A 569,615-nucleotide genomic window follows, 5' to 3' on the forward strand; every position below is an offset into this window, starting at 1 on the left:
GCTGTCAAGACACCAACAAATTAAAAAGTGTAGATATTCTTAGCTTTCCTTTCACTCAAAATGTTACCAGCATCCCTAAAAGGCATGGTACCCCTGGGAGCTAGACACACTCCAGACACCAGCCAGGGCCCTACCAGAAACGGCCTGATGGCTCTGAGGACCCAGGCTGACCTGGGTCACCTCCCTTCAACCTGGCATGATGCCTGGTCCTCCATACTCTGCAGGTATTGGCTGTGCTCTGGGCCAGTCCACACAGCAGGTCTGAACTACAGTCACTCAGAGGGAGGACTGGCTGCCTTCAACTCCTGGTGGCAGCAGGGTTTTCAGTAACTCTCCAGCCCCTCTTTGACTTAAGGAGAGAAGAGCTTTTGGCTAATAGCTGTCTCCATCTCCCAGGTCTCTCTGGGACACTCCCTGCTTTTGTTACCTGTTGTTCTCTTGGAGCCTCTCTCCTTCTGCCCAGCCCCTTACTGCAGGCCCTGTTGTTTCCTACTTGTTCTGGAAACTGCTGGGCAGGCACAGCTATTCAGCTTCTGCTCCATAAAGGAACAGGGCTGGGCACCCAAGTGCAGGCTTTTCCCAGAGCCAAATCCATGTGCCTGGGTAGGTCTGGAAGGATGATTGCGGAAGAGGACCTGCCAAATCCCAGTCTCTATGTCATTTCATCGCTTCTCTGAGGCTTTGGTAATTAACATCTTGCACATGTGAACAAAACCTCTAAGTTTTCTGCTCTTTACTAAATAAATATTCTCTTGACAGAAATCAGCCTAGAGCTCATTGCTGTTCAAGCAGAAGGGAACAGGCATCAGGGGAAAGGGAGGCATTTCCCTTCAGCAAGAGGGCAGGACACAGCAGGCAATCTGCAAACGTCTAGGATGGTCCCTCTGCTCTCCAGGCAGGGCAGGCTCCTGCCTTCTCCCAACACAGCCAGTCGGGCAGCTGGGCCACAGGCTCTTTTCCTTTCTGAGGCTGGTCACAGAATGAGCTGGGTTCCTGACTGCTCAAACTCCTCATCGGCCCATGATGATGTTGGGCTCCTCTTCCTCCTCCTCTGTTCCAGATGCTTCCTCGGAGCTGCTGGCATGCTGTTCCTGGCACTGACTGGGTTCTGTAAGCACAAAACATTCAAATCATAAGCAGACAGATCGGACAGAGAGCTGAGGGGATTCTAAATGAGGAAGAGGTATAGACACTTGACCTATAATCCCAGCACTTTCAAAATGGAGGCAGGATGATAAAAAGCTCAGGGTTACCCTTAGCTACATAGTGAGTTTGAGGCCAGCCTGGGCAGTAAGCCCTGTCTCAAAAAGAGGGTGGAGACCTGAGGGCATACTTCTTTCTGGGCAGAAGCAGACAGGAGCCAAGGGTGGCCTTTGTGCCCACCAGTGCCCACGCTACTATTTGGAACACCTGCCACAAAAGCAAAATGTACTGGTCTCAGGTCACCTCAGCCTGACCCAAAAGACCTGGCTGTGCACCTCAGAACCCAACACCCACACACCAGGCCTGATGAGTGCATGGTCCCCACCATCTACAGCACACCTACACTGGGCACCATGAAAGATACCAGGCCTTTCACAGCTCCCACTGGGCTGCCAACCTCCTCTGCCTAAGCCTCAAGTTCTCACTGCAGATGGCAAGACCATCTTCTAAACCATGTGCCAACAAAAGCCCATGAAGCAAAGGGCTGTGCCCACACACCAATGCTGGCCTCCCAGCTTTCCTCAAACATGGCCTAGGGACCTGCTTCTGATACCCTATGGGCAACTCTTCAGCTTCTAAATATTCTAACCCTGCTGCTAGCACTACGGCACAGCTACGCGGGCCCAGAGAACAGCACAGACAACTTGTCCCCAGTCCCTCCTTTGTCCTGGGACCATGGGTGTGGGTGGGAGCTGGCTGGAAAGAGGTTGGGGAAAGCCTCAGCACAGGGGCCCCAGCTGACTCACTAGGGACTTTTTAGGGCATTGAAACTACTTTGTATAATTTATTGGTGTATTCATGATACTATGCATTAGAAAAAAAAAAAAACAAAACAAAACCATGTAACGTGGCTGGAGATACGGCATAGTTCAGAGCACTGGATGCTCTTGCAGAGAACCGAGGCTGGTTTCCCAGCATCCAAATGGTGGTTTACAACCATGTGTAACTCCAGTTCCAGAGATTTTTTTTCAGTTTGCCACTGACCGCAACTGAGAATGACAAGGTTTTGGCTTTTGTTTTTTCTCAGATGGATCAGACAGGAAACAAATAAAACAAAATGAAACAAACCCTAACCCAAACCAGAGCAAAACAACCCCCGCCCCCAGTACTAAGGAATTGCAAGGTCATGGGAAACTGCCTATGATTCAAAGCTGTGGGTGTATAATTATCGTGGTGCTAACATGAACAGGGCACATGTATGAAAAACTGAAAGCAAAGAAAGAGCAGTGGCATGTTAGCTACTATTTTCAGTAGGGGTTACGGGTCACTATCACTCCACTCCACTTTAAAGATTCCCACGCCAGGATACAGTGGCTTCACAATCACAGGACACGAAGAACAATCCACTACATTTACACCTGTGGCTCAGAATGTTGGTCCAAAGCACACACTAGGTGCCATCCAGACAGAGTGCCTCTAGAGCACCTCTAACTCAAAGGGAATTCTGTGCCCTTCTGATTACGGGACATCTGGCAATGCCAAGAGATATTTTAATGTAATGACCAAGAGGAGATGCCTGCTTCTGATGTGCTAGCCAGCAGCTGAGTCCTCCAGACAAGAGGAACCCAGCGCAGGGTGCAGCCAGCACTGAGGCTGGCAGAGAGCTCTAGCTGTGCCCAGTACAGAGCCTCAAGGTCACCCCAGGTTCCCTTGGAAGGCAGCTATGTTAAGGAAGCAAAACAGTGGTTCAGACACATCACTGGTGAGCTCAGGGACTCCGAAGGATACAAACTGGCTATCACTCACACTCAAGTCCCACGCTGCAGGATGCTGAGTCACTACCCAGCATTGAACACCGCCTTAGGCTGGTGCCCTTCTGTGCCCCCAACCTCCTCTTTAAGAAGAACCAAAAAATTTCAGCAGGGGTCCCACAGTGTGCTGGGGCCACCTTGTGGCCCACCTGGGCAGCACTCCAAAATGGAAAATAGTCAGAAAAGGTGAGGAAAAAGGCATGCGGCACTGCCGACAAGCAGCAGACTGACTTCTGCTCCTAACCGAAAGCGCACACAACCAAGTATTTTGATATGCGCAGGTGGTCCACGCACTGTCCCAATGACAGTGTTTGTTCAGTGTGCTTCTCAGGATAACTTTAAGCTCTGACCCTCCTGCAGTCCCCTCCTGAGTGCTGAGACTGGATGCCCATATCCAAGCCTAGTTTTTATGCAGTGCTGGGGATGGAAGCCAGGCTCCTTGCATGTTAGGCAAGCACTCTAGCAACTGACCTACACCCCTAGCTCAAGCACATTTCTCTTTTTTTGAGACAAGGTTGCCCCCAACCCAAGAGAGGGTTTTTCTGTGTAGCCCTGGCTGTCCTGGGACTCAATCTGTAGACCAGGCTGTTCTGGAACTCACAGATATCCACCTGCCTCTGCCTCCAGAGTGCTGGGATTAAATGCATGCATCACCACCTCCCAGGGAGACAAGGACTTTCTATGTAGCTTTAGCTAGCCAGAGATTTGCTTGCTCACTCTCCAGCCTAAGTGCTGGAGTTAAAGACATGTGACATAATGTCCAGCCCAAGTTTTATTTATCCTTTTTTTTTGATGCTAGGTCTCACTATATACCTCTGTCTGGTCTGAAACTTACTATGTAGACCAGGCTGGACTTGAACTTACAGAGGTGGGCCTGCCTTTGCCTCCTGAGTGCTGAGATTAATGTGTGTGCAACCATGTCTGGCCCAAGTACTTTCTTAATACTGTTCCACTGTCATCATAACCATGTTGAGGACCAATCATCTTCCCAAACTGCAATGAAGTGATAAATACTTTCCACCATGTGTCCTACATCTGTGCAATCATTACTGTGTCTATAAATCTGGTGCTCTGAGAACCGCACAGGTGGAACACACAAATGGAGCTATTCTCTCACTTTGGTCTATGCCGCTCACAGGGTCTTAATGTAGTCCATGCTGGCCTTGGGGTACACCCAGCTTTAAACCTGTTTCAAGCAGCCTTGGTGCTGTGCAGAGGCAGAAAGAGAAGTAAGGCAGAAGGCAAGAACCAACTCCTGAAAGCTATGCCCTAACCTCCACATGTGGCTTGTGAGTACATACACATATCAGAATAAATAAAAGCAAAATAGCCCTGTGTTACACAATTCAAGGCCCACTGTGTTCAGAGAAAGACCCTCACTAGCACATAGCAACAACAAGGAACCTTTTATCTTCCCAGCATTTCACAGTTCTGCTGAATTGAAGGACGTTAGTATCCATGCTGTCCTGACTATGCAGTTTTAACACTGAGGTGGGCCCTTATCTTTGCTGCTGAACTCAAAACAACCAACCTGGATTGATCACTGGGTGGCACTCTTCAGTCATTCCTGGAGAGCACAGCAAATAAGTCACTTGGAGGCAGAACCACAGCTCACAGGAGGGCCAGAACCTGTTTGCTGCACACAGCCAAGTTAATGACCCACTAAAAACAGGAACAAGAGCACGGCCTTGAGAGATGCCGTTCAAAAAGCCCAGGATACACTAGGAAATAAGTTGGCATCAGAAGAGCCAGAGAGCTCACCTGGTATAAGGCAATCAACAAAAGTCAAGGCCCAGACAGACTAGGCACTGGAGCTAAGCTGCTTTTGTCATCCTGACACAGGTCAGGGCCATCCGGGAAGAGGGAACTTCAACTGAGAAAATGCCTCCGTTAGATTGGCTTGCAGGCAGGTCTGTGGGCATTTTCTTTGTTAATGACTGATGAGCACTGTCACTCTGGGCAGGAAGTCCTGGGTGTGTAAGAAAGAAGCTGAGCAAGCTACGGAGAAGCCAGTAGGAAGCACTCCTCTGTGGCCTCTGCACTGGTTCCCTGCTTGAGTTCCAGCTCTGACTTCCCTTCTTGCTGGAGTACAGCTCTGAGCTGGAGTACAACTGTAAGCTGACACACAACTGGAGTACAGCTGTGAGCTGAAATAAACCCAAGCTGCTTTTGGTCATGGTGTTTTATCACACTAGAGCAAACTAAGACAGCACCCGGTTTAAATTTTCCAGAATGTACGAGTGGCCTAGTCTTGAAATGAACGGGAAGGTGGTGAGGCACGGTGGCGCTGGCACACTCCTTTAATCCTAGCACTCAGGTGATCTGTGAGCTCAAAGCCACCTTGTATATAATGAGTTCCAGGAAAACTGGGGCTACATAGAGATCCTGTCTTAAAAACAAAACTGAAACAAAGAAACGAAACCGAATGTGAAAGCAGCCTGTGCGCAGGAGTCCCCAGAGCAGCAAATGCTCTGCGAAACGGCAGAGAACTAGAAACACAAGCTGGACATACAGTGCACGTCTGTAATCACACAACTTGGGAGGTAGAGGCAGGAGGGTCAAGAGTGCAAGGCCAGCCTGGGCTACATGAGACTCGACACCAAACACAAAAACACAACAAATGATGAAACAAAACCAAAACGAAACTGATAGGCCTGGTAGGAAGGCTCAATAGTGAGGGCTCTGGCCGTCAAGCCTTGATCAAGTCTGATCCCTGGAACTCACACAGTAGAAGGAAAGAACCAGTGCTTGCACTCAGGAGGTGGAGCCTGCAGGAGCAGTTCAGAAGTAGCCTTGGCTACAGTGAGGCTGAGCCAGGCTAGCTACATGGAGTCTGTCTCAGAAACTCAAAAACAAGAGGATTAGGAGAGGGATCTGTCAGCAAAAGCACTTGCCTTGATAGCATAAGGACCTGTGCTTGGCTCCTCAGCACCAATGGGAAAAGCGGGCATGGCAGCACGTACTTGCAATCACAGCTCTATGGAGAAGGAGACAAGAGGCTCTGTGGGCTTGCTAACTAGCCAGCCTAGCCAAGTCAGTGAGAGACTGTCACAAAACCTAAGGTGGAGAGCAACTTAAAGAGGAACCTGACATTGTCCTGTCATCCATGGGCATATGCGCACATGCCCAGACACGTGTGTTTATGCGCAGCGTACATAACAAACGGTTTCTGCTCCAAAGGCTGGGATAACCCTTCAATCCTTCCTCCTAGAAAAAGGAAAGTAGCAAGGCGGAGAACAAGTGGAAGACCCTGGACGCACCTGAGGAGCCTGAGGAGCACAGACAGTGCGAGCACCGGGACGTGGGGCAACGCTGCTGGCCAGGCACCCATCCAGCCCCCACCAGCCTGCTGTGTGGCAGCAGCTCTGCTCTCTGCTTAAGCCAGTCTGGCTTTTCTTCTTTTCCTTTCTTTCTTTTTTTCGAGACAGGGTCTGTCTACACAGCCCTGGCTATCCTGAATTTAATCTGTAGACCAGGCTGGCCTTAAACTCACAGATCCACCTGACTATGCTTCACGAGTGCTGGGATTAAAGGTGTATGCCATCATGCCTGGTTCATTCAGGTGGCTTTCTGACATATGCAGTTAATGAGTCTCCACAGCAACAGGTTACTGTCACCTCAGTGACAGTTACTGGCAGGCAGTGAGAGGACTATGGACATAGCTCACCTTCCTTCTGCTGCTTCTGTTCAAGTTTCATCTTCTTTGCCAGTAACTTCTTCTCCTTTAGCTTCTGGCTATACATGGAAGACGTACAGAATGTTCAACTCAGTGGTACATCTATTTATGCCATCTTCATAATGACACGTTACAGTAACGGGGGCTAATGGGGGCCGGAGAGATGCCCCACAGTCAGAAGACCCTCAGTTCCCAGCATTCATATCCACATGCACAAACCCATACAGACATACATGCACTTCAAAATACCAGCACTCAGGGAGGCAGAGGCAGGGGAATTGCTGTGAGTTCGAGGCTAGACTGGTCTACAAAGCAAGTCCTGGACAGCCAAGGCCAAGGCCTGTCTCAAAAAGCCAAAGCAAACAAAAAACCCAAAACAACAACAAAAACCTTTTAGAAAAGTGATTCTGCTAACCTATCATTAGCAACTGTTTTCACTGAAGTCAGTCAAGATCAAACTCTGAAAAGTAGGCCAAGTGTGGTGGTTTATATCTACATTCCCACATTTGGTGGGGATAAGGCAGAAAAATCAAGAGTTCAAGGCCAGTTCGGGATACATAGTGAAACTCTTTCTCAAAAAAATAAACAAGCGGCTAAAGAACTGGCCCAGCAGCCGAGTGTTTGCTGATTAATCATGAAGACCAGAGTTCAGATCCCAGAACCCATGCAACATATCAGGAATCCTGCAAACACCAGTAACTGCAGCTCCAAGGAATCCAATGCCCTCTTTTAGCTTCTGTGTGTACAGAAGTGCACAAGTACACACACACTGACACTCACACCATCCTCTTGGGGGGAAAAAAATCACACAGGAAGTTTCATTAAAAGAATTTCATAAATCCAATGTTCAAATGCAGAAAAATTGAGGCAGGGAGGATCAAGTGTTAAAGGCCAGCCTAAGCTTCACAGCAAGACTGTCTCAAAAGGCAAACAAAAACAGCAGAGTGAGGGGAGACACAGAAACCCACATGGTCACCAAAGTTCCGGCTGCTACCTTTCGGAGCTCTGTAACAGGCTGAAGGAATACAAGGGCTAAGTGGCTTCCGGGGTATTACAAGAAAACACTCCTCAGAGTGCTGCTCATCTTGGGGCTTGCCTACCCATAGCCACTGCGGGTTAAAACCTTTTGTTATCTGTTTAGAGTTTCATTTCTAAAGATTTATTTTACTTTTAAATTATGTGTCTGAATGTGGGTATGTGCACATAATGCAGTGTCCATGGAGACCAGAAGAACCCTCTTCTGATACCCTCAGAGCCTCTGCAGCTAGAGTGACAGGTGGTTATTGAGCTGCCCATGATCATGGGTGTGGGCACTGAACCCCAGGCCTCTGGAAGAGCAGCAGGAGCTATTTGCCACTGAGCCTTTTATTTACACATCTGTTGTGTGGGGTGGTATGTATGATGTGTATGTGAGACTGGCACTTGTGTGGAAGTCGAAAGACACCTTTATTTTAATTTTTTGTTTGTTTGTTTTTGAGATAGGGTTTCTCTGTGTAGCCCTGGCTGTCCTGGACTGAACTCTGTAGACCAGGCTGTCCTTGAACTCAGATCTACACCCAACTTGAGGATGATTTTTAAAAACCACCATGCAGGTGCTGGGGACTGAACTTCAGAGCTACCCGCTAAGCCATGTCACCAAGTCTTTTGCTTTGCAGTTGTTTTTTTGTGACAGGGTCTTGTCACTTGCCTCAGGCTGGTCTTGGGCTCCTGGTCAAACAACTCAGCTGCCTTGGCCTAGCAGCTGGGACCACAGGTTCTCACCCTGGTAGCGGCTGTCGTAAACTTCGGCCTACAAGGACTTGGTCGACTATCCATTTCCTCATCTCCAGCCTGCACATTATCCACTATCCATTTCCTCATTTCCAGCCTGCAGGCCCCAATGACCACCAGGGTAAAGCTCTTACCGCTTTTTCCGGCGCTTTGCAGTCTGTTCCTCTGCAGCAATTTTATTCTTTTCTAGTCTCTTCTGAAACTCAGCATCCAGTTTTTGCTGAAAAAACAAACCACTGCCCCATCACTCAGACATACCCTGGGCTGGACAGGTTGTTAAGTATAAGAGTTCAAATTCCACAGGCACACCACTAGGGGTATCATAGATACCACCCTGGTCCCCAGAGCCACTTTAACCTTAAAAGATTGCCCCAGACGGGACAGGTAATCAATACATAGCCCTCGAATAGCAAAATCACACTGTTCACAGAGACATCACTTATGCAAGACAAAGCCTGCAAGAAAAAATAGGGAGGGACCTAGTGTGTCTGCATTCAATAAATGGCTTAGAGGGGAGAAAAGCAAGAGAAAGTACAGGGGGTTGGAGAACAGGAGAAGGGAAAGAGGAGGGAGATGAGAATGATTTGAGACTCTGAGTGCAGGGAAGCTCTGGCGGCCTGTGCCTGAGCCATTAGGCAGAGCTCAGCAGAAGGAAGGGCTAAAGGACTGCAGTCCAGGAGCAAGGCCTGATGCCTGAGTAAGTGACTAAAGGGTTCATTCTAGAGCAGGGCAGTAAGGATGTGGAGGGGCTCAGTGGGCAAGGCACCTCCCTGTGTGCATAGCGCTGTCCTCCAAGCCAGACAGCTGCCGTCCTTGAGTTCTTGTGCCAGCTTGTAAAAGATCACCACGGCTGGGCCTGATGACATTCACTCACAGAAAAGGGGACAGGAGGACCACAGGACTCTTATCTGAGTATCAAGCCACCCACACAACCACCTGTATACAATTCTGCCATAACTGTACATAGCCTCGAGGTCTTGGGGAGCACATAGACTGGGAAAGATAGGAAAGAAACTGCTGTTACAGGGAAGCCATCTTTCATACTGAATGAAGACTTCCCAGTGGAGTGCTTTTGAATCATCCATTGTTAGGACCAAAGCAGGAATGTGGAGGTTACACACAGGTTCACAAATCACACCACGAGATCGGTTCCACATGGGAGGTTTATTAGGGGAAGGGGGTTGCAGAGAGAGAGAGAGAGAGAGAGAGAGAGAGAGAAAGGAAGAGAGGAAGAGTAAGGAGAGCGGAAGAGGAAGAGAGAGGAGAGAAGGGAGGGCTCCAGTTCTCTTATAGGGTGACCCAGGGCATGCACAGGTAGTTCCAGGTGGTCAACAGGTGGTCTGGGTGTCTTCACAAATGCCTGATAACTGGTCTATCAGGTCCCTTGGGGCTGCCTGTAGAAGTGCCTGCTTACTGATCCCAACACCCATGCTCCTATCAGTAACCTCTCACCATGTTCTGTAAGCCCCAGAAACTCACTGATTCCCCAGGGAGAACTCTGGGTTGTCAGTGGGACCTTGGAGGGAGGGGCTAGATCTTTCCTAGTCCCCCCTAACCCTACAACTACTGAATCACCATGCAAGTGCGAGGACCCATAAAATCCATGGAAGAGGCAGTCTGTAATCCTGGGGACACCACACCTGGTCCTTCTTCTTTTTTTTTTTTTTTTTTGAGACATGGTTTCTCTGTGTAGTCTTGGCTATCCTGGCCTCGATTTAGACCAGGCTGGCCTCAAATTTACAGTGATCCGCCTGCCTCTGGCTCCCAAGTGCTGATATTAAAGCTTGTGTCACCATGGCCAGTCTCTTTTTATTTTTTTTAAGACAGAGTTTCTGTATGTGGCCCTGGTTGTCCTAGAACTAACTCCGAGCTGGCCTTGAACTCATAGAGATCCACCTGCCTCTGCCTGCCTCGCAAAAGAGCTGGATTAAAGGTGTGCACCAACACCTGGCTGCACCTGACACTCTTAATGGTTCTTAAAGCACAATTTCTAAAGCAATTCTTAAATATTTTTAGATTTTATTTATTATTCAGATAGTATTCTGCTTACATACACACCCTCACACCAGGAAAGGGCACCAGATATCACTATAGACGGTTGTGAGCCACCATGTGGTTGCTGGGAATTGAACTCAGGACCTTTGGAAGAACAGCCAGTGCTCTTAACCTCTGAGCCATCTCTCCAGTCCCTTCTAAAGCAATTCTTAAACTCTTATTAAAATCATCATCATCATCTATTGAAGTTGGGGATTTAGCTCAGTGGTAGAGTGCTTGTCTAGCAAGCACAAGGCCCTAGGTTCAGTCCTCAGCTCTGGAAAAAAAAAAAAAAAAAAAAAAAAAAAAAAAAAAAAAAAGAATAAATAATAAACTATTTGTCACCCAAAACAAAGAAATTAAGCACCAAGAAACTCAAGTCCTCTGAGTAGACAGTGAACACACACTATTTCCACCAACCAGTGAACTTCACGAGGCGCTCAGCCCAACAGAGGGCTCAGAAGGGAATCCCATATGGCGTGGAGCCCTCACGCGCTGTCCCATTACATGGCAAATGGCCTACAGAGAGGGAGGGACACTGTGGTGCCCTTCCACACACATCATTGTTCTAGAGTGAACAGACTGTAGTGTCAAGTCTGGCTCAAGGTCACTGGGTTCCATGGCTCACTGACCTTCTCAGCCATGGCATCCATGTAGTCTTGCCGCTGGTACTCTCTCCGCCGTAGATGTCTATACACATGGAACTCTCCACTGCCAGCCCCGGCACTGGAACCTACAGCCAGAACAGTTCAAAGTTCTAGATGAAATTCAGTTACTAGGTCTAGGGATAGAACACACTAGCCGAGCATTTGCCTGGGGGACACAGACCTTGAGTTTAATCTCCAGGACAACAAAAGAGGAAGAAGGGAGAAAAGAGGAGGACTCCAGTTATCAACAAGCTGCACTTAAACCAGGCAGATTAGAGCTAAGAACACAAACTGAAGGTACTGTATGTGTTGGGCCTTTCCACTTGTACTGTAGCAAGGACAGTGTGTGGCTCATGTGGGTATTTGCTGACTTATAGGAACAGCAACCATGAAGTCACTGAGAACCCCACTCAGTGGTGGTGTGTCTATAGTCCCAGCATTCAGAGGGTGAGACCGGAGGACTGAAAGCTCAGGGCCATCTTGAGCTACACAGCAAACCTCGACTCAGAACAAGACCAAACAAATGCTTTGTGACAGTAAGGGGGGAGCAGACTGTGGTTTGGTAACAGCCATCTACAAAAGACTGTCAGCATCCCTCCATGATATCACAAGTGATGTGCTAGATTCCTAAAAGTTGAAAAAAACCTTTTGTGGGCTGAAGTGATGGCTCAGAGGTGAAGAGATGGCTGCTCTTCCAAAGGTCCTGAGTTCAATTCCCAGCAACCACATGGTGGCTCACAATCATCTATAATGGTATCTAGTGCCCTCTTCTGGTGTGCAGGCCAGTACAAGCAGGCAGAACACTGTATACATAGTAAATAAATAAATCTTAAAAAAAAAATACCTTCTTGTAATACTGTAAGTGAAAAGTAGGTTAAAAACTACCTAAAATAACTATATAGAATAAAATAACTATATAGAAAGGTTTTTCTTTTTTCTTTTAATTTTTATTAATTATACTTTATTCACTTGAAACAGTTTCTCTTAAAACAAATGTTTTGACTATAAAGAGATTCCGAAGGTTGTATCAGAATGTTTCCTGTGGAATGATGGAATATCAGGTGGCTCTATTTACTTATTTATCTAACTGGAATTCACTCTATAGACCACGCTGGCCTCAAACTCATACACATCTGCCTGTGCCTCCTGAGTGCTAGGGTTAAAGGTGTGCACCACCACCAAGGAGGTGGCTCCTTAAAAAAAAAAAAAATTAAGTTATGTGTACATGTGTGTCTGCCTGTGGGTTTGTGCACACAGGTGCAGGTGTCCATGGCGTGCGTACCCACTAAATCCAGAAGAGGGTGTTGATCCTCCAGAGCTGGAGCGACTGGCACCTGTGAGCTGCCCAATATGGGTGCTGGGGATCAGACCAGGGATCTTTGCAAGTACACACTCTTAACTGCTCACTCACCTTTCCAGCCCCTAACTTTTATTGAAAGAGGTACTCACATGTAGTCCTAGCTGGCCTGGAACTCTCTATGTAGATCAAGAGGGCCTCAAACCAAAAGAGAGCCACTTGCCCAACCTTTGAGAGCTTATATTCAAGTGCACACATTGTATACACACCCAACCCTTTAAAAATGTTTACATTTAATATTTGTTTATTTATGGGACAGGAAATGGTAGGACAACATGAAGTTGAGGTCACCAACAACTTGCAGGAGTTGGTTCTCTCACCATTTGGCAAGCACCTTTACCTACTAAGCACCTTAGCAGCCCAGCTCTCTGTCTCTGAACTATTTGCTTCTCCTTAGTCCACTACACAACAAACATGTTTTCACTGAGAGAAAATTACAACTGGACGCTGGTGAGACAGCTCAGCAGGTAAAGGCACTTGCTGCCAAGCCTGACAAACTGAATTCAATCCTGGAACCTACATGGTGGAAGGAGAAAACTGACTCCTCAAAGTCATCCTCTGACCTCCACAGAGGTACCGTGACGTGCATGTGTGCATGTGCACAAGCACACACAAATAAACAAATCTTTAAAAAGCATAACTCTTAATTACAAAGAATGAGAAAACCAGGCACAATGGTTGTGCTGTCTAGTTTTATGTCAACTTGGCACAAGCTAGAATCATTTCAAAAGAACCTCAATTAAGAAAATGCTTCCATAAGATCTGGGTGTAAGGCATTTTCTTAATTAGTGATTGATAGGGGAGGGCCCAGTCCACTGTGGGTGGTACTATCCTGGGCTAGTGGTCCTGTGTTCTGTAAGAAAGCAACCTGAGCACACCACAGGGAACAAGCCAGTACGGAGCACCTCTTCATGGCCTCTGCATCAGTTCCTGCCTCCTCCTACCCTGCTTCAGTTCCTGTCCTGACTTCCTTTAGTGATGAACAGCAGATATGGAAGTATAAGCCCAATAAATTCTTTCCTCCTCATTTTTCGGTCATGGTGTTTCATCGTTAGAAACACTAACTAGGACAATGGTGAAACTGTGTGATGCCAGCAGTTAGGAGGCAGGAGGATTACGAGTTCAAGCACAGCCTGGCCCATATAGTGAGGCCTATCTCAAAAACCAAACAACGTGTTAGCATAGAGGAAACCTGGAAGATCTTCCCTGGTTAGTTTGTTTGCCTGACCATGTAGACCTTTACCCACTTTTTAAGCCTCTGAAAAAAATGGTTTAACCACAAGAAACAAAACTACCTAAGAATAAATGGGAAGACATTCTCTAGTGCCAACCATAAGACACAGCACTCCTCTACTGTAAAAATTCTTCCTATCAAAGATGTAACACTCATCAACAATCATGTTTTATATTTCCCCTTAAAAAATTATTTACACCCCCCCCCCAGATAACAGATGATACCCATGACATCTCGGACAAATTCTGGAGGAGGTCGAGGAGCCCATTCATTCATTTTCTCTGGAATTGGAACTGCTTTGTCCTGCAACAGTTAAACAGAAAAGTGTTTGTAAACATAATGTCGATGAGGAAGTTACATCTCTTATGACTTAACACAAATAAGCAGGTTTCTCAAACCTGGAGCTGACAGAATGTTCTTCCTCTGCCCTGGGCTTACTTCATCCTATATACCATGGGGTCTGACATGGGCCACAGCTCCCTTATGCTACAGAAGTCTGGAATCTCAGTCAGTGAGAGGAGAGCCAACCTCTTTTATCAAAGGTATGAGACCTTGTCACCTGTTTTTACGAGGCCTGGTTGGGAGGTAAAGAATGATATGTTTCAAATTTGTTGGCCAATACCAAAAACGTGAAGGCCAATGGGTGCTATTTAGAGGAGTTAAACACTTTTGCTAAGGCATCGGATTCTGTCTTTTTTGTTGGCTTCTGAGATAGGTCTCACTGTGTTGCTGATCTGAAACTATGTAGACCAGGCTTGCCTCGAATTTACAGCCAATTTCTGTGTCAGCCACCACAGTACTGGGATCGCAGGTGTGCACCACCACGCCCAGCTTCTACCGCTTCGGTTCATATTAAAGTTAAAAAGGAAGGGGCTGCAGGGCAAACTGGAATAGTAGCACGGGGCTGTTATCCCCAACTAGTTGAGGAGATAAGGCAAGAGGACCCCAAATTTGAGAACTGCCTATACTACAGAGCTGATTCAGTAAGTAGCGTGGATAGAATGTGCAACGCCACAATAACACGGCAAAAAGGAACAATCTTAAAAAGGAGAATATGAAAGGCTGCAGAACGCCTTCATACAGCTGCTCTGAAGGACAAGGGCAGGCGCGAAGCTCACTCTCTACGGGGCAGCCTTCTCCGTCTCAGCTCTAGGGGTACTGAGTGTAGCATTCCCGAGTCTGGCAGATGGGTGAAGGGGCTGAGCCTTGGGCGGGCCGCAGAGCCCACTCCCACTCACCGGGTTCTTCATGAGCCGCTCCAGCTTGAGCTTCTGCTCCTCGGCCGCATTCTTGGGGATGACGAGCGTCTGCGGCTCTTTCTTGGGCCTGGGGGGTCTCACAGAGGTGGCAGCAGGACTCGCCATTCCAGCTTCCGTACTTCCTCGCGAGCGGCGGCGGCCGCGCGTCTTGATGACGACAGAGGGGCGTGCCAGCCGTGCACCGGCACACCCTGCTGAGCGCTCTGGCGGCGCGTGCGCACTCTCTCAACGTTGGTAGGAGGCGGTGCCGCAAGGCTAAACTGCTTGCTGACTGTTCATGAATCCAGGGTGGCCTGTGATCATAGCACCTTAATTTCATTTCCTGTTTCAAAACAAATCAGGGCTGCTTGACTCTCACGTCCCAACGGGAAGAGGCGGCCTTTCATGATGAGTGGCCTGGCCCCAGGTGACCTCTCAGGTCCCCAAGGGCTTCGGGCAGCTTGCTTGTGGCTCCCAGCACTTCTCTTCCGGCTTCACTTGTTCCTGTGCTTTGTCTTGGAGACAAAATAAAAAATAAAATAACTTTTATTTATTTACTTACTTATTTTCCAAGTGATATTTTTTAAAAGTAGCTCAGGCTGGCCTCGAACTCACAGAGGTCCGCCTGCCTCTCACACCCCACTTAAAATCTCCTTTTGTAAGACAGCACAAAAAAAATCCTAATTAAACAGAGAAAGAACTGACACCCACGGGACACTCAGATCCAGGGGTCTGTCCTCAGATTTTTGATGGCATGACAAAAGCCATGGTGGAAGGGATGAGATCCTGGCAAGGCTGTTTAGATGGTGCCCTCTCAAGGCAGAAGAGATTGTGCTCCTTGGTGCCAGCCCACCATTTCTTCACTTCTGTAGTCTCACAGGACTTAGACCTAGAGTACTACACGATGCCACCAGAGGGCAGCAAAATGCAACCAAGACCCGCTGGCCCCGGAAGGCCATCTACAACGTGGCCCTATCTTCCTGGCTGGAAACTGGGACACGAACCCCAGTGAACAGGGACCGAGGTGTGTTGCTACACACCTGTAATCCCAGCACTTGGGAAATACAGGCAGAAGGATTAGGAATGTAAGGCCAACCTTAGCTGCAAAGTGGGCTTCAGGCCAGCCTGGTCTACCAGAGACCCTGTCTTAAAAATAAAATAAAAGGCTATGAAGAGTAGAGGGGAGTGGCATGCAGGCCTGGAAGGGAGCCCCCCTTGTGGAGGTGACTGCCAATGAACATTTCAGATGTATCAAGACGCTCCCGTCCAGAACTTTGCGCCCAGGTGTAAAACGATGAAACACCATGACCGAAAAATGAGGAGGATTTGTGATACTTCCATCCACAAGTATCAATGGCTCTTATCAGCCAGCAGGGAAAATGCCTGGAGAAGACCTGGGATCTGCTCTGGATCCCAAGAAGTGAAGGATGGAACCATCAGTGGAATAAGTGCTTAAAACTGATCAGGGGCTGGAGAGGTGGCTCAGCGGTTAAGAACATAAACTGCTCTTCCAGAGGACCCAGGTTCAGTTCCAAGCATCTATATTCAGTTCCAGGGGATGTGATGTCCTTTTCTGACCCATAAACATATGTGCAGGCAAAACATCTATACACATAAAACTTTAAATATAAATATATAGAGATTGTTCCCATTATTATGTGTCTCCCTGTGCATGTGTGTGTGAAAATACATACATTAGTGCACGTGCCAGCAGAGGCCACAGGTGTCGGATTCCCTGAAGCTGGACTTACAGGGAGTTGTGAGCTTCCTGTCATGGGTGCTTGGAACTGAGCTCAGCTGACCTGCTAAGTCAGCACCCTAGTCTGCCTGACCTGTGTTCTCATTCACTCTCTACTAATGTCACTAGGTAATCCCACACCTTGGCTAAACTTTATATTCTGGGTTCATCTTCCTCCCTTGCAGCTGCCTTCACCTTTCCTTTCTCAGTGTCCCAGGGGCAAGCACAGCCATTTACACATCTTTGATGTCCCTCTGGTCATTGAGCTTTATGCAGGTCTCTCCCCAGGGACAGGTCAAAACTGAAGAAAGCAGAAGTTCACCTGTGGTTGGGGCATGATGACATGGGGCCAGGGTGGGACATCTCTGCTCTATTATTGGAGCTGTGAGGGGGCATGTGAGTGTGTGTGTGTGTGTGTGTGTGTGTTTATTTTTGTTTTTGTCACTACCAGGGGTGGAACCCAGAGTCCCAGATGTTATGCAGGTGCTCTACCACTGAGCCACACACCCAGCCTCTACCAGCATACCTGCCTAGAATCCCCCAGTGAGGGGCTGGGGTGTGGCTCAGAGGCAGAGTGCTTATGTACCACATGCAAGGCCCTAGATTCCATTCCCAGAACTGCAAAGAAAACAGGAGGAGAATGGGCAGAACAGACCCTCGTATGTTCTAAAACTTCAAGCCATGGCGTTTACACATGGACCACAGTGGGCAAGCCACGCTGGTGCCCCCACTCTAGGTGCACTCTGATGGGCATGTTCTGACTGCTGTGACATCGAGATGCTGCTTGAGAGCTCATTGAAACATCCTTTAGTTCTTATCTGTGATGGTTTCTCAGATCCTCCTTGATTGTAATGCCTTGGACAGCACTGAGTGCTGGTCGGGAGGTTTGCAGTGGATCCCTAGGGGGTATGTCTGATAGTTTTCTTTTAATTAGACTGAAGTACATTTGATAGTTCATTTATTGTTCCCTTTTAGTCTAGATTGTTGCAGTTTTGGCTGGTAGGAGCCCTTCAAATGAAGTTCTGTGCTCTTGAAGGAAAGAAAGAAAGAGAGAAACAAACAAAACAGCTTTACAAAGAAAAGGAGGCACCAGCAAAATGGCTTAGTGGATAAAAGTACTTGCTGCCTAGACTGTTAAAACTGAATTTGATCCTCAGGCTGCAAACTGTGGGAGGAGGGACCTGACTTCCAAAAGTAGTGGTCTTCTGTGTATTGTCACACACATACACACACACACACACACACACACACCATGAAATTTTAAAAATGAAAACAGTGTCAGGAGTGGTGGCATGTTATAATCCCAGCACTGTGGAGGTCAAAATAGGAGGATCAGGAGTTCAAAGCCAGCCTTGGATATATGAGTCCTTCTCTCAAAATCAAACAAGCTGGACATGATGACATGACACATGCTTTTACTTTTAGCACTGAAAAGACAGAGGCAGGCAGATCTCTGTGAGTTCAAGGTCAGCCTGGTCTACATAGGGAATTCCAGGAAAACTAAGGGAATATAGTGAGACCTTGTCAAAAAAAACAAAAACAAAAACAAACAAACAAAAAAAAACAAACAAAAAACAGCCTAGTAAATCAGAGGCTGGAGATGTAGCCCAGTTGGAAGAGTAAGGCTCTAGTATGCATAGGGCCTGGGTTCAGTCCCTCAGTCATGGTAGTAGCACAGCTGTAATCCAGGCATTTGAGATGTGTAGGCAGGAGGGTGATTTCAGGTCCTCATGCTACATCGAGAGTTGAAGGCCAGCCTCTATGACACCCTAAGTCAGTGTTCTCAACTTTTCTAATGCTGAGCCCCTTCATACAGTTCCTAATGTGGTGACCCCCCCCAACCATAAGATTATTTTCCTTGCTACTTTAAGTGTGATTTGCTACTGATATAAATTGCAGTGTAAACATCTGTTTTCCTATGGTCTTAGGCGACCCCTGTGAAAGGGTAGTTTAACCCCCAAAGGGGTCATGACCCACAGGTTGAAAATGGCTGCCCTATATAAAAAAGAAAGAAAGGAGGCTGGAGAAATGGCTCAGAGGTTAAGAGCACTGGCTGTTCTTCCTGATGTCCTGAGTTCAATTCCCAGCAACCATATGGTGGCTCATAACCACTATACTGAGATCTGGTGCCCTCTTCTGGCCAGCAGGTATACATGCAGGTAGAACATTATATACATAATGAATAAAAATCTTAAACAGAAAAAAAAGGAGGGAGGATAGGAGAGAGAAAGGAAGGCTCATTGGCGTCATAGCTGAGGAGTTGGGAGGTCTAGAGACCCATCTGGTGATGGCCTTCCTGTTGACAGTGCCCCAGGGTTGACACAATGTTGCAAAAGATGGGGAATTTGTGTCCTCTGTCACTTTGTGTTTAACGTAGCTCAAGCTGGCCTGGAACTCATGACCCTGTTGTCTCAGCCTTCTAAGTTCTGGGGTTACACCACATCTAACCTTCAGATCTACTTGTGACTCAAAGCCATTCCAGAGTGTCCAGCAGACCCCCGCAGATGTGGCTGATGATGAAATGAGCAGCTCTTTTTAGGTACAGGCTGTTTGTTATTCACATAAGGGCAGAAGTAAGAGCCCCAGGATGGGTCAAGGGAAAATGGAGAACCTGTGTGAAGGGCCAGGCCCATAACTCACTACTGGGGAGGTAGGAGCAGGATTTGAATTTCAAGGTCATCTCTAAATACAGTGAGGTCAAGGGCAGTTCATGCTACATGAGGCCCTGTCTCAAAATATTATGAGACAGACAAACAGACAGACACACACACACACACAAACAGACAGAGGGGGGGCACACATCTATAATCCCACCACTTGGGGAGGCAGGGGCAAGTGGATCTCTGTGAGTTCAAGGCCAACCATGTCTACAAAGTGAGACTAGGACAGCCAAGGCTACAGAGATACCCTGTGTCAAAATAACAAAACTAAACACAGAGTGGGGGAGGGCACTAGTGAGGAGGATGGAGACTGGAATTTGCCTTTCCTTAGCCTTCCTGGAAGAGAGGAGGATCCTGGAAGGTTTTTTGCCCTCCAGAAAAGCCAGGGCTCTCTGCCTAGCCTCAGGCCTCCCATGGTTAAGCTCCACCTGCAAGGGCTATGTGTAGAGACTTGTATGGTGGCCAGGATGTGTCAGGGGAAGCATTTGCCTTAAAAGGGCTAAGACTTTTCAGTTCTCTTTCTTGCCAGCATCCCTACTGACAGCAGTAGGAGCAGAAAGAAGGATGCAGGAAGAGATGGATCCTGCCAAACGCTAGAGCTGACTCACTCACTTGCCAGGACTTTATCCTTCAGGGATGCCATGCTGGGTCACTCTGAGGAATGTCTGGTGATGGACCCTCAGGGAATCCTCAAGATGGCCTCTCCCAATGTAGCCCTTCCTACCCTGAGTTCACAGGTGACCTTAGCTTTTTCATAGAACTAGCAGCTAGCAGTCCTCTTCCTCAGCTGCACAAATGTGTCTAGCTTTCCAACACAGTGCAAAAGCACTGCCTGCCATATTGAAGTAGCTCAGCCTGACCCCAGTCCTCCATCCTCTTCTCCGGGTACTCATCTCTTGTATGGGGTTGGACATGGAGCCCAGTGCATTGGACATGGTAGGCAAGGGTTCTTAAGCTGATCCACAGCCCAGCCCCTCATTGGGGGATTCTAAGCAGGTGACCACTGAGCCACATCCCAGCCCTTCACTGGGGGATTCTAGGCAGGGGCTCTCCACTAAGCTACAACCCCAGCCCCTCACTGGGGGATTCTAGGCAGGGGTTCTCCACTAAGCTACAACCCCAGCCCCTCACTGGGGGATTCTAGGCAGGGGCTCTACCACTGAGCCACACCCCAGCCCCTCACTGGGAGACTCTAGGCAGGGGCTCTACCACTAAGCTACAACCCCAGCCCCTTACTGGGGAGTTCTAGGTAGGTGCTGAACTGTTGAGCTACATGACTAGCCTTTGTCTTTTTTCACTCTTACAGTACTTGAAGCAAGCTGGGTGGATGTTGGGATGCCAGATCAGCCTGGATCCATCTTTGGTAAGTCATGTACTTGTTGGATTGGCTCTGAAATTCTCACTATAAAGTATTTATTTTCCTGCCTTGTTTGAGACAACGTCTTGATATACAGCTCAGGCTATCCTGAAACTCCAGCCTCGTGAGTGCTGAGTAAGCCAGAACTTGTTTTTTGTTTTTCAGCTGCCTTCGTGATTGCATCACTTATGATGAAGATGTTTATTGTCTTCCTTATCTTTTTTCCCAACTACCTTTTTGTTTTTTTGCTTATTTGAGAGAGGTTTTCATGAAGTCCTGACTGACCTCAATTTCCCTGTGCTACTGAGGATGGCCTTGAACTCCTTCCAACCCTCTAAGTGCTGGACTTTTCTGCCTCAGCTTTCCCATAGCATCTGGGGCTGCAGTGTATAATGGTTCCTAGAGTCCTTTCAGTTATTGAAAAAGAGTGCAGTACAGACTGCGGAGATGACCCAGGGCTGAGGTCTCTTACAGCCCAGTCATGAGGACCTGAGTTCACATTCTACCATCAGATGACTCACAAGTTCCTATAACTCTCACTCCAAGAGATCTGGCTTGCCTCTGGCCTATGTCGTCATCTGCATACACTTGTGTTCATACACCTACACATACACATACATGTATACACACCCACATAAATAAAATAAAATCATAAAAAGAAGTTGTAGCCAGGCGGTGGTGGCTCACACCTTTAACCCCAGCACTCAGGAGGCAGAAGCAGGAGCATCTCTCTGAGTTCGAGGCCAGCCTGGTCTACAGAGTGAGTCCAGGACAGCCAGGGCTACACAGAGAAACCCTGTCTCCAAACTGAGGGAGGGAAGAGGGAGGGAGGAGAGACTAACTTTTATTATAACAATATGCTATTTTCTATTTATTTTTAATTACTGCTGATCTCTCATTGTGCCTAATTAAAATTTTTATTACATTTAATTTGTTTAGAGAGGGCAGATAGAAGACAATAGCAGTCAGTTCTCCCCATCCACCATGTGGGTCCCGGGGACAGAATTCAGGTCATTGAGTTTGGCAGCAAGTACCTTAACCCACTGAACCATCTTGTCAGCCCTTATTACTTAAGATTTATAACTTAAAATTTATCATGTGTGCATGTATAGGAAACATACGCTATATGGAGGGTTTTAGGCACCTACTCGGGGTCTAGGCACTTGTCCCCAGAGACAAAAGAGGACAGTAAAACCGGTGACGTTAATGGCATTTGTGAGGTTGTGTAACAGTCCCCACTGGCCATTTCAAAACCCTTTTGTCACCCCAGGCAGAAGCCTAGTCACCATTAAGCAATAACTGCCTCCCCCAGAGCCTCATAACCTCTCACCGGTTTTCTTACTGATTTTCTTTCTTTCTTTCTTTCTTTCTTTCTTTCTTTCTTTCTTTCTTTCTTTCTTTCTTTTTTTTTACGTATAAAGGTTCTTTATTATAAAGAACTTGCAAATAAAAAATGTCGTGCAGCGTGATTACCGTAACCGCTCAAACGGGCTCTGGCCCAGATCCAAAGCCTACACAGCTCAACGGACCTCTATGGAGTTAGAGCAGCCACTCCGCAGCCCGGCGAGGTGGTACACACCTTTTATCCAAGCATGAGGCAGAGGCAGGCAGATCTCTGTGAGTGCTAGGCCAGCCAGGGTGACACAGTTAGCCCTGTTTGCTGCATTTCACCAACAGTTACATTTAATGCATTTATCCAGCACACACACAAAACCAAAATTCCATGACAGAATCAGAACCAAAAGGTAATTAGCTTTCTGAAGTCTTTCTTGTGTTTTTCCCATGTCCCACCCATCCTCACCACCTGATAACACCTTCTCTGTTCTCATCACTATGTGCTCTCACTCTGCACACATGTGCACTTGTTTCCACGTATCAGTTACAGGCTAGGAACTATGTATGAGGGAGAACATGTGGTTTTTTTTCTTTCTTTCTGTGATTACATTTCCTCAATATTATATATTTAAAATATATCCACTTCCTGAAATTTTTTACTCTTTTTAAAAAATATTATTTATTTATTATTAATGCAGTATTCTGCCTGAATGTGTGCCTGAACACCAGAAGAGAACACCAGATCTCACTACAGATGGTTGTGAGCCACCATGTGGTTGTTGGGAATTGAACTCAGGACCCTTGGAAGAGCAGCCAGAGAGAGCTCTTAACCTCCGAGCCATCTCTCCAGCCCTATTCTATTTTTCTTTAGAGACAAAGAGTATTCCCATTTTATGTGTGTATCAGACTGTCATGATCTGGTCTCCCGTGGACAGAAAATTAGGTTGGTTCCAGTTCTTTTTTGTTTTCTTTTTCTTCTTTTTTCTCCTCCTTCTCTTTCTCCCTTTTCTTCTTGAGACTGGGTTTCTTTGTGCAGCCCTGGCTGTCCTGGACTTGTTTAGTAGACCAGGCTGGCCTCAAACTTACAGAGATCTGCCTTCCTCTGCCTCCCCGAGTGCTGGGATCACAGGTGTGCACGCCTGGCTCTAGTTCTTTGCTATAGTGAACAATGGGTCAAGGGCATGGGGATGCAGCCATCTCTGTGGTGGGGTACAGGGTTCTCTGGGGCTGTGCCCAAGAGTGAAATCGCCAGGTCACATGGTAATTCTATTTTTAATTTTCGAGGAGCCTCACAGCTGATTCCCACTGGCTGTCCTAATTTGCACCCCAACGGCAGGGAATAAGGTTCTTCTCTCCCCACCTTCTCTAACACTTGACAGATTTCCGATGAGAGCCATTCTGACTCGGGTGAGGCAGTATCTCGAAGCAGTTTGAATTTGCGTTTTAAAATAGTTATTGGTCATTTGTGATTCCTTTCTTGCCGAAATCAGTTTTCTTTGTTTGAGGTAGGGTTTCTTGTATCCCAGCCTGGTAGTCTCCAACTTCTATGTGGTCAAGGATGACCTTGAACCTTGATCCTTTTATCCCTACCTCCCTCCCAAGTCCCAGGATTTTAGGCTTGTGCCACCCGGACAGAGAGCTCTCTTATTTAAAAATATTTATTTTTATTTTATGCATTTTTTGGGCCCACATGTGTGTCTGTACACCACATGTATGCAGCGTCTGAGGAGGCCAGTAGAGGACACTGGATCCCCTTGAACTGGAGTTAAAGATGGTTGTGAGCCACAACAGAGGTACTGGAAATCAAACCTGGGACCTCTGGGAAAACAACCAGTGCTCTTAAGCAGTTGGTTATCTCTTGAGCAACCCCAATTCTTATTGAGACAGCATCTAGAGAAGTAGCCCATGCTGGCCTTGAACCTGTGATCTTTTGCTTCCTGAGTGTTCCAATTATATACATGCCTCACTTATTCTCTCTCTCTCTGTGTCTCTCTGTCCCCCCCTCCTTCTCTTTCCTCCTCCCTCTCCCTTTCCCTCTCTCCTCTTTCCCTCTGGATCTCTGTTGCTCACTAGCTCTCGCTGTTCTGAGATATAGCTAAGGTAGCCCAGGCTGGCCTCAAGCTCACTATGTAGTTGAGGATAATCCTGAACTTCTGATCTTCCTGCCTCCAGTTCTGAGTGTGAGATTACAGACATTTGCCATCACAGCAAGTGTACATGTACATGTGGCTTTGTGTGTGGTAGGCAAAGCCTTCTACCAACTGAACCATATCCCCAGACATTAGCTATCATTTCTAATTGGCACAGACACTCTGATTGCATTCTCTTTCCAACCAAAGTCTCTGGCCTGGCATTTGGGGCCCTCTCCAGCTGCTGCCCCTTGAACTCGAAGTTTCCTCCTCCAATTCCCGGCACCAGCAGGCAGAGCACATGTGGCCCAGGGCTCAGCCCAGCCCTTTGCGGTTGGCCACCATGCAGCAATGGCTTGGTCTGGCTGTCCGCCCAGTTGTCCCATGAGCCTTGCCTGGCACACAGCCAGGGATCTGAAATGCTCATTGAGGGACAAACATGACACCTTAGAGATGCCCTGCCAGCTGTGCCACTGCTGTGGTCCCCGAGGGCAGCACTGTGAGTGACAGGCATGAGGGTCTGTCTTGCCTTGGTGTCACACTGTATTAGAGAGAGTCCATTACTTTCCTGCTTGCTTGTACTCTTTCTGCTATGACCTCTGGGAGAGCGGAAGGGTCACCTTGTTATCTCTCACATATTGCCTCCTGGATCCAGCTTAACCTAAGGATGCCGCCACAGGGGGCTGGAGAGAAAGAGACAGAGACAGAGAGAGAGAGAGAGAGAGAGAGCTTCCAGCTCTTGAGGAAGACCTGGGTTCAGTTCCTGGCACCCAAACAGGTACCCAACAACCAGCAGTGTCCTCCATATTTTGCTCCAGACCCCTTCTTCTCTTCAGGCAAGACGGAGGCCTGTCATTGGCTCAGCACTGTGGGGCTCCAGCTACCACCAAATGGAGGTGCTGGAAGTTGACTAAGCACTGTGCTCACATTCCTCCTTGCCTGTGCTTAGCAGGGTACTGTCATTTCCTGGCAGCTGCAATGGGCAAAGCCCCTGAGCCACCCGAAGTATTCGAACACCCCTTTTGAGGAAGCAGCTGTGGGTGTCTTGGCTGCCACTTGGGTGTTTTTTAGCTGTTTGGGGTCTGTGATGTGCATCGCTGACTTGAGCCCTGCAAGGGCCGGGGGATGATTTGTCTGAGGGTCTGACTTGGGAAGGAGAGATAAACCTTGGCTCTTTGGGACAAGGGTCTTTCTCAGAGGTGGCTACGTGAGCAAGCTGGAGGATGTCAGCTGTGGCTGTTTTTGGGTGGACATGGGCAGTCCCTCAAGGCCATGTCTGAACCATCTGCATCAGGGCTGGGACACCCGTGTCTCCTATTCCTCAACTCCCTAACAGGCTAAGATGGGGAATTCCTGTCCAGGCACTCAGTCCACCCTGGAAGGCCTTTGTTGACTTGCCCAATGACATCCTTACTGTTCGAACTTCTCACTACTCAACTCCTCACCTTGGCATTCAAGCCATCCACTGCCTGTGAGTGTCTCCTCTTCTCTTCCTGCTCTTCATTTTTGAGACAGGGTCTCATGTAGTTCAGGGTGACCTCAAATTTTCTGTTAATCTGAGAATGGCCTGAACTTCTGATTTTCCTACTCCCACCTCTGAGGTGCTGGAATGTCAGGCACGCACTACCACATCCTGTTTATGGGGTACTGGGGATGGGACCCAGGAAGCCCTACAGGCCGGTCACAGGCACTCTACCAATTAAGAGCCTTGTCTCCAGCTCTGGCTTCATTCTTCAAATTATCTCTTTCTTTTCCAGTTCCACTTAGGTCCTCTCCTCAAGTCCACGCCCCGCCCCAAGCTGCCTCTCCGGGGCTCTGGCTGGGCCAGCCCGTGGCTCTGCAGCAGTTCCACCGCCTTCTCCGTGGTGATGGCGACGGCGAAAGACGACAGTACAGCAGGGTGCAGTCCCTAAAACAGGCTCTTTAATAATGTTTGTCTTCACTGAAGAGCTTGGCTTCCCCTCCCCCACCCAGCATTGGGCTGAGGCTGGTGGGTGTGGCAGGCTGTCCTGGCTGGGCGGACCACTGGCAGGTCCGCTTGATGAGAGTGACCAACCTGATCACAGCCTGGTCAGGCTACTGGAGTATGTGGTGGGCAGGGCCTGAGGCTGTTAGGAATCAATGGGTAGGCCTTCATGGGCTTCATAGACCATGAATAGGTGTGGTTTGCTGCCCTTGGGCAAAGCAGGCACCCAGTGGGTCGACCATGCTGCTGTGGGGGTAACCGACTAGTGGGCACGGCCTGAAGTCACCAAATGTGGTTAGCTGTCAGTGAGCTGCCTGCCATGGATTCGATGGCCCTTACAGAAATAGCTGCTGCTGGGCGTGGCCAGCCACCAGTGGGTGGGGCTTGAAATCATTGGAGGGCCATCATGGGTTTGACCATGGATATAGCCTTGGCCTGCCATAGATGGTTACAGTGGGCCCCTGGGGTCTGAAGTGGCTAGCTGGCCAGCTGTTTTGGGCATGATAGACCATGAGTAGGTGTGTCCAGCCATTCTCAGGTGTTGCTGACCATCATGGGCTAGCCAGACTGTTGGTGGGCAGGACAAATCACAGGTGTTGGCCTGCTGGGATGGGCATGGCACCCGTGGGGAATAGGCAGCTAATAAAAGGAGTACTGGTTCTCCACAGCGCGAGTGCGGCCCAGCGCGGCCTCAGTGGGTTCCTCGGCGGCTCCCGAAGATGCAGCCTCCAGTAGGTGCTCCGCGCTGTTGCTGCGGCTGCGCGCACTTAGTGGCCCCTCGGCCAGGCGTGGGGGTATGGACGTGGCTGAAGATGATGAGCCAGATGACAACGATGCTCCAGCACCATTGGAAGGTGAGGTGGGTGGGCAGGTGGCTGTGGCCAGGCTGGAGAAGTAGTGGCCAGCTGGCTCCGTCCAGCAGGAGGGGACTGGAGCCGCAGAGCTGGGCACTGGTCCTGGGTCTGCAATGAGAGGCCATGTTGGTCAACATCCAGCCCTGGGCACCTGGGCACACTTCATCCTTCAAAGGGGCCAGCGTCAGACAGGTATGGAGAACCCAAGGAGGGATGGTGTGGTCCAGACCTTGGGGTCCAGGCAGAAGTCAGGTGATAGTGTACAAACATACGTGCCTTTCCAGTCTAGGCTAGACACCCCACCAATGCAACCCTCAAAAGCCAGATGCTGAACTCCAACCTTGCAGGGCTTATGGAATCTACCCTGAATGTCCAGGTGAAGGGTTCTGAGACCCGGTCTAACATATCCCATGGCCTGTAAGTCACTGTGCTGCCGAGAATGGCTTTGATCTCCAGAGCGCTGGATCTACAGAAGTGCACCCCCACACCTCGTTTACCGGGATCAAATCCAGGCCTTGAGCATACTAGACAAACCTTCTATGGACTGAGCCATACATGAGGCTCCAAGCGGTGGCATCTTACCGGGAGGTGGCCCTTGGGCACGCACATAGCTTCTTAGGGTGATGTCAGCAGAGCCTCCCGACTCCAAGGGTATGGGGTGGGTGTGGAAGTGTCGAAGCATATCAAACACAGACTGGAACCACAGATGCTGGACATGGCACTGGCCGTGACCGTTCAGAGACAGGCGAAGGTGCTGTGGGCAGAGAGGGGAATGGTCAGTGATGGAGTCCTGTACCAACTACCTGCCTGGCAAGTGCCTTTGGGGTTGCTGGAGGACTATCCATCGCTCCATTGGCTTTATTGGACTGTATCATCCTAGGGTCCTATCTGGGCCAGTATGGGGGATGGGTACAATAGAACAAGGCTGGGAGTGCTGCAGACATCTGCTCCTACACTGGAATCTGTCTGTCGTCCTTCTTGTGCCTGTTCTTTTGAGACACGGTTTCTCTGTGTAACCCTGGTTGTCCTGGAACTCACTCTGTAGACAGGGCGGGCTTGAACTCACAGAGATCTGCCTGCCCCTGCCTCCCGAGGGCTGGGGTTAAAGGTGTGTGCCGTGTGTCAACACTGCCTGGTGAATCAATCTTTCTTTCGGCATCACTGTTTTGTCCTGAAGAGAGGGTCTCATGTAGCTGAGAGGTGTGGAATATTGGCATGTGCCTATTAGCAATGACTGGTTCCTCTCCGGGTCTCTGAGGCAGGGAGCTGTGTGTAAGGAGCTTTAGACCCATGGTCTTTAGTAGGGAGCCACAGGTGTCTGGTGTCAGGCCTACTCTGCACTCTCTGAGACAAGGGCAGCCTGGCTAGAAGAGAGGACAGGTGGGCTCATGCCTGTCTTGCTCCCCTCCCCTCTGTGGGCCCTGGTGGACAGGGTACCATCCTAGCCCCAGGCTTGGGCATGTCACAGTGAGATAAGCCCTTTAGTAGTGCCAGCCAAGATGTCAATTACCAGCCACCAGGAGTGACATTAAGTGCCCTGTTTTCAGAGGAATTGACATGGTGGTATCCCTGGGGAGGCCCAACCTCCACTGCACACACAGCTGGGCCAGGACAGCCAAGAGCACACCGGAGGGCTGCTGAAGGTCTGGTCTGAAGTGAGGGTGCCTGTGACCTGCAGCTGCAGGTCAAGGGCAGGAGCCTGTGAAGCTATGGGGGCTGCTGGGAATGACATTCTGGGAACACCTAAGGCTGAGTCCACTTCCTTTTCGGGAACATGGGGTGAGCTGGGGCAGGGCACTATGGTTCCTGCCATACTGTCATGTCCCAAACTGCCTGACCTTTGTCTTCTTTCTCGTTTTTATTGATTTCTAAGATAACATTTATTTATTTGCTTGTTTATTTTTATGTGTTCATATGTGGGAATGCCACACTCTGTTTTGGAGGTCAGAGGACAACTTGTAAGAGTCAGTTCTCTCCTTCCATCATGTGTGCCTGGGAATCAAACTCAGGTCGTGAAGCTTGGCTTTGAGTGCCTTCACAGGAGACCTTTCTTGCCAGGCCCTTGTTTGTTTGTTTGTTTGTTTGTTTGTTTAGAGGCAGAGTCTCATGTAACACAGGCTGGGTTTGAATTCAACATGAAGCCAAGAATGACCTTGAACTCTACTGGGTGCTGAGATTACAGGTGTGCAGCATCAAATCCTGACTTGGGGATTGTTGTTGTTGGAGATTTCATTACAGATATTTTATATAGGCTGTAGGCATTAGGGTTAGAAGAAAATGATGCCTCAGATGAAAGATACCCAAGTGTAGGTACAGGCTGCTCCTGGGTGTTTGGACTTTGTTTTTGTTTTTTGAGACAGAATTTCTCTTTGTAACTCTGGCTGTCCTGGAACTCACTCTGTAGCCCAAGCTGGTTTCACACTCATGACAATCCTCCTGCCTCAGCTTCTGAAGCCCTGGGACTATAGGCATGTGCACCTGGCTGCAATGGTAACTTCAGAGAGACTTGCTTTTTGAATCTTGGTCACAGCAGGCGATGAGCCTTAGGTCCTGGGCTACCTCAATCCACCTCCACCAGGACAGGCCTTTCTCCCCTTCTACCCCACCACATGCCCGCATGTCCGAGCATGCCCACACTTGCCTTGGCCTTGCCCTGGAAGTTGAAGGTCAGCACACACTCCCCAGGCCGAGTCTCGCTTTGCCGGATCACAAAGAGGCCGTGACTCCGGGGCCCACCAGCCAGGACCAGCTGAGCGGCCTTCACACGGGACAATGTCCCATGGAACCAGGGGTAGTCGGAGAGTTCCAGCTCAGCCTCAGCATTGGCGTCCAGCTCGGCTCCTTCGTCCCCTGGGTGGATCATGATAGCACAAGGCACAAAAGGGCAGAAGGAAGACAATTGAGGGAATGAACTCCTGTCTCTACAACCTAAGTGCCGGGATCACAGGCTTGTGCCAGCAACCCTTCCTTTTGTGCCTCTGTCTGTACAAACAACTTCCTTCCCTCCATTTCTCTCTCTTCTTTTGGCTGTGTCTCACTATGTAGCCCAGGCTAGTCTTGAATTCGTGCAGATCTTGCTTCAGCCTCCTGAGTGTTGATTACAGGTGTCCCACCCTTGCCTCACCCCCAGGTCTATGACTCTACAAAAGCCAGGCACAGTGGGAAAGGCTAGGTGGCCGTGCTGGCTTAGAAAAGCCACAGCCATGCTGTAGACCCAACAGATTGAAATGTCACCCTTCTGAGGCCCCAAAGGGTCCCTGTTGAGGGAGCTGGGGACCCCAGTGGTACCTGTATTATTGCTGTCACTGACACCGCCACCCGAAGACTCCAGGGTTTGAAGGAAAGTCTCCAGGGGCACATGGGCCAGTGACTCTCCCACAGGGTCTCGAACTCGGCTGTGCGGGGCTGTCACCACTGCGCCCACCGCTGTGGCTGTCTCTGGGGGCTGGGACATGTCTGCAGCAGGGGAAATAGAGGGAGAAGCGTGTCTCTGAACTGCCCTCCAGCACAGTCCCCCTGATCCAGCCTGTGCTACTCCACCTACCGTCTGTCAGGAGCTCACAGCTACAGGAGGTCACACGGCTGGTCAGACAGCCTCCCCGAGCACAGGACAGCCCTGTATCTTCCTCACTGTCCCTGTGGAGAAGGCAGAGCACGCCTGGCCACGGGGCCTGGGCAGGGAATCAAGTCCTGTCCACTCCCTCCCCCTCTGTAGCCACCAGCCACAGAAGCTGCCGTGAGCGTAGTGTTCCCTTGGTTGTGGCTTGTTCCTGGGAACCCACGGATACCTTCCAGTGGGGGACAGTGTGGTGATCGGTAGAGCCTGGGCAGCCCCTTGGAGACACTCCCAGCTCTAAAATTCCACAGAAAGAGGTCTGGCTGCTGTGGGAATGTCTCTGGAACCGGTGGGCACCAGAGTAATGGGAGCAATCTGCAAGCACTTTGGGGATGAGGGCTATAAGGCCCTCAGGGCTCAACTGAGCTTTATTAAAATGAATCTGTTAATTAGAAAGCAGCCCCACCCTCATCCTATTAGCTAGAGAAACTTGCCAAGTGCTCAGCCGGGTGACATCCGCTCACCCCGGCCATCTTTCCTGGACAGTGGAGTCGCCCTCTTCCTGTACACAACTGCCCAGAAGTGCCAACTGTGCCTCCATAGCCTCCCAGCCTACCAGCTTCCTCATCAAGATCCAACTCTTTTCTGCAAAAATGATGTGTACCCATGTGTGCCTGAGAGTAGATAGGTGCGTGAGGCTGCAAGAGGCCAGAGTCATCAGATCCCCTGGAGCTGCAGTTACAGGCAATTGTGAATGGCCTGATGTGGGTGCTGGGGATTGAACTCAAATCCCCTGGAAAAGCAGTACTGCTGAGCCATCTCTCCAGCCCCCAAATCCTATTTGTAATGGGTGTGTGTGTGCACACACGCTCACACTCATGTTTGATAGAGCAAATGCCTAGGATGTTTGATTTTTTTTTTTGGCTGAGGATGGCCCTAGGCTCCTGATCCTCTTGCCCTTTTTGAGAAAACCCAATGCTGACTCTACCTTAGTACTTGCCCTTCCTGGTAGCCTGGACTCTGGGAAGGAAGGGGTAAGGCACCCCTCCATTGTCCATCCCCCATCCTCAGGCCTCCAGAGTACTCACCCTGGATCCACACAGCCCTGGATGTCAGCCACCCACGAGTGCTTCTGTAGCGAGTCTATCGTCTCCAAAATGTACTCCGCTCCATTCTCCACCTGGACAAGAGCGGCCCTGGTAACGCCTCCCCCACTTCAGGGTGGAGCCCAGCATTCCAGGGCCTGTGAGCAGGACGGTTTACATAGCTTCACTCACCCCATGTTAGGTCTCATGGGTATGAACAGACGGGAGGAGAGTGGGTTCACCCAAGTCAGGGTGCAGGGCTGCAGCCCATGCAGGGAAGGAGACACAGCTCTGGAGGCCCTGGATGTGGGGCAGGACAACCAGCATGCTCAATCCATGCTCTGGAGTCCCAGACACAGTTCAAGTCAAGTGGGGAGGCCAGCTGGCGTGTCACAGGGCTGAGGGGCTCCCAGCCTTTAGTGACTGGGAATCTACGCTGCAAATCTACGGCTGTGGCCATGTGGCGATCAGTGCTCTCTGTGCCTTGTCTGCTGAATTCCCCACAACCCTAGGAGGGAGGCTTTGCATAATCCTTATTTTATACACAAGAAGCCTGGTGTTCAGAGAGGCAGAGCAACTTGTTCAAAATTCACACAGCAGCCGGCAGCAGTGCTAAGACCGGAAGCTGGGACCACCAGCTGCCCAGTCTCCCTGTTCTCGGTTCCCGGTCTTCTGCACTCTGTCAAAAGGTAGTATGCCTCCCCTTTCCAGTGGGGAAATGGGTTCACAGTGGGGGTGGCAGAGAAGTCCTTCTGCCTCAGAGGTGCCTGAGGATCACCCAGTCCATAGCTGAGAATGCAGATGGACAGGGGCTGTGTCCCCAGCTACTGGTCTTGAGGGGACAACTCAGGACATACTTTGTCCAATGAATAAAAGAGTTTGTGGCTTGTGGAGACACAAGCTCAATAAGAGCTTGCCAAAGAGGGTGGGGTTCTGCCCAGCTTCAAGGCGTTACCAGGGTCTCCAGGAGGGGGCTCAGATCATAGTCTTGTTCCTTCTGGGAAGCCCTGACCACAACCCTAGCAGCCCCCTGAGCCCATCCCGGTGCTATGGGCCTGGAGAAGGAACAGGAGGCTCCCAAACCCACTGGGGTGGCCCCCACTGACCCTCTGTGTCTTTGTGACTTCTATAGGGACCGGCCAATTCCCACACTCCGCTTCCCTGAGCCTAAAGACGTTTGCCTAACATCAGCAAGCTAGCCACCAGTGTGAGGTGGGTGTGTCTGTCTCCAGAGGGAGAGGAGAAGGGAGCTGTAATGGCCTTTACTCTGACTCAAGAAGAAATAGGGAACAGGGCTGTGCTGGTGAAATGTTCTGGTGGGTGAGGGTGCCTGCTGCCCCGGGCTTGACAAGCTGAGTTTGAATCCGGAGGAGGAACCCACTGGTAAAAGGAGAAAGCCCTGTCAGCTGACTCCTGAAAGTTGTCCTCTGACCTTCATAACCATACCATGGCAGCATGTGCAGACACACAATCATGCAAATGAATGTAGCTGCGTGGTGGTGGTGCACACCTTTAGTCCCAGCACTCAGGAGGCAGAGGCAGGCACATCTCTGTGAGTTCAAGGTTAGCCTGGTCTACAGAGAGAGTTCAAGGACAGCCAGGGCCACACAGAGAAACCCTGTCTCAAAAAACTAAAAAAAAATTAGAATAATAAAACAAATGTAATTAGGAAGGAAGGAAGGAAAGAAGGAAGGAGGGAAGGAAGGGGAGGAGACCCAAGTGGCCAATCATGTGGGGATGCATGGTGCATGGTTCTGGGATTGAGACCCAAATTCAAGCCCTACCTAGGTGATGGACACCTGTCGTGGGGTCCTATCATGGGAACGCTCTCCTTATTGCTCCCTTTGAAGGACTGCCTTGCACCCTGCCATGAGCTGGAGCTGTGTAACCCCTAAGGCTGAGGCAACTGCAGACCTTGGGGTGTAGCGGGTCTCACCTTGAGCACAAATGTGTTGTCCTTCTCAGGCATCTCCAGGGGCATGGTGGTTCGCACCTCGATGATGGCCGACAGGGGGATGCTGACCTTGGGTCTGGAAGCCTGGGAGGCCAGAGGGAGAACAGTGAGAGGAACAGCTTGGAGTCCTCAGGAAGCCCTCTCTGCATTTCCCAGCATATGTGGGTCCCAGCAGCCAACACGGCCATGGTTATGCTAGTGTGAATGTGTTCAAGCCCATTTTAGAGCCTGGGAAAGTTGAGGGAGGCCGAAAGAGCCTCCTTGCAAGGTCACAGTAAGCTAGAGCCTACGGAGTCCTCAATGAATCCCAGCTCTGTGAACAGTGGGTGCTACCTGGCATCCCTTCCTTTATTCTCTTCCTTTCCTTTTGGTATTGGGGATTTTGCCCAGGGCATCATGCAGTGGGCAAGCTCTCTACCACAGCGCCCTTCACTAGGGGACCCTAAGCAAGTGCTCTACCACTGAGCCACACCCAGCCCCTCACTGGGGGAGTCTAGGCAGGTATCTACCACTGAGCCACAACCCAGCCCCTCACTGGGGGATTCTAGGCAGGGGCTCTACCACTGAACCATGCCCCAAGCCCTTGGTTTTTGGAAATAGGATCTCAATCTGTGGAACAGGCTGACCCAGAACCCACTATGTAGCTCAGGCTGGCATGGGCTTGGAGCAGTCCTTCCTGAGTTTCCTGAGTTCTGCAGTCCTACAAGTGAACTTCCTCACTTAGCATTTTAAAACTTTTTTTTTTTTCCTTTTTGAGACAGGTTTCACTATGTAGTTCTGACTGCCCTGGAATTCACTATGTAGATCATAGCACAGAGACCTACATAGTGAGTTCAGGAAAGCTTGGGTTTTGTGAGCTACTATATCAAATGAAGCAAGCTGGGAGGGGTGAGCTGGGTTTGATGGTTTAGGTGCATGGTAGAGTCCCTGCCTAGAATTCCCCAGTGAGGGTCTGGGTTGTAGCTCAGTGGTAGAGCCCCTGCCTAGAATCCCCCAGTGAGGAGCTGGGTGTGGCTCAGTGGTCACCTGCATAGAATCCCCCAGTGAGGGGCTGGGGGGTATATGGCTCCCAGAATAAGGTGGCTTCCTGTTTTGGGTGAGACGTTCTGGAGCACAGCTCCCACCTCAGAATGGGGCTCTGTAGCTGGGTGTGGTCTCATCTCTAGGCATGGATAGAAGGGGAACTAGCATTCCAATGCTGCCATCACAGGGTTAAATCAGGGGAGTCAGCAGGGCCTCGTAGGAGGGTTCTGTGAAGCCTCCTTTGTGCTCTGCCCCACAGCTCCTGCCTTTGCCCCCTGAACCTCCCTGAACTGGCCCAAGGCTTGACATTCCTGGCAGGGCTTGGGCTCTGGGACAGGGACTTTCTGAGGAGGAAATGGAAGGGCCTCAGCTAGATGGGAATTCTTGGCCTCCCTGGACACTTTCCAGCAGGTCCCAGGCTGGGCTTAGAGCAGTGACTGATGGGCTTAGCTGATCCCATCTTCACACCAGCCTGTGGCTGAGGTTGGCCATCATGGGGGCAGGGAGAGGGGACAGGTTTTCAATGATGCCTTCAGCTGGGTTCCCACTGGCTCAAGGTGCTGTGTTCCTTCATTTAGCCTGGTGTCTGAGGCCATCTGTCCTGATGTAGTTGTAGTTGTCCTCCACCCCTAGTGTGGGGTACAATCCAGGGCTTCAAGCTTGCTAGGCAGAGGCTCTACCACTGAGCCACATTCCAGCCCCTCACTGGGGGATTCTAGGCAGGGGCTCTACCACTGAGCCACACCCCAGCCCCTCACTGGGGGGTTCTAGGCAGGGGCTCTACCACTGAGCCACACCCCAGCTCCTCACTGGGGGGTTCTAGGCAGGTGACCACTGAGCCACACCCCAGCCCCTCACTGGGGGGTTCTAGGCAGGTGCTCTACCACTGAGCCACACCCAGCCCCTCACTGGGGAATTCTAGGCAGGTGACCACTGAGCCACACCCTCAGCTTTACCTGCCTCTCACCATCTCTACCTCAATTGTCTTCGCTCCCTTAGCTCCGGCCACCTGCTGACTACTTCTGCAGTCCAAGCTCCTGTTCCTCAGGGACCCAGGAGCTCCCCTGTGAAGGTTTACATTCAGCCTGATTGCTTTCCTGGTGGCTCTCCCAAGGACAGAGGGTTAGTTTCATTGCTGTATGGGTGCTATAAGAGGACTCAGGTCCATTTGGTGCTACCTGCATAGGTGAGGGTGCAGAGTGATGGAAGGCATGAGAATTAGAAGTTCAAGGTCTTCTTTGGCTCCATCAAGGCCAGTCCAGGCTACATGAGAGCTGGTCTCAACAGACAAATACCAAAAGGGCATGGCTCAGTGTGTAAAGGGGTTTGCCACCAAGCCTGCATTTGATTCCCTAGACCCACATGGTGGAAGGCATGAACTGGCTCCTACAGTTGTCTGCTGACCTCCACATGTGTATCCCCCCACCCCCTGTGAAATAAACACATGTTAAAAATATTTTGTTGAGCTGGTGGACCCTTTAAGAGGTGGGGCCAAGTGGAAGCTGGTTGGCCATGGAGGTGCTATGTTGGGAGGTTATGTAGTTCTCAAGGGAACCTGGTTAGTTAGGAAATCAGAATGAATGGTTATAAAGTAAGGTCATTCTATATTTGGCCTCTTCTGCACATGGCTATTTCCTCCTCTTCTGTCTGCCCTACTGTGAGAAGCCAAGACCTTCACAGAGGCAGAAAACAGGGAGCTGCCTAACCTTGGACTTGTAGTTTCTAAAACCCAGCTAAACTGATTCTCAATCTCTCTCTCTCCTTTTTGAGATATGGTATCATGTAGTCCAAGCTGGCTTTGAAGTTGTTAAATCACCAAGCATGATATGGAATTCCTGATCCTCCCTAATTCTGGGATTATAGGCATGCAACCATGCCCAATTTCTCCTCCTCCTTCTCTTCTTAAAAACACACTATCTAGCCTCTAGTATTTTATTATAGCAACAGAAGATAGACTAGTATGCTCTAGAATGAGCCACACTTCTATGGATCACTCCCGAGTTCTTTTATGCTCTGATTTTCTGAGAGTTTGAATCAAGATCATGGGCTAGCAACCTGTTTGTCTTAGAGTTGAGAAAGGAAGGCTCAGTGGTCCCTCAGGAATGCTCCCTTCTGCTGGCAGTGAAGCTGCAGGGCTCTGCAGGGATCATTGGAGAGAGCACCAGCTGCTGTGTCCTCTCCCCCAGGACAGGCACAGCTATTTAGAGAGCAGCAGCTGGGACTGCCAATCAAGGCCAGAGGCAGCAAAACCTTGGGTCTCTGCCCCTGACCTTTGGGTGACCCTGGGCAAGCCACCCCTCACTAGACTTTGATTTCTGTCTGTAGAATTGGTTTAGTGGCATTTTTTTCCTCAGGGGCTTGAAATTGGGTGTGAGTAAAAACTTCCTGGGAGTCTGGGGTATTGGGGTTAGGGTGAGACCTCTGCATCACCATGCTCTGGCAGTAGCCCCCAGCCTCTAGCTTTGGGAGCTCTCACTCCTGCATCTTGAGAGGAGGCCAGGAGGGCAAGCCCTCAGTACACTTACTCAAGGTGTCTAGGAGGGCATCAGAGAGGCTGCACCCTGGGTTGGGCAGGTCTTGGGGTGTTACCAGCTGCCATGCTGGAACTCAAGGGACTCTACCCCTTAATTCTGGTGACCGTGTGAATGGTGACGTATAATTAGCCCATTTCTGCTGCTCACTGTGCGACTTCAGGCAGGCCATAACCCCCTGAATATATACTCTGTTTTCTTCTTTTCAGACCCAACTAACTTCAAATTTGCTTTGGAGAGGAGGATAACCTCGAACTTCTGATTCTCCTGTTTAAACTGTACTTCCACTCAGGTATTATGTGGTGCTAACCCTAACCCTCAAACCCACTGAGCTACATCCCCAGCACCTCACTTTTCTTCTCTCTCTCTCTCCTCCCTCCCTCTTCTATCTCTTTCTTTCTTTCTTTCTTTCTTTCTTTCTTTCTTTCTTTCTTTCTTTCTTTCTTTCTTTCTTTCTTTCTTTCTTTCTCTCTTTCTCTCTTTCTCTCTTTCTCTCTTTCTCTCTTTCTCTCTTTCTCTCTTTCTCTCTTTCTCTCTTTCTTTCTTTCTTTCTTTCTTTCTTTCTTTCTTTCTTTCTTTCTTTCTTTCTTTCTTTCTTTCTTTCGCCCTGGCTGTCCTGGACTCACTCTGTAGATCAGACTGGTCTTGAACTCACAGAGATACGCCTGCCTCTGCTTCCCCAGTTCTAGGTTTAAAGGCAAGCACCATCTCCCGGGCGTACTTCTCAATCAAGATAGATTGGCTCCTCTGGAGCAGACCCGAAGCTTCCCAGCCGCCCACCACTGGGGTGTTTTGACGTCAATGAGCGCAGGGGCCCAGTGGCATGCAAGATGCTGGTAGCTGGCAAAAACCTTCCTTTCTGCCTGATGGAAAGGAAGGGGCCGCCCGGTGAGGCTCAGCTGGAGCCTGGCAGGGCAGCAGATGTCTGATTGCTGTGGAGCAGGACACAGGCCTCTAGGGGAGATGTTCCTTGTTGCTCCCTGACTTCATATAGGAAGCTCCCTCTGTACAAAACACTGTGTCAATCAGGTCAGGCCACACAATCCCCAGACCAGTCTCAGGCGCCCACCTGTCCCCGCCTGCGGCTCTTTTAGGCCGTGAAGGTGAGTGACTCTCCATGACTGATGGGGAGAGAGATGCACCATGCACCAAGATACGCACCTTGGGCGGCACGAAGAACTCCAGGCGGAACCGCTCCCCGGCCACAGCCCTCCGAAGCAGCAGGCGGCACTTCTGCCACTGCGCGGCGCCTCCAGGGCCTGAGGCTGAGTCGTCTGCCACCATGAAACGCAGCGCGCCCTCACGCTGGATGTCCACCAACTCCACCTTGGCCGCCAGGGCCCTCGCTAGCCGCAGGCGTCGCATCCACTTGTCCCGAGGCTCCGACGCGGGCTCAGTGGCCTTAAGAGTGACCCCAGCGTCTGGCTCTGGGGACGCTCGCCGGTGCCACAGGTCGCGCACTCCGTCCACCACGCACAGGCTCATGTTACGAAGAGAGAAGCCCTTGCGGACACGAGCCTTGGTGGCCGCGTGGGCAGACACGTCCTCGGAGCTGCGGGAGTGGCCGTAGGCGGCAGCTTTGAGCGCCGAGGTCACGGAGGTCACGGCAGGCTCGGGCTCCATGGTGTCCGCTGCTGTCCCCAGCACGCGACGCACCTCCTCGCTGAAGACGGCCAAGAAATTGGCTGCGAAGTGGCGGGAGAATGAGGTCCCGGCGTCCGGTGTGTCGTAGGTCGGGTTGTCCCGAAGGAAGCGGCAGAATTTGTGAGCGAAGTCCACAGCAGCCACCTGAGCGTGCAGCTCACAGAACTGCCGCCAGTCGGGGACTGGGGCGGGGGCGGGGGCCGAGCCGGGGGCGGCACCATTCATGGTTTTGGTCCCATGGCAGCCTCGGGCTGAGAGGAGAAAAGTAGCTGTTTCTTTTTTGTTTTGTTTCCTTTCTTCCTTTATTTGAGACAGAGTCTCACAGCCCAGACTAGCCTCGTTTAGTTCAGGCTGCCCCTATGTGGCAGAGGATGACCTTGAATTTCTGATCCTCCTGTCTCCACATCTTTTGCGCTGGGATGCCAGGCATGTGCCACCACCCGCGGTTAAAACAGGACTTTGAATCCTCTGGTCAGTTTGTGTGTCCACAGCGCTCCCTTGGGGATACCCCGCCCCGCAGGCGCTGAGTGTAAGAAGCTTACACTCAGTTTCAGGGTCTTTAACTCAGGTCGTCCTGACCCTGGGACTTTGGGGTCATCTTCCCAAACAGCCCAAAGACGACTGTTTTTATTATTGGTGTTGAAGGCCCCACCCCTTAGGAATATTTTTTTTTCATGGTAGCCTGCATGTCGTTCCTTCCAGAGCTCCCATCCCCACTGGACCAATCTAAAAATCCCAGCTGTCCCTTCATTCCAGCTTCTTCCACTTTGTTGCTAGGCAACTCCATCTTTTACCACTTAGGATGGGTAAACGGCAGAGAGCATGTCAGGTAGTCATCTGGGGGACTTGCTTCCTGTCCCCTGTCATGGCCAACATCCCTGGAAACACAAACCCAGCCGGTTCTGCCTCCTTCCTGCATATTACTGGATGGTTTTACCTCTGACTCACACCCCAGCCCCTCACTGGAGATTTCTAGGCAGGTGACCCAGCCCTTCCATCCATTTACCTTTGATAAGTTTGACCTTGTTAGTGAAGAAACAAACAAACAAAAAAAAGCAAGGAAATTAAGTAGGGAGACACAGGGCTCCCTGACACTCTGCTGGAGAGGTCAGGTTGTTGTGGGTGCTGTGGGGAAGCACTGTCTTTCTAAGGCACTGTAGAGGCTCATGTGCTCACCTGTCTTCATGGGATTCCTGGTCCTGCTCCTGCCCCGCAACCCTTGGGAACCCCACCTCAGGTCTCCCTTTGTAATCAGGTCCTCTAATTAAACTCTAGGTAAAAAATAGCTATTCAACTTCTCGACAGCATCCTTGGGGCCTCAGGTGGAGGGCACAAGGGACTCCCCTCCTGTTCCTCAGGCCACAGCAGCAGTCATTAAGGACAGGATCCACCGGGGCAGAAGTGCCAGAGACAGGCTTCATGAAAAGGAATGACTGTAGTGGGTCATATCAGGCCTTTAGAAATCAGAGGATAGTGTGCAAAGTCCACGAAGCTGGAGAGAGATGGGTGCTGGGGCCCTCAAGAGCGTCACTCGGGCCTGACCCTTACTCTATCTTGCTCCCTTACTCCTACTTACCCTTTCATAGTGAAACCTCCTTGATTTCATCTGCCCAGGCTGGCACAAGCATGTCCCTCTCTGGAGTTTCCCTTGATCAAGCTACCCCTTGCACCAGTTCTGTGTGTGCATTTAAGCCTATCTCCCCAGCTGGCATCAGGCATTCCTTGGGGGCAGAAGGCAGGCCTGACACTTGCTGTTTCCCTGGAGATAAAACCGGCTGCACCCGCCAGGTTCTACCACCACTACCGCCGCTGCCGCCACCACCATGGCCTCTAAGAATGTTGGCGCTAAACCCATGAGGGCCTGCCCCAAGTCCATGCACTCCCCCAGCAAGCCATCTCCTGCTCTCCATGTCTGGTGTGGGTGAGCGTGAGTGGAAGACTGTAGGCATCTGTGGAGGTGGCCAGGAGGTCAGCCCCAGCACTGGGTTTTCAGGGGCCTGTCTTTGCCCCTCTCTGCTGGCCATGAAAGCCCCTGAAGGGAGGAGGAATAGAGTCCCAGGGCCTATGTACGGTCCCACCTAAGCCAGTGGAAACTGGATTCGGCCAAGATTCTAGCAGGTGTATTGTGGCCTAAGCAGGAGACTGGCTAAGACTCTCCTGCCCTCTCAACCCCACTGGGAGGCCAGCAGCTTATGGGTCCAGGTGTTAGTACAGCTGTCTGGTGTCCCATACTATGCAGAATAGTGGAAGCAGGGCATGGTGGCACATGCCTATAATCCTAGCACTGGGAGACTGAGGCAGGAGGATTGGAAGTTTTAAGTTACTCTGAGCTACATAAAAAATTCCAGACCACTTGGGCTATATAGCAAGATTTATCTCCAAATGAAAAAATTGTCATCAAGGGAGACCAAAAAGCACCCTACACTTACAGACAAGGAGCCCAGAACACACTTGGCAGAGATGGGGGGTGGGGGGAGCACTGCAGACCAATGGACCCATACAAGGAGGCACTATTCCCAACAGATGGGGAGGACATGAAGTCCTTGACCTTGGCTGACCTTCCCAAATTCTGAGCATCAGTTGGGGAAAGAAAGGCTCACCCCTCCCTGGAAGGATAGACAGCTTAGGAAGTAAGCCCCTAAGTCAGGGCACGGCCTGGCTGTATACACCTCTGGCCAGAGGTGTGCCCCACTCACTGTGGTGATCAGCCAGGATGTGACAGGTGACTGTGGCTCAGACAGTGGGAGGCAGGGTGGACAATGTCATCCTGTCCCTACCATGGCCTGGCTTAGAAGGCTTAGAAATTGAAGACCCTGGACTTGGTCTCTTTTTCTCCTGTTTCTGCTTGGATTGCTTTCTTCCTTGGCCTTCAGATGTATAGAGACTTCTTTTTGTATTTTTTACATTTATGTGTGTGTGTGTGTGTGTGTGTGTGTACATGCACATGTTTGGGAGTCAGGGTACAATTTGTGAGAGCTGGTTCTCTCCTTCCACTATGTAGGCTCCAGGGCCTGAACACAGGTTGTCAAGTTTGGTGCAAGCATCTTCACTGGCTGCGTCATCTTACTGGCCCCATTTCTTCTGTTTGTATGGTGTTTTTTTGTTTGTTTGTTTTTGGTTTGGTTTTTTTGAGACAGGGTTTCTCTGTGTAGCCCTGGCTGTCCTGGACTGGCTTTGTGGACCAGGCTGGCCTTGAACTCACAGAGATCCACCTGTTTCTGCCTCCTAAATGCTGGGATTACAGGTGTGCGCCACTGTGCCCGTTTGTGCATGTATATGTTTACACACACATGGTACATGGAAGACAGAGGATGTCCATCCCCTCTGTTACTCTCCTTGTTTCACTGAGGCAGGGTTCTCCCACTGGACCCAGAGCTAGGCTGGTAGCCAGCAAGACCCATTCATCCTTAAGTCTTCACAGCCGACGCACTGGGGTCACAGTGTGCACCCAACTGCTGGGGATTAGAGCCCTGGCCTTTCCTGAAGTTTCTGTACTAGACAGGAGTCCACGTGTCCTGTGGCCCTTGACTCTCTGGTGTCTGTGGGTATGTCCCAGCTCTCCTCCCGCAGCCGCAGGTGATAGAAGAAGCCTAGTGACTCAGCCCGGAGAGCAGTGCCCTCTCTCCTGGTCCAGCACCCTACCCCTGGAGTCTCAGTCTCTCTATCAATACAACAGCAGGCTGGAGCAGGGGCTGATTATGATACGTAAGTATGGTTCCTGGGCATTGAAGACTGAGGACCAGCGGCCTCCCTAGTAGGACCAGGACCGGTAGGGAGTGCCTCTCAGCTTCCCAAGCATCCCAAGCAAGGCCTTTGGGCAGAAATAAAGTCAAAGCCTTCTGGACCAGCAGGTGAGAGTGGTAGGTCCCCAGGCCCTGTGTAAGCCCACCACCCTCCACACTGCACAGTCCTTTGTAAGGACTGTCTGGGCTTAGCTCCCTTAAATGGCGCCTCAGCCTGGAAAAAATGCTGCTTTTATTGTTTTTCAAATAGTCTCTTATGTAGCTGAGGCTGGCCTCAAACTCTCTGTATTGCCAAGAATGACCTTGATCTCTTCAACTTCGAGGCTTCTCCCTTCCGGGATTACCGATGTGTGACATCACATCCAGTTTACTGGCTGCGGGGGAGGGATCCCAAATCTCCATGCCTGCCAGGTAGGCAGCCCACCGGCTCAGCTCTTCCCAGAGTTCACGTTTTTGGCTTTGTTGTTCTTAAGTGGGATGGGGCTTTACGGGGTGGGAGAGGGTAGGGCAGGGGTAGCTTGACCAAGATTCCTCTGCTCATGGCCTTACAAAGCCACCGCCTTGACTACTTGACTAACGTCAGGCCAGACACCCAGACCTAGTCACCGCGCAGACAGGGGCAGCAGAGGGGGTGGAAGGCTTTCCGGTAGTAAAAATAGCGCTGACAATCGGAAAGGCGCGCGGTGGGGGAGGGGGAGGGCTGTCTTCAACCCCCGCCAGCAGTGAGCAGTTCCGGACCCCAAGGCTTGGTGGTTCCTTAAAATATTGATGAGGCTGCCTCGCCGCTGCACGCTAATGGGCCGAGCTCTAATCGATCCAGCACTCGGTGGGCGGGGAGATGCGGCGGCCCCGCCCCCTGCCCAGGAGGCTCAGGTTTCTGGGAAACCCTCGCTGTGCGACAGCAGCCTCCTTTTGGTACCCTTCTTGCTCAGTTGACAGCTACCCCAAGAAGGGGAAGGTGGGGAGTGTGAGGTCCCTCAGGGTATAATCAGGGTACCCACGTGTGACGTGTGATATGGTGGCCAGAGGGTGCAGGCAGCATCAGGCAAGGCTCCCCTTAGCTTGTGTGGGACCAAGGGCCTGAGTAAGAGATGGGCAGAACGAAGAGTCGTCTGTTTTAGACTAGACAGTGTCCTCCTTTAACGAGGCATTCATTATATGGAGACTGAGGCTCCCCCACCAAAAAACGAAAAACAAAAACCAAGACCAGTTGGCAGTGTCTCCTGTGAGACTTCCCTGGAAGCCCCTGCATGTCTGCTCTGGTTCTCCCTTCTTGTTCACGGCCTGGCCGGTGCCGCTCAACCTGCCATGGAAAGCAGAGGCTCATTCCAGCCTCGGGGCTCCAGCTGCATCTCGTTACCTCTCTCTCCATTCAGCCCACCTACAACCCTCCAGCCCAGAGTGGTGCCCACTGGCAGTGTTAGGTACCTGGCCACCTTACCCCTCACCTGGCAAGTGAGGCAAGTTCATGGCAGGCCCTGAAGCAGAGCCTCATGCTGGATGTGGCTGGAGTTTCCCACCCTTCCCCACCCCAAGATGCTGGCCTTGGGTCGAAGGCAGCATAACTTCTGAGTCTACAAATGATGCTGGCCTACAGAGCGTTTGTCTGGCACACATGAGGCCCTGGCTTCCATCCCCAGAACTGCATGTACAGGCATGGTGGTACACATCTGTAATCCCAGAGCTCAGAAGGTGGGCACAGAAGAACCAGAAGTCTAAGGCCAGCTTGAGTATACAACAAGGTGGAGGCACCCTGAGCTTCTTGAAACCCTGCCTCAGAACAACAAATAAGGAATGGCTGAGGATGTAGATTCAATTGGTAGAGTCCTTGCCCAGCATGCGAGAAGCCTTGGGGTCCGTCCTCAGCACTCCATAAACCTGGCAGAGGTGGCGTGTCTGTAATCCCAGCACTTGAGAGCAGAGGCAGAAACATCAGGCATTCACCTCAAGGCTGTACTGGGCTTGAACACTCCCTTGCCTCAAAGGAATAAAAAAAGTATTGGCTCTGTCGCTTTACAAGTGGGTGGTGGGGGTCTTTAGGTAGTCTTGGCTTTTCTCTGAGCTCCACAATTCCTGCCAAGCACCCAGAGACCAAGGAGTGCGTCTGTTAGAACAGTCCAGAGCTCTCTCATGCTCCTCAGAACTAAGCCCAAACACTTTCCTCCATCCAGGATGAGGTGGTGAAGGGCCAGATGGACTAGGTCTGAATCCGAACTTCTCTGCCTCCTAGCCATGCAACTCATATACCTCATGGGGCCTCAGTGTCCCCATCTATGGAGGGTCAGAGAACACTAATGTCACAGTTGTAGCCATGTGTGGTGGGACAAGCCTGTAATCCCAGCACGTGGAAGGCAGAGGTAGGAGGGTCATGAGTTCAAGGCCATTCATCCTCAGCAACTTAACAAGGTGGAAGCCGCCCAGGTTTATGTGAGACTGCCTCAAAAGTAAACCACCAGGCCTGTGAGATGGCTCAGTGGGTAAAGTCACTGCTGCCATGCCTGACAACCCAAGTTTGGGACCCAGATGGTAGAAGAAAACTGACTTTTGCAAGTTGTTCTCTGACTGACACACCTGTAAGTTGGTGAGTGTGTGTGTACACACATGGAAAATAAACAATGTAACTTAAAATTGTAAAACCAAGAATTAAACAGTAGCTAGTTTTGAGATTAAAGGTGCCCCACTTCTACTTCCTGAATGCTTTTTGTAAGTCCCCTCTCTTGCTGAGCACTCTGGCACCTAGCTACAGCCACCTCTCCCCCGGTGTCCCTGTTTCCTACCTTCCTGCTCCCCACTCAAGTCCCTACAAATCCAGGGCCCACACTGTGGCCCAGGTGAGTTTTAGAAAGCCAGATGTGACTGGGCCAGCTTTCTCCTATAGCATCTTCCCTGTAACAAAGTCCCCTAACTGAAGGAATAGGGTTCTGGTGAGAGAGAGGCCCAGACTCTCTCTCACTGAATTTGCACAAGGCCATGCCCCCTTAAGGCATTAGACATGGTGTGTGGGGACCCAGGGTACAGAATGAGCCAAGTTCCAGGCCTGTCTTTTCCTGTAGCTCGCATTCCCAGCGGAAGTCCTTCAAGGGCACCGAAGGGGGACCCAGTACCTACTTTTTGGGAAAGGAGAGCAGGGGGACCCACCGCTGGGGCCTGAAGGAAGTAGGGGTCAGAAGAGCAAGGTGGGTACTGGGGAGGGGGATGTCTCAAAAGGCTGGTTTATTTTTCCTCGGGAGCACGCAGTGCTGGACAGCTCCCCACACTCTGCTGGGCAGGCTCCCGCCCTGCTCTCACCCTACCCTTGCCTTTAGGGGTGTGGGTGCGGCTGAGCAGAGGCGCCCAGAGCTGGCTTGGGCTTAAGTAGTCTCTCCCTCTCCCACTGTTGTGTGCTGCACTTGGGTTCTGAACCAGCATCCCTGAACCTACAACGCGCTGCCCTCTGCCTGCCATTCAGTTTACGTGTGCACACAAGCATTCCTAGAGGTTGGCATCAGGTGACTTCCTCAATAACTCTGTGCCCTATTTTTTGAATTAGGGTCCTGGAGAGTTCCCTGGTTGGATGGCCAGCAAGTTCCCAGGGATCTTCCTATCTCCCCTTCTCTAGATCTGGGGTCACAGTCATGCGTCAGTGTATGGGATCAGGGAATGGATGTGACTCATACATGTGGCAAACACTTCAACAACTGGGCTGTCTCCCCAGCTGCTCTGTTTTGTGTGTATTTCTTGACACACTGTGTGAGTGATTCCTGAGGCCTGCCTCCTGTGACCCCTCAGTTCTGGGTGCCGAAGATGCTGATTAAGGCTTTGAGCTGATCTTCTCTGACTCTAGGCACCCAGCCTGGCATCACTGCACCCACTCCACTCCTCTGTCCCAGTAGCTGGCAAGCCTGCAGCCCACCCAGAACTAAAGAGCCACTTCTTCTCATGGGGTGCCTCTGCTCTGGCCCTATTATAACACCTGTGGTTTGTGACTGTCTCCTCCATTGGATTGTGACCTCAGATGACTTGCCCCCTGTCCTCAGAGGGTTTACAAGCATCTACATGGTACATCCCCAAGCTTCTTCACCCAGAGGAAGAAAACAACATACTCCCACACGGCCATGCCCCGTTCACTGTGCCCAAAAAGGTGTGGGCTTGAATTCATGTGGAGGGCACACTAGCTGTCCCTGGGGACAGAGCACAGCCATAAAAAGACTCCACAGGGTGAGAATGAAAGAGACTTCAGAACAGGAACTAAGGCAGTCAAAGACAGGTGGCGAGGCAGGCTGGGAGACTGACTCCCACGGGGACTGCAGCCTGGAGGCGCACAGCACGCGAGAAACCTCCCTCACACTTTAGCAGGGGCCACACCAGAAACAAGAATCAGCTTTGGGCATAGTAGTACATGCTCCAGCACTTAGGAGTCAAAAGCATCAGGAGCTCAGCCTTGGTAAAACAGTGAGATCAGGGCCATTCTGGGTGGAGGAAAAAATACAAGGACTCCAGGTGGAGGCAGCACACGCCTGTGATCTCAGCACCCGGGAGGCAGGAGCAGGCGGATCTCTGTGAGTTCTAGGCCAGTCTGGCCTACAGAGTGAGTTCCAGGACAGCCAGGGCTATACAGAGAAACCCTGTCTTGAAGCAAAACAAACAAACAAACAAAAAAACAAAATAAAGCAAAACAACCGAGGGCTATCACAATGACTCGGTAGGGAAAGGTCTTGCCGCCAGGACCCAAACGGTGGAAGGGGAGAACTAACTTCCAAAGCTGTCTTCTGATGTCCACATGTGGGCCACAGCAGGGCATCCCCGTCCCCCCAAACAAATAAATGTAATAAAAAATTAAAAACAAAACAAAACAAAAATCAGAGCTTAAGTTCTTGCCAGAGAGAGGTGGCTTGTGGGCTGAGTGGCTTTGGGCAAATCATTTCACTTTCCCTAAATTTGTTTTGTGATACTGCTCAGAGCCTGGCACGAGTCAGCTGAGATCAAGGGCTTAGCCTTGGGAGCCATAGGCCCCACTGGCTGTCTGTCCTTGCCTTCAGTGCTGTGTGTGTGTGTTCTAAGTCCTCCTTAGGGACTCGTAGTAAGTAGGTAAGAGGGACTAGGCAGCTTTGGAAAGTGTTTCTTCACAACTGGGGGAAGACGAGTGTATGTATTAACTCTGTTCCCTAGCATCCGTGCTCCTCACTGCCAACATTCACACCTTCCGCAGTGAGTGTGGAGGCTCCTTACAGAGACCAAGAAGGAAAGGGGTAGAAAAAAGCAGGAGGTGGGAAACTCTGCCTCTGAGATCCTGCCCCCATTAAACAACTCTGCCCCAGGCTGGGAAAGGGCTCAGCAGGAAAAAAGGTGCTTGCTACCTGATCTTATAACTGACATAAAGGTGGAAAGAGAGACTCAAGTCAATGGGGCTGTTCTCTGATCTTTGCATGTGCACTGAGGCACATGTGCCCACACACATCACACACAAACAACAATAATAAATATAATTAAGAATCAATTTAGTACAGACAGATCTGAGTTCAAGGCCAACCTGGTCTACATAGAGAGTTGTAGGGCAGCCAGGGCTACACAGTGGGACTGTCTCAAGCAACAACAACCAACCACTCACCACCAACCAACCACCAACCAACCAACCAACCACCAACCAACCAACCAACCACCAACAACCAACAACCAACCACCAACAACCAACCAACCACCAACCACCAACAACCAACCAACCAACGAACAACCACCAACCACCAACAACCAACCACCCACCAACAACCAACCACCAACCAACCAACCACCAACCACCAACCAACCAACAACCACCAACCACCAACCAACCAACCAACAACCACCAACCAACCAACAACCACCAACCACCACCAACCAACCAACAACCAACAACCACCAACAACCACCAACAACCAACCAACCAACAACCACCAACAACCAACTACCACCAACCAACAACAACTAACCAACAACCAACCAACCAACAACCACCAACCAACCACCACCAACCAACCACCAACCACCAACAACCAACCAACCAACCAACAACCAACCACCCACCAACAACCAACCACCAACCAACCACCAACCAACCAACCAACCAACCAACAACAACCAACAACCAACCACCAACAACCAACCACCAACCAACCAACCAACCAACCACCAACCAACCAACCAACCACCAACAACCAACAACCAACCACCAACAACCAACCACCAACCAACCAACCAACCAACCACCAACCAACCAACCAACCACCAACAACCAACAACCAAACACCAACCAACCACCAACAACCAACCAACAACCAACCAACCAACAACCACCAACAACCAACTACCACCAACCAACAACAACCAACCAACAACCAACAACCACCACCAACCAACCAACAACCAACAACCACCACCAACCACCAACAACCAACCACCAACCAACCAACAACCAACTACCACCAACCAACAACAACCAACCAACAACCAACTACCACCAACAACCAACCAACCAACCAACCAACAACCACCAACCACCACCAACCAACCAACAACCAACAACCACCACCAACCACCACCAACCAACTACCACCAACCAACAACAACCAACCAACCAACAACCACCAACCAACCACCACCAACCACCACCAACCAACCACCAACCAACCAACCACCAACCAACCAACCACCAACCACCAACCAACCAACAACCAACCAACCACCAACCAACAACCACCAACCACCAACCAACAACAACCAACCAACAACCAACCACCAACAACCACCAACCACCAACAACCACCAACCACCAACAACCAACCACCAACAACCACCAACCAACCAACCAACAACCAACAACCACCAACAACCAACCAACAACCAACCAACAACCACCAACCACCAACAACCAACCAACAACCAACCACCAACAACCAACCAACCACCAACAACCAACCAACAACCAACCAACCAACCACCAACAACCAACCAACCAACCAACCAACAACCACCAACCACCAACAACCAACCACCCAAAAACCAACAACCAACCACCAACAACCAACCAACAACCACCAACCACCAACAAAAACCATGAGGCCTCACATTAGTCTAATGGGATTTTGTAAGATTTTTTTTTTTAAAACATCTTGGAAGCCAAAAGAGCTATCTTGAAGAGGAGACAGTGAGGGGCTTCAGATCCCACTCCCTAATAGCCTAAGTAGGAGGCTATTGTGTCTCTCTCCCTGAGAGACACAATTGCCGCAGGCTCCCCGGCAGAAACACCACTTTATTTGGCTTGCAAGGTAATTCAGCTCAGGGGTTAAAGAGCAGGTTGACCAGATGGCTCAGTGGGTAACAACACTTGCTGCCAAGACTGATGATCTGAGTTTGGTCCCTGGAACCCATAAAGAAAGAACTGACTCTTGAAAGTTGTCCTCTGACACACACTCACACTCACAAATAAACAAGCACATTTTAAAAATTCACAAAGGGGAGAGATGAAGTTCAGCACCGGTCTGACAGCCCCACCCCCGGCATCACCTCGGGCGAACTAGACTCTGGCTTCTTCAGGTTCACAGCCTCTCTGGTGGGTACCCTGTGACCCTCCAGTCACTGCAGACGTCTGACCCCGAAGACCGCTCTGAGGGGACTACGCGAGGGTGGAGGGGCAGGGAAGCCCTGGCGGGTCTGTGCCTCTGCCTGGCTTCGCCCGCAGCCCTGGCGCGGTTCCTACTCCCGCAGCGCGAAGCTTCATCAATGGTCTAGGCCGAAGGGGCTGAATGGAGGGCACTAACCCGCCCCTTCTTAAAGGCGCGGGCCTGTCACCGGCGATCTTCCTCTCAAACCCGGGGCTGCTATGGAGCTCCCGAGTGGGCGGGTCACGAACGGCGGCCGCGGGAAAAGGGGCCAGGGCTGGAAGGAGGGTGTCCCCACGGCTAACTGTGGCCCGGCTGCAGTCTCTCCAGACCCCAGCGTGTAGCCATCACCCTCATTCTGGGTTGCCCCCCCCCCCGCCCGCCTCAGATCCCTTCCTCTACGACTAGCCCCTCCAACCAGCCTGGGTCGGTGAGGGAAAGGGGGCCCAGCTGCTGCAGAGCTGGCTTCTTCCCTGCCCCAGCTTCCCGCTTCTGCCCGCCTCGCCCGCGGGTCGGGGATCCGATCCCAGCGGGGCTCATCCCCTCGGTCGCGCGTCCTCCTCCCTCCCACCGGTGCACACAAAGACGACACGCTCGGACCCGTACGCGTGCGGCTGCGCTTCCCCGGGTGGCGGTGAGCACACACACACAGACACGCGCGCCCTCGGGGACAGCTGGGCACCCGGGTGGGTAGAGGACTTGGGGACAGGGGGGCTGAGAAGAAGCAGGCCGTACCTACAGAGCCGCGCGGGCCGGGGCGCCGGAGGAGCGCTGCCCGGACCGCGGCCGGGATCCCGGGACCCGGCGGCGCATGCTCCGCCCTCGGTGGCGGCGGCGGCTCCCGCTCCCGCGGCCTGCAGCCTGCGAGGCTCGTGCTCTCTTGGCGGTCCCGGCGCGGCCCCCTCGAGTCTCTCTTTTCGGTCTCCGCGCGCTCCGAGCCCAGACTCGCGCGCCGGGCGCCGCGGCTGCTCCCTCCGCGCCCCGGGCCCTCCTCCCCGCCCGGGCGGCGCGCGCCTCCGGCTCCGCCCACCGACGGGCCCGCCCACCCCGGCCCCGCCCCGGCCGCGCCCCCCGCCCCAGCGGCGAGAGCGTCTAGCCACGCCCCCGAGCCCCCCACCCCCTCCGCCGGGCGCTCTCGGGGGCCCTAGTGGCGCCGGCCGACCGCTGTGCCTTCCGCCGGACAGTGGCTGAGCCGAGGGACCTGACCCGGGTGCCCAGGTCTCGCGGCCCGTCCTTCGGAATTCCCCTCGCGTGGCGCGTCTCCGGGAGCCTGGGGTGGTGGCCCCCCAGGGCGGGATTGGAGGGTGCTTGACGTGGAAGGCCGCCCGGGCGTGGACACCCTGGAAAATGTCTCTGGGTGATGAGCAGACGCGGGCGGGCGCTTTAGGCCGACCCTTCGCCGCGAGGACAATGGGAGCCTCGAGGAGGTCCAGAAGTCGCAACTGAGGAAGCGTCTGTCTGCTTCTCAAGCTTCCAGAGGCCGAGAGCCACGCCCCCTCCTCCCTGCTGCCCTCCGGGTGCGGAAAATCGCCTCGCGCCCACCTGTACGGTGGTGTCGGGACACTGGTCCCATCAAATGTCCTCACTCTGGGTCGGCTACACAATCAGAACTAGGTATTTGTGCTCTCACCCCTGTGGTGGCACTCCAGGGATAGGAGACCTGAGGAGAGGATTAACCCTGTACACAGAGGCGTGGCGGAGCCAAGAGGGTGGACTACGCCTAAATCCCCAGCGCCGGGGAGGCTGAGGCAGAAGGGAGCTCGAGGCCAGCATGGGGTACATAAGATGCTGTCTCAAAAAGCTAAAGCCAAAGAGCAAAACCGCACAGGTGTGTCGGAGGCTAGCCAGCGGTGGCCACGGCTTACTTCTGCAGTGGACATGGCCCCGTGGGTCTGCTCCCCTCTTCTCCTTGCTCCCCTCAATCGGTCAGCTTCCTTCTGTGTTGACCTCAGGCTGTGATCTGCCCGGAGAGACTCCATCTGCTGCGTCTTCCACTCCCGGTGGCCTCTGACCTTTGCAAAGTCCTTTCACTAGCAGGAAATCAGAGCTTCACCGATTGCTTCCCAGGAAACAATGGAGTGGCATGGAGATGGGGCGGGGTGACAGGAGAGGTGGGGTGTGCTGAAGCTGGCTTGGGGCCATGAAGCCAGCCAGACCTCTGCTGAGGCCTGCCCGGTACTTGTCCCTTCTCTGCCGCACATGGACCAGCAGCTGCTGTGTCTCTAGACCTGGCCGGCAAATACTTAAGGAAAGCTTAGGCTGTCATCCAGCCATTGATTGGACGCCTGTGGCTGGGAACCAGGAGGCCTATGAATGAACACGGGAAGGATGAGACGGGGTGGGAGAAAGATGGTATCCCTGGATGGTCTGGCTATGGATCCCCCTGTCCGCTCGGTCCAGGGAGAGCGGATGCTGGGGCATGAAGGACTCACCTGATTAAGTTGTGGCTTTAATTGGATGGTGGGCTGTCAGTGGCTGCCGAGGATTCTGGGATGGGAAACCCCAGCCAAGACAATGGTCTTGATTCCCCAGGAGGGGGAAGTGAGAAGTGAGTCGACCCACAAGAGGAACTGACAGGAGACAGGAGGAGGATTGGCTAAGAGCAGCTGTCATGGAGACTGGAATGAGGGTAGGGGTGACAGGTGCATCTGGGCTCCTGAGGCAGAAGGCTTGGGGGCCTTGGAGGAAGATCAGATAGGACAGGGGACAAGGTATGCCTCCTTGGATGCAGACGCCATAGAGAGCTCAGAATAACCCTGACATATAGACCAGTGAGTCTTTTTTTTTAAAAGTACTTTATGTATATGAGTGTGTTGTCTGGATGCACATCTGCACACCAGAAGACAGCATTGGACAGTTGTGAGCTGCTATGTAGGTGCTGGGAATTGAACTCAGGACCTTCAGAAGAGCAGTGAGTGATCTTAACCCCTGAGCCACTTCTCCAACCCCATTTTATCATTGTTCTGTTTTTCATGACAGGGTTTCTCTGTGTAGCCCTGGCTGTCCTGGACTCACTCTGTAGACCAGGCTGGCCTTGAACTCACAGAGATCCACCTGCCTCTGCCTTTCGAGGGATGGGATTAAGGGCATTTGCCACTGCTGCCCCTGCCGCAGCCCAGCTCCCAGGGAGTCTTGCTGAGATGCGCCCGGCAAAGCTGGCGCTCAGAGCCCTGCAGGAGGATGGCTCTGGTGCACTTGTGCTTCATACATGGCTCTGGGGCACACAGAAACAGAAGCAGGAACTCCCCAGGGGCTGACATGGAGGTGACGTGAGCCCATTGGGACATGTCTGGGCCTCAGCCATGGCTGGTGTGACTAACTATGCTGTGTGGTTTTAGGAGACACTGCTCCTGTTGTAGCTCTGACTGGCCATGAAGTGATGATCTTGATGCCTGGGACTGTGCGTCTGCCAGGTGTTATTTATCTTTTAGGGTGGTGATCGAACTCTGGGCCTTGTACATGTTAGGTAACACTCTAGCACTGAGCCACACCCAGTCCCTCACTGGGGGACTCTAGGCAGGGGCTCTACCACTGAGCCACAGCCCAGCCCCTCACTGGGGGACTCTAGGCAGGGGCTCCACCACTGAGCCACACCCAGTCCCTCACTGGGGGATTCTAGGCAGGTGACCACTGAGCCACACCCCAGCTCCTCACTGGGGGATTCTAGGCAGGGGCTCTCCCACTGAGCCACTCGGGAAAGCCCACCTACATGCTAGTAAGCTCCAGGGTGTGTCTGCAGCAGCACACTGAAGCTTCAGACGCCAGTGTCCAGCCGAGGAGTCACAGAACACAAGGCCCCACTGTGGCTGCCATCATTCTTTATTTCAAACATGCAAAGCTGAAGAAACAAAAGATCAAGCCCAGCTGAGGAAGATCTGCCTGTGGCCCTGAGAGGTGGCCTTGCTCTGGTGGCCCAGGACAAGTTCTGCCAGGGCCTCTCAGACCCTGGTCTGAGGTGCCTGAGGCACAGGGGCCTTGTTGGAGAGACTTCCTCTTCTAGAAACCAGAATACCTTGCTGAAGAAGTAAGCAAAACTCAAATCATGGACTGGGTGCAGGGAAGGGTAGTGGAAACTATCCTGCCCTCTGTGGAGCTTCCTGTCTTGGGGATGGCGGTGAAGTTTTATCAAACCCACCCCCTGTCCTCGCCCCCCACCCCCAGGAATAGGGCAGATGAAAAGCCTGCTGGCCTAGAAGGGCCTCCCACATGTTTTGGGGGTGCAGGTGGGGTCCTAAGGGAGCCTACAGGAATGTCAGAGTGGGTGGTGACAGTCTGTATCATAGTCAGAAAGCTCTGCTACCAGGGCTGGAGGTTCTGATATGGGTGGAGCCTGGGTCAGGTGACTAGGCTGAGGGCGGAGCCTCAGGGTCCCGAGCATAGCTGGGTGCTAGGGATTGTTTGAGCTTGGGGTCCAGTGGGGCTGGACCTTCCAAAGGTGCTCTTGAGGATCTGGGCATCTCTTGGCTGAATTCAGAGACAGAGACAGTTTCCACCATTTTTTTGGGGAGGGGGTAGGCTACGTCATTAGAAGCAGCTGATCAAGCAGAGTAGGGATGCAGCCAACACATCTTGGGTGAGCCTGGGTGTCACTGCCATAAGTCGCCAGCTGCTGCCCCGTTGTCACTCTCGTGGAATTTGTGCAGATGATCGGCAAACCTGCGGGGACAGGAGCAAGGCTGAGACGGCGCAGAAGATGGGTGAGCACAGCTGGCTAGGATGGGAGCTACGTTAGAGGGCTGGGCAGCAGCCACCACGAAGCTTGAGCTGGGAGTTAGGAGGCTCAGCTCGAGGTCTGTGGAAAACTAGGGCACATCCTTACTTCTTGGCGCAGGTGGCAGCACAGTCTCTCTCCACGCTTTCACTCCATGCCAGCTTGTACAGCACCTGGTCGGGCAGAGACACCATGAGCTATCTGCTCTGCCTCATGACAATTCCCACGGCCACCTACAGCTATTAGGGCTGGTCCCAGCTGCACATAATAGTTCCCAAGGGCCAGGTCCTAGGGTGAATGGAGACACTCCTGAGCCAACCTGCTTGCTTCATGTGATGCTTAGAAGGAAGCAGATGGGGTTGTGTTCACTAAGAGTACCTGACTTGGACCCCAGGCTAGCCATGTGAAGGCATCACTCAGCCTGTGTCCTTGGACTGTCTTCCACCCACTGACTACAAGGGTCTTTGTACCTCGGCAGACTGGTGCACGTGGGCCTTCTCTGTTCAGCACACTGTTTCCTGGGGGGTCTAATTAGGCCTACTCTTTTCTGCCTTAACCTCCCACCAATTCTGGGAATGAAACGCGGAGACATGTACTTGCTAGACAAACACTGTACTTCTGAGCCACACCCAGCCCCTCACTGGGGGACTCTAGGCAGGGGCTCTACCACTGAGCCACACCCCAGCCCCTCACTGGGGGATTCTAGGCAGGGGCTCTGCCACTGATCCACACCCAGCCCCTCACTGGGGGACTCTAGGCAGGGGCTCTACCACTGAGCCACACCCAGCCCCTCACTGGGGGACTCTAGGCAGGTGACCACTGAGCCACACCCAGCCCCTCACTGGGGGACTCTAGGCAGGGGCTCCACCACTGAGCCACACCCAGCCCCTCACTGGGGGACTCTAGGCAGGGGCTCTACCACTGAACTGTATCTCCAGTCTTTTTACTTCTTTAGAGAAGGACCCATTAAGCTGTCCAGACTGTCCGTGAAAATTATATGTAGCCCAGGCAGGGCTTAAACTTGTGGTCTTCCTGCTTCAGAGTAGCTGGGATGACAGGACTTCATCTGCGTCCAGTTTCCCGCTTGGTCTTCCCACAAAACCCTTCCAGGACTGGGTCCCTTGCAGCCTCTCCAGGTGGCTGTGCTCCAGCCAGGAGATCTGATATTGGGGCATTCTCGTCTCTAAAAGGAGTTGGAGTCCTTGGAGTTGGGGAGGGGAAAGGAGTGAGCCAGGGCTGGGGTGTGGTTTCAGGGAGGCTCTGTAAGTCCTCCACATGGTAACCCACATGGCGCCCAGAAGAGCCGGGAGACATCCCTGGCCAATATGCTTATGCTCACCAGAAAGACCAGGCAGTGCAGGAACAAGGTGTAGAAGAAGCCAATGGTGCGGGCCATTTTGTTGGAGAGAATCAGACGCCCCTGCAGGCAAACAAGGGGGTGTGGGTAGGAGCTGCTCTGTGCTCCTCCCTGCAGAGGTCTGCAGGCAGGTGAGGCATGGGCTGGCAGCAGGGTTCTCTTGCCACCGGGACGAAGTGTGGATACTCAGGCTGCAGAAGTTGATTTCTTTGTGTGTGTGTGTGTGTGTGTGTGTGTGTGTGTGTGTATGTATGTGTGCGCATGCGAGTGCAAGGGTGTGTGTCGTTTTTAATCTCGTTCCATCTGTGTTCATTTTATCGACATAGGGTCTCACTATGTAGTCTGGCTGGCCTGGAACTCGCTATGAATTCGTGGCCTTGATCACACAGAGGTCTGCCTGCTTCTGCCTCGCAAGTGCTGCACTGTGCTTGGATCCCCCCTTTTTTGTTTTATTGGTTTTTGTTTGATTTTTTATTTGTTTGTTTAATAGACAGGGTCTCTCTGAGAACCCGGAGCTCAGGTTTGGCTAAGCTCACCAGCCAGCAAGCCCCACACTTCTCCAAGTCTCACCACCACCACCCTAGCACTGGGCTCAGGGGTTTGCTCTGGCACCATATAAAATGGGCACCGTGACTCAGACTTTAGCCCTGTTTGCTCGGCAAGCACTGCCGCCCAGCCCTTCTACAGCTTTTGGGGAATGGTGCCTCCTGCAGGCCAATCCCCCAAAGTACAGGCAGTGAAGCTCTTGTAAGAGCTGCCCTGGAGGCGTGCACACACCCACCGTCTGCAGGGCCCAGAGGAGGGTCTGTGTGATCCAGGGCCTTCTTTAGAGGGCTGAAGGCCAAAGACACAGGCGCACGGTAGGTAGATACGGGGTATGGACTCACCATGCCTAGTGTGGCCTTGTCCCAGGGGCTCAGGCCTAAGTACTTCCTCTGCCGCTCCTGAAGGAAACAGACATGAAGGGTCCAGCAAAGAGAGGAAGCGCTCCCTGGGTAAGGGACACTCACAACACCAGAGGGACGCCAGGGACCGCCCGGGCGTCTACTGTGTCACACTCAATACAGTCTAGCAGCTCTTTCTATCTGTGGGGAAGTTCTTCACGGCAGGGCTTCTCTGGTCTGGGAGGAAGGGGCCTTGGGGTGACTCCTTTGCGGGTTGAATGGCCCTTTCCCAGGGGATACTTAGGAGCACCCTGCACTCAGATGTTTACATTATGATTCCTAACAGTAGCAAACCGCAGTTACGAAGTAGCAGTGAAAATAGCTTTTCTGCTTGGGGTCCACAACGTGAGGACCTGTATTAACTGAGCCCTGCTCTTCACTGACACACACCTGACATTACAGCTAGAATACCCCGGGGCGGCTCAGGACCCGGGGAGGTGATGTGTGAGTAGACAGGGTACAGGGAGCACAGGGCAAGATTTTTGTGGCTAGAAACCAGAGCTTCATCCAAGGTAGGTGAGGACATGGTGGCCGAGTGGCGTGCACACTCTCACTGGAGGATTCTAGGTAGCACCTAACCCCTGAGCCACACTCTCAGCCCCAGAGCCCCTCCCCACAAACCCTCTTGCTGAAGGAGGAGAAAGGGTCCAGCCGCTCCTCGTATTGGGAGGAGTACCGCATCTCCGTGTCATCGCTGCCGCTACCCTACATGGGGAAGAGGACAGATCCAGTCAGTCATGGAGGTTTGGGAATCTGGGCCCCAGGAGAGACGGGATGAGAGCGGGGGAGGGTGCCAGTGGCCTGCATGTTATGGCATGGCTGGGTGGGTGCCTGAGTTCTCTGCACCCCTGGGGGGCTAAATTTTAGAAAGGCTAAAATGCAGAAGTCAGACCTCTTCCCAGTGCGTGCAGTAGTTCCCAGTGAGAACCTTGAGCTTTTGGCCTCAAGCAATTCTTCTGTCTCAGCCTCCCCAAAGCTAGGACCACAGGTGAGTACCACTGGGCTAGCCCGACTGCTTGCTAAAAGGGCGGGTTGTTGGGGGGTCACCCAGGAGAGGAGGACACGGCTCCCAGCAGCCCATACAGACTCTGGTTGGCAGTGCCTGGGTGCCCTCTAGTGGCCCAGAGGCTTCCGGCTTCAGCTGGGTGGAAATGATGCAGCTGGGCCAACCCCTCCCTCTGTTTATTTCACTTGTCTCTGTGGATGTGCGCACGTGTGCAATCATGGAGGCCCTGAGGTCAGGGTCTTCCTCCATCCCTGCTCTTATTCACTGAGGCGAGGTCCAGATCTCTCACTTGAACCAGGGCGTGTCTGGTTCGGCCACCACATCTAGCTGGCATTTACCTGGAGGTCAGGGATTGAACTGCAAGTCGACTTACCCTGGAACCTTCCCCCTCCCCACCCCACCCCTTTCAAAAATTATCCATCACTGTCTTTGCTGAGCCACTGAAAGGGTTTCCATGTGCATGGTGGCCCCTGCCGGGGACACCTGGGCTTCTGAGAGGTGCCACCAGAGCAAACAGGTTCATTGTTTCGGGGTGTACATTATGGGTGGACTTTTTATTTACTGTTCTTCTAACATTTAGTTTCTATCGTGTATATGTGGTTTGCCTGCATATGTGTGTATGTTCACAGAGCTCAGAGGCGGGTCTCTCCACCCTCTCCACCCGTTCTTGTTTTTTTTTTTTTTTTTTTTCAGCCAGAGTCTCACTAGGTAGTTTGTGCTGGACTCAAACGGGTGAGCTTCCTCCGCCACCAGCCACTACCATGCTTGGCCAGTTACAAAAAATTTGTGAGGGACCTGGAGAGATGGCTAAGTGGTTAGGAGAACCAGCTACTCTTCCAGAGAGCCTGAGTTCAATTCCCAACACCTGCACAAAGGTTCACACTTGTCTGTGACTCCAGTTCCAGGGGATCAAATGCCCTCTCTGGCCTCCTTGGGCACTAAGCACACAGGTAGTATACAGACATGCATGGAAGCATGACACCCTAACCATAAAATACAAATAAATAAATCTTAAAGCTTTTTTTTTTTTTTTAATTCAAAGCACACCAATTCAAACTAGACATGGTGATGCATGCATGTGATCCCAGAACTTGGGAGGCAGAGGACTGGAGGTTCAGGGCCAGCCTCCGTTACACAGTGAATGTGAGACCAGATACATATGACCCTGACTCAAAACAGTCCTCACACACCCCAGTCCCCCGGGGCCAGTCTTACATGTTTAGCACACACAGGCCTAGGGTGACCACCTAGAGGTGGCCGACCACCCTGGAATCGCAGAGGGTGCTGGAGCTGGACAGGCCTTGGCTGAGGGCCCTGACTATGACTGTTACCTCCTCGCTGGCTCTGAATGAACCTCTATAGGTTTCTCTCTACTGGCCTGTCCCATGCATGGAGTGGACGTCAGACAGGTGGGAAGGGGGTGGGGCGAATATCCTTTGGGGTCTTCCTAGTGCTGACCACCACCCAACCCTCCCCAATCTTGTCTCAGGTGCTCAAATAGCTCCACTCCCCACCTACAGTCTGGGTTGACAGGAGCTTTGCAGGGGTGGGGTGGGGCGGAGGCTGAGGCTTACCCGGCCAGGGTAATTTTGCAAGAACTTGATCTTCTCAAACAGCTTGATGTTGTCCGCACGCAGGCTGTCCAGCTCACTCTGCAGGGCCTGGATGGTGTGCTGGGCCATGCGGCTCTCCTGGGACGGGGTCAGGGCAAGGGTAGACGAGGGAAGAGAGATATGAGGTCTCCATCTGCCTAGGGTCCTTTCTGCCCGTGACCTTGGTATGTTGTGCTTGTGGTATGGTATGGACAAGTGTGTGTGCATGTGTGAGTATGTGCGGAGGCCAGGGTGGGTTCTACAGGCTGGGCTCAGACCCTCATGTTTGCACAGCAAGCACCCTCCGTTGACTATCTCCCGAGCCCCCATGGTCTTGAACTGCTGACCCTGCTTGCAGATGCACCCTCTAGAAAGGCCCTTTGCAGAAAGGCCACTTTCTGCATTCAACTGTGCTGTCTGTTATACCCTCAGATCTTTTAAGATGAAAATTAACAAAGATCTATTTGCTTTTATTTTATTCCCGAGTGACTTGTCTCCATGTAGGCACTGCACCGTGTGCATGCCTGGTGCACACAGGGCAGAACAGGGCGTCAGATCCCCTGGAGAGGGGTTACAGACACTTGTGAGTTGCCGCGCTGGTGCTGAGAACTGAACCTGGGTCCTCGGCAAGAGCAACACGTGCTCTTAACACCTGAGCCACCTCTCCAGCTTCAGGGTTCGGATCTTATGCCCTGCAAAGATCACGTGCAAGAGGGCTTAGTCTCCAGCCTGCGGCACTGTTCAGAGGTGGAGAACCTTGAGAAGGTAGGGCCTTGGGCCAACAAGCTGTGCATTTGAGCGGTGCCCCGGGAGAGACTACTGAAACTCAGATCCGTCCTATTTCTTTGCTTCCTGGAAGCCATGAAATAAGCTGCTTGCCTTTGTCATATACTTCACCATGATATGCTGCCTGGCCACAGACCCAAGGCAACAATTCCAACCCATCATAGACTGAAAGGTCTGAAACCAAGAACCCCCTCCTCTGCACCCAACCTTCTTTCTATTGTTCGCAGTCCTGAGGATGGAACTTAGGGCCTTGTGTATGCCAGGTAAGGGTTCTACCCTTGAGCCACACCCCAGCCCCTCACTGGGGGATTCTAGGCAAGGGCTCTACCACTGAGCCACACCCCAGCCCCTCACTGGGGGATTCTAGGCAGGGGCTCTACCACTGAGCCACACCCAGCCCCTCACTGGGGGATTCTAGGCAGGGGCTCTACATTGAGCCACACCCCAGCCCCTCACTGGGGGAATCTAGGCAGGGGCTCTACATTGAGCCACACCCCAGCCCCTCACTGGGGGATTCTAGGCAGGGGCTCTACATTGAGCCACACCCCAGCCCCTCACTGGGGGATTCTAGGCAGGGGCTCTACATTGAGCCACACCCCAGCTCTACCACCGACTTATATCTTCAGCCTTTTCTTTTCTGGAAACAGGATCTTTCTAAATTGCCCAAGCTGGCTGCAAACTTAAGATATCCCCCTGCCTCAGCCTCTGTAGTACATGGGATTATAGACCTGTGGCACCAGTCCTGGCATGCAGCTCGAATGGGCTCCACCCAGGCTGCTTCTCTGTCCCCAGTGTGCTGCAGATATTCCTCAGTGGATGCTACACCCAGAAGCTTTCTGCCTAAGCCGTCCATGTGCATTCCGCTCTTGCAAGGCCTCATTCCCGCTCAGAGTCTTTGTAGGTATTCCAGCCAAACAGTCTGGTGCCCACCTTTGTGTCTTAGGTCCTATACCTCCTTCCTCCAGCCCTGGAAAACTCCCTAATGTTCCTACTTTAAGTTCTTGAATACATTTCAAGGCCCAAAGGGCCCAGCTTCCTCCAGGAAATCTCAGCTGTTCAGAGCACATCTAACCCTGATGCCATTTAAGTATCTGTTGCTTTCCCCAAGTCTGTGTCTTCCTACGTTGGTGCCCGGAGATTTGAGGCCTATGTGAACAGGAAGTAGGGTGGGACTCACAGCCTCCAGCTCTTGGTTCCGGGTGCGGAAACGTTCCCTCTGGCTGGAGATGATGGAAAGTAGGGAGTCCACTTGACCTTCTGGAAGAGTCCCACTGGTTGACAATGAAGATCCTAGGAGGTAGCAGAATGTGGCTTGGGGTGTTAGGATGTGCTCTGCTCACCATCTGCACTGTCAGAAGGCCAGGTCTCGACATTCCCTTGCCCATGGATCTTGAACTTGAACAGGAGGAGCCTTGCATCCGCCAGGTGAGGTGTGACAAGGTGCCCATCTCTGACCCTTGGTGGCCCTACAACAGGCTCCAAAAGCAGCAGTGCAGATGGTAGCAGTGGTGGGGTGCAAACAGTGAAGCGCAGGAACACTCAGGGAGTTGTGTAGTCAGGGGCAGCCCACATCACCCTGGTTGGCCAGGAAGCCTTGGGTCCGGCCTGCACGCTGTAGACGGTGGCTTTCCTGCTGCTGCTGGGAGCTCTCCTGCCGTATCTGAGCTCCCTGGCAAGCCGTGGGGACATGGCTACACTGATGGGATGGGCCCCTTTTTTTGAGAGACCTGAGTTCTCTCATACCCCAAGCCCAGCCCCTAACCCCTTGGGTGTGTATTATTCAACCAGGCCTTCCTCACCATAGAACAGGGCTGTGGCCTCCTTGATGGGTTCTGGAATCTTCTCCAGGCCTTGCTCAGAAGCTCCCTAAAGGGTGAAAAAAAAAAAAAAAATGAGGACTTATCTGTCATATTGTGGAAAATTTCAAGACACTGGGAGTGGACAGGCCCTCAGCCACTCCAGAGTCCAGCAGCCTAGCTCTCACGTGGCCACGACTGTGCCTGGAATGTTGCCTTCCTGCTGTGACCGAGGGTCTCCCTGCTTCTCCCGCCAGCAGGGTTTTCCAACCCTGACATGATGGTGGCAGGCCAGCAGCGAGGTGGCTCAGCAGGTAAAGCCAAGGGCTCAGCCTCTGGGGCCATATGGAAGGAGAGAACTGACTCCTGCTAGTTGTCTTCTGTTCTCCAAAGGTACCCTGCGATATGTTACTCTAGTTGTCTTCTGTTCTCCAAAGGTACCCTGCGATATGTTACTCTAGTTGTCTTCTGTTCTCCAAAGGTACCCTGCGATATGTTACTCTAGCTCCGATTCACACACACACACACACACACACACACGCACAGCAATGAATGAATAAATAAATAAATTTAATAAAAATTAAAATGAGGGTGCTGAAGAGATGGCTCAGATGTTCAGAACATTGGCTGCTCTTCCAGAGGGCCCAGATTTGATTTCTAGTACCCACACTGCGGCTCACAACTGTTCACAACTCTAATTCCAGGGGACCCGATGCCCCCTTCTGAACTCTGCGGGAACTGCATGCACAGGTGCACAGACATGCATGCAGGCAAAACACCTGCACACATAAAACAAACAAACGGGGAAAACAGCGTAGACACTGCAAGCGGCAGAAGAGAGGGAACAGGACGGGAGCCTACCACAGATGTCCTCTGAAAGACTCCGACCAGCAGAGGATCAAAGCAGAAGCAGAGTCTCACAGCCAAACTTTGGACAGAGTAGCCCTCAGCCACTCCAGAGTCCAGCGGCCTAGCTCCCACTCGGCCAGGAAAGGGGATATAAAAGGACCCGGTGGGGACAGGAGGACTTCCCCTATCAATGGACTAGGGAAGAGGAATAGGGGAGGTGAAGGGAGGAAGGGTGGGACTGGGAGGAGATGAGGGAGGAGGCTACAACTGGGATACAAAGTGAATAAACTGTAAATAATAATAATAATAATAAATAATGAAAAAAGTGAGTTTACTCAAAAACAAACAAACAAACAAACAACTCAGCTTGTCGGTGGTGGCACACGCCTTTAATTCCAGCACTTCGGAGGCAGAGGCAGGTGGATCTCTGTAAGTTCAAGGCCAGCCTGGTACTAGTTCACAGGTGATCCCATCAGCCTGCCTTCAGGGAACTAGAAAAGTCCTATGTCATCCCTGTTGCCACTGCCAGGCACACCGGCTGTGTGTGGGGATGACAGGGTCCGTCCACCACCCCAGGGAAGACGCCACATTACTCTGTGCATGGGTTCCAGTCCACCACCCCAGCTGTCTCGGTCTCTCTCCGTCTCTCTTCTCTTCCCACATTTTTCTTTCTGTCCTTCTCTGCCCTAATGGCTCTGTCTGTCTACATGTCCAATCCTCTGCCTTTGCCTCTCCTCCTAGAGGTGCTAACTCCTCTCCTTTTCCCCTCCCTCAAACAAACTTCCTTAGACCAGATACACTGCGTGGGCTAATCATGTATTACAACACCTTGTCTTGAGGTCCAGGACAGCCAAAGCTACACACAGAGAAACCCTGTCTCGAAAACCAAAAACCAAACCAACCAACCAACCAAACAAAACCCTCAAAAAGTTAAAATGACAGGTGGCTCCTCTACACGCTGTTTGCAGGTCCTGGGCCCACAGGGCCCTGCTCTGCCTCTGCCTAGAGCCTTACGTGCCCGGACACTCGCTAGCACCTCAGGGTGCTGTCTGCTAGTCAGAGGAAGCTAGGTGGCAAGTGCTGGGGTTGGAGGAACAGCCAGGGCGGTGGCTGCAGACTTGTTCCCAGACAGGGGGTGGGGTGGAGTGCTCGGTGAGCCCGCAGGGAGGCAGAGGCTCACCTCCGCGTCAGGTCGCTGCATGGACTGGATGGTGCTGAGGTCCTGCTCTAGGCGGGCGATCAGCTCCTTCTGCTCAACAGTCTTGGCCGTGGCCTCGGTGAGGTGGATCTGCAGCTCCGCGCAGCGCCCTGCGGTGAAAGGAAGATGCAGCCGTGAGAGGAGTCCGGGCCACGGGGACCCTCGGGACCTTTCTCACAAGCCCAAGCTTGAAAGCTTGAATGCCGGAGAGCTCTGCTGCCTCCTCCACACCGCGCTGCCCCCGCTGCCCTGGGACACCTGGAGGGGGAGGGGGAGGTGCAGTGGGGCAGGCTGTGTTGCAGTCTATGAACGCAGGTGGGGGTGTTAGTGGGGCAACAACCCAGTCCCCTGGCTCGTGACCCTATTCTTTTCCAGGGGTGCTAATAAGAAGGCAAACCCAGTGATTTTTACACCCACTTTCTGATTCTAGAAATAGAACCCAAGGCCTTGAACATTTAACTGAAACAACCCTGCTACTGAACCATCCCCTCCGTCAGCTCCTCCCTGGGGAATTCCAGGCCGGGGGGTTCTACACTTTGGAATCACTCTTTCTGTCTTTCATTTGCAAAACTTGTCACAGTCGGGGCTGGAGGGATGGCTCTGCCTTTAGGAGCTCTGGCAGATGGCCTAGGTTCAGTTGCCAGCATACACATGGTGGCCTTAATTCCGGTTCCAGGGGACCTGACACCCTTTTCTGACCTCTACAGGCACCAGACACACATGTGGAGGCAAAACCAGTATACACATTAGATACATACATACACACATACATACTTGTATGCTTAAAATAAAGCTGATAGTGAAGTTCATGCTAAGTCGGGCCCATGGCCACCAGGGGGCACTGTGGTTTCAGACGTCCAGAGGCTCCTATGAGCCCTGATAGGAAAATGGTTCAAGTACTGGCTGGCCCGCCTTAGTGCATCTCCGCCAAATACACAGCCGGGCAAGCAGGCTGAGTGTGACGGTTGAGCTCCAGGCCCTGGCCTGGAGGAAGCCCACCGTCATCCCAATGCACCTCCTTTTCTGCACCTGGTGGTCTGCTCAGTGGGGCACACGAGCCACAGGACGCTCTTGGCCTGTCTGCACCGCACTTTCTGCTGCTCAGCCTGTGCCCACACACTTCCCACTGCTCAGACTGAATGGCTGTCATTTATTGGACCACAAGGTTAGGTGGGATTGATGAAGTAAGGAGGCGACAGGGTGGAGGGCACGACTGTGCCATGGAGGGACACCTGTAGATAGCAAGGCAGACTTCAGGCCCTGGTGACCCTTGAGGGGCACAATGTCATGGCCTGCTGGACTGGTGCAGGCCCTTTGATCCAGGCCTGCAGAAACCCCCACTGTACACTGCAAACTCAGGACAGTGGAAAGACAGCAGCATTGAGACAGGAGAAGGAAGCCACAGAAAGGCTTCCTTTCTGGTGTCACTTATCGAGGCAAATGACAGTCAGGTGGAAGTAAGGGATTGGTTCAGATTCTGCATCTCCACAAACTGGTCCCCTATCAAAGGACCTGAGCCCTGGGCTAGATGGACAGGTATGAGGGCGACCAATGGAGAAGAGATTGCTAACCATCCAGAATGAACCTGGATCCCTACAAGTGTGCAAATTATCATACTTCTCATGGACCCAGAGAGCCCTGCTGCACCATTGCCTGGGGGCGTGGGTCAGATACTGTGGTGGACTTGTCTTACATGTCACCAGTCTGTGGCCAACTCAGCATGGGAGCAACCAGAGCTACCCATGGGCACAGAAGAGGTGTCGTCGTTGCTGGGAGTAGAAAGAAGGCAGGCCCTTGCCTGTGGACACCAGGGACACTGTGGGCATGTGTGAGATGCCCTGAGAGCAGAGCCTCGGGCCTCCGGCTGGCCCACCCACCGGTAAACAGGACGTCCAGCTGGCCCGAGACCCTGCCACTAGGTGAAAATGCTTACCGACACTGCAGTTGCGGTGAACACACCCTGTTGGAGCTGAGGGTCTGGGGAGGTCCCTGAAGATATGGCTTTGGGGAATGCTGAGTGGCCAGTATGGATGTACGCTGAACTAGGTCAGAGAAGAGGCTGGCAGCAGCAGGGCGGGAGCTGAAGGGACAGGGTAAGCGACACTGCTGGAACCTATTAGTCCACACTGGGAGAAGCTGGGAGCCTGTGACGCTTAGTAACACCTGTCGGATGACAGGGTCTAGGATCACCTGGGAGAAAAACCTCCGGGTGTGCCTGTGAGGGAGTTTCTAGACTGCGCTGACTGAAGAGGGCAGACCCACCCTGAATGTGGGCAGTGCTATCACGTGGCCTGGTGTCTCAGACTGGACACAAAGGAGAAAGCTGAGCACCGGTGCCTGTCTCTCTCTGCTTCCTGACTGTGGTTGCCATGTGAGCAGCCTCCTCACGCCTCCTCCACTGTGGAGGACTGTGTTCCCTCAGACTGTGAGCCCACATAAGTCCTTTCTCCCTTAAGCTCCTTGGTCTGGCACTTTTGTTGTAGCAATGAGAAAAGCAACTGATACAATGCCCTGCTGGAGGGGCCTCAGCGACAGATCTGACTTAGTGCGATGGCATGGCTGCCTGTTGGTTGGAGGCTTTGGTCATGGCTCTGGATGGCCATGTGGAGAGAAGGGAAGGTCCTGAGCTGGAATGTTCCAGAATTGGATTTTAGGCCTGCTCTCTGGGAGTTCATGACCTTGGGCAAGCTATCTGACTTGGGGTGCTCAACTTCAGGATGACAGGAGGGGGAGGTAGGAGTGACAATCCTGGTTTGAAGCCAGGAATGGACCTGCAGCCGTCAAATGGGGAAGGGATGGGCTGCAGGTGTGGCTAGGGGTACTTGGATCTGGGAACCTGAGGCTGCACATGGAGGCTGGAGAGACCCCAGGAATGGCTGAGGAAGGAGGGGGAGTGGCGAAGCAGAGACTCTGAGGTGCGAACCCCTGCAGGGAGTGTGTTCAGGGCCAAGTGGCAGAGGGACGGCCCTCGAATAAGGAGGAAGCATGGTGTCTGGAGCTGAGGGTTTGGGGATCTGCTGGCAAGGGTATGGTCCAGTCTACACAGGCGAAGCCTGGAGCAGCCGGAATGTGGAGGAAGGGCCTGGGGCACGCTCAGTGACTGGGGAAAGGTGGCACTTGGGTGGTGGGGAATACGTGTGGGGACACAGTGGCTGGCATGATGGGGTTGTGCGAGGGCCACAGGGCCTCAGACTGCCTCAGCCCCACAGAGGAGCCTCATTCTGGAAGAATCTGGAAGGGCTTCCTCAGACGGCACATTCCACAGAGGGAAATAAGAACATTGTGAAGGCCAGGACCAGAGGAGGCCTCACTCTGTCATAAAGACACAGGGGTTGGGTGTGCTATCTCACACTCATAATCCTCGTGTAGCAGGACTATGGGCTCCTGGCCAGCCTGTGCTACACAGCGAGACCTTGTCTCAAATAAAACAAGAGCTGAGGATATGGCACGGCTAAAGCATAAGGGGGTAGTAGCGTGGCTCAGAGTTTGCCTAGAATCCTTGGTGTGTGAGCCACACACTGAGGTGTGGCTCAGTGGTAGAGCCTTTGCCTAGCACACCCTGGGGAGAGTGGGGGTGTTGGCGCTGTAGCTCAGCGTAGGGCCCCGTGTAGAATCCCTCAGTGAGGGGCTGGGGCCACTCAAAGGCAGAGTACTTGCCCGGCACACACAAGGTTCTGGGTTCTATCCCTAGCGCCACAAAAAATAAAACTGGGGAATAGAGAGACGTCAGGGTTAAGAATGTGTCACCACAGGAGTCAGTCAGGCACAGGGGGCAGTAGCCATGGCTTCCCTGATAGCAGGGCACCTGCCATATTAAATTAGCTTCTCACAGGCCAGGCAGGGGGGAGCCTAGCTATTCAATGCACACTGCGCAGCCTTTACCCCAGCTCTACAAGGCCTCACAGACACTGGGAAATGCCTACTGAGTTGTTCTGCCTGCAAATGCCCCAGTACAAACTGCCCCTTTTGGTCCCACTGAAGAACTTTATCCTCCAGTGCCTGTGTCCTTAAGACCATCAGCTGGGCTCTGCTGTTCGCTGTACCAACTGCGCTTGTCCAGGTCACGCACAAGCCCTGCACACTGCTGAGTCTGACCTTCAGCAGCAGCAGTGAGCAACAGGTACCAATCCTGCCGGCCACTCCTCAGCTGGCCTGGGTGCTAAGCTCTGAACACTGGGCAAAGGGCCTCACAAACTCCTTTATCGGTGCTGGCTACCTTAGACGTTACCTATATGCCTGGGACTCTGCTATGCATCTCACTTGTCCATTCAACTGTCTCTCAGAGACAAGGTCTCACTATGAAGGCCAAGTGGACCCCAAACTTACAGCAAGCTCCCTGCCTCAGTCTCCTTAAGGCTGTGTTGACAGCTGCCCACCACCATGCTTCTCAAACTGTTATCTAATACGTACCTCAGTCTTAGAGGTCTGCACTGAAACCTGCTTTTTCCTCCTCCTGGGATCTGCTTTCCCCAGGCTTCCCAGTACAAGCCTCTTCTTGGCCCTGTGTGTCCTGCCAGCTGTTTGGAGATGCTGAGCTACCTAGCAGTGGCTCAGACAAAGCCTTAGTCTTTGTTGCTGTCTTCTATTACATTTTAGGTTGGTAGTCCCGGGAACCGAATGCAGGGCTTCACACACTCTAGACAAGCATTAAACACACACCCTTCAGCCCCTCACTGGGGGATGCTAGGCAGGAGCTCTACCCTAAGCCACAGCCCAGCCCCAAACTGGGGAATTCTAGGCAGGTGACTACTGAGCCACACCCCAGCCCCTCACTGGGGGATTCTAGGCAGGGGCCCTACCACTGAGCCACACCCCAGCCCTTCACTGGGGGATTCTAGGCAGGAGCTCTACCACTGAGCCACACCCCAGCCCCTCACTGGGGGATTCTAGGCAGGGGCTCCACCACTGTGACATGCTCACAACTAGAGAATGCTTGGCTGCTGAGCCACACCTGCAGCCCCTCCATTTCTGGCCCTCCGTGATCCTAGAATGGCCCAGGTCTCTGCCACCGTAAGGGACCACGGTGAGCAGGAGCAGAGACCAACAGTTTCTTCCTCCACCGGTGCTGCGCAGCCACTGAGATGTCGTTGTACACAGTGGTCAGAGTGAGGAGGCAGCGTTCTTGTCCAATATGCTTTCCCATCCCAGACTCACCCTGTGTATCTGTAATCATCCTTTCTCAGAGCATCTTATTAAGCTTTAATGGCTCTCAGCCTTCCTAATGCTGTGACCCTTTAACACAGTTCCTCATGTCAGGGTGAGTGACCCCCAACCTTAAAATTATTTCATTGTCACTTCCTAACTGTAATTTTGTTATTGCTTTGATCCGTGACGTAAATATATGACTTGTAGGCTTTCTGACATGCGACCCCTAAGGGGGCTATGATGGACAGGGCGGGAATGGCTGAATTAAGGGCTCTAATCTGATTCCAACCCACTTATCCTTGGAGAAGGCAGTGAGGTCTGTTCCTGGAGGGTTGGCACTGTGCCTACCTTGGGTGAGTCTCCAGCAGTTTATAGAACAGCTCTGCAAAACCACATGCAAAGCTGGGTGTCAAGCTACATGCCAGGAGACGAGAATCCTAGCCCCCGGGAGGCAGCAGAATCAAGTTGTTTGAGGCCATTTCCAGCTATGCAGCTCCATACTAGCCTGGGGTGTGAGAGCCTGCTTTACCACAAACAAAACAAAAGGGGAAGTGCTTGCTACCCCAGAACCCACATTAAAAAACAAACAAACAAAACAACAACCCAGGTATGGGGCTGGAGCAACGGCTCAGTGGTTAATGGCACTGGTTGCTTTTCCAGAGGACCCAGGTTCAATTCCCAGCACTCACATGGTGACTGGCAAACATCTGCAGCGCTAGCTCCAGTGCCCTCTTCTGGCCTTCTTGGGCACCTGGCATGCACATGGTGCACAGGTAGATATGCAGGTAAAACACCCCCACACACAATAAATAAAAAACCTAACAAAGAAAAATGCCAGGTGTAGCGGTGGGGCTGGGGAGCAATGGGCAACAGGCAGGGCCTTGGGCTCCTTGCCAGGCAGTTTCAGTCCAGGACAGTGAGAGCTGACTTTAAAAGCATTTGGGAAATTTTCTAGGTTAAAAAAAAAATTCTGTTGTATAATTCAGTTAATAGATGTTTTTGTTCTGAGACGGAATCTTACATAGACATGGCTAGCCCCAGTGGATCCAGCACACCTTGTAGGGCTCAGGTGGTTCCCAATGGGAGGGACTGGTGTCTGGAGACAATGACAGTGACAGCTGTTTCCCATTAGTGTCTGCCTGAAGGGGGAGGGGAGGAGAGCTCACAGAGATGGAAGGTACACAGACATACATGTAGGCAAAACATACTAACAACATAAAAAGAAATCTTAACAGAGTTCTGATTCTATTAACATTTGCTTTGAAGGTTCCCAGTATGGAGATAATATTCCTTTTGTATGTTACCTATTTTATGTTAAAATTGCAGGCTTAATGCCTGAATGTATAAGGCCCCAGGGCTTCACTTCTCTCCCAGACAGGACCAGTAACTGATTAAAGAGAGCCCACCTTCCTGCAGGCTTTACAGTTGTAACCCCGTCAGGTTCCCCCAGGAAACACCGTGATGTCACTTAAATTCCTTAGCATCCACTGAAAGACAGTAACACCCACCAGTTTCCGAGTACCGTTACTGCAAAGCCAGAGCGGCGTTCCTGAAGAAGGCCATCCCACACTTTCTCAGGCATCTTTTCTTCCGGAACGAACAATGTTGGGGCCAGCAAGATGGCTCAGTGGGTAATGGTGCCACCAAGCCTCGGGACCAAAGTTTGACCCTGAGTAGGTATTCACATACACACCAAATTAAAAAAAAAAAAAGTTTTTTAATAAACCTCAGCTCTGCTCATACCGTCTTATCCTGAAATCTTTTCTGCAGAACAGCCAAGGATCTCATTTTACCTGAGTTGAGGTCCCTATAGATAACAGAACTCCTCAGGCTACTGAGGGTGACAGCTGTATCTCTGTTCTTGTCCCCCTTGTCAGTACCTACAGTGAGGACCACACTTGGCAGCAGAGACCAGTGGCCCTCATAACAGGTCTGCGGAGCAGGTCATGCGTCCCCTTAGTGACAGGCGAGGAGGCGGATGCGCTTGGCTCAAAGATACAGGAACAGCGAGCGACACAAGCAAGCAAGCAAGCAGGCCTGTTCGGTTCTCCCACTGGGTCAACACCCGAATCCCCACACCCAGGCTTCCCCTAGCTTTGCCTGGGAGCCCGTGACAATGGGGCTGCAGGAAGTGAATGGCGAGTCTGCGGTGCTCTCTGGGCCTAAGAGGCTGCTGTTCCTCAGGGCGGAGAAACCTTCAATAAAAACAGCCCACACGCGCTTGTGTTTGTATAAAAGATATTTACTTCAGTTATCACACCTCGGGTGCTAGTGAGTAATACATGGTGTGGGCTTCGGTGATATTGCTTCTCCGTATCATAATGGGGACCGTTGGACAGTGCAGAGAACAAACATTTCATATGGCTAACCAAAGACAAGAAGGGACGACGCTGAGGGGCCGACGGGGCCTCCCCCCCACGCCAGCCGGGACCAACTCTTAATGTCGAAAACAAATCGCAAGAAAATCAAGGCATGATAGGAGATGGTCACAGCAACACAAGGCTTCTCAAAACTACTACTTGTACACGTTAAAAAAAATAGGAGAGAGACATCTTACAATTTTTTTTTCTTCCTCTCACTTCTTTTTGGTCAATTGGGTCTTGGTGAAGTTTAAAATTAAAAAAAAAAAAAAGTGATTGTATTAACACTCAAGCTCTATAAACACCTAAGACTTAGTGCCTGACAGAAGGAAAGTAAATACTGCTAAAATGTAACACATGGCGGGGGGTGCTTAGGAAGGGCTGACGTGTGTCTTGTGCTGTGTTAGTAGTCTAGAGGAGGGTGGTGCTACCCGCTCTCCTAGCAAGTAGTTATTGCACAAACGCAAAGAGCTAGGTGTCCTGTTCTGTGGGGACGGACTCAGGAGGGATCACGAAGCTGACCCCTCCCCGCTGCCAGCTCTGACAAGCTATTCTCACAAAGCTTGAAGGCTTTTTTTTTTTTTTTTTCTTTTTCTTCAAATGCACTCTCATGTCTCCAAAATGTCCGGCATTTTTCTGAGGCAGGGGTGGTCTCAGCGTGGGACATGAGATGTCGATTTTGTGTGTGTCTGTGTTCAGGGTGGAAAGAGAGAACTGGAGATGAGAACTGCTTAGACTAATTAAAAAATAAAAACCCTGGGGGATTAGGCCAATTTTATCAGAGGACTTTTACCCCCAAAGAGAGGAAGTAGGGATGAGTACCCCTCCCCCTGATTTCAGAGGATGGGGTACAGTACAGAAAGAAACGTGGGTTTGGGTTCAGTGGGCTGTTTGGGGGTAAAGGCAGGTATCCGGCCCTGCCCCTTGCCTGTCCCTGGGGTGAGTCTTTTTTTTAAGTTTCCCCAGCCCCGGTAGAGGTCAGTCCCACAAACCCCCCGCCCTCCACTGAGCAAGCAACGGCGGGTGGGGTGGGGGGCTCTGCTGACTGAATTTCCAGCCATAGAAAATCCTTTCTCCATTTCTTACGACGAGGCGGTAGAGGGTTCTCAGGCCTCCAGACACCTCCAGTGCTAGGAAATGCCTGCTGCCTCCAAGGATGCTTTTGACTGAATCTGAATGCAAGGAAGGACAACTGACAATGGAAATCAAAGACACGCAACCCCTGGGGACCTTTGAGAAACCACTTTCCAGCTCAGCCCGATGGCCTCGGCTAGACTGTCTGCCTCTCCTCTGATCTAGGCTCGCCAAACCTTCATGAACCCAGAAGTCTTAACAGAGGCTCTAGGAGGCTTTGGGGGAACTTAAACTTGGCTCTTCTGTTTTCCCTCACTGCATTGCAGTGCCTCTGGGAGCAGTTCTCCCATCCAGTGCCACCTGATGTGGGAGCTTTGTTCATCAGCTCTTGGTTCGACAGTTAGGATATGCAGAGACTGCCAGGTTCTGAGCGGGTATAAGGGAGACCGGTGTCTGATTGTGCTGGAGGACTCCCTTTTGTCCCTCACACCGCCCACTGCAGGTCCCCAGACCTCTTCAGATTCTGGGGAGCAAAGGACAGTAACCACTGGAGTGACAGCAAAAGCATTCGCAACAACAATACAAATGACAACACACTCCTGATAAGTACTTACATGATTAACCTAATAATAAATTAGAAGAGGATAGAAATATTTTTTCTTTCTTAAAGAAACATCCTTTTATAATCACCCTCGAGTATGCTGACAGGTCAGTAGCAGTCGGGCTATCTCCACAAAGAGAGGGTTAAGTGCTTCAGACATTCGGGAAGGTTCCCGGCTGCTGGAACCCAGGCAGCTGTGACCCAGGGCCCATTAGCCAGGGCCCGGGGCCGAGCCTCAGGGGCCAGAGGCGGCCACCTGCCTGTCGGTTCACAAACACACAGAACTACAGTGAACATACTCTCCCACGACCTGAATCGATCCTGGTTCTAAAGCTTACTTAGGAGTTCATTTGGTGTGCAATAATGCTATCTTTAAAAAAAAAAAAAAAAAAAAAAGGAACCCCCCCCCCAACAAAAGCAACATGATTCCCATTGCACAGAGCTTCGACACAGAGCCATCTATTAAGTGCTTCCTGTTTAAAGCAAACTACAAAAAATAAACAACAAAAGATACTATGGGTTGGGAGAAAAAAAGAAACTCAGCAAACCAAAGCCGCCCCGTGCCACTTGGATGTGTCTTGCTGAATGGTGTCCTATTTTGCCAAAGGAAGTCCCAACGCTTCCTGGCGCTGTGCTTCTGATATATTTTCCATAGGGATAGAGGCATGGTATTGGGATTTAAGGCACCTTTCCTTTCTGATCACAGAAAGCTTAGTACATAGCATATTTGTGGTAGAAATTAAAGCCAGAACACTACACAATTTACAGTAACAGACTACTTAACGTGAGCAAACTAAACCCATCTATGAAAAGCAACTCAAAGGCATTGGAAATTTGAATAACCGAGGGTGGGGGTGCACATTCATGCATAATCTAATGTCTTTCTCTCATTAGCCCCTCCCCCTCGTTCTTGGCAACAATGCTGAACTTTTAAAGCCAGCATTTCAAAGGAGACCAGGAGCTTTGGAAATGCCTTGTTAAAGCTAAAATGCCACTTTGTCCAAAAATGAAAACTCCATCTGCCGCTGAAGATGTGGCCACGGGATCTTTGGAGGGGAGGAGGGGGTGGGGTGGGCACGAGGGTGACGAAGCAGGCCCTCAGCGGCACATGGGGAACCCTGGCTTTTCCTGCTGTTCCTGGACTCCCTTCTCCCGGCTGAGCCTGAGGTCTTGGGGTTGCATCTTTTACTGAGGAGCTTGTCCCTATCCTCTTTCCTGGGGTGATGGGAATGAAAAATTCTCAGATCAGCTCATTGTCTAAGCAACTTTACTGGTCAGAGCTGCATGCAGCACCTCTGGGAGATTGGAACCAAGCCACCTGGACGTCTCAGGCCACCTGGGACAAGAGCTGCCATAGTGGCCACAAAGCCTTCTGAGATTCAGTCACGCCCTAGAGAAACCGCAGCAACAGCTGTACCTGGTGACTTGGACATTCATGCTGGGAACAACACGAACTGGAAGCTCCCCGTGTCCTACTGGGACACTTTGGCCACTGAAGCAGCTGTGAACCAGGTCCACCAGCTCTCCTGGGAGCTGGCTTCCTCCCACATGGAACAGAAACTGGCATGCTCTTTTGGGAAGTAAAGACTAGGCATGCATGACGGTGAAGAAAGCCGTATGACTGTTCCTGTCCTGGCAAAACAGAGCTCACGGCAAAGTCTCACAAACCTAGTCCCCGGGAAGTGTGCTCATGTCGTCTGCAGAGAAGCTGGGGCCAAAGGAATGGCTGCGACGGAGTCTGACAGCTGTGTGGGAAGGCAGAGCCAAAGACAGAATGTCTGAGCCTGGAGACCACCACTGCCCACAGCCCCAACAGCTGCTAGGGTTTCAAGAACTGGAAGCCAAGAGGAAAAGTCCCTTTGCTTAGCAGACTCCAGACACCACTTCCGGATGTACGCAGGGAAGGAGGCAAAAAGCCCACCTGCCACGCTGAGGTGATCTGTCAAGCTTGCCCTCCTCCTCCCAGGCCACCTGCCTAGCAATTCTGAGTGACACCAAGTGGTGAGGTAGAACAGGTGAGGGGAGAGACTGAAGGGACAGGAGCAACATCGCCAAGAGCCTTCCACTCCCCCCGTGTGTTCCCCTACCCTTGTTCTAGCCCATCTCCTCTGCAAGGATGGCTCATGGCCTCAGGGGGCCGCTGGAATGGCTTTAGGTACCTGTAGTAACACATGAAAACACAAGCCTGTGATGGGAATTGAACCATTGCAGTTCCGAGGGGGCCCAGAGTCCAGAGAACATAGCTTTGAGGGACAGATACTCAGGCTTCCTATGGCAGGAAGGCAGCTGCATCCTTTACTGAGGAGCTTGTCCCTACCCTCACTTTCTTTGTAGTTCCCATCTATCGTTGGCAGAGTGATGGGCATGAAAAATTCTCAGATCAGCCCATTGTCTTAGCAACTCTGGCTCCCTGCCTCTGGGCTTTCACAGCTGTACCACCTCAGGGTGCTCAGTTGATACCTGGAGGGTGGCCGCTGCACACTGGGTACAAACTTGCTCATGGGCTCCACAGCTGAACTTGGCCCTGGCTGCTGAGGCAGATGGGCTACGTGGGTCTATGGAGTAGCAACAGGCAGGGACTCTCTTGGCCACGAGAGCCCTGCTGTATTCTGGGCATCTACCAGATCTGACTTAAAAACAGGGAGAAAAGGAGATGCTGTTATGAGGGGAGAACAGGGAGACACCTGAGCTTTGCGAGCAGAAGCGTCTGTCCAGAAGGCTGCCAGCTGTCCGCTTTTGCCGTGTTTTCAGAGCAGGTGATCTACATCCCAGGGAGTCTGCCCTGCTCCTAACCCAGGCTACAGTCGTAAGCCACTTCAAGGTGGCTAAGAAAACACCAACTTCAGCTAAGTGCCTGCATTCTTTTTTTTTCCCCCCCTTAAAGAGTGGTCTAGTTCACACAGGACATCTGAAAGTTTTAGGGAGGTGGTGATTAGGAACCAGGTCAGAGTGAAAGTGAGTGCGCAGGCATCTATGAGCCCACATGCCTGCCACCGCAGATGCCGTAGGGGCCCTGGGCATGAAGCGAGAGGTGTGAAGCGGCCTGATGTGAACATGGGTTAGGGCGGGCCTCCACTTAGCTGGGGAATGGCGGGATGCCTGGTTAGCACTGCTGCCTCTCATTGAAAAGCAGCAGTGGCTTGCAGTGAAGTGTTAGTGTTTTACGAGGAACCACTCTCTCCCAGGGGAGGACAATTCGGCTTTTTAAGCCGAGAGAACATCAAGAGGATGGCTGACTGTCTGCAGGAGCGGAAGGTCACCACGTGGGAGCGCTGCTCAAGGCACTTGAATATTGCTTTTCAAGATGAAAGATGAACCCTTGGACTCAAACTGGGGAGGGAGGGAGGGAGGGAGGGAGGGAGGGAGGACATGATGAGGGAGGTGTAACCCCGGGTTTCTGTGTTGTCTACTGGCAGCTCTTAGAACTACTACAGACAGTGCTAGCTTAACCCCAAACACCATCAAGTTGGGATCTCAATTAAAATAAGAACAATAAATAAGAGAAAACCCAAGCAAAAACCTAACCAAGCCATTTTATCAAGCACCCAGATAGAGATCTGGCATGAGACAGGATAAAATGGATAAGAACCTAGTTCAAGAATTAAAGAAACAGAAACGACTAGCTTGCTTGGAAGAGCCAAAGGCTGTCTTAGACTGCTGCCGTGGGGCTGCCAGGGTGGAAACATCCTGACTTCGGTCTCTTCAGTTTTAGCTGTATGTAAGTAACTGTCTTGCCTTTGAAACTACTCGCTACTCTCCTCGGTCCTGTTACCTGTGCTGCTCATTCCAGTGAGAATTAGGGACTTCTGTCACCAAAGTGGGGGAAGATCCATCACCCACAGTGTCTAGAGAGCCCCTTGAGGCTTCTGTGGAGGGTCCCATGATCCCACAGTGACTCTGCTCCTCAAGTCCCTAGGAAATCCCTGGCTGTGGGTGGGCTCTTCCTCACTCAACACCTTGGCCCAAGGCTGGGCATGACTCCATTTTTTTTTTCTGTCCCTCCACTGTGAATTCTCTTCTCACTGAACCGGATCTCAAGCGCAGAAGTGAAGCAACCATCCAAAGACAGAACAAGGGGCCTGCTCCCAGCCTCCTAGAGCCTCCTGGAAACTTCTCATTCATGAAAAGGCATTGTCATTAGTGTCATGACTCTTACAGTGTGTGAAAATTCCAACTAAGGGCTTGCAGCTGCAGGCTGAAAGATTGTGAATGAAAGTATGTAAGCTCCAAACGTCATGCAAGAAATGTGGTTTCACATCTGACAGTCAAAAGCCTACCAGCTAAGGAACAACAAGCACACCGGGGTGTCACAGCGGGAGATACTTGTAAAATCAGAACTCCCTCCCACCCTCCCAAATTAAAAAAAAACTATTAATTAATTAAACTTAAGAAATAATGAATGCACCATTAAAATGTCATCCAAAGATGTTGACCTAAGACAAAAGTTTCAATGATACACAATACGGTCAAAAAGTTTTCAATCAGTAATATACAGTATGACAGCTACATCTCGTAAATTAAACCCAATACTGCCGGCAGTCTATCCCCTAAAGAATATTTGCCCCTTTCATCCCTTCCTAACAATCAGATAATAAAATACAGCACCTATAAATAAGCAAAAAAAATATATATATATATACCGAAATCATCTATTGTTAGTTTAAAGATATGGCAATAAGGAGTCTAAATTAGCAAAACCTGTAGAAGCCATGACTGATAAACCAGCTTATTGAAAAAGGTGGCAGTAATGCACTCTGTGTGTGCACAGGTACTTAAGAAAATACAGACATATAAAATTGCACACGCACACACACGCACACTTTCATCCACCTCTATACTCACGCATATACACATAGACAACGGGAGGAATCAAGAGACAAGTTAGACTTTTGATTTGTACTTAGACTGCCCTAAACTGTGCATTAAAAACCTTGTGAGAGGAGAAATGAGCGAATGGCCGATGGCCTGGTCTGGAATTGAAGAGTGTCACCGTTGGGGTGAGTTTGGGGTGTCTCTACAGGGATGGGACTCGAGCCCAGACTGCGGCGTTCTCTCTTCTGCAGGGAAGGAAGCTTCCCACGAACAGATAGGGTTATCAGTGCTTGTGGTGGGAAGGGGACCGACCGGGAGAAGAGAGAGGAAGAGAGTGCGCGCGTGGCTGCGCCAGCCTGCCCAAGCCCAGGAAGCAGCTTTCCCTGGGGGGCGCAGTCCGTCAGGTGCCCTGGAGAGTGGCGTGAGGTGAGCGCCTTCTGTGCCAAGGAAAGATGAGCAGATGGCTGCCTGCACACGAGGGACTACGGCTGCGACCTTGCCGGCCTGCATTTCCTTCCTTCCGATGCTTGCACATGCGCAGATGCGCCAACACAGACTAGACAGCATAAATAAAGGAACCGGTACAAGCTACAGTTCTAACTTGTCTCCTACACCTCCGAGATATGAGGTCTGATCAGCGTGCTCTGCGGTTAGAGGTTAAAAAGCAGATTATAAAATACCTAGATTCGGATCTTTCTTTTTGTCCTGATTTGGCCTAGAATGGAGTGTATTAAACAAACTCTGGCCAGCAAAAGCCCAGAGCCAGTTAAAGCTATGGATCAATGTGCACTACGTGTCAGGGTTCTATTACGTACAACAAAACGCTACGCCAGCTACCACAGAACCAGATACTTTTCCTGATGTGACTTTTCTTTTTTTTTCTTTTTTTGTTAAAAAATATGTGGAGTAAATGTGTTTTATTTTAATTCAAAGTTTCAAACGAGAAGATTCTTTTCTTGAAAATATTTAGGAATCCAAACTAGTGTGTTTAGAGTCGGTTTGACTGTGCAATCTCTTAGTGGCAACTGAACAGCTACAAAAACTTTCTTTTTTAATTTTTTTTCTGAAAAATCCCCCCCTTCCTGGTTTAAGAAGATAATAGTGTATTATCGCTCTGAAGCCATTAGATGGCAGATAAAAAGCCCCCTTTTAATATGTGGGTTTGATTTTTTTTTTTTTTAAAGCCCACACGAAAGAGGAGGGCGCAAGGCAAAAGCTGTAAAGAGTTATTCCAGAACCTGTGGAAATCACTTAGGGCAATAAAAAATAAAAATAAAAATAAAAACCAAAACCAAAAACACTTCAGGGTACAAAAAGCTGGACTACACATTTCTGTTTTCTTCCTTGAAAACACGACATAGATTGGGCTTAATGCTCCTTTGTTTTCTATATGCACCTTGGCCTATGGCGATTTTGCCCTGTGGCCCGCAGGGCTAAGTGCGCAACACGTCCAGGCCTGGGCGGCGCCGCCCTCTGCGCCGGCCTGGCCCTCGCTGGCCAGCGCTGCCGGGGCCTGGGGCCCGCTGGGCGCAAGTAGGCCTGGCTGGCCCGCGGGCCCTGCTGCTCAGGCCCAGAGGCCCGGCCTCAGAACTCCCATTCAATGGGCTCCTCCCGGCTGGCCGCCTTCTCCAGGCGGTGGATGATGCTGTTCAAGTTGGCGGCCTTCTTTTTCCGCACTGGGTTGTCCCTGGCGCCCGCTGCCTCGGGCAGGCCGAAGAGGCTCTGCAGGGAGCTGGGCCTCCGCGCGGGCGCGCTGGTGCTTGGCAACGCGGAGCTGCGCTCGGCAGGGCCCGCCCTGGCCGCCCCTGGGGCCTCGGGCGCCGGCGCAGTGGCTGAGGTAGCGGCGTCCTCTCCGGCCGCACGTGCGGCGAGGTTTGGCACGGGCGCCGGGGCGGCGGCGGGACCCTCGGGCAGCGGCCTGGGCCGGCCCGCGTCTTCCCTGTCGTCCTGTGCTGGGGTCCCCGAGGACAGGGGCTGCGCCTTCGCCTTCTCGGCCGGCTGCGTCGCCTCCTCCCGGTCAGCCGGGGCTGTGGCCATGTCTGCCGGCCCTCCCTGAGACTTGGTGGCCCCTGGCTCCTCGGCTTCTGTGGCCTCCACCCCGTCACAGCTGTCGCCTTCCGAGCTGGGCGCTGCGCGGCCACTTCGGGCCGAAGGTGAGTCGCTGGCACCTGCCTGGCCCTGGCTTCCGGCTTGGATCTCCTCTATGAACAGTTCTCTGCGGATCCGAGACCTGCAAGACACAAGCAACAGCCCTGTGAGGGTCCTGTGCACAGGCTTCGGTCACTGCCCTCTGGAGCCCCTCTCCCTTACCCAAACCCTGCCTCCGAGCTGAGATGCCGCCTTCTCTCCACCACATATACTTATTCGTTTGAGATAAGACCCAAGACCCGGTGTCTCCCAGACTGGCCTTGAACCTGCTAATTAGCTAAGAGTGACCTTGATTTTCCAGTCCTACAGCCTCCATTTCCCCAGGGCTGGGTTGCAAGTGCACACACCACGCCTGGTCTGTGAGGTGCCGGGAAGAGAAGCCCACCGAGGGAAGCACTCTGCCAGCTGCCACAACTCCACATCCCAGCTTCACCTCATTTTTTGAGACTGGGTCTAGTTATGTAACACCGCACCAGGACAATCTTGAATTTGTCACGTGGCTCACTTAGCTTGGCCCTGAACCTAGGGTCCAGTTTCAGCATCCTGGGAATTGGGATTCTGTCCTGTAGCTACTGACCAGCCCATTTCTTCCGTCTCTGCCTTACCCTGATGGTCCACTAGCCTGCTGCTGCCCCTCTGTGCAGAGCAAATGGTTCCTGGCTGGGGCAGCACTCGTCGGCTAACTAAATGAAACTTCACTGGAAATGACCCAAGGTGGGATCTTGTAACTACAGTGAAAAACTGTGACCAGATCCTTAAGCAAGAACAACAAAATGAACACGGAACTCTGAAAATAAGCTCTGAGCCACAGAAGGTAGGGTGTACCTTCCACCGACTCCCTCCTTAGGAGGAAGTTGGCTCAGCGGGAAAGAGTCAGCTGATCCAGTAGGAAGGAGACTGCGTGTGCTTTTAGTGTATCAAGAGAACAAAAGAACGCGAATGGGAGTTTCGACTGTATGTATCTGTGTGTGCTGCATGTGCCCAGAGCTCTTATAGGCCAGAACTGGTGCTTCTGAAAATGGCACTACAAATGTCCAGTTGGAAAAGCATCTCTGGGGGAGATTAGCACCAAGCCCAGAGACCTGCAGAAAGTGACCCTCTATAAAACCCTGGGGTGGGACATGGCTAAGACTTTTTGTTGTTGTTGTTACTACTATTGAATGAAGGGAATACCCTCTCTGTACCCCACATTAGAAGACTGAACTAGGGGCTCTAAGCATGCCTAGCAAACATATGTCATCTAAGCTCATGGCCCCAAACCCCGACTGGCTGATTCTAGCCAACACTTTGGTATTTTTCTCCCAGGATTGACTGATTGATTTATACAGTGTTCTGCCTGCATGTGTGCCTGCACAACAGAAAAGGGCACCAGCTCTCACTAGAGATGGTTATGAGCCACCATGTGGTTGCTGGGAATTGACCTTTGGAAGAACAGCTGGTACTCTTAACCTCTGAGCTATCTCTCCAGAGCCACCTACCCCCAATACTTCTTGAACTTTTACATTTTAAGACATAGTCTTTTTAAGCTTCCCGTAAACTTAGCTGTGGCCCATGCTGGCCTTAAACTCTAAGTCCTCTTGCCTCAGCTCCACGAAGAGCTGGGGTTATAGGCCTGTGCTCCAAGGCACAGCTAAAGGAATACATAGGTAGGTTGGGCTTGATTTAGGGGCTGTGGGTATGGCTCAAGATCTGAGAATCTTGGGGGTGGTTGCTTACCTAGTCCACAGTTACTTGCTTTTGCTAGAGTGAAATCTGAACATTTTCCTTTTGAGGCTGGGATTAAAGGCATGTATATGCTACTATGTCCAGCTTTTTTTTAAAAAACATTTCCTTATTTTGTATGAATGTTTTGCCTGTATGTATGTATGTACCCAGTGCCCATGGAGGCCAAAAGAGAGCTTCAGATATCCTGGAACTGGAGTTACAGAACCTGTGAACCACTATGTGGGTGCTGGGACCCACACCTGGGTCCCCTGGAGGAGCAGTCAGTTTTCTTTTTCTTTTTTTTTTTTTAAGATTTATTTATTTTATGTATATGAGTGTTCTATCTGCATTTACACCTGCCAGAAGAAGGAATCAGTTCACATTATAGATGGTTATGAGCCACCATGTGGTTGCTGGGAATTGAACTCATGACCTTTGGAAGAGCAGACAGTGCTCTTAACCACTGAGCCATCTCTCCAGCCCTGCAGTCAGTTTTCTTAACTGCTGAGCCATCTCTCTGGTCACTGTCCTGAAGACTTTCAGGCTGTGATTCAGAAAAGTGAGGTTCGGATAGGTCCCAGAAGTACCCAGCTGTAGCAGCTTTCCTAGGGAGCTGCAGGAGCATGAGATCAGGAAGGCGGCCCTGCTCAGGATCAGTATTCCAGCCTCAAGGGTGGGCTGAGCACCCAGTTCTGCTCTGCCCACTCAGGGGATGGCAGGTTACTTAGGCAGCTAGGCTAAGTCTTACAAATAGGATGTAAGTATGCTGGGTTTTGCTTTGCCATTTATTAGCTATGTAACTTAGATAAATAAATGTGGACGCTTGAGTTCATTTGCTCTCAGTCTTTCTCTCTCTCTGAGATATGGCCTTACTATGTGGCGCAGGTTGGCCTGGAGCTACCCGACCTCAGCGTCTCAAGTGCCAGGTTTCTAGGTATGTACTACCTTGTCAGTTCTTCAGGGCCTTTGCAGTGAAAGCCCTGCTCTGACTAGCAAGGCAGAGGTGAGCAGCTGGAGGTAGCAGACAGGTGGTGCAGGATCTGGCTTCATACACCAGCCTCCCTGGTGGGCCTGTGGGACTTTTCTTGACAAAACACAACTAGTGACTCTGAGCTGAGGTACTGGTTGAAGGACATACATTTATTTATTTATGTTTGGAGAGGGTGCGCTTCTCCACCACTGAGCCATACTGCTGCGGCCCTGGGTTTAATGTACAGAAAAGCTGTACAGAAAAGCAGGTGGCCTTGTCCATGTAGGGCTGCACCCTGGAGCCACCCCCCCTCCCCCTGCTCCTCACTGGTGGATGCCAGACAAGAGCTCTACTGCCAAGCCACATACCAGACCTAGGCTAGTTCTGAATGACCTTGTTCTTGGTTTCGTTTTAATTTTCTTTTTGCATGTGTGTGTGAAATAGGTGTGGACAAAGCATATGCCATGGCATATGTGTGCAAGGCAGAGGACAACTTCCTGGAGTCAGTTCTCTCCTTCCACTGGGTGGGGCCAGGGGTCAAGTTTAGGTAGTTAGGCTTGATGCAGGCACCTTTCCTGGGACATGCTACCAGTCCCTAGCTTGTTTTTTGTTTTGTTTTTTTAACAGAAACCCTGAGGGCTGGATGTGGCTTTTAACCCCAGTACTTGGGAGGCAGAGGTAGAGATATCTCTGGGTTTGAGGCCATCTTGGTCTACAGGCCAGACACTGTCTAAAATGATGATAATACCACCAGCAAAATGAACCAGCAATCAAAGGCACTTTGCACACAGACCTGACAAACTGAGTTCCCCCCCAGAATCCCGTACAGTGGTTGGAACTAAATTCCGAGAGCTGTCTTCTGACCTCCACATCACACATCACACACACACACACACACACACACACGTTTCGTCAGCCCTGGGAGGAGGTCAGCCATGTGGGGCGGTAGTCCCTTTAGCCAGCTGTTCATGGTGCACAGCAGTGTTTTGTTCTTCAGGGACCAAGGCTACCCAGTGCTCTGTGAGGTAGGCACTCATGGTCGGGGCTGTGGGGCTCTTGGCAGGCTCTACCTGTAATTATGGAACCAGTTGATGACGGTGCTGGTCTTCAGGTTGAGCTGTGTAGCAAGCTCCTCGATTGTTTTTGGTGACGGGTATGGCTTCTGCTGATACGCTCGCTTCAGCGCCTCCTTCTCCTCTGGAGCCAGCACCACTCGAGGCTTCTTCAGCTGGTGTTGCGGCTGGGGGCTGGCACCCTGGCTGTAGTCGATCCCCACAGAGGGGGGCTCACAGGGCTGGCTGTCACTGACAGAGCTGTGTCGCCTCTTCATGTAGGCTGCAGGGAGAGAGAGAGAGAAGGTGAAGTCAGGAACAGCAGGGAAACCAAAGCCTCAGCCCTGGAAACAGTGCAGGATGCTGAAAAACCTATAGCCTGGGTGTGATGGGGCACATACGTAATGCCAACATTGAGGAAGTTAAGGCAGGAGGCTCATGAGTTTGAGGCTAGTCTGGGCTACATAGTGAGACCTAGTGTGAAACAACAAAACAAATCCCAAAACCAAATAGCTGGGTATAGCTCAGCAGTAGTGTGCTTATCTAGCATGTATAATGCTCTGAGTTTGAGCCCTAGGACTCAAAACAAAAACAAAAAAACTAAATCAAAACAGCAACAAACCCCGAAACCAAACAGCCCCCAAATAAAAGCCTGCAGTAGAACCACACTGTCCTCAGCGCACACTGAGGCCTACTCTGATGTTAAGCAGGTTCCCAGCTGACCCTGTTCAACCTGACAGCTCACTAAAGGCTGCAGAAAGATCCACCTCTGCTGGCAGGGACTCTTGGGCACCTGGGAGGGCTACTAATGGAGATCACTAGACAGAGCTTGGAATGCACTGAGAGACTTTCCAGAAAAGAGGATAGTTCAAGATCATTTTGAAGGACAATGTTGGATTAACCAGAAAGTGGAAACCCAAGGCAAGCTGGTGAGTGCTTGTAATCCTAGTACTTGAGAGGTGGAGGCAGGAGGGTCAGGTGAAGGTCATCGAAACACAGATAGTTTAAGGCCAGCCTGGATCATATGAGACCCTTTCTAGAGAAAAAGAGTGGGTAGAATATAGAAGAAAGGAAGGGAGGAAAGCAGAGGAAGGAAGACAATGGCAACGAAGTCAGTGATTGAGACGAGTTACATCAAAATGGAACCCTGGCACACCCCAGCATACCAGCAGGACATTCCCAGAGAGATGCTAAGGAAGGACCCAGGGACATGATGACAGGCTGGGGCCAAAGGTGTTACAGGGAGGGCTGGAGAACCTCGAGGGGCCGGCCGGCCAGCAGCATCTAGCACTAGAGGGAGACTGGACTTTGGAGTCCTGGAGAGAGGGAGTGACTCATGGTGCTGGGCAGCAAAGGCTGAAGGGAGGAAGCAAGGGTAGCCAGTGAAGGTGGTGTGCAGGGAAGCTAACTAAAATGGCAATTGCTCTGGGAGACTGAGGCAACGGGATTGTCAGTTTAGGATTGTGTTGGGCTACACAGTAAAACAAGTCTTCAAAACAAGCAAGGAGGCAAGGGAGGGAGGGAGGGAGAAGAGGAGTGGAAGTCAGGGCTCTGAGTAGCTTTTTAATGAGTGAGTATGGCTCTGTGGCAGAGAATGGAGTTTACTCACACTGGCCCTGGGTCAATCCCAACCATTCTCCACAAAGAGAAAGAACAAACTCTAAGCTGAGGAGAGAGCCTGTGGAGAAGGCGCGGGGAGGAAGCCAGGTCGCTAGACTGACCAAGGCAGGGTCCTGAACCTGGAGCAAGAACACATGGAAACAGATGGGGTTGTGGGATAAAGGCAGGCTGTCTGCAGAAAGAGAGACTAGGAGATGGGAGAGAAGTAGTAAGGGGAGGGTTACGGAGCCATCACTGGGGAGTGAGCTGGCGTTACAGGTGCCAGTCTGTTAGAGCTGGTGCAGGCACTCAGCAGCCCAGGGGGACAGAGAGGGGTGTGGCTGGGGCACAGCACTAGGAGGGGTGCTCAGGGTGGGAGGGAGGGGTGGAGTGGGAAGATATTTGGAGAGTACCGTACTGTGGCCAGAAATGAAGAAAGGGATGCCAAAAATCTTTGGGGCGGGACGGGGTGATGGAGGATCCTAGGTAAGTGAAGCAGAGAGAGAAAGGTGACAGGGTATAGGACAGGGGGAATCAGGAGTCTGAGTTTAGGATCTGGAAGGTGGAAGAGCTTGGGCTGGTAACAAGGTCAGGACACAGCCAAAGCTGAGGAGAGATCAGATCAGGAGAGATAAATGGGTGCTGGACTGACCAGGATGGTCTTCCATGTAGATCACTTCCTGGCTGAGGTACAACAAGGTTATGGAAGAATGCCCTTGGCCTGAGAAAATGTAGAGTGATTGGCAGACGATGGAGACAGGCGCTTTTCACTTATGGAGGCAGGGTGGGGAGGGGTCATGAGGAGGAGGTCTTGCTTAGTGTGCACTGAATGGACAGGTGTATGGGTGAGGGGCAGTGTGGGAATGGAGGTTCTGGGACACTGTGTGGCCTCTCTGCTGTGTGCATCTGTTATGGCCAACAGTGCCTGGAGCCATAAATCACTGAGATTGCTTTAGCAAGGCATCAGTCACACCAATCATTACTTTTCCTCCCTCCCACCCCACCCCGTGTGTGTGTGTGTGTGTGTGTGTGTGTGTGTGTGTGTACATAATGCAGGTACTCATGTCTGTGGAATCCCCAGAGAACAATCTCTAGTAATGTTCCTGCCTTTTTCGTTTGTTTTGTGTTTGTGATATGTGTGTGAGGCAGGGCGGGCAAGGATGTGCAGGGAGTGCAGTGCAGACATGTCAGACTCTATGGGTCTTGGGTTCCAGGCCTAAGTCACGAGGGTGCTGGGAACTGAGCAGGGTCCTTTTCAAGAGCAGCAAGGGCTCTCACGTGCTGAGCCGCTTCTCCAGCCCTCCCTTTCTTTTGTTTTTGAGGGTCTCTCACTACTCAGGCACTCATCTAATAGGTTAGATGGTTTGCCAGGGAGGCTCTGGGACCCATCTGCCTTTCCACCTCCTCTGTGCTGGAATTACAGGTACATGCCTGTCATTTTTTAGGGGTCACCCAAGACCATTAAATCCATACATGTTTACATTACAGTTCCTAACAGTAGCAACATTACAGCTGTGAAGCAGCAGTGAAAATACTGTCATGGTTGGGTGTCAGCACAACATGAGGAGCTGTACCAAAGGGCTGCAGCCCTAGGAAGGTTGACAGCCACTGCTCTACATGCTCAGGAGTGATAGCTACCGCAGCCATGTTATTGCCAGGTCAGGTACCCAGCTGCCTGAGAAGGCTAGTGCAAGCCTCCCTAGCTAGTAGCCCTAATGAATGGCTCAAACGCCATTCTGGGAACATGGGATGTCCCAAGGTGTGGGCTCCACTGAGACAGTAACACTTTTGTGACACAAGATGGCACCAGAGCCCATGTGGAAGGAAGGTAGAGGTCTGGAAAGTTTGCAGCAGCTAATCTGGGACAGCGAAGAGGCAGATGAACAAAGCTCTCTGGGGACACCTGAAGGGACAGGGAAATGCTTTGGAGGTGGCTGGTCTTGGCTTTGACAGGGCGTGGACACTTTAATATTATCTTGGTAGGGCCTGGAAACTGCTGGAACTCAGCAGCAGTGTTTACTAGCTTCTTTTACTTGTCTTATCTTTGAGCTAGGGCCTTACTAAAGTTGCTCGGTCTGCTCTACTCAATCTGTGTGGAGCTCAGGCAGGCCTTGTACCCTCTTTCCTCTCTGAGATCTCTTCAGGCTTCCTAGGTAGCCAAAGATGACCTTGAATTCCTGACCCTCCTACCTCCTTGGGCTCAGTGATGTGGGGGTGGGATCCCAGGCTGTGTGCACACCAAGAGCAGCTGAGTCACTGCTTACCCCCTGCCTCAGCTGCCCAAGTGATAGCTTTAACGGCCCATGCCCTACCCGCAGTTTCTCTATTAGGTTCTTCAGATCATTCTTTGGATTTCTGCTTGAATTTTAACATAATTTAACAACATGGGAAGTCACTAGGCTTTTCAAGTATGTGGTGCTGCCTGGAGCTGCCCTGGAGGCTATGGGTCACACCTTAGGATGGGCCATGGCCAGTTAAGGTGGCCCTCCATGGGTGGAGAGCTACTCTGTAGGCACACTACTAACAGGCAGGGGCATCCTGAGGTCCTAGTGTGGCAGACCTTTGGCATAATGGTGCCAACAATCACAGCTCTGCCCCCTGCCCCCCTCTTTACACGAGTACACTATTATGCCTGGTTCAAAATACATTTCCTTTTCTTTAGGGGTTGGGGATTTAGCTCAGTGGTAGAGCGCTTGCCTAGCAAGCGCAAGGCCCTGGGTTCGGTCCTCAGCTCTGGAAAAAAAAAAAAAAAAAAAAAGACAACATTTCCTTTTCTTTAAAAGCTATACTTTAATTTATTACATATACAGTGTCCTGCCTGCATGTGTGCTTGAGAACTAGAAGAGGGCGCCAGTTCTCACTGTAAATGGTTATGAGCCACCATGTGGTTGCTGGGAATCGAACTCAGGACCTTTGGAAGAACAGCCGGTGTTCTTAACCTCTGAGCCATCTCTCCAGCCCCCATTTCTCTTTTATTTCCCCTAGTCCTGGGGGCTTAACCCAGGTCCTCATGTGTGCCAAGCAAGCATTCTACAAAGTAGTTACAAGCCCTGCCCATCAGTGCACATTTCTTGAGGTGCTCTTCACCATCTTCACAGGCCTTTATCATGAGCACATCCACACATACAGCAGATGACGTAATAAACGACCTAAGAGCAAACGAGCCATTACCACAGACCAGGGTGCTCTAAGGGTCATAGGTCTTTATTTACAGACCCTGGCCCCCAGGATGGGTAAGTCTTCCTTGTCCTCTTAGCTCCTCACTGGCTGATACTCTAAATTACAGGGCCCTGTCTTCTAGAGCCCAAGGGAGGGGTCAGGGATCCGCCTCCCCCAGCTCTTGGAAGTTTCCGGAAAGGGCATGTGTGTGCCGCGTGGGGCCCGGGTGGCGGAAGTGAGCAGGTACCTTTCTTCTCCAGCCGCTTCATGTCCATCAGCTTCTCCACATTGTTGGGGTCGTTCAGCCACAGCTGCATGCGGACAAAGGGCTCCCGTCCCTTCAGACTGAGCTTGTGCCAGGGTTTTGGGCGGGCAAGGAGGTCAGAGACAGAGCCCTGGGTGAGCCCCAGGATGGTCTCCCCAAATAAGCGCTGACCTGGAAAGCAGATATGAGAAATGGTCACTCACAGATATGGGTCAGGCAGGTGACAAGAGCCGGTTCAGTGGCCCATCATCTGGACTGCAGAGGCCTGGGCTATACAACACTTGTTTTCATAGGGCTGGAGAGAGACCCTGGGGCTTTGTGCATGTGAGAGGAGTGGGCCATTACTGAGCATGGCCCCTGCCTCTTGCTGCTGACTCAGGGTCGACACTCCACCCTGGTGCTCCAGTTTCAGTAGTGAATCACTTCTTCCACTTGTCTTCTAACAGCTTCAATGGCAAGAAAATCAGAATATACTTGCACTCTGCATGTATGTGACATATAACTAAGCTTTCAGAGAATCCTCTAGGTAGTAGGTAGAGCGATATACTCTTGTAAAGTCTAGCAATTGGATGACTGAGGCAGAGGATCAGCAGTTTTAGGCTAGCCTGGACTACACAGGGAGTTCCAGGTTAGCTTGAACTACATATCAACAGCTTCAGGAAAAAGAAAATTAAAAAAAAAAAAGAAAAAAAAAAAGAAAAGCTTCCAGGAGTCAGGTGAACTGAGGGTGGACAGCTGCAGTATCTATTGGTATCTGTGAAATCCCTAAAACACAGGCCCAGAAATGGAGTGGCAGCTGCTGAACTCTCAGGCAGCTTCTAACCAGAGACCAAGTGGGTGTCTTCTCGTGATTTGCAAAGTGGAGGGTAGTGCTGAAAGAACAGGCAGTTGACCCCTGGGCAGGAGGGAGAAGTCTGGAAGTCTCTGATCTGAAAGGCTCATTGGCTTCTCCAGTCTAAGCCGCTTTTGCTGACTGTGGCTCAGAGAAGACCAAATCTTCCCTGGACTTCCCCGCTCTCCCATTCAGCGTGGGCAGGTGCAGTAGAGGGCATGAGAGCACCCACGCCTGCACTGCACACGCCTGTGATCCCCGCACTCTGAGAAACAGAGGCAGGTGGACTGCTGTGAGTTGAAGGCCAGCCTAGTCTACAAAGTGAGTCTAGGACAGCCAAGGCCACACAGGGAAACCCTGTGGTTTTTCTGGTCTCAAAAAACCCAAAGAGAGAGACAGAGACACAGAGACAGAGAGAGAGGCAGAGAGAAGGGCTTGAAGAGATAGCTCATCGTTAAAGCTCTTATGAGCAAGTATGAAGACCTGAGTTAGAACCCCATATGAAAAGCTGGGCACAGTGGTGTGTGCCTGTAACCCCTGTGCTGGGGAGCAGAGGCAGGCCAATCCCTGCAGCTTGGTGGCCAGCCCATCTAGTCCTAACAGGACTCTCCAGGTTCATTGAAAGGTCCTGTCCCAAAAGTAAGGGAAAAAGAGTTTGAAGAAAACAATCCATATGACTTCTGATCTCCATGTGTACGTGCACACACATACACACATGCATACAAAGTTTGCTTCCTCATGAAAGCCTTTCCTTTGTGAGGGGAGAGGGCTACACAGCAAAATCTACTGTGACCCACATGGACTGACAGAGAAGCTTGAATGGACAGAGCGAATGGGTGGAAATGGAGAGTGGAATCAGAAGGCCACTATTTATCTAACACAGCACCCGGGACAGAGGATGCTAGGAAGAACGCACCAACTCTACACCACAGCTAGAGGCTATGGTGGCTTATGCTATCTGTGGGAATGTCCTTGGCTATGAACTGAAACCACTACAGGGAGAGTCCAGAGACAGTGAGGTGCCAGTATAGACTATAAATGTGCTTGAGCATGTAGCCAAGTTTAGTTTAGGTGTTTTTGAATGTTTGTTTTAACCTTGAATATACTAGATTGAAGGTACAGCTCAGGGGTAGAGCATTTGCCTAGAATCCCACACTGAGGAGCTGGGAGTGTGGCTCAGTGGTACAGTGTTTGAATGTGCCAGGGTACAAGGTGAAGCTGGGAGTACATCTGAAACTTGACCGGGCAGGGATCATCTCTGCTGTGTGCTGCAGCTTGAAGCTGGCCAGCCTGTGCCCACCACTGTATCAAGGACCCTGTGGGAAGGCAGGCAACTCCCTACAAATCTTAAGAACAGTTAGAGCCAGCAAGGAAACTGCTTCTGAGTGCGATGGGCTACAGGCTTTCCCAGAAGTCTTTCAGGCCGGAAACTGGAAAGTCCTGCAGGGCAGCAGGGGAGGGCTCTCGCCACATGTAAGCCGACTAACTCTCCAGTAAGGATGGAGCCTAGCTAGTGATGCCCAGGAGGAGGCTCCAGCGTTTGTCACTGACAAACTGCGATCTTACAACTTGGCAGTTTGAAAAGAGGGGTTTCTTCTCGTATTCTCAACATTTACATGGAAGGGTGCTTTCTATCTGGGGATGGGTAGCAACAGCGATAGGACTGCTTCCTTGGACTCGTGACAAGTCTGTGAAGAAGGGGGTGACTCAAGTGTAGGAATCCTTCCACATTTCAATAACCGATGAACATATGGGGTTTGGGCTGTTCTCAAATCAGCAGCTATATTTTCATCTTTTTATGAATGAACGATTACAATTGTTCTCAGTAGATGTTCCTTCTCCCGTGTTCTGTTTTGGACAATACAGTGCACAGACGGGAGGTGGGGACTCAAGATGACGGCTGGGCTTGACTCCAGACTGTACGTCACTGGCAGACTCCGCTGACACACAGCAGCAACTTTCGAGCGTGTGCCAGAGGGAAACCTGTAGGAGCAGGTTTTCTCTTTCCACTATGTGGGTTTCAAGAATTAAACTTAGGGCAGCAGGTTTGACAGCAAGTGCCTTTATCCACTGAGCTATTTTTCTGGCTCTCACCCTGTATTTTTAACACAGTTCTTTCACTGGCCTGTACTTCAGCTAGGCTGGCTGGCTAGCCCCAAGAATCCTACTGTCCCTGCCTGATCCACAGGAGGATTACAAACAAGCCAGCCTAACACTTTTTTTTTTAACACGGATTTTAGGGAACAAACTCAGTACTGCATGACACTTTATAGACTGAGCTCTCTCTCCAGCCTCAACAGCAATGCTCTTCTTGTCTTGCTCTTCCCTGGCAAAGGTAAGGCAAGCAGGGCCTTCCTGAAGGTGCTGTGTGGTTCGAGTCTCAGTGTGCTACTCTCGTGGATGTTTTACCTGGGACTCATGGGGGCATGTGACCTGCAAAGAAGTCAGACTTTTTCTTGCTGAGCCAGCCCAGGAGGGCCTGACTGACCAGCCCTGAGGAAGCATGGTGGCATAAAAATATTTGCAGGGCCACAGCAGCTCCCACCCAGAAGCCACAGAGAACCTCCTAGACCACTTCAGGCAGAGCCCCGGTTAGCTGCAGCATGTACATGGCATATGGCCTGGGCTTGACACCATGAGAGGATGGCCAGCCCAGTACTGCAAAGCAGCAGAGGTAACAGCAGCATTAGATGGCTTCAAGCTACCAGGCAGGGGCCTTGGAGCTACTGAGAGTTACCAGCTGTGATAGGCAAGATTGAGACAGTATCGCTGACGGGCTGGCTCACATAGCATGCTTTGCCCACAGCAGGCACAGTGAGGGAACATGGGAGTGGACCTTGTTTTTGATATCTATAAAGTGACCTGATAATGCAGGATTCGGCTGATCTGTTCTCATATCCACCCTGAACTTGGGCTCTACGGGGCATGCTCTAATTGAGGAGGCCTCTCTGGGCCGCCACATCTGCTCTGGTTTGCAGGCTGTCTTCTCAGGGCTGGGGGGGAGCTGGGAGGAGGCTAGTACTCACACTAACAGAGTTCATGTTTTGTTTCTTTTTGTGCTGAGGTTGGAACCCAGTGTCTCAAGTATTCTAGGGGCTCCACCACTGAGCCACATCCCAGCTCCTCACTGGGGTACTCTAGGCAGGAGCTGTAACCACTGAGCCACACCCCAGCCCCAAACTGGGGGGCTCTAGGCAGGGGCTCTGGCTCTGAGCCACACACCCCAGCCCCTCACTGGGGGGCTCTAGGCAGGGGCTCTGGCTCTGAGCCATGCCCATAGGACCAGGTTCTTTAGAGTATACTGTTATGTTTGGGCATCTCCAACCTTGTAACTCAGGAAGGTTATCTATGTACTCAGTACAAAATCAAGCTTAAAACATGAGATTTCTGTTTTTAATCTTTTATGAATTGGTGTACAACTACTTTGTGTGGCAATGTAAAAAAAACCTCTGATGCATGGAAATTTAGAGCCTTTGGCTGGCTCAGCCTGCAGCCCCCAGCCCCCAACCTTTCAAGGCTACAAACAGTACTGGTGTCTGACGACCTGGCAATGGGCACCTACCGAGATTGTTGTCCGTCAGCACCTCTTTGACCCTCTTGGTTATGCCGTAGGTGTCCAGCTCAGGAGACATGGCTACTAATTCTTGGATGCTGAGGGCTGAGTGTCCAGAGAGAGGCAGCGGCGTTGTGGGTTGGGAGTCTGAGGCGGGTGGATCGCTGGATTCTGGCGGTTTGCCTTCTTTACTGGTCTCAATAGTGGGACAGGGCTGCTGGACCAGCTCGGTGAGACTCTTCACAGATTCGCTGGAACTCATTGGGGACTCAGGGGCAGGGCTGCAGCTGGCAGAGGTCTTTGGAGTGCTTTCTAGAATTAAACACAGCAAGAACGGCCACTTAAAATTGTCATCTTTCACCATGTGCACTGAGTTTGCTTCCTTAGGAAATAATTAACCCCCACCCCCACCCCCAATCCATAAGGGTGTTGTGTGGTAGTCCTCAGGACTGTCTATGTTATTTCTTAGTTTTTTAATTAAGTGTAACCTCTAATTTTCTGCATTAAAGGAACAAAAATAACACCAACGAAGAGAAAAAAAAATCAACTAAAGGTTCAAATAAAGGGTTTCTGAAGGCTTAATATTGGCATTTTTGCTAAAACAAAACAAACAAACAAACAACAAACAAAAACCCAAAAAATCCTTTCATTATGACTGCTATGATTTGTTCTAATCAAACCCTATGATTCTGGTTATTCAGAGGGACTGGGGGTTGATTCTAATATATGTGATTATTTCTTCTGTATTTTCTAGAACAAAAATATGGACAGGCGGTGGAGAAGTAGCTCAGTAGGGGAAGTGTTTGCCTTATAAGCACAGGGATCTGAGTCCTAACCTTGAAAACCATGTAAACAGGCCGGCCATCATAGTGCATGCTTGTCATCCCAGCACTGGGGAGGCAGAGACAGGCTGACCTCTGGGGCTCTCTGGCCAGTCAGCTTGGCGTACCCAGCAAGCTCCAGACTAGTGAGAGACTGGGTGGTGGCTGTGGAATGAGAACCGAACATGTCCTCTGGCCTGCACATGCACACGTAAGTGTGGACACATCATTTTAGGTTGAGGGCACTATGAGTAGACGGTCACATGGCTGCAAAGACTCCTGAGCCCTAACCCTCAGCTGTCGGTCTCTCTGGTGGTCCAGGGAGACTTAAGTCTTGTGGTCAGGTTGCTTTTTGGTAAGACTACCAGGGGTGCTGAGACGACGGGAGGAGAGGCACCACAGCAAGGTGGCGGGTCCTGCTTGTTTGGAGCCCAGGCTCTCTGCTCATCTAGATCATACTGTGAATGGCACCCGACCGGAGACCATCAGGCACCGAATGTTCCTTGCTTACAACAGCCTGTGCCTTGTTGGGAGGGAGGGGGGTCACTGAAGGTGGCCGGGGAAGTGTACACCTGCTCAGTAGCTGAGGTGACGGTGAATATGGCCAGTGTGAGAGGATGCAGAAGCACTGAAGGGGCCAGCCTCGGGCATGCCAGTGGGGGCGTTTCTAGGCCAAGTAACTGCCATGGGAAGACCCGCTCCACAGGCTGCAGTCCCTGCCTGCATGACAAGGAGAAAGCGAGCTGAGCATGAGCATCCACCTCTCTCTCTTCCTGACGGTGGTGCCATGTGAGCAGCCGCCTCATGCTCCTGCCATCATGCATCTCACCATGATGGGAGGTACCCTCTCCATCTGTGAGCCAGAATAAACATTCCTTAAGTTGCTTCTCGCAGGCTTCTTGTCATAGCAACAAGAAAACTAACACAGTGAGCAACAACCCCCTCCCCCCCAGCATCACCTGTGAAGCCTGGCACACTGCCTTGAGGCTGGTTTGGGGTTACTTGAATGAAGACTGGTCATATCCTAATTTCCAACGACACAGAACATCGAGAAGGGAAGGGTGAATGACTCCTTTCCACCAATCTGTCCCTGGGCTAATCTGTGTTTGGCATACCTCTTCCCTCTCTTTTACTGAAGCCACTGGGCCGTAGACCATGGGGCCACATGTGAGGGCCAGGCAAGGTGTGCTTACGTTGCTGTCTGAGTGATGACAATTGCATTAAAGTGCACTTTCCTTCCTATGAAGGTCTGCATTCAACCTAAAGCTCTCATTTATATAAAAATGAAACTATTTTCTCCCGTGGCTAACAGTCGACCGGCTGGTAATGTTGGCTAGAGTACAAGGGCAGAGCCTTCTGTGTCTTCTTGTTTGCTGCTCTCTCAAGCTGTAACAAGTCCCCCAGTCACACTGTCAGCACAGCTGCAGGTAGCCCAAAATACTGTTGCACTGGCTGATGGTGTGGTACCGTGAGTGGCAGAGCACCTGCTGAGTGTGTCTGGTGGCTAGGCAAAAGCCAAACCAGCAAATAACCAGACAAATAAACAACACTGTTAGTGGAGTAAAAAGTAACAAGGAAGACTTTACGTCCAGTTTATGGCATATACATATGAATGTTTATTTAGAATGTGTGATACGTGTGTGCATGCATGTGTGTGCAAGCATACATGCTCATGCAGATTCTAGAGGGGGATGTCGGGTATCCTGCTCTATCATCCCTTACCTTCTCTCCTTGAAATAAGGTCTGTCATGTTACCTGGCACTACACTGGAGCCTACCAGCCCCGGCGACCCTCCCGGAGCAGAGGGTAGGAGGCGCACGGTAACACCCAGCTTTTATGTGGGTGCTGGGGGTCTCAGGTTAGGTCCTTGCAGTTATGCGGCCAGTGCGTTTACCACTAAGCTATCTCCAGAGCCTCTTAGAATATCTGCCAGATGTCTGCATTAACAACCTCTCCTGTATCCAGGACATATATTAAAAACACAGGTATTTGAATGAGCGCCTAGAAAGAACGAGACCTGAAATGGAACCACAGTTGAATCCAATAAGCCTGTGTAATGTCCTCAATTGGTAAACAGTCCCACTATCTCATAAAGCTCATATCTCATAAAGCCTGGAAAAATCAGGTTAAGAAAACAACTGAATTGCTTTGTGAGACATGTAAAAAAGATGGGTATGGGGGCAGAAATGACCTGTATCCATCTTTAAGGCAGTATGAATTCTGTAAATCAGATTTCTTCTTTCCACTCACCTCTGGGTCACCAGGCAGCAGGGTCTAAAACCCAGCAAATGTTGTTTGTGTGTCGGAAGCAGCAAAAGAATTGTACTGTAAATTCACCCTGATTCACCCATGCGAGGGGGCCCATTTGGCAGATCATCCATCTTATTCACTGACTACTGTCAAGAATAGCACGTGTCCCGAGCATGATAAACAGATCTCTGCTAGGTTTGTGTCCTTTAACCCACAGCAAGGTCAATACCATGGCTGCTGGCCTAACACACAGCACAGGGCTGGCTGCTGTCTAGGAGGCAGATCTCACCCAGCAGCTGCTAGTCCTTCTCCCAGCTGTGTGCTCAACAGCCTCTTGCATGCATGCTGGTTATGCAAGGCCAGCAAAACCTAACAGGTGTACACCTAGCATGCATGAGGAGTGTCCCTGTGCACTCCCCAGGATAGAGTAAGGGGAAGCCCCTATTGCAGATGTCACACTCTGTTCCAAGTTGCTGAGGCTGGCTAGCATCTGAATGTGCCTGGTGGAGGGGCTTATTCACAGAGACATGGCATGCAAGACTAATTGTACTCTCAGGTTATACTGCTTTTATTTCTTGTTCTTGTTAAAAAAAAAAAGTCTCATGCATCCCATGCTGGCCTTGAACTTACTACTTATCTGCGACTGCAGGCATGTCCAACACCCCTGCCTCAGTCAGTGCTGGGGGCTGAACTGAAAGCCTCTTTGGCTGCATGGTGTTGCTGCATTCTTGTGAGAGCTGTGGAAGGTGGGATGGAGGTGCAGGTTCAAAAGCAACTTAGGAGGAGCATGAAGGGTTCAAAGAGATGTGGTGGGAGGATCTGAATGAGGCCTGGAGTCCCTTGCATGGTAGGATGTTTGGTGAGCCATTCAGAGGGCATGTGCTGCTGCGGGGGTGCTGTGGGGTGGAGTGTAAGACCTCTTCTCCGGAGGCTGAGTGTGCTAGTGAGTGCTAGTGAGCACCTGCAATTCCAGTGCTCCAGAGGCTGGCACAGGAGACTCTTCAGTTTTAGGCCTTCAGGGGCTAAATAGTGAGAATCTGTTTTAAAAAAACACAAAATGAAATAGGACTGGGAGATGGCTCAGCTGGTACTGCGTCTGCCATGGAAGTAGGAAGACCTCATGCCAACGTGTGAGGGCCCAGCGAGACGGCCTGGTAAGTGAGCACACTTGCCACCTGATGACCTGTGTGCGATCCCTCAGACCCACACGGGGGAAGAAGACACCTGGTACTTGAGGACTGTTCTCTGCTTCCGTATGCACAGCGTGACACACAGAGCAGCTGATAACCATAATAAAACTAACTAAGCAAGAAGCCCTCACGCAAACAGCTAAAGGCTAAGCGCTGCAGCTCTTGTAAGATCAGTTCTGGGGAGGTGGGGACAGCGGATCCCTCCCCTGCCAGCCTAACTGAACCAGCAAGCCCCAGTTTCAGCGAGAGACAGTCTTTCAAAGCCAGGGTGGACAGTGACAGAGGAAGACTCGTCAGCAACATGTGCCTCAGGCCTCCACATGTGCCATATGCAAAGAACCCCATAGGAGCATGTGCACATGCTCACATGCACAAAAAAAACAAAACAAATCACCTTCACTGACAAGCCAAACACCAACCCTACTTTGTATCCACTTTCACAGCCGCCACCACGGAACTGAACTGACTGGGCTTACTGTGCCCAGGTGCCAGGGCGATGCTTGTGGAGAGGACTTTATGCCTCAGTCCTATGCCCATCTTCCAGGACACAGCAGAGGTGCCCTGGACACACTCGAACATCTCATCCTACAGAGCCACCTGCACAGTTGCTCAGCATTTGCCCTGCGCTGAATGTGCGAAGACCTGTCTTTCTGGGCAGTGGTTCCGCAACACGCATGTCAGCAGGACTTGCGCCTGGTGAAGCGTCACTAGAAGTTATTCCATGGGCTCAATGCACTTTTTTTAAAAACCACATATGCATGAGGCTATGTGCTGGGGACCTTGGCCAGTGTCTTGTTCCCATCTCCTAGTAACCCTGCTTGGACACGTGCCCACACTGCAGGCTGGGAAACCAGGTGGCTCCATCTGGTCAGATATCCTTGGATGGAGCAAGGATGGGAGCCAGAGCAGGATGGAAAAACTGCGTTTCTACTTACAATGTTGCCTGCCACCAGCCTGACAATCTCTGTGGCCGATTCACCTATCTACCCGCCCACCTACCCGTGTCTCCATCCAACAGCCATGTGCCAGTCACTCACTCCGCCTTTCATCTGTCTACCCATAGACACCTATCTACCTCCTGTGCAGCCCTGGTTGGCCTAGGACTCATTAAGTCGAGTAGGCTGGCCTCACCTTCAAACGGTGACCCTTGACCCTCTCACCACTGCCTCCAAAGTACTGACACTAAGGCCTGCACCACCATGCCTCATTCTATCCATCCACATCAGCTGGGCATGGTGGTGCAGGCCTTTACTTCTAGCACTCAGGGAGGCAGAGGCAGGTGGACCACTGTGAGTTCAAGGCCAGCCTGGTCTACAGCGTGAGTCCAGGACAGCCAGGGCTACACAGAGAAGCCCTGTCTTGGAAAAAAAATTTTTAAGGTTTTATTTCTTTTAAAATGTCCTCTCTCTTCTCTCCAGGTGAACACCCATGCCCCCCCCAACTGTGCACCTACTATGGCACATGCGCGGAGGTCTGGGGGCAGCTTTGGAGCTGATCCCCTGCATCAAACTCAGCTTCTCAGATTTGGCAGCAGGTGTTCTTATCTGCTACGCCATCTTGATGGCTCCTTCACCCACATTTTAAAGCACCCACTTTGTGTCCTGTACTCTGCTAGGCATTGGGCAGAAATTAGACAGATCTCCTCAACAAAAACACCCCTGCTTTCAATGGTTTAGGCAGCCCTGGGTCTATGATAATAAGGCTAATTTGCATATTTTAAAAGCTCAGTGGTAAACACTGGCCTAGCACACTCAGGCCTGGGTGGGTATACAGACACGGACACTGGGCTTCGAGGCTCTGGCAGCAATGGAAGGCAGGGTGTGACACAGGTGATCTATGAGGAGTCACCTGACTGTGTGTAGACCTGGACTCTGAAGCACAGAGGGCAGGGACAGTGGCTCAGGGCATGCAGAGATATACAAGGTGTTTGGGAGCCATAAAAGGATTATGAAAGATATTCTATTCCCCAAACAGCAGGCTAAACAACAGCTGCTTTAAGCTTTCAGGAGAAGCCAATGGAAAACACATATCCGCCCCAATTTTCCAAGACAAATCGCTCTGCAGTTTATCCGATCTGCTGCTGCAATTTCCACGCCCAGCCCTCCTCTATCTCAGTAATAACCCAAATTCCATTTAGTGTTCATTTGAGCAGTCAGGATGAAGTCATTTTTGATTATCTCCCCACTGTGTAAAAAACAGCTTGAAGGTAGGAAGTCAGCAAGCATTTCCTCCAAAAAGTAATTATTGCAAGTGACATTTTTACTGCTGGCATGCCATACGGCGAACTGTGCGTTCAGAAGGACAAGTTGCTGAAACAAAATGACAGGGTACTCTGTGACATTCTGACAAGAACCCAAACATTATTTAACTGGCGGCTGGTCTGATGCACCGCTTTTCATTATGTCCAGAGCTTAGACTTTGAGGCTGTGCCAGGCCAGGCAACTCCAAGTGACTCTCATGACAGATGAGGAAGAGAAGTGGAGACTGTAGGGAGCAGGTTACAGGAGAAGAGGGAGGTATGGCCCAGCAGAGCTAGGGAGCTCAGGGAACGGGCGACTAAACCAGAGAGGGGCATGCATCTCAGGAGCTGCAGGCAACAGTGCAGCAGGCTGTGGGAGCTCAGTGTGGACATCCTCAGTGGAGCAGGCACCCTGGAGGGCTCTGAGGCCCTTTCTAGCCCATAGCCATCAACAGGTCTGGAAGTCACAAGAGGGTGACCACCAGCCTGGAGCTCTTCCCAACCTCAGTTCAGACAAGCAAACTGTTTTGGACAACCAGGGAGAGTGGGTGTACCATGTACCCTGAGAGCATCCAGCCTCCCAAACACACACAAGGCCTTTGTACGGAATATGAGAAGCGCAGTCTCCTTAGCCCCGTGGTTTACAGGTCAGGGCCTGTACTGTGTGATAATGTGAGGCCTGCCTGACACAGCTAGATACGTCTTTGCTTGGTGGCCTCACCTCTATGCCTAGGTTTTGTCTGAAGCAGCAGACTCTCACAGAATTCCTGGCACCTCCCACTTGTCTCCAAGGTATCTTCTTTAATCCCAGCATGTGGAAGCAAAGGTGGGAAGCCAGCCCAGCCCCACACACGCAAGGTGCCTTCTTTTCAACGTGTGTCGTTTTGACCAAAATACAGATCCATGTCCCAGCTTGCCATGCCCACCTTTTTCCTGTGCTATGGGACATTTCCCAACCAACCAACCAACCAACCAACCACAAAAACCAAAGAAGGAAAGAAGGAAGGGAGGAAGGAAGGAAGGAAGAAAGAGAAAGAAAGAAACAAGGAAAGAATTATTTGTGTCAGAGGTGACCCACAGCCCTCTACCCATGAAAAATGCTGACTTCTATCACTGGCCAGTTCCTAGGGAGCCCTGGGCAGACTACCTCCTCCGGGAAAATCCAGCCAAACAGATGGCAGAAGCAGGTCTCAAGCAGGCCCCTCCCCCTCCCTTTCTATTTGTTAGCACCCCAACCCTGCTGTCTTTAGGTCTCAGGAAATCTACCAGGATTCCTTTCTTTTCAAATGGCAGGAAGGAAAGAGCTGGGCTGCGGGCGTAGTTCAAAGGCATCGTGCTTGCCTAGCATACACCAAGCCTGGGGCTTCATTCCCAGCGCTGCACACAACAGCTGTGATAGTGCACACCTGTCATCCCAGCACTCAGCGGGGCAAGAGGGCTGGGAGTTCCAAGTCTGGACCATACGAGACCCTGGGTCAGACATTCAAGTCCCTTCTAGGCTTGAACTGAGCTTCAGCATGGATTATGACTTCCTGCTCCTGGGCTCTGCTTTTGATAGGCTTATTTGGGACACACACGGGCTGCAGATGCAGCTCAGTTTGCAGAGCACATTTGAGGCTCTGGGTCCCAGCAACACAGAACCCAGGCATGGTAGTGCACACCTATAACCTCACAGATATAGCTAAAATGTGAACGTAATTAAAGAGCATTAAAGCTCTACTGCACCACTGCTGCTGTGTTCCCTGTGTACTGACAGGACTAAAAAAAACACGACTTCCAAATTTTGCATAAGGAACTCTTTGGGAGGCTAAAGTCAGGGGATCAAAAGTTCAAGGCCAGCCTGGACTACACAGTCCTCTAAAAACACCACCTTTGGCCTGGAGGCTCATATTCTGCACAAGCAGGGCAAGGTTGTCAGATAAAATCAAGTTATTCGACTTGAGTTGCTTCCACCTCCCTGGCCATTGCTGAGCCACCTGCCTTTCAGTGAGTAATGAGACCTTCGGAGTGCCAGGCAGGAACTAGATCTGGGGTGAGCCCGTGAAGGAAGCACCCTGGAAACCAGGATTTGAGGCCAAATGGGTGGAGACAGTACTCAGCAGGTCCCACTAACAGACTCTGGGATGAAGACGGGGATGTAGAAGAGCGCCCGTCACCCTGAGGCCGAGGCTGGGGGCCATCAAGTACAGGAGGCTAGAAGAATGGGTAGCTGAGACACAGCTGTGTACAGCGGCCCTCTGCTCCTCATGCACCTTTACAACAAGCATACTGCTTAAAAGGAACCTGGGTCAGAGGCCTTCCATGTTGACAGGCCTCAGATTCACACCTCTTGCCTTAGCTCATGACTGCTGGGATTATAGGCATATACCACATCTGGCCTTCATTTATTTATTCATTCAGCCATTCATTCAGTCACTGTTCTTTTGGGTCATGATCTCATTTATTCCCAGAATGGACTCTAGTTCCTCAATGCTAGGATTATGGCTGTGCACCACTGTGTCTGGGTTCTGTAGTCCTGGGGCTGGAATGCAGGGCCTGGAATGTGCCCTGCCAACTGAGCTGCATCCGCTCAGTGTCACAAATGAGCCTATCAGAAGCAGAGCTTCCATCATAATCACTGCTCAAGTTCCAATCAAGTCTAGAAGGCTCGCTACAACCGTGGGGGTGACACAGGGTGACACAGTTGGCCCTGCTTCAGGGACACTGGATTCACCTTACTACAGACCATATCCATCCAGAAATAAGGCTTTCAAATAACCTCCAAAAACCTTATTACTAAGGCAGCTGTGTGTATGAACACTTATCAGTGAACCCTGGGTGCTAAGAGAAAACGCGTGCCATACAAACAGTCTAAACAGATTACTGCCGGGGAAAAAACAAACTCCTCTAGTTAAAACTGTTTTGCTGCAATCAAAGATTAATTGTGTGTGTGTGTGTGTGTGCGCGCGCGTGCTTGCACTGGGAGGCCAGGCAGGCGGATCACACCTGTGTCAGCTGCAGCCTTTCCTGGCTACAAGTACCACCATGCCTCCCACCCAAACTGTGGGTTCTATAAATCAAATGAGTTCCCAGGCCAAAGGTGGTGTTTTTGGAGAAGTCAAAGCTGGCCTTGAACTTTGGTTCCCTGTCTTTAGCCTCCCAAAGCTAGGACATGGGTGTCCATTACCACGCCTCATCTTTAAAAGGCGGTCTTCAATATTTTCCTTCCAGGCCTTCTGGGACTACAGCTCTAAAGCCCCTTCCCCATGGCACCCTGTGGGCCATGAGCTTTGTGTCCCCCTGTGCTAGGAGAAACATGCCCCCAAGTAGCCTGTCCCCACTCAATAACAGCCAGCACGCAGGTAATGAGTCTGGGCTGAGCCAGCAAGGCTGTTCCATGGCCAGTCATGGAGCCAGTGGCACACGAGTGGAGCTTGCTACTTCCTGTCTTGTAACGACCACTCCGGTGGGTGAACTACTTTGGCTCTCTGAGGAAGCAGGTGACGTTTTCCTTATAGATATCTTTGTTTGAAAAGCTATTAAGGTACATTATTTTACACATCCTCCTAATCTTGCCATCCTGCTCTCCTTCATTTGAGATGAGATTGTTTGGAAAGAGTACCTCATGCAGGACCGTCAGTAAAAGTAATGTATCATTTCCCCGCTCCAGTGCGCCTGCTTTCAGCGGGCTCATTTTCTGCATTCATCATGCAATCAGCCTATTATTTGCATATTAATCAGGCAGTGGACCATGAAGGAACCGCATCCCCGCCAAATGCTGCACTATCTCAGGAGAAACACTCAGTAATTATCATACATCAGTGTTATGATGTGGTAATTGATTATAACATCTTCCTGCAGCCCCTGGGGAGTCCCTCCACTAACCCAGCTCCTGGCATGCTGTGTGGACCTTCTCTTTTCTTGCAGAAACCTGAGTGGCTGCTGCTGTTCTCCCTCCCGTTATTTCTAGGGAGTCATCGATTATGGTTGTTCTTTTTAAATCTTATTACACTTTCATTTACTTTGTGTGTGTGTGTGCACACGCCACAGTGCACACGTGGAAGTCAGCAGACAAACTGGAGGACTGCTCTCTCCTTCCATTCTTGGCTCTCAGGGATGGAACCCGGGTTGTCAGGCTTGGTGGTTAGCACCTTTCCCCACTGACCAACTGAGAATTATTACTATGATTATTTTCCCCGGTTCGTGACATGTCCTCACTGAGACAGCACAGACCTTACCTCAGGAATGAGGGCGTCAGGGCTGTCGGTGGACTGACTGCGGGCCCTGCACACAGTGCCAGGTTCTGCTGTCAGCACTACGTGGCTCAGGAGGAGTGCACACCTGTAACCCCAGCAGGACATGGGAGGTGGAGGCAGGAGGATCACCCTCAGCTACAGAGAGCTGGAGCTAGCTCGGGACATGTGACACTGGCTCTAGACAAACGAGTGGGAAAGCCTGACTAAGGGGCTGCCGAGCACCTCACGCCGTGCTGCTCAGCCTTCAAGTGTGTTATCCAGGAGCTCCCTGTCCAGTGAAATGTGCTACCATGCCAGTCTCTCCTGATTGTGAAGTGGTACGAAGACAGCCTACCTTCTTTATTTAGGTGCCAAATGAAGGGCTAATTTTGGCCCTTATGTAAAGGATGCACCCCACATCTGCCAATTCAGACATGGGCTATATTTAGGGTTCCAGTTCCTCAGGGACCAAAAAACAATCCAGGATGAAGCCAGTGAAGGACACCTCTGGGTTGCCTCCTGACCCAGTGGGCATCTTCCTCCTCCCTCATGGGGGAATAGCTCCATGGGCTAGTCAGATGGGTTGGAGTCTGACTTGGATGAAGACACAGCACCCGACAGTGGGGCTGTTCTCAGCAAGTGGAAGTAGAGTGCAAGAGGCTTCAGAGATAATAAGCTTCCACACCGCGGAGCCTAGTAAATACTTCGACTTCTAAGCTTGTACCCATGTCATTGATATCATGGCCCCTTCTTTCCAGTCTGGGTAAAGCCCTAAATAGGAGACCTTCCTTGACCCTTATGTTCTATCAGTTGCTTTGCTATGGGTCTGATTTTTATTTTGCCTGTGTATAACTCAAACCAAATTTTGTTCTCTTTCTCTCCGTGTGTGTGTGTGTGTGTGTGTGTGTGTGTGTGTGTGTGTGTGTGCACGTAGACATAAGTACATATGGAAGACAGGTTAATGCGTGGTGTTATTTCTTAGGAGCTTCAGCCTCTCATTCGCCTGGAGTCCAACAAGGAGGCTTATAGCCCAGTGAGCCCTGGGGAGTCCTTGCTTTCGCAAGTGCTGGGCTGGCAAGCACATGCCACATAGGTTCTGGGGATGGAATTTAGGTCTTCATGATTTCAAGGCGAGCATTTTACTCACTGGATGTTCTGACGCCTTCCCTTGACTCTGTGCAGCTGCAGTGGTCAACCTTTCCTTTGTCCCAAGAGACTGGACTCTGTGACCCCTGGGGCCGGCTCCTACAGATACCTATCTCAGGGGCAGCAAGGCCATTGGCCCCACGGCCATGTAAACTTTTGCCACCCAATGGGTACAGTGCGTAAATTCCTGCTTACTCAGGGCCTCAGAGGAGTAAGTAGACCATGGAAGATACAATGTGTGGGCCTTGTTTTATTCCCACTGTCTTTCTAAAATTACCTGAGAAGTTTTCCCCATCTAGCTTCTTATTTTATCGCTAGATTGGAACATTAGAGACCCAAGTCCTCATATGCTCCTATGACCTACTTCTCTCTCTCTCTCTCTCTCTCTCTCTCTCTCTCTCTCTCTCTCTCTCGCTGAAGGCCCAGCATACTGTAAATTCTGTTTTTCAAAGAAGGTGTACAAAAGAGGGAGGAGAGGTGGCTGAGGCTGTGCCTGGGCCAGATGGGAGTCTGTGAAAGTGAGGCCAGGCAGTGCCAGTCCTGAGAAGCAAAAGATCCTGGCAGGCTGGGTTACTGCTCACCTTTGACGGCAAGACTATTTCCAGACTGCTTTTCCCAACTCTGAGTGCTGACCTGACTATAACTAGCCTTTTGAAGCGCAAGAGGTTGCAATGGTGAGCAAAGAAAAGCACTCATTCACTTACTTGTGCTGGGGATGGAATGTAGGGAGAGTACTCCACCACTGAACTACATTCCCCAACTGAAAGCCAACGTTTAAATTGCACTTGCTTCTGTGTTCTAGACGCATTCTACCTAACTAAACCCATTCAGGCTTTCCCACAGCCTAGGGGATATTCTAGCTGTTCCACAGCTACAGGAGGACAGTAAGGCTGAACTGCTTTGTCCCAGGCCAGATAGGCGCTAAGACGTAGAGGCAGGGTGGGTCAACACTGGTCCTCAGCTCAGTATGTCATCCTGCTCGCTCTCCACTAGCCCATGGGAGGTCATGGGTTAGAAACCAATCTGAATCTCTTTCAAGGGCTGGGTGTGGCTCAGTGGTGGAGCCCCTGCCTAGAATCCCCCAGTGAGGGGCTGAGGTAAGGCCCAGCCCCTAATACGATACACAGATACAAATCAGGAAAGCTGTGAGGAGCCTGGTGGGCTTTGCCGTCCACAGTCGTCTTAAGTGTTAAAGGCCAACATCTCAGGGTTCTACTGGAGGAGGGAGTGACATGCATTCATCCTCTTTCCTCCTGTTGGCTAGGAAGGCTTCTGAACTAGCTGTTTCTTAGGTGTTCAGATTTGTTTCCTAGTGGAAGCATTTTGTTGCCTGATCCCATCACCTTTCATGGCCCAGTTGCGGCTCCAGGGACCTCCTGGCAACCCTTTGCCCACACCTGTCACAAAATTACCCACGCTACATTTAATAAAATAAAAGTGACCCAGGGCAGGTTGCCAACACGAAGGAGACAACCACAGACTAACATTCTAGGCCATGAGGCAGGAGCCTCATGGGATCTTTTTAGTCTCGTCAGGGATTTTCAGGTCTTTTTCTTTGTGTGTGGGTATGTTCCATGTTTGCACATGAGTATAGGGTGCACATGTATTTGCAGAGTCAGGGTACCATCACGGGTGCTGCTCCCCACCTGTTTTTGTTGTTGTTGCTTTGTTTTTTAAAACAGCGTCTCTCCCTGACCTGGAACTCAGGGGCCCTCTGTCTCCGCCTCCTAGTCCTTGGATTTACAAGCATGCACCACCACACCTGGCGTTCTGTGAGGTTCTGGGGATGGAACTCGGGTCCTCATGTTTGCACGGAATACACTACCTGACTGAACTCTCTCCGTTTTTCTGCTCTATGAGGCCATGTGTAGCTGTTGCACACAAAACTCAGTTACACAAACACAGCCAGCATCTAGACAGAACCAGTTGCTCTCACAACATTCTTGGAGCAAACAGAAGAAAAAATGTACTCAAGTCTAGTGCATTCATGAGGAGTTCTGCCCACTCTCTCAGTCCCATGAAATTTTCTGGTGCTGCCACCAACCCTCTAACACTTCTTTCATGCTAGCCAAATGCCAAGACCTGGCTGCTTAGGGAAGGACAGACTGCAGCAGAATCTCACTGTTGGGCCCGAGACAAGGAGCTCCTTGGACAGGCCTTCCCAGCAGCTCACACACCTGCCATGATGCACACCAGAAAGGCACATGGGCTTTCTGTGAGGGACAGCCACAGCCCTCACTTGCACAGCTGTGGATGTCACAGCAGGATGGGGTGAGCTGGACCGCCCATGCTAGAGCTAGCAGCAGCAGCAGCTGTCCCTACAGCTGACACTTTGCTGGTGGACAGTGACACCATGCAGCTGCATGACTCTTCACGGGCGGGCGGGATTTGGAAGCCGCTCTTCCTGACCACCCGGTGTGCTGGGAAAAAGCTGAGTGCTTCGCGCCTACTCTATGGCAAAGGGGCCATCATTTCACCTGTACGCTTTGACACGATCTGCCAGAAGCCAGCATGAAGGGCACAGGCAGAGCACCTTGTTAGCCCCGGTTATGAAAGGTTTCCGTTCAACAAGTTCTCAAGCTGAGGGCACGGGCAGCATGAGCCAGGATGCCAGCCACAGTTTGGGGTTCTTCCTTCAGAGCTACCTCTTGCCTCTCTCCTTCCCTAGGGGCTGAAAGATGAACCAGTCCAAGCAACTGTGCAGAAGTTAGTTTTAAGAAGTAAAAAGGAAATATTACATAAGGTTAGTAGATTCTATCTGGTGTATGTGTATTAACCCTGAGAATCCATGTAAAGAAAGCTGGGTGTCATGGAGCAGGCTGTAATCCTAGCCTGGGAAAGTGGGCTCTCATGCCGGGTAGACTAGCCCAGCTGGTGAGCCCCAGAGATGGCTGCGAGACCTTGCCTGAAAAGCAAGGTTGATGACTCCAGAAGAATGGCAGCCAAGGTTGATATCAGGACAGTGTACACACACACACACACACACACACACCCACACCACAGAAGTTACCATGGAGCAACACTGGTAGTTCAAAATGACATTACATTGCCTTTTGTGCTTCAAGGCTCAGATTCTCAAAGATACAAAGGGCCACAGTCACAAAGACAGTTGGAGCTGGGTCCCTCCTCCTCAGAGAGATTGTTCTGTGAGTCACCACGGACCAGAGTGGATGGGAACTCCTGACCCTCCTGTCTCTAACTCTTGAGAGCTTTATGGAGTGCTGGGGACGGCTCTCAGGGATACATGCTAGGAAGGAACTCTACCTTCTCTCGGGGCAGCATCTGTAGCTCCCAGGTGGGAATTCTTTGGCAACGAGCAGGGTCCCTAGCCTGCACTTTGCCCTTTGCCAAGAGAGGCTTTGACTGCCCTGACAACCAAGCCCAGAGCCCTCTGTGTAGACCCCTGAGTCTGCAGTGACCTGGGACATCTCACTGATGTACAACTGCTCCAGCAGAGAGAAGGCAGGGCCTTTCAAGTTTCTGGACCCCAGGGAGGAAAGTGAGCCCCTCACTGCCCATGACTGGCCAGGCCATGCTGCATACCTCTCGGCACAGCTGTCAGGGGTCCTCGAGGGGCAGGTTATCTTTCTCAGCTGGGGGACCTCTGGGATGAGTTCCATAGTAACTATAGAAAAGAGGCGATCAGAATTTTATGGGGCTCTCTGAATCAGAGTTCTTTTGTAGGAAACAATGATGAAAGTTGTCAAAGATTCTGGAATTTTCTAGAGTCATTCATTGCCAGGATTTGTAAATCCTACCATCATAAGATATTTCAGTGTTGGGGGAGGGGACGTACGTCAGTTGACAGAGCATCTGCCTGGCTGAAAGCCCTGGCTCACCCCAGCAGCACATACACTGGCTGGGGAGGTGGACACCTATGACCCCAGCACTTAGGAGGGCCCAGCAGAATCAGAGAGTCAAGATCGTCATTAGCTACCGAGTGAGTGTGAGGCTAGCTGGTGATATGAGACCCTGTCTTGGAGGGGTCGGCGGGATGGCTCAGCTGGTACAGACACTCGCCATTCACCGAGTCCAACCCCCGGGACCCGTGGTGTGGAAAGAGACAAATTCCAAGTTGTCCTCTGACTTGACCCACACACTGTGTGAAAACAAAGCAAAGCCCCTGGAGATGTACGGACAAGGTTTCGGTCAGGGTTCTACGGGACAAGGTGCTGAGGGACACCTGAACTGAGGAGGCCAGGGCAGTCCACCACACAAACTCCCACAGGGGTGCAGCACAACTGTCCCAGCCGAGGTTCCTCCTGAGTGTGATCTGGACAGAGGCAGTGCTGGGAATTTCCTCAGCGAATCTGCCCAGTCTCTACTTGCAGGAGGGACCACACCAAACCAGAACACCGAAAACCCATGAAAGCCCCAGGGGAGAGCTCTGAGGGCCTGCTGCACCCTGACTGTGTGTGTGCAGGGTGGGAAGGAGAGGGAGAGTGTGTGTGGGATCTTGCAGCAGCAGCAGCTACTGCTAAAGCTGCCCAGCTGTTCCCCCAAGCACGTGTGTCCGCATAAGCCTTCTGGCAAGCTGACAGGCTTTGCACTCGCTCCTCACTTAGCTTTGTTTGTGTTTCAATGAATCAATGGGATACGGAGACTAATCAACATGTTTAGAAAACTAGAGAAAGGAAAGGGAACAGCTCACACTGCCGGCTGTTACTGGGAGCTGGGAGAGAAAGCGGGGTGGACTGTGGGCTCCGTGCAGGGAGGCCACAGTGAGAGCCTGGGAGCAATGGCTGTAGCCAGGCCCTCAGGGCATAGATGACAGACCTGTGAGGTGCCTCTGAGCTCACGGGCTGTACCTGCTGCCCTCCCCACTCGATTTCATCATTTACTCCACCCACCTGAGCACTCTGCGACGGCCCACTGAGCCCCACCCAGCTGCTCCTGGGACGGCTCTGTCTTACTCCATTCTGGTGCTTTGATCTCCCCAGTTCCCTTGTTTAGAGGCCCAGGTCTTCCAGATGAAAGGAATGTCCCCTCCCAGGACTCCTGGCCATTGATATCTGTGTTGTGTCTTTCCTGCTAGAATGGGATCCCTGACCATGAAACTTGCCTCCAATAGACCCCAGCCACAAACACAGAGCTTCATACTCAAAGAACAATGAAGGGATCCAGGAAAGGCATGGACTTTATGGGTGCCATCAGAAAGCAAGCCCAGAGTTTGCAAGGAGGAGGCTGCCTTCTCTCTTTTTACTGCCATGTCAACCCTATGTATAACAGCCACAACCTAGAGACAGCCTCAACGCAATACAAACTTTGGTACAACCGCACTACAGGAATACTACTCAGGTAGGAAAAGAAACAACTATTGCCGCACACAGGTGAGTGGCTCTCGGGGACACTCTACCTAGCAGAAGCCAATTCTTAAACCCACACAGCAGCCTCAGAGCGCCGCACAGCAGAGTGGGAGAGGCAGCTGCTTGATGTGGTTGGGAATGGGACACTTATTCCCAGATCCCAGAGCAGAGGCGCGAGCAAAGACACATGAGTGGCTATTTACCTGAGCTCACACAGCCCTGCTGGAGGGCGTCCTGCAGAGATGTCGCCGAGTGGAGGACTGTGGAAGAAAAAGGAACTGTTACCTAGGAAACAGTTCATGGAGCTTCCCAATGCACAAAAGACGCTGGAGGGTCAGAGGGTCTCCCTGCTCTCAGCTGAGGGTCAGGCTGCTGGGTCCGGACGAGTGTTGCACAAGTCTGTATAAAGGGCTGGAACCCTGGCTTCAAGGCAGCAGAAGCCGCCGCCTGCGTCACTTTCGTTTGTGCAGTCACTCTAGCCAGGTTTCCTTCTCTGTTCCCCAGTGCAGGTTCTTGACCTTTACCATATTTACACAGAAACAGCATTTTCTTAATTGGTAACTGATTTTCTGCTGCTTATAAAATCAACCAGGTTCAGCCTCTTTAATCCTGAAATCTAAAGACAGAGCCAGGCAAGGAGTACATGCCTGTCTTTCCATCACTTAGGAGGCTGAGGCAGGAGGATTGTGGGCTCAAGGTCAGCATTGTTTACACGGTGAGTGAGCTGGTCTAGTCCACAGACTGAGTTTGAGGTCATCTCAGAGATATGAAAAGATCCATATCACTACTGTCTTTGCCCCATGAAAACTAACCACAAAACGAGCATGTGGGTGGAGCTGTCCTTGCCAAGACCTTGCAGGGGTGGAGGCTGTGCTCACCTGGCCCTTGCTGTTGCCCTTGCACAGGCAGAACACCCTGGCCTAGCTCTCCATTCAGCCAGAGCTGCATCCGGATGAAGGGTTCTCGGCCTTTCTGGGTCAGTTTGCTCCATGGTTTTGGCCTAGAGAGCATGTCACTGACGCTGCCCTGGGACAGGCCCAGCACCTGGAGAAGCAAACAAAGAAGAGCAGCCATCAGCTTCCAGAAATCAGCATGATGCTGCAGGATGCCCCAGAGACATACACCTGGCCCTTTGGGGCATGGAGGGGATGAAACACATGGGAGGATTCTTTTCTGAGCACAGAACCACAGCCTGGTGCACTATGACAATTTGCTGCAATAAGCTTTTCCAGATTACTGGCAGGATAAAATCCTGGGACAGGGCAGGGGTTCTGCAAAAAAGAAATTATTATAAAATCACAACTTCTACTGGGAATGTGGCTCAGCATTTGCCTAGAATCCCCCAGTGAGGGGCTGGGTGTGGCTCAGTGGTAGAGCCCCTGCCTAGAATCCCCCAGTGAGGGGCTGGGTGTGGCTCAGTGGTAGAGCCCCTGCCTAGAATCCCCCAGTGAGGGGCTGGGTGTGGCTCAGTGGTAGAGCCCCTGCCTAGAATCCCCCAGTGAGGGGCTGGGGTGTGGCTCAGTGGTAGAGCCCCTGCCTAGAATCCCCCAATAAGAGCTGGGGGTCGTAGCTTAGTAGTAGAGTATAGGCCTAAACTCTGCCAGTGATGGGCTTGGGATCTTGCTCTTTGCCCGGGGTTATCAGGAAAGGCTGGGGTATTGGAATCAGAGCCCACAGGAATTGGGAAATACTGGAGGTACGTAAAAGCAGGCTCCTGTGTTGTCACAGTGCAAAACGGGCATTTACAAAAGGCCAATCTCTCTGATTGCAGCCTGCTCACAGGTTGACCATCAGAGAGCTGATGGAGACAGCGAGCCAGTGTGGGAGCAACACTGAGCTGCCGACTACAGACAACTTGCATCCATGAACTCAGGCTGCTGCCTCTCACATATGGCCATGCATATGTATGGGCACAAACACCCCCCAGGGCGCAGATGTAGCCCAGAGATATTTAGGGGCCTCATCCCATCACTCTGCAAAGTTTTCCAGTTCCAGAATAAGCAGCAGTCATGGGCCAAACAAATTCAATGTTATTAAGTCTGCTAAATTTAAGGTGGGAGCACAAAATGCCTATTTAAATGTTCACAAATTTTATTTTTATTATGCTGAACTCGAAATTCTCCAGGGACTTTCAATTCACATTCTCATGTTTACGTACCCCATCACTTCTTGCAAAACTGGGGCAAAGAGGTCATAAACAGACCACAGAGCTTGAGGCTAACACAGGTGAGGCAGGGGGCTGGGTAGGGAGGGAAGGTGAGCCATGCTGCCCCACCTCCTGTGTCACCTCAGGAAGGGAGCACTTTCCTTATACTTGGCAAATCCCAGCTTAATCTCTAACGATAGAGGTTATTATGCTTATTTTAGATTTTACAGGCGTGGTAAATCCTGTTATCCTGAATCTGCCACCAGATAGGTCTAGAAGCTAAACCGTAAATGATTACACTCCCATGAGCCAGGGAGAGATGATGTGTGAAGCTGCGAGTGGGTCTGTGTGGGCCTTGGAGTGTAGAGAAAGAACAACGGGGAGCCAAGCAGCCGCTCACACCTGTGACTGTAGCATGTGGGCACTAAAGGCAGGATTCTGGCTAGCATGAAGCCAGCCTGGCCTATATAGCGAGTTCCAGGTCAGCAGGACTACACAGGAAGACCCTGCCTCAAAAATTATGAACATAAACAAATAAACAAAAAAAAACAACAAACCCTTCTCATAACAACAATGAAATGAAACAAACACAAACCAACAAAACAACCAAGGAACAGTTCTGTTCTGTGTGGTGTTTCACTCCCACGAGTGCTCTGGTTCTCAGAAGGCCAGCTGTGCCCTGAGCAGCCTGGACCCCATCAGACCTTTAAGGGTTAAAATGGCTCACAGAGATGTCTCTCTGTTGCATGTGCCCTCAGAGGCAGGGAGGTGCAGTGGCATCTGCCAGCTTGTTTCGTGCAGTCAACACTCCTGGACGCTTCCTCTGAGGCTGCCTCAATTTTACCAGCTGCTAAGCAGGGCAGCTGAGAGACCCAGGACAGCACAAGGTGGATGGCTAAGCCCCGGTGGGACTCAGCAGACAGAGCTGGAGGCTGGGATGCTTGCCAGGGGCCTCTGAGGTTCTGCGAGTTGGTAACACCTAACTCCTGGCTGTGCAGTGCAGGATGGCCACTTTGTCCTCAGGCCCAAGAAGAGATAGGAAGCTATGCCTGTGCCCCAAACAGTGAAACTCTTACCTTCTCCCCAAAGATCCTCTGGCAAATGCCATTCTTGGCCAGCTTCTCTTTGACCTGCCGGGTGAGTTCAATGGTGTCCACTTCCTGATACATGTAGACCTCATACTGCTCAGGAGTCAGTGGGGGCACTGAGGGCTTGGCTGGCTTTGCCATGGGCACAATTGGGGAGGAAGGCAGAGGGCTGTTCTGGGGTGTCTCACTGCGGCTGGCTCCAGTGAGGCTCAGCTCTGAGCTCTGAGAGTATGGCGACTCGGCACTGGGCCACTCCTTCCAGTATTCCGCTGATGAGGAGGGTCCTGGGAGCTGGCTGCGCTCAGCCCGTGGCTGGCTGCTGCCTGTCTTTTCTCTCCCACCTGCAGCTGCCTCGTCAGCCTTGGTCTCTTCCGAGGAGGTGAGATTTCTTCTTTCAGGCTGCACAGGGCTCCACCAGGGGTCCTTCCAGGTGCTGCCACGGACTAGCTCACTCTTCACTGGCCTCAAGACCCCCTGGGCAGCATCAGCTGAGCCTGCTGGGTCCAGCAAGGGTGCATCCTGAGCCTCTTTTTTGAGGGCTGGGGCACTGGGCAAGGCTGAGGTACTGGCCTCAGGTGCTGTAGGGGTTTTCTTCAGGGAAATGGCAAGAGGCGGGTAAGTGGACACAGTAGACATGGGTGAGGCAGGCAGGAGCTTGGGGGTGAGGATGGTGAGGTCGGGCTGGGACAGTGGAGCTGGCTTTAAGGCAGGGTCAAGGGCAGCCTGCTGGGCCTCCATTTCCCGGCGGGCCTGCTGTAGGATGGAGCGGATGGCATCGTCAGAGTTCCCACTGCTGGATGAGGATGATGGCTGGACTGGCTCGGCTGGAACAAACACAGGTGACATTATAGACAGTCCCTGGCAGCTGTGAGCTTCATGCCACCTTGACCTAATAGAACGTGTATTATCTGGGGGTCACTACACTACGCCACTCTTCTATTATCTCATTATCAGTGAGACATGAAAATATCTGTACACCCGTGTTCGGGGTAGGTAACACAAAAGATTGGCACTCCTGCTCAATGGCCTAACAGCGTTTGCCACAGAGTAACAGCTGACGGTGGAGGTCGGCCAATGGGGACATGCCTCATTCCTACCTGGCTTTCCCTTTACTTAATAAAAAAGTATTTATTTATTCCAGATGTGTGTGGGCTCACACATACTGTGCTGCATGACAGAAGTCAGTTATCTGGGAATGAAACTTGGGTGGTCAGCTTGGTGGCAAAGGCCTTCACTTGCTGAGCCATCTTTCTGTACCTCTCTCTTGTGTGTGTCTGTGCGCATGTATGAATGTACATGAGCTACAGAGCTCCTGTGGAGGTTAGGGGACAGCCTTGGGTGTTGGTCCTTGTTTCTCTTTTGCTGCATAAGCTAGGCTGTCTGGCCTGTGGGAGTCTGAAGATCCTCCTCTCCCACCCATATCTATGGGGTGGGCCAGGGCCACAGATGCTTCTCCTATTCTGGTTGTTAATCCAGGTTCTGAGGATCCAAACTCAGGACTTTGATCCGTTTGACCCACTGACTCATCTCCAAAGAGCCACTCCGGCTTTCTTTCCGAGGGAATTTTAAGGTAAACACTAACTCTCCTGAGCCACATGCCCACACTTCTCTTGGTTTTGCTGAGCTTGGGAAGCATAAGCCAGCTGTGGTGGCTCCCAGGAGGTGGCAGCAGGAGAGTCATGAGTTCAAGCTATACAGCAAGACCCTATCTCAAGTACAAAACCTGAAACTGCCCCACCCCCCCAAAGAGGAAATACCAATACTTCCCTCTGTACATGCCTACCATGTAAGAACATACACCAAGTGTCTCCTTAGAAAGAAAAGAGGAAGAGCGTAACTCCTGCTGCCTAGAACACGCACGGCAAATACAGTTAGGTCTGAAGACAATGACTGAGGAAGCAGAGTCCCTACCGGTTTTCTGCACTTGCAGTTCTCTCTTGGCTTGTTCCAGGATGGACTTGATTGCTTCATCAGAACCAGTCTCCGATGCTCGGATGCGGGTAGTGATGTTCCCTGCAGGGAAGTCACAGCGATGACACTGAAGCCCGATCTGAAGTGAAACATCAGTGCTGCACCAAGACATTCTGACACGGGCCCGGTGAGGGAGGCGACTGACCGGAGGTGGGTGTGGCCTCCCGGCCGTCCCTGATTGTTGCAAATGTGATCTCCTGGCATGGATGGTGGACATGCCTGGCAGGAGGTTTCAGTCAGTGTCACTCTGTTGGCGGAACAGGCTTTCTTATCACCCGAGCTAGACTTTGCCCAAGGGGTTGGTATCAGAGGGCAACCAATCATTCAGAACAGTACAGGGAAAGAAGGGAAACTGAAAGGCAGTGTTTTTCATGAGCCATTAAAAAGCTCTGGCTTGGGACTACATTCAGGCTCTTTACATTGATTTTTTTTCCTAAACATAAACAGGGAAAGGAGGCAAAAGGTGAAAAGTTGAGCCTGAACCATCCAGTGTGTGTGTGTGTGTGTGTGTGTGTGTACACGCGTGCACATGCACATGTGATTGGGGACTGAATTTAAGGCCTTAGGCATGCTAGGCAATTCCTCTACTGGCGAGCCGTGCCATAGCTCCTCACTCTAGGGAGGTGCTCCAGCACAGAGCCACACCCCCAGCCCCCTCTAAGGATTACTGAGCCACGTCCCTGGCCCTGCACTAATGTAGATAAGTGCCCCGGCACTGAGAGTGAGCTGCATCCCTGAGTGATGCCAGTCCTGGACCACTCACTGAGGTGTGCCGGGTGAGAAGGGGCAAGGGTGAGCCCCAAGCTTTCTAGATTTATAACCACATACTGTGTTTTTCTGAAATTTACCAAGGAGAAAGACCTGTTGAGACCCTAAAGACACAAATGTCTTCTTCTGGCCACATGGCAGTACTCTGCATAGTTGAGTGCACAGGTGCCCTGAAGGTACAGGGCTCACAGGGAGGGTGGGGCCAGACCTTTGTGGAAGCCATCCGGACACTTAATTGCTCACTACCTTCCTCAGTAGACATGCCACGTTAAGTCACCTAACAATGAAGGCACCCTGGGAAGGTGCGCTCAGGAGCATGGTGAAGGCTGGCTCACCGACGCCCAGGGAAGAGCCTTGTGTGGAATCTGTCCACACCATGGGGTTTCTGAGATATTCCAGAGTTAAAAATCTGAGGGAGCAGCAAGATCTGGTTTTACACCGTCACCTGATTTTTCTCAGAGCACAACTGTTCTGTCACCTGCTTCTGAGAAAACAGGTATCGTGTCCCTGGGAATCAAACCTAGGACTGATGCTGAGGGGACTGACCTTGGGTTTTGCTTGTCTAGCTATGGGCGCCTTTGAACCCGTGCTTTGTTTTATACTTACTAGCTGTTTTTCCATCAGGTTCCAGGCCAGAATTACATTGCACAGTTTTAACCCAAATGTACAGCTAAGGACATGCTGCTTCCTAGGTTACTGACTGCAAAGAGAAACCCTGCCTGAGACATACCTTCAGACCCATTTCTTCGTTTCGGTACTTCCTGAAAGAGTCTGTTCAGGCTCTGGCCTGGATTCTCTGTTGAAAAACAAGTGTGGTAAGAACAAAACAATCAGGGGATGGCGGCGTCGACGACATGGCCTGTGACATGAGAGCTGAGCCGCTAAAGAAAGGGCTCAGGGCTTCCTGTGCAGCATGGCGCCTACAGCCTTCTTCCAGGCACCAGACTACTGGAGGAGGAGAGCCAAGGGGCTTGTCCAGGCCTACAAGAATCCCCACTAGAGGGGCAAAGAAAGGGAGACGAGCCTGCCTGCTGGTCACTGACAGAGCTCACATTGGTCGAGACACACAGTTTCAGTTAACATCACCAAAAAAAAGCACTGCATTCTTGGTATAAATCATGCTGCTTGCTCATCATTTCCTTTCTGAATTCTACTCTAAATTTCAGCTTCAAATGTGGCTGAAAGCAATGTCCCTTTATGTCACTATTGACTCAGCCCAGGGACCCCTGTTCTTAAAGAAGACACTATTTACACTGTGAGTGTCTGACTTTCTATCATTTATGTAGAGTGTGGTGGGAAGGAGGAATTAAATGAAAGTTTCTTCCTGTGATTTATTGAAGGTGGGCATATTTTGTTTGTGGCTCTAAAGAAAAAAAAATGAAAAAAATTACTAATTGGACATAAATGATGGAAGGGGAAGGAGGCAGAGGGCAGCTTTGACAGGCTCGCTCCACAGAGCCAGTGCCTTGTGAGGATTACAGCTGTTTGTGCTGCTGGGACAGAGCTGGATGGCACCCGAGAAGCTGCCTGGAAGGAAGCCAGCACCTGATGCCAAGTAGACCCAGGGATGCTAACCCTGTCCAGACGACATGCATGACCTAACTTCCTCCAGTTACACATAGAGCATTGAAATACCGAGTTTACAGAGTGCACTCTCTAGGGTCAAGACTTTCCAGATCTAATGGTTTCTAGCTCCTGCTGGCTGACCCTTGAACTCTGGATAGGGCAGTACCGAAGAGCGTTTTACCCGATGTGATGTATAAATGTTTCATCACACACACACACACACACCCACCCACCCACCCACCCACCCACACACACCTGCACACACGCACACAGTGCCGCACCAGGCACACATGGTCATGTCTCACCTCTCTGTCTGCCTTGGATACTGCGAAGTGCCAGGATGTTCTGTTCATCAGACAAGAACTGCTTCATTTTGTGGAATGGCTCCTTGCCACGGACAGTCAGCTTGTTCCAGGGCTTCGGCCGGGCCAGAATCTCACTCACAGACCCCTGAGACAGTCCCAAGACGTAATGTCCGAAAATGCGCTGTCCAATGTTGTGCTTGATCAGCTGCTCTTTGACCTGCCGGGCGATTTCTGCTGTGTCAATTTCCTCACCCTCTGAGGCGCTCCCAGCACTTTCTGACTGGCTGGGAGATGGGGCCATCCCATTTACATCTGGGCTTTGTTGTAAAGGACTTGGGGAAGATATGGAGTTTGTGCTGTAGGGACCTGTTGAAAAAATCGTGCTTGTGCTTCCGGCTTCCTGAATGGCCTTGGAGTAGAAGGACTGCATTAGCTGTCGCTGGAGAAGAGAGTTTAGTGCAAACTTTCCTGTAGAAGCCAGCGGTAGGCTGGGGCTGGCCAGGTTTGAGCTGAAAAAGTCTTGACTTAACCCCGCTGGTGAGAAGTGGTGTGTACCGTTAGTATTGGAAACCTGTTCCCCTGTGCTGCGGGGCAACTGAGGAGGAGGGGAGGCCGGCAAGGGTCCCGGGCGCCGACTCTCAGGCTGGTCTCTCCCTTTTCTCCTGGCTGACCCTACAAGGAAGGGCAAACAGAATGCATTATGGGGGATTCAAAAGGGAAAAAAAACCAAGACCAGAATGCAAAGTGTGCCCCACAAAAAAAAGTGCAGATTTTTGTTTTCAAATTTTTTTTTTTTTTTTAAAACAAGGGCCAAAGTGGTGTGTTGGTTTGTTTCTCGATTGAATTTGTGAATCAGCCAAACGAGGCCCCCCAAAACAAGCCACATGCATTCGTGTTTGCACCTTTCTTGTACGTTGCAGCCGGGAGAATCCCCTTAACAAGGTTCCGGTAACACACGAGGGAAAAGAGGTGACAGATGGTGGGTACACTAGCATCACAGTTAGCCCAAGGGCCCTGCCTGACCAGCAAACACTGACTTCTGGGGACCAGTGGGGTCGCTCACACCACATGCTCTGAGGCAGAGGTACCCACCGAGTCCCCTCGACCGAAGGCGCACACATGTTAAGAACTGCAATGTCACTGGAGTCCGAAGACAGTTACACACTTTGACCAGCTGCTAAATCCACAAGCAGTCAGTGACTCCGCCATTTTAGAAGAGCAAATGAGAGACTAAGCATAGGGAGGGACAGTGTCCCCAGAGAAAACCTTATGGAGAAAGAAAATACCACAGGAAGGCCGGCGACCTCTCAAGGCACACCCTGGAGAGTCCCCAGAGGGAGGCCATGCTTGCTTTTACCCCTGGCCTGTTCACAGTACAACTAGGAAGAGCTCGGAAAACCAACACCCTCAGGCGTCCTTCCTGGCCCCTTTCAATAGGTCCCTAGCTGACCCTGTCCATTTGCTGTGGCGCACACGCATGTCGCTGCAGGATGGGTGGGGCAGAGCAGTGAGGGAGGGCAGCAAACACTCAGGGTTAGTTCAACACGTCTTTGCTCACCCAGCGGCGCACCCGTCATGCACACACAAGCCCGGACGCAAGGTTCACCCTCCTTGTTGCTGACCCCTCAAAGCAAACCAAGTGCAACGCGTGAAGCCCGGCCACCTACCGCTCAGGTCACTGTTGGAGATGCGCAGCGTGGCATTCTCGGACTGCAGCGAGCGGTTCTTCTCAAGGAGTAAGACCTCCAGGGGCTTGGCTGAGTCCTGCACAAGGCAGAGCAGGGTCACCAAGGGGCACCTGGAGCCCACCACCCCAGCTCGGCTTCCATGACCCTGCAACACGCACCACTGACTTGACTTGCCCAAGGGAAAACTTCAGGTTCCTGACAAAAAGGACTTAGCTGCAAAGTCTGTCTTCTTTGTAGACTTGTGTGTGTGTGCACACCTGTGTGGGTACGCATGCACGCGGCCCCAGGGCTGATCTCAGGCATGCCCTCAATCACTTACCTTACTCTCTAGCCAGCGTGCTTGGGGGAGGCCCCCGTTTCTTCCTTTCATGGCTAGGATTTCCGGTGGGCATCACACCCACCTGCATTTACATAGAGGGTTCTGGGGATCTGAACCCCTAACCTCAGGCACGACAAATACGTTAACTGCCCAGCCACCATTCTAGCTGGCAATTATTTTCTCTGCTGTTCCCCAATTCTAGTGGTCTAGTGGACATCATTTGGCAACAGGATAAGCTGCTGACCCTGTCAGAAAGCAGCAAGGAACTGATTTTTGTTTTTTAGAAGACTTTTTGTTTTGCTTTGTTGCCTCAGCTAGCCTCAGAGTTTTGGGCTCAAGTGATCACCCTGCCTCAGCTTTCCAGTATCTGGGCTACGGATGCACTGTCACTTTTGGCTTCATAGTATCTGCAAACATATTGTGTGTATGTAAAACGAGGTCTCACATAGTTGAGACCTGCTTTGGATTTGCTACGTAGCCCACATCAGCTCTGAATTCCAGATCTTCCAGCCTCTGTTCCTTAGCGCTGCTGTTACAGCTCTGTGCCACCATGCAAGGCTAGAAATGTAAATTTTAATTGGCTACTGGATGACAGAGTGGCCCGGTCCCCTGAACCAATGCCAGGAGGCAGTACACAATAATTCCAGGCCAATCTTTTTTTTTTTTTTTTTTGGTTGATCTTTAACACAACCTCAATTATTTGCTGATGTTTTTGGTGCTGGGATTGAACCCAAGGCTTCACATATACTGAATATGCACACTACCACTGAATTGTAACCCAGGCCCAGAAACTATCAGCATTATTATTTTTTAGATCCAAGTTGTTCTGACTGTCCTAGAACTCACAGAGAGCTGCCTGCCAGGTGTTGGATTTAAAGGCTTCACCATATCCAGCCTGTGGTATATTTCATCTGTGGTTTCAGTCAGCATCCCCAGCGCTGACTCAGCAGCCTGGTGAAGACTAGCCTGTCTTTATTGAAGATTATTTGCCTTCAGTTGGTCAAGTCTTGTTATTGCTTTTAAAGATGGTCTCACGAACCCAAGGCTAGCCTCAAAGTAGTCAAGGTTGACCTTGAACTTTTGTTCACCGGTCTCTACAGAGTCCTGGGATTAAGGCCCTATGCAACCATGGCCCAGTCATTCTGTCAGTGCTGGAGAGGGAGCCAGAGCACTTACCAAGAGAATCCCAGGCCCAACAAGGATCAGCCCACCCTTTCCCCGTCTCCATTTTCTTTTTATTATGGAGACAGTATCTCATGGTATATTGAAGCTGGCCTCAGACACCTGACATCTTTGTCTTCACCCCCAAGTGCTGGCCTTACAGGTGAGCACCAGGCTCAGCTGCTGACATAACTGAGGGCCCCGCTTATCAATGTGGAGATGCAGATGCAGGCCCCAGGGGCCGGCAGTGACCACAGCTGCTGTCACCACCCAGGAGACGAAGCGAGCTGGTATACCTGTGTCCCTGCTCCCTCCGACGGTGCAAACTCCATGGACTTCAGGGTGCTGAAAAAGGCAAGACACACAGTTACCTTCAGCCTCTCCCTTGACTATCTGCGATCAACAGCCTTAACACTCTGGTTCCTGTTCTACAGGCACAGGGGAACTGACAACTTTAACAACTTCCCTGGCAGGGACTGAATTTGATAATGCTTCTAGAAGAACCACTCTTCAACTAGCAGTTGGTTAGCAAAAGGTTTTTTCACCCAGCATGTAAATCACTCCATATGAGTCACACCAGGTCTGCTCAGATTCATTTTACAGTGTAAAACAGACATCACTTTGCTGCAAGCCGAATGGATTTGCAAAGCTTAGAGGAGATGGAAAGTTCTATGGGGGGAGGGCAGGAGGAGAACTCCTCACCATGACCACTGCTCTCTGGGAACTGGCACTTGCTTAAGAATGAGGAAAGTGACAGGGTGGCTCAGAATCGGGAGAACAGCCCTGTGCAGCCCCAGATGTCTTGAGGGGCAAAAGCACTGCTTCACTGTCTCCTTAGCAATTGATACAGGTTGTGTCCAAATCACTGGGGCTCTGGACTGTCTGAATAAGCCAGGAGCTACAATCAGATCAGGCTCATGGATCTAATATTTTATGCTCTCTTTGTGTGTGTGTGTGTGCGCGCGCACGGCATGCACATATTCACGTGTGTACACATGCAGTGTGGAGGCCAGAGGTCGATGCTGAGTATCTCCTGTAGACTGGCTGGTCAGCAAGGCACAAGGACCCTCCTGACCCGGCTTCCCCAGCACTTGGATTTAGGTATACGGTGCCCTGCCTGGTTTTTCACGTGGTGACAGGGAGGGAACTCGCCGTCTTCATGCTTACACAGCGCACTGTGTTCACTGAGCCTCTCCCCAAGCCCCTTTCTGTTCTTTCTGCTAGGACCAGGAAGAAAAGGGGAAACAGGTCTGAGGAGCGAAATGTTCTAAGATGCCAAATGTTCCCTTTCACCCATGCAGGCACAACAGGATGCTGAGATGCCTCAGTGTGTGGAGGGGCCTCTGCCAAGCCGTATAAGCAAGCTCAGTGCCCAGGACCCACAGGAAAGAAGACAACTGACTCCCGCGAGTTGTCCAGACTACCATTCACGCAGCAGACATTACCTTATCAAAAAGTAAGGCCTAGGGAGAGCCAAGAAGCCTCAGTTTATATACTCTGTGCAAGTGGAACACAGGACGTGTCATCAAGATGCACGCACAGACGCATGAGATTGTCGATAAATAATAAAAGTATTTTAAAAACAGCTGGATGGGTGTGGTAGTGCATGCCTTTAACCTCAGACCTTGGGAGGCAGAGACAGTCTGGTCTACATACGAGTAGACTTAAGCAGTCAGTTGTCCTTGAATTCACCAAGTGGCTGAATGACCCTGACTTCTGGTCCTCCTGTCTCCACCTCCTGAGCTCTGGTGTTAGAGATGTGTGCCAAGATGCACCTGCTGCACACTTTGGCTCAAAACCACAAGGTTCAGTTTCTCTTTTTGCTGAAACAGCATCTTGCTAACGTAGCCCAGGCTGGCCTTGTACCTACAATCTTTCCCTCTGGTTCCAGGGAGCTGGTACCACAGGCCAGCACCAGCACACCATGTACCTATACTGCCTTAAATCGATCATTCAGTCACTCTCCCACTCTGTCTGCCTATTTATGTATCTGTCTGTATCTATCTGTAAATGCGGGCACACACGTGCCACGTTACATGTATCGAGGCCAGAGGACAACTTTCCAGCTCTACCCTTCTCCTTTCCTAGTGGGTGCAGGTGCTGAGGCTCAGGTTGTCAGGCTGAGCTACCTTACTGGCCCTTCTTTGGTTTTTAGGGAAGGAGAGTAGACGAGGAGGCCGTGGAAGGACAAGCAGGTAAGAGTGTATGTGACGAAGCTGGATGTGGGGTTGGGAGTGCAGAGCTTGTGAGGACAGGAATGGGGGCCGCTTAGGGGTTTGTTCATGAAGCTGAGGCTAGAGAGGGGGCAGAGGAGGAGGAGGAGAAGGGTGAGCCTGTGAGGGAGAGAGTGCTGCGGACAGAGGTGCAGGGAGCAGTACAGGAGCCTCACCACCATTCTGAAGGAGGTCACAGGCAACCATAAGATGGGGTTTATAGAAAATAGAGGAGCAGGGGTGGCTTGCTCAGGAGAAAGTGAGGGTGTCTGCAAAAGTGAAAGCACATTGGGAAGGAAGGGACAGGCCAGGTGGAGGGATCCCTGTGCATACACAAGAGGTGGAGCCCAGGACCCGACAGGGCCTCGCATCCTCTGCAGGTGCCTATGTGGGAGTTTCTAGACCAGCTGCACTGAGGCAGGAAGACCCATGATGAATCTGGGTGGCACTACCCGCCTTGGGCTGGGGGCCTGAACCAAAAAAAAAGGGAGGAAGCGGCTGAGCACCAGCTCCCTCCTAGCGGTGGCTGCCGCGAGATCGGCCACTTCCTGCTTCTGCCGCCAGGCCCTTGTGCATGGATGCACTGCCCCTCAAACGCACAAGATAAGCCCTCCCTCCCTCCCTCCCTCCCTCCCTCCCTCCCTCCCTCCCTCCCTCCCTCCCTCCCTCCCTCCCTCCCTCGGGTTGCTTTGGTTAGGGATTTTGTCTTAGCAACAATAAAAGAATAATATAGAGGGATCCCAGATCAAATGGAAGGCCCAGCTGGGGTAGGGGATGGGAAAAGGGCCTGAGTGGCACCATGTTGACTGTACATCATGGTGTAAAGACAACCCCTACAGGGGTCACTCACAGGACTGACTTCTCTTATAAGAACAGGGTGAAGCCAGGGGCCAGCTGGAGACAGCCAACCAGGGGTGAAAGGGGAGTGTGCACTGCACATGGTGGTGCAAGGGTGGGGCCACTGAGGTGGGAAGAGCACAAACAGAGGGACAGAGGGCTAGGATAAGGTTTGGGAGCTCCGGCTCAGAGGAAGGAGTCAGAGGTGGAAGGGGCCAGGCATTCGCACTGAGGAAGACTGGCTTGTGGCAGGAAATGGAATCTGGAAGAAGGTAGCTGGTCCTGAGTCTGGGCAGCCGGGGGCTGTGAGTTCCTGAGCCTTCAATGGAGAATGTCTACTTCCTCCACTGTGTTTCTGCTCAGGGATTTACACATGAGAAAGAGGCAGGCTCAGACTGTATACTGACTGCAAGAGCAGCATTTGCTGAGTCCATGTGTGATGGAGTACTTGATGAAGCCCAGAGAAGGCTGGCTGTGGCCCAGGGGGTAGACTGCTTTCGCAGCACTCACAAGGCTTTGGTTTCCAGCCCTCGTGCCATAGAAATCAGATGTGGCAGTACAGGCCAGTCATCTTAGCACTTGGGAGACAGAGGCAGGAAGATCAGGAATTCAAGATCCTCCTTAGCTGTATATGGAGCTTTGGGCCAGTGTAGGCTACATGAGACCCAATCACAAAACCAACCAGCCAAACAGCCAATGAACTGCCAGCCAAAAGATCCCTGCAAGAGGCTTGAGTGAGAGCAGCTAAAGTGCTGGGTGGCTCGGCCTCGGGTGCCACTTCTCCCGTCAGGAGACAGTCCTAGGAGCCCGTGCTGCTCTGTACTTACTTCAGCTCTTTCTTCACCTCTTCATAGTCAGCCTGGCCTTTGAGCTTTTCTTCCAGTTGCTGAAAACAGAAGGTTTTTAATTAGTAGCCATGTCTTAAAGGAGGTTGTCAGACTCCACTGGCAACAATCCATACGAGACCCTGCATTCAGGGAACCAACAATGTGGGTTCCCTGAAAACCAACTTTTCTCTTCTGTTCCTATGGCCTGGTTTGAGCGTACATGTATGTGTGCGCGCGCACACACACACACACAACACATGTACGTAGACACACAAGCGGAGGTTTTAGTGTAAAACTCAGTGATAGTAGAAGGGAAAAGCTTCACAGAGGTAGAAAAAAATCCCACTGTGTATAAAATATCAGTAAATGGAAGCAATGCCTTGTTCCTAACATTTCAAAGGCATCATGTGGTTTTTGAGCAAATGTGTTTGACGGTCTGGAGAATACAGGTAAAATTGCATTTTTCAGTGGAGCCATCCCTCAGCTATTCGGAGGAGGGATAAACAGGCACCAGGAAGTAAGCAGATGCACTCGGGGACTCAGACACTAGAATCTGGCGAGTAGGGCCAGTTCTGTGGTGTGGCTCACTGTAAGCTGTCTTCATTCTGTGGGAATGGCTCCGACTGACAGGCACTGGCCCCACTGACCTCTGGGGCAAGGCAGCTTATTTCTAGAGTGATGATATGCTTAAGTGTTCCAGAATATTCTGTAAGCTTGCGGGCTACATGCACAGCTGTCTCTACACTGACAGAATTTCCTGGTGTCAGGTGGTCTCAGGTGCCTCCTTCTAAGACCTGTTTTTTTGTCTTTGAGGCCTTGGAGAAATGAGGCCACTCCAGGTCAACCATGAGTCTGCAGGGCTGGGTTCTGGTGGGTCAGCATGTTTCCAAGTGTGAGAGGAACACATTCCAGGGCCTCAGCAGTGGGCACCTCACTATCTACGGAGCCTCTAGGTGTCTCTTTAGGTTCTGGTTGAGGCTATAACCTGAGGAGAAAAGGCGTACTTGGTCCATCAGCCTCAGAACTAGCATCTGTATCATGACCTAGCCACAGTTCCAAGCACACAGTGGCTTTCTCTAATCCACTCAGCTCATTTTCTTTCACTGCTGACAAATTTCTTATGTGCTTCCCATCCCAGAAAATTATTCCACCTTGTTCCCTTTTAAATATCTCTTGCTAACTTTATAAATTATAATGGTTTTCTCAGGGATAATCAGACAGAGGGTAGTAGGCACTCATTTTCCCATAAGAAACTCTCAGAAGGTGTTCGCCAAGAAGTGATTATTTTCTTCCTTTCCCTACAGTCAAACAGCAGGAAGCACCAAGGTGCCGCCCACCCTTGGAAATGTGATCTGTTTCAAGGAGGCCAGATGTGAGCATACACGACGTCACCTCTACAGAACGGCAGAGAGCAGGGAGGAAGGCAGAGAGAGGGACAAGGATGTGGTGGCCACAGCCTAAGAAGGCCTACCAGCACGAGGTCCAGCCTGTGTCTCACAAACTGGACATCTTTGGGGAAGCTGGTGTGTTTCTCCTCCACAATATGAGAGCAGCAGCAGGGGCTGAGAGTGGCCTGAGAGGCCAGAACTGCTGCGAGACTCCTCTAGGCCTCCTCTCATCCCCAGGTTGAGATTCTTGCTACGGCCGAGGGCATGATACACTTGGTTGCCATGTGATGCGCCTGGCAAAGGAAAAGGCTGGAGAAGTAGCTCAGCCGGCACAGCGCTTGGTTACTGCTCCTGAGCTCGGAGCTCTGAGTCCCAGTCCTCGCAGCACACAGACCAGGCACAGCTGTGCACACCTGGAATCCCAGGAAGCAGTCAGGGGAGGCACAGGTTCAAGGTCCTTCTCAGTTACAGAACTAGCTTGAAGCTAGTGGGGGCTACATGAGGTCTTGCTTCAAAGAACAAATGTTGTCATGACTACAGTCTGTGTTTTATTGTTATTTACTGTAATTGTGTTTGTGTATCTGTATGCACCACGTATGTGTGGGGGCCCATGTACCATGGTACCTATGTGAAGACTGAAGGACATGTGTGAGGAGTCTGTTCTTCTCTTCCATCTTTATGTGGGGCCTGGGGCATGAACTTAGGTTGCCAGATTTGTGTGGCAAGCACTTCACCTGCTGAGCCATCTCAGCAGCCTGAAACTCTACATTTTATTTATTCGTCATCAACAATTTTCTATTATCATTATGTGGGTGTACACACCATTGCATGTGTGGTCAGAGTACGATGCCTGTGGAGGTGGTTCTTTGAGCTTTGTGTGGATCCAGTGAGAACTCAGGTTGCCAGGTTTGCAAGTGTCATTACCCAGTGAGCCACCTGGCCAGCCTGGGCTAGTTAGGTATGGCTGTGCTCAGCAGGAATTAAACCGCTTCCACTGAAATTTCATGTTTCAGAGAAGACCCTCGCAGCTCTCTTGTAAACTTCAGTGACATATTTCATCCTGGGGAGACAAAGTGCTAGGAACTTGGAAGAGGGAGCCTAACAAGGCTTTTCTCCACTTTCAGGGTCCCTTTGGCCTAGTCCTAGCCCCAGAGTTCCATGCAGTCTCCTTAGACAGGAGTGGCTCTGAAGGTTCCATGCAACTAGGTTAAACACATGCTGTCTGGCAGGTCCTCTATCCACTAAGCCACCTTCCTGGTTTGTGACAGTATCTTTATAAATTGAATGCCTAATTAATCTTCGCTCAGCTCTGTTTTGAAACAGGGTCTCATGTAGCCCAGGCTGGCCCTGAACTTGCTCTATACCCAAGGATGACCTCAACTTTCTGATCCTCCTGCGTCTACCTCTAGGGTGCTGAGACTGCAGGCATGCACTGGCATACCAGTTTCTGCAATGCTGGGGAACACCCTGCCAGCTGGGCCACCCCCAGGTGAGACAAGCTAGACTTTCCCATCTTTAATTGAAGGTACTAGTGACATTTTCCATGCCAGAGTGAGGACAGTGTAGGTGAATGGCTAATTGCAATGCTTCTCCATGAAGAGTGCTCTGACAAAGCCATGACACAGTTATCAAAGATAGCTGCCTGCCATGGCAGCTGGGTTACTTCATTAATTGGAACTCGGGATCATCTGCCACAAATGGCCTGGTGCTTCTGCGCGCCTGTCAGACTAGGCAGGAACACAGTTCTCACTCACAGGCTGGTTTCCACAGCTGTTTAAAGCTGAGAAGGCATGGGTGGGGATGAGCTATCTGCGACGTTTGTGTACGAGCAGGGACTTGTAAACATGAAACCTCATGGTGGAGGAAGGATGGGACAGTTTCAACATGCTGGTGCAGGAGGAGCAATTAATGAGTTTCCTGGGCTGCTCAATTACAGACAGCACCAGCAAATTCTGTTGGTGAAAAAACCCAACAATCTCATCAGGATGAAGACTCAGTCTATGTGCTGGGGTGTGGCTCATCTGGTGGAGAGACCTCGGGATCCATCCCTAGCACATGAGCAGGGCACAGTGAAGTATGCTTGTCATCTTAGCAAGCAGAGGTGGGGCAGATGTTCGAGGCCATCATCGGCTACAGATCGAGCGAGACCAGTGATGCATGAGAACCCTGTTTCAACTAGGAAGGCCTCCGTTGCTTATGATTTGCTCTCGAAGTGACTGTTCCCAGGGCGCCTCCCAGGCCGCACCCCAACCCCAGGCCCCCAGCACATATTCTGGAATGCCCCTAAAGCTGAAGAAATATGGTCCAGGAAGGAAAAAATAAAAAGGTGATGAAGAAAAGAGAAACTGGAAAGAAAAACCCACAATAAATGGGTGTGGTGATGCATGCCCTTGGGAGGCTGAGGCAGGAGGATCAGGAATTCAAGGCCAGCCCTGGCCACACAGTGAATCCCAGGCCAAGTTGGTACCTGGTACCCTGTCTGAAAAAAGAAAGAGGAGGAGAAGGAGAAAGGCACAGTAGGGTAAAACAAACCGTGATTTTGTAGCTTGTGGTGTTACAGGAGCTGTGATTGTAAGGTCAGGGCTCCTCACAGTAGAAGCATCAGGTGATAGGCTGAGAGGGTGACAGGCCTTTATCCCTACAATATCTCCCTAATGACTGTGTCTACATTTAGTTTAAGTGAAAGACTATAAATTATGCACGTTAAAAAAAAAAAAAAAAAGAAGCTATAGCAGAACATAGTGGCACATACCTTTAATCTCAGCATTTAGGAGGCTGAAGTGGGTATCTATTTGTGAGTTCAAAGCCAGCCTAGTCTACTTGGCACTCCAGGCCAGCCAAGGCTATCTAGTAAAATCCTGTCTTAAACACACACACACACACACACACACACACTCAAAATAAAAAAGCAAACTCTGAGAAGATACCCCATTCAATCAACCTTACCCCTGTAGGGTATAGGAGGGGGATGTGGCCATCTGGTGGCCTCTGAGGCCTTCTGTGTTTGGCTTTGATATGTACAGGAGCCATCTTTATTCTTGGCAACAAGGGGTTAAGATAATTAAAATCAGAAGTCTCGTTACTAGAGGATATGTTTTGATTATTAGATTAGACGAAGGGAAGGGAAGGGTGATTTTGGAAAGAAGCATTGTGGGACTGTTTCATTAACTGTGCAGTATTAAAGAATTCCCTGAAGACATGATAAGAACATTAATTTGTGCAACTCTGTTTCATTTCGTGTGTGTGTAAAGGCAAGAATTAGAGCCTTAACTGATTTAGAAGGAATCGCTCTGCAGGAGAACTGGAGGGCTGACAGCTTGTAGCTCTGCCAGAGCCACGGACAGGACGTTTGAGTCAAGCCCTGAGCGGGACGGAGGAGACACAAACACATGGCCAAATGCGGCCGCCACCGTCAGCCGTGATGATGATGCCTAACCACACCAGGCAGAGACAGCAACCTGAGTCCTCCCTCACCCTTGCCGGCCGGCAAGCTGACAGGAGGAAATGCTGGCCACCTACGCAAGCCCAGGGCCTCCTCCTCAGGGACACCTGGGCACAGGTACTCTCTGAGCAAGTGGAAGAGATTTCTGCCAAAGAAGCAGAGGAGAAGCTAGCCTGGCAGAACTGTGGTGTCGCTGGCATCATCCATGTATCAGGAAAAAAAAAAAAAAGGCTGGGGAGACGAGATGGCTCAGTCAGTGAAGCGCCTGTAGACGAGATGGCTCAGTCAGTGAAGCGCCTGCAGCATAAGTGTGAGGACTCGAAAGCCACGTAAGAAAGCTGGGCATGCTGGCTGGCACGCCTTTGATCCTAGTGCAGGAGGTAGAACAGGCAGACACCAGGGCTCACCGGCCGGCAGCTGCGCCCACTTTGTTACCGGGTCCCCATTAGGACTCTGTCTCAAAGCACAACATGGAATTGAGTGGAGCCTCGGTCAGTCTAGACCTCGCAGGCTGTTCTCTAAGAGCTGGGACGGTAAGGACCACCACGCTCCACTAGAATCACTTCCTGTAAGCAAACAGCTGGCCTCCCCTCCTTCCCCTTGTAGCAGTCAAGGGCGGCCTGAAACTCCCAGGCCCTCCTGCCACCTCAGCCTTTCCAATGGCTGGGAGTACAGGTTCATGTTTTAGTCCACATACATACACGTGTGTGTGTGTGTGTACAGATGGAAAGAGGACACTGATTGTCCTGCTCTTCATTCTCTGCCATATTCCCCTGAGACAGTCTCTCACTGAGGCAAACATAGGCTGACAGCCAGAAAGTCCCAGCAATCCTCTTGTCTCTGCTCCTCACAGCAATAGGGGTTATAGGCACATGTCTAACCATGCCAGGGTGTTTTCATGGGTGCTGGGGATTTGAACTCAGGTCTTCATGCTTGCATAGCAAGTGCTCTTTACCCCTGAACCATCTCAACCTAGCCTCTACCATTTTTCATAGTTAGCTAGGCTTGCTTCATTTACTGCCACAGGCAGTCACTAAGGGCAGGTAACCCTCGGGTGACAATCCTGGGGGAAGGCAGGAGGCTCCCAGCCTGGCCAGAGCCCTGCTCTGGTGCTGGTCTCGCCTCCTTAGTCTGCCAAACACACCTCCCAGAAGTCCCTCCTGGCCCTGATACCTACCAATCTAGGATTCCAGAACTGTCTTTAAACTACACTTGATTCGACTGGAATGTGAAGTGTAAATTACTATCATTTAGTACATGTAAAAGGTTCTGGGATCTGCGTTAGGGACAAGGTCTTAAGAGGACTTAGAAGCCAGTGTCTGCTCACTGGCCCAGAAGTCCATCTGGGACAGAAGGGACAGCATAGGGCTCTATGGGTGAGGCAACCCTGAGTCCCAGGCCACTGGGCTCCAGTACACTCTGGGGAGGCAAGGAAGTGGCTGTCAGCTTACAGGGCTCAGACAGGTCTTCTGTGGATCCCGGCTGTCTGGAGTTTTGTGAGCTGGGGCCCTGTACAGGAAGAAGGGGGAATGCCCAGCAGGGCTCTGTTAAGGACACAAGCCTACGGAGATGGCCTTCACTGTGAGACTGGCCACCACACCCTCCACAGGAGAGCCCAGGAGTGCCAGGTGGCAATCTTGGGAGGTCTCAGCGGGTGAAGAGGGGCAATGGGCAGACGGGAGCAGGCAGGTATCTGCCCAGTACCAGGGGCCTCTCTGCAGGAGGGGAGGGGTACACTGAGAATGAAATGCCAGGGGTGATGGGCAGTGGAGGTCAGACTCAGTTTCTCTGTTCCAGGGAGCTAGGACTTTGCTCAAAACTGACATGGGTTCAAGGTTGCCACGCTTATTGTTGAGCGCCAGTTTGCTAACCCCACCTCACGCACACTCATGTCCCATCCACGCCCTTACTTTGAGTGTGCTGTTCTTGGCGCTCAGCTGCTGCTCCAGCTGCGAGATCTGGCTGGCGGAGTTCTCCCGCAGCTTGGTGAGGCTGGCCTGGAGCCGCTGCACATCGTCCACCAGCTGGGCGATCTCCCGCTCTTTGGCAGCCAACTCCACTTCCAGGCTGGATCGGGTCAGCACCTCTGTGGCCTGCTCCTGGGGGGAAGACAGCAATGACGAAACAGCACGGGCTCGGGGGAAGGAGCTTTGGGCCCTGCCTGACTGCAGCTGAAGCACAAGCCACACAGATATGAGGGTGTACCCAGCAGGGGTCAGGGCTGGACAAGACCTTCTGCCTTTGCACGGCTGTCACCTGGATCTGTTACTTGGGCAAGTATTTTCTCAGAATCTACCTTGTACTAGGCATGTGGCAACTGAACACAAGCCCGTTTTATGTGGTTCAGTCTAGAGGGGAAGAATGAGTTAGACATACTTTTGAAATAACACTGGTTTGTGACATGTGAGGCGGTATCAAGGACCACAGAAAACTGAAAGCAGGGAGGGTAACAGAGGTAGTCAGAAAGCCTCAATATTTATCCAGTGTCAGGGTCTTAACATGCAAACTTGGGCTAGCCTGGAACTCAGAGAGCTGGGATTAAGGATGTACATACAAAGGCTCCGACTTTTAGTAGATTGGTCCAAGAAAGTCTCAATGGGGTGTGGATATGTGAGCATAGACCTGAAGGGTGTGAGATGTTTTCTGGAGAAAGGAGTTCCAGCCAAAGGAACAGCAATGAGGGAGGCTCAGAGGACACACAGCACCTAGAGCTTTGTAGAAACACTTAAACTTTTTTTTTAATCCTAGGATCCAGTGCCCTCTTATCTACAAGTATGTTATTAGGCAACTGACTCCCAACATTTTTCTTTTGTTTTTTGGTTTAATGAGGCTAGCTCTCACATACCTCAGGCTGGACTTGCTACGTAGGGAGGCTGGCTTTGAACTCCTAATCATCCTGTATTTACCTTCCAAGTGCTGGGATTCTAGGTGTGCAACACCAGTCTGGACCGGCAGAAAGAGTTTAAAGACAAAGAATATACACACAGGTGGGTTCTTTGCTTATTCATCTACCTCCTGTGCCTCATGCTGTGTGCTGCTGTGCGTGTGTGTGTTTGTGTGTGTATGTAGGTCAGAGGACAAGTTTTCAGAGTGTCAGGCTTGGCAGCAAGAGCCTTTACCTGGTGAGCCATCACTCTGGCCGAGTATTTGTCAACACTGTCTCAGATGGCTCAGTGGTCAAGAGCACTTGGCCGCTATCCCAGAGGACCCAGGTTTGTTTCCCAGCATCCACACGGAAAGCTCTCAACCATCTTTTAAGTCCAGTCCCAGGGCATACAGTGCCCTCTTCTGGCCTTCATAAGTGCTGTGTGCACACGGAGCACAGGCAGACACGCGGGCAAAACACCCACACACATAAAAATAAGATACCACGTTGAAAAAACATTGAAAAGGGGCTGAAGAGGTCACTCAGTAGTTAAGAGCCCTGGCTTCTCCTCCAGAGGATCCAGGCTCGGTTCCTAGGACTTAGACGGTGGTCCACAAGCACCTGTAACCCCACAGGGGATCCAATGTCCAATTCCAGCCTTCACTGGCACCAGACACTGCCGTACTGCGCAGGTATACATGCAGACAAAGTACCCACATACATAAAAACAAAACAAAACACACGTACAAAACAATGCTCCTATCGCCCCCAAAATGCTGTGCAGAAAACACGTAAACCAGAAAGGTATACAAAAATGAGCAAAAGCCCAGTCTGTAACTTGGTTTTTCAATGACTCAAGCAGTGCTCTCAGCAAGCTGTAACGGTAATCTCTGAGCCTTGTGTGGTGGTACACACATGTGATCCCAGCACATGGAAGACTGATGCAGGAGGATGGAGAGTTTATGAGCCTGGGATACAGAGTGATTTCCTGTACCCAAACACCAAAGAAAATACATTTTAAAAAAAGTAGAAATTGCTCCTGGATAATCCCAGAGGCTTTTCTGCAAAGTAGACACATCTGGGCATGACTGAAGTGGATGGGACCTGGAGTGTACCTTGACTGTCCTAGACAAAAAACAGTTGCCAACCTCTCTCACACACACAGAAGTAGAGGACAAAGTGTGTTCCTTCATCTTGGTTTTGTCTAGTATGTGCCCAAGGTGCTTGTCACAGGGCACAGGGCACACGTGGGGGCAGACAGTTACTGAGGGAAGTGACTTCCTAACAACTCCATCCTGGGAAAGTCGGGTTTTTTTCTATTGAAGCCTGTGAAGATACATGTGTCAGGCAGGGCCTCTGGTTCTTTAGCTGTGTGAGCTCTATTTCCTGTCTCTGACCCCAGCCCTGCTGTAAATAGTAATTCATTTTCTGACCTCTGCTGCTGGGCTCCTAGGTATCCTTACTGGCTTGTCCCCAGGGCACAGTCTACCTACACCATTCTGTTCAGCATGTACCTCAAAAGATGCCTGTCTCCGTGAGCTGGTGCCTGGGAGGCAAGCCCAGGAACGGCAGGTGGGTGAAGAGACTCTGGAACCATTTGGCACGCTGGTGAGTTCTTACTGTCTTAAACTACCAGTTTAAGCTAGGTGTGGTGGGTACCTGTCATCAGCAATGGGGAGGCAGAGGCAGGTGGATCTCTGTTAGTCTGAGGACAGCCTGGCCTACAAAGCAAGTCCAGGACAGTCAGGGCTACACAGAGAAACCTTGTCTCGAACCTTCCCCAGCCCCCTCCCCTAAAAACAAACCAACTGCCCCCCACCAAAGCTCTATCAGCTTACAGCAGAATGACAACTTTGAAACACAAAAGTTTTGCCACTGATTTTGCAAAGCCTTGCCGTGGAGCAGGGAAGGGGACATGTAAGAGAAATGGCCAGTGGGTGTGGGCACACCCACAGCACCAGCATTCAGGAAGCAGAGGCAGGAGGATTAGGAGTTCAGTTAGCTACATTTGGGCTGCCTTATGAGACCTCTGACCAGAGGTCAGCCTAGTGGCAGGAGCAGTGTGAATCATGTACGCCTAACAGGTCTGACCCATTCCATTCTGAAGGACACCAACTGCAAACATTGCTTCAAGGGTTCTATAAAATCAGCCAAAGATGGTCCAGGCCCAACAAGCCCACATTAAGGTATCAGGTCAAACAGTCTTATTTACATAAAGTGCTTGGTGAACCCAGAGTCTATCACCTGATGCTCAGGTACCAGAGCTACAAAGTTCTCATTCAAGCTGACCTGAAAGCATCGTTGTCCTACAAAAGTCAAAGGCAATATAAAACATTTCCCAAACAACCTGCTTTTTGGTTCATCTCTGTCTCCTACACATGGCAGCTCCTGTTGGTCCCATGGTGGGATACAATGAAATGAAAGAACAGAGTTGAGGCGGAGTGAAAGGTTTGAGTCTGGGCAATAATGCTGGGACTGTCATTTCAGAGGCTAAGAGTGGGAGAGACACAGATGCAATGGAGAAAGGAAATATACAAACAAAGGGAACAGAATGAGGGTAGGTCCAGGCTAGCTGTCAGTTTCTTCCTTGCACCAGGAGCAGTGTGGGGTTCAGCCTGGCTTCTTTCATGCTGTACCTCAGGCCCTGTCTCCACTTGGAGAGCAAGGCCAGCTGGGTGTATCAGTGACATTTGCCTCACCTCCCAGTCTTTCAGTTCTGACAGGCTCTAAAGCGACTGAACCTTCAACTAGGACAGACAGTTCATGAGCACTCTTTTAAGCACCCTGTCTTGCTCAGTGTCCACAAAGACTGGCAGGTAGATGGATGGAGGGAAAGGGGCCTATGGAGTGCTTGGCATTTATGAGGGTGCCTCTTGCTCATGTGACAAGCCTCCCTTCCCTCTAGTCTGCTAGAATCATGGTTCCGTGAGACATTCAGTGCATTGGTTCTGGCTTTGGCTGAAGCTATGGATTCTACTCTTTCCAGCTGAGTTCTGCCAGCCAAGCCCAAGAGCCCATTTTTTCCTGTTGGCTCTATGCCTGTGGTGGCCTCCGTGGGAAGGCACAGATAGGGAAGGCCTGGCTTGCTACATCTGGGACACTGAAGGCGGGCCAGCTCAGCGCCGCATTTAGCCCATGATGAAGTGTGGGAGCCACCCTAGGCCCCACAACTGACTCGACCTGCAAAAACATTCATTTCCTTCTGGAATGTTTGGGTTTGCTGTGGCCCACTAAGGTGCCAGGACTCTTTGAAATCCAAATATTTAGCTCAGAGGTCCTGTTAGACAAGTTAGGATGAATGGCTTCCTCCTGACCAGGGCGGCCACGGAAGCTGGGAAGCTGCGGGCCCTGGCTCTAGGGCCTGCCTCTGCTTGGGTGCCGTCCTGGGACACATACACCTGGGTAAGGAAGAATAAAGGACACATTTCAGAGCAAACTAGTCGGTGTGTCCCTGAAGCATGAAGGACCTAACAGTCTCCTGTCTGAGAACATTCCTACCACACTCTAACATGGTCAGGACACGCTGTATTAGCACTATTTTTGAGACAGGGTCTTATTGCTATGTAGCCTAGCCTGAGCAATCCTGCCAGTTCTGAGTTTTTGTTTTTCTCTCCCTCTCATTTGAGTTTGGGTTTCATATAGCTCAGGCTGGTCTTGAAGTTGCCATGTAGCTGAAAAAGACCTTGAACTCCTTATCTTCCTGTTCCACTGGGATCACGTGTTTGACATTGTACCCAGCTACAATCTTTTTTACAGATACACAGGAAGATGGGAGTCTGCCCCAGCTCAGACACCGCAGAGCTGGGGTCTGAACTAAGTCTCAGCCACTGTGCTACGCTGTCCCCGGGGCCAGCTACCCAAGGTCACCGAAGTCACCTGGAACCTCCTCATTCAGGGTTACCTTGCCCAAACCTCAACAGTCATGTTAACATGAGTAAAGTCACGTGGGACTGGGCTTGTTATTGTACTCATTTCATCCCAGGACTCAGGAGGCTGAGGCATGAGGATCACCAAATAGAGGTTAACCTGAGCCCATATAGTGAGATTTTTGTCTAAAAAATGAAAACAAAATGCAAAAAGAAAGCAGTGCTGATGAGACGGCTCCGTGAATGAAAGCTGTGTGAGCCCGATGACCCACGTTAGATCCCAGAGCCCAGGTGGTGAAGAAAGAAAGCTGACCCTGCAAGTTGTCCTTTGACCCTCACACATGTGAAACTACTCCTACACGGTCAACACAAATAAATGAAAGCAAAAAGGAAACAGGGAAAAGACAAAAGTTTCTGGCCACCCGGTCCCATTCTTTTCCTGGGTGTCTGCACCTCTCAGATGAGGTCCCAGGAAGTTCAGGTAGGTGCTATCTGGGCCCCTTTGGAAGAGCAGCCCTGACTTTCCTGTAAGGCTCTAGGGAGGCTCTCCTTTCTGATCTGGTCCCGCCTGGCCTCCACTCAGCACAGCACAGCACATGTCCATACATCCTGAGGTCCCATGGCACCAACCACAGGGCACCTATGTACCATTGGCAAAGCTTTTCCTTCAACCCATGCAAGTTACAGTCCAAGCCGCTAAGAGTTCACAACTGTGTGGTTAGCGCCTGTCAGGGCCTAGAGTCACCATGTACCCGGCCACTGGGCATGCCCGTGAGCGAGTTGTGAGAGTGGGTTGGTTGAGGCGGGTCCTCACTAGGGGTAGCACCCAAGGCTGGGGCCTGGAGTTGATAACAAGGAGAAGCCGGCTAAGCAGCAGCAATGATCTCTGCACCCTGCCCTGCTGTGGGAAGCTGTCACACACTCCTGCTGCCTGCCCTTCCTGCTGTGATGGACTGTACCCTTGAACCATAAGCCATAATAAACCCATCCTTCCTTCCATCCTTCCTGCCTCTGTGTCAGGTATCTTGTTGCAGCAATGAGAAAAGTAATGAATGCGCCCACCAAACAATCATTTCTGCTCCAACTGTTACTCCAAAAGGAAGGGTTGAAAGCAGGAGTGACATGGGGAGGGCGGGGCAGGGCCAGGGTACCCACCACATCTGGAGCCTTCTGGATCTTCGAGGCCAGCTGGAGAGAGTGGTTGGCTGAGGAGAGCTGTTCCCTCAAAGTCTCTGCCTCTCTCTGTGCCACCTCTGCCCTCTGAAGAAAACGAAAAGGGGCAAAGAGAAGAATGTACATTTGGTTTAACAGCTGACAATTATTATAACAACATTCATCAATTCATGCCTGACTGACTGTAATTGATTTTCCTAAACACTCAACCTAATAAATGCTAGGGAAACACACACACACACACACACACACACACACACACACACACACACACAGACATACACCCTAGAATGTGATGGATTTTTATTTTAAACAGTACAAGGAAGAAATAATTGAGCGATTATGACAGTAATTTAACGCTAGGAGCAAGGAATCCCCTGCTGGTATTAATGCTCCGGCCCATTGCGTTTCCCAGACTGAATAAATACCGGTGGAAATAGAGTCTTCTGATTCAATTTCTTTTCTTTCTCATGGACCGAAGAGACTTTATCACGGGGTTACTCCTGGGAGTCATTCTCATGGGTAAACACTGAATTAAAGACACTCTGGCCATTCTCTTCTCCCCCCGCACAATGTTGTGGTTGTTTTCTTCCACTGTGCATGTCCATAAGTGGACTGCAGAAATGTGGCTTCTTTTGTGAGGGGTGAGTTGGTTCCGCAGTTAACCCTTCATGGGGGAATACTTGCAAATGTTGGCATTTGTAAGCTAGCCAGACTACTCTGGGTCAGCTGTGAGTGGGGCCAAATTGGTGCTGGGATGGAACCTAACAGGAATGGTGGAACCTTCTGAGGTTTGTCTAGGACCCTAGATGAGAAAGCCATGGCTGCTGTAAATTCAGCCTTGCCACTGAGGAGGCCATTCTAGCCCATAGCACCCAGGAGGCCATCTGGGAATAGAGGCAGCAGGGACAGCCACCTATGGTCCCGGGGTCTCTACCTTCTCATCTGAAGAATGCAAACATTGTGCCCACTCACACACCACACCCTCAGGGGTTCACCATCGCAATGGATGTGGGAGAAGTTTCTCTACAGACCTACCCAGGTCTCATTATGATGACTAAGACATAAAACTAAGACAGGTGGGCAATGGCAGCACACGACGCCAGGACGTGGACCGGGAGTGACGTGCCGCCTTCTATACCCTCAGCGAGTTCTGTTCTGTCATCAGAAACAAGTCAACGAGGAAGGCAGGGAGCAGGGTTCTGAGTGTGAGGAGGACAGCACAGGCCGCACAGTGGGTTTTAGGCCTGGCAACACAGTGAGTAGAGTCACCTGAGTTACACAGTGATTTCAAAGCCAGGTTGGCGATATAGTGAGTTCAAGGCCAGCCTAAACTACACTGGGAAATCCTGTCTCAAAAACCAAGTCAGAAAGTTACCCACAAAACAAATCAGGAGAGCTGGCTGAGAAGGACTGTTTCCCCAGTTACCACGGGAGAAGTTACAAAGTGAAAAAACGCACGAGCTTGTTTTTGTGCCCGCTGGCTAATCTGGTGCAGTGGGCAGCCAGGGTGCTTTGATGTGGCAGCAGCGAGGCCACACAGGAGTTAGAATCTTCCTTACTAAGGCCGGTTTATCTGCCCAGGGCAGGGCTGGTAGCCAGCTGGCCTGCTTCTTGGAGGGATTAGGGAACGGCCCTCAAGCCGCCACACCTATGCCCAAGTGTTTCCAGACACAGTCTCACTCCAGATAGAATCTAGAACCAAAGGGACCACAGAACCAACTGTCAGGAAAAGGTTTTGGTAATACGACAAGGATGGAGAGAGAAATGTCCGCTTCATGCTAACTATCCAATGAGTCCCATTCTCAGCTCATGACTGGGAGCTCTGGACAGGCTCTGACACAAATCCCTTGCTTTCTTTTTCCTTTTTATTTTGAAACAGGTTCTTCCAAGCTAAGTTGCCTCAGCTGGTCTTGAACTTCTGTCCTTCTGCTTCAGCCTTATAAGAAGTGGACAAAAGCTGTTTTTCCAGACACATGACTGAAAAGCACATCCTTCTATAATTAGTGAGGCAGACCTTCAAGCACACAGTCCCACAGCTCTGCCAGGAATAACGTATCACTTGACAAATTTCCTAGTCTCTTGGATGGGGAAAAGTACTTCTTCACCGACTAGGGAAGAAGTTCGGAAAGCTGTGAACAGGCAGCATTGGCACAGTGGCACGCTGGTAGCTCCTGGAACTATCAGAGCTGGGGATGGCCCAGGTGGTGGGTCATTTCAGAGTCACCCTGGCTACCGAAGGCCAGCATGGCAATTCACATACATTAACACCGCTGATCTGTGAGTAGCAGGACTATAGAAAACTGCAATACTTCTCAGTGCCACCAAGGTGCTCCCTGTGCGCCCTGGGGCCTGAATGTAAGACAGGGCCAAGCCAAGGAAGGCCAAACCCTGTTGTCCATGTGCCTGGCCCCATGGAGAGGGCCTGGACTTGGTCTATGGTGCCAGCATGATGTCCACATCCCCATCCAAGAGCAGGGCACAAGGGCCAATTGAATGAATGGGAGTGTAGAGTGATCCGTTCCCGGCCCATGGATGGAGACAACTGGGTGCTGGAGGCCTGCTGTTAAGGTGGTGTTTGTTTTCGTCTACCTGACACAAGCTGGAGTTCTCTGGGAAGAGGAACCAGCTGAGAAAACGCCTCCATCAACGTGCCTTTAGGTGAGCCTGTGGGGCACTTTATTCAATAATGATTGACGTGGGAGGGTCCAGCCCACTGTGGGTGGTGCCAGTTCTGGGACTGTGGTCCTGGGAGCTGTAAGAAAGCAGCCGAGCAAGGTATGGAGAGTAAAGTAGTCAGCAGTGTCCCCAGTGCCTCTGCTGCAGTTCCTGCCTCCAGGTCCCTGTCTTGAGTTCCTGAACTGTGACTTGCAAGGTGAAGTAAACTCCTCCCTTAAACAACAGAGAACAAAGACAGCAGGGAACTTGCTAAGTCAGGGTGGGTAGAAGAATGCCAAGTCTAGAATTGTGACTTGGGTGTCCTGAGTCTAAAGCAAGTGCCCTGCTTCATTAACACATAAAACCTTGGCAGAATGTCATGTGCTGCGGAGCTCTTTCCACCCTCTGTAAGGAGCGCAGGCTCTCAGCACTTGGCTCCTTCTGCTTGGGGGCAGTTAAGATGTGCTTTCCAGGCCTGCAGAGGCACCTCAGATGGTGGGGCGCCTGCCTCGCCTGCACTACACCCTGAGGTCTGACCCCAGCACTGCATGACTGCATAGCAGCATGTGCTATAATTCCAGCACACAGTAGGTGGGTCATCCTCAGAGGCAGAGTGAAATCTGACCAGCTTAGCTATGAGACTCCTTCTCAAAAACCAACACACACCAATAAGCAAGCGTGCTCTAACCATAGCACAAGGGGTCTTTCACACTGTCCTGCTCCATAATTGTCAGCCAGGTTAATAGGAGAACAATTTGGTTTAAATAGCTTCCTCTAGCCCCACTGCTGTGGCTTTGTATTGGGAATCAGAGCTGCTCTGGAAGGGAAGCAGGGAGAGGCACAGCTGGCAGCCCACACAGGGAAGACGTAGTTCCTCTGTGCTCTTTGATGTGCCAAGCTAAGTTTATTTATCAAGAAATTCCAGGAGTCCAGAATCTTCCCTTTGCACAGCCAGCTAAGTATTCCAAAGGACGATAACTACTAATGCAAGTCCTGGAAGTTGGTCACAGATGTGTCAAGAAGACAGCCCTGCCTCAGTAGAAGCCTGGTTCCCTGGTTCCCTGGGTAGACAGACTCTCTGAGCAGTGGAACAGCAGAATGCCTGCAGTAAGCTGAGGGCAAAACCAACACTAATGGTCAGTGAAGGAGCAAACTGCTCCCTCTGGGCAGGGCCCTGGTGCAGATGTACTCGGCACACCTCTGGCAGTCACTGGCTGTGTGCAGCCCTGTTCCTGCTCAGTCCCCCTCTGCCTTGTTTCCCTGGGTGCCATTTCCTGTCCAGCCCCACCGGCTTCCGCGGCCCTGGCACCCCGGCCTGCTCTCCCAGCCTCTGACCTTCCCGTTTCCATTCCCTAGCACAGCTTTCTTTACGGTGATTCCTTTTATTTGTTCTGAATGAACTTTTAAAGATTTGCTATATTTTTAATTTTGTGCACGTGAGTGGGTACATGGAAGTGTGAGTGCAGGTGCTCTGAGAGCTCAGAAGAGGGCACCTGATCCCCAGGAACTGCCCAGTATGGGTGCCAAGACCCCAGCGTGGGTCTTCTGTGCCAGAACTATGTGCTAAACTATCTCTCCAGATAAGCTGCCTTTTAATTGACTAGAAACCCAGATCTCCATCCTCCCTGTATGTCCACTCTCAGGATAAAGCCTCTCTCCTGCTAACCTGCCGGGCCCTGGCCCATCAGGCCACTCTCCAGCTGCTGCCCACATTTAGCATAGCTTTCTTCTGACGCCAACTCCAGTGTTTGCCCTGTAGACTTATTTCTTTTTTCTGATCTTTCCCCTTGAGACTCAGCTAGGCAGCCTTCTGGGCTTCCTTATTCCCTTTTCAGATGCTGTACCAAGGGCACCTACCCTTTAACCCTGTAACACAATGGTGTCACCTACAAAGTTCACATGAGCCAAGTCTGCACTCAACTTATAAACCAAACAGAAGCAAAACAACACCCCAAACAAACAGTCCAAAACCAACCAAGAAACAAACCATCCCCCAACGAATGAGTCAAGACAACCTTAAGACTTCTGGACTTTTGTCTCAGCTCATCGGTAGACCAGGCACTGTCTGTTTCCCTATTTATAAAGCAAGAATCCCGACCACGTGGATCTCAGGAGGAGGCTGGGCGGTGACGGGATGTGGGTCTGGCAATGTGCTTAGATAGACCTTGTATGGAACAGTCCAGAATGGACCACCATTCTGACTAGTACTAGGGTGGTGAAGACTACCTGAGACCTCAGGTGACCAGTGCCACAAAAGGCCCCTTTTTTGGCCAGGCCCCGGACCTTGGGAAAGGCCTACAGCACACTGGCCCCTGGCCCCACCCTGTTCTCCTAAGGGAACAACAGAGCCACTCACTCCGTCACTCCCTCCTATGCAGTTTGCTGCTCAGGCTTCAGGTGGCTTTTATCAGGGAAAACGTGGACACTGCTTTCCCCTGAATGTTGGTGTGAGTCTTGGGGACCAGTGCCTAGAACTCCAGGTGCTCAGGGAATTCCAGAGGGGCTGAAGGGATTCTGGGAGGCTTTTCGTTTCACAGAGAGCCTTAACCTCACTGGCTGAGGTGACCTCAAGATCCAAAACTTCTGGTGTCTATGACTATCCAGCTGTAAAATTGAGTGGGCAGAGGCCAAAGGTCATGTCCTTCTGGGCTGAGAAACTAATTTCTGCTTTAACGGTTTCTCCTCTAAGACTCCATGGAGCCTGCCTGGGAATACAGCTCTGCTGGTTGGCTGAGAGCTTCCTAGCTTTCACCAGCTGTGGTGGTACACACTTGTCACTCTAGCACACGGAAGGTGGAAGCATGGCAATCAGAAGTGGAGGTCATTATCACTTCCATAGCCAGAAGCACCAGCTGTGAAAGCAAAATGTTTTACCGGCCTGCAGGGATTGTGAAAAACAGGTAGGTTTATGGAGAGTGAGTGCTTGGGGCATGTGCTGTGTGTTTCCTGAAAGGTGTGTCTGGTAACTGGGTGTCAGCCGAGATGAACTGTCCGCTAGAGCCTGCTAGGAGATGACAGGCAATTCTATTGCAGTGGATGGTTGGGGCTGTGGCATCAGACACACTCAGCCTTCCGTCACTGGGAAGACACTGTTGTCTTCACTGTTCATGACTGGGCACTGAGCAGTAGCCAGTCAACTTCCCAGTGTTCTAATAAGTTTATGCTTTTGTGTTGGGCCTCATTCATGGCTATTCTGAGATGCATGTGGCCTGTGAGCCCAGGTCTGGACACTCCTGGAAGAGATGTGCTGGAGGAGATAAGGGAGCAGAAGAGTGAGTACCTCTCAGACACTGTGGCTGAACCCAATATTCTCTCAGGAATAGTTCTGTGGATTATTTCTAACTCCTCATGATGCCATGAAAACAGATCCACAGTGACCTCCACCCCATCCTGGTGTGAGGTGTCTCCCAAGACAACTGAAATGGTGCGCTCTGGTGTTTCGTGCTGAAGGTTCTCAATGGCCTACCTGGTTGGCTCGCTCAAGGTCAGTCATGATCATCTCGATCTCGTCAGCCCTGGGGAAACGAGAGGGAGAAAGGTTAATCACCACCGAGGTGGAGGCACTGAAGTGACCCAAACTGAAGCGAAAGGACCATATCCACAGGAAGAGAGGTCGAGGCTCTGGATTAGGGTGGGGAGGACCAGACCAACCTCTAGGGGTCACAGCACTCAACAGGACAAGGCAGACAGGTCCCACGCAGCGCACTTGCTAGCTTTCTTCACTATTTACTTACTATTATTGTGTGTTCTATCCCTGCCATAGTGCTGAGGACAACTTTCAGAAGTTGGTTCTCTTCCTCCAAGGATCAAACTGAGGCCTTCAGACATACATAACAAGCAATTTTACCCACGAGCACATCACCAGACCTTAATTAACCAGCTTACTGCTGAGACGGGGCCTCCCATAGCCAAGGCTGCCCTCAAACTGCCTAAGTAGTCAAGGGCGACTCTGGACTCCTAACCCTCTTGCTACCTCTCCAGTGCAGGGCTGCATATGTGTGCCAAAATAGGCTGTTCATTCACCTCGTTGACATCATGTGTCTGAAGGGGTTTTACTCAGGCTGGGCAGACAGAGCCAAAAAATTAGTCTCGGGATATGGCTCAAATTGGTAGAGCACTTGGCTGGTATGCATGAAGCCCCGAGTTCATCCTCAGCACCCACACAACAGGGTACCCACACAACAGGGCATGGAGGTCTATGCTTGTGATCTCAGTAGCCCACAGGTAGGAGCAGGCGGATCAAGAGCTCAAATCATTTTGAGTCGAAGGCTAGCCTGGACTCCACGAGACCCTGTTTCAAAAATAAGGATGAAGGCGCTTAGAATACGGCTTGTTAGAGGTTTGACTGGAGCTGTGGACAGTGTGCTCTGGAAGAACAGGAGGAGGGACAGCGAACCCTCCTTAGAGAAGGGATCAGGAGCCTCCAGAGGAGGCGCTGCACAGGCTGAGCTCTGATGGATAAGCAGTAGTCTGTCAGACCAGGGAAGGAGTTGCTGGGAAAGTCCACCCTTAGGAAAATGCCCCTGACAGCAAGGCCCTTATAGGACACTGGGTGCTTAGGGCAGGGGTAGCAGGATGGAGACGTGGGCTGTAGCGTGAAGGGCCAAGCCTACCACCTAGCCCCCAATTGCAGGTCTTAGTTACTTTGCTTGAAAGCACTCCTCTCCGAGTAAACACACAGCCCCACACCTGTGACGGACACAAGCTAAGTCACCAGAGAGGAAGGAGCTTCAAATAGGAAAACGTCTGCACAAGATCAGGCTGCAGGCAAGCCTGTAAGGTGCTTCCTTAGTGGCTGATGGAGGAGGGCCCATTGTGAGGGGTGCCATCCCTGCGTTCTATAAGAAAGCACACTGGGCCAGCCAGTAAGCAGCACCCTCCTTGTCTCTGTGTCAGCTCCTGACTCAGTTTCCTGCCCTGACTTCCTTCAATGATGAACAGTGATATGGAAGTCCAAGTTACTCTCCAGCTTGCTTTTTGGTCATGGTGTTTCTTCAGAGAAACAGAGCGCCTAACTAAGACAACGCCCTACCATGAGGGAGCCCAGGGCAGGCAAATTGCAGGTTTGGGAGAAAAGGCCAGAAATACTTGGCTCACCAGGCCTGGGTGCGCGAGCAGAGGCTGAATGTGTCCATGTAGCATAGCTCCTTGTATTCCAGGACAGTCCTTCATGAGTGGTGTCATCTTTCTTCAGTTCTGCTCAACAAGCTCCAAGTCTACCTGGCAGGACATGGCAGGCATACCCAGTCCTGTCTTCCCTGTCACTCAACCTGTATGTTTTTCTCCTATATGTACACACATGTTCACCTGCGTGCTTGCTGGGAAAGCCAGAGGTCAGCCTGCAGTGCTGTCTACTCCTTTTCCTTTTGAAATGTGGTTTCATTGTGTACCTTCTGCTGGCCTGGAACTCACCACACGGAGCAGGGCACTTGTGAGCTCCGCCGGCCTCCTGTTAGGAGGCATCAGTTTTTGAGGCAAGCTCTCTCGCTGGCCTGGGGCTGGCCAGCCTGCTGGAGCCATAGGACAGATCCCGCCTCGTTGGTCCTGGTTTTTCCTGTGGGTTCTGGGACTGAGCTCAGGTCTCGTGCTTGCAGAGCGAGTACTTTAGCAACTGCGCCATCTCCTCAGACTTCCGACAGTCTTCCACTCTGACCGGCCCAGGGGAGATGGGCACACCTACTTTTCCATGGTGGTAGGTACGGAGATCAGAGGATAGCTTTAAGGAGTGAATACTTTCCTTTCAGCACATGGGTCCCAGGGATTGAACCCAGGCCCCTCACTCACTGGCAGGCACCTTTATCTAATGACCCACTTTGCCTGCCCACATGTGTACATGCATGAATACATGTCAAGTCATGCATGTGCTCTCCTGTCACCTTCATGAGTGCTCTGGCAATTGAGCTTAGGTCACCAGGCTTGTGCAGGAAGTGCCTTTACCTGCTGAGCCATCTTGCAGACTCTTTCTTTGTGCTTTCCTGCAGTCTTGTGGGAAGTTCTTCAACTTGTTCTGACTGGTCTTTGGCCGTGCCCCTCTGACAATGAGCATTTTCTATCTGTGTCTGTTACAAACTCTCCACGCCCGTTGCTGCCCTTGCTATGGGGAGTCCACCTCATGTCTGCTCTCCTTTCACTGCTCGTCCTGGAGGTCACCTTGGATTCTCAGGAGAAGCAGCGTGGGGGCAGCCTGCATCTCTGCCTGCACCTCCTGTGCACTCCTCCCCAGGCACAGGGGGCCAGAACACAGGAGGTTGGTGGGCTGCTAGTGGCTCGGCCCACCCACAGCAGGGCTTGGGGATAGGGAGTGGACCTTAGATTCTGGAAGGTTTAGAGCTCTGTATTTCTTCAGCACTGAAAATGTATGAGACATTGTGGAGCAGAACTGTAATTCCAGCACTGAGAAAGATGAGGCAGGAGGATGAGTTTTGATATCAGCTTGGGCTATATTAGTTACTTAGTAGTTTGAGTCCAGTCTAAGCTAAATGGTGAGACTCTCAAAAAAAAAAAAAAGTCATTAGAATTATTTTATTTTTTAAATAATTATTTTATGTGTGTAGTGTTTTGCCTACATGTACATATATGAGCCACATGTGCTTGGTGCCTAAGGAGGCCAGAAGAGTTGGATCCTCCGGAACTGTAAGTACAGGTGATTGTGAGCTGCCCCGTAGACGCTGGGAATTGAACCCAAGTCCTCTGCAAGAGCAGCAAGCGTTCTTAACTGCTGAGCTGTAAGCATTCCTAATACCTAAGAAATGCAACCAAAAGATTTCAAATCCTCTATGGAAACTTAGTCCTGAGCTGGGCCTAGAGATGGCTCATTGGCTTGATACCCAGAAATCCACATAGCAGAGGAGACACGACCCCCGAAAGTTGCCCTCTGACCTGCACACAGGCCCAGGACAACTCCATGTTGCATATACTCACAAAATAAGTAAACAACAACAAAAAGCAAAATCAAGTGCCACCTCCCCCCCCCAAGGAAAGTGCTTTCTCTGCTGTTTGAAGCAATACCTGACAGTGAAGCCGAGTTTTTCATCGGTGGGTCAGTCTAACTGGCTGCTAAGCAGCCACAGACCTGACTGAAATACTGAATGTGATAGCGGCAGCTGTGCACTTATTTCACTGTGAGGACACTCACGGCTTTCCTGGACACCGAGGAGAGTGACAACCCTGCCCTGCTGGTGTTATGCAGACCGGGAGAGGCCATCATTCCCAGGAACAGCAGCAGGCGTGAGGGGACAAGCTTGCCACAATGCTCACATTTTATCGTTAATAAATTTGTTACAGGCTCTGACATAGCCTAGCGTGACTTCACACTCAGGAGGTAGCTGAAGAGAACCCTGACGTTCACAAGAGTGCTGTAACATCCAGTTTGTGGAGCCCGGAGTTCATGTGCTGGGCACACCAAGGAAGTTACACCGTCTAAGCCAGCCCTGTCCCACAGATAACCACTTTAAGAGACTACACACAAGCCTGTTCTTAGTTTCTTAGTTTTCTCTAGGTCAAAGAGAATACAACTAGTTACAACTAAGTTATCTCAGGCGGGGTCTCTTACGTGGATGGAGGAATGCTGCACTAGCTTGGGATTTCAGCGCAATTCCAAGTTCTGAGTTCTGCCGGGAGCACAGCCTGGCCCAACACGATGGGCCCCACCTGTAAGCAGTGCTTGGCTGGGTTTTGGTGAATCACGCTGGCTGTGCCTCCTGGGAAAAGGGAACCTCACCTGAGCAATTGCCCCCATCTGATTGGCCTGTAGGCAAGCCTGTGGGGCATTTTCTCCATTAATGGTTCATGCAGGAGGGTGAATTCATCACAGCCCACTGCGGATGCCCCCTCCCCAGGCACTCTTGGAGGTGTGAGCCAAATACACCCTTTCCTCCCGATTTGGGCAGTGTTTCGTGACAGCACGAGGAAGCAAACCAGGACACACCCTCAGAAGAGTACTTGCCAATAAAACCAAGCACACCAGATCACCTGTGCCTAGTAAGTGCCTGGGTGTGCCAACACCTCCCCGCCCCCCCCAGCCACACCTGCTGCCTTGCCAGGACAGAGATGACGATGACGGTCCATGGCACAGTTTCCTAGCATGACAGTTAACCTTCGACAGTTCTTCCCTCCCTCCCTCCCTCTTCAGACTAGAGTACTGTAATACAGCCTTCCTGGCCTACTTCTCTTCACGCAGTACCAGGCTCGCAAGAATCCTCCTGCCTCAGCCTCTGGGATTACAAGTGTGAAGTCACGGTATCTTTAAGTTGTTCTGAAACAAGGTCTCATGTGGCCCAAGCTGTCCTCAAACTGTAAGCCTCCTGACTCCAAGCCCTGAGTGCTGGGATTGCAGGTGTATCACCATGCTTGGCCACTCTTTCCAAGGTCCTGACGATCGTGAGGTTGGCATGTCTACATTTTTCCTGTTTAAGATCTGTAGTACTGCACAGACTGCTCGGCACAGCTCACCTTTGTGTGAACCGACAGACAACACAGCATCCGCTGTCTGTTAGCCTGTGCCGTTTTATGCTCTTTCCTGACTCCAGTTCTTCAGGGTCAGAATATATATGTATATTTCATTCAGGTGTCTCCCTGCACATCATCATTTCAGGGTCCTCTTGAGGCTAACAGACCATTTCTATGATGAACTTCAAAGGGCACTGTCAAGGTTGAGGGGAAGGAAATTATACCTATGCCAAACGGCATGCATTTCCTTTCACACAAACCTCCTAAGTGCTGGCACCGTCCGGCCCAGCGCCAGGCTGCTGCAGTCTCGTCGTCTCGGCCGTCAGTGATGCCAGAGGAAGTGTGCTCTGTCCTCCACGTCTTCACTGGCCACTTTGGCAGATTCCATGTCTCTATCAACCTCATATGTACCTCAAGTTTGGTCCTCATTTGATAAGCAATATAGTGTAAAACTACATAGAACATGCATCGGATTACCTATTAAGAGTTCCACAGGGTGATCCGGAGAATGTCCTATGCAATGCTACAGGACTTCCCTTTAGTTAATTATTGTTTTTATATATTTACTTTGGTATGTATGGATCTGTATGCTTGTAGGCAGAGGAGACTTGCAGGAGGCTGTCCTCACACTGTGCAGGCACTGCAGGAATGAAACGCAGGTCTTCAGGCTTGGCACCAAGCGCCTTTGCCTGCTGAGCCACCTCAGCAGCCCCTAGTTACTATCATTGTGTCATTTTTAACAACTTCTGAGACACTTAGGACAGGGCCTGAAAGAACGGGTTGAGCAGGGATGGATGGAGTCTGGCTCTGAGGAAGGCAAGGACAAGCAGCAGTTGGAAACCGCCTGTGACGGTTCGCACTGCCAGCTGACAAGGTCTGGAAGCACTCAGGAGAAAAGCCTGAGTGGACTGTGAGGGGCTGTCGCGATAATGCTGAGGTAGGAAGAACATGAGCACGAGTGGGCTGGGCTTCTGGACTGGATAAAAAGAAGAGAGCAGGCGGCAGCAGCACGCCTGAGGCTTCCTGAGGACCGATGCGACTAGCCGCTCACTCTCCAGCCTTCCTGCCATGCCTTCCCCACCAAGTGTGAGCGAAACAACCCTCCCTCCTCAAAGTGCTGTGGTCAGATATTTCTCACAACAACAAGAAAGTCAGTAAGCTGCAGAGAATGTCAGTCAGGAGGCGGGGGCGGGGAGCCGCAACAAGGAGTCAGCCGGGCAGGTTTGGAAGTGGCTTGGTCAGCGTGCGGACGGCCTTTCACGGTACCAAGCCCTTATCTGCACACGGAGAGCAAAGGCTCCTCGGGTACCCTTGCAGTGTCCCTTACTTCTTACCTACAAAAACTCACCCAGAAGATACTTGCCTTGAATGCACAAAAGGGCTGGACACAGGAGCAGGTACTTGTAATCCCATCAAGGAGGCAGATCATAGGACCTACTGTCCATCTAGTTACATGAACTGGTAAGCTCCAGGAAAAAGGGGGAGTCTGTCTCAGAAAAACCAAAGGTGGATGGAATTTGCTCTCTACATAAGCATTCACATGTGTGATTATGTACGCCTCCCCCCCCCCAGACACACACACACACACACACACACACACACACACACACACACACACGCGTGCACACCGCTGGATAACGGCTAGCTTTACTTTAACCTGGCATTTAAGCTACAGGCATCTGAGGGACGGAAACTCAATTGAGACACTGCCCTTGAAAGGGCTACAAATAAGCCTGTAGGACATTTTCTTTATTGCGATGTGCTAGGGCTCAATCCATTGGGATGGCGCCTGGTGCCTGGGCACTCCAAGATGGCAGGCTGAGGAAGCCACGAGGAGCAAGCTAGAAAGCAGCACTGCTTCAAGGCCACCACAGCAGCCCCAGCTTGGCTTCCCTCAATGGACTGTGTGATTCAGGATCTATGAGCCAAATAAACCCTTTCCTCCCCAGGTTCTTTCAGTCCATGGTGCTTCATCCCAGCAGGAGTAACTCACCCTAACTAAGACAACAGTGAGAGAATCTTTGTGTGGTGTGAATTTCAAGAGGAACTCACTGACTATTTCACAAGTCACCATATTGTTGTTGTTTTTTTTTTTTTTTTTTTTTGGCTTTAAATAGATACGTTTAGATTTCGTTAATAAAACACACATCTCTTACTTTATTATGACTTTTAAATAAAAGATGGGTATTGATTTCTTTAAGTACCTCTTAAGCATTTATGTAGCTAATGAAATGGATTTTCTCCTCTGACCTGCTAACATGGTAAATTGTGCGAGCTGTCACTAGTTCCCCATTTGGCTGTGGTATGTCAGGCATTTAATGAGCTCTCAGGTCTGTTTGCTACTACTTTATTTAGTATTTTTATATAAATACTTATACATGTGCATGACCTTTGGTTTCTTTGTCATCTTGAGTGGATGAAGTTATAAAGACATTTTCTTAGGCCTGGAGAGCTGGCTCAGTAACCAGGACCAGCGCTGACAAACTGACCTCCATCCCCAGGACCCGAAAGGTGGAAAGAGAACCAACTGTCAAATGTTGTCCTCTGGCCTCCTCACACACTTTGGCACAGACATGTGTGGGACAGACATGGAATCAACAAACACTGAAAGGCTTGTCATCACCTTAGGGTGGCTGTGTGTACGCGTGAGGACACCTGTGGGAGCTGCTTCTCTCCCATCACGCGGGATCTGGGGTTTGAGCTCAGGCCATCAGGGGTGGCTGTGTCACACTTCTGACAAGGCTCGACCCACATGTCGGCTGACAGGCCTGTGGCCGGCTCCCTGGCAGCTGCTCACCATTTGTGGTGTTTTTCTGTCCCTCAGTATTGTGCTCCTTGAACTGTCATCTCAGCCGACTGTCAGTCCCAAGTGGCACAGCTGACCTGTGAGGTTCTAGCTCTGGAGTCTGAAGGGCTACGGGGTTAGAGGGAATGGTTCCAAAACACCTCAGGGACACACTCACTCCTCTTCCAACGTTACTTTCTACTTTCCCAACAGTTTTGACTCACTCTTTATCTTTAGACCACAGTGTCTCATGTAGTACAAGCTGGCCTTGAACCTGACCTTGAGATCTGGATCCTCCTGCCTCCACCCTCTGAGTGCCTGGATTACAGACATGGACCACCATGCCCAGACGTCTACAATCACAGCGTTGAGCAGACGTCTTTAGCGTGCAGCAGGCAGCCCTTTGCTTTGGTGAGTTTTCCTGGCAGTGTGCTGTGGCAGTCTCAGCGCCCTCAGCATGCTGTCTGGAGCTGCTCACGAAGGACTGCCCTCAGGTTAGTCAGCTAACCTGTGGGTCAGCAGTGCAGGCCACCCTCATGAGAATTCCCATGGCTGCAGGCCTGGTACTCCTTCCTGAGCATTTTCTGCACTGCACAGGAGGCCTCTACTTTGGTCGGCCCAGGCAAAGCATGGATGACCCTGGCAAAGGTGGGGAGCCACAGAGTCTGTGATGAGCCCTGCTCTTATTCCAAGATGCAAGGGCCTAATTACCTCCTTCTCCCCTAAGTACAGTGCTGGCATGGGGACTGTTAAGAGCAGGGTGGGTGGCAGAGCTCAGAATAAAAAAAGCAACCTTCGAGATGAATCCTGGTTACCGTCTCAGCCCCGACACCCTGTCCTGAGCCCACACGTCAGCCCAAAACCAAGTCCACTTCCTGGCTCCTTCTCCCAGCCTCCTTTCACAGGAGTCTAGAGATCCCATGCTCAGTTCACCTGTGGCTTGGTTTCCTCCACAGCTCCCACACGCCTTTCATTACCCTGCCTTTGAGTTTTATGATGGCGTTCTTCACTCCTAGGTGAAGGGCTGGAAAGTAAAATTGCGCAAGCCAGTCTGGAAGGTTGCAGAACATTTGTAGAAAACACAAATCCTCCTCTTTCCTCCTGCTGGCACTGAGAGTCTGCATCGGGGCATCACGTAAGCGGCTTTTTTAGGGTAACTTGAAAATGAATTATTCAGGTTCCTATTCTACTTGTGAAGTGTCAGACAGTTTGGCTGGGGCCAGACTTGCTGGCCCCACACAGACCATCCCTTCCCTTCATTCTGACCTCATCGGATTTGGCCTCACATCTTTAAGGATGCCCTCCTTCCTGTCTAATCACTAAAATACCACAGAGGAAGTCCACAATACTCCGATGGAAGGAAAAAAATAGAAAGGTTAACTGCAATATAAAGTTTTCCCTTGGAGTCTAGCAAACAGTAAATCAGGGCATTGTAGCAATTCTGTGCTCTTAAAAACACCCAAAGAATAAAGTACAACATGGAGGGAACAGACTGGCCACAGGCTGTTAAATGATAGAGCTTTTTGTAAAAACCCGAGTCTCAAAAATTCATCATTCCTTTTACCTCCCAGACTCCACTCTCAGAGCCTTCTATTCCAGGGTCTTTCTTTCAGCTACTTTCAATACTCTGTGGAGTAGGCATGACGAGAACAGTAGGTCAGACAACACAACTTGCTGGCTTGGTTACAAGATTAATTTTAGAAGGGATGCACATGTGTGCATGTGTGTGTCTGTCTGTCTTCGTATAATGAGACACTGAGACAGACAGACAGACACACACACACGTCTGTCTGTCTGATTATTCCCTTTTTAAAGAGAGCATTTTTTTTCTTTTTGGTTTTTGAGACAGGGTTTCTCTGAGTAGCCCTGGCTGTCCTGAACTTGCTCTGTAGGCCAGGCAGGCCTGGAACTCACAGAGATCCTCCTGCCGCTGCCTCCCGAGCGCTAGTATTAAAGGTGTGTGCCACCACGATTAGCAAGGAAGGACGTTTTAAGTCTTTTATTATAGTGTGTGTGCATATACATGCCAGGCCACACCATCCACGTGGAGGTCAGAGGAAAACTTTCAGGAGTCATTTCTCTCCTTTCCTCTTTCCCCGGGTGCTGGAACTGAATGCAGGTTGTCAGGCCTGTGTGGCAAGCGCTTTTAACTGCCAAGCCATCCCACCACCCTCTCTTTTAAAAGTTAAGTTTTTATCAGCTATCACACGCGCGCGCGCGCGCGAGCACACACGCACACAGTTTTTTCTCTGTGTATCTCTGACTGTCCTGGAACTTGCTCTGTACACCAGGCTAAACTCAAACTCAGAGATCTGCCTGCCTCTGGCTACAGAGTACTGAGATATGGCAGATGCCATCCCATCCAGCCTTTGGAAGGGAGTCTTTAATTGGTAAGCCACGCTCTCACTATTTCCTTTATGGCTGGATAACTTTGGTTGATATAATCTGTCAGGACAGGATCAATGTCAAACCATTGGCCCCCATAGGCTATGTTTTGAGTTTTTAAAAATACTTTTTATTTTTACTATTCTAACTATTATTACACTGTGTGTATGTGTGTGCGTGTGTCCGTGTGAGACTCAGTGTGCATGCGCCGAGGCTTAGAGACTCCCAGGCAGCTGACTCTTTCCTTTCACCTCTCCATGGGTTCTGGGGAGCACGCTGAGCTCACCAGGCTGGCAGGGCAGACCCCTCTACCTGCTGGGTCTCCCCGTCCCTGGCTTACGCTCTTGATCACCACCGTGCAGTGAGTGTCACTGCGGTTCTGCACAGGGAATGGAATTCAGTCATTTTCTCAAAAGACACTTAAAGGAGGGCCCTGACTACTCAGACGACATGTTTCTGAGTTTGGAGGAAAAAAAAAAAAAACAAAACAAAACCAAAAACACGTGGGGTGTTGGAAATAACCCTGTACTGACCAGGGTGTCAGCCAGGGCAGGTCACGTCCTGGGGGCTTCTGCAGAGTTCACACGGCCGCGGAGAGTCATCAGCAGGTCATTTTCTGCTAACCAGAAGAAAACTGCTGGAAAACACCCTGTGTACTGGAAGATGGCTGCAATCCCAGCACTACGAAAGTGAAGGCAGGCAGATACCTATGTTCAAGGCTAGCACATGCTACACAACACCCTTTCTCAACAGCAACAACAAGCTGGAAAATCAGATCCAATAACTTGTGGGAATCCATTGCTAGGGGTCCGCAAGCTCAGACTGAATGCCCTGAACAGACAGTCTTGCTACAGAGGGAGAGTTAGGGCAGGTAGCGCAATGAGCTGCTGTTTGGACGGCGCTGTCGTTGCTGTCACCCACCACTTTTGAAAGGTCTCAGATGGGCTCACTTTCAGTGAGACAGAACCACGTGACGTCAGCCCTCAAAGACCTGCACATTCAGGTGGTGACTTAATCCAGCACCTCTTTCTGAAACACCAGGAAGTGACCAGGAGTCAGAAAAACTAGGTCATTCTCAGCTACACACCAAGTCAGGGTCCAGCCTGGGCTACATGAGAACCTGTTTCAAAACAAAGCAACACCCGTTCCTGTTGTCACAAAGGTTTGAAAAAGTCACTCCCTCTGGGTAATATGGTTGCCAAGCGATTCACTTCAGCAAATAGGTGGTTAGAGATGAGGTCAGCAAAGCGTCATGGGTTTGTTTGTTTGTTTTTGTTTTTTGGGTAAATTCCCATATGCTAACTGTAAATATCTGGAAAATGAAATAAATAATCTACAATTAGGACATAATTATTAAACACGAGGGAATTAAAACAATGAGGTCTATGTTCTATCTACAGAAAATCAAATTTCAAAATGCTACTAGAGAGAAAGCTAACAATGACATTCTGCATTCGCAGGTGCGTTAAATATAAGTAGGGGAAATTTACTGCCTGAGTTAATTTATAAAACTTGATGAAGTAATAAGAGGCACATTGTAAAAATTAGGTGAGTAAAGGCATAAAAAACTCACAATGGAAACAATAAGACACTTTACAGACATGAGAAGGGAAATTAAAGATTGAATGCAACTTATCAGGATAAAAATTTAGGCAGACAGTGAAATTACAGGCAGAATTCAGAGACAGTCTTTACGACAAATATGAAACAGACGGGGCTCTGCTTTGGAGAGTGAATTGGGTGTGTGCTGTATACCTGTAAGCACAGGCCCTGAGCTCACAATCCTTCTGTCTCGGCCACCCAGGACCTGGGATCAAAAGTATGCAATGGTACCTCTCATTCCTTAAATTAAAATATTGATTTAAAGACAGGGTCTCCTGTAAGTTAGGCTGACTTGCTATGGAGGCGGGGATGATCTTGAACTCTGAGTGCCAGAATTATAAGCATGCACTCCAAGTCCAATTCATACGACGGTGGGAGTTGAACCAAGGGCTTCTCACAAGGGAGGCATGCCATAGCCCTTGCCCTAGAGTGTCTTAATTACATACATTTCCTAGGAGCACCATTTCCAAGAACAGTTAATTTCATTCTAAAAGAAACTCAAATTTGTGCGATAGCAAGAGGAGTCCTTTAGTGGGAAGCTGCTAACACGATCAGCGCCGGTCACCGGAGTGGTGCCGAGCACCAGAGCTGACTGCGGCGTGACCATGGTGTGAAAACAGCGACAGTGTTGGCGGACAAGGCCCCACCTCTGAAAGGACCCTGCAACCTTCACAGCGGGAGGAAAATCGCTACGCTACACTTGAACGTTAGCAACCATGTACTTCTGGGGCCAGGGTCATCTCACTGAGTTCTCTCCACTGACCCCAGGCTGAGGAAGCAAGAAGGCAGACAACCCTGAGCACGGCCTGAGCTGGGAGCTGGAGCACACAGGTGTGGAAGGCAGGGATTGGGGGGGGGGGGGGCTGTGACATGGGATGGAGCTGTCCAGGCAAGCGCACAGTCAAGTGCCCTGCGCGCTGGGGTTGGTCTGTGGAGGCAGGAGAGCAGGCGGTGGGGTGGGGAGGTTGCACGCAGCGCGGCTTGCAGCAGGGTCATATTCTGGACACTTTCTCGCAGATCCTTGGGAAGCAGATTCATGCAGGGAGAAGCTGGCAGCCTGAGACACGCGGGTCCAACAAACACTGATGCCCTCAGAGGGAAGGCCCAGAGGATGGTGGGAACAGCAGAGCTAAGAAATAAGGAACGACGACAGGCCCAAAGGAGAGGCTGATCTGCATTAGACAGGGGGGCAGCAAAGCGTCAAGAAGGACCCGAGTTTCTGGAAAAAATAACGCATCACCAGTGGGAGGGGACACACACCACAAACAGAGGAAAGCTGCCTGCAGGGAAGAAGGGAGTTACGGAAGGCAGTTTGAGATGCCTGTGGTACAAATAACTGCCTAGAATAGAAAAACCATCCTCTTCGGGTGTTATGTATTTTGCTATTGCTTTGTAAGACATTACACTGTAAGTATTTTATCAATTTGTCTGTGATAGATCCATATATTTACCCTCTCCACCATCCACCTATTCACCCATCTCATTCATCCCGTTTTCATTCACCTATCTAAGTTATCCACCCATCTAAATTAATCTAAGCCTTTAACTGGCTGAGAAACTGTCCATAGTTCATCCACCCTTTCTTTCATGCATTCACCTCCTCTCCACACTAGTCTCATCTGTCCACCACCCTCCCTCCCATCTATCCATCCACTCTGCTGACCTCTCAACATTTTGTTACAGCTTTGCAAGAAACATACATTAGCCATTTTGTCCTTCCACACTGTCAATGTTTTACCCACCCATCCCGTCCACCCTCCACCTCCAGGAAGCTCTGAATATCCCACAGATTTTCTACTTTTGGCATCGTGCTTTAAAAAGGTCTCTCCCACCCCTTATTACATAAATCCACCTAACATCCCTCTTACTGTTTTTGTGATTTCCTTCACATTTATATATTTAAGACATCCAGGCTTTAACTGGTGCAGCTTGTTATCTATCTACTCAGCCATTTGTTCTACTGCTTGTTGAAGATTCCACCCTTCTCCAACTTATTTAAGCATGGACAATTTTTATATACAACTTGTTCTTCTTAATTTTGAAAACTTCAAAAATATAGAAAGCTACTGAGGGAAAAATAACAACCAACCATATGGCCCTGACCAGAATTAGCCACTGAATACAAATGATCCCCTTTCCATTGTTAGCGACCAATTCTGGACTTCTGATTCCATTTGGGCTTTTTATAGGAACTGGAGAGTCTCCAGTCTTCTGTATATTCTGTAAACCTTGCAGATCGTAAAGCTTTTTTAAGGGTGGAAAGATCACAGAAATACACCAAGTAAGAACAGTCACAGTTAAAAAAGTGAAAACGTAAAAATACGCTATCTGATAGAATTCTGAGACTATGCCCTGCTTCGGCTCCAGGCTGCTTGGAGAACATTCCAAACACCACAGAGTTTTTACTCTTCCCTCCCGACTCCTTAGGGTTGGCTGTCTGGAGTCGGAGGGCACCAGTGTGGTTGTTGGGGGGTTAATTCTCACTGTGCTGAGTGCCCCCAAGTCCTCACTCTGCTCATCCGAGCACTAAATCTGTAGGCTCAGGAGAGCAATGCGGCTGGCTGGGAGAGCGATGCTATAACGCTCAGCATTAAAAATTCATTCTGCAGGCTCTCTTCAGAACTGGCGGTCTGGCAGGGGAAATATGAGACACCCCACTGTCTTTCTGGCAAATGGAGACATTCCTCAACATCCAGCACCTTAGGAAGAGAATGAAAGGGCAAACAAGCCGTGAAGGAAAACAATGAGCTCAATTATCCGGCTCTGCTCTGGCTTTCCTATAGGAAACATTTCATTCTGCTTTCTGAGCGTTTCTTAAGCAAGGGCCGAGAAGGCCCAGCCAGATGAGCACTTGCCTTGCACAAGGAGTGTGGTGGCTTGTGAGTGGGAGAGGGAGACCGGCAGACTCTTGTGCTTTCTGGTGAGCTCTAGGCCACAGAGACACCCTGTCTCAGAAAACCAGTGTGGGTGGCTCCTGAGGGGCGTCTGAGGTTCCCTCTGCTTCCTCGTGCACGCCCCAAAACATATGCATGCACCAACACACATACGTTCACGCACTGTCTATAGTCTCTTACAGCCTATCTTAGAACGAGGTCTTCTTATGCTTGGTGGGTGTCCAACTGTCCAGTATCTCTGATTTTCTGCAGCCAGCCCAGAAGACTGGAATTCCCCAACACAGATGCATTTGGAGCTCGCCTGTACACTGCAGGGTCTTCTGCACATGTTCTCGCCACTGCAGTCAGTCATGGAGAGCTAGGAAGACCCACACACTGATGAGTCGTTTACACTTTAGAACATGGGTCCTGCACAAATGTGCATTTCTACAGGAAATAATAGTTCCTATGGGCTCACTGGCTGCACTGGTTTGTTTCTGTTACACTGTGACTGTCCCTTCTTTGTTCTCTGTTAGTTGGCAAGAAGAGGGTTCACAATCCATTACGAAGGGAAGTCAAGGCAGGAACTGAAGTGGAAGCCACTGAGGTGCACTGCTCACTGGCTTGCTCAGCCTGCTTTCTGACAGAACCACCTGCCCACAGGATACGCCATTATTCACGAAGGAAATGGCTTGAGACAGGGCCTCTCCATGTAGCCCTGGCGTCCTGGAGCTCGCTATGTACACCAAGCTGGCTTCGAACCCAGAGTTCCCCTGGCCTCTGTCTTCGGAGTGCTAGGCTTAAAGTTGTGCACAGCCTGGCTTCCACAGTAAAATTTAGGGGACACGTTTATTAGGGAGTTAACAGCTCTTCGATGGTTTGACCTTGAAACTACCGGTCCCTGTAGTAACAGCACCTAAATGGTAACTAATTCAAATTTCAAAATGTAGGTGGAGTCCAAGGGCTAGGAGATGGCTCAGTTGGTAAAGAGCTTGCTGTTCAAATATGAGTTTAAGACCCAGAACCCATGATAAGAAAAAGCTGGGCACGCCTGTATTCCTAGCTCTGGGAGGGCAGACAAAGGCCGATGCCGTAGGCCTACTGACCACACAGCCCACCTTACTGGTTCAGTTCCAGGGTACTACAAGTCTTTGTCTGAAAAAGAAAACAACAACAAAGGTGCAGGGGCCACCTGAGCAAAGACAGACAAAGCTGTTTTCTGACCTCTCCATGCGCTCACACATGTGCACCTGTAACACACAAACACAAATGGACACACACAGTAACCAACAAGTGTTTACTGGGTTTGGACACAAGAAGCCAACCTGTTCCTTCTCCCCCTACCCCAGGACACGGAAACAGGAAAGGCCCTGGAGGCTCAGCGCACACTGAACCCTTACACAGGAGGGGGCGCTACCAAGCGCAGCCACACCCCTAGAAACGAGGCAACAGGAAAAAGCTGGCCACTCTATCCTGGTCTGACTGAAGTCTTCATTCAGGTCCACACCCTCAAAATCATACAGGGTTTGCTTCTCTTTTTTTAGGGAAATTAATCCAACCACGATAATTACAGCAACTCACACTGGAAATCGATGACTCAGAAAGATGGAAAACAATTACATTCTCAAAGTGACAGGGGAGACAATGCCACTGAGGTTCTGGGATACCTCCCTTTGGTTCTTCCAAATTTACTGAGTCACACATGTAAGGAGGCTCACAGCCAGTGTCAGGGCCTGGGCTTCAGAATGAGATGCCCACAACCCACCCTATAAAAAAGCTGGATGTGTGGTGATGTGTGTCTTTAATCCTAGCATTCAGGAGGCACAGGAAGACCTGGTTTACGCACTGAGTTCCAGCCTAGCCAAGGCTACTCTGTGAGACCCTGTCCCAAAGCACCATTGACTGAGTGACAAACAAACAAACGGGAGCCACAGCAGCCGGAGAGCCGGCACAGCGGCCGGAGAGCCGGCACTGCTGCTCTTCCTGAAGACCCAGGCTCAGTTCCTGGCAGACACACGGCAGCAAACCACCACTGTGGCTCTAACTGCTGAGGATCTGATGCCCTCACTGGCCTCCTTGGGCACTTCACTTCCGGTTGAGTGGAGAGGCCCTGTCTCAAGCCATTCCCTTCGTGAATAATGGCATATCCTGTGGGCAGGTGGTTCTGTCAGAAAGCAGGCTGAGCAAGCCAGTGAGCAGTGCACCTCAGTGGCTTCCGCTTCAGCTCCTGCCCTGACTTCCCTTCGTAATGGAATGCGAGCTGTGAGAGGAAGCGAACCCTCTTCTTGCCAACTAACAGAGTCTGCGCATGCTAGTCCAGAGCACCTGTGCCAGGCTGCTGTCTGCCCTGCTCGCAGCCAGCCAGTCTTGCCGGGAGCCTCTGGCTTCCTCTTTCAATTCCTGACCCCTTGTCCTCTGTGCTGGAGACAGAGGTCCCCATGCCTGCAATGCAGAGTTTGGGTCCTCTGAGCAATCAGCTCCTCTCTAACAGGAAGTCGTGTCTATTCCAGAGCTGCAGGGAGTGATACACTGTCACACGAGGCCCACAGAGCAGACTCTGATGCGAACCCAAGCATTTCCTCATCATTGCTTTTGTAATGTATTATGGAAATATTTGCATATGTAATGTCTTTTCTTAAAAGCAAGCAGAGGTGTGAGAGGTGTGACATTTCCTGGTAGGAAGGTTTGGGAGTAACTTAGAGGAAGCTTAGCGAAAGGAAGCCTGTACTTACTTTAGGAAAGGATTCATTGCTCTCCCTCTTCTCTCCCTGGCGTGAGAGGGGATTGAATCCAGCACCTTAAATATATCGGCCAGACACTCTATTATCACGCTATACCCATCTTTCTTATGAGATTGATTTTTTTAGTTTTCTGACACAAGGTTTTATGTAGTCTAGGCTGGCCTTAAAGTGGCTATGCAGTTCAGGACTTTTAACTTGTGATCACTTTGCCTTCCCTTCCTGAGCGCTGCTGATCAAAGGGCTTCCTCAAACAGGCCCGGCCTCTACCTTAGCTAGAAGGAATGCAGTCTTTCACCACAGTTTAACATCGCCTTCCACTAAACTCTGCCCTGGTGGTCTGGAAAGGGTTCCACAGTCCTTTTGTCCACCCCACGTCCACTGCAGAGGCAAAACTGAAGACAAGAAGCCTAGGGCTGGGTGGAACACTCAGCAGATGAAAGTGACTTTTTGCCAAGGCTGGGGACCTGAGACCCCTCCTTGGTCTCTACATGTTAGGAGGAGAGAGCTGGCTCCTACAAGTTGTCCTTTGACCTCTACAGGAACACTATAATACAGTGTAGATACACACACAGAAGAGACAGAGAGAAGAAACACAAATGAAAACTGGAATCCCTGCACACGTTACAGTGTCTTAGATCCTCCATCCAAGGGGAAGTGAACAACTGTGTGCCACAGGTGGAGAGGAGTGGCAGCAGTGAGCTTCCTGCCCCTCCCAGGGTGAAGACAGCCCCGGGACCCATGCTCACACATGTTCTGAGACGCCACATGTCTGTAAGGTGCTACATGTGCATTTGTTATGGGACACGGGGACTCCAGGGTGACCATTGGGGAGTACATTAAAAAAAAAAAAAAAGAGAGAGAGAGAAAAAAAATAATCCATTTATTTAACCCAGCAATGGCTATACTGTGCAGGCCTGAAATCCGCTCACACAACTGTTTGGCAAGTCCCCCTGTGTTCCAACAAATATTAAACTGTGCTTGCCATTTGTCTACGGAATCCTGCATTAATAAACATGAAGACGAGCACTTTACCTCCCACTCTCAGCGATGGGGCCGAACAAAGACCAGCTGTACTCATCAATAGGGCCTTGTTCTGTGCATAAAGGCTAATTACATTTTGCTTCAAGCCTACACATGGAAAACTTTACTGCCACTGTCCCTATCACAGCCAGCCGAGCAGTCCCAGCTGACGCACAGCTGAAATGACTGCAAAAGCAGCAGTTAGGGGAAGGGGTGGAGGGCTCCAAGTGGCCTTGTTGCCTCTGACCCGTACCCCACCCCCACAAGGGTCTTGTAGCCTGGCGTGCCTCTAACAATACAACAGAAGCTGACCCTCGCTCCGCCTCTTCCTCGCCACCCAAGGGCTGGGTTAGAGGCGTGTACTGCCACACCTGCTCTTGCAGCCCAGAAGGTCAAGCCCAGGGCCTCAGGTGCTGAGCAAGCCTCAGCTGAGTCCCCGGGGCTTCTTTTTAATGAGGGAAGGCGGTTGGTCGGTGTTCTGAATGACAAGCAGAGTGTACCCTATAAACTGACAAAGCTTCAGACCAGGAAACAGAGGGGCTTCCTCGTAGGGTTGCTCTTCCACACGCTCCATCACTCTGGTAGCTACTCAGTGGAGCAGCTGTTCGTGTGCAAGGGCGGCAGGAGGCCTGGAGGTCACGGCGTGCGCAGAGCAGAGCGACTGCTCCCCAAGCAGCCTTTTCTCCAAAGCCGCACTCTTCTGTCTCCCACTCGTTCCCAGGGTCTCTGACAGCACACGTTGAAGCATCCTACTGACGTTTTGAAAGAGATGTTTAAGACCATCCCAGAACAGATTCTCCCCAGGGTATATTCATCCACAGGAATGAAAATGTCGGCTCCAACAAACTGCAAGGAGGCTGCCCCTGAAGCAGGAAATGGGGCGACAGTCCTTTCCAGAACTGAGAGGGGGAGAATGCAGAGGAGGCAGCTACTTACTTACTTTACTTATTTTGAGAAAGGTCCTTGCTAAGTAGCTTCGACTGGCCTAGAACTTGCAAACAGTCCTCTTGCTTCAGGCTCCCAAATACGGGGTTTAACAGGTATGTGGTACCACACCAGTTTTCACAGTCAGGGATAAGACAGAAGTCCTGATCCTCTATCCTGGCTTTATGTGATGATACAGATGAATCGGGCTTCACGAATATGAGGCAAGCAGTTTCTCAACTGAACTACATTCCCAGTCTCCTCTGGCCCTTTCCGTGTGTGTGTGTGTGTGTGTGTGTGTGTGTGTGTGTGTGTGTGTGTGTGTGTGTGTGTGTGTAAATGAGTATGGAGGCCAGAGGCCAAACCTGCATGTTGTTCCTCAGGAACTATCCTTCAATTTTGGAGACAGGGTCTCTCATTGGGTCCTGAAAATCACAGTTCATATAGGCTGGGGAGCCAGGGAGCCTCAGGGGTCTGCGAGTCTACCTCCCGGGCGGGATTACAGCCAGCTGTGCCAGGCCCAGCTTTTACCAGGTCTCCAGGTTGCACAGCACGTACTGCTCAGTCTGAGCCACCTTCCTAGCCCATTCAGTCCTTTCCTAGTCAGAGAAATACATTTTCAGTCCAGTGTAGCCAAAGTCCAACCTTTCCATACTTATCAACCCACTATGGCACCATTTTCAGAACCAGAGCAGGCCTTCCAAGGGGCCTGTGCAGGCTGGTTCTTTCACAGACCACCTCTATGTCGACATCTGGTCCCACGTCCTCATCTGCTAGGGTAGCACACTTGCAGCCACAGCTACTTCAGAAGCTTATCAGGAAGATGTCTTAAGCTTATGAGTTTGAGACCAGCCTAAACAGCCCAGTGACACCCTTCTCAAAAAAGAATGAAGAGGAGGACTGGGAATGTAGCAGTGGCTAACGTGCTGCCACCAAGCAGGAGGACTGTGATTCAGAGCCCAGCACCCATCTGAATCCTGCCCTGGCATGGAAGGCTACCTGAATCCAGCAGGGAGGCAAAGACAGGATATCCCCAGAGCAAGCTGCAGAGTCAGTAAGCTGTGTGTGGGGCTCAAGTGAGAGCCGCTGACTCAATACATGAGGTGGAAAAGCACTGAGGAAGACCCCAGAGATCAGCCTCTGCCTACCACAGCCAGGAGCATAGGTGCACAGGTACCCACACACACGCAAACACTCATACACACATGGACGTCGAAACGCTCAAAAGAGGCTAAAGCCATGATCACTGACATCCAAGGCTGTCTTCTGACCTCCAGAAAGAATGCCATTGCATGCACACATAGGAACACAGACATATAAAAATATTCAGTTACTAGGCAGGTGTGGTGGTACACACCTTTAATCCAGCACTTAGGAGGTAGAAGCAGGTGGATATCTGTGAGTTCAAGACCATCCTGGTCTATACAGTGAATTCCAGGGTAGACAGGGCTATATAGAGAAACCCTGTCTCAAAAACAAAAAACAAAACAAAAGCATCAAAAGTCAGTTACTGAGAAAAATGATCTACTTAGGAGGATAAAGTCCAAGCAGAAATGATCAAATTACATGAAGATAAAACAACGACAGAAAAGGAGACAGGAGCCCTGGCCCAGGAGTTTCATCATGGCATGGTTCTGCCACGGGAATGCGTGTCGGGTGACAAAGTGTGTGACCTCAAGGGTAGGACAACATATGTGTCCCACAGTTGGATGATGGCAGCTGCTCTCCAGCAGCCCTGTCTCTGGGATGGAAGGAGATAAGCCCAAAGGCACCAGATTTCACAGGGAAATGTGTAACCATCACTTCCTCAGACTGAACTCATGTGGTGCTCTTCAAGTCCAACAGGAAAGCACAGAGGGAGGAAGGCAGATTACATGAAGGTTTCCACGAGGCCATCAAGTCAGCCAGGGAAACTGAGGACATCGGGGTCTCTGAGGAAGTTCTATGCTGTCTAGTAAGGTCTGACTGCAGACCTGGGCCCTTACAGCTCTGGATTACCAAACAACCCAGAGCAGAGGGTCAAGAGATGGGCTGGGGAGATGGCTCCGGCAGTAAAGGGCTGGCTGTGTAAGAATGAGTGCCTGAGTCCAGACCCCCAGCACCCGTGGACAAGGTCAGGTATGGTGGTACAAGTTGGTAACCCCAGTCCTGGGCACTTCCTGTCCCTAAGTGGGTCCCTGAAGTTCACTGGCCAACAGTCTAGTCCATCTGTTAGCTCCAAGTATTGAGACACTCTGCTTAAAAAGTACGAGGGAGGCTGGAGACTGCCCAGTGGTTAGAGCACTGGCTGCTCCTCCAGGACCTGACTTCAACTGCCAGCACCCAGATGGCAGCTCACAACTGCCTGTGACTCCAGTTCCAGGGCTCTGCTGCTCTCCTGGCCCCGAGAGCACCAACACACATAGTGCACACACAGAACATCAACATACACAAAACAGTAAAATAAACTTTACAAAAAAAGTAGAGAGTGACTAAGGGGAGTAGCCAATGTCTGGCTTCCATGGATATTCAAGTGCACCCATGAACAGAGAGGCCGCACACGAAGGACAAGCCCTGCCTCTCACCATGGCAGGTGGGCTCCCTACTGATAGCATGGGAACATGTGAGCAAGACAAGGCCCACGTCCTGGTGACCTGAGGCCACACTGCTGGTGAGTGTGAGTGCTTCCTTATGGAGGCGAGAAGCCTTCTCCAGTGGGAAAAAGGCAGAACAGTTCAGCCTTTCACAGCCTGTCTGGATGTTAGCCGCAGCTAGCCAACGGTGGCCCTCTCACAACTCAGGCTAATACCAGTTCCTCCTCTCCGCTCATCTGTAAGGAGGGGTCTGATAGCTCGCCTGACACAGGCTGCCGTGATGTCTGATGTCCTGACAGTGGTCAGACTGGCAGGAAGCTCAATGGCTGGCCTCTTCCCTATGTGTGTCCACACAGGGAGACCTGCACAGAGCATTATGGCTCTGACTAGAACTAAGACACTGTCATGGGACTGTGCTTACTCTTCGCAATACACTCTGTCCTAGAAAAAAAGGTGACAGTATTTTCATAGCAGTCATCACTTTTTCCCAACTCAGGAAACAATGCACAGTGCATGACTGGACACTAAGAAGGTAAAGGGCTGCTGTGTGAGGCTGATGACAGGAGCTTGAGCTCTGGACCCAAATAAAAACTCCAGGCTCGGAGAAAAATAAGTAACAGGACTTGAGCCTGCCACAGAGGGCTTCTGAAAGACTCTACCTAGCAGTGTATCAAAGCAGATACTAAGACTGATAACCAAACCTTCGGCAGAGTGCAGGGAATCATATGAAAGAAGGGGAGTTAGTATGACCTGGAAGGGACAGGAGCTCCACAAGGACCAAATATATCTGGGCACAGGGGTCTTTGCTGAGACTGACACTCAACCAAGGACCATGTATGAATATAACATAGAACCCCTGCTCAGATGTAGCCCGTGGTAGCTCAGTAACCAAGTGGGTTTCCCTAGTAAGGGGGAACAGGGACTATTTCTGACAGGAACCCAGTGGCAGGCTCTTTGACCTCCCCACCCCCCAAGGGAGGAGCAGCCCTGTTAGGCCATAGAGGAGGACTTTGCAGCCAGTCCTGAAGAGACCTGACAAACCAGGGTCAGATGAAAGGGGAGGAGGTCCTCCTCCCCTATCAGTGCCCTTGGAAAGGGGCAGGCAGGGAGGGAGGGATTGGGAGGGAATGAGAGAGTGGGATACAGCTGGAATACAGAGTTAATAAAATGTAACTAAAAACAAAACAAAACAAAATCCAAAACTCCAGGCTCAAGTGGCAGCTCAAGTGGGGGTGGCTCGCAATCGGCCGCAGCTGGCTTCAGAGGATCTCATGCCCTCTTTTGGCTGGTGCAGACGCTTCACACACACAATCACAAGACACACACAGGCCGAACACCCAACCCATAAGATAAAATACACCAAAAATATAAAGAAGCCAGATGTGGTGGACATCTGTAATCCCAGCACTCCTACAGTGAGACAAGAGGTGGAGACAGGAGGATCAGAGGATCACAGAGCAGCCAGCATGGAGTAGGCAGCGGGGCAGAAACGAGAGGAGACACGACTTCAGCCAGGCTCCCTGACTTCTACGTGTGCGCCGTAGTGTGCAGACTCGGTTACACACACACACAATTAAAGAAGAAGCAAAGGTTGCCTCTCTGTAGCCAGGAAGAGAATTTTCAGTGGTGATGGATGTGATACAAGTGACTTACTGGACTGGCACTATCTCGGCCCCATGACAGGTGGTTGGGTACCTCCTAAGCCCACCTTCTGTGGATCAGCAACAAAAGGCCCATTCCCTGACCAAATGCAAAAGAACAGAGGGTGACGTCACATAGGCACTTACTTTGCAGTAGTTTCTTCATCATATTTGGTTTTCAGGTCAAATAATTCTGTTCGAGTTTTTTCCAGGGCTAAAAAGCAAGGACAGAAACCACGACATAAGACACCAATCTTGTTTGTTTAAGACAAGGTCTACGCAGCTGAGGCTAGCCTTGAACTCATTTTACAGCCAAAGATGACACTGAACATCTGACATGTCTGCTTCTACCTACCTGGCACTCAGATTACAGGTACTCGCCACCCCCCCACGCCAGCTTTGGATGCTGAGGATCAAATCTGGGGATTTTTGAGCACTAGGTAAGCACTGTGCTGACTGAACTATATCCCACCTTGTTAGCTGCTTTCTCAAAGACGGAGTGGTACTCCAGGTTGGCCTTGAATTCTGGATCTCCCTACGTACAATTCCCCAGTGATGGGATTACAGGCATGCACCATCAAACCCAGCCAGGACACCAAGCGCTTAGAGCAAAAGGGGAAACACACACAGAGATGAGAGAAACAGAGAATAAAGAAGAGAATTTCCCTGCAGTCTGCCATCTCTCTGCAGTGCCTCCTTCAACAGAGAACCACTGTCCATAGTTTGCTGCATAGACTTCCAGCTGCAAATACAGCTGCAGACTTTGTATCTCCATTAATCACAGACCAAGTGTATGACAGAGGTCACACACGATCATGCAGCCAAACACTCCTACCTGTGACAATATGGCTGCCAACGTTGCAGCCTAGCATGGGACTGTGAGGCTACGTGATGCTGGTGAGGCTGGATAAAGCATGCATACGGTAACAGTCGTGATTGTAGGGAACTCTGCTCCTCCTAGTTTATGCATTTCCCGTAAACATGAAGGTTCTGTGTTAGAATATGCTCGCCTCCATGTGTGTGCATGTGTGAACGCAGCCCCAAAGACAACTTGTTCTTCAGACGCCATCCACCTTGGTTTTTTTTGAAACAGTCTCCCATTGGCCTGGAACTCACCAAGTGGGCCAAGCTGGCAGGCTGGTGAGCTCTAGGGACCAATGTCTTCACCTCCTGTGCTCGGCCATACATGGCCTTTTACATGGGCTGGAGAGGCTCAGATCTAACGGTTGTTAGTTATGGATTTGAGCAACACCCTCAGCTTCTATTACACTCTTCAATCATTATTTAATGATACTGCTACTCATTAAAAAGTTTATTGTGGGCTGGAGAGATGGTTCCGAGATTAAGCTCTTGCAGAGGACCCAGATTTGGCTGCCAGGACTCATGCTGCGGAACTCACAACTACCTATAGCTCCACTCCAATGGGGTCTGACACGTCTGCAGCCACCTGCACTCTTACACACACACACGCGCGCACACACACACACACACACACACACACACACACACACACACACGAGAACCCCAAAAGCTTATTTGAAAACAGTATGCTCTGTGGAAGGAGCAGAACCTTATCTCTGGACAGTGACCTTCACTCACTGGCTGAGCGGAATAGCAAGGCCCAGCGGTGCCTGTCACTTAAGCGTGGAGGAGGCCGCAGCCGGAGAGGAGTTCTAGGCCAGCTTGGCTCACTTGGTTTGGTCTGTGGTCACTGAGGGGCTGGCGTGCCCCAGTCTGTATCTGCACTTTCACATCACATGGCGAAACTTCCCAGAATGAACCTCCACCTCTGTCTCTATCCCTCCCTAGCTACATATCCATCAATGGGATGATAGGAATATTTTCTGAGGGTCCTCTTTTCCCTTAGTGGTCTAGAACAGAAGTCTCTCCATGTCAGGACACAGGCGAACAAGTAGTTTAACTTTTAAGATACTCAGAAGTGAAGCTGCTGGAGAAAGACCTGAGCATGCCAGTCCCTATCTGCCCCCCCCCCCCCCCCCCCCCCCCGCGCAGCCACAGTGTGCCTGTGGCCATGCTCCCACACTCTCAGCAACAATGGCATGACCCATTTTAAAGCTGACAGTTTGAGAGGCAAAACCATCTTTCACTGATTTATCTGCACATCTCTGACTATTAGCACGTTCCCTATATGACACACACTGCTTCTAAGCTGCCTGCTCCTTGCTCACTGCTCCACTGGATCGCTGTTTCACTTCCTCCTCCTTCTCCTCTTCTTTTTTTGAGACAGGGTTTCTTTGTGTAGCCCTGGTTGTCCTGGACTTGGTTTTAGACCAGCAGGCTGGCCTCGAACTCACAGCATTCCATCTGCCTCTGCTTCCCTGAGTGCTGGTATTACCGGCCACCACTGTGCCCACCTTCTTTGTTTATAGAGTTTCTAAGTTTTGTATTTATAGAGAGAGCAGTGTGTAGACATGTGAACATACACACATGCATGTGTAATGTGAAGCCTGAGCCACAGTTTTACCTATGCTACGCAGGTGCTCTCCGGTTGAGCCACGCTTGGAGCCCTTCAGTGGGGTTCTAGGCAGGGGCTCTCCCACTGAGCCAGGGTCCAGCTCCTCACTGGGGGACTCTAAGCAGGGGCTCCACCAAGGAGCCAGGGTCCAGCTCCTCACTGGGGGAGTCTAGGCAGGGGCTCCATTGCTGAGCTCCATTTGGAGCTTGACGGTTGCTGTTTTTGGACATTTATTCATTTGACTGTTAAAGCTGGTGGTGGCTATTTTTTGTCCCTCTAACGTTTGTGTTCTAAGATAAATCATAATGTCTTCTCATTTTCCTCCTCACATTTAAAGACACCGTGCTGCTTCCTTCTCAAAGAAGGAAACAAAAAAAGAAAGGCAAACTTTGGTATAACCTTTTTTGGTATCTTTTAGAATTTGAAGGTTCTTACAGTTCTTACCTTCATTTCGGCAGAACTAAGTCCCTCACCCCATTATTGTTCCAAATGAGATGTCAGCTCTTGACAGTTTGGTGATTTACAAGTGTTTGTTGGAAAGAACAGGAAGAATGGCTGGGGCAGGGAGGGAGAAGGAAGGAGAGCCACCCACATCCACATTAGCAACTCAATGCAGTGATTAATGCAGCCTGCGGCCCAGGCTTCAGTTCTGTGGGCTCAAGGCCCCTGACTGCAGGGTCCCCAGGAGCAACAGAGGAGCTGAGAGCAGGCCAGGAGAGGCCAATGCTCGTCCACTTCCCGCTTCCCTTGTGGCTGCAAATAGGATGGAGAGCATCGAACCTGTTTGCAAAGTCTGGAGTTTGTGCTCGGCTTCCTCCAGCTTTGAGGTGGTGGACATCTGTGTCTCTTGCAGCTTTCTGGGAAAAAAAAAAAGGAAGAGACAATGGAGCCAAATTGGTCATTTTATTTTGACTACTGAGATGGCTGTGTGCCCCGAGCCCACTGACAAGCACTGTCCTCTGAAGGCCTCACAATGCAGCTTGGGTGTGCACCTCAGGGTGCAGTGAAGGCACCTTGTACAGCATGGGTGTGGCCCGTGGGACCTGCATGCGTAGCAATGGGTGCGGAAGGTCCTCGCTACAGAATTTGTTCCGAGACGGCAGATAGTAAAGCAAAATGAACAGCATCATCACATGCACATTGTTCTCTGAAGTTGGAGAGAAGAATGATACATTTACATTCTGCTGACACAGAGAAGGAATTTGTTGGCATAAAGGATGTCCTAAACAGATGTGACAGCTGTCCTTTCCTCTAAAGCGGAGCGTACATGCTGCCACAGTGGGTGGGGGTGGGGGTTCTGAAGATCAGAAAGCAGTTTACTATTCCCATGGTCTCCAAATACAGTTTCCAGCCAAGAAACGGCATGCTCTCCTCTGCATCGGCACAAAAAATAACTAAAAATAAGTTCATTATTTTTATATCATATGAATATAACATATGCTCAGCACAATAAACCTGGGCACAAAAAAAGGGGAACGACAGCTTAAAACTAAAACCAGCCACACTCAGTCGCCTATAGAAAAGCTTTGTTAATATTTTCATGTCTGTCTCTTAGAAGATGGGATATGTGCTGGCTGGAGGGGTGGCTCAGTGGTTAAGAGCACTTCTCTTGCAGAGGACCAGAGTTCATTTCCAGCACCCACAGCAGGCTGCTAAAAAGCGCAGATGACTAGCTCCAGGGGCTCAGCGCCCCTCTGTCCTCCCCACGACCTGTGCATGCGGCACACCCACACAAACACATTCACACAATTCCGAACGACCCTCAGGGAAAGCACACTCCAGAAACTTTCCTGTCTGTGTGTGCATGCGCGTTAGGTATCTGTGCACTGGAGTGGAATTAGGGGCCACGTCTGTCCTCCTCCATTGCCTCTTTACCCTGAGCTTGCTGATGCCCGATGGATCGGCTGGGGAAGGGTCCTGGCCATCAGTCACCTGTGTCCACTCCCCAGTCCAGAATCACAGAGTCTAGCTTTTCCCAGGGAACTGGAAGTCTGAACCTCAAGGACTTTACCCCACCTGTCCATCCCCTAGAGTCTTGTGTTGTTTTGTTTTTGAGAGAGTCTCTCCAAATAGCCCCGGCTGTCCTGGAACTCACGATGTACAGCACGCTAGCCTTCACCCACCAGCCTCTACCTGGGATTAATGGTGGCTCCCCAAGGTTTTCCAAACACAAGTTTTACAGGAGGCTAGGAAGCACAGTCCTTTTCACTCTTCCCACTTTCCAGAGTTGCCTGTACTTTTCTGAACACAGTGTGTGTAAGCAACTACAGGGCACACACTCCTACACGACATACAACACATGTAAACTAAATGCAATACACCAGCACACACCAGACCGACAAGTACTGTGCTGCAGAGTAACGCGTAACATGCATGTAACAGTAACGCGTAACAGTGTGTACAAGTTAAACTAAAATATAACATTCTGTGGTACAACCTTAATTTCTTTTCTCCCTTCTCAAGAGGGGAGGGTTGGGCTCCCTGAAGCCAAGGCTGGATTCCAATGCTAGCCTCAGTCCCCGTGTGCTGGGTCAGGAGCATGGCCCCGCAGCACTCTTTCTCCCACGAGCATGCGTGGCGGCGTGCCAACCCCGGAGGCCCGTGTTTGGAAGTGCTCTGCCCCAGCACACTGCCACCTCTCTTTCTCAGTGGCCAGCGAACCCCAACACCTGAGACACCTGGACTGTTTAGTTTCTTTGTGCTAAACAGTTTGTTAACTATGGTTTTACCTAACTTAGAGAGTGAATCTGTTGAACAAAATTTTATCTGCACAATTTCAGTGGTCATAGGCTATACGTAATTTTTTTTGGATAGATATTGGGGAGCTCCCCAATTAAAAATCCTCTAATTTAAACTGCCGCCCATATATTTTTGTACACCCTGCCAACACTAGATAAAATCAAATTCAGCATTTATTGCTGTCTCTTTGTAGGCTCAAACACTGGACTCTGCCCGCTTTCCGGTCTCGCTACTGTCTGATGTTGGGTCAGGGTCCCGTGCAGTCAAGGCTGGTCAGGTCTCCCTGCCCACGCCTCCTCAACGATGGGACTACTGGCGTGTGCCACCCTCCGGGCAACTCCAGCTGAGCCTCCCTTTTAATTCATTTACAAAAGCTCCGTGCGCATACGGAACATTCACCTCGGGCAAACGAGCGCTGCTGCTCTTAAAAAGACCTGGGTTCCGTCCCAGCACCCGCCTTAGGCAGCTCAGCACCCTCTGTGACGCCCTCTCTGGCCTCCACAGGCACTGCATGCACACAGGGCACACATGACTCATACAGGCTCACACACAAATCAAAGGATACACATTAAAAAAGACATTTCAGGCTGGAGAGGCTCAGTGATAAAGAACCCAGACTGCTCTCCTGAGGCCCCGGGTTTGGCTGCTACCACCGGTCTCAGGCAGCTTAGAGCTGCCTGTAGCTCCGGCTCCAGGGCATCGGACACCCTTCCCTGGACTTTCCAGCACATGTACGTACGGGTACTGACTCACATAGAAAGACACACATTATTAAAAACAAAAGACAAGAAAAAAGAAAAGCCACGCATTAGATTATGCAGTGTACTTTTTTTCCTCTGTTGATAGTATAACAACTTCATTGTTACTGTCTTTTTAAGTTCTGGATGGTCATGTTGATATAATTTTTCAGATATAAAGATTTTTACACTTTGAAATTATTATAGAAATACGCGTCAAAGTTCTCTTTCATTACATAATGATGACTAGTGTTCCAGCCCAAGCCCGGCTCAGCTTTAAATGTTTCTGTGTGTACAGTGTGCGTTTCTGTGTGTGTGAGGCCAAAAGCTGAAGTCAGGCTGCGCACCTCCCTTGGTCACTCTCCACCTTATTCACTGAGCAAGCTAAACCCAGAGCTTGCCAATTCTGACTGATCCAATCGTCACCTTCTCCCCAGGGGCTCTGCCTCTGCCACCCAGTGCGGGGGGGGGGGGGGGGGGAATTACAAGTGGCTGCTATGCATGCCTTCAGGTGAGGGCTTACACTTGCATAGTGAGCAACTGATATACTAAAACATCTCCTCAGTCTTTTAATTAGGTGTTTGTTTTTTTTTTTTTTAAGACAGGGTCTCACTGTGTAGCCCTGAAATTCCCTATGTAGACCAGGCTGGCCTTGAACTCACAAGGATCCGACTGCCCATGGCTCTTGAGTGCTGGGATTAAAGGTGTGTGTGACACCTTTAATACTTTGAGAACTATTAGATCTTGCTAGGTTTTATCTATGAAGTGGAGATGGCCATACTGATCATAATAATTAAGAAATGAGGACTCTCTCAGAAATTGTCACGATTACAGTAGCAGCTTACTCTGCTTAAACAACGACAACTATTATGAGGCTTCTTTTTCTTAAAGGTGTTCTAAATTGCCGTGTCTCCAGTTTGGGTAGGAAATGAGGCCCTCCTTCCCTCTCCCCCCTCCCTCCCTCCTCCTCCCCCCTTCCCCCCTCTCTCTCGTTTTTTTAAAGACTGGGTCTCATGTAGCCCAGGCTGCCTCAAACTCTCACAAGCTGGATTCCTGCTCTTTCACTCCCCAGTGCTAGGATGGGATCAGAACACTCTGTCAACACATGTACAGAACTTTCAGTTCTGCACCTTTTGCTCTTCTCATACTGGACTGTTTGCATAGGCTGTGGTGAATTTGACTGAATTATAATTTCTACCATTAGGAAGTTTTGGTTAGAGAAGGGCTGTATCTCTGTATCCAATTTCATGGTGGGGTGGGATGGGGGTCAGACCACTGCATTTTCCTGCCACAATCAGCAACTCAGCCAGAAATTGCTAGATATGGAGATAGAATCTTATACGGCAACTCAACCACACTTGGAACTCATGCTGTAGCCCAGGTTAGCCTCCAACTTGTGGGTGATTCTCCTATCTCCACCTCCACGTTGCTGGGACTATAAGTGCATGCCACCACACTGGTCATTTTCCTTCTTCTTTAAAAAGTATTTTAATTACTTGTGTGGCACATTTGGAGGTCAGAGGACAACTCTGTGGCATTGGTTCTCTCCCTCCATTTAATGTGAGTTCCACCGATCAAACTTAGGCCACAGGTCTATGCATCAAGTACATTCACCTGCTGAGCTGTCTTACAAGCTCATTTTCCTTCGTTTGTTCTTTCAGTCTGTGTCTCTCTGTAGTCCTGGCTGGCCTGAAACTCCAGCTTGTCTCAAATGCACATAAATCTGCCTCCTCCTGCCTCCTGAAAGCCAAGCTTGAAGGCATAGGCCCCATGCCTGATCCTACTTTCCTTATGTTTATCACTTTATTTTTACTTGTTTTTGTTTAAATAAGGGTCTAACTGTGTAGTCATTTCTGGTCTGGAACTGGCCACACAGACCCAAACTCTCCAAGGTCTGATATCTCAATGCCTCTGCTTCCCAGGTTCTGGGACTCAAAGCATGCGCCCCCACACCTAGCTTTTCCTCCTATATAAACAGAGCCAATGAAGTCGGCATCACAGTATCCCTACAGCTTCTGTGAGAAACGGGAGGTGTCCTAGTTAGATTTAATTGTCAACTTGACAGAGCCTCCAGTCATCTGAGAGGACAACCTGATTGAGAAATTGCCTAGCTCAGATTGGCTGGTAGGCAGGGCAGGGTGGGGACAGTCTTAATTATTAACTAATGTGAGAGCATCCAGCCTCATCCAGGAAGGAAGAGGAAGCAGTATTCCTCCACTGTTTCTGCTCCAAGTTTCGCCCTGACTTCACACAATCAACTATGACCTAAAAGACAAAAGGAACTTTTCCTCAAGTTGTTTTTGGTCATATGTTATTATAGAAACAAAAAGCAACTAGAATTTTTTTTTTTTTTTTTTTTTTTAAATACTGGTGTTGGAGCTTGAGCTGGGGCATCATGCAGTCCAGCCTTACCAGGGAGCCACACCTTAGCTTTGCTGCCTGGCATCTTTGCTTTTCTTTTGTAGACAAGGTCTTGCTATGTAGCCGAGGCTGGATGCTCTGCTAGGTGTGATGGGCATCCCTTTAATTCTAGTTCTTGCTGGCAGATTCTGTGAGTGTGAGGCTGTTATCAAGAAACTCCTGTTTCTTCCACCTGAGATTCATGACTACTGGGACCATAGGTGTGAACCTGGCTCCTGCCATTCTTCTGAAGCCGCCCCATAGAACTCCAGTGACCTATGAGAGCAACGGCCAATTGTACAACAAAACCCCGTGCTGGGCTAGGGAGATGCTGGTAAACTGTTTGCCACACACGGCTGGGGACCTGAACTGGAAAGGTACAGGTTCACTACGGGACACTGACTCAAGAGTGAGGCAGAGAGAGACAGCAGAGACACCACACCTCACACTGACGTTTGGCCTTCACACTCACACGTAAACATGTACACACACGCACGTATACACACACACACACACACACACACACACACACACACACACACACCACCTTTTAGGAGCAAACCTAGCCCCTTACTTGAAACTATAAATCTAGTTAATGCCTCCTATTAGAGTGCATGTGCATTTCCTCATGCAAGTGCTAAAATTTAACATCTTAATTTAACCAAAGAGTTTTAAAAAATATGACTAACACACTTGGAGCTAGCAAGCTCAGGAGTTGCCATAGCTTTTACAAGAGATTTGATTTTCATTAAATTGTTCCATTAGCGGAAAACTACTCATTTCTGAAGAAAGTCTGGAATAAAGTAAGCCATTAGGAAACTGTAACTGCCACTGGTCAGGCGCGTCTCACGGATCCAGGCTGAGGGTCCCTCATCCGAAATGCCTGGGCCACAACCGTGGCTTTTAGAGCTTTTTAATTCTGGAAGGTTTACAGAGATGGCCCTGGCTGACTGTGTCAAGTCTGGAGTGGTGTGAAGAGTCTGAACTGCTTGTCCCTTTCGGCGCTGGGATGGGAGCCACGGCCCTGCACACGCTCGGCATGCACTCTGAGTTTCCTCAGCCCTGGGCACGCCGAGCTCCTTCAATATTTACAGGTTAGGTGTCAAGAATATTTAAGATTTCTGGATTAGGGGTCTCGATCCCTGCTTTATGAGATGCTGGGGCAACAGAAAGAAGAAGAAGAAAACAAAACATAGTTTTTACGTGACACACATCTATCACACGCAGTGAAGGAAGAGGGCTCAAGGCTTTTCCACAGAGGCCATGTGTTGGGGAGACCTGTCCTGCCACTCCTGCACAGCTGCCGGTTGCCAACCTCTGCGTAATGTCCACAGCCTTGCTCTCACTCCTTGGAAACCCGTGTGCTCTGGCTGCCACCAGGAGAAGAGGAGCATGTGGCTTTCAAGGGTTTTTCGATAAAGTACCAAGGATCACTGTCACTTTTCAGCAGAATTTTCTAGCAATGTTGGAGATGGACCTACGGCCTCCCACACAGGGGGACTGCAGGCAGGCGCTCATGCGCTGAGCTGTAGCCGGCGCTTGGAGCGGCACTTTGCGGAGGAGCATTTGGGATTTTTGTCAACAACCTGGGTGGATTTCACACACATTTTTCAAACTGTTGTGTGCCATGGAGGTTGGAGGTGATGACATGAGGTTGGAGGTGACCTGTTTACCCGTGCTGTGGGGGCAAAGGAAGCCGAGGATGTACTCACCTCTCCTTCTCTGCAAAATCATTTTGCAGCTTCTGTTCCTTCTCCAGAGCAATGGTCTCAGCCTGGCTCTTCAGAGTCTGCTCGTATTCTCGGATTTTCTCCTTAAGTGCTTTTATCGTAACCTCTGCAGAATGAACGTCAGAAAAACCACCAGTGAGGGAAGCGGTTCCTTGCATCGGGGTGAACCAGGCTTTCGTAACCCGCTGGGATTGCTGTATTTTAAACTTGAGCTTGTCCATGCCGACACAAAATCAATGGTTATGAGTCCCTTTGGGGACCTTTTACTCCCTCAATGTGAAATTGAACTTGTAGTATTCAGGTTGGGGAGGATCAATGGGTTTTGCCAGGAAGGACTGTGGTGGTCCCTCCAGCATACTTAGAAAAGGGAGAAATCGATGGTAAAACATAATATTGTCTTACTGATGCCCCTAAAGTTGGTCCTCCACAGAGGGCAGGCTAATAAAGTTTTGGTGCAGGTTTAAGGACATTTTGGAAGTGGAGTCAGACACAGACCTCATCAGCCACGAAGGCAGCTTTGCTGTTGTATGGCATGAGAAATGCCAGGCACTGTGGCTGAGTGTCCCCTCCTGAGCCGAGAAAGAGGAAACCACCATAGAGTTTGGGTGCTGGCGTCCACTGTGCCCTGGTAGACGAGGGCTCCATATATAGAGCTGATACTGTGGGGGCTGGAGGAGGGGCCTAGAGGTGCTCTATGGGAAAGGTGGCTGAGGAAGGGCCACCTGCAGGGAGCTCATAGAAGTGACTTTCCACCCATGACAGGTTGACGGCAGTCACTTTGGTTGCAAGAGCTGAGGACATCCAAACAGTCAAGATGAATGGCACAGGGCCACAGCTCAGTGTGAGCCTTGCCACGTACACCCTCCATTCTAACGTCATCTGTGTGGAACTCCGTGCATCCTGATGGCAGCCACAGCTGGGGAGCCACCTCTCACAGGGCCTAGTTGAATTTCTCTGCAGTCCCAGCATCTGGCACAGCTGGTTGAGGTAATGAATGGAGAAGCAGAAACTGGCAGCCAGGTGTGGCTGGCAGCCCGAGCTCTCTGCAGAGCCACCTGCCAGACAACATGTATTTTGTGTTTCCATGAACACCTGAATTGTGGCACATGCCTGTAGCGCTAGCATTTGTGAGAAGGCTGAGGTAAGAGAATTATTAATTAAAGGCTACTCTGAGCTACAAAGTAAGTTTGAGGATAGACTCAGCTATACAGTGAGCCTGAAGCCAGCTTGGGAGACACAGTGAATTTGAAGCAGCCTGAGTTACAGAACAAATTTAAGGTTAGCCAAGACTATATACAGTTAGCTTGACAGTGCCCTGGACTATACACTGAGTTTGAGGCCAGCCTGGGCTACATGGTAACTTTGAAGTCAACCTGGGCTAGACAAAACCTCTGTCTCAGAAGGAGCAAAAAGGCCATGCCACTGGAGTTAAAAGTGTAAGAGACTAGATTTTCTCTAGGCATGTGTAACAAGCCAGACGTTGCACGTAATTATCTGTCACCCAGGCACTGGGCATTTTGAAAAAAACAAAAACAAAAACAAAAAAACAAAATAAAACAAAACAAATTCTGTTAGCAGTTGCTGCAGAACTTTGCTGTGGGAGAGAAAAGTCTCAAAGGATCCCAAATTCATAAGCCCAACACCTCCCTTGTAATAGAATCAGACTGAAGTAGGGTCTGACTCCCAAATCTTCTGTATCCCAGCATGGATCCAAGCTCCAGTCAGTGTGATCACAGGCCCCGGGGGACCTGGGGCTGCTGCCCTCACACTCCAGGCCTGTTTTAAGCCTGTCTGTCCTTCTAACTCTCCCTAGTCGGTCCAGTCTCTTCATGAACCTTCTCACAGGCAGGGGTTCTCCCAAGTGTGTTTTCACACCCTCAGGGCAGAAGGGGATGCTCTTGTCTGTCCTAGTCACTGAGCTTTTTGCTTAGTTTTCTAAACATTCCCTAACTCCCAGGGCACGCAGAGGAGCCAAACATGTCGGTGCCTTCCACCCTACCCAAGTCCTCATCAACGTCCCCAAAACAAAACCACGAAGGCACACAGGAGGCTTGGGACTCGCTTGCTTTATAAACCTCGTGACTGCTGGTGAATTGGGCTTTTTCTTCAATATAAGGAAGCCAGGAAGCTCTGGGGCTTTGGCTTTTTGCAGCATTTGTTTTTATTTTCTATTAATGGATAATTGAACCTAGGGCTTTGATGATGTAAGACTGGGCAAACACTCAACCACTGAGCCACACCCCTAGCCCCTCACGGGAAGATTCTCAACCATTGAGCTATATATCCTCAGCCCTCTCTCTGCTCAGAGTAGCCTTGAACTCAGCCTGTAACCTAAGCAGGCCTTGAATTTTGAATCCTCCCACCTTGGCCTCTGGAGTAGCTGACACTGCCGTCTATACCAGGCCAGGACAAGGTTCTGAGATTTTGAACACACCTGGCTTTCAACTATAAGACAAATTTCTTTATGTTTGTCTGGGGCAGGAAAAGTCTTTGTCTCCTGTGCCTTGTGATACAAAGTAGCTCTGCTAAGAGCCTGTTTCTTTCTTTCTTTTTCACAAGCTCCATAACGGCAGGATAAGGCCTACACGGAAGAATGGTGTGTAGGCACACAATTTGCAAGGGTGTGTCTTGTCTGGGGCCCTAATGGACTGGCAGCAACGACTAAACGACTTACTGCGTATGGCCCTTTGATCAGGAGCTGGCTGGCTGACAGGTGTCCCCAGAGGCGACACATCGGTCTTTGAAAAGACAGATCCTATCACAAGATGATACAGGAGGAATTTTCAAAGCCTCCTGATCCGCCCCAGACCAAGAGCAATAAAATCCTATGTAGTTATTGTAGGAGGGAAAGTTTAGCTGTGGCATAACTAGGCAGCGCCATTATATTTGTTTAAGAGATTCGGCTGCTTGCCCCACCCTGGCTTCATGAGGAAGGTAACAATTACAGCCGGTCCCAACAGTATGAAAAAGGCAATTAAGGGGCGGGGGGGGGGGGGGGGGGGGAGAAAGCAAAGCCAGACAGGCATTTGCCACCAACCTTGATTTTTCACTTCGGCAAACTCCTTGTTGTATTCTTCTAGTGTTTCCCTAAGTTTCTGGTTTTCCGTTTCAATGTCGTGTAGACGCTGCACTTTTATTTCCAGCTGTTGGCCGAGGTCCAGGGCTGGTACGGGGTCTACACAGCGGGAGAACACAGGTCAGCACACGCACCCAGACCCTTGCCTGGGAAGCCCTCCACCACCAACCTATGCCCTCAGCCCCTCACTGGCAGACAGTCAGCAGTCATCTTCTCTGAGACACACTCCTAGTTCCTCACGTGGGGAGTCTCAGTGTTGTAACTCTGAGCCACACCCAGCCCCTTACTGACAGTTCTAGGCCAGCATCCAGAAATCACTTCCTGGAGACTCTCGGGGTCTCAGTTTCCCTGCCTCCCTTCAAGGCCCCTTTGGCCACTGGCTGGGTAGAGTAGCAGGCGTAGTGAGTGGAAGGGAGCGGCTCCAAGGCAGCCTATCGTACCCACAGGACCTTCTGTGGGGATACTGGCCCACGGAAAGGTGTGTCCTCGTTGACTGTGTCTAGGAAAGCCATTGACCTGGAACCCAGGGAGGTGCTCAGGCCACAGAACACTTGCATGGACAGGACAAGTTCTTACAAGAGTCTTGCCACGACAGAAGCAGCACTGATGTTCACTGCAGAGGAAAGGCTGGCCCAAGTTTACCTGGCTGGAGGGCCTAAGCCTGCTGACTTCAGGTGATCACTATTCTAATCACAGAAGCTCGGAGAGCAGAGACCCTTGGGCTCTGTAAGGACATGGTCCTTTTCTTTCTCTTCTTTTCCTCTTTGAGGCAGAGGTTCATGTATACCATGCTGGCCTTGAACTTCTATATCTGAGGTCCTAGGATTAGAGGTGTGTCAAACCACACTTAGAAGTTCTAGCACTCTTATAATTATTCATTATGGCATCCATATTTAATTTAACAGTATTAAAGTTAATATATATATGCTAGTGGGTACTGAATCCAGCACTTTGTCATCAGCGCTTTGTGCACGTTGAACTTCGTATCTACAGCATGGTAGTCCTTCACTGATGCTGGGTGCTAAGAACAGCCAAAGGCATGCAGCTGATGGTTCTAATACTGGAGACCCCTGTAAACCCACAAGTGGTGGTGAGCTGCCTCACCCCTGCAGCCCCAGGCCAGCCAGCTAGGGAGCCGCCACGTTCCCTGTTAGAATACAGAGAGCAGAAGAGCACTGGGCCGGGCCTTTGGAACCTTGTGGACAAAAGAACATGCTGTCTGGGGCAGAGAGATGGCTCGGTCAGTAAAGAGCTTGCTGGGCAAGCATAAGGGCCTGAGCCTGAGTCCCTAGCACTCACATAAAAAGTCCAGCGTGGGCACTGGTAACCCAGGAGTGGGATGGAGACAAATGGATCTCTCTAGCCCGCGCCAGCTAGCCCTGCAGGATTCGTGATGTCTACACGGTAGTTAGCTCCTGAGAACAACAGCTGATGCTGACTTCCGGCTTCCACATATAAGCTCACTCTACTCACACAGACTGTCCTCCTCCCAAAGAAGAATGCCACCAGGTTCACTCAGTATTAGATTTTAGTCTACAGTTGGAAAAAAACAGTTACGCAATGTATAGGACTGGCTTTGGCCTCTGGCTTTCCTAGTCAGACAGACAGACAGACAGACAGACAGACAGACAGGAAATGCTGTGAGTAGACTGGATCTTCCTTTTCCTTCTGTCTAGGAGGCAAGGACGACCCACCTGCCCAGGGGAACACACCCTTTGGAATTCTGAGAGTAGAAGAGTACCCAAGTCACAGCGCTTAGAAAGATTACTGAATCTATTTCAGGCAGGGGCGCCAGCCTCGCCTGGGGATGGCTGTGGAGATTTAGTCTCCTCTCAAGGAATGCTAAACACCACGCATGGCAGGGCAGTGAGGGTATATATTCAAGAGCTCACTTAACTTCCCAACGCCAGAGCCATTAATTTTTCAGACCACCCCTGGTTCCTGGGAGCAAGGGCTGGCCCACCATGGCTGTGTGAGTGCTGTCTCACCAGAGCCTGGACTTCTCTGCGATGTGGATGCATTCAGAGTTTATTCCATGCGTCACCAGGATGTGAGGAGCTGGATCTGCAGCCCTGAGGGAGCCCAGCACTGGGGCTTAGTGCCCCACTGTCCACACGGTGCACCCGAGGCTTGCTGGGCACTGGCGCGCCCTGTACGCACAGCGCTGCCCCCTTTCTCATTCATGACTTTTCATTATTATTTTAATCAGCATTAAAATATTTATGTTATGTCAGATTACAAGAGCTATTTTGGGAACACAGTGCTTCCAAGCAGGAGTTGCAATAACAAGAAAAATGGAATTCTTGGGGCATCCCGGGTTCCCAGGGAGCATGAATCTCTCGCTGCCCTCCAAGTCTTCTGGCTGGAAAAATGGATTGAAAAAAAAAATGACTGCTATGTCCACAACCTCCTTTATGCAGAAGGTGACCCTGGACGTCCACAACCTCCTTTATGCAGAAGGTGACCCTGGTCAGGGTGAAGAGGGGAAGGTGGACTTGGATGCTCTGAGGCCGTCTTTGCTGCACAACTTCTAGCACCAAGGTGACGAAGAACTACGGCTACACTCTGTACACACAGGCATATGTGCACTCGGACAAGGTGTTGCTGTGGGCACCTTCCACAGTCTTTCTCCACATGGCTGAGAAGCGGCTTTCAGAGCTTACTCCGTAGGCTAGGCTGGCTGCCTGGCAAGCCCCAGGAATCCACCGGCTCCCACTTCCCCAGCTCTGGGGATCACAAGCTCACAGGAGCTTTTTACATGGGTCTTGGGGATAGAGCTTGGGTGCTCTTGCTTGCCAAGCACTTAACTGACAAACCATCTCCCCAGCCCCTCCAGGCCACTCCTATTTACAGGCCAGGACCCAGCGTGGCTGCTTCTAGTGAAAAAATAGCTTCTATCTTGCCGTTCAGCAGGAATCCAGTAACAGATGAAGAGAACACATATGTTCTGAAGCAAATAGTAACCAACTAAGCCTTTAGACAAATTCTCAGCACGCCCTGCTGTAAATGGAAGTTCTAGCACTCTTGTAATTATTCATTATGGCATCCATATTTAATTTAACAGTATTAAAGTTAATGTCAAAGCAGCAGAGCTGGCCACAGAATAGAAAAGGAACTGAATGTTCAAACAGTTTGATTCATCAGACTCTCAGCTTTACGATGGTGAATTGCATGACTAAAGGCCGACCGCGCTGGAACCCTGTTTTGGGATATGTAAAAGCCATTGGTAAAGTACCTCTTAGGCTTAATTTTTATTATGTGTATTAAGGGTATGGCTAATTACCACATGATGGTATAATAGTCCTAGCATGTTTGAGCTGGAGACCAAAACAATGAACTTTGGCACGCCAAACCCCAGCCTGCATGTTAAGCTGGGGAAATCATAGCTTTCTGTCTCGTTAACGATTTCCAATGCCATTTAAACTCCACACAAGCATTGTTAGGTCTCAGGCTGTATGTCAGAAGCCTCAGATCTCAGCAGTTCAATTACAGAATTGTCTGAGGGAGGAGACAGAACACACCCATAGACAGAATAAGATGCAGAGTCTGTAAGCCACCGCCCAGCCTCCAACCCAACATGCTTTGCCACTATCCCCATCCACCCACATGACAAACTCAAAGGCATCTTCCGATCATCTGAGAAGTTAATTCCGGAAGCACGCTCAGAGGCAGTGCGCGGTTCGTTATGCAACTCAGGACTTAAACAGCATAATTATGTAACAAACAACCCTATCACCTGGATTTATTCAGCACATTTTGCTAAGCGCGGTAACATTAGCTCATTAATTCTAGTCATCCCTGCAGAAACTGGGGAAGGGCATGCTGGGCTGTGTCAGGCGCTGGCATCTCCCCAGGGACAGGGATGGGAAGGAGCTGGCCAGGCCAACAGGTATGCAAAATGCTAATTAAGAATGCGACTTCCTGAGCCGGCAGCCACCTCAATTACACTGTCTCTTCGTGCACTAATTTAACAAGGGTTTCCTAAGTGGCTACATGATCTGGGAAAGGCCAGGGTTGGGCACTGCAAGGGACACTGAGCCAAGTCAGCAGGAGCCAACCTCCCTGGAGAGGTAGCCCAGGTACCTCAAATATCAAGGATAAAGCAGAGAACAGCCACACTAAAGATCAAGTGAGTAGAAATGGATTCCATATAAATGGGCAGAGAGGAGCTTTTTTTCAGTAAGAAGAGACAGATGCTGGTGCAGTTGCAGTAACAGAGACACAGGGGGACTTAGGAGCACAGTGCCAGGCACCAGAACCATCTGTCACCATCAAAAGTAACTGATGTTAATTTTATGACACCAGGGTGGTTCTGGGTGCTAAAGGAATATGTGATAAGCAAGGCTAACACTTTGCTCTCAAAGGCTTGCCAAAGGAGCTGGAGGTACAGACCCCAACACATTAACCAAAAAACTGACAGGAAAAATACCCATAGTAATGGGTACAAATTTCAAAACTCTATTCACATTTATTAATAACAGATATAAAATCATTTCTCCCTGTGGTACTGGGGAAGGAAGCAGAGCCTTGAGAGCGCAAGGCCAGGGCTTTACCACAGAGGCATGCATGCCCTGAGCCATTCACTAAGAGATTCCAGGCGGGCGTGCTCCCAGTGAGAAACTGAGTGAAGTCGGTACGGACGCCAAAGCCTGGTGAACACCACCAAGCCCCTTGGCAGCCCTCCACAGATGTACAGCAAGTGTTCCCTTCATATGCACAGAGAACAGCCATCAACAGCAAGCAGAGTGCAGACAAGTCTTGATAAATTCAAAAGAACAAGTATCATCCAGAGCACATTCTCTGGCCACAAAAGAGTAAAACATGCCTGGACCTTGTAAGAACGTAGAAAGAAGCAAATCAAATGCCAAGTAAGCAGAAGTAAACAAGGGAGATGGGGAGCAATAAAACTGAAAAGGCAAAAAGAAAAAAAAAATCAATGCAAACAAAAGCAGGTTCTTAAGAAAAACAAAACAAAAACACCAAAATTGATTAGCTTCCAGCCAGACTGATCTAGAAAAAACACAGAACTTACAAATCCCAAGATCCGAAAATGACGGAATGGGTATAATGGCTTCTCTCTCTCTCTGACAGGTAGGATAGAAATCAGTATGTACCAGATCTCAGCGATCTGTCTGCCTGTGCCTCTGCTGGGATTAGAGGTGTGTGCTATCATAACTGGCCCATTTCAGAATCTTAAGATTTCCCAACACGGAAAGGCAGAGACAGGTGGATCTCTATGAATGAGTCTGAGGCTGGCCTAGGCCACATACTGAGTTCTAGGCCAACTAGGGCCATAGAGCAAGACTGTCTCAAAAAAAAAAAAAAAAAAAAAAAAAAAGATAGCAATGTAGGGTGGCTAAAGCCAGCACTGGTGCATGCCCGTAACCCCAGCAGTGAGGAGGGCGCAGAGAGGCAGGTCTACTTAAGGTTGAGGCCAGACTGGTCACAATGGTGACAAATTGTCTCAGCAAACCTGAAACTGTTAAGATAGCTCAGTGGCTAAAGCATCTGTCATGCAGCCCCAAGTACCTGGGTTCTGATTTCCAGGACCCAGATGAAGCACCAGTGGAGGCAGAAGCACCCATGGCTGGGCGCCCTCACTCTACTTGGACAACCCCAAGTCCCAGGTAAAGACCCTGCCTTAAAGAACAAGGTTGCTCCTGACCCCTGACCCCCCCACTCCTTTGTATATTTACATGTAAAAACAAAAGCCAGAAATGAACAAATCTGACTCAAAAATAAATGAAAAATGTTTATAGTACCATCTCATTACTACACATTTGAAATGAAGGACTACAATACCAGGCCACTACCATCATACAATCTCCGAGAGCTACTGGTAGTTACTGGTTGGTAAGGGAAGGCAGCAGGAGGAGTTTTCTCCAGTAGTGTAGCCACTTATCATTTGCCTAAAGTTCCAGTAAAAATGTCCCCATTCATGGGCATGTAAGCAACCCTAACTAAACTCAGTGGGTCACAAAACCAGAAAGAAAAAAAAAAGTGAAGATGAAGGGAACTTGGTGGGGAGAAGGGAGGATTAAAGGAGAGGGTGTAAGAGAGGGTTAGGGTGTGTATGAAAAGGACCAAAAGTTTATATACATATGTAAAATTGCCAAAAGATAGTAATAAAAAAAAGGTAAAAGAAAGAAAAGTCCCAGGCCTAAATGGTTTCAGAGTTGAACTGCAGGAGTGTAAAGAAAAAACAACAGCAGCTTTGAAAGGGGAACACTTACGAAGATGAGGCAGGAGGCTCTTGAATTTCAGTTTAGCTAAAAGCAAGTGAAAAAAACAAACAAACAAACAAAAGAAGTAGTAAAAGGAAAAGGCAGGAAGAGGGCAGCAGATTGAAGAAATATAAAGGAAGATCTAAGGATCAGAAAGTGAAAAAACCACCATTAGACAATATCAAACGACAGTGCAGATACGGAGCAACTGGAACTCTTCTTTGAAGAGGATAAGATGACTCAACCACTTTGAAAAACAGCATGAAATTTCTCATCAAGTTCAATGACGTCAGGGCTGAGAGATAGCTTGCTTAGCATGGAAGAGGTCCTGGATCCCATCCTCGGTATAAACCAGAGCTCAGAAGGAGGAGGTAGGATGATCAGACCCCATCCTTGGCCATATATAGAGCAAATTCAAGGCCAGGCTGGGATATATGAGGCCCTGCCTCAAAAAATGAAACAAAATAGAACCTAATCCGGTGACGGTGGGTTTATTCATTATTCATAGAGATCACAGATTGGAAGCAACTCACATTCCCATCAAGAGGTAGATGGGTAAAAAAAAAAGAAAAAAAAAAAAAGAGGTAGATGGGTAAGTGGATCATTGCATATGCAGACATGGAACTCCAAAGCAGCAACAGGGAGGAGCCCCCACAGATTACGCTAAATGAAAGCGTCTGCTAACACACAGTTCATCTGGATTTAGGATCGACTGGTTTGTGAACACTGACGGCAGCCAAGTGACAGACTTTGAACTGTCATCTTTTCCCAGGTTAATACGATGCCGGGCAGCAGCTGTGAACCTGGGTACATAGATAGGTGAGCAGAAGTCCTAACCAAGATTTCAGTGAGCTGCGTGGCTGAGCGATGGTGATCAGGAAGATGGGTTTATTCCTGCCTTTTCAACTTAAGATATATATTACTGTAGGATGGGTTGCCGAGACGTAACCTGTTCTGACTTAAGGGTATCTGTACGTACTAACTCATGTTCCATTCATATTCAACCACAAAAATGTCAAGTCTAATCTAGAGTGATAGACAAAAAGACCTCTGAGATTTAGGATGACAAGAGAACTTGAGAGGCAATAAAATCATCCTGTCTTGATTCTGAGAATGGTAACGCTATCCAACTGTATACTTAAAATGGGCACATTTTATTGAATTTTTAACTATACTCCCCAAAAGAAAATAAGTAAGATTTAAGATATGATTTCAGAGGGTTATGGAGACGCTCAGCTGGGGACGCGCTTGCCCTGTAAGCCTAAGGACCTGCATTTGATCACATGTAAAAACCTGGGGTGGGGTGTAGGGGACATGGGGTGGGGTGTGTGGGGGTATGGGGTGTGTGGGGGAGGGGTAGACACCTCTAAGTGCAGACAGGAGGATCTCCGGGTGGCCTAGCCTGAATGGTGCGCCTCAGCTCCCAGTGAGCGACCCTGTTAAACAGGCCAGCATAACAACAAAAGCAGAGGGTGGCAGCTCCTGAGGAGTAACACCCAAGACCGACCTCTGGCCTCTCTACACACACACATATGCACCAACATTCACACAACATAGGAATAGAACTTAGGTGGATTGGGGACAGAGCTCAGTACTAGAATGCTCACCGTGAGTTTGCAAGGACCGGGGTTCAATACCTAATACAACGTGTGTGTATGTATACTTATGTAATTTTCAAGAACTTTTTTAATGTTTTTAATAAAATATTTTAATTCCCCTTCACTCTTCACTGCTGCTTTGTGTGTGTACAGCACAGGGGACAGAATGGGTGCCTGGCCAGCACTTACCACTGAGCTACAGACTCCGTTTCTGTTGATTTCTCATTTCGACACAGGGTCTCATGAAGTTGAACAGGCTGTACTTGAACTCACTCTGTAGGCCAGGCTACCTTAGAACTCATAATTTCCTGCCTCAGCCTCCCAAAGAGCTGGGGTTATCTGTGTGAACTACCATTACTACAATGTGACACAGGGTTTTTATAAAATACACTACCGTAACTGGCCATAATTTTGTATATTATATATATGCAAAATAAGAACATCCTGGGGCTATGGATCCCGAATTTCTCAATCTTGAGATTATATTTGAGTTGGTAAGGTTCCTGCCTGACACATACGGGTTCTGGGTTCGCTCTTGAATCTGACACGCACGGGTTCTGGGTTCGCTCTTGAACGCCACATAAGCCAGTCCCGTGCCACACACCTGCTCTCGGGAGCGGAGGCAGGAAGATATCCTCAGCTATAAGGGGAGCCTGAGGCTAGCCTGAAGACTCGTAAAGCTCTCTGCCCAGAGCTCTGGGTTGATGGCTCTGGCTCCTGGGCTAAGAGAGGCCAGTCGTGTGCAGTCGGCAGGTGAGCCCAGGAAGTAAAGAATTCTGGGAACGTGGCTGAGGGAGTTAGTAGCAGGTGGAGTAAGAGGGTTTTTTTTTTTTTTTTTTTTTTTTATTCATTTATGAATGCTCTGTCTGCACATACACCTGCTAGTAGAGGGCGCCATATCTCACTCTAGATGGATGTGAGCCACCGCGTGGGTGCTGGGCACTGAACTCCGGTCCTCTGGAAGAGCAGACAGTGCTCTTAACCACTGAGCCAGTCTCTCCAGCCCCAGTAAGAGGGTCTTAAATGTAGGCCAACTCTGGAGGTGCATTTATTAGGAATGAGGAAAGAAAAGACTCCTAGGTGACACTGGCATCCTCATTTGTGGTGATACCAGTCACGGCCTTGGAGGGTAGTGTGTGTGAGTATGTGTGTGTGTGTGTCTGTGTGTGTGGTGTGTGTCTGTATGTATTTGAGTGTGTCTGTGACTGTGTGTATGTCTGTGAGTGTGTATGTGTCTGTGAGCGTGTGTGTGTCTGTCTTTTGAGTGTGTCTGTGTGTGTGTGTCTGTGAGCATGTGTCTGTGAGCATGTGTGTCTGTGAGTGTGTGTATGTGTCTGTGTGTGTGTGTCTGTGAGCATATGTATGTGTCTGTGAGTGTGTGTGTCTGTGTATGTGTCTGTATGAGTTTGTCTATGAACATGTGTCTGTGTCTGTGAGTGTGTGTATCTGTGAGCGTGTGTATGTGTCTGTGGGTGAGTGTGTGTGTGTCTGTGAGTGTGTGTGGTCTAATGTTCCTGAGGAGCTTCAGAAGTTTATGATGACAAAGAGGCTGAGGAGGAGTCCTGGCAGAGGAAGAAGCCAGGACAGAGTGTGACCAGGCAGAGTGGTCACCTCACAGGAAGGTCCACTTCTGTGGGACAGGACACAATGGAAGACAACATTGGGGCCAGTCTGGGGTTACTTTTACACTCCGGTCAAGCCACACAGCCTGGCCCTACATGACTTTAATAAAAACATTTGTTTGGGAGTCTCTGGTCACTACCCAGGAAGCTGGCATGCCCACTAAAGTGAAGCAGTGTCAAATGAAGAGGTCCCAGAATCACCGCCGGCATGATGACCATCTTCACGGAAGCCACAGGGTGACAGGCCAGCGCCAGATCTGGCTGTGACGTCTCGGGGATGGCAGCTGGGCTGGTGGCAAAAGACCCACCCTACACTATGAGGGCTGATAAGCCCGGCCTGGTAACCCTGGGCCCCTCTCCGCACAGAGGGCTCTGTAAGAAACAGCAGGCTGCCTCCACCACCAGCTCCAGGGTGCATGTGTTCCTGTGAGCACCAGCCCAGCGATGACATCACAGGCAGGCACACTCTACATTTTGCCGGGACACTCTGGGCAAATGTAATCATACGATTACATAATTAACCCAGCTGTCTCATTAAGAAAATCAACTGGAATTCAGTGCATAATTAGTTATATGACAATTAGCATGCTGATGAGCCAACCGATGAAAAGCTGTCTACACCGCCAGCGAGCCAGGACACGACAGCCATGGCCGTGCTGGGGGTTGGGGACAGGGATGGGGAGGACCCCATGGGATGAAGCCACACACCTCTTATGTGCAAGTACGCTAAGGAGTCCCTGGGTCAGGTCGGGGAATTCCCAACAGTAGTACAGTCAAGGGCTTGAGGTGGGACCAAGAAAAAGGCCCTGAAACAAGGACAGCATCCTGAAGCGGCTGGCACGGACACAGGCGTCCACTCTGTGACTTTCAGGTTTTGAAATGTTTACAGTAGAGTGTTGGGAATGGGGCTACACTGGAAGGGCAAGGCCTAGCACGCATGCACGAAGCCCTGGATCCCACCCCAGCAGACCTCAGAAGGCGAGAGCAGAGGAGGCTGTGCTGGATGTGCAGTGATGCAGAACCCAGCATGGATTCCATGAGATTGTCTCCAATACCAACAAGAGTTCATGCTTGATCTCTTGTAAACAGCATGTATCAAGATAAGAGAGGTGTCAAACTTGTCTGGTGTCCCAGTGATGGAGGGTGGAAACAGCTATCCCCTGTCTGCTTTCTGGTTCCTCCAGAGTGAAGCGTCACTGCTTCTTGTCCCTTGAAGCAACTTCAGGACCACCTCCAGGCCTCGGAGCCGCAGGCAAGGCAGGGGCAGCGGAGTGCCTGTAACCCAAGCTGTGCTGCTCCTCAGTGGGCCCTGGCTCCCTCATTATCTTGGTTGGTGTCTGAGGTTGTTTCCTAGTAATAAGAATGAAAATGTCCCAGGAGGACAGACAGGACACCTATGAGGGGAATCTTGTAGGCCTCAGACCACAAGATCTTCTGGGGCCAGAGGCATTGGCCTAGTTGTCAACATCAGGAAACCTGGAACACCCAAACTAGACTAGTATGCCAGGATCAGACTAGATTGGCTATATTTTTCTACCCTTGAAGGCTGGCACAGCAATGACATGGTGGCATGAAAACCAAGAGACTGATAACTGACACATCAGAGTGTGTTAGCTTTCCCTAAGGGTCACTTTATGGCCAGCAGGAAAGGAGGAGGACTGGAAGGAAAATTTCTGATTTTATCTGTAATGTGTCCTCACCAGAAAGTAACAGCACAAAGGACCAGATGGCTACTTCATCCTTGTGGAGGGACATTAAAAAGCAGACCTCAAGCTGAGGGTATAGCTCTGCTTGGAGAGTGCTTGCTCATCTGACATGCTCAGTGCTCTGGATTTGACAACCCCCAGCCTAGCACCACATAAACGGAGCATGGTGGTACACCTGTAATCCCACACTTGGGAGGCTGGAGGACCAAGAGGTCAAGGTCTTCAATGGCTATATGAGTTGAGGTCATTCTGGAATACTGAGACCTTGTGAGAACAAAGGAGGAGGAGGAAGAACAACAACAACAACAACAGAGCTGTCTCTGGGTCCTCATAGCGGGGCTAGTCCCCAAGAAGAGATTGCCTTTAACCTGAATCCAAGCCTCTAACCTTGGGTGCCTGGAGACACAGCATTGTATAAAGTTTCGGTAGACTTTATATAAAGTTCTGGAATTAGAAAAACCCATAAATGCTCTTTTTGGATGTTCTCATCCACACCTTCAGGGAAACCCAAACTACACTGTGATGGTTAATCTTCACTGCCAACCGACTGAGAATCACCATGGAAATACACTTCTGGGTTTGTCTATGAAGGTGTTTCTAGAAAGATTTAGTTGAGGAGTGAAGACCCATTTCCTAGGCTGGGGTCACGGACTGCACGAGGAGGAGGAAGTGTCCTGAGCACCAGCATCCGCCTTGCTTACAGGCTGTGGTGCCTGGTGTTCTTGCCAGCACGTCTCCCTCGTGATGCATCTCCTCAAACCGTGAGCTGCTCTGTCAGCGCAATAAGAAAACTGACCACCACACACGTGCCTTCAACTTGCAGGTCAGCTTCCTAGGGCAATCAGGCACGTCCAGCGGCTCCTAGACCGTGGGTTGGAGCAGCATGAGGTGATAGTATTTATAGTGCTGGTACGTGCTTTCTAGAACCTCAATCCTAAAGCTCCCAGACACTGTTTTTGCATTTGAAAGTTCTCCTGGGTAGGAAGTACACTGCCACTGAATCGGGAGTAAAATTTGGCATTTACAAGGTGACCGCAGAAGCAAGAAGACAAGCAGCCTGCAAAGAGATTCCTGCAAGTCTGTAGCGGCAGTAACTCCTCCAACCCAGGGCCTGTGTCTCAGGTCTAAGGACTCTTCTGTGCCTATGCAGTGTAAGAATGTAGGAATCCATGTGCATGTGTATGTAGATTGCGTGTGCGCGTGCATGCACATGAGTGTGTGTGTGTGTGTGTGTGTGTGTGTAGGTCAGAGGTTGTTCTCAGGTGGCTTATTCAATTGTTTGCCTTATTTCTTGTCACAGGGTCCCACTGAACCCTCATGGGGCTGACTGTTGAGAAAGTGACAGGATCACATGCACACACCACCACACCTGGACATCTGAGTAGGCGCTGGAGACCCTCATTCAGGGCCTTGTGCTTGAGCGGCCAGCACCTTAAACCAAGGAAGCCATCTCTCCAACCCAAGCCTAAGGCCTCTTTAAAAAGCTGTTACGGCTGTGGAGACACGGGCCTGAACACCTAGCACTTGGGAGGGTTGGGCAGGGTTCAGAGTTTCAGGACAGCCTGGCCTGTGTGGTGAGTGTGAGGACAGCCTTATTCTATAAGACCTTTTCTCAGTGCACTCCTGTGACAAACACAACCCCCAAATACAACGTCAAGCATTTTCCAGAGCAGACACCAACCATGCTTTCGACAGTTTTCTGAGTACTTGTAACTGTTCTCGGGCCTGTGCTGCTCTGGGAAGGGCAACCATCTTAGTCAGGGTTACTGTGCTGTGAGGAAATGCTGAGATCAGAGCAGTCTGCGGAGCAAAGCGTTTATCTGGCTGATTCTTCTGTATCACTGTTCATCACTGAGGAAGTCAGGGCGGGAACCCGGAGCAGGAGCTGAGGCAGAGGCCATGGAGGGTGCTGCTCCCTGGCTTGCTCAGCTGCTCCCTTATGGAACCCAGGACCCCCAGCCCAGGGATGGCACGCCCACAGTGGACTAGGCCTCCCCCAGCAATCACTAATTAAGAAAATGCCCTACAGGCTTGCCTACAGCCTAATTTTAAGGAGGCTTTTTTTTTTTCCCCAACTGAGGCTCCCTCTTCTCTGAGGACTCCAGCTTGTGTCAAGCTGACATAAACTAGCCAGTGCAAGGGACTCAAGGCGCAAGTGATTATTTTGCTGATTTACATTGGCCCCTCCCAACCATGCAAATAAGTACACTGTCTCAGAATGAAAATCTGGAAACCCGAAGCAAGTCATCCACTCTGACTATGGATGTCCTCATGATTCTGCCTAGAACCCAGGAAAATCCATGCTACGCAGAGCCTTCGAAAGGAGGTTACTCCGCAATAGTCCAGCCATGGGAGAGGAACACCCCTTCAAAGCATAGACATTTATTTTTTGTATTATCAGTTAGAGTCAAGCTGTTTTACTCAAAAACATAATCGTGAAATATTTTCTGCGCTGACCAAAGTGTGTGTGTGTGTGTGTGTGTGTGTGTGTGTGTGTGTGTGGTGTTGGGTACGGGCGAAGGAATGGAGGTGTCACCTGTGAATCTTTTGGGACTGTCAGCCCAGGCTTCTGCATGGTGACTGCCAGGGTGCTGACAGAGTCTCCGTGTCCTCAACAGCACTTACACGGTGCTTTGCACTGGGAAGTTGTCGGCATCAGGGGACTGTCCCGAACTCTGCCCTTGCCCAGACACAGACCCAAATACAGACAGACCACAGCCTCGAGAACAGAGGGGCTGAACCCCAGGAAGCTCCGCCAGGGCCTATCAGTCATGAGGCCAGCACATGGTCACGACAATGGTGCTCACGCAGTGAGTCCTTAGAGAATCAATAGAGATGTCCATGAGAAGCACAATGAATTAAAAAGGATTGAGACAGGTAGGTGAGGCGTCTCAGCACCTTTTAGCGCCAGCTGAGGTTGGAGGGTCAAAAATGGAAGACCGTAGGAGGGATAGGCTATCCTGGGCTACATGAAACGCTGTCTTAAAAAATAAAGGAACAGGGACAAGCATGACAGGTCAGCAGGTATTTGCTGGCAAACCTGAGTTTGATCCCCAGGGTTCCCATAGCAGAAGGAGAAAATCAGCTTCTAGAGAGTCTAACTTCCATGCATGTGCTACAGGACGTGCACACACACACATCATAAAAACCGTAAAATAAGGAACAAATAACTAAAAACTTAAGCTGGGGTCACAGATGTGAGTCTGAGTAAAATTCCTCTTGCGCACACCCACTGCCCCGCCTTCCGGAGGTGCGCAGCTGGGGCCGCGGCACTGCAGATCGGGGCTGCAGGAGCACCTGAGCATCTCTCAGCGGGCCTGGCGGTTCGCATGCTTTCAGCCCTAGCCCTGGGAGGCAGAGACAGGTAGATCTAAAGAAAAATAAAAAGTTTCTCCTCCACTAAGGAAACATTAGGCTATATTACTGTAACTGCTGGGATAATGACCAATAATGGCTCAAGGTTATTTTGCAATAAAGGTCTAGACAGTATCTTTAACATACTAGGATGTTGTTCAATAGTGGTTTGTGTTTGGTTTTTGGAGACTGGGTCTGTGCTGGCTGGTTTTCTGTCAACTTGACACAAGATAGAGAGGAAGAAGGGAATCGAGAAAATGCCTCCCCAAGATGCAGCTGTAAGGGCTCTTCTCAGTCAGTGATCAATGGGGAAGGCCAGCCCACTGGGGCCATCCCTGGGCTGGAGTCCTGGGTTCTCTAAGAAAGCAGACTGAGCGAGCCACACAGGCAGCAAGCTGGTAGGCAGCACCTCTGCATCGGCTCCCGCTCCAGTCTCCCCTGCCAAGCTCCTGTCCTGGCCCTCTGGGGATGAACAGCAATGTGGAAGAGAAGCCGAACAAACCCTTTTCATCTCAACTCGCTTTTTAGTCACGGTGCTTCACTGCATCAACTAAATAGCACAGGGTCTTTTTACAATTATTGTTATTATTATTACTTGTGTGTGGGTGTGTGCTCGTGCACATGCAAGCACACACGTCTGTGCCTGCTCCCTAGAGTGGAGTTACAGCCCAACTGTGAGCCACCTAGCTGAGTGCTGGAGCTCAGCCTGGGTCTGCAGAGCAGCAGTACTCTCTGACGAACGAGGCAGTCTGGTCCTGGCTTCTTTATGTCACTAAGAGTGAACTTGAGTTTCCTGACCCTCTGGAATGCTGGGATTACAGGTTTGTGCCACCACACCTGGTTGTTTTTTTGGCGAGGGGGTTGAAGATGAACTGTGAACATGGGCTGAGGGAGATCCTGGCTGGGATGCAGGCAGGACAGCTGTTCAACCCAATGCAGCTGCCATGCACCAAGTAACGCCACAGGATGGAGAACTCGCCAGGCACACGTGTGGACCCTGAATGGAAGGGCTGCAGCGTGTCTGTGAAGCCATGAAAATGAAATCTCTATAGGCTGACATAAAAGCTAAATGAAAACTCAGAGAACTACTAGACCACTGCATGGCGGTGGGAGACAATCTGTTCTGAAGCCTCGGATGTCTGATTCTTCAGGAGCCCTAGGGAGCTCATTCCCACGGAGGTGTCAATCACAGGAGCAGGGCACAAAGTGGCCCCGAGAAGTAGGCTAGCGAGCAGGGAACCCCACGGAAACGCTGTCGTTAGTCTACTTTAGTTTCTGAGACAGTTTCATGTAATTCATGCTGTCCTACACTGAACTTACTAAAGAGGTTAGGATAATCTTAAACTTGTGATTCTCCTGCCTCCGTGCTGGGGCAACAGCACCACCCACCCAGCTCCAGACAGCAAGTCTAAAGAAATGATCTGACCCATCCATTTGTACGTCCACTGAGCAAATATTGATGAAATTGTTACCCCACAGCAGACATTGGGGTAGGCATCTGGAGAGTGATTAGTGTCCAAAAGAACCCATGGGGACACATCCCGAGACAGACGCCAGTAGAGTCCGTCTTTTCCCAAGACACCTTACAGCAGAAGCTCCGTCAGGGCGGTGTCACTAGGTCAGTCTTTTAACACACTGCCGTGGTACGTGTGGTCCCTTATTGACTGAACACTGTTCTGCAGGGTCCAGCTGTGGTTGTAATGGTGTGCAGGTCGTCGCTAGAACACTTGCCTGGCACACAGGAGACCCTGGGTCCAATCCCCACCACTGCACGAGGCAGTCACGGTACTGCAAGCCTGTCACCTCGGCACGCAGCTCAGGAGGATCACAAGTTTAAAGTTATTCTTAGCCTCACCTCAAGTTTGTGGGTGGCCCTGAGCTACATGAGACCCTGTCTCAAAAGAGAAGAGAGGGCAGGAGGCTGGGGTGGCAAGACAGGCTTGTGATCTCAGCATTGGGAGGCTGAGGTAGGAAAATGGTGAATTCTAGGTCTACCTGGACTACAAAGACCTAGACTGTGAGGTCAGAGCAAGATGAGCCAGGGCACATCGGATGCAGGGCCCTTGTGTAAATTAGTGTGCGGGTCTCGGGAGAGGTGAATGGGCCGTGCCGGCAGCACAGCGTGAAGGATGGAGACATGGCCTGCAGGCAGCCAGCTGGGACCACTGGGGCAGGCAGACGGTGCGAGACAGAGCCTTCCAGAAGAAGCAGGGAACCAGGGAGAGGTTCCCTTAGGAGGGAACAGGGGCCGTTAGCCAACCTGGGGGCCTGTATGGGGGTGCAGCTGGCTGAGCAGGCTTCCACTGGCTGGTCAGAGATGAAGCTGACTGTCGCTGGGACCTTTGTTACTGCCTGGCTCATACTGTCTGTGACTGCTGCTGGGTTCAGAGCAAGAGAACCAACCTTGACAATGAGGCACTTCCCTTCTAGCAGAACCCACAAAGAAGAAGAAAAATACAGAGAGGTACAGCTCCAGGCGGCTGGCGCCACCTCAGGAGACCTAGCTCTCCCCGCGGCTGGCAGCCCTGCCTGAGCTCCTGACACTGAGCCACAGGGCATGTAACTGGCCCACCTGTCGGCTTCCCCGAGCCTCCTGTCTCTCAAGTAGAACTCATATCCACAAGTCCTTCTGTATTCTCTTGGCCTGCCGCCTAAAGCCCACAGACAATGAAGGCTCCCGGACCCCTGAGTGGCTGGGTGGCTGTCAATAAACGAGACGCTATTGACCAGGCCTTTCCTGGAAGCCTCAGGCAAGGATTACCTCATCTAAGCAGTGGCCAGACTGCACGGCCACGGTGGAGTGCCCTAGCCCAGCTTCCTCAGTCAGGTCTGTCAGTCCACAGCACGTCTAGCATGCTGAGGTGGGCGTGATCTACCTGGAATGGAGGTGTGTTCTGGTTGACTTTGATACAGAAAACATTTTTTTTGAGACAGACTCTCCAATAGAGCATGCTGGCCTGGAACTTCACATGCCTCTACCTCCTGAATGCTGAGGTTACATGGAGGCACCATAGCGCCCGCATCTATGTGGCTACACACTGAACCCAGGGCTTTAGGCTACGCAGTCTATATCAACTAGGCTACATTCTCAACTCCAAAATAATAAAGCTTATTTAAACTATTGTCACTGTGAACTTTAATACTCTAGCTTAGTGGTTCCCTACCTTCCTAGTGCTGTGACCCTTTAATATAGTTCCTCATGTTGTAGTAACTCCAACCATAAAATTATTTTGTTGCTACTTCCTAACTGTAATTTTGCTGCTGTTGTCAATTGGAATGTAAATATGTGACATCACAGGGTGGTGACCCACAAGCTGCTAGCCCAAGTTTGGGAGACTGAGACAGGAGGATTGTGGTGAGTTAAGAGACTAACTTGGCTACATAGTGAATTTGAGGTCACCCTTAGATAGATAATACAACCCTGCCTCAAAACACAAACATGGGCCAGTAAGATGGCTCAGTGGGTAAAGGCACTTGTAGGACCTGAGTTTGATCCCTAAGACCCACAAGGTAAAAGAAGAGAACAGACTATGACAAATTATTCTCTGACAGGCACACATAGATAGATTAGATAGATAGATAGATAGATAGATAGATAGATAGATAGATAGATAGATAGATAGATAGAAGATAAAGGTGAAAATAAGATTCTCTAGCCCAAAATGATTTTGAAAACTATTGGTACAGAAAATATAAGGTGTTTATATATTAAAAACATGAGACTTTAATGAGGAAAATAATTATGTGTTCTATGAAAAACTAAATCAGAAAATAATTTCAGATTAAGAATCTAACAACTTGCTAAGTAATTACTTAACTGGAAAACTTCACTAGGGGAAATCCTGGTACAACCTTGACTCTGCACAGAATGGAAGTTTTAGTTTGAAACATCACTGAGGTCAAAATGAAGATGGGTCTTTGGTGAACACAAAGCAAATAGTCCCCCAGCTCGACAGAGGCCAGCTCTCATGTGGAGTAGTCCAGTGGTGGCCTGAGCGGAACCCTGTGAGCAGGAGGAGCCCTGAGAATACTTGGGAATGGGTGATGTGCTTCCCATAAACTCTGCGCCCTAGGAGTCAGTGGTTCAGAGAAAAAAACTCTCAGGTGCCTTATATATTGGAGTGCCAACTGCACAACACGTACGAGGTTTAACCCCACCCCTGAAAACTAACAACAAGAAAACATAGGCACTGTCCATCAGATGGCTGGCACGTGAGGGGAAACCAGCTGGGCAGCTTCTGTCAACAGGAAAAACCCAGAGCAACAATGGGAAGAGGAGCCACCCCCTGGGCAACTGTACGGGGCATATTCTTGAACGGTGACTGATAGGGGAGGGCCCAGCCCACGGTCAGTAGAGCCACCTCTGAGCAGGTGGTCTGGGCTGTGCCGGAGAGGAGGCTGAACAAGTCGTGGAGAGTAAGCCAGTAAGCAGTCTCCCTCCATGGCCTCTGCTTTAGTTCCTTTTTCCAGGTCCCTGACTCCTCTCAATGATATACCATGATCAGCATTTGTAAGTCAAATAAACTATTTCTTGTCTCGAGTTGTTTTGGCCACTGTTTTATTCAGCAACAGAGAAGCAAACCAGGACATGCAGTGTACCCTGAACACCAAATAATCCACTTATAGTACAGGGGCCTCCTTGTCGGGCTTGGGCACAGTCTTCACAAAACCCCTGGCCACATACAAACTCTTACAGAAAATCCTAAGGTCAGAATTTAGAACTTAGAGCATGATAAACAACTAAAGTAATGAAATATTGGCTCACTCCAGCACTGGGTCATTTCCACATCCAACATCCTATCGATTTTACAGAACAGAAAATTGAGCTCAAAGGGAAAAGCAGTACCACTGACCCTCACGCGAGCCCACGGTGGAGACCACACTTCTCTGTTCTCCGCTCAGGGAGTTCCTCATGTGGTTCAGGTCTAAGACAAGAGAAGGGCCTACGGCAGCCCCGACTGCGTGGAGAAACACAGTGCCACAGAGCAGACCCTTCTCAGGAAGAACGAGAACACCCCACAGGCACAGGAGAGAAGCTTCTGTGTTGTTTGCCAAGGCGTGTCTACTGCGGTGATGTCCCCACAGGGCGCACATGTGACTGCAGTGGGGATGGGGGGCCTTGTGGTTTCCTTGTCGGCAGGGGAGGATGGCTACGTGGCTTTTCCTCCAGGATTGAGCTAGGATCCATGTGATCATGTCCATCTGTCCTGACAGGGTCTCAATCACATGGAAGTTGAGGAATGAGAACCCACCACTGCCCGAGAGGGCAGATGCCATGTCCTTGGGGAATTCCCGATGGTACATTCCTTTAAAAGAAGATGCCACTCACATACGCAGTCACAGTGAAAGGGATTATCAGCTTCAACCCTTCGGTGAGAGACTCTTCCAGGAGCCACGATCCCCTGTGACCCGGGAGGGGAATGAGGCACACCAGGTGTGTTGTCCTGAGGTGACACGTGCCCTGGGAGATCGCAGCGGAGCACTTACAGCCACTCAGAAGAGTGACACACAGCATTCTGCAGCCTGGCCCAGAGGCTCAGGCTTACGGAGAGTCAGCTAGTGAGCTGGGAACACAGAGCATTTTCCTTCTTGCCCAAGTCTGGATTCTAGAGAATTCACATCCTCCAAACCCCCTTCCCCATCCCTGGTTTTCCAGGGAAGCTGCTTGGGTGACCCATTCTCCTCAGGAAAACTGAAAACAGTGATAGCCACAGCTGGAGCAGACGCGTGTCTCCATCCCTGGCTAGCAATGGACTGACTTACCTGGGACATCAATTAATCTCTTGTACACAGTCAGAAAGGCTGCCTCTGCTTCCTTGCTCCTCTTACTCAGTGCATCAATCTGAAAGGGAAAGAGACAGAGAGAGAAAGACCTCAAAATGTGTTGAGAGCTCATTGGTTTTCTTTCCTTCTTTTTAAAAGAGTCTTACTATGCAGCTCAAGGTGGCCTAACCCTGTTGCCTCAGCCTCCTAGCACACATATCTGCTTATGCTCTAGTTGTGGGACAAAATTAAGATCCCATGGATGAGGCTCTAACAAGTCACAAACATGGGGGAGTTCAGCAGGGAGAGAGCCCAGACACAAACACGGGACGCACAGGCACTGACACTGATGGCGAGTGGGGTCAGAATCTAAGAGGCCAACCCTGCACATGCAGGAGGATCGCACACAGCTGGCACACACCACAGAAGATGCCCAGGAGGAAGATGCTGGAGAGGAAGACCACTGGAACCTTCCCGTCCTCATTCCAAAGGACAACGTGAAAGGCACTGGGAACTGACCAATGGGAAAAACTGGAGCAAGCTGCATCGGTGTGAGGCATAAACAGGCTAAGCCGAGGACAGCACTGGGGTTTCCAGCAGGCACTGGGGGAGTGTCTGTCGCTGGCGTTCTCATCAACTGTCCCAGCTGAGCTTATTTCCCTCAGCCGAGGCCCACATATCACAGAGTGGTGAAGCAGAGAACTGCAGGTAGCCTGGACACTCATCCAAGAGGCTTCAATGGCCAGGCCACCACGTTGGGCTAGTTGCCTCCCACCACACAACTGCCAAGGCAACAGATGGCTCTTGCTCCTGAGGCAGCACGACATCACTCCATCCGTCCGGCTCAGGAGAAGGCCTGGAATAAGTTTCCTGCCGGCCTTGCTCAGGATCACTCTCCTGTGTTATTAAAGAGGCAAAAGATGGGTCTTAATTACAGGGCCTCTCGCCTGGGCCAGGCAACAGTCTGTTGAGGGCTGAGAGAGGAGGGTGAATTGCCAAGAGGGAGGCTACAGGCTCCAGGACTCAGGAGAGCGAACACAGGACAGACAGAGACACTGCTAACACCACCAGCATCTAACAGCTCCTGTGCCAAGGTCAACATCTCAAGTCACTTGTTTAAAATTCAGATTTTATTCTTCCTTCATAAAATAAAACTGCACTTTAAATCTGCGTGTGCACACGTGCACGCGTGTGCTGTATATGCTTGCCACATCTCTCCAGGGTCTCCCGTAGTCCATGCTGGCCCTCAACTTACGAGATAGCTGTAAATGAACTGGAACCCATGATCCTTCTGCCCACTGCCGTGCTTGGCTTGCCTCTAGGATGGACTTCCTATGCAGCTAGCCTTTGTGTGGGTCCCAGGCTGGCCCCAGAAACCATCTCTGTACCCGCCTAGGGAGGTGCCTGCATTTCCCAGGTGCTTGTCTGCAGCAGACCAGGTCCAGGACGATGATCTTCCGAGCAGCCCAGATCCCTGTCAGCAGGGCATAGGGATTGTAATTCTGCAGCCACTTATGAGTGCAGCTCTTGGGAGGCAGGTGGGTCTCTCTGAGTTTGAGGCCAAAGTGATCTACAAAGGGAGTTCTAGGCTGTCACACAGAGAAACCCTGTCTTGACATTACCCCACACACAAAAAAAAAAAAACCACCCCAAATCAACCAAACAAAAGACTCTGACTCCTCCCCAGGCACTCATGCTGCCTTACTCAGAAGTCAGCCCTGTGGACCTGAGTCCAGCTGGACTTTATAAAAAGGGAGAACTCGGGGCCTGGGAGATGGCAAAGTTGCATCTTGAGTTTGATTTCCAGAACCTACGGAAAAAGTAGTGTTGCAGGCTTATTATCCCAGCGCTGGGGAAGCTGAGGCAGGAGGATCCCTGGGACTTACTGGCCAGCCTAGCCTGTTTGCTGAGTACCACATCAGGGAGAATCTCAAAAGGAAAGGGTAGATGGGGTCTGAGAAACAACTCTCTGGACTGTCGTCTGGCACCCACACATGCACATGCACACACCATATAAACACACCCTTCTCAGGCAGACACACCCACACACACACCACATGAACACACCCATCTCAGGCATACACACCCATACACACACACTAAAAAAAGGGGGGCATGGGCATGAGAGATGGCTCTTTTGTTCCCTATTAAAGGCAGATAGCCCACCAAGAGCCAACAGTCCATAGGCCTCTCCCAGGTTTTGATGTCCCCCGACTCTAGACCAGCACTGCCCTCCTCTTTGTGCAAATCAGCTAACTGCATCAGATGTGAGGTCAGGACCCACCAATGAAACAGTCACTGTCCTGTTGAGACTAAAACCTAAGTGATCTTCCCTCCCTGTGCAGCCTGATTTGAGTCATGGCCCACCCTTGCCAGGTTACTTGCGCCTTGCTCATGTGTTTCTTTGTGGGACACTGAGAGCGTACACACATGCACACACTCACGCCCTGACAGACTGGGTGCTGCCTCCACACAGAAATGTCATTCACTACTTCTTATTCTCAAAAAGGAGCCAGCCCTGTTCACACAGTCACCTCTCCTTTAATCTCAGGTCCACAAGGCACGTGTTTCTAGTGTTTAAACCAGTCTGACAGCACCAGGAAATGAATTCTGAGTCAGGGGCTCTGAACTCTCCTTCCATAAATGTCAGCAAGTTCAAATACAGTCCCAAGATGACAAGGGTCAGCAGTGGGTCTAAGTCATCCATGAAGTTCGCTCCCTCCCTCCCTCTGTCCCTCCCTCTGTCCCTCCCTCCCTCTGTCTCTCTCTCCCTCTCTCCTCCCTCTGTCCCTCTCTCTTTTCTTCTTCCTTCTCCTCCCCCTCTTCCTCCCTCCCAGGACAAGGTCTTTAAGTTCACTATGCAGACAGGGATGGCCTGACATCCACAGGTAGGCGCTCCCATGTCCACTTGTTTCAGTGCCATGACTCCACATGCACTTGGCAAATGCTCTACCCAACCAGGCCACACCCCTAGTCCATGAGGCTTAAGAGAGGCTGATTCTCTAGTCGAGGGCACCACTGTCCTTCCCAAGCTGTCTGGGATAACCAGCACACCCTGAGAGTTCTGACAGCCTGCCTTTCTGTGACCAGCCTTTCCTGCCTCCTCCCCATGGCCACTGTCCTGAAACATGCAGGAGTCCCCAGCTGATCGTCCCTGTGGTGGCTGAGCAGGCTGGGAGCAGGCACCAGGGCTTAGGGGCTGGCTGCTTGATCAGAACTGCCAGCAGCCAGGCAACAGACTTCACCTGCCAGGGCTGAGCAAGCAAGTGATCTAACACAGTGCCCAACCCCAAGAATGCTCAAGTGACACTGACTCTGTTCACTGTAAGAGCAGGCTTCAGGTGTCTATGGAGGGAATGGTCCTCTCGTCTGGAGCCTTCACTGTTCAAAAAGGGAGGCAGAAAGAAACCCATCTCATTCTTCTCTGCCTGTCACTATGGGCCTGGGCAGCAGCACACGGAGGCATGGCAGCTCCTTGGGTGAGGTCTGAAGGCAGAGTGTGGAATCAGGTTCCAAGGTTATACCTAACGGCTCCTTTACGTACCCATGAGATTGATGTGGCAATTCTATCTACTGTTCCCACAGCATAACAGCAAAATGAACAAGAGGACAGGACAGAGGTAGCACTGTGGTGGCAGGACTAGGTCACACAAGTTCTCGACACCTGCAAAATCTGTCCGGTGGCTTCCTGTTCCCTGTTCCGTTTGGGCTCACCTCCCTCTCCAGCCACACCCGGTCACTCCCTGTTCCCGGGAGTACCAAGCAATTTCCACTCAGCCTGGAAGGCGCCTCACTGGAATGTTCTACTGATCCTTGGGGCTGGGCTCAGAGCCACCTGTAAATTGAGGCCACTCCCACCAGCACAGGGGATCAGACTATCCCCAGAGCCAGGACTTACAGGCCAGACTCTCCTCCTCCAGAAATCTAAAAGGATCCCTTTCTGCAGCTACCATATTCCTTCTGAGAATGGAAAGATCATTCGGAAGCTGGTTAGTTCAGGAAGGGCTGTGGTGTACACACCTGTTTTTGGGATACAGTGTAATGACAGCCTCACACTGTCCACAGCCACTGGAAAGTTTCTCCCCACTCAAAGAAAAGAAAGATCTGGTCATCTTTCTACAAGGAGCCTCCCCACCCTCCTCAAGCAACATGACCAGAGGCTTCCACTATACATTTCTTCCTCTTGTGTTCTTATTTTGAGTCAGGGCCTCAAGTAGCCCAGGCTGACCTTGAATTTCACATGTAGCCAGGTATGATCTTGGAGTTTTGATCCTCCTGCCTCCATTACAGGAGTACTGAGATCACAGGTCTGCACTTCCTCACCCGGTTTATGTGGTGCTGGTGACGGCTTGGTGCATGCTAGGCAAACACTGTACTCACTGAGCTTCAGGCCTAGGCTGCTACTGTACTTGACAGTTCCGAGTCTGTGTTGAATACTGTGCTGTGCTGGGACAAAAGGACAAAGAAATACACTGTTCCAGAGTAACTGGGCTAGTAATTCCTGTATGGTGCTGGCTTAACTTAGAAAGCTCTGATTCTTTTATTCCAAAGTTGACAGTGTAGCTGAAGTTCCAAATCTTATATACAGATAACAAGTTAATTTTTATATGAAAGACTGTCCGAGCAGGGTTTTGCATTAGCAGCGAAAACAGCTTTTTCCATGGCCCCGGGCATGGTGGCAGAGCCCTCCATCCCCATGCCTGGGAGGTGGAGGCAGAGGAACAGGAGTTCAAGACCATCCCAGTCTACACTAGGAAGTGAAAACCAGCCTGGGCTACAAGAGAAAAGTCTCTCTCTTTTCTTAAACATTTTGTTTATTGAATGTGGAGGTCAAAGAATAGTATGCAAGAGTCAGCTCTCTCCCTCCACTATGTGGGTTGTGGGGATCAAATTCAGGTCATTAGGTTTGCTGCCAAGTGCCACTACCATCTGAGCCATCTTGCCAGACCAAATCATTTATTTTTTGGATGAGGAAAGTATGTTTTAGTAAAAATCCAAAAGAAGATGTTGCCATGAAGAATGAATGTAAGAGTGAGGCCACAGCAGAGGTATGGGCAGACACCACAGAAAGAGCAGTGCAGATCATCAAACTGATAACTAGCGCCCTCTCCACGCTGCGTGCAGGGCCCTGAGGTCACCGCTGACACTGCATTTTCAGGGTACAGCTGACAGGTGTGAGGCTGCCTGCAGTCTCTCTAAGGTCCTCCCAGAACTGGGCAGTTAGCTGGAGGGATGACCAGTCACAGCCCCACAGCAGGCTCCCAGCAGAGCTGGGAGGGCAGCTGTCTGCCTCACTAGTTGATTGGTTCCTTTACTCCCACCATAGAAATAGTGTGAGCAGACTCACAATGCCCAGCCGGTCAGAGCCTCCTCTTCCCTCCGAACACCTTTTACTTTAGGAAAACCATGGGAGGGATCAGGGAAGTGTTCCCAGAGAAGAAATGGCTGCCTGAGGTCATCAACAGCTGTTAGAGAGAGCTGGTCCAGTGTTCAGAAACCCCTGGGTTCTATCCCTAGCACTTTATAAAACGGTCATGGTGGTACATGCCAGTAACCTTAGCACACCCTTTACCCTAGCACTTGGGACAGATAGGCAGGCAAATCTCTTTGAGTTCAAGGCCAGCCTGGTCTACAAAACAAGTAACAGGATTGCCAGGGCTACACAGAAAGACTGTCTTGAAGACAAAACAACAACAACAAACCCAACAGTTTCTGGGCTGGAGAGAACGCTTCCTGGAGAAAAGAGACCTCCCTGTAAGTTGTTGGTCAGGAAGAGACCCTCACACACACAGGCTAAGTTCCACGGGGTAGGTGTCCGCAGAGCTGGACAGTATGACCCTATTCTAGCTGCAGGATAGAGAGCCCCGGCCCTGCTAGGAGGCTATCAAGGTACCAAAGGTGTCACGTTGGATGCTGGAGGAGAAAAGCCCTCCATGGGCATAACCAGTCACGCTCACTACAAGCTCCGGCACTAATGTGCTACTCAAGATGTGCCTCCTGGAGTAATGATGGCACGGCAGCTCTCCGGGTGGATCTGAGGCTTGCTCCTCAGAACGGAATCCAAGCCTGGCACTGTAAACCCGTTCAACGCCCAAGGCTTGGGAGGTCTCGGACCCCATGGGTATCTATTGTTGTTGTTTTGCCCAATGGACATTACCAAACTGCCTTTTAAATATTTCTATTTATAGCCATAGATTTGTGCAGCTCTAGACTGGTCAGAAAAGCATCATTCTGCAGTGGGCAGCAGTCACTCAACGCAGAGGCTCATAACCAGTTAAGAACGTACTGTTGAGGGTCTAGCCCTAAACAAGACAATCATATAAACCCCTCCAAGGCTCAGGGGACATCTGGGAAGACGAGTCCGAGCGAACCTAAGAGCAAGAGGCTGGGGAGGAAGCTGTGAAACCCTGTCTTCTAGATGCTACTTCTGAGCTCAGGGCAGTTACGGCTGCTCGGGCCAACCCAATCGACATCCCAGCTTGGGCTTCTGAGCTCAGGGAAGTTATGGTTGCCTGATCAAGATCAACCCGACTGACATCCCAGCTTGGGCGGGGCTTCTGAGCTCAGAGCAGTTATGGCTGCCTGCTCAAGATCAACCCAATCAACACTCCAGCATGGGTGGGAAGAGGGCACATGCTCCACCCTCGCTGATGTCCAGAGAGAGTCATTCTCCTTTAGAGCTAGGGCTGATGGTAAGGGCCAAAGCTTTAGAGTGAGAGACCCTCTCCCTCCCTCTCTCTTAAGACTACTTATTTATTATTTATACAGCATTCTGCCTGCACACCAGATCTCACTATAGATGGTGTGAGCCACCAAGTGGTTACTGGGAATTGGACTCAGGACCTTTGGAAGAACAGCAAGTGTTCTTAACCTTTGAGCACCTCTCCAGCTCGAAAGACCCTTTCTCAAACAAACAAACAATGAGCTCCAGGCCAGCCACAATGAAATGATGAGAGATATCTCCAGAGTAATAGAAACAACAACAACAACAATATTGAAAGATACATTGTAAACATATATAAAACTGTCAAAGAATAAAAAAACTAAAAGAAGGAAACGTAAAATTTACTCTGAAAACCATAAAACATTAAATGGACACTAATTAAATGGAGGTCTTTGCTCAATTGGAGACTTAATACTATGACAATGGTAATAGCCACAAAGCTGATTTACAGATTCAATGCATTGCATTCCAAAATCCCAGCTGGCTTCATCGCTGAAAATGAAAGACTGATCATGAAATCTGTGTGGAAGTGCAAGGGCCCCAAACAGGAAAAAAAAAAAAAAAAAAGTCTTCAAACTGGAAAAAGTTGGAAGATTCACATTTCCCACTTGACAAATTACCACAAACCACGTTAACCAAGACTGTGGCATTGGCGTAAGGAAAATCCTATAGACCAGGGAAGGGTGAGAAGAGGCAGCAAGAAACACATCATGATGACCTACTGTCTGACAAGAGCAATGTGACCATCTACTGGCAGAAAGCCTGCTTTAATTTGCAAGTGCTGGGAGGGAACTCGTAACTTTATACATGGTAGGCTCTACCACTAAGCCACACCCCAGCCCCTCACTGGGGGATTCTAGGCAGGTGCTCTACCACTGAGCCACACCCAGCCCCTCACTGGGGAATTCTAGGCAGGGGCTCCACCACTAAGCCACACCCCAGCCCCTCACTGGGGGATTCTAGGCAGGGGCTCTACCACTGAGCCACACCCCAGCCCCTCACTGGGGATTCTAGGCAGGGGCTCTATCACTGAGCCACACCCCAGCCCCTCACTGGGGGATTCTAGGCAGGAGTTCCACCACTGAGCCACACCCCAGCCCCTCACTGGGGGATTCTAGGCAGGGGCTCTACCACTGAGCCACACCCCAGCCCCTCACTGGGGATTCTAGGCAGGGGCTCTATCACTGAGCCACACCCCAGCCCCTCACTGGGGGATTCTAGGCAGGAGTTCCACCACTGAGCCACACCCCAGCCCCTCACTGGGGGATTCTAGGCAGGGGCTCTACCACTAAGCCACACCCCAGTCCCTCACTGGGGGATTCTAGGCAGGAGTTCCACCACTGAGCCACACCCCAGCCCCTCACTGGGGGATTCTAGGCAGGGGCTCTACCACTAAGCCACACCCCAGTCCCTCACTGGGGGATTCTAGGCAGGAGTTCCACCACTGAGCCACACCCCAGCCCCTCACTGGGGGATTCTAGGCAGGGGCTCTACCACTGAGCCACACCCCAGCCCCTCACTGGGGATTCTAGGCAGGTAGGTACTCTAGAATCTGAATCACACCCCAGCCCCTCACTGGGGAATTCTAGGCAGGTGTTCTACCACTGAGCCACACCCCCAGCCCCTCACTGGGGATTCTAGGCAGGTAGGTACTCTAGAATCTGAACCACACCCCAGCCCCTCACAGGGGATTCTAGGCAGGTAGGTACTCTAGAATCTGAACCACACCCCAGCCACTTACCAAATCTCTAAGTGTTCCCTTTATAAATTCATTCTGAAAACCCAACATTTTGGCCATCTGATCCTTGATGTTAGTCTCATACAAGGAACGACTGCACTGAGTCAGTGGGAAAATCTAATGAACACGTGGACATACCTTTTCCTAAGACATATCTGTTTTAATCTTGGGATATGGGACTGCTTCAGTTTGTCCACAGCCACTAACTCTGATTTGTCTCATGCTCTGGGACAGTGTGGTTTTACCAGCTGAGGATCGTTTACATTTATTCTTGGGACTCTTATAAATGCCAGAGCCCCAAGAAGAACGGAGGTGGAGGGCAGCTCTCCAAAGAAGGGGACTGCTGCTCCCCCTGATGCTGCAGTTTGTTGCGGTTTGTCAAGTGGTCATGTGCAAAGAGATGAGTAGAAGAAATTGGATATCCTGTTGGCAAAGGTCAAATTTGCCCCAAGAAACTCAATGCCCTTGATCAGCAGGAAGTAGTCTAAAGAGGTCTACACCTTCTTTCCCCTCTAACTTTCTTTCTACCTGGTGTTGGGAGGTTGGAAGGTATTGGGTGGAGAAGGTAGTAGATATAAGAACCCAATAAAGTAGGCAAAAGCCTATGACAGATTCCCGTTATGACGGACTGCAAGCTGTGAGATGAAACCCTTTCCTCTCCAGGTTCCTTCAGGTCACGGTGGTTACAACAGCAACAGAAAACAAACCAGAATACCACTGTTCTATCTGATCCATGCATCCTTGCCAATACCCATGCATTCAATTATCCATCTATTTATTTCATTTTGTGTACTTTCACTTAATCACCTATTCATTCCTATTTAATCTATCAAGTCATTCAGCCATCCCCATCCACCCACCACCCTCCATCTATTTGCTGTATTATCCATCTACCCAACCCCTTTCACCCATTCACCTATCCAAACATCCAACCACTTCTTCCAAAAACTCTTCCAATCCATCTAGCCATGCATTCAGTTATCATCTCCCTACCTACCAATATCCATCTACCCTATTCATCAGTCTGTCTACTCTCTCCCATTTCCATCCATCCATGCCCTTCACCTAGCCATCACCCTTTACCCATATCCATCCATCCATCCCTCCATCCATCCATCGTCACCCATATAAATTCACCTACTCAGGACCTCACCCACAAACCCATGTACCCAATGCACTCATGTGGCCTCACCCAACCTCAGCCATTCCTCTATAGTCATCCCTGTCCCTTGCACCCTTTATCTAATGAGAGCCTGCTATGCACCAAGCACTGGGTAACATGGGACACAGAACTCACTAGCCATCAAACTCTGTGAAGACAGTGTCTGCATTACTCTATCTCCATTACAGATCAAGGTATAGTTTGCGTTTGGACTGGCACACAGCTATCACGGAAGCAAAGAACCAACAAGCTGACTTTGCCTTTGAGCTGTGACTTGGTAAGGCAGGATCACAACTCCACCATGAGCTGAGCCCGGGTAGAGCCTCGCTTGCTGTCAATCAATAAGCAGTAATGAGTCTGGTTTCCACATGGTCAAGGAGCTGAAGTAAAAAGACATATCCTAAGGTGCCAGGTCTGTCATGGTTCCCCTGGGCTCTGACATGGGTCTCTGGACCACACAGGACCTGACTTCCTCGTCTCAGGCCACTGTCCTCTGCTCCTGAGGTTCTAAGCAAGCAGCAATATTCCACCATCCTCCCTCATGCTTTTGAAGCTCCCTTTGTCTCTAGGCTGACTCAACAAAACTTCTCAGGTATCTCCTGTGTGCCTGGCTCCAGGAGACACGCTCTTGGAGGGGCAGGGCTGGCCCTCACTTAACTCCAGGCACAAGAAGGCTGCCAGGTGCCTGTTAGGCAGCTGGAAGCCAGATGCAGAGGGGTTTCCAGCTCAGAGGCCAAACACCAGTTGAAGAGAGCACACCACCACTGTAAACATCCAAGAAATCTAGTGATGGCTACCGAGAGGACGTTAAAAATAATTACCCTCTGAAAATATTAGATTTGCTCTGGATTGTTCATTACACACAATGGTTTAATAGGACTTTTATTGAATAGCTGCAGAGCTCTGGGCCGAAATCAATTTGCCTTACACGAGGAATTTTGATGTGTGCTGTTGACTTCCCCAACACGGAGCAATTTGTAATAGCTTTGGCTCACTGTTGTTTTCAAAGCTCCCTGCTACATCACAAGCATTTATTTCTGACCACAAAATTACATTTATTCAACAGAAAGCAGCTCCGGGTCTTTAAGAGGTTAACTTCTGGAGTGCCTGGCTGCTCTCCAGCGCCGAGGAGGAGCGGGGCGCAGCAGCCCCCTGCACACAGGGGCGGCAGCGCCAGGCGGGCGGCCGTGATTAATAGAGTGCTGAGTGCGCTCCTTCCCACATGTGCGCTGCTCGCCTGGGCTCCCATAGATCATGGGCTCGGCCTCAACATATCTGACTAAAATTGAATTTGGCTTCTCTCTCAACCGTTCATTTCCTATGTTATGCAAGGTTATATCCTTTTCTGCATGAGCAGAGCTAAACCAGCTGCAGCTACGGAGAAGAAAATGTGCTTTCAATTACAGCGCTGGCCCACTCGCCTCAGCAGTCCTGTGCCTCTAATTGAGCCATCACCCAGCCAACCTCTGGGAGGACCCTGTGCTGGCTGGGCCTTGGGGTTTCGCTCTAAGATCATTAAAATGCACCCAGCCCATTGCCACCTTAACCACAATGGTCCCTTCCAATACTGCAGAGAGGTTCAGAGTTCGAGGCTGGCTGGCAGGGTAAGAAAGGTTGGTGGTGCAGGGCCGGGTTGGAGGGCGGCACAGTAGGATAGCGGGCCCTTGGGTGTTGAACCTGGAGTTTCCCCAGTGCACAAAGGGGCTCTCTGCAGGTCCTACTAAGGACATTGGCTTTAAACTTGTAAGTACCTCTGATGTCCCTGATCCTTTATCTATCTATCTATCTATCTATCCATCCATCCATCCATCCATCCATCCATCCTGCTGGGCACACGCCTTTAACCCCAGCACTTGAGAGACAGAGGCAGGAGAATCTCTGTTAGTTTGGGGCCAGCCTGGTGTACAGTGTGAGTTCCAGGATAGCCAGGGCTGCACAGAGAAACTCTATCCACTAAAAAATTAGTTGTTTTTGTGGCAAGGTTTCATGTCCCCAGTCTGGTCTTAAATCTGTTGTGTACCTAAGGATGGCCTTGAACTTCTAATACTCCTGCTTCTACCTTCCAAGTACTGGGATTACTGGGTATGTAGCCAGTTAGCTTGGCCAGATATAACCCCATATAAAACAAAAACAAGAAAATACCACATTTATAACAATATATAATATGTAACATACATATTACATAACATATAATTCTGCATGAAGAAACACTGCATATAATAAATGTGCTCAGCTGTTTTAAACAAGCTTTTACTATGTAGTGGAGGCTAGCCTCCATTCGCCCTGCTGTGCAGGCTGTCCGGGGAGTCTGCACCTCCTGTGCCAGCTCTGGTTGGTATCTCTGAAGGAAGCACTCACTAGCGATGTAAACCTTTTCCCTCACAGCTCTGTTGTTACAGGCCTTCGCCCACCAACTCTGCGATGGGCAGGAAAGATATTACTCCTTCTTCCATCCCTGGACCAGGCACAGTTCCATGGTGGACACTCTGCCTTCCTTGTCAGCTTGTCTAAGTCTACAGCTTTACCTGAGTACCCATGTTTCCCTGGGAAAACTGAGCATGAGGCCTGGGATGTGCGGCTCAGTGAGGAGACCACTTGCCTCGCATGCAAGAGTCCCTGGTTTTTACCCAACATTTGGAAAGTGGGACCAGGAAACTAAGGCTGGCTATATGGGGATAAGGCTATATTAGACCCTGTCTAACAAACCAAGCAAACTAAAGCCATGCAGCTTTTGCTCTGTAAGCACAAACAAACATTGCAAATATACAGACACAGACAGGGGTCACAGCAAACTCGGAGCAGTTCTGTGTTGGGAGGGCTGTGACAAAATGCTGCAGCCTTCGTCTGGCCATGGACTCCATCTATGCACAACTTAGGTTGTCATCCTCTGGTTTATTATTTCCAAATTTTGAATTTGTCTTCAGGGGTAAGTTTAGCTTTACTTATTTTCTATTTGTCTTGTTTGGTGCCCAAAACCCATGAAAGAGCTCTCCCACTGGGCCATATGTAGCCCTGCCCCTCCCCAGGGGATGCGGGCAAGCTCTCGGCCACTGAGCCATGTCCCTATCCTTCGTTGTAAAGAAATTTGTTTTTAACAAATAATTTTGATGACCGCTACTAGAATTACATAGTAATTTTTTTCCAAGGTTAAAAATGGTTCTCTCTAATTCTAGTTTGCTGGTAGTTTTTGTTTAATCATTTAAAAAATTTTACAGTTATTTGTTTTATGCATGCACCTGTGTGCCTGAGATTATGTCCCTATACCATGTATGCCTGGTACCTGTGGAGGGGAGAAGAGAACTCTTTATCTCCTGGAACGAGAGACAGATAGATGGTAGCGAGATGCCTTGTGGGTGCTGAACCCCATCCTTCACAAGAGCAACGAGCGCTTAGCCACGGGGACATCTCTCCAGCCCTCACGAATAAAACACTATCAACATTTTTTCTTAAAGTTAGTGAACTGGCAATTCTCCACTCACCTGGTCATGTTCTACAGTAGCAGGCCCGCAAGCATCTGCTGTTAAATGTGACAGTGTCTTAGGAGTTGCCATGCCTAGCTGCCTCCACGTAGGCTTCTTAGGGCCCCTGAATTAACTACTTACAACTGAGGCTTTCCTTGTTGTGTGGCTCTGACATCAAGGTTGCGGCAGCCTCACAAGGGTCAGTCAGGAACTGCCGGCTGTTTTCTAGGGGTCAGAGAGAACGGTGTGTGCTGTGTGCTGTGGGCTGCGAAGCTCCTGGCGCCAGTGCCATCATCTTCATCAAGGCGGCTTTCACGGGCCTGAAGATGAAGCCTGCGAACTGGTGCTCCCTCCCAGAAAGACGGTGGGAGCCACTGCATCCTCAGTCACTTCCTCTTGTATTTCCCAGATGTTTGCATAGAATTCTGCTCTGATGGCATGTGGCCTTGCAGTTTCAGGAAGTACTAGACAGAGACTGTGTCTCTGATGGAGCTGAGAGCCCATCGTAGCTATGGGGACGCTGTTGTTCATTTGGCGTGAACGTTTTCAGCAGGGGGTCTGCTCTGGGGCCACCCAGGGTTCTCACCTATGCTTTGCAGGTGAGCCCCATAAGTTCAGGGGGAGCTTCATGCTCACTGACCTATACCGACTGTGATGGCTTGGCTGAGCCAATCAGTGTGCTCCCTGCTATGAAAATGTCTAAAATCTGCTCTCTTCCAGGTTCTCTGAGCTCTGGGGAGGCCATGTCCTAGACTGCGCAAGGCCAAGGAGCTACTGGCTTAGGCAGCACTAGTGTGGAAACTGGGGAAAATCTTCTCAGGTAAAAATTCAAGGTCTGGTTAGAAAAGCAGCAGCTTTGAAAAAATACAACAGTATGTGTTCACAAAGGATAATAAACACAATTAATTACAATTCAGGATAGAGAGATGGAAAGAGAAATATGAAAAAGCACTCCAAAGAAACGTATTCAAGGTTGGCTCTTTAAAAGGGTAACTCACACAGCTAATAAGCTTTTTACTAATAAATAAAAAAGACGACGACAATGTTAAGAATAAAGTGGAGAAATATAGCTTCAGCAGATTAAAAACACTACGGGTTGGGAGATGGCTTGGGTTAGCTAAGGACACTTGTTGCTCTTGGAGAGGACCAGAGTTCCATTCCCAGCACCTGCATGGTGGCTCATGACCAAGCATGACTGCAGTCCCGGGGAGACTTGAGCTTTGCAGGCACAAGGTGCTTTGCTTTAGACAAAGTCTTGCCATAAAGCATAGGCTGAACTGGGATTCAACTATGCAGCTGAGACATTAAACAAAATCCTCCTGTCTCAGTCTCCTGAGTGCTGGGTGGATTACAAGAGTGTTCCACTAGGCCTGGCTGTGAAGGATTGTTCAAATTACTGTTGGAGCAGAACATGCTTCAAATTGGATTGAACACTGAGGTTAACTCCCGTTCCCAATTAATTGTCTGGGCTTGTGAAACAGAAAATTAAGTACAGCAATCAATCAATCTAATTTCAATGTGAGTTAAATTTGATGACTTTGCCATAATAATTACATGTAATCGTTATGATTATAAAATTTCAAACTTTTCAATCAAAGACAACAGTTATTATTGGCTTCTTCTAAAGGCATTTCTGATCTACTTTCATCTTAACAGCCTGTCTGTGGGTGAGAGGGAGGTGTCCCTTGAGGCATCAGGGAAGGTGGAGAATGGAAGGCTGTCTCAGGAAGTAGGAGGCTATGCTCCAGAGTTTTAAGCCATCAGTGACATTTGGTCCCATTTCCTTGGCCTCTTACCAGCATCCATCTCTCTGCTTCCTGACTGAGGAAGTGACCAGCAGCCTCACGGCCACAGTGGACTGTGTCCCTTACACTTCGGGCCACAGTAACCCTCCTTCCTTATGTTGCTGTAGTCAGGTATGTTTGACATGGCAGAAAAGAAAGTAACCAGCGACAGAAGGGGGCGTGAGTATAAGTTGAACATAAGGCTTACTTACCTCCCCTTGGAAGCTCTTGAGCAGTGGTGCTACCTGCTTGCGCAAATCCTGGGTGGAGAGGTCAGGAGACAGCCATTGAAGGAAAGAAAAAAGAAGAAGAGTTAGGCTTCCCACAAAGGCCCGGCAGAGGATCGCCACAGAAAGCCACAAAATGAGAGCCTGACTTAGGATGACATGGGACAGCGCAGCTCCTGACTGACTTAGGATGACATGGGACAGCGCAGCTCCTGACTTAGGATGACATGGGACAGCGCAGCTCCTGACTGACTTAGGATGACATGGGACAGCGCAGCTCCTGACTGACTTAGGATGACATGGGACAGCGCAGCTCCTGACACGTGTTGCGTGTTCTTGTTTACGTGGACGTGTGCACGTGTCCTCGTGGAGGCCAGGAGTTGGTGTCTTCCTCAATTGTTCTCCGCTTGCTTTTGGAGGCAGGGTCTCTCACTGGCTCACAGCTTAGTGGTTCAGGGAAGCTGTCTGCCAGGGAGGATGGAGGGATCTGCCTGTCTCTGCCTTCCAACACTGACTACAAACACATGGCCCCACGCAGCTGGCTTTTTGTGGTGCTGAGGGCAGACCCAGGCCCTCGTGTCCACACGGCGAGACACTCTACCCGCTGCCCCGCTCCTCAGCTACAGTGCCCCGAGGGCTGCCGCTCACATGGTGTCACCATTTTTGGAGAAACCTACAGCTTTTGCTCCTCAATTCGATGATTCTCTCTGTTTCTACACAGGTTTTCTTCCTTCCTCCCTCCCTCCCCCCCTCCCTCCCTCCCCCCCCAAACACTGCTAGCTGGGGAGAACAACAGCCCCCAAAGATACCCTGAGACCCGTGAAGACATGAGTTTGCACAATAAAGGACACTGCAGCTGTGGTTACAGTAATGGTCATGGGTCAGGGAGACAATCTTGGGCCATCTGGGTGGGGCCGATGTCCTCAGCACAGGAGTCGGTACAAGAGGGTCAGAAAAGGACTCAAAAGAGCAGAGAGTGGGAAGGTGGGAGACGTAGGGTCCTGGCCAGAGGACAAGTAGAGCCTGGCAGGGCTGGCGCAGGCTGGGACCAGACCTCCCCAAAGCTCTGGAAGGAATGCAGCGTTTGCTGGCACCTCCGTGTCCACCTCGTAAATCCTGTCCTGGATTCCCACCCTCCAATGGGGTCAGGTGATTACTCCTGTTGTTCTAAGCAGATGGCAGCAATAGGGAATAAAACACTCTTCTGTCCCGCCCTCTGCCCATCCCAGAAAAACAGGATGAAAATCTAACAGTAAAGGGCAAAGAGATAAAAACAAACGACGACAGAAGAAAGATTTGTGTTTCTTGAGTTTTGTTTGGTGTTTGAGACAAGGGCTCAGGTAACCCAGGCTGGCCAGGAACTAACTGTACCTCAGGAAGACCTTGAACCTCCACTCCCATGTACTGGAATTACACAGCCCAACGTGTGTGTGTGTGTGTGTGTGTGTGTGTGTGTGTGTGTGTAAGCATGGAGGTAGACAGCTAAAGGTTACTTTTACTCACGTGTATATCTTTGCTCCCAAGTGTGTTTAGATGCACCAGGTGGCTCAGATGCCCACAGACCCGTGGACGGGGCAGGATCACTTGGAACTAGAGTTACAGGTGGTTGTATGGCACCTGTGAACAGAACCCTGGTCCTTCCCTGCAAGAACAGCAAGCACTTTTATCCATCGAGCTGGCTCTCCAGCCTCAAGCTCTACTTTTAAAGAGAACTGGATGTAGAGGAGCACACTTTTAATCCCAGCGCTTGGGCAGTAAAGGTGGAAATCTCAGAAGTTCAAGGTCAGTCTACATATGAATGAAAGTTCTCTGTGTCTCTCTGATATTTCACAATCACTTCACTCTTAAGTCTTAGCATACTGGGTATTTACTGATGGCTCAGTGGGAGGAGACATAGGCCCATAACCTTTGCCACAGCTGGTTGACTGCTTCCAAGGTGGGCAGCTCAGGCCAAAGATACATTTGCAAATTAGTACTCTGCTATGTGGGAGAGTCAGGGATGGCAAGTCCCCATCCTGATGGACAGCAGGAGAGGTTAAAGAGGCTTTGACGAACACTGAGAGAGCCAGGGGGATCCAAAGCTGAACAGAGGGAGCGGTGTCGCTTCTACAGAAAGCTGAGAGCTAAGGGATCAAGGAAAGACTAAATTTAGCAGAGGGAACAGAGAGAGCTGGAGTAGGTTTGGAAGCTGCCACAGCAAATGTGTACAATGTTTAGTTAAAGAACCATGGGAAGGACCGGGAGGAAAAGGGCCAGGCCTGAGCTAAATGTCCAGTCTGTGCTGGGCACCAGCAGCACCTAACCTTTGCCTGGTGACCCATCAACACTCTGGACTAGAACACTGAACAGAAGATGTCTGTGGCTGAGAAAGAGAAGGGAATTTATATAAGGTCATGGAGCTGGACAAGTGAGGCTCTGCATGGAACTCAGCTCTCTCTCTCCCTCTGCTCACACTAGGCTGAGACTGTGTGAAGCATCAAGTCACCACAAGCATGGAAATGGTGCAGTAGCCACTAAAGAGCAACATGATGATGGCTTGTGAAAGCCAAGCGTGGTGACCTGTGCTTATAAATCCCAGAACAAGGGAGGCTGATTCAGGGGGATCACAAGCACAAGGGCAGCCCAAGCTACGCCAGCCAGGTCCTCTCTCACAAAGCCTCATTCGGGGACCAAGAGAAGCTGGGTGAGAGGACAGGGTGGCAGAAGCGAAGGGTCCAGAGCAGCAGAGAACAGGAAGTGGGCAGGGCTTCCAGTCAGTGTGGGCCTGAGCCAAGGAGCTGCTGGGCTCTCCAGCCCACCCTCTGCAGCCTCTAACGGGAAGGCCAGAGAGTGGCACATCTCATTATTATTATCATCATTATTGTTATCATTAGAAACAAGATCTCGCTGGTTTTGAACTCAATCCTCCTTCCTCTATCTCCTGAATGCTGAGATTACAGCACTGTACCGCCATGCCTCACTGATTTGCTTTGGGAATAGAATCCAAGGCTTTGTCACTGGGCCACAGCCCCAGTCCCTGAAGCAACCTTTTTGATACTAAAGGCAGATGTGCCTCTGTCTACACACAGGTGCACGTGTACCCCTAGACTCGATGGCTGATGGGGAAAGAAAAGACTCTATGTTCAGACATCACACACACTGACACAGATGCCATCAAGCCATCAGCTAAAAGTCACTTGTTCTAATTTTGTTTCTTGGCAGTTTGAGGAATGCCTTATCTCAATCTGCCGCCTGCAAATATTATCTGGTTTGTTACTAAACTGAGGAGAGAGATTCAAAGCTGCTCAGTTCTGGCCCACAGGATTCTGTCGCCCTCAGCCAGCACGGACGGGAAGTGGTTTATCCTCTTTTTAGAGCATGGTGCCCTCTATGTTCTAGACAGCCACTGAGACCACAGTCTGCCACTTCTGGTCTGGGGTCACCATCAATGTACACCCTTCGTGACAACTGCCAACTGAGGAAAGGTGGTTCAAGTTGACTGAAACCACCCTCGAACGAGTTGCTGACACGTGTACAGGTCCTGACAACAGAGTTGAATCTTAACCGAGTTATGGGTTTTCCAGTGGAATCAATTTTGTTCCATCTTGTACCACTCACTGAACAAAAAGCAAAACTTAATCCTAGAAAGTGATGCCCTGTGGTGGGGGACAGCTCACTCAGTCAGCTGTGCAACCAACCATGAGGCCCTGAGGTTGACCCCTAGAGCCTGGGAAAACCTGGGCACAGAGGGTCCTTGGGGACAGCGGGCTGGTCAGCCCAGCTGAATCCCTGAGCCTCACATGCTAGTTAGAGACCTGTCTCAGGCAGGATGGAAAGTTCCTGAGGAATGGCAAAGGCTGCTGCCTGACCGCTACAGCACGCCCACGTATATACACATACTAAATACATTTTTACAGTTAGTGATGCCCTTGCAGTGATTACTTTAAATGGTCGATTGGAAAAGAAAGGCCAAAATGTTTTTTGTTTTGTTTTTGCCTCTCCCCTGGATATTCAGCAAGAAGCTGTTGGCATCACCAGACACACTTGTATGTACAGATGAGTTTCATGATTCTGGCCAGAACGTTGGCTCATCAGTTAAAAGCTGCTACCAGATGATGGTCTATTCCCAGCACCCACACGGCGGCTCACAACCATTTTTCACTCCAGTCCCAGGACATCTGAAGCCTTCTGTGTGCATCAGACATGCACACATATACAAAACACTCACATACACCAATAATAAAATAAATAAATCTTCAAAAAATATTCCAGAGGCAGTCATTCTGGCTCACAGTGAAAAGAGACAAAACACAAAGAATGGCCTATGTTCAGCTGCACTTAGGAGGTATGAGTGTGTGTGAGTGTGAGTGTGTGTGTGTGTGTGTGTGTGAGTGTGTGTGTGTGTGTGTGAGTGTGTGTGAGTGTGTGAGTGTGTGTGAGTGTGTGTGAGTGTGTGAGTGTGTGTGTGAGTGTGTGTGAGTGTGAGTGTGTGTGAGTGTGTGTGTGAGTGAGTGTGTGTGTGTGAGTGTGTGTGAGTGTGTGTGTGTGTGAGTGTGTGTGAGTGTGTGTGTGAGTGTGTGTGTGTGTGTGAGTGTGTGTGAGTGTGAGTGTGTGTGTGAGTGTGTGTGTGAGTGTGTGTGAGTGTGAGTGTGTGTGAGTGTGTGTGTGAGTGTGTGTGAGTGTGAGTGTGTGTGTGTGAGTGTGTGTGAGTGTGTGTGAGTGTGAGTGTGTGTGAGTGTGTGTGAGTGTGTGTGTGAGTGTGTGTGTGTGTGTGTGTGTGTGCGCGCGCGCAAGCACGTATCACTGGCCCTCACGTTATGGGCCTGGGCTTTTTGTTTCTGTGAGGTCCCACAGTGGTCACTGGAAGGCTCTGTCCCCTCTTTGTGGACTTGTGACATCTGTCTGCTCCTACCCAACATGCCTCTTGCTTAGGTGTCCTGTCTAGACACAGATTTGCCCTGTTCAGGGTTACCTCTCTCTTCTTAATTTCAGTTCACATTTTCTTCCTGTGTCTTGGTGAATGCTGGGGTGGTGGGGTTTAACGCAGGTAAAATAGAAGGCTGATCTGCACACAGGACCCTCAGAAATATTCAGGGTGAGGATGTGACATGCCACACAGGACTGGAAAACACCATTTCCTTATGGCTCCATAAAAAGCTTTGACTATCAAAGCCTCAAAGCAGGACAGAGACCTTATATCAAAAAGAAGGTGGGTAGCGCCGGGGTTCTCCAGGAACCTTCATCCACACCCCACCAAGGATATTCTGACAGAAAAATGTCTCAGAGAGCCAGGAGATGGCAGGTAAATGAGCTTGCTGCCAAGCCTGACAGCCTGCTCAACTCCAGAGTTTGCGTGACAGAAGTAAAGAATTAACTCTGCAAGTTCTTACACACACACACACACACACACACACACACACACACACACACACACTCACAGAGACAGAGAAAGAGACTCTTCCACACACATATACACAGACAATACAATAATTTTTTTTCATAAGGAAAATGCCTTAAGTATGTGTTTAAAGCACATTTTAAAACTTATTTTTATAGGATGGGCCGTGGTGGTTCACGCCTTTAATCCCGGCACTCGGGAGGCAGGGGCAGGCAGATCTCTGTGCGTTTGAGGCAGCCTGGTCTACAGAGTTAGTCCAGAACAGCCGGGGTGTGGGTGCTTTGATATATATTGTCAGTGTACCATGTGTCTTGGTGCCTGAGGAAGCCAGAGGATGGCACCAAATGTCCTGACGATGAAGTTGCCTGAAGCCAGGTCCTTCAAAGAGCACCCATTGCTTTTAAACGCTAAGCTACCTCTCCAGTCCCCAAAGCGCATTTTTAAATATCAAATACTCCATTAAAACCGATGCCATCAAATCAAGACACATCATCATTCTAAACCGCAGGGAGAGAAACAAGTGCTTTCCTATTTGATTGTTCATTATCACACTCACCCCGAGTCTGAAGTGGACAACTACGCAGTAGCTCCTACCTCGGGGAGGGCACAGGGCCCTGGTCTTCCGAGGTGTGTACTACAGGGTTGTGGATACAGCTGACTGTGGGAGGAAGGAGGGCAGCAGAGGTGGGGCTGCTTGTCTGAATATCTGAACCAGAACAACTATTCTTTCTCCAAGACACACCAAGCCTTCTGCTAAGCAGTCACAGGACTGGCTGCGAGAGGAAGAGAGTGCTCAGGGCTACCCTGGGAAGCCATGGCCTTTGAACTAGTCAGTGGAAATTACCAATTGGCAGGTTCACCTAGGAATGACGGAGTTATGGGATCCAGCACATAGGTACCTGCCCTGGCTATCCTGCCCATCCTAGGGAAAGTGATAACGGATGGGGACTTTGTGTTCCCCGGGGGAAGTGATGCCATTTGGTGGAAAGCTCTGTGGTGAAGAGCGGCAAGGATGGATTTGCTTGCCAGCACTTGGTCAGTCATTCATTTACAGCAGGCGTAATGGTTTACAGCATATCGCACGCCTGTAATCTGAGGACGAGGGAAGCTGAGGCAGGTGAGGTCAGCCTAGGGTAGATGGTGAAACCAATCTCAAAACCAAACCAACACAGGGGAGACTGCTTGGCGGCTGGGGATGCTGCTCCTTGTCACGGAGCCTGTCTCGCTCCAGGTCTGCTGGCCAGCAGCTCGGCTGCAGGGCATACCTGCACTCCAGCACGCAGGAGGTGGGGCAAGAGGACCAGTTTAAGGTTACCCTAGATACCTAAGCACTGAAGCCAGGCCTTAGCTACAAGAAACCCTGCCTTTAAAAAAAAAAAAAAAAAAAAAAAGGAAGGAAGGAAAGGGAAAAGAAGGGAAAAGGGAAAAGGGAAAAGGGAAAGGAAAGGAAAGGAAAGGAAAGGAAAGGGAAGAAGAGGAAAGGAAAGAGGGAAGAAGAAGATGAAACGGAGAGGGAAAAAAGAGAGGGAGAAGGGAATTCACAGCCACTCAGTTTACTAGGAGGCTTTGCTTTAGTGAGACATCAAGTTTATGGCTCCCAGGACGCCCAGCTTCTCTGGGAGAACAAGAACCTGAGAAGAGGAAGCAGAAATGGCTGATGTGTCTTACATCACTGGGTCCTCTTCTCCTCTGAAAGTGGCTGAGGGTAAGGCCTGGGCTCTCATTCCAGTCCTGACATACAGTCTCCAGGCCCCTTCCTCTGCTCTGGACGGCACAGCCAGGCAGCTGCTCTACAGCCCTGCTGCTGTCCCCACTGCCACCTGACTCATGAGTCAGTGCATGACGACTACTGGAGCGACCTGATAGAGAAGGAGTGGGCTCTAGTTCCTGTGCTAGGGGGCATTCTCTAAAAACATGGAAAGCACAGCTAGGAATGGAGCTCAGTTGGCAGAGTGCCCGCCTAGCTCCATCCCTGGCACCACATAAGCCAGGTGTGATGATGCACCCCTCTAAGCCTAGCACTTGCTGGTCACACACGAGGTAAACCTGGATGGAGCCAGGAGGATCAGGAGTTCATGGTGAACTCCAAACCAGCCTAGGATACACAAAACTCGGAAGAAAGGAGAGAGGGAGGGAGGGAGGGAAGGACGGAAGGGAGGGAAGGAGGGAAGGAGGGAGGGAGGGAAGGAGGGAGGGAGGGAGGAAGCAGACAAACAGAAAAGAAAGAAAAACAAAAAAACTCAGATTCTAGGACATTTGGAAGATACGAAGGGGCAATTTGAGTGGACTATTTTTTTTTTTTTAAATCTAGACATTTCTATTTCGTTTCAGAACTGTGAATTCAGTGTTTATAAATACAAGAAAGAAGAGTGCATACAAAGTCAATACAGCCCTCTAACAGAGTACAGCTTCTTGACAAAGCAACAGCAAATCAATCCTCCCTTAAAAGTAACCAAAAAATGCCCTCCTCCCATTTTCCTTCTTGGGTTTCTTTTTTTTTTCTTCTATGTATAACACACACACACACGCACGCACGCACGCACGCACGCACGCAGGCAGGCAGGCAGGCAGGGTCTTATGATGCAGCTCATGCTGGCCTCCAACTTATGATCCTGCTTCCACCTGAGTGCTGGGGTTACCGGCCTGGACCACTAAACAGTAAAGAGCAAAGTTGCTGCCGGTCCCCACAGCCACCTCCATGCGTATCGGCTCAGCTCCTGAGGATGGCCAGCAGCAGGGTTCCCTCTGAAGGGAACCGAGCTCCAAGCACTCACTCCCGGGATCATTTACCACACCTGCGATTCCCTTATCAAGAGAGCGAAGAGCCCGGGCCAGCTGTGAAGTTTATGTATGTGGCGGCCAAGAAGTGGGTAGATGTCTTCCTTATTCACTCTGCCTTATCTGTGGAGGCCTCTTGGTAATCCTGGAGCTTGCTGATCCTCCCGCCTATACCCCCTCAGCACTGGGACTGCAGGCACGAGCCACCACAGCCAACTTTTTACCACGAGTTCCGGAGCGTGGCGAGCACTCTACCAACGGAGCCGTCTCCTCAGCCTCCAGGCTGAGGCTCTTACAGACAAGGCACTCTCTATGACACTTCGATTGCCGAGCTTAAGTTAAAGCGACTCTGGTGAAAAGGGAAGTTTCCCTTTGTCCCAGGACACAGGAACCTTCACTTCTCATCTCATCATCTGGAGGTGAATGGCGTGGCTCTTGACGGGGTTTCAAGCTTTCGGCTGCTTTTACAGATGAACACATACCCTTTCCAGCCTCTGTGAGATGGAGGGGTGGTTTTAAATGCATTTAAACTGGGGTGTTAAAAAAAAAAAAACAACAACCTCTCTGTACACCAGCATCCAGTATAGCCTGGCTGCATCTCAGAGAATTTAGTTCACAGATTTGCGAAAATTCCATTAGCTTTAATTATTTATCAGCAGTCGAGTTAGATTACGGTTCTTGACCTATTTTCACAGTGGATAGGCCACCCAGCAATGGAACAGATGAATGGTCTTTTTCCTAAACTGAAATAATAGAAACCTACTTTAAAGAAAGAATGAAAACCCAAACATGTAATTACCACGATGCAGACCCTGCCACATTGCCTTTGTCTAGGGATAAAATGTACATCTTTGTGAGGTTTTGGTTATTAAATAAGATTATCTTGAGAAGGAGAAACCGCTCATGCTATAATTTCTTCCCATTTAAATTTCTCTGCTCCATTTAGAGCATCCTGTGTCCTGGTGGAAAGTTTCAGATGTGATGGATGTGTCTGCAGCACTGTGACACTGGGCGATGGAAGGGCAGCTTAGAGGCTGGAGAAGGTGTGGGGGTCAGGGGCAGGGCTCCTGGGCTAAAGTCGGAAAGTCAGTGAGGACATAAAGGACAGAGACACTGAGTTCCCCAGCAGCAGCAGCTCTGCCCCACTTCCTGGCTGAAGATCCAGGGTCATCTGTGTCTAACTCACAATCTGAGGAGAAACAGATCAAGGAGAAGGGGATGGTTCTGGGTGTCACACTGTAACAGAATGACTAGTGAGTGCAGGGCAGCTGCTTGGCCTATTGCTGAACCCAAGTGTTGGAAGGCAAAGGTTCATTTAGATCAGCGATTCTCAACTTTGTGGGTTGCAACCCCTTTAGCAAACCTCAATTTCCAGGGATATGTACGTTACGATTCATAACAGCAGCAAAATTACAGTTGTGAAGTAGCAACAAAACAATGTGCTTGTTGGGGTCGCCACACCATGAGGAGCTGTATTAGAGGTCGCAGCATTAGAAGACCGAGAACCACTGGCTTCCTCAAGACCCTGGAGTAAGTCCACTAGGCTCACACTACTTGCTCTTTTGCCATTTCCACACACTTCCTCCAAAGCAGAGTTTCCTAGAACCTCTAATAACCTTCCTCCAGTGCTGTTACAGACTTTCGTATTCATCTCTAACATGGTCAACACTGGTGCCTGTTTCCCTCCTCTCTTTCCAAAGACAGTGTCTTGATATGGCTCCTGCTGGCCTCAAGCACACTATTTAGCCAAAGATAACGTGGAACTCCTGACCTGCGGTTTCCCCTCCTGGGATGACAGTGCTCCTACTACGCCTGATCATGGAACCTGGTGCATTGCACATGCAAGGCCAGCACTCTTGAGCCACAGCTCCACTCTGACTGAGCCACAGCCTAGCCCCTATTTTTTCAATGTGAAGGAAACAAACTGCTGAGAAATGACTATTTCATCTGAGAACTAATGGCTGTTGGGAGCTCGAGACCATGTTTCCACTCTGAGGGCCTACATGCAACACAGACAGGAAGTCAGAGGTTTAGCCTGGCACCTCATTGAGAGGGTCTGGGAAACACTGGCCTGTCCCTGCCTACCTCCCAAACCCTTGGGTAGAGTTGGCACATGCGCAGACAGCCTGGCAGACAGGGGTCAGGCCCCTGTGACCTGTTCTCCAAGTGAGTTGGTCTCGCTTGCATTTCAGGCTGATTTTTAATATTCTTCAGCTTTCTCTTTTTCTTCTCTCAGGGTGTATTTGTTTTGCGTGTATGTATGTATGTATAGGTACACGGTGGATTGTGGGAGGTCAGCTGTCATCATTTAGGTGCTATTTGCCTTGTTTTTGAGACAGTCTTTTATTGGCCCGGAGTTTACCATCAGGCCAGGCTGGCAGGTCGATGAGCCCCAAGGACCCAGCAAGCTCATCTCTCCAGTGCTAGGGTTATCAGTGTGCACCGCCGCACCTGTCCGCTGCTGCTGCTAGTGTGGATCAAATCAGGGGCCCGTCCCTGCTGGGAAGCCCTTCACCAACACAACTACTTCTGCAACCTCTTCTGGGCCACTTTCCAAACAGATGGTCATAGCTAAGCTTCTACCTGTTCTCCAGAATTATCAAACTACTGCTGTGCGTTTACCAAAGACCAAAGGGTTTACAAGTTCCACACATTTTCTTCAGCGACCGTTCGAGAGGTCGCCGTGAGAGCCGAGAGCCCTGGGCCCTCCCCGTGCAGCGCCTCATGGCCTGCGGCAGACTTCAGGGCTCTTTGCTGAGTAAGTCAAGGAATACGCTGGGTGAATGAGCAAAGACGTTCTTCCTAGGCTGGCTAGCAGGTGACTCTGAAAGCTGACTCAAGAGCTGGGCAACATACAGGCTGTAAGGCACCTTTTTCACCAGCGTTGTTTCAGGAACCAGTCAGGAAGCATGACCCTTCTCAGCGGACATACCTCTTGTATAATTTATTTAGGACTCTGAACCCTGCTAACATCCAAACAAATGGCGTTTTTACAATCAAAGTGCAGATTATCCCCAGCTTAGATTTCTGCTTCTAGGAATCTGGTCAGAGTAACCAGACATGGAAGTAACTTGTGCACAGTACGATTAGGCAGGGTTTAGGGCAGGGAAACCCTTTAGATTCCACAATGGAATTACTAACGATCAAGCTAGTTTTACAAGACAGTAGCATACTTGGAAATTGATGAAATTATTTTTCAAAAAAACAGCAAATATGGTTACATCAAATGAGCAGCTCCCACTTGTCTTTGTTTCTGAGCCAGAGTCTCCTATAGCTCCAGCTGACTTCAAGCTCACTCTGCAGGCAAGGATGACCCTCCGATTCTACTCATCTCTACCTCCTGAGTTCTGCGGTTATGGCATGTGACAACCACACTTTGTGTAAATGGTGCTAGGGACAGAACACAGGCTTTATGCATACTAGGCAAAAAGCTGCTGGGGTACAGGCCTGACGCCAACTTCACTTCAACAGATGTCTGCTGGGGAACACAGCACAACCCTGCACAAGGCCAATACTGCCAGCCAGAAGCTGGCATACCTGTAATCCCAGTATCTAGGAGCTAGAAGTAGGAAGATAGAAGCATTTAAAGCCAGCCTCTGTTATATAACAAGTTTCAGAGAAGCCTGGGTTACGTGAGACCTTATAGTAACAAAAAACAAACAACAACAACAACAAAAAACACCTAAGTCCCCAAGCCTCCTATACAACATAACCCAAAGTATTTGATTTCATCTTTATTTAGATTCACATGTTGTATTAGTTACTTTTCTACTCCCGTGATAAGACAGAACTAAAAATGCAGCTTATAAAGGAAAATATTTACTGGTTTATGGTTCCCGAGGGTTAGAGACTGCTATGGTGGAGTGAAGGCAGCTGGGACAACGGAGAGCTCACATCTCAAAACTGCAAGCAAGAGACAGAGACACTGGGAATGGCAGGAGTCTCCTGAGATCTCACAGCCCAGTGACACACTCCCTCCAACAAGGCCACCCCCAATCCATCTCCAACAGTTCCACTACCAAAGACCGAGCACTGGAACGTGGGCCTACGGGGCATTCTCATTCATGTTTGTACACATGCATGCAGGTGCCTCGAGATGGGAAAATGTTGCATCCCCTGGAACTGGACTTATTGGCTGTCGTGAGCCATCTGATATGGTGCTGGGAAAAGCCCTCTGGAAGAGCATCAATTGCTGTTAACTGTTGAGCCACCTCTTCAGCTCCCGAACTGTTTTAAAATGGGTAATAATCCTAAAAAAATCAGACAGTGAAGATAACAAACCACGCCCAACATGCCATGAACCCAATGCAAAATCATACATTTCCTTAAAACACTGAGTTTTAAAACATATTTACTTATTTCACAACTTATTTTCAAGCTGAACTCTGTAGATTATGATGTCACAGTATCAGAAGGTTATACAGGCCTGAAAGCTACGTGCTAATACTCCATTTTAAGATAAGGCTGATTTCATTCTCTCTTCCTTGTGCCGTATGCAAATACCTACAACGAGCAACCCCACTTTTATCATCAGAGGACAAGTCTCAGGAGACAGTGGAGAAGATTCGAAACACCACAAACCAACACCTAAGGAGCAAGGATGTCCCTACACAGCTGCAGTGTGAACTGACGGGTGTCAATATTCAGCAGACAAATGTCAAAATGAAGACAGGCCATGGTGTGTGTGTGTGTGTGTGTGTGTGAGAGAGAGAGAGAGAGACTTAAAGACTGAGGCACAGCTCAGCAGAACACTTGTCTAGAATCCCCCAGTGAGGAGCAATGGATAAAACTCCGTCTAAGAACTGTTTTGCAGTTTTGCCAGAGCCCTGGGTTCAATCCTTAATACTCACAGAAACAACCCATCAAACAAACTCTCGCTGAGAGTCAGACCTGGTCCCCACCCCCACTGCTCCCTCGTCTGAAAGCCTGGCCTTGGTTTTACCCATCATTCACATGGACATCACTCTCTAAAAGGAAGAGATGCAGGCGGTGTCTTTTGTCCGAGCTTAATCATGGACACACACTATTTATTAATATTCAGTAGCTTCACAGAGCTGCTCAGGAGTAATTAATAATAAAAGATGAGCAAATCTTCTTGCTGACACAACGCTTACTAAACAGGATCAAAAAAAGGCTAGATCCTAACTAGGTGCCCAGTGGCCCCTGTACACCGGCAAGTCCACAGAGATTAATCCGAACGAGGTCTGTCTGCACATGGCTTTCCCCTTTCCCCTTCTATTCTCATTTCTTACGGAAAATAACAGAGCCAGCTCCTAGCACAGGAATCGCAGACCATAATTTCTAGATGGAATTCTTTATGCCACATGGATGGCCTACAAAATGTCTGATGAACCACGGCAGCTAAGGGATGGAAATCTTTGAGAGCAGCTCTTGAAACTGTCTGAAAATGCCCAGAAGTGCCCTGCAGGTCTCCACACCTACCACAGGAGGCGAAGCCAAGTCTTCAGCAGGAATGAAGCACCCTGCCCCTGGGCCTCACCCTGAGTGCTGCATGCTGCTCGGAAGGAAAGTCAATCCCACCCTATCGGAGAAAGTCCCTGTGGGGACCTCCAAGAACCTGCTCCTCAGTTCCATCCATGTTACTCAGCAGGCACCCTCAGAAAACTCCCAGACTAGGGAGCTGAAGGCTATGGGAGCCAAGTGTGGAGAGAAAAGGTACACAGTCTAGGACATGCTAAGTTCAATCTCCATGACTCCCTATGCGCTGGTCTGCAGCGCTCAGACTACACTGCCTCATTGTCCCTGCACCCCTGACAGCTCACCTGTGGATGCTGAGGTCCCTTAGAGAAAATGGCACAGTATGTACACAGAACCGCTCATACCCACTGTGTGGCCTCTCAAGTTTGATCTCTACTTTGTGGAGGTTTTGGGGATGGAACTCAAGAACTCAGCCATGATAGAAAAACGCTCTACCACCATGTCCTCAGCCTTTCACTGAGGGCATCAAGGCTGGTGTTCCCTAGGTGACTTGCAATACTTGCCACAGTAACACCGGGCATTTCCAGCTGTTACCCTGTGTCATCTAGGGACTACTCAGCAAAAATCTTTGCACATTCAATACAGATGAGAAATTTACCTTCAATATTTTCAATCTCTGTCCTATTATAGTTGCAGAACGCGAAGGCATGGGGTGTAACCACATAAAGAGCTATTTAAAAGGGCGTGAAGAAGCTGGGTGCTGAGCGGACCTTTACTCCCAGCACTTGGAGGCAGAGTTTGAGGCACAGATGAAGTTCTAGGAAAGCCAAGGCTACACAGAAAAACCCTGTCTCAAAAAACAAAAACAAAAGCAAGTAAACAAAAAGCCTAAAGAAAAAGGGCACCATCTACAGAGAAAATGGCCGAAGTGCTTCTGGAGACAGGTGTGGTGGCAATGCCTATAAACTGGAGCGTTGGTGAGCTGGAAGGACCACGGCTCTACGCAAGCCGGGGCTACCTAGAGAAACCGGCTCAAAGAGGGAGGGGAACGACAAATACTTTTGGAATTCCTCTTGGCACCTCTTCTGCGCCTCTTAAGCCAGAGTAGGCTACAGGCAGTCTCGAGACTTTCTTGAGTACTCAGCCTGGCGTCTGTACAGTCAAACAGTTTAGCAAGGAAACTCAGTGGAAGGCTTCAGTGTGCTGTCCAGAGCCGCCAGGCTGGCTGAGTCATAGGGAAGTCAGAGTTGTCAAAAGCAGCTACCCAGACTTTCTGCTCTTACCATATACGGCTAATATAGGTCACTTGCTTGCAGCCTTCCTTGACTAGCGCTTCAGTTTCCAAACCTTATCACCTCTCTTCAGAGTTTCCCCATCTACGACTCTGGAATGTAAGACTATGCACCAGCCAAGCACAGTACCTAAACCCATCAAGCCTGGGCTGCACAGTGTTTGCATGTCTAAGTGTTTGAATAAGGTTAGAGTCACAGGGCTAACTGTTTACATTCCAGCGACCCCAAAAGAGAACAGCACAGGGCAGTAAGGACTCAAAGATAGCCTCACCTGAGCAATGCCCCACCCCCACTATGTTTTGTGCCACACACTCAGGAATGGTCTGAAAATCTGTGGTTGGTGGGGCTTATTTTTTACCTATTCCCTACATTAAGTGACAAAATATTTGCAGAATGACCGAGATAAGGGCTAGAGGTGTAGCTAAGCTGGTAGAGGACTTTCCTGGCATGGCGTAGCCCTGTGTTCAGTTTGTAGCTCTACATAAGCCGAACATGTGGTAAACACCTACATTCCCAGCACTGGAAAGGTTGAGGAAGGAGAGCTGAGAGTTCAAGGTTTGAGGCCAGCCTAGGGTGCCAAAGATCCCGTCAGAGCGACAAAAGCCCAAGTGACGAACCTAACCAACAAAACAACCCTTCCCAAACTAACGAGCCAAGCCAGAAAAAAAAACCTTGGAATTAGCCAAGAAAATGCCCCGTTCATGCATTCAGTCAATGATTTCTATAGAGGTAAACTTGCAGATAGAAGGGAATAATTCTCTGGCCTGTCCCCACCTTCCAGCAGGTGGGGTGGCTAGCAGCTCTTCACGACCCCAGCTGCACCTCCTGGGAGTCCAACCAGCGACGACACAGCGAAGAGGGCTTATCAGTCTTGCCTCCTACTTTTGTTTTCTTATTTTCCCATGTAGCAAACAGTCCATGGCCCAGGCAGCTAAGTCCACCGAGGGCTCCCTGAGACTCAAAAGGAACCAAGGCTTAGTCAGCACGGTGGTGCAAACCTGTCACCTGAGCACTCAGGAGCCTGAGGCAGGAGGATCATGAATTTGAGGTCAGCTTGAGCTCCAGTGCTGAGGACACTGACCTGCGGTTATGATGTGGCCATTTTCCATCTTGTGATCAGGGTGGCGAAGACTATGCACACACAAGACTCTCCCAAGCCTGGCATCCTGAGTGGGAGCACGGCTCAGTCGGTAGAGCGCTTGCCTCGTGTGCAGGAGGCACTAGGCTGATCGCCAGAACTGTGTGAACTTACCCGACTGTAATCCCAGGACTCCAGAGCTGAAGTCGGGGATATAAGAGGTCAAGGTCATTCTCGGACTTAACTAGTTTCTGGCCAACACAGCTACCTAAACCTACCAGCACCCTCATCTGAGATTCCAGTCAGTCTCCTTCCAGAGCCCCGCCCCCAGCTCTGCCTGTTCCATTCCAGCTCCCAATCCTAACACAGAGGACTTTTTCCAGGCAGGAAATTCCAGGGGATGACGGGCCACACTAGCCAGTGGCCAGCAAGGGCCTGCTCAGGGCTGTAGGAGTAGCTCCTTACTAACACGGACACCCTCACCACCATCCCCAGCAGCGCAGTAACTGCACACACCTGTAACTTCGGCAAGCAGAAGGGAGAGGCCACAAGATAAGAAGTTCAAGGTCATCTTGAGGTACACAGTGACTTTGAGGCCCACCCTGGGTCAAAAACAGAGGCAGAGCTCAGTGAGATGGCTCAGTGGAGAAAAGGACTCCTATCAGAAAGAGCCCTGAAAGCTGCCTACTGGTCTCCAATTGCCACACGTTTGCACACTTTTAATTGAGTGCTAGAGCTTAAATTCAGGTCTCATGCCCACACATAAACACTCTTACCAATTGGGCAATCTCCTCGGGCCTAGAAAATGTAAATTTGCACAGACACACATATGAGGAAGCACAAGCTGGTGGGCCAACCCTTCCATACCAGGCAGCCCTAATATGAAGCAGCAGGAAAGACTACCTGAAGGAGAAAGGGAGACAGGCAGAGTGGGGGTGGGGGAGGCTGGGAGAGCTGAAGAAGAGGCTTGGGGGAGGGGAGATGTCTCAGCAGGCAAAGCACCTGCCCTGCAAGAGTGAGAAGCTGAGTGCAATCCCCAGAACTCAGACAGAAAGCCAAATCCTGTGGACAGCTAAGTTGAAACTTCCAGGCCAATGAGGAATCGTGTCTTAAATAAAAGATGGAAGGCATGACACCTAATGTTGACCTCTACATACATGTATACGTCCACCTGTGTGCACACACACACACACACACACTATCAGGCTTACCTTGAGTGGTTTATTTCACTCCCTACAGGGCTCAGCTGCTCCTGGTCTCCATGTGTTCTTTCCTAGCCTTCAGGGATGGAACTCCGACCAAGGGAGCCTTTAAGTTTAGCAATGGGCCTGGGCCTGGCCGTAACACATGACAGCAGCGAGGGCCACAGGGCTCAGTGTTAGCATCACTCTGTACATGGGGCAGCTCTCTGGCTCAGACACTGGCCTGAGGCCCGCTGGTACAGGCCCACCGAGCCCAGTTGTCTTCTAAGCTGTCTTCAGGAGGGGCTGCAGCTGTCGAGGCAGGCCAAGCCTTTGGACATTCCAGTTCAGGTTAGGGCATGTGTGTCACTGCCTGGGTGTCCTTTTTGTCCCCAGATGCCCCTTTGAACCTCAGGTGTGGTGAGTTTGGGTTAGTGAGTGATCAGGAACAGGACAACTTACAGGACAACTTTTAAGGTGCTATTCAAAGTTCCCTGTGCCAGCTAGGAAGCACACAGCCAGGACTGGGTCTACCCTCTAAAAAAGATACTTTCTTACAATTAACTTTTTGGGAGGACAGGAGGAACAGGGTCTCCTAGAGCCCAGGCTGGTCTCAAACTCGGTTAGCTGAAGGTATCCTGAACTCCTGGTCCTCTCGACTCCACCCACTGTGCTAGAGTTACAGGCTGTTTGTTCTGCTTCTACTACTCAAGACAGAGGGAAGATCCTGGTGGCTGTCACTGTCACTGACAGGTGCGAAGCACTAGTCCCCTTGCTCTCTTGCCAGGATGAACTTGGTTTACACACAGAGAATAAAAACGTGCACAGACGGCAGATAGGGAAAGGACAAGGTCAAACAAAGCAAACAAACAAACCCAGAAAGAAAGTGCAGGGCAGATGTATAATCCAGGAACAGGGTGGGAATGGAGCCAAGGAAGGTCTGGACAGAGGGTGGGTAGAGAGGGAGGAAGTCTAGAAAGGAACCCAAAAAAGAGATGAGCGTGCATATGTATTTAAGACCACAACAAAACGGCTCAGCAGTAAAGGTGACTGCTGACAAGCGACCACCCAAGCTGGAGTCATGGGGCCCACAAGGAGGAAGCTGTCGTCTCTTCTCCACACAGACACCGTGTACCTACACAGGGTCACACACACATACTAAATACATGTAAAATTAGAGAACAAATCAACAGAGATCCAGCCATCAGACTGGGCACGCTCCCCAAGCTGCTCAAGTGAGGCTCCATCCAGGGCCTGCTGTAAGATCAGGGAGCCTGGCCAGGGCACACACACACACACATCCACGCAGAGGCAGTGTGGCCACGCTTGGAAGTCAGAGCAACAGTGGTTCAAAGAGGATCAGAGGGCAACTTCAAGCTGCAGGCATGGGAATTTTCCGGAATGCTCTCCTGACCATGCGCCTGTGACGGAGTGGAAGTCCACTTCCTCACAGGGGCCTCTGCTTAGAAGCCCCAGCAGCAGGAGAGGACCTGAGGGAGGTGAGCCGATCTGCAGAGCTGTGCTCATAACTAACAGGAGATGGTCTGGTCCACCCTGGGTCGGCAGGCTCCAGCTCGCCAGCTAAATCCAGCTGGCTCCTGGTATTTTTATGGGCCATGAGCTAAGAATGGTTTTTACACTTTTAAATGGTTGCATTTAAATTAGTTATGTAAGTGCCTACATAATCTCCTGATTTTGCCTTTTGCTCAGCCAGGTCTAAAATATTTAATGCCATACCCTTCAAAGGAAAGTTTGTGGTCAGCCTGGTGACACGGGCTTGTCGTCCCAGCTAACTTGGGAGGCCGGCCTGGGCAGCTTGAGGAGACCCCGTGTTTAAAAAGAAGAAAATAAAGAATGCTTACAACGCCAGCGCAGGGTTGAGCACTTGGCCGGAGTCCCCAGTGCACAGCAGCTGAGTGGTACAGTGCCCGCCTCGAACCACACCCACACCCACCACCGTGGACCTTCCCTTGCCCCTTCCCCTTTCTGCTTGCCCCTCCCTCTCCCACAATACACTTGAGAGAAGAATTTACCTTAGCCACGTGGAATGAGATAGACAGGCTCTAGAATCCAGGCCCGACGTGATCCTTTTGCGTGAACAAGCAGGCATAACCCACCACCTCAGTGAGGCCCCCCCACCCAGACTTCTCAGAAACAAGCGACTAGAGGCCGCTGTGAGCATCACACAAGACCCGGGCCGTGACTACGCCTGTGAGGACTCAGACTGCTTCTGGAATAAAACATCTGTGGCCTTTTATGGTTTATCACCAACATCTATGCTCGTCTCATAAACGTGCAATGTGACACCCTACCTCAGTCCAAGACATACCACACGGAGCAGTAGGGCAGGAAGCGGCTGAACTGCCACAGATGTGACCTGGGCACCCTGCCCTGTGCCCCAGGACTGACCGCGTCTCGTCAACAGGTCAGGGGCACCTCTGTCAGGCCACTAAACCATCCGCATGGTGCAGGAAGATGTCGAACTCATGCTGCAAACCACACTCCAATCTGCACTCCACGATGGAAAAACCACCCAACTGCACCCAGACATGGGTGAAGGGGGACAGGGGAGGAAGCTGTGTTTTGTGGGAGCCCTAGAATGCTCAACATCCTGAGTCATATGGAAGCTGAACCTCAAAGTCTTCCAAGAGGGGGCTGCCGAATCCTACCTCCTAAGGACAGGCTGTGAGACAGCGGTCCCCTGCTCACCCACACAAGTGAGACCACACTCCCGAGGCAGAGGCTGGCCCAACGAAGCAGCCGGGCTGGCGCAGAGAACACCTATCTAGAAAGGGTGCGGGCTCTGACTTCCATGTGAGAGCCCCTTTTCTCTGCAAGCTCAGGGCCAGCTGGGGCACCCCGATTCCAAGAAACTTTCTTGCCCTTGTGTGTGCACCCATGCGTGTGTGTTGGGGGAGGGTGTTCATGCCCATGTGTGCACATGCCTGTGGAAGCTAGAGCCCCACAAGGTGATGTTTGTAAGTGATACACACATTATTTTTTGAGACAAGGTCTCGCTGGCCTGGTACTTTCAGATCCAGCTGTGCTGGTTGGCCAGTGCGCCCCAGCAACCTACCTGCCGAGGCCTCCTCCTCCCCTCCCCTCCTCCCCCACGTGTGCTGGGATTATCCAGTGACTCAACTAGAACAGGAATTGTGGGTCTCGAGTTTCACTACCATTTCAGTGCAAGCAGCCAGGAGCAGGGAAACCTGTGGACAGGTGGGTCTTGCTTCTTTGAGTGGCCCTGCAGTGTGTCAGGAACGCATGCAACGGTATTTGCTGTGTACTTTGCATGTACACAGCCAAGAAGTTACACAATAACTGCCCCCTCCTTCCTTTCTAAAATGGTCTTGTTACATAGGTAGGCTGGCACCAAACACACAATTTTCCTGCCTCAGCTTCTGTGTTGCTACCACAGCTGGCTGGTCCTGGCCTCTTGAAGGTGAAGTTCTGCACACTGACAGCATAGGAAGATGGCTGCAGGGGCCCATGCAAGGTGGGTCCAAAAGACCCCTGCGCTGCCAAGGTGACCCCTTGCAGAAAGCCAACCCCTTCTCCAGGCAGAAGAAACGTTCTCTTGAAATTCCAGAGCACCTAGCAAAGCGTCCTTTATCACCCAAGACAACTGCTTTACAGGACAGACAGCCCTAGCTATGGAGACAGGCCACTCTAAGGCTGACATTCCTCAGTGCAGCCTAGGGCTTATAGGACTCACTTGATTTAAGTGTTTACTGAGTGATCTGAAGGGCGGAGAGGGATCATGTCCACTGCCACCCACCCCCCTCACTCACAGCTAAATAAACAAGGGCGACTCAGTTATCTTAAACACAATCGTGTTCAAGCTGGGGAGGAAGGCCAGGCAGCCTGGGGTTAGCTGAAGCTCCAGGCCAAGCTGAAAGTCCCTGCTTCTGTAGTGACTCAGGCCTGGACTGGGTGGGGGTATCTTGATCATTTTCAGGAGAACTGGTGACACCTGGTGACGGTGCTCGAGGGATGGTGGGTGTAGGCGTGAGGAAGCTGTTCTGTGCCAAGTGTAACATCCACCTATGCTCCTAGCACTCAGGAGGCTGCTAGTTCAATGCCAGCTGGGAGAGAGTGGCAAGTGCTGCAGCTGTAGAGCGACTGCTTAGCATGCACAGGACCCTGGGTTCTATCACCAGCCCAGCAAACAGACCAGATTAAAGAAGAAAGAAGGCACTCTCTGTCCAAGGCACAGACTAGGGAAACACTTGGAAGTGCTTTTGCTGACAGGCTGCCCGGGAGAGCCACTGCCGACAGAGGCCGGTTTCTATTTTAGTGCTAACATCGGGAAGCAAGCTGAAGACACATGCGCCTCAATTCAGGGCAGCTGCTTTCCCAAACAGCTCAAAATAGGAACTCTACAACACACGTGCACTGGCACGCACACGTGTGTGTCTACCCTCACACAACCAGCAGGCCCAGAGCTGGCACAAAGGATTTCATTTTCTTACAGTTGGAAAACCCTAACTCCAGTTATGGCAGAAGCAGACACAACTCCACGCAGCCGCCGGTGACCCTGACCAGGCGCTGCTGCTCCTCATGTGCCCGAGGGAGTAACGGGACCGCAAGTGGCCCTGCTGCTGGCTACCGGGTCGTAGCCTGCCAACTTGTCACCAGCTTCAGCACAGCAGAAAACCTGTCCCCACCCTGTCAGTGGACGCTCTGTCTGGAGCGGCGGCAACCCTGCTTCCCAGATGTGGCTGGAGTAAACCCAGGAGCAGCACGTCCGCCAGGGCGCCGAGGTTTCAGCGCTCGCACAGTCTGTGCTGTCTGAGGGACCAGGCCTCTGCCTAGCAGGAGACTGAAGTGAGAACGGAGGCGCTGCTACAGGAGGGAGCCTGGGAACGGACGGTCCACCGCCAGAGTGCCTGACCTTGAGCTGGAGAAAGGCCAGTGGACGCTCAGTCAGGGACTCTGGGTGAGGCCAACAGACCTCTTCCGGGCATCCCTCAGTGGTGAGGCCTGGGGCCCAGAGGAAATAGACATCAAAGCGCAGCCGTGAACCTGGGCGGTCAGCCACCTCTCTCATACCCTGACACAAGTCAGCACTGCTGAGAAGGAAAGAGGAAAGTGGGACCCTGGCAGTCAGCAGGGGAAATGGCTTCCTGACTGCTCTCTGGTGCCCTAGGAAGCCAGCCCTGTGCCCCGTCCACGCTTGGTGGGGGACATGGGAGGCTGAGGTTCCTGTCCCGGTTCCTTCCAAAGGGCCTATCTTTTCTGCCAGTGGCAGACTCAACTTCATGAGGCCCAAAGCTTCCCTTTCTCTCCTTCCAGAAGATCTGTGAAGCCAAGGGGTGGAAATGGAAAATGAGGGTGCCAGGCGCTTTTCAGCAAGTCCTGGACAGGCCACGGCTGCCCTGTGCTGGGAAGGTACCCTGAAGTCTCTCATGGTCTCCCCGGCCTCCTATCTTGGGGCAGGTGGCCTGTGTGCCTTTTAACAGGCATTTCCCCAGGATTGTGTAAAGAACTTTTTCTGGAGTCCATGTGGCAGGAGTAAACAAGCCACAACGAAATGGAGGAAGGGGGAGGAGGGGCCCAAGCAACTAGGTGAACTGACCAAGCTGGGGCGGGACGAGCCACAAACCACCAATCCTCCCAGTTCTCCATAGCCACCACAGCCTGGCTCCAAGTTCTCCAATGAAACCAGACCCTAAAATACATACATACATACGTGTATACACACACACACACACACACAAACATGCACACAAATACATACACACACACATACATACACACACAAACATGCACACACATACATACACACACACATATATACAAACATGCACACACATACATACATACACACATACACACACACAAACATGCACACATATACACACATACATATATACAAACATGCACACACACACATACATACACACACACACATACATATATACTTGGAAGAGAGGTATCAAGCAGGTCCCTGAAGGCAGCAACAGAGGGAGCCCGAGCCTTCAAGCTAGTCCAAATACAGGTGTCTGGCAGAGAAGCTGGCTTGTCCTGGCTACCAGCAGAGGTGTGCAAGGCTGGCCAAGAAACAACCGTGTGTGTGTGTGTGTGTGTGTGTGTGTGTGTGTGTGTGTGTGTGTGTGAGAGAGAGAGAGAGAGAGAGGGAAGAAGAGGAAGAGGAAGAAGAGGAGAAAGAGGAGCAGGAGGAGGAGGAGGGGGAGGAGCAGGAGGAGGAGGGAGAAGAGGGGAGGAGCAGGAGGAGGAGGGGGAGGAGGAGGGGGAGGAGGAGGGGAAGGAGCAGAAGGAGGAGGGGAAGGAGCAGGAGGAGGAGGGAGAGGAGCAGGGGGAGGAGCAGGAGGAGGGGGAGCAGGAGGAGGGGGAGGGGGAGGAGCAGGAGGAGGGGGAGGGGGAGGAGCAGGAGGAGGGGGAGGAGGATCGGCTCAGGGCTGCACTCCTGGGAGTACTGCAATGGCGGGGATACCGGAAAGGGCAGCAGATACTCAGGAAGACTGTGTCTGCATGAAGCAGTGTGTAAGGGGAGCGTGAAGGTGACTGAGCGTGCATACCACACCGTGCAGGAGTGGAGGCTGGGGTGGGAAGCAGTGGTGAGAGGAGGACAACAGACAGAGCTCTCCACTGAAGCTAGCCTGGCCACACAACTGGGGAGGGAGGAGTGCTGGCTAGCGGGCAAGGAGTGTTTAGATGGGCACACACACACACACACACACACAAACACACACACCTGCTGTGCACTAGAGATGCGGATGTTCCTCCTGGGGAGCTCAGGACCACTCAACATAATGAAACCTGCTCTCTCCCCAGGCCACCTTCACTGCTTACAATGGCCTTCCTGGGACCCATCACCAAAACAAAACTTTTCCTTCAATAAAGGGAAAGGTCAAGCCTCCTTCCTAGGCCACTCAGGTCTGCTCCAGAGTGGTGGTGGCGGCCACGGCATTCCCGGAACAGTCAAAGGCTCCTTGAATGGTAAGGAGGTCGGGCTGGAAAGAAGGTCGTGGTGAGTACTTTGGGGTGAGAGCATGGCCACCTGCCTAACCTCCAGAAGCCAGTCAAGAAGCCAGGTGGGGCGGCGCGAGCTTCTGCCATCAGCATTAGGGAGGTGGGCACAGGAGGGTCCCGAGGCTCACTGACCATGTCTCAAAAAGCAAAGCACTCGGAGAAGGGATCCCAAGGCTGTCCCCACCCTCCCACGCATGCACGCACGCACGCAGCCTATCTCCTGGAATTTGGGTAGCAGGGAGCTATGGGAACCCAAAAGATACTCAGATCTGGTGCTCTTCACGTCTCATATAAAATGTTTATGTGTGGCCTACGAGTCTTTCTTGTGCCCTGTCGGCACTGCCCCTCTGCTTCAGTCACGTGGGTTCAAGGGCAGGACGGCACTCACCACACTGACGTGTGCTTTCTGAACCCTCAGGGTTCTTACTCCCCGACTGTCTAGTCTCCTGCGGGCTATGTCAGAAGGAAGACCCTGCAGATACCACGTTCTCTGCTCTAACGGTATAAGGCTGCCAAAGAACCGGCTGGGGAGATGGCTCAGTGGAGAACGCTTGACACCCCGAGTTTGGATCCTCAGAACCCAGAAAAAACCAGACCCAGTAGCATATGTGTCTGCTATGCATCCTGTGAGCAAGGATGAAGCTGAGGAAGCGACAGGCCGCTTAGAGCAACAAGAGAGATCTTGTCTCAAAAATAAGCAAGTTGAAAGGCAAGGATTGGCACCTGAGGTAGTTCTCTGACCTTCACGCATGTGCTGTGGCATTCATACATATACACGTAAATATATATAGTCAAGATTAAAAAAGATTCCATGAACCAAAAAGTCCCTCAAACTAAAACAAATTAAAAAACAAAACAAAACAGTAGCCCCTGATCCCAAGCTTAATCCCCATTAACAGTTTGGTCTATTTTCTTTTAGAAAAGGCTAGAGGAGTCTGGCTTTGACCCCTGGTATCCGGTTCAGCTCCCTATCACTGGGGTGTCAGTCAGTGTCCCCTACAGGCCATCCGGCCAAGCAGGCAGTGAACCCCTTCTGGGTAGTGGGCGCTCAAGCAGGGTGCTCCTGGACCCCGGGAGCTCTGCGGCGTCGGGGAGGCGCCTGCAGTGAGAGCACAGTGCGGACTCCCTGGGTTCCGTGTAGCCTCTCAGCTTCTACTGTGGCTCCCCAGCGCTCAGGTCAGAAGTCAGATGCGGAGTGGGCAAAGAGCTGCGGCCTCGAGCGTGAGGCAGAGCCCTGGCGGATGGCGTGTGTGGCGTTGCTTGTTTGCCACCCTGGCACAGGGGCAGGCCAGAGGGACCTCTGTCTCCGTCACCGAGCTGGGAGGCTGACACAGGCTCACTAGGTAAAGGCATTTGCAGCCAACTCTGACAACCTGGAACCACATGGAGGAGACAGAACCAATTCTCTCAAGCTGTGCTTTTAACAGCACATGCGTGGCACGGCACATGTGCCCTCCCAGATGAATAAATAAATAATCGAGAGAGATAAGGTGGAAGGTGCTAGAGGAGGGTGCCAGGTCAAGGCTGGGCTCTGAAACTGTTCTGCAGTCCTTGTGGCATAAGAGCACCCTCAAGTGACAGACGGGTAGATTCAGCACCTCCCTCATTTCCACCTGAGCTTCCGGCAGCTCACCTAAGGGCTCTAGCTAGGGGCAGTGACCCTCAGGCCTCCTCCTTGCAGCCCTGTTACCAACCACAGCCACACTCACCTGCCATCCGTACTACAGATCTCAAGTGATGTCACTGAGCCCACGTGACACAGTCCAGGTGAACCAAGGAGTATTTTTAAAACAAACAAATAAAAATATTGGTTTAAAAATGTAACTGATGTCCTCCGAGGCTCTGAATTCTAACGGAACCTGGTCAAACAGAGGCTTGCTACAATTCTGAGGACACAGCGCCTGCTCTGAGCCTGGCTTTCCCAGGCTCAACATTCTAGATGGTATTCTAGAACCCTTCAACAATGCAAACAGGTAGGAGGAACCCATAAATGTCTTCTTCATTGCTATTATTTTATTTAATGTGTGTGTGTGCGCGTGTGCACATACATGTTTGTGTAAGTACAGGCGTAACATGCCACGGTACACACAAAGAGGTGGGAAGACAAACTCGTGTTGGCCCTCCCTTTCTACCTCCTAGGAGACAGGGTTTCCTTCCGCTCACCGCTGCACAGCCAGGAGAGCTGGCCCTCCCTGGAGCTTCCGGGGATTTTCCTGTTGCAGCTTCTCATCTTCCTGAACAAGAGCTGGGACTGCAAACACTGTAATGCTGCCCCCAGCTTTGCGTGGGGCCCTCAGGCCTGCCTGGCAGCTGGGCTCCTAAGTCCTGCAACGTCTTGTTTCAAACAAGCTACTATTTGGGCAGTTTTCTCTGTCTGTCTGTCTCTCTGGTCCCGATAATGTAAAACTAAAAGTAGGACATCAAGTGTCACACAAAGGCAATGCTTCCCCTCTGTGCTGGGTGTGCAGCTGGCACCCGTGTTACCTCAGCAGTGCCTGGCGGCCTCACAAGCCACTTGCATCCACAGTGCTGCAGATCATGTCTCGGCACAGAGTTACACAGATGATCTTAAAATGCATATTGCAGGAGAGAAGCACAGAGCTCTCACACATGAAGCCTTCATCCTTTCAGACTGCCATTTTACCCAGGCCCTAAGTACTCTACCTCTGGAGCCACTACCAGCAGTGGTGTGTGTGTGTGTGTGTGTGTGTGTGTGTGTGTGTGTGTGTGTGTGTCAAAGTGTTCAGGGATGCAGGATAATTACAGGAGGAATTCAGCCAAGTGGTCCTCACTGACCACAGGAAGGAAAGCAGGATTCCTAGGTTCTTGATCCATTTGACAGAAAGAACCAGCACAAAGGCCCTCAACAGTCAATGCATCCAAATGCCTCATTGTTTCTCCGTCTCTAGCTCTCTCGACAGTCTCACGTAGCTTAGACCTATGCTACAATTATGTAGCTGAGGTTGACCCTGAACTACTTGTCTTCCCGCTTTTGCCTCCCAGTGCTGGGACTAGAAGTGTGTGCCACATGCATGGTTTATGCGGCACTGGGAATGGAACCCAGGGCTTTGTGGCATGTTGGACAACAACTCTACTGAGCTGTATCTTCAGTCCCTGAGTTTGTTAATAATTGTCTTTTGAAACACGATTCTAGGTTGCAACAGACTTCAAACAAACCCTGTTCTTAGATTGCTACCCCCATACGATCCACTGAAAAAACCGAGTCACTACTGCCAATAAAATTGTGTTCACAAAATGTCTGCACTCTACTGAACAGTAAACAAGCATCCCTCCATACACATCACGTCAAAAGAGCCTTTCCCAGCCCACCTTCAGCAGCCCCCACAAACCCTCAGCACACTGCCTGCTGGGTAAAGATGTGCCCAGCCCCACTGTCCTCACTGGCCACTGCATCCCATGTGGGCATGCCACACATCTGGGAGAGAAGCGGTTCTGCACTCCCTTGGGAGAGGCACAGAAGAGTGGGGGCCCACTTGCACTGGCTTCTGGGTGAAGGCCAGCGAACAACAGCATGGGCCAGGGCTGTGCTTGGGTCAGAGAGGGTAGGCACCAGAGCACAGCCTTGTTGCCAGCAGGAAAGGCTTCAGAGAGTTAGGATCCATTCTTCTCATGTCAACTTGATAGAAGCCAAGCTCACTGGCTCTGCAGCCTGTGAGGGCTGGGCTCCGAACCCAACCTCAGGTCTCTAAGAAGCCAGTGAAGCAGAGTGAGGGTGGGGCCCTCGGCTGCTAAGGTTGGCTCTAGCAGGCCTGGACAAGGGCCCTAGCCCCTCACCTTCTTGGGAGGAGTCAGGAAAGGGATCCAGCCCAGGAGAAGAATGGCTGCTTGCTCTTTAACTGGTGAGTCATGAGATGAACAGCTTTTTATTTTACTAACTGTACTAACCCAGTACTTACTGTGATCCTGCTCTTATTTAGTCTCCAGAACAAACTCTTGGATAAATCTCTCTCTCCCTCTCTTCCACTCTAGTATCTAGCTAACTTCATTCAAACTCACTATGTGAGATGATCTAGAGTTCCCGATCCTCCTGCGTCCACAGGCTGAATGCGAGCATCACAGGCAGGCATCAGCGACCACGTGAGCTTGCTTGCAGGCTCAGCACGTGCTCTACCAAAGGAGCCACACCCCCAGCCCTGCAGTTTCAGTTACCCCTTCTAAACACTACCTAGCCCAGTACCAGGGTCCAGATTATTTGGGGGAAATACCTCATTTGACTGTCGTAACAACAAAGTTTCTGTTACCCACACTTACAGGCCTAGAAACTGTGGCACGGGCGTTCAGGCAACCCTAAGGTTGCCATCCCAGTCATTTGGCTTCAGGGCTCACAACCTGCCCACAGCTGCTCACCTGCAAAGCCTACCAGTGTGTCCCTGTTTTTCTGCCTGTTCTCTCAGGGTGGGTGGAATCAGCTAGCCCTGGCTCATACCTGCTACCATGACCTTGAACAGAGTGTGGTCCTTGCAGGGCCTGCTGGCAGGTTCAGGCTGTATTGAGGCAAAGGCAGACAAGCACACACCCTGCCTAACCTTCATCATCTTGGGGGATCCCCTAGGGTCAGGCTGCACACACCCACCCCGCAGGACCCTTTTCTGAAGGAGCTGTGTGTCTCCCCATCTTACAGAAGCAGCTCGGCTCTGAACTCAAGGTGAATGTATCTAAAAGCCACGGCCATAGACTGTATACACACAGCAATTTGTTACTGTGAAAACCATCTGTTTCGTGGCATTACAATCCTCAGAGGGCAAATTATAGCTAGCGTTCAACATAAAACATCAATTTAAACCATCAACTATTCATAATTTCAATTCTTTATTGGAAACCAAGGACATAAATGTCAGGAAATAAAGCAATATTTCTTTTATTAACTGTTCCATTCATCTGGCTATTAAATAAAACCAGGGCCCCAATAAATGGCAGGAATCCTTGCCTGACAGCCACGCCAAATAGCTCTATAATTCTCAGATGCTCTAAAACAACAAAAATGGCGTTCTTTGAAAAGTTGGAAACTTTAATATATAATAAAATTAATATGGATGTGATCTTGAGGCATTGGGAGGCTATGTGCAGCCCTCATAGATTTCATCTTATGTGTTTTTATTTTCTCTGGGGTTCATTTTGTACCTAGAACACACGGCTTTTATGAGCAGGCTTGGCAGGCACCAACAACTAGTTCCAGCATTTTCAACTGACATCTCGCTTTCCCAGGCTCGGCCACCTCCCACTGCTCGCCTAGGCCTGTGTCATGAGGCCTGTGTAGTCAAACTGCATTTCTTGGAGCACAAGGCTTTCAGGCTTGGCCCTTCGGGGCCCTCTTAGGCTAGTATGTAAAAACAGTAAGATAAACAGCTCAAGACAGGCTTTTGAAGGCAGCAGCTTACCTTGGGTGTATGCGCATGCACATTTGTGTGGTGAACAGGGGCCATCAGGGAGCATTTGCCTCAGTTACTGTCCACCATAAGTTTTGGAAACAAGGTCTCTCACTGGACTTTAAGCATCATGATTCAGCCAGACTATCTGGCAAGCAAACCTCAAGGATTCTCTTGTCTTCCTCAAAGCACTGGTTACAGGTACAGGCAGCAATGTTCAGTTTTTTAGTTTTTTCAATTGCCTTTTAGCTTATGTTTATTTTTTTGTAATTTTTTGGAGATTAGTTACATCACTGCCCTCCTTCTGTTTCCTCCCCACAACACCCTCTCCCACATACCCCTCCACTTGTTCTCATTCAAATTCATAACCTCTTCTTTAATTATTCTCTCTCTCACATATAATCACTACTACTTGTATAAATACAAATCATCAGTGTACAATGTTACTTGTATGTGTATGTTTCCAGGGCTGACCATTTGGTGCCTTTACATGGGTGTAAACAGAAATAGGTCTCATGCTTGAACGGCAAACACTTTACCCACTCAGCCATTTCCTCAGCCCCACTTAAAAAAAAAAAATGATAAGCAACATCAGTATAGGAAAAGGAAATTCAGGAACCTTTGAAGTGTATTTACAGAGTCCTTTGTGTGCAGAACCCAAACTGGGACTTTGAGATGCACCCTCCTATGTTAACCCTCCAGGCAGGTATCTTTAACAGGTCAGGAGGCAGGCTGGGAAGAGAAGCGCCCATTCCTCTCATCCACACGAAGTACACCCATGCATTAGCTGGCCAGGAAGCCAACAAGGCCACTAGTCAACACCTAACAATCTGGTGGCCAAGGCTGGCTCCGAACTGTTGCCACCAGCAGAGCAGCAGAAGCTGCTGAAGAGTGGGGGGCACAGAGGAAATGGACTCAGCTCCCCATCCCAGCTGCAGGGAGGAGAATGGCAAATGAGGGTGCTGGGAACCCCGGGAGGCGGGCAATTCACCTGGGCTGAGTGTTTTGTTTTGAGACTGGGTCTTACTCTATAGCCCTGGCTGTCTTTGCACACAGTGCAATCCTCCTGCCTCTGCTTCCTGGGTGCTGGAACTGCAGACCTGGGCCACTGTGCAATTCCTTGCTTTGATTTGGATCTCAAATGTCCTTCAAGGCACATGCTTTAAAGGCTTGGTCCCAGCTCCTGGGGAGCAGTACGAACTGTGAGGCAGGAAACACTTGGGATAGCATTAGGTCATGTGGTGGGGAGGGAAGATGCCCTTCAAGAGGATTTCAGGGCGCTGACTCTTGCTTTCTCTCTCGATTCACAGCCAGGATGTGGCCAGCTTTGCTCCAGCCCTGTTTCATTGTACTGCCACAGGACAAAGAAGTCTCTAAAACCTTTGAATCTGTGAGCCAGAACACACCTTTTCTCTTGATGTTTTCATTGTCCTGGATATTTGTTATAGTGATAGGGTGTTTACAACCAAACCTCCCTTTCTTCCCTTTCTTTTTTAAAGCTTAATTTCTAAGACCGGACATGATTGCCCCATGAATAATTATTTAAAGAAAAACACTTCTGGGCTGGGCACCTGGTTCAGTGGTAGAGCCCCTGCCTAGAATCCCCCAGTGAGGGGCTGGGGTGTGGCTCAGTGGTAGAGTAGTTGTCTCTAATCCCCCAGTGAGCTTGTAAGCCAGGCAAGTTTCAGGGAATGGTGCTAGGGCCCTGAAATTCAGTATGTGGTGGTAACATGGAGCCTGAAACAAGAATAAATCAGGAGGTACTGGAGGGAGACTATAAGATCTCATTTTACTATTAAAAGGTAAACTGGGCTGCAGGATGAGGGCATGGGGGCTGAACACAGAACTAGAGTGGATTGGGCTATGACAATAATGTACCGGAGAGATGACACACAGGCTAGACAGGCTACTGGGAAGAAACCAGGTCACATAAGACCTTTACCTTGAGTGGCTTGTGGGTAGACTTCATTTCCTGGAGGACCAGGCTAGAGACAGAGAAGTCACATTTCTTTTTTAAGCCCTGTGAAGTCTGAGGTGTCTCTTCAAGTACAGATGTGGACTAGGGAAGGCAGTAGAACCCTGGCCAAGATCAGTGCAGGTGTGGGTGGTTAAAACCAGCAGGGGCTGAGTGTGGTGGCAAACACCCGTGACCCCTGACTTTGTGAAATGGAGACAGGACGATTGAAGGCCAGCCGCAGCTATCTAGCAAGTTGGAGGTATTCATGAAACCTTGTTCAAAAAAACCTAAATAAATAAATATATAATGGATAGAAAAAAAGTTGGATTGGAGACACCAGACAGCTAGACACCAGCACCAAGACTCAAAGAAGCTACACCAGTGAGGGCATGGAAGGGGCAAGCGTTGACATGAGAGACCCAAGAGGTGGGCAAAGGACAGCAAGGATTAGGAAGAAAGTGGGGGACAGCGGTACCACAACAAGGAACTGACTAGGACCTTATCAGATGGCTCGTTATGACTTTACTCTCACCCTGCCTGCCCTATGTGCCATGAGGCTAAACAGGTCAGATTTCAGCTTGATGTATTAGTCCCTACAGGGAGAAGAAGGAGTGTGTGAGTGTGAGTGTGTGTGTGTGTGTGTGCGCACGCGTGCACGTGTCTTTTGTTACTGTGTTTCTGTATATGAGTGCAGGTACCTGCAGAAGCCAGAAGTTGGATGCGCTGGAGCTGAGGTTACAGGTAGTTGTGAGCTGGGGTTGGCTGTGCCCCTCTCCAGCCCCCTTTCCCTGGCTTTTAAAGTTTCAGTGGGACTGCAGCAGGGTTTTGGCATTTAAGATGGTGGCATAAGTGCACATGCTGAAAAGCTCTAAATTTACTTTAGTTCGAGGCTGGGGAGACGCTGCACACGCATAAAGACTGGAGTTCAGTTCCCAGAACCCACACCAAATGTAGTAAAGGCACACATATTCCCAGTGCCATCCTGGTGGACAAAGGAGCATCCCTGGGGTTCATGGCTGGCCAGCCTGGGCTAACAGCCAATTTAACCGGTCTACAGCACAAACACTGAAAGCCCTCGGGCTACAGTGTTTTTAAGTGTCAGCTTGGGGCGGGGGGGGCGCAATCATTTCAAAGCCTGTTCTGAGTTTTCAAACAACACGTTGGATAGGAACATTTCTCACCTCTTAATAGAGGTTTTATTTCAGTGGGGCTGGGACCTGGACTCAAGGTGTGTGCTGAGTGAGGGCTCTACCACAGGGGCCTTGGACTTTAGTTAGAATGTCCACAAGGGGGCTGTGCTGAAGTTGAGGCCACACACATGTGAGCCCAGAGCTTAGGAGCTGGAGGCAGGGGGACAGGACTTCAAGGTCCTCCTTGGCGACACAGTGAGTATGAGGCCAGCATGGGATAGACAAGACCCTGTCTTGGGGGTAAAAAAAAAAGACCCCAAAAGTGAAAATCAAGTTACGTAATGAAAAGAAAGAAAGCAATGTTTGCATTGAGAAAATTGCTATTGATCTGAGGCGGGGCACAGACCCTGTACCTCACAGCACACACTTAAAAACTGTTGTCACATGAAAACCTCCAATTCCATAGGGACTATCTCAGGTGGGAGGACACGGTTATAGTGCCAAGGAAAATGGTCGATTTGCGGATACAAACAAACAAACAAACAAACAGGCGAAAGCTCCCGAGTGCTATCACTGGGTGGTAGTGTTGGATGATGGCCGGCCTCACTGTTTTGCTTGTTCTTGCTTTGTGAGACAGACCTCACTCTGCAGCCAAGGCTGGCCTCCAACTCACGGCTGTCATCCCACCTCGGTCTCTGAACAAGCATGCTGGGCTCCACAGACACACTTTACTATAAAACTTAAGAATTAAAGAGAGCCCAGGCTCCCTGTCCCTGTCAGCTCTTAGCGCCATAAGCTTCTCTTCTCTCTGTAACATAGAAGGTACTTCTCAGAGTCGACCCTGTGCCCGGCGGGAAGGGCCAACCTGTAGTAGGTCTCCATCTACATTTAGATTATGGAATTAGATCCCAGTTTAGAAAACTTTCCTTTCTTAATGTGGAGTGTTTCCCAAGGAAGCTAGGACTCAAAGCCCTTACTCCCCAGCTTCTTGCTTCTCCCGTCACCTCACAGCACTTCAGATTTCATCAGTAGTTTGAGGAATTCAGAGTAGGATTTTCACTTCCTACCAATCTGTGAAGATGGGGACAGAGTGAAACTTGGTGGTGTGGTTTAGACAAGGCCTGGAGACTTTCAGTGTTGGTGCCTGGGCCACTCCCTCATCCTTCGTGGCTCTGAAGGCTAACGTTCGAAATGAGCGTTTCAACTGACACGTCACCATGTCTGACTAGGACAGTGGCATTGAGAGCTGAGGCCTAAGAGGTCAGTTCAGATACAGAAAGAACCCAAAAAGGTGTGTCCTCCACAGAAAGTGTGCCGAACATGGCTAAATCATGTTGAAGGAAGGACTCGTGGTCAGGATGAGACTGACTTGGTGATATTAACTTGGTACTTCTCTCTGAAAATGTGGGAGAATGTACAAGTGCTGGCTTCATCTGCTTGAAAAGTAATCCCCAGAGCCCAAAGGATCACTTTTAGAGCCAAAGGAAAGAAGCCAAAAATTAAAGGCAGAGCTTTGTACTTTAAAGTCATGTTAGGGTTTAGAGTGTGGCCTAGAATCCCCCAGTGAGGGGCTGGTATTATGACTCAGCAGTATAGCAAATATGCAAAGTCTTGGGTTGGATTCCTAAGACCTGTGAAAAAATAGAAACCCTGTGGGCCAGCAGTGACAGGCCATGGCTCCTTGTCAGGCTATGGTGACATCCCTGAAGTGAAAGAGGGGTGGTGTGACAGCCAGCTAGGCCCCTCCTATGCCTACTGGCAGCTCTCTATAAGACTGGCTTCACATGACTGGCCCATAGGAGACCCAGCTGAAACGCTGGAACAGAACTTCAAGTATGAGGAGTGGGGAGGCCTTCTCCATCTTGGCTGAACCAAGCACAGAAGTATATTGACTGAGGTCACGGCGGCACACTGGACACCACCAGCAACAGCAGCTACTCCCACAGTCACGGTGGTCGGTGGCTTCAGGTCCTGAGAGATGTGTGCTCCCTCTCAGAAAGTCCTTCATGCCCAGTGGCCAAGGAAATTCTGAAGACCACCTTGCCTACAACCAGCACGTACCGAAGAAGGAAACAAGCAGACCTAGGAGGGACAGAGAGCTTTACTCAGGGCTTTGCTGCTGTGGTTGCTCGGAGTTTTACGTCAGCAGCCACCCTCCTTAAACAACACAGAGCCTGATTTTTCTTCCTCTTCCTGAAGAACCTATAAGAAACTTGCACCAGCACTGAGCTGCATGTCCCTTCACGGGCATCTTGAGGGTGAATTTTCTCCGTGTCACAAGTAGCCATGCTTCTCCTGTCCTTGCTCCCTGTCCTGTAGCTCCTGAACACAGAGTCTCCTCTACTTGGCTTCTGGGCAGCTTACAGGAAAGTCCATGACTCATCTTTAACAAGACTATAGGGTCAGGGGTGTACTTTGGATAGTTGTCAAATTTGAGATCTACTTGTCAGTCCTTGATTGATTCATTTTGTTTGTTTGTTTGTTTTAAGACAGGGTTTCTCTGTGTAGCCTTGCCTGTCCTAGAACTCGCTCCGCAGAGCAGGATAGCCTCAAACTCACACAGATCCACCTGCTTCTGCTTCCTGAGTGCTGGAATTAAAGGCTGTGCCACCTCGGCCTGGCTTGTCAGCACTTGCCTTTATTTCCTTTTCTCTCCTCTCTCGGCCTTGCTAGTCACAGTGTACCAGCTCTATATAGGCTGCCGGAAGATGCAGACCTGAGTAAGACACAGCCAGCTAAAGAGCAGTCGCGGCATGGTGACAGAGTGCAATGCTTGGGGTCAATGAACTCAGACTGTGTATTAGATCTGTCCCAGGCTTGGGCAGGATAGTGACTGTCTGACCTCGGTTTCCTCAGATACATAATGGAGAAGTGTCTTGCGGTCACTGACATCAACCTAGCTGACGTGCTTAGCAGGGATCAGCCATACACAAAGTAGGTGCCGAGGTCAGATAGCTCATTTCACTTCCCTTGCCTGGAGGCAAAGCTGGCAGAAATCCCACCCAAGGTGCCCACACAGCCCAGCACCTCCACACTCCAAGACACAGCTGACCTCAGGCTGGCTGGCCCTGGCTGGGACTGACAAACCCAGGGTGACGGACTGGGGTCTGCCCCCTCCCCAAGACTGGTTCTGCCACCGGGGCATGGTCCCCGCTGCCGCCTGTAGCCCCCTTGGCAGGGTCTGAGCAGCCTACACATGACACCTGGCAGGAAGCTCTGTCTGAGGCAAGTGTCTGTCAGGGAAGCAGTGAAAGTCAAGTCTGCCATTCTCTGGGAATGGTCTGTCTCGAGTTTTCTCCCTCGGCTGCCTGCCCCACATCACTCAGTGAGATTCTGGGCCACTTTCTGCAACTGTCATTCAATTCTGGCTCCAGATTGAAGCCTCATTTGAATGTTAACAAGCACAGCAATTAAGAGGGCCGATCTGTTGCATACACATCACAGAACACATTTGAAACCCAAATACAAATATTTCTGTCTGCCCTGGTGGGAATAAGCGTTCTGAGCTATATGACTTGCAAACTGAGTGCTCTCAAACGTGTCATTTCGTGTTGGGTCTCAAATATGGCGCCACTAGAAGGAGGGGGGAAGACAGGCCCCAGCTCTTTCAAAAGTACAGTACTGGGTTGGGGGCAGATCAGTGAGTGAGAGCACTTGCTGCAGAGGCATGAGGGCCTGAGTCCCAGCACCCACTTACAAAGCCAGCTGTGGCCTTGTACACACCTGCAGTTCCAGATGGCGAGGGGCGGACTCGGAAGGACCACTGGGGCTTGCTGGCCACCAGCCTGAGCTCCAGGCTCCGTGAGAGACCCTGCCTCAAGTGAATAAGGCAGAGTGTGACAAAGCAGCCCTGCCCACGCCACACACCATGCCTGCCCACACGGGTCAGGGTGTGGGTACAGATATAGGAAGCAGTATTTGTTTTAAAAAAGAAAAATTCTGTCCTAGTACAATTATGATACATGAACTTAAAATATATTTAAAAAATAGACATGACTGGAGCCTCTTTTGGGCACCAAATCCAACAAGAAGATAGAGACAGATTCAGAAGGAGAAAGCCCCATTTATGCTGCGGAACCCTGAGTCCTGCTGAGGGAGCTCAAGGGCTGGAGAGGCAGTTATCACTACAGGCCAAACACCTCATTTTCCCAGGTAAATGTCAACTTCTCTGGACACAGCACATGTGAGAAGTGCACACTACGCACTAAAGATAGAAACTATGCTTAAAAAGCTAATTTGGTATTTTTAGAAGTTTGGGTTTCTTTGAGCAGGCCAAAAGAGGCTTAAAATTTAGCTTCTAACTATTTCAGGCCACACTCCATGGTGCTGGAGGGACTGGGATGTCCTCAGCCCTTCAGCGAGGAAGTGTGGGTGTCTTTAATACCAGCCCTCCCCCACTGCAGAGGTGGATGCAGTGCAGGGCTCTTCACAAGGAGGGTTTCAGTTTAGAATTCACCTAAACAGAGGTGAATTCCAGAACTCTGGCTTGGGACCATCTACCACCCTCTGATCTCCTAACGTCAAGGTGTCTCTGTCCCTCTCCCCTTTTGTTAACAAGGTTTCACAGAGCCTCGGCTGGCCTCAGACTTGCCATGCTGCCTCTTCCTCTCCTCACCACCATGCCTGGTTTGTGTGGTGCTCGGGGTGGAACCCTAACCTTTGTGCAAGCTCAGCCATCACGCTGCCATCCAGAGCCACAGCTCCAGTCTGCTTTGTGTACTTTTGAGAAAGGGCCTCGATATATAGCCCAGGTTGGCCTGGAACTCATGATCCCCATCTTGGCCTCCCAAACACTACAATTACAGGGCATACGCCACTTGACCCACCAGGATTTGTTTCTTTAAGGTACCTTTGGGGTCAGCTCTCCATCTGGATAGGCCGCTGGCAGGACTATCGGACTAGGGTCCATGGGAGCTTCTATAGCCCAGTTACTCCAGGAAGGAGGAATGGGAGCTTCGAAAGCAACACAGCTGAGCCGCCAGCTCCACACCAAAAGTCAGTCTCTAACATGTGCCCTGGGGTGGACCCTCACCCAACACTCCCTGTCTCTCCTTCAGGCATCAGGGACAATCTGAGGGCCAAAGGAGCTTAGAATCTTCCTGGGTGCGTGTGCACACGTGCACACACACACACACACACACACACACACAGAAACAGAGAGACAGAGACAAAGAGAAACTCAAAAATCAACGGCAGGTTTGTAGTTCGGAAGTTAGTGTTTGCACATGGCCACGGGTTCCACCCTAGCACCACAACAAAGGCAGCAAACAACAGAGATGCTGTGCTAACTAGACCAAGAAGCCCACAGAGACTTAGGCTCCTGGTGCCCACCTCTTGGTGTGCATTTAATATGGAAATATTCTCCTTGTTTGATTTGTCTGTTTACTCAGCACTAAAGATGACCCAGGGACTTGTGTGTGTTAGGTGAGCTCTCTACACCGAGCCACACCGAACCCCTCCGTGGGGGATTCCAAGCAGGTGTTCCATTGTTGAGCCTCAGTCTCCTGCTCCTTTGTTTTACGTGAAGACAGAAAAACCAAGAAAAAAACCCCGACACATTCTGATTACTTCAAGTTGCAAACACCCTAAAGAGCTTTAACTAAAACCTTTGGGGTGCCCCAGCACCACCCCCAAGCTCATGCTCCATAGAAGGAAGGAATCTGGAGAAAGGAAACAACCTTCTAGATTAATCCTGACTGTGTGTTTCTTGGGACCCTTTACAGGTCTTCTCAGAGCGTGATATTCAAAGCGCCCTCATACAGCGTGTCAGAGATGTGGTTTAATTAAACTGAGCCCACAGAGCCCGTGTCTTCGGGTTTTCAGCATTTAAGATATACACTCAGGCTGAGCACGCCACTTTATTTCTTTAGAAAAATGCAAAGGCATCATTTATAAGAGAATTTGTGTTCAATGAACATCATACAGGTAAGACACTTTTCAAAGCTTCTGAAGCCTGCAATTTTGAATCTTTCTCAACAAAACCCAAGTTCTTAGTCCATCTTGGGTCTGGCATGGTTATGGAAGCTGCTGGGGCTTTATTAGTTACTGGAAGAGATGCTAAGTCACCTATGCGTTAAATGGAGAGAGTTCCCAAATCACTGCTTTCCAAAGACAGCAAGGGCTGGGGCTAGGCAGCAGGGCCAGCAGATGTGACAAATCCTTTCTATGGGAAAGCAGGCTCTGAGACGCTGGCTGAACTGACACTGTCTGTCACCTTCGAGACCAATCCCAGCCTAGGTACTTGCTGTGGCTTTGAGGCAGGCTCTCAGTATACCAGACTGGTCTGCAACTCTCTAGGTAGCAGAGGATGACTTTGGACTTCAGATCCTCCTGCCTCCGCCTCCAGAATAGTGGGATGACTGGCATGTCCCAGCTTGCTTATTCGTTGGTGGGGATGGAGCCTAGAGCTGCATGCAGGCTGTGTAAGCACTCTGCTAACTGAGCTACAACTCCAGGCCTCAGGTCGGCTTCTGAGTGCTCCTGCTGCTTCTATCTTTGACATCATCTGACTCCATAATCCAAGTTCCACCATGGAGAGTGTGTACACTTCCATCACTGCCGAGATCAGCCTCGGGGACCAGACCAGACGGCAATAAAAACTACATCTATTTCTGACACTGCATTTCAGAAGAGTGACAGGAAAAACGACTAGACTTCCAGACACAGGGCTCCTGTGCCAAGCATGTGTCTATACAGCAGGCACACCACTCCCCAGGCGAGGACTAGGAAGAGCCATTGGCTGGGGAACAGGATTAGGTCCCAAGGAGCTGATCCTGCTGGCACCCATCAAACCAGGGCAGTCGTGGAGAGCTGAACATGCCTCCCATTCTTGACTGCTTCAGTGAGGACTTGAGAACCACGAGGACAAGAGTCTGGGGCCCCTACTGACCCTGAGGCATGCCATGGGGATGGCGAGAGCTGAGCGGGATCCAGCAACTCTGCCACAGCCTGGCTGATCATGTCTACCCGCCCTTGTATGAAATAGGGAAGCAGGGCTTTCTAGAACACAGATGTGGCCATGCCACAACATGCATGGAGTGAGCTTAGCCCCTTTTCTAGATGATACACTCAAAGACACACTGAAGTAGAGTCCAGGAAAAATCATGGTAACAACGGTGAGGATGACTTTCAGGGCCAAGGAACCACAGGGCAGGCACAGGCGACTCTCCGCTTCCCTGCCTCCTCTCTTTCATGCTGGTTTCTTCCATAGGAGGCAAACTCTGCCTGAGTGTGAGCCACCTGGTCAGAGGCACTGGCACACACAGGGGAGGATGGGGCCTTGCTCACCCACAGAACCCTTCCTTTTGCATGCCCTTCCACATTCTCTCTCCTCCATAAAGAAAAGTGTTCAATATATATTGCTTCTAGTTCCTCATGCCCCAGAAGTCCAGCCATACCAGTCCAGCCTAGCTCTCCTCTCCCAAGACCCTTCACTTTCTCCAGAGTGTTCCCCACTTAAAGGACCAGAAGATGACATAAAAGGGCCCAAAACAACAGGTAGCTTCATTTTTCCTTCTAAGAATAAACAGAAGCAAATCACAGACCATTAAACTACCTAGGGTTATAGCTTCGATGGTTGGCTAAAAGATCTCAGAAGTCCAGCAGGCCAGCTATGGTGAACCAGGGAAAATCTCTGGTGGAAATGGGGGAAAAAAAGCTGACCATACTGGGGTCTATGCCTTGTAGGGTAGGGGTGGCTATCAGGAAGCTGACTCTGCCTCTAGGATACTAGCTCTGCAGTCCCTAGGGCCCTGTCTGCATCTCTGTCCCTGCCTTACCATGTGCTTAGTATCCTGTACAGACAAGACAGGAGGGGGGCACAGCGGCTACCAAAAAGCAACATGCTAATAAATGCTACCTGGCTGTGTCCACCAAGACTTACAAACTCCAGATCAGTGGGAACATCCTGCTTAGTATCTCCAAAGACGTCCCTTCCCCCAGGTAGAATGACACCCACGGAGGCAGCTCAACCCGGAAGACCACAGTAGCTAAGACTTGTCACATACCATCTTTTTCAGGGACGTATTTTCAGATCTCCTGGGTAAGAGTTGCCAATGAGACGCAGGGTTAGACTTCCTTTCTGCACTGGTCACTAGCTGAAGACACACAGTGGCAAAGCCCTTCCTTTCAAAGCAGGCGCTCACTTGCAAACCTGCCTGGGCTGCACTCTGGGACACCTTGAAACTCAACACTCCTGGCATCTGGCCAGATGGCCCTGGCTTTCCAGGGTGTGCCTACTCAATTTCTCAAACACGTAAATGCCTTCCTGGGTGCACAGCTTGTTTCCCAACCATTATGGCAGGTGAGGTATCCCAGACCCTTGCTTCCTTTAGGTGACCAGAGCTGTCTACCTGGCAGGCTCATATCACATACCTCCCTACTGCTGATCTGTGTCCACTCCAGGACAGACTGCTTTAAATCTCTCAAAAGGCAATCATCAAACTGCCACTTGGATGACAACACCCAGATGGGCTGGCAAGATGGCTCAGTGGGTACAGGTGCTTGTGCCAAGCCTGACAATCTAAATTTGATCCCCAAGACCCACACAGTAGAAGGAGGAAAGTCACTCCACCTGTGAGTTGTCCTCTGACCACACACGTATGGCCTGTGAGTGCAGGCACGCACATGCACACACGTGCACACACACGTACGCACAGTTATAGTACTCTTGCACGTGAGGATGCATTAGACCATATTTGTGATGGAGCTGGGGTGACCTTCTTCATGAACCCACGGCAGAGCAGCCTGGTTCCTCTGCACAGACCCAGTGGGGACTGTGGCTTTGTTTTTTTTGGGGCATTTTCAAGTATGACCTGCAAAGCCAGGTCAGATATGATTCTTCACCCCCAGACCTGCTATTCCTAAGGACACCCAGGCCAGAAAGCAAGCCACTGACTGCCCCTTCTGAGGCAGATTCATCTTTGTCCACTGCTTTCGAGTCAGGAAGGACACAGGAAGAGGAGGTGAGGGCTCTATAGAAATGTCACCCATGAACTTTACCTATGCATCCAGTCATGTATACAGACATGTATGCACATGTGTTCATACAGACTCACTCATGCCCCTGCAAACATGAGGGCTGGGGGTTGACTCCAGGGCCTTGTACATGCTGGGTGGGTGCTCTGCCATTGCCCTCGCTCTAGAAGTGTTTTATGCACAATATATCCCAAGCCAGTGAGAACAGGCAGCACAGACCATGGCCAGGTGCTATTCTGAAAACTAATATGTTTCACTCCTGGGGCTACCCCCGTGAGGCCAGCTGGCAAGACCTGAGCCACAGAGAGTTAAGAGGTTTATCCCAGGCCGTTCAGTGAGCGGAGACCGGGCAGCCCCCTGACGTGTGATTCTCAGCTATAACTATACGGTGCCTCCCAGGCACAAGACACTAGAGAATGGAAGAATGAGAACCAGAAACCCAGAAGAAGGTGCCTAAGTTAACTGCAAACTAGACTGTCCTGACAAACACTTTCTGTACCTTGTCCTCTGGGTTAGCCTTGGAAAGGTTTAGCCAAGCCAATTTGATGTTTACTGTGATTTTAACAAAAGGAAAAACCAACAATGGTCTGTCATTTCTCCATAATGACCCAACTTTATCCCAGGCTCGACCAAATACCTCAAGGGGAACAGTTCCAGGGAAGGAGAACTGTTTGGGCTTGTGATGGGAAAAGCTCGGCTGCAGGAGCATGTGGCTGGGACTCCTCCCCTCCTCAGATCTCAGAGGAACAGAAAGCAGTGAGGTTAGGAAGGGAGCTGGACCGTTAAGATTCAAGGCCTCCTGCCCTGCTCCAAGAGGCTCCACCTCCCAAAGGTTCTACAACCTCTCCAAACAGTACTGCCTGCTGCGGACCAAGTGCTCAGACACATGAAATGGGTGGGGTTGGTTCACATTCGCACAGTAGCAATTGCTAAGATGAAGAGAAGTTGGACTAAATAAGGCCTTACCAAGATTACAGGCTCCAGGTGCTGGAGAGATGGCTTGGTAGTCATCGGTGTAGCCTGTTCTTGGCAGGAGACTCATCTTAGGTTCCCAAAAAGTTCTTTTATAAAAATACACTAGCTCCTATTGACTGGGGAACAAGTAATTGGCTGTTATTTTCAGGTGGAGATAGGTGGCTGAATCAGCACCGAGACCCATCCCAGCCCTCTGTCCACACTCCTTGCCTTTTCCTATCTTCCATGAAATGACACCCCCTCCCTCAAATACTATGCGTGAACCAACATTTGCTGAGATCAAGACCAACCCTCTATCAAAACATTTAACTAAGAAGCTGGCTTGTGGCCTGGCTGGCGGATGCTCGCGTGGGAGGGCCTGGGTGTGACACCAAGCACTGACGGAGCTGAGGATAGTAGTCCACACCCGTGCTCCTACACTTCGGAGATGGTGGCTGCAGGGTGGGAGTTGAAGGTCCTCCCCAGCTACCTTCATTAATCTTTTCTTGATCCTTTGAGAATTTTAAATAATTTTATATTTTAATCATATCCCCACATACACACTCCTCCCCAATCTACCTACTTCCTTCTCAATTCATGTTGTCTCTGCCTCCTCCCCCTCCTCCTTCGCTCCTTCTTCCTTCTTCTCCTCCTTCTTTCCCCCCTTCTCCTTTCCTCCTCCTCTTCTTAATTAAATAACCCACCAATTTGTGCTGACCCTATACTCCTAGGCATGGGCCATCTCCCCTACAGAAGCTACAAATTGTTAATTCCTCCTCGGGGTGGGGCTGACAAGACTCCCTCCCTTCCACATTACAATGTTGCCTAGCTTGATCTCTTGCCGGCAACCCGAAAAGATACTGTTGTTTTTGGAAACAGGGTCTCCCTGTGCAGCCTTGGCTGGCCTAGAACTTGCTATGTAGATGAGGCATGGCTTATGCTCACAGAGATATGCCTGTCACTGCTTCCTGAGTGCTGGAATTAAAGGTACGTGCTGGGCTTTTATTCTTTTTTAAATAAGAGCTACTAAAACGGACTCTGTATGGAACATTTCGATTCTGTGTGCCAAGTTTCTACACCCCGGACACACGTGTGTGATGCCAGGTGAAAGATGGTGTTTTGAGACCAGCTGAACTGCGGGGAAATATTAAAGGTGTCTTTCCAGTCCTCTGGACAGCCAGGTCCTTGCCGAAGGAGGAGGGAGAAGGAGGAGAGAGCTCTGCTGGGTGCTCACTTCCTTTCAGGCTTGTCTAGCATGTGCAGTGTTTAGTGCACGGGTGCACATGAGGCTGGATGCTACACCATGTGTCTCTCTGCTTTATTTACTGAGGCAGGTTCTTGTTGGGCCCTGAGCTCTGTCAGCTAGTCTTGCTATCAAGCTTGTTCTAGGAATCCCGCCCCACCTGTAGCCCACCCGACACTTCTATGGGTGCTGGGGATCCAACTCCTGTCCTCACGCTTCTACAGCGAGCACATAATCACAGAGTTATCGCCCAGCCCCACTGCTGATTCTGTCCCTGGTGACCAGAGTACTTGTTATGACAGCACAGTTAAAGCAGGCAGAGCACAGAGCTAACCCCTCATGACTTCCCTCCATACCCTGCCGCCTGCTCTGCACACTTTCCACCAGCATGACTTTTAAGGACTGTGTAACACATCAAGGGTGGCTAGTCCTGGCGTCCAGCACTGCTGATCTAGGGCTAAAGGAGCACACAGACGCCCCGTGCCCTGTGAATTTCCATGTGGGGCTGTGACAGGTCTCACCTCCCAAATGGTTGTGCAAATGACATTTTCACCTAGACTAATGACGAGGACGATAACAAATACAGCTGGTTCAGAGCTGACAAAAGTGTCTTTGTGGTTGGAGAGGTAAGGCAGAAAACAGGTAGGGCACTGGGTCTCTTCCAGAGGACCCGTGCTTCACTGCGGCTTAGAACATGTGTAACTCCAGTTCCAGGGAACCTGATGCCCTCTTCTGTCCCCATACACATAAAAATAAATTTAAACACGTTTTAAAGAGCATTTTTATGTATACTGAGCTGGGTCCTCACAGAAACCTTGTAAAGCCCATCAAAAGACTCAAGAGTAGGAGGTTAAACACTTCCCCATGCTCCATGGACAGAGGTGACAAAGGCACGTGGATGGCACCTGTTTCTAGTCAATGTCTCCCATATCTCTACCCAGATTCACGCCCTTATCCTTGAGGGCTAGCATGTCACTTAGCTCTGCTTGGATGACCCACTATATTCTCAAATTCTGCAAATGCTAATTGTGTTCCTTACTGCCACCACTGCAAAGCCAACGCCTGTGGATTCCTGTTACAGAGATCCACACAGCCCCAGACAGAGGCTGAGTCTCCCCTGCCTCTGCACATGGCCACTTCAGGGCTCTCTCCCTGCTACACTGAGATGCCTTGCTCCAGCTCCCTGCTTAAACTGGGCAACCAAAAGGAACATCACAGAGAGCTAGGGAGGAGGGACTGCCTTGTCAAGCAGTCAAAGCTCCATGAATGTTTAGGAAAAGAATACTTTCTAGCCCACCAAATTCTCTTTAGATGACCAGGTTCCTTAGGACAGGCACATGATTGTACTCCCAGCACTCAAGATGCTGGGTTAGGACAACTGAGTTTGAGGCTAGCCTGGGCTACATACTGAGATTGCCTTAAAACACACAAACACTCACTCAGAAGAGAGGTTAGGCAGAAAGAAGAAAACATTAAGGAACTCTTTGTAAGTTTTCTCCAACCCTGGAGAGAAAAGGGTCATGTAATCTAATGTCAGTGTCTTCGCATGTGAATCTCCTTAGCAAAACCTAAAACCAGACAGAACTAACACGGTGGGAGAGTGTGGGCTTCACTACAAACAAGACAGATCCCAGAGAAAGTACAATACACAGACATTAAAACAGATCTCGGAGAAAGTACAATCTACAGACACTAAAAAGCCCCTTCAGGTTCACTGTGCGTGACTGCTCAAGTCTAGGGTGGAGGAACTCTGCTGCAAAACATCCCCCAAATGCACTGTAAGGGACTGTGTGTTCTGAACTAGCAACTCAGGGCCTCTCAGTGGCGGGGAACTCTTATTAAAACTGCCAAGAACAATGCAACACGGAGAAGGATTGCAAAATGAACCTGGTTACTGCCCTATAAAGGGGCTTGAAAGGGCCCACACGCTGCACCATGTTCAAACAGAAAACCTGTCCAAGGTGCAATCCCAAAGAGAACATGTTCCCATTAATTAAACAATGAAAACAGCAGCTTCCCCAATCAAGCAGGAATAAACACGACAGGGGAGAACACGCACACACAGAGACGGAGCTCTGCACCCCACCTTCAGTATCATCAGTTTCAACAGAAATAATTAGAGGCCTGACGCGCGCTTCCTTCCCCACCTAGCTCGCAGCACCCAAGAGAGCAGCAGGGCCTGGCTGGTATTGAGGAGGGGAGACCCAGGGCCTGTGCTCCAACCAGACAGATGCCCACCTCAGGGAGAGCTGTATCTGATGGGCAAATGACCGGAAAGCAACTCATTTAGAGAACAGAATATAAAACTCTAATATGATATGAGGTGACAAGGGAATAGGAGGAAGGGCCATCCCAAAATGATGTGAGCCGTATCTCCTGTTGCACATACACACATACACACACACACACACACACACACACACACACACACGTGTGCGCACATACACACCTACCTACCTCTGTTGTTCCTTAAAGTAAAGGAAGACTGAGGAAGACTGAAGCAGGAGAATTACAAATTCCAGGCCTGCTTCAGGAACATAATGAGAACTTAAAAGAAAAAAAAAAAAAAAGGAGGCTGGAGACATAGCTCAGCCAGAGTGCGCTTGCCTAGAAGCCCGTGCGAGGCTGGGGACTGGCTCGTTGTGAGAGTGCTGGGCCAGCATGTACGAGACTAGATTCAGCTCTTAGGACTGCCCATCCCACCAGAAAAAGATCAAATTAATAAAAATGCTATCTCCTAGTGGCATAAGACCACCTACCTGTTTAAGTAAAAATTAAAGCCTCCGTGTGACACAACAGCCTTTTCGGCCACCTACCCAGGAAATAAAGTCCTTCTGTTTCATAATGTTCCCTATATTTGCAGCTGCAATCCGTCTCTCGGCTCACGTGGCACTGCCTTCCCAGCCTCCTTCACCCTGGGGTCTGGTGGACACTGCTTTAGCTGTCCAGCGGCCGTGCAATATCCACACCTCCCCCCATCTCAGCGCCGCGGCTGTGCGGCCTTCCCAGCCCTGGAGGGGCCCTAGTTTTACGTACAAACACTTTACTTCACAAGGCTCAACAGCAACAGGACGTGTCCCAGAACTGTATGAGCACCCTGCCTTTCTTCTGCCTTTCTTGGTCTCCCTAACTCAGTCTCTTCTGAGTGGAGGCAAGCACTCCTCCACTGCACGAACACCGACGAATGCCAACATGGACAGTGTGTAATCACCTCCACACTCCACAGTCAGCACACAGCAGGGTGGGATTCTCAAGCTCAGTGGTTCAGCTCTGCTGACCTCTATTTCCCCATTACGATTGCTGGAGAAGGACTCAGTCAGTAAAGCACTTGCCTTGCAAGAACCCAGATTCTTTAAACCAAACCAAACCAAACCAAACCAAAAAGTGGGTGTAGTGGATCACAACTGTGACCCCAGAGCTGAGGAGCTGAGGAGGCAGAGACAGGCAGGTCTCTGGGCATGCTGGCCAGCTCGTCTAGGCTCCTTGGTGAGCTCCTGGACAAGGAGAGAGCCTGCCTTTGAAAACAAAGTTGGGCTGGTATGATGAAATTGTTATTGTACAAACTGATGACCCGAGCTGGGTCCCCAGAACCCCAAATGGAAGAAGAGAAGTGACTGCTGAACGTTGTTCTCCGATCTCAGCATCATGTCATAACATGTGCTTGTCAATCCGTGTATGCACGCTCTCTCTCTCTCTCTCTCTCTCTCTCTCTCTCTCTCTCTCTCACACACACACACACACACACACACACACACTGGCCCATGTCACCTACTGTTCAATATTTGCATATGTTAGCTATACAGGCATGCATTTGTGTGGTCTTTATATTTTTTCTTTTCTTCCATAAAATTAGGTTGAAAGAACATATGCAATTCTTTCTTTCCTTCTTTCCTTTCTTTTCTTGACAGTGTTTCTATGTGTAGCCTTGGTTGTCCTGGACTCACTTTATAGACCAGGCTGGCCTCGCCTGTCTCTGCCTCCCGAATGCTGGGATTACAGGTGTGTGCCACCGCACCCAGCGACATCTGCGATTCTTATACTAGGCCAAATCTTGATTTGTCCAGGTCACTTTTTGGGGTGGGGGCTATTGAGACATGGTCTTGCTAAGTAGCCAACACACTCTAGAACCCAGTCCTCTCAAAGTACCTCTCCATTCCTGTGCTTACAGGAATATACCGCCTCCCATTCATCTGGTTTTTAGTGTTGGGAAGCACATTTAGCACATGCTGAGCTTTCCCCTGACACCAATTTTTAATTGACAGGTCACAAGAATCTATAGTTCGTCGGTGCTGGTTTTCAAAAGGGACTCAAGTGAACACCTACAGCACCATCCCACTCTTTCAAAAGATCTCTAAGAGAAAAGTTGCTTCGGAATCCATTGGAGTTTTTTTTGTTTTTTTGTTTTTTGTGTTTTTTAAACTGACCTATTTGAAGGATGCTGTGAGTCAGATCCTAATCTGCGCGTCTGGTGTCATTCTCTAACAAGTTAGTTGGCGACAAATATAACCAGTCTGCTTCTGCACAGGCTGAGCCTAACTCAGAAAGGGAAATGACCTCAGCCAGCGTCGGTGGGCCGGGAGCCCGGCTGCAGACAGGACGGGTCTGCTCGTGGTGGTGCTGTCACCACAGACCATCCTCATTTCCAGCAGGGCTGCACACGGCAGGTTTTCACTAAGAGAGACAGGTAAAGATGTTGGTGTCTGCCCACCATCCTGGCTCTATTTCTCTCTTTCCATTTCTTCAAGGTTGGAATGGAGATTGAACTGCTGCTCCCTGATGAGCCACACCCCCGGCTCTCCGGCTGTAGGATTCTAGGCAGGCATTCTGCTACTCAGTCATTCCTCCAGCTTCTCTAGGTGAGGTATCCAAATGAACACTTCATTTTAACATTTTATACATTCAAATATTTCTCTGCAATTCGCCTTCCATTTGGTGAGACCCCAGTCCACAGCGTCATGGAGACAGTGGTGTGCGTAGCTTGTTGCTTGCCATCGCTAGGCAAGGCACGCTGCACAGAGCCATGTGTGTGCCATCTGAAAACAGTATGTGGCCGGCCACGCATGAGCAATCCTAGGAACATCCCGTCCATGCCACAGGGCCCTCCCGTCGGCACCAGTGTGTAACAGGAGGCCACGACACACCGTAAGGCTGGCGGCATGGCTCAGCGGGCCACCACCTGTCTAGACTCCGGCAGGCGGTGTAAAGCTCAGTGAAGGGACCCTTCTCCTGACACCTTATCAAGGCTGGTAAGTAACAGGGAAATCGATGATACGGTGATTCCAATGTCCACTATCTACTGACCCTCACTTTGAGTCACAATTTGAAATGATGTTTCCTTTTTCCCAAGTTACCCACAACCAAAAATCTAAGATACTTGGGCCACACTGAACACAGAGAACATAAAAAGCTAGATGCACATGTTCCTCAGGCGTTCCAGCGTTACGGGGAGACACCAGGTGTTCTCTAACATGCTCTCCAGTGCTCCTTGGAGGCAGGGGTGGTCCTGCTGAGACTAGAGCGAGGGCACCGAAAGCAGGCTCCAGAGACCTTGCTGTGTCCCCCAACCTTCACTGAAGTGAGCAAGCCCACGTCCTGGGTGACCACACCCAGCCCTTCCTGCTTACACCGTCCCAGCTTTACGAACTGACTGCTTCCTCAAACCCAGAAGGGGGCTCCTAACAGCTCAGCTGGCCCTCCGCTTGACTCCTCGGTGCTGTGAGAGGAAACAGGAGCCCCAGTAGCCCACACCCTGACACCAGCCTGCTGGTGAGCCTCGACCCAGAGTCCAGATAATCTGCATTTGGCTCATGATGTAAACTCTTTCCCATTCGGTGCAGCAGTTTAAACCGCCGTTGCTCAGGGCCCTGGGTTTCCACTTGCAGACTCAGAGGTGGTGTGGCCCACTCCCACATCTCTTACTAAGGGGGAGAGCAGCTGAACTTCACTTGTATGGCATGAAATGGCCTGCAAACCTTCCCCAAGGGGGGTACAACCCACATAGCAACTCTGTGATTTTACTAAGAAGGCACAACAAAAACAGAGAGTTTTCTTCCGGATCTTTCTGTAAGAAGTGTCTGATTATGAACACCAGCCCTGCGCTTGAAGCTTCCCTACTGCAGCAAATGTGATGTCAGCTGCCTTTATTTATTACCTATCTGAAGGGGAGGGGACGGGGAAAAGAAATTTCCTGTCCCTTCCCTAACAAGATGAGTCACAATTTCCAAACATCAATCAATCCCTGAGTCAGAGTGGAGTTTGAAGAAGAAACGGCCTCGAGGCCTCTGCCATAAGCACTTCTCAGAACCATGGAAAATCAGGAACCCCAAGTTGCTGACTCCACTTCCCCACTCCCCCTCACACAGAAATCACACAGCATGTGGACCACAGACCACAGCCAGCCCAAGAGCTCACATCTCAGCTCTTCTGCTTCCTCAAGCACCAAGAGTATTAATATTATTATTCCTGTTCAGCATGCACTTTGGCGGTTGCAAAAACACAGAGGTGGGTGTGATGCCCAGTGACAGAGCCCATGTGCAAAGAAGAAAGCCAGCAGGCAGCAGAACACACAGGACAAGTGTCCCAGTCAGGTGTAACAGACAGCTGTGGAGGGAAGACCAGGATAGTGGCTAGGGCTCCAAGCACACTGTTGGCTGACACGCCTGCACAGAAGGTGGTGCCAGCAGCAGGGACTTCACAACCCACCAAGAACAGCAAGGAGAACATTCCAGAACAGCGCAGTCAGCCCTGACACAGAGGCTGGTGAAGGGGCGGACAGTGCTGGCCTGGCCCCTCTCCAGGTAACGAACACACTTTGAGAACCACTGTTCCCTAAACCCCAGCCCAAGGGAGAAGCAAATCTGATCAGTATTCTGCTTGCCTGCTTGCTTGTTTCCAATAACATTGCAAGACATGGACACCTCACACTCGCAAACGGTGTGAGGTGGGCTTACAGCCTTGCCTGCAGTCCAGAGACTCTGTATCTGAGTCATGATGTAAATCAGAGCATCTTCCTCTTTCCCATTTAGCCTCACCAAGTCTCAGGCCTGTGGAAGACTCGGCCTCAAAAATGCAAGGTGGCTAGCACCTGAGCAGCAGCACTGAGGTTGACTCCGGCCTCCGAGTGCGCACATGGGCAGGGATACATGTCCTCATGCACCGTCAACGTATTCCTAGAAGCTCAGACAGAGACGGGGTTAAAGAGCACACAGAGACCAAAGCCTCCCAGATAATCTGACTGGGAAAGGGCACGTGTGGGTTTGTCTGTCTGGCTTGGTTTGGCTTTGCTTTCTGAGGTGCTAGGGATGGAACCCAGTGCCCTGGAACTGAAGCTCTGCACCCCACAGCCCGAGTATGGGCCTGAGACAGAACCTTGAACTTGGTGTGTGTGTGTGCGCGCGCTCTACCAACTGCGCTCACCCTCGGCCCACGCCCACCCTCGGCCCACACACTCAGCTTAAATGCTCACTTCTGCAAGTGTTACTCCACACCCCCAGCCCCAACCCATATGGATGTTTTAATTTCCAATCCACAGTGCGCTGCGATTTTATAAAATATAATGAAAATGCCGCTTGGATGTCACTGGAATGTCACATTGCTATAAACGCTTCTCCACGCCTCCCCCGAGTTTCTGCACTCATCTCAAACACACAAGGCTGCTGTCCTTTGCACACTGACATCCTGGCACTGCTAGTGTCGCCCTGGCCCTTACTGGGCCTCTTGAAGTTTTTTTGCTATCATGGGATCAGAACCCATACTACCCAATCAGGTCAGTAAGTGCCATCAAGCGGGGGGGGGGGCAGGGGGGGCGGCAGGTGGCCCCAATGAACCACGACAGCCTAAGAGTCCACGATAGTACCTGGGATCGCAGATCTAAGTCCCTGGGGTTTGGATGGCCCAAAGGAACTGACAAGGGAGCAAGGAAAATCTCCATTTTCATGAAAACCCAGAAAACGTTGATACTGAAAAGGGACTCAAAGAGACTGAGACGGCTCAGTGCAGAAGAGCACCCATGACACACACATGAGGACCTGGGTTCAGATTCTTAGCATCCCTGGAAAGAGCATGGCTGCACCTGTAGCCTCTGGTCTACAGAGGGCAGAAATAGGAGAGTTTGGGGACTTGCTGGATGCCAGCCTAGATCAGGGCTCAGTGAGACACTGGCTCAAGAAAATAGGCCAGAGATGGCTACAGCAGGTCACCTGACCCCCTCCCGTGGACCCTGCATGTACACAGGTGTGCAGACTGGCACACAGACTCCAGCCTGGCCTTGAATTTGCTACGTAGCCACATATGGCCTGTAAGCATTACCCTCCTGCCTCCAAGCACTGGGATCACTTGGTTATGTGGTGTTGAAGATGAAACCCATGCTCACGGTTATTTCGAACCCTTAAGGCACCACACTATCTATGGAAATCTGACACGCTCATGCCAATGTGTCGCTCACGCCATCAGAGCAGACTTGAGTTTGCCACTTAAGAGATGTAATTGCAAATCATTTCAGAAAGTGCACAACAACTAATTGTCGCTATAATACCAAGTTTACACAGCCTAAATAATGGACAAATATCACCATGTAATAGAACAGTACAAAAATGGTAATTTGACTACGGAAAGTTGGAACTTGCCATTTCAAATTAGCAGAAGCTGTGAAGTGGGCATTCCTGACAATGTGAACATAGTAATTGGGGCTGATTTCTTGGCGCCTGGCCGGATCTGGCTGCCTGGCGTCCTGCGAGTTAATTATAGCTCTGCTAACAGAGCGGGGACGGAGATAACCCAGGGCAGGTCTCTGCACACCGGGCCGGGGGTGCTGGCTCACACTAGGGTCCTTGCGAGCAGCTCCCACTTCAAAAATACAGACAGGTATGGAGCAACGTTGGCCTACCAACTCCAGAAGTCCTTGCTAAGGGCACTGCAATGGGTGACGAAAGGAGTCATCTCAGTCCACATCCAAACATGTTTTGCTTTAAAGTTTCCTAAGACACAGTCCAGAAATCAAAGTAAGTGATCCATCCAAAGCAGTTTTCTTTTCAGACTGAGCCAATCATTTCACGGAGGGTTTCTGAATGATCAGGCTAGCTAGAGTGCTTCACGCCTGTAATTTGTAGTACTTGGGAGGCTGAAACAGGATGATTACCACAAATTTAAGGCCAACCAAGGCAATAGAGTAGAACCTGTCCCAAGAAGCCAAAGGGAACAGGCTGTAGCTCAGGTGCTGCAGTGCTTCCTGGAGCCACAAAGCCTTGGGTCCTGGAGCCACAAAGCCTTGGGTCCCGCCCACTCCACACCCACGCCCCAAGCTTAAGAGGTGAAGGCGGGGACTCAGAACCCAAGCTCATGTTCTTCTCCACAGCAGGAGTCATAAATGGGGGGTGGGGGGGGAGTGGAAGGAAGGGAAGGGAAGGGAGTGGGGGAGGAGCTTTCTCTGGGCTAATCTGAGGTTTGACGTATGCCTGGAGCTCGGAAACAGCCTTTCCATCCCTAGGCCTGTCACCTCCTGACAGGCCAACCACATCTCCACTCTCCGAAGGCATTCTTCTAAAACCACTAAGGATGTACCCAGCATCCATGTGGGGCTGGACACTGTCAAGCTTGCATAAAGCCTGGGAGAGAGAGATTATCTTTGAGTGAAGTCAGTCAAACTTTAATCCTGAAACCAAAATACTGAACCCTATCTTCGCATTGCTTCTAGATGGTCAGTCCCCTTCTGCTTTCTTCCAGCAGCTGCCCAGCTGGAACCCTAACGACCTGCCCCAAAGACTTTCCAGGGTTCCCTTCATTCTGTGCCCTCTTTCCATCAAGCTTGTTCTTAGTCATGGGCATCCTCCTAATCTCCTATGATGCCCCTCCTATGCCCACAGCTTCATCCTCTTGGCCACATCCTGGGACATATCTAGAACTTGCTCGTTCAATAAGCCAGTGCCCCTGCAGGCCCCTGCACTACACCCACGCAGGACCCTGAGACACGGTCAGACCCTGCAGCCAGGCTCAGCCTAGTACCTGCACATTCTCCCAGCCTGAAACCCGGGGCTGAGACCTGTGTATTCCATCCCTCTCCTGCCCTCAGGACGCAGGACCTTGGGCAATTTAAGCTCCCTGGACATCCTGCCAGGAACTCCACTTTCACTCAGAACCTATCCCCAGTGCTGGCCCAGATCCTGGAAAGGAAGAAGTCCCTGTTCAACACAGTTTCAAAAGTCCTCGTACATAAACATGAAGGGACTCCTAACTACAAGTGACAAAACCCAGTGAACAGGGGATTCAGTGGAAACTGAAATACATGTATCAATAACTATGTCTTCCCTCCCTGGCAAGAAATCATGAGCTAAGCTCAGCAGTTCTGGGTTTGAATAGTGCAATGGTACCTTCTGTTCTCATGCCTGGGTGTCTGGGCTCAGCCCTGAGTATCAGAAACAGCAAGCTATGCCTAAGCCGCCCTCACTTCAGGACCGGCTCCAGGGAGGAGACCATCATCACATGCCTTAAGACCCTGAGACCTTTAAAGGAGACCAGTGGGCGAGAGGGCACACTGACCCCCCGTGGCAAACCAGGCAGCCCGCACAGCCTCTGGGAAGCCTACAGACTCTTCCGTCCTAAGAACAGAGGATCTAAGAAACAGATGTGAGAGCGAGGGGTGCAGCTCAGCAGTGGAGCGCCTCCCTCTGGGCAAGTGCTCAGCCCTTCGCTGGGGCAGGTCTGGGCAGGTCTTCTACCCTGAGGTACCTCCCAGCCTCTCCTAAACCCTGTTACAAATAACTCACTGAGTCCCCAGGCAGGCCCTAACCTCTCAAGCCTCCTGCCTCCGTCTTCTGAGTAGTTACAATTATATACCGATGTCATCTATTTAAAAGAAAAAAAAAAAAACAAAAAAACAAAAAACCTGGTATCCTGGTACAAACCTGGAAGCTCGGAAGGCTCAGCAAGGTAGAGGCAGGAAGACTAAGAGGTCAGGGTTAGCCTTGGCTACATGGAGAATCAGGCTAGACAGGGCTATATTAAAACTTGTCTTTCAGAACTTAGAAACCAATGCCGCTTTCATAACCGAAACTCACAGGAAAGGGCCCTGTGTGGACTTACTCTGTTACTTCTTGTTCTGAGTGGTGCTGAGCCTGAGTCCTTACTATGTGCCCTGCTTATGACACTTGAAACTGAACAGCACTCGCTTTAGAGAGAACATGAAAGCTGGCTCGGTGGTGCCGTGGAAGGGCTGTGAAGCCAGAGGAGTACAGAGAAAGAGCTACTGTTGGTTTAGGTGGATAGGAGTTGCTTATCTTCCTTCCTCAATGTGAGCGCTTGTCAAGTGAGGAGAGGGGCCTCCATGAGGCCCCTCCATGCAGAGTATGACACCACACTGAACACAGATGTGGCCTCCTTGTGGGAAGAGCCGATTCCCAGCTGAGATGAATGAGGTGTGGAAAAGCAAAGGAGACCCACCAGCAGCTGCTGAAGCAAGGCTGTGTGCCCTGGAGCTGCCCCCTCTATGCCAGGGACTGAAGGCTGGAGGAGAGGAAGCAATGGGGAGCAGGGGTCAGCAGGCCATTGGCTGCTTTCGACTTGAGGGGAAGGTGGGCACTGAGGGAGGCATGCTGCTCACTCCCTGCCCAAAGACAGGAGGGCTGGCAGGGGACTGGCGACAGAATGTCTCCTTTCTGCAGCTGGTTGGGGTGCGAACGGGGTGGAGCTGCTGAAGCGCACCTTGTCTGAAATAACACTGAGGACGAGGACGAGGTGTCAGCAAAACACACACCTGCAGACACTGGGCCTCTGAGAACAAAAAGTCAAAAAACCTTTTGTTCTGTTTCACTTGTTCTGTGAAAGCAAATCTATGCCCCAGTGTCTCCGCATTACAGAGAGCCGGCCTCCCCGCTGGGAATGTTACCGTGCTGGCCTGACACTCCACCCTGAGCACTTTGGGAGTAGTCTTTCTCCCTGAGTCATACTTCTCTGGACACCTTCCAGCCCTCAGGCTAACCCTGTAACACCCTAAAAAGGTAGATGAGCGGTGCTCCTAGGACTGAGGTCTCTCTCCACCCACTAGGACAGGAGGTGGGGACGTCTCTACCCTAACAGACACAAAGGCAGACCAGGAGACAGTGTACTAGCATGTCTGATAATTTTCAGTAAAAACGGTGCATGAGGGCGGGGACAGGGGAGGCCTTTCCCTGTCTCCGGTTGAACAAGCCATTTCTAGTGCTGTCTGCAAGCTCCTCTGGAACTTCGCCATGCAAATACCCCTCAGAATCCAGAGATACATTTGCAAACTCCAGAGGGGTCATTTTAAGTATAGAATCTGGGCTAGAAGCTGACTCAGCCTGTAAAGGGGACTGCCACCATGCCTGAAGATCTGGATTTGAGTCTCAGGACTCACATGATAGCAGAGCAGAAGGAAAGAGCCAGGACATGCGCGCACGCACATACACACACAAATATTTTCAATGAAATAAAACAATCTCAGCGGGTACAGTTCTTGCTAAACCCTGACCCTGCACCCACATAAAAGCCTGGGTGTAGTAGAGCACACCTCTAATCCAGTGTGGAGGCAGGGGCAGGCACGTCCCTGATGGTCTTAGCTGAATCAGAGAGCTCCAGAATCAGTGAAAAAACTTCCTTCAGAAAACAAGGCAGAAAGCAAGTGAGAAGAAACACCTGCCATCAACTTCCGACCTTCACATACTCTTACATAGGAACACACACATGATCTTTCTTCTATCTCATCTTTAATGCCTCCAGAAACTCAGAAAGGCTCCATCCTCTCCAGAGAACCCACCCAGCTCTGAGCGAGCCCACACGGTGCCCCAAGGCAGACGGAAGGCCAACCCTGTGGGTCTGGGGGCAGACAGATGCTACCACGCATTTGCTTGTTCTTCCTTCGGGTATAAACCGCTCCGACAGGAGCAGAAGGAGAGCTCCACCAGGCATTTGGGTCTCCCTCCCACAAGTCAGGGAGAGGACCAGTCTTAGAGCCTGTCAGGGCTGAGACTCTACTGGGCCCCAGGCTGATAGGAACACGCCGCCCTGCTGGCTGCTGCCATGGAAACAAGGTCAGGCTGGCAATAACAAGACCTGGCTTTAAAAGTGCCACCTGCCTCCAGGAAGCCCAGCACACTGCCCTTTCCCTTCATGGAAACAAAACCAGGAGTTGTTGGCATCAGACGTCAGGGGACGTCAGACCCCTCCGGATGAGCCCTGGCCTGCTAACAAGACTAGCTGGCTGTGTGGCTCAGAGCGAGCCACTATCCCGCTCCGAGCAGGGTCTGCTTGTGAAGAACAGGGCAAGGCGGGTTATACTGAGACAGCTAGGACAGCTTTCTCTAGTTCACATCACTCCTGACCAGGGAGGGACGGGCCAGCCCAAAAATATATGGTGAATGGCATTCAGCAAGCACCAAGTGCACGTGCCGCCTTAATGCGCTGAATCATGGACTTGGGAGGACCTGGGGCGTCCCAACCTTCCCAGAGTTCAGAAGCTCACGAGGAAACACACAGGAGCCTTGGTGAGTGGAGGGATACAGTGTGGATATAAGGAAACGCAAGAGCGCTAAAGCCCAAGGACACAGCAAGCGAAGGGCTGGTTTCCCAGCAGCTGTGGTCCTCTCTGCCCTGTCCCCACACAAGCACAGATGCCCGTGCCTGTCCCTGGGTACATTTCTCCTCCTTGTCACACAAGAAGGGAAACAGTCAGCCTTACCCACACGAAACCCTCACCCTTCATGAAAACCGTTCACACTCAGAATGAGTGTGCTTGAGCCGTGTGACCAGGGAAGCCTGGCCCACCCCTACCCATCAGGGTACTAAGCAGGGGTGAGGGTACATGGCTTTAATCAGGCTAGGGCGCAGGGGATGGAGGACGGGGATTCTGAGATAAGCACAATTTGACTCATCATTGCCTGGCGAGCAAGACAGCTCAGTGGGTTCAAACAGTTGCTAACATGCCTGCAGTCCTAAGCTCGATCCTCAGAATACACATGGTAGAAGGAGTGCGCTGGCTGTAAGAATCTGGCCGCTGACCTCCACACCTGACCTACCGCATACGTGTGACCCCCCCAATGTCCCCAAATAAACAGACATATACATTTTTAATGAAAATATCACTCCTGGTGGCTGGGCATGATGGTGCGCACACACCTACAACTGAAGAGCTCAGGAAGCTGAGGCAGGAGGACAGTTAAGCTCTAGCCCAGCTTGGCTTTACTGCTGAACCATGCTTCCACCCACCGCAGTGCCCGGTTCCAGGCAAGTGCTGCACCGTGAAGCTCTAGCCCAGCCCTGTGGCTCATCACTGACACACTCCTCCCAGTTCCCTGTGGTGGCAGGGCTGCTTCCTTCTCTGGGTCCAGTGTCCCCCACCACTGTCACCTGGAAGTCCTCACCACCCCACTTGCTAGCCTGTCCTGCCTCCGCATAGCTTCTCTCTTCCCCCAGTGAGGCTGAATGCTTGCTCCTCCCTATATAGAGAGCACACAGCAGATCCTGCTGCGCTTTGGCCAGGGCTGACTTGAAGAAAACCACCAGTTTGCTTTGGAAGAGAACTGGCAGGGAAAGCTGGAAGGAGGCTTCGGGTCGATAAACACCTCCAGCTTCCCTTCTCCAGTCTCTGGCACATGCTTCCCTGGCTGGAAGCACTTTCTGGGACATGACTCCGCCTCAAGAACAGGGAACCAGTGGCCTGGGGACAGGGAATGAATAGGAAATGACCAGAAGGCACATCAGCAGTGGGAAGAAAATGTCCCACAGTGCCATAAAATGTGTTTCCCATCCTCGGGAACAAGCAGCAGTGCCACCTCAGGCCCTGGGCAGCACAGGCACAGAGCCGACAGTCCTGGGGAGCCTGCACCTTGCTGGTGAATGAATAATAAATGCCCCCCCCCCCCCCCGGCCACAGCTTCTAAAAAAGATACATCTTGAATCACGCAAATGTTTCCCAGGCAATGCAGCCAGAATAAACACCTCTGTTGATCAAAAAACAAGAAAAACCAAATACTTTAAGAAAATCACAAGATGAGGCAGGAGCATGGCAGGCACAAAAAGCTACATGGTAAGATCCTGTCTCAGAAAAACAAAACAGGGCAGGGGACAGGTCAAGAAGGTGCTACAAAGGCAGGAGGCTCAGCCCCAGCGCCCACGGACAGCAAGTGGCAGCACACACCTGTAACCCCACATCCCCAACCTCTACACCTCTACAGCAAGACGAGACATGGAGCCAGGAGACTCCAGGAACGCCGGGACAGGCATGCTCTATGCAGGGCTAAATAACAAGGGCCCCAGCCAACACCTACAGCTGTCCTCTGAACTCTACACTTGAACATAAATATTCAGACAGGTGCATGTGTACACACACACACAAATTCACTGATGGTGGCACATGCTTGTAATCCTAGCACTAGACTGGTGGTAGGATTGAGAGTTCAAAGCTAGATTGGCCTTCCCAATGCTATCGTCCTGCCCCGGAGCTGAGCCACGCCTGGCCCTTTTTAAAAAGAACACTGGAGTCACTTCCCGCCTCAGCTTCACGTACCACCATGTCTCACGACAAATTTAGATTTTTTTTTTTAAGTTTTATTTACTAATGGAGGAGGGGTGCATGCCAAAGTCCCAGAGTGAAGTCCACTATGGGTCTGGTGGTGAATTTACTTCTTTAAGCTTATATGGAAAATGCTTTTACCTGCCCAACCATCCTCCTGGCCCAGATTTCTAGTCTTGTATTCAAAGTGAAGGGCAATGACCGCTATACTATTAGTACAATCTTACTACCAGAATCATTCTCTTTTACCAATTTAAATTTTACAAGAAAGAAAACCATAAAGCCGCTGACAAGTCCCTAATCCTGGCCGTATTACAGGAATGTGGCTTGATATTGTTTACCAAAGAAAAAGTGCTCACACCGCTCCAAATCATCAGTTTCTTAAATTCAAATGCAGGAAAGGAGACGGCTCCTCAGATAAAGGCACTTGACACCCACGTCTGCTGCCCTGAATTCACTCCCCGGAATCCACAGGGAGGACACAAACTGCCTCAGAAGGTCGTCATCTGACCCCCACACGCACTCTGGCACGTGTGGACGAACAACAGTGCGCTAAATTCTATAAATACCCAGTTCACTTTAAAACAAGAAACTAAACTAAAATGTCCTCTTAAGTATAAATACAAAGGCTCTATATTTTTTTCAGTGCCCCCAGAACCTCTAGAACATTGCCTGCCAACTAAAACACCTACTATGAATTTAGTAATGGGTTACGCAAACATAAATTACAAGGCCAGACATTTTAAAAGGGAAAAAAGGTGATTTATTGACACACTGGAGACACGGCAGGATAGAAGCACTATTTCAATTTTCCACACAGTCCTCAATGCTGCAGATGTGCTAATGCAGAAAGAATTTCAGAGTGAAATGGCCTCAGCTCCCCCGTTCCTTCCATATCAATTCCGTTACTTAAAAAGGCTGGCTGGCATTTCCACAATTACATTCAAGACAATGAATACATGCTCAAGCACTTTTATCTGGCTATAAGTACAAATGGATTTGTTCAAACAGAGGAGAGAGGGAGGGAGGAAAGGAGGAGGGAGGAAGGAGAGAAGGAGATGTGTGGGGAAAGGAGGGAGGGAGGGGGAGAAGGAGAGAGCAAGAGAGGGAGGGAGGGAGGGAAAGAGAGAAAGAGAGAAACAGAGATTAACAGTCAAAATCTTTGAGCAAAAAGAAAGCATGACTACAGCTCATGGTTTCTTCAGACAGAAAGAGGGAACCACACGCTCTAGTCTCCTCTTGTTCCCCTACCCTGCTCTGCTCATGTTTTGCCTCCCCTCTGGATCCTAACTGATCACGTCTTCACATGTTACTATGAGAAACAAGATTTCCTTTCATAAAGCATTTAAATCATAATCTAAGAGCAAGGGAGCGAGGCTCAGTGGGAAAAGGCGCTTGCTGCTGGGCCTGGCCACCTAAGTTCCATCCCTGGTACCCATGCGACAGGAGAGAGCTGCTTCTCACAACTGTCTCTGACTTCCACACATATGCATGGTGTGCATGCACGCATGTACACACACAGAGAAAAATTAAAATGCAAAAATATTGGGTAAGTGAAATGCTGTTTGTGGGATATCTATATACAAATTAAATAAGAATATTCTTGTCTTCAACTTTTAATTCAAGGCAATAAAAGCCAAAACCCACGCACACACTTCTTTGTCTAGGTCATGGGAACTGAATAAGGCTGAGCACACATTACACAGAGAGAAATCTTCATGTTTCATTGCCAGTGGCTGACAGCTTCACAAATGGCTGTCTTGCAACACACACAAAAAAATCTGGCTAAGTGAGCATCTCCCCAGGAGTGTGAAGTGTGTTTTAGAACAAGAAAGTGCATCTTTGTGCCCCTACCACATGCCCACACATATAGGAGCCTGTGCCGTATGGTTCCCAGATCCTGATTATGTGCACACACCTGACCTCGGGAAGCGGGCTTTGCCCGGCGCCATATTTCACACAAACCAAACAGCCAACAGACAGTAATGGCTCTCAGCTACTGAGGACCTGGACCAAAGATGAAGAGACATTCCATCTTCCTCAGGAACCTGTCAATGGTAGACGGCTCGGAGCTGACCTCCCGCCCTGTCTTAATCACAGCCAGCTATGATAACAGGGTGGGTTACTGCTTGCCCCGCTCCAGATGAAAATGATCACTCCCTCAATTCTGACTCTCATATCTGCACAATGAGCTGCGTGAGGGAGGCCTGTAAGTTTTCACGAGTCCCCTGAGCCCTACATGGAATTAAATTCACCTATGTATATGATCTGCAGGAACACTATCAAAATGCTGAAAACTGCATTGAGTCTGTCCAAGTCTCCAATTCAATGAAATCCCAATAAAAATCCATTTAAAATTTCATTTGAAAAGCAGGAATTTCAGAGCCAGGCACTGTGGTCACACAGCCCTATCATTTCAGCTACTTGAGAGGCTGAGGCAGGAGGACTGCAGGTTCAAAGTTGGCCTAGCTACAGAATCAGCCTTGGCAACTTCGCTGAGCGACAGGGTACTTACCAAGTCTGCTTGTGCTCAACCTGGAAGACAAAGAAAACAGAAGTGGGGGCCAGAGGCACTGGGGACCTAGCTCAGTGCTAGAGCACTCAGCTAGTACCCTGTCCCCAGGCCCAAAAGAAAATAACTCAGGCTTTACAAAATGGAACTGTGAAGAAGATTCTGTAAGCTGTGCAGCACACAGCACAAGAACGACACGGCATGCACGGCCCTGAAGAAGGACGGGCGCGAGGCTCCTGTGGCCGAGCTACAGACTCACCAGTGACATGAAAAACATTGGAAAAATCCAAACAGTACATGGGTGGGACAGTCCGGGGCATCCATGAGGAATGTGGTAAGGAATAAAGAAGTGGGAGCAACTCCCTGGGCCAGGCAGATGGTTGCCCACCGGTCATGGGAGAGGCAAGGGGCTCTAACAGAGGAGGGGAAACTGAAGCCCTATGTACCAATCACAGAGCATGCCTAGGCCTAGACCAGAAGGCAGAAGCCAGCATTACAGAAAAGAGCTGGGGGTGCCCTGGTGGCCTCTCCACAGGGGAGTTCCCAAACAAGGTCCAGAACAGCTGGGGTTCTACTCAGCAGGGAGCCTGCCTGCATAAGGACGGCCTTGGTGCCATGCCCGGAAGCACAGACACGGGGGGGGGGGGGGGGGGCAGCGTATGCCTGCACTCCCAACACCCTCCATGTGGAGGAAGAAGAAGACCTCTTGGCTACAAAGTAGTTCAAGGCCAGCCTTAGCTCAGTGAGGCCTAGTCTAAAAAACAAATCAACAAACATAGTAGGATTCAGAATAAAAAAAAAAAATTATGTGGAAAAGAAAAATGGAGAGTATAGTGGGGTGGGAATCCCCCCTGCCCCAAGACAATTCAGTTCCGCCTGTCAGGTGGAACAGCAGGCAGGGGCCTTGGCCTGGAGGAAGTCCTCGCAAACCTCCAGGAGTCACACTGGAAACATCAGGTCTCCCTACTTGTGAGTATGGCATGGCAACAAATGGTCCAACAGGGAAAACGAGCGAAAGACGTTAGCAGGGAGGGCAGGAGAGGAAACACTGAGCAGGCCACTTACTGCAAAAGGCAGTTTGCCAGTCAGGAGAAAGCAGGGGATATGAAGTACACAGGGTTCCCATCCACACTCAGCCGGCGGAGGAAAGCGCAAGGTGCTGTCAGACGAACTGGCTTTAGAGCAGAAACGCACACTCTGTACCTTGGGCACGCAGAGCGCCCACTGTAACTCGGACGCTGTGAGGGAAGAACTGGGCCCCCAGTCCCAAAGCTGGGTCTCCGTGCAACAGTTGAGCTGTCAAGTCGGGGCGCCGTCCAAGCACCCTGGGCAGCAGACCCTCTTTGAGCATGCTGCACGCATCCAGCACAAGGTTACAGTAGGGTCCAAAGGGGTGGATGGGCAACCCTTCAGCTGTGAAGTGGGGAGCAAAAGGCTGTGCAGATAATGTCATAAGAAGCAGCCCCAGCTCTCCCCAAGGGTCCAGGGAAGTTTATGTGCTTAGAAGCAGGCAGGTGGTGGTGGCGTAGGGCCAGGCAGCCTCAGCAGCAGGAGGCGGCTCTGGAGAGCCATCCCACAAGGCAGCTGGCTCTGTGCACCCGGAAAGTGGCTGTGGGATGCAAGACTGTGGAAGCACTCCCCAGGGACCCACGCTGGCATAGACCTACGAAGACTTGCCCAGATGTTGCTGATTTGAGTAGGACACACAAAGCAAGTTAATTTCTCTCCTGGGTTTCAAGCTTTCTCTGCCTGAGTAGAACACTGTACCTATTGCAGAGGCACCCACTTGAGAGTGGATAGAGATGGGCATACTGGTACACAGACTGCAACCCCAGCACTGGGGGATAAAGGCAGGTTAGGTCATCCTTGGCTACACAGTGAGTTTGAGGTCAACCTGGGCTACATGAGACCCTGTCTTAAGAAAGTGTTTGGAAAAGAGCTATTTGAACAGATAGTCCTTAATAAATGTGAAGTCCTGTGACAAGCTATCTCGCCATATCCCTCAAGTTGCCAGTGACCAGAAAGTAAAGTCTTCCTGGCGAACTTGGGGTTCTCACATAGAACAGGATCTCTGAAAAGATCTCTGAATGCATGAAATTCTGGGAAAGCAAAGGCCCAAAGAGAGCTTTCCATGAGTGTTATGGAGAAAGACAGACAAGGACGGAGAGCGCAGCAGAAGCTGGTGTGCTTCTGGTGGAGGTAATTACCACAGACAAAGGACCTGATCACTTAAAAGCTGTCATATGAAAGGTGATGAGGCTTGATCAGGTTGCAAACCAAGCCCACAACAGCCTTGGATTGCTCCTTAAAGGGTCAGTTTTTAGGAAGTCAGGTTTAAAAGGTAAGAAGATCAAAAGCCAATATTGCCCAATAGTTAGTGCTCTATGGTGATCCAAACATTTCCTACTGTCTCACACACCTATAAGTGGAACAGACCTATAATCCTAGGCACTTGGAACACTGAGGCAGGGGGCCTGCAGGTTTAAGGCCAGCCAGAGCTATATTATACGACTGTGCCTCGGAATGAAAATTTAAAAGAAGAGATGTACAGCAGGTTAGAACACTTGCCCAGAATTCCCTGGCAAGGAGCAGGGTATGACTCAAGAGTGCAGGGCTTACCTAGAGGCCTCCAATGAGAGACTGGGGCTGTGACACAGCAGGAGAGCGTTAGCGTGGCACCAGGAAGTCCTGTGTTTCATCTCTACCCCTGAGCTCAGTGTCCTCTCCCAAAGCAACGTTCATCACCAGCACACAGACTCAATGACTTTGTCACACTATTCTGGAAGCAGTTCGACCATCAGCATCTAGAACCATCAGCCCCATTTCTCCATGGGAACATGGAGGCTCACAGAGGTCACCATCAAAACTCTAGCCCACATAAATCTCTTTACAATCCTTTCCTTTTCACAGCTGTTAAATGCTCAGATAATTTGTCCACGGCACTTAAAATAGCTCTCTAGAAATGCCAGACACACAGAGGAAGCAACAGCTCAGGAAGGAAGAGGCCGTCGGCTCTAAGGACTCTTCAGAGAGCTGGGGCCTCATCTGTTGTTCACATAAAGAAAGATATGGTGGGATCACGGTGGCCTGCTGTCCTCAGGCAGGCACAACAGAGACACTGAGAGGTTAACTCGTCATGGATCACATACACATACACATCCTTCCACCGCCGGCACTCAGAAGGTCGTGCCCTCCAACCCCAATGCTCAGAAGCCGCCCTGATCTGAGAGAGGATGTGATGTCTTTCTGCTGAGCAGAAAGTTAAGTAAGCCTCTACTTAAATCTGAAGGCACACACAATCCACCCAAATTCTCCGCCAGCAGCTTCAGAGTCTTCTGATGGCTGTGTTTTGTGTCTAGCGTTAGGGATGCTACAAAAGGGAGTGTTCATCTTAGATTTTGACTGTCTCTCGTTCCTCAAGCACCCTCACCTTCCCTCCCATGAGCACACACTACTGTACAATCCTGTGGTTTTTGTTTGCTTGGTTCTGTTTTGCTAAGCAGGTACTTTACCACTTATTCCTCAAACAGGCTCACAGCAAGTTTCCTAGGCTAGTTTTGAAGTCCTAATTTTCCCGCCTCAACATCTGTGGTGACAGGGATGACCGTCCTGAGCTATGGGCTCTGTTTCATCACCTGGAGTTACTGTGTGCACCGTTTGTTCAGTTGGCCATTATCTGCCTGCTCCTGCTGCTGAGCTGGAACCATATACATCCGCCGGCCCCTAGAAAGAACTCAGGGCTACTTTTAAAGTTGAGCGTTTACTACATATTTGTATATGCTAAATCACTACCCCCTCTAGCAGCTGGGAATCATAGGCAGAGCACTCTTAATCCAAACACCTGAAGCCTCACATCCTCCAACATGCTCCAGACAGGGTAGATTGGGAGATTTGTGGGCTTTAGACTACTAGAGATGCATAACTGATAAGGGTCTACAGACCTATTTCCAAATCTGAAAAATTTCCTGAATGACTTCTGCCCTACACAGACCGTCTGAGAGCGGCTCAGTTCGATTTTAGAACAGGAAGGAATCTTGCTCAGGGTCAAAAGGCCTGGACATCTGCAACAGGTGTGTGGGCACAGACCTTTATCTTCCTGGATGAGACTCCTGGAGCCAGGCAAAGACACTCCACAGATGAAAGCCCCGAAGCAGGGGCACTGTGTGTGGGGAAGCCTGCACGAGCAGTGCTCGCCCACGCTTGCACACAACCAGAACCCCTCTGTTCTTCAGGACTGCTTCGTGCCCTGCCCAGCACAAAGCAGGCTCTGCTAGGTCCTCAGGGCAAGTTTTCCCCTGGGGGTCTCCTCACAATATAAAACTACTTCAATTTTTGTTCTGGTTGAACATGTTTAACTGGTAACAGTTAAAGCTTCCATTTAATTTTTAAGCTTTTTCTAGTTAAAATCTTATTGTATTGTAACTTTATGGTAGGTGACTCTAGAATGATTAAACACCCTGGTTGATTACTCAGACTTTATAATTCTGCCAGATACTAGTGACCTCTTGACAGTGAAGCAAAAATGTGCACACTGGCTTTACACGAAGATCTTCTCTGGAGGAGAAAACACTGAATTAAAAAGTTGCCGTGGGTTCCCCACAGACCCCACAAAGAGAAGAATTTCTGGAAGATAGTAATAGGCTACTCTGGGGAACTCAGCGAAACTCTGTCTCAAAAATAAGAAGCAGCCTTCCGAGAAGTTGCTAAAGTGCTTGCTGTGTAAGCATAAAGACCGAAGTTCAAATCCTGAGCACCCAGGCACACCTGCAACCCCAGGGTGATCAGAATGCTGAGAACCAGAAAAGGAGGGGCCACAGACCCTCTAGAGTGTACGTACAGGTCCCCAGGTCACTTGTGGTGGAGATGGTCACATCCCTAGCATATGACCAGCTTAGAGCACATCTAGGCATTAAGGTCCTTGCTGAGAGGCCCATGTCTGGAAAGACACTGTTGGCTGACCTTCCCTAAAAGCCACAGTCAATGACACCGGGTACGTCCATGGGTTTCCAATACAGTTGACTGAATACATTTAGCATGGAACAGAAAAGCCCAGATGCCATGTCTGCTTGAAGTATGAAGGTTTTGGACTTCAAGGAGGAGTGAAACAAAGCCAAAAGTGGCGGCACATGTCCTTAACCCCGGCAGAGGCAGGCAGATCCCTGGGCCTGAGGCCAGCCTGGTCTACAGAGGTAGTTCCAGGACAACAAGGGCCACACAGGGAGAGAGATATCCTGTCTGGGGCGGTGAAACCTGACAGGTAAATTCAAGTCACAGCAGCCTGCAAGGCTTGAAAGTAAGGGGAGTGCCGAGTGGCCAATAGTCACTCAATGGCACTCACACATAAGAACATGTTCATTCTCATTCTCACACACACTCTCTCTCTGTCTCCCCACACCCCCCCCCACACACACACCGACAATACCAGCATGTTGCTTGACCGTCACATGTGGCCTTCCTGAACCCCACCTGGTGACTGCAGAGCAGCTGTACCTGAGCACTGGGCCCTCTACAGGCCACGGTGCCCTGCAAGCTCCAGCCAGCTGGATGCATGTGAACAAGATGTGTCCCCACTGGAGAGGCGACTTTATTTTAGGTGACTCTCTTTTTCCAAGCTGAGTCACTTCTGCGTGGCTATAAAAGGCAGCCATGCGGTGACTAAATGCACTTGGGCCCCAGCCACAGCTAAGTACTACTACCCTCTATGCGGTCCTTCCTATTTCTAACACTGAGGCCTTTCTTTACCCCAGGCTGGCCTTAAACTCCCAGCAACCCTCCTTTCTCCCTACCATAGTTCAGGGACTACAGACATGAGCCATGCTCCTGGTTTCATGTTCTTCTGACTCCTCTTCCTGTTCTAATTCCTCACCTCTGCAAAAGGTAGAAAGGCAAGGGGCCCATCCCTCCTTCTACAACCTTGAAAATACTCCCTCCCAACAGACAAAAAAAGCAAAGGTCTCTCCAATGAGTGGGAGGAGGTGGAGGAGAGAAAGAAAAAGAGAGGGGGAGTAGGAAGAGGGAGGGAAAGGGAAAGAGGGGGAGGAAGAGAAAAGGGAAGGGAGAAAGGAAGGGAAACAGAGGGAGAGGGAAAGGGAGAGAGAGGGAGAGAGACAGGGAGTGGAGGGAGAAGAAGAGAAGGGAGGGAGAGGGAGTAGAGGGGAAGCAGAAGTGAAGGGGGGAGATGGAGGGAGAGGGAGTAGAGGGAGAAGGGAAAGGAAGGGAGGGAAGAGAAGGAGAGGGAGGGAGAGGGAAAGGGAGTAGAGGGAGAAGGGAAGGGAGGTAGAAGGATTGAGAAAGCAGAAGTGTTTATCTACACGGAAGGTTTCTGAGCCATCTGTGGCTCATACAGAGACTCCAGTCACATGGGTGTGTGTATGGTGCAAGGAAAGACTTCAGCAGAAGGTGCCAGCTATGGGGTCCCAGCACTCGGCTTGCCACAAGGGCCTTGGTCTACTGCCTGGTGGGGGAGATAAGACTCTGAAGAACAGGGATTTCCTCCCCAGGAGGCAACTGTCCGGCGCAGGTATAACATCCATAAATATCTGCAGGGTGAGTAACCGTCAGTACAGACCACCTCGGGGAGTATTTTAAACTGGTAACTATTAAATTAGATTTCTTTTTTTTAAGCCCCCCTAAGCTAGCTTCATGAAACAAAGACCCACTGTACCTAAAGCATTCTCTAATGTTCTAAGCTAACACCAGTTTGTTTATTTTATATTAGGTGAGGCTGAGCCCAGGGCTTTGTGCATGCCAAGCAAGCATTTTATTCCCGAGGGACGCCCCCGGCCCTCACTGCGGGGTTCGATGCAAGCACTCTCCAGCTGAACCGCACGGCCCCAGCCCTATTTTCACTCACTATTTTAAGCCAGGGTCTCAGCAGCTTGCTTAGGCTCACTCTTTACACCAGGCTGGCCTGGAACCAGAGATCCTGCTGCCTTAACTTCCTTCAACAGCTGGGTGATACTCCATGGGCAACAGGTGCCCGGTATACAAGCAGCCCTTCAAGGGCACACGCAGACTTACCTCGTTATACACAGGTGTGCACAGGTCCACGCGCACATAGAAGCTCTCTGAGCAGGGCCTGGTGTTACTTTTTTTTTGGGGGGGGGAGTAATAATATTAGAACTTTGGATCTGTATATCTTTACCTCAAAATTTATGCAGTCATCAAGTCACAGGCAGCAAATAACAGGGAAAGAGATAGGCCCTCAAGCTACCCAATGTCTGGGGCTAGAGAGATGATCGCTCAGTGGTTAGGAGCACTTGCTGCTTTGCAGAGGACCCGTGTAGTGGGTTATAACTCCCCACACCTCCGGCTCCTGGGCTTCTAAAGCCCTTTCTGGTCTCCTCGGACACACACACGGAGTGAAGAGACATATGTGAGGACAGAACACCCACACACACAAGAGAATACACTTTAAAGGTGAAAAATTATGAATAAAAGCTGTTTTTTGAGGTAATGCCTGTTCTACTCAAAGAGCATCTCTTGGTTCCACATGGAGGGTGGGTATGGGGCTACGGACGGAGGAGGCTTGCCATGCATGAGGTCCTGGGTTCCATCTCCAGCACCACGAAAACAAATGTGGCAGTGTCTATATCTCAGCACACATGGGAGCTGGAGGCAAGAGGATCAGAAATTCAACAATATTCTCAGCCATATAGTGAGATCTGGGCCAGCCTGGGTTGGCCCAGGTTGTTCCTAAAATTATGTAAATAATTTTTAAAAATCCATAGGAAATGAAGCTTTCTTAAGAAACTTTTTACTTACAATGTAACTGCAGAATTTTTTAGATTAAAAAATATAACCAATGCTGCTAAATACCGGTGAATTTATTGTGACATAAAGCTACAGTTTTTTATAAGTTGACTGGCTGGGCGGTTTACCACCAGAAGTGACCGATGTAGCAAAGATACCCAGGCATAACCTTAAGCAGAGCTGCAGGACCCACGCCTTCCACTCACCAGGGACTGCACGGCATGGCCACGGCGCCTCCCCAACACTGTACGACCGTCCCTCGGCCACCCCCGAGGGTGCTGACCCCCACCTCTGCTTTCACCTAAACTCTGGCCTGAAAACAGCTGTCCAACAGGAGATATAGTTACGTCAGCCGTGCTGATGATGCACTCAGCAGGCTCAGGCAGGAGCCTCAGACGGTGGGTCTGAGGGCTAGCCTAGGCTATATGGGGAGGCCCTGTCTCAAACAATAAACAGGAACAACTGGACAGATGAAAGTAAGAGGACCACCTCAGCTGGCAGAACACTTGCCTGGCAGGCACGGCACTCCCAGGCCCCACTGCCAGCAGCCATACACGGAGGATGGTGCGCACACCAGTGCCCCTGCTCTACAGTGGGGCGAGGGCCAGACTGCAGGACAAAGAGAAAGCCGGCTGAGCACCAGCATTAACCTGTTTCCTGACTGTGGAATGGACCAGATGCCCCAAGCTCCAGGCCTTCCCTGTGCCCTGAGACTGTAAGCCCAGGCAAGTCCCTTCTTTCTTAAGCTGCTTTTGTCAGACACTTTGCCATGGAAATGACTTCCAACAAATTCTTGAAAAAGAAGCCCGGCCTCTAGACTGTCCCTAACAACCTGTGTCAAGAAACAAAGAGATACAAGAAAGCCCACGCAGAGGAAATGAGGTTTTACCAGAAATGTTGGTGCAATGCCATCTTTGAACACACTGCTACCTAGCATCGTGGAAGCTGGCATTGAGCTCACTGGCCCATGGTGGCCCCAAAGACTTCAGTTAACACAATCCTGACATACCAGAAGCTAGAACGCAGCGAGGGTCTGCCACAGCTACATGCCAGCCTAGGCAACGTCTGTACAGATGTCTTACTGATCCTAACAACTGGTCCACACCCCCACAGCCTGGGTGAGGGCGGGAGGCATGCAGGTAACGAAGCAGGCATCTTGCCATGCAATTTTTCTGGACAACTAGGAAATGTCTTAATACGTGTTCTCAGGAGTCATCAGGCCCCCTTCTGAAGACTGTGACATGGTCCCAGCTCACCTCTGGAGTGTTCTTCTTAAATTCTCGGCTCTGCTCAATGAGCCGCTTCCTGGACTGTTCACTCTCATCTTGCCTGTTTGCCAGTACTGTTGCGGTGGCATCAAGTTCTCTCTGTAAGGAGATCCGGAAAGGAAAAACAAGATTATAATTTGCAGTTTCTACTAGAGGGATCATGTGTATACTGGGCCTGAACAAAGATTAGAGACCCCTGGGAATCAGTTCCTGGGCAGGAAGTAAGGCTCAGGGGCAATGTTAAGGACCATAAGTAAAACACACCCACCCAGCACCATCCCAGACATGCTCTCAGCACGATGCGGTTCCTTCCTGTGACAACGCAGGCAGAAACCGTCTCCCTGCTGACCCCGTTGGCTCAGTCCCCCCCATCTCTCGGCCATTCTCCTGGGCTCTGGTGCCTTGCCTAACACAGTATTTTCCCAGGGCCTCTACATGGTTGACCTCCTACAGTGCAGAGCTGAGACCTCACAGAGCAGCAGCTGGTTTGTTCCCACTCAACAAATGTTTCTTGAAAACCTACTCTAGCCTGGTGTGGTGGTAAACGCTTTTAAACCCAGCACTCGGGAGGCAGAGGCAGGGGGATCTCTATGAGTTTGAGGCCACACTGTTCTACATAAGTGAATCCAGGACAGCCAGTACTACACAAAGAAACCCTGTCTTGAAAAAACAAAAAGAAAAGAAAACAGAAAATTAAAAAGTCTCCTCTATTCTATGTCAGGCATCCCAACTGGAACCATTAACCTATGAATTTGCCAAAGGGACCTTTAGAAGCAAATTCTAAGAATACTTATTTCCATTATCCTGTAGGCTTTTCAGGTAACCCACATGCCCTGGAATCTGAGGAGCCCCCAGGGAAATTCTGGCCAGGTTTGAGGGCTCTGCTAGGAACATCAGTCAGTCCCACACAGTGATGGGGGGGGGGAGATCTGCCCTGAGGGGCTGCCCAGGGCAGCACACAGCAGGTGGGCCCAGGCTGGCCTCCAGGCTCACAGGCAGGCACACAGGCCATGTCAATAAGCTAAGTCAAGTGAGTCAGATACTGAACGCACAGAGCAGAGCGCTTGTGTGGCATTAGTGACGCCTCTCCACAGCAGGTCCCACCACCCTATTTCTGAGAGAACTAAAAGGCCAGGAGGAGCACAGAATGTACCTCCTGAGACAAGTCACAATTTTCCCCAGACACAGTCTCATGTACCTCAGACTCTAAAGCTGAAGACGACCCTGAACTCCTCACTCTGGTGCCTCTAACTTCTTCCCAACTGTTGGGATTATAGGTGTACATTAGGCAGTGCTGGGGCAGAGACATCACATATGCTGTGCACTGCATCCCTAATCCCATCTTAAAAGGAGGTATGCAATGCCCTCTCCCAGAGGGCATAACAACGTGGAGGGGCTATGTGTAAGGGAACTGGTGGGCACGGTGTCCGTCACTCAAAAGACATGCCCAACTACCACCTGAGAGAGGCTGGGATTGAAAGCCAAAGTCAACCTGCCTGGCAGAACTTCCCAGAGAGGTGTCAAGTTAAGGGGAGGGCCCTGCTGAGGACAGCCTGAACTTTCTGATCCTCCTGCCTCCTCCTCCTTAGTGCTGGAGTCACAGGCACAAACCCCCACTCTGTGCTGCGGAGAAGGAATCCTAAGGCTTCCTGCAGCCTAGGCACTCAATGAACTGGACAACATTCCCAGCCGCCTGCTTCCTTCTTAATGGAGACAACCAAGGGCCAGAAAGCCATCCTGGGTGACGCTTCCCTGGTACCATGATGGTGGGCTCGTGGCCAGACAAGATGACAGAGAGCTGGAACAACCGACCGGCATGCTGTCAACTTAGACATCCTAAGACAGTTTAAATGTGGAGAGGGGAACTGTGAGGTGGGAGAGGCCTCATGCCACACTCTTCCCTTTAGTGTTTCTGGCATTCAAACAAATCCTGGGTGAGCAAATCCAAAGGAATACTGTGGGCTAGCATTCAAGAACAGATGTCAAAGCTACTGCAGAAAAGAGGGAAACACTGGGCGTTTTGATAGACCACATTTGAAAGTCATCCCAGAGAAGAGGAGGCAGGGGAAAAAGAGCAGCCGCCACCAACGTAGGGAAGTGGGATGGAGAGAGAGGCAAGCAAGCAGCCACAGATATCGCAGAAGGCCTGCAAAAATATAAACAATCTGGCAAAAGGACTGAGACGGCTATATTTAAGCAGCAGAAGAAGTTATAACGGGAGACTTGGCGAAGGGCGGAAAAAAGCCAATATTGAAATATGACAGGAACGGGAGAAGTTGATGTTTCCTTCCAGGCAGGCAAGCCGCACACACACACACACACACACACACACACACACTCACACACACGCACACGCACAACTTGGAGAAACAGAAAACCAGTGCTGGCTGCCTTTCCAACAGGGATCCTGCTGCCTGTCTGAGGAAGTCTGGGCTCCAGCCGTAGAACAGGAGGCACACCCCGCCTCTTTCACGTCCGTGGGTGTTGAGCGTTAAGGGAACTTAGGGGTTCTAGCCTTCCCACTTAGTGCTTTGGGGATGAAGTCAGAGCAGCATGGTGCATGGGCACGGCGGTGCCTCCCTGTAACCCCAGCACTCAGGAGGTAGAGGCAGGAAGATCAGAAGGTCAAGGTCATTTTTGGCTTCATATCCAGTTTGAGACCAGCCTGGTTTTCATGAGCCTGTGGCTCAAAAAACTAAACAAAAAACCAGTGCATGGCTCAGTGTAGAGCTCTCACCTATTGTGAATGAAGCTCTGAGTCCAAACCCCAGGACCAAAAATAACTAAGCTCAAAAGAAGGTCCAGTCAGTAAGGCTGCTGACTAAGCTCAAGGACCTGAGGCAAATCTCAATGTCCACATAAACGCTGCAGGTCAGCCAACTGTCACAGAGGAAATGGGGCCCCTGGAGCCCAGGGGGCACCCAGCCTACAAAACAACTCCCACTGTAATGAGAAACCATCTCAAAAAGGAATGAGATGGATGGCACCTGAGGGGTGACAGCAGAGGTTGTCTTCTGGCATCCACAGACATGTGTCAGAGAAAGGCAGTGAGGTGACCCCCCCACACACACACACACCATAAACAAAATAAAGGACATGGTCAGCTCTGTTTCCTAACCCAGCTCCCATCTGCCCCTGATTCTGAAATGTCTCCCTAGGCAGACGAGCCAGACTACTTGAGTGTAGCAGGTAGCCTGAGAGACAGGACCCCACCTCCAAGGTCACCTTGTAAAGCCAGGGCACCTTGTGCCCCCTGCTGCTGGCAGTCAGGGACTCTAAAGGGCTCCCTCACTCCTTTTCCCAACCTTGCAGGACATATGTGAGCCAACAGGGGTCTCCAAACTGAATACCACACTGCCTCCTGCCAGCACGGAAACAGACTACACGGTGAGGAGGAGACTGAGCCTTCCACCAATGTGCAGCACATCCACTGCTCCGGACAGGACTGGTCACAGCTATAAGGATCAAAGTCTTAGACTGACTTGCTTCCAAAAACTTTTAAAACACCACCACATCGTGTGTGTGTGTGTGTGTGTGTGTGTGTGTGTGTGTGTGTGTGTGTGTGTGCGCGCACGCGCGCACGCGCGCGCGCGCAAGCGCGCTCACACATGGAGGCCAGAGATTGATGGCAGGAATTGTCCTCAATCACTCTCAACTCATTTTCTGAGGCAGGGTCACTCACTGAGCCTGAAGCTCAGAGTTCATGGATAGTGTGTAGCGAATGAGCTCCAGAGAGCCATCCATTGGTGCCTACGTCTCCAGGGCTGGATGGCAGACATGCACTGCCAGATCCAGCTTTTAACATAGGTGCTGAAGTACAAGTTCAGGTCCTCATACTTAGCATCAGGAGCTTGATCAACTGGGCCATCTCCCCAGCCCCAGCAGATGCTTTCTAACAAGAACAAGACCTGCATTCTCAAAGTCCAGAGACAACCCAGAGGACGTGGATGGCCATAAAACCGAGGCCAACACTGTTTTATTACCTACTGAGCCTGTCCACCTTCAAAGTGTCAAATACGGTGACGTACTAATAAGAGAATCCAACGTATTGAGAGGAAGGGGTGGTGAGGGACCAGAACACAGAATGATCATGAGTCACAAGTCACACCGAAAGAGGAACACAGGGAGTCCCCACATCTAAAAGGCATTAAGATGCAAAAAAAGGGAAAACTGGAACCAGCGTGACTGCCTATGAACAGTATTACTTGGCATGGCCACTGATGAATGACTCTGTGGTCATTTTTAAGAACAGGAAAAAAATTTACATGAATCCAAAAATGCTATGTGAGACGGTATGGTCATTAAGATATACGTAGTCAAGGCTGGATGGGAAAGGGAGCTCCCCTTTTCTGAGGAAAAGCAGAGTGAGGGAGGAGGAGGGGAAGGAAGAGAGGGTGGAATGGGAAAGAGAAGGAATGGGTTTACAACAAGGATGTAAAGTGAATTAAAAAAAGATATACTTAATAAAAATCAGCAAATCAAACAGTGCTTACACTTTAAAACTACTATCTCTCAACACACTAGCCAGACTCTAACGATTTCCAGAAAGAAGCAGAAGACACCTGGACTGTGTTTGTTCTCAGGAGCCAGTGAGAAAGGGGCTTGCTCTGAGGTATGTACTCTGACTGTTTCTTGGAAAAATGGGAATGTATTAATTTTTAAAATCTTGCCACCCAGGTTCAATAGCATAGGCCTTTAGCCCCAGCTACTCAGCAGGCTGAGACAGGAGGATCATTTATATTTAGGGACTCAAGGCCAGCTTCAGCAACATAGCAAAAATCATCCCTGGGGTGTCCACCAGCATTAGAACACCTGCCTAGAATCCCCCAGTGAGGGCCTAGGGTGTGGCTCAGTGGTAGAAACCCTGCCTAGAATCCCCCAGTGAGGGGCTGGGTGTGGCTCAGTGGTAGAGCCCCTGCCTAGAATCCCCCAGTGAGAGGCTGGGGTGTGGCTCAGTGGTAGAGCCCCTGCCTAGAATTCCCCAGTAAGCTGAAAGTCTGTCTCCGAAGCAGAACACTTGTCTAGAATCTCCCAGGAAGGGGCTACGGGGTGTGGCTCAGCTGTAGAACAGTGAGGGGCTGGGGCTAAGGCTCAGTAGCAGAGCACCTTCCTAACATGCCTTGGGTTCCATCCCTAGAGAAAAAGAGAAAGGTAAAAGAAGGCATCTTTTGTCAAACAGCTGCATCTTAGATAGTGTGCCCACTGGCCAGTGGGGAGGTGAAAATGGGGAGAGGAGGAGGCAGCCATGTTAGCTGGTAGCTATAGCCATTCACAGAAAACCAGCCAGCCCAGCCAGAAACTCCTGGTCCTAGGCTGACACTAGATCCCAGGTTGACAGTGCTAACAGCACACACATGAGCTCAGAAGCTGGCACAAGCAAAAAGGTGGCGAGCACGAGAAACGTCAAAGGTGCCTGAGCAGCGCCCTCCAGAACTACGGGGATAGTTTATCTCTGCTTCTGACACCTCCTCAAAGGGTTCCTAACAGTGCCAAGTGAAGATGCATTTAAAAGAAGATAAGCCAAAGGCTACCATGTAATACATGGTCTATCTCAAAGCCACTAAAGCTGGGCATAGTAGCGCAGGCCAGTCACGCCAGCACCTTGAAGGCTTAGACAGGAGGACTGAGGGGTGGAGGCAGCCTGGGCTAAATTGGAAGCCTATCCACAAAGGAGGAGGAGGAAGAGGAGGAGGAGGAAAAAGAAAAAGAAAAAAGAGAAGAAGAAAAGGAAGAAAGAAAGAGAAAATTGCATGGGAGAGGATGTTAAAATAGGTCTTAAAGGCTGCCAAGATGGTTCAGCAAGGAAAGGCACTTACAGCCAAGCCTGACAATCTTGAGTTTGGTTTCTTGGCCCCACAAAGTGGAAAGCACCAACTCCTCTGGCCTTCATACACATGCAATGGCTGTGCATGACCCCCCCCCCACACACACACACAAACACACACAAATAGGTAAAAATTTAATATTTTAAGTGAGGCTTGAGACCACCAATGTGACTTTGAAACTGCTCACCCTAAAAGCAGGTCCCCCACTCCTGCTGAGGCCCTCTCTTCCTCAAGCCCGCAGAAGCAGGACTCTGTATACCACTGGCCCGGCCTTCCAGTGGCTCTGTCTCCTCAGACCTGCAAGGAGCGCCCACTGCTACTGCAGCCACTTGGCAAACCAGAATCAGTGCCCCTAAATGATGCATCAGCAACACAAGCCAAGTGGTCTCTGTACTTTATCTCTACTCTTTTTAAAACAATTATTCATGTGAGTGTGAAAGAGAGGGATGGGGAGAGAAGAAGGGAAGGAGAGGGAGATTGGGGGGAGGAGGGAGGGAGAGAGAGGGAAGAGGAGAAGACAATTTTGGGAAGCAGGTTCTCTCCAACCACCCTGTGTGTCCCGTGGACTGAACTGGGTCATCAGTCTTGGTTGCAAGCCCCTTTACCCACTGAGTGACCTTGCTGACCCAAACTCTACCTTTAAGCTGAGCAATGACTTCAGATGATGTCCCTAAGAGACTGCTTGTCACACCCATCAGAACAGAACAGCTACAGCTCCCAGGGTGACAGTCAATGACATCAACGCAAGTAAACTAGGCTGCTGTGTACAGAGGCGACCTCCGTGATCACTACACAGGCTGTTTTCCCACACTGCAGCTCCCACGTTTGTTTGGACTAAGAGGGGGTGCCCCAGTTACAAAGTGGTGACAACTCAGGTCTCAGCCACCCCACAAATATCCGTTACCTCTCCTAGCCCCCAGTCAAAAATATATGGCTGGGACTAGAGATGTGGCTGGCTCAGCACTCGAGTGCTTCCCCAGTACAGGGCCAAGGCCATAGTTAGCAGTACAGGGCCTATCTAAAATCCTCCAGTCAGGGCTGAGAGCTTGGTCCAATGGTAGAACTCTGGCCTAGAACCCACCAGTGCAGAGCCAGGGGTGTGGCTAGGCAGCAGAATGCTTGCTTGTCCAGCAGTATGAGGCCTGGGCTCCATCCTCAGTATGTAAGATGAATGGATGAACACATGAATGAGAAGTCCTTCCGTCGGTGTCATGGGGAAACCCTGGACAGGAGCTTGGACTCCTACCTCCCAGAGTCTGTGGTGGCTGTGGTCAGCTGGGTCCCCTCTCTGGAGTTTAATTAAGATAATGCATCCCACGTTCAGGGCAAAGTAACTATTGCATCGAGGTTAATTTCTCTTTACTATCGAAGCCACACACTTGGCCTCAGCCCTGAATTCATTCTGCCACCAGCACCCTAGACCAGGGTAGGGGCTCTGGAGACTGTCAGATAAACCAGAAGACATGCAAGCTGAGGGGACTGCTGTCTAGCAGAGAAAAAGAGACCGGCAGCAAAGACTGACAAGGCAGGAGGAAGCGGGCTGGTGGAGAACAGGGGAGAAGCCAGCAAACCTTCTGATGTTCTGTGAAGGGCCTCCATCCTCACTGGGGCTGGTCCATGGTGAGCTGAGGGTTCACTGTCTCAGGGCTTACCCAGCACTGTGCTCTCTGACAGAGCACAGACAGCCTCAGAGACACTGGGAACCTTGCCACTGCCACCTAGGGCCAGTAGTGGACAAAAAAATACCACCTGGGGAGCAGCAGCCAGCCAGCCATGCAGAAGAGGTCAAAGGGGCTGTGAGGGGCAGACAAGGGGCAGTCAGCAGCAGGTGTGTCTGTCTATTCAATGAGAAGTATAAAAATGACCTCCCTAAATATGTACACCCATAGGAATTAAGCTATTTATTACACACACACACACACACACACCACGCTGGCTTACACAGGCTCAGGATTTCTACACAAGTTTTATAGGCACAGAACCTCTTGCAATAGAGAAGGTACAGCCCTGAGGATAAGGGAATCTCTCTGTGGGAGCCACAGTACTACAGCAGCCAGCTGACTTCCGGGGGAACCTAGGGCCACCTGGCAGTAGTAAAGACAGGGCAGCTGGAGAAGGGGCCCACACCAGCACAGCCTTGTCAATATCTACCTGTCCTGGTAAATGCTGGGATAGGAAATAGAGCTCAAAGGCAGGCCTCAGAGGAACCACGGAGCTGGGGATATAACCATATCCCCTAAACATACGGAGTTTCAAGGCCTGACTGGCTACACGGAATCCTGTCACATGACAAGAGGGGATAGGTGGGGAAGTGGCTCAGCAGCTCCTGCTGCTCTTCCACACAACCAGGACCCACATCAGATGGCTCACAACTGAGTTCCAAGGGATCCAATATCCTCCCTGTCTCCACAGGCGCCCACACCCACTCACCCACTCATGGGAAGGAGTCAGGGAGAAACACAAAATAAAAAAAAACCTTTTAAGAAGAGAAAATATACACTGACTGTTTTCCAACTAAGGGAATGAAAAGAAGAGGAAGGAGGAAGAGGAGGAGGAGGAGGAGGAGGAAAGGGCAAAGGAGGCAAAGGAGCACTTCCATGTGTACAAGGAATTCCTTCCCGGGGACCTGGGGTGACAGGAACTCTATGTTTCAAGCCTTGGCGAGCATGTCTACGTGACACTTGGCCACTTTCATCCCCCTTTAAACTAAGGTAAAACAAGAATAAAACTGTAGCTGGGTCTCCACTGGGAAACCCCATGTCAACGACCACCTTCCTCCGCAAACCCAGAGTAAAGAAGAGCAGCAGCAACCCCAAACTCGCTAGGAGGGGTGCTGCATGCTTGAGGCCGTGGAGAGCTCAGCTGGCAGTATAAGCTGCATCTGACCATTAGTGTTAGCTGTCAACGTCACTAAAATGTAACCCTGACCAGAGATGGACCTCTCGGCAGCGTGTGCGAGGCCCGGACTGCACTGACCGAGGCGGGGAGGCCGGCACTGTAGCAGTGGGGAGACCGGCACTGCACCGGCACTGCACCGGCACTGCACTGGCACTGCACTCGGCCCTGGCTACAGTCCTGGACTGTATGAATGGAGAAAGCACACACATTCATGATCTCTGGTCCTCACTATGGATGGGATGAGACTAGCTGCTTCCAGCTCCCTTTTTGCCTCCCCTGCGATGATGGACTACGCCTTGAACTGTGAGCTAAAATAAGCCCTCTCCTCCCTTTAAGTTGTTTTTCAATGGTCTTTTATCACTGCAATAGAAAAAGAAAGCAAGGAGCCATGCAAGCATGAGGGTCTGACTTTGCTCCCCAGAACCCATGTTTTTAAACATGGTCACGGTGGTACATGCGTGTGATCCCACCCTGGGGAGGCAGGGACGGGAAGCTCCATGGGCTAGCCAGTCTAGCCTATTCTGTGAGATCTGGACCATACAAGCCTTTCTGTGAATCCCTTGAGACAGAGACATTTCAGGAGAGACCCAAATTTGGAGGGTTTTAGTTTTGCTTTTCACCCTGTCACAACCCACCCCCCTTGCAAAAATAAACTGCAGCTGCACCTGACAAGCCCTGCGCCACTTACAACACCTGCCAGACTCCTCGACAGAGAGACGTGAGAGACAGCATCCCGGGGTGAGTGATGAAACATGCGGAACCTCAGACAGCAGGCGTGCTCAAGAGGAGGAAGGGTCAGGCACCCTTTCAAGCTGCACAGAAAGGGCCCAGCTTACAGGTCAACTGGACAGTATGAATTGCCTGGGACTGGACTGTTTCTGAAATGTCCACCTCATGCCCATGTTCTCTGGGCATAATGCAGCAGCCTGACTTCTGTCTTCAGACTCTTGGTTCCAACCCAGAGTCACTTTCTTCTTCTCCCAGCTGCCCAGAGGACCCCTTCTGCCCCTCACCAGCACACCAGCCCTCCACCAAGCCACCAAGGCTGGATCTGGATGTCTGATGATCTCTGTCTGTCTAGAGATCAGTTAGTTTCTTCCTGGGTTGTCCTGTGCCTGGGCTAAAGAAGAAATGCCTCCCTCACTCCTGGCCGGGTCCAGCATACTTTGCCTCCAGGGCCCCAGACCATAGCACCACTACCCCAGGGTGCAGCCTAGGAAACATGGTGTTGTGGACAGCGCCACTCTCGTGGGCCTAGAGAAGACCCTGGGGGAGAAGCAGCCACTGAGCTCCATTATTCTGCTCTCTGATAAGGAAACAGATCCCAGTCACGTTCGACCAGATACTGCTAACAACTGTGGAGGGGATGCTCCCCCACAGTTGTGGGGGACAGGCTCTGTCCACCTGGGCCACTCCGAGTTCTCTTTATCTCAGAACACACTGAGACAAATGACACCTTATTCAGAGCCACCGCTGCGACCTGCTGCACGGCCGGACCACACAGTGCACTGCGGTGCACACTGAAGGGTCAGCGCAGAGCTGCCACCGGGCTCCGTTGGCAGAGAGGCTACCAGGTTTGAGGCTCCGGGCTGGGTCCCCAGCCCTGCATTCACTGGGTGCGGTGGTGCACCACCGTACTCTCAGCACTCAGGGCTCAAAAAGGAAGAAAAGTCACACAGCAAAAGCCTTGACTTTTTAATAAGAGGGCCAGTGGGATAGCTGGCCACATACGGGCGCCACTGAAGGGCTTAAGAGCCCAGGGTCTACACGGTAGAAGGAGAGAAGCAATTCCATGCGCTCGCTACAGTCAGCCTGCCCAGTGCTCCAGCCAAAGCCAGTCATGGCCAAAGACCCAAACCTCTGGCAGGCAGAGCTCTTCGGAGGATGATGCAGCAGCACCTTAACTGGACTCAAGGGAAGGGGAGGGCGAAGGGTCTAACCTCCTGCTCCCAGCAGCTGCACAGATAAAATTAAATCCAGATCTGCGTCTCTTGGCTGGGGAGGTAGCTTACGTGGTAGAGGAAGTCTAGTGTGTGTGAAGCCCAGAGCCCGGTCTCCAGCACTTCACAAAGTGACCGTGGAAGCCCACGCCTATCATCCCTGCACTTGGGAGACAAAGTTGGGAGGGTCAGAAGCTCAAGGTCATCCTCAGCCTCTTAGTCACAATAAACATACATCAGGGACCAGAAGCCATACCTGGTAAGTGTTAACAGAGACTGTTGGCCCTATCAGTCTAGAAAATTCTGTGGACAGTGCTGTTTTTCGGACTTTCCAGCTTCTAAGAGTCATGACAGAACCTGGTACGGCGCCTGCTGAGCATTTATGAGACCCTATGCCCACCCCTAGCACTGAGAATGGTGCTGGACGACCATAATCGCAGCAAACACTGGTGCCTATTTTGTGGGCAGGAAACTGAGGGCCAGATGGGTGTGCAGCTTGGTCTAGATTCCCACCAGAAGAAAAAGGACTGGAAATATCTGTCGCTCAGCTTGCGTCTGTGTGCTCTATGGGAACCCGGCCCTGCCTCTTCCCCAGGCTCAGATAGAGTGCAGCTCTGCTCTTCCAGGAAACAAGGATGGGTGAACAGGTCATCTTCGAGAAAATGAGGCAGACAGAGGGAAGCCATTGTGTTTTACTATCAAAATAATCAAACCACTGCCAAGAGGAATAACCCTGATCTCATCTAGGCTCGTAGAAATGTTTTCCTCCTAAAGTATTTGTTTCAGAAATAAGCCTTTAATTTGAACACTTTGGGAGCCAACATTTCTGTCTGTTGAAAATATTTATCTCCATTGTTTGGCAGGAATCAATTTGTTAGGGCATCAGCCACTCTGGCAAAGGTTCCATGCTACTTCCCTGGGAAAGCGCTGGCGGCTAAGCTGCCTTGCAGCTCCCCCCCCCCCCCCCCCGTCTCTCCCTCTCTCTCCCTCTCTCTCTCCATTCTCTCCTCCTTTCCTCACCCCCTCCCCTCCTACTGCCCTGTTACAAACATCTGCCAACATAGATCCGGACTATGAATCAAAAAATATAAAATAAGATTTTTTTTTTTAAAGGAGCCACAGACACAGTTTGGAGGGCTCTGGAATACAGAGCCGGCTTGGTGAGCGTTGGCTGCTGACCATCTTCAGGGTCTGAACAGGCCGAGCTCCTTGTTCTTCAAGCAGCAGAACACTGGGAAGCCAGCGCTTTCTCACTCAGCCCCAGTCTCTCAAAATAAAATTGTCTGTGCGTATGTAGGCAGACACACACGTGCTGGTACTCCAGGTGCCTGAGCAGTGCCTTCCCAGTTCCTGAGGCGCTGTCCACTGTGTCTTTTGAGACAGTGTCTCTCAGTGGCCTAGAGCTCCTCTGGGAGGCTAGGCTGGCTGGCCAGTGAGCCCCCAGGATCCACCTGTTCCTCCCCAGAATTACAAGTACATAGCACATGGCCAACTTCTTTAAAAGCAAAACAAAATATTGGTTATGGGGGTCGAACTCGGATCCTGACGCTTTTACTAAGTGAGCTCTCTTCCCAGCTCGTACAGCTTCATTTCCTTTCTTCGGAACTAGACAGGACCCACACAGGTCATTAGTATAGTCTAGAAAGCAACCAGCTGGGCTTAAGGCAGCCCAGGCTCCATTCTGGAGCTGGTTCTTCCTTGGATGAGAATTTAGGCATTTCCCTAAAACCCCCTAAAAGCTTCCGTTTTCTCTCATGTAAAAATATACAACTGACTAGAGTTCCCAGGGCGGCTAGAAAACTATATGACACACACACAAGGCCAACCCTAGCGTTATGGTGCACATCTGTCATTCTAGCACTTGGGAAGCTGAGGCAGGGTGATCGGAGAAAGTCCAAAGCAAGCCTGAACTACAGTACTCATGTCTGCTCCACAGAAAGCAAGATCTTGTCTCGAGAAACGAGCCAGTATGATGACTAATCCCCAAACTCAAGAGACTGAGGCAGGAGGGCCGTCAGTTCATGATCTAGAAACTTCCAGGCCAACCAGGGCTACACAGTGGGACCCTGTCCCACAAAACAAAAGGCAAGCAGGAGAACTGTGATTCCAAGGCCAGCCTGGACCACACCAGACACCAGGAGGCGGTGGGTGCAGCTCTCCATGGCGGAGCCCCTACCGCGGAGCCCGCCAGGCCCTGGGCTCACTTTCCAGCACTGCACAGAAAGCAGAGTGAGAAGCCTCTAACCGTTGAAAGAGTTGCAGGAGAGCAGGTGCTTAAGAGACAGACTGTGAAACTAGGAGCCACCGCAGTCACAGGTAAAGTGCTAATAACTTCATTTTGAAACTGCTGGGTCGGATGTGTGTATGTGTGTTCTTAAATCACAGCTGTGCCTTGCACCACAACCCTACCTGGAGCTGTGTTCCCTTCTCACATTTTAATTAGCAAATAAAAACTCTGAAAGGTTCTCAAGATGTTTCGGCCTGGAGTTACAAGTCAAAGTGAAAAGATGCCTTCAGCTCCCAGGCCAGACTCAGAGCAGACATCTATCAGCTGCTCACCAGAGTTCATGGGGAACTTAGATTCAGCCAAGACCTGCCACCTCTGGGCCAGATAACCTACCTTTGACTTTTATTTTTGTGGTTAATTTTGAGATTTTCAGGGCTGTGCTAAGTCAGCAACATTCTCCTGCTCTTGCTAGAGCTACTGTCGGCCAGACGGACCCCCAGAGTAGCTTGCACACTGCTGGGACCCAAGTGACTTCCACTGGTGGTATGGCCGGCTGCCTGTCATGCAGCCTGGGTGTTGGGGAACAGTAGGTTGGGCTATGTGGTAGGGCCTGGCCTAGAGCAGAGAAAGCACTTTAAGGGGCCATTTTACCCCTCAGTGAGAACTGCCACTGCCCATGCCTAAAGAGCTGTCGCCTGCCTGCCCAGGACAGCAACTGTTTCTCAGCTGCACCCCAGCTTGTTCAAAAGTTGGAGGGGCCCTAGCTACGACCACACAAAGCTAGCTAATGAGCCACTGCAACTGTCTGAACTTGCCTACAGGATGGAGACAGGCAATCAACAAGCACAATTACCACACACTTGCTGCCACATGGGGGGAGGGGCGGGGTGTTCTGACATGAATTCAGCCAGTGCTGTCCCCATCAAGGGTGACCCCACATCCTAGCTGTTTCTTCTGTACCCAACACCAACCAACATTCCTTGAGGTAGGAAATTATATTCGCTGCAGTTTGTTCCTTGGGTTAGGGATATGGCTCAGTTGGTCGTGTGTACATGAAACCCAGAGTGCACTCCAGGACTGCACAGACCAGGGTACTCATGCTTCCCCAAATCACCACACTCAGGAAGTGGAGACAGGAGGATCAGGAGGTAAGACATCCTCAGCGACATGGGGGGGGGGGCGTATCCTGGGCTACCTCAAAAGACACAAAGAAACAGACAAACCACAAAAAAGGCTTTAAGCAGAAGATGGCCCAGGGCTGTCTGGTCCATCTACTGACACCCGAATGACACTTAACAGCACCTGACTGCCAACAGCAGTACCATGGTCTGTGTATGGTAGGAAGGTCTGACCTGGGAGTGTCTAATGGGATTGTCAAGAAGAGTTCATCTGAACCCTACAAACTGGAAAAGGCTGAGCTGGCTTCAGAGGCAGCTGCATAAGCTTACAAAGACATATACAGAGATGTGGAAGGGGACCGCATGAGTTCAGAGCATTACCCTGGAGGGAGAGCCTGGGGCCTATGACACTGGGAGCCTGCTTTCCTCCCCCCTGGCTCATAAGCTGACTCATTTACAAACTGGGCTCCTAGCAGGGAAATGTAAGAAAAGGAATAAAGGGCCCTCAGAGCACTCAGTGCCTACAAGGCTTGGACATCTCTTAGGAAGAACAGGTACGGAGACGAACTAGAGCAGGGTAGAGAAAGTGCCTCCAACTAAGGATCACAGACAGCAGGGAAGCAACACAGGTAGCAAAGTGGCTATGTGCTACCCGTCCAGAAGGCACGGCAATAAAAATAGCTGCTACGTCCTTTACTGACTCCTCTTTTACGTCTTTTGATTTTGAACCCTGTGACAACCTAGCACAATGCTGCTTGCCTGCAGCACCAAGCACCCTGCCATTCACGGTCCAGCCAGCTGACTATAAACACAGCAGGACCTCACCTGCGGGGAGGCCAGCACTTGAGCTCGGTGGGGACCCCAGGTTGCAGGCCCTCCCATCTTAAACTCCTGGGCTGCACCTGTCCTGTGATGTGACTGAGGTCTGTCTCTGTGTCCTCAGCTTCTTCTAGGTGTTTCCCTCCTCTTCCCTCCCACCAGGGAGACTGTCAAGAGCCAGATCTGGGGTTTTTGTTTGTTTGTTTGTTGTTGTTGTTGCAAATGTAGAAAATGTTCCAACTTATTCACAAAACATTATTAGAATTAATTATCAGGATCCATTCAACTATGTCCATTGTCACAGGTCTGCTTTTAAACAGGGTGCGGTGCTGGGGCATCTGGTGCGATCCTCACCAGTGGACTGTTGGGCCACACTGAGATAGGCAGGCAGGAAGCAGACACACCTGTGACCCCAAAGCTTGGGAGGCAGAGGTAGGAGGATTGTGAAGCTTAATCAGCCTGGGCTGCATAGAGACCTTGACTCAGAGACAAAACCTGAAGAGCTAGCATGGTGTACACGCCCGTAACCCTGGCGCATTGGAGGTGGAGGCAGAAAGGCCAGGAGTGCAAGCCAGCTTCAGGTACACCAAGTTCAAAGCCAGCCTGAGCTACATGAGATCATGTTTCAAAAGCGAACAAAACAAACAAACAAACAAACAACAAGAAACTGCACAAGAATAGAAGAAAGCTGCAGCTCAACAAGGAGGTCACGCACTCAGGTCACTGGGGACAATGGCAAGAAGGGCACAGGCTGTCCACTTTACACTGTGTGCAGATGTGTGTGCACACAGGCAGGACACTGAGTCCTACCACTCTCCACCCTATCACTTACTTACTTGGTTTTAAGTTATTTACTGTGTGTGCACGTATGGGACATGCAGGAGAACTTTCTGCCATGTAAACCCAGGGTCATCCAGCTTGGCTGTAGGTACCTTTACTCCTGAACCACCGTGCAAGCCTCTCCACCCTGTTGTTTGAGAGCGGTCTCTCCCTGGACCTGGAGCTCATGGAATGACTAGGCGGCTACCTGGATCCACCCCCACCCCACCCCACCCTGGCGCTGCAATCCTACAGGTGCCAGCTCCCATGCCCAGCATTTCACAGGGGTGCTGGGGTCCAAACACTCAGGTTGTCATGCCCACATTGCAAGCACTGCACTACCTGAGCCATCTCCCCAGCTCTCCACCTTAAATCTTGATGCACAGGTGGCAGCTGCGGAGTATAACTTCAGGCCCCAGTCTCCAGCAGAATCTTGAACCAGCTTCAGCGAATAAAGTTAACCCAGGAAGCGGCCCCCAGACAAACAAATAGGATACAGTGAAGTAGAATCATGAGCCTGGCACTCAGCCGTGGTGGGAACCTCCCGTCCCTGTGGCTGCCCACTTTCGTTCTGGTCCCCTCCTTGCCTCAAATGTTCCCAGGGCTCCCAGAGCCAGTCAGCAGCTGACCTGTCAAATCTGACTTCTGGAATAAAAATGAAAAGGCCAAATGGCAGCCGTAACATGGAATTTCCTTGTTTTTATTAGTTTAAGGCTCTTAACTGTAACTTTTACGTTGGGGAAAACTTCCCAAAGGCGCTCCACTTGCAGCTCAGCTCTGGTTACCTCTCACATGTTTCCAATCACTGGACTGCCAAGTCCACTAGTTATCAAAACACATTTGTGGTTAGAGGGCTGCTCTCCTGCTCAGAGTACATCTGCCTTTCCTGCTGTGACCTCATCCCCTGGATCTCTGACCCCAAGGAGAAGGCCAGAGAGGCCTTCTCCACGGGACAGCGTGAGCTACTGTCCCTCCTGGGTGGGCGTGACAGAGCAGGGAGGGTTGTGTGTGCTACCTCAGTACTGCCACAGCCACACCAAGGTAAGGATCTGGGGCTCTTTAAAAATAAATAATTAAATAAAGACTATTGATAAACTGCAAATACGTGTAATCACAGCACTTGAGAAATGGAAGCAAATGGGCCCAGAACTGCAGGGCTAGTGATGCCTTAGCTGGCAGCACTTGCTCTCTAATCCTGAAGTTAAGATCCACAGAACCATGTAATAGCACACATCCAGTGTTAAGAGAGATGGGAGCAAAGACAGGCAGATCCTTGAAAGCTACTGGCCTTCCTCATGAAGACACAGGACAATGAGTCCCTGTAGCTCAAACAAAAGGGAGGATTCTGAGGACCAACACCTGACACCCTCTGAGCTCTGCGTGCGCGTGTCTGCATGCACACGAACACGAGTGAAACACTTTTAGGGAGGGTACAGAGTGGAAGCGAATGGTGCTGGCTAAAAGATGCTCCCTTTGGGCCGAAACTTTACTGTTCATTGGCGTTCAAGGCCAAGGAACTGATTAGGGGCTGCAAACGGTATGGATTATGTGAGTGTCCTGTAAGTTTCTAGTGCCTGCCAGAATTTGTATTTTCCTCCATCAGGACAAAAATAGCACACAGATCCCCCAAAAGAAATAAGAAGACTTCAAATTGAGTGTGTTAGGGATAGACAGGCTCCAAATTTCCCAGAAGGAGGGGGAAAAAAAAACATTTATTTTTAATCAAGCTAATTTTTTCATCTGAAACCTGTTAATTCCATGACTGAGAATTCATCAAGTTTCAGACTAGAATTAATTTTAGCAACTGCTTTATACCAAAAATACTAGTAGCTGTGGCTGTGTAACTGGCCTTGCATCACCCACTGTCACAGTGACATCTGAGCGTGCTGTCCCCCAGACATGGAGCTCACAAAGAGTTCTAAAAAGGCTTCCCCGTCCCAGGAAAGGGAGCTGTCAGAAGTGGGGGTCAGGTCAGCGGTCTGCCCCCAGGCCTCTGGTGCTCCGTCCTCTCTTAGCCTGCTATCCTAGACCATGGGCCTCCATGCCGCAGGGAAGGCCTGCTCTGTGTGGAAGCAGTTCTCACCGCATCTGTGGCTGCTTTGGTCCCACACCTGCTCCCGGGCTTCCTGTGTCCCAGGCTCCACCCACAAGGATAACTCCACCAACCACCTGGAAGCTGACAATGTGATTTGGGCTTGGTTGGTCTGAAGAGGAGAAAACTCAACCCCCTCACCAACATCAGTTTGTTCCTTATGATCTGTCACGTCAGCTTCCGGCCTCCACAAACGTGTCCACACACCCACAAACACACACACTCACAGACACACAGACACATACACCTACATTCCCAAACCCCTCGCCGTACATACAATATATAAAATGATGAGCAATGAAGGAAGCTACTGGGAATCGGAGGGAGAGCAGAAGTCTGAACACTGTTTTGTGTTTAATTCTGCGCTGCCCAGGCACTCCGTTCATTAAAACCTGGGCGGTAATTCATATCTACAGATTTGAATGAAATTCTCATCACGCCTTGCCTAACTTTCTAAGGAATTACAACAGTGCCATAATTGTAAGGTAATTAAAAAAAATCCACACATACAATTGCACATCAGCCATACCCCAGCTGGTGGCCCAGCATCCCTGTATCACTTTTGGGTACACCCTGCAACAGCATGGGCTCCAGAGCAGTGTTTGCCATTTATTTGCAAAATCTCCAAAGTGGTCCTGATCCTAACTTGAATATATACTTCTCACAGTACCAAAACTTTTAAATATCTACAAGAAGATTTCATTTTTATAGGCAATAAACATTAAATCTAAAGGACTGGAACATAAAAAGTACTTTAATACCATATAAATCACCTTTCCTGAGACAGTCTAAATCTCTGAAGGTTTTAAGGACTGCTATATAAATTTTTATGGCAAATTATCTACACAGAAATTATCTGCATGGGATGCACTTTCCCTTTCCCTGCTCATTTGCATATTGCTGACAATCTTTGACATGATAGCCAACCCAGTCTGAGAGCTTCAGAAGGCTGAGAACACCAGAGCAGCCTGTGTTGAATGCCCCGGCTACAAGCTGGGTCCACATGTCCCCCTCTCGGCCCACAGGCGTGGCTAGTGGCTCAGGGGGTAGAAAGGACGGTCCTCTGGGCCAGTGGATGCAGCACAGCTGGTAAGAGTGCTTGCCCAGCACAAAGCCTGGCTTCCATCTTCCATCAATGGAGCCTGGCAGCACGGCCTATAATCCCAGCACTTGGCAGATGAAGCAGAACAAAAAAATTCATCATCATCCTCTAACACATAAGGAGTTCAAAGCCAGCCTGGGCTATATGGATTTTGTCTCAAAAACAAAACAAAACAGAAGGAAATGAGGCAGGAGGAAAGAGAGGGGGCTAGTTCTACACAGTGGGATGACCAACCAGCCCCTAAGCATGCTTCTCACTGGGCATCTCTTGGCCCGCTGGCCATCCAGCCCAACGTGAAGCCCGGGGACTAGTGTTTCTAGAACTTTCCATCTGTACAACCCGAGAAGTGGTACTTTTAGAACTTTCCCATGCATAAGGCAAATATTTCACATGGTTTTGTTTTCTGGGGGCTAAAATATACAAAGGAATCCCAGAGAGAGCATAAATTAGGATAGTTCTATCAGAAGGCAAATATGACATTAATCAGCATTTTATGATATTAGCGAGATATAAAATTTACAACCTGTCTGAAGAATACAAGGAGAGCAAGCATTTTTTTAGTTCCCTGTTTGAGCTATTTTCTAGTCACAGAACAAGAGACACTGGCAAGCTTGCCCGATTTCAGGCCTGCAATTAATCTTCACCAGCTGTGAGAAGCAGGGGCTGGAAAGTGAACGGGAGTGTCTTCCTGGCTTTATTCACATAACAAATATTAAAGTGCAATTTTGTATCTTTCATCTAAGGATCGTTTTAGGATCATCTAAGGCCTCTTAATGGTCTAAAATTTTAAATACAGCTCTCCTTCATTTTCGTGCAGGGCCTAATTAAACAAAAATAGATGCAGCATCAAAAAATTCTGCACAGAAACAGAAAAAAGAGAGACATATTTTGGCAAAGGAGCACCAATTTCAAGTGACACTAGTTTAGATATCTGATCATTAACAACAGGCTGATGGGAAGGGAAAGTGCATTTTAACAACATTTTTCAATTAAGTAATCATATTCTCCCCCCCCCCCAAAAAAAAATCCATAGATTTTTAGGCTAGGAGTTAACACAGTAATGATGAGCCCATTTCCTCTGGCTCATTACAAAATTTTCTTGTTGAAGTGGCAATTTCTGTCCTGGACATCTAGATGAGGGTAATTAGAAGCCCACAGTAAGTTCTGGAAAATGGAACAACCAGAAGATGGGGGAGAGGGTGCCAGAAACATTCTGTTTTGCAAATGAAGGAGGTAACATTTTCTCTCCAGATTAAAAGACACTTGATGCCAACTAACAGCGGCTGTGTAATCTCATCTAAAATGTGCTAAAGCATTACACCACTTCGCCAAATGGGAGGGAACAGAGCGAAACCAAACCGAAAATCAAAAGAACAGGGCCAGCAAAGCTCATCCAGATCCTGTTTGTTTGTTTGTCTCCCAGAGCTGGTGAGCCAGTGTAACTTGTTGTGGCCTCACTGTGTAGCTGAGGATGACCTTGAACTTCTGCTCTTCCTGCCTTCACCAGAGTTTTGCGATCACAGCTCAGCACCACTATGCCTGGCTACCGTTTTTTGTTTTTTTTTTTTTTTTTTTTTAGGAGCCATATTTCTTTGAATTTAGGGGAAATGAAGGACTATTGTTCTAAAATGTGTATTTTACTCCTCCCCCCCTAAATTTGGAATCCCAGTGCTACTGTCTCCACGAATCTCCCCACTTTACCAACCACCCTAAGGTCACATAGGTCCCTGTGGGTTAATGACAAGCTTGTCCTGGGGCCAGGATGGACCCAGCTCTGCGACCAGAAGGGCTACCTTAGCTAGCTCTGGGCTCCCCACCGCACCTGTACGGTGTGGGGAGTAGCCTGTTGCAGGGTCAAGTCCAGAGCTGGACCTCAAGCAGCTGGCCACCCTGGACTAGAGTCCAAGCGTGCTGGTGGAGAGCTGAGCTGTAGCTCAGCAAGGGCAGCATGTGGGCTGCCCCAGTTAGGCCTTGGGGTGTAGCTCGCTGTTAGAACACTTGTCTGGCCTGTCCAAGTCCCTGAATTTAATCCTGAGTATCAAACGGGTGAGGAGGGAAACCAAAACTACCATGGGTAAAGATTAAAGAAAAGATTTTTGGTGTCCACATATCTAGTGATAAAACATCTTTGAAAACAAAATCACAGGACTGATATGACTCTGAAAGATTCCACCAGAGGCAATCTTTTGAATGTGATACGATAATCATATTCTCTCAAAAATAAAATTCTGCCAAATGATCTAACACTAAATAAGAAATAAGACAACTTACTTAAGTGACAAAAGAAGAGTTAAAAATAAGAAGCAAGCAACAGCCTAAACAATGTCAAGCCACACCTCAGAAATAAAAGTTCTCATGTGAGCACAGCAAGTGAGAAGTGGGAGCTAAAAGCTGCCTCCATGAAAGGTTCAAGGTCAGGCTGGACAGCTGCTCAGGTAGCCGAAGAGTGAGTAGCAGTTAGAACAAATGCAATTCAGAACAAAGCAGTGAACAGAAACGCTCAGGTTAGAAAAGAGCTATTTTAGGCTGGAGAGATGGCTCAGTGGTTAGGAGCACTGGCTGCTCTTCCACCAGAGGACCCCGGTTCAATTCCCAGCTCCCAACTGTCTGTGACTCCTGTTCCGGGGGATTCAACACTCTCGAACACGCAATGTACAACACGCAATGTACAACACGCAGTGTACATAAAACACCAATGTACATAAAATAAAAATACATAAATCATAAAAATGAGCTATTTCCATTTGTATTTTATTAAGGGGGAGGGGGGTGTCACCACTGTGTCCTGAACCAACTCATGAAAACAGTGGCTAAAACAGTAAGACAAAGCCCCCATTGCTGGGCATGGGAAGCCTCCTTCTGAGTTGCTGGTCAAGGAAGTCCACACAAATAAAAAGGCAAGGATGCCTTTTACTCTGACCCCAAGAGCAATCTAGGTGCCGGCCAGTTGCTAACCCTACCAGCAAATGGGAGGGGCGGGGGACAGGTCAGGGGGGAGTACCCTTCCTGCCCCATGCTCTCAGGGCTGGGGTCTCCACGCCCTGCAACAGAACCCTGCACCCTGGCCCCACAGTCATGCTTTCCCTCAGTGCTGGGCTAGGCTTGCTGTCAGGATGGGTGGGCAATGTGAACTTTATAGTTACCCACCAAGACACTTTCTAGGGCATCTACCCAGGGGTCCCACTCAGGTCCTAGCCGCTGGACTTCTCTCTGTGTTTTTGGCAACAGCAAACCACATACCAGCAGCAACAGTTCAGGACACTCAGGACCTCTGCTACAAAACCCTGAAGCCCTCTGCAGCAGGCACAAGGCAGCACTCAGAGCTCCGGACACAGAGGGAACGCTGCTGCAGAGGAGAGGCAGCCAGCCTCAAGGCCAGATGGCAAGTCCCCAGCTCTCTCCTGAGAAAAAGCTCTTGCCACAATCCGATGTGATGGGTGTGTAGGGAAAAGCACCACCTCACCCTCTCGTCTAACTCCTGAGTTGAAGGGGTTCAGCTTCCTGACACTGTGACGCAACATTACCACCTGCAAACAGCTCGTGGTTTCTGTCTGTTTTTAAACAGGTCTCCTAGATAGCCTTGGCTGGCCTGGAGCTCAGAGACCCACCTGCCTCTGCCTCCCAAGTGCTAGAATTAAAAGCGTGCACCACCACACCTATATTTTTATGATGCTTTAAGGTCACGATTGTGTTGGACCCATTCACACCTACCCTGGGCTGCACGTGGCTGTGGCTAGACACAGGTTTGAAGTTTAAAGCTTAAAGGAACTAAACCCTGAAGGAGGGAAGGGAAGCACCAAACCCTGCCCATATTCTGTGGACAACCTACCCCTGTCCATATCTCCCAGCCCAGGGCTCTGCCCTAGTCCCACAGAACTTACATTCTAGGGCCCAACTGTCATGTCTGGTCCATGTTGGAACAATGGTGTCTGCTCTATGTGCCACATGGACATGGTGAGGTGGGGCTGACATTCTGGCTAAGAGTGGAGACAGTTCTTCCACCAAGAAGCATTTGCCCTCCATCAAGAGTCAAGTTTAAACTTGAGCAGGCCGGAAAGCACAGCAAGCTCTCAAGCACCCCCATATTACAGTGACGGCAGTGGGCCCTGAGCTGGCGGGGGACAGAGAGCAGGTGGCCACTGGATGGCGAGATGCTCACGCTCCCTGCAACCGCAGCAGCAGACTTGGGCAGGGAGGTCCACTGCAGCTCTGCTGCCCTCCAACTGCAAAGGCTGTCTAGGTCTCCAGGGGTCTGATCCAAGAGTCATTCTCATCTTGGCTGGGACACATCAGAGGGGATACAGGGTGCTCAACTCACTGCACCTCTAGGAGGGGAGTCTTCCTGGTCTTTGTTAGGACATCCTTGTCTGCAAGTTTCCAAAGTTGTTCCTGAATTTGAAGATCCTCCAGTCTCCCACCAAAGGAGACAGACCTTAATGTGCTGGCCACACAGAAGGCTGGCATGCAGAAGTAACTCAGTGAGCCTGGGGGGATGGCTCGGGGTAAAGAGCTTAGGGCACAAACCTCAGGGGCAGAGCTTGGACCTCAGAAGCCACGGAAACGCCAAGCATGTGGTGGCCCACCTGTAGTCCTGGCGCTTGGGACAGAGAAAGGAGATCCGCAGAGCAAGCTGGCCAGTTAGAGAAAGACCCTGCTCCACACTGAAGGTGGCCAGCAATCTAGGAAAACATCTGATACCAACCTCCAGCACACATGCAAGCCAAAAAGAAAACGAGCAAGCAAACAAAAGACCAAAACAAACACCCAGCTAATTCAGTGCCCACCACCGCACCACACAGCTGGCACTGCTGAAGATGCCCAGGAGCAAGGACAGGGAAGGGAGAGACCGGAGCAGGCCTGTCAGCCTTGCTGAAGGCCAGCAGCACCCAAACCCACACAACTGGAGCTCAGACTCCAGAAGGCGAGGGGGAAACGACCTGAAGTCACTGAAGAACTCATTAAAGCAAATCTCCTGTCTATCCAGTATGTGTGGTGTCACCATGTAGACAACCATTAAGGTGCCAAATCAAGATCTAAGACTTTCTATGCTCAAGTCAACATTCTAGAAAGCACATGACTTTGCAGGAAGGAAGGACAGGACATGAAAAGAACCCTCTCCCGGGAGAAGGCAACCGTGACATGCTGCCCACCCAGTACAGGAGAGCCAAACATGTGTCTAAAACAGGGTGAGGTCTTCAAACGAGTTCTTGACAGGGCTCTGACCCACCTACAAGCTAATACAGCATTTCCCATTATCTGTGACTTCAGTGACAGTCTACCAAAGTCCAAAATTACCCAACAGAGAATTCCAGAAACAAGTAATTTACAAGTCTTAAATCCCACACTTGAAGAGCAGCACCGTGAGCCCTGTGCCACCCCACTTTGTCACTCCTGGACTGTAGGTCAGCTCTTGGCTCAGAAGAACCACACTGTATGTACACCCGGTGCTGTTCAGAGTACACACACTGTATATACTACCCTCCCACTAGTCACTGAATGGCCACTAGCAGGTCAGTTGCCGTCCAGCATCTGGACCGTACGTGTACCCTTCCGAGGACTCGCTCAGCAGTGCCAGTCAATCACCACCACGCCCAGCGCTTTCATTTCACTAACTCCTTACTGTGTCTCAGTTCTTTATTGTTTTATTTATTCGCAGCCCGCTCCCTCCTCTCTTCTCAACGCCCCCTCCCCAACTCCTCCAAAAAGGGGAGCCCTCATCCACCCACCCACCCACCCACCCACCCACCCCAGCATATCAAGTCATGTCAGGACCAAGCACGACCTCTTCCCGCCTGGCAAGGCGGCCCTGCCAGGGAAAGTGATGGGAAGCATGTGCCTCGTTTATAAATTAAATGTTGCCATAAAGGTAGATCTAGGTTTAGAACAACAACATGGGCTCTATAAAGCTTGGCACCACTCTTGGAGTACCAATTGGAGGTCTCAGAACTTATACCTGACAGACAGGAGGGATTTGCTGCTCCGTGGCAATTACTAGAAAGAAAATTGCCTATCTAATTCTAGAGTACGGTAGTTCCAGGACTGCATTAGGGTCCTGGAAGACTCTAAAATAACCACAGATGAGACCGCATGAGGATGAGTGTGGCTGTACAAAACTGCCATCCTAGTGTTGGGAGGGGGAGCATGAACTTCAGGTCCCTCAGCTACACGGAGGCTCAAGGTTAAGCCTTGGGCTGCATGAGACACTGTCTCAGAAAACCACAGAGACACTTGCTCCTGAGCCTGAGGACTTGAGTTTGGTCCCTGAACAATCAAATGTCACATGGGGAAGGAAAAAACATCCCCCCAGGTTGTTCTCTGAGCCCCACCAACACCATGGCCCATGCACACCTACACACACACACATGCAATCAGTTAGTTGATGAATTAAAAGAACAGTGCTAGGCCTTGAGAGGTAGTTAGGAATGTCTACTGCTCTTGAAGAGGAGCTGAGATCAGTGCTCAGCATTCAGGCCTGGGGCCTCACAACCACTTGAGCTCCAGGGTTCATTCAGATGTCCTCTTCTGGCCTCCTCAGGCCCTGCACTCACAGGTACATACTCATTAAAAAAAAAAAATTTAAAAAGAGAGCGAAATAAAACAAGAGGAGGATGTCGCCCCTCCTGCCCAGTCCCCAGTCCTCCGTGCATGCCATGGGGAATCAGCAGCAGCAGACACAAAAGGCACAATGAGTTAAACTGCTCAGGAACTACAGCCAGCTTCTGTCTGTATGTACATATTATAAAGATCTCAGGCAGCCTGGCGTTTTGCATCTTCTGCAAGCTTAATCCCGTTAACCACTTCCACAGTCCTACTGTAAACAGAAATTACTGGCAGGAGTCTGATTCAAAGGGTGGCAACGTTCCGCAAGCAGACTGTGTGACAGACTCGCCCATGGTATAAATAACGCGATGCGAGGAAGGCAGGGGCGGGGTGGAGTAGTGAGCACTGCTCCTCCATAGGAAGAAAGTACCTGTAATTCTCGGTGAGCCATGAAGACAACTACCGAGCAATCCTCCTTTCCCAAGACTCAACTTCTAAGACTCAGCCAAGCACACAGACTGGAGTTCCATCCTCAGAACCCAACAATAATAAGGCAAAAGTGGGGTACTTGTGTATAATCCCAATGCTGGGACAACAGAGAGAGGTGGATCCCTGCCGTCTGATGCCAAACACCCTAGCCTACCTATAAGCCCCAGGCTTAGCTTAGACTTTGTCTCAAAAAGAAATAAAGAGAAAGGAAACGGTGGACAGTGCCAAAGGACTGACAGCCGAAGCTGACCTCTGGCCTCCATATGCCCACGTCTGTTGACAGCCGAACACGTCCATGTACTTAGGAAGGGAAACACTGATGACTTTCCCACAGCTGATCCACCATTAGTGGGTTTCTTGTGTTTGCCTATTCATGGACCACTCTAGCCCATCTCTATTCCAGAAAATGTGGGAGTAGGCCCTGGTGAGGACATGGCTCAGCTAGGGGAGTGATTCCCTAGGATGCACAAAAGCCCTGACCTTAGGTGGGACTGGGAGGGAATGATGGAGGGGGCTACAGCTGGGATACAAAGTAAATAAACTGTAATTAATATTTAAGAATATTAAAAAAATCATGTAAAAAAAAAAAAAAGCCCTGACCTTGATCCCCGTAAACCAGACGTGGTCGTGCACGAACATCTGTAATCCAGCACTGCAGAGACAGAGGCAAGAAGAGAAGCCTCCACCACACAGTACGTCTGAGGTGAGCCTGGGGTGCCTGAAGCGCTCTTCTAAATTTAAAAGAAAAGTCCCCAGGAGAAGGCCAGATAGGCGACCTAGTCCCTACATGCATAAAGTCACCCCCTTTACACTGCCCTTTCCTGGGAGCAAGTTCGGAGATGCTGCGGACTGTGCCGATGGCTCTCAGTAGCAGCTCCAGAAGAAGAGCGGAGGCCAGAGCCAGCTCCTCCTGCCTGCCACCTTCCTCTCAGGGCGCGCACAGGGGCAGGGCTGCTGCACAAGACTCTGCCTCCCTCAGGCCTCTGTCCTGGCTGAGAGCAAGTTCTATGCTCACCCCCACCCCCAACACACACACACACACACACACACACACACACACACACACCTCATGGTGTATAGTCTCATCCCGACCTAGCACAGCACCAAGCTGGTGCAGAGCAGAAGGAGGCAGCAAGGACAGCAGGACACTGTGGAGGCCATGGCTCAAGGCTCCATAGCTCAGGGTGTGCACGAACCTGGGTCCCTTGGAACTGAATTTCAATATTAGATGCAGACGGTGGTTCTGTTTCTCAGGGATCCTTATGCATGCGTGTGTGTGGGCACATGCGATGCCAACTGTCTACGCGAGTGTGCCGGTGTGGTACAGGCCAGAGGAAGTCAGCATTCCTCCCTGGGTGTCACCCACCCTGCTTTCTGAGGCACCGGCATTTTGCAGGGAGGTTACCTGCTCGGCTAGCGTGGCTGTGAACCCTCGGGACCCTCCCGTGTACACCTACCTACCTGAGACTACACAAACGTGTCCTAATCCCATTTCTGAGTGTCTGTCATGGGAACTGAACACAGGCCTGGAGTTTGGGTTGAATAAGATAAACAGGCCCAGCTGTTCTGTTAAAAAGAGAAAAAAAAAAATGTGTACCGTTTCATGACCCTTCCCCAAAACTATCAGAAGGGCTGTGGACACCCAAGTGACAAGGAGCCGCTGGTTCCCTTCTCTTGGAAGGTGAAACACCCAACCACAAGGGTCTGTGGCCCAACAGGTCCCATCAAATCCTTGAAAAGGCAGAAGGAATTCTTGACAAATCTATGGTGTCAGAAAATCAATCCCCAAATGCCACGTAATTCACAACAAGCCCATTGGGACATTTGTATCTAATGGGAACAGATTTCACTGCTTACAACCCCCCACCTCACCTCGCTACCCTGCCCCCAACAAAGGGCCAAGATAAGAGCAAGAAGCACATTCAGATTCCTGTGTTCAGACCTGGGCCAAGGAAGCGGGCGTGAGGAGAGGCAGGAGGCGCGCAGCCCGGCCTGGCAGCAATGAGTGGCAAGGTAGAGGCTGGAAGCGCTCCAGCAAAACTGGTCTGTACACGGGAACACCATGTCAGACTAAGACAGAATCAGCTTGTCTGACTTGCGGTTTTCTTGACAGCATTCATCTCCTCTTGGCCTGATACAGGGCAATTAGTGCTTGTCGGCTGAATCATGTGTTATTAAGAGCATTCAGGCATTTTTTAATTACGGAGAGTGAGACAGACAGTAATAAGATCCCCAGCAACTTGAACTTCCCACTTCCCTGTCAGATACACTGTAGCTGCCTTTGTCTTTCTCTCTTCCTCCTCCTCTTCTTCCCCCTCTCTCCCCAACCCTTTCTTTAGAGATGTTTCAAAGAAACTGCTTACCCTGCACATAGGCACTTGTCGCTCAGCCGGAGGCACCGTCTTCAAGCACCTGTTGGGGAGGCCCCTGCAAACCAGCCAGAGACCCCATGTGTAAAGGTGGGAGCACGCCCTGGGCTAGACAGACGGCTCAGCAGTTCGCCGTGCTGCCTGCTCTTCCAGAGGACCCGGGTTTGATTTCTGACACCACACGGTGGCTCACAATCTTCTATAGCTGCAGTCTAGGGCCTCAGCTCCCTCTTCCGGCTTCCACAGTCACCAAGCCCCTGTGTGGTGCGCAGACACATGCAGGCACCACACCCACGCTCATACAGTAACACTTCCTGTTTAACTGAATGGGAGGGAGTGCTTGTGTATGGGTGTGTGGGTGTCAGAGGACAACCCTGAGTGTCATCTTCAGGAACCCCATCTACCTCCCTTGGAAAGTCTCTTTGACCTGGAGTTCACCAGTTAGGCTAGACCAGCTGGCCCCAGGGTTCCTCCTGTCTCCATTTCCCCAGAGCTGGAACCGTAAGTGTGCACCACCCACAGCAGGCTGGTTTCACGCCTGTGCTTCTAAGGTATGTACCTTACCTTCAGGGCTCTCTCCCCAGCCCAAAGGTACCTTTCTGTACCATCTGATCTCTCCAGACATAGATGGGACCTGCAAAGTTGCTTTAGATTTGCTATAAAAAGGCCAGAAATGCAGCCCGGTGACACGGGGGGGGGGGGGGGGGTAAATGTCTGCAACCCAGCACTGGGGAGACAGGGAGGGGGAGCACTGGGACTTCATGGCCAGCCATTTCAAAAGTTCACAAAGTGCTGTGAGCATTCCACGTAGAGGCTTCCTCAGACCCACAGAACCCCTAACCCAGGTCCCTGGCTGCTTGTAGCAAGCTTCTCCTTCTTCCAAAACCAAGACATTTTTCTATTCTCTCTCCCTATCACATGGCACCAAAACCCAGGAAGCATAAAAATGACTTAGTCGCTTTTACAGTCTATATTTCATCCTATTTGCTTCTCAATGAACAATTCTCCGAAAGGTTACAATACAGTCCCTGGTTCAACCTGAATCTGAGTTCACAATCCCTGTCTTCTTACACTCCCCTTGCATCGATATTTCATTGAAGGAATACTTTTCCTTTCCTGGGAGATTTAAAATGTTTATGGTGTGGGTCCTTTCTCTTTATATAGCCAGGAGCCATTGTGGTATCTCCAGCATGCCATCTGTTTCTTTACGAGGCCAGTGAGAAGGGTCTGGATAAGAAAAAAGGCCTCTTCAGTCCTTTTTTGCCAGAGACATAGGCACAAAATCCTCCCAAAAGCCTAAATATGAGATTACAGTCAGAAACACACTCTCTCTCTCTCTCTCTCTCTCTCTCACACACACACACACACACACACACACACACACACCTCTCTCTTCCATCTTTCCGGAATTTTATGTAGTCCAGGCTGGCCTTAAACTCACCACATACTTAAGGATAATCTAAAACTCCTATCAGCCCTGTCTCCTCCGAGGGGCTGGGATCACGGCATGTAGTACCATGCCTAACTTATACAGAGCTAGGGAGGGCGCTTAGGCTTCCGCTGGGCAAGCACTCTACCAGCTGAGCCACATCCCCAGTGACTTCCCTTTTTCTTTGTTAAAAAGACGGGGTCTCTCTACATAGCCCAGGCTTACCTTAAACTTGTGACCATCCTGCTTTAGTGTCTTCACTAAGAGTCCAGGCTTAGGCTTGGCTTTAGAATGGAATTTCTGAAGGCACATCCTCTGGTGCCAACTGCACTTCCTAGGAGCATTTTTAGGCTAGTTATTTCAAATTATTTGTTGTTGCTGCTGCCAACAACGTTTCTGCTAAGGTTCTTCATGTGTGTAGCACGTCTTCGACAGCTGCAGTCTCGACTGTCCGCATCTTCAGGTATCCCTTCCTATAGGTTTCATGCCTCTTGGGGCAAGGGCATGCTGTCTGCACACACCTGCTCCTTACCCACAGAAGCTCCTGTACCTGCTCCACAGACCCAGTACTGCATGTCACCACGAAGCAGGGAGAGGGAAGACAACCAGAGAGTGCCCCCACCACACCCATCTTTTCTAAGGAAGCAGCTGTCCATGCCGAAGGCCAGCAGCTGAGTCTATCGGGTCACCTGACAGCATGGACAGGAGCTGAACCAACAGGCGATACCATGTGTACATTTGGAGCTCACTACTGACTCCCACAGGAGGCACCCCACTTTACTCCTGAAGAAGGATGAGACACAACAGGGACCTGACCATACCAGGTCTCAGGATGTAGAAAACAACCCTCAGGCTGTCCATGAACCCTGGACAAAGGTCAAGAGGTGGAGGGCAGCAAGTCCAGACAAGAGCCAGCCTCAGTCACAGAAACTAGTTCATACATAGCTCTACTCCAAAGAAACTCTGGAGATAGTTAAAATGTTTCACTTAGAAAAAGCAAGAAGGGAGGGAAGGAGGGAAGGAGGGAGGGAGGGAGGGAGGGAGGGAGGGAGGGAGGGAGGGAGGAAGGAAGGAAGGAAGGAAGGAAGGAAGGAAGGAAGGAAGGAAGGAAGGAAGGGAGAGAGAGAAAAAGTTGTGCTGAGAACTTAAGCTTACCCTGCATACCGGAAACCCTAGGCTCCATCTACAGGACCACATAAGACTGGCACAAGCCAGTGGCACAAGCACGTAAACCCAGCATTTTGGAAGTGGAAGTGCAGGAGGATAAGAAGTTCAAGATCAGCCTCAGCTACAAAGCATGTTTGAGGGAAGCCTGGGCCACATAAAACCTTTTCGGAAGGAAGGGAGGAAGGCAGGAAGGCAGGAAGGGAGGGAGGAGAGGGAGGGGCGGGAGAGAGGGAGAAGAAGGAGGGAGGAATAGAAGGAGGAAAGGAGGGAAGAACAGGGAGGGAAGGAGGAAGGGAGGGATTGAAGGAAAGAAAAATAGAAACCAAAACTAAAAGGAGGGTTCACCTTGTTTCAAACTTTTAGCACAGAAGGTGCCTGGGCCCTGACTGACAAAGGATAAGGGCTCTAAAGTCGAAGCTATCTGAAGGAGACAGGGCAAAAGGCAAAGGACAAAAGTTGCCCCAAAGGCACAGAATTCCTGCCACCCACCCCCATGAGGCAGCCTGAGGAAGGCCTCTTAGGCTCAGCTCAAGGGCTCAGGTCAGCTGTAGAGCACTCTGAAAAAGCTTTGAGATTCTGCAACTACTGATCCTCAAGCCTGTGGGTTTACATTGCTGCAAAGAACAGAAAGAGCCAGATGGCTCCCAGGCGAGCCAACAGGCCTCCTACCCCAGAAGAACTCTGGAAGAAAATAGTTCCTTCCACTTAAGGAACTCAAAGGCCTGCCTCCCTCTCCCTCTCCATCTCTGTGTCTCAAGTCTGTTCTTCCCTCATCCCTCCCTCTCAGCCCATGCTGGCCTTTGCCTGTGTGGTTGAGCCTCCTGACTCTGCCTCTGGAGCGCTGGGGTCATTAGAGTGGTGCGCCCCTTCGCATTCGGACAGTACTTTAAACAGGGTTCAGAGTTTATGAACACTAGGCACACACTCTATCAGTTGAGTTACAGTCCGAAATTCTCTAATACCCTTATTAAAACACTCCTTAACGTTTCTATTTATCTGTGCATGAGCATTCTACCATGCATGAATGGTCAGAGGACAACTTCCAAGAATCAGGTCTCTCCATCCGGGTTCCAGGGATGCAGAGCCAGTCCTTGGGCTCATTGGCACACACCTTTACCTATTGAGCCATATTCTTTCCCCTTTTAACATATCTTTATTTGAAGGGTCCCTTTTGTGTTGTCTGCTCTGAAAACAACACCCGGAAACAGAACTGCGTTAGGTGGGTCTTTGTAAGGCCGCCTCATCTTCTGGCTAGTTAGCAGCTGCAGTGCTGGTAGTTGCAGTTACGGCAGTTTTGAGCACCCGTGGTGGCTGGGGCAGGGACAACTGTTCCGTTTAGCCCCTCCTACTTGCTGCCAGCCTTGGTGGCAGAGATTTCAGTTCCTCAAACATCTCACTGTCAGAACGGTTACTTCCAATCCCCTCAGCGTGAGGTCAGGTGCTTGAAGGGCCTGCTGCATCTTTGGAAAGAAAACCTGAAGTCCTGCTTGCTCAGTAGGAAAGTGGCTTTATTTCAGGCTGAGGAGAAGGGGTGAGGAGAGTCCCAGAATATTTCAGGACCCTCTCTGGATTGGTTTGTTTGTGACGTTATCATGGAACCTAGGCTGTCCTCCAACGCAGTATGAAAGCAAAGACAACCTTGAACTCCTATTCTTCCTGCCTCCCCATCCCAGGACACTGGGATTACAAAAATACAGCGCTGCCCTAGGATTTCAGAGTGCATCACCACAACCGGTTTATGTGTCGCCAAGTATGCAACCCAGGGCTTTGCATGCTGGGTAAACACAGTGCCACCTGAGCCACACCCCCAGTCTCCTTCACAAGCACTCGGTGTCTATTTCCACAGCAGCCTGCAAAGCCAGGAGGCTTGTTCCACTCTGCTCTGTGGTTTGCATTCCTTGTGCTGTTATGTCCCATTACGTGCTATTTGCACAGCTAGAATGATGGTGAAGAAACTGGAATTTGGGCCCTAGAAAGTAAGGCTATCCCCCACGGTGCTGGAGCGCACAGTGCTGGGTAGCACAGGTGCGAGTGCGTCGACAAATGATTCAGTCCACGGTGCAAACTCTCCTGTAGGCCACGCAGGGACACCTGCCCTGTATCCTCCTATGCACACAGGGAGTCCCTCAAGGTGTATCGGATACAAAAGTAACGACAGGAAGTAGTTCAATGAGCTATAAAGGGGGAAGCGAGCCCATAAAATAGGATCATCTCTATCACAAAACAAGAGGCAGCTTTTATATGCATGTGGGGAAGGGGGGTCATCTTTAAGCCTTCAAGTAGTGACGGCTTGGCTAAGTGATAGAAAGGCTAAGAAATAGTTAATTGGGCTGAGGAGATAACTTTGTGGATGAAGAATTTGACTCACAAGCTGCGGACTCAAAATGGACTCCAGAACCCATGTTAAAAGGGTTGGTAAGGGGCTGGTGTGGTAGCTCAGCAGTCAACAGCACTGGCTGCTCTTTCAGAGGATTTGGGTTCATTCTCCAGCACCCACCTGGTGGCTCACAACTGACCCCCTGACATTCCAGTTCCTAGGGATCCAGCACCCTCTTCTAGGCTCAAAGGCACCAGACATGCAAGTGAAACTGAAGAGTTTAAGTTAGCCTGAATGTAACTCCATTTTGAAATTAAGATCTTGACTGGGAACTGAATTCAGGTACCAGGAAATATCACAGAATGTACACCTGGCAGAAAACAAAGTTAACTCTCCTAGCAACAGCCTCCAGGAAATATCACAGAATAAATGCTTCATAGAAAAGAGACAAACTCCCTGGCAATAATCAATGGGAATCGGTTGGAAATCAGGTGGGAAAACTCTCCCCAATGTTTCAGATGTGGTTTAGAAAAATAGCCATTGTGATTATATGCCTTACCCATTGTGATTGTGTGCCTCAGAAGGTCACCCCGCCCTGCTAAACTTCACCCAATTCTGTCACGCCAAGACTTGTGCCCCCCTGCTTGCTGCCATGGAAACCCCCTGCTCACAGACTTTCCCTTTAAAAATCCTGTTCACTCAGAGCTCGGGGTCCCACTTCTCTGCTGCTGCTTCAGTGAGACTTGGGTCCTGAGTTCAATTGATCTCATAAATAAGCTCTCTTGCTATTGAATTGAGTCACCTCCTGGTGGTCTCTGAGGGTCCAGTGAACCTGGCATTAGTGCATACATAATAATAATACATTTTAAGAAATGTTTGGAGCCAGACACTGTGGCACACACCTGTGATCCCAGCACTCTAGGAGGCAGAGGCAGGTGGATCTCTGTGAGTTCATGGCCAGCCTGCTCTACAAAGTGAGTCTAGGACAGCCAGAGCTACACAGAGAAACCCTGTCTCAAAATTCCAAAAAAAGAAAAGAAAAGAGACAAGACTTGTTTTGAACCAGAGGTAAACTTGTGACTTCTGCTTGTAACCTTAGCAGTCAGGAGACTGAGTTAGGATGGCCTTTAATTTGAGGCCATCCCATGTGACACATTGAGACAGTATCTCAGACACACGAAAGCAAACACACACCTTTACTCAGCTCACTAGCTGCTCAGATTCTTGTGACCTTTACCTCTCTTCATAAACCCTCTATTTCTAGTATCTTAAAGAACAGGAAGTAAAGAAGATCAGAGATTAAGCCATTTCCACTTTGGAAAAAGAGAAAGAAAGGGGAGTATTAAGTAAATGGTTACTTTTCTCTCCCTAAAACATGTAAAATCTACACAGCAGTAAATAAAATAAACCCATCAGTCAGAAAATAAAATCACAAACAGGGACATGGCTCAGTGGTAGAGCCCCTGCCTAGAATCCTCCAGTGAGGGGCTGGGTGTGGTCAGTGGTGGAGCACCTGCCTAGAATCTCCCAGTGAGAGGCTAAGTGTGGCTCAGTGGTAGGGCCCCTGCCTAGAAATCCCCAGTGAGGGGCTGGGGGTGTGGCTCAGTGGTCACCTGCCTAGAATCCCCCAGTGAGGGGCTGGGGGTGTGGCTCAGTGGTCACCTGCCTAGAAATCCCCAGTGAGGGGCTGGGTGTGGCTCAGTGGTGGAGCCCCTGCCTAGAAATCCCCAGTGAGGGGCTGGGTGTGGCTCAGTTGTAGAGCCCCTGCCTAGAATCCCCCAGTGAGGGGCTGGGTGTGGCTCAGTGGTAGAGCCCCTGCCTAGAATCCCCCAGTGAGGGGCTGGGTGTGGCTCAGGGGTCACCTCTTACCCTGAATCATGGAGTTACATTTACATACCTGCCCAAAGCACGCTGGAGAATCCTCCACTCCTCAAGGGCCCTTCACAGTCCATAGCCTGGTATCCTTCCTCTAATAGGTAGACATGGTAAACACAAACCAGACCCAAAATAGCAAGCTGAACCCCCAAGATGGACCTGCGGTGGGGAATAGTGAGGCTTTCATCCTCCCTTCCCACCCCTTCTATGTTTGGCACAAACAGTCCAGTGGTTTATTATAGGGCAGTGTGACAAAAATACATTCCAGCAGCAATCACACACCGAGTCTAACAGCCAAGTGTTTTCAGTTAATAAAGGGCTCCCCTTAAGGTAAGAGCAGCCACCACATGACTCAAAGAAGCTCAGCCCAAGCCTGCGTCCTGACTGCTCACCAGTGATTGCCAATGGCTTCCACACACACAAAAAAAATGGTGCCAGAAAGACTGTCATCAGGAGGGTCTACGTGTGACTCCTAGCTCTCTCTGTCCCCCCTTAAAGAAGGGACCTGGGGACAGGCTCCTGCTCGATGGCAAAGCATTTGTCTAGTACATGTGAGGCCCTAGGTTTGAGCTCCAGGACCACAAAAGAAAAAGGTAGAGATGTGACCCCAGATGACCTCCTGGCTCCTTTCTGTCCCTTCCCTGCCACCAAACAAATGTCACAAATTAAAGTAGGCCCCATCTCAGTGCTGAAATGGGATCTATCGACAGAGCCATGAGAGAAGATTTGTCCTTGAGGCCCTGGGGCCACCAGCTCTGCCCCTAAGTGGGAGTTTAAGTGCTCCAAGATTCAATGTGATCAAACTGTCACTTTAGGTAAAAACTGTTTCTAATGGTATCAGCCATGTGACGTTGGTCACAAGGGACTGTGATTTCGCTTCAGAGCAGCTGCAACAACAGGCCTGTCTGTGTGTTCCCTGGCTGGAGGCACAAGCTGGGCAAGAGAAAGAGTAGCAGCGCCTGAGGGTCAGCAAGGGACAGGCCCCTGACCCTGACCTGCTTGGGCTAGTGACATGGCGCCTACGGGAAACCCCGCGCTACCACCAGCACCACCTCCTAACTGTTCAAGGATTTGAGATCCTAGGCGTTCCTGGCGGGGCCTGGCACTGCAAGTGACACCCTATAAATCTTTCCTTCCTCCTTGCCACCAACAGCTTGCCCCTCAGCTCCAAGAGAAGAGTCTGGAGAAAAGCTCTCGGGCCTCCAGGGATCTTACTCGAAGACATATGTGTGCCCAGGCCTCCTTTCTCAGAAAAATGGGGCTAAGATCAGGATGTTGTGTGGATTAATTGAAGGGGAATGATAAGCTCTGATTTCCTTGGAGAGACAGCCAGTAAGCAGGGGCCATTACTCCCTCTCCCTGCCTGCTCAGAGTGCATCCCCCACCACTGGCACGAAAGGAATGTGTGGGCTCTCCCACCCTGTCTGCAACAATCCCAGTTCAATTAAGCTCTTTCCTAGAGTCGCCTGTCTTGCAGGACAGTTCTGTGGCTCTCCCTGAAGCAGCCATTTTTGGGGTTCCCCTTTCTTCATGGAGAATTCTCAGACACTTCATGGAAACTGAGCCAGGGAACTATTCTTCCATCAGAAGGCATTACCCAGCAGAGAAATATACCTTAACACCAGCTCCTTTTTGTTGTTTTGTCTCAATGTGTAGCTCAGGCTGGCTTTGAAACTAGGATCCTCCAGCCAGACCCTCTGGAGTGCTAGGGCCATGGGACTGTGTCCCAGACTGTCTTCTTAAAATGTGTACTAACCATTCTACCTGCCTTCTGATAAATGAAAAATAAGAGAATGCAAAGTTCTTCAATAAAACAGAAGCGGGGGGGGGGGGGGGTTGCCTTCGAGATGGCTCAGCAGGGAAAGGTGCTTCCAAGCCACATGACCTGAGTTTGAGCTCCAGAACCAAATGGAACTGACTCCTACAGATTGTTTTCTCACCATCACATATGCACAACAGTCACACATGAGCACACACACAAACAGATAAATGTTTAAAACAAAACAAACAACCAGGGACTGGAATATACCTCAGTGGCAAAATATATGCAATTCCTATGTACCACAAAAATATGTATGAATTAATTAAAAAAATGAAAGCGATCATAACTCTAACAGCACATTACTTAGTGCAGCTGAAAGTACATCTTGAAATCCCAGGTGGACATGGACCCCAGGATGAGCCGCTCACTCTCAATACACACTTGTGTGATCTGGTGTCTTCATCAACTTAACAGTTTCTCAAGCCGCAAGGAGAAGCAAACCCTTTCAGAACCCCCACCCAATCTAAACAAGTCTAACATTTTGCTAGATTTACTTGTTTGTTCCGAAAGGGTCTCATGTAGCCCAGGCTAGCCTTGAACTTGCTATGTACCCAGGGACAGACAGCCTTGAACTCCTGAGTCCTCCTGCTTCCACCAACCAGATGCTGGGATGACAGGTGTGTTCCACCACAGAAGGGCACACCTGCTGTTCTTAAAGGGATAAAGCTTTATAAGCAAAGCCCCTTCCTTCCCATTAAACTTCTCTCCCTTCATTTCTCCCTTCTTCATCCAAAATAAACACTTTCAGAATTTGGCACTGAGGTTCCGTCCTCCAGCTCTTCCTGCACTCAATAGGCTTCTGGGCTCCCCCAGGGATAGCACACAGGTCTGCATGTCTCCTGCGCTGAAGATCCACTGCCTACGCTCTCCCGCCGCCCACTCGTGCAGCGCTGCCAGCTTGTAATGCTGGGTGCATGTGCCATGGCGCCCTTGCTTCTGTAAGGGCTCCGCCAGCACTAGCCAGCCTCCCGGTAGACCACCACGCTGTCTCCAGCTGTGTGGCCACCTATGCTCTTGCACATATCACTTGTGTATGTCTGGAGAAGCACACTTTGTCCAGGCAGCAGGCGTCTTCAACAAGCCTCTGTCACAGAACTCTCTGGGCTCCCAGGAAACAGAGCTCACACTGCCAATGGCCATGGCCAACACCTACGATGTGCAGATCTGAATTCTGCCATTCTGAGGGGCTTTAAAGGCAGGCATGCTGGCACATGCGTGCAGTCTCAGAGAAAAGGGGATCAGGAGTTCAAGCTCACCCTCAGCTCCACAGAAAGTTTGAGGCCAGCCAAGGGCCTCATGAGAGCCTGCCTCAAAGCAAAAACACTAACAAAAACAAATAAATAGATTTTTAAAATAATTTAAGGTGTTTAGTGTTTAAACCTATTGTGGAATTGAAATTCCCACCAAGTCTTCCCTACAGGGCCAAGTTCAACAGGGCTATGCATGTGCTGCTGACAGGCTCCATGTTCCTAAACAGAAGCTGGGTGATGGGCACACAAGCCTGTGATCCCAGACTCTGGAGGCAGAGGCAGTCGAATCCCTGTGAGTTCAAGGCCAGCCTGGTCTACAGGCAGGACAGCCAGGGCTACACAGAGAGAAACCTTGACACACACACACACACACACACACACACACACACAGGCTTGCTGCTCTCCCATGGGACCTGATGTTCCAAGCACACACCCATATGAGATGGCTTGTGAGTGCCTATAATTCCAGTTCCTGGGAATCTAACACCTTCCGATGCCCTCCTGCAAACACATGCGCGCGCGCGCGCGCCAGCCCTGCACACCCACTCTAGAATTCTGTCTCGATCCTGTTGAAAATGTACAGGACAAAGATCAAACATGTGTGCCGTGTCCTTACCATGCTCCCCTTACACAGTCCTGCTGCAACAGCTACTCAGCCAGCATTTGCTCTAAAACGGGAACTACTGTCTGACCTGAGAGGGCGAAGCACGCAGAGAGTGGGAGCTGCCAGATGGCTTGGTACAAAAAGGGCTATCCTCGGAAGCGCGAGGACCTGAACTGGATCCCCGGCACCCACACACGTCTCCAGGCCTTCCGTTTATGAAACTAATACCAATCAATCAAAAAGTGTAGGTGTGGTGGCGAGGAACAACAGCTGAAGTTAAGCTCTGTTCTTCACAGAGGTGCAACAAGAACACAGAAACATTTACCCTCGTACACACAAACATGCACACATATGGAGCACACAGAGGGTGGGCAGGCGCTGGGCAGACATCCCATCTCACCCGGGGCCTGGACCATCTGTGGACCTCCACAAAAACAGAGAGCATTCCAAGGTGTACCAAGGAGAGTGCTGAGACTAAGAGACCAAGGGTGACACTCCTGCTCTGAAGGAGACCAACTTCAGTAGCCACCCGCCGCGGCCCTGTCCCCACCAGCTACCAGGCTCACAGGCAGGTGCAGCTCCAGGGATTATTTATGAAACTGACATTAAAAACCACCAGCCATGGCTTTTTTTTTTTTAACAGATCCATAAGCATCTCTTCTAAAATTACTCCCTATCAATTTCAAAAAAGTAAAACTCTAGCACGTACACGACCCTCAGCTCCATCCCTAACAGCAACTAGCAGATGACAACAGATACACTCTCTTCTCCTTTTATCTGGACTTAAAGAAAAGAAAAATGAAAAGTCTATCAAGGTAGAAAAAAATCTCGAGGAACCAGCTCTACCACTTTGGGGTGAGCCTGCTCCCACCAACATGGCTGGCATATGGCCAAGAGTCCTCAGAAGGCTCCCCAGATTCTCTCTCCTTTCAGATAAGGGTTCTGACAAAGGCAGGAAAGAACTCCTCCTCCCAGCTTCTCACCATAACAACAGAAGGATGCTGAGAAAGTGACCCCAAGAAAAGCCCAGCAGCTGTCCCCGCATGTGACATCAGGAGACACAAGGTCCAAAGGAACAAGGACACAGTAGTGCCATCCAACAGAGCTCAGAGGGTCTCCAGGCAAAAAGACAAACAGAGAGTCCACAGGGATCAGAAGGCCAGGGCAACAGGGGGAGAGCTTGATTTTCCTTCCAAATATGCCTCCTGGCTGTGTCCCCACACCCTGAACAGTGACCCTCACTTCTCACTTAGACTCAGCCCTTTGCCTTGCAAGGTGTGGGGGGGGAGGGGGTGCCCTCACACAAACCACACCACCCACTGTGGGGTGGTTCCCAAGATGCCTACTAGGGGACATGCCTGGCCTGTTGCTGCTCCAAGCCCTTTCTACTTCGAGGCTCCAGCCTCTCTTCAAGTCCTTTCAGGTCTAGTCAGTGCAGCCTGCCTCAAAGGCAGGTGCAGAGACCTGCCCCTCTCGCCCGCCCTCCCTGCATTAGGTGGTACTTTCTGCTCACTTGAATTCCACGACTCTCCTCACACGACCTCCATTGCCTCTGTCCACGCTGAGCTCTACGCTAGTCCCTTCACCTGGACTAACCTCTACACTGAGAACTTTCCCCAGAAATAAACCAGCACCACAGAAAGGGCTCTTCAGTGGGGACACAGGGCGGGGACGGTGGAGACACACGGGGGCACTCGCCAAGAGCAGGCAGCAATCGTGGGGATCAGGCACACCTGGGCACACCTGGTGGGCTGGGCCTCAGTGAGATGTGAGGCGAGGAGCACACACAGCACACAGGCCTGTCATCCCAGCCTGTGGGAATGGGGAGAGGCTCAGTCAGTAAAGTACCTTCTACATAAACACAAAGACCTGAATTTGGATCCTGAGCCAGGCATAGTCAGGTGCATACTGGGGAGCCAGAGTCGGGTAGATTCCTGGAGCTCTCCTGCCACCTAGTTTAGCCACTCAGTGAGACGAAGTGAGTTGCTGTCTCAAAAAACAAAACAAAAGGATAAGGTGGAAAGTGACAGGGAACAGTCGGCACAGACCTCTGGTCTCTGTGTATGTGTGTCCGTACTTGTAGATCAAAGCACACATCCATTGCACAAAGGTCAGCAGCCAGCACACTGAACACACAGGTGCCGACCACCATACCGGAAGCCACTCAGGAAAAGAGCCACCAACACTTCTTCCCGCCATCATGTTCCTCCTCTTTATAAAACTAACCGTGTGTTAGCAGCATGCCATGCCGGCAGAGAGCACAGTAATTACAGTGAGGAAAACCACACCACCAGGGGACTATAAACTGTCAGTTTCTGAACTTTCTATGCAGGTGGCACGACCATCTACCCCAAGGGCTTTTCTCTTTGCTGCCAGCTCACAGGGCAAAGCAGAGTCACCTTCAGCACCTTGGTTCCTGACTATGTTTCAGACTGCTGCAGGGAAGTTCTCCTAACTTCATTCATTATCAACAATTTAATGACTTGTTCCTTCCATCAACCACGAGTGATCAGCAAACAACAGTGCCTGTTCATTTCTCTACTCCGGCTTAATTTGAGTCCTTGAAATAAATGTTCACGCCTGCAATAAAGGACTAGATGGGAGTCTTCTGCCTGGAGACAGTTTTACAAACCTTCTACAAATGGACCTCTTCCTTGGTAGTCAAGGCTGCCCGCCTGCCCGCCCACCTCACTGCCTAACCAAGGGCTCTCAGAAGCAAGTCTGCCTCCTTCTGAAATGCAGGTCCTCTGAGGGTATTTTTCAGCACTCAGTCTCAGAACTTAACATGACTCCAAACAAGAGAATACTAGTTTCAGGGACTAGGGACATGGCTCAGTTGGTAAAGCCATGCCAGCATGAGTACCAAGTTCAGATCCCCAGCACCCACATGAAAGATAAGTACAGCAGCATGTGTGTTCTAACTCTAGAGCTAGGGAGGCAAAGACAGCCGTACCTGAAGGCTTGCTGGCAGCCCACTGAGCTGAATCTGAAAGCTCTAGAAGTGAGAGATTCTACCTCAGAAAATAAGGTGGATACACTGACTTGGCTTCTACACACAAGTACACATACATGCATAGAAACCAAGCATACACATGCATGTACCAACATGAACATGTCTATGTGCTACAACTACAACATAAAATGCCAGGCTGGCTGGTGTCTACCCGTGACCCCGGCAGTGAGAAGACGAAGACAGGCCGACCCCTGAGGGCTGCTAGTCTGGCAGCAGAGCCTGCTTGGTAGGTTCTAGGCCAGGGAAACCCTGTCTGGAAAAACAAGGTGGACTGCACTGGAGGAATACATTCAAGATCATCTCTGGCCTCTACGTATAAGCACACACGTGTGGCGCACGTGTATATACTCACATAACACACAAATACATGGGCATTAGCTCTATGAATATGCAAATTAGCCACCCATCAGGGCTGCTGAAATGTCACATCTCTCATGTGCACATTTCTGCATGCATGAACATCAAGAAACTATATTCAAACACGTTAGTGGGAACCGGCTGCCCCACCAGGCACATGCTGTGGACTGCTATCCACGCAGGGTCTCTTGTACCATCAGCCAACAACGCACTAACCTACAGAAGATTACCAACGAGCATTTCACAGGACCAAAGAAATAATTAGTTCTGCAAAGCACACTTGTTAAAAGGACAGCCAGGCCACTTCAGGCTGAAAAAAATGAAGCATTAACTGAGCTAATCTGCATGAACATCAGGACCTCTAACGGAGGCCAAAAATGTGTTCTGCAAAGGTCATATGCATAAACATGGCTGTGGAGAATGAAAACAGTTGTTCTGGGTCTCAGCAATAGAATCCCCACTGCATGGCAAGAGCAACTGTGGTGGGCATCTGCAGCCAGACACACAGGTGTACTCATGGCCGCTCACTTGAGGGTCCTGGAGGGTAGTGCCAGCCAAGCACAAAGAGCCAGGCCCCAGCCTCCACTTGCATCTTACACAGTTCAGGCCACAGGCAAAGCCTCTGCAGGTCTGGGTTAACCTGCAGGTTTGCAAACTTGGAGGACTGGTCCAAGTTTGGTAATTCTACGAAAAGTTTAGAAAATTCACATCTACAGAATTGTATGAGAAACTCTATCTTTCTTATCTTTTCTTTTTTTAAAAAAAAGAATTAATTAAGGTAAAGAAGTGGTTATATGATCAGGAGCAGAGTGCTTGCCTAGCCTGTTCAGGGCCTTGAGTTCCAAGGAAGGGAAGAAAGGAAGAGGGAGGGAGGGAGGAAGGGAAAGGGGAAAGAGGAGCATGGTAGAGGAAGGAAGGGAAGAAAAGAAGGATTAAGGTAGCTCACAAAATGCATCCATCACCTACACCTTGTCTGAAGGAGGAGAAAAAGAAAGGAATGTTGAAAATATCAAATTATGATATTTATGGGGAAATGGAAATCAGACTACTGTCTGCCAGGTGGTGTGAATTTGGGGTAATTCTGACAGTGTGGCTGTTTGGATTGTTTCAACTTCCCATTTTGGAAATATATACTGAATTGAACACAATCAAGTAAGATGTAATGATGCCAGGATTTATTTCAAAATTAAGCCAAGTTGAGGATAGAAAGTTTGGATAGAACAAGGCTGGCTATGGATAAATAAATACTGGAGCTGGCAGTGAGCACATAAGGACTTATCACACTCTGCTGCGCAGGTGTGAGTTTAAACTCTCTCACATGAAGGGCTACAGGACAAGGCGCTAGGTGCGAGTCTGCGGAGAGACCCTCGCCTGGCATGCACAAGACTTGCTCACGATGGGATTAGAGAGAACCTGAGATTACCGTTAGAGGGGGAAAACAAGCCAGAAAGAAACAGAGGGGGAATCTAGATCCAAGTTGTCCAAATTTATGAGGCCTTCACTCCTTTGGCGCTCTCAACTTCAAGTGTGATATTTCTAGACACGCGTGGAGGGCTGTGCTCACAGAGCATCTGCTCGGTGCCCGACCTTCGGCCTGTGATGGGCTGGTTCTAAGCAGTATGTGGACGGCACATCACACCAGGACTAAACCTGGCCTCGCATGTAAGCTGGGTTCCTGAAACTACTCAAACACAGGAAAGCCCAGCCCTTCCCCAGGCCGGAGGAAAGAAGGAAGGAGTTGCTCTGAGGCTGTGAGGCTGTGTTCTACCTTCCCCAGCACCTTCTGGACCTGTGTCAGGCCTGAGCCTGAGTGCACAGCATTGCATGGGCAGGATGCCAAGCCGAAGGGCAACCTGTGGCTGCAAGAGCTGGCAGGTGACCCCACCACAGTCTAGTCTCAAGAGCAGAGAACTTAATGGAATACACATTTCCTCCACAGCACGGCTTCAACCACCCTAAAACCCTTTCAGAACTTGGGGAAGAGAAATCAGTGCGAACATGAGGACCTAGGTTTAACTCCCCAGAACCCACATTAAAAAAATATTAATAAGCCGCCTGGTGGCGGCAGCAACCGCAGTGGCAGTGGTGCGCACCTTTAATCCCAGCACTCAGGGAGGCAGAGGCACAAGGATCTCAGTCATGTGTGCTGCCTGGAGCCTCAGCGCTGAGCTGGCAGACGGAAGAACCACTGATGCTTACTGGCCAGCCAGCACAGCTGGAAGAATGGTCAGATGTGAAATCGCACGCTGTTAATAGCAGCACTCAAGAGACAGCGGCAGGCAACTTTCTCCAATTCCAGGGCAGCCTGGTCTACATAATGAGTTCCAAACTAGCCAAGGCTACATAGTGTAACTGTCTCAAAAGGGGGGGGGGCATGAGAGACCCTGTCTCAAAAAACAGATTAGAGAGGGTAATTGTGGAAAACACCTAAGACTGACCTCTGGCGTCCCACACATGGGAACACACACACCATGTCCCCATCATGCACCCCAAAACCAAGAAAGTTGGCTAGCATGTGGCCAAGTGCTCAACAGATGTCTTAAAAATTCCTGATGATGTGAACAGCCAGCACAAATCCAGAGTTAGAGGAAAAGTCCCAAGGAAATGAGTCACACTGGCAACGGTGATTACTGCTCTGGTGACTGACACAAGCCACCAGCCAGTCCAGCTTGTGAAAAAGCTCCCTCGTGCTTCAAGGCCTCGCAGAACAACTACCATCAAAGTAGGACTGGCATGGACTTGCTCTCCGCCCTGTCCCTTCACCCTGCTTCCACAACAACAGCCCCCCGCTTCCCACGTACCCTAGCCAGGCTGGAGTCAAGGCCAGGGACAATGCTCTACCCTGCCCGACAGGGGCCTTGGGGACACAACTACGACTGAGAACCAGCTGAGCGTGCTTGCCAGCTCAGTACCCTCGAGTGACTACACTTCCGGAAGTTCCAGGTGGCAATGGGTTGGAAGCTAACACCTGTTACTGGCTCTTCACAGCTAGGCTGCTCAATGTGCTTCCCTTTACAGGTTCTGTTCCTCAGAGAAGTGACCATGATGCAGCGTTGTTTCAGATGATCAGCTGAGCCACAGGGACACACGCTCAGTAAGCACGGTGGCAAACAGGAGGCGTGGCTCAGCTGAAGTACTTGTCTACAGATACCAAGCCCTGGACTCTTGTCCCAGCACCTCATAGGCTGGGTATAAGGTACATGCCTGTAATTCCAGCACTTGGGAAGTGGAGGCAGGAAAATCAAAAGCTAAAGGACATCTCTAACCACACAAATTCAAGGCCAGCCTGGGCTACATGAGACCCTGTCTGTAACACAAACCAACAAATAATGAAGGTGGTCACTGCCAAAGAACACCATCCCAAGCCTCGCTGCCAGCAGGAATGGGCAGCTGCAGGGGTCATCGTGGCCTATGTCCTCTGTTAGACTATGTCCACAGTTAGAACCTTCCTCAATCTAGGACACTGTATGCTCTCCGTGAAAGAAACTGAGTCAGCCAACAAGGCGGAGCTGCCAAGTCCTCAGGGTGGAAACACGGTCTCTTTACACAGCCCTGCTGTCCTGGAACTGACTATGTAGACCAGGCTGGCCTCGGACTCATAGACATCTGCACACTGCCACCCCCAGCGAGGTCATGATACCATGTACAAGACCCTTATTCCATCGTGTCATAGCAGCAACAAGAAGATACATATTTAAATACTTATGGATACCGTGATGCCTTTTTTAAATCCAGGATTAGGGTAGAAGTGTGAGGAGACTGCCATGAGCTGACAGAACTGGGGAACAGCACTGGATCCGTTGTTCTAATCCTGCTCATGTTTGAATTTTTCCAAGGAAATTTTTTCTGAATTATCTCCTGAAGTAACAATCGCAATGCTGTCTACCTGCAGGACAGTCTTTGTTACTAGTCTAGTCTAGTCTAGGTCTTCATTAAAAAGTGGAGGGAGGGGTTTCACTGCACAGGCCTGTAATCTAAGCACTCGGAGGCAGAGGCAGGAAGATCTCCCCAGTTGCAGAGCGACCCTGACCTATTTAGTTAGTTCTAGGCCAGCAAGAGCTACTAAGTTAAACCTGTCACAAGCCCAAAATAAAGCATGTAAGTAAAAAGGAAAAGAGGGAGGAGCCCAACCTCCTGCCCCTGTACTAGAGACTGTCCATGAAAAGTGGACAGGGAGAGAAAGGCAGATCTGCGGCTCCTGGCGGAGAGCTCAGCCAACAAGCTATCAAGTCAGCAGAGAGAACAAGCCATGTATGAGACCATTAAATCAGCCGTCTGGCAGAAACCATGCTTTCCAAACGTCCTGATGACAGCTGGATCAAACCCGCCAATATTTGACAGTAATAAATACAGTTATTTGGGAAGAAAAAACAGGGAGTGACCTTCCAGTCCACTGAAATATGCCAAATAAGGCGAGTTGCAAGCCGGAGGAAATGGAAAAGAACAGCTAATATTTGGCGAGCTTCCCTTATGATCAACAAATTAAAATGTTAAGGAAGCAATTTGTTGAGAAAAGATATTTTTAAAAGGAGCTGAATCATGCAGGTTCGGCCCCGGATATGGTCAATGGATGATTTTAAGTCTTTTTTTTTTTTTTAAGTTAATGTTTACAGGCTCCAGAAATGGCATTTAAGACATGGTGCAGTTAATCATAAACCTGCCATCTCAGGTGGAGAGGTAGGTGAAGGAAAGGCCACCTGTGGCCTTCCCAGGGTCAGCCTGCAGCTCTGGCTCTCCCAGCAGCAACTTTTAAAGAGAAGAGTTAAAGGAAAACACAGCCCGCAGTGGGAGTGCACTCTTCTCCAATCACCACCATCCGCCCTTCTCGTTAGGAAGTCTCCGGCACGCGGAATCTCACCAGCACAAAGTCCAGATGCAGTGATGTGATGCCAGCAGATGACAACAGGACCATTCTGATTAAAAAGCTGCCCCAGGCCTGGTGTGGTGGGACATGCCGGCTCAAGGTAGAGGCAAGACTGAGTTTGAAGCCAGCCTGGGCTCTATAGTAAGAGACTTTTTTTTTTTAGGTGCTAGGGGTTGTTAGCAATTAAAAGCACTAGCTGGTCTTCCAGAGAGCCCAAGTTTAATTCCCATCACTCACACGGCTGTTCACAAGAGTCTGTAACTTCCGTTCCGGAGGGTCTAATGCCCTCTTCTGACTGACTTCTGTGAGTACCAGGCATCCATGCAGTACACAGATATATATGCAGGCAAAATACCTACACACAAGCTGAGTGTGGCTACACATGCCTTTAATTCCAGGACTTAAGAAGGAAAGGCAAATGGAGTAACACAGTGAGCTCTAGGTCAGCCAAGGCTACATAGTGAGACAAGAAAGAGAGAGAGAAAGAGAGAGAGGAAGGAAGGAAGGAAGGAAGGAAGGAAGGAAGGAAGGAAGGAAGGAAGGAAGGAAGGAAGGCAGGCAGGCAGGCAGGCAGGCGGGCAATAAAAGATAAGAGCGAAAAGAAGGGCCAGGAAAATGGCTTGCCTGGCAAGCATGCAGACCTGAGATCAGATCCCCATCTCTAAAGTAAAACTGGACATGCATGCATGCCTATAATTCCAGAGCTTGAGGGGCAGAGACAAGTGGAACTAGAAAACTAGCTGCTAACTGACAAGTGCCAGGTTTAGTAAGAGATCCTGTTTGAAAAATGAGGTAGAGGGACCAAAAAACACACGGGGTGTCAATAATCTAGAGTCCACACACTTGCATGCCCACGCATGTATGCACACATGTCAACACCCATGAACAGGTATACAGACATACACCGCACATACACAAAAAGCAAACAAAAATGCCACTCTCCTTCTAGACACCAATGTGTATTGTATCCTTGCCAAGCTATGCTGTTCACAAGACAAGTGCTAAGAACAAAGTCCTGGCTTGAGGGGGAGGGGGAGGGGGACGGTGGGGCTGGAGGGTGTCATGTGATAAGGGGGGTGGGGACACGCGCTAAGACCCTAAAGAAGAGAAAGGAAAGGGGAGAGAGGAGCAGGAGTGGTGCCAGCTCTCTCACGGGGTGCCCAAGGGTACGCTCTAAAATGGTGGAACCTACCCGGATAGAAGGGAAGACAGAAGTCACCCTCTCACTCAGAACCCCACACGCACGCATGCACGCGCACACACTGCCCTAGAAACAAGCAGACACACTGCCGGTGGCGGCTTGCTTGTGGTTGGCAACGCTCGCCTTACTCAGGAGACACAGGCACAGCAGCTCTCAGGCTCCCCGGAGAGAGCCACTCTCGGGAACAGCTGAAGCAGTGTTCTCCCATGAGCAAATTCAGGCACCTGTTCTCAGATTTGCTCTGTCCATCTGAGGTCTTCGATGCAGGACTCACAGAGTGTGACAGCTCCAGGACCATCCGGAAGGCACCCACTGGTGGCTCAAACCTAAGCATTCAGCTCCTTTAAAAACTGCTGGCCAAGGAAGACAACTGGGTGTAAAGGGGTCACATTCTCCAAAGAAGACAGATAGGAACCAATGGATTCAACTAGCCAATGTCTAAAAGCAAAGAAGGCCCTGTCTGGTTCCCAGGCCCTCCAGCATTGGCACTTTACTAACAGGCCCAGGGAAATCACAACTGCTACCTTGATAGCCAGACTTGGGTTACTCTCGAAGAAAGAGAGCCACAGTGATTCTTGCAGGGACTTTGTGAATCCACTTCCTGTTGGTTTGCACTGGTCTGTTCTCACCTCACTAGCTGAGCTACTATCTGTCCAGAGCTGGAGTTGCAGAAGGCAGAGCACCCAAATTACTCAGGCCGTGTTGGAGCCAGGAAACAGAGTGAAGGCTGGATGCACAATCTGCTGGACCAGCCTGCATTCTGAGCAGAGGGGACACCAGCTCGACAGTCAGACAGCTCCCAGCCAGGTGTCCTAGTGAATAAGAATGATAACCTGAGGCTGTGGCTCAGTGGTCACCTGCCTAGAATCCCCCAGTGAGGGGCTTGGGTGTGGCTCAGTGGTAGAGTACTTGCTTATTATTTACAGGCTCGGGGTTTCATTCCCAGCACTATAAAAATGACACAAGTCCAGACAGCCAAGGCTACACAGAGTAACCCTATCTTGAAAAACAAAAAACGACAACAACAACAAAAAAGAATTGTTTTAAAATAAGTATAAGTATGGTAAAGCTGATTCCCACAAACCTCCAGGAAGAAGCGGTAAGATAAAGGGGAGGGTAGCTCTTTGCATTTAGCTAAAGCAATGAGACTAAGTCCCTCAGAGCTAAATCCACCCAATGGGAAGTGATCACCTTACCAGAGTCAGACAGGTTTTGTCCTTCCTCCCTGCTGCATTTACACAATGAGACCACTCCACATTGTTGTTGTCTGGAGTCCAACGGGGAAAGGGTCTCACTCACTATGTGACCTAGTAAGCTGGCCTGGAGTCCTCAACCTCCCAACTCAGTGCTCCCCATCCCCTGCCCTGCCTGACGCAAACCTCCCTGTGCTGGTGTCAGAGGCAAGCCACTCATTTGTCACACTAGCCCCCATCATTACCAAAGTTACGGAAGAGCAGGAAAAGGTTTTTCTGTGCTGAAACATCACTTGGTAGGTGAAAGCATGCATTTTGGTTTCGAAGGGAGAAATGAAAGTCATTTCCCCTTTTACTTCTATAGATTCCAAAAAGTTGGCCATTTTATAGAACGTCCTGTCTATAAAAAAAGCAAGGCCTTGTGGGGTAAACGGACTCCAGTTAGACACAGCCCATGTTCAAATAAAGCGGTCACCTGACAGAGGGACAAAGCCAGGGCCCAGGTGAGTGCGAAAACATACAGGGCAGGGTCACGACCTGAGCTCATTACAGAAGACAAAACCTGGGCACAGGGCAGGCAGGGATGGCTCACTTGATACAGTGTTTGCTCTGCAAGCCTGAAAGCCTGAGTTCTAGCCTCAGAATCCACATAAAAAGCCAGCACCTGTAACCCCAGCACAAAGGTGTGGCCTGCTGCCAGCTGTCTGAACAAACTGATGAGCTCCATCTTCAGTAAGAAATCCTGTCTCTAATGATAATCAAGGTAATAATGTGGAGATGTAATCAGGGCCCGGGGTCACATCCAGAAGACTTCCTGAGACCTTGTGTACAGAGTGTGGAGGGGCAGAGCATGAAGGGCCAGGGTGGCCGAGGCTGAGGAGGGAGTGTGGCGGGTGAGCATCAAGAAGGCGCTTTTCCTTTCAGCGTGCTCAGCCTGGGAGTGGACAGGAACCTCAGGCACCTGTGAGGGCTGGGACAGTAGCACTGGCTGTCACTGAGCACCACAATCAGGGGTCCAGATAAGCTGAGGATAAAGGGATGTGTTGAAAGTCACTGCCCCGGGGAGGAAGCCTGCAGGAAGTAGATTGTCCCTGCCAGGAGCCTGTGCCCTGAATGTCTCTCAGCTGTAAAGATGAAATTCCTCCTCACTTTTCACATCCAGCACACTTGAAATCCCGAGCTCAGAACAGAAACAGCAGGTTTGGAGATCCAGCTCAGCTGGTTGAGTGTACAGCTGGCACACATAAAACCCTGGGTCCAATCCCCTTCTCTGAACGAGCTCGGCATGGGAACCCCAGCACTTGGGAGGTGGAAGCAGGGGAATGTGGAGCTCTGTGGTCCTCAACTACAACTGACAGCTCAAACCACCCTGGAATAGGAGACTGCAGAGAGGGCTCGGCAGTCAAGAGCACACACTGCTCCTGACCCCAACATGCATGGCAGGCAACTCACAAGCACCTGTAATTCCAGCTCCAGCGAGACCCGAGGCCTGACTTCCTCAGGTACGCACACACGCACGGGTTAAGACTAAATCTTAAGCCAGGTCTTAAAAATTCTAGCTATTAGAAGAGGGTTTGAGGCTAAGTTGGGAAACACACACCAAATCTTTACAGATAATTTTTATTTTAAAATAAAATATTTTCAAGAGGTAGGACACTGAAGCTGGGAGAGGCTGACAGGGAACTTTCGTTCCTTGAGCAAGTCCAGCTGTGAGAACTAGAGGGGACACGTGGAAAAGCATTAACTCTGCCTTCTTTTGGCTGTAAGGTCCCTCTCATCTGGAACCAACTTTCTCTCATCTACACCTGGATGACACTCACTTGGGCTACAAATAACAGGTTCGAGGCCACAGGCCTCTAGTGAAATTGCCTAGGGCTGCTAGACCAAAAAAGTCTAGCCTGGAAGCCCAGACACACCAGCTCCCACAGTTCCTACAGGGAACTGCTAAGCCCTTCTGGGGAAGAACTGAGTTCTTTTCCCATGAGAGCAACACACTGAACTTTCTCACCTGGCTTCTGAAATCCTCCCTGATCCCATCTGTACAAGTATTTGCCTCCAATTTCCTCTGTATGAGCAGATGAACAAGTGTTTAAGGTGAACTCTCTGTGCTGCAGCTCAGGCCAGAGGGCCATTTTGTCTGAAACTGCATGACACTGTGTGGAGATAGATGGGACGGAAAAGTGCCTGCTGAGAAAGCGTGAGGACCTGAGTTCAAACCTCAGGACCTATGAAAAGAGAAGCTGGGCCAAGCATCAGGCGTCTGCGATCCCAGCGCTGCAGGGATGGCGACTAGGGAATACCCAGTCTGCTGGCCAGCCAGGCTAGCTGGACTGGTGAGCTCTAGACTGAGGGAGAGACCTGTCTCAGAACATAAGGCAGAGAGGGACAGAGGAAGACGCCCAGCACTGACCTCAGGCCTCCACACACATGCACTGGTGCTCGTACATATGAACACACATATACACCACACACACAGGATAGTGGTTGGGGAAAGCACCTATGTTGACCCTAATATCAGCCACCATGTCCCTTTGCCCAGGGACTCTGGGGAAAGGACCAGCTATCTATAGAACAGCCCAAAGCTGCCACCAACGTAAAACAAAACACCTATTTGGAAAACCCTCAGAGTGAGATAAGCATGTCACATGTCCCTAGAGCTATATGTACTGTGAGCCTGGCCGTCAGCCACCCTGACATAGAAAGAGCCAACCCCATGCTCTGAAGACTGGACACGCCCTGCAGCTCTCAGGCCAGGCCGCACGCTCCTTGGGTGGCCCCTTGGGTGCACAACTGCTGACAGTCCTCCCACCGAGGCACGTTTATGAATGGAATCTTGCTCTGCACAAAAGGGACCAACTCCAAGCTCGGTCCAGCCTCCGTGAAGGTACAGCTCAGGGAAGTAAGAATGACTGCAGAGTCCCCAGGCATGGTAGGAACCACGACTCCTGTCTAAGGGCATCTTTCACCAAGGGCACATCTGCTGTAAATCCATCTTCTGGGAAAGATCACTTCCAAACATTCAAAGCTTCGAGGGGCTGAGGACTACATGAGCGGCGATGGAGGTGGAAGCAGCTCACTTGGGAAGCTGGCTTACTGCAAGCCCCTTCTGCGGGCTGAGGGCGTGGCCCGGTTGGGAGGACTGTGCTCAGGATACAGGACAAGCCAGCCTGGGCCACCACGACACCCTGTTGTTTTCCTGTGCCAGAGTCCTACCATTCGGCCCGTGCTGGCTCCAAACTTCCCATCCTCCTGCCTCAGCCTGGGTGCTGGGAGTACAAGCCTGTGCCTGCCACTGCGCCTGACCATCGCTGGTAGCCCTGTGTTCTCCTAAAACAGCTCCGTGGCATCTCCAACCCGGAGCGCTCAGCTTTCTTCACTGCTCTGGGTACTGCGTGCATTGCGCTGCGTCTCTGGATCCCACAAGTCAGTACCACATCAGTCTTAACACCACTGTTCTACAGAGGAATCAGGTGACTCAATGGGCCAACGAATGAGGAACAAAGATTCTAAACCCAGAGCTGCAGCCTTTGAGTCAGTCGCTAGGGTCTTTGTCCACCATACAGGAAACCCTGGATTCCATCCCAGCACCATATAAACTGGACATAATGGCAGACACGTGTAATTCTAGTATTGGTGGCGGGGGGGGGGGTGCAGAAGGAGCAAGAGTTCAAGGTCATCTTCATAGTGAACTAGAGACCAGCCTGGGATACATATTGTGTGCAGCCCACAGCAAGAACCCCATACACCACCTCGTCCCGTTGCAGCTGGAAGGGGAGCAGCTGATGACCCTGGGCAGGTGTAGGAGCAGGCCACTTTGAAAACTCCATGTTCCCAAATGCCAGCACTGGACACCATCAGTTGTAGGTGACAACTTACCACCAGAGTAGGAGGGGGTCCTCTTGACATCAACTTTCCAAACAAGTGTTTGTCTCTGGTCTCGGCCTGGCCTTGACCTTGAGTAAAAACACCCTGGTGCTCACCAAGACAGGCTAACTCCCACAATACGAAACTTCCCGGCCTCCTGCAATCAACCGCCTGCACGTGGAGGAGCTGCCTGCATGCCACCAAGCCTGGCCTAACGCTTCTCAGGAACTCCTGTCTGGTCTCTCTCCGAAGGCCAAAGACGACTTGCTCCTAACACTACTAACCTGGGGCTGGGGCTGCACCAGCACCTGACAGGCTAGACTTCTGGTTCGAGGCTCCTGGTTCGAGGCTCCCATGTCTTAGTGCCTTGGAAAGCAGAGCTGAGCCCTATAGAAACTGCATGTAGAAAAGAGCTGGTTCAAACAGGCCTGGGAACCTCCCCAGAAGGCAACCGGGCACTCAGGACATTCCCCATAGCTCAACCTTCCACTCTGGATCTAAATACAAGATAGAGGAGGAGCCACTCTACTGAATGCAGCCAGCCAGCCCTGGTAAAGATTCTAGTCCCGGGCTTATCAGCTCTGGTGAATACATGCTAATCTAAAAAAACCAAAAAACCAAAAACAATGAACTGAGACTCAGGGGGCTGGGTGGGGCTTCCGAGCCTGCATTTCAACAATCTCCCAACCAGTGTTGCTGGTTTACAGACGACTCTGGTAGCAGAAGTGCAGGTTAGGACAGCACCATCCCAGAGATGCACAACTTAGTTGGGGCTGGAGAGATGGCCTAGTGGTTAGGAGCGCACACATCAGGCTGCTTACAGCTAAGTGCCTGTGACTGCAGCTCCGGGAGATCCAACGCCTCTGACATCCATGGGCACCTGCACTTCCGTGCACACTGCACATGATTCAAAAGTAAGAAAATCTGTATAAAATAAAATAAGAGACACAATACAGTCTGCGATGTCACTGTCAGTGTTCAGCCTCCTGGCCTAGTTACCTAGCCCCTTCCACCCCCTCTCCACTCTGACCACCAGGCCATGAGCCAGGGCCAGCAGATCTCAGTCAAGAGGAAAACCTTAGCCAAGAGGGAGTTCTGGCTGCTTCTATCCCCAGTAAGAGCAGAACCATGGGCCAGGGCTGGAAGGGCTAGCAGAGCACTGGCCTGCAGGCATCGAGCTCTGGTTCCACCCAAGCACTTCCCGCTGGGTATGACAGCCCACCTCACCGGCATGAGACTGTCTCAGAGAAGAGAAAGAAAACTTAAGACACATACACAGAGACTCCTGGTCCCACTTTCACTTGGAATTTCTGGCCAGGAAATTCTGGCACTGCTTGCCATGGACTGCCTTACTGTGTGGAATCACTATTCTAAAAAAGGCAACTGGATAGGATCGATATGTACAGACAACTGTCCCCTGAATGTACGCATACACACACGCACACATACCACACCACAAATGAACAGATAAATAAACAGAACAAGCAAAGCTCTGTACTATATGTGACAGAATAAAAGGTTGTATGAAAATACCAAGAGACAACATAGAAAGTAAAGAAACAGTTACAGCTAAAAGACTTACAAAACTTAAGACAATGTTGTGAACAAATACATTAAACTTTAAGGCCTAGATGAGCTGTGTGATTTCTAAAACCTTAGAGAAAGTATCAGAACAGGAACAGCAAAGAACTTGGGCTGGGGAAGAAAGTGAGCCGTCACACCTCCGAGCCGCAGCTGACTGGCGGGCAAGGAAGCACTGGCCAGTGCTGACTTGGACAAACCCTCCTAAAGCACTCTAACCCGCTCCCTGAGGCATGGAACTGGCTAGAAGCAGAAAGACACCAGTCAACTTAGTTTAATAAAGCTTTGTCACTCAAACCCAACAGTACTTTAAAATGCAAAAGGAAAAGACTCTTCCAGGAATCGAAACCAAGTAATGTAATCTCATTTAACACATTCATGGACTAAAGCAAAAAAAAAAAAAAAAAAATCCAACTGACATGAAAAAATTTGCTAAGGGTCAACAGCCATTTATGCTAATAACCCTGGAAACTGGAGGAAAGGGATTGAAGGCTAAAAATTTTTCCAGAGCCAGCACATTTCATTTTTGTTTTTGTTCTGGTTTTTTTTTTTTGTTTGTTTGTTTTGTTTTGTTTTGGGGGGGTTGGGGGGAGGCGGAGTTGTTTTTTTGATAGTGGTGTTTGTTTTATTGGTTAGTTTTTGTTTATTTGGTTGGTTGGTTTTGGTGTTTTTGTTTGTTTCTTTTTCTGTGTTTCTCTGTGTAGCCCTGGCTGTCCTAGAACTCACTGTGTAGACCAGGCTGGCCTTGAACTCACAGAGATCCACCTGCCTCTGCCTCCAGAGTGTTGGGATTGAAGGCCTATACTACCATAGCCCGGCCCCAGCACATTTCTTTTAAGGCAAGTTTCTGCTCATCTGGGTCTCTGAGTTTCAGGCCAACAGAACGAAGTCCTCCAAGATCAGGACTGAGAGCAAGGGACAGAGAGAATTGTGGAATTCCCCCCACACACACCCCACCGTCAAAAAAAGAGGCAACAGCATCAAGTTACCTAGCAAAAGCAGAAAAAGCCAGCTTGTCTCATTCACAATCACTGAGCAAAACCAACAGTCTCCCTTGACATTGCAATAATCACTTTGAAAACTGAGGAGGGGATCACAATAACCACAAAAACTGTAAAGAACCAGCAGTTAATTTAGTCTGGTCCCTCGTGGGGCAATGTGCAAGGCTGCGGAACCTTTAAGAGGTGGAGCCTGGTGGGAAGTCATTAGGAGGAGCCGGGGCCCTTTTCCTGGGAGGGAGTGAGGCACTTCTCTGGGACCCTGGCTAATTAGTTCCAGAAGAAGAAGAGCAAAGCCAGATCCTGCCCACTCTCTGGCATTCTCTCTTACCACGTCATCTCTTCCTTCACACTAACCTACCTTTATATAATCTATCAGGAGCTGACACAGCCATGGAGAGACCTTTCTTTTTTTTTTTTTTTTTTTTTAAATATTTCGAGGGTAAATCTTATTTGGAAACTCCAATATGGGGAGAGACCTTTCTTGAAGTGGCACCAGACTGTTTGAACTGTCTCTAAAACTGTAAGACAAATAAACCTTTATTCCTGATGAAGTTTCCAGCTTCTGGTATTTCATGACAGGAACAGAAAAATTAACTTACATACACTCTTAAGGACTTAAAACTACAACAAAGCAGTGTCCCAAATCAGCAGAGAAAAGATGGCTAAGAATTAAGTGTCAAGTTGCTTACAGGGTTAGCTGTAAAGGACCGATTTACATAGCAAAGCTGGGAAGATGGCTTAGCAGGGACAGTGCTGCACACTCATGAGGAGGACTGAGTTTGGAGCTCCAGCACACATGTCAAAAAAAAAGGGCACGGCCGGGTATGGTGGCACACCCTTCGATCCCAACACTCATGAGGCAGAGGCAGGCAGACCCTGAGTCTGAGGTCAGCCTAGAAAGTTCTAGGACAGTCAGGGCTACCTGGAGACCCTCCAAAAAGATAAAACTGGTCACGGCAGTGCATGTCTGTAATCCTACAGTGTGGGGAATTGATAGGCTGACCCCAACTGAATGACCTTTCCACCTTACCTCAAGATACTACAGGCGTATCACAGACAAATCAGGGACTGTGGGACGAGATTCGAAGCAGGGGAAATCAACAGAGCACCACTAAGTGGAATACACAAATCTGCAGGTCCACTAATAAAAAGAAAGACAGAAAACGGGGCTGGAGCGCTGCTGCCACAGTTCCCACCTACTCACTGCTCTTGCAGAGGGTCTGAGCTGACTGCCAGCACACACCAGGCGGCTCACAACTGCCTGGACCTGCAGGGGATCCGACGCCCTCTTTCCAGCCTCTGTGGACACACACACACACACACGCACTTACACTTATAAATATATAAAAAAATTGTTTTCAAAAAATCGACAGGTTTGAGTGTGATTGCACACAACTTTAACTCCAGTACTTGAAAGGCAGAGTGGATGGATCTCTGTGAGTTCCAGATTAACCCAGTCAAGCCAGCAAATTGGCCAGCCAGAACCACACAGACCCTGCCTCAAAATTAAATAAATAAAAAGATAGAACTTATTATCAAAGGAAAAAATGTGCGCAGCTAACAAGTTATAGAATGAGGTTTATCACCCTAGTGATCAGGAGACAGTGACAAATTGGTAATGTAATACTTTTAAAACATCGGAATGCCAATAAGTGAATAATTAACAAATAAATATCTGTATAAAATACGTCAAAAAAGGAATGGAGAGACACTGTCATTCATGAGTGAAGTGGCGCAGCCACTCTGCAGAGCATCCCGGATGCTCCAGGCAATGGACACAGCTTTGTTGGTAGAGCACTGGCTTAGCATGCATGAAGCCATCAGCCACCCCCAAGACTAAATAAAAAAATTAAAAAATAGGCAGGCATAGTGGTAAACACCTACAATCCCAGGACTTGTGGAAACGGCAGGATGATTATGAGTTCAAAGACCAGCCTGTACTACATACAAAACCAAATCAAAAAGAAAACTTAAAAAAAAAAAGAAAGAAAGAAACAAGTTCCACTGTATAAGGATGGTCCAGTGTACTGAGGGCAGACCACAGCACGGCAGGGGCAAAGGGCACACAGCGTGCACAGAGCACCCACAGGAAGGCAGGCAGCAGAGCCCGACTTCTCATGCTCGCGCGCAGAGATAGGAACATTACAGTATTCGTAGTCTGACTTAAGGATTTTCAACAAAATAATCCAAGTCCACGATGTCCTGAAGAGCTGTGCCGCTAAAGGCAGTTGGCTTCTGTCCCTGCTTAAAGCTAAGGTGAAAGACTGAGAACCACAGGCCCACAGTCCCGACCAGAAAGAGCCTCGGCATTTCACTGAAACTTACAGAACCTGCCAATTTCATTCACAATTTACACCAGCATCTAATTATACTGAACTGAATATTAACTATTCTAATTGCTTAATGTTTTATTGGCTGGAGCTAAAGTATGGAAGGACAGCTGGCATAGCAAATCGGATTCTGTTTGCCATTAGATATGAGAACTGGGGGCATCTCTCCCACGATCACATCTGCCACCCTGAGGACCAGCATGTCTCCAGGGCACTCCTCTGGGTCCACGCCAAGCTAAGGCCACCAGAAAAAAACTCCCAGGAGTTGGATTTTAATTATGACATCTTGTTTCAGAGTGCTTTTTTTCAGCCAGACACAGTGGCACACACTGTCATACCAGCACTCCAGAGACAGAAGCAAGAGGACTGTAGCTAGTTCAAGGCCAGCCTGATCTACATAATGAGACCCTGTCTCAAGAACACAAACAGCAGCAGAAGCTGGTGTGACAGTGCACACTTACACCCAGCACCTGCAAAGCCGAGGCAGGAGGACTGCTGAAAGCTCAAGGCTGACCTGGTCTATATACCAAGTTCTCCAGGCCAGAAGACTACATAGTGAGACCCTGTCTCAAAAGAAAGCCAAACAAAATAAAAACAAACACAAACAGCATCTTTCTCCAGGGGTTAGCGACTCAGTTCAGTGGGACAGCTCTTGCATACAAGGTCTTCAGCTGCAAGAAAGTACAGCACTCAGGAGGCAGGAACAGGTGGGTTATGGTGAGTCAGAGACCAGTTGGTCTCTGTAGCAAGTTCCAGGCTTTCAAGGGCTACACAGGGAGACAGTGGGTGGAGTGAGGGCGGCGGGGAATTCTGTTCCAGGTGCACCATTAGGAGTGGTGAAAAAAATGTTGCCTCCCACAGCAGGTGACTAGGGGCGGCTTATCCAGTTCCTCGGAGCCACCGAAGATGCACACACCCACCATTGTTCTACTCTGTGACAGTATTCTGACTTGAAGACCCCAAAACTGAGATGGCAGTGGCGTTTCCGGGCAGCCTTTTCTTACCCAGGCAAATCGGAAGGCAACTACAGCCACAGTCCCTCACTGGTTATCTAAACAAAACCAAAGTGAAGCAAGCCACACCTGAGCCAGCCCTACGAGGTTTAAGCTTGGCTCTAGAGGGTGATGGGCGCCTTGGTGCTGTGCAGGTCAGGTGTGCAAGAAAGGGAGGAATGTGCTCTCACCCCAAACTGTTCGCCAGCTGTTGCCACAAAATCAGCTTGCCAGCAGTAGCAGCTGAGGTTGGGGAGGGGTTGCAGGAGGAGTCCAAGAGGGTTGTAAGGAGGGAAACCAGGCCAGGACAGAACAGAGAGCAGGCCAGCTGCTAAAATATGCACCGTGGAAAGAGTCACCCAAGAGGCCCCAAAGCCACAGGCTCAAGTTACACACGTAACTGGAGATGCTGGCAGCTCCTAAGAATGGACCTAGGAATCGTAAACACACACATCCACACAAAAGCGTGTACACAGAGCAGGGAGCGGGCTGTCAGGAAAGGGCTTGTGTGCAGGCACGAGGACCAACCCCAGCACCTCAGTAAGAGCTAGGCATGGGTGCGCCAAGCCTTGAACTTGGAGCTGGGGAGGGAGGACCCCTGAGGCTCACTGGCCATCAGTGTAGCCACACTGCAGTCCCAGTACAGGAGGCAGGAGGGTGCCAAGGACCGGGTGAGACTTGGTTATGAAGTGAGTTTGACTTAAAAAGCGCATCTTCAAATGATCCTTCCAAAAGATATTTTTGTTTCTTTTAACAATTCTCAGAGCACTTTCCAAAGTTTCCGCATTAACTTCTGCAGTGCTGGTGTGAAAACCCTGGTCCCTTGCATGTTATACTAGGGCCTTACTACCAAGCACCTCCCCCAGCCCAAGGGGCTGCGCACCCCTTATATATGTAAGTACCACTCTCCCTTCAATAACCAAAACCGTAATGCATCCAGGCTACCAGCTGGGCCTAACTGAAACCTCTGTCTCAACCAGAGCCTGGAGATGGGCTGGGCTCTCACGTACAACAGGGCCTCGGGCCCACAGCAGGACACTTGGCTGCAGCCTTAAAGAATCAGTCTTCTGAGAAGGTGTCCCAAGCCCCTCCACAGAAAGCAGCTCTCAAAAGCACAAGCCCAGCAGCAGGGGCCACCTAGGTGCTGCGGGTACACCAACTACTCCCAGTCACTTCCGGGAGAAGGCAGCAGCAGTCATTCATCAAGCAGGCAGCTGTGCAAGGACAGACTGCTGCATCTTCCACACATCGGCACGCCCCTTCAGGGACAATTCTGCCCCTCCCATCAAAAGGACAGGCCAACTGTGTGGCTTCAGCAGGGACAGTCAACTGCTATAAAGGGATGCTTATCAGGAAGGAACCCCTTCTGCACACAAAACAGAACTTTGCAAAAGGGCGGTGGGTTTCTTTTTTTTTTTAAGGGTCTCAAGTAGCAGAGGCAGGCTTCAAGCTCACTATATAATCACAAATAACCTTGAACTTCTGATCCTTGTCTCCTGAGAGCTAGGTTTACAGGCACGCACCATCACACCCTGTTTATGTGGTGCTGGGCATGGAATAGAGCTCTGTGAGCGCTGAGCCACCCATCCCGAGCTGCATCTCCAGCCAGCAGAAAGCTTTCTAAAGTCTGCAAACCAAGAGCTGTGTTTTAGGGCCTGACAGTTCTCTTTTCATGCACCAGGTCCCTGCACCTGTCCTCCTGCAAATGGGACAACAGGGACATTTTTACACTTGACTTCTGTCTTCTTTCCCTTGTGCTGTCTCTTTCTCCTTTAGCTACTACCTCCCCAATTCTGGCATCGTCAAGGGCACTTGCATGCACTCGTCCTTACTGCCCAGACAGACAGAATGCCAACACTGCCCTGACTTCCTGGGTCACCAGCCACTTCTTTCAGAGCTGTGGTCCTTTCTATCAACCTCATCCTAAAACAGCCTTTCCTTTCCTGGCCTGTCATCCCCTCCTCTCTCTGCAGGCCCACCAGTGGGGCTCTCCCAAGGAGGTGCCCAAGAAGCCATGGCCAACCAGGCAGCCTGGTGCTGCTGCTTCGATGCCTGCCAGTGTCTGTCCTGATACCTGCAGGAACAAACCCCCCACCAGTGCGTACCTGACTTGCCACCAGGTATCATTATAATTAGTCACTGTAATTGAAGCTGAACACAATTAATTACATAATTTTTGAAGTGTTCAAGTTTAATTCCATTAGAATTACATCATGAAACCAGGGAATTACACTGGATTACCAAGAAAAAGCAAACAGGGATGAATTAAAAGAAACCCCAGGCTGACTCCCTGCACACCTGACTCACATCCAAGGCTGAAGCCGGGAGCCCATCACCACACCTGCTTTGAATAAGCCACTGGCATCCAGCCAGCTGGGTTCCATCAGGACCCATCTCTGAAAGAGCCCACACCCTGCACCGCTAACAGGGACATAGGCCACTGATATTCTGTGTCACCAAGACACTGAAGACCCTTCCCTCTGAGGAAGGGCAGGCTGTCGTGGATGCCATTCTCCAACCTGTTTTTCAGGCCCAAATGGGCCACTCAACTGTCCCATTTCTGTCACGGCCTCGCCCCAAATAGCAAGCTTAGGTCCATTTAATCTGGATGGGCTCTGGCCTGGGCCTTTCTCCCCCACCCCCAACATCTCCCAAACCACCACCTACACCCAGTCCTACTCCTTGCTGTCCTCTTGCCGTGGTCCACCCTTTATATGGAGCTTCTGGAGGAATATTTTGCAATGCAAATCTAAGCCTTCAACTCTCATCTTCAGTTTAGACATCAGTTGTTTCTCCAGGTCTCAGAACAGACTCTCCTTCCTGGGCTGTGCTGCTGAAGAGTTTAAGTGAGCCTGGGTATAACTCCATTTTGAAATAAAGAGCCATCTTGACTGGAACTGAATTCAGGTACCAGGAAATATCACAGAATGTACACTTGGCAGAAAACAAAGTTAACAGCCTCCAGGAAATATCACAGAATAAATACTTTATAGAAAATAGAGACAATCTCCCTGTCAATAATCAATGAGAATCGGTTGGGAAAATTCTCCCCAATGTTTCAGATACAGTTCAGAAGAATAGTCATTGTAATTATATGCCTTACCCACTGTGATTATGTGCCTCAGAGAAGGTCACCTCGCCCCTCTAACTTTTACCTAATCCTGTAATGTCAAGGCATATGCCCCTCCCAGTTTGCTGTCATAGAAACATGTGCCCCCCTGCTTGCAGTCTTTCCCTTTAAAAACCCTGCTCACTCAGAGCTCGGGGTCCCACTTCTCTACTGCTGCTGACCCAGTGAGACTTGGGTCCCGAGTTCAACTGCTCTCATAATAAAGCTCTCTTGCAATTGCATCGAGTCTCCTGCTGGTCTCTGAGGGTCCCGTGAACCTGGCACTACACTGCAAGCCCTGCTCCATCCACCCAGAACCCTGGGTGAGCCCCGGGTCACTCCCCTCCTCATCTGGTCTGTTTCACCTACAAGAATGTAGGCTCCTGAGGGGCAGGAATTCCTTGTGGCTCTAGAATATAGCCCAGCCTAGCACAAAGAGGCAGGATGTCTGAATACCGACTCAGCAAGTGGTTAGAGAAGGAGGCAGGGCCCGTTCTTCAGAATCACCTGCCCCTGCACCTGACACACAGGATACTCTGTCATGAGATCTCTCACCAGCAGCTCAGGGGCTTACTTCACATCAAAAATGTCTGAGGCAGTCAGACACCAAGAGATACGCTTGAGAAGTGTGTGCTGGGCTGGAGAGATGGGTCCACTGTTAAAGCCTTATGAGCATGAGAGCCCAAGTCTGACCCCAGAACTCACAGAAGAGGCCAATGTGTGAAGCACACCTATAATCCCCGTGCTGGAGAGGTGAAGACAGGAGGGTCCCTGAGGCTCACCAGCCAGCCAGCCTCCTTGATAGCTCCAGCCAGTGAGAGACCCTGTCACAAAGGCCACAGTATAGAGCCAGGCTGGTGGCACACACCTGTAACCCCAGCACAGGAGGCAGAGGAAGGGGGATCTCTTGAGTTCAAGGCCAGCCTGGTATAGAGTATGTTCCAGGACAGCCAGGGCTACACAGAGAAACCCTGTCTCGGGGAGGGAAGTGTATGGCATCTAAGACATGACAGCCAAGGCTGTAATTTAGTTCCCACATGTACATGCACAAACGCACACACACACACACACACACGCGCACACACACAGAAACAGCCCAAGCAACCTGTGGAAAATACAAGCTGATCAAACAAAACAAATTCTTTTACTCAAACGCACTGTTATTTCCAAAACCAACACATTCCGCATATTTTCTCTTTATTTTTTATGTTTTTCTTTTCCTAATTTCATCATTTTGTAACAAACCACTGTCATCCCTAACCCCAATCAAGGTCTGGCGGGATGGAGCACCAGGCAAGGGTGCCTGCTGCCATGCATGACAACCAAAGTTTGGCCCCTGGAAGCCAAGGAGTAAAACAAAAGAAACAGCTTCCAAAAGCTGTCTTCTTCCTTACACATACGCTGTGCTTCGCACTCTCCTAGACACACACAGAAGCAGCAAATGCAAAACATGTCAAGCACATCAGTTACCCAGAAGCTCCAGTCCCAGTGAGAAGCCACCAAGACAACTAAGATGTAGAATGTCTCCGCGACCACGATGTGTCTCTGCAGACAGATGACCACCCACAGAGCTCTCAGAAAGTCAGTCACTGAACATGCACTCCCCTCCTTCCCTTCCTGTGAGCTAAAAACTGGATAAAATGCAAGAGTGCCGTCCCAAGGATATGTGACACCACAGCAGCACTACATCATCTTGCCTTCCAGGGTCTGGGAAAGAGGCAGCTCTAGCCTGGGCCAACACAAGTTACACACTAATAGTACACACAGCAACTCCCTTCCCAACACCCAGATTCGCAGCAGTCACAGTCTCTCCCCAAAACTCAGCCAGCATAGCTGTGCGTGCACATGTATGCATAGATACATGGGATGAGGACATGGTGCCGGCGAATTAGGGAGGGCGCCTCTCCGCCCCAGACGCCTGATGAGGTCTGTAAACAAGAGCAGCGTCTTAGGCAGTGCTTCTTCCAGCGGTGAGGAGGTGGAGAGTGTCACATCGACAGTAAGTCTACCTGAGGTGGGGACTGAGGAAAGGGCAGGTTCCACAGCGCACGCCCTGTGGGGCGGCCTAAGCAGGCCCACTTCTCCCAGCTACCCTAAACCACACAACCCAGAACCCTTCTCAGGCAACATGTAGGAGTACCCAAGACTTCAGCTACAAGCTGCTCTCCCTACACAGTGGAATCTGTAAATCCTCCACAGAGCTGTGTATAGACGCCATGGAATAAACCAAGGGCCTAAGCCATGACCTGCTAGTGCTCAGTGCCCAGGAAATGAGAGCTGGCAGCGGGGAAAAATAAACTCCCCTGCCCCGTCACCAGCAGGCATCAGCTGGCACAGTTAGGAAGGCCATCCTGTGAGCAGCCTGCCCCTTCCCTTCTCATTCTGTTTACAACATGGGAGCCCCTAGATCCAGAGCCGGAAAAGTTACCGTGAGGGACACAGAGCACAACAAGTTCAAACCCTAACACTTCAAAAATAAGATGCGCAAGTAAAGAAACTTCACCCGCCCCATCTCCAACAAGAATAGACTGGTCTCTCTACCCTCTCCTCCCCTCTCCCCTGCCCTCTCTTCCCTCTTCTTCCCTCCCTCTATCCCTCCCTTTTGCTGTCTCTCTGCCATTGGTACCGGGGACTGAACCCTGCACCTCCCACATGCTAGACAAGAGCTCTATGCTGAAATACGATTTGGCAGAATTCTCAAGCACTAATCAAAGCCTCCAAAGTATCTCCCATGGGCTTCAAACTCTGAGTCTCAATCCATCCCCCTACTCAGGACCAACCTTTTGTCCAGACATTTAACACAGGAGTCCCCCAAACTCCTGAACTACCCAAAGAAATGAAGCCTCTTCCCTTTGCTAGCCCCCTCCTCCCCCTCTGCCCCTAGAGCAGCAGTCCACACCCACACTGGGCCACCCTGCTCTTCTTGCATCCCACCGGCCACCCTTGCTTCCCAGATCCACGTGAACATTTGCTTGTACAGCCAGACAATGATGTCACCAGCACAGGAATATCCTAGGTGGTGCTTTCTTGGGGTGATGAGAAAGCAGAGAGTGTGGGCCCTGAAGACCGCTGCTCTGACCAGGACTGGTGGGGTGCCAGGCCCACCCCAGCTTCTGGTGCAACACATCCCTCCGTCCCAGACACCCAGACCTGAGCACTTCCAGCTCTGTGCCTGCCCTGACATTTGCTGGGTTCTAACTGGACAGAGCACCTTCCTTACCATGTGCTGGAAATACCCTCCCTTCAGGCTGCAGGTAGACTTGACAGCAAATCTCTAGCAGAAAACTGTTCTATCCAATTTTATTTTTTAAGTGGATGTTTAGGGATCTGGAGACATGGCTCAGTTAGTAGCGCTTGCCTGGCATGCATGAAGTCATGCATCCCCAGCAAGGGGGAACATAGATCTGAACCAACATGTGCAAAGAAGGAAATTAATAAATGGGAATAGAAATCAAGCACATTCCTTCAGTGGGTTTCCAAGTACAGTCATTTTAATAGAACTTTCCTACTTTCTACAATATTAAGAACCAGATCTCAGCTGGAATGTAGTTCAGTGGTAGAGTGTTTGTCCAGCATGAGCAAAGCCCAGGGTTCAATTCCCAGCATTGAAGGAGGAAGAAAAAAAAAATCAGTTTTGCATTCTAAAATTAAGTGGTGCGAGTTCCCAGCAGAGCATGGCAAGGCTGACTCCTGTGCCAGGTCCCTGCCCTCAGGCTTTCCACCTGTGCACGGCCCAGGAGAGTGTGACAGACACTGGGGTGCAGACCCTGAGGTGGACAGTAGACACCTGGTCTGTCAGGCTGGCTAGGGGCTGCCCCAGCATGAGAGATGGGGAGTAGCACTTGGAAGAGAGCCCCCGAGCCTCCAGCCAACCGGTAACTGTCTCCCAGGAGCCCCCACACCCACACTTGGCCTTCCTGGCCCATTCCCCACCAGTGGATTTCTGTGAGCTCCCTGCGGCCCCAGGCACACTATCAAAGCCTCCTCCTGGCCACTCAGCCTGCTTCCTCCTGAAGGGAGTGTGCCTCTCCTCCAGTCAGGAAGGAAGGCATGCAATCAGGCTGAACCCTCAGATGACATCCAGAGAGAGCATCACCAGAGAATGTCCACAAACCAGCAAGTTCTGGGTTTGCTCCTGCTGGAATGAAAGGCTTGCATGTCGTGGAGACAGACATCCATCAGGAATTCTGTCTGCCAGCCTGGAGAACTCGGTCTCCATCCCCCACCACAACTAGCTGCTGCGGGTATCTACCGACAGGCACCAAGGAAATCGACAGTCTGAGAAGACTCACCAGGCAAGCCCGCCTGCTGCGGATTCCACCCTGCTTCAAATGGACAACTCTGAAACGAGCTAAGACTGTAAACTCAAGTCCTAAGCATCAGAAAAGACAAAGTCTCACCAGCAATAAACAACCCCCAAAGTGGGGGGGGTGCATGTGTATGTGCGCGCACACACACACACACACACACACACACACACACACTTCATTAAAGTATCATTAAACTGTGGGATGACAGCATACACACCAACACGAAGCCATGTGAAACAACTGCAAACACTTCTAACGCCCCTGACAATGACCTCCAGCCATAACTGGCAACACCCACCCTTTCCCAATCCCACGTCGGGCTGACAAACCATGATGGCAGGGCTGAGGGCAGCAGTGGACAAGGCTGGCACAGAAAGGCAACCTTCACTCCGGGACACAGTGCCGTGGCTCCCCATGCTCACTGCTGAGGCTGTGAGGACCCCGTCACCTGAGAGAGGACCGCTTCAGCAGCCGGGCTCCCCTTCTGGCTCCAGGGTCCCCACACTCGCCTACCGAGCAGAAACATGATCCCAACCTGAACCTGTCTCCCACTTGGCTGGAGGAGAGGCGAGCACGAGCTGTTGCGAAAGCAAGGAATTGAGGTAAAACTAGAATAAGCAAGTCAGTGAGTGAGCACTCTCACACTGCTTCCATGCAGCTCCCACGGCCATGATCCTCTGTCCCAAGCCTCAAAGTTGACACGGAGCGTAACTCCCGGCTGTGCTCAGGATCTCAGGTCTGTGTGCTGGGCACCTCCTCACCCCCGTGGGCTGCTCTTGGTGAAAGCAGTCCAGAGGAACCACACCAGCTCAAGTTCTAGACCAACTAGCATGACAAAAAACAGAAAGGAAAGAGCACAAGTCTGGAGGTGAGACGATCCCCTAGAACCACAGCCCCTGGGAGGCAGAGGCAGGAAGATCAGGAGTTGAGAGGCATGCTTGGCTATACAGCCAGTTCAGGCCAGCCCAAAATCCTGTCTCAAAACATAAAGTGGCTGGTTATGACAGCACACTCTGGTGATATTTGCTGAAGAAGCAGAGAGAAGAGGGTCAAAATATAAAAGAATAGGCTGGGCAGCAAAATAGCTTAGCAGGTAAAACAGGCTTCCCTGTCACGGAAGCCTGCAGACTGAGTCAGGTCCCCAGAACCCACAGCTGCAAGAGAAGACACCTGAGAGCTGTCCTCGAACCTACCCACACACACCAGGGACACATTTCACACAGTAAATAATGGTTTTTTAAAGAAAAAAAAAATTCTGTATATTTGTTTCACCAGTATCTGTCATGCCTTATGAAATGACGCAAGAAAATGATGATCAGAGCAAAAGAATGTAGCTGTCTCCAAGAGGGGAAAAATCCTTTCCAAACTTCATCAATAAAAAAATTAAAAAAAAAAATTGTAATGTCCAAGTCTCTCAAGTAGTGATTTAAATTTTCTCTTACATCTTATCTTCTAAAAATCTCAAAATAAGTTCCACAAATACTCAGTTTAAAAATAAAAACAAAACAGTTGTCATAACACCGACGACAGGCCTGGCAGGGCAGGAGCAGGGCAAGAAGTGACAGGCAAAAGGACAGAGCTCGGGGCTGCCTTGGGAAGGCCAAGGGCGGCTCCCAGTAGCCCCCGCTTACCCAACCGCCCTAAGGCCCTGCTGAGGTTCCAGGCTCCCGGCTCTTGAAAAACAAGTCTGCCTTCAGGCCCAGAGAGCCGGCCGCACCACCACACCTCTCTCAGAGCCACACGTAGACAACCTCACTCCCAAGCTGCCCACTGCCCTTACAACATGTTCAGCAAATAAATTTAATTTCTAAAATACGAATTTGCCTTCTGTGTCATTTGCTAACTTAAAAAAACTGTGTGTGTGTGTGTGTGTATGTGTGCGCGCGCGTGCGTGTGTGCGCACACACTCAATACAGAGGTCGGGGGTGAAGGTGCTGTGTGCCTCTCTCCATCTGCAGCTTGTTTTTGAGACAGGTCTCTCAGGGCACCTGAAGCTTATCTTTTAGGCTCACCAGGGAACTGTGGGGACAGCCTGCCTCCTCCCCATAATCTGGAGTTCCAGCATGCTGCATGCCCCATTTTCAAGAACTGCTGAGGGTTTAGACCGGGTGCTTTTGCTCTCACTTGCTGTGCCTCCTCCCCAGCCCCATTTTACTAAGTTTCATCAAGCCATTTGCGAGAGTCAACAGGAAGGAAAACAGTAGTAAACCAAAGTACTCATAGGTCCAAAAGAACAGTCAAGTACTGGCACTTAAGATCAGTTCACATGCTTTTGAGTCTTTAAAACGTCCAACTGTGTCAGAAAACAAGGGTCAGGGTTTACTGGCTTACTCTGTTCTTTTGGGGGACCTCACCTAGCCCAGGCTGCCCTCACACTGTGTGTGCGGAAGAAGGACACTGAACTTCTGACCATCCTCCACCCTCATCTACCTCCCCAGGACTGGGTTTTACAGGTGTGCCCCGTGGTGCTGGGTGTGGAACGGCACTGGGCACTCCAGCAACTACCTGCTTTCTCAGTCATGACTCTGTTCATATGCCGGACAGATAAGCTCTGAGAGCCTCTTCCATCTTAAAAAAAAAGCTGTCAGCACCCAAATACATGTTAATGATAGAAAGAACGGCATTCCACTGCTCCGCATTTTGCAATGCTCACTTAAAAAAGCTAATTTGTCCGTTTGTCTCTCCCTTAACCAAACTTGGGGTGCCTTGCCAGCAACCATGGGCAACTTTTAGTGTTAACTGCATTTCCTTACCGAGAAGAACGGCGGCAACTCTACAGCGTCAGTCAAGGCAGCAGGAAAAAGAACCAGCTCCTGGCAGTTCAGGGTTTAAGCTCTGGTAACTTCCTCCAGCATTAAAATCAAACACTGGAGAGCACTCGATTTCAAACAAGGGTGAAGGGAGGCAGCCTGGGCTGCAGACTCGTGTCTCACAAAGGTGTGGCCTGCTTTAATGGAAGGAAGCAGGAGCTGGCCTCTTACTGAGTCTCCTACAGGGCTGTGCTATCCCTGCAGAAGGAAAGTGGCCTTGGGTTGAACCTTTCCTCTCACAGAACGACACCCCTCCAACCCCACATCCTCCTACTACCCCATTTCCCATGGCCCAAGGCTCTATCAGACACAAAAATCCTGCCAAATGCCTGCCGCCTCCAATAGTAAGAGAAAAAAAATGAGATGAAAGTGAAAACCTTGACATTTTTTACTTACTCTAGCTCTTTCAGTGCTGGGACGCCACCTTTGATTCTCATGTGCTAGGCAACCCATCCACTGCCACCCACAGCCCTGAAACCTTTGGTTTGTCCGTTTTTCAGTCAGGGTATTGCTATGTGGACTAGGCTGGCCAAAAACTCACATTTACCTGCCTCAGACTGTGGAGTGCTGGGGAGTGAAGGGGTGTACCATCAGGCCAGGCACAGACTTAAAATTTTGAAGAGGTTTACAACACATTAGACATCTTTCAAAGGCCACGTTCACCCTCGGACTTTTTCAGCTGTGTCACTTCCTGTGCACACAGTGTGCACAGCACTGTTCAGGGACTCAAAGGCATCTGGGAAGCTCCACTGAGGCCAACAGCACAGGTTCCCTCAGTCCCAGGTCCCTTCCTGCAAAGACGCTCCCTTCCCTGGCAAACAATGCTCTCTTCAATTTTCTCAGAACCCAGCTTCAATAGCGAGGCAGGGCGAGCTAAGTACAGTGGTCCCGTCTGTAATGTTAGTCCTGGGAATAGGGGCAAGGCAGGAGGAGTGTTGTGAGTTTGAGGCCAGCTTGCACTCTCGAGACCCTAACACTCATGAGACCCTAACAATAAATAATTTATAAAGTGGGACCCAGTGCAGGTCAGGAAAGCCGAAACTGTGAGCAAGACCAACAATTCCAAGTGATCCTTGGAGACACCGGGGAACTGCACACACAGGAGAACCTGACAGACAAGAAGGGGCTTTCAGGAGCACACTCGCAGAAACTGACACAGAAGGCTGTCTGAGAGCTCAGGGGACGCTGGCGCTGCTCTGTTAGTGAGATCCACCCAGACCAACTTAATTTCCTTAAGGCTCTCAGAGAAAGATGCTATCATTACAGATAGCATTTTTAGGCAAACTAATTTGTCCCTGAACTCAAATCACCATCAAGCTATCACAAAATGTATGATATGCTGGGAGAAAGAAAGAAAGAAAAGAAAGAAAGAAAGAAAGAAAGAAAGAAAGAAAGAAAGAAAGAAAGAAAAATGGATGAGCCAAGAGTAGAGATGTGCGCCTGTGACCCCAGCACTCAGTACGCTAAGGCAGGAGGATCTCTGAGTCTGAGGCCAGCCTGGACTGTGAAGCGACCCTGTCTCAGAGAAAACAGAAAGTGGCCAGTTGTTGCCTCTGAGATCCTTTTTCCCTCAGACATGACCAGGACGTCCACTAGGACATCCAGGTAAACAGTAATGTGGGGCCAGGGGAGGCTGTGGGCCTCTCTTCAAATGTCACCAACAAAGTGAACAAGCACTGGCAGTCAGTGCCCCTCCGGTGGCTGCGGCCAGGCTCATGCACAAGAGTTCAGGGTGCCTCCTGGCTCCCATTAGACCAGAGCTGCTGGCGCGTTCACACTCACTCGCGCTCCTTACACAAAACAGGGCCTCCAGGTTCTTTTCAATGGTTAAAATACGTTAAAATAAGATTAAGGGTCTGGTTTAAACAATCAGAGGCAGGGAAATTTCAACTGAAACCAAAACTATCTCTCCAAGGCAGCAATAACCCAGAGCTTCAGACAAAACAAGAAGACGAGGTAGACACATTTCTGCCACTGACAATGACTAATAAAAATCATACTTTTCTTGGGAAGGGCAATTCTACTTTAAAGCTACGTATTAAATTTCAAGTACATTTAAAATGATTCCTACAGTCACTTACGATCCTACATATGAGAATAACCTACCACAGTGACTTCACAGAGCATCTGTGTTACAGACCAGCAAGATTTTTGTAAACTATAAAAGGAACCAAGAATGAAAATGGAGCCTAGCTCTGGAGGTTCTTCATGTATGGTGAAATTTCTCCTAAAACAATTACAAAGTTTCCCTAACAAACCTTCCATCGGTTCCCATGAAACAGAGACACAGAACGTCTGTGTCTGGCTTTGTTTTCTCTGCAACCTCAAGAAAAGCCATCAGCAAGCTCCCACACACTCCCAGGTTTCTCTTGACTACCGGCCGAGAAGGGGCTTTTACAGGACTAAGTGGCTTGGGCACGTTGGGGCTGCAGACTGCAGGTGGGCACGCTGGGCTCAGGAGAGAGTAATTCTCGAGTAGACAGAGCTGTGTGTGTCCCTTCCCAACTTAGTTAGACCTGAGTATTCAAGAAGACACAGGCCAAAGAACTTCCATGTACCCAACCTCATCAAGAACTGTAACACTTATTTCATCCTTGCACTGACTTGTGCCTTTCAAAAAAAAAGGGTTTCATCCAGGCAAAAGCTTTGAGCAACTGATAATAACCCTGCCCACACCCGTCTCTTAAGACACCATATTAAAAGAAGCAAGAAAAGAAAAACACCGGAGTGCCCCGCATCATCTGTTTATTCATTACCCTATGAAAGGCACTAAGTGAGAGACTTTAATTGAAATTACATAATTATTACAAAGAGCAGTGTCGGGCACATAAACACACAAACGTGGGCACTTCCATAAGTGGGGAAAACAGAAGCAACCAGAAAAAAGGACTTTGCAGCAAAACCTGAATTTGTTTTCTGACTTGGGAAGAGAACATTTTCAAAGTTCACTTTTTCAGAGGATTCTCAAAAAAAGAACATGTCACACTATAATGAAAACACCCCAAAGGGATACAGCCACAAGCAGGCCCTGTTCCCCAAAATATTGAGAGCTCCACTAATCTGAAAACAAGTTACAGGAGTTAAATAAGCCTCTTTTCAAACATGTATTTAAAAGATAAATTTATACAATGGTCTTTTTCTTATTTAAAAAAAAAAAGTTTGTTTTTTACAAGTCTGGGAGAGGATCAAAACTTGTTCAACTAGTCTTAGTGACACTAGGGCACTCTAACTTTGTGCCCCACAAGCCTTGGTTGCGGATGAGAAAGGAAACAGGCCTGTTTTCAGAAACTCTTCAGGGACAGACATCCACTCCAGTTCCCAAGGCGGCCTTAGGAAGCAGGGGACTAAGAACACAGCCTGCCAGAAGCTGAGGAGGTGCGGGGCCTGCAGCACCCTTCCTGAGACCTACACTAAGCTTCCGGAGTCACCTGAAAACTCCCACCCGACCACAGGAGGGAACCTCACACCAACTCAGAATCCCTGGATCAGGCTCCAGATAAAGGAGCAGTCTGGGCTCACTCGACCTTTGTCACTCCTAGTTCAAGCGAGGGCTTTCAAACCTGCCATCAGTGACACAGTTGGAACCACTGGAGGCCAAATGGTTATCTACCAAAAGGCAACAGACTGTAACCAGAACAGTGCTTAAACAAAGACGTTGGTTTGTTGCTGTCTTAAGCGCAACATAAAGTTCATTCACGTCAACCTAAGGGAAACTTTCAATAAAGCCATCTGCTTACATGTCCTCAAGATGACCCCCTAAAGTTCATCAATGTGGGGGGGGCGACACTGATATCCACCACGTTCATAAAAATCTAATAATTCTCAAGAAACCAAATCTTTTTTTTCCGGTCTTCTTTGGGAATGCTCAATAAAGGAACTTTATCCTGATATTGAACTAGGATGTGACGTGGGGGCAGTGAATATTAAGGTTTGTTTCTTAAAATTCCACAACGGGTTTTACAGTGTGCACAGGAACTAAATTATGGTAAAAGGGAGCTATTTTTACTAAAATAGGGTAGACCAATTAATCAAAAAATGTCATCCGGCCGTGTTCATTACATTCAGGAATCTAATTTACACAATAGTCTATGGAGTAATCCATTTCAGTCAATAAATACTCAAACTTCTTTAAGTTTTAATCTTATCAGAAAAAAATATTTCACATAGTCTTCTAGTTAAGAGAGAAACAGGAGGAAATTTCATAACGAGTATGAGTCGGCTTTAACGTCCTCACGTAGGCAAGGGAAGAAGAAGCAGGCTCAATTAAAGTTGTTTCACTCCACTCGGGGTTCGTTTAATCCGGCCGGCCCCGTTTCCCACAGGCCTCCGTGTGGAGTTCGTTTGTTTAGGACTGCGAGGGTGCTGTGGGTTAGCAGATATCTCCAGTCCTCCGGGTGAGGAAAGTTCACTCAAGTTCACGTTCAGGCACTTAAGAGTTGGGAGCAAAGGCGGTTCCCAAGAGATGTTACAGAACATCACACAAAGACACACTCGCACACAGACACACAGACACACACAGCGCCAGGCTGCTGCCGTGGACCACAGACTGCCCCTCTCTCTGTGTCCCCAGTGACCAAAGCTCTGAGGGCTCCTTGGCCGCTCACCTTCAGCGTGGCTCCGGCCACGCACAACATCCACCTGGCAGGGTCCCGGGGCTGTCCAGGCGCGGGGAAAGCGGAGCCAGCACGAGCGGGGCCCCCGGGGGCGGGCGGCGGGACAGCATCCTCCGCCGCGGGCGGCGGGGACCCACAGCCGGGCCCCGCGCGGTCCAGCGGGGCCGCCGGGAGCGGGCCGGCCGCGCGCTGCATGGCTCCCGGGGCCCCGGCGGAGAGGACGGAGCAGCCTCCGCGGGAGAGCGACGGTCACCGGGGCGGCGCGGGCGGTCCCTGACGCACGGCCGGCGTGCTTGGCGGGGGCCGGCCCCGCAGGCGCTCGGCGGAAAGTTGCAGCCGTCCCCCCCGCGCCCGCCCTCCCCCGGGGCCGACCCCGCGCCCCGCGCGCCCCCGCCGGCCAAGTTCTCCCTCCGCGAAGCCGGGCGTCCCGGCGCGGACAGGGCCGGTCCGCTCCGCTGTCCCCCCGCGCCGCTCACACACAAAAGAGCGCGCCGGCCCCGGGACGTAAACAGGCGGAGGAGGAGGCGGTCCCGGCGGGCGCCCCGGAGCCGTGCGGAGGACGCGGGGCCGGCCCGGGAGCAGCCGCCGCCGCCGCGGCGAGCGCCGTCGCCAGCCTGGCCGCCGCCGCCGCCGGTGGCCGCTGACCCTCCCCGGGGCCGGCGGCACCACAGCGCCGCCAGCTCCGCTCCCGCGCCGGCGGACGCGGACCAGCGCCTCGCCCCCGCCGGCAACTCCCCGCAAACTTTGCCGGGGACCCGGCGGGCCCGGCGGGGGAGGGCCGTGCCCAGCGCCCGCGCCTCCCGCCCGCCGCCCTCCGGGCCGCCCCGCGGCGCGTCCCTCCCCGGCGCGAGTTCCCACCGGGCCCCGGGAGGACCGGCGCCGCTCCCCCCACCCCCCGCCGCGCCCGCCCCGCGGGTCCCGCGACCACGACAGCGCGCGGGGCGGGCGCGGCGGGGGGCCGGCGGGGGCGCGGCGGGCGCGGCGGGAGGAGGACACCTCCGGGCCGGAGGGGCAGGCACCGGGGGGCAGAGATGTCGGTGGCGGCTGGCGGCTCCGGCGCCATCTTGGGCTGATCGATGAATTGAACAAAGAGGATCAATTTCCGATCGCGCCGGGTGATCGGCGGGGACGCGGCGGCCCGGGGCGCCCGCCGCCGGCCCGGCCGCCCCGCTGCCGGCGCCCCCGCCCGCGCTCCCCCGGCGCCTCCGCGCCCCGCCGGCTCCGCGGCCCGCCGCGCGCCCCCCTCCCCGGCCGAGGCCCGGCCGCCCGCCGCCCGCCGCCCCCGGCGCGAGGCCGAGCGCGGAGCCTGACCTGCAGCTGCTGTAAATCAAAGCGCCTCCAATATTGGAACATCGATCCCACACTGGCCGCCATCTTGAGACATATTGAGACGGAGTGAGCGGCTGATAGAGAGGGGGCTGGAGTTCAGAGCCGCCAGGAGGCAGCCGGCGGGCGGCGCCAAAACCCGGCCTGGAGCGGCCGCCCGCCGCCGCCGCGGACGCGGACTGCCCGCCGAGCCCGCCAAGGGACGCGGCCGCCGAGCGCTCCCGCCGCGCCGCCGCCGCCGCGGGCATCCGGGCATCCGGGCATCCGGGCCCCGCGACCCCGCGACCCCGCGACCCCGCGGCCCCGCGGCCCCAGCCCGGCCCGGCCTGGAGGGGGCGCTGCGGACCCCGCGACCCCGCGCCCCTCGCGGGGAGCCCGGCCTGGAGGGGGCGCTGCGGACCCCGGCCCGGACCCCGGCGCGTCAGGGGCCGCGCTCCCCGTCAGCGACGCGCACGGCGTGGGGGAAGGGGACACGCCCCAGCGCTTGCAGCGAGCGGTGCGCTCGGAACCCGCGCGTGTCCCTAGGCCACGCGGACCGCGACGCCCGAGCACGCGGCCCCGGGCTTAGTGGCGTCCACACCGCGGCTCACCGCGGGACGTGTAATTAGTTGACACAGACCCCAGACTCCTTAATCTTGAGGGATTACAGGTAAATAAGGTCTGCGCGGAGCACGCGACGTGACGGCGGCCAGCAGCGGCTCTCGGCGCCCACTGTGGGCGCTGCTGGGGGCCGCACTGGCGGGGCTGGAAGTGAGTCACCACGACACTGAAGAGCACAGGGTCCCCGGAGGCGGCGGAGCGGGGCGCGCGGGCGTCGGGGGGCACGGGGGCCTCGGGGCCGCCTGCCCGGGGCGCGCTGCAGCTCCCACCGCACCGCCCGGCAGAGGGCAGCGGCTCCCGGCGCTCGGGCCTCCCGCCCCGCGTGTCCACCCCCATCCCGCGTGTCCATCCCGCGTGTCCCCCTGCCCCGCGTGTCCCCCCGCCCCGCGTGTCCACCCCCATCCCGCGTGTCCCCCCGCCCCGCGCTGGCCACGCCCTGTCCGGCGTCTGGGCGGGAAAGCCGTCCTTGGCCACCTAGAGCCTCCTCCGTTTCCCCGGTGTCCTCGTCTGCGCCTGTGCGAGGACAAAACTTGGCCTAAAGGCGGCGAAATGTGCAGGAGCACCAAAACAAGCAAGTCTCCTCTCCTGGGGAAACGGTACGGATTTACCACAGATGTTCTCAATCTAATTATCCTGTCGGTCCCCTGGGTTTGAACTTTAAAAACTGAAATATATATGACCTGTGTAATAGCGGGGGCCACATCTGGTTGGAATTCAGAGTTCTGAGTCCATGGCAATATTTTAGATACAAGTTTGACGGGTATTAAATACAATTGTTCCGTTTCTGGTTATGTTTATACTTCTGCATTTAACCTGGCTTACATTGGGTGGCCCAGAGCTTAAGCTTTATTCAAATTTCAATTTCTCCTCACAGGAGTTTTGGGGTTATACAAACTTTATTGTCCTCAGCCAGGAAGAGGGGAATATAACTTCTCCAGTGGAATAAAATGTTCTCGTTTCAAAAGATAATTCACTAATCAAAAATTATCTGGGGTGAATGAAATAATAATGTGAGAACATGTGACAAGGTTTTGAAGAACGCGTTTAACTACTTAGAACAAGAGCAGCTAAGAGATGGCTTGGTGGCGCAGTGGGTAAAGGCTGCTGTGCAAGCCTGAGAACTGAAAATCCAAAATCCATCCCTGCCAGGAGGGAGAAAACAGGCTCCGCAAAATTGTCCTCTGACCTCCACGAGCTTGCTGTGGCGCCGCATCGCACTCACCTCACCATAACTAATAAATGAAATGTAATAAAGAACAAATTATAAAAGTCTTCACACTTACGTACAAAACACAAATGATAACTATTGTTTCTTGCAAATTCATGTTCACCGGAAGTGCTGTGAAGCCTGGATAACCACTGCGTCCGAATGTGGTGGACTTACAAAGTTACAAACTGCTTAAAATATTTCAAAAATTAAAAGGTGTAAGGACCTCTGTCTCCATAGACACCCACAAGAGATTACACAGTGAGTGATCAGATACTTCCAGAACCCAGTGTAAGAAAGGACGGCTCTGACCCAGGACAAAGAAAAAAAAAAACTTGACATATAATTGCTATGACTTTGAATGAAGCCTAAGAAAAACAATCCAGAGACATTCAATTTTTTTTTTTTTTTTATGTTTAGTTTCTCCCTTTAGGGGAAGAGAGCTCATGGTTAGTTCCCAATGCTTGGCTAATTGCCACCCCAAGCTTTCCGAATCAAGCTCCTGCCATCAAATTCGAGAACTGATCAAAATGATATTCGTTCCTGGTACCTTTACACAGCTTAGCACCAGAGAGGGCAGCTACAGAAGTAGCCCTGAAGCCCAGGTCCCTCAGTGTCTTCCGTGACTGCTCATTCCCCAGAACAATAAGATAAAATAGGGTTAGCCCACATGGTGGTGCACAGCTGGCGGGAAAGGTGGGGGGTGAGAGGAGGTTCCTGTCAGAAATTCCAGGCCGGCCTTGTCCGAGAGCCTGTCTCCAAAGAGCTACAGCACCGGCAGATGATAGTAGAAAAGAGTGATGGCGAGTCTCCACTGGGGTGCAATAACACTAAGAAATGTTAGAGAAAACTGTGATGGATCTTGAGGACCTTACACTTCCCTAATCTCCCATTTAGACTTCTCTTGGTGGCCTCCATATTTAGTTTACAAAGCCCGTTAGGCGACTTCCTAAAACTACCAGGGTAACACCTATGAAACCTGATCCTCCCTAGGTAAATCTCAAGAAATACAAATGCATGGCACACTGGTCTCTGTTCTTATAGACTAAATTTAGTGCCTTGAAAGAATCAGCCATCAGGAAGGGTTTCCAAGCTTGGCTTGGTGGTGCCTGCCTGGCTGGGAGCGGCTGAGCCACAGGACAGGGTAGGAATGTCACAAATGTAAGGACATCTTGAGCTACACAGTGAGGTCTAGACTGGCCAGAGCCACCAAGTAAGACCCTGTCTAAAAGAAGCGTTTTCTGCTAAGCTGAAAACTGTTCCAGACTGCAGGACCTTATTTAAAACACAACTAAGCAAGATAGACCTCCTACAGAATCATAACTTCTCAGGGGAAAAAATTCCTTATGCTCTGATTTCTTATTTGTTTCCCTGGAAATTTGCTGCCCAGGAAACACCAAAGAATAATCTGGATTTTTTACCAGACTGAAATTATAATAATAATTCCAAAATATTCTAAACCATATGTTTCAAAGGAAAAATATGAAGATATTAATTCTAAAGCCTTAATTCCTTTTCTTAGTATTTTTACATCTAAATTAGACCTGTCCCCCTGAGGGGGGAGCAGCATTACCAGGCCACAGAGGGGGACAATGCAGCCAATCTGGATGAGAGACCTGGTAGCCTAGGGTCAGAGGGAAGGAGAGGAGGACCTCCCTTCTCAGTGGACTGGGGGAGGGGCATGGGAGGAGATGAGGGAGGGTAGGTGTGATTGGGAGGGCATGAGGGAGGGGGCCACAGCTGGGATACAAAGTGAATAAACTGTAATTAATAAAAAAAAATTAATTAGAACTGGTTTCAAGCAGTTTCCAACAAGAAACATCTCAAAACCTTGGAGATCGTTCGGTGGGTTAGGACACTTGCCCTAAAAGCTGGACAACCTGAGCTTGGTCTTCAAACCCAGAAGGTGGAAAGAGCAATCCATTACCAAAAACTGCCCTTCTGCCTTCACATGGGTGCCATGGCCCATATGTACATTGATAATAAAGAAATGAAACATTTTTCATGTAACCAGAAACAATCCACAACTGTAAAAACTACTCCACAGGGGCTGGAGAGATGGTCCAGTGGTTAGAGCACTTGTTGCTCTTGCAGAGGACCTGGGTTCAGTTCCCAGCACCTGCTCCTGGCAGCTGTTGCTCCCAGGCCTGGGGTCCGATGCCTCTAACCTCTGCGGGCAGGCACCTGCACTTTTATTCACATACCCTACATAGACACACACACGTGCATGAGTAAACTTAAACCACACATGATGTGTTCACAGTCACAAAGATGTGGCTGTAGATGATAGGAAAATGATTCCTATCCTAGCAAATCATACGGAAAAATCTGAATTTTACAACATGGAAGTGCAGTGGCACAATCCAGCACTCAGGAGTCCAAGCCTGGTCTACAGAGCAAGTCCAGGACAGCCAGAGCCACTCAGAGAAACCCTGTCTCAGAAACCAAAACAGACAAACAAACAAAAAATAGAGAAGTTTGAAATTATCTCAAGGTATTCATTCAAAGAATTTATGTCTTCAAATTACAAATGTCTATGACCAGACAGAAGTTTTGAAACACTTCAAATTTGTAAAGGCCTTTTCTTTAAACCAAAAGATTATGAGTAATAGAGGTGTGTGTGTGTGTGTTTGTGTGTGTGTGTGTTGACTGCCTTCCAGAACAATTTGGCACCAAGTGCTAAAAGGAACGAGAGAAGATTCCAGATCTTTTTTTTTTCAGTTCAAGAAACCCAAACTACTTTTAATTGTTTTGTTTTTTAAATGAACGCTGTATGTTAATTACCCCTAAGCACACTATTCATGGCGCAGCGTAAGTGCCCACCAAATACAAGCGCACATTTCACCACGTGTAATTACACGCACGGTGCCTCATTCATCTCTATATGCCAACTGTGTAAGTAGTTATGTAATTGTACCAAGAACCTGTCAGACGCGTAAGAACCAAGTCGAAATAGAGCCGCCCCTGCTCAGCACCCTCCCTGCGGGGGGAGGCCGTGGAGACCCTTTATGAGACCATCAAAGGCCTCGCTTCCGGCCCACCCTTCAGCTCAGGTCGCTGAGCACTGGGCTTCTTGAAGCAGGCCCCTGCCTCCCGCTGTCTTCGGGACGTTTGCAGCCTGAGCTGTTCTCAGAGCAGATGAGAATGGCATGGTGGGGCTGGGTTGTGCTCGGCCGTCTCAGTCTCCCCTTTAACGCGTGAGCCTTTTGCTGGTCCCTGGCCACATGAGCACAGCAGACAGTAACTGTTGTGCGTCTGCCGTGTGGGCTCCAGGACACGGAGGACAGAGGGAGCCGACCTGAGACTTATTGTTACCCTTTAAGCTTCTGAACGCCAGGTCCACAGCTCAGGCTCCCTGGCTCCAGTCCCACTTTAACCAGATGTTACGTGCGTGTTTTATTTTTTAAGATTTTTGGTTGAGGGTACAGTGGGCACATGCACCCGTGTGGCGGGAGGAGGGGCAGGAGTGGGAACCAGAGGTCTAGCACAAGTCCTTGCCTTCTGCCTCGTTTGAGGATCTCTGCGTGCTTGCTGTTGTGTACACCAGGCTAGCCCAGGGACTCTCTTCGTCTCCACTTTCCATCTTGCTATTGGAGCCCTGGGAGTACAGACGTGGCTACTGAGTTCAGCACTCTCTTCAGTCCTCTCTGTTTTATTTGCTCCCTCATGTTCACACTCGGCATAAATTCAGGTCCCCTTGGGAGCTGGAAGAGGGCATTGGGTCCCCTGTAGCTGGAGCTGTGGATGGGGTACCCGGCCTGAGTCCTCTGCCAGAGTCGAGCCATCGCTCTGGCCCCCGACACTTTAATGAGGCTTCTGGCCATCGGAGCTCATGTCCTCCCGTCCTGAGCTCCTGTCTGTCCTCATGTTCGCGCAGCCAACGCTTTACTTGCTGAATCACCTCCCAGCCCGTTACAGTCTCATACAAGTTTTCTCAGTATTTAAAGTGCATTAGAAGCCCTCCCACCCTTTTTTGCCTCCTCTTCCTCTTCATGAGAGGGCCACACATGTCACACCACACAAGGCCACCCGAGTGGACGCCCAGTGATGTCATCGCTGAGTCAACAGAAATCCACAGTGCACCCAGGCAGTGCCTGAGAGGAAATACGTCAAGTGTTAAATAAACACTATTATCACCATGATTATCACCTTATTTAATGTACAGTTCAAGTTCTGTACAAAGACACACTGTGCTGGGAACCCTCTCCTGAGTGCTATAAGCCGTGTGCCTAGTGACTATCACCGCCACGCTCTGTGATTTCAGAGACAGCACCTCTGTGCAGCCCGATCCCTGCAGAGCACTCAGGGCTGAGACCCCAAGTGTGAGCCTCCACACTCGCAGTCATGTGATCAGCACATGGAGATGGAAGCAGGAGGATCTGAAGTTCGGGGCCATCCATGGCCACCTAGTTCAAGGCCAACCTGGACTACAGGGGCTGCTGTCACAAAATGTGTGTGTGTGCAAGGGCATGTGTGAGTGTGTGTGTGTGTGTGTGTGTGTGTGTGTCCAATATTTGTGTTTGGGGGCTGGAGAGGCTCAGAGGGTAAAACTGGGTGAGCAAGAGGAGCTGAGTTCAAATCCCAGCACCCATGTAAATTCTGAGTGGGCCTGGTAACCAACCTGTTTCCACGAAGAAGGCAGGGATAGCCATCTCCAGAGCAAGGTAGATGACTAGACTGTCCAGATGAATAACCTCGGGCCAACCACATCACACCCCACACACTCAGCCACACGGAAATATCTACAGATGTGCACACACGTATATACATGGTGATTTTTAAAGTTGTTTTCATGACACAAAGTGATGTCTTTTTCTATTTTGCACACTCTTGTTTAATTATGTGCATATATTTTCATGTGAAGGAGGTCACATGCAGAAACAGAAGAAAGCTTCAGATCCCCTGGAACTGAATTTCCACCTAGATGGGTGCTAAGAACAGAGTTCAGTGTCCTGTGGAAGAGCAGCAGCACTCTTAACCACCGAGCCATCTTCCCAGCCACAAGCATCACAGCTCCGGTCAAATGAAGACTTGTTCTGTAACTCTAATTGAATTCTCGGTGTCATGGGGCTGTCAGGTTGTATGTTATTTTTGTCCTGGGTAAGTGTGGTTTGTAACTCGCCCAGTGGAGAACGGGGGAGCTGATCTTCCTCATGGGGAGTTGAAAACTTTTTTTTTAATTCCCTCAAGCTCTATTCAGATTAAATGTTTGATCTACTGTCAGTTTTTGAAAGTCTGTATTATGTCTTTAGAGGTTTAAGTAGCTAGATACAATACAGGCAGACTCTCAAAGGATGTCAAAACTGTGAACTGTGGTCAGGTTTTTGTTTGTTTTTTTGGAGACAAGGACTCTCTCCTCGCTCTCTCTCTCTCTCTCTCTCTCTCTCTCTCTCTCTCTCTCTCTCTGTGTGTGTGTGTGTGTGTGTGTGTGTGTGTGTGTGTGTAGCCCACACACACTCACTAGATAGCCAAGGATGAAATTGATCTTCCAATCCTCCTGCCTCCTCCCAGGTGCTGTAGCTAGGGTTCTGTGCCCCCGCCTATATTCATGAAGTGCGCAAACGCAAGAGCCCAGGGCTTTGCACAAGCCAGGCAAACATTCTACAGCTAAGGAGCCTCTCCAGCCCCTGCCCGGCACTCCACGCTACTTCTTAGACAGTAATTTAACTGTGAGGCAGCAAAGGACCACATGATACATCATTATGGGGGACAATAGCAAGCTGCTAGAGAAAATCATGTCCTAATTTTGCCACTGAGTCACCACCTCACTTGGCCTCAGGTTTCCTGCCTGTAAAATGGGAATAATTAACACTTTCTTGTAAAATTTCCCTGAGCCTCCAAGGAAAGATCCAACGAAGGCACCAAGCACGACTCTGTCGGTTCTAGTTGAAATAAACAGTGTCTGAATGAACGGAGGTGTCAGGTCAGGACAGGCACAGCAGAGTCACAGAAAGGCTCACACAGTGAACCTATACAATCCGGGTCTTGGCTTGGTTGACTGTTTGGTTAGGCTTTCCGAGACAGGGTTTCTCTGTGTGGTCCTGGCTGTCCTGGAACTCGCTCTGTAGACCAGGCTGGCCTCGAACTCACAGAGATCCTCCTGCCTCTGCCTCCTGAGCGCTGGGAACACAGGTGTGTGCCACCACGCCAGGCTTGTTTGTTTAAGTGTGTGTGCACTGTGTGTGTGTGGGGGGGGTGTCCACGGAGAAGAGGGCATCGGATTCCCCTGGAGCTGGAGTTACAGGGGTGGTAAGCTAGTTATTGTGGGTTCTGGGAACCAACCTCAGGTCCTCTGCAAGCGCGGTGCTGGTGCCCACTGAGCCAGCTCCCGGAGCCCCTCCCATGTTCCTTGAAAGGCTTTCTGGAGACAGGGAAGTCACTAATAATTCTGAGGGGAACCATCGTCTCCTCCCTCAGCGCCGCCATGCAGCTAACAGTGTAGTGATGCGTCGTGAAGGTCCGTGGGTTCAGAAAGCTGGAAGCCACTGGGCTACAGGAGACACCGCAGAGCGCCTTAGTGTGGGCGGTCTCAGCCAGTAACTGAGACTTCTGATTGTTTTACATTTCCTTTTATGGTTTGTTTGGGGTCCCTGGGATTGAACCCAGAACCTTGTGTGTGCTGGCAAGTTCTAGCAGAGCCACATGCCCAGCCAACCACTGGGAGATTGTAGGCAGGTGTTTTACAGCCAAGCCACAGCCCTTACCTGGGGAGTGCTGGGCAGGCTCCGTGTCACAAAGGCCCATCCCTGGCTTTGAGACTCTTTCTGGCTTTGGATGAGCAAAGGAATTCAGAAATGATGGCTTCTCGAGTAAAGCAGGATTTAAGGGCAGGTGGGGGTATTGGGGATCCAAAAAATGTGCTCAGTGTGTCACAGACAAAAGCTCCTGATGCAAGAAAGGCAGCACAGCGAGGTGGCGGCACAGATGGCATCTTAAGACGTCAGCAAGGTGGGGCCGTGGCAGTGCTGCGTCTCCTGACAATCACAGATGCCACCAGGCCGCCAGCCAGGCAGGCCCACCGCGTGCCCATTTCCTGCATCAAAACGAGCAAGCACTGACCGCCTGGCTCAGCAAACCAGAGGCAGTCGGCTAACCCAACAATGTGTGCGCCACCGCACAGGCGCATGCCATCCACACGGATGGTGGCCAGCGGAAAATCAGCCAGAGGGGCTGGAGAGATGGCTCAGCAGTCAGGAGCACGGTCTGAAGTTGAGAGCACCCGAGCTCCAGTCCCAACAGCCACAGCTGCCTGCCACTCCAGCTCCAAGGAGTCTAGCCGGGTGTGCTGACACACGCCTTTAATCACAACCCTCACAGGCAGAGACAGGGGTCTCTGTGAGTTCCTGGCCAGCCAGAGTGATGTGGTGAGACAGAGCAAGCAACCAAACCATAAAACCAGCAGGGGCAAGGGACTGTCAACACGGCTCAGCAAGCAAAGGCCTCTGCCAAAGTGCCACCAGGCCTAGACCTGACGTCACGCGTCAGAGGAGAGAACGGATGCCAGCAAGGTGTCCTCTGTCCTCCACGATATGGTTCTTGCCCTGTAGGGCATGCACACACACGCACACACACACATTAAGCGAACACAGACAGCAGAACTTTTCAACCTCCTACAGCTGCACCCCTCACATTTTCTTATTCTGTCTTTCTTCTCATTCGATGATAGTTGTGTGCATTTTACGGAGATTTACTTCTCAGCCAGGGTCTCAGAGGCCTGCTCAACTGTGTGCATGTGTCTGTCTGTGTTCACATGGACACAGGTGTGTGCATTCACAGAGACAGAGAGGCCCTCAGATGCCATTCATCAGACACCATCCATCTTTGGCTTGAGTGAGTGACTCCCACTGGTCTAGAATTGTCTAAATAGGCCAGGCTGGCTGGCTGGGGAGCACCGAGGATCTCCCTCTCCCCTCACCCTCCAGCCACCACACCCACAGGCTGTTTTCGTGGATTCTGGTGATGGGACTCGGTGTCCGAATGTTCACAAGGAAAACACTTTGCAGACTGAGCCGTCTCCCTTGCCCAATTTTCCAACCGTCTTTTAATGACATGATGTCAGCTACCCTTTCCCAAGATCCTTCTCAAGCAACTGATGTATTTATTTATGATTTATTTCCCCAAATAGTATTTCCTGGGGACCTGCTCCACACCAGGTCTGTAGCCTGAGACAGATGTGTGACCCTGAGCTTTCTGTTCCTAAACACTGAGGAAAGATTCTGAAGGGAGGAAGGATTTCCCACCCCTGCCCCACCCTGGTCCTCTGGCTTGTCTTTGCTGGTTAGTAAATGCCTTTACTTCCCCAACATGCATTCCTCAGGCCACAGAGCATTGTAATCCTTTGCTCTTTTGGCATCATAACCACTTATTACCAGTTTGAGATGTGTTTTGGGTTGGTCTGACTTTGGCAAAGGGCTAGCCTCATATTCAACTTACAGTCCTTGTTTCACTGGGACTTTTTATTTGAGAAATCAGGGCCAAGACCACAACCACATACAGTGAAACAGCATTTCCTGCCTTTCTGAATGTGATGTGAAGTAAAGTAGACTCATATCTGCAATTGCTAATGAGGACTGGATCAGGCTGCCAGCAACGCTGTGTGTGTGTGTGTGTGTGTGTGTGTGTGTGTGTGTGTGCACGCGCGCACGCATATATTCATGCTTTTTGGGGAGGAGTGATTCAAGGTGGCTGGAGATACAATAACTTCTGTGCTAAGGAGAGTTTAAAGTATCAGTAGGGGTGGGGCAGCAAGATGGCTCAGTGGTTAAAGATGCTGTCAAACCTAATAAACTGAGTTCAATCCCCAACACCCACATAGTAAGAGAGAGTCAGCACCCACAAGTTGTCCACACACATGCTGTGGTGTGTGCGAGCGCGCGCGCGCGCGCGCACACGCGCGCACACACACACACACACACACACACACACACACATATGCACGCACCCTGGGGAGACCATCCTGTGGGCTAAGTGCCTGCCATGCAAGCATGAGCAGCTGGGCGCAGGGCCCATGGCCCCAATGAAAAGATGAGATCTGGAGGCACATGGCACCCATAATCCCAGGACTGGGGAGGAGGAGCCATCCCTAGGGCTTCCTAGGCAGCTCGATTAGCTGACTTAGAAAGCTCGAGGTTCTGTGAGGACCTCCTGCCTCTAAAGACACACACACACACACACACACACACACACACACACACACACCATTGGGGGACATCAGCTGTGTTTGGTGTTAAATAGTGTGCACAAGGAAATATTATCTGACAAAAGCAAAAGCCCCACAGAGAGTTCCTGACACACCTGGCCAGCACACACACACTCTTGGGCTTTCAAGGGTGTGAAACACTCAGTCTCATTCCAACCCAGACATGTTTCTCTTTACTCCTTCTCCTTGGGAACTTCTGAACCCTTCTCACAGCCCCACAATAAAACATTTATGGGAACACAGAGGGTTAGGAAGAAGCACGTGGGACCTCCTGAGGTGGGAAGTCACAGCCGGGGCGCCCTCTCTCTCTGCCTATAAAAACACCTAGTTCTTGCCTTGCCCAGACTCGGGTGCTCAACAGTGGGCCCCCGGGCCTCGCGTTTTCTAGGCAGGAAGAGGTTCTGGAGGGTTGGCAGAGCTGGGGGGGTTCCCACAGCCTAGTGTCAAGCAGGTAAGCACCATCCTAGGACATATCCCCCAGCCCTGTGGCAGACTAACCTGCCCTGTCCACACCTGCCTAGTCAGGGCCTGCCGCAGCGTCCTCAGGAGAATCTCTCCCACCCCTACGGGGACCCCGGGGGTCGCTGCCCAGGAAGGACCTTGGGCCTTACCTTGCAGCAACCAGCTTGCCAGCAGCAATCTTTGGCAGAAGAGTTCTTGTCTGCAGACATCTTTCTGTGGTGGAGGCTCCGGACACCCTGGTCCAGGGCATCTGTCATAAGAATGGATAACTTGACCTTGATCTTGTACGAACCATCGATTGCAGAGCCGATGAGGAGAGTCAAAAGCCCCCTTAGGTAGAGCGGTTTGGCAGTCTAAGTGGCTGGAGAGGGCGTGTTTTCTCGTCCTCGTTGCCCAGGTTCCTACTTCTCCACTGGAGGGGAGTCTGGCCTGAAGCACAGTCTGGCCGGGGGAGAGTCTGATTAGCTGCTCTGGCTTCCACCTTGGGAAGGGAGGGGTCGCAGATCCCTGCAGTCCAAGACGGGCAGTTTAAGGAACCAGTTGGAACTAATTTCAAACGAGTATCTCAGCTTTTCAACATTCCTAAACTTAACACCATCCCGTGAGTGGGAGGCGGGATCGCTTTACACAAGCTGGGGCTGATCAGATCACCAGGTCTATTACCAGCCCCGTGGGCCAGGTGGCGGAGTTTGATTCTCTCTGCTTTTGGTATGGCTCTGTGTTTTGCTCGTGAGCTCTCTCCCTGCCCCCCACCCCGCGACCCTACCCAAGTTGTGAGTGCTTTTTCCCCAAAATGAGCTTCCTAAGGAGAAAGGGTGAAAGAGAACATGACCTCATGTCCCCTCCTTGTCATCTGCTGTAGCCTGATTTATTTAAGATCCATTTGTCTCAAACAAATCCTGCCCCAGTTTCTCCCAAGGTTGCCTCTTCCCCCATGTCCTCAGAGCAGTACCCTTGACACCAGTTCAAGAGTCGGGTAGCTTCTCTCCTTTCCGCTCCCAGAGGGATCTGTTATTCAGCACCTCAAAGCCCAGGGTTTGTTTCAAACAGACCAAATTTCCTGTCACTGCATCTCTTCAAAACCCACCCACCCTGGCCTCCTGAAACCGCGCTGGCTTCCACTGCCTCAGATGAGGCAAAAGGAGCTCACTGCTCTTTCAGAAGGTCAGAGGTCAAAGTCACAGCCAACAGCTAGGCAGCCACAAACCACACACTCTGCGGCCACATAGTCACCGGCAGCTTTGAATCGCTTGCTAACTCTGACCCCATGTCCTCTGTAATTACTAAGCAGAGCATAACTTGCTCTTCCCATAGTGATGGCGTTGAGAAGGAGATAAAACGACTGTCTAAGAACAGTTTCTGGGGATGGAGAGATGGCTTGGCGGTTAAAAACACTTAGTGTTCTTCCAGAAGACCCCATTTCAATTCCCTGAACCCACGGTGGCTCTCAGTGGTCTGCACCTCCAGTCCCAGTGGATCAGATTCTTTCCTGGCTTTCAAGGGCACTAGACAAATGTGAGCAGATACACGTGCAGGCAGGACACCCTAGGCATAATATAAAGGCAAAGAAAAATATATAAAGAGCTTTATTTGTTTGGGGGTCTCTCATTAGCTCTGGCTGGTCTGGAACTAGCTGTGTAGACCAGGTTGGCCATGAGCCCACAGCTGCCTCTGTCTCACAATTGCTAGGGTTAAATACATGTGCTACCACACTTGGGGTATGTGCGATACCTCAGGTTTAATTCCCAACACTTGGATAAAAGACGACAGCGCTGGGGCTGTGCCTCAGGTGGTAGCTCTGGGTTCTATCCAAATTACGCATAAACCTAGCATGGTGCTTGCCTGTAATCCCAGTACTCACAGGCAGAGGCTGATGGACAGCTCACGGGCAGACGCTCAGGAGCCGGCAGTTCAGAGGACCTGCGTTTACTTCCCAGTATTCCTGTGAGATTGTGCGCCGTAGAGCCCAGGGATCCTGTGCCCTCTTCTGGCCTTCACAGGAAACTACACCTATGTGTGCATACTCACAGGCATATACACAGAATTAAGAGACTAAACTTAAAAAGAGTTTGAGCTTATTCTTCCTTGTTCATATACAGTTTCTAAAAAAAAAAAAAGGAAGGCTCAACCAGGCCACCTGCATTCAACACTGACTACTTCTTTTCCTAGGTGTTCTGCTTACAGGACTCAGACTTGTGCTTTCTTAGAACTGTCAAAAGGCCCCTGTGAGATTCTTGTTAGAATTAGTTGAGTTACGTACTACACTGAAAGCTTTAGGCCTGGCAATGATGTTTTTATTTGCGACAGGGTCTCGTGTGTGTAGTATACATTGACTCTGAACTCACTAGGTAGCTGAGGAGGACCCAGAACCCCTGACCCTCCTGTTTCCACCTCCTGAAATTACAAGCATGTGCCACCACACCTGGCTCTCAGTTAGTTATAGTTTTGTTTCTTCCTCATTCCAAAAGGGATATTTGGCTACACCCTTCCTCTAATACTTCTGCTCACTAATTGTCTCTAACCCTGTCACATCAAGCTCTTATTCTGCTCACTAGGTCATATGTGTCTTGTAATATTCACAGCTCACACTTTTATTTTCAAGACAAGGTCTTTAGATATAGCCCAGGCTGATCTAGAGCTCTCTATTCTCCTGCCTAGAATTCCCCAGTGAGGGGCTGGGGTGTGGCTCAGTGGTAGAGCCCCTGCCTAGAATCCCCCAGTAAGGGGCTGGGGTGTGGCTCAGGGGTCACCTGCCTAGAATCCCCCAGTGAGGGGCTGAGTGTGGCTCAGTGGTAGAGCCCCTGCCTAGAATCCCCCAGTGAGGGGCTGGGTGTGGCTCAATGGTAGAGCCCCTGCCTAGAATTCCCCAGTGAGGGGCTGAGGGTGGCTCCGTGGAAGGTACCTAACATGTGTGAGGACATATGGTCCATCCTGCAAGACAAGAAAAGACAACAGAAGAAGTTGCCTCCTGGGTAAGCAGTGCTCTTATGTATGCTAACCTCTCCCAGCACACTCACAGATGAAGGCCAGCGGCCCTGAAATGACCGCACATACCTGCCTTCATGAACCATGTTGAAATCAAAACAAGCCTGCAGGCTTTTTTCCTCAGGGAGAAACTGCTGGGGAGCCAGTTTTGCCACCAACCTCACGAAAAAGCATTCTTAGGTCAGAGGTAATTTTCAGTTTGGCTAGAGGGCTCTGAGTCAAAGTTCCTCTAATATCCTGTAAGCTAGGAGTAGATCACGCTGGTTCAGGCGGACTTCCCCCACAACCTCACCTCCTCGTTTGTGAATTAACAGAACAGGAGAAATGTCTGCTGTGACTCACTGTCCATACACACAGATGCTCTTTGGAGCCCTGAGCTGACTACAACCGTGGCAATGGACTGTGTTTCCCAGATTCTTAAGCCTTTGGACTCATCTTTCCAACTTGCTGGTGGGGTGATTCACCTAAAGCTGCTCCAAGTCCCAAGGCCCAGAAGCCTAATAAAGCAGCCTGCACCGCCCACCTCCACCTCCTGCCCCCACCACACTGGGCAACCGAGGTCTCACTGTTTTGTGTCCCGAGGCCAAGATTGCAACAACCATCCAGGAGAAGGCAACCAGCCCCAATGGGACAACAGGAACTTCAAAAACACAGTTGGAATCAGACAGCAACTTCCTGCTTCATCCTGTCTAGCTGTCTAGCCATCAAGCTCTTGCCTGGGAGGTTAACTTTTCCCTGGCATGTCATCCTTTCATACAGCGATAAAGCCAGTTCTTTATCATTGAGGGGCTGTTGAAGTCTTGTCGTTCTAGACACTCAAGAGGCTTACAGAAGAGTAACAACCTCAAGGCTAGCCTGGGCTACAGAGTAAACTCAAAGACAGCTTGGAAAACTTAATGAAACTTCATGAAACCCTTGTATTCAGATATAAAATTCAAAAGGACTTGGCAGCATGGTTCAGTAGTACAGTCATTACTAAAATCTTTCAGTGAAGTCATGGAGGAGGTCTCAGCAGTGAAGAGTCTGCCTGTGATCTTATGTAAAAGGTTCATGGGTAAAGCACCTGCCCAGACTCTCCCAATGGGGTGTGGCTCAGTAGGAGAGGCCCTGCCTAGAATCCCCCAGTGAGGGGCTGGGTGTGGCTCAGTGGTCACCTGCCTAGAATCCCCCAGTGAGGGGCTGGGGTGTGGCTCAGTGGTCACCTGCCTAGAGTCCCCCAGTGAGGGGCTGGAGTGTTGCTCAGTGGTAGAGCCCCTGCCTAGAATCCCCCAGTGAGGGGCTGGGTGTGGCTCAGTGGTAGAGCCCCTGCCTGGAATTCCCCAGTGAGGGGCTGGGTGTAGCTCAGTGGTAGAGCCCCTGCCTAGAGTCCCCCAGTGAGGGGCTGGAGTGTTGCTCAGTGGTAGAGCCCCTGCCTAGAATCCCCCAGTGAGGGGCTGGGTGTGGCTCAGTGGTAGAGCCCCTGCCTAGAGTCCCCCAGTGAGGGGCTGGGGTGTGGCTCAGTGATGGAGCCCCCGCCTAGAATCCCCCAGTGAAGACTTTAAGGTGTGACTCAGATCACTTGAGGGCTTGCTCAACAGATGTGAGGTCCCAAGTTCACCTTAAGTATTTCGAAACAAACGAAAGGCCAGTATCTCCAATACTTATCAAAGATAAAACTAGGTGCTAGGCTTGGAAAATCAAACCTACCCCATGGCTCACATCAGGTCCTAAACTTACTGATGATCCAACAGAAATTTGGTAAATTGTAAAATTTGGTGTCAGCAACAATATTGGTGATTATAATAGGTGATTATTACAAATTGCCACAGCAGCAAGATTGGTGGAACAGATTCAAATGATAAAATGAAATGTGTGACTTCTGACAGACTTACCTATCAAATCTTCTCATTTCTGTAGAAAGGGGCCCATTACACTTGCCCTGTGCACTCAGACCGGATAAAGAAGTTGCATGTCCAGTGTCTGTGAAGTGGTCAGCACTCGGAAGGACTGGTTTTCTTCAGCTGAATACAGACCACTTTGTTTATTAGCATGCTTCTGTTTGGAGGCATAGCCTCTCCATTAGCTGACGCTGGCTGTAAATTCTTTCCCTCCCTTTATTATTTTTGAATTGTTTTAACGTCTTTCTTCATTTGCTTTTTAGTGGCTGGATGTGTGTAGTGTGTCTCTGTGTGTGCATGTTTGTGCCACAGAGGGCATTCTCCTTCTGCCACGTGTGTCCCGGAGGTCTGCCCAGACTATCAGGTCTGTGAGCAAGCACCTCTCTTCTCCGGGGGGAAGGTCTCCACGGTCTGTCTCCCAGGCCGACCTGACACTCACTCTCAGCCCACCCCATCCTCACATTAGAGGTCCTCCTGCCTCGGCTCCCAGAGCTGGGAGCCCACTCGTCGCCACACCTGGCAGGCTCGGTTTTGAATGCTTTTCAGTTGTAAAACTTTAAAACTCCATTGAGCTTAGGAAGATGCTCAAGATGCAGAATAAAAATAAATAAAACATGGACCAGCACGGTGTCATCGTCTCTGTCTGGCTGTGCATCTCAGCTTCTAATGTAAGTAATTTACAGCCTTGAAGATGAGCTCACAGCATTCTTTGAGGGACAGAACATTCTAGAATGAGGGATTGTCTTCATAATGAAGTACTCTGCTGAGCAGAGGAGAATTTCACATCAAGACAAGCATCTTTCCCATGGTTATTAATCTGGCTGGATGGGACTTTTTAATAATTAAATGGGTGGCTGCAATGTAAGTGATGTTTCGTGAAGTCAAACGAAATGTATGCTTAGGAATTTAATTTGAAACATTGCCTGCTTGGTTATTGTATTTTTCATAATTGCAAATGTTTGGAAACTGTTTCCTCACTCTATCGCATTATCTGTGCATGCGTTTGCTCACTTGCTCTATTTATGGATTGTTATTTCTTATGTTTTAATAAAATTGATAGGAGAGTTTTACTGGTTTTAATGCTGATTTAATTAGTGTGTCATAGGTGCTTGCCACAGAGCACGTGTGGAGGTCAGAGGGCAACCTGAGGGAGGAGACAGCAGGCAGCGCTCTCTTTCCACCGTGTGGGCCCTGGGGATGGAACATAGTTTGTTAGTTTGGGTGACAAGTGCCTTTACCTGCTGAGCAATCTCCCAAGCCAGACAGAAGCTCTTTCAATGCTAAGCCCCTGAGCAAGTGTCAAAAGTTTCTGAGCAGGAGACCATCACGTCAGAACTTTGTTTCACAAATATCTCCACGTTTGTTTGAGTTTCTGAAATTTTCCTTGTCATTCCCAAAATCAAAACAAAATACAACTAAACAGCAGACTTCGCTGCTCTCCTCCAGACAAGATGAACGACTCCGCTCTCACCAGCTGTCTGGGGCAGAAGAGCGTGTTGCTCAGTGCATCCATTTCCTGTTCTTCCTCTTTGTCCCATGATCCCTTGCTCTGCCCAGATGCACACACATTATGTTTGTGGATGAGTGGCCTGAAGGAGTGGAACAGCGGCAGCCATCAGTTGCTGATCAACACAGACAGCAAGGTGAAGGGTTCCCACGTTACCAACACCCCCACCTTCCCCAGCAAGGCGCCTCCTGCTCCTTTTTGGAGAGAAAGTCATTTACTCTGGCTACCTAAAAAGAATGCATTGAAAGCTACTCCCTTTTCTTCTACAAAAAGACATTTTTTAAAAGATGTATTTACGTATTTTTATTGCTTTTTTTTTAAAAAAATAAGCCACTCCTCTTTTTAAATTTTATTTTTTATTCTACATGTGCTGGTATTTTGCTTGCATGTTTGTCTGTGTGAGGGCATAGGATCACCTGGAGCGGAGTGACAGTTGTGAGCTGCCATGTGGGTGCTGGGAATTGAACCCGGGTCCTTTGGAAGAACAGCCAGTGCTCTTAACCATTGAGCCATCTCTCCAGTCCCCTTTATTTGCCTTTTTTATTTTATCATATTGTTTTATTTGTTTAGACAGGGTTCCACCATGTGTTTCTGGCGTCCTGGAACGCTCTGGTAAGTTCAGGCTGGAGACGCCTGCCTGCCACTGCCTCTTGAGTGTTGTGACGGCACCACCACACAGGCCTATTTTGATTCTTAGTTATGTGGATGTGTGCATCATGTGCACACGGCGCAGGTGCCCTTAGAGGCCGGAAGAGTTTGATCCCCTGACAGCCACCTGACAAGGGTGCTGGGAATTGGACTGGGGTCCTCTACAAGGACCGTAAAGTCTCTTAACACTGACCATCATCCATCATCCTCTCACTCTAATTGTGTGAGCCCGACTGACCCTGAGTGCTCTGTGGAACTGAGGATGACCTTGAACTGCTGGTCCCCTGGAAGTTTGCAGGGCACATGGTGCTGTCACAGATAGGATGGGCCCTGAAATGCCCGAGGCCACTGTCCCGGCAACTTCTAGGAGTGCTGGTGCAGATGTTTGCTCATGCTGTGAGCCCAAGATTGTTTACTGGGAAAACCTGTTTCTAGTTTTGGCCCAGCCCAGCACATGCCTTTAATCCAAGAGCTTTCTGTAAACGGGATTAAATAAAATCCACCATAGGTCGAGAGGCAGAGCAAGCAATTAGTTGACAGGGAGTGAACATAGAGAAAAAAGGAAGAGGAAAAAATAAGAGGAAGTCCAGAGGACGGGGTAGAGACCCAGGAAGTAGAAAAGAGGAGCATTCAGCGTTCTGGATTTTAGGGACACCACGGAGAAGGAGCTTTTTCCTTCTGGGACGTCGGCTGAGTAGGAAGGTCAGCTGGGTGCTCTCTCTGCCTCTCTGAGCTAGTAGGCTTTCACCCCAGCATCTGGTAAAATCAAATGTTTCGAATTCTGTTTAAAAACGTTTTTGGGTTCCAACATGTGTCACAAACACACAACCACACGGACAGAGAAATCGCTGCAAGTGTGGACAAACAGACACCATCAGATTCAGTCTCCAAGAAGTCGATGCCCACCGTCCTCCCCGAGCAAAGAGGAATCCACCTGGACAGCGGTAACATTGCCGCTGGCAAGACTGCCCCACGCTTCTTCTGCCCTGCGCGAGCACCGGGCACCTCTGCAGTCTCTGACTGCTATCTTCTGTCTCCACAGAATTGCCACTAAGCTGGCAAACACCACTGGAAGAGCTTCAGACTACAAACTGCTCAGGACACTCAAATTGCTGAGGTCATAGGAGACTGGCAGGAACTTTAATAGAACTTTACTTAATCCTAGAACTGCCAAATACAACCAAAGTGGACATTGTGGAAAGCTTGGGGAAGTAGCTTCATTGCTGTAAATAGTTTTGCATGTTAGAGTTAAAATCTTTCCTTTTTTATTTAAAGAAGAGGCTAATAGAAATAATATAGGAATACTAGGAAAAAGGGGTAGATTGTTGATTCTACTCTTAAGCTGCAGAGCCACTACTTGCCAAAAATCTTTCATTGGTATAGATCTTTGTATATTGTTACAAAATTAAGGTTGTATTTGGTTACGTTAGTATTGATTTTTGTATATTGACACAAAATTAAGGTTATATATGGTTACATTGGTATAGATCTTTGTGTATTAATACAATATTGAGGTTATATTTTTGTATTGCACCTGTGTAATTCTTAAAAATGCAATGTGAAGTTCTAGCTCTTTTGAAAGTTACTGTTACAAAATGTTTAGGGTAGCTAAGAAATGCAAGTTAATAGTCAATCAAACTTGTGGTCTTGTTAGGTACTAGTTCAGTTAATTACAAAAACATGCTTCCTAGGTTGAACAGATAGTAAATAGATACAAACAAGTAATTCAGATATACTAGAGATAGAGAGGTCATCTTCAGAAACCTCAGAGGTCTACAGAATATGGCACTTAAAGATGCTTTATTAATGTGAAACTTACTTGACAATGAGACACATCAGCTCCTGGCAGCACCCCCAAACTACTTCAAAGATGGAGCATTGAAGAACCTCCTTATGGACTTTGCTTCAGATGTGACAAGCTAGCCATGGGGCAAAAAAAAACTGTCCTTGCCTCAGCTGCTCACGACATGCTGCCCAAGCCATGGACAAGCAGGACACAAAGAGAGTCGACTGCTGAATTTTGACAGGAGAGGGTGGACAAGTCCTTCATAATCCCTGCTACACAGAAGAATCTGTCAGATATTCTTGGCCAGCAGGCCAAAGAGATGGACACTCCAACATTGCAGAGGAATCTTGGGTGACTGTCCAGTGGCCAGCAGATTCTGTCATTTCTATAGTTTTGGAAACTGAAGTAGAAAAGCGGAACAATTAGCTTGAGGGGTTTTGAAGACACCATGCAGGAGGACGTCGGCTGAGCAGGAAGGTCAGCTGGGTGCTCTCTCTGCCTCTCTGAGCTAGCAGGCTTTCACCCAGCATCTGGCTCCTGAGTCTTTATTGGTAAAATCGAACATTTGGGATTTTGTTTAAAAACAACAGCATTCTCCATTTCCTGAGCAGCTCAGCGCTTGGCTCCAGCTAGCGTTCCCTCCCCTCCTCCATCTTGCCTGCTCCCCAAACCTGAGGTCTCTCCATTGGCCAGAGCCCACCCTGGCTCCTCAGGCCTATTTAGCCTCCTTACAGAATGTTCTCTTCTCCCTCGCTTCCTCCTCCTCCTTCTCTCTCTCCTCCTCCTTCTCTCTCCTCCCCCTCCTTCTTCTCCTTCTTCTTTTGAATCAGTCTCATTATGTAGACCAGACCGCAAACTCATAGAGACCAAATTGCCTCTGCTTCCTGAGTGTTGGGTTAAAGGCGTGGGTCACCGAATCGGAAATTTCTTAACACTTCCCTGGACCAAATAGGCCAGGTTCACACCCTCTTCTTTCCTCTTCTCTCTTCCCCCTTTCCCTCCCTTCTAGCTCTCTTGCTTCGCTTCCATTCCTGTTTCTCTCTTCTGCCTTCCCTCCTTACCCCCTCTCTTTTATCTACCTGACTTTTATCCCTATTTCAGTCTCCTCCTCCCCCCCCTCTCCTCTGCTAGGGCTTCAACCAGGACTTCCTGCATGCCAGACAGGTCCTGTCACTTAGCTACCCCAGCCCAAGACGACTGTTCAGGATGGAGCGTACCCTTACTTCCAGCCCTGGGGAGGCAGAGGCCGCTTCCCCATGTGTCCAGGACCAGCCTGGGCTACAGAGTGAGTTCCAGAACAGCCAGGGCTGCCCAGTGAGACCCTGTCCCAGAAAGAGAGAGGAGAGAGAGAGAGAGGACTGAGATTGGGACAGTGTGTGGCCAGCTGTAGAGCCGCCCTGCCTGGAGGATCTTGAGTTCAGAGCCACCCTGGGCTACACAGCAAGAGGCTGTCTTCAGACAGGAAAAAAAGCACAGTACCGTCCACTTCTATTCGTGGTCTCAAGTGACCAGCCAAGCTTTGGCTTTTCACTGCTTCCACAATATTTCCCAAACATCTGGCAATGGGAAAAGAACCAGGCAAGGCCTGGAGCTGGCCAGCACCACGGCGGCCTGGAGATGTGTGACTCTGATGGAATCCTGACAGTCCTGAAGCCTGGCTGGACCCAGGAGTGAGCGCATCTGATGCCTGAGATGCTTGCAGCGACTTGTCTGAAACTTCCCTGCTCCTTTTTTTTTTTTTTTTTTTAATTTGTGATTCACAGATTTTTTTTTTCAACAACAAAAACACTCAGATTACATTTTTACAGGAGATGGTTTTTGACTCCTTATACAAGGGCTATCAACGACTTCAATCACTAAATAAACTCTCCCCACCTCCGTAATTAGTTAAGAATTTCTCCCCCACTTGTTTTTCTGCTTAATGTGATCAGAGATAAGAAAGGCTGAGGATTGGGAGGTGGCAGCTGCTCTGAGGCCTATCGGGACGGAGCCAATTTGATGATTCAGTTTGCTTTGCTTGGTGGAGCAATCACCCATACAAACCTTATTTATTTGTGTCTGTTTACTTGTCCGATTCGTTTACTTATGGTTTATTTACATGTTTACTTATTATTAATTGTTAGTCTTTCGTCTGTTTGTTTGTTGACGTGCTTGTGGTGGGCATGGGTGCACTACGGCAGCCGTGCAGGGGTCACTTCTCTCCCTCTACATGCGGCCCTGTACGTGGATGGAGCTCAGCGTGGTCAGGCGTGGCGGCAGGCGCCTCTGCCTCCTGAGCCCTCTTGCCTGCACAAGACACCCCTTCTAAGACTCCCTCTATTTCTGCCCTGTGTACGTGGGTGGGGAGCACGCCCAAGGAGGCCAGAGGCTGGCTCTTCGGACGTCTGTTCTCTTCTGCCCTGTGGGCGCTGGGGATGGAACCCGGGCTGTCATTCCTGGTGGAATCAGCTTGAGCTGCTGAGCCTCCGCAGCTGGCCCAGAATGTGATATTTGGTTGTTGCTGTTTCAGGTTTTTTTCCTGTTGGTTTCCTTGCTTCCCCTCACCCCGGAATATGTGAGTGTGTGTGAGTGTGTGTGAGTGTGGGCACAGCACACAGCAGGGCGTGTGACCGTCAGAGGACAGCCTCGGTGTTGGTCCCCGTCTCCTGCATTGTAAGCTAGGTGAGCTGGCCTATGACCCTCTGGGCAGTCTCCTGCCTCCACGCCTCTGCTTAGGCCTGCTTACATTACAGACATGAAAAGCACTGCCTCTGTGCTTATATGGGTTCTGGGAATCGCAACCCAGGTCATCCCTTCATACTCACCTGCAGAATTGTCCCTCCAGCCAAAGGTAACATTGGACTTCCGTGTCCTCCTGTGCCCCCTCCCAAGTGCTGGAATTACAGGAGTGCACTGCTGTGCTTAGCTTACACAGTGCTGGGGCTGGGCCCGGGGCTTCTGGGACATCAGGCAAGCGCTGTGCCGGCTGAGCTGCTTCTCGCTCTCACAACATTGTGTGTGTGTGTGTGTGTGTGTGAGTTTCAGCAATCCTCCAAGTCCGTTTCTCCTTTTTTATCTGTTGAAGGACTATTCAAAGGATTAACTCCTGCCTTTTCAAAAATTGCACATCCCTTCCCTTCAGCAGCCTATGCACATAGTCAGTAAAGGATGTCTGAGAGCCATATGCCAGGTCCCCTTCAGCGCAGGGACGTTTTCCTCAACAGGAAGCCATGCAACTCACGGCTACTTTAAAGTCACTGCTAATCTTTATTTCTCCAGTGTCCGAGTCTCTTCAGGGAGTCGTGTGTACAGACATCTTCAAGTGGCAGAGGAAAGGGGACCCGATCTCAGATCAGAAGGACCCAGCTGCCAGCAAGATGACTTAAGGGAGGGTTTCTACGGGTCTCCACCCTACATCTCTGAAAACATTACCTGTGCTTCGTAATAGCAGCAGAAGTGCGGTTAGGAAGTAGCCACAACGATTATTGTGTGGGTGGGCCACCACCACACGAGCTGGGTTAGAGGGTCTCAGCTTTAGGAAGGTTAGAACCTCTGGGCTAGGGGGAAAGGCGCATGTTCCAGATGACCAGAGTTCAGTGCCTGAGACCCACACGGTGGGAGAAAAGAAACAACCTCCGAGGGCTGTCCTCTGACATTGCTGTGGCTCAGGTGCACACACAGCCCGGCTCAGACACACACAGCCTGGCTCAGGTGCACACACACACATACACACACAGCATGGCTCAGGTGCACACACACAGCCCGGCTCAGGTGCACACACACACACACACACACACACACACACGCACACACACAGCCCGACTCAGACACACACAGCATGGCTCAGGTGCACACACAGCCCAGCTCAGACACACACAGCATGGCTCAGGTGCACACACACACACAGCCCGGCTCAGACACACACAGCCCGGCTCAGGTACACACACACAGACTGGCTCAGGTGCACACACACAGCCTGGCTCAGGTGCACACACACACACAGCCTGGCTCAGCTGCACACACATAGCCTGGCTCAGGTGCACACACACACACACACACACACACACACACAGCCTGGCTCAGGTGCACACACACACACACACACACACAGCCTGGCTCAGGTGCACACACACACACACACACAGCCCGGCTCAGACACACACAGCCTGGCTCAGGTGCACACACACAGCCCGGCTCAGGTGCACACACACACAGCCCGGCTCAGACACACACAGCCTGACTCAGGCGCACACACACAGCCTGGCTCAGGTGCACACACAGCCTGGCTCAGGTGCACACACAGCCTGGCTCAGGTGCACACACACAGCCTGACTCAGGCGCACACACACAGCCCGGCTCAGGTACACACACAGCCTGGCTCAGGTGCACACACACACACACACACACACACAGCCCGGCTCAGACACACACAGCCTGACTCAGGCGCACACACACAGCCTGGCTCAGGTGCACACACAGCCCGGCTCAGGTGCACACACAGCCTGGCTCAGGTGCACACACACAGCCCGGCTCAGGTGCACACACACACAGCCCGGCTCAGGTGCACACACAGCCTGGCTCAGGTGCCTGGCTGCCCAGGAAGGGCTGCTAGAAGGGAAAACACAGGTGTGACTGTCGTACAAATGTTCTGTGGAGTAGATATCTTTTCCCACGAACTACAGTGAGAAGAACACACAGGGCCGGAGTCCTTGGAAAAGGATTGACTCCGTAAGTGTGAGAAGGCGGGTCTGGGCTCCAGCATTAACGTAAATGAACCAGGAGACACACTTGTAATCCTGACGGCGGTGAGGTGGAGGTAAGGGGGTCCTGGGGCTCGCTGGCCAGCCAGCCTCTTGGAGTCACTGAGTTTCAGACTCAGTGAAAGGCCTGGCTCATTTGATCATAAACAAAACAAAACAAAACACCCCTTAACAGGAAGCAGTGACACATGCCTGTGGTCCCAGCACTCAGGAAACAGAGGCAGAAGGATTTCTGTGAGTTTGAGGCCAGCCTGATCTACAGAGAGAGTCCAGGACAGCCAGGGCTACACAGAGAAACCCTATCTTGGGGGGGGGGGGGGAAGAAACAGAAAAACAAAACAAAACAAACAAACACAAACCAACCCCCCCCACACACACCTTGACAGGCAAGATGGTTCCGTGGGTAGAGACAGCAAGTCTGACGATGACCTGAGTTTATTCCGTGAAACCCACGTGGTGGAAGGAGAAAAGCACTCTTAAAAGCTGTCTTAGACCTCCACAGCCAAGTACACACACACTCACACAGGCACATACAAACACACACACAGGCACACACACTGCGGTGTCAGTGACAGGTGAGCTTGAATTGGAACCAGGATGCTTGGCCTTCAGGCCTGGCAGGGATGGAGCTGGCAGCCGCTTGGCATCTGTCAGCCCAGACTCACTCCCAAACTGAGCGGTGAGCGCCCCTCGGAAGTCAGGCTTCAATCAACTGCAGGCTGCAGCGAGTTTTCACAACTGCACACAGAGTGTGGCGTCTCCGGCACACTTCCTCTGCAAGAAACAAGAAACACAACACGTTTTCATCACGGAGATTTACACAGCTCTCTGTGCATGAAATTCCCAGCAGCTGTTGTTTTGTTTCGTTCATGAGAGCTGAGGAGGCAGAGAGCAGACAGGGCCGACTGCCTCCGGCTGGTCTACCGCTCTCCCTTCCCCGGAGCTGACAGTGGGCTCGCCAGATGTGCTGTCTGCTGGGAAAGGACCAGGACGGTCCGTCTGTGAGTGTGGCTGGCCGGGGCAGACAACCACCTCTCTTTCTCAAAGCAAGCGCTCTGCCAACTAAGCCTGAGCTCCAGCTCTCTGACTTCTTTAATTTAAAACATTTCTACATTAAAAAAATTAAAATTAGCTAGGTGTGGTGGTTACGCCTCTATCCCAGCACTCAGGAGGCAGAGGCAGGTGGATCTCTGAGTTCCAGGCCAGCCTGGTCTACAGAGAGAGTCCAGGACAGCCAGGGCTACACAGAGAAACCCTGTCTCAAACAAACAAACAAACAAACAACTAAAATCTTGTTTGTTTGTTTATTTATTTACTTATTATTTATCTATTGGGTGTGTGTGTACATATGTGTGCCAGAATGTGCGTGTGGAGTCCAGAGAACAGCTCTCAGAAGTCCGTTCTCCTGCCCCTGGGCCCCAGAACTGAACCTGAGGCTTGACCGTGAGCGTCTGTCCAGAGCCTCTCCCTGTGCCTGTGCTTTTCTGGGAACATAATGGCTCCTGTGCACACCTAGAGCTGTTTGAATAATGGCTCATCCTCCACAGCGCACAGGTGACAGTTCTCTGCGACCTCTGGAGCTGCCCTTCTCGCCTGAGACGTCCTGCACTCTTTCCTCACTCGCTGAAAGGGGCTTTCTGCTGTGCAAGGCTCCGGCCAGCCAGTCACCACAGCCTAACAGCAGCTCTGGGGGTCTGTTATCAGTTCTTATCACAAAGCAGGAGACAAGTCCGAGACCCAGGGAGAGATCAGGCGTGCATGATTGCCTGCCTGTGTGCATGTGCGTGTGTGCCTTCATGCGTGCGTGCATGTGCGCGCGTGTGTGTGTGTGTGTGTGTGTGTGTGTGTGTGTGCGCGCAAGTGCACATACCTATGGTGGCCGGAGGGCAGCTTTGGGTGTCGTCCCTCAGTCCGCCCATTTTGTTCTGAGCAGGGTTTCACTGTGTAGCTCCCTCTGCCCTGAGATTCACATTGACCCGCCTGCCTCTGCCTCCAAGTGCTGGGGTCACAGGCTCTCCCTGTTTTCTGAGGCAGGGTCTCTCCTTGGCCCGCAGCCCCCAGGTGAGCCACGGTGGCTGGCGGCGAGCGCTGGACTCGGCCAGTCCTGCCTCCTCGCCCTGGGAGAAGGCCTTCACACCTGCCTTTCCTCGCAGGAGTTGGCGCTCACTCGGCTCCTGATGGCTCAGGGCTAGCACTTCATCTTGGAGCCAACTTGTTTTCTCAGGGAAGAGCTTATACTGCGGCCTGGAGGTCACTAGGGAACGCAGGCTGGCCTTGAACTCAAAGTAATCCTCCTGCCTCAGCCTCTTAAATTTTCTCAATGCTAAGAAACCCTGTCTCAAAAAAACAAAGGGGGGGGGGAAGGACTGAAGAAAGAGAGAAAAGAAAAACAAGCTGTGAATGATCTCAGTTCCCTGGTGTGAGAAGGACAGTGATTTTACACAGGGCAGCGGAAGGCTTGTTTCCTTGTGAGGATTTTTGAGAACAGCTTGCCTGTCCACACCTGGAGGCTGAATTCAACACAGGGAGGATCACATTCTGAAGGATGACACAGGCAGATCAATTACCCCACTCTCTTGCCAACACAAGCTACACCGCCGCCGCCTCCAGATGACAGAATGTCAAGATGGTGAGAAAAGAGGCTCCTCTTTATCTTCTTTCAGGTTGTTTGTGTTCCATGGAACATTTTTCTTTTTTGTAGTACTGGCATTAGGACCCCAGGGCCTCACACATGCTAGGCAAGCACTGTAGCCAAGTCCTGGGCCCCTCACTGGGGGGTTCTAGGCAGGGGTTACACCACTGAGCCACACCCCAGCCCCTCACTGGGGGATTCTAGTCAGGGGCTCTACCACTGAGCCACACCCCAGCCCCTCACTGGGGATTCTAGCAGGGGCTCTACCACTGAGCCACACCCCAGCACCTCACTGGGGATTCTAGCAGGGGTTCTACCACTGAGCCACACCCCAGCCCCTCACTGGGGGATTCTAGGCAGGGGCTCTACCACTGAGCCTCAACTAAGCCTCCCATTTTCACTTTAATTTTGAAAACAGGCAGGTCTTAAACTTACAACCTTTCTGCTTTCCAAGTGCTAGGAGATGGGTTTGGACTATCAGTCTGGGTTTAGTTTGGTTTAAAAAGGTTCAAAAAGAAAGACTAAGCTAAGAAGGTGGACTTGGCTAGAAGACAATCCCCCCGCAAAAAAAACAAAACCTTTGGGGTTTTTTTTTTGGGTTTGAACAACAGGATGTTGGGCCGAGAGGAGCAGGGAAGCAGTTAGATCCTTGATTTTGCCTTTAGGACTTTGATTACTATCAAAGCAAGAAAGGAAAGTCAGACACTCTTATCTCGGTATCAAGTCCTAATGGTTCGGGGATGAGCTGTCAGGTGATTAGGCCACTTCCCTGCGGGTTAGTGAGCGCCACATCCACCCACTGGGCAAGAGGGGAGAGGTCCAGGACAGGAGGGGCACAGCCTGAATTCCAGTACTGGGGTGGGGGAACTGGAGCGTGAGGGAGGGCAGGCTGGCCACCTGGCAGTCTCAGGCCAACGGAGGCTACCCAGGGAGACAGTGTCTGAACAGGAAAGGGGCTGAGAATGCAGACTCAGCTGGTCGGCTGCTTGTCTAGCTAGCAATAAACCTCTGGCCTCCATCACCAGTTCCCTGGATGCCAGGTGTGGTGGCACTTTGTCACCCTGGCACATGGTCAGTGGAGGTGAGAGGAGTTCAAAGTCATTCTTAGCTACATTTCAAGTTCAAGGCCAGCCTGAGCTTCATGAAACTGTTTCCACAAAAAAAGAAAGAAAAAAAGGAGGAAGGGAAACAGAGGAGAGGGGAGAGGAGAGGGGAAAGGCGAGGAGAGGGGAGGAAAGGAAAGAAGAAAGAAGGGGAAGGAAGGAGAGAGAAAGAAAGAAAATGAAAAAGAAGGGGGAAGGGAAAGGAAGGAATGGGATGGAAAGAAGAAAGGAGGGGAAGGCAGGGAGGGAAAGGTGCCTGGGTGGGGACAGGGAGGAAAAAGGGGCCTAGGGGCTAGGGGTCTGGGCACAGGGATGGGCAGTTTGGGTCTGGCCCCTGTCTGTCACCCACCAGTACCCTTAGGCTGTTTGCCTCAATTCTCCAACCTTCAGTTGAAAGGTGTCGGCTAGGAGGGCAGTAGGTTAATTTCCTCCTTTTCCAACAAAGCTGGGACTTTGTCGTCCTCTGATAGGCACAGCAAGAGGTCTGGCCGTCAGTCTGAGTCTGTCTGAGTCTATCAGGGTGCTGCTGGAGGGCTGCCGCAGGTCAGAACTGTGCGAGGCTGGCTAGATTACCCGGGGATGTCTATGGCCCGAGAGGCTTGCAAGCGCAGGCTTCACAGGCAGCTTTGTCAAGAGGAGCCTTTTAAATGTTGTATTGTTTGCACTGGGTAGTGTACTCCGACCCAACCCCGAACAGGGGTTCTCTGTGTAGCCCTGGCTGTCCTCGAACTCACAGAGTTCTGCCTGCCTACAGTCCCAAGTGCTGAGATTAAAGTTGTAAGACCCCCCACACCTCGCTGGTGGCATACGCCTTTAATCCCAGCACTCGGGAGGCAGAGGCAGGTGGATCTCTATGAGTTCAAAACCAGCCTGGTCTACAATGTAGTTAGTCCAGGACAGATAGGACTAACTACATAGAGAAACTTTGTTTAGAAAGACCCCAAAATAAAACAAACAAATAAATAAATGAAATAAAGATTATTGTTTGCACTGGACGTCTAGAACCCAGGGCCTCCTGCCTGCTAGGCAGGTGCACCACCGAGCCACGTCTCAGCCCCTCGCTGGGGAATTCTAGGCTCCAGTTCAGATTCAGCTGTCCTTGGCAGTTAACGTGTGTGGGAGACTGATGGAGCTAACCCTTCCTCTTAACCGCTGTGCACTGGAGCTAGTAGAGACCCCAGACTGATGTTGGAAGGTCGTCTATAAGCCTGAATCTGGAAGCACTGAGGTTTTGAGTCCTTCAGAGGATGTTCAGAGCTGAAGCCCCTGCCTAGAATCCCCAGTGAGGGGCTGGGGTGTGGCTCAGTGGTCACCTGCCTAGAATCCCCCAGTGTGGGGCTGGGGTGTGGCTCAGTGGTGGAGCACCTGCCTAGAGTCCCCCAGTGAGAGGCTGGGTGTGGCTCAGTGGTAGAGCCCCTGCCTAGAGTCCCCCAGTGAGGGGCTGGGGTGTGGCTCAGTGGTAGAGCCCCTGCCTAGAGTCCCCCAGTGAGGGGCTGGGTGTGGCTCAGTGGTCACCTGCCTAGAATCCCATAGTGAGGAGCTGGGGTGTGGCTCAGTGGTAGAGCCCCTGCCTAGAATCCCCCAGTGAGGGGCTGGGTGTGGCTCAGTGGTAGAACCCCTGCCTAGGATCCCCAGTGAGAGGCTGGGGTGTGGCTCAGTGGTAGAGCCCCTGCCTAGAATCCCCCAGTGAGAGGCTGGGGTGTGGCTCAGTGGTAGAGCCCCTGCCTAGAATCCCCCAGTGAGGGGCTGGGTGTGGCTCAGTGGTAGAACCCCTGCCTAGGATCCCCAGTGAGAGGCTGGGGTGTGGCTCAGTGGTAGAGCCCCTGCCTAGAGTCCCCCAGTGAGGGGCTGGGTGTGGCTCAGTGGAGAGCCCCTGCCTAGAATCAGTGGCTCTCGACCTTCCTAATGCTGTGACCCTTTAATACAGTTCCTCATGTTGTGGTGACCCCAACCATAAAATTATGTTTGTTGCTACTTCATAACTGTAATTTTGCTACTGTTAGAAATCATAATATAAATACCTGTGTTTTCCTACAGTCGTAGGTGACTGCAATGAAAAGGTTGTTTGATCCCTGAAGGGGTCTCAACCTACAGATTGGGAACCACTAACCTAGCTAGATGGTTGCATTGGTTAGAGCTCTCATGATCTCACCACATCTCAGAGACTGAGTCCACCTGAGAACCCAGATGCAACCCAGGAGCCTTTGGGAAGACACAAAGTGTCGGAACCCTTTCTCGGGGACACACTGTATCGAAGTATCAAAGTTCTTCCTTGTCCAAGCCACAGCAGGCCCTGAGCCAGCGGCTGTTCTCAAGGTTGACTTAGTTTTCAAGGTCACGTGAGGAGATTTGCTATTGCAGCTCAGAGCTCCAGACCACAAGCTTAGGTAGAGCGTCCATCCGGCCTAAGGTGTGGCCCCAGTCACCTGATGAAACCACGTCATGAGCAGTCCTCAGGGACCAAGAACTGACGTGGGTGTGAGGGCTTTCTTAGGGTTTCTGCCGCCATGATGAAACACTGAGCAAAGCAGCTCCTGAGGAAAGGTTGTATTCCACCTTCCATGGATTTCCAGCACCAAGGGGAAATCAAGGCAAGGATGGAGACAGGAGCTGGCCAGAGGCCCCGGAGGACCTCTACTTACTGCCTTGCTCCCAGGGACTTCCGTGTTCACAGGCTTCTTAGATACTGTCAGTGAAGAACACGCCCTACAGACCTACCTGTAGGCCTATCCTACGAAAGCAGTTTCTCAGAGGCAGGCGGAGCTCTGTGAGTTCAAGGCCAGCCTGGTCTACAGAGTGAGCCCAGGACAGCCAAGGCTACATGGAGAAACCGTGTTTCAGAAAAACAAACAACTTTCTTCTTAATCTCACTCTACTTGGGTCAGGTTGACATAAAGACGAGCCAGCCTTGGTAGTCTTTCAAAAATTCCAATATTTGTGCATGTGTTGATCTTTGTTGTGTGAGTGTGTCATCTGCACATAGGTATATATGTACATGCCAGAGAGGGTACTGGATCCCCTGGACCTAGAGGGAGGGATGGTGAAGAGGCATGGTGTAGATGGGGGGGACTGAGGTGGGTCCCCCAAGAGTCACAGGCACTCTTAACCACTGAGCAGCTTTCCTGATGTTTTAGTTACTGCTGTGACTTGGGGAGGGTGCAGAGTTGTGCCAGAGTCAGCATGGAGGTCAGACAACTGTGGAACTGGTTTTCTCTTCCTGTCACGTCTGGGGAGCAAGCACAGGTCATCAGGCTCAGCAGCAAGCCCCTTGATCGCTGAACTATTCTGTGGTTCAGATTGACCCCGTATTGAAATGCACCAATTTGACCTTACGATGGGGTCACAGGAGAGACAGAAGCCTAGATAGCCAGCAGGGCCATCGGACTGACAGTTCCTGATGAGAGCTGACAAGAAGAAACGTAGATAACCCAGCACGTGGCTGTCTGGTTGGAAGCCAGCCTGAGCTACACAGTAGGACCCCGTAGGAACAGGAGGCGAAGCTGCTGAGGACCGAGTTCTAGGACCCTCGGCAGAGACGGACGGCGGCCGGGAACAGCTCAGCACGCCTGCAGTCCTAGCACTTGGGAGGTGGAGCAGGAGCATCTAGAGTTCGAGGTCATCTCTGTTGCTTACTGAGTCTGAGAGCAACCTGGGCTACATGACACCTTGCTTCAGAAATAAATAAATAAGCAAAATTAGGGGCCTGGCGACATGGCTCAGCGGTTGGGAACACTGGCTGTTCTTCCAGAGGACCTGGTTCAATTCCCGGCACCCACAAGGCAGCTCACAGCTGTGTGTAACTCCAGTTCCAGGGGATCTGACACCCTCACACAGACAGGCAAAACACCGATGTTCATAAAGCAAAAATAAATATTTAAAACAAATAAATAAAAAAAAAACTGGAAGTTTGCTCAGGGCCATGAGATGGCTCAGCAGGAGCGGGGGAGCAAGGGGAAGGCCAGCCCTCCTCCAGCCCCAGCTCACCTTTCCTCCTGCAGTCCTGCACTTATCCAGCCTGGACCCCTTACCCAACTACTGCTTGACCCTCCCTGCCTTCCCTCCCCAGCCCCTCTCAGGGCACACCCACCCTGGTCCCAGACAACCCTGTGGACCCGCTCCCCTCACCACTACCTGTCCTCGCAGTACGGGCACAGGAAGTGTCTCACCACTAAGCCTGAAAACTTGAGTTCATTCTCTAGGACCCACTTGGTGGAAAGAGAACCAGCTCCCACAAGTTGTCTGTCCTCCGTGGGTACCGTGCAGGTCAAGGTGCCCACACGCTGAGCCCTGAATAAATAAATGTAATTAGAATAAAATTTAAATAATGTGCTGGTGGCCTCTGAGGAACTGTGAATGCTGTCTCTGAGCCCTGAGAGCTGGGTGAAAACGGCTGCGTTCTTAGCCCACCCATCTCCCTGCAGCCAAAATACCAGGCTGCTCCTTTGTGGCAGCAGGGGAGGAAAGGGGAAGACAGAGGGAGGAGAAAGTTAGGTTCTAACTTGAGTGAACTGGTTTGAGAGAGAGAGAGAGAGAGAGAGAGAGAGACTCCTGTCCTTGGGGACTGAGGAGAAGCCGCCAGCCCTCACCCCATCTCATCCCTGCTTCAAGCCACGTCCCAGCCCCGACAGCCTGCTCCTCACTCTGCTCTTTTTCTCCCAAAGCTTTCCTTTCAGACGTTCCGAGCGCAGACGCCTGGAGCATCCGTCCAACGCTAAACACAGCGAGTGATATTCGCGCCATATGTCAATACACAGTTTGCGTCTCCCCAAATGTTCGCTGTGGTTTTTACGGCGCTCGGAACGGTGGTGTTTATACCGTTTTGAGGGGACTTGGAACTCAAATGTGCAAATGATTTTTTTTTTTTTACAAGATGTGATTCAAGGACGGGCTGCAGTTGGGGTGGCCTGCCAACCAGATGGTGGAGGCTTGCGGCTGCTTTGAGCTTGCCACTTGGGTGTCTGAGCGAAGCCTTTCTGTCCCCAGCATCTCCTTTTACTTCCTGTGCCCGGTGCTGCGAGGACAGGTAGTGGTGAGGGGAGTGGGTCAGCAAAGGGTTGTCTGGGACCAGGGTGGGTGTGCCCTAAGAGGGGCCGGGGAGGGAAGGCAGGGAGGGTCAAGCAGTAGTTGGGTAAGGGGTCCAGGCTGGATAAGTGCAGGACTGCAGGAGGAAAGGTGAGCTGGGGCTGGAGGAGGGCTGGCCTTCCCCTTGCTCCCAACGCTCTTCAGCTCCCCAAGTTTCCAGCTGTCTCACATCCCAAATTGTCCATTTCTCCTGCCCCTCCCTGATTTTTGAGATACTAGTTTATGTAATTTAGACTGATCTTGAACTTATTACACAGCCAGGGTGTCTTTAAACTCCTCGTCGCTGCTCCCACCTCCAGAGTGCCGGGGTTACAGCCGTGCACCGCCATGCCTGCTTGTACTCGGGGTCGAGGCTCACGCCCAGGGCCTGTGCATGCTAGGCCAGCACCCTGTCAGCTGAGCTGTGTTCCCAGTCCTCCTTATGCCTAAGGCAGAATCATTTCTGGGATGGCATCTCGCACCTCCCTGAGAGGTTCCCCGTGAGTCCTCACCTCCTCTAACCTGCTCTATTCTCTTCCCAAGTCTTGCCCAGTGCCCCAAAGCCTCCTTGATTTACTGCTGGTCTTTTGGTCCTTTCACCCTGAGCTGTTCTCCCTCACTTTGAAACTCTTACTTCCTACATCAGAGAAGTCCATGGGAGGGAGGAAGGAAGGAAGGAAGGAAGGAAGGAAGGAAGGAAGGAAGGAAGGAAGGAAGGAAGGAGAAAGAAAGGAAGGAAAGAGGGAGGAAGGCAGGTAGGCAGGAAGGAAGGAGGCAGGAAGGACCTGTGCTTCCCAGCCCAGGAACAGGGTTCAGAAGCGACTGAATTTGAACACAAGGACCTGGAGGTTCAACACTCTTTCTTAGCCAGGCCAGCACCCGGGTGACCCCGCAAGATGACATAAAAGACCCTACATTGCAGCAGCCCCTGGGAGATGGCCTTCAGCACGTGCGGACGTCTTTGGGAGTAACAGTACTCTCGAGGTGTATGCTCTAGAGCCAGAGAAAGGGGCTGGGGAACGGTGCCGCTCAGGGAGCTGAGTGCGGCTGCCCCAGCACCCCGGGAAAGCCTGTGTGGCTGCTGTGTCTGGAGCCCCAGCCCTGGAGGGCAGCTGTGGGGGACAGGGGGTCCCTGGAACTTGCTGGGTAGCTGAACTGGTGAGTGCTGGTTCAGTGTCAGACCATGCGGCGAACTAAACAGGGGCCGGTGAGATGCCGCAGCAGATAACGCCCTCACAGCCAAGTCTGGTGAATAGAGTTCGAGGCCCAGGACCTGCATGATAGAAGTGACTCCTGACAACTGTCTTCTGACCTCCACGTGAATTCTGCGCATACCCTCACACGCACACGCACACGCACACACACACACGCCGAGGGAGACAGCTCTGGACCATGCCCGGCCCTAGCTTCCAGGGCTGATTCCTGCTGCACCTCTAGCAGCTTCTCTGGGGCTGAGACCCGGTATGGCCCTGCTGTCAGTCCGGCTTCTAGAATTTGCCCTCACTTGTTCAAATTTGTTTTTGCCAAAGTCTCAGGCTTTGTGGGTGCCGTGGGGTGCACTGACCTACCTTGGGGGGCCCTGGGGGTGTGCGTGAAGGAGGCTGGAAGGGGCGTCTGTTGTTTTAAGCAAGCGTCTGTGATATTTGGAAATCAGGAACCTGCCCTCTCGCAATAGACTTTCCCAAGGGACTAAGGGGCAAGAAGGGACGTAATCTGGGAGCCCCGATCTCCTTCAGGGGGGTTGGCATATATGTTGCCTGTAATTACAGCTCGATAATGATATAATTTATAGTATGTATATCATCATTTGTGAGTGACTGGACAAGCTGGCAGGCGAGCAGGCTAGGGCCGTGTCATAAGCTTGTAAAAAGGTAATTATATTTCTTTCTGATCTACCTTTCGCCTACCCGGTCAGATAGGGATGTTGTGAAATATGTGCAGAGAAATAAGTGCCAGGATTTTTGGAGGTTCTATAGACAAAAGAAGCTTGCCACAGGGGCCCAGCAGACTCCTGTTTGGGGGTCTAGAGACTCCATGGGCATCGTGGCCAAGAGCTCAGAGCATCGCCCCGCTACCTCAGAATACGGGAGGACTTACGGGACTGTGGATGGAGCTGCTGGCACCAATGCAGCTGCTCTGTGGGGCGGGTCAGCAGGGCAGCTGACAAGGCCCTGTGGGTACACTGCTTGACAGGCACCCAGGAAGCCCCGGGTCCCTCCTCAAACGAACCAGGAGTGTGTGGTAGGTGCCTACAGATCCGGGAGCTCGAGGTGGAGACGGGAAGATCAGGAGTTCAAGGCTATCCTTGCCTAAAAAGAAGTTCAAGTTTGAGGCTGCGTTGGGCTGTAGGAGACCCTTTCTCAGAAAGAAAGAAACAAACAAAGCCATATACCCACCCAGCAAAAAACCCTAATAAACAACAAAAACTAAAGAGATGAGAACTGAGTCTTTCTCACCATCTCCCTTACCTACCCCTGTGGGAGATTCTGGGGCTGGAGACACTTGTATCATGTCTTCCAAGCCTGATAGAATCTTCCAGAATGGAGATGAGCTTAGAGTTTGGAGTGATGGTTGGGAGAGATTGGGTTTATCTGCCTCTCATCGCCCATCTCAGTAATAAGCGAAGCTGCAGAAAGCCCTTGGCCCGAGCCTAATGGTGTCATGTAATTGCTGTAATAATACTTTGTAGTTGTGCACAGCCTTTCATCTGCGCTGCTCCTCGGCCTTTATAAACATTAATTAATTCCCATAACTGGGCGATGAGGTAGGTAAGTATCGTCATTCCCATTTCACAGATGAGAACAGCCGGCGCACAGGGAGGGCAGGCCCCCGCCGCAGCCCGCACACACTGGGCCGTGTCCTCTAAACCTGGTGTCTCTAGGCTGCCAGGCCCGGTTTCCTACCGTGCAAGGACTGCAGCCGTCCCAGGGGTCCTTTGCACACTGCCTGGCGACCAGCAGGATCTCCACCCTGCGACCTCCCAGGGCACACCCACCCAAGCCCTGGGCACCAGGGGAGGTCTGTGATGCCCTCTGGATCCTCCATGGTGGAGGTGGGAGCCCATAGAACCGGGGTCCTGGAAGAGACGTCCAGATAGAGTTTGAGCTTCTTGCCCGTCAGACAAGTCACCCTGTTCCGACGTCCTCTCCATGATACCCCCTGAGTAATGGTGGCTGAAGCCCCTCTTGCTAACATTATCCCATTCTAAGCCACAACCAGATGATAACCTCTGTCGTTCACATTAACCCTTTTTACCGCTGCTTCTCTAACCCGGGACACACATCAACCAAGGTCACATTTCACTAATTAATTGATTTACTTTTTCAATTTTAGAGCATGAACTTAGAGTCTTGCACATTGTAGATAATTGTTTTATTACTGAGCCACACCCAGCCCCTAACTGGGGGATTCTAGCCAGGGGCTCTCCCACTGAGCCACATCCCAGTCCTCTTGTATGTACATTTTTAGTTACATGCATTTATTTATTGTGCATGGAGAAGATGGTAGATGCAGACATGTTCACATACATGCCATGACACTCATGTCAAAGGACAACTTGCTGATGCCAGTTCTCTTCTTCCACCATGTGAGCCCCAAGGATGGGGCCTGACGGCAGATGCAGTTATCCACTGAGCCAGTTTTGCCAGTTTTGAACTTTTTATTTTGATACAGAATTTCACTAACTTCACTGGGCTGGCCTTGAACTTGCCATACTTTGTCTTTGAGACTTTTGGGATTATAGATGTGCACCAGGCCCACCAATGTATGAATATAAATAAAAACAGAAAGGGCAGTATCCTACCAGCTGTAGGGAGCTGGGGGCAGGACGATCCCTGGACCTCCCTGGCTGGTCAGTGTAGCCTAACTGCAAGCTGCAGTTTCTGGGAGCCTCGATGATGACGATGACGATGATGATGATGATGATGATGATGATGATGATGATGACAATGACTATGATGATGACCATGATGATGATGACGACGATGATGACAACGATGACGAGGGCGAAGATGATGACAAGATGATGACGATGATGAGGAAGACGATGATGACAGCCATGACAATGAAAACAATGATGACAATGATGATGACGATGATGACAATGACGATGGTGATGATGACGATGATGATGATGATAATGATGATGACGATGATGATGACGATGATGATGATTATGATGACAAGATGACGACAACGATGATGATGATGACCATGATGATGACTATGATGATGATGACGACGATGATGACAACGATGACGAGGGCGAAGATGATGACAAGATGATGACGATGATGAGGAAGACGATGATGACAGCCATGACAATGATAACAATGATGACAGTGATGATGACAATGATGAGGATGACGATGAGATGGTTCAGCGGTCAAAAGCACGTACTCGGAGAACCTGCCTTCAGTTTCCCCACACCATGTTGGGCAAATCACAACTGCCTATAACTGCAGCTCCCAGGGGTTCTGATAGCCCTGGCGCGTGGGCACTGCACTCACAGGTACACTCACACCCCTCGGTGTCAGCCCGTGGTTAGTGCTTCAGGTGAGACTGTGGGCGCGTGTGTCGTGGTGGCGGGGGCTTCCTCGGGCCATCAAATCCAGGTCCATCTGCCTCAGTGCTTGCGGGATAGAGCCTGACCCCGGCCTCCTGCCAGGTCTGTGGGGGCGTTCTCCCAGTGGGAGGTTTTTGGGCTTTTTGTGTTGTTCTTTTTTAAAGGAACCAAAGAGAGGGAAAGTTGTCCGACCTGTTCGACTGCATTCTGAGAGAACAGAGCCTTGAGGGCTGTCGGGTCAGAGGACTGCACTGAGCTGCCGAGTGTGGGCACTTCCTGACTTAGCCAGGTGGCAGCTGAGCCTGCAGAAGCCAGGTTCAGGAGGTTAGGCTTGGACTCTGCACCCCAGTCTCTGAGGAGCTGTGTCGCCTGAGGGGGAGGTGCTTAACCTTTCGGAGCTCCAGGCATTAGGGTTCAGCATGCTAATTGTGTCTGCCTCAGTGGGTGGCTGGGAGGGTTAAGGCTGCTTTAAAGAGCCCAAGTTGCTGAAGTGTTGGCCGCTCAGCCTGGGAGGCAGGAAGACTGGCCTGTGCTGGTGGCTGTGAGAGGGGCCAGTTAGGGCTGTGGGTTTGTCCCCTCCATCTCCAGGACTACACAGTCCAAACACAGTGGCTCTAGCATCACAGCAGTCTGGACACTGAAGTTCAAGGTCATTGTCGGCTACACTGAACGTTTGAAGCCAGCCTGGGACTGTTCCTCTTGCTTCAGCCTCCTGGGTACCAGGTTGCAGGCAGGGCTAGCAAGATGCTTGAGCACGGAACGCACTGGCCACGAAGCCTGAAGACCTGTTGGATCCCAGGAGCCTGTGTGCAGAACTGGGTCCCTACAGTTGTCCTCTGACCTCCACAGGCTCGCGCTGATCCCCATTCATGTATTACGGAAAACACACGCCCCTTCCCACACGCCTTAAGGAAATGTATGGGGTGGAAGTTCATCGCTGGGTGCAGTGGCACTGGGAAGGCTGAGGCTGCTGGATCTCTGTGAGTTCGAGGCCAGTCTGGTTCACAAAGTGAGTCCAGGACAGCCAGGGCTGTTATACTGAGAAACCCCCTCTTGAAAAACAAAATAACAAACAAACAAACAAATAATAATAACATAACAAAAATAATTTTAAAATTGGCCAGATGTCACTAGGCTCTGCTTCATAAACTGGTTTGTGAGCATACACTTGTTTCTATTGAGAAAAAAAGACATTCCCCAGCAGAGTGAAACAGCACGTGCAAAGGCCTGTGTGTGTGTGACTGTATCTGAGTCAGTTCTCGAAAACTAAAGCCACAGAAAGAAATAATATGGGTATCAGGCTGCCTCGCTAGCAGACTGCTGTGTGTCAAAGGCAGTTTTCTCCCCATCTCTGGGCTCTTTTCTTTGTGACGTGGAAGCTGGGTGAGCTATGATGCACACAACCTGAAACTTAGTAGCCCAACACCAGCATAGGTTAGAAGTGAGGGGCACGGAAGTGCTTCCACTGAGGCTGGAAGTAGACCTTGGTTGGACAAAAACAGCAGAGAGGTAGGCGAAGGTGGTCCTTGCTAAGGAGCATCTCAGGAAGTCGGCCAGGATGGCAGAGGCCTAGATGGTGTCAGCCTGGATGATGGAGGCCTGGATGGCAGAGGCCTGGATGATGGAGGCCTGGATGGCAGAGGCCTGGATGGCAGAGGCCTGGATGATGGAGGCCAGGATGGTGGAGGCCTGGATGGCAGAGGCCAGGATGATGGAGGCCTGGTGGAGGCCAGGTTGATGGAGGCCAGGATGGTGGAGGCCTGGTGGAGGCCAGGTTGAGGGAGGCCAGGATGATGGAGGCCTGGATGGTGGAGGTCAGGCCCCCCCTAGCTCTTGCATGGGTGCAGCTGGCTTGCTTGGCTGGAAATCTGGAAGGCTTCTCCTGGTGGGTTTTCAGGGCACCGATGTGCCGGTGATGGAAATCAACTGGGTGAGCAGGGTGTGCCAGCAAGCCGCAGCTTATCCTGGGGAGGCCTCAAGCCACAGCTCCTGTCTGGAACCAGTGAGGACCACAGACCCCTGCTCGCTGTTAAATGGGACAGAGTGAGCTAATGGGGAGGTGAAGCTATATTATAGAAATGCAGGGCTATTGGGAGCAGCGAGGGGGGAGGGGAGGAGAGGGCAGGAAGGGGGGAAGGGAGAGGAAGGGCAGGAGAGGGGACAATGGAACCAAGGCTGGCTCTGAAGTAAAGGCCTCTGGGAGAAGCCCTGTCCCCCAGCGGAGGGCTGAGGACAGCAGTCACGCCCTGCAGCGGGCAGGGACTCTAACGTCTGTGCCTATGTCTTCGTTTCCATAGCCGTGGTGCTGGGATTGGGCTCCAGGCAAGAGCTCTCCTACTAGCTACATGCCAGACCAGGATGGGCTCTCGTGTGTGTGTGTGTGTGTGTGTGTGTGTGTGTGTGTGTGTGTGTGTTCATGTAGAGGCCTGAGGCCAATGCTGGTGTCGTTCTCTACCTTAGTTTGTGGAGACAGAGCCTCTCACTGGCTCGAGACTTGCCGGTTTGTCTGGAAGTGTTTGCCGCCGGTCCTAGAATTGGGGTGAGCTGTTCCGCCCATCTTTGTTTGTTCCTGTTGGTTCTGAAGGGTGAACTTAGTCTTAGTGTTTGTACAGGACATGTCCTCCCCGGTGGACTTGGCTCCCAAAAGGCCCTGGGTCAAGTCCCTGGCCCTACAAGAAAAAGACAAACACAGTTTAGCTTATTCACCATAAATTTCAAACCAGGTCTGATATTCTATGCTGACTCACACTATTTTCTAGATCTGTATCAGCCAGCAACATTTATGTGCAAAAAAACATTTATGTGCAAATTAAATGTTATTGGGAAACAAGGTTGCTATTTTGTTTGTTTGTTTGTTTGTAGCCTAATAACCCTGGGCTCCTGCTCCTCCTGCCCGGATCACAGACCACACCGGGCTTATCAGTGCTGGAGACAGCAGCCACAGCAGGTGCTCTACCCACTGAGCCACACCTCCAGGGTAAGGGCCCCACACTGGGAGCGCTGTTTCCACTCGTTAAAGGCAAGCAGCCGATGCCTCGGCCAACCCTCTGAGGAGGGAGAGGACCAAGTGCTGCAGCAGGGTGTGGGTCCTGGCTCTCCCCCGCCCACACACACCCACACACACCCAAGTGACAAGGAAGAAAGAAACAGTACTTTTGGGGCGCTCAAGTGTTAGGGTACAGTAGTGTTTGCACACGCTCTTGGAGTGCTCCTCAGCCTCGAATGAAATGGTCTTCCTCTCCGGCCACGAGACTCGTGCTTGGAACGTCAGCACTTGGGAGGCTGAGGCAGGAGGATTTCTCGGAGTGTGCTACCTTGGACCACATAGGAAGTTCCATACCAGCCTGGGGTTCGGCTTGAGACTGTGTCAAACAACTAAACTGAACTGGAAGCGGAGCGCCTGGCCAGTGCGAGGGCACAGCGGGCGAGGCGACGGCACAGCGGGCGAGGCGCGCCACCTCGTCCGCCCGAGCTCGGGCCGGGAGCCACGGTTGGGGAGAGAGCTCTGACTGCTGCGGGCTGCGCTCGGACCTCCACAGGCATGCTGTGCGGGCGTGTGTGTGCACATGCACACGATAAACAGACCAATACCTGTGATCTGAAACAGTGCGGGGTGGCGGTGGCCCACGCCTATAATCCCAGCACTCGGGAGGTAGAGGCAGGTGGATCTCTGTGAATTCGAGACCATCCCGATCTACAAATTGAGTTCCAGAACAGCCAGGGCCACACAGAGAAACCCTGTTTTGAAAAACCAATTAACCAAACAAAAAAGATTTAGAAGGAAAGATTTTCTTCCTTCCTTCCTTCTTCTTTCTCTCTTTTTGGCTTTTTGAGACAGGGCTTCTCTGTCTAACAGTCCTGGCTGTCCTGGAACTTACTTGTACACAAATGTGTGTGTGTGTGTGTGTGTGTGTGCACACGAGCCCAAAGAGGACAGAAGAAGGGGTTGCATCCTTGAGCTGGAGTTATGAGCTACTCATTGTGGCGCTGAGATTTGAACCCAGGTGCTCTGATGGAGCCCTAAGCACTCTTCACCACCCAGTCCCAAAGAAATAAATGTAAATTTTTAAAATTTATTTAATTTTATTTTATGTGCATTAGTGTGAAGGTGTCAGATTCCTTGGAAATGGAGTTACAGACAGCTGTGAGCTGCCATGTGGCTGCTGGGAACTGAAGCCAGGTCCTTTGGAAGAGCAGGCAGTGCTCATAACCACTGAGCCATCCCTCCAGCCCCAATAAACATAAATTTAAAACTCCCCCCTGTGGTTTTTCTTTTCTTTCCTTCTTTCCTTCCCTCCTTCCTTCCTTTCTTTCCTCCTTCCTTCCCTCCCTCCTTTTTTTCCTTCCTTTCTCCTTTCCTTTCCTCCTTCCCTCTCTCCCTCCCTCCTTCCTGCCTCTTTTCTTTCTCTCTTTTTGGTTTTTTGAGACAGCGTTTCTCTGTGTAACAGCCTTGGCTGTCCTGGAACTTAATTCGTAGACCAGGCTGGCCTTCACCTGGTCATCCCTGCCCGAAGCATGTGTTTTCTAAGTATGAGGTCAATGCCAGGAGAGGAGGATTGCTCTGTAACTCCAAGTTCTTACAACCTGACAGCAAACACGTATTCATTCACTTAGAAATGGGGCGTCACTGCATATCCCTGACTGGTCTGGAACTACGGCAATCCATCTGCCTTGCTTCCCCAGTGCTGGGGCTGAAGATGTGTGCTTTCTCACACATGATTTAGACCTGCCTCATGGAAATCTGAATGCAGACCTTGTTTTGCTCTTAAGATTTATTGACTGGCTACTTTATGTGTGTGCGTGCAAATTTATGCGCAGCACATGTGTGCAGGTACCCACCCAGGACAGAGGGTGCTGGGTCCCCAGAGCTGGAGCAGGCATGGGGAGCCTGATGGGAGTGTGGGGGGCTGGACCCGGGTTCTCTGCAGTTCAGCTCTGAGCTGCTGAGCCATCTCAGCTCTGGGGGCAGACTGAGTTTTCACATGTCTTTTCAATAATCACACTCACTCAGAAAGCTGACCATGACCACCGTGTATGCTCATGAAAGCATAGACATTTGTCTTACACAACACAAGTGCCCACAGTGTCAGCACGCATGGTGGCTTAGCTGGGGCAGGTGACGAGCTGGTCGGCCTGGCTTTCATTTTTCTTCTGCAGCAAAGGAGGAGAGAAATTGCCCGTCACATCTGTGCAGCTGTGCTGCGTGCTGCTATTTGTGTTTTGGTTGTTGTTATTAGAGCTGTTATTTGGGTTTTTATCTTTTATTTATTTTCACGTGTGTGTGCATGTGTGTGTACATGGCTGGGTTTACACAGCACACACATGGAGGTAGGAGAACAGATTGTGGCAGTAGGTCCTCTTCTCCAGTCTTCTCGGTCATCTCTGTGACGTGAGCACCTTCCTCTGAACCATCTCACCCGCACCGGCTGCTCTGTTTCTGCGAGAGTCTGTGCTGCCCAGCCTGGCTGAGAACGTCTCTGCCTCGGTGACCTCTCCACCTAAGCCTCCCTGAGAACACAGGTGTGTGCCGCTGTGCTTGGGACACACTTGTCTACTTTGGGTGGAAGAGCTGGAGCCCAGAGACTCACGGGCCGGACATGTGGGCCACGTCTCTCCTCTTGCCAAGTTTCCTAGGACGCTCGGCTCCCGCAGCACTCGGGCCTCGAACTTTGGATCCTCCATGTCGGGTGGCTCACGAGACATCTAACAGTGTCTTATGGTCTCCACAGACACATATACATGTATGCACACACACACACACACACACAGCACACATGCATGCATACGCACCCACAGATCCCCGCACATAAACATAATTCAAAATAAATGTAAATATCAAACAAACAAACAAACAAAACGACGAAGGCCCGAGACCACGTTTTCTACCTTTCCTTTCGACTCCTGGGCCTGTTTGACGAATCAGTAGATGAACCTCCACCTCTCAGTGGCTGCAGCATTCAGGAGAGCTGTCCTGTCTGCTGGGGTGGGGGTGGGGAGGGTGGGCTGGCCCCGGGGGCACAAGTGAGAAGAGCCCAAATCTGCTCCGGGGCACAGGAGAGCTGGCAGCTGACCGACTCAGCTCCCACCCAGGAAGCAGACTTCCAAGTCCAGGGCTCTGAACTGGCCCAATCTGTGAGCTTCAGGAGCAGGTAGGGGCCGGGCCTGCAGATCCAAAGCAAAGGATCGCCATGACTCAGGGCGGCAACAGGCCATCCATGAGGGATCCCGGTGAGAATCCAGTATTGACGGTACAGCACAAGCCGGAGGCCCTGAGCCAGACCAATGACTCAGTGAACACGTGCAGGTAAACGTGTGTGACATGCCACAGCTTCCCCTGTGAGATCTTGTTCTATCTATCCATCCATCCATCCATCCATCCATCATCTATCTATCCATCTACCCATCCATCCATCCATCATCTATCTATCCATCCATCCATCCATCATCTATCTATCCATCATCTATCTATCTATTCATTATCTATCCAACTATCCATCCACCCATCTATCATCTATCTATCTATCCATCCATCTGTCCATCCATCTATCATCTATCTATCCATCCATCTATCATCTATCTATCTATCTATCTATCTATCTATCTATCATTTATTTATTTGTTGTTTTCTTTTAGTAGGGAAGTTGCAAGGGTGTAGGGATGGGGAGATGAATGGGATTGAGGTGCATGATGTGAAATTCACAAAGATAAAATGTTTTAGAAAATGAAATGAGGCAATTATACATTATCTCTGAGAATAAACATTGAAACCACCATTATAAAGATGACTTGGCACAATGGTTCTCAGCCTTCCTAATGCCAAGACTCGTGTCAGTACGGTTCCTCATGCTGTGGTGACTGCAGCCATAGTTATCATCACTGCTGCTTCATAACTGTAGTTTTGCTGCTGTTAAGAATCGTGATGTAAACACCTGTGTTTCCGATGGTCTTAGTCAACTCCTGTGAAAGGGCTGTTCAGCCCCTATAGGGGGTTGAGAACTGGTGACCTCGCAGGCGCGTTTGCCAACCTGATGAGCTGACTTCAATCCCTAGGACCCCAATATTGGGAAGAAGGATCCAAGTCCTGTAAGTTGCCCTCTGACCTCCACATCCACGCTTGCCACCCCCAACACAAAAATAATTAGGAAAGCATAAAAAAGACGTGATTTCTCTTCGTGAAATCTTTCTTCCAGCTTTAAAAGATGATTAACATTAAAAAGAAGAACATTTGAACTGAATACAAGGTGGGATTTTTTTTTAATCTATCAGAGAGATAATAAAATAGAAACCTTTTTGTTTAATTAGTCATTATGATCAGGTATCTATGGGAACAACTGGTGATCAAGCTCAAAACAGACAGTTCTGTATCCGGGTAACAATGTACGATCAACAGGGACATCCTGGAGACTGACAGGCCGCCACGCTCACGCCTTCCACAACTGCCTCCTGGCCATCAGCCTTGTGCTCAGGGAACAAGCTGGAAGAGCTGCCTCCCCAGAACTGCTGGCTGGCTAGCAGCTCACACACCTTCTGCCGGAGGGCTCCAGGCGGGCTCCAGGCTGAGGTGTGAGGTAGGTCCTCGGGAAGTTGGCTAGGGGTGAGGAGATGCCAACAGTACTTTATAAAGGAAGAGAAACATCTAGAATGTTGACAGCCACGCATGATAGGACAACACTCGGGGCTGAGGAGGAGCATGCTGGAGGCTTGAGACATACAGCAAGACCTTGTCTCAGAAAGCAAAACAGAGGGCTGGAGGGGTGGCTCTGTGGTTAGAGCACTGGCTGCTCTTCCAGAGGACCCAGGTTCAGTTCCCAGCACCCACATGGCAGTTCACATCTGTCTGTAACTCCATTTCCAGGGAATCTGACACCCTCAGACATAGGTGCAGGTGAAACACCAATGCACATAAAACAAAAACAATTTTAAAAAGGAATTAAAAAATTCAATTAAAACAAAAAACATTTTAAAAATTAAAAAAAAAAGAACAAAACAAAAACACCCATGATTTAAAAAGGTCTAAAATTCAAAGTGGTGATGGCTCATGTCTGTAATCTTAGCACTCAGGAAGCTGAAGCAGGAGGATAATGAGTTTGAGGTGGAGGGGCACCGGAGAGAGAACCCATCTTAACGACACTGCCCAGGGGCTGCTGTGCAGGCACTCGGAGCTGCCCTGAGCTAGAATCTGCAGTTCAGGTGACAGAAGCAGAGCCAGCCCCCAGAAGCTGTCCTTCCACTCTGCGAGAGCCTGCCCTCCACCAAATAAGTCAAGAGTTAAATAAATACATTTAAACAAAGTTTCTGCCAAGAGTGGTGGCACAAGCCTTTAAACCCAGGAGGCAGAGACAGGTGAATCTCTGTGAGTTCAAGGCCAGCCTGCTCTACAAAGTGAGTTCCAGGACAGCCAGGGCTACACAGAGAAACCTTGTCTCGAAAAACAAACAATTTCTAGAATTCAGGGTTAGAGCAGTGGCTCTCAACCTTCCTCACGCCGTGGTGACCCCAACCATGAAATCATTTTCATTGCTTCTTCATAACTGTTTTGCTACCGTAATGAATCGTGATGTAAATATCTGATATTTGACCCCCGTGGAAAGGTCATGCGGCACCCCACACCACAAAGGGGTCAGGACCCACAGTTTGGGGACAAATGTCCCGGACCATAATCAAGGAGGTGGTTATGTGTGTAATGGTTAACAAGGGCACGGAAGATCAGGGCCTGTGAGCACAACGCTGAAATCATGGCTACTCTGTGGACTAGAGCTGAGGGATGGAGGGTTCCAGGCTGGCCAGAGTGATCCAGGGAGAGCCCGTCCTCAAATAAACAGGAAAGACAGGCCTGGCCGAACGGCTCAGGCGGTAAAGTGCCGTAAAGCCTGGCATCTGCCACACATGGTATAAGGAGACAACTGATTCCCTCAAGTTGTCCTCTGACTGTTAAATAACCCCACAGTGCACACACACACACACACACACACCAAAAATAAAGACCTAAAAATCAAAGATGAAATAAGTAAGTGAGATGATGGCTCAGTGGCTGAGTTCTTCCCCAGTGAGGCCTGGGGCCACGGCTCAGCTGCACAGCTCCAAAATTTACTCTAATGTGTAAGGAGTTTAAAATACCTGAAAACAGGGGGTGGAGAAATGGCTCAGTGGTTAGGAGTGGTTAGGAGAACTGAAGCCGGACGGTGATGGCACACGCCTGTGATCCCAGCACTCGGGAGGCAGAGGCAGGCAGATCTCCGTGAGTTCGAAGCCAGCCTGGTCTACAGAGTAAATTCAGGGCAGCCAGGGCTACACAGAGAAACCTTGTCTTGAAAAATTAGAGAGAGAGAGAGAGAGAGACAGGAGAGAGAGAGGAGGGAGAGAGATAGGAGAGAGAGAGACAGGAGAGAGAGAGAGAGAGAGAAAGAGAGAGAGAGAGGAGGGAGAGAGAGAAGGGAGAGAAAGAGGGCAGAGAGAGAGGGAAGAGACAGAGTATATAAGCAGCTTCCAGAGGTTCAGATCCAGCTCATGACTGCTTGAAATCCAGGACATATGAGGCCTTTGGCTTCTGCTGTACCTGTCCTCATGTGTACACAGACGCACACACACAATTAAAAATAAAAATAAGACAAACAAACAGAAAACCCAAACTACATCTGAAAATGTTGAGGAATCTCGGTGTTAGATTAGCGGGGTCAGAAGTGTGAAAAGCATGTTGCCCTCTTCCAAGACTCACTTGCTGGTGGAGGGACAGAGCAGCAGAGAGCCGCAGAGAGCTGCAGAGAGCCGTGGAAAGCAGGCTCTGCTCCCCACGCCCACTGCCGGGGTGCTCACCGCCAGATTCTCTCACGCCCTCTTCTGGCCCCTCGGACACCTGCACTCAAGTGTACATACACTCAACTAAAAATAATCCTTAAAAAAAGGAGAGATTTATCCGTCTAGAACAAGGAGCTTCTGTTTTGGAAGGGGGAAAAAGAAAGAAACTAAAACTTTTGAAAACACAAGAGATGGAAAACGCATCTGAGTTCTTGCAGTTGGGGAGAGTATTGATTTCCTGGTGGAGCTGTCATTACCAATTATTACGTGATCACACTGAGCAGCTTGAGGAAATGAGAACACACCTGAATTCACGGTTAAACATTGTATTTCTTACAAAACAGTGTTTATCATTAAGAAGTCATGACAAGTGTATTTCAGCTGTGAATGAAGGCAATTTGGAAGGAGTTACAGAGACACAAAAGAGCTGATTCTGACGCACAAATCTGTTCATGCCTAGAGAAGTGAACACAATCACAACGAGACTGCCCGCACAGGCACTGGCTGCAGAAGAGCACTTAGAACCCAGGAGGAGCTGGGCGTGGCCGGGTGAAAGCGTGCCCGGTGAGGAGGGGGCAGAGTGGGCAGGTGGGGGGGAGCGTGCCCAGTGAGGAGGGGGCAGGGTGGGCAGGCGTAGCTTGTGTCACACAGGCAAGATCTTGAGTAGTGTACACAGCACCACAAAATAACACAACAAAACAAACACAACAAGGACGGCCAATGCCAACAAAACGGTAAATACCTCAATCTCTAGCTAAATTACAGACTCTTGGATTTTGTTGCTATTGAAAAAATAAGTAGCTGGCCATGGCCGTGCATCCTTTAATCCCAGCGCTTGGGAGCAGAGGCAGAGGCAGGTGGATCCCAGTGACTTCAGGGGCCAGCCTGGGCCACAGCAAGTTCCAGGGGAGCCAGGGCTGCACAGGGACACCCTGTTTGAAAAACCAAAAACCAAACCAAAACAAAGCAGAAAAGAAAAAGTGTCTACAGCGGTTTCTTTTGGTTATAAAGATTTAGCTTGGGGAGGATGTGTGCAGCCTGAGGCCTGACCGGCAAGGACCCTCACGGTGGCAGGACAGCCAACCGTGACCGGAGCTGCGCCGTGGCCCACACGCCCCTTCCCCGTCACACACACAACATGACCAAAAATAAGAGGCTGGGGCTGTATTTGTGGTAGAATGCTTGTCCAGTGTGAGGTCATGAATGCTGTCCCCAGACCACACACGCACACACACACACACACACACACACACACACACATACAGTCACTCACACATACAGTCACTCACACACACACACAGTCACTCACACACACACACATGTACAGTCACACGCATGAACAGTCACACACACACTCTCGCGCTCACGAACAAAGTAAACATGGTGTGCTGTCCCAGTACTTGGGAAGTGGGAGGAGGAGGCAGGAGCATCACAAGTTCAAGGCCAGCCTGCGCCAGGTATCTGGGGAAGAGCAGGGCGTGGCTAGCTCCGTGGCGTTCACTTCTCTGTTTCTGTTGTCCATTCATCGGTGGAAAGGTTGGCTATCTCCCCAAACACCTGTGCCAGGAGCACCAAGTGAGGCTCTGGGGCGATGGCCCGAGGCGTGCGGGGCCTTGCGCGCCTGCCAGGCGGAGGCGGCTTGCAGCCCCTGGCACAGCTCGGAGGCTGCTCACTCACTGCACGCACAGGTGCCCATATGCCAGCCTTCTCCTGCCCTCCCCAAGCGCTGAAGAGAGAGCGCAGACACGTCCTCACTGCTCTGAGGACGAGCGTCTTTCGAGTTCACTGAGAAATGATGAGTGTGTCATAAACCACTGGGTGTGAGGCAAAGGGACCCATGCCAAGGCCTCCGGCCTGCTCGGGGGTTCAAAGTCAGAGCACAACAATCACAACAAAAGCGAAGGAAAGGTCTGGCTCTGGGGCAGGATGTGTACTGGGGAAGGGGAGGCGGGGGTGTGTTGGGGGAGGGGTGTGCTGGGGGAGGGGCAGGGTGGGCTGGGGGAGGGGTGGGTTGGGCTGCAGGAGGGGTGTGCTGGGGGAGGGGCGAGGTGGGCTGTGGTGGGATGGGGGCCACAGTTTCCTCAGAAAAGGATGTGACAGTTCCAATCCGTGAAGCTTAGTTACTAAGTGTGCATTTCCTCTCCCCCCTCCTGCTGCCCCTCCCCTCCCCTCCTTTCCCTTCTCCCCCACCCTTACCTTGTTTCCGTTTCCTTCCCTTCCGCTTGGCACACTGGTGTGTGCACACACTCACACATATGAATTAAATACAGACGTGTAAAGAAACAACTGTTTAGCCATGAGGAAAGGCTCATGTCTGTAACCCCAGAACTCCACAGACTAGGGGATTACAAGTTTGAAGCCAGCCTGGGCTACAGAGAGTGTGGGGGAGGGGAGAGAGGGAGGGACACGGAGACACGCTTATGTGCTAGCCGTTAGTGGAGGTGTGCCACTGTCTTGAATTTACGTGAAAATGGATTGGCCAGCAGGATGGGCGGACACGAGGCAAAGCAGCATGAAAGGTCGGTGGCAGCCCCTAGGAAGGCACTACATGCCTCCATTTCCCTGTGGGCTCAAGCCGGCTCGAGTTTCCAGCTTTTCATAAAATAGTGAAGTACGTTTCTGCTAGTTAAAATACTCAGTCGCAGAAAATTTGGACAGTAGGGAATGGTGAGCTGTCCCACAGCCTAGCCAGATCCCTTCCTTGTTTCTTTCCCTCCTTCTCTTTCGCCTTCCCCCTCCCACCTTCTCTAACAGGATCTAGTACCATAGCCCAGGCTGGCCTCACACTGGCAATCCTCTTGTTTCTGCCTCCTGAGTTCTTGGACTACAGACTTGTACACTCAACCCCTCCCTCCCTTCCTTCCTCCCTCCCTCCCTCCTTTCTCCCTTCCTCTCTTCTTCCCTCCGTCCTTCCTTCTTCCCTCCCTCCCTCCTTTCTCCCTTCCTCTCTTCTTCCCTCCGTCCTTCCTTCTTCCCTTCCTTCCTTCTTTCCTCCTTCCTTCCTTCCTCCCTTCCTTCCTCCTTCCCTCCGTTCTTCCTTCATTCCCTCTTCCTTCCTTCCTCTCTTCCTTCCTCCCTTTCTCCTTTTCTCCCTCCCTCTTTTCCTTCCTCCCTCTCCACTGCTTCTTTCTTTCCTTTCCCTTGTTTTTCTCTCTCCTCTTCCGAGTCTTTTGTTTTTCAGGCAAGATCTTAGTACACAGCCCAGGATTTAGGAGATGCTGGTGCTTTGTTCTGTCTCTAACATGAAGGCTCATTACCAGCTCATTCGCCCCACTTTCCCAGGCACCTAGGCCGGGGCCCCAATTCTGCAGGTCCTCTGGGGGGCTGTGGGCAGGTCCTCACATCCTTGCCTCGTTTTCCCCATCTACAGCCAGCACCGTGCTTTCTGCTTCCCGGGGGTAGCGGCAGGTGGTGAGACAGGACCACCAGGGCGTGCGCCCCGGGCCAGGCCCTTCAAGTGGTGAGCAGCTCTGGCCTGCCCCGCTCCAGTCAAGGAGGTCGCCTGGACTCGCAGACTTGGCTGTGCTCCACCGCGGCGCAGCTCTCTTCCCTGGAGCCTGAGTGGAATGTTTTCTCTTTCCTCCTCCTCCTTTCCTGTGGCCGTGTCTGCAGACTCCTCTGCTGTCCTGGGTTCCCCAGAGATTGGCGCTAGCCCTCTCTCCCTGTCTGTCTCCCCCCCTGCAGCCCACCGGGCTGTTTCCAATTTGGAATCCATACATCTTGCCCCTCAGATCAGAGCCGCCTCTTACATGGACTAATGAGGATTTAGGGGCCCGGAGCCCTGGACCTCCCCAAACTGAGATAAATCCTGCCTCTGTTCAGACAAGCGGCCTCCGGCGAGGCCTCCACTCCCTCCTTCGGGCTGACCCGGCGGGCGCCTGGGGAGCCCCCTTCTGGCCGGCAGCGAGGGCCTCCAGTTTCTCCTGGGAGACAGGAAGAGACGCTTTCTCAAAGCCCCAGAACAGGGTCCAAAGACTCCGATCACTGCATTTTAAAATTGTGTTACTTACATTTACGAGCTTGTGCGAATGTGTGGGGCTGCGTTTTGTGCACACGAGGCCAGAGTTCAGCTCTCAGGGTTCTTTTCAGTTCATCCCCACAGCTTTTGAGAAAGGGTCTTCACCTGAAGCTGGAGTTTAGCTTCCTCAGGACGGCAGCCCCGGGAGTTCCCAGGATCCTCCTGTCTCCACGCTCCAGAGCTGCTGTCAAGGACGCGCCAGGTTTTTATGTAGGTGCTGGAGATCTGCACTCAGGCACTTATGGTTTTGTAGCAGGAATTTAATCCACTGAACCATTCCCCCTTTATATCTATTTATTGATCGATCATTTTTAGTTAATTAGTTAGTTAATTAACTAATTAAAATGATCCTCCTGGCTCTGCCTTCCCAGTGCTGGGGTCAAATGCGTGGGACACCCCACCCCCACCCCTAGGGTCAGTTGTTTGTATTGAGACCCTGGCTGACCTTGAACTTGGTAGGCTGGGAACTCCAGCGCTTTCTTCTCAGCTGGGATCACAAGTATGCATGACCAGTGCAGAGGACCCTTTGTAAGGATGCTATGACCTCTGGAGCCCAAGCGAGCCAGAGGAGAGTGGAGCTTATGAGGCTTCAAGCTAGGAACAGGGGAGAGCACAGCTAGGTCCTGCTCCCAGGGACTCCTGGTAAGACGGGAACCTCCCCTTTCGACGTGTGTGAGTGCGGAGGCAGAGAAGACTTGACCCAGCAGGGCTGCCAGGAGGGGGGCAGCTTGGTTGGGGCCTCCTGAGCTCTGACAGACCCTCATCACGGGAAGAGCTGACCGCCCGCAGAGCAGCGGGCAGAGCGGTGGACGTTTGTCCACTCCGAGACACTCAGAAGTCAGAGGCAGGAGGATTTCCCTAAGTTTTGGAGTAAGCTGTATAGTAAGACCCTGTCTCAAAATACGTAGGAAAAAGAAAAGGAAGAAAAAGGGATTAAATCCTAAACACAGAAACAGTAGTGTTTTGGGGAGTCTCACACAGCTCCCTCCTGCCTCTACCTCCCCAGTGCTGAAGCAGACCCCAGGGCTTCATGCTTGTTAGGGGAGCGCTGGCCACCTGAGCCCATCCTCAGCCCCTGAGGGCTGCTCCTTTGATGACTTTTCACCCCCACCTAAGGTGGGAGCGATGGTTCCAGAGACTGGGGAATCTTTCAAAAGACCTGGAGAGGGCAAGCCCCAGGCAGCGCCTCCGAGCGAGCACCCCACAGCACCCCTTAGAACTGCTTCATCTTTCCCTTTCTCCCCATAAGTCCCTGCTGCTGGCTGCTCAAATCCCACCCCGTTTATCTACAAACTTACTGTGCACTTAGGTTCAGCAGGAGAAATCTCGGGGCTGGCTAGGGGGTGCAAGGAGGCTGGGCCCTGTCCCCTTCACGCAAACACAGAAACCCTCCAGACAGAAAAGAAACAACAACAAAGGCAAAGTCAAACAATAACACAGCCGGGGGCCTGACACACATGTAACCCATCTACTGAGGCAGCAGAAACATGAGTTTGAGGTCAGCCTGGGCAAAGTGAACCCTTGCCTCAAGCAGACTAGACGCAGAGTTTTGAGAAGATGGGGTTCACCTGGCTATTCCTGGATGGTCCCTCTCATCTCAGGGACGCTAACCACTCTGCCACCTGCTGCATAGGGTCAGAGACCCCGGCAACTGGGCCTGGATCTATCTGCCCCGCTTGGTGGCCTTGCTTTCTGCCTCGTGTTTAGACAAGCCTCGACTTCATCCCTGGGGGCCAGGGTCCTCCGAGAAAGCCGTGGGAGCCGAGGGAACGGGGAAAGGCAGCGGCCTTCTGAGCGATAGCGCCTCTTGGGAGAACGCCTTTTCATCTCTCCAGAGTGTGGAGGCCACACTGCACCGGGATCCCCAAAGGCAGGGGCAGTTCTGGGTTGTTTCGGGAGTCAACTCTTTGCTCAGGACTTGGGAATACCGTGGGTGTTCAATCAATGCTCTGACGGTTGGAGTCCGGAGAGCCCTCTGCCCCGTCAGCTAGGACAGCCACGTCCTCGGGGCAGGCTTGGGGCGGCCCGGGGAGAGCAGGGGCTGCGGAGAAGAGCGCCGCGGGGGCCGCCGGGGTCGTCCGGGCGCCCGCCGTGGCTCTCCGCGCCGGCCGCGGCTCCTCACTCCGGGCTGCGCGCCCGGGAGGCGGCGTCTGCCGTCTGCACCCATCACCTGAGCCGCACGGGCGGGGAGGATAACAATTATTGGGAGAGGTTTAAAAAAAAATCATTATCAAATAACTACTGCTTGCGAAAGTTGGGGGCGGGAAGGAAAACGCGGAGCGGATCGCGCAGGAGCGCGCGGGATGGCGCAGGAGCGCGCTGCAGCCGCCCGGAGGGACCGGCGTCCGCGCGCCTGTGCGCGATCCCCGCCGCCCGGAGCGACCCGCGTCCGCGCGCCTGTGCGCGGTCCCCGCCGCCCGGAGCGACCCGCGTCCGCGCGCCTGTGCGCGGTCCCCGCCGAGACCTAGCGAACAGAGAGGCGCCGAGCCGGCGCGCAGGGAAAATCGCTTTTCCAGGGCCCGCGCGCTGCCGAGGCCGGGGAGCTGGCGCAGAGCGCCCCCTGTCTGGCGCACGAAGGGGCAGCCGCCTCAGCCTCAGTTTCCCCATCTCTCTCCTCCCCCCCTCCTTCCCTCAGGTAGCCCAGGATGATCTTGAACGTCAGACCCGCCTGGTCCCACCGCCCGAGCATTGCAAACGTGTCACCGCCACGTTGTTTTGGTTCTGGGATTCACACCCAGCGCAGAGCTTGCTAGGCGAGCTTAGGCTCTGTCGGCCCTGGCCAGGCGCTCAGGTGGCCCAGGCTGGCTGTGTCGCTGAGGTAGGCCTTGAACTCCTCCCCCTTCGTCTGTCCAGTGCTGGGACTGTGAATCTGTTTGTTTTTAATATTTATTTATTTATTTCCTGTGCATTGGTGTTTTGCCTGTCTGTGTGAGGGTGTTTGGTCCCCTGAACCTGGAGCTACTGACCGTTGTGAGCCACCACGTGGGTGCTGGGAACTGTACCGGGGTCCTCCGGAAGAGCAGCCAGTGCTCTAACTACTGGGCCACCTCTCCAGCCCCAGCAAACCTGGTCTTTTAAGATATATTTTCAGCAGTATATGAATGGAAGTTAATGTTAAATCCATCAATCCGTTCATGTGATGAATGAAATAACATTTTTAAAATTTTGAAACACAGCATGTCAAAGGGAAAAGGGAAATTCTATTTTTTTAATTTTCTGACAAAATGAGTGGCTCTTCTCAAACGTTTTACTCTTCACAGTTTGGTACGACGCACTGTGATCACTCCACCCTCGCTCATCCCCGCTCATGCCCTCCGACACCCAACAAACCTTCTCTCCAGTTTCTCCCCGCCCTAGCCTTCCACACCCAGCCCCGAGCATGTGACCGCTTAGTCACAGCTGCCGTGTGTCCAGGGTCGCAAGGGTCATGTGACAGAGCCCACCACATCTTTCCCATCTTTCTGCTCCTTCCCTCCTTCCAGACCTTCCCTGGACCCTGGAAGTGCTGACCCCAGTGTCCCCGTGGGCATTTAGCTGCCGCCTACCCTCAGCACTTGGGCCAGTTACGGGTCCTCCCCTTGACCGCTGACCACTAAAGACAGCCTTCTCTGATCAAAGCTGAGAAGACAGCTTTGCTAGTCTATGGGTGTGTTTGTTTTCATGACAGGGTTTCTCTGTGTAGCTGGCTGTCCTGGAACTCACTTGTAGACCAGGCTAGCCTTGAACTCCAAGATCCACTCGCCTCTGCCTCCTGGATGCTGGGATTAAAGGCGTGACCACCACCGCCAGGCTCAATCTACTTGTAAACACTAAATTTGGGACTGTCCCAGGGGCCAGCTTAAAGCACCTGCTGCAGCTTTACCTGAGATCTGAGCTGGAGCTCCAGGATTCACGTGACGGGAGACAACTGGTTTCTTCAGGTTGTCCTCTGGCCGTCCCAACTTGTGCCAAGGGTGTCCTCACACACACAAAGAGTAAACAAGTGTAATAAAAAAATAAAAATAGAAGAGCTGCCCTGTGAGGCCTGACCTCCCTGACCAGTCTGCACAGCAAGAATGCATTCCTTCCCCGGGGCAGGCCTCGAAGCCAGTCCTAAAGTTAGGATCTCAGTCTGGCCTTGAACTATCCAAAAGCCTTCTGTGCCTCCTGAGCGCCAGGGTCACAGGGAAATGGCACGGTGTCGTCTATTCTTCTTTCCTCTTTTTTCCTCTCTCCCACCCTCCCTCTCTCCCTGCCTCCTTCCAATAGTGTCTCATGTAGCCCAGGCTGACCTCAGACTCAGACATGTGGCCAAGGATGACCTTGAACTCCTGATCCTCCTGCCTCTACCTGAATGCTGGGATTACATGTGCGCACCATCACGCTCAGTGATGGTGAGCATCAGCTAGGGCTGAAGCTGCAGAGCGCTTGCCTAACCTGAGGATGCTCTGGGCTCCATCCCAGCTCTGTATACAGCAGGCATGGCTGACAGGCCTGCAGGCCCAGCACCCAGGAGGCAGAGGCGGGAGGATCAGATCAAGGCTGTTCTCCAACACAGAAAGTTTGAAGCCAGCCTGGGCTACATAAGACCCCCTCCCCCTTCTAGAAGAGCTGAGGAACTGGGCAAGCTCTTAGCCTGAGTATCCTTCGGAACAAGAGTGATCCTCGTGGAGTCCCTGTCCATTCCCACAGTGGGAAGGCAGCTGAGCCAGTGAGTTTCCTGGGGCTGCAGTAGTTCTTGTCTGGAGTATCGAGGCTGGCGTTGGGGGACAGCCTTTGGTCGCGACTGTCCAGTCTGAGGAGATAAGAGCTGCTGGCTGTGTAGGAGTCCTGTGACCAACCTAAGGACGTCCATTGGGGGGGTGGGAACGAGACCCCGAGGTCGTACAGGCCTGCACTGTGGCCTCCCACCCTGTTTTGTTTTGTTTTTTTTTTCTGTTTTCCCCAGAGGCCTTGTGTTGGCACCAACTATCACCAAATGGCAATTGGCCCAGCCCCCAAAGCCCCCAAGAACATGAAGATAAGAGACATCTTAAGAAAGGGAAGGGAGACGCAAACCTCACAGGAAGCCGAGTGGGCAAACCGCCACTGAGCGCTGCCTCTCCTCCAGCCAGGGGTGACTGTGGTGCCCCGAGGGTCAGACGGCGTCACAGAGGGCAGAGCCCCGCGTGCCCTGTGGCTGGGGGAACAGGGATCAAGCCTTGATCCTTCCAAGAAGTTCTGGGGGCTGGGGGTGTCGTTGAGTGATAGTGTTTGCCTTGTGTGTGCAAAACCCTTGTATGTTCAAGTCCCGGCACCCCAAACAGCAGACAAAGCCGTTGCTGGTCTCTAGTGGTTCAAATCCCAAATATTTGAGCAGAGCCGGGAAGTAGTGGCGCACACCTTTAGAGCCTGCACTTTGGATGCAGAGGCAGGTGGATCTCTGTGAGTTCAAGGCCAGTCTGGTCTACAGAGTGAGTCCAGGACAGCCAGGGTTACACCGAGAAACCCTGTCTTGAAAACAAACACAACCAAAAAAAATAAATAAATAAAAAAAGCAAAGCAAAACGACAACAACAACAAAAACCCACAACTACTCAGGCAGATAAGACAGGAAGATTCATGAGTTCAAGGCCAGGCTAGGCTATCTGGGGATGCAAGCGCTTGGGCACTTAGAGAGACTCTAGGGAGGGCTGAACGTAGCTTTGTGGTCAAGTGCTTGCATATAATTTGTCAGTGAGGGGCTGGGGTGTGGCTCAATGGTAGAGCCCCTGCCTAGAATCCCCCAGTGAGGGGCTGGGGTGTGGCTCAGTGGTCACCTACCTAGAATCCCCCAGTGAGGGGCTGGGGTGTGGCTCAGTGGTAGATACCTACCTAGAATCCCCCAGTGAGGGGCTGGGGTGTGGCTCAGTGGTAGATACCTACCTAGAATCCCCCAGTGAGGGGCTGGGTGTGGCTCAGTGGTAGAGCCCCTGCCTAGAATCCCCCAGGGAGGGGCTGAGGTGTGGCTCAGTGGTCACCTGCCTAGAGTCCCCCAGGGAGGGGCTGAGGTGTGGCTCAGTGGTCACCTGCCTAGAGTCCCCCAGTGAGGGGCTGGGTGTGGCTCTTGGTAAAGTATACGTGTGGATCCCCATCTCGTTTTTGAGGCAGGGTCCCTCACTGAACCTGGAGCTTGCCGACGTGGTTAGGAGAGTTGGCCATTAGCCCCCAGGACTTACGTGACAGGGCGTGGGGTTTCAGGCGTGCACTGCCACGGCCCGGTGAGGGCCTCATTCTTTTGTGGGGAGCACGTCACCAGCCGCGTCACGCCCTCAGCCCTCCCAGGAAACCAGACAAGCTGCCCTCTTAGGGCAGGTTAGCTTCGGACAGGCCAACCTGGAACTGCCTTCTCTCTCCACCCTGGAGAGCACAGTAAGTGCAGGACGCTGGAACTGGAGGGGCAGCCAGCCAGCGCGGTTCCTTCTTGGCTCCCGGTGGCTCCTCTACGAAAAGCCACCTCCAGCTCTGTTTTGGTCATTCTGGCCACAGCAGCCTCTGATTTATTAGCTGTGGGATTGTCAGGAGGCAAAAGGAAGGTTCTCGCATGCCCAGGAGAATGCAAGAATTCATTTCACACTTGACTCTTTTTTCTAACACCTACTAATGTCCTCCACACTGGCCCCAAAGTCCCCTGGCTTCTCCACACTTACACACCCTGTTTGGGGATGAGGTGGAAGCCCTGAGTGTGGAAAGCCTGGTGTTGGCCAGCTGTGGGCCTGCAGGCAGGTGCAGACATCTGGGGCCTGAGGTGAGTGGGAGTGAGGGATGGGGGGAGGGTACTTGGGGGGGAGGCCAGGTGGAGCCCCTTCCCTACAGCAGCATCTGTGAACGGGTGTGGTCAGCCTTCCCCGACGCCCGCTGGGTGCTAACTGCCTGTGACGCTGGGCTCCGAACAAGAGCTGGACGGATGCAGCAGAATCTGCCTTTGATCCCCAAGAGGAAACTGGCCCAGAAGGCGGTTTTCTGGGCCAAGGGTTTCTTGCCCACTTGGCTGGCGTTCTCTTTCCCTGCATTTCTGTTGAAATACTAGTTTTCTAAGGATTTCCACTGCTCGCCTTGCGATGAAGCAAGACCTGCTGGATCTGTTTGGACGTGAGGCCGCCATCCTGTCTATTCTGTCGCTGCTCCGTAGCTGTCAGGGTGGTGGGGGTGGGGAAGTGGGCACTTGGAGCTCGGGTGCTTCCACAAAGGCTCGGCCTCTGAACCCCGAACAGCTGTGGACCGCTGACAGACCTGAGACCCTGGCCTCTCTGGGCAACAGGTGCAGGGTACATGCAAGAAGAGGGACTGGTCAAGTGTGTAGCCATGTGATGTCGCCTGGGCCTGTCACAGGGACAGACGGGAGATACTGCTCGGACAGGCCAGCCCCGACCTGCTCTGTTGTGGTTTGAGGGTGGATTGTCTCCCTCCACTGCCCTGAAGGGTTTCCATGTTGCTCTACCAGATGGGGTGCTGTTTGAAAAGACTGTGAAATTTGGTGGATGGCGTGTGTGTGTGTGTGTGTGTGTGTGTGTGTGTGTGTGTTATCCTGGCTGTCCTGGATCTCCCTCTATAGACCAGGTTGGCCTCGAACTCAGAGATCTGTGTGCCTCTGCCAAGGGCTGGGATTAAAGGCGTGACCACCACACCAGCTGGCCTGAAACTTTTGAGGGTTTCAGTGCAGCCCCACTTCTCGTCTTTCTCCACTTCCTGGTCTGTGGCGTGTGGCCTGTACCCCACACTCCTTAGACTGTGGGCTCTGTCTTGCGTCCCTGAGACGACTGCGTCTGGAGGAGTCCAAAACCCAAGGGTCTGAGCACTCCTGGGAGGGCGTTTCCTTTCTTTTTTCTTTTCTTTTCTTTTCTTTTCTTTTCTTTTCTTTTCTTTTCTTTTCTTTTCTTTTCTTTTCTTTTCTTTTCTTTTCTTTCCTTTCCTTTCCTTTCCTTTTCTTTTCTTTTCTTTCTTTTCTTTTCTTCTTTCTTCCTTCCTTCCTTTCTCTCTCTTCCTTCCTTTCTTTCTCTCTTTTTTCCTTCCTTCCTCCCTCCCTCCCTCCCTCCCTCCCTCCCTCCCTCCCTCCCTCCCTTCCTTCCTTCCTTCCTTCCTTCCTTCCTCTTTCTTTCTTTCTTTCTTTCTTTCTTTCTTTCTCTCTTTCTCTCTTTCTTTCTTTCCTTCCTCCTTCCTTTCTTTCTTTCTCCCTTCCTTCCTTCCTTCCTTCCTTCCTTTCTTTCTTTCTTTCTTTCTTTCTTTCTTTCTTTCTTTCTTTCTTTCTTTCTTTCTTTCTTTCTCTTTCCTTCTGTCTCACTATGTAGCCCTGGCTGTCTTGAAATTCACTACATAGACCAGGTTGGCCTCAAACTCAGAAATCCACCTTGCCTCTGCTTCCCAAGTCCTAGGATTAAAGGCGTGTGTCTGATTTTTTAAAAAACCCTGACTGGTACATTTCCTCATTATGGTAGTCTGAAAGCCTGAGCCAAAACAAACCCTTCTTCCTTTAAGTTGCTTCTGTCAAGCTCTTTTGCAAAGAAGAGAAGCACAAGGCCTCGGGGTCCTGGGGAAGTTTTAAAACGTGCCATTGCTCATTTTAAACTCTTGCTAAGGAGCAGCAAGAGTTGTCATCACTCAGTCGCCGGTGTGAACTCAGGAAGCCTGGGGGACCTGAGTGAGAGGCCTGGGACCCGCAGGGTGGCAGGAGAGCAGGCCGCAGGCCGCGCTCCAAAATTCTGAACACGTCCTGTCCTCCAGGAGCAGCGACCCAGCCTGTAGCTGAGATTCCCGCCCTGCCTCACTCTCTGAGGCTGCATGCCCCAGGCCCTTGCAGGAAGACCTGTCCTTCCCTGTCACAGATGGGAGGACACGAATGTGTCATTTAGGATGAGCGACCCTGTCAGGTGACACAGATTCTCTCTTCCTGCCCCTGAGCAGTGGAGGAAGGAGCCTGGCCCTAGTGCCTCAGAGCGGAGCTGTGGTGCGCCTGCCCTTTTCTGGGTGCAGGCTGCAAGGGGTCTATTGTCGGCAGCCAATTGAATCAAGAGAATAAATGCCCTCAGCTGGCTTGCTCTCCAAGCCGGATGGAGTTATCATGTACATACACAGCGTACACTCAGGTGAAAGAGAAAGCTGACTCCAGGCGTGGGAAGACAAATGGCCACAGCGAGCCCACTGAGCAGAGTTCACGCCAGAATCCACACAAAAAAGCTGACCACGAGGCACACACAGGTGACCCACGCTGACCATGAGGCACCCACAGGTGACCCACGCTGACCTCGAGGCGCCCACAGGTGACCCGCACAGGGGAGGCTGAGATGGTCCATGTCTATAGTCATGGACATGGACCTGTAGCTGCAGTCAGTTCTAAGCCAGCGAGACCCTGTTCTGAAAAGCCTGGTGAGCGGGTGTGGCGGTGAAAGCTTTTACTCCCAGAGGCAGAGGCGGGCAGATCTCTGCAAGTTCAACGCCAGCCTGGTCTACACAGGGAAGTCTAGGAAAGTCAGGGCTACACAGAGAGACCCTGTCTCAAAAAGATAAAATAAGGAAAGAAAGAAAGAAAGAAAGAAAGAAAGAAAGAAAGAAGGCCCCTGAGACCCAAGGAATGACATCTAAGGCTGACCTCTGATCTGGGGGCCAGCAAGCATGTACACACACACACACACACACACACACACGGCCCCCCACACCTATACAGATGCTTACACACAGAGAAAGAAGTAAGTCAGAGGCCCCAGCTTGGCCAGACTAACCGCCAAGAAGCTCCAGGCAGTCAGTGAGGAGTCAGACTTCCTGGCTCTAGAGGCGGAGCCTGGGGCTTCGGGAGAGAGGCGCCCAGGGCACTGAGCAGCTAGCTTGGGTTATTCCATTCGGACCGGAGCGCAGCCCAGGGGCAGTGGGGCCTGGCCCTGTAGCGCGAGGGCGCCAGGCCTGTGAGCTGTCCCCACACACAGTGACCGCAGCCTTTGTCTTGATAAGTACACGGCGTTGACTCATTGCTTTGGCCTTCAAGTCTTAGAACCACAGTCTGGGTCAGGGCACCATTGTACTGGAGAGGGGAGGGATGGCTAGAGGACAGGAAAGGATCCTCTCAGCCGGAGCACGGGAGACACAGGTTTGCTTGGCTGGGGTGGGGGACTGGTGACGCTATGCTTGGCCACACTCTTCCTGAGGAACCAAGGTGAAGGGAGACAGAAAGTGAGGCTGCCGCTGCTGAGAAACTCAAGAAAAAGCAGCCTTCCTTCCTCTTTCTCTTCCTTCCCCTCCTTCCCTTCCCTGTTTTCAATTTTCCTTGCCTGAGTAGGTGACTGAACCAAGGCTTGACACGCATTCTGCAATTGTCCTACCTCTGGGTGCCACCCTGCCAGCTGCCTCACTGGAGGACTCTGGGCAGGTGCTCTACTACTGAGCCACCCTGCCAGCTGCCTCACTGGGGAACTCTAGGCAAGGGCTCTCCACTGAGCCACACCCCACCCCCTCACTGGGGGACTCTAGGCAGGTGACCACTGAGCCACACCCCAGCCCCTCACTGGGGGACTCTAGGCAGGGGCTCTACCACTGAGCCACACCCAGCCCCTCACTGGGGGATTCTAGGCAGGTGAACACTGAGTCACACCCAGCCCCTCACTGGGGGATTCTAGGCAGGGGCTCTACCACTGAGCCACACCCCAGCCCCTTACTGGGGGACTCTAGGCAGGGGCTCTACCACTGAGCCACACCCCAGCCCTTCACTGGGGGATTCTAGGCAGGGGCTCTACCACTGAGCCACACCCCAGCCCCTCACTGGGGGATTCTAGGCAGGGGCTCTACCACTGAGCCACAACCCAGCCCCTCACTAAGCCACACCCCAGCCCTTTGTTTACTTTTTCTTTTTTTTTTTCCTTCTTTTTCTTTCTCTTGAGATAGGGGTCTCACTAAATTCCCTGTGCTTGCTTTAAACTCATTGTGTTGCCCAGGCAGGATTTGAACTCTTGCCTGAGTTTCCTTAGTAGCTGAAATTCAAGGCTTGCACCAACAGGCCCAGTTTTCTCTGGTTATATTTTGGAACCTAAGATATTTCTAAGGTGGGTATTGAGTGTGGAGTTGCCTAAGCTGCTGAGGGAGATGAAGCCCCTGAGAGAGAATGTATGACATAACTTAGTAAAAGATTCAGTTCCAGGTCTTTATGTCCCAGAACCCCTGAGTGCATCTGTTGGGGGGCCACTTTAGAAGTGCTTTCAGACTTAGTGGGAAAGCACCTGGAAAATTTGTTAGACATCTAATGCCCGGAGGGTTGTAAATGTGGCTCAGTGGGAGAGAGAGCCCCTGCCTAGAGTTCCCCAGTGAGGGGCTGGGGTGTGGCTCAGTGGTCACCTGCCTAGAATCCCCCAGTGAAGGGCTGGGGTGTGGCTTAGTGGTAGAGCCCCTGCCTAGAGTCTCCCAGTAAGGGGCTGGGGTGTGGCTCAGAGGTCACCTGCCTAGAATCCCCCAGTGAAGGGCTGGGGTGTGGCTCAGTGGTAGAGTCCCTGCCTAGAGTCCCCCAGTGAGGGGCTGGGGTGTGGCTCAGAGGTACAGCGTTTATTTAGGAGGCTGTGGTCTCTGTACTCTGTACCTGGTGGGGGACTGGCTGTGGTATGTTTGAGTTAAATTCTGATGCCTGGGCTCCTCCCTCCACTCAAGCAACTCAGCACCCTTCCAGGAGGCCAGCATACTAGCAAACCTCCCAGTAGTTCTTAGCTGTATCCCCTGTGAACAGGAATCAGCCGGTCACTGTTTGCAGGCATCCTGTGAGCCTAGTGAAGCGCGAGGCTCTGAGGAGGGAGAGAAGCCTTGCAGGAGGTCCTCGTCTCTGCTCCAGGATTCTGCGCAGGTGAGGGATCCCACAAGCCTGAAGGAGTAATTAGAGAACAATGCGAGACAGCCTGTAATTAATTGTTAGCTGCTTGCTCCCCCTCGTGCTGCTTCGCCAGCCCTAGGAAGGGAGAGACAGAGAAGACAGAAACCCAGGTTAGTAACGATCCCACGCAGCATGCAATGCCTAGGGGTCTACGTGGTCTCACAGCCCTCTTCCCGGCCCTGTGGAGCCACAGTAGAGCACAGCGTTCAAAACTATTATTATTATTATTATTATTATTATTGAGACAGGGTTTCTCTGTGTAGCCCTGGCTGTTCTGGACTCAATCTGTAGACAAGGCTGACCCAGAACTCAGAGATGCACCTTCCTCTGCCTCCCCAGGCTGGGATCACAGCGTGCTCCAGCACCTGGCCACCTTCAACTCTTGATCCTCTTGTCTCCATCTCCTAAGTGCTGGGATTACAAACCCTAGTCTATGAAGTACTGGGGATGGGCATTGAACCCAGGGTCCCTGTGTCCTGGAAAAGCACTCTGCTAGCTAAGCTACATCTCCAGGCTTAGTTTTCTGTGATGCTCCACTCTGGAATCACAAAATGTTCATGACGGATGACTGCCCCGGAGCAGTGGGCAGCGAGCCGAGGCCTGTGGTCATGCCTGCAAGCCGCACACAGAGCTGGGGGTCGCAGGGACACAGAGCTGCACTGTTCGTTCTGGTCAGCCCGGCCACTCGGTGAGTTCAAGGCTGGTCTGGGGCACATGACACTCTGTCTCTAATAACCAAAACCCCGGCCAAACCAAAATCATCTCATCCAGATCCAGTACCAAATTTTGCCTGGAAGCATATCAGGCAGATGGGCCAGGGGGCAGGTGCCCCGGAACTGGGCTGTTCTGCTTTTTCAGAAGGGAAGATTCGAAGGGCAGGAGAAGAAAAAGAGGGAGTGGTGAGTGACAGCTCAGAGACAGGAGAGCCGTCCAGAGAGACTTTAATAAGTCCTGTAATTACTCCACAAAAGCAGATCGCCCCGTCTCTCCACGCGTCGGGATGCCTACCCACACAGATGCCCCTGGGAGCGGTCTAGGGAAGAAAAGAAGAAATCAGGTTTCCCATCTGCTGGCCGTTCTGGAGCTACAGGCTCTCTCCCGGGAACTGGACACTAGAAGGGCCAAAGAGATGACTTAGCCCTCAGAGCCTGTGCCACTCAGTGTGCGGATGGAATTCAGATCCCTAGAACCCAGCTGTGTGCCGAGTGGGCATGACGGCTCCCGGGCAGTCCCAGCTTCTGACAGGGGCAGGGATCCCGTGCAACAGGCCAGGGACTAGCCACGCCAGTGAGCTCTGGGTTTGACTGAGAGACCTTGCCTTCCTGAGTTGGGGGCATAGGGGTTGAGCATGACTCCCAGCAGCAGCCTGTGCCTCCACGTGCGTGTATATGCACATACGTGTACATGCATGAACACTGCATGTAGACACCTGAAAACGGAAAACAAAGCCAAAGCTGCTTCTGAAACCTCAGAGACCCAGGAGGTGGGTCAGCTCTGTTTGTATCAGCAGGTGTCAGACCACGCCGCCCGCTAGGGTCAGGAGGACACTGCCGCCACCGCTAGCGGAGGCCTAGCCCCACAGGGTCAGGAGGACGGTGGGACCCACTGCCTGCGGTACCAGGTTGTGTGCTGGGTGGTTCCTCCCGAGGCCTCGTAGAGTTTGACCTCTCTTGGACTCCGGCTGGGAACCTCAGAAGCGCCCTCCCGTCCTGTGAAGGAGCAGTGCACCCCGAAGGGACTCACCCGACCTGGCCTCCAAGCTGCCCCAGGAAATGGTATCCCAGCCCTCTCCCTCGGCATGCACTAGACCGCAGCTCCCCAGCCACGAGAACAGATTAACCGTGGCGGCTCCGGCCTGCTGCTGCAAACTTGGAGTCCCAGCTGAGGCAGCCAGAGACTTGCAAGTGAGTCTGGGCCACAGAGGGAGCTTAGAGCAAGCTGGGCTATGTATCCTAAAAAGTGAAGAGAAGCTGGCTGTGGTGGTGTGCACCTTTAGTCTGAGCACTTGGGAGGCAGAGGCAGGTGGATCTCTGTGAGTTCGAGGCCAACCTTGTCTACACAGTGAGTTCCAGGATAGCCAAAGCTGTTACACATAGAAACCCTGTCTCGACACAACACACACACACACACACACACAGTAAAAAGAAAAGTCAGGAAGTGGCTCAGTGCTAGAATGGGGAAAGGAGAGTGTGGTGGGTGACTGGAAGACACTGAGGATGGGGTCTGAGTCACCAGCTCATGAGGACCTCTGAGAGAGACTGCCATCAAAGTCACTAGGGCCAGAGCCCGGGCCTTGTGCAGCCAGCCAAGTCTGCTGTCCATCGAGAAGACACAGCGAAACCTGGAGGGGAGTCTCGAAGGAGACCCTCCACAGTTCACCGTCTTGGGCCTCACTGGGAGGGGAAGCAGATTTTCCGATAGCCAAAGGGCAGGGTTCGACGGAAGGTCTGTTTCTGCTCGGCTGCCCCGGGCCGGGCCGGGCTGGCTTAAGCGTATCTGAGGAGCCCTTCCCACCGAAAGCACTGGAGCGCTTCCCCAGGGCCTGGAGCTGGCCTCTGCTCTGCTCAGCCCCTCAGGAGAGCAGCAGCCATTCTGCCTGCCAGAGTCAGGGGCTGAAGACAAGACTCTGAACCAAAATAGCTCTTTTCCATAAACAAAGCTGCTTTTCATTGGGGAGAATGTAAACAGGCAGATGCGTTAGAGCCACACCATCCGGCAGCACTGTCGCCGGGTGCGCTGCGGGGAGGTAGGCCTGGGAGGCCCGAGCCCAACAGCCGCTGTCTGGCCGCCGGATCCAGGAAGGAGCTGGGCTGCCAGGGTCAGCTGGGAGCCGGGCACGCGGCTCTGTCCGGGAAGTTTGGGTGCCCGGCTGCCGGGAACTGAGAAGAGTGTCCTGGCTCCCGAGGAGCAGCGGCTCTGGTCTTGCCCAGTGAGGCCCAGCATTTGAGGGAATCTTGTCCTTCTTCTCTTCAAGGTCACCATTCCAACTCGCAGGTAGGGTCTGCTTCCGTGAGCTGGTAGCACCTTCTGTCCGGTTGTGGGTTCTGTTTTGTTCTGTTTTGTTTTGTTTTTAAGAAAGTGTTTCACAAAGTAGTCCAGGCTATGTAGGCCGTATAATAATCTGGACTCATTATTTAGCTGAGGATGATCTTGAACTTCCGATCTTCCTGCCTCCACCTCCTGCGTGCTGGGATTACCTGTGTTCTCTGCCACTCCTGACTTACTGTTTTTATCTCCTCTGTCCTCTGAGGCTCAAGCCTAACCCCCCAAGCCCCTGGTTCCTGTGCCCCTCCCTGACTGCCGCCTGTCTCTCCAGTCTGCTCCTGCTCAGTTCCTCAGCCTCCCAGCTCTGCGCTGCCCGCTGCCTCACCCACTGCTCTTTCCTCAGCTGGGCCCGACTTCTGCTTCCTTCTCCACAGCCCCTCAGACCACCTGGCACAGTGAGTCCCGAGGTGCCCACAGGAAGCCGAACTGTCAGCAGGGCTGGCCCGCCCTCAGCCTGAGGCTGTTTGCCCCGGGCTGGCTCCTTGTTTGGAGAGCGGGGACAGGGTCTCTTGGATCCCAGGCTGGCACTCACCGGGGAGCCAAGGATGGCTTTGATCCTCCTGTCTTTTCCCCTGAGTGCTGGTGTACAGGTATGACCATCTGATTTTGGGGACGGAAGCGGGGCTTCGTGCATGCGAGGCCAGCGCTCTGCCCACTGATGCCACCCTCAGCTGCAGGTCGCCACCATCAGGCACAACAAGGCCTGAGGCGCTCCACAGCCGGGCAGAGCCCCATGACGCACACCTAGCGTTCCCTTACACAGTTTCTATTTTTAAAATTTATTCATCTTCTTGAGTATGTATGTGTGTGTGTAAGTAAGGGACACACATGCCAAGGCACACGTGTGGAGGGCAGGGGACAATTAGGTTTTTGTTTTATTTTGTTTTTCTCTTCTTACTTTTTAAATCTTTTTTCGTGTGTGTAGGTGACAGAAAGAAGTGTGTGTGTGCGTGTGTGTGTGCATGCTCGCATTGAGGCAGGCTCCCTCATCACACCCAGAGCTCGCAGACGTGAGTAGTGTCACTGGCCGGCTCTACGATGATCCCGTCTCCCTGTGAAGGGGCCCTAGGTGAGCTGCCACACGCAGCCCCATGCTGGCTCTGGGGCTCTGAGCCGCATGCACCTTTGCACGCTCCGGAGCATCCCCTGGCCTGTCAGGGAGGGTCTCACCAACCTGCCCACTCTGGCCTTGGGCAGTCACTGTGCACTCCAGGTCTTGACCTTTGCCCCTCCTCCTTTGGCTTCAAAGCGGCCGGGGGACAAGCCTGTGCCCCAGCTCGGCTCAGCACACCTCTTCCTCCGCAGCTAATCGGTGCCAACCCTTTCTCTACACCAGAAGGGACAAAGAACGCCAGCCGTGGCCTTGCTGGGACAGAGGCCGAGCGCCCTGTCGGGGTTGCTGTGCTGTGAGGGAACGCAGCGATCAGAGCAGCCTCCGAGCAAAGTGTTTATCTGGCTGATTCTTCTGTATCACTGTTCATCACTGAGGAAGTCAGGGCGGGAACCCGGAGCAGGAGCTGAGGCAGAGGCCACGGAGGGTGCTGCTCCCTTAGAGAACCCAGGACCCAGCCCGGGGATGGCACACGCACAGTGGACTAGGCCTCTGCATCCCTCACTAATTGAGAAAGTTCCGTCTAGGCTTGCCTCCTCTAAACTAGGCTCCCTCTTCCCAGGAGACTTCAGCGTGTCCGCTGACAGCAGACGGAGCAGCACACGGAACGGTGGCAGCAACCGTGAATAGGTCACTGTCGGCAGGCTCCTCTCCAGCCTCACATGGCTCCCGAGTGTTTACTCAGGAGTGAGCTGCTGAGGAACCTCTGGGACCCTCAGGCGAGTCGGGCAGCGGCCCTCAGCCTGTGGTCGAGATCCCTTTGGGGCTTCACAGCAGGTACGTTACGGTCACAGCAGAGCAAGTCACAGCTATGGAGTAGCAGACGTGGTGGGGTCACGCACAGGAGGAGCTAAGTCAGAGGCCGCAGCAGTGGGGAGGCCGGGGACCGCTGCTCTGGTGGCTCCCTGGGGAACGGGCTCACTTTTGAGTTTACCGCTTGACCATAATACTGAGACTAAAAACTGAGTTTGGGCCAAAAGAGGAAGAAAATTCATTCTATAGCTAACACGAAGTGCTGTGGGAAGCACAGGAGGCTTGCTCCCCTGCACGGATGCCAGAGAACAGGCATTTTGCACTTGCTCTGAGCTGTGTCTCAAAGTGATGTTCCAGGTGAGCAACCTAGGCCCTGAGGTGAGTGAGTCCACTCCAAGAGACACTGTGACCCAGCCAGCACCTCCATGCCAAGACATCAGCTCTTGGCCAGAGAAAGAAAGACTCTGACTCCTTTCACCAGGGAAGGAATCAGAAACCCAGTGCTGTGGACTGGAGATACAGAGAGAGCCCCTGCCTAGAGTTCCCCAGTGAGGGGCTGGGGTGTGGCTCAGTGGTAGAGCCCCTGCCTAGAGTTCCCCAGTGAAGGGCTGGGGTGTGGCTCAGTGGTCACCTGCCTAGAATCCCCCAGTGAAGGGCTGGGGTGTGGCTCAGTGGTCACCTGCCTAGAGTTCCCCAGTGAGGGGCTGGGGTGTGGCTCAGTGGTCACCTGCCTAGAATCCCCCAGTGAGGGGCTGGTGTGGCTCAGTGGTAGAGCCCCTGCCTAGAATCCCCCAGTGAGGGGCTGGGGTGTGGCTCAGTGGTAGAGCCCCTGCCTAGAGTCCCCCAGTAAGGGGCTGGGGTGTGGCTCAGTGGTAGAGCCCCTGTCTAGAATCCCCCAGTGAGGGGCTGGGGTGTGGCTCAGTGGTAGAGCCCCTGCCTAGAGTCCCCCAGTAAAGGGGCTGGGGTGTGGCTCAGTGGTAGAGCCCCTGTCTAGAATCCCCCAGTGAGGGGCTGGGTGTGGCTCAGTGGTAGAGACCCTGCTAGAATCCCCCAGTGAGGGGCTGGGGTGTGGCTCAGTGGTCACCTGCTAGAATCCCCCAGTGAGGGGCTGGAGTGTGGCTCAGTGGTAGAGCCCCTGCCTAGAATCCCCCAGTGAGGGGCTGCGGTGTGGCTCAGTGGTAGACCCTGCCTAGAGTCCCCAGTGAGGGGCTGTGGGTTTCCATCAATGGTAGCATGTTTTTGCCTATCATCCACAAGGTTCAATCCCCAGGGCCCCTACTCCCGCTCACCCCCCCCCCACGTGAGTGACAGAGTAATTAGCATTGCCCAGTGGAAGCTGTCCTGCCCTTCACTTGGCTTCATTCCTAGCTTCAGTGACATGATCCTGACCCCTCCACCTTCCATTTAGCCCCTGAGGGAGCTTGAAGCAAATCTGGTGTCACAGCTGAGCTGAACAGATGATTCTGAGTTCAACTGTGGCTTCCTGTAGGGGCTACGGGGTCCTCACGATCTTCTTCAAGGATCAGCCTGGAAGACCCACCAAGAGGCAGCAGCGGTTTGCCCAGTGGAGACCCCACCGTGCTCTCCTCCCAGGAAGTGGGGCCAGGTCTGAGGTGTGGCCCTCTGCCCCCCCAGGCCATTGGTGACCCCAACCTCCTCCTCCTCCACCACCCTCCCCCTGGCAGCAGGAAGGCGGGCCTGCTATCTGCGCTCTCATCTAACTACCCCCAGAGGTAATTGCTTGGGTTTTCTCTGACACCCTGAGATTTCTCTCCAGGGCTGTGCCCAACTCACCCTAAAGAGCAGGAGCCCGGAGACAGCTTGATTGCCACACCTGGACAGTCCCCCGTGCCCCACCACAACGTGCCCAGGCTCTGAGACAGCGCGAGTTTATGACGCGTCCCATCACGGCTCTTGCACAAACTCGGAGTGTTGAAATCCCCAGCCGATGAGGACACTGCTGAAACAACCTGTCATCTCAGCACTTTCCCTGTCATTAACCGGCCCTTCCAACCCCAGAGCTCTTACAGCAGGGAGGGGCTGGCAGCCGGGGGCTGGGGCGGGCCTGCTGCCAGGGCAAGCTAGAGGGTAGTCTAGAACCGGAGGGTGCTGCCAGACGTGGGGGTCATCCCTGTAACTCAGAGCTGAGGTGAGGCCCAGGCCAGCCTCGGCAACTTCGTGAACACTTTCCCAGACAAAGCAGCGTGCGGGCTGCGGAGAGCAGTGTTCCTTCCTGGCCCCTGGGCTCGGAGTCAGCCTAACATTTAGCCTTGACTTTTGAGATGGTCGGGCTGGAGAGGTGGCTCAGTGGCCAACGACACTGGTTGCAGCCGGGCATGGTGGCACACGCCTATGAGGCAGGGGGATCTCTGTGAGTTCGAGGCCAGCCTGGGCTACAAAGTGAGTCTCTCCAGGACAGCTAAGTCAAGGGTGCATGGAGAACACTGCTTGCTCTTCCGGAAGACCGGAGTTCCGTCTCCAGTGCCCAAGCGGTGGCTCCTTACCAGCTGTCTCAGCAGGGTTCAATGCTCTCCTCTGGCCTACACAGGCCTGGTGCACAGACACACATACATGCAAAATGTCCCTACACACAGTCATACTATGTAGCCCAAGCTGGACTCGAACTCATGACCCTCCTGCCTCAGCCTTGTATTACTGTAATAACAAGACTGAGGCACCACATCTTACTTGCAGGAGAGAAATGTCAATCATCCAACCAGACTGCTTGTTCCCTCAGAAGCTGAGGCTAAATGTATGTATTTGTTTTACTTATTATTTTGGGAACAGAATTGTTTAGAATAATTGCGTGGCCTCAGGTTCAGGATCCTTCCTTCAACCCTTCATTGCGTATGTTAGCTATTTCTTCTTCTTTCTTTTAAAAACATTCATTATCTTGTGTGTCGTGTGTGGGCACACCGTGGCACGCATTCAGGGTCAAAGGATGTCTGGAGCTGGTTCTTCCACTACCATGTGAGTTCTGAGGCTTGACTTGGGCCTGCAGGCCCAGTAGCCACGCCCCTTATCTGCCAAGCCACCTGCCAGCACCCTGCTGTTCCTTAGAAAAATTGCCTGGAATCCCAGCAGATTCCAGGAGGAGAAACCAGGGGGATGGCTGTGAGTTCAAAGCCAGCCTGAGCCACACATTGAGACTGTATCTCAGAAAAATATTCCCTCAACCAGGAGTGCTGGCACATCCCTGAAATCCCAGCACGAGGGAGGTAGAGGCAGGAAAATCCGGATTTGAGGCCAGCCTTTGGATAAGTGAGACCGTGTCTTGGGAGCAGAGCAGCCGGGCTGGGGAGATGGCTCATCCATAGATCCATAGAGGTGATTGCTGTAAAAGTGGAGCTGAGTTCCGTCCCTGTGACCACGCAGAGGTGGACGGAGAGGACAGTTCTACCGAGCGGTCCTCCGCCCTGCACAACTGTACCTGGTAACACACACACACACACACACACACACACACACACACACCAAAACAACAAAACACAGGCTCCCCTGAAAAGTGTTTGTTTGAGTCCAGAGCCAGCTCTGCTCTCCGCAGGAAACCCTGCAGCGGTCTCCCGGGTGCTGGCTCGCCACGCCTACACCGCACACCCTCTCCTCCAGGAGCAGCAGCCACTGCTGGCGTCACCGCAGCCGGCTTCACCGGCTCTGTTTAACGGGACCACCTTTTTTCTTCCCTTCTACAAGGATTTATTTAATGATACTTTAAAAATTAATTAACTTATACCTTTTTTTTGCTTTTCTGGTCAATGTCTCAGGCATTGACCAGAAAAGTTCCTCATTTTAAATAAGTTAAGATTTTTAATGCATTACTCGGGTGTTTGGTCTGTTTGTACATCTGTGCGCTGCATGTGTGCCTGGAACCCGAGGAGACCAGAAGAAAGTGCAGGACCCGGGACTGCAGGTAGAGACACCTGCGGGCCTCCACGCGGCCTCTGTAAAAACAGCCAGTGCTCGCCACTGCAGAGACATCTCTCGAGCTCTGCTCAATTTAAACACAAGATTCATTTATTCTTATTATTTGTTTAATGTACATGTGGGCATGTCTGTATGTTTGAGGGTTTGTGCACAAACGAACAGTTGTTCTTGGAGGCGAGAGGTGTTGAATCTCATGGAGCTGGAGTTACAGATGGTTTGGGGCTTCCAGTGTGTATTCTGGGAACTAAACTCAGGTCCTTGCAGAGCCATGTGTGCCCTTAGTGGCTGAAGCATCTCTCAGCCCCTTCGACAGCTTGTTTCTGTCTATATGCCACAGCCTCCTTTTAAAGCCTATTACATGTTCTAGTTTATTTTCAGTGCAGAAGCTAGAACCCAGTGCTTTGTGCATAACAGGCAGGTGCTCTATCACCGAGCCAACCACCGAGCCACACCCCAGCCCCTCACTGGGGGATTCTAGGCAGAGGCTCCTCAGCTGAGCCACACCCCAGCCCCTCACTGGGGGATTCTAGGCAGGGGCTCCTCAGCTGAGCCACACCCCACTCCTGCTTCATGCTTCTATGTTAAGCTGGAACCTCATAGCCTGACACAAAGCCTCTTTAGGAACTGGCTGTGGCTCATCCTTCTCAGCACTCCCTTTCCTTCCCATCTTCTGTCTCATCACCAGCCTTTCTCTGAACACTTCCTTTTCTGGAGACATCATCCCTCCTTCCTTAGCTCATTCCTCCCTTCCTCAGCTACCACACATAGGAAGTCCATACTTAGGCATCATTTCTTGTACCCTAAGGGCATGTCTGAAGCATGCTGGGGAAAGGGCACACCCCATGGCTTTTCCTTGATGTTGGTAACTTGTCAGCCATCTCCTGTGACTTGTGACACAAGTCTCTGTCCCCCTGCCCAGGGCTGTGAGTCCCTCCAAGGCAGGGAGCCATCTCTGCATCCATCAAGCCTAGCATATGGTAGGTCAGCATTTATAGAATGAAGAAAAAGTCATGTCCCAGGCCCATGAGTTCCTGTGACCCTGTGTGCCTGCTGTGTGCCCAGCCATGTGTACAGCTGTGTGTTGGCACTTGAGGACCTGACTAAAAGGAAGTCAAGCTATCTATGGTGGGGCTTGACAATGACTTTCAGACTTTGCACCATTCTATCGTGTAAATAAGAAGGGCACTCTCGGAGAAGGTGGTCTCCCCAGGGTCACACAGCTGCTATTCTCAGAGCTAGAATTTACAGACAAACCTGTGGAACGCCTGAGCTCAGGCACCAGGTGGCGGTGGCTTCGGCCTCTTCGCCTCTTGGCGTCTGGCTGAGGGGTGAGCTCAGAGGAGCACCAGGGCTTCCAGCAGGTCCTGGTGGCTTTGCGTGACTCTTCTTAGAGAACAGCCCTGCTCCCAGGCCCGCCTCTTTGGGTGTTTCTCTCCCAACTAAAAGAGCAATAAAAGACTCGGTAATTGGAAGACAAAGGCGTCTGCCTGCCTAGTCCGCCCTAAGGAGACTGCCGGTAACTTGGGTGTGATCTCACCCGGTGATTCAGACTAGGAAATTACCACCTTCCGAGTACAGGTGTGTGCAAGCTGCCGGCAGGCGGAGTGAGCCAGCCAGCATTTGATACAGGCCGTAAAAGCCAGACCTGTGGCGAGAAGGCCCTCCAGGCCTCCTCTCCCACCCAGCCTGCCCACCCCGGTGCCACCACTGGGATGCCCAGCCCCCTGCGGCCCCCACGGCGCTCCTGCGGCCTGCCGGGCTCACTTTGAGGCAGCTGCGTGTCATAGCGGGGGTGGAGAGGCTGGATGAGGCTCTGCCTCAGGTCAGCAGCAGAACCAGCCACGGCTGGAGAAGAGGCCCGAGAGCTGTCTGGCCATCTTGTTGATGTTGGGAGCCTTCTTGACCAAGGCTTCTTTGGTCGTGTGTCTGTGTGTAAGTGTAGGCCATGTGCCCCGGAGCGCGGGTGCTCGGGGCCTGTGGCGACAGCGCTGGAGGTGGACGTAGACGGTCGAGAGTGGCCTCCTGTGGGTGCTGGGGGTTGAAGTGAGGGTGTCTTCAAGAGCAGCACGGTTCCTAACTGCTGAGCCCACTCTCGAGCCCCAGGGTGGGCCCCTGGGATTCCATCGATCGCAACAGAAAAGCCAGAGCTGCCCTGATGTGTGTGTGTGTGTGCGCGTGCGCGCTCCTCAGCCGATTGTCAAGGTATCAACTAGGACATGCTGGTCTTGGGGACAAGTCTGGCAGGTGAGGGGAAGCCCTCCCTGATGGCTCTGTCCTCCCCTCCCCTGCCACATCCAAGCGTCCTTAGAAACCGCAGGGAGACCCTTGGCTTTGAGGCTCCCGAGAGCCAACGTTACCCCCAGGCTGTGACCGCAGCCTCCCTGACGTGCGATGGCTCTTAGAGCTCCCAGCCCTGGTCTCAGGACGGTGGATATTCTTTCTTTCTTTCCTTCCTCTTTTTAGTGACCCACGTGGCTCGAACCCTCCACAGTTCCTCATTTCCCACTTCCCCTAATTGAGGAGAAGCTTCCTATGAACCCAAGATGGCATTTAGGGATAAGCAGACCAGCAGCTAAACACCAGGTAAGAGCATTTATGCTTGCTGACAGGGCGCTCACTAACTCTAACGTCATTACAGAACACGCCCTGCCCTGTCTCCACGTTGCCGCTAACACACAGACGTCACTGAAATCCCATTTCTGCCCGTCCACTGCTCCCTAGAGAAACATTTAATTAGTTCCTTGTCTTTCCTTGCAGGATTTCGTTATGCAAATGAATAAGGCAAAATCTATTTGCATGCACGGCCATTGTTTTGTTCCCTCTACCAAAGCTGTATCTGGAGAACTGTTGGGCATTGGGACCAACAGAGATTCCTCCCCGCTTCTTCCTCCTCCCCCGTCCCCATCTTCCTCCCCATCTTCCTCCTCTTTCCCTCATCCTGGAGGAGCAGCTGCATACTATTCCACACTCTCCTCCGACCCTTTCACACAGGTCTGACCCGCTGGGAGGCCGCCAGGTTTTCTGTTGGCATGACTCGCAGCTTTGATGAATAAGCCTGTTCCTACATTACTTTTCACATGCACAAGGGATGTCTCTGGAGTGCATTCCCAGCATCGGGGTCGGTAGGCCAGGGAGTGAACACGTCTGTAACTCAGATAAAAACTACCAAATCACTTTTCACCCCTGCTTTGCTTTTCCTAGGCGACACGGAGAGCACACCTTCCCCACGACGGGCCTCGCTGCCTCGTTATTAAATTTATGCCTGTCTGATAAGGTGAGGGACGGTCTTCTGAGATCGTTTTAATTCCTCTTTCACACTCTGGGGGATTTTTCTTTGTTTGCTTAGGACCTTGTGCCTTCCAGGCAGGGGCTCTCCCACTGAGCCACACCCGGCCCCTCACTGGGGGACTCTAGGCAGGGGCTCTACCACTGAGCCACACCCCAGCCCCTCACTGGGGGATTCTAGGCAGGTGACCACTGAGCCACACCCCAGCCCCTCACTGGGGGATTCTAGGCAGGGGCTCTACCACTGAGCCACACCCCAGCCCCTCACTGGGGAATTCTAGGCAGGTGACCACTGAGCCTCACCCGGCCCCTCACTGGGGGTTCTAGGCACATACTACAGGCCCTCATCTTCCTCACAAGGCGAGTGAGCTGGAGGAGTCACATGTTTTATTGCTGCTCTTTTCCTTGGAATGCCACGGCTGTGTTCTCCCCCAGTCATTTTTTTATTGGATTAGTGGTCTTTAAAAAATTAATTCTCTCTCTCTCTCTCTCTCTCTCTCTCTCTCTCTCTCTCTCTCTGTTCATGTATGTGTTTGTGTGTGTGTGCTCCCTTGGGAGCCAGAAGAAGGGTGAGCAGTTACGAGCTGCCTGACTGGCTGCTGGGAGCTCTGCTCTCAACTGCTAACCTTCTCTCCAACTGTGTCTTAGTCATTCATTTGTCTGTTTGTTTGCTAATGTACATTGGTGTTTACCTGCATGCATGTCTATATGATGCTGTCGGATGCCCTGGAATTGTTGCAGACAGCTGTGAGCTGCCATGTAGGTGCTGGGAACTGAACCCGGGTCCTCTGGAAGAGCAGCCAGTGTGCTAACCCCTGAGCCAGCTCTCCAGTCCCCAGCTGTGTTGTAGGCACCATGGCTTTGGGAGGAGGGGCCTCAAGGCAGGAACCTCATGGTAGGAACCAGGGCGGAGGCCATGGAGGGCACTCCTACCTCCTTGCCCTGTGTCCACTCCGCCTGCTTCCTCATAAACTCAGGACCACCTGCTTGGAGGTGGACCCCCCCTAGCGACTGGGCCCACACAAGTCAATTGCCCATCCAGGGGTCATTCTCCTTTTTCTTTTTAGATTTATTCATTATTTATTTATTCATATAGTGTTCTGCCTGCATGTGTGCCTGCAGGCCAGAAGAGGGCGCCAGATCTCACTGTAGATGGTTGTGAGCCACCATGTGGTTGCTGGGAATTGAACTCAGGACCTTTGGAAGAATGGCCAGTGTTCTCAACCTCTGAGCCGTCTCTTCAGTTCTGCGGGTCATTTTCTCAGTTGCCTTCGTTCCAAATGACTCTAAAGTGTGTCAAATTGACATAAATCCATCAGGTCTTTTCTTCTTGTCCCCTAGAAACTCTTTACATATGAGAGAGAAGAACTTTCCTCTGTGATATGAGTTGTGAGGGTTCTGTCCTCTGCTTACGGTGCTCCTTGTCACATAAAAGATTTACGGTTGTTATCATCCTTATTATCTTAATTGCTCATCTCTTCTCCTTGTAAGCTCTGAGTCCTCATTGGCCGGCTTCCCCTGCTGCTGTTGTGAAGGGATCCATTCATGTTTTCTTCTGGCTCTTGTGTGGTTTGAGCTCTTACCCCTGAACCTCCCATCGGGCTGGACCAGGCACAGCTTCTCTGTCAGGTTTTTCTTTTGACACGGGACCTCAGTCTGCAGCTGTGTTTACCTCGAATTCAAGGCAATCCTCCTGCCTTAGCGACCTGAGGATAGGATTATATTTTCATTTGATTTTTAGAGACAGGGTTTCTCTGTGTAGCCCTGGCTGTCTGGGAACTTGTTCTGTAGACCAGGCTGCCCTGCCTACCTCTGCTTTTGACTGTGTCTGTGTGCCTGTGTGTGTGTCTGTCTGCCTGTGTGCGTGTGTTTGTGTGTGTGCCTGTATGTATGTTTGTGTGCCTGTGTGTGTGTCTGTGTGTCTGTGTGTGTATCTATGTGCCTGTGCCTGTGTGTGTGTGTCTGTGTACGCACACGTGTAGAGATGAGCATGGGTATGTGCTTACCATCGCATACATGCAGAGATCAGAGCAAGGATTCTTCTACCTTGTCTGAGCCAGTCTCCATTTTGGTTTCCGACTTGAACCAATCTGGAGTCACCTGGGGTCAGGGAGTGGGACCCTCATTTGAGGAGTCAACTCTGCACCGGCTGTGGACCAGCTGTAGACCAGCTGTGGGCCAGCTGTGGGCCTCCGTGGACCAGCTGTGGGCTGGCTGTGGGCCTCTGTGGGCTGGCTGTGGGCCTCTGTGGACCAGCTGTGGGCTGGCTGTGGGCCTCCGTAGACCAGCTGTGGGCTGGCTGTGGGCCTCTGTGGGCTGGCTGTGGGCCTCTGTGGACCAGCTGTGGACCAGCTGTGGGCTGGCTGTGGGCCTCCGTGGACCAGCTGTGGGGATTTTCTTGAGTGGTGGTTGCTGTGGAAGGCCAGCTCCCTGTGGGCAGGGCTCCTCTGGGCAGGGGGTCTTTAGCTGTTGAAGAAATCAGGTTGAGCCTGGTGAGGTGGCGCAGGCCTTTAATCCCAGCACTCTGGAGGCAGAGGCAGGTGGATCACTGTGAGTTCAAGGCCAGAATGGTCTACAAAGCAAGTCTGGGACAGTTAAGGCCACACAGAGAAACCATTTTCAAAAACCAGATTAAAAGAAAATTCGGGTTGAGAAGGCCAGTAAGCAGCATTCTGCCGTGGTTGCTGTGGCAGCTCTTGCCTCCGGGTCCCAGCCCTGCCTTCCCTGGACGATGGACGGAAAGCTGTTGGCTGAAACGAACTCTTCCTCCCCAGCCTGCTTTATCACCTGGAGAGGAGAGGCAGGGTCTCTCGTTTGCTGAAGCATACCGCAGGCTAGCCTTTCCCATGGCTGTCCAGGGCTCTCCTCTCTCCATCTCTTCCTTCCTTAGAAAACAGGATTCCAGGTGTGTGCTGCCTTGCCTGACTTTTTTTTTAACTTTCATTTACCTTATTTTATGAGCACTGATGTTTGGGCTGCATGTCTGTGTGAGGGTGTCAGATCTGGAGTTATAGACTCCAGAGTGCTGGGATTTGAACCCAGGTCCTCTGGAAGAGCAGCCAGCGCCCCTGACCGCTGAGTCAGCTCCGCAGCCCCTGCCTTGTCCTGGGGATTCAAACTCAGTTCTTCCTGCTCGCACAGCAGCACTCAGTCCTCTGAAGCATCTCTTGGTGCTGTCGCTGTGTTTTGTTTGGCCTGAGAGCCTGATATTAGCCCAGGCTAGCCTCACATGTAAAATCCTCCTACTTCAGCCTCCTGAGCGCTGGAAATGCAGGTGTGCACAACCATGAGCTGAGCTCCAAGCTCAGAAGCCATTCTGAAACTGTCCCAAAGTCTCTCGGGCCCAGCGTCCCTCAGCAGAACCACCAAGGTGGGAGTGTCCAGGTCACTGGCTTGGTTGAGCCCAAACCCCACCAACAGGCGCCGAGTGCCCGTCCCCATCTCTAGGAGGCCCTTCAGCAAAGCTGGCCGTGCCACCGGGTGCTCGTTAGCCACAGAGCAGCGTCATCCTGCGCCCTGTCCCGGGCTGGGCGCGGCCTCCTCGTGAATCAGTCAACAGCCTCCTACTCATTACAGGGCGGTGATCTGGCCACAGCCGGGGGCCTGTGAAAAGCGTTTGGTTCTTGTAAAGTGTCAATCAACCTGCGAGTATGTTCTGGGTGTGAGGGTGAGCACGTGTGTGTTTATGTGTGTGTTCCTGTGTGCATGTGTGGGCATGTGGTGTGTGCAGGTGTGCGTGCATGAGTGTGTACTGTGGTGTATATGTGTGTGTGGGTGTGCATAAGTGTGTGTGAGGGGTGTCTGTGTGTGTGGCTGTATGTGGAGGTCAGAGTTCAAGCTTGGGCGTTGTCTGTCAGGATGGTGTCGACTTGGTTTCTGAGAGGGTCTCACTAGCCTGGAGCTCCCCGTGAGTCCAGGCTGGCTGCCCAGGCACTGCCTGCCTCCACTTTCCCAGCGTAGGGGTCACAAGCACGAGCTTTAAACCCCCCTGTGGCTGCTGGGAGCTGGACTCAGGCCCTGGAACTCAGGCTGTTGTCAGGCAAGCCCTCCCTGACTGGCCATCACACGCCCTTTTGATTTTTCAAGTTTTTGTTTCAGGGAAGGTGTGGTGTGGCCTAGGCCCTGGACCTTCAGAGGATGACCTTGAACTTCTGACCTCCTGCCTCCACTGCCTGAGCAGTGTCTGTGCTGCTGGATGGGGAACCAGAGTGCACCGGCCTCTGCAGACACTGGCTGAGTTGCTCTGTGGGGAACTGCTGTAGGTCCCCCTTTTCTGCTGTCCCTTTCCTATTAGCCCTGAAGATGTGGGGCCGCCAGCCAGGCCTGCCGGCACCTCTCAGAGGACTCTAGGACTCTGCGCGTCTGGGAGTGGGGCGTCTTCTCGCCAAGGAGCTGCTCTGTGGGGGGACCTTCCCATACAGTCCATGGGCTCAGCTCAGGGACCTCACACAGGGAGGCCAGAGTGCTGGCCGGACCAGCTCGTCCTCCGCCAGAGCCGGACCAGAACCAGCTCACCCTCCCCCAGAGCTGTAAGGAGATCAGGGCTGTCCTGAGAGGCAATGAGCCCCCTTCCCCGGAAAGGGTGTGTGGGACCTGGATGTGGGCTGCTGTCCTTGGAGGATTCTGAGTATTATTTCCTCCTCCTTTTCTCCCTCTTTTGTTTTTCCTCTGAGACAGGGTCTCAGGCCTCCCAGCCGGCCCTAAGTTTGCCATACAGCAACGGCCAGGATGACTGGCTCTCCTGTCTTCCCGCCTCTGGCTCTCTAGCACCAGGCTACAGGCTGCTCAAACAGGGCCAGCTCGCTCTTTCCAGGCAGGGTGTCTGCGTGTAGCCTGGGCTGACCTCCGACTCACCCCACCCTCCTGCCTCAGCCTCTCAGGGTATGCTGGGAGTGCAGCCTGCACCACCATGCCTGGCTTCCACTACCTTCTCTGCTCTTTGAGGGGCCTGAGGAGGAGCTGAGGGTCAGACCCCAGGGGCCCGGCCGTGTGACACAGACATGCAGATTGAAGGTGCAGACTGTGGCCCTGGGACTTTGCTTTGCCTCTGGTTCTGCTGTATGGGCCGTGTCCTTGGGCGAGCTGTTCTGCTTCCCTGTGCCGCCCTCACCAGTTTGTGAGACTGAACGAGATGCTGGGTGTAAGGACTCCTGTCTGCCCTGCTGTAGGTGCCCGGCAAGCAGACGCGCTGCTGTCCCCTAACCCCACCTCAGAAGTCTAACCTCCCTCCCTCCTTTCTTTCTCCCTCCCTCCCTTCTTCCTTCTTCCCTCCTTCCCTTCCTTCCTCCCTCCTTCTTTCCTTCCTTCCTTCTTTCCTCCCTCCCTTCCTTCCTTTTTTCTCTCCCTCCTTCTTTCCTTCCTCCTTTCCTCCTTCCTTCCTTCTTCCCTCCCTTCCTTCCTCCCTCCTTTCCTCCTTCCTTCCTTCTTCCCTCCCTCCTTCTTTCCTTCCTTTCCTCCTTCCTTCCTTCTTCCCCCCCTCCTTACTTCTTCCCTCCCTTCCTTCCTCCCTCCTTTCTTCCTTCCCCTCCCTCCTTCCTTCTTTTGGTTCGAGACAGGGTGTAGTCCTGGCTGCCCTGGACTTGCTTTGTAGTCTAGGCTGGCCTCAAACTCAAAGATCCACCTGCCCCCGCCTCCCAGGGATCAAAGGTGTGCACCAGCACACCCATCCAGCTTTATTTTTACATATATACGTATGTGTGTGTATAGATGTTTGGTTTTTATTTATGTTTGTTTGCCTGTGTGAGCACCTGTGTATGGGGGTAGATGCATAAGCCTGTATGTGTGGGTGCACATATGGACCTGTGCGTGGCTACATGTGCCTGTGTGTGGTACACGCATGTATATGCCTGTGGAGCTCACAGGACAGTCTTGGCTGTTGTCCCTTCCACTTCTGTTTGAAGCAGGGCCTTTGATGAGCCCTAAACGTAAACAGGTTAGCTAGCTGCCAGTGAGCCCCAGGGCCCCCTCCACCTCCCATCTCCCTGCCACCACCGGGGCTGCGAGCGTGCACCACTGTTTTCTGTGTGCTGGGTTGTTTGTTTTCACGTGGCTTCTGGGAATCCAGATTCAGGTCTTCATGCTTGTGAGGCAATGAGCCCTGGCCCTCACGTCCTTCCTCCAGAGGCGTGAGCATTCCTGCCTCTCCGAGTCCCTGCCCTTTACAGCCAGGGTGTAAAACCTCCGGGGAGGGAAGCCGGTGACATCTTTAGTGGCCACATTTGGGTGAAAGATTCATGACAATCAGTTAGTCGAGGAAGACGGTAGAAAAATGAGCCATTAGCAAGGCTCAAGAGCGAGGCTGTGTCTGGCTGCGAGTCCACAAATCTATTTTATGGGACCAGATCTATAAGCTAAGAGGAGCTTATCTCAAGCTCAAGAAAAAGCAGGCGTGAGGCAGTGCTCCTTTCCAGCTCTCGGCCCAGGCAGGCCCTCTCCTGAGCATGACCCCGGGGTGCAAGGAGTCAGAGCCTGTGTGGGGCAGACGGCCTCCATGGCTGATTGAGAGCCGGGCAGTTCCCAGCCAGGCTGGCTGCACAGGCCCGAAATCCTTTGACACTCGGGGCCAAAGCAGGAGGGCAGCAGGTTCAAAGCCAGCCTGGGTACACAAAGAGTCCACCTCAGCCACCTCCAGAGATAACTACACAGGGACAGGCACGCACACATGCACACGTGTTCATATCCCCATGCACGTAAGCACACACAGGGACATGCACATATACATGCATGTATTCATTCATCTGTGCTTGTACAGTGTGCATGCATGTACACCACAGATGGATGACACATGAATGTGCGCGTTCACATGTATGTATGCGTGTTTGCATGCACAGATGGATGATATATGAATGTGCGCGTTCACATGTATGTATGCGTGTTCGCATGCACAGATGGATGATACATGAATGTGTGCGTTCACATGAATGTATGCGTGTTCGCATGCATGCATGCATGGGTACATGAACACACGTATGCATGTACATGTGCGTGTACAAGGGGCCATGCGGAGCCTGAGGCTTCCATGAGACAAAAGCCCGTGAGGCAGGCGTGTGCGCTGCCCGCGTCACGGTGGCGCTGCCCGCGCGCCGGCGCTTGGAGCTCCGTCCTCCGCCCGGAGAAAGGGCTGTTTCCGCTCACAGCTGCGCTGCAGCGCGAAGGCGCCGGGCAGGGGCTCAGGGCGAGCTCCGGAGCCGCAGCCGGGCAGAGGCCGAGGAGGGCGCGCTTCCCGGCTGGCTCCGGGGCGGCCGGCCGCTCTCAGCCCGGGCCGTCTCCCGGCGAGCTGGCCACCCCGGTCATCCGTCCTCAAGAGGACGCTCAGCGGCCCGGCGGCGACGTGAGGGGCCGCTCGGCTCAGCTCTCCTCCCGGGCGACCCTGCACCAGGCTGAGGAGCAGGAGTCAGTCCGCGCAGTCCGGCTTCACGCTTCGGGCGTCCAGCGCGCGGGTGAGCGCGGCGAGAGGCGGAGGCTCACCTCGTGGTGGGCGGAGCCAGACTGCGGAGGAAGGGGACCCCGCTTCCTGATCTGCCTCCTCCCCAGACAGCGGCCCTGGGGGCACTGCGCCTGGCGGGACCGTCTCCATCAGACCTAGACGGTCAACGCCGCTGGGCGCCCCTCCACTGAGAGCCGAGAGTCAGCCCCTCCAGCTGCGCGTGCCCCCGGCTGCTCGCCCGAGTATTGCACGTCTGACTTCCTAGGAGGCGAAGCAAAGAACCTTCGTAAGGGGACTGTGCTGTGGCCCAGGAAGTTGACAGATTCCAAGAGCTCAGTCCAGAGAAGGAGGCCCCGGGACTCGCCCGTCGGTGGGCACGGGGGCAGATGGAGGACGTGTTCTAGATGGAGCTTGTAGTGGCGGCCTTGTGGGTTAGCCTGGCACAAGCCACAGGCACCAGGGTGGAGGGGCTCAGCCGAGGAGATGGCTCCAGGAGAGCCGGCTGTAGGGCGTGTTCTCAATTAGCGATCAGTGCGGGAGGGCCAGCGGTCCTCTAAGGGAGCAGCTGAGCAGCCATGAGGAGCGAGCCGGGGAGCAGCACCCTCCGCGGCCTCTGCCTCAGCTCCTGCTCCGGGTTCCCGCCCTGCCTGGTTCCCGCCCTGCCTGGTTCCCGCCCTGACTTCTTCAGTGGTGAACAGGGATGTGGAAGCATGAGCTGAACAAGCCCTTTCCTCCCCAACTTCCCTTTCAGTCCTAGTATTTCCTAGCAGCAACAGAAACCCTGACTGAGACGGCACTCATGTTAATCGACTAAGGCCTACAGCGTAAAAACCAGTGATTTTTAAATCAACCTAGATACAGTGTCCAACACTCTGAGATGCATAGCGAGTGTATTAGGAAGGAATGTTTGACCTCAGAGTCCTGCTTCTCCAGGCCTGAGGACACCGGGGACATCAGGAAAGAGACCAGCTCTTGAGTTGACGATTTGACCTGTCTGTCACTGTGGCCGTTGGTGCACAGGCGCTTGGGCCTGGTTCTGCGGAAGTTGGAGGCTGAAGGAACTGTCTTCTCTTTCTTCTAGGCCAACAGCCTCTTCTGCACATTCTGTTTGCCCTGGTGGGACCCTGTTTCCTGTGAACCCCGTACTTCTGGCCAGGCCTCCAGGTGGCAGTTCAAAGATCCCTTTGCTAACCTCTGGGTGAGTCAGATTCTCTCGTGTGCACCAAAACCTCCTTCCTGCTTGTGGGGCTCCATGGCTCTGGGCTACAATGGCCCATGTCCTTTTCTGCACCTATATCTATGGCCTAAGGGTTGGTAGCCTGCTGACCGAGCTTCTAACGTGCCCCCAGGGCCTCTCGGAGTACCTGGTACCTGGGCATTGCTTTTCATGGTGCCCTCGGAGACCAGGGCAAACATGGGAACTCCTGGAGCTGGAATTACAGGTTATGAGCTTGATGTGGGTGATGCGAGCTGAGCTCAGGTCCTCTGAAAGAGCCGTCTTAACTACGGAGATGTCCTTCCACCCCCACCTGGGCATTACTGAATGAATGAATGAATGGATGGATGGATGAATGAATGAGGGATTTGTTCTCTCTTTCTCTCTCATGTTTTTCAAGACAGAGTCTCTCTATAGCCCTGGCTGTCCTGGACTCACTTTGTAGACCAGGCTGGCCTCCAGCTCACAGAGATCCACCTGCCTCTGCGTCCCTGAGTGCTGGGATCACAGGCGTGCGCCACTGCGGCTGGCTCCAGGTTTTGTTTCTTACATTTTCAGTTTCCTTCCCTTCTCTTTTCTTCATCCTGCCCCTCTCCTTTACTATTTCTTTTCTTCCATGATGGTCTCACCATGTAGCCCAGGCTGGCCCTAAACTCATCCTTCCTCGTCTAGGATCACAAGTGCCTGCTGTGACCCCGGCTTGTGCTTTCTTTCAAGCCACCAGCTTAGAGCAGCTTCTGCGCCTGAGTTCTGAGGCGAGGAAGGACTGGGCTCTGGTTGAAACAAACCGTTCTTTGTCACCAGAAGATCTGAAGGAGGTGCAGGGGGCTGTGGGAACATGGGTTCAACCAGGGTCAGAGCTGGGGCTCCCTAAGAGCCACCCTGTCCTCCCCACACCCCTCCCCTGACTTCCTGATTTACCTTTTCTGCTTCCACTCCTGATGACACTTGTAGAGAGTTCTACTGAGCGCAAACTAAAAGCCGTAGTCCAGTCCAGTCCGTGGCTGCCCCGGTGCCTACCTTCTAGCCGCTGGCTTGGGATGCACCTTGAAACCCCAAAGCACTGAGCTACCAGACACCGGGGAAGTGGTGCGGCTCAGGGAAGCCGGGCAACAGGTATCTGTGCTGAGGGTGGTCTGTGCGGCCGAGGGTGCCCTGTCTGCAGACCACAGAGGAGACAGTGACACAGACGGGAGGGAGAAGGTCTGCACACATGTGATATCAGCCACCGTTTCCCCAGTACAGACTTCCGGGGCTGGGGATGTTCTAGGCTGGAGAGCCCCTGCCTAGAACCCCCCAGTGAGGGGCTGGGGTGTGGCTCAGTGGTGGAGCCCCTGAAGAGTTTAAGTTAGCCTGGGTATAACTCCATTTTAGTAAAGATCCATCTTGACTGGGAGCTGAATTCAGGTACCAGGAAATATCACAGAATGTACACCTGGCAGAAAACAAAGTTAACTCTCCTCGAAACAGTCTCCAGGAAATATAACAGAATAAATGCTTCATAGAAAATTGAGACAAACTCCCTGGCAATAATCAATGGGAATCAGTTGAGAATCGGGTGGGAAAATTCTCCCGAATGTTTCAGATGTGATTTAGAAGAATAGCCATTGTGATTCTATGCCTTAGCCATTGTGATTGTGTGCCTCAGAGAAGGTCATCTCACCCCTCTAAGCTTTACCCAATCTTGTAACGCCAAGACTTGTGCCCCCCTGCTTGCTGCCATGGAAACCCCCTGCTCACAGACTTTCCCTTTAAAAATCCTGTTCACTCAGAGCTCGGGGTCCCACTTCTCTGCTGCTGCTTCAGTGAGACTTGGGTCCTGAGTTCAATTGATCTCATAAATAAGCTCTCTTGCTATTGAATCGAGTCATCTCCTGGTGGTCTCTGAGGGTCCCATGAACCTGGCATTACACCCCTGCCTAGAATCCTCCAGTGAGGGGCCGAAGTGTGGCTCAGTGGTTAGAACACCTGCTTAGAATCCCCCAGTGAGGGGCTGGGGTGTGGCTCAGGGTTAGAGCACCTGCCTAGAGTCCCCCAGTGAGGGGCTGGGGTGTGGTTCAGTGGTTAGAACACCTGCCTAGAATCCCCCAGTGAGGGGCTGGGATGTGGCTCAGTGGTAGAGCCCCTGCCTAGAATCCCCCAGTGAGGGGCTGGGGTGTGGCTCAGGGGTAGAACACTGCCTAGAATCCCTCAGTGAGGGGCTGGGTGTGGCTCAGGGGTAGAGCCCCTGCCTAGAATCCCCCAGTGAGGGGCTGGGGTGTGGCTCAGGGGTAGAACACTGCCTAGAATCCCTCAGTGAGGGGCTGGGTGTGGCTCAGGGGTAGCACCTAGCATGCTTGAAACCCTGGGTTCAGTGCTCAGGTCTGCAGAGGTCCTGGGACCCCTGCGCTAGCATCACCAGTCAATACATTTTGTTGAAAGAGTGTCCTGCTGGTTGGGTTAGTCCTTGAAAGTTTTATAAACACTTGGTCCCTGACCACTATTTAATCTATCTGGTGAGTAAGAAAGGTGTTGATTTTATGGGGCAAAGAGACAGAGTATGGGGTTGGAAAAATTTTTCAGGGCTGAAGAAGATTTTTTTTGGCTAGGCAGCACCTGTAACCCGGCACTCAGTAGGCTAGGCAGGAGGGTCACAGTGCAGCCAGCCTAGCCTCAGGTAGTTGGAGGCTGAGCTGGAATCAGGAGTTTAATTAATTAATCATCTTATCTATTTTAGATTGATTGGCTTCACAGCAGTCACTTAGTGCCAACGGGTTAAGCATCCCTTTTGTAGTCATACTCACAGCTCCGCAGAGCCCTCACCCGGAAGCCTCAAAGGCCAGCTCCGGCGTGGCCTGTGTCTGAATTCTGCCAGCCGTCCGTGGGTGTCTTCTGAATCTCTGGTCCAGGCGGATTCTTGGTAACTTCAGGCTTGTGGCTGTGGTTTGCCTGTGTTGAACCCCAGAAACCATCAGTCTTTGAACAGATGGTCTCTGAGAGACTCCAAGGACACATTTTTAATGGATTGATATTAATTAATTAGTTGGTTTTTCGAGACAGGGTTTCTCTGTGTAACAGCCCTGGCTGTCCTGGAACTCGCTCTGTAGACAAGGCTGGCCTCGAACTCAGAGATCCCCCTGTCTCTGCCTCTCAAGTGCTGGGATTAGAGGTGTGCGCCACCTGACCCCAAGGAAACACATTGTCTTCCCCAGGGACCCTTCGGGACCAGACACCCAAGTGTCGACACCCATTTTCCAGGCTTCTAGAAGAAAAGAAGAGCAAGGGGAGCACGTCAGCTCTCTTGTGATGCATGCTGGGTAACCCAGCCCCTGAGGGCTGGTCCTCAGGTAAATCATTAGTGACCCCTTTGGAGAAAACAGAAGAGGAGGGGGAAGAGGGAGAGAGGGCAGGAGGAGGGAACTGGAGGGCATCCCAGGGGGGTCCTCCCAGTGGATAAGACGCTGCCCCTCTGTGCCTCTCCGCAGTCCTCCCTTTGTGCCTCTCCACCGTCCTCCCTCTGTGCCCCTCCACCGTCCTCCCTCTGTGCCCCTCCACCGTCCTCCCTCTGTGCCCCTCCTCCGTCCTCCCTCTGTGCCCCTCTACCGTCCTCCCTCTGTGCCCCTCCTCCGTCCTCCCTCTGTGCCCCTCCTCCGTCCTCCCTCTGTGCCCCTCTACCATCCTCCCTCTGTGCCCCTCCTCCGTCCTCCCTCTGTGCCCCTCTACCGTCCTCCCTCTGTGCCCCTCTACCGTCCTCCCTCTGTGCCCCTCCTCCGTCCTCCCTCTGTGCCCCTCTACCGTCCTCCCTCTGTGCCCTCCTCCGTCCTCCCTCTGTGCCCCTCTACCGTCCTCCCTCTGTGCCCCTCCTCTGTCCCCCTCTGTGCCCTCCTCCGTCCTCCCTCTGTGCCCTCCTCCGTCCTCCCTCTGTGCCCCTCCTCCGTCCTCCCTCTGTGCCCCTCTACCGTCCTCCCTCTGTGCCCCTCCTCTGTCCCCCTCTGTGCCCTCCTCCGTCCTCCCTCTGTGCCCTCCTCCGTCCTCCCTCTGTGCCCTCCACCGCCTAGTCCACTCCGTATGAGGAAGCTCTAAGGAGGCCCGGGCGCCCAGCAGCTAGGACTCCAGCCCCCAGGGCGGAGCTCACTCCTGCGCCTGGACCTTCCTGGGGCTCCTCTCTGCGTCTCCTCTGTGCCCCAGAGCTCAGCCTGAGACCCATGGGTGTCTAGAGTCCTTTAGGGGCTGGGCATGGAGCGTTGCCTGGGCTGACGCAGCCTGGCGCAGCGCGGCCCTGCTGCCTCCCGCACACAGGGACATTCGTCACCAGTGCCATTGCCTGGTGTCTGTCACCAGGGCGAAGACTGCAGGGTGACAGGCAAGGCCTCACCCAGGGGCAAATCTTCCTGAAGGAGATGACGTTTGATTCACGCTGAAGGTGGCGCCTGGAAATGCGTGCGTGCGTGCATACGTGTGTGTGTGTGTGTGTGTGTGTGTGTGTGCGCGCGCGTGCGTGCGTGTGTGTGTCTTAATTTTAGTCTTTCCACCCCTCTCCCCTTTCACTAAGCCTCGCAGTCCTGCAGGACCCCTCACTTGACCCCTGGGCTGTCACCACCTACCCTAACGGCCTTTCTGATCTCTCCTGTGTCAGCTGAATGTGTGTCACAGCTTTCCCACACCCAGCACAGGTGTGACCTGCCCAGGCTGACGGCTGCTCCGTCCTCTGAGGCAGAGGAGCCGCTCTGCCTGGGACCTCCGCTGTGGAGCAGGGGTCAGTCCGGAGGGATTTCCCCGGGGAGGGCGCTGCATGGACCTGGGTGGAGGGACACCTGGGCCAGCACAGGGGCCCCGAGCCTTCAGTCCCTCAGTCACCCACACCCAGGGGACGAAGGCGGGTGCTGCTGTCCGGGACGGGTGCGTCCCTTGGAGCCTTTCCTTCTGTGAGCGTCAGCCATCCTGTCGCTGGGGTCCCAACGCCTGCCCCGCTGTCCACTGTCAGGAAGGAGGCACCTGCGGGTGGAGAAATCCGGGCAGCCTCGCCCCCTCTTCCCTTCACGCCTCTGCAGAGACGCGGCTCAGGCTTCAGAGGGCACCAACAGCACTCAGGTCACCGCCAGGCTCGGCCGGGCAGCCAGCCACATCCTCGTTAGCGGGCGCCACCCAGCGCTGCTCATGGGAACTGCGCTCACCCCAAGGGAGAGTCCGGCATCCCTCTCAGGCCAAAGTGAGGGGGAGGAGGAGGAGGGGGAAGAAGAGAAGGAAGAGGAGGAGGGGAAGGAGAAGGAGGGAGAGAAAGAGGAGGAGGAAGAAGAGAAGAAGGAGGAAGAGGAGGATGGAGAGGAAAAGGAGAAGGAGGAGGAGGAGGAGAAGGAGGAGGAGGAGGGAGAGGATGAGGAAGAGGAGGAGGAGGATGGAGAGGAGGCAAGCACCCACTAGACTTGGGCCCTTGCCGACCTCTGTCTGAGCCCTGCCCTTGGCCCGACCTTGGCTTTGGGGTCCATGTGGTCACTACTCTGTCCTCAGCTTCCTGGTGTGGAGCCCCTAGAAGGCGAAGGGCGGGGCAGCCAGGCGTGTGGGCACACTTGTAACCCCGGTGTCAGAGCAGGAGAATCAGGAGTTCAGAGTCGTCCTGGGTTGTGAGAGACTAGTGACGGAGAAAAGAGCAGGCGTGCAGGGAGTGTCTCAGGCGGAGCGCTCTGGAGTGCAGGCGTGGGCGTGTAAACACGCATGCCTGAGGCCGAGTGTGGGCATGCTTTGTGTGTGCAAGCGCCTGGCAGAGCATGTGCTTGTGTGTGCACGCTCTGGTGGTGTGTGCTGATGTGTTGCATGTTTTGAGTGTGTACACGTGTGTGCATTTGGGAAAGTGCATAGCTTGTTTGTGCATGTTTTCTGTATGTGTCCACTTGAAATATGTGCATGGGTGTGTTTGTATTTGAGTACGTGCATGCTCTGAGCATGCACACTGGAAATGTGCACAAGCGTGAATGTGCACGGGCCTGTGGGTGCGTGAGCACTCTGATGTGTGTGCTTGGGTGTGTGAGTGCTGTGTCCAGGCATGAGTGTGTTTGTGAGCATGCAGCTGTTTCAGTGTGTGCACTGTGTGTGTCTGTGCAAATCTGTGTGTGCATGTGCGTGATGGCTGCATTTCCGTGCAGCTTATGCGTGCACCTCTGACGCACTTCTCCGGGCACGCGTGTCTTCCACAGGACGTCGCCTCTACAGGGCAGGACCCTGGCCTGCTGGGGGTGGATGTGACCGTGGCCTGCTGGGGGCGGGGACCGTGGCCTGGGACCGTGGCCTGGGACCGTGGTTTGGGGTCACCCTCTGCCCGGGACCCACTGTTGGGTGTGTGTTGGGACCTGCAGCCTGGCAGCAAGTCTTGGCCAAATTAGCTGAGTTTCCTTCGGAGAAAAATGTAATCAGTCGTTTCTTTTGGGTCCATTTTAGCAAATTAACTAGTCCAGTGTCTCCTTACTGTTTTATTGGGTGGATGATGCATGAAAACAGGAGGCCACGGCGGGGACTCGGCTTGGGAGGCATGTGTGCACGGCAGGGGGGTCAGGGGTCACAGGGTCAGGGCCTGCAGGGAGGTCACAGGGTCAGGGCCCACACTTCAGGGAGGTCAGGGGTCACAGGGTCAGGGCCTACAGGGAGGTCACGGGGTCAGGGCCCACACTGCAGGGAGGTCACAGGGTCAGAGTCTACACTGCAGGGAGGTCACAGGGACAGAGTCTACACTGCAGCGGGGTCAAGGGTCACAGGGTCAGGGCTCACACTGCAGGGAGGTCACAGGGTCAGAGTCTACACTGCAGTGGGGTCACGGGGTCAGGGCCCACACTGCAGCCATGGTGCCCACTCATTCAGGGTAGAGGCCAGGTCTCCAACCTGCCACGTGGCACCTGTGGTCTTGAACTGGTGACCCTCCCGCCTCCACCTCTGACAGTGGAGGTTACAGGCGTCTACCACACTGGGCTCTGCAGTGCTGGGGTGGAACCCGGCTTCCTGTGCGCCAACTGAGCCCCAGCCCACACGCCTTTCCCTTTCCTCCTCTCTCTCCTCCCTTCTCTCTCCTCCCTTCTCTCTCCTCCCTTCTCTCTGTCTGTCTCGCTGTCTCTTGTCCCTGTCTGTTTGCCTCTCTGTCTCTCTGTCTGTCTCTGTCTCTGTCTCTCTTTCTCTCCCTTTTTTCTTTCCTCCCCCTCCCTCCCGTTTCCTTTCTTTCTTCTCTCCCATTCTTCCTCCCTGCCTTTTCTTGATGGGTGTTTTGAGGCCCGCTATCTCCTCCAGGCTGGCCTTGAACCCCTGACCCTCCCACATCAGCTTCTGCTGGGAGGACAGGCATGCACAGCTTTAGCAGAGGATGCCAGTGGCTTCTGTTCTTTGTTTCTGGACAACAGAACTGTCACATGCACGCACGGTAGCTGGCGGTGGAGTGGGTCTCGCCATCCGTCCACGGTGGGGAGCGGAGTCCGGGACGGCGGGAACACCCTGGGCCCTGTTGACTGCGTCCACACCCTCCCGTGTGTGTTGGGACTGGCAGCCTGGCAGCAAGGCACCGGCCAAATTAACTCAATTTTCCTTTGGGGAAAAATGTAATCAGTTATTTCATTTGGGTCCATTTCAGCAGATTAGCTCACCCAGTGTTTTCGGCATTCTTGTTTTAATGGGCAGAGTGTGGAAATGAGGCTCACGCGATGGCCTTGGGGACGGCCTTCCCAGCTTGCTCCCTCACGACAACCCTCATCTATTAGGAACTTGGGGAAACACTTTTCTTGGGCTTTGGGGATATGGCTCAGTGGGTAAAGCGGGCTTGCATAAGCATGAGGACCCAAGTTCAAATCCCGAGCACCCATGTAAAAGCCAGACATGGTAGCCCATGCCTGTAACTCAGTGAGAGAGAGAAAGAGAGAGAGAGAGAGAGGGAGAGAGAGAGAGAGGGAGGCAGGCTAATCCCTGGGCTTTATTGGCCAGCCGGGCCAGCAATTGTGAGAGGTTCCGTGAGAGGCCCTGCCTCACAGAGTAAGGTGAGACCTGTGTGGCCGCCTGACCGTGTTGGGGGCAGCTTAGTCTCTTGACAAAAGTGGTAAGGAGAGAGCTGACATCTGAGAGCTGCCCTCTGACCTCATCCAGTGCTTTGCACGCACACAAAGTAAATAAAAAGGCAATAAAAATATTATAAAATAGTAATGTCTAGAGTTATTGAGGAACACACTAATATTGACCTCTAGTTTCTATGTGCACACCACACACACACACACACACACACACACACACACATGATACCTTTTTCTTCCTGGTTGTACCTTGGTTTGGAAACTCAGCGATGGTCTCCTGAGAGCTGGACCATGGTTCTTTGACCTGACTTTTTGCTCTTGTCCCTCCAGCCGCCTCCCTGAAGAAGGAGGCCCAGAGAGGTGTGGCCAGGTGACCTCCTGTGACCTTTCTGCCTTTCTCACTGATCTCTCTCCTCCCACCAAATCGGACTCAGGACTGTCTATTTTTTTCCACCCACTACCTTTCAACTCAAGTTCTGGTTTATAAATAATATATTCTGCAAGCTGGGCCCGGGAAGGACGTTCATTCTGCCCTGAAATATTTATAGCCCAGGGTGTCTGCCTTCTTTGCCTCAGAGTCATTTTTTAGAGTGGTGGGCTGAGGGGGAGAGAGACAGAGAGAGACAGGGACACAGAGAGACAGAGACAGAGAGACAGAGATAGAGGAAGAAAGAGAGACAGACAGAGACGGGAGACAGGGACAGAGAGAGACAGAGAGTGATAGAGACAGAGAGAGAGGGAGACAGAGAGAGCAAGCGCGGCAGCAGAAGATGCATCTTTCCCGTCCTGTGGCTGTAGAGAGGATGCAGCAGTGGTTCCTGGGGACAGTTCCCTGGCCCAGAGCTCCTAAATTATCTCAGCTCAGCGCTGTGACAGACTCAGCTGTCCCGGGAACGGACGGGGCCTTCTGACATGTGCCTGGTAATAACACAGCCGCACAGGGGTTGGGATTCCCTCTGGAATCGTTAGTCCTGTCCTGGAAGCAGGGAGTGAGAACTTTACAAATGGGGAAACTGAAGTGGAGACCGGAAACAGCGGCACACCGCATCAAAGCAGCAGAACTGCATTTGTCTATTTGCTTTCCTGGGGTAAACTGTGAGCAGACACACATCATGGCCCTGATGGAATCTTTTCCTATTGATTGATTTCAACACTGGGGACTGAATCCAAGGCCTCCAAACTACACAGGTGCTCTATCACCGAAAAATGCTTCTATCCCCCTCACTGGGGAATTCTAGACAGGGACTCTACCACTGAGCCACACCCTGGCCCCTCACTGGGGGATTCTAGGCAGGTGACCACTGAGCCACACCCAGCCCCTCACTGGGGGTTCTAGGCAGGTGACCACCGAGCCACACCCAGCCCCTCACTGGGGGATTCTAGGCAGGGGCTCTACCACTGAGCCACACCCCAGCCCCTCACTGGGGGATTCTAGGCAGGGGCTCCACCACTGAGCCACAGCCCAGCCCTTCACTGGGGGATTCTAGGCAGGTGACCACTGAGCCACACCCCAGCCCCTCACTGGGGGACTCTAGGCAGGGGCTCCACCACTGAGCCACACCCTGGCCCCTCACTGGGAGATTCTAGGCAGGGGCTCCACCACTGAGCCACACCCTGGCCCCTCACTGGGGGTTCTAGGGAAGAACAGGAGGCTGACAGGTACTGAAAGATCAGTGGTCAAGGAGGCACCTGGGGATCTTCCACCTCTGTTGCCTCCTGCTGTGTGGCCTGGAAATTTACCCTGGACAGGGTGGTACAGCAGTCCCAGAACTGAGATAGGAGGATGTTGAGGATGTTGGGCTAAGGAGATAAGGAAGAGAAGATGGGTGAGAAAAGGAAGGAGGAAGAAGAAAAGAGGATATAGGAGGAGCAGGAGATGGAGGAGGAAGAGGGATAAAGTTTCACTCAGCATTTGGGGACCAGGGGCTCCCCCTTCCCAGCAGGCATCCTGAATGCAGACCCTGATGCTACCCTTCACTTCTCAGCTACCCTGGACATTTTTCCTCCACTCGGCCAGCAGGAGATGCGGGTTCCTCCCACACACCTCCAGAGCTGGCCACATCCACAGGAACAGGAATTGAGACAGGAAGAGGAGGGGCAGGCGGAATCCACAGGCGGAGCTCATCAAGCTCAGGGTGTCTCCTCGTGTGTGGGCTCCGAACACTCTTCAGAGAAGAAGGTCACGGGGAGCCCAAGATGAGGCTGCTCAGACGAGGGACTGACTAGTTCATGAGATAGTGGCACAGATGGGAGCCCCTGCTTCCTGGCTTCCTTCCTTCCCTCTTTCCCCCTCTCCCTCCCACCCTCCTGTGTTCATGTTTGTGCATGTGTGTTCAGTGCATGTTTGTGTTCTCCTGAGTGTGCACACACAAGAGACGGTCCCTCCCCGGACCCGGCTAGGCTGAGCCTCGGGAGGCTGCCTGCCTCTGGCAAGTGTGAGGTTTGAGCGGCCGCTGCGCAGGCTCTTACACGGGGGTCCAAGCTCTGACCTCATGGCTGTCGCCCCTGGCTGAGCCCCCCCCTGCAGCTGGACCTCGGCTCAGGGCACAGCCCTGCCGCACTGTGGTGGGGAGGGGCTCAGGGTTAGGGCCAGGGCCCAACCGTGGCTGCGTGCTCTCTGGGGGCCCAGCCCGCCTCACGGATGTTCACCGAGAGCCGGGACTGGAAGGGGGCAGATCTGTGGGAGCCCCGCTCTCTGTCCAAACAGGGAGGCCGGGATGGCGCCAGCCGCGAGCTCATGCGTGACAAGGCCATCCCAACCACGTGCTCACGCGTGACAAGGCCATCCTTTTGGACTTGGGCTTCCCCGGGGCGTTTATCTCCACAGAAAGCCTGGGCAGCAGCTCCGGCTCACATCCGTCCCTCCTGAGCCTGGGCTCCGCAGCTGCCCCCTTGGTGTCCTTGCCCTGGCCTGGGCCCTGGCCTCCGCCCTCTGCCACACTGCTCTCACCCGCTCTCCTCAGAACGGGGCGTGGAGAGGTCCGGAGAACTCCTCATCCCATGCTGGGGTCCGGCCAGCCCCTGGGTACACGGATTGCCTATATCACGCCTTTTCTGGCGGGCGCTCACTCCTTCCTGCGGGGCAGCACTTCTTGGGGCGCCTTCACCTGAGCACCTCACCCTCAGCCATCGCCTCACTGTCTGGGATGGAGATGAGGCGCAGGGCCGCCCTCCTCGACCTCCTAAGCCGTCCCCTGTGGGAAGATGGCTTTCGTGGCTCCCCGCAGCTGAGCACTGCTGGCTCTCCCATCGCTGTGGTGTGCGGACTTTGAGAACCCGGGAATGTGCGCGTGAGAGGTGGGCAGGTCGGGGCTGGGAGCCGGCTCATGAGAACCCGGGAATGTGCTCATGAGAACCCAGGAATGTGCGCGTGAGAGGGGGCTCGTCGGGGCTGGGAGACGGGTAGTCGGTGCTGTGCAGCGCGCTCTCCTTATGAGGAACCAAGACTCCCCCCACAGCTCACGTTAAGAGGCCAGGTGTGCTGGTGTCCACTTGCAATCCCAGAGCTCTGCACAAGCGCATCCTGGGCTCACCGGCCAGCAGAGATCCGTCTCAGGAAAACACGGTGGACAAGGATGGGGGTAACGATAGAGTGTCCGGCACACAAGGCCTTGCTTCACCCACCACCCGACACATCAGTGAGTTATCTAACCCAGCACCTGGGAGATGGAGACAGAGGGATCAAAAGTTCTAGGTCATTCTTAGCTACATAGTGAATTTGGGGCCAACCTGGGCTACACGAGACTCTATCTCAAAACAAAATAAACTACAAAGCAACCCAAGGGGTGGACAGCATCAAAGGAATGACAGCCAAGGGAGTCCTCTGGCTTTCACACACATGCACACGTGTGTACAGGTATGCACAGAGAGAGTACAGACATACAGACAGAGAGGGAGAGTGTGGGAGACCGACAAACACAAATACAGAGAGACAGCCAGCCAGACACAGACAGACAGACACAGAGAAACAGACAGATAGAAACAGACAGATGGACAGATGCAGAGATCCAGCCAGACATAGACAGAGACAGAGAGACAGACAGACAGACACAGAGATATAGACACAGAAAGACAGACAGACACAGAAAGACTGACACAGAGAGACAGACAGAGAGACAAAGAGACAGACAGACACAGGGAGAGAGACAGATACAGAGATGGGGCGGGCCAGGAAGTGGGTCTGGAAACAATGGCTCAAGCAGAGCATGGCCTCCTGGCCCTATGGGGCCCAGCGTGGCTTTGCAAGAGAAAATCCAGCTGGAAGGAAGCGTTGGGAGGTGAGGAGGTGCCGAGAAGGGCAGACCTTCAGAAGGCTGGTTCGTCACTCTGGCTGCTTCGTGCGACATGGTTTCCACGCGTTCTTCACCTTGGCTCCGCCTTGCCTCAGGCCCCAGGCGGTGGGGCTAACAGGGAGGAGGTGAGTCAGAAGGAGCCTTCCTGTTTACGTCGTTTGTATCAGGTATTTCGTGGCAACAATGAAAGGTCTGACTGACGTACCGGAGACTCCCCGGTCTCTTCAGTTCCTCTTCCTGTCTCCCTTTCAAACCACTCCACCATTTCTGCAGAAGCTTTTTAACTTATGTGTACGTGTTTGAGTGTGGGCGTGAGCATGCTGTGTCTGAGGAGGCCAAAGGAAGATGCCAGCCGTCCCGGCGCAGGAGCTGCCTGAACCCAGGTCCTCCGGCCGGTCAGCAGGCGTGGTCAGCCTCGGAGCCGTGTCTTCAGCTCCAGTGCTCCGTCTGTAAAGGCTCCGGAAGCCGCAGTGACGCCAGGGCACGGCGCGGGCCCCGCCTGCCGTCCACACAGGAGGACGCTTTGTGCCGCTGTCTTCCTCAGCGCTCCCCCGTCTGCACCCGCCAGTGGAGCTTTTCCTTTGTTGTGGTTGAAAATATTTGTGCTTTTAGCCCTAATTAAACGTTCTTTGGCCACATCTATAGGCCGACTGGGAAAGCTGGAACTAGATGCTGTGTTAGTGACTGCGGTGAGGGGAGCAGTGTGTGCACATTCGTTAGCTTGGTGGTCGGGAAAGCTTTGTTGTTGTGGCCGCAGAACAGAGAGGACTGAGCAACAAGACCTGAGTCCAGAGATGCGGTCAGACGGGAGCAGTCAGCTCTGTGCCCAAGGCACAGTGAATCGACTACAGTGACTTATGTGTGACATATGTAAACTATTACGTCGTTATATAACTTCTAAAGTTGATACTGTTTGCGCTATTCTGATTATGCAGTGCACAGACTCGTGCAGGCAGGGCTCTGTGCCCGTTCTGTGCCCGCTCTTCACTGGCTGCCCATGCCGCCTTCCCCAGACTCTGCAGGAGTGGAGAGGGTCCTCGAGGTGTCTGCCGTGCGTGGGTGAGGGTCAGTGGGGACTCCCGGAGGGTGTGGGGGATGGCTTAAGGAGGCGATGATGTTGGCACACCCCAGAACACAGAGGACCCCGGGGCCATTTGCTGGCCTGCTGTGACTTCTTCAGCCAAAGCCCAGCAGAGGGTCCAGAGCAGGGTCACCCCGCCCCCAGACTGCAGCCCAATGTTCCAGGGCTTGTGAACATGGCTGGGAACCTGCATCCTGGGCTCCATCAAGTCACCCCCAGGGGGGGGGGGCGGAAGACCGCTGTGCTGGTGAGGTGTCTCCTGTGCAGGCCGAGGGCCTGAAGCCTACATCACTCTTCAAAAGGCCGGAACTCTTAGAAGAGCACGGTGGTGCTCGCCTGTGATCCCAGCACTCGGGAGGCAGAGGCAGGTGGATCTTGGAGTATGAGGCCAGCCTGGTCCACAGAGCGAGTTCCAGGACAGCCAGGGCTACACAGAGGAAAATGCTGACTCAAAAATACATCCCTTTCCCCCCCCAAAAAAAAAGCAATGAAAAAACTAAAGAAAGTTGACTTCGGTGCAGCCCACTAGAATCCCAGAACTAGGGAGACGGAGCCAGGCAGGTCCCCGGGCTGGAAAACTAGCCAGACCAGCCCACGTGGCAGGTTCCAGGCCTCAGAGAGACCTCTGCCTCACAAACAAACAAACGAGTCAATGAATGGATGGTGGCTGAGGAAAAACAGTCCCTGAGGCGATCACGCGCACGCGCGCACGCACGCGCACACACACACACACACACACACGCGCGCTATTGGGCAGTGAATGGATGAGGAATCGTGGGAACCTGGACCCTCCCTTGGAGCCGGGTACCCTGGAGGAAGAGCTGGGGAGGTGCCCGAGCTCTGCCCTGTGCCGGGGGACGTGGGAGCAGATTCTAGGCCACGTGACTCTGGGCTGTCTTGTGGGTATTTATCGGAACAAACAGGTTTTGTGTGCGTTTCACGATCTTAGCATCTTTAATTTGTTGCACAACAAATTGGAGATTTAGCATGTATTTAATTAATTTGACGAAAATAGTACAACAACTGTAAACAAGGCTGAGGCAGACACTTGCTCGTCTCTCTGGAAAGCGGAACCTTGGCTGCTCCAGAGCGGCAGGGTGGCCTGGCGCTGGGCTGTGCTCAGCGGGCACAGGGTTGGCACAAGGGGCCAGGGAGGGGCCTCGGTGCTGAGGGAGCGGGCAGGAGGCTTAGGCAGGTCAGGGTAGCAGGCCTGCGCACTCACACTCACACTCCCGGCTTCCCAGGAGGAGGTGAGGACAGCCCCACCCTCCCAGACTCTCAGCTCTCCTGGAGGCAGCCCTCGGTCCTGTAACTCCTGCCTGTCCCTCAGAGGGCCGAGGACTGTGCTGGGGCTGGGAGGACGGCTCTCCGGGAGCGCCTGCCCGAGGCCGTGAGCATGGAGGCGCGCTGGCCACCCACACACGGGGAAGCAGGGACGGGGTTCGGGGCTCACCGGCTGTCTCAGAGAGGAACCCCACCTCAAAGCCAGGCTGGGGCCTACGGAGCACTCAGCACTCGGGGTGTGGTTCGCAGGCCCGAGGCTGAGCGCACAGCTGCGCGGTCACCTGCACCCCCGGGTGACAGGCGGGAAGGGAGGACCCCTGTCGCTGGTCTAGACGGCTGGGTGCCCTGCCGGTTCACTGAGAGACGCTTCTAAAAGCTGAAGCAGGGCTGGAGCGACGGCTCCGCGGTCAGCGCACTCTCGCAGAGGACCCAGGTTCAGTACCCCGTGCTGGCTCACAACCTTCCACAGCTCCAGCTCTGGGATACCTCACACCCCCTTTCGGCCTCGACAGGCGCTAGGCACAAACATAGGTGATACACAAGCCTACAGGCAGGCAAAATACTAATAAAAGCAAAATAACTCAACTGAAAATAATAGTAAAGCAGAGAGCAGGAGAGGAAGACAGTAACGCCGACCTCTGTGTAAACGAGGTGGGAACTCAGCCCATAAGAAGCCTTTACCCTTAAAGCTGGCACCTGGCCCCAAGACGGCTGCTGCAGCCCCGGACATCACATCACAGCAACGTATGCGGACAGCGCGAGCTCTCTGAGACCCGCCTTTCTAGACACAGCATGCAAGGCTTTTTTTACGTGATGTCGGCTGTGGTTTAGACCTTGTCTCTCTCTTCACGGTGAGGACCAAGGTACCTTGGGGGCTCACTAGTTGCCCAGATGGGCCTGGAATTCATTCTGTAGCTCAGGCTATCTTGAGCTCCTTTGGCCTCAGCCTCCTGAGTCACCGGCAAGAAAGGCCTCAGGAAGTAAAAAGAGGCCTGAGGGCCTGGCTCAGTGGTAGACCTCACGTTTAGAATTCCCCTGTGAGGGGCTGGGGTGTGGCTCAGTTGTAGAGCCCCTGCCTAGAGTTCCCCAGTGATGGGCTGGGTGTGGCTCAGTGGTAGAGCACCTGCCTAGAATCCCCCAGTGAGGGGCTGGGGTGTGGCTCAGTGGTGGAGCCCCTGCTTAGAGTTCCCCAGTGAGGGGCTGGGGTGTGGCTCAGTGGTGGAGCCCCTGCCTAGAGTCCCCCAGTGAGGGGCTGGGGTGTGGCTCAGTGGTAGAGCCCCTGCCTAGAATCCCCCAGTGAGGGGCTGGGGTGTGGCTCAGTGGTGGAACACCTGCCTAGAATCCCCCAGTGAGGGGCTGGGGTGTGGCTCAGTGGTAGAGCCCCTGTTTAGATCCCCCAATGAGGGCTGGGTGTGGCTCAGTGGTAGAGCCCCTGCCTAAATCCCCCAGTGAGGGGCTGGGTGTGGCTCAGTGGTAGAGCACTGCCTAGAATCTCCCAGTAAGGGGCTCAGGGGTAGAGCCTGGTATTTATAACCTGGATGCTGGGACAAGGGAGTCTCAGAACTGTCTGCAGTTTTTCTATTAACCCCAAACTGTTCTGAGGTAAAAGCTGTGGGCTGGGGCGTTGTGAAGGTGGCTCCTGCTTTTCTCTCTCCCCTGTCAGGCCCTGGCTTGCCATGGGAAGCTGGGCTCCAGGAATGGCCTGAGGTCAGGCTTAGGGAGGAGTCTCACCTGTGGGTGTGAAAGGGCTGGGTGGTGGCGGCATCCAGGGTCGCCCAGGGTGTGAGCTCCCCCATACCTGGCAACCTGGCTAGTCGCTACGTCGCTACGTCGGGCGGATGTGGCTCAGGATAATTACAGTTTGTTCAGTTCGGTGGCTGTCGGCTGGGGCCCCAGGGAAGTGGAGGAGGAGACTTTGGGCCGCACAAAGCTCCCATTACTAAAGCAAATTGGGCCTGCTTGGCAGCCTGCAGGCCTGGGGAGGCCTCCCATTCGCCTGAGCGCCCGTGTGCTCGGCTGCTTTTTGAGATGGGTGGGTTTGATCTCCACTGGGAACACCTGGTCTTGAATGCAGCTGCCTGTAGTCCAGGCCTCAGCTTCCCCAGCAGCCCAAGGAAGAGAAAGAAGAGCCACGGTCTGGACTTGGCAGTGTGTGCACGTTTTGTCCTCATTTGGGAGGATGAGGCAGGAGGATTGTGCATTCTGGTGAGCTCTGGACTACACATGAGGCTCAGGTAAACCTGGGCTACATAATGAGGCTCTGTCTCAGAAATCCCCAAACCAAGTCTAGGCAGATGGCTCCGTGGGTAGTGTGGGTTCCTAGTACACACACACCAAAGCGGGGCACAGGGGTGTGTGTGTAAGTCTATCGAGGAGAAGGCACAGATGGGGTGCGGGGATCCCTGAAGAACATCTGGGGCTGTGGCAGACAGCCCTGGCAAACGGGACAACTCCAGGCCTGTGTAAGACTCTGCCTCAAAAGACAAGGTGGACAGTCTCCTGAGGAATCACACACACACACACACACCTCTGTGAGTAAGAAAGCTGCCTGATCTACACATGGAGCTCTGTGTCAGCAAGGGCTACGTAATGAGACCTTGCTTCCAAAGTAAGTAAGTAAATAAATAAACAGAGCTGGGTGAGGGTGGCGCACACCTTTAATCCCAGCGCTCTGGAGGCAGGAGGATCTCTGAGTTCGAAGCCAGGACAGACAGGGCTGCGCAGAAAAACCCTGTCTCAAAAAGCCAAATAGTTACCAACTGATGAAACGAACAAATACATTTGGGGAAACGAGAGAAAAGAAGGAGACAGGCTTCACGTATCCCCAGTCATCCAGCTGAGACAAGCTTGACCTCGAGGCCCTCCCGACTCCTCACAGAGCTGTGTAGGCTGTGACCTCGGCTGGTGCGCACAGAGCCCGGAGGTCTGGAGGTCTGTCGTCCAGGCAGACACAGGAACCGCCACACCCTCGGGCCTGCGGGAAGGTGTCGGGTTGAAAGCAGAGCCCCGCCTGGTTCGCTGGCGGCGCAGGGACCTGAGCAGGGTCCGGGCACCAGGGCGGCCCGAGGCTATGGCGGGAAGTGTGCCAGCCTGGGCACCTTCGTGTGACTCTGCCTCAAAGAAACAGAACAGAAAGTTCCGTCACCGCAGGACCAGGCCTCGCTTTCATGCCCGGCCCCTTCGAGCGCAACCTTCCCGGGTGCGGGCTGCGCTGTCCTCCCACCGCCAGCACCAGACTCCTTCCTTCCCAGGCTGGCTTGGCTCTGGGTGGGTCCAGAAGAAAGGCTGGGCCCGAAGCCCCGATTCTCACTCTCACCCACACTCCACACCCCAGGTCTCCAAGGCCTGGATAGATGAAGGTGAACACGTGTCTCCGTCCCCTCGTGTATAAATGGACTGGGTCCATTGCTGGAGGGTCCAGCGGTGTGCCACCACGGGGGTCTTCATGAACTGGGGTGGTGGGTGGCTTGCCTCATTTGCACAACGCGATGGGTTGGCGTTTCACCCCTCAAACCCCAGGAGTCGTGACACACCAGCGCTCAAGAGTTCAAGGCCATCCTCGGCTACAGAGGGAACTGGAGGCCAGCCTACAGGAAGCGTTGCCTCAGAAGACGGACAGACAGACCCAAAGAAGCCGTGGCTACAAATCCTGTGTGGCCATTGGAAGGCGATGCGAGTGCCTATGGCTGTTGACCGTTACAGTTAGGATGTGTCCCACAGCCCCTTACATGGGTGGCCGCACTGGGTGGGGAGGTGGGCAGACTGTCGGGAGGCGGGGCTTTTCTGGAGAGAGCGGGTCGCCGGATTGGGTGCCTCCAGCCTTGCTGTGTCTCTGCTCGCTGGTCTTCCATTGTGTAAGGACCACCATCAGCAGGATGGACCCCTCTGAAAGCATGAGCCGAAAGTTTCTGTCATAAAGACATGAAAGTAACTAATACAGTCTCCAGCCAAGATGAACATGTATCGGACTTCCAGAACTTATCCACTCCACCCTGTGCCCATACGGAGGGTGAGGAGGATGCAAACCCTGCTCTTCGTGGCCTGTTCTCCTGGTGCAGGGTGGCTCCTTGACCATCCCTGTCCATGTTCCCAGCAGCGAACTATGGCCCAAGGATCAAAGGGGGCTGTCTCTGCAGGAAACACCAGAACCCATCAGTGACTCTGTGACAGGTGTGCTTGCCAGCTTGACAAAGCTTGGAATCTAAAAGGAAAGCCTAAGTTGAGGGTTTGCCATGAATGAGTCTGTGAGGGATTATCTTGATTATTAATTGATAAAGGCATGGCCAACCACTGTGGGCGGCACCATTCCCTCCACAGGTGGTTATGGGATATATGACAAAGCTAGCTGAAGTTCTAGAGAGATGGTTCGGTGGTTAAGAGCATATACAGCTCTTCTCTCTCTCTGTCTACCTACCTACCTACCTATCATCTATCTACCTATCTACCTACCTATCATCTATCTATCTACCTACCTGCCATCTATCTATCTATCTATCTATCTATCTATCTATCATCTATTTATCTCCAGGTTCCTGCCTTGAATTTCTGTCCTGACATCACTCGATGATGGACTGTGGCCTAAACGTATATGATGAACTAACCCTTTCCTCCACAAGTTGGTTTTATCAGAGAGTGTTTTCCCAGCAGCAGAATGGCAACTAGAGCAGACCCCTCTCCCCAGCTCTGAGCTTCTGTGGTGTGTTCAGAGAAGACCCCACAGCCCTGTGGCCGCCGCTGGGAAGCCACCTGGGGTCCTCAGGTCAGGCAGTTTCTTCCAGCTGGGAGGAGAGCACTGTAGAAGCCTAAGTCTGGTCGGAAGCTACCCCGGCTGACAGTTCATGTTCAGGCAGAGCCCCAGCTCACAGCCGATTCGCCTTTCTTTCTCCAGCCTCCCTCTCAGCCCACAGGAAATGGCTGCTCACATCTGTGGGTTTTCTCATTACCAGCAATGGTGGACGTGCTCTGAACAACTGGAGGTGTTCTGTTTGTTTGTCCCCCCCCAGTGTTGCCTCCTTCCCATCCTCAGCCCCATCCTCAGAAGAAGCTTCTTCTCCCTAGAATAGGCAAGACAGCCTTTAAAACCAGAAGAATGTCTCCCAGCATGCCTCATGCCTGTTTTATAGACACGGCCACACAAGGGTGGGCCAAGCCAGGATGTACATACCACAGAAACACGCAAGAGGGGTCTGTTCAAAGGGCCTGTGGCCGCACACATCCTGCTGTAAAAATAGCTGTGGGCTGGCGCTTCAAGGAGCAAGGGGCAGGATTAGCCACCACTCTGAGCCCCTGGGGAGTCCAAACCAAAAGCATGGGGGCTGGAAACCGGGCCTGAAAGCTCCTCTCTGGATTCTTTGTGGGGATGTGTGTGCGTGTGCACACGCACGTGTGCAGAGGTCAGAGGTCAGCCTTGGGTGCCTTCCTCAGTAACTCAGCATCTTGCTCTTTGAGTTTCTCCCTTGGCCTGTAGCTGATGCAGCCTGGCTGCCTGACCAGCAGGGCCTAGGAGCCTGCCCGACTCTCTTTCCAGCTGGGATAAGCATGCTTTGTCTCTGTGGGGACCAAACTCATACTGAGTCATCTCCTCAGCCATGGATTATTGTTGTGATTTATTTTTTTGAGGCAGGACCTTGCTGTGTGACCTAGGCTGGCCTTGAACTCCTGATCCTCCTCCTCAGCTTCCTGAGACACCACCACAGCCAGCTCTCCGAGGGCCTTGGGGGCTCCTCTTCCATGATCCATGTCTCCCCCTTTGACCATGACCCCTCATGCTACGTGACTTCACACCTTTGGTGGATGTGCTAGAACATTAGAAACAAAACACACCATTCTTCCTGGCCCACAAACAGCTCCCCATGGCCACGGTGTTCCAGCACAGTGGGGACCCCTGCCCACAGGGCTCCTTGGGGTGGCCAGCGGCATTCTCTCTGGTCCCTTATGTTTAGAGTCACATTCTTTTTTCCAGACATAGGGCACAGGGACGGGGGCACAACACACTGACACTGTCTAACTAGATCTGTGAGATGCTCCCAACCTTGGGGTCACTGGGCGTGAGTCCTCCCTCCCAGTGGACACTGGGCATCTGGGTCTGAGTAGCCTTGGTCATGAGCTCGGGCAGTGAGCTCTTTGTCACTGGGCGTGAGTGGGGAAAGGCCACGGGCATGGTGTCGGTTACTCTCCCCACCTTGGTGACAGACCACCTTAGGAGAGATTCAGGATATGTGGGTCCCTCAGGGTGGGAGGCATGGGAGGGAGGTGGGCTCCTATTCATGATGGCAGGAGCTGGGCATCCAGTCACAGGGCTCCAAACAGGAATCAGGGAGCCAGCTAGGCGGTGCACACTTGTAATCCCAGCTCTCAGGAGGGGAGGCAGGAGGATCAGGGGATCAAGTCATCCTTGGCTACATAGCTCAAGGATAGCCTGAGCTACGTGAGGTCCTGGCTCTCAGGGATGTCCTGATGTCCGTTCTGGTCCTGACTGATATCAGCCTGGGGAGGAAAGGCTTGCACTTCTAGGTCACAGTTATCTCTGAGAGAAGTCAGGCAGCGAGAGGGATCAGAAACCAGGCTGGAAGGTGCTGGCTGGCCTGCTCACCAGCTCATGTTCAGCTAGCTTTCTTCTGCAGCCCAGAGTTGCCTGCCCCGGGAATGGCACCCACAATGGGCTGGACCCTCCTACATCATTTAATAACCAGTGACCTTACAGGCCCATCTGGCCTATGCGGTCCTCAGCTGAGACTCCAGGACAGTTAAAGCTAAGAAGGACATCAACCACACGAGCAAACAACAATAAAAAGGCAGCTGGGGTGTGGCTCGGTGGTGGAGCCCCTGCCTAGAATCCCCCAGTGAGGGGCTAGGTGTGGCTCAGTGGTAGAACACCTGCCTAGAATCCCCCAGTGAGGGGCTGGGGTGTGGCTCAGTGGTCACCTGCCTAGAGTCCCCCAGTGAGGGGCTGGGTGTGGCTCAGTGGAAGTGAGCTATCTTAACTGTTAACACCTTCCTTCCCTTCTCGTCACATCCTCAGCACACAGCTCACCTCCAGGAGCTGGGCTTCCTAACCCAGTACTTCCGCCACCCTCTAAAACAGCTCTCAACATTTCACGCATTGATGCCCTGACAATGGCAGACTCAGATGGGTTCCTTGACTCTTGCAGAGCAGAAAGTCAGTCAGACAAGTGACACATGGGAGGCTGTGTGTGCACAGGGCCCTGAAGCCAGCATGCTGCCATCAAGCTGTATCTCCTGCCCTTCTCCCCTCCTTCCCTCCTTCCTCCCTCCCTTCTTCCTTCTTCCTTCCTTCCTTCCTTCCTTCCTTCCTTCCTTCCTTTCTTCTTCTCTTTCCTTCCTTCCTCTCTTTCCTTCCTCTCCCTCCTTCCTCCCTCCCTTCCTTCTTCCTTTCTTCCTTCCTTCCCCTCTCCCTCCCTCCTTTCCTTCCTTCCCTTCCTCCTTCCCTCTCTCCCTTCCTTCCTCCCTCACTTCTTTTCCTTTCTTCCTTCCTCTCCTTCTTTCCTCCCTCCCTTTCTCCCTTCCTTCTTCTCCTTCCTTCCTTCTTTCCCTCCTTCCCTCCCTTCCTTGATTTTTTTCCTTCCTTCATCTCCTTCCTTCCTCCCTTTCTTCCCTCCCTCCCTCCCTCCCTCCCTCCCTCCCTCCCTCCCTCCTTCCTTCCTTCCTTCTTTCCCTCCTTCCTTTCCATTTTGAGACAACCTCTCACTAACTTGCCCAGTCAGGCATGAATCCCTATGTAACACAAGCTGGTCTTGAACTCATAATGTGCCTGCCTCAGTCTTCTAATTAGCTGGGATGACAGGCCTGGGCCACTGTGTATGGAAGGAAGAAGATTTTGAGGAACAGTGGATGTCAGCGTGGTGGGACTGGCCGAGGCTGAAGTGGGGAGACTAGGGTAGCTTGACCTTGGGGAGTTATAAGTACAAATTGAGCAGGTGGTTAGGACAGAATTCAGTGCTTGCCATGCAAACCTGAGACTTGAGTTTGATTCCCCAGCGCCTATGTGAAAAAGCAGGCGTGGTGACACGCGTTTGTAAGCTCAGCGCTGAGGCCCACTGGGGCTCACTGGCCGTCTTGCCTAGTCCAGATGGCTAGTTCAAAGCCACTGAGAGACTGTGTCTCAAAAGTAATAGGTGGGCAGTTCCTGAGGAACCTTTGCAGTTGACCTCTGACCTTCGAGCACGCGCGCGTACGTGCACACACACACACACACACACTCTCGTGCACACACACCCACGCACACACACACTCTCGTGCACACACACCCACGCACACACACACACACACTCTCGTGCACACACACCCACACACACTCTCGTGCACACACACCCACACACACTCGCACACACACGAGGGCGGGGGAGGGAGAGGGAGGAAGGGTGAAGGTTGAAAGGGAATCACTGCTCCTGGCTGGTCTGACAGCAGCTGTCACCCTTTCCAGGCGAGCCTTCCCCGGAGACCTCTCTCCCTCCTCTACACGACGCTGGTGGAGGCTGTTTTTCTCTGCTCCCCTGGCTGGGGTGTGTGTATTCTGCTTGTTCAGAGCTGTCCTGAGCTTTTCGGCTAGGGGCCGGATGCCATCATTGTCCCCCTCGCTGAGCCCGGAGCCGGGAGGCGCCAGGGTGAGGCTTATGACCTGGCAAGGAAAGACGGTACCCCCGCAGCTGGCACAGACAGAGCCCCTTGTGCCATGTGCACAGTGCACCTGTTCCAGACACACAGCCTGCCTGCCCACCCGTCGGTCTGCTCTGGGGTAATCCTGGAGTCCAGGTCCCCTTCCGTAGGTGGGGCTATGCACCTGGATTGTGTGAGGGTGACCAGGAGTCTCTCCGAGGGTGGCCCGGAAGGACCTGGCGGGTGGAGGGCCAGTGAGGGGACACAGGTGTGGCTCCACGGTAGAGCACTTGCTTAGAGCCACCCAACCAGGGGAGGGGGCACGACCCACGGTAGAAAATCAGCCATAGTTCTCCAGCAAACGGATGCAAGCATGGCTCAGTGGTCACCTGCCTAGAGTCCCCCAGTGAGGGCTGGGTGTGGCTCAGTGGTGGAGCCCCTGCCTAGAACCCCCAGTGAGGGGCTGGGGTGTGGCTCAGTGGTAGAGCCCCTGCCTAGAATCCCCCAGTGAGGGGCTGGGGTGTGGTTCAGTGGTCACCTGCCTAGAATCCCCCAGTGAGGGGCTGGGGTGTGGCTCAGTGGTCACCTGCCTAGAATCCTCCAGTGAGGGGCTGGAAGTGTAGAAGGCCAGGGAAAGTGGGCAGGGCCAGCTTTAGTACCAAAAGATTAAGACACAGGCATAAGGAGAGGAGGGTTTATAGAAGCTTCTTTATGAATCCATTTCAAAGAGCCTTTCTCTTTAGCAATACTTCTTCCTACCCGCCATAGGAGTTGTAGGGGTGTGTATGTGTGACCTAACCCCCTGGCCCCTTAATTTCCTCACTTGGAAAGTGGGTTAATGATTAACTCTGGCAGGGTATAATAGCGCATACTTTTAAACAAAGCCCTTGGGAGACAGAGGCAGGCAGTTCATTCTCAGTGAGTTCAAGGCCAGCCTGGCCTATGTAGTAAGCTTCCAGGCAGCCAGGACTACACAATGAGACTTTGTTGAAAGAGAGAGAGAGACGGAGACAAAGAGACAGAGAGGGGAGAGAGAGAGACAAAGAGTGAGGAGAGAGAAGAGAAAAGACAGAGATGACAGAGACAGAGAGGAGAGAGAACAGAGGAGAGAGACAGAAAGAGAGGAAAGAGAGAGAAGAGAGGAGAGAGAGACAGGAGAGATAGAGAAGAGAGGAGAGAAAGACAGAAAAACAGAGAGGAGAGACAGAGAGAGGAGAGAGAGCGCGCGCGTTGACTCTGACTCCTGTTTTAGAACCTTGCGTGACCTTCTGGTTTATAAATGTCAGCCACTCTTGGTTTGATTGGTATCACATTCTCTCTTGTCAAGGCAGGGATCAGCCGTACCAGGCCTGCAGGCTTGAGGCCAGCTCCGGGGACAGCTAAGCTCACCCGCTCTTGGGGACTATGGCTGCGTGGGCCCGAGCCAAGCCCTCGCCCTGGCAGCCCCTCACAAGTGGTTTCCCACGCAGCCGACTTGGCTGGGGACTGGGCTGCCTTTGGGCTGAGCTGGGGCCGCCAGGGCTATGCTGGTCACCCGAGGAGGCTGCTGGCAACAGGTGTGGGCTCTGCTTGGTTTGGATGGATCCTTATCTGGGAGATGTGTGTGTGTGTGTGTGTGTGTGTATGTGTGTACACAACCTTTGTCATTCTCCCTCTGCTCTCTCAACACTGCTCTGTGCATTTTCTTTTGTAGCCCTGCCTGTGTGTGTGTGTGTTGTACTGAGGATTGAACCCAGGACCTTGTGCATGCTAAGCAAGTCCTCTACCATCGAGCTATACCTCACCCCTCGCTGGTGGCTTCTACGCAAGCCCTGACAGATTTCCAGCTGTGCACGGGCCCTCATGTAGCCCAGGCTGCCCTTGGATTTGCCAAGACGCCCTTCACCTCCTGGCCGTCCTGCCTTCGCCTCCTGAGCGCTGGCTCGGAAGGATCAGGCAAGGACGAAGCGTGGGGCAGCAGGAGAGCTTCTTGCCTGCCGAGGACACTTGCGAGCTCAGTCCCCAGCACCAGAGACCAATAATAAGTAAGTAAAGGAATAGGCAATCACACAGCAGCACAGCTTCCGACAGACCTGGGCTGACAGCGCCTCCCGTACATACAAAGGACTTGAGTATCTGTAGACTCGGTATGAGTCTTAGAATACTGGAGGTTGACTCAGTGAGGGGGTTGAGGGACCCTGGGCAGGGCAGGCCAGAGCGTCATAGCACCCCACTGTTCCCACGCAAGGGCTAGCATCCCAGAACCCTGAAATTCAAGGGATGTGGCCATCTTCCCTCTCAGTTTCCCCAGCTGGCACGGCGCCTCTGCTCCAGGAGCTGCCCTGACCCTCCCAGGTCCAAGGCCAGGCCTTCCCAGTTGCTAGCTGGCATGGGCTGGCTCTCGGGTCCTTGGCCAGGAGCCCGCTTCCTGGTCCACGGCCCTTGTTGGCTTAGGGATGGCGGAGATCCCCGGCTTAGACAGCGTCCACACTGGTGGGTCAGGGACGGCGGAGATCCTCGGCTTAGACAGCCTTTGCCACCCACTCCCACAGGGAGATGCCCAGCTTGAATGCCCCTCATCCAGTCCTTGGTCACCTTCCAAAGTATTTAGGCCTGGACGGTGCCTGGAGGAGCACTATTTAAAGAGCCACCCCGAGCTCTCCCAGACCTGCCGCAGCTCTGGAAAGCTCGTCACACCATGGTAGGCTGGGCCCGCCCTCCCTGCACCCCCCAGTCCCCGTGGGGCTCCACCCCAGCCCTGGCCTCCTCCCTCAGCTCAGGCTCTCCTTGCGGGCCTCTTCCCTCCCTGGCAGCCACGAGTGCTCTGACTTGGATGCCAGAACCTGGTCCGACCCTGTTGTCTCTGTTGGGGAAGCAGTCTCACGCATGTCCAGTCTCACCCGCGTGGCTTCTTTCTGTGTGTAGTGTGCATTTGCATCTGTCCCGGTGTGTGCAGCGGCGTGGAAAGGCTCCTGTGTCCTGGCTTGTTTGTTCTTGGTTATTCGAGGCAGGGTCTCTCTGTGCAGCCTGGCTGTCCCGAACTCTCCCTGTAGACCAGGCTGGCCTTGACCTTGGAGGTCTGCCTGCCTTTGCCCCGGGAGTGCTGGAACTAAGGGCGTGGCTGTGCCCAGTGAGCCCGGGCTCCCGTGCCCCCTTCGCCAGCACTTGGCTTACAGGCACAGGCCTCCATGTCCTTTCTGCGTGGGCTCTGCTTCTCAGACCTCCCAGGCCATCTGGAAAGCATGACAGCTCTGCAGGCCGAGCTGTCTACCCAGCCGCGTGGGTTCGGATTTGGTGGTGTTCTTTGATTGCACAGAGGGTCTGGGGGATGAAGAGCAGTGTGGAAAGATGAGCAATTGTCCTTATGGGCTGCATAGAATCGAGGGCTCCGTGCTGGCTGGGGGATGCCATTCCTGTTGCCAGGCGGGCGCCCAAACCGTGACATGCTAGAGTCGGGGGGCCCTCTCAGGCCCGTGCTCCAGCCCCTGGTGACCAGCCCCTGGCCGGCCTTCTCCCACCTGTTAGTGCCTGCCTCCTACCGTCCTATAAGCTCTTTGGGAAGGAGGAAGGGAGAGCCCCGGTCCGCGTGTGTGGGTTAGTTGACAGAGTCCTGGCTGAGCCCATGAGGCCTTGCCTCCCATCCTCAGCAACCGGCCATGGTGACACATGCCACACCAGCACTTAGAGACACGAGGATCAGAGAGTCAGGGTCATCCTTTGCTACATAGTGAGTTTGAGGGCAGCCTGGGCTACATGAGACCCTGTGTTATAAAAATGGTCAATCTAAGCAGGGAGATGGAGACTTAAAGAATAGGTGTGTGTGTGTGTCTGTGTGTGTGTGTGTGTGTGTGTGTGTATGTGTGTGTGTCTGTGTGTGTGTGCCTGTGTGTGTATGTGCATGTGTGTATGTGTATGTGCAAGGGTGGGGGGGAGTTGGGGGGTGCCAAAGCCCTGAGAACGAGGGAAGCAATCATTCCTTATTAATCAGAGGCAACGCACGTGTAATTGTGCGCTGAGCTCCACAGGGCGCCTTTCTCTGTGCTGTCTGAAGGGATTTATAAACACTTCCTCCGCTTGCAGCAGCCCCCTCCCCCTTCAAAGGGCCTCAGGAGACTGGCATTCAGTAGGAGCTCCTGACAGCCCGGAGGCCTGGGGAGAGGGAGGGGGAGAGGGAGCCGGTGGGGCTGGGGGACCACACAGGTGCTGGGGGGGCTGGGGAAACCCCCCATAGGGGCTAAGCAAGGTTTAGGAGGGAGAGGGCTGCTGTGGGGGGGACTGCTGGAGGGGTGAGAGGTGGGGGGTGGGGGGAGGAGACTGCTGTCAGGGGAGAGAGCTGCTGTGGGGGGCTGCTGTAGGCAGGGGGGGGCTGCTGTGGGGGGGCTGCTGTAGGCGGGGGGGCTGCTGTAGGCGGGGGGGGCTGCTGTAGGCGGGGGGGCTGCTGTGGGGGGCTGCTGTAGGCGGGGGGGCTGCTGTGGGGGGCTGCTGTAGGCGGGGGGGCTGCTGTGGGGGGCTGCTGGAGGCGGGGGGCTGCTGTGGGGGGACTGCTGGAGGCGGGGGGGCTGCTGTGGGGGGGCTGCTGGAGGCGGGGGGGGCTGCTGTGGGGGGGGCTGCTGGAGGCGGGGGGGGGCTGCTGTGGGGGGGCTGCTGGAGGCGGGGGGGGGCTGCTGTGGGGGGGCTGCTGGAGGCGGGGGAGGGCCTTTTTCTTCTCTGACATCAAGGGCCTGGGATTGCTGTGTGGATACCCTCCTCCTTAAACAGAGTCCCCAGTTTGATTCCCAGAACCCAACAGGGAAAAAAAGAGTTGGAGGTGGCATGGTGGGCTCCTAATCCCAGTGCCGGGGAGGTACCAGCACTGGGACCCAGGCGTCGGGTCCCTGCAGCTGGCCTAGCCGAGCAGGCAAGCTCCCGCCAGTGAGAGATTCCGTCTCAAAACAAGCAGAGAGATGGCCCAGCATCAGGGTGCCACACACACGCACACACACACACACACACACACACACACACACACGCACGCACACACACACACGCACACACACACACATGCACACACGCACACATGCACACACGCACACACAGTGCGCCATTCTGGGGTGACGGGAGCGGACACTGTGGGTAGAGGGCATGCAGAGCGGGGTTGGGCAGAACCCAGGTGAGTGGATGGATGTCTGGGGTCTGGTCCAGGATCAGAGCTGGCAGGACTGAGGGTGGACAGAGCACCCTGCAGGCGTTTAGCTGGTGGACAGCAGGTGAGCTGGGTGGCAGGGTGAGGTCAGGAAGCCCACAGGGGCTGGAGATGGAAGCGTGCCCAGCTGGCCCTGCTTCGGGAGCCGGGCACGGCGCGTGGCTGTACGGTCGGTGTGACACAGGTGTCGGAGGAAGGCAGTGGCGCGGGAACGGGGCCGGCCTCAGGGAGACGCCGTGGCCGCAGCCCCCTCTTGTCCACAGGCGCCAAGGAGAGCCCGGAAGCGGGCAGAGGGCACGGCCAGCTCCAACGTCTTCTCCATGTTCGACCAGTCCCAGATTCAGGAGTTTAAAGAGGTTGGTGGGTGAGCGAGAGGGGGGACGGGCTGGTCAGGCTCACAGTCTGGGGGTGCAGCCAGGCCTGGGGAAGGCGAGGATGCAGAAGAGCTGGTCTCGGGGAGAGGGGCGCTGTCCCTTGCTGCTCCTCGTCATTTGGTCGGAACCGCAGAGGAGGCGCCGCCCTTCCTGCAGGAGGCTGCCCACCTCTTCGTGCCCAGTTTCCATGGTGACCCTAAGTCCGGTCAAGTTGACGATAATAACGCCGGACCATCAGAGCTCACTGGGAACCAAGGAGGTCTCCCAGGGGCTCGCAGTGGCCCACGGGGCCCTCCTGGCTGCCTCTGTCCTCACACAGGCAGTTGCCGCCTGCCCAGCCTCTGCCCGCTGCAGGACCGTGGACCAGCCTGTCCCTTTCTGAGCCCGTTTCCATCTCCAAGACTCAGCTTCCGTTTTCCCTCTCTGAGTCCCACTTTCCCTCTCTGAGTCTCAGTTTCCCTCTCTGAGTCGCTGTGTGGAGTCCTAAAGCACTCAGGGCAGGGGCTCAGGGAGGGTGGACCACAGTTCCCATGATGCAGTGCGGATGGACAGTCTGGGGGATGGGGAGGGGCAGCTGGTCTGGGTTGGCCGCTCAGAGCCAGTGTCTCCATCAGGCCTTCACCATCATGGACCAGAACCGCGATGGCTTCATAGACAAGGAGGACCTGAGGGACACCTTCGCTGCCCTGGGTAAAGCCGTGGTGGGGAAGCTTTTAGCTGATGACTGAGGTAGGAGGAAGGAGGGGCTTGAGAGCTGAAGAGTCCCATGGAGGGGAAGGCTTCCGGTGAGGGAGGACATGGGGCTAGGGGAAGACACTTAAAGATCATAAAAACGTTTATTTCTCTTTTAAATTTATTTATTCTGTGCAGTGTTCTGCCTGCATGTACACCTGCTTGCCAGAAGAGGGCACCAGACCTCACTATAGATGGTTGTGGGCCTCCATGTGGGTGCTGGGGATTGAGCTCAGGACTCTGGAAGAGCCGCCAGTGCTCTTGACCGCTGAACCATCGCCCCGGCCCCTAAGATCACTTTTGACATTGTGCCTAGACCCTGGGCTAGCGAGAGGTCAGCAGCACAGGGCTGCTTCTCTGCGCTCACACGCTGAGGCAGGTGGATTTCCAAGTGAGCGTCTGGACTACACGACAAAACAGTCTCAAAACAGAGCAGTAGGCGCTGGGATTGGGGAGAAGCTGGGGTGCTCTAGCTGAGACAGCACGATTGAGGTTTGGGTGTCTGGGAAGCAGAGCGCCCGCCGGGACCCTGCAGAACCCGGGGTCCCTGTGTCCAGCAGCACCCGAGACCGGAGGCCCCCAGGCCTCCCCACTTGTCCCAGCCTCTGTCTGTCTTTGTTTTTCATTTGGTTTTGTTTGGTTTAAATCTGCAGAGTGGCTTGCTCTGCTTTGTAGGAAGCTTGAGGGGTGAGCAGGGGGCCGAGGGTAATGGCCTGAAGACTCCCCGATAGACGGGCAATGCCGGGTGGATGTGGGCTGGACGCTCCTCGGCTTCTTCCAGGCCGTGTCCCCCAGGCCCCTCACATCCTCCCTTCCCTCTCCAGGTCGCATAAATGTCAAGAACGAGGAGCTGGAAGCCATGTTGAAGGGCGCTCCGGGGCCCATCAACTTCACAGTCTTCCTGACCATGTTTGGGGAGAAGCTCAAGGGTGAGGGGTTCTCCTGGGCCTGGGGAGGGGCTCCGGGGCATGGCCCTTGTGTTTACATAACCACAGATGGAAGCTCGGCTCCCAGACACTGTCCCCTGGCTGTGCGCAGTCCTGGACCCTGCCTCAGTTTCCACCTCTGCACGCACAGTGTCCTCACTGCAGTGACCTCTCCCTTATAATTCCTCTGCCCACTGTCCACAGTGTCCTGTCCACTCACCTGGGATCAGGCCCCACCCTTCCCCCTTCATTCCAAGCTCTTCCTTCCACCTGCTCCTTTGTCCACTCTTGTTTCCCCTTCTACCACCTGCCCTGCCTGTCCGGCCTCTGCCAATGGTGACGCAGGCAGAGCATTGGTAAAAGGGAATGGGGTTTCTGAGACCAGCTGAGGCTGGCTCCATCACTAGACAGGCTGCTTAGCATGGCCTGCTGTGGAGTCCCACAGCCCCCAGCTGTGAAGAACCAGAGGCAGCTCAGTGATACCTGAGCCCTAGGTACCCCCCAAAGGAGAACTTAAACAGACCCAGTTCTAACCACACACTCCCGAGAGGCTTAGAAGACGGGTCATCTCTCTTCACCCTCTCTTGATCCTGGGAGCTCCCTGTAAACGAATGGGACATTCTGGGCTGTGGCTGCCTCAGCCCTCACTCTTAAGATCTGGCCTCTCTCACAGGTGAGGGAGTGATCTGGCCTCTCTCACAGGTGAGCTGATTTGCTTTACATGCCTTGGTATATTAGGAGAGCCCCTGCCTAGACTAGTCCACACAGGGTTAGGGCTGTGGCTCAGTGGAGAGCCCCTGCCTAGAATCCCCCAGTGAGGGGCTGGAAGTCTAGCCCAGCAGAAGAACCAGAGGATGGCGTCTTCATCCTGATGTGACTTGTCTATTGAGGGTGAGCAGGAAGGGCACCACCTTTAGCTGTGATGGTGGCCTTGCACTTGAGGAGACTGAGGAGTGAGGCTCACGGGCTAAGTCACAGTGATGACTGAGGGCTTGCAGCTTGTTCTCATCTTTGCTGGGCCTCCAGGCCTGGGGCTCCAGCTGGGCCTGTCATGCAAACTTGTCCAGGGCTGTGTGAGAGGTTGGCAGTGGGAGGGCCGCGCTGGACAGGCACCGTCATGGCCGTTAATTGAGACAAGACTGTCCTCTGGCTTCCTGCAATGGCAGGCAGCCACTCACGGGGCTTTTTATGGGTCATGCGGGCCCCAGAGCAGAGGCCCTCTCCGGGATGAGGCAGGGAGTGGCTGGCTGAGGTGAGGGAGCCACTGCCCGGCTAACCAAATCCAGGAAGGTGGTAGGGACAGCTGCAGGCTGCCTCAGCCGCCAGGGCTCTCCAGAGAGACACAGTGGGCCTTTGGCTAACTGACCCAGGGGCCGTGTCCCTGGAGACTCCCCAGCCGCCGACAGAACCCTGCACCCCTCTCCATCTTAGCATTGCCCCAGCTCTGCTGCTCAGCCCACCTGGGCAAGGCACCCCGAGTCTAGCCCTGCTTAGAGGGATGGACCCTCATCCCCAGGGCCAGCAGTGTGACAGGGACACACAGAGGCCAGCATATTCTTGCAGGGCAGACACACAGGTCTGATGTGCAGCCTGACAGTGAGGCTCAGAGAGGCTTTAGTCTGCCCGCGAAGCTGTGGGGCTGCAGCTGGCTGGCAGCAGCGATGGGTTTGTAGCTCTGACTCATTGGGATTCTTCAAAGCCTGGTCATTAAGATGCACACACCTATAAGCCCAGTACTTGGGATCGGGGAGGCAGGAGGATCAGGAGTTCAAAGACAACCTCAGCTATATAGCAAGTTCTAGAACAACCTGGGCTACATGGCAGTCAATAGAAACCAAAAAAACAAAAATGGAGCAAAACAAAATAAAACTTCAGGCCATTAGCAGCCATTAGCCAGCTGGTCCTGTATACCGTGTGACAAACAACCTTTGACCCCAGGACAGTGCAGGGCTGAAGGGAGGAAAGGGCTTTCTAGACCCACACTGAGCCATGTTTGGGACATCACGATGAGGAAAAAGGACCGAGTAGTGTCAGGTGACCTGCTGTCGTGTAGGTACTCAGAGGCCTTCTGAGTCCTTCTCTCTGAGCCACAGTTTCCCCATCAACACAGAGAGGCCTGCGTATTGAAGCTCTCTGGGCACCAGAGTCCCTTCTGTCTCTTTCCTCCTCCTCTTTCCCCTCTTTTTCTCTCCCACAACTTCTACCTAACCTCTTTTGTTCTGAGGAAGAACCTAGGGTCTTTCACACGCTAACCAGACACACTATTGATGTACTGCTGCTCTAACTGGGGGGCTCCAGGCAGGTGACCCCTGAGCCACACCCAGCCCCTCACTGGGGGACTCTAGGCAGGGGCTCTACCACTGAGCCACACCCCAGCCCCTCACTGGGGGACTCAAGGCAGGGGCTCTACCACTGAGCTATACCCCAGCCCCTCACTGGGGGATTCTAGGCAGGGGCTCTACCACTGAGCCACACCCCAGCCCCTCACTGGGGGATTCTAGGCAGGGGCTCTACCACTGAGCTACACCCAGCCCCTCACTGGGGGATTCTAGGCAGGGGCTCTACCACTGAGCCACACCCCAGCCCCTCACTGGGGGATTCTAGGCAGGGGCTCTGCCATGGAGCCATACCCCTAGACTAAATCACTTCTTTTGATAACTGCTTTCTGTAAAACCACAGCATGGCAACAGGAACTATTCCAGCTGCATCACCCCCCATCGACCACCTGTCCTAAGTGGCTCAGTCTTGAAGACTTCTCCAGTGAGCTCAAGCATCAGCCCCCAAGATCAGAGTTCTTTTCCTTCACCACAGCCATCATGTAGAACTTTTTTTAAAAGGATTTATTTATGTATATGATGTTCTGTATGTATCTACAGATGCACGCCAGAAAAAGGTACCAGAGCTCATTATAGATGGTTGTGAGCCACCATGTGGCTGCTGGGAATTGAACTCAGGACCTCTGGAAGAGCAGCCAGTGCTCTTCACCTCTGAGCCGTCTCCACAGCCCCCATCGTGTAGAACTTAATCAGGAATGAATCTCACGGTTGCTCTCTTGCCCTCAGATCCCATTGAGCATTTACTAATTTCAGCTTTGAGACAGCGGACAAGTGGCCTAGCATCTCCGTGTCTCTGTTTCTTCACATCTGAGATGGGGAAATTGTCAGGAGAGTGAAGAGCAGAGTAAATGCTGGGCGGGTGCAGTCCGCTTCGGCTCTGTGAGGTCTCCAGGCTCTCAGACGCTTCCCACGGCACCACACTAGTGGCTTTGAAGAAAATTTACCAAAGTAAATTATTCTGATGCTGGGGTGTGGCTCAGTGGAGAGCCCCTGCCTAGAATTCCCCAGTGAGGGGCTGGGGTGTGGCTCAGTGGTAGAGCCCCTGCCTAGAGTCCCCCAGTGAGGGGCTGGGGTGTGGCTCAGTGGTAGAGCCCCTGCCTAGAATCCCCCAGTGAGGGGCTGGGTGTGGCTCAGTGGTCACCTGCCTAGAGTCCCCCAGTGAGGGGCTGGGGTGTGGCTCAGTGGTAGAGCCCCTGCCTAGAATCCCCCAGTGAGGGGCTAGGGTGTGGCTCAGTGGTAGAGCCCCTGCCTAGAGTCCCCCAGTGAGGGGCTGGGGTGTGGCTCAGTGGTAGAGCCCTTGCCTAGAGTCCCCAGTGAGGGGCTGGGGTGTGGCTCAGTGGTGGAGCACCTGCCTAGAATCCCCCAGTGAGGGGCTGGGGTGTGGCTCAGTGGTCACCTGCCTAGAATCCCCCAGTGAGGGGCTGGGGTGTGGCTCAGTGGTCACCTGCCTAGAATCCCCCAGTGAGGGGCTGGGGTGTGGCTCAGTGGTCACCTGCCTAGAGTCCCCCAGTGAGGGGCTGGGTGTGGCTCAGTGGGAGTTGGAAACCTTCCCCTCCCTTACCGTCTTACCTTGTCCCTGCCACTCACCACCCTTTCCCGTCTACGTGTGCTGCCTGCAGGAACGGACCCGGAAGAGACCATTCTGCACGCCTTCAAGGTGTTTGACACCGAGGGAAAGGGCTTCGTCAAGGCTGACGTGTAAGTTCCAAGGACTGTAGCTGCGGTGTGCCGGGATGGTGTCAGCCCTGTTCCTCTCCCCTCAGAACTCAGCTGAGCAGGCGTAGCGTCCACCCGGCAGCTGGAGGCCCCTGCCCCAGACCAGCACAGTGCCCCTGGGACAAACTCCCTCCCTCCCAGGCCTCGTTGTCCCCCTGGTTCCCTATGTCTGCAAGTGGCTGGGCAGTGTGGCATGGGCCAAGGGATGCCCAAGGGATGTTAGAGATGGAGAGGTGTGGGTGGGCCTTGAAGGAGAAGCACAGAGTCGTCAATGTAGGGTGGGCGTGGCATTCTAGATGTGGGAAGGGAGAGGGTGGATCAGGGGGTAGTGTGTATTGGCTACTGAGGTGGCTGGGGAAGATGAAAACCTGGAGCCTGGAGGAGGAGGAGGGGGAGAGAAGGTAGAAAGGGAAGAGGAGAGGAAGGAGGACCAAGGGGAGGGGGAGGAGGGAGGAGGGACAGGGAGGGGGTTGAAGAAGAGAAGGAGGAAGAGGAGGAGGAAGAGGAGGAGGTGGAGGAGAAGAGGAGGAAGAGGAGAAGGAAGTTGAAGAGGAAAAGGAGGAGGAAGAGGAGGAAGAAGAGGGGAGGAGCTTATGGCCCATGGATATGAGGGGGTGGTGGAAAGGAAGGACTGTCCAGCAAAGATCCAGAAGCCAGGGCCAGTGGAACCCAGGGTTTAGAGAGATGGCGACATCCATGAGCAGCTTGGCTCGGGATGCCCTCGTGGGAGGCGGCTGTGGGCAGCTGTCCTGCAGGCCCTTGGGCTGGCATCACAGAGGTGGGTTCAGCCGTGGTGGCCTGTCCCACACACATGGGAACAGTTCCTAGGGAGAGCAGGAGGGACAAGAGCCAAAGTCAGGGCGCAGCAGCCAACACAGGTCCCTGGAAGCTGGGCCAACCTCCAAGATGGCTCCCCGGGTCCTCGCTGGAGCTTAGGTAGCCCTGGCTGGTGAGATGCCCCTTCCTCTGAGGGACAGGCTGGTAACCAGTGACAGCCGTTCTTTAGCGGTGGCTGATGGGTCTGGCCACCCATCGGAGCTTCCAGCTCTGGGCGGGGAGGGGGCAGATGGGACCTGATAGGTGCCGTCCAAGACTGTGAGTTGTGCTCCCTGGAGTGCGGAGGGGCCGCCAAAGCGCCAAGGGTACCTCAAGCTGAAACCCCATCCTCGGGGCCCTGTGACTCTTTGCTGAGTCCTGAGGACCTACTGTGGTACCAGGAGAAGGCCGGGCATGACACGGACCATCCCCTCTCTGGCTGCGGTGGGGGTGGGACTCATTTTGGGAATGGAAGGAATAGTCCCAGGCTGTGGGGACCTGGAAGACAGAGCTGCTGGCCAGACAGGCCACAGAAGCAGCTCTGGTTGAAACAGTCTATGCGAGTCCCCGGCTCTGGCACCCTGGAAACTGTGGCTGCCCCTTAGTAACAAACAGTGGAAAATGTGTGTCGCTCTAACCAGGGCCTGCACCGCTGGCGCCAGAGGACACCCTGAGCGCAGAGGCTTAGCTCTCTGACTTAATGCTTGCCCACAGCCGCCCCTCAAGGCCTGCAAACCCCTCGGCAGTGGCAAGGGATGTAAGTTATCATGCAGAGCTGGGTACAGGCCTCACCTCCAACACTGTTCTCCTGGATCCTAAGCAATCAGGCCCAGCCCTACCACAGCCCCCTCTAGATGGCTGGCAGGTCATGTGCCCGACCACGCCTTAGCTTCTCCCTGGAGAGAGGAGATTCTTATGAGAAATCAAGGTCTAAAGAGACCCATGAGAAGACTGGGCCACGACTTCCCATGATGTTCCTGTCCTTGAACAGCATGATGTAGTCTGGGAAATGCTGGAAGCTAAACACAAACAGCCAAAACCACAAGCTGGAAGAAGCATCAAGGAAAAGACAAGATGAAGGACAGGCTGGCCATTCTAGCTACTCCAGAAGCTGAGGCAGGAGATCCCAGACCAGCCTGAGCTTCATCGTGAGTTCAAGGCCAGCCTAGGAAACTTAGTGAGATGTCTCAAAACAGAAATCAAAGAGGACAGAGAGTAGAGCACTTGCTTAGAATGCCTACTGAGGAGCCGGGCTGTGGCTCAGTGGTAGAGCTCCTGCCTAGAATCCCCCAGTGAGGGGCTGGGGTTTGTCTCAGTGGTCACCTGCCTAGAATCCCCCAGTGAGGGGCTGGGGTGTGGCTCAGTGGTAGAGCCCCTGCCTAGAATCCCCCAGTGAGGGGCTGGGGTGTAGCTCAGTGGTCACCTGCCTAGAATCCCCCAGTGAGGGGCTGGGGTGTGGCTCAGTGGTAGAGCCCCTGCCTAGAATCCCCCAGTGAGGGGCTGGGGTGTGGCTCAGTGGTAGAGCCCCTGCCTAGAGTCCCCCAGTGAGGGGCTGGGGTGTGGCTCAGTGGTAGAGCCCCTGCCTAGAATCTCTCAGTGAGAGGCAGTAGAACGCCTTACGTGGCCCTGGGTTCCACCCCCAGACAGAAGACGTAGGAGCTCTTTCAGGAGCCTAAGGCTGATGGTTAGCACAGCATGGTGATCTCAGTGGCTTCCATGTCACGTTGGAGTCTCAAGATTATTCCGTTCTGTCCCCGGTTGTTGAGTATAGACTGTAAGAGAAGCAGTTAGGGCCCAAATAGCTGCTCTAGGCTGGTGGAGCCCCCTAGGAATCTCGGGTCCGAGAGGCCACGCTCCCAACACGATGGCTTCTCTCTCCCAACAGCATTAAGGAGAAGCTTATGACCCAGGCTGACCGGTTCAGTGAGGAGGAGGTGAGCAAGGGCTTTGGGGTCATTCCTGTGGGTCCCCTGTCCCCCCCCATTTAACCTGACCCTCTTGCTCCCACTCCCAGGTCAAGCAGATGTTTGCGGCTTTCCCGCCAGATGTGTGTGGCAACCTGGACTACAGGAATCTATGCTACGTCATCACGCATGGCGAGGAGAAGGACTAGGAGGCGCGCCTCACCTGCAGTCAGCCGAGGCCGGGTGGGGTGGGGTGGGGGCAGGGCTGTCCTGGCTGGCGCAGGCAGGGAAGTGGTCTCCATCACCCGCAGTCTTGGGCTGAAGTGGGAATAAATGACAGAGACGTTGTCTGGGGCATGTTTGCGTGGTTAGCGCTGTGGTTGGGAAGACACTAAACATTCCCCTGCTAGTTTTTCCAAAACGCTTGGTTCCCTTGCTCCGCTCAGCTGTTCCTGATGAGCTGGTGTTTAGGAGTAATGGACAGTTTTAATGCCCGTCTGGGTCCCAGGGCACTGCCTTCGCTGACGGGGCTTTTATTGAGCACCTAGCGTCTCCGAGTCGCCTGGACGAGACAGGGCTGTCCATGTGCAGCAATCGTGAGGACCGAACGAAGCTGGGTGGAGGGGGCAACGACAGGGCGAAATCTGGCAGGAGAAGCTGGGCCAAGAGGAGGAAAGGATTCTGGGAATTTAAAGGGTAGGCAGAGAGCTCTCCACTCGCACGCATGGCAGCAAAGATGGGCTAGGCAGGGCTACGGGGGAGCTCATCCTGATTAAAACCGTCTGCCCACAAAGACAGCACTGAGGATGTGGAAAGATCAGCAGGAGGACGGGAGAAGAGTCCGGGAACTCTTGACAAAGGTCCCACAGCCTGTGTGTGTCATACTTAAACCTGCACAGTGATGATGGAAAATATGAGTCACTTCAGTGTATGTGAGGGAGAGTGTACACACGGAGGGGTCAAAGGACATGGGGGGGGGGTTTCTCTCCTTCCACCATCAGGGTCCTGGGGATCAAACTAAGGTCTCAGGCTTGGGACCGAGTGCCTTTACCTCCTAAGCCATTTCACTGCCTTCCCATTTTTTTACTTTATTTTATTTTATTTTATTTTATTTTATTTTATTTTATTTTATTTTTTCTCCTGTAACAAGACATCTGAGAAAACAGCTTCAGAGAGGAAAGATTTGGCTCACACATTCAGAGTGTTCAGTCCAAGAAGATAGCGAGTTTGAGGACAGCCTGGGCTAGAGGATCCTATCTTCAAAAAAGGAAGCAACAGGAGAAGAAGAGAGGAGAGAGGGGGAAGGGAGGGAGAGCAAAGGAGAGACACATAAATAGTTGGACAGACAGACGTAGGAAGGAGGGACCCTTGGTGTTCTCACTCCTTAGGAGAGGGGTCAAGGGAGGACCCAGTGGCCTGCAGCTTGCGATCTGGGGTCAGGGAGCAGTTCTCAAGAGAAGAGTCCTTCCTCCCCTTCAGCCCTGGCTCCCCCTTGCTTTCTAAGATTGGCTTTCCTAGAAGTCAGGAACTGAGCCCTGTGTAGACTGCTGAGGACTTGTCAAACCTGTTTGTGTCCCAAACAAGACAGAGCCAAAGTTACAGGGAGTGGGAGCCTCAGGCGATCCCTGACACCCTTCCTTGCGATTCTGACAGGTAGGCCTGCCATCTTGCAAGGGCTCTGGCTCACTGGGGACACTGGGCAGCCAATGCAGATGTCAAAAGGGATTCTACGGGTTAAAGAGCAGGTTCATGTAGGAAGGGTACCTTCCTCACTCTTCATTCTTCTTATCCGCTTCTGAGCCTGAGTGCAGTGGAGATCAATAAAACCAGTGAAAACTGCATTGAGTTCTTGGGGCAAGACTCAGTGGTAGAGCCCCTGCCTGGAATCCCCCAGTGAGTGGCTGGGGTGTGGCTCAGTGGTAGAGCTCCTGCCTAGAATCCCCCAGTGAGGGGCTGGGGTGTGGCTCAGTGGTAGAGCACCTGCCTAGTATCGTGGGTTCAATCCTGGGTTCAATCCTCAGTTTTGCAAAACAATAACAACGGTTTAAGAACTTCTCTTCCTGCTGTCCCTCCCGCTTCCTCTGGATACAGAGCCTTTGCTGATGCTGCCTCCTCTCCCATGCTACTCCAACCTGGCTATGTGGTCTCAGCTCAGTGACACATGATTAAAGTCTCAGACAGCGATAGCCCAAGGTCCTTTCAGAACACCAGATACTTAAAAATATGTATCACCTCTGTGTGTGTGTGTGTGTGTGTGTGTGTGTGTGCATGCACGCGTGCACGCATGTGGAGGTTAGAGGACAATTTGGTTTGTTTTTTTTTTTTCTTCTCCTTCCCTGGGATAGAACAAGTTGTCAGGCTCCTCAGTGAGCTAACTACTGGCCCAGTGAGGTTTGGGCGGGGCTCTGCTCAGTGGCCTCTTGACTCCCGCTGTAGGCCTAGTGTAGGACAGCATCAGGTCTCCCCAACTCCAGGATGCACAGAGAACCAGCCTGAGGCCCCGTGACGGCTGCTGTACTGCTCTGTCCCCACGTGGCCAAAGCTGGCACTGCGTCCCTGTCCAGTCTTCTGATGCTTCAACAAGCCTACCTGCAGGTCCAGCCTTCAGTGGTCCCTCGGCCCCTTAGGGACTGGCGTGGCTCAGGGAGAAGCAAAGCCAAGACCAAGGCCATTTTTCTGTTTTTCTTATAAACTGGCTAAACTGGATCTCCTAGATTGCTTGGTGAACCCTGACCAGACCTGGTAAGTGACGGGTGCAACCCCCGACAGGCCTCTGGGCCCCCAGAGAGCTAGGGCAAAGGGTTGGCCCTGCCCCGGGCCTCAGCCCGCTCCGCCAACCAGCTGTATCTCATTGGGGATAATTAGCCCAGCCAGACGCCTGGCTCTAGGCCTCTCATTTTCCACTCAGGATCCATCTGCTGGGGGCCTTCGGACAGTGGTCCCAAGTATAAATCAGGAGGGCGGCAGTTAAGAGAGCGGGGCATTCTTTCCACCCGTGTGGCTGGCTGAATGGCCTCCGAGAGCAGATTCTGTCCTGGCACCCACTCAAGAATGGCCAAGGCCTTTGAAGGCCCTTCCAGGATGGACCCCAGGGGTCCGAAGCTGGCTGAGCAAGCAGGAATCTCTCGGGGAGCCTCTGCTGACCACAGGAGGGTGGGGCCTCTGAGGATAGACCTTGCCTGACACAGGCGCCACCATTATGGGGTTGCCATAGCAACTGTGGAGGACACTGTATCTCCCTGTATTGTGATGGTTCAGGAGATGGAGCCCAGAGTCCCTACAAGCTGGGCAATAAGTGCCCTGTCACTGAGGCACCAGCCCTCACTGGGGGTCCCAGGCCAGTAGCTTACCATTGAGCCACACCCAGCCTTCGCTGGGCACCCAGGAATGCTACCACCTCCTTCCCCTCTTTATTTATGTTTTCTGCGCCTAGGCTGTGTGATGAGGACCCATCTCAAAACAAACAAGTTCAACAGCCAAGTGAGTATAGGGCTAAGAGCAGATCTAGTCGTAGAACAGGTGTTAAGCCCACGGCTCACCGTTCCGAAAAGAAATAAAGGAAACAACACAGATGTATGTCCACAGGTTGGTGTTAGGAAATAACAAACAGATGGCTGGCTATTTAGTGAGGATTTTTTTTAAGTCATGAAAGTTACTGACCTAGGCCCTCTGTAGATAAATCACAGTCGTGGCTGTTCTTCACATGCGACTCCTAACAGCAGGAGCGGGGCCTTCTCTGGGACCCCTCCCCCTATTCGGCTGCCCCATCTAGCCTCAATAGGCGATGCGCCGAGTCTAACTGCAAACTGGTATGCCAAGGCTGGCTGACATCCGTGCGAGGCCTCACTTTTCTGAGGAGGAGTGGATGGGTGTGGGGAAAGGACTGGGAGGAGGGTGGGAGGGAAACTGCAGTCAGAATGTAAATTTAATTAATTAATTAATTAAAATAAAAAATCATGAAAGTGGAATGGGAATCATCGAGGTTTTGGCAGTGAGTTCTGGAGAACAGGTCCTGGAGAGACTATGTTAAAAGAGAACATTTTAGAATTTTCTGGGACATTGGTACCAGAACTCATATTTTCCCCACAGAATCAGCTCTTTAGTCTTGAGCCTTAATTTCTTTTTTTTAAGATTTATTTTATTTTAATTTATATGTATGTGTGCATGTTTGTGTGTGACGGTGGAGATGTGTATGCGCACATAAATGCAGTTCCCATAAAGGCCACAAGAGGGCTCTGTCTGATATGGATACTAAGAACTAAACTTGGGTCCCATGAAAGAGAAGTACACACTCACACTGAGTCATCGCTCCACCGTCCTGAGCTCAGTTTCTTTCGATAGTGAGGTTGGATCCTGAATCCCGTAGGGCCGGTTGAGCCAGGGATGTAGCTGCTTACAGACAGGTAGAAAGACAGACTCCGGGTCATGTGGAGTTTGGGTGTGGTACCAACGTGAGCTCAGAGGTGATCTTCTTGCAAACTAGACTTTCTGGTGACTTAAGCGCCCGCGCAGGACATGGAGAGGAGCATTTTACACAGGACACCTGGAGTCCTTCAACATGCACTGTCACACTTGCATCTCTGGCTCTCTCGGCATGGCCCCATGCTGGCCCTGGCTAGGACTGGGTGGAAGGGGCGGGGTCCACCTGAGGGGTGTGATAGGGTCCTGGCTTGTCTTCACGTCCTTGGTTGTATCAGCTGTGAGGCTTGATAGCCTTGGGGTGTGTAGGCTTCGAGCCTGGCTCAGTTGCCTCAGAACACGGGACTGTTGGTGTCCGGGTGAGACACGGCCTTTGCACAGCTCTGCCGCCCCTCAGACAGCGAAGTGGGGATTCTCAGCACCTCCTCGCCTCTCCACGGTCCAGGTGCAACCATGGAGCCGGGACAAAAGGGCACGCTCAGCGGGGCACACAGGCCGGGCACACTCAGCAGCCGGGGTCAGGGCACGCTCAGCGGGGCACACAGGCCGGGCACACTCAGCAGCCGGGGTCAGGGCACGCTCAGCGGGGCACACACAGGCCGGGCACACTCAGCAGCCGGGGTCAGGGCACGCTCAGCGGGGCACACAGGCCGGGCACACTCAGCAGCCGGGGTCAGGGCACGCTCAGCGGGGCACACAGGCCGGGCACACTCAGCAGCCGGGGTCAGGGCACGCTCAGCGGGGCACACAGGCCGGGCACGCTCAGCAGCCGGGGTCAGGGCACGCTCAGCGGGGCACACAGGCCGGGCACGCTCAGCAGCCGGGGTCAGGGCACGCTCAGCGGGGCACACAGGCCGGGCACGCTCAGCAGCCGGGGTCAGGGCACGCTCAGCGGGGCACACAGGCCGGGCACGCTCAGCAGCCGGGGTCAGGGCACGCTCAGCGGGGCACACAGGCCGGGCACGCTCAGCAGCCGGGGTCAGGGCACGCTCAGCGGGGCACACAGGCCGGGCACGCTCAGCAGCCGGGGTCAGGGCACGCTCAGCGGGGCACACAGGCCGGGCACGCTCAGCAGCCGGGGTCAGGGCACGCTCAGCGGGGCACACAGGCCGGGCACGCTCAGCAGCCGGGGTCAGGGCACGCTCAGCGGGGCACACAGGCCGGGCACGCTCAGCAGCCGGGGTCAGGGCACGCTCAGCGGGGCACACAGGCCGGGCACGCTCAGCAGCCGGGGTCAGGGCACGCTCAGCGGGGCACACAGGCCGGGCACGCTCAGCAGCCGGGGTCAGGGCACGCTCAGCGGGGCACACAGGCCGGGCACGCTCAGCAGCCGGGGTCAGGGCACGCTCAGCGGGGCACACAGGCCGGGCACGCTCAGCAGCCGGGGTCAGGGCACGCTCAGCGGGGCACACAGGCCGGGCACGCTCAGCAGCCGGGGTCAGGGCACGCTCAGCGGGGCACACAGGCCGGGCACGCTCAGCAGCCGGGGTCAGGGCACGCTCAGCGGGGCACACAGGCCGGGCACGCTCAGCAGCCGGGGTCAGGGCACGCTCAGCGGGGCACACAGGCCGGGCACGCTCAGCAGCCGGGGTCAGGGCACGCTCAGCGGGGCACACAGGCCGGGCACGCTCAGCAGCCGGGGTCAGGGCACGCTCAGCGGGGCACACAGGCCGGGCACGCTCAGCAGCCGGGGTCAGGGCACGCTCAGCGGGGCACACAGGCCGGGCACGCTCAGCAGCCGGGGTCAGGGCACGCTCAGCGGGGCACACAGGCCGGGCACGCTCAGCAGCCGGGGTCAGGGCACGCTCAGCGGGGCACACAGGCCGGGCACGCTCAGCGGGGCACACAGGCCGGGCACACTCAGCAGCCGGGGTCAGGGCACGCTCAGCGGGGCACACAGGCCGGGCACACTCAGCAGCCGGGGTCAGGGCACGCTCAGCGGGGCACACAGGCCGGGCACGCTCAGCAGCCGGGGTCAGGGCACGCTCAGCGGGGCACACAGGCCGGGCACGCTCAGCAGCCGGGGTCAGGGCACGCTCAGCGGGGCACACAGGCCGGGCACGCTCAGCAGCCGGGGTCAGGGCACGCTCAGCGGGGCACACAGGCCGGGCACGCTCAGCAGCCGGGGTCAGGGCACGCTCAGCGGGGCACACAGGCCGGGCAGCCGGGGTCAGGGCACGCTCAGCGGGGCACACAGGCCGGGCACGCTCAGCAGCCGGGGTCAGGGCACGCTCAGCGGGGCACACAGGCCGGGCACGCTCAGCAGCCGGGGTCAGGGCACGCTCAGCGGGGCACACAGGCCGGGCACGCTCAGCAGCCGGGGTCAGGGCACGCTCAGCGGGGCACACAGGCCGGGCACGCTCAGCAGCCGGGGTCAGGGCACGCTCAGCGGGGCACACAGGCCGGGCACGCTCAGCAGCCGGGGTCAGGGCACGCTCAGCGGGGCACACAGGCCGGGCACGCTCAGCAGCCGGGGTCAGGGCACGCTCAGCGGGGCACACAGGCCGGGCACGCTCAGCAGCCGGGGTCAGGGCACGCTCAGCGGGGCACACAGGCCGGGCACGCTCAGCAGCCGGGGTCAGGGCACGCTCAGCGGGGCACACAGGCCGGGCACGCTCAGCAGCCGGGGTCAGGGCACGCTCAGCGGGGCACACAGGCCGGGCACACTCGGCAGCCGGGGTCAGGGCACACTCGGCAGCCGGGGTCAGGGCACGCTCAGCGGGGCACACAGGCCGGGCACACTCAGCAGCCGGGGTCAGGGCACGCTCAGCGGGGCACACAGGCCGGGCACGCTCAGCAGCCGGGGTCAGGGCACACTCGGCAGCCGGGGTCAGGGCACGCTCAGCGGGGCACACAGGCCGGGCACGCTCAGCAGCCGGGGTCAGGGCACGCTCTGCGGGGCACACAGGCCGGGCACACTCAGCAGCCGGGGTCAGGGCACGCTCAGCGGGGCACATAGGCCGGGCACACTCGGCAGCCGGGGTCAGGGCACACTCGGCAGCCGGGGTCAGGGCACGCTCAGCGGGGCACACAGGCCGGGCACGCTCAGCAGCCGGGGTCAGGGCACGCTCAGCGGGGCACACAGGCCGGGCACGCTCAGCAGCCGGGGTCAGGGCACGCTCAGCGGGGCACACAGGCCGGGCACGCTCAGCAGCCGGGGTCAGGGCACGCTCAGCGGGGCACACAGGCCGGGCACGCTCAGCGGGGCACACAGGCCGGGCACGCTCAGCAGCCGGGGTCAGGGCACGCTCAGCGGGGCACACAGGCCGGGCACGCTCAGCAGCCGGGGTCAGGGCACGCTCAGCGGGGCACACAGGCCGGGCACGCTCAGCAGCCGGGGTCAGGGCACGCAGCCCCTCAGCCCGCGGCGGCTGGCCTCCCACGGTCCTACCCAAGACCTGTCATCCTGTGCCGGTGCTAATGCCTATGTCTGGGGAGGGTGGGGCGTTGGGACCCAGACTTGTTGGTGCCTTGGGGACCGGGATGGGAGCGGCGGGTGGGCAGGGGCGGGAGACAGGCCATGTGGAGCTAGCTGTATCCAGAGCCTAGCTTCAAAGCTGCTGCCTCCAGCTTCACTGGAATGTCCACCCACAGGGGTGGGGCGGCAAGTCTGGCTCCCATCAAACTTCAGAGAGTCACTGTCTCATCTGGGGACAGAGGAGCCGTGGGGCAGGGGCCAGAGGGGGCTGTGTGGCTGTGTGGCACGGGACAGAGCCAGGATGTCAGCCGGGCCTGTGAGGTAGGAAGCCGTCTTGACTCAGGCGGTATGGCCTGGAGGTCGCTGACAACCCTCTGTGTCCCTTCAGAGAGAAGGACGAGTGCCCCCCTGCCACCCATCCTCCCCCCTCGCGCACGCACGCCGACAGCAGTGTGGAGCTCACATTTGCGTTTGCGGCCCCACAGCGCCATCTGCTGCTGCCCTGCCGCCTCGCTGCTTCTGTTCCCCGACAGCGCAGGTCGGAAAGTAGAATCTTGAGGCCGGCAAGTCCACGTGGGTCGCAGCCGCCCCGGCTACCTCCAAGCCACAGGCTCAGCCACCCGGCTACCTCCAGGCCACAGGCTCAGCCGCCCAGCTACCGTGGATCACAGGCTCAGCCACCCGGCTACCTCCAGGCCACAGGCTCAGCCGCCCAGCTACCGTGGATCACAGGCTCAGCCGCCCGGCTACCTCCAGGCCACAGGCTCAGCCGCCCAGCTACCGTGGATCACAGGCTCAGCCGCCCGGCTACCGTGGATCACAGGCTCAGCCGCCCAGCTACCGTGGATCACAGGCTCAGCCACCCGGCTACCTCCAGGCCACAGGCTCAGCCGCCCAGCTACCGTGGATCACAGGCTCAGCCACCCGGCTACCTCCAGGCCACAGGCTCAGCCGCCCAGCTACCGTGGATCACAGGCTCAGCCACCCGGCTACCTCCAGGCCACAGGCTCAGCCGCCCAGCTACCGTGGATCACAGGCTCAGCCACCCGGCTACCTCCAGGCCACAGGCTCAGCCGCCCAGCTACTGTGGATCACAGGCTCAGCCGCCCGGCTACCGTGGATCACAGGCTCAGCCGCCTTCAGTTCCCTGTGAAAATGAAGAAGCAGCTGTGGGCGCCGTCAGCAAACCTTACCTTGCAAGCACAAGGACCTGGAACCCAAACCACATAAAGACCAGGCCTGGGACCTCGACCGCCTCGATGGCCAGACAGACAGGGGGCAGAGGAGTGTGCACAGACAGACAGACAGACAGGGGGCAGAGGAGTGTAGACAGACAGGGGCAGAGGGGTGTGGACAGACAGACAGACAGACAGGGGGCAGAGGAGTGTGCACAGACAGACAGACAGGGCAGAGGAGTGTGGACAGACAGACAGACAGGGGCAGAGGAGTGTAGACAGACAGAGACAGAGGGGTGTGGACAGACAGACAAGGGCAGAGAGGTGTGGACAGACAGCGGCTCACGTCACGACCACCGCCGGGAGACGAGTGTGCACGTGCCCAGTGCGCAGTGGCTGTGCGGCCCCTACACAGTTCAAGACCCAGGGATGGTGCTGGGCTCTTAGCGGGTGCTGCAGGTCGGTGAACACAGTGGGGCGCTCCACCGGCCGCACCACCCCTCACCGAGACACCATCCCTCACCACCCCTCACCACCCCTCACCACTCCTCACCACCCCTCACCGAGACACCATCCCTCACCACACCTCACCACCCCTCACCATCCCTCACCGAGACACCATCCCTCACCACCCCTCACCACCCCTCACCACCCCTCACCATCCCTCACCACCCCTCACCATCCCTCACCACCCCTCACCACCCCTCACCACCCCTCACCGAGACACGACCCTCATGTGAGTGTGCTCACGCCCGCACACGAGTCTGTGGAGCTCAGAGGATGACCCTGTGTCCTCGGGGGTCGCGCTCAGATCGCCAAGCGACATCCCTTTTTCCCGCCAGGCCCTGGCCAGCGATTTCCTTTGCGGGCCGAGAGGGGCCAGGAGGGGCTGGGTGTGCCCACACGCCCACACTCACACCGGTGTTTGCCGGCCAGCCCCGCCCTGGAGCCTGGAGCCTTTCTCGGTTCAGTCGCCAGGGACTCGCCGCTGTCCACGGCAGCTCGTACCTGCAGGCCGCTCGTGCACCGGGGGCTCCTGCAGGGACCCCCAGCCCGCTGCCCGCCTGTCCTCCTGCAGGGACCCCAGCCCGCTGCCCAGTCATCCTCCTGCAGGGACCCCAGCCTGCTGCCCGCTCGTCCTCCTGGAGCAACTGCCAGCCCCCTACCTGCTCATCCCCACCACAGCCAGCTGGGTCAGGGAGTGACTCGAACTCATCTCTAGACGTGCCCAGTGGCTGGCTCTTAGCTGGCGGAGACCAGAGCAGTGGCCTGTCCCCCACCCAGAGGGGTGGCTTGTCCCTACCTGGGCTCAGGGTCACCTTCCTTCCATAAGCACAAACACTGACGCAGCCCTGGGGCCTCAGGGACACCCCTCAACAGACATGGGGAGGCCCGATGGCTGGGAGGGACCAGGCACAGGGACCTGTGCCAGCCTTGTCGAGCTGAGTCTCACCATGTAGCCCAGGCTGGACCCAAACTCGCACTCCTGCCTGAGCCTGCTGAGTTCTGGGTTACAGGCCTGTGACTTCACCCTTGGCTTATTTCTGGCCATTTTAAAAACATGAAAGGCTCATAAAACCAACAAGATGGCAACCCTCTGAAAGACTCCTCGATATACGTGTGTGCGTGTGTTGAGACTTAAAGTCTCGTCTGGGGCCGCGGCTCAGCTGGTGGAGGGTTCGTCTGTTGTTTAACCAGCCCTGCAGCGCCCCTGGTCCCTTCACCAGCACCGCACACAGATGTGTGACCTCAGCCCTGAGGCAGGGGGATCAGGCGCTCTACGCCATCCTCAGTGAGTCCCCTGTGTGTTCAAGGCAGCGCGGGACGCAGGAGCCTCACATCGGGCCGGAGGGGTGGGTCCAGGGGCCTCCTGTGCTCGCTGCCCCCGTCACACATCTCCCGTCATGCGCGCTTGCTGCTCCTGTTGCACAGGCTGCTCCTTGCTGCTCCGGTCACGCGCGCCCGCTGCTCCCATGGAGGGGCCTCCGTTCCCAGCAGGCCCACCGGCGGCTCACAGCCACTCCTGCTGTGAGGGCCCAGCTCCCTCTCCTGGCCTCCGTGGCCCGGCACACACGTGTCTGTGCCCATGAATGGATGTGCACATGTATCAAATCAGTAAGGGCTTTCTCAAAAATTACTTTTTTTCAGAGAGGGTCTCATTGCGCAGCCCAGGCTGGCCTGAGCTCACGGTGCAGCCCAGGCTGGCCTGAGCTCACACTGCTGGCCTCGAGCTCACGGAGCAGCCCAGGCTGGCCTGAGCTCACGCTGTAGACCAGGCTGGCCTGAGCTCACACTGCTGGCCTCGAGCTCACGCTGCAGACCAGGCTGGCCTGAGCTCACAGCATGGCCCCTCCCCCAGTGCTGGGATGGATGTCGTGTGGAGAGCTGCTAGCTCAGGCTTGGGGAGCTGGACTTGCCCTCCGGAGGGCCTGGCAGATGCCGGCAGCAGGCCGTGGGAGCCCTCCCGCACACGCCAGCTCTGCTCTCTCGTCTGTGACCCGTCCCGGCTCCACCGGTGAGGGTTCGGTGGCCTAGACTCCCTCCCAGCCTCCCCGGCCCAGAGCCCGCCCACAGTGTTCAGCGACTGAGGGCATGCTCCGGTTCCCAGTTCTCCAAAGCACCCGGCCCGGAGCCGCCTCGGAGCCCCCAGGGAGCGGATGTTCCCCCAAGGCCTGCGCCCGAGGCTTACCTCAGAGACCAGGGGGAAAGCCTGTACCCCGGCCCGGGAGCCAGAGCGGGAGGTCCCCGAATAGACGCTGAGTCTCGGCCCAGCCAGAGGCCCTGCCTCGGAGAACAGGCCATGGCCTCCGGGGACAGTGCCGTGGCCTCCAGACTCGTGGACACTCATGTGCGCGCACACACACACACACACAGACACACACACATAAGAAAAACGCAGCTGTACAAAACATGGCAGGCTGGAGAGACGGCTCAGCAGTGAGGCGAGCTCTCGGCTCGGCTCCTCTGGGGGTTGGAGTTTAGGTCCCGGCGCCCATGCCAGGCAGCCCGTACCCATCCGAAGCTCCCGCTCCAGGTCCCACGGCCTCCTCCACTGTGCCTGCACCCCTGTGTGCACACTGCCGACACACACGCACACACACACACACACACACACACACGCATGTTTAGGAAGCCAGGTGGAGAGATTGTGTCGAACCGATGGGGACACTGGAGGTTATCTCTCTCACACTCATACACAGTCACACACAACTAAATCAAAATTTAAATGGTGGTGAAATCACACCTTTGGGAGGTACGGGCTCAGGCCAGGAGTTGGTGCCCTTGGAGCTGGCTCCGCTGCGCTTTTCCACGCCAGCCTTGCGCTCCTGCAGAGGCGCCGTGAGGGCACTCTCCGGGGAGGAGGCAGAGGCCAGCAGGGCCGGTCCGGACACTCGGGAATTCGGAGTCCGAGGCAGTACCAGAACTCACACTCCAGCTCAGGGTCAAGCTGAGTGTGAGCTGTGAGAAATGGCCTCCCACGGAGAAAGATCCCGAGCCTCCTGCTGGCGCTGGAAGTGTAGACAGGCAGGCGGACTTGCTTGCTTGTTTGTTTTCCAAAGAACGTCTGACTGCCGGCCCGTCCCTCTAGGTCGGCAGGCCACCGCGTGGCAGGTTGGCACTGTGGCTCTGGGTCCATAGTAGCCACCTGGCTTCACTTTGGGGGTGTGAGGATCTCCCAGGCTGGCCTCACACTCAGCCTGTCGCCAAGGATGGTCTTGAACTTCTGATGCTCCTGCCTTTGCCTGCCAAGTGCTGGGCTTAAAAGGCCACAGGGCACACACCTTCGGCCGCCGCACTCCCGGAGCAGAGGCAGGCGGATCTCTTCGAGTTCCAGGACAGTCTGACGTGCAGGGATGATTCTTGGACAGCCAGGGCTACACAGTGAAACCCTGCCTCCAAAAGACACCACACAACAAAAACAGAACAGCAGGCAAACGATGGAAGTGGGTCCTGCAGTGCGCTGGGCCCTGTCTCCACGCCCCACACTCAGGCACGCCCTGGGGTAGTTACTCCTGCGAGGCTGTGACGAGGTGCCCGAGGGGAACAACCTGTGGGCAGGGCATCACGGTGGCACCAGGGGCGCAGGGGAGGGCGGCTCATGGTGGGAAAAGCAGAGATAGGAAGGGACAGACGCCTGCTGAGACCAGCCCAGGGACCCCGTCCTCCAGCCAGATCCCACCCCCGTCAGAGCCTTAGAGAAAGGAGAGGCCCAGCTGCGGCCCGCGCCTGGGCACACAGCAGCACGCGCCGCCTGTGGGAGGGGAGGTCAGGTCCGTACCAGGAGTCTCCTCGCTGGGCCGGTTGGTGGGTGAACAGACGGAGAAGTGGGTGGGTGAATCAGTGGTGGACGATGGACAGAACATGATATAAGGCTGGATACGTGGGTGCGCACGGAGGTCAGAGGACAGAAGCCGTCCTCACTTCCGGTGTGGGACTTCTGACTAGAACCATCAGGCCTGGCCTCGCCTGGTCTCTGAGCCTGAGTCATCACCCAGACCTGCAGCTCACTGGCTGGCCAAGGTCCGAATCCTCCTGCCTCCGCTCCGGGGCTGAGGGTCGAGCAGGTACACGCTTCTCAGGTCGGCTCTGCACACTGGGCGCCGCGCAGCCCTCCTGTGTCCTCGGACTAGGCGGCGGCTCCCTGCCTCCTCACCCTGTGCCCTCTGGCTGTGAGCACGGCGGGCCACTGGGCGCTGGCCACTGGGCGCTGGGCGCACTGCAGAGCTCGGTCTCCAGGGCCCGCTCACAGCGATGGCCCGCACGTGGCTGCATCCCGCCTGCTCCAGGGAGGGGGCACCGCGCGGCTCAGGCCACAGTCCGGGGGACTCGGAGGCCGGGACGGGCAGGGCGCGTCTGCGGGGGCGGTGGTCCCCAGCCCCGTCATCCCCGGGAGCGCGCTGGCCACCCACGGCGGCCCACGTCCCGGGCTGGAGGCGCCGGAGCAGCGCGGTGGGCTCATTAGGCCGGGAGGGCGGCCCTCGGAGCAGCGGAGAAGAAAGGACTCAGAGGCCGGGATTGGGAAACAGGGCCGGGAGATAATGGAACAAGATTCCTATCTGAATAATTGCCTCTAATTGCTGCTAAGAGACACTCATTTTCCTTTGAAGCTCCCGGGGCCCCCGGGGCGGCTCGGGACGTGCCAAGCTGGCGGCCCGTCTAGCCGGATCGGCCCGGCGCCGCCTGCGGGGCTGGCACGGGGCGCGCGGGGGCGGGCAGCCGGTTCCGCCCGGGCGGGAGGCGGCTCAGCTGCCGGGATGGGGAGCGCGGGGCCTGCACCGCGGGATGTGCACCACGTCACGCGCCGGTGCCCCGCGCGCCCTGCCCCGCGGGATGTGATTCGTGCGCCCTGCCCTGCGCGATGTGATCCACACGCCCGTGCCCCGCGCTCCCGTGTCCCGCGCGCCCTGCCCTGCGCGATGTGATCCACACGCCCGTGCCCCGCGCTCCCGAGCACCTCGCGCCCTGCACCAGGCGCCCGGTTTCCCCTCCCTGTCTGAGATGGGCACAGCACTCGGACCCTGGGCTCTACTTTGCTGGGTGCTTTGCTGGTTCTGCTGGGCGCCCCCCTCCCGTTTCCTGCCCATCACTAGGTCGAGGCCGATGTGACAGAGGCCAGCAGTGTCCACCTGCCCACAGCCCTCCGGGCGCCTCCGGGGACTCCGTGGTGACACCCACTGTTCAGAGGAGGGAGCTGAGGCGCTCGGAGCAGGACTGGACCCGAGGGGCGCCTCGGGCGGCAGCGTCCCCGTCCAGGCCCTCCCGCAGCCCTCGCCTGAGAGGCGGGCTGGTTGCCGGCGGGGGCTCCCTGCGTCCCTCCCCTAAGAGCGGTTCCATTCTGGCCGGGCCTGAAGAGCAGAACGAATTTGTTCCTAGTTACTCCCCGCAGAACGCTGACTGATTTTTTTAAGGAGTCATTTTTATGTGGACGTTTCTTTCAGGTTTTTTTTTTTTTCCCCAAACATCTATGTCCAGGAAGCTGAAGGGCTGTCCTGCCTTAGGGTCCCTGCTCCTCGAAACTTTGAACAAGGCCAGAGGCCTGCCTGGAGGAGGTGGCTCCTGCTGGTGACTGTGGCTTCCCAAGAGCCATTTTCTCCTCCATCCTGCACTGACCTCTCCACACTTGTCTCCAGAACTTGCTGGCCCGGCACTGTCTCCGTCTCTGTACAATTTCTCCGCTCTGCTGTGAATGCTGTCCAGTGAACTCCTAGTCATCCTTCAATACCCAGGCCCAGTGCATGTCCACCTGTCCTGTCTGTACCTCCTGTGCTTAACCTCAGCTTACGAAGTGATTCCTGGGACCTGTTCTCCCCCTCCCCTGACCAGGTAAACGCGACAAGAAACTAACAGAAGAGAGAAGATGAGCCTTCTCCGTCGAAAGCCAGGCATGTTGTTCACGTCTGTGTTTTCTGGCCTCCTTGGAGGACGAGATGGAGGGACAGAATTCCACACTAACAGTCTCAGCTCTCATCCTTAGGGTGGGAGAGGAGATCCAAGGACAGTCCCTGTACCCCAGAACTGACTCACAGATCCTGCCAGGAGCCAGAGTGCCAGGGCAGCGCTGCCCCAGGCACAGCATCGGCCCCTCTGGCTCACACCCCTCCATCCCTACCTCACCCACGGAGCTCTTGTAGCCTGAGGAGGATGGGAGGAACCCAGGCCTGTTTTACAGATAGGTAAGCTGAGGTCCAGATAAGCCTGGTCTCTGTGATCTGGTTTTCCCAACGTGGCAAAGTGCTGCTGTGAGTTCTCACTACTCTGATGGGCTCCTTGTAACTGACCAGGAGCCAAAATGAGTCCTCCTGGGAGGGGAAGGGGAGGGAAGGGCCGGGGAGGGGAAGGAAGAAGAGAGGAAAGGAGGGGAGGGAGGGGAGGGGAGGAGAAGAAGGGGAGATAGGAAGGAAACCTGTGCTCAGGTTTTGGTCCTTGTCTGGCTACTGATTTAGCTGGTGGCCTTGAGTCCACCCTTTACATACCTCAGCCTCAGATCACCCACCTGTAAGATCGGATTGGGGTCCTGGAGGGAGTGAGGGGCTGGGGTGTGGCTCAGTGGTAGAGCCCCTGCCTAGAATCCCCCAATGAGGGGCTGGGTGTGGCTCAGTGGTCACCTGCCTAGAGTCCCCCAGTGAGGGGCTGGGGTGTGGCTCAGTGGTCACCTGCCTAGAGTCCCCCAGTGAGGGGCTGGGGTGTGGTTCAGTGGTCACCTGCCTAGAGTCCCCCAGTGAGGGGCTGAGTGTGGCTCAGTGGTAGAGCCCCTGCCTAGAATCCCCCAGTGAGGGGCTGGGTGTGGCTCAGTGGTAGAGCCCCTGCCTAGAATCCCCCAGTGAGGGGCTGGGGTGTGGCTCAGTGGTAGAGCCCCTGCCTAGAGTCCCCCAGTGAGGGGCTGGGGTGTGGCTCAGTGGTCACCTGCCTAGAGTCCCCCAGTGAGGGGCTGGGTGTGGCTCAGTGGTAGAGCCCCTGCCTAGCAAGTGCAAGGTGCTAAGTTCAGTCCCCAGCACCTGAGGGGAAAGTCGCACATTGCCACCCAGCTGTGTGGCCTGTGTAAACTGATGTGGGGCTTCAGCTGTTGAGAACGGCTCTGGAAAGTCCTAAGACTGCAGACATTGCCCACCCCCGACCTGCTGGCAGGATGCAGGGTCAGCCACATGATGGACAGCGCTGGGGACAGGAAGACTGTGTGTGTGTGTGTGTGTGTGTGTGTGCAGCTGTCCCATGACGCACTGCTGAGTGATGGGTGGCAGGTAGGAGCCCTTCGGGAGTGTGGGGGAGAAGGTGGAGATGGCGCCTGATTTACAGGCGCTGGGAGGGAGAGGCAGGCAAGATTTGTGGACACGCAAGTGACTTGTTGGAGCCGCGTTCATTATCCATCGCAGGCGTCTGTGGCTTTAGTTATGTATTTATGGCTCTCCGAGCCATCCTGTCTCGAAGAAAAACCATCCACGGCGATGCATCTACGGAGAGGGCTGAGCCAGACTGAGGATCACAGCTCCCTGTGGTCTCCCAGGGACCCTGGGTTCCGTGTTCCAAAGCAGACATTGACCAATGGCTCTGGCCCTGTCCTGCCCATGAGCCTGGGTGCAGACGGGCCTGCTCACTGGGGTTGCCAGCCCCTGCTGTGCCAGGAGCAGGTAAGGCGGGGGTGGGGTGGGGGTGGGGGATGGGTTTCGCTCCTCCTCCCTCCTTTCCCCTCCCTCCTCCTGATTTCCTTCTTCCCTCTCTCCCTCCTTCCTTTCTTCCTTTCCTCCCTCCCTCCTTCCTCCCTCCCTCCCTTCTTCCTTCCTCCCTCCCTCCTTCCTTCCTCCCTCCCTCCCTCCTTCCTTCCCTCCCTCCCTCCCTCCTTCCTTCCTCCCTCCCTCCCTCCTTCCTTCCCTCCCTCCCTCCCTCCTTCCTTTCTTCCTTCTCTCTTTACCGTTTGTCTCTCTTTTCTTCTCTCCCCTCCCCATCTTCTCCCCCCTCTCCCCTCTCTATTTTTTTGGGGGATGGGGTGGGAAGACAGGGTCTCTCTGTGTAGCCCTGGCTGTCCTGGACTCACTCTGTAGACCAGGCTGGCCTCAAACTCTCAGAGCTCCGCCTGCCTCTGCCTCCCCTGGTGCTGGGATCACAGGCGTCGCCTCCACTCCTCCGACCCTTATTCTTTCTGAGACAGGGTCTCATGTATCCCAGGGTGGCCTCACATTCACCACGTGACTGACGTTGGCTTTGAACTCTTGATGCTCCTTTGTGCACCTTCAGAGTGCTGGGGTCCCAGGCATATCAGCCCATTCTGGGGGGACTCAGCGGCCGCCTGTGTTCTCTCCAGGCTGTGCCATGCCCAGCCCCTCCTGAAGAGAGTCTGGTTATGCAGACCAGGCTGGCCTTGAACTCTCGATCCTTCCACCTCGGCCTCCAGGGATGACTGACAGGTGTGCACCCCATCTCTCAGCTGTCTCCTACAAGCTGTGTGCTGGCCCAGGACCGTCCTCTGCACACAGGCGGGCAGACGGCAGCCCTTTGCAGACTGCTGGCTCTCTCCGCCTCCATCCCCCCGTGCTGAAATCAGCGACGCACAAGACGGCGCACGCTCAGCGCCCACCACAGAGCCTGGCATGCGGTAGACCCCGTAATAGTTCCTGTTCCATTATCCCAGCCATTACCCGGGCATCTAGGCCATGTTTGGCACAACCTGGCCACCACACAAGGTGGATTTTGGCTGGAGCCCCACTCGGCAGAAGACAGACGTTTCTCTGTGTGCCCAGATTCCAGCCAGGCAGATCCTGGCCAGGCTCACAGTCAGCCGGCGGCTTTGACCTGAGCTTGGTGCACTTGGCAGCAGGAGCTGATGTTTTGCCAGCGCACACTAGGGCAGCCTTTGCTTTTCCCTTTGTGTGTGTGTGTGTGCCACACGCATACGTGTTTGCATGCCCTGTGCAGTGAGTGAGTCTGTGGCCTGCATGCTGTCTACCTTGGCTTTGTTTGCCCCGCCCCCACGGGGGGGGGGTCCATTTTTTAAGCAGTTCTGACAATATTCACCTCTCCCCTAACTCCTCCCTGGCCTGGAGCTCACCAAGTAGGCTGTCTGGCCAGTGAACCCCAGGAATCCCTGCCCCCTCCTCCTCGTGCCAGGACTGCGGGCCAACCATGCTGGGCTGAAACCTTTAAAATCACATTTATTTACTTACTGCGTGTGCGCTCACACACGTGTGCCCAGCCCACCTGCGGAGGTCAGAGGGCAACCTCTGCTCCTGGGGGGCAGCAAGGCCTTTCCCGATGAGCGGCTTGCAGGCTGCTCTTTGTGTCTTGATTTCCTCCTCAGTTGACCCCCTCGGTCTGCAGAGAGCTGCTCTGCGCTCCAGGCTTTGTTTTTCATTGTTCTGCAGGAAAGACAGGGAGACGTGGACACACCAGACACAGAAGCCAGTGGTCAGAGTGTGCACCCTAGTGTGCTCACGCCCTGGTACGTGGCTGTTCACAGATTCCAAATGCTCCCTCCCTCCCTCCCTCCCTCCCTCCCTCCCTCCCTTTCCTCCCTCCCTTCCTTTCCTCCCTCTCTCCCTTCCTTCCCTTCCTTCCTCCCTCTCTCCTTTCTATCCACTTCTCCTCCCTCCCTTTCTTCTTTCCTTCCCTTCCTCCCTCCCTTCCTCCCCTCCTTCCTCCCTCCCTCCTTTTCTTCCTTCTTCTCTTCCTCCCTCCCTTCCTCCCTTCCTTCCCTTCCTCCCTCCCTCCTTCCTTTCCTTCCTTCTTCTCTTCCTCCCTCTCTTCCTCCCTTCCTTCCCTTCCTTCCTCCCTCCCTTCCTCCCTTCCTTCCCTTCCTCCCTCCCTCCCTTTCCTTCCTTCTTCTCTTCCTTCCTCCCTTCCTCCCTTCCTTCCTCCCTTCCTCCCTCTCTTCCTCCCTTCCTTCCCTTCCTTCCTCCCTCCCTTCCTCCCTTCCTTCCCTTCCTCCCTCCCTCCCTCCTTTCCTTCCTTCTTCTCTTCCTCCCTCCCTTCCTCCCTTCCTTCCTCCCTTCCTCCCTCTCTTCCTCCTTTCCTTCCCTTCCTTCCTCCCTTCCTCCCTTCCTTCCCTTCCTCCCTCCCTCCCTCCTTTCCTTCCTTCTTCTCTTCCTCCCTCCCTTCCTCCCTTCCTTCCCTCCCTCCCTTCCTCCCTCCCTCCCTTTTTTCCTTCCCAGCCTCGGGTCTTTCTGGATGCCCAGTGTCAGAATAGTAACAGCTGAGCCCTTCCCCTTCCCAGTCCTCCTGTCACTCCCTCCTCTTGCTGTGGGTTTGGCACACAGTATTCTTGAGTTCGCAGCTCACGCAGCTTCTCCTGCGAGTGTGCTCCAGGGCCCAGTGCTGAGCGACAGCAGCTACAGGCAGCGTGTGAGTGTGGTCACGGCCGACTTCCAGGAGGACAGAGGGCCACCTCAGAATCCACGCCTTTGCAAAGCCAGTGAGAACACGGACATAAATGGTCAGAATCAATCTTCTCAGAACTCTGTAAACCAGCTAAAACCTTTCAGGAAATCAAGTGTTTCTGCTGTTACTGTGGTTTGTTTGGTTTCGTTTCCTGAGACAGGTCTCACTCCATTGCTGGCCATCCTGCAGCTCACTACGTAGACCAGGCTGGCCTTGAACTCACAGAGAGGCCCCCGCCTCTGCCTCCTGCGAGCTGGGATTAAAGGCGTGTGCCCCGCCTAGAGTCTCGTTTTAAAGGCCTGTGGAGGGCTGGGGAAAGGTTCGCGTGGGAGCACGAGAACGGACGTCCTATCCCCTGTACCGGCAGCAGCTGGTGATGGTGGTGATCCCCGCTCGGGAGGAGGGTCCTCAGAACGAGCTGGCCAGCCTCGTCAGCTAGCTGCCGGCTCACGGGGGAGGCTCTGCTTCAGCAGGCAAGGGGGAGAGCAATCGAAGGCTGGAGGGACGGCTCAGAGTTTAAGACCCCGGTTGCTCTTCCTGGGGCCCCGAGTTCAATTCCCAGCACCCACACAGTGGCTCACGGCCGTCTACAGTGAGATCTGGCGCCCTCTGCTGGCTGGAAGGCCACAAGCAGGCAGAGCGCTGTATACAGGGTAAAGAAATAAATCTTAAAAAAGAAAAAAGACACCAGTGTCATGCTCTTAGGCGCACAGTGATGTAAGACGTCTGTAGTTGAGTCACAGTGTGGTCACCGCTTTCATGGGTTGTGTGTGTGTTTTCGCGTGTGTGTTCATGTCCGTATGCATGTGTGTAGAGGTCAGAGGTCAGTGCTGGGTTTCCTCGGCCGACTCTCCGCCTTGTCTTCTAGGCCTCTCCCTGACCTGGGGCTCACCATTCCGCTAGCCTGGTTGGCCTGGGCGCAGGGGTCCTCCAGCCCGAACCCACTGAGCACTCCATTTCAGGTGTGCTCTGCCTCACCTAGATACGTATGTTTTTCACATGGGTCCACGGAATCCATGTGTGCCCAGCAGGACTCTGCCCATTGAGCCACCCCACAGCCGGCTTGTGCTGGTTTTCACTTCTTCCACACTTGGGCACAGGCCTAGAAGCCAATTTTCACACCAACGGCCTTGAGAGCAGTTCCCAGGCCAGAGGCCACCGGGAAGAGCAAAGGCTCCACGCTTCCAGAACGCGCTGTGGAAGGTCCGGAAGGCCCCGTCCGTGAGGAAGGCCTGCCCCGTCCGTGAGGAAGGCCTGCCCCGTCCGTGAGGAAAGCCCCGTCCGTGAGGACCGCCTGCCCCGTCCGTGAGGAAGGCCTGCCCCGTCCGTGAGGAAGGCCCCGTCCGTGAGGACCGCCTGCCCCGTCCGTGAGGAAGGCCCCGTCCGTGAGGAAGGCCTGCCCCGTCCGTGAGGAAGGCCTGCCCCGTCCGTGAGGACGGCCTGCCCCGTCCGTGAGGAAGGCCCCGTCCGTGAGGAAGGCCTGCCCCGTCCGTGAGGAAGGCCCCGTCCGTGAGGAAGGCCCCGTCCGTGAGGAAGGCCTGCCCCGTCCGTGAGGAAGGCCCCGTCCGTGAGGAAGGCCTGCCCCGTCCGTGAGGAAGGCCCCGTCCGTGAGGAAGGCCTGCCCCGTCCGTGAGGAAGGCCCCGTCCGTGAGGAAGGCCTGCCCCGTCCGTGAGGAAGGCCTGCCCCGTCCGTGAGGAAGGCCCCGTCCGTGAGGAAGGCCTGCCCCGTCCGTGAGGAAGGCCTGCCCCGTCCGTGAGGAAGGCCCCGTCCGTGAGGAAGGCCTGCCCCGTCCGTGAGGAAGGCCCCGTCCGTGAGGAAGGCCTGCCCCGTCCGTGAGGACGGCCTGCCCCGTCCGTGAGGAAGGCCCCGTCCGTGAGGAAGGCCTGCCCCGTCCGTGAGGAAGGCCCCGTCCGTGAGGAAGGCCTGCCCCGTCCGTGAGGAAGGCCCCGTCCGTGAGGAAGGCCTGCCCCGTCCGTGAGGAAGGCCTGCCCCGTCCGTGAGGAAGGCCCCGTCCGTGAGGAAGGCCCCGTCCGTGAGGAAGGCCTGCCCCGTCCGTGAGGAAGGCCCCGTCCGTGAGGAAGGCCTGCCCCATCCGTGAGGAAGGCCCCGTCCGTGAGGACGCCTGCCCGGCTCGGCTCGCTGGCCATGGCCTGCCCGGCTCGGCTCGCTGGCCGCCGGTTAGCGTGCAGCTTCTGGCAGAAGCCAGGGTGAGGAGAGGCTAGACCAGCCCTGGAACGGAGGCGGTGGTGGCTGCCGAGAGCCCGCGCGCTGCCAGGCCCCCAGGGTCGGGGCTCGCCCGGAGCCGAGCCTCAGGGGGGCTGCCCGCCGCTCTAGCCGCTTTCTCTGTTGTCTGTCAGTGCTCGAAAGATAAAGTCATCTGGGAAGACGGAGCCACAGTCGGAGGAGGCGACCAGGCAGCCTGGGCGAGGCTGCTGCGGGCGAGGCTGTTTCCAGAAGAACGAGTGACATGGGGGGCGGAGCCCACCGTGGGCGCTGTGAGGAGGAGGCGCGAGGAGGCTTGAGGTGTGAGGAGGCGTGAGGAGGCGTGAGGAGGCGTGAGGAGGCGTGAGGTATGAGGGGCTGTGAGGTGTGAGGAGGTATGAGGGGCTGTGAGGTGTGAGGAGGCATGAGGAGGTGTGAGGAGGCGTGAGGAGGCGTGAGGAGGCGTGAGGAGGTGTGAGGAGGCGTGAGGTATGAGGGGCTGTGAGGTGTGAGGAGGTATGAGGGGCTGTGAGGTGTGAGGAGGCATGAGGAGGCGTGAGGAGGTATGAGGGGCTGTGAGGTGTGAGGAGGCGTGAGGAGGCGTGAGGAGGTATGAGGGGCTGTGAGGTGTGAGGAGGCATGAGGAGGTGTGAGGAGGCGTGAGGAGGCGTGAGGAGGCGTGAGGAGGTGTGAGGAGGCGTGAGGTATGAGGGGCTGTGAGGTGTGAGGAGGTATGAGGGGCTGTGAGGTGTGAGGAGGCATGAGGAGGCGTGAGGAGGTATGAGGGGCTGTGAGGTGTGAGGAGGCATGAGGAGGCGTGAGGAGGTATGAGGGGCTGTGAGGTGTGAGGAGGCATGAGGAGGCGTGAGGAGGCGTGAGGAGGCGTGAGGAGGTGTGAGGAGGCGTGAGGTATGAGGGGCTGTGAGGTGTGAGGAGGTATGAGGGGCTGTGAGGTGTGAGGAGGCATGAGGAGGCGTGAGGAGGTATGAGGGGCTGTGAGGTGTGAGGAGGCGTGAGGAGGCGTGAGGAGGTATGAGGGGCTGTGAGGTGTGAGGAGGCATGAGGAGGCGTGAGGAGGTATGAGGGGCTGTGAGGTGTGAGGAGGTGTGAGTAGGTGTGAGGAGGCCTGAGGAGGCCTGAGGAGGCCTGAGGAGGCCTGAGGAGGCCTGAGGAGGCGTGAGGAGCAGCCAGGAAGCAGGTTCCTCCAGGGTCTGCTTCAGCTCCAGCTCCCTGCCAGGAGTCTGGGCCTTGGCTTCCCCTGAGGGCGGACTGTGACCCGTGAGCTGAGGTTAACCCTTTCCTCTCCAGGCTGCCTTTGGCCACGGGAGGTGGCTCAGCGGTTAGCACTTCCTGCTCCTGCACAGGACCCGAGAGCAGGCCCCAGAACCACACAAGTGCAGGCTCTGGCTCAGCAGCCCCTCCTGGGACTGCTTGTTTGTTTGTTTAAGTTGCTTTTTATTTCTTTGAGGAGCAGTGTCCCTGCCCTGGTCCCCCAGAGGGAAACAACAAAAGCCACTCAGGGAGGCTCTGCTTTGGCTCACAGTTCCGAGGGCGACAGTCGCCTGGCTCCTGGGAGTGCAGGGAGGGAAGGGGCCTGGGCTCCTGGCTGCCGCTCCTGTGACACCAGCGGAGAGCTCACAGCAGTAGGCCAGGGGGTAGGGAGCTGCTCCCGGCCAGTGCACAGGCCCTCAGCAGCCACACGCAGGAGCCTGCAGCGACCCGACCCCAGCCACAGCAGAGCGCTGCCTGCAGCTGGGAACACAGATGCACACAGAACCACGCGCAGGGCTCAGGCTCCAGGTCTTCCCAGCGCCCACCTGGCAGTTTATAACTGCCGGCAACCCCGGTTCCAGGGAACCTGGCGCCCTCCTCTGGCATCCCCAGGCACCTGCACACACTGTGCACACTCATGAACGCATGACACGTGTGCACATGAGTAAAAACAAGTATTTTACAAATAAAAAATTCACACAAGTGTGTAAGTCACAGCACTGTTCATAATAGTCCCAAGGAGGAAGGAGGCGGGGTCTTGCTGGCCGGTGAATCAGACAAACACTCCGTGGCACAGCCACACAGCAGACTTTCCTCAGCCAGGAAAAAGAGTGATTACTTCATACATCCTGAAACACAGCTAAACGTGCTAACTGGAGGTCCGCGGTGGAGCTCCTGTCGCTGGAAAAGCGTAATTTAAAACGTTTTGAAGCACGCTAACGGGAGCCAGGTACAAAGCCCACACTTCGTGTGATCCTATTTACATGAAATGTCTGAAACCCCCAAGTCCGCAGGGACAAAAAGGGCATCAGCAGCTGCAGGGAACGGACCGGGTGTCCCGGGATCCCAGCGGCCGCCTGGACTGGAGGGGGATGTGCTGAAGAGGCAGGTGGTGCCGTTTTAATTTTTCAAACACTTGTGTTATGCTTTTGCACGCCACGGCGTGAGTGTGTGAGTGCGGCTGTCAAACAGGCTGTGGCCACGTCTGCTCTCTCCTTCCACCATTTGGGTCCCAGGGATGGACCTCGGGGCCTCAGGCTTGGCAGTGAGCTCCTTTTCCCACTGAGCCAGCTCGTCGGCCCGGGTGCTACGGTTTAAACATTTCCTCCAAAACCCCCGGGTGAGAAACTTAAGCTCCAACCTGACGGTGAGGGAGTGAGGCCTCTAATCACTGAATCGTGAGGCTGCCTCCCCCCACAGCACATTAACTGACCCATTTAATTTCCAATTTTTCTTCCTTTTTTTCACTCCTTCCCTTTCTGGCCGTGAACTCCTGATCCTGCTGCTTTGGGGTCACAGCCAGCACTCAGCAAGGTGCAGCCTTCCTGTCCTCACTGTTCCTCCTCTGTGGATGACACAGACACACCAGCCACGCACTTTTGAACTCCCTCCGTGGCCTCCAGAGCCAGATAACTCTGTTCTTTATAAACTATCCAGGCTCAATCTTCTGTTAGAGCAAAAAGAAACAGACAGACAGCTTCAGGTAGTTCTGGGAGTATAGTAAACACCCCAAGAATCAGATGTTTTAAAAGAAAGAATTTTATGCATTAAAAAAAACTATATCTATCATCTATCAATCTATCAGCCTATCTATCTATCATCTATCATCCATCTATCTATCTACCTATCATCCATCTATCTATCTATCATCTGTCTATCATCTATCATCTGTCTATCATCTATCTATCTATCTATCTATCTATCTATCTATCTATCTATCTATCTATCATCTACCTACCTGCCTCTCATCTATCATTGTGTGTGACATCCTCTGGTTCTTGTGTGGCAGCCACAGGACAGCTTGAAGTGGTCAGGTCTCTCCTTCTTTCATGTGGGCTCCAGGGATCAATCAGGATGCCACTCGTGGTGACATCGTCCTCACCTGCTGAGCCCAGGAATGGGTTGTAAGGATGGATATTACAAGCCAAAACTCTCCCTTCAGCAAAATCAGGCAGGGAACAAACTGACCCCAGACACTACTATGACAGCCTCCCAACTGTAGTGTCTGGACCCACCCAGCAGGAGAGGGAGAGAGAGAGAGGGAGAGAGAGAGAGAGGGAGAGGAAGAGAGAGAGGGGGGGGGAGAGGGAGAGAGAGAGGGAGGGAGGGAGGGAGAGAGAGGGGGAGAGAGAGAGAGAAGGAGGGAGAGAGAGAGGGAGAGAGAGAGGGAGGGAGAGAGAGGGAGGGAAAGAGAGAGAGAGGGAGGGAGAGAGAGAGGGAGGGAAAGAGAGAGAGAGAGGTTCAAGGACGAGGAACCCTAATGATGTAGTCTTTTTAATGTACAAGTGCTCTATCTGCATGTACACCTCCTGGTCAGAAGGGGGCGCCAGATCTCACTACACATGGCTGTGAGCCACCGTGTGGGTGCTGGGAATCGAACTCAGGACCCCCAGAAGAGCAGACAGAGCCCTTAACCGCTGAGGTCTCTGTAGTCTCTTTTAAAATGCACTTTAGGGACTGCAGAGATGACTCAGTGGTTAAGAGCTCTCAGTGCTCTTCTGAGGTCCTGAGTTCAGTCCCCAGCACCCACGTGGCGGCTCACAGCTGTCTGATGCTCTCTGCTGGTGTGCAGATGGACATGAGACAGAGGGTCCGTGGACATAAAACCATAAACAGGTAGATCCAAAAAGAAACAAGATGCACTTCCTCAGAAAATTAATATTCTTTTTCTTCTAACAAAGGGTCTTGATATCCAAGGCTGGCCTCCAGCTTGCTATGTGGTCAAAGATGAGTTTACCTTAAATATAAAAAGATAAGGGGAATGCTGACGCACTCCTGTGACCCCAGTGCTCAGATGGAGGAGGTCAGATGATCGTGAGTTCAAGGTCGTCCTCGGCTACCCAAACCAAAGCAGGCACTGTGGCTTATGCCCGTAATCTCAGCTCTCAGGGGGGAGGCAGGAGGACCAGGATGGAGTCCAGCCTGGGCTACACCGGACCTTGATCCAACAACAAAGGAGATTTAAGTTCCCGGAACACGTGGGTGTGCATGCACACCTGTGGCTGTCCAAACGTGACCTCAGGTGTGTCCCTTGGTCCACCTCGTGGCCTCCTGCCGGGCCCAGAGCTTGTGGTTTGGCCTCCCTGGCTAGCGGTGTCACCCGGCGAGTCTGCTGGACGTTTAGTTTCCCGGTTGCTCTGTCTTCTGTCTCGCAGAGGACGGGCAGCTCCAGGGATGTGACGCCTCTTCCCACCTCCGTGCACACCGCACTCACGCAAAAACTTTTCCCCCATTTTAACTTTTGAAGCTTTTCTTCTGCTCATTCACTCATTCGTTCGTTCATTCATTGGTGATTTTCTGTTTGAGATAGGGCCTTGGGATCACTCCAGGCTGAACATCAGCTGTCGCCTTCCCGTGCGGCCTGGACGCTGGGTCAGGACAGCAGGTCTCACGTGCTCTCTGCTAACCCCAGGGTCAGACGTCTGTCCGGAGTTTGCTGGTCGTGCCTGAGACAGGGTCCCATGCTCCTGGGCTGGCCTCACATTCGCTACGTCAGCAAAATGACTTCAAGCTCCTGACCCCCTCTTCCTCCCCGGCGCTGACATCGAGGCTGTGTCCTGTAGGCGGTGCACGTGGGGTGGGGGTGGAACCCAGGGCTCTGCAGCCCTGGACCTTGTGTGTTGAATTCCTTAAAGTCTTGGAATTTGATAGACAGACGGCGTGAGGGAAAGAGCTCATTTTATTTCCTTCCAAATAGGCAATAGCTAACCAAGTGTCCCCGCATCCCTTCCGGACACTCCAGCTCTTTCCTGCAGATCTGCAAAAGCCACCAGGGAACCGAGGACCAGTGGTCGCCATGGCGACTGGGCCGCAAGTGGAAAGCCTCTGGGTTACAAGGGCTGCGTGCAGCAAGGGTTCACGTCCATCTTATCTAACGAAGACACGCCTTGCTGTTTGTCATGGGGCAGCCAGAGATGGCTCAGTTGGTTAGGGCTTTGCCAGGCAAGTGTGAGGTCCCACTTTCACAAGTGCGGCTTGGTGGTGCGCTCCTGTCATTCCCGTGTGGGGGAGGCGGAGCCGAGGACCCTGGTGGCCGCCTGCCTGAAGCTTCCATGACAGCGAGAGACTCAGAGGGACAAGGTCACAGGGCCTGAGAAATGCTGCTCAGGGTCTCTACCTGCCTCTCTCTCCACACACATACAGAGACCATACACACATGCACACACAAACACATGCAGACCACACACGTCATAGACCACACACACATACACACCATACGCACACACATGCACGCACACACACAGGCCACACATATACACAGATCACAAACACACACACACACACAGGCCACACATATACACAAAGATCACAAACACACAGACACACACAGACCACACATATACACACAGATCACAAACACACACACACACACAGAGCTGTGCAGTTCTCTCTAGAGAGCCATAACTCGAAAGAGAACCCCTGGGCAGGAGGTTCTGTTCCCCTGGAGGGAGGTCTCGGGCGTCGGGCTTGTTCCTGTGACACGCTGAGCCCGGAAGGGACGTCATCACAGCTCCTGGGTGTCGGGAAGGTAAACCCTGGACAGTTGGCTCTGGGTCCTCGCAGCCCTGAGCGGCCCTGCTCTGGCGCCTGCTGCCCGGTGACCGAGTTCGGTGCCCAAGACCCCCACGGTGGAGGGAGAGCTGGCTCCTGACTCTGCCCTTGGTCTCCACCCGAGCCCGGTGGAGGCGCACGCGCACACACACTCATCCCAATAAGCACGTGAAACGTATCAACGAGCGCCTCGTAGAAACAGCGCCTCTTCCTGCCCGGCTGGACCCCAGGGCCCTTCACGTCCAGGCAGCACAGCGTCCGCCTCCACAGGCAGGCAGAAGCCTTCTCCTCACTGAGGGTCTGCTGAGGGCTCCCGAGCCCCCTTCATGCCCCACTGGTGTCCAGGCCTGGGAGGGACGGGACCCAGCCTGCCCTTGCCTGGCCCGGGAGCGAGCGTCACCCCTGGACAGCACGTTTCCCTCACACTCACATAGCAAATCCCGTAATGACCTTTTATTTTTTCAGACAGGGTCTCTCTGTGTAGCCCTGGCTGTCCTGGACTCGTTCTGTAAACCAGGCTGGCCTCGGAGATCCTCCTGCCTCTGCCTCCCCAGGGCTGGGGTCACAGGCGTGTGCCACCGCACCCAGCTATGATGGCTGGTCTGGAGTCTCAGTGATCGTAAGGGATTTTCTCGACGGGGTGAATGAGGAGGGAGCCTCACCCAAACGCCCCGGCACATTTCATGGTCTGGGGTAAACAGGAAGACAGCGAGCTGAGCAGCAGCGGCCCTCTCTCCGCCTCCCCACTGACAGGCGCTTTCCTCAAACCGTGTCCCGAATGAACGCTCTCCTCCTTACGACGCTTTGTCCGGTGTTTTTGCTACAGCAATGAGAAAGTCACTGAGAAAAGCAATGAGAAGGTCTGACTCTCCTGCACGGCTGGTAAATATCTGCAGGAAGGAGAAGGGAGGAAGCCAAGAAGGAGAAAAGTGAGGAGGACTTTGGGGGGTCCTGAGGAAGGGATTAGTGTTCTAATATGGACATACACTGTATGTAATCTTTTCCTGTGAATTGAAATATTCCACTATAACGGGGGGGGGGGGCTCTCAAGATCCAGGAAGTAAACAATTTGCGAGTCTCAGGAGGTCCCTGAAATTTATCAGATTCGTAAGCTTCATCCCTACCCTGAAGGTTATGTGCGGAGGAAGGACTGCGGGAAGGAAAACTCTCCAGCCTGTCAAGCTGTCTGTAAATCACACCGCCAGCTCCACGGTCATCCATCACCCACGTGTGTCATCGTCCATAGCCCCTCACTCCTGCTCCTGGGAGAGACTCTGAAAAACTCACCACTTCACTAAGCAGGGCTTAGGCACTGTCGTTACTTTGACAGCATCAGTCCCCAGCTGTGGCTGGAGGTGTCTGTGTTACACACGAGAACACGCAGTGAGGAGAAAGCAGGAAGAGTTCAGCACCTGTTGGTCTTGGCTTTTCACCTAGAGCCGTGAGGCTGTTTGTTCAGTCCTGTGGCCTGTGGTCTGTTGGCCATTGTAGCTCAAGATGCTCCTGGGGCCCAGGCAGAGAGCACTGGGGGAGGAGCTAGACAGCGCTTCTGCTAACAGGCAGCCCATAGGGTGATCAGCAGGAAGCCTGGCCTTGCCACCTTCATCCTGCCTGTGTTCCCTGTCCTCGGGTCAGTGACTCTCTGCACTTCTTTGCCTGTTTCTATGATAAAACACGTAGGAAGAAAAGCTGATTTCAGCTCACAGTTCAGGGAGCGGCAGATCTCGGCACAGCCACTGTCAAGAAGCCGAGAGGGGTGACCGCAGCTCCTCCGCCCTGTTCTCCATTCCTACACAGCCAGGGAATTAACAGTGTCCGGACACACACACGCACACACGCACACAGCCCCCACAGCAGCGGAGCTCTCCCTGGCACTCTGGAACCAGGCAGGTTGACGACTAGCCACCACGGCTGCTTCTACACACAGGCCTGCCGGTCACTCCCAGGTGTTTACAAACTGACACCTGGCCCAGCTCACTGGCCTCAAGACTGCAGGCTGGGAGCCACGGAAGCCCATCAGGGTCCACACAGGCCCCTCCAGAGCCCCAGACTGCTCCTTCCCACCTCCCAGACAGGCCTCTCTGTGTGGCCCTGGCTGTCCTGACGCCCTCTGTAGACCAGGCTGGCCTCGAGCTCACAGAGATCCGCCCCCGACGCTGGGGTCACAGGGTGGCCTCTGTGCCCGCTGAGATGGCTCGTTCTAAGCCTATAGTCACTTTGACTCCAGGCACAGCAGAGCCTCACCCAGGTCGCCCCAAACAGGGGCGGTCACGCTGGAGAAGCAGCCTGAGCCATCAAGCAGCAAGGATTTCATCGGGTGACCACACCTCCCTCTCCTGCCAGCCGGCTGGTCAACTCAGGGAGCGCCTGTCGCTGGCTCTCAGAGCTGGAGAGTCAGCCCCAGACTCCAGAAACAAGATGTCAACAATCAGCCGAGGGGCAGTAGGACAGGAGGTCAAGGCAGGGAGAAGTTGCAGTCACCAGTAAGCGAGGCCGAGAGGCTGAGAGGCTGAGACAGGCCAAGACAGGCCGAGACGGGTCTAGACAAGCCGAGACAGGGTGAGGATAGGCCAAGACAGGCTGAGACAGGGTGAGACAGGCCGAGACAGGCTGAGACAGACAGGCTGAGACAGGCCGAGACAGGCTGAGACAGGGTGAGGACAGGCTGAGACAGGCCGAGACAGGCCGAGACAGGGTGAGGACAGGGTGAGGACAGGGTGAGGACAGGGTGAGGACAGGCCGAGACAGGCCGAGACAGGCCCAGACAGGCCGAGACAGGCTGAGACAGGGTGAGGACAGGCCAAGACAGGCCCAGACAGGCCCAGACAAGCCGAGACAGGCCGAGACAGGCTGAGACAGGGTGAGACAGACCGAGACAGGCTGAGACAGACAGGCCGAGACAGGCCCAGACAGGCTGAGACAGGGTTGGACAGGTCACCCGAGCAGACAAGGAGTGGTGTGTGGGGCCGAGAGGGACCAGAAACCTGCGGCTCTGACACGCCCGGTCCTGTCCTGAGGGCCCCGTAGGTCCTGGCGCCTTACAGAAGTCCCTCAGCCCGCCTGCCTGATCCTCCCAGCAGCCCCCTTGTCCCTGGTCTCACGGCAGCGGCTTCTGTGCCTAAGGACCTTCCGGACTGGCACTATCCCTCCCTGGCTCTCGAGCTCCAGCGACATATGTAGTCATCAGACGTGACAGGTGGGCAGGTGCTCGGACAGACAGACAGATGTCATCTCGCTATGCTGCCGGGAGAGCCTTGCGTCGGCAGAGGAGGACAGTGAGGCCGCCATCTCCCAAGAGCTCCACAGGTGACCCTCAGTCTGGAGTGTCTCAGCGTCACCTCATCTAACCCTCCCCCCAGGCCGGTGTCCCCTGCTGTGGCTCTTCCTAGGCCAGCTCTGAGCTTGGCTAGAGCTGGACAGCAGCTGAGGATGACCTTCCACCTCCATCCTCCTGCCTCCGCCCGGCCGGCGCGTAGGTGTGGTTTGCCCGGTGTGGGCGCCGAGGGAGCCTCCAGAACTCGGCACAGAGCCAGGAGCCCCAAACCCAGGCCCGTCCCTGCAGCTGTCGGGGGGAACGGCGTGCGGTGAGGACACAGGACTGTAGTCCCAGCAAGGGGGAGACAGAGGACTGGAAGGCTGAGGCTAGCCTGGGCTACATACTGAGTCTGCCTCAAACAAACCAAACAATGGGGACCCAGTCAGCTGCAGAGAAGGCGGCCACGAGGTCCCCGAGGCCGGGAGCCCTGGAGGGGCCATCACCGTCCTGGGTGCTGTCACACTGTCACCCTCAGCGCTCGGGCCCCGGGTGTCTGTCTCGGCCCACACGACCCGCTCCACCAGCCCTGCCTGAAAAGGCATTTAATTTGCCTTTTACAACGAGCCAATTGCAAGTTAATTAACTGGCAATTGAAAGTTATAGGCGGCGTTAGGATTTATTAATACCATTGGAAGTAGATCTCCCCGGGAATTCAATTAATTGAGATCTCGAGAAATTTTCCACAAAGCAGTATGTGAGAGAAGGGCGCTCACAGCGCAGGGCCCCCCGGGGGTGGGCGGGGTGTGTGCGGGGGTGTACAGGGTGTGGGGGGTGTCCAGGGGGGGGTCTGCGAGGTTATGAGGGGTATGGGGAGTGTGGGGGTGTGCGTGTGCGTTGTGTGCACGCGTGTGGATGACTGCAGAGGCCAGAAGGGGGCACTGCATCCCGGGGTTGGGGTCGCCTAGCAGGCCGCGCGTGGAATCGGGACCCTCTTGCAAAGGTGCGGAGCCAGCTCTCCGGCCCATCTTAACACAGAAATGTGTTCACTCGTATGCAGCAGCACACACCTGGAGGTCAGAGGGCAAACCGTGGGGTCCATTCTCGTCTGTCAGGGGCCAAGGCTTGCCCTCAGGTCACCAGGCGTGGGGGCGCTTTGGCCCACCCAGCCGTCCTGACCTCTTGGGTCACAGCCATGTCTGGGAACCTCTCTCTTTCTTGGGCTCCCGCCTCACAGACCTTACGGCCCCGAGGCCGGCTCTCTGGCCTGGCTTGTTGGGAGTGACACTCCCCCCACACACAGCACAGAGCCTCGGAAGGACCACATGGGGAGAGGACCTTTATTGGAAATCACATCTTGGGGCTCAGCCAGCTCTCAGTGGAGACGGATGCTGCCAGGATGAGCCGCAGCCCCGGCGGGGCCAGGACACAGGCTACACAAGGCCCAAGCGCCGGGGACGGCCACTCCCAGCAGGCCAGGACAGTCCTGGAGGCACTAAGCCCTTCTTTTCTCTGCGTGGCTGGCCGGGTGGGAGGACGCCAGGGTCACGACAGTCCCAGCACGTCGGGGGAGGCCTCAGGACTGGGACCAGCCGGCGGGGACCTGCTGGGACCCACGGCCCCTGCGGTGGAGGACCCGGGTCATCCCATCACAGCAGAGGGCCTAGAGGTTTCCATGACAGATTGACAGACTGACAGTCTCACCAAATGCTCCTCCTCCTCCATCAGGGGCAGGTGAGGGCTCAGAACAACCAGATCCCAGGCTCTCTGCTGAGACCCTCCCCCCGGGGCCCCTTGCCCCAGGAGGGGTCCTTCCAGGCGCCCTGCCTCCCAGCAGCCCGGGCACCTTGGGGTCCTCTGGGCCACACCTTAAGGAGAGGGAAACTACAAGGGTTATAGGTCGTAACAGCCAGTAACAGCCAGGCCTGGGGCAAACCCGCCCCTCCCCCGGCCCGGGGTCCAGTACCAGGCTAAGTGGGGATCAACGAGCACCTTTTCAGAGCACCTTTTCACGGTTAAATGAGACAACAGGAAAAGCACCTGAGCTGGCCCTGCTGGGCGGGGCTCAGCCACTGCCATCATTCTCCCAACTGCCACCCGCCCAGCCTGGGTGGTGAAGGCAGGAGGCGGGGTGGAGGGGTTGGGGGGAGAACGGCTCTTTGGGATGCTAGTCAGCGCTGGGCCCTGCCCTTGGAGGCACAACCTCTCCCCAGGGCCCAGGCCCCCAGGGTCCTTCAGAATCGCCCACTTGGCGGTTCTGATTGGTTCGTCACTCAGGATGCCGCTGTCCACAGGGCTTGCCCTGAGAGAGGGTCGCTCACTTCCGGTCTTCTGCGCTCTTCTGCACAGGGTCAGGGCCCAGCAGGGCGGCCAGGACACCCGGCTGAGGCCCGCCCCGCTTCATCTTGAGGTTGGCTCTGAGGGCCGCATCCTGCCCCGAGGCCCCGTCGGAGGCCAGCGCATCTGAAAGGAGGGCGGCAGGGCTGCTCAGGGCCTCTGCACCGGGGCCTCATTGCTTCAGAGGCCTTCACAGTTGTTCACACTCCCATTCAAGGCCCACACTCATCCATCTTCCCGCTCCTTCACCCATTCCGTCTCGCCACCATCCACCCACTTTGCCGTTCGTTAGTTTCCCCATTCCTTCATCTGTTCATCCCCGTTCTTCCACCGACTCATCCTCCCATTCATCCCTTCTCCCAGCCGCCTCCCCTTTGTTCGTCCCTCCGGTGCGTCTGCATCTGCCCACCCTTCTCTAACCAGTATCAAGTGGCCTGAGCCCCAGACCCCAGAGTCGCACGCCACCCCCGTTTGTGCACGGGGTCCCAGAGTAGGAGGAAGGCACAGGGAAAGCCATGAGGACAAGGAGGGAGCTCAGGACCAACGGAAGGTCTCAGGACGGCTTCGCTTGCCCTGCTGTGGAAGTGGCCAGCACGCAGAGGGGTGAACAGGGGCAGCCTGGCATGCTGGGTGTGGCTGCCCGTCCCCTGTGATGCCGGGGCGGGGGGGGGGGGCTTGAGCCGAGGAGGGACAGAACAGGGACGTTAGTGTGGGCGGGGTCCCTGAAGCAGGGGCTCCCACGGCTTTAGCGGAGCCCGCGGCAGACCAGGGGACAGCGAGGGCTGGTTGCTGCTCACCATGTACGCCAATCATGTGCTCTAGGATGAGCACCCTCTCCGCCAGGATCTTCAGGGCCTCTCGGAGCTGCTGCACGCCCTCGCCCTGCTGCAGGGAAGACCACGTTCAGGCTGGGGCGGAGCACAGGCAGGCAAGGCAGCTGGGCGCCCTCAGCCAGCCTGGGCGCCCTCAGCCTGCCTAGCACCCCTCAGCCAGCCTGGGCACCCCTCAGCCAGCCTGGGCACCCTCAGCTGACCTGGCACCCCTCAGCCTGCCTAGCACCCCTCAGCCGGCCCGGGCACCCTCAGCCGGCCTGGGCACCCTCAGCCTGCCTAGCACCCCTCAGCCAGCCTGGGCACCCCTCAGCTGACCTGGACACCCCTCAGCTGACCTGGCACCCCTCAGCTGGCCTGGACACCCCTCAGACTGCCTAGCACCCCTCAGCCAGCCTGGGCACCCCTCAACCAGCCTGGGCACCCCTCAGCCAGCCTGGGCACCCCTCAGCCGGCCTGGGCAGCCTCAGCCGGCCTGGGCACCCCTCAGCCAGCCTGGGCACCCCTCAGCAGGCCTCTCCCCAGTGGCAGACGTCAGAGCCAAGCCCTGGCTGTGCTGCAGGCTCGCACACCAAACAATTCACCCGGGGCTTCTTCTACTCTAGACCCTATGGGCTTAAGCCTAAGTTTTCTCTCCTGCCGTGGTTTCCAAAGGACCCCTTCCCAGCACGCTCTGTGGCGATTTTGTTCGGCTGGTTTTCTTTGGTTGGTTGGGGTTTTGTTGTTGTTTTTGTCAGTTTGACACAAGCTGGATTCATCTGGAAAGAACAGCCTCAGCTGAGAAAATGCTCCACGAGATGGTTTGCGGTAGACCAGCCTGTGGCCTACAATTAATCCATTTCTTTATTCACGATTGCTGTGGGAGGGCAGAGCCCACTGTGATGGCGCCACGGGCAGGTGGGCTGGGGGGTGCTGGAGAGCTGGGTGAGTGATGGCACAGGGCCCCCAGGAGCCTGCCTGGAGCCTCTGCCTTGACTCCCCCGACAGTGGGCTGTGACCTGCTGCGAGCTGGGGTTAACCCTTTCCTCTCCAGCCTGCTTCTGGCCACCGTGTTTATTGCAGCAAAGAGAGCGATGTGAGCTCTTCGCCGCTGCTGCGCGTCTCTCCAGCCCCGATTCACCATGTACTCTCGTGAGGCACAGATCGAGCTTCAGCAGAGCCCTTCCCACCACATAAAAGACGATCTCAAAAGGTCATGGACCTCAGTGTAAAGGCCAAGATCATAAAGCCTTGAGAAGAAAAGGTGGGTGTCAGTAATTGTAACCTTGGATTAGGTGACGGTTTCTGTGACGCTTTACTTAAGAAGTAATGACAGAGAACAAAGTGGACAGATCGCGTGCCTCAAGTGAGAGGGGTTTTGTTTTGTCTTTCCCACAATGAAGAACGCTATCAGAATGAAAACCCACTATGAAATGGAAGAAAAGATTTGCAATATTGCCTGTTTCTAGCCTGGGGTGTATGAGACCTCTTGAGAGCTTGGCTTCCCCGCTGACAGACTGACAGCCGACTGAACCCTTTTCTCCCTGAGGAGCCTTGCTCACAGTGTCCAACAGCAATAGAAATCTAACGGAATGCCCGCCTTCCGGACAATACCAGAGCCCCAGCTCAGAGGCCTGCAAGGTGGGAGGGCGACTGTGCGTGCCTGGACTGTCCACCCGAGAGCATCGGTCAAGCCTTGTGACGGGGCTGGGCCAAGGCAGAAACAGACTGGAGACCCCAGAGTGCCGGGAGGGCCGGGGCAGGCATGTCCCCTCCGCCCTGCGAGGCTCCCTGCGTGTGAGGTACTGACCGCACAGTGAGCTGCCGACTTCTGAGGGGCAGAACGGCAAACCAGGTGGCCAAGGCTGCCTCCCTGGGCCACACAGTGCCCATGCCAGGGCAGAGGTTCAGCTCTGTCTGCGGAGCACGGCGGGTCAGAGTCAAAGGGTGCGCACTGGGTGAGGGGTGACTTCCCAAGAAGAGGCAGCTGAGTGCAGAGTCCAGCCGCCTAGCGGGGGGAGGGGCTGGGGTGAAGAAGTCCCCAGTCTAACAGCCAGAGACCCAACAGGCTGTCCTCCCTCCCTCCTCACCTTTTCCCCTCTCCCCTCCCCCTTCTCCTGTCTTTCCAACTCTTCCTCTCTCATCTGATTTCCTTCCTCCCTCCCTTCCTCATCTGCTTTTATTTATTTTTGTTTGTTTGTTTGTTTTTGAGACAGGGGCTCATTATGAACCCCAGGCTGGCCTTGAACCCAGGCTGTTTCTGTCGCAGTCTCCTGAGCACTGGGGTTTTCCTTTCATTTAGTACAGCAAGAACTTCCTAAAGCTCGGACTGCAGACTGTCTCACGGACAGGAAGCCCTCAGCTGGCTCTTCCGCTCCAGCCTGTTTGGTTGTTGTCAGTGTTTTGGCCCTGCACCCACCCCCTCCACCCCTGCCTTCCCAGGTCTCGGGTGAGCTGGCTGAGGTCAACCTTGAACTCCATGCACACCAGGTGAGTGCTCTACCCCCCCCCCCAGCCTCATGCCAGCCCTCTTCCGCGGCGTTTCCTGGGGAGCCCAGCACCTTGGCTCTCTTCCCCCTGCCTCCAGGCTCCCGTCCCAGCTTCCACTTGCCCGGCCTTTTCTTGTTTCTGTCCTCCCTTGTTAGGGTTTGAGGTTGAAGCCCCCTCCTCTGCCTGCTGTTCCCCACAGCCACCAGCCCATGCTGCCAAGTCCGGGTGGTAACTGCTCTTTGTGACTTGAGCTTGGATGAGAGGCAGCATCTTTCCACCAGGCTCTCCTGAGAGCGCCTCCACCCTGGCTCCCAGCGCGAGACTGCCATAGTTACCTCTGCGGCGGCTCTGTCCTCTCCTCCCCTCACGCCGGGCTCACCCTAGGAAGCAAGCCTCGTGGTCACCACACTGGGTACGCCTGCACCTGTCCACCCCTGGGGACAGGCGGAGACTGAAGACAGGGGGTCTGGGACTGAGACAGGGAGGGAGGCACAGACCAGAATGTCACTACACCGCCCGCACAGAGAGGTTCACAGAGTCTCCCCAGGGACCGCTCTGAAACACGGGGACGCAGACTTGGAAGCTGGGGGACGTAGGTGTCAGCTCTTGTGTTATTAAATCACCTTTGTCTCTAAAACGGGGCCAGTATGGCCAGCCTTGGGGCATGGCACAGACATGTTTTCTGACTCTGAGCAGTTGTAACCTCTCTGTGCCGCTGTTGCTCACCTCTGAAAGGTGATTAATAACATCTCTCTACTATGAAGGAGATGAAGATTAGTACGTAGCAGGAGTTTAAACTATCCTGCCGTCTAGAAGTGCTGTCAAAGCTGCTGCTGCCATTTGTCAGTAGACAGCAGCACAGGACAGGCCACGTGTGGAGGCTGACCCTCCTGAGCTCAGCTGTGCGACTTTGGGAAATGACTGATTTCTCTGAACTGCAGCGCCCAGCTCAGTATGAGAGAGCACAGGCTGGACAGGCTGCAGCGGGCCTACCCTACTGTACCAGCGCACAGTAGGCACTCAGCAGAGAGCCGTTCTCCACCTCCTGACCCTGACATGTGGCTTCTTTAGTCTTGGAGACCAGAGCTGAGACCTGTAACTCCCGGAGGCCAGCTGCCTGAGTCAGGCGCTGGGAGGTTCAGAGAACCAACGTGACCTTCTTGGTCACACAGACCCTGGGTCAATGATCCCAGGCTACACATTAACATACTCCAGATGATGCGGTACATTAGCCCAGGCATCAGATGTGACTAGGACAACCCTCAACCTGAGGCTGTTTCCCAGGCACTACCTTTTCTCTTGGACAGCTCAAGCTGTACCCAGCCCTGCCCTCCCCTACCTCTCCTAGTGAGGACAGACAAGCCTATGTTTGGAGACTCTATGGGGCTAAATGCAGACACGGCTCCCAATTTCCCTGTGTCCAGCCCATTGGCTCAGTTCATACTTACAGATGGCTGTGCCACAGCCTGCTCATCCACCAGACCCTGGAAAAAAGAAAGGTCAGCGGGACTTTCCTGCCTTTGGTGTTGTCTGTCTCTGGACCCACCCATGCTGGGTCCCAGCAGAAGGATGAGGAAGAGAAGGAGGAGAAGAAGAGAAGAAGGAGGAGGAGGAGGAGGAAGAGGAGAAAGAAGAGGAGGAGAGGAGGAGGAAGAAGAGGAGAAAAGGAGAAGAAAAGGAGGAGGAGAAGAAAAGGAGAAAGAAGAGGAGGAAGAGGAGGAGGAGAAGTAGGATGAGAAGGAAAAGGAGGACGAGGAGGAGAAGGAGGAGTAGGAGCAGGAGGAGGAGGAGGAGAAAGAGAAGAAGGAGGAAAGAGAAGGAGGAGGAGAAGTAGGAGGAGGAGGAGGAAGAGAAGAAGGAGGAAGAGGAGAGGAGGAGAAGTAGGATGAGGATGAGGAGAAGGAGGAGAAGAAGAGGAGAAGGGGAGAAGGAGGAGAAGGAGGAAGAGGAGAGGAGGAGAAGGAGTAGGAGGAGGATGAGGAGGAGGAAGAGGAGAGGAGGAGGAGGAAGCTAGAAGTTCAAACTTGGGACCCGACTCTGCAGCTCCCCTGGAGCATCAGCCTTCGCCCAGCCTCTTGCACAGTGAAGGGATGTGAGGCATGGGTGCAGAGGAGGGAAACAGGTAACTTAGCGCCTGGGCAGGAAAGCTGACCAGTAACTGAGACAGGAGGATGGTATCGCGTGTGCGCATCCAGGGTTTATGCCAAACCCAGGGACTCGGAGATACGCGTATGCGAGCAGCTGTCTCCTGACACCAGGTCCTCACAAACCACTCCTCCACCTTTCAGGAAGGGGGACCCGAGCTCCTGCCCCCACACGGGGAGCCAGAGGGACCATCTACCAGTGCACACAAGAGCAAGATACACTCCCAACTCTGTCAGGGCCATCTCTACGGCAGGAGCCCCCACAGAAGCCCACAGGTAAGACAAAGAACACCTGTCTCCCACCCCGCTCTCCTGCACTGCAGCCTTGGCCCTCTCTCCATGAGGCCGAAGGGGCAGAGCAATCCTGAGCTGGGGACTGCCCCCCGGCTTCCTCTCAGGGGAGAACAGGGGTCCGGGTGTCAGGACGTGCATCCATCAGCGCCTAGCCTCTCTAGGGTCAGCTCACCCACAAAGCAGGAGCCTCATGCTCTGGGACTCCCACTGTGCTAGAATGGCCGAGTCCTCACCTGCAATCCAGGGGCTCCTGGAGGTCCTGGGGGCCCGTGTGGTCCTGGGGGCCCTGTGGGTAGAGTCACTGGTGAACACCAGAAAAGCCCACCGCTCCCCATCGGGCACAAACGGACATTCCCAGCACCTAGCCCTGCCTGGGTCTCCCCCACTGGCAACAAACGAGTTTGGGAAATGGACTTTGGAAAGGACTCATTCTCCAGGCCTCCACGCTCAGGTCTCACCGGCCTACCACTATCCAGCTCCTTCCATTGCTCTCCACATGGTTACCCCGATCCTGAGACCTAGGGCTGAACAGAGGCTAATCCAGAAGGTCCCCGCCCAACGTGGAAACTTGGAACCAGCCCCTCTGACAGCCGCCACCCACTCTCCCTTCATTATGACCGCCACCGTGTCCACCCACATCTGTAGAACACTCTGTTGAAGGCTCTGAAGCCCTGTTTCGCATCGCCCTAACTGCTCACTCTGAGAGGAGACGCCCCAGCTGAGGGGCTGCCCACATCAGAGCGGTGTGTGGGCATGCCTAGAGTACTGTCTCCGTGGTTAGCTGATGGGGGACAGCCCAGCCACAGTGGGCGGCACCATTTACCAGACAGGCGGTCCTGGCTGCGCAAGCCGGAACCTGGGAGTAGGCCGGCAAGCCAAACTCCAAGGTCTCAGCCTCACGGTCCCCACCTGTCTTCCCTCAAAGGCCGAGACAAACCCTGTCCTCCCTCAGCTGCTCTGCCTGCGGTGTTTGTCACTGCAACAGGACAGAAAGGACAATACTCCTCTTTTCCTGCCTCTCTTCAGCATCACTGGCTAAGAGGAGTGTTGGTATAATGTTCTTTTATACCAACTTATATGAACTTACCCGTGTTCATTCAAATGCTGATTTCTCTCCCCCACTCTCTGGTTTCAATCAGGACATTGCATTGTGATACTTTAGTAGCACCTGTCTCAACTTTGTGTAAACAGGCCAAAATAAAGCAACTAGCCTTCCTTCTCTTGTTGAGCAAGAGAAAGGAAGCAGGAAGAGAGAGAGGAGCCCGAGGACAGGAAGGTAGGAGGCAGAGGAGAGAGAAGGGAGGAGGAGCTGGGTGCAGAGCTGGAGGTGAGATCTTGGAACGACATGGAGATGGACTGAACATAATATTTCACTAAAGGCAAGTACAATGTGGGAAATCTAAATGTTAGAAAACTATGAGGGCTTGGAGGTTTAGGAGGGAGCAACTATTGCCCAGCATTGTGTTCTAGGTTAACTAATTAAACCTAGTCTCTGTGTGGTGATTGGGGTGTACAGCTGTTTAGGATTAACAGCGGCTTTATCAGAAGAGATATCAATAGTAAATATTAATTGTCACCTACAACAGAGGAGCCCCAGAAAGCCTCCTTTTCCTCCCCCACATATACCTTTGCACCAGGCTTTCATCCCATCTCCTTGCACAGACTTGCACTTCCCAAACCTCACAGAGCCCCCACTAGAGTGTGGCAGTGTGGCCTCTCAGGAGTAGACAAACCAGGCCACAAACACTGTCCCTGTGTCGCAGGCATGTCACCTCAAGTCCTCAGTACTCAATGGATCTTCTGCCTCAGCTCCCTCAAAAATAATACTCTGTATGAACCCTCTCATCTCCTTTCCAAATCTGCTTCTCACCATTGCCTTCTTCCATTCTACTGAAGCATGGGGGTGGAACCTAGGTCCTTGTGGGTGCTACATGCTGACACCCAGCCCCTCACTGGGGGACTCTAGGCAGGGGCTCCACCACTGAGCCACACCCCAGCCCCTCACTGGGGGATTCTAGGCAGGTGTTCTACCACTGAGCCACACCCAGCCCCTCACTGGGGGATTCTAGGCAGGTGACCACTGAGCCACACCCAGCCCCTCACTGGGGGATTCTAGGCAGGTGTTCTACCACTGAGCCACACCCAGCCCCTCACTGGGGGATTCTAGGCAGGGGCTCTACCACTGAGCCACACCCAGCCCCTCACTGGGAGATTCTAGGCAGGGGCTCTACCACTGAGCCACACCCCAGCCCTTCACTGTAGGAATCTAGGTAGGAACTCTACCACTGAGCCACACCCCAGCCCCTCACTGTAGGAATCTAGGCAGGGGCTCTACCACTGAGCCACACCCAGCCCCTCACTGGGGGATTCTAGGCAGGAACTCTACCACTGAGCCACATCCCAGCCCCTCACTGGGGAATTCTAGGCAGGAACTCTACCACTGAGCCACACCCCAGCCCCTCACTGGGGGGTTCTAGGCAGGTGACCACTGAGCCACACCCCAGCCCCTCACTGAGCCCTAGCTCCTGCCCTCAGAGATGAGCAGCAAGGTGGTGACCACGTGTGTTGCTTGTCTGTTCACTTATGGAGCCCTTGGGGCATGACGTGGGCGCATGTGTGTTCACAGAAGGTCTGTGAGGGCTGGGAAGCCCTAGCCTCTCTCTTCCCACAGAGATCTCATCTTTGCCGCCCATTGTACGTCTCGGCTGCATCCCACCCCCAGCGCCCAGTCCTCTCCTGCCCGAGGCTGCCCCTGGCCTGCGCGTGCAGTGCTGCGACTAACACAGACAGCCAGACACCTCCACTCAGACCTCTGTCCTGCTCTGGGGGCTCATTCGGGGTTGGCGTGTCTGGTCGTCTCAGGGTGGGCCGGGGCTCACGTCAGGCCTCTGGAGAGTGCAGAACGCCTAGCTGGGCTTCAGGTTCCACACACACCTGGGCTCAGGGCTAAGGGTGAAGCTAGCGAGAGCGTAATTGGGTTGGGTTCCGGCCTGGCATAAACAGGCGTCGTGGGGCTGCAATCCCAGCAGCTGGGGCTGAAGGCCAGAGGACAGGGGTCAAGGCTATCCTAAACTGCGCAGTGAGCCGGAGGCCAGCCTAGGCTACATGTTACCCTGTCTAAAAAAAGACCTATATGTCCGGGTCAAGCCTGAGAAAGACTCTCAGTCCACTTACCAGGGGGGCCGGGGGGGCCCCGGGGGCCCGGAATGCCCGTCAGCACGGTGTCCACGACCGCAGGGGTCAGCGGGGAGTCTCCATCTGCAGGGTCAATGACCAGACGTCAGGTTGGACGCCCAGGCTGAGGGTCGGCCCTCCCTAGAGCTGAGTCCACCACACTTCCACGCTCAACCCACGTGCAAATGGACACATGGCCTGAGTGCTCAGAATGCAGACTCAGGGTGGGGCAGCAGGTCAGTGGTTAAAGACCTTGTCACACAAGCATGAAGATCGGAGTTCAAATCCCCAGCTGCACAGAAGAGCTGGGAGTGTGGCGCTTCCTGTGATCCTAGCCCCGGGGCCTGGAAGGCGAGGTTTGCGGGCTGCCTGATCAGTGGGCTGTGGGCTCAGCAGGAAACCCTGTCTCAAATAATACAGTGTCAACCTTTGGCCTTTACGCACACATGCACACAGCCACACGAACACACGCACACATGCACACAGCCACACGAACACACACACACACACACACACACACACACACACATGCTCGGATGCTCAGCAGGGTGGATCCTTTGTTGGGCTTGGGGCAACAGTTCTCAGCCTCTGAGCCATGACCCCTTTGGGGGTCAAATAAACCTTTCAGAGGGGTCACCTAAGACCGTGGGGAACACGGGAATCCACAGGGGTCACCTAAGACTGTGGGGAACACACAGGAATCCATAGCACGACTCAGAACACAAAGCCACAGTTCTGAAGCAGCAGAAATAATTTTCTGGCCAGGATCACCACACCACGAGGAAGCATGTCGGGGTCGCTGAGGAAGGCTGAGGGCCGCTGGCTTGGGGTGGGTGTCAGTGGCCACGAAAGGCCTGGTCCTTGGCATGGCTTGTGCAGACTGCAGACAGGGCTGACTTCCCGCTGCCCCCCGGCCGGCCTCGGTGACAAGCTCACCCCTTACCGCACACTCTCAGGGACAGCGTCTCCATCTCCCTGAGGGAGCACTGCCACCAGGCTTTACTGCTGGGGAAACTGAGGCCTGATCTCCCCGACCCTGGGTCCACAGCGTCTGCCCCACACCGTCAGCCTCTTCAAGAGTTTACTTTGGGGCTGGCAAGATGGCTCAGAGGGTTAAGGAGCCAGGAGGCCCGTGACCCGAGCCCAAGCTCTGGGACCCACATGGTGGGAGGCTAACTCACTCCCACAAGTTTTTCTCTGACCACGGTACGCGAACTATGGCATGCCCTCCCAACAAACAACATCGAGTTTACTCTTCTCTTTTCCATTAATTATTTATTTTGTGGTATTGGAGAGTTAACTCCAAGCCTCATGTTCTACCACGGAGCCACACCCAGCCCCTCACTGGGGGATTCTAGGCAGGTGACTACTGAGCCACAGCCCAGCCCCTCACTGGGGGATTCTAGGCAGGGTCTCCACCACTGAGCCACACCCCAGCCCCTCACTGGGGACTCTAGGCAGGGGCTCTACCACGGAGCTATGTACCCCAGGCCTAATTTTTTAAAAATACACTTTGACTTATTTTCTTTTGAGACAGGGTTTCTCTATGCAACTCAGGCAGGCCTTGAGTTTGCTGTGTATCCTAGACTGACTCAAAGCTAGCATTAATTCTACTGCCTCAGCTTGCGAAGAGCTAGAGTCTAGGAATGAGATACCATGCCGAACTCCTCCAGGATTTAAAAATAACCTCAGGGCTAGGGCTAGGGCTAGGGCTAGGGTTAGGGTTAGGGTTAGGATTGTGTTAGGGTTAGCGCTAGGATTACGGTTAGGGTTATGGGTATGGTTAGGGTTAGGATTGTGTTAAGGTTAGGTTTAGGGTTAGGGCTAGGGTTAGGGCTAGGATTCAGCTTAAGGTTAGGGAACGTAGCTAACATTGCTCCCTCTTGGCTCTCTCTCCCTCACAGTATTCTCTTAGATGCAGAATCCCTGACCCCCATGCTCACAAAGTAGGTATTTTTTGTGTTCTGGGGCTCCCTTGAGCCACACTGTGTCCCTGACACAGCCAGTGGGTCTATTTTGTCACATCCGACGACCTGTCGGGCGTCTTACAGTGAGGAAATGTCACCAGCCGTGACCCTGGTGGGGTGGCCTTGCCAGCCAGGACAGCTGACTGCAGGTAGAGGCAGGGCGTGTCAGGCCTGATGATCTGAGCCTCGAGGCCAAGAGCAGGGTCAGCCAGGCTTCATTTCCTGGGGACAGCTTGGCCCCGCCCCTCCCCCTCCCGGGGCACAGTGCTCACCCTCCTTGTCTGCAGGAGTTTGCAGGGAATACAGGACGCCCTGCGGAATGTTGGGCAGGAGGCCAGGGCTGCCTGCTGGGCCGGGAGGGCCTGGTGGACCGGGGCGTCCCATCTCTCCAGGAAGCCCGCGTGGCCCTGGTGGCCCCGTAAGACCTAGAACGGAGAGCAGAGGATTTGGGTGAGCTGACAGCTGTGGTATTACAGACAGGGAAACTGAGGCCCTGACCGGGAGGGGACTGTCCACTCTGGTGAGCCTCGGGACCCACAGTCCTCCTGGCATGTTGTCGGGCAGCTTCCTCTTCCTGGCACAGGGACAGCTGAGGGTGGACACAATGGAGCCAGGAGGGAAGGGTTCAGAATCAGCTCCAGCCTTAGCCCTCGGGGCCGGGTAACCGAGGGGGCCAGGCCTGAGCCCGGCAGCCTCTGCAGCATGCAGGGGATCATGGGATTCCTGAAAGGCATTTCTGGTGCTGGGAACAAACCTCAGCAGCACCCCCCAAAAGGTCCCTGTAAGCTCCCCTCCCACAGCACCCTGAGACTGGGTGGGGGGAGGTGAGAGGAGAGGTCATGAATCTGGGTAACAAGACTGGGGGACACAGAATGCCACCCTCGCTCAGGTATGCAGCAAACGCCCATCTCTCTACTCCAGGGACAAGGGCTCCGTACCTGGAGGTCCCACTGGGCCCTTCTCTCCTGTCTGGCCCCGTTCACCTTTGGAACCCTGAGGCCCTGCAGGCCCCGGCGGTCCCATCTGTCCTGGAGGTCCTGAGGAGAGAGTGAGGGGGCACACTGTGGGCACAGCGCTGTGAGGCTCAGTTCAGTCTCGGGGTGCTCAGATAAGAGTAGGCAGGGGCTCTCCACTGAGCCACACCCAGCCCTCACGGAGCCACACCCAGCCCTCACGGAGCCACACCCCAGCTCCTCACTCTACCACTGAGCCACCCACCAGGCCCTGGGTGTGCTGGTCATGGAAGCTGACAGGCTGTCTTTTCCTATCTGTGAGCCCAGTAGCTGCGTTTGTTCTCCCCTTTTACACGTGTTTAGTAACTGAGCAGCAGAGAGACATGGAGTCAGGCTGTAGCTTGCGTTCTTCCACGTCAAATCCTCTCTCCCTGCCCTCCTCTTGCTCAGGGTCCAGAACTGCGCTCTTGGCAGCAGAGCCCTGAAGGATCTGCAGGGTCAGGCCTCTCTGAGCTACCATACTCCTGAAAAGTCCTCGTCCCTGAGCGCAACTGTGGCCCAGGCTTAAGAAGCTGAGGCAGGAGGATCAAAAGTTCAAGGCTAGCCTGGGCAGCACAGCGGGACCCTGCCTCACAGCCTTGACTCCGGTGGGGAAGAGCGGGGCTGTGGGGACTCAGGAAGGCGCCTGGGATCAGGGAGGCGGGAACACGCAGAAGTCCCCATCGGTAGGGCGTGCCTGCCACCTGCGGGCCATTGCTGGAACTTCACCCAAGAGAGTCTGAGCTTTTTGAGAAGACTGGTCCTCGGGAGACAGGGTTAGGGTGTGGGAGCTCAGGTCCCGCTCACCCGGAGAGCGGGGATGAGACCTCACAGGGCCTCACTTCTCCGAGTTTTATTGCTGCTTCTGGCTTTGCTGTTCACAGGCTTTGACAGAGTGTGGGCACCGGCACTCCAGTCCAGGCATGGCCGCCTCCGTCGCCAGCACTGCTGGGCACACTGGCGAGGACACAGGACCCTGGGCCTCGCTGGCCCCAACCGAGCTCCAGGCTCAGCCAGAGACGTTGCGTTAGGGGAACAAGGTGGAGAGCGACACAGCAGGGCGCACAGCAGCTTCTCTGGACCTTGTGCGGGTTCAGCGGCACCACACACGCACATACCTGCACACACACATGTGTGTGAACTTGTGAAAATACCTAGAGACTAACACAGCGGAGACAATGCTCCATCTTGATGATGTCTCACCCCAACTTTCACCACCTTCACCATCACCACCATCACCTTCACCACCTTCACCACCACCACCATCACCACCATCACCATCATCACCTTCACCACCTTCACCATCACCACCATCACCATCACCACCATCACCTTCACCACCATCACCATCACCACCATCACCATCATCACCTTCACCACCTTCACCATCACCACCATCACCTTCACCACCATCACCTTCACCACCACCACCATCACCACCATCACCATCATCACCTTCACCACCTTCACCATCACCATCATCACCTTCACCACCTTCACCATCACCACCTTCACCATCACCACCATCACCATCACCACCATCACCTTCACCACCTTCACCACCTTCACCACCTTCACCACCATCACCTTCACCACCATCACCTTCACCACCATCACCATCACCATCATCACCACCATCACCATCATCACCATCACCATCATCACCACCATCACCTTCACCACCATCACCATCACCACCTTCACCACCTTCACCACCATCACCTTCACCACCATCACCTTCACCACCATCACCACCATCACCTTCACCATCACCACCATCACCATCACCACCATCACCATCACCACCATCACCTTCACCACCACTATCCCCTCTACCACCACCAAGGTAAACAGCCTGAGGCCAGCACCAGCCAGGTGTCCTTGTTAGCTTGAACTGTCAGCTTGGCACAGCCTTGGTCACCTGAGCAGCGAGTCTCGGCCTGACACTTCTGGACAGGCTTGGCATGGGGCACGGCAGTGGCAGGTGGCCTTGGTGGCCGTTGATGCCCAGCCCTGTGAGACGGGCCGCCCTGTGGCAGTGGGCCCAGTTCCTAGAAGCTGGGTAAGCAGGAGAGTGAGCCAGGACCAGCCAGCAAGCCGAGTTCCCGCCCTCCCTCCCTCAGTAACGGACGGATTTGTAGGCTGAAATGAGCCCTTACCCTCCCCAGCTGTTTCTGGTTCAGAGTGCTGAACCCAGCAACAGAAGGATGCCAGGGCCAAGCATGCAACCGTGCTGGCCACAGATGACAGCCAATTCTGCACCCAGCCACAAAGTCTGGACCCCCAGGAGAGTCTAAGAAAGGACATTTATGTTTGCTCAGGACCAGGGATAGTGTTCCACGCCTACAGTTCTAGCACTCAGAAGGCTGAAGCAGGGGGATTAGGAGTTGGACAACAGGGCTTAAAATGGATCTACAGGGCTCCGTGTGCCTTAGAACAGCTGAATGTTTCCAGATCTTTCTTCTTTCTTATTATTTATTGCCACCCTGGAGGATGAACTCTGGGTCTCACAGACACTAGGCCACACCCAGCCCCTCACTGGGGGATTCTAGGCAGGGGCTCTACCACTGAGCCACACCCCAGCCCCTCACTGGGGGATTCTAGGCAGGGGCTCTACCACTGAGCCACACCCTAGCCCCTTCCATACTTAGAGACAGGGCGGGTTTTGCTAAGTTTTCCAGGTTGCCCTAAAATTCACTCCATGGCTCAGGCAGACCTTAAACTTATAATCCTGCTTCAGGCACTCAAGCAGCTGGGGTCACTGAGCTATTTGAGTGGCCACCAGCCCTGGCCAGATCGTTCACCGTGTTGACGGGTGTGAAATCCTAATGCTATGTTTTATCTACCTAAAACAAAAAGCAGTTAGTTAAAGTTTCAGCAGATCAGCCCAGAAAAGCAGGGTGTGGTGGGGGCCCTGGGGGCCCATTCTGACCTCGTTCTCTGGCCATTTCCCCGGCACCCACTCACCAGGTGGACCCGTGGGTCTCCTCCTCTGGGGTCCTGGATGGGCAATGGGAATGGCATCCGGCAGGAAGTCCTCGTTCCAGGTTGGTAGGGTGCTCTGCAGGGGTGGCAGGCCATTGTCCGGGCCCGAGGGCTCAGCCGCTTCCAGGAGGAGAACCTGGCGGGGGTGGGGGGAGGTCAGCCTGCGTGGTGGGGGGGGAGGTCAGCCTGTGTAGCCGGGGAGAGGAAAGGGAAGCCAGCCTGTGCAGCCGGGGAGGGGGAGGTCAGGCCTGTGCAGCAGGGGAGGGGGGGGGGTCAGGCCTGTGCAGCCGGGGGGGGGGAGGCCAGCCTGTGCGGTGGGGGGGGGGGTCAGCCTTAGGCTGAAATGAGCCCTTACCCTCCCCAGCTGTTTCTGGTTCAGAGTGCTGAACCCAGCAACAGAAGGATGCCAGGGCCAAGCACTGCATCCTTGTGTGTGTGTGGGGAGAGGTGTTGGGGGAGAAGTGTGTGGGAGAGAGGAGCCGGGCAGGGGAGGGGGAGGTCAGCCTGTGCAGCAGGGGAGGGGGGGAGGTCAGCCTGTGCAGCCAGGGAGGGGAGGAGGAGGGCAGGCTGTGCAGCAGAGAGGAGGGGGGGCAGGTCAGCCTGTGCAGCAGGGGAGGTGGGGGAGGTCAGCCTGTGCGGTGGGGGGGTCAGCCTGTGCAGCAGAGAGGGGAGGGGGGGAGGTCAGCCTGTGTAGCCGGGGAGGGGCGGGGGAGGTCAGCCTGTGCAGCAGGGGAGGGGGGAGGTCAGGCCTGTGCAGCCAGGGATGGGGGGAGGGGAGGGGAGGAGGTCAGCCTGTGCAGCTGGGGGTGGTGTGGTGGGGGAGGTCGGCCTGTGCTGCCCGCGTGGGACAGAGCCCTGGCTGTCCCTGAAATCCCCAGCAGAGGGCGCCACCTGCCTGGGCAGAGGGCTGGCAAACGGGGACAAACAGCGTCTTCTCTGCCCTGGGGCCCGGGCTAGCCTGGGGTTCCCCGCACCCGGAGTCCTCGCCTCCGAGCCAGGAAGAGCCGTGTGTCTCCCGCACACGTGACCTGAACTCGGCTCAGCCTCGAGGGCAGCGGTGACCTCAGCCCTGACCCCTGAGCACCCCACGTCCTAGGGACCAGGGCAGGGCTCTGAGTCTCGCTCCGGCCCTCGGGCACCGGAGCTCAGGCCACGGCCGGGGTGATGCAGCGGGGGCTGGGAAGGGACGGGAGAAAGTGTGTCGTGGGTGGGTGTGTCACGGCAGTGCCCGTGGCGGGCCCGCATGGAGCCGTGGGGCTCGGGAGGAAGGCTGCTCCCCCTTCCCTGGTTACTGAGCACAGGCTGCACTGTCCGGAGAGCGCGCAGACATGGGGTCCGGTGACAAGTAGTTGGGGTGCACGACATCCCAGCCCCCCAGAGCCCCAGAGCCAGCAAGGTCTCTGTCCCAGGTGCTCGGACAGAAGGGGGCCACGTGAAGGGGGCGGGGCGCGGGTGGGGGAGGTGCAGGGGGAGAGAGAGGTGTGGGGGGAGAGGTGTGGGGAGAGAGGTGGGGAGAGAGGTGTGTGGGAGAGAGGTGGGGGGAGAGGTGTGGGGGGGAGAGGTGTGTGGGAGAGAGGTGGGGGAGAGGTGTGGGGGGAAAAGTGTGGGGAGAGGTGTGGGGGGAGAGAGGTGTGGGGGAGAGGTGTGGGGAGAGAGGTGGGGAGAGAGGTGTGTGGGAGAGAGGTGGGGGGAGAGGTGTGGGGGAGAGAGGTGTGTGGGAGAGAGGTGGGGGAGAGGTGTGGGGGGAAAAGTGTGGGGGAGAGGTGTGGGGGAGAGAGGTGTGGGGAGAGGTGTGGGGGAAAGAGGTGTGTGGGAGAGAGGTGTGGGGGGGAGAGGTGTGGGGAGAGGTGTGTGGGAGAGAGGTGTGTGGGAGAGAGGTGTGGGGGGGAGAGGTGGGGGGGAGAGGTGTGGGGGAGAGGTGTGGGGGGGAGAGGTGGGGGAGAGGTGGGGGGGAGAGGTGTGGGGGAGAGAGGTGTGGGGAGAGAGGTGTGGGGAGAGGTGTGTGGGAGAGAGGTGTGGGGGGGAGAGGTGTGGGGAGAGGTGTGTGGGAGAGAGGTGTGGGGGAGAGAGGTGTGGGGGAGAGAGGTGTGGGGGAGAGGTGTGTGGGAGAGAGGTGGGGGGGGGAGAGGTGTGGGGGAGAGGTGTGGGGGAGAGGTGTGGGGGGAGAGAGGTGTGGGGGGGAGAGGTGGGGGAGAGGTGGGGGGGAGAGGTGTGGGGGAGAGAGGTGTGGGGAGAGAGGTGTGGGGAGAGGTGGGGGGAGAGAGGTGTGGGGAGAGGTGTGGGGAGAGGTGTGGAGAGAGGTGGGGGGAGAGAGGTGTGGGGAGAGGTGGGGGGAGAGAGGTGTGGGGAGAGGTGTGGGAGAGGTGGGGGGAGAGGTGGGGAGAGGTGTGGGGGAGAGGTGGGGGGAGAGGTGTGGGGAGAGGTGGGGGGAGAGGTGGGGAGAGGTGGGGGGAGAGGTGGGGAGAGGTGTGGGGAGAGGTGGGGGGAGAGGTGGGGAGAGGTGTGGGGAGAGGTGTGGAGAGAGGTGTGGGAGAGAGGTGTGGAGAGAGGTGTGGGAGAGGTGGGGGGAGAGGTGGGGAGAGGTGGGGGGAGAGGTGGGGAGAGGTGGGGGGAGAGGTGGGGGGAGAGAGGTGTGGGGAGAGGTGTGGGAGAGGTGTGGGGGAGAGGTGTGGGGAGAGAGGTGGGGGGAGAGAGGTGGGGAGAGGTGTGTGGGGAGAGGTGGGGGGAGAGGTGTGTGGGAGAGGTGGGGGAGAGGTGGGGGGAGAGGTGGGGAGAGAGGTGGGGGGAGAGAGGTGTGTGGGGAGAGGTGTGGGGAGAGGTGTGAGGGAGAGGTGGAAAACATGTTTTTGTGGTTGTGTGTGACTGTGGCTGTGGGGGAATCTTTTCCTTACCTGGAGAATTTTGTCTTAGGTGGTATAAAAAGGATGAGAAAAAAAATCAGAGAGAAGAGAGAGAACGTGAGCATGCTTCAACAATAAAACGTGTGTGTGTGTGTGTGTGTGTGTGAGTGTGAATACATGTGAGTGCGTGTGTGAGTGTGTGTTTCCCCCTTTATCACCAGCCCCAGAGAATTAAGTTTTACTCTCTCAGAGAAAATATCTGCTCAGTATCTCCTCCTTTCCTCCCTCCTCCCTCCCTCCCTCCTTCCTCCCTTCCTTCAGAGTCTTGCTGCGCAGCTCAGCTAGCCTCAGGCTGGCCATCTCCCACCCTGGGAGTGCTGGGGTTAGGGTTAGGGTCAGGAGCCTCTTCACTGATTCACATTCCCTGTGCTCATTTGTGTGGCGGCTGGAGGATGATCTCAGATGTCCCTTGAGCCCTGCTTTTTGAGACAGGGTCTCTCCCTGGGACCTGAGCCTAAGTAAGCTAGGCTGGCTATCCTGCCAGCCCCAAGCCCCCTACCCCGTCTCCTCCCCCAGCACCATGCCTGGGTTTTCCGGAGAGCTGGGAATGGAATCCGGGTCCCCACGCTTTATTGACTGAGCAGAATCCTCCACCCACACCATGGGAATTTGGGTTCCTTGAGGTCTGATGCAAATAGAAACTTGGGGCTGTCTCCAGCTTCCAGAGAGACAACTTTCTGTCTGGAGCTCAGGGGTCCTGCCTTCCTGGAAGGCCAGGCTGCTGCAGAACTGTGTCCTCACAGCCCCAGCTCCTGTCCCAGCTCCTCAGCCCCTGTCCCAGCCCTCTGTGCATGCTGGGAACAGAGCCTGGCCCTGCAGAGGTGTGCCCCCCCCGCTTCTGGCCCTGCAGAGGTGTGCCCCCCCCCACTTCTGGTCACGGAGGCTCTGTGCCCGGGATGAGTGTGCAGAGGGCACCGGAGGTCAGGGTTCACTGAAGACCTCACCCAGCGGGGCCTGAGCAGCTGGGTGTGCACGCTCTGGACAGCGCCCCAGAGGAAAGGGCTGTGCCCATCTCCCTGCGGATGTGCCTGGCTGAGCTCCCCGTGCGTGTGCCCTGGGTGCCCAGCCTGTGGGCGGCCATGCTGGGTGGTGATGCAGCCGCCTCCGTCCCCTCACCACATTCCCGACGGTGCACAGGCCCGGGACGCCCTCTGAGGACTTGCTCCTCCTGCTGGCCGGCCTCCCCCAAGTCTTCTCCTGAGCGCCCCCCCCCCCCCCCGGGGCCTGGGCCCAAGCCAGCGCTTAGCTGGGAGTGTGACCCCTTTGGGAGCAGGCCTCACGGCCGCTCCCTGGGCAGCCACTCCCTGGGCTTGTGAGCTCTTCCCGACCAGGGAGGCTGGTCCACCCCAGCACACCTCACCAGTCCTCAGCGCCCGAGACCTGGCTGCCCAGGCTAGCCCGGCTTCCCGACCACCCAGCCGGCTAACCTTGGCCTCCAACATGGTCAGCCGCTCACTCATGTCACTGAGCCGGGTACAGTTCATGCATTCTGAAAGAGAGAGGGGGGGGGGTGAAAGTCCGAGCCCTCGCCCAGGGGAGCCCACGCCCAGGGGAGCCCACGCCCAGGGCGCCCCTCACGGCTGGGTGAGGAATTTCCCCACCGGGGCCTCGTCCTCGAAGCTTGCTGTGCCTGAGCCAGCCTGGGAAGGGCCGCCAAGGAGGACATGCAGAAGGCTAGCATGTAAGGGGGGGTGTGAAGGCTGCTGGGCGCTGACGAACTCGGGGACCCGAGGGAGCAAAAGTGGGGAGCAGCTTGGGGAGGCGGCGGCCTCGGGGGAGGCCGGGCCAGCATATAGCCAGTGGTGGGTGCTCACAGCATGTGTGTGTGTGTGTGTGTGTGTGTGTGTGTGTGTGTGTGTACCCAGAAGCCTGAGGGTGGCAGGAGAGGGCTCTGGGAAGGGGAAGTGAGGTTTGCAGGTTTTAGGCTCCTGCAGAGGGCTAGGCTAAGGCTCAGGCTCCGCTTGGGAGGGCTGCCTGAGCGGGAGCCCCGGCCTCCACCTCCAGCACTCGCAAGCCTTGCTCGTGTGGTGCAGGGGTCCCAGCACACGAGTGAGGCAGGGGATGCCAGGATCACCGCAGCTGGGTACCAAGTTCAAGACCAGCCTGTGGTACATGAGACCCCGCCTAACAACACAACCAACTAACAACACACAACCAATGGACCCCAGAGATTCCCTCGGCTCTGTGCATAGCGGCTCACACCTATGGTTCCAGCACATGAAAGACTGAGCAGGACGACACCCAGAATTTTAGGTTAGCACGGTGGGCAGAATGACTTCGGGCTGGACTGGGCCACACAGCTAGACTCTCTCTCTCTCTCTCTCTCTCTCACTCACACACGCATACACACCCACATGCACACAGCCACCAGTCACAACGCTCTCCTCGGCTTCACCTCTTCTGGACTTTGTGTCTTTACGTCCATCTCCCATATCAAAGCTCTTTAATGTGGAAAAGAGTCGGTTCAAGGCCGAGCAGAGAGCCTTGATTGCTTTAGGCCTTGAGGCAATCTCTCAGCCGCTTCTGTTCTTTGCCCAGTTCAAGGCCTGGGTGTGCAGGAACTTCCTGGAGAAGCCGATGCCCAGAGACCCAGAGCTGGCCCACGTGGCTGCTGGGCCTGGAACACTAGTTCTCCTGAGCGCGCACAGGCTGAGCTGGACTACCTGCCTGGTGTGCCAGCCAGAGAAGGGATGAACTGGACGTGGTGCTGCACACTCACGACCCGTCCTCCAGGGCTGGGAGGGTCTGACGTTTCAGGTCAGCCTCGTAAGCCTCCACCTAGAGATGCACAGGCACGAGGACCTGAGCGCAAACCCCAGAACTGGTGTGCAAAGCCGGGTGTAGGAGCAGCGGGTGACACCGCAGCCTCTGGTGACCCGTGTAAACACCAGAGCTCACACCCTAGCAGGGCAAAACCAGCCTCCACAGCTGTCCCGTGACCTCTGCACACACACATGCACGAACAAAATAAATAAAACGTAGAAAAGTGTGGTGTGCGTGTGCGCATGGGGGTGCAGGTGCCAACGGAGGCCAGCAGAGGGTACCATATCTCCTGGGGCCCCGAGGTGCAGGGGGCTGCAAGTTCTGTCTTACACGGATGACGAGTGGTCCTCACCACTGCGCCCATCCCCAAGCTCTCTTTTACTCTGTATTTTGAAACAAGGTCTCATTAGGTTGCCCGGGCTAGCCTTGGCTCTCTCTGCAGCCCAGGCTGGTGCTCGACTTTCCATCCCTTTGCCTCAGGCTCAGCTCTAAGTGTCTGTTACAGAGGTTGTGTGAAAGGTGAGCCAGGCTGTCCTGCACTCCCCACGTCCACCCTTGGCTGAAGCCTGGAGACCAGCACTGGGCCCTCCTGCTCCCCAGCTGGACCTGACTCATTGGAGAGAACTGTGCGGCTGCATGGAGCCCCCACCACACACACAACCACACACACACACACACACACACACACACACACACCATCCTTCCCTCTTACCCCAGGCTGCTCCATAAACAGGCTTTGGGAACAAAGGCCCCTCCCCCTCCCCATAAAACTCTGCCATTCCGATACATAAAACAGATTAATGAGGAGGATAAGCACTGAGTACTGACTCGAGGGGAGGAGGGAGGGACTGTGCAGTGTCCGAGCTGGGAACGGACAGGGCTTTAGGAAAAGCAGGAGGGGGAGGCGCCTAGGGGTAGATTGAACGCACATGTTCCCCTCGAGGGGCCCTGGAGGTGAGGGAAAGAACAGAAGATAGGATGTGAGAGGGCAGAGGCCACCTCAGCACCTCACCTCTCACCTCAGCCCGCACCAGCAGCATCTGAGGCAGAACGCAGCGCTGACCCTCGCATCCCTGCAAGCCCAGAGGCGGGAGCCCCAACTGAGGCCGGAGCCAGAGGGAGGGTCCCCGCCGGGACGGAGCAGCCAGAAAGCAGAAGGCGAGGGCGCTGGCACAGGGGGGGCCACGGTGAACCCCTGTGCCTGAGACCTGTCTCCTGCTGTGCGTGCATGCGTGTGTGTGTGTGTGTGTGTGTGTGTGTGTGTGTGTGAGTGTGTGCGAATGGGAGGGGCCTGGAGGATCCCGGAGTCACAGCCACGGCTCCTACGCCCTTAACAGTGTGAGCAAGAACCAAATACGGCACAGACCCCCCTGTCTGCCCCTCAGCCCCGTGTCCCCCTCGCCCATCCCTCACTCGGTCTCCTGTCCCTCATCCATCCCTCCCTAGGCCCCACCTGCCCTCACACTCCCTACACACCCTCACATCTCCCCACCTTCTCCCCACCTCCTGCCACCTGCTTTCTCCCATGAGTCCCCAGGCACAGCACCTGCCCCCATCCCCCACACCTCACCCCTACCCCCACCCCATTCCCCACCCACCCCCACTCACTCACTCCTCCCACTCACCTCTACCTACCCCGCCTGCCCATGCACCAACCCCCAATCCTCTCCTACACAACCTCCCGAAGGGCGTCCCTCCCCCCCCCCCCCACTGGCTGTGGGTGACAGTGCGCGTGAGCTCTTCCATTTCCCAGCAGCCACGACCTCAAGGCAGTTGGGACTTTGGACTTTTTCTTTCTTTTTTCTTTTTGAGACAAGGTTTTCTGTTGTCCAGACTGGCCGTGAACTCGCTATGTAGCCCAGGCTGACTTTGAACTCTTGATCCTCCGGTCTCTACCTGACTTCTGGGACTCAAAGCTCACACCACCGTGCCTGCTTGGCCAGTATTGCTGAAGCAATTTTCACCTTGAACTTTGGCCCCTCGTGTCCGTGTCCGGATGAGGAGGGCCCCACCTCACCGCAGGGGACCACCAGGGAGGGCCTGAGGCCGTGGAGGACCTGGTTGTGGTAAATTAGCCTTGGCCCTCTCAGGGCTCTGGGCCAACAGCACGTGCCCAGGGGTTTCCGGGGGCTGCTTCAGGGTCCAGAGCAGCAGGTTAGACCTGGGTGGGGGGCAAGGGTGGCCAGGGAGCTGGGACCAGCATCTGCTCAGGCTTCGGCTGGTGTGTGCGAAGACGTTTTTTGAGACAAAATAGCCCAGGCTGACCTCAAACTCATTCTGCAGTTGACGGTGGCTTTGAACCTCTGATCCCTTGGTCTACCTCCTGAGTGCAGGAATTGCAGGCACAGCAACCACGGCCTGCTCAGGCAGCACTGGTGATGGACACCGGTGCCTCCAGCGTTAAGACGCTCGGCTCTCCACCCTCGGAGCCTCGTCCTAGACCGAGGGGTCGGTCTTGCCTTGACTTGTCTGCCTCAGCCCCTGAGAGGCCAGGTCCCCAGGGGTGGCCATGGTCCAAGCGTCCAGACTTAGCTCCAGCTCTGAGCTCCGATCTGGCGCTCCCGCTGTGGGCCCTGCGCCCCGGCCTCTCCCGCAGCTCCGGAGGCTCCTTTTTGTCACGGTGCCATAGCCGAAGCCCCGACGCCCCACGGAAGAGGGAACGAGGTAGGCTTTTAGTGGGCAAGCGTGGAGTCTTAGGTTACGGTGCCCAGATGGAACACAACGATCGCAGTGACGGGGGGGGGGGGGTATGTGGCTCACGTGTCCACGTCACAGCTCGCCACTGAGGAAGCCGGGAGGACGGGAACTCAGGGCAGGAACCTGGGGCGGGGTTTGTCGGAGGCCACAGAGGGTGCTGCTCCCCGTGGCTCGCTCACAGCTTCCTTAGAGACCCCAGGACCTCCAGCCCGGGGATGGCACCCCCACACCGGCTGGGCCTCCCATCAGTCACCACTTGAGAAAATGCCTTATAGTGGCTCTTACAGAGGCATTTTCTCAGCTGGGGATCCCTCCTTCCAGATGAGCGCCGTGTGTGTCACGCTGACAGAACCCTAGCCAGGACACGGAGGGCCACGGCTCAGCCAGGAGGGAGGGCCACGGCTCAGCCAGGGGTGGGGGCCACGGCTCAGCCAGGAGGGAGGGCCACGGCTCAGCCAGGACACGGAGGGCCACGGCTCAGCCAGGGGCGGGGGCCACGGCTCAGCCAGGAGGGAGGGCCACGGCTCAGCCAGGAGGGAGGGCCACGGCTCAGCCAGGAGGGAGGGCCACGGCTCAGCCAGGGGTGGGGGCCACGGCTCAGCCAGGGATGGGGGCCACGGCTCAGCCAGGAGGGAGGGCCACGGCTCAGCCAGGAGGGAGGGCCACGGCTCAGCCAGGGATGGGGGCCACGGCTCAGCCAGGAGGGAGGGCCACGGCTCAGCCAGGGGTGGGGGCCACGGCTCAGCCAGGAGGGAGGGCCACGGCTCAGCCAGGGGTGGGGGCCACGGCTCAGCCAGGAGGGAGGGCCACGGCTCAGCCAGGAGGGAGGGCCACGGCTCAGCCAGGACACGAAGGGCCACAGCTCAGCCAGGGGTGTGCGCACCCAGCACTGAGGAAGTCCTGGGTTTCACGCCTCCCACAACAGAAAGCAGGTTCCCTGGCATGTGCTTGCGACCCCAGCACTTGGGAGGTGGGGACATTCGAGGTTGCTGGCTGCTGGGCAGGTTTACGGGAAACCCTGACTCGGACAAGACAAACAGAAGCTGGGAGATGGCTCTATTGGCAGGCCCTTGCTGCCCAAGTGTGAGGAATTTGCCGCATGACGTCTGTGTAAAAAGTGACTGGAAACCCAGCACTGGCGGGCGAGGACAGCAGGTTCTCAGAGCTCGTTAGCCCCGGGCTGGAGAGACCCTGTCTCAAAAGTAAACATGAACGACAGCCAAGAAATAACAGCGTCTGTGGTCAAACAAGCCAACAATCGAGGCAGAGACTGGGCAGCACGGTTCCCATCTCACAGCCCTGTGGCGGCTCGTGACTGTTCCTAACTTTTCCCAACCCCAGCCACGGGAGACGACGCTTTCTTCAGGCCTCCTCGGGCACCACGCAAACACATGGTGCACATACGTGCATGCAAACGCTCATACATGTAAAATAAAAATAAAACCAAAAACCAAAGTGGACAGCACGGAGAAACGACGGTGGAGGTTGGTCTCTGGCCGCCAGAGCATGCACACACATGCACACACACACTCACCTGCACACACATCCACAAGAACACACCGACATGCACACGCCAACATGCACACACTAATGTGCACACATACTAACATAAACACACCAGCGTGCATCGACCTAGAACCCCCCAGTGAGGGGCTGGGTGTGGCTCCTCAATAAAGCACTTCCTTACACACAGGAGGCCCTGGATTCAGTTCTCATCATTCACATAGTAACAACACCAACAGCAACACGGTAAGAGAAGGCTGAGGTCTCCCGCCCAGAGCGAGCCGGACGGTGGAGACAGTCCCCGGCCTCTCCTGCAGGCCTCTGCCCAGGCCGCCCTCCCATCCGCACCAGGGACCCTGGGCCGACCAGGGGCAGTTCGCGGCAGTGCCTGCCCCGGTGCACGCCGGGAGCTCCCCAGCACGGGAGCGCCTCCGCGCAGCTGCTGCCCACAGCTGCTCTTCCTTTTCACCTCCACGCTGAGGGCTCGGGTTGCCGCCCCAGGGGCCAGGAGGCGGCGAAGGCGGCTGTTGTCCGTACTTCCGGCTTATGTCATGAGGGGGGGAGGGGGGAAGCTGCTGCCAGGGCCCAGGGGGCGCCGCACCGACGGGGCGCGCGCGAGGGACCTCCCGGCGCGGGTCCCCAGGGGCGCCTCTGTGACAACGCCCCACGCCCGCCGCGGGGGCCAGACCCTGCGACGGCGGCCACGGCGGAGCCAGTGTGTGACTGGCAGGCGACGGACTTTCCGGGCCTCGGTTTCCCGCGTGTGGAGAGGCGGTTCCCGCGTGGAGAGGGAGAGGCGGTTCCCGCGTGTGGAGAGGGAGAGGCGGTTCCCGCGTGTGGAGAGGGAGAGGCGGTTCCCGCGTGTGGAGAGGGAGAGGCGGTTCCATGTGTGGAGAGGGAGAGGCGGTTCCCGCGTGTGGAGAGGGAGAGGCGGTTCCCGCGTGTGGAGAGGGAGAGGCGGTTCCCGTGTGGAGAGGGAGGCGGTTCCCGCGTGTGGAGAGGGAGAGGCGGTTCCCGCGTGTGGAGAGGCGGTTCCCGCGTGTGGAGAGGGAGAGGCGGTTCCCGCGTGTGGAGAGGGAGAGGCGGTTCCCGTGTGTGGAGAGGCGGTTCCCGCGTGGAGAGGGAGAGGCGGTTCCCGCGTGTGGAGAGGGAGAGGCGGTTCCCGCGTGTGGAGAGGGAGAGGCGGTTCCCGCGTGTGGAGAGGGAGAGGCGGTTCCCGTGTGGAGAGGGAGGCGGTTCCCGCGTGTGGAGAGGGAGAGGCGGTTCCCGTGTGTGGAGAGGCGGTTCCCGCGTGTGGAGAGGGAGAGGCGGTTCCCGCGTGTGGAGAGGGAGAGGCGGTTCCCGCGTGTGGAGAGGGAGAGGCGGTTCCCGTGTGTGGAGAGGCGGTTCCCGCGTGTGGAGAGGGAGAGGCGGTTCCCGTGTGTGGAGAGGGAGAGGCGGTTCCCGCGTGTGGAGAGGGAGAGGCGGTTCCCGTGTGTGGAGAGGGAGAGGCGGTTCCCGCGTGTGGAGAGGGAGAGGCGGTTCCCGTGTGTGGAGAGGCGGTTCCCGCGTGTGGAGAGGCGGTTCCCGTGTGGAGAGGGAGAGGCGGTTCCCGCGTGTGGAGAGGGAGAGGCGGTTCCCGTGTGGAGAGGGAGGCGGTTCCCGCGTGTGGAGAGGGAGAGGCGGTTCCCGTGTGTGGAGAGGCGGTTCCCGCGTGTGGAGAGGGAGAGGCGGTTCCCGCGTGTGGAGAGGGAGAGGCGGTTCCCGCGTGTGGAGAGGGAGAGGCGGTTCCCGCGTGTGGAGAGGGAGAGGCGGTTCCCGCGTGTGGAGAGGCGGTTCCCGCGTGTGGAGAGGGAGAGGCGGTTCCCGCGTGTGGAGAGGCGGTTCCATGTGTGGAGAGGGAGAGGCGGTTCCCGTGTGTGGAGAGGGAGAGGCGGTTCCCGAGTGTGGAGAGGCGGTTCCCGTGTGTGGAGAGGCGGTTCCATGTGTGGAGAGGGAGAGGCGGTTCCCGAGTGTGGAGAGGCGGTGCTCTCCAGCCGCGTCTCCTTCAAAGCATGGCTCTTGTTGGCATCATGGTTCCGTGGCTAAGGATGCTTGGGGAAGGACATGAGTTCCATCGTGGCTAAGGACGCTTGGGGAAGGACATGAATTCCATCTTGTCTTGACCTCCACCCACACGCAGGCCATCATGTGTGCAGGCGTGTGCACACTGCACACAATCCACCTCGTGTAACAGAGCTGAAAGCGTGCCGGCTCTCCATCTCCTTTTGAGGCGCAGGCTCACAGGTCCTTGATCCCCAGGTCCCAGGAGGACACCCAAACTGGGCCGGGGCCTGTGTTCCCGGTGAGGCTGGGGCACAGGATCAGGAGCTGGAGAGGGCGGCTCACGCCCTCACCCCGTGCCCGCTCAGGGCTGTGCTCCCGGGAACTTCACCGGGGCCTTCCACGGGGCAGCAAACCCGGAGCAAGCTTCAGCGAGCAGGGCTGAGCCTCCCCTCCCCCCGGCTGTTTACAGCAAGAATTGTGGACACGGTGGCGCGGAAGGTCACGCTTGTCCATGATCCTCCACTCCCGCAGCTGAAGGGAGGTGAGCCCCGGTTAGTACGAAGACCGGAGGGGAGCTGGGGGCCTGACCTCCGCCTCTCCCCCGCTGGGTCCGAGCCTGAGGGTGAGGGGGGTTTCTAGGGCCACAGGAGCGTCCACACCGCATGCCCGGGCCCCTGGGAGAGGTGGACAGGATCCGGTCAGAGCCTTGGCGGGGAGGGCAGCCTGTGTGCTTCCGTGTGCTCCCATGTGTTCCTGTGTGCTTCCGTGTTCTCCTGTGTGCTCCCATGTGCTTTGTGCTTCTTCAGTGTGCTTCCGTGTGCTCCCATGTGTTCCTGTGTGCTCCTGTGTTCTCCCATGTGCTTCTTCAGTGTGCTTCCATATGCTCCCATGTGTTCCTGTGTACTCCCGTGTTCTTCTGTGTGCTCCCATGTGCTCCCGTGTGATTTCTTGTGCTTCTTCCGTGTGCTCCTGTGTGCTCGCATGTGCAGCCTGCTCTCTGCTCACTGTGGCTGCAGCAGGCGGGTCGGGAAGGACCTCCATGCTGCTGGGCCTGCAGGCTCCTGGGGTCCCCTCAGATCCGAGAAGGGCACTGTGGGCAGACAGGTCCGGAGAGGCCCGCCTCTGCTGTGCCCTGGGAGGAGGGTGCCGGCCGCCAGCGGGCTCTGGAGTGCGGCTGCACGGAGGCTGAGCTGGTGAGCAGCCTGCAGGCCGAGGCTGATGTCCGGGGACCGATGGCCTGCGCTTGTAATGCCGCACTGGGGTGGCTGAGACTGGAGGGTTCCTGGCACTCACCAGCCAACCAACCAAACCAGCCCAATAGGTGAGTCCAGGTTCACTGGGAGACCCCATCTTCAAGGAGCTGACGGCCTCCTCCGCCACTCGGGTCATTTGCTGCACTCTTCCTAGCTGCCTGGGAAAGCGCCAGATGGATTTCCAGAGTGGTTGTACCAGTTTCCACTCCCACCAGAGGAGGGGGCTTCCCCATTCTCCACAACCTCTCCAGCACGTGTTGTCACCTGAGTTTTTGATCTTGGCCATTCTGATGGGTGTGAGGTGAAATCTTAGGGTCGTTTTGATTTGCATTTCCCTGATGGCTAAGGACGTTGAGCATTTCTTTAAGTGTTTCTCTGCCATTCTGTATTTCTCTACTGAGAATTCTCTTTTTAGCTCTGTTCCCCATTTTTTAATTGGATTACTTGATTTGTTGCTGTTTAACTTCTTGAGTTCTTTATATATACTGGATATTGTCCCTCTGTCAGATAGAGGGTTGGTGAAGATCCTTTCCCAGTCTGTAGCCTATCACCGAGGGCCTCTGAAAGACTCTGCTCTGCAGGCCCAAGGACCATGCATGGAGATAACCTAGATCCCTGCTCAGATGTAGCCCGTGGCAACTCGGTCTCCAAGTGGGCTCTCTAGTAAGGGGAACAGGGACTATCTGTGACATGAACTGATTGGCCTGCTCTTTGATCACCTCCCCCTGAGGGGGGAGCAGCCCTACCAGGCCACAGAAGAGGACAATGCAGCCAGTCCTAATGAGACCTGATAGACTAGGATCAGAGGAAAGGGGAGGAGGACCTCCCTTATCAGTGGACTGGGGGAGGGGCATAGGGAGGAGAAGAGGGAGGGAAGGTGGGATTGGGAGGGAATGAGGGAGGGGCTACAGGGGGGATACAAAGTGAACAAATTGAAATAAATAATAAATGAATAAAAGTTAAGAAAGATCACTTGCTGCTCTGATGACCTGAGTTTTGGTTCCTGGCCCCAAGCCAGTGGCCCTCAAGCCCCTGTAACTACAGCTCTTCTGGCCTCTGTGGGCACTGCACAGGTGAGCAAGAGTTCACACCCAGACATGCATGCATGCATGCATGCACACACACACACACATACATGTACACACATACATACACACATACGTACATACATATGTGCATGCATACACACATACATGCATATGTACACACATACACACATAATTAGAAATAATTAAATGTTAAAAGCTAAGGTGGAGAGCCGTGAGGAAGGACATGTCACCCTCCACTGCCCACCGCATACATGTGCACACACATACAAACACAGACTCAAACAGCGCTGCTCTTTCAGCTGCTGCCTTCCAGGTAGACCCTGGCTGAGCCCCACTCGAGAGGAGAGCAGAGAAGCCTGTGTGGAGCGACCAGCCGCAGCGCCGACCCGTCACCTGGAGCCCAGGGGGGCAGCCACAGCCCAGGCCCCGTCACCCGGAGCCCAGCAGTGCCTTCCCTGTCACCCGGAGCCCAGGGCGGCAGCCATGGCACCGGCTACAATATCACTGCCGACCCGGTGAGGGTGAAAATGCACCTCAGCACCTCCGTGTGGCTGGAACTTGTGTTTTCTTTTCACATGTCTGTAATCTCACCACTGAGGAGGCTAAGCTGGGAAGATCATAATTGTGAAGTTAGGCTACATAGTAAAATCCTATCTAAGGAAGGAAGGGAGGAAGAAAGAAAGAGAAGAAAAAGAAAAACAAGAAAAAAAAGAACCGTGCAACTAAACGGAGCTCAGTGTTTTTGTTTTGTTTTGCTTTTTGGCTCGTTTTTTTGAGACAGGGTTTCTCTGTGTAGCCCTGGCTGTCCAGGCCAGCCAGAGTTACACAAAGAGCTTGTGTGCACACAACATAAAAGGGAAATTCATTAAAAGTAAAATCCAAACCAAGATTCTTGCCCGCTATAGACATCACGAACCCAGTGAAGAGACAGGCTAGGAAATGGGAGGGTATACCTACAAGTCGGTGTCAGATCCCGTCTTACGGCTCAACAGAAAAGGAGACAATGCAATTTGTGCTGTTGTTTTTCGAGACAGGGTCTCTCTGTATGGCCCTGGCTGTCCTGGACTCGCTCTGTTGACCAGGCTGTCCTCGAACTCAGACAGGAGGACGACGGCTGTTGTGGGAGCCTCAGTCAGATCACACAGCTGCTTGCTTCACACAGTTCCTCACAGAAATCTTGTGTGTGTGCGTGTGTGTGTGTGCGTGCGTGTGTGCATGCATGTGTGTTAATGTCTGTGTGTGTGGGCCCAGGGAGTGCTGCTTCAGGACCTGGCACTCCCGGGCTTGGGGGAGCCGGATGCGCCCATCCTCAGAGGCGCTGCCAGCAGGTGCACGCTGCCTGCACTCGGCCACACGCCACACTGAGGGCAGTGTGACCTCCTGCTGCGGAGAGGGGGGGCGGCGTGACAAACCGTCTCCGCAGCCAGGGAGGCGGAGGTGTGGGGGTCCGGGCTCTGCTGCCACGTGGCTGGGAGGCACCGTGCAGCCGTGTTCGGGAGTGGGAACTGGAGAGCCGGCTCCGTGGTCAGAGCACTGGCTGCTCCTCCATCTGCAGCTCCAGTTCCAGGGCGCCCGACGCCGCCTGGCCTCTGTAGGTACCGAGAAGGCAGCGTGGAGACAGGCATCAGGCAAAGCACCCCCTCACAGGAAAGAAAATAAAAATCCTCTAAAAGGCTGAGGAAGAAAAGAAAACTCAGAATAGAAAAGAGCTGGTAAGTCTCAGGAAGTTCCTAAAGCCGACAAGATCCACACGGCCTCTCTCCAGCCGCGGCTCCTCTGAGTCAGCAGATGGACAGCAGAACAGTCACCCAGACCTCTAAACTAAAGCTCACGAGTTTGCATTCTGGGGGCAAACAAGCTGGGGAAAAGGAGATCCCTGGAGGAGGCCTCCCAGCACCAGCGTACCCCACCTTCGTGGAGGGAAGCGACTTCCTCCTGCCCAGCGGCCGAGGGCAGCCGCCTGTGCTGGTCTGTGGCCGTGGTTCCTGCCGAGCACCGCGTCCCCTGCGGGTGTGTCCACCCCACAGCCCCGTTCACAGTCAGCGCCCTGCGCCTTTCCCAGCCGCCCCGGCCACCCGTCTGGTTACACGCAGGTCCTCTGAAGTCTCCAAGACAGGAGTGACCTCAGGCACTGACCCTGTGGGAAAGGGGGGCTCCTAAGGAGAACCCCAAGGGTCAACTCTGGCCTCCACGCACGTGTGCATATGTGGTCACTCATGCTGCACACATACACACACAAACTAGCATGCAAAATAACTGAAAATTAAGCAAATCGGGCTGGTGAATTGGATGAGAAATTATCAGTCATTCAGGTGGAGCACTCAGGAGGCTCGGACAGGACTGCAGGTCAGAGGTCAGCCTGGATCAACTAGGTTGGCATGTACTTTGCCATCTTTAAGCCTCGTGTCCATAGACATGACCAACATTCCTCCCCCCCCCTGCCGTGAAACTGTCTCACATTTAAAAGGATAAGGCAGTTTTTGGAGCAGTGTGACATTATATCTCTTTACATAAACCCCAAAATGTTGTGAATCCAACCTTTAGACCAGTAAGAACATAATATCTATTATTAAGAAAAAAGAATTTACATGGGAACCTTGAGGAAAATTTTGTCATTTTGAATCTTAGACTATCTCTCTGTAAGTGGCTAAACAGCAGGAGTTGCCATCCTGGCTTTTATTATGTAAATAAGCTTGATCCTGAACTCAGAGATCTGCCTGTTTCTTTTTAATTTGTCTTGGCAATAAAAGTATGTGCCTTCACCATCTTGTTCATGTGCCTTCACCAACTTTTTTTTTTCCCCTTCAAATCAGTATCATTGTAAATAAAAGCCTTTAAGGAAAATTTTAAGTTTGGGGTCACTTGTGCCAATTTACACTGTAACAAACAAAGCCCAGTTGGTTATTTTAGTTGATGTTTCAGTGAATTGGTGGACCCTTACCAGAAAGAGCTGACAAGTATCTTGCAGGCAGAGAGCTTTGAACTTTAGCCGTTATTAATCTAATTATTAGGAAGAGTGCCCTTTTTCTTGTCTGTAACTTAGTATTCCAATCCTTGGGTTTTTTTTCTCCATTTTCTCCTTCAACTTTCTTGGAGAAAGCATGGAGAAGAACCATCACCATTAAACATATTGTAACCAGATCCATGACTATGACAGCCAAAATGAAGCCAAAGGGATTAAACACCCTCTGCCATGGCAATTTTTATTTTAGATGCAGTTTAGGCCAAACTCTGTCTAGAGGTCTGACTGCCTCCAGTTCCTTTCTTTCCTGCCATGGCTGCTGAGCTGAGTCACAGCTCAAGTTCTTGTACCCCCAGTCTTGTTATGGAAGTCTCAGGTCTGCCCACGGGAGGCTGTCTTTTGCTCCTGGGCCGGTTTAAGAGTCTCTCTTAAAGAAGCAGTAATTGACCTGGGAGTTTTTAGGTTTTAAGTTTGGGTTTTATCACTGGGAGCTTATTCTCCCCTCCAAATTATGATAAAGTATGATTTAAAGGGTGTGGATAGCTAGATTAGTTGGGGCCATTTGTTGTAGATGATGACTAATATTTATTATGGATTATCTTTTAGTAAAGCTGCTGTTAATCCTAAACAGCTGTGTAACCAAATCACCACACAGAATTTGGGTTTATTTAGTTAACCTAGAACACAATGCTGGGCAATAGTTACTCCCTCCTAAACCTCCAAGCCCACATAGTTTCCTAACACTTAGATTTCCCACATTGTACTTGCCTTTAGTGAAATATTATGTCCAGTCCATCTCCATGTTGTTCCAAGATCTCTCCTCTAGCTCTGCTCTCCCAGCTCTCCTCTTGCCCTTTCTCCTCCCACTCATTTCCTGCCCTCTGGCTGCTCCCATTGCTCAACATTGTGGCTAGTTGCTTTATTTTGGCCTGTTTACACAAAGTTGAGACAAGTGATGCTTAGAATAAGTATCACGATGCAATATCGGATTGAATCCAGAGGAGGGGGAGAAATCAGCATTTGAATGAACAAGGGTAAGGTGTGTACATTCCAAAAGAACATTGTACCAACAACAGGGTTTCTCTGTGTGGTCCTGGCTGTCCTGGACTCACTCTGTAGAGCAGCTGGCCTTGAACTCACAGAGAGCTTCCTGCCTCTGCATCCCGAGCACGGACAGTGGCTGTTCCAGCCTTTGGAGCAGCCTGTCTCCACCTTCCCTAGAGCTGAGGCTGCCTGTGCACCACCAGGGCCCCATTTCACACAGGAGCCAGACCCCAGGCCACAGGGTCTCTCTCTGCCACTCCATTGGCGTTGGGAGTGTCCTCCTCCTCTTCCTCCTCCTGCTTCCCCCTCCTCCTCCTCCTCCTCCTCCTGCTTCCCCTCCCTCCTCCTCCTCCTGCTTCCCCTTCCTCCTTCTGTCTCCTCCTCCTCCTTCTCTTCTTGCCCCCTCCTCCACCCCCTGCTCCCTCAGGCCCAGGCCCCTCTGCCCCTCAGCCTGGGAGTGGGGTGTGGCTTCCTCCTCCCCCAGCCGGCCTGCCCCTTCTCCAGGACCAGGCCCCGGTCCTGATGCCACCCTGATGCCCAGGGGGCAATTGTGAACTGGAAATCTCCAGTGTGGAATCCAAGTCGGGAACAGCCCACAGTGACAGCCTCGCGCCTCCGCCCTGGTCTCAGAGCCTGGGGCCTCCTCCTCCCCCGACCATTAGGCCATGACGGTGGCCTCACAGACATCCCCCTCCTCCGGGATCAACAGCAGATGTTTACACGCATGTCGACTTGTGGCTAATGGGGAACACCTGTGAGGCTTGCAGACAGGCATCCCAGGAACGCAGCGGGCTGCTCCCGCTGAGATAGGGAGGGGACGGCAGGGTGGGGGACCCAGCTCCAGCCCCGCTCTGCCCGGGGCCAGGGCCTGCCCGCCCCACTCCAACCTCGATGAGGCCATCTTGCAAACCTCAGCATGGAGCGGGGACACTGGGCCACGGGTCCAGGGAGTGTGACACGGTTCTTAACCTGTGGACTGTGACCTCCTGGGGTCCAGCAGCCCCTTCACGGGCAGGGGGGGCAAGATCCTCAGAAAACTCTAGCATCTCATGGTGATTCACAAGAGAAACAGGAAGCTAAGAGGCACATCTTGGGATTGGGGACCACACCTCGGAGAGCCTGGTTACAGGTGGCCACTGTGGCAGGCTGACAGCTGCTCACGGAGGAGACACCCAGCCTAGACCCCTGTCCTTCACACGCGCAGACAGGTGGACACACCACACGCGCACGCACGGGCACACACACGGAAACAGTCACTGTGAAATGCAGGGGACCCACTGGAGTGCCTGGGAATCACCACCGGAGCCAAGGCCTCTCCACACCCTTCGCAATGTGACCCTGTGATTCTTCCCAGAGGACCTACCTCGGCGGGTGAGCACGGGTTGGAGCACAGGTGAACAGACACTGCCCTGAGCACCCACCGCACAGGGAGAAGATGCGGCCAGCCCGGGCCTCAGGCTTCGGGGAGAGGGAGACCCCGCCACGCAGCGGGACCCTGGCCACGTCCTCCGCCATGTCAGACAGCCCTGGCAGCCGTGCTATGTGACTGGGTTAGAGTGCGCCCTGGGCTGCAGGGACGGTGGGCCACACAGCGGGGCTCAGGTTCCAGGAGCCAGGTGGGGAACGGGGTCCCGGCCAGCTGGCCCCTCCAACTGGTGGGCTCTCCAGTGTGAGAGCCCGTCCATCCATGAAGTGGACAGGGACTGAGAAAGACAGCGGGGCCGACCTCCTCACTGCACCATTCGTGCTTACACACGCACACATGCACACACATGAACACACACATGCGGGCGCGCACACACACCCAACATGCATGCAAAAATAACTGTGTTCTTGGCTGGGCTTACCGGTGTATAATTTTACTCCCAGCGTGACCGAGATGGGGATGGTGAGTTTCAGAAAAATCCTTGTCTGTGTCACAGTTCAGCACAGAGAAGTTGCTCAGTGTGTGCAAAGCTCTGGGTTCGGTCCCAGCACCCTAACCACATCCCCAGAGATCACGCTGATTTGTTTTGTATTGTGTGAGGCCACACGTGGCACAGCCTGTGGAACTCAGCGAACAAACAACCTGAGCGTTTTTCCTTCTACCATGCGGGCTCAGGGGCCAAACTCAGGCCGCCAGGCTTGGTGGCCGTCACCTTTAGTCACTAAGCCATCTTGGTGGCCCAAATACATGGGCTGATACAGATAGGCCAGTGTCCATCTGTAGAGCACCAAAGACAAAGTCTGACAAACGAGCAAAAGGAAAAGAAAGTTGTCTGCGAAGACATCTGAGAAAAGCAGCTACAGAGGCCGGAAGGTAACGGCAAAGTGTCCCCGAAGGACAGGGGACACCATGGACCACACATGTGCTTTTACTCTGTTCTTAGTTTTATTTGCTTTATTTCTGTGCATCAGTGTGTTGCCTGCATGTATGTGTGTGTGCTGTGGGCACACATGTGTGCAGAGGTCAGAGGAGCTGCAGAGCCCCTGGCTCACAGCGAGCTGCGTGCCGTCTCGCAGGGCTCCGGGTGAGCCGGCTCTCCAGCCCCGACCTCCAGCTCTATACCCAGCTAAGCCATCATGCAAGAGTAATGACAATAATTTGGAGAAACTGAGTCTGAAAGGAGCTGAATTTTTACATGTATTCAAGAAATGCAAATTTTAAAATGAGTTACAACCTCCCGTCAGTGAGTTTACAAGACTTAGCAAGTCTGGGCCCAGCGAAGGCTCGGCAGGTAAGATGTCTGCTGCCTGAGGACCTGAGTTCAGGCCCCGTGACCCACAGTGGCGAGAGGAGGAAACAGACCCTCCCCCCCAACACTGACCCAAATGTGAGGCCTGACATGTGCTCCCAAAGATGTGCAAATGCACACACATACTCACGCACACGCACTCACTGAATAAATAAAATTTAACCTGAAATATCAGGAAGCCTGACAACCCCGATTGCTGGCCGGCCGCGGGGCCGTAGAGACCCTCTCCAGTGGAGGTCGGAGCACCGAGGCTGGGGAGGAGCCTGAGGACCAGCGTTCCGGGAGGGGCCGAGCCCACTCCCTGGCCAGCCAGGGTAGCCAATCAGTGAGCACCAGGCTCAGCCGGGAACCTCGTCCCAAAAGTTACAGTGAAGAGTGATCAAAAAATGATGCCTCGAATCAACCATGGTTTCTGCATGCACACACGTGTGCACACACCCACACATGCACACATGCACATACATGTATACACACATTGCACAAACATAAACATACAAAAATTAAGAATAAAACAGGAGCCGGGCAGGTGTGGTGCACGCTCCAAGTGTGAGGCCAGCCTGGTCTACAGAGCGAGTCCAGGATGGCCAGGGCCACACAGGGCCACCCTGTCTCAACAAACAAACAAAAACCCCCAAAGTCATTCCCTGCAATCACACTCACAATGGTGAGGAAACGGGTCGCCTTTCAGGAAGCCGCAGTGGAAGTCAGGTGAGCTGCAGTGACCCCACCTTGAACACGTGAAGTAGTAAAACTCAGCTGGGGGAGAGGGACCCCCTGAGCAGGAACCTCACAAAAGCTTATGCGGAAGAGCGCTGTGCACACAGACTTCAGCAGGACTCTAACATCTTTTCTAGACTCCCAGACTTCTCAGGCCAGCCTTGGACTCCCTACGAGGGCAAGGATGACCTTGAACTCCTGACCCTTCCCCACCCCCTCCATGCTTCCTGAGATTACAGGTGTGCAGCTCTGTGCTTGGCTCAATTATACACTTTTATGTGTGACACAGAAGTACAAAGTTTGCTACAAATTAGTGTTTTGTTTAGGGAAAAGAAGAGGAAAGAGGCCAGCAAGGTGGCTCAGCCAGTGAAGGAGCTTGTGACAAGTGCTGCGACCTACATATTCAAAGGACACACACACGCAGAGAGAAAGAAGGAGAGGAGGCTAGAGCGATGTCTCAGTGGTTAGAGCGCTTGTGACTCTTGCAGAGGACCTGGGCTCCTTTCCCAGGACCTAGGTGGCAGCTCAGGGTCTGTAATTCCAGTTTCAGGGGATCTGCTGCCCTCTTCAGGCCTGTGTGGGACTGCATGAAGCCCACAGGCAGAACACGCACCCACCTAAAACAAGACAGGGTCTCTCTGTGTAGCCCTGGCTGTCCTAGAACTACTCTGTAGACTAGGGTGGTCTTGAACTCACAGAGATCCTCCTGCCTCTGCCTCCTGAGTGCTGGGATAAAAGATGTGCACCCCAATGCCTGGCTAATATTTTTAAATAAAATTAAAAAGTATGCAGGAAACAGTTAATTATACAGCCCTGTCTACAAATCAAGACTCTGTCTTGGAAAAAAAAAAAAAAAAACACTGCCCTGGATTTTTTCAAAATAAAAGTCAGGGAAAGACCGAGGCAAATACACATAAGGCGGACAGCTCTTCAGCCTCGGGCTGGTATATGAATGTTTTATGGGTGTCTCATGTGCTTCTCAGCTAAGAAAGATTTCCTACAGAAGGTTTAAGAATTAAGAGTTTACTGTTACCATCAGGATGTCGGCGGCTGAGCCTGCCGTGCCCTGCCTGGTGGCCTCGGAAGGGCGCATTCCACGGCTCTCCTCTTGGCTATTTTTGGCACAGATGTCAGATCCTGCCACGTTTTCCTGAAACCTCGATGAAGTGACACAGGGATTAAGTTTAAAGACGGAAATTGACAAAGATAACGAAGTTCAACATGGAAACAGCAGAGGAAAGGAAATGGCTGCTGACCATGCCCCGTCCAGGAGGGGAAAGTGGCTGCATATGACCACCAGAGGGGCAACCCCCAGAGGTCAGGCAGCTTTGAGTGCTTTGAGGGCAGCCTGGTCTGCAGAGTGAAACAAGGGGAGGAGGAAGGAGAGAGGGAGAGGGAGGGAGAGGGAGAAGGAGGGAAAGGGAGGAACATGGAAATGGAGAGAGATGGAGATGGAGATGGAGAGGAAGATGGAGGAGGAGATGCAGGAAGATGGAGGGAGACGAAGGGAGATGGAGGGAGATGGCGGAGAACGAGAGAGAGAGACAGAGAGAATGACCCTGATGTGCTGAGTTCAATCCTCAGGACCCAATCCAATGGTGGAACATTGTCCTCTGACCCCCCACACACACACACAATGCAAAAAAATAAAAATAATTTGCTACTCTTACTAGTAGAAAAAGGATGAGAAAGAATGAAGGGGAGGGAGAAAAGAGAGAGAATGAGAAAGAAAGGGGAGGGGAGGGGAGGAGAAGTGAGTTGGGGCTGGCTGGGCAGCAGGAAGGGCTGAAGAATCTGGACCTGCGCAGCCTGTCCTGAGCGACATGAGGCTTGCACACGGGCGTGAAAGGAGAAAGCATGGAGTGCAGCCTGGGCTCCTGCAGGAGGGTATCTCTGGGCACCATCCTCTCCAAGGGCAGAAAACCGGATCCTCTGCAGGGGGTGTGCGTGCGTGCGTGTGTGAACTGCTCACTGCTGCCAGCCGCGGTGCCACTGGAGAGCACAGGACCAGGGCATGAGGTGTGAGCGGACTCCTGGGTCAGTGCCACCTTTATCTCGGCTCCGCTTCCAGGCCCAGTGGCCAGACACCCCAGGTGCGGTCACACTTTCTCTCTGAGGAACCTGATCGTGTGTGTCGGGGGTCACCAGCAGCTTGTTACCCTCAGGCACAGTCATTGCACACTCGATGCACTCAGCCCCACACAGCCTGAACTTCCCACACACACAGACAGGCGTGTGGACGCACAGACAGACACACTGACACACACACACACACACGGCCGTGCCGACACAGACAGACACGCCGACACACAAAGACAGGCGTGTGGACACACAAACAGACACACTGACACACAGCCGTGCCGACACACACAGACAGACAGGTGTGTGGACACACAGACAGGCGTGTGGACGCACACACACACACACAGCTGTGCTGACGCACAGACAGGCACGCTGACACACACACACACACACAGCCGTGCAGACAGGCATGCTGACACACACAGACAGGGCTCCTCACTTAGAGGGAGCTTACTTCTCAGTAAGTCCATCAGGCTGAAAATACCGTCAAGTCAAAGGCTTCAGCCGGTGCATGAGGCAATACTCCAGGTGGAGGCAGCACACACCTGTGATCCCAGCACTCGGGGAGGCAGAGGCAGCGGGATCTCTGTGAGTTCGAGGCCAGCCTGGTCCACAGAGGGAGTCCAGGACAGCCAGGGCTACACAGAGAGACCCTGTCTCAAAACCAAACAACAAAAAGACGTTAAACATGGCCGAGGGTAGCAAAGCACTCCTGGGAGGGTGAGGCTGGTGGAGCGTGCTTAGGTCGTGAGCTCAACCCTTGGCATTTGGGCACGGGCATGGGCGCGGGCTCGGTGGGGTGTCCCAGTAACAAACAAGGCGGAAAGGACAAGAGGAGGAGTCGGTTCAGGCAGCTCGGACCAGCATGGAAGGGGAAACTCCAGCGCTGTGGAGAAAATGCTGAACAGAGCGGGGCGGCGGAAAAGGCAGAGTGAGGAGGAGGTTCGGACGTTCCCAGCCCGCACCGGGGACACGGGCCATGTTTGGTTAAGAACATTTGGGGGGGAGGGTTTCTGTGAAAACGGAAACCAAGAGCCAAATGCGGTCGCTAGGACGCAGAGCCGAGACTCCCTAGAAAAGACCCTGGGGCACTTCAGCTGAGGTCTGCGCAAAAGTAACTTTATTCTCCTGCTTCAGTTGTCTCGGAGGCTCTCTGCCTCCTTGTGCTGACCTAGGCCTGGTCCTGGAAGCTTCCGGCCTCTGGACGGTCTAACCCAGGCCTACACCGTGTTCAGCCTCTGAGACTCACTGCTGACTGAGCTCACCCTCTCTTGTCCTTTCTGAGCTCCGGGCTGGCTGGCTCAACTCAGCAGTTCTGGCTCGCACACCTCTCCCGGCTAACTGATTCAGTCTGGCTTCTCTCTCTCGGACTCTGAGTTGCTCTGCTCGGCCTCAAACCAACGCCAGCAACGGGCTCTAAGCTCCTGGCTCCTTCAGTCTTCTTCTGAGTTCTCTCTCTGCAATCTGTCTCTCTATTAACAGTCCCAGTAAAACTGCCTCCTCTCTCTCTATTGCTTAAGTAGCTTCTCTTCCTTCTCTTTTCTCATGAGGGTTGGGCGTATCCTATTTTGTCAGATCTTTCTCTGATTCATCACTGTTTCTGTCACTCATCAGACATCACTTTCAAACATGGCTACTTCCTTCTACAAACTGTCTTTGCCTTCACTGTCTGGGGTTAAAGGTGTGCGCCACTTTGCCTGGACCTAAGCTCTTCTCTACCAGAAACTTGCTCTGTACCAGGCTGGCCTTGAACTCAGATCTCTTGCCTCGGTCTCCTGGATCCAAGGCGTGTTCGTATTCCAGCTGGATCACAGGGGCCTAGAAGATCTTTGGATGTGACCTCTTGTCAGAACAGCCATGCCTGAGCGTTTGAGCCATGCTTCCGGGTTGACTCTCAGAGCATACGGACCCTTGGTGACTTAAACCGAACAGTGGGACAGTCGGCGGAGGGAGGCTGTCCACATCTTAGGTGTACCTTGATTCCCTAGAAGGCGCTCGATGGACGTGACCTCAGAAACAAGATTTCAGGAACCAGGATCACGTGGCTTCATGATGGACCACACCCACCCGGGCGTGAGACTCCAGCCGGGCAGTTCAGGTCCTTCTGTCGTTCGGCCACGTGCACCACTGAGGGAAGCAGGCCCTTGCTGCTGGCCTCCAGGCTTCCTGGCCTCAGAGCTGATGCTCACACAAGCTATTTTAAATCTTGTTTGTTTTCGGGTTGTTTAAAGTGTGCTGTGTGTGCAGATGCCTGCGGGGGCCCGAAGAGGGCTCCAGAGCCCTTGGAGATGGAGTTCCAGGCAGTCGAGAGCCACAGCGACGCGGGAAGCAAACCCCGGTCCTCTGTGAGAGCCACGGCGCTCACCCGCCCGCCGCCTCTCTAGTCCACCGCCTCTCCAGCCCCCCCCACCCCGCTACGCTTATCTCTGTTTGTTTGCTGTGTTTGGAGGGAGACAGGGAAGACAGAGAGTGTGCCAGGACGCAAAGGTGCAGGCAGAGGACAGCTTGTGTGTGGTTTCTTCCAGATGAGGAAACTGAGGCAGACTGTAGCAAGCTTGCCCAGCGGGTGTGGGCGCACTCCTAACCCAGCACACTCTGCAAGCTGAGAGCCAGGTCACGGCCACTGCTACAGGCTTCACCTTCCTGTGTGAGTCCCGGAAAACAGGAAGTCCTGGCAGAGCGCTTGCCTGGCACCTGTGAGGCCCTGAGTGCGAGTCCAAGCACTGTCATAAGTAATAAACTAAATAGGTTCGTAGATAGATGATAGAGATAGATAGATAGATGACAGATAGATAGATGACAGGTAGATAGATAGATGACAGGTAGGCAGATGACAGATAGATTAGATAGATGATAGATAGATGACAGATGACAGGTAGGCAGATGGATGATGGATGCTAGCTGAAATGGAAGTGGAGCTGATAAACACCTGCCAGGCGAACACAGAGACCTGGGCTCAGTCCCCCCCGCCCACATGGAGGCCTCAGCGTGGTGCAGGCGGCGATCCCAGTGCTGAGGCGGCGGCAGCCGGGTCCTTGGGGCTTGCTGGTCAACCAGCCTAACAGACCCCAGGTCTATGAGACCTTTCCTCCAAAACCAGGTGGCTCTTGAGAAACGCCATCGGAGGCTCACCTGTGCCTTCCATCCCACGCAGGCACCACACAAGTCACACGCGCACACACACACACACATCAGCAAAAACAAGCAAAGAGAAAGGTTTTAAAGAAAGAAAGGAAACCGCGTATGGCTGGGGCTGGAGAGATGTTTGGTCCTCAGAGCACCAGCTGCTCCTCCAGAGGCCCAGGGTCAATCTCAGCACCACACGGCTGCTCACAGCCGTCTACAGCTCCAGCCCAGGGATTGGATGCTGTCTTCTGGCCTCCGGATGCGGTGTGCGGCGGCACGCAGGCATATACTCAGGCAAACACGCTCGTACACGAGGGATCTCACACATGGACACCCAGAACTGCAGACACAGGCACAAGGCTTTAGGGTCCGTTACGGCCCGATGCTCTGACAGGGAAACGGCTAATCCGGTGCCTACCAGCAGGCGTGGCTGTACGCCGCCCCCCACCCAGGGCAGAGAGGCGGGAGCACCCGAAACCCAAGCTCGCACTGTCAGGCCAGCCCAGGCCACGCGGGATCCTTCCTCAGAAAAACAAACCTACAAATAGGCTGAGCGGCCTGACCCCACCCTGACCCCACCCCACCCTGACCCCCCTTGACTCCCCCTGATCTCCCTGAGCCCCCTGACCCCCACCCCACCCTGACCCCACCCTGAACCCCGTTGACCCCCGACCCCCCACCCCACCCTGACCCCCCTTGACTCCCCCTGACCTCCCTGACTCCCACCCCAACCTGACCCCACCCTGACCCCCACCCCACCCTGACCCCCACCCTACCCTGACCCCACCCTGACCTCCCTTGACCCCCCTGACCTCCCTGAACCCCGACCCCCACTGGGCGTGACTCACTTCTTCCTCCTCCTAGAGGCCCCACAATCCCCAGAACAGCGCACCTGCTGGGAACTGTTAGAGCATGTCCGCCTGTGGGGGACGTTCCATCATCAAGCCACAGTGCACGACCCAAATGGTGGGTTCTGACGACTCGGGACAGTGCCACCTGTGACCAACGCTGCCTCCGAGCCTCAGTTTCCACATCCCTAAGTGACAGCATGTAAAGCAGGCCCCTCCCGGCTGTAGCATGTGTGAGGGGCATGACCAGCCAGAGGCACAGCAGTGGCAGGACGTGAGTTGTTTTATCGTCATTTTTTTGTACGTGTGTGTGCGTGCGTGTGTGAGTGTGTGGGTGGGTGCGTGTGTCCTGTGAGTGCTCAAAGAGGCCAGAAGACGCAGACATCCCTGAGTTACAGGCCCTAAGAGCCGCCGGCTGTGGGCGCCGGGACTCGGACCTCATGGAGGAATGGCAGCCCCGCTCGCACACTGCTGCCCTGCCCCCGCAGAAATCAGGCTCAGGTCAGCAAAGGTCTTTGGGGCAGGGCTGTGGCTCTGCACAGCGCTGGCTGCCCGAGTGAGGGCCACGCTGGCTCCCCGGCCCTGTGCAGAAGCTCCGTACGGTGACGTGGGCCTGACCCCGTCACGACCCCATCACCGCTGGGGAGACAGGGGCCGCTGGGGGTGCCAGCAGCTGAGGTAATGGGTCAACCAGCTTCAGGCCCAGTGAGACCCCCGCTCAGAACAAGGTGGATGCCTCACAGCGACCCCTGGCTTACACACACACACACACACACACACACACATACACACACACCCACTCGCGCCTCATCTAGATTCTGGATGTGGGAGGAATCACTTATGTTTGCCTCTAGACCCTGGCTGATCTGCTCAGCACGGTTTTGCCCATCCATACTTGAAAAAAAAAGACGACATGGCTTCATTCTCTGCGGCTCAATAAACTCCTCGTATACACGCCTGTGCGCATCCATCTCCACGGGTGGACGTCCAGGCCCCCTCCGTGGCGTGTAGGCTGCTTCCGGACAGTCTGCTTTGCCTCACAGCTGACGGCTCCATTGTCTCCCGGCTACATTGTCTCAGGTGACGGCTCCACTGTCTCACGGCTACATTGTCTCAGGTGACGGCTCCACTGTCTCACGGCTACATTGTCTCAGGTGAGAGCTACACTGTCTCACGGCTACATTGTCTCAGGTGACGGCTCCACTGTCTCACGGCTACATTGTCTCAGGTGACGGCTCCACTGTCTCACGGCTATACTGTCTCAGGTGACGGCTCCACTGTCTCACGGCTACACTGTCTCAGGTGACGGCTCCACTGTCTCACGGCTACACTGTCTCAGGTGACGGCTCCACTGTCTCACGGCTACACTGTCTCAGGTGACGCTCCACTGTCTCACGGCTACATTGTCTCAGGTGACGCTCCACTGTCTCACGGCTACATTGTCTCAGGTGACGGCTCCACTGTCTCACGGCTACATTGTCTCAGGTGACGGCTCCACTGTCTCACGGCTACATTGTCTCAGGTGACGCTCCACTGTCTCACGGCTACATTGTTTCACAGGTGACGGCTACACTGTCTCACAGGTGATGGCTACACTGTCTCAGGTGACGGCTACACTGTGTCCCCCCCACACTGTCTCCCAGGTGGCCGTCTGGGCTACTTGCAGAACAGCGCCTACATTGTTTCAGTTAGTAGCAACTGTGTCAAGCCTCCAAAGCTCCGAGGACCGCAGAGGAGGCTCAGAAAGAAAGCGAAGGTGGCAGAGCGAGTCCGGGCTCTGGAGGGCTTGGCTGGTGAGTCCTCTGACTCTCAGTCAGGGCGGACTCCGTGGCGGAGGGAGGGCTCAAAGGCTCGGTCCTCCTGATTTGCAGGGGGATGGCTGCTGGGAGCAGAGGCGGTTTCTCTGGCTGCTGGGAGCAGAGGCGGTTTCTCCGCCGGTGAGTGGTCGGGCTCCTGGAAACAGCCCTGCCAGGCCCGAGGAAGCTAGAACCCAAACAAGCCAGCAGATAACACAGAAGGCGCGGGACAGCAGGATGGCGGGGCGGGGGTGCTCGCAGGCCCTGGCCAGGCCAAGGCAACCCGAGGCAAACCTCAGACTCCGGGAGAGCCCCTGCCTCCAAGGAGGTGGCGGGCGGCGGAGCGTCTGCTCTTCCCGAGCCCAACTGCCGGCCCCGCGGCGGCTCACCACCGTCCAAAGGCCCTGCGATGCCCCTCCGTGGAGCATGAAGCCAGCTCACACGCTCAAACATTACAGAGAGAGCACGGGCTGCTCTGCAGAGGCCCTAGGTTCGGCTCCCAGCACCCCCGCGCCCGCTCACAGTCACCCAGGTCCAGGGATCTGCTGCCCGTTTATGGCCTCTGTGGGCACCAAGCTGCACAGACAACCGAGCAACAAGCCGGCGCGTGTGAAATGAGCCTAAAGGAAAGGGAAAGCAGGTGGAGAGGGAGGGAGGGAGGGCGGCGCAGTGTGCACGCTGCCGCCTGCCGACCCCACACTTGCTCTCAGGCACACGCCGCCCACACATATGTTCACGCGGACATGTGTATGTTCAACTAACTAAACACTGTGCATTTAAGCGTGTGTGTGGACATTCTACTTCATCTTAAGAAGACGTTTCCAGCGTTTATGCAAAACCTCAAATCTCTGTGCGAGGAGTTTAAAGATTGGCAAGTCCCACGGTGCATAACCAGCATCGACAGGAGGCTGTCGGCCCGCGTGGTGAACACCCTGGAGTCAATGACGGTCCCACAGAAGCACACACGTGTGCGCCCGCGCACACACACACAGATATGCACACACACACACACACACACACACACCTTAGGTTCTGTCATTGTTGCCATCTTTTGGCTTTGTCAAGGGGAGACCGAGCCACTTTGGGAGACGTCTAAAAGTCTGTGAGCACAAGCACAGGATTTCCGTGTGTAAGACGGACGCGCTCATCACAACTAAAACGTCAGCAGCTCAGTGGGAGGGCGGGAGAGTCCCAGCCTCGACACTGGGGGCTGGTGTGCACGGGGAGCCGGAAGCGGAGGCAGCCTGCTGGATCAGGGAGCCCCAACGGCTCCAGCATGGATCCCCGACTTTCACACAGCACGCCCACGTGTACTCACCTCTACATGCACAAAAGAAATCATGCATCTGTACACACACAGACACACAGTGTGTGTACACACAGATAGATAAGATTATACCCCGGGGGCCCCAGAGCCAGGCTGCACCAGGCCCCGCGGACCGGGAAGGCCTTTGCACGCCCACCGTCCACCCTCTGGCACGGAGGGAGGCTGGCACACCTGGCGCCGGTGTCAGCCCATCTGGACGGGGTCCCACCTTCTCTGCGCGCAGACAGCGGGAGAGCGGCCCGAGCATGCCGGGCCCGAGCGGAGCCCGCGTCTCCCGGGCCAGCTCGCCAGGCCTCCCGCCTGTCCCCAGCTCGCCAGGCTTCCCGGCCTGTCCCCAGCTCGCCAGGCCTCCCGCCTGTCCCCAGCTCGCCAGGCCTCCTGCCTGTCCCCAGGGAACAGGGACCCAGCGAGGACCCGGAGCGCGGCCGCTCCCACGGGGTGTGGGGTGGGCACAGGACGCGGAGCCCGAGCCTCCCCTCCCTGCGGCCCTACTCACCCTGGTCGCATTCGCGCCCCGTGAACCCAGGACAGCACCTCCACTCCAGCGCCGTCACCGTGCGGTAGGACAGCCGGTAGGTCGGCCGGATGAGGGTCCTGTAACTGACAGGACCGAGGTCAGTGCGCCCGCCCGCCCGCTGTGCCCGCCCGCTGCACCCGCCCGCCTGCTGCCCACGAGCCGTGGCGCACACAGAGAGACGCGGGCGGCTTTCGGGGCCGCTGCTCTCCCTCGGCTGCTCGTGCCAGCACCTTTGCCTGCCGAGCCGCCGCCGGCCCCACCAGTAGCTGAGGTTCGGCAACAGCCAGCGGGCACCGCGACAGGGCTCATCTGTGTAGAGCAAACCAGGAGCGCGGGCCACCACCGCGCCAAGCTCGCACACGAGGAAACTGAGGCAGGAGATGCTGAGAAGCGTTCAAAGCGGCAGCGGCAGGCCCGCGGCCTGTGACCCCGGCTGGTGCCAGGACCGGTGACGGCCTCAGGCTGTGCCGGGGGTGACGGCCTCAGGCTGTGCCGGGGCCTTTCCTCCGGAGGCTGCTGCCATGGCAGGGCGGGACCCTGCCCCCCCCCCCGCAGGCCATCACACCAGACTGCTCCCGAGATGCCAACTGCGGACGGCTCCACCCGAGCGCCGCGCCTCGCCAGCCGGTGCTCCAGGGACGGCCTTGTCTGCAGAAGCCCGGGCACGCAGGCGTGGGCCACTGCTACCCCGAGACGGGCCCGGGGCCTCACCCTCGCTGTGCACCCTCCCGGCCCCGGGCAGGGCTGCCACACTCAGCTGCCACCCTGTGAGTCACCCAGCAGAGCCCAGCAGCGGCCTGCTTGTGCCCTGAGTGTCGGTGTAAGCAGGCAGCCGGCGGTCCTGCCCCTCTCTCCCCTCGGGCCGAGGCGACACCCCCCGCCACCCCTCTCTCCCCGAGGGCCGTGGGGACACACACACCCCCGCCACCCCTCTCACCCCTCGGGCCGAGGCGACACCCCCCCGCCACCCCTCTCCCCCCGCAGAGTCCCGGGCCCAGGCTACCGGCCGTGGGTCAGCCGGGCCTTGGAGGAGAGCCTGGCCGTCCCGGTCACCGTGGCCGAGGTGACACACACACACATTGCCACCAAACGGTGGAAGGGACATGTCTGGCTTCCACTCCTGCCTGCTGTCCCCTGACCTCCCGAGTGCCCTGGCCGTGCCCCCCTAACAGATGGCCGTGCCCCCCAGCAGACGGCCGAGCCCCCCGACCCGGAACAGACGGCCGTGCCCCCCAGCAGACGGCCGAGCCCCCCGACCCGGAACAGACGGCCGTGCCCCCCAGCAGACGGCCGAGCCCCCCAGCAGACGGCCGAGCCCCCCTAACAGACGGCCGTGCCCCCCAGCAGACGGCCGAGCCCCCCAGCAGACGGCCGAGCCCCCCTAACAGACGGCCGTGCCCCCCAGCAGACGGCCGAGCCCCCCAGCAGACGGCCGAGCCCCCCTAACAGACGGCCGTGCCCCCCAGCAGACGGCCGAGCCCCCCAGCAGACGGCCATGCCCCCCAGCAGACGGCCATGCCCCCCAGCAGACGGCCATGCCCCCCAGCAGACGGCCATGCCCCCCAGCAGACGGCCGTGCCCCCCAGCAGACGGCCATGCCCCCCAGCAGACGGCCGAGCCCTCCAGCAGACGGCCGTGCCCCCCAGCAGACGGCCGAGCCCCCGACCCGGAACAGACGGCCGAGCCCCCCAACCCGGAACAGACAGCCGAGCCCCCCGACCCGGAACAGACGGCCGAGCCCCCCCGACCCGGCCATGCCCTGCCCCCTGCCTCCAAGGTTTCCTGCCAGGGTCAGAGCCCCTCACTGCTCATCCGTCCTGAGGAGCCGCGGTGAGGGGAGCAGGCTGCGGGGGAGAGAGGCTGGAAAGGAGGGCGACCCCGCAGGAAATGGGGGGCTCAGAGGGGAGGAGGGGCATTATCTCCTGGCTGACAGGAGGAGCAGCAGGGAGGAGGGATGAGGGGGGAGAGGAGAGGAAAGGGAGGAGAGGAGGAGGGGCAGGGGATGAGGGGGAGAGGTGGGGAGGGGAGAGGCAGGGGATGAGGGGAGGGAGAGGCGGGGAGGGGAGAGGCAGGGGATGAGGGGGAGAGGTGGGGAGGGGAGAGGCAGGGGATGAGGGGAGGGAGAGGCGGGGGAGGGGAGAGGCAGGGGATGAGGGGAGGGAGAGGCGGGGGATACCCTCATCAGGCCTGGGAGATGTCGCCCGCCTCTGCTCCCTCTTCTCTGGTTTTCTTGGCGTGTGCCGCACGAGCACGTGTGAGCATGCCTGTGCAAGCCTGTGAACACATGTTCAGGAGCACCTGTGTGTGCGCAGAGGCCACAGGTCTAACCTTGAACTAGTGTTTCCACCTTTGTTCTCGGGTGGCGGGGACTTGGGGAACTTAGAGCCCGACCAGGGCCTGGTGAGGATGTCCCTTCCCGGGCTTCCCCCACCGTCAGAGTGAGGAGGAGGAGGAGGGGCGGGGGGAGAGGAGGAGGAGGGGGAGGAAGAGGAGGAGGAGGAAGAAGAGGAGGGGGAGGAAGAGGAGGAGAAAGAAGAGGAGGGGGGAAAGGAGGGGAGAACATCAAGGAGGAAGGGGAGGGGGATGAAGAGGAGAAGGGGGGAGGAGGAAGAAGAGAAGGGGAGGATGGGGAGGAGGAGAGAGAGGAGGGGAGAGGAGGACAGGAGGAGAGGAGGAGGGGGAGGAGAGGGAGGAGGAGGAAGAGGAAGAGGAGAGGGGGAAGGGAGAGGAGGAGAGGGGGAGGGGAGAGGAGGAGAGGGAGCGACCGCATCTTGAAGTGTTTAGACCGGACTCCCTCACAGGCTTTGGCCCCTAGCAGCGGGAGGGACGGGTGGAGGAGGGCTGAGGGCAGAGGCCTGATCCCCTCACCCAGCACATCTGGAAAAGGTTGGCTGGGACGCAGCCAGGCCTGAGAGCGCCGGAGCCGCCCAGGGCGGAGCGGCGGGTGGAGCCAAGCTGCCCGAGCCGTCCTCCCCACCTTCGACGGCGCTCTCCCCCCCACCGACGGCTTCCTCCTCCCCCGACGGCCTCCCCCTCCACAGCGTTCTCCCCCCCACCTACGGCGTCCTCCCAGGCCCCGGCCCCCCTCCTCGACGGCGTCCTCCCCCCCACCGACGGTGTTTTCCCCCTCCCCCGACGGCCACCCCCCTCCACGGCGTTCTCCCCCCCACAGACGGCATCCTCCCCTGACGGCGTCCTCCCCCCACCCCGTCCTCCCCCATGCCCCTTCCCCCCTCCCCGACGGCGTCCTCCCCCTTGAACTTGTGCACCCCGGGGTTGTAAGCTCCCGTCCCGTGTGTGCGGGGAGGAAGGCTCTGTGCGTGCTAGCGTGCGCTGCAGCTCACACCCAGCACCGTCGGCCAAGACGGCTCCAGCCCGGGCGCAGCTCACAGCTGGGCATCGGGTGCTCCGGGCGGGGAGGACCGAGCCAGGAGCTGCACGTTCGAAGCCGGGTGCCGGGGTCGTCCGCCGGGAAACCTCCCCAGCAAGATCGCGGGCAGACTGCCCCCGAGATAGACAGGGACACTGAGGCCGCAGGACTGTCCTGGCCAATGGGACCCCAGGCCGCCGTCTAAGAAGGCTGAGCTGGGGCAGCGCCAAGATGGCGGAGGGGCGGGGCCACGGGTGGCTCTGGGGGCGTGGCCACGTGTGGGCGCGGCCGCTCCGAGGGGCGTGGCCGTACGCATGCTACATGAGGGCGGGGCTGTTCTGGGGGGCGGGGCTGTGTGTGGGCGTGTGGGCGTGGTTTGTGTGGGCGTGGCTGTGTAGGCGTGGCTTGGCGGGCGTTGCTGGGGGCGTGGCTTGCGGGCGTGGCTGGGGGCGTGGCTGGGGCCCCTCTGGCTCTCCAAGCCCGCAGAGCCGCTTGTCTCCGTCCCCCTCGGCACCACCATCCTCCCCACCCTCTGCCGTCCCGCGAGGCCCCAGCGGGCAGCCGGCTGGCGCCCGGGGCCTTTACCTCACGAGGTTGGCGCAGGGCCCGGGCCACCGGCAGCTCTGGTAGACTCGCTGGACCACCGTCTCGGAGCCGTTCTGCACCTGGCAGGACACCGTCCGCGTCACCGTGCGCTGGCACCAGTGCCTGTGGGGGGGGGACAGCAGCAGTCACGTGACCCGCCGGGCCCGCGGGGGGAGGCGCACGGCCGGGGCGGCCGTCAGGGGCAGCGCGGGTGCCCTCGGCTCGCTTCTCCCCAAGCCGGCCTGGAGGCCACGGTGCCCGCCTCGCCAGCTGTGCTCGCCGAGGGCACGGACGGCCGCCTGCGCAGGCCCGAGAGGCCAAGCCCTAACGCCCGGCTCTGCCTCAGGGTGAGCTGGCACCGCAGACCCGAGCGTCATTCCGCACCCTGCGCGGACTGGGCCAGGGCCCAGCGCTGGCCGGAGGCCAGGGCAGCCCGAGAGTCCCACGAGGGGCAGGAGGAGGCGAGCGGCGGCCACTTGTCTGCCCGGGCAGCTTTAAGCAGCGCCTAAACACAGCGGCAGGAAGAGCTGCTCCTTCCTGCCCCGCTCACACAGACCTGTCTCCGCTCAGCTACCTGCCTGCGCCAGCTCGGCCAGACGCGCGCCCGGCCTCTGCGGTTAGGCTTCAGAATCGCCTGGAAACCACAGGCTGTGAGGGGTGTCAGGGGCTCAGGTGAGGGGGGAGACCTGCTGCGAGCCTGGGGGCGTCAGTGCTCTGGCGTCGGGACTGACGGCTCAGAAGGGGGCTCAAGCTGACAGCCGCATCCTCAGGTGCCTGCCCACACTCTCCCCTGAGGGAGCCCGGTCTAGACACTCCCCCATAGATGTGACCACAGGTCCGAGCCTGACATGGCTGACCACGTGAACTATCAGAGACCTCTGTCAGGGACTGAAGGGAAGAGAGAGCTCTTCAGGCTCTAAGCCCTGGGGTGTGGCTCAGTGGTCACCTGCCTAGACTCCCCCAGTGAGGGGCTGGGGTGTGGCTCAGTGGTGTAGCCCCTGCCTAGAATCCCCCAGTGAGGGGCTGGGGTGTGGCTCAT

The 569,615-nt window shown here is 52.8% G+C and overlaps 6 protein-coding genes across 19 annotated transcripts; 1 reads left to right on the forward strand and 5 right to left on the reverse strand.

Moving 5' to 3' along the window:
- Nucleotides 1–718: 718 nt before the first annotated feature.
- Prkrip1 (PRKR interacting protein 1) lies at nucleotides 719–15,099 on the reverse strand. Of its 2 annotated transcripts, XM_021651496.2 has the most exons (6): nucleotides 14,911–15,095; nucleotides 13,897–13,975; nucleotides 11,067–11,167; nucleotides 8,535–8,620; nucleotides 6,622–6,689; nucleotides 719–1,108 (listed from the first exon to the last, which is right to left on the reverse strand). In XM_021651496.2, the coding sequence occupies exons 1-6, from the start codon at nucleotides 15,034–15,036 to the stop codon at nucleotides 1,011–1,013; spliced, it is 558 nt and encodes a 185-aa protein (XP_021507171.1). In that variant the 5' UTR covers nucleotides 15,037–15,095; the 3' UTR covers nucleotides 719–1,010. The 2 variants fall into 2 exon arrangements, with proteins under 2 accessions (XP_021507171.1, XP_060223877.1); XM_060367894.1 differs by lacking the exon at nucleotides 6,622–6,689 and having other exon boundaries at nucleotides 14,911–15,099.
- A 10,915-nt stretch (nucleotides 15,100–26,014) lies between these two features.
- Sh2b2 (SH2B adaptor protein 2) lies at nucleotides 26,015–51,096 on the reverse strand. 2 transcript variants are annotated; one of them, XM_021651495.2, is made up of 9 exons: nucleotides 50,834–51,096; nucleotides 38,260–38,993; nucleotides 33,527–33,628; nucleotides 31,594–31,685; nucleotides 30,494–30,585; nucleotides 30,238–30,405; nucleotides 29,591–29,799; nucleotides 27,532–27,703; nucleotides 26,015–27,057 (listed from the first exon to the last, which is right to left on the reverse strand). In XM_021651495.2, the coding sequence occupies exons 2-9, from the start codon at nucleotides 38,965–38,967 to the stop codon at nucleotides 26,735–26,737; spliced, it is 1,866 nt and encodes a 621-aa protein (XP_021507170.1). In that variant the 5' UTR covers nucleotides 38,968–38,993; nucleotides 50,834–51,096; the 3' UTR covers nucleotides 26,015–26,734. The 2 variants fall into 2 exon arrangements, with proteins under 2 accessions (XP_021507170.1, XP_060223878.1); XM_060367895.1 differs by having other exon boundaries at nucleotides 38,260–39,620.
- A 2,803-nt stretch (nucleotides 51,097–53,899) lies between these two features.
- On the reverse strand, nucleotides 53,900–362,885 carry Cux1 (cut like homeobox 1). Of its 10 annotated transcripts, none has more exons than XM_021651485.2 (24): nucleotides 362,663–362,885; nucleotides 287,400–287,510; nucleotides 216,557–216,604; nucleotides 201,476–201,554; nucleotides 181,170–181,307; nucleotides 178,115–178,238; nucleotides 171,307–171,383; nucleotides 168,198–168,264; nucleotides 144,526–144,574; nucleotides 138,384–138,488; nucleotides 132,407–132,589; nucleotides 125,667–125,725; nucleotides 122,086–122,134; nucleotides 120,289–120,385; nucleotides 118,622–119,293; nucleotides 117,481–117,546; nucleotides 115,923–116,024; nucleotides 114,000–114,835; nucleotides 111,656–111,821; nucleotides 110,981–111,037; nucleotides 93,621–93,923; nucleotides 89,209–89,397; nucleotides 84,222–84,486; nucleotides 71,704–80,559 (listed from the first exon to the last, which is right to left on the reverse strand). In XM_021651485.2, the coding sequence occupies exons 1-24, from the start codon at nucleotides 362,723–362,725 to the stop codon at nucleotides 79,914–79,916; spliced, it is 4,551 nt and encodes a 1,516-aa protein (XP_021507160.1). In that variant the 5' UTR covers nucleotides 362,726–362,885; the 3' UTR covers nucleotides 71,704–79,913. The 10 variants fall into 10 exon arrangements, with proteins under 10 accessions (XP_021507167.1, XP_021507166.1, XP_060223882.1 ...); XM_021651484.2 differs by having other exon boundaries at nucleotides 132,407–132,595; nucleotides 362,663–362,883; XM_060367897.1 differs by lacking the exon at nucleotides 362,663–362,885 and adding an exon at nucleotides 361,343–361,584.
- Nucleotides 362,886–428,676: 65,791 nt separating this feature from the next.
- On the forward strand, nucleotides 428,677–485,058 carry Myl10 (myosin light chain 10). 3 transcript variants are annotated; one of them, XM_021651483.2, is made up of 15 exons: nucleotides 428,693–429,690; nucleotides 431,415–431,629; nucleotides 433,095–433,338; nucleotides 434,300–434,357; nucleotides 437,993–438,112; nucleotides 438,731–438,803; nucleotides 447,322–447,438; nucleotides 450,648–450,782; nucleotides 453,627–459,888; nucleotides 476,169–476,261; nucleotides 476,894–476,969; nucleotides 477,836–477,940; nucleotides 481,893–481,971; nucleotides 484,691–484,739; nucleotides 484,820–485,058. In XM_021651483.2, the coding sequence occupies exons 9-15, from the start codon at nucleotides 459,661–459,663 to the stop codon at nucleotides 484,916–484,918; spliced, it is 729 nt and encodes a 242-aa protein (XP_021507158.2). In that variant the 5' UTR covers nucleotides 428,693–429,690; nucleotides 431,415–431,629; nucleotides 433,095–433,338; nucleotides 434,300–434,357; nucleotides 437,993–438,112; nucleotides 438,731–438,803; nucleotides 447,322–447,438; nucleotides 450,648–450,782; nucleotides 453,627–459,660; the 3' UTR covers nucleotides 484,919–485,058. The 3 variants fall into 3 exon arrangements, with proteins under 3 accessions (XP_060223883.1, XP_060223884.1, XP_021507158.2); XM_060367900.1 differs by lacking the exons at nucleotides 438,731–438,803; nucleotides 450,648–450,782; nucleotides 453,627–459,888; nucleotides 484,691–484,739 and having other exon boundaries at nucleotides 428,677–429,690; XM_060367901.1 differs by lacking the exons at nucleotides 433,095–433,338; nucleotides 434,300–434,357; nucleotides 438,731–438,803; ... (1 more) ...; nucleotides 453,627–459,888; nucleotides 484,691–484,739 and having other exon boundaries at nucleotides 428,677–429,690.
- A 4,639-nt stretch (nucleotides 485,059–489,697) lies between these two features.
- Nucleotides 489,698–492,650, reverse strand: LOC132648080 (fibrous sheath CABYR-binding protein-like). The gene is made up of 2 exons (XM_060368563.1): nucleotides 492,589–492,650; nucleotides 489,698–492,515 (listed from the first exon to the last, which is right to left on the reverse strand). Exons 1-2 carry the CDS (start codon nucleotides 492,648–492,650, stop codon nucleotides 489,698–489,700), a joined length of 2,880 nt encoding a protein of 959 aa, XP_060224546.1.
- Nucleotides 492,651–517,411: 24,761 nt separating this feature from the next.
- On the reverse strand, nucleotides 517,412–568,953 carry Col26a1 (collagen type XXVI alpha 1 chain). Its single transcript, XM_060368569.1, has 13 exons — nucleotides 568,844–568,953; nucleotides 568,577–568,699; nucleotides 564,601–564,698; nucleotides 537,605–537,666; nucleotides 533,260–533,413; nucleotides 530,239–530,337; nucleotides 529,573–529,725; nucleotides 527,334–527,417; nucleotides 524,393–524,445; nucleotides 523,170–523,205; nucleotides 522,057–522,101; nucleotides 519,220–519,307; nucleotides 517,412–518,548 (listed from the first exon to the last, which is right to left on the reverse strand). The coding sequence occupies exons 1-13, from the start codon at nucleotides 568,951–568,953 to the stop codon at nucleotides 518,403–518,405; spliced, it is 1,251 nt and encodes a 416-aa protein (XP_060224552.1). The 3' UTR covers nucleotides 517,412–518,402.
- Between the last annotated feature and the right edge of the window lie 662 nt (nucleotides 568,954–569,615).

The sequence above is a fragment of the Meriones unguiculatus genome, chromosome 15 (genome assembly GCF_030254825.1).
Source record: "Meriones unguiculatus strain TT.TT164.6M chromosome 15, Bangor_MerUng_6.1, whole genome shotgun sequence".
NCBI classification, from domain to species: Eukaryota; Metazoa; Chordata; class Mammalia; order Rodentia; family Muridae; genus Meriones; species Meriones unguiculatus.

What these genes read in the sequence shown, in the direction of transcription:
- LOC132648080 (XM_060368563.1), bottom strand. Translation starts at nt 492,650, where the DNA reads ATGGCCTGTCTCCCGCCCCTGCCCACCCGCCGCTCCCATCCCGGTCCC. An exon ending in GGTCCCCAAGGCACCAACAA is followed by an intron (nt 492,516 to 492,588) that starts GTCTGGGTCCCA and finishes GGTCTTGGGTAG; the next exon opens with GACCGTGGGAGGCCAGCCGC.
- Prkrip1 (XM_060367894.1), bottom strand. Translation starts at nt 15,036, where the DNA reads ATGGCGAGTCCTGCTGCCACCTCTGTGAGACCCCCCAGGCCCAAGAAA. An exon ending in ATTTGTCCGAGATGTCATGG is followed by an intron (nt 11,168 to 13,896) that starts GTATCATCTGTT and finishes TTCTGGCTGTAG; the next exon opens with GTTCCAGTGCCGGGGCTGGC. An exon ending in GCAAAGCGCCGGAAAAAGCG is followed by an intron (nt 1,109 to 8,534) that starts GTAAGAGCTTTA and finishes TTGTGCTTACAG; the next exon opens with AACCCAGTCAGTGCCAGGAA.
- Myl10 (XM_060367900.1), top strand. Translation starts at nt 438,062, where the DNA reads ATGAACCCAAGATGGCATTTAGGGATAAGCAGACCAGCAGCTAAACAC. An exon ending in ATCCCTTTGCTAACCTCTGG is followed by an intron (nt 447,439 to 476,168) that starts GTGAGTCAGATT and finishes TCTTGTCCACAG; the next exon opens with GCGCCAAGGAGAGCCCGGAA. An exon ending in GTTTGGGGAGAAGCTCAAGG is followed by an intron (nt 477,941 to 481,892) that starts GTGAGGGGTTCT and finishes TGCTGCCTGCAG; the next exon opens with GAACGGACCCGGAAGAGACC.
- Col26a1 (XM_060368569.1), bottom strand. Translation starts at nt 568,953, where the DNA reads ATGACGCTCGGGTCTGCGGTGCCAGCTCACCCTGAGGCAGAGCCGGGC. An exon ending in TGACCATGTTGGAGGCCAAG is followed by an intron (nt 533,414 to 537,604) that starts GTTAGCCGGCTG and finishes CACCCCCGCCAG; the next exon opens with GTTCTCCTCCTGGAAGCGGC. An exon ending in GGGCCCCCCCGGCCCCCCTG is followed by an intron (nt 524,446 to 527,333) that starts GTAAGTGGACTG and finishes CTCTACCCACAG; the next exon opens with GGCCCCCAGGACCACACGGG.
- Cux1 (XM_060367896.1), bottom strand. Translation starts at nt 361,546, where the DNA reads ATGCAGCGCGCGGCCGGCCCGCTCCCGGCGGCCCCGCTGGACCGCGCG. An exon ending in GAGGTGAAGAAAGAGCTGAA is followed by an intron (nt 122,135 to 125,666) that starts GTAAGTACAGAG and finishes TGCCTTTTTCAG; the next exon opens with CACCCTGAAGTCCATGGAGT. An exon ending in CTCCAACAGTGACCTGAGCG is followed by an intron (nt 119,294 to 120,288) that starts GTAGGTGGCCGG and finishes CCTTCCTTGTAG; the next exon opens with GGTCAGCCAGGAGAAAAGGG.
- Sh2b2 (XM_021651495.2), bottom strand. Translation starts at nt 38,967, where the DNA reads ATGAATGGTGCCGCCCCCGGCTCGGCCCCCGCCCCCGCCCCAGTCCCC. An exon ending in AGTTCTTCGTGCCGCCCAAG is followed by an intron (nt 33,629 to 38,259) that starts GTGCGTATCTTG and finishes CTGGCCTCCCAG; the next exon opens with GCTTCCAGACCCAAGGTCAG. An exon ending in TGCCCAAGGGCCACCTCCCG is followed by an intron (nt 27,058 to 27,531) that starts GTAAGATGCCAC and finishes CTCTCATTGCAG; the next exon opens with ACCCAGGACCAGTGCCCAGC.